We start from the raw sequence: 471,023 nt of genomic DNA, 5'->3' as shown, positions 1-471,023 counted from the left end.
TGCATTTCAGAATTAAAAGTATGGTTTTGTTGTTGTTGTTGTTTTTAAGATTTTATTTATTTATTCATGAGAGACACAGTGAGAGGCAGAGACAGAGGCAGAGAGAGAAGCAGGCTCCCCGCAGGGAGCCAATGGGGACTTGATCCCAGGGCCCCGGGATCACACCCTTAGCTGAAGATAGATGCTCAACTGCTGAACCACCCAAGTGTCCCTAAAAGTATGGTTTATTAATACTGCTTTTAACATGTGTTGATTTAGGTCTCAAATATTAATTGAGCACTAATTATGTGCCAGGCAGGGTGCCAGGGGACAGAACTCTTGAACAGAGCCCCTGTTCTAGAACAGCTCACCACAAAGTAGGGGAGAGAGGTGTCAACAGCTGAAGTAATTTTGGAAAAGGGAGAATTTCTGCTTTTAGAGTATCTGATATTTCAGGAATTAAAAAACTGAAGAAAAGCAAGTTTTTGATGAGAATCTCAGAGAGGACACACCTTACCGCAGGAGGGATTTTTGCTGAGATGTGAAGAACAGACAACAGCGGTGAAGTGATCATTAATGCCTGTCACAATCAGCACAAGTACTTCAGTGTTTTATTAGAGGAAAATCCAGTGCAGGCATCAAGGTGGTTGTTTGTGTTCCCAGGTCCTCAGTGCCTCTGTCATCACTGTGATATTTAGAATTGCTTGAAGTACAATTGGTGGCAGGTGTAGTGCCAGGCAAGCCTGAGGAGCGGTGATGGTCCAGGCTGCTGCTTCTGACGGAGAGGCCCAGGCTCCTGCCAGGCTCTTGAGAGCACAAGCCAATAGGAAGAAAGTCAGGTGTATACAGCATGACCTTGCCCAAAGACAGGTCTGGCCTTCATTTCTGGGAGTAGATCCCTATGCCCTTGGACTCTCATGCCTGATGGAAACACTTGTTTGCCTGGACCAAACAAGTGAGCTAGCCAGATAATTGTATGATTTAGGGTGAGGGCTTTGACCCACACCAACAATGCAGCATAGGGTGGGGGCTTTGGGTCTTGTGGTATCAGCTTAACTCTGGAGGGCCTGGAGACGGATCAGCCACATGGATAGTTAGTCATCCCTACATAGTGGAGTGCTCCCCAAATTCTGGACTCAAGGCTCCAGTGAACTTCCCTGATTGACCGTACTCCATTGTCACACTTAGTTGTCAGGAGGATTTAGTGCTGTCCACAACCACACAGAAAGAGGATATCTAGAAGCTCCATGTTCAGAACTCTCCTGGATTCTGCCCTGGGCATCTCTGCCCTTGGCTGATTTTCATCTGTATCCTCTCCCTGTAGTAAAGCATAGCTGTAAGTATAACAGCTTTCAACATGTTCTATGAGTTCTAGTGACTTGTGGAACCTAAAGCTGGATTTTGGGCACCCTTCAACTTGAAGCTGGTGTGAGAAGTGGGGGTGGTCTCTTGGACTGCTCCTTCTAACCTCTTCAGGGAAGAGAAACATTTTATACTTAGGTGTTGATCAATGTATACATAGGAACCAGACATTGCCTTAATAACACGCGGGCATCTGTATGATTGAGTTTTGTGGGATGGCAGCAAACGTGTGCTACTTTTTACTATGATTTTGGTGTGATTTTACTGTGCAGTGCCATCACCTGGTAATACGCGGACACTAAGCCTTTTGTAACTATTGGGTTATCATTTTCTTAAACGCCAGGGGGCCCTCAAGGCTGGCTCTGAGGGAACAACCAGAGAGAAAGGTTGGCTTCTGCACAGAGTCAGAGGATTAGAAGCAACAAATAGAAGAGGCCACACTGTCTCAAATGAAGCCCGTGGCTTTCCGGGTGGAAGCATGACCTCACATGGGACAGTGCTCTTCCTGTACTGAAAACAAGCCTCCTTCCGCCGCCATCTTGCCTCAGGTGGCATTACCCCCATTTTGTCACAGTCCCCTTTTGGGCCAGACTCCTACACTTGAGTCTCAGCCCATGGCATGCCACCCCCCATATTCCTGAACCACCAGACTCTGGGAATAGAGTAAAGGGTCAGGCACCAGAAATTGTTTATCCTTAAAAACACTGTGCTAGAGGGTGCAGGGCTAAACCCAAACAGGTAAACTAGAAGCCTCCCCAACTAAAGCCACAGCGGTAAACCGAGGGCTTAAAGTGCATAACCACATACAAGGGGGCTGTGGGTGTCTGGACAGAGGAGGGGGTACGGCACTTAATGAGTCTGGGACCCAGGACAAGCCACTCAGAAAATTTACAATGCAGATTTACAGCTATGCTGGGACTTTCAAATAAGATACCTAACGGGTAATGCAGGTATCTTATCTTTTTTTTTTTTTTTTCAGATTTTATTTTGAGAGAGAGTGAGAGAGAGACAGTGGAGCAGGGGGAGAGGGAGAGGGAGAAGCAGACCCCCTGCTGAGCAGGGAGCCCAATATAGGGCTTGATCACAGGACCCCAGGATCATGACCTGAGCCAAAGGCAGATGCTTGACCAACTGAGCCACCAAGGTGACCCACGCAGGTATCTAACAGAGTATTCCTGATTCCTCCTCCTGGTCCCTTATAACATTTCTGTTACAGATGTCACATTCCTCAGCTATAATCATCTAATACATTGTTGCTACTATTATTTTTAAGGCACCACATTGATTTGTTCATATATTTACACTGCCTGTCTTCCCCAGCTAGAATGTAAGCACCACACATGCAGGAATTGTGGCTGCCAGGGCCACCATTTTAGACTCATGACCTAAAAGTGTGCCTGTCACAGAGATTTGTTCAGTGAGCCAGTGGGATCCTTACTTGGGTAACTTGATACATTCCCAAGTGCACAAACAGCAGATGTAAAGTGAAGCCCCAGAGGCGTGTACAAACTGGAGTGCTTGTCTAATCCCTTGAGTTGGGTGGAGCACTCAGCGGGGAAAGGAAAGAGTTATAAACCCTCACCTGATCTCCAAGAAGCACTCCCAGAAAAGAGCCAGGAAGAGATAAGGTTAGTGGTGAATTTCTTACACATTGTACTTGGATTTGGCTGGATAGTTATATTTTGTGGCCAGATTTGTAGCTTACAGCAGCAATTGTTTTAACTTTGGCTAATTTAATAGCTATTATTTTAAACCTGCTTGTATCAAATAAAAGGAATGTATTTTTATGCAGAGTAGATATGTACATGAAAACAAGGTAGCAAATATACCTTTAGACAAGGCCTTTTAAAGACTTCCATTGCCAGGGCACCTGGGTGGCTCAGTGGTCGAGCTTCTGCCTTTGGCTCAGGTTGTAATCCTGGGGTCTTGGGATGGAGTCCCACATCAGGCTCCCTGGAGGGAGCCTGCTTCTTCTTCTGCCTATGTCTCTGCCTCTCTCTCTGTGTTTCTCATGAGTAAATAAGCAAAATCTTTTAAAAAATAAAGACTTCTGGGATCCCTGGGTGGCGCAGCGGTTTAGCGCCTGCCTTTGGCCCAGGGTGCGATCCTGGGGACCCGGGATCGAATCCCACGTCGGGCTCCCGGTGCATGGAGCCTGCTTCTCCCTCTGCCTATGTCTCTGCCTCTCTCTCTCTCTCTGTTTGTGACTATCATAAATAAATAAAATAAATAAATAAATAAAGACTTCCATTGCATACATATTAGATGTTAAAATGTCCCCCCTCTGATATTAAATGTAATTTTAAAGATACATGAGTCAAGTGGTGTTTCAGTTGATTGGTGGAAATAACCCACTTAGCGGAATTGAGCCATTACATTTTTTTCTCCTCAGGCAAATCTGATATATATATATTTTTTCAAATCTGATATTTTTGTATGCAGTTGAAGAGAAGAACACAGGCCCCGCTCACTGTGTCATGGTTCCTAACACATAGACTAAATCTCCCTCTCTAGGTGCCTACTCAACATATGCCTGGAAGATATAGTCCAAATAATCTGATACAGGGGTCTTCCTCTGAGGTCCTGTTGAAAAATGAGTCTCTAGTCAAGCCTTGAAAACAATTTTTCTAGGACTTGTCCTGATCGTTAAAGAGCAGTGGGGCCAGTTGTGGTCCACTCTGTTCACTCTCCCAGCAGCCTTAGTCACCTGGGCAGATGAACGTCTCTTTCTTGGCTCAGGTATATTTTTTATCTGTCAGTTTATATGCCTGGGTGTATAAGTTGATCTCTTGTTAGAGTTTTTTTTTTTTTTTTTTTTTTTTTAGATTTTATTTATTCATGAGAGCCACAGAGAGAGAGGCAGAAACACAGGCAGAGGGAGAAGCAGGCTTCCAGCAGGGAGCCCCATACAAGACTTGATCCTAGGACCCGGGGATGACGACCTGAGCCAAAGGAAGATGCTCAACCACTTAGCAACCCAGGTGTCCTGGAGGCTTACCTTTAGATAACATGTCCAATTCAACTAATCAACGTATCAAATCAACTAATTAAATATTTTGCTAATAGAACATGTTAGGAAAATAGAAGAGAGGGATCCCTGGGTGGCGCAGTGGTTTGGCGCCTGCCTTTGGCCCAGGGCATGATCCTGGAGACCTGGGATCGAATCCCACATCGGGCTCCCGGTGCATGGAGCCTGCTTCTCCCTCTGCCTGTGTCTCTGCCTCTCTCTCTCTCTGTGTGACTATCATAAATAAATAAAAATTTATTTAAAAAAGAAAATAGAATAATTCCTAGTCAATTACAAATGGACTGTAACTTTAAGGCTATACTTAGCCACACTTTGAAACTATACCGAAGGTCTTGTTATGCTGTTAATACTGCTATTTTCCAACTTGAACATAGTCTTTGTCAAAAGACTAAATTGATGCTACACCTTTCCAATCTGGCAAATTTAAGTACTGTGGGGAATACAGGGTTATCTGGGAGAGTTCTTTTGTTTTGCTTTCTTTTTTTTTTTTAAATTTTTATTTATTTATGATAGTCACACAGAGAGAGAGAGAGAGGCAGAGACATAGGCAGAGGGAGAAGCAGGCTCCATGCACCCGGAGGCCGACGTGGGATTCGATCCAGGGTCTCCAGGATCGCGCCCTGGGCCAAAGGCAGGCACCAAACCACTGTGCCACCCAGGGATCCCTTGTTTTGCTTTCTTTTTTTTTTTTCTTTTTTTTTTCTCAGTGACACATTTTGATCTGCTGGTTATAATGAAAATAGGTCATTCTAATCCACTGGAGAAGCCAAAGTAAATGCTACAGATATTTCTATTAATAATAGATTTAGAATTGACATCTTGTATTTTGGCCCAAAACATCTGTTAAAACTCCCAGCCTCTTAAATTAACCCCTTAAAATTTTCATTAGCCAGAAACTTCAATAAAAGCCTGCCTTTTGCCCAACTGTTCAAATAACTGATAAAAATGTGTGCTCTTTTGCCCCAATTATCTAAAACAGCTGTTAACATTGTCAGTAGAATTTCACTCCGAAAAAGATTGACTGTTTCCCAATGTATGTGTTCCTCAGTTAGGAGCACAGGGCGAAGAATGACAAGGAAAGAGAAATGACATCAGAAAGACTTAAAACTGGGAATAAATGAAAGAGGTTACCAAATTCTGCACCTACTTCCATTTTTGTAGTTCGGGCACCTGACATTTCTTCCAGACCAGCCTCAGGATTGGGAGGAAGCTACACACCTGCTACTCGGTTAAACTTGGGGATGGAAGAAGGCCTCACATCTCTTCAAAGGGGGTCAATGAAAATGACTTAACATGGGAAATTCACTTATAATTACCTCCAGTTTCCTCTGTTCTTCTTCTTCTATTCTTAGCCACACACACCTCCAGCACTTCACCATTTGCTCATCCCTCTTTTAAAACATCATTTTCTGTAATTTATGCCTGCATAACAGGCCCTGAGAAGAATGACCACACACTGAGCCCCAAATGCAGTTTTGTTGAGTTTTCACTCCAGACCTGGCTTCTCAAACTTCATTTTAATATACAAGTGAATCATCTGGCTCTTGTGAAAAATGTAGACTCTGATTCAGTAGCTCTGACCCAGTGACTCAGAGTCTGCATTTCTAATAAGTGAAGCTGATGCTGTTGGTCCAAAATCACACTTCTAGAGAATGCCTTCCTTTCCTTTCAGAAGCAAATTTCCCTTATTTCTCTTGCCAGTGAATGTTGCTGTGATCTGGAGATGTAGATGTGTTTGTGTGTGTGTGCGTGTCATCTTTTGAGTCCTTACTGTATTCAGTGATTTGCATCCATTATCTTATTTCCACCTCATAACTACCCATGTGAATTAGGAACAATTAGTCTTATTGCACAAACGAGGAAACTGAGGCTCACAGAGTTTTAAAAACTTGCAGAAGTGAGAAGTAGACTTAAAATTTCAACTTAGGTTTTTACTTTTATTGGCACCCAGGGCATAACTCAGATATGAGTTCTCCCACATTTTCTTTTTTTTTAAATATGTATTTTATTTATTTAAGGTTAGGAGGAGCAGAGGGACAGGAAGGGAATCGCCAAGTAGACTCCATGCTGAGCATGGAGCCCAACACGAGGCTCTATCTCACAACCCTGAGAGCACAATCTGATTCAAAACCAGAGTCGGAGGCTTAACTGACTGAGCAACCCAGGCACACCCCGCCCCTGCCACCTTTTCTAAAAGATTTTGAACGTTGTTTTTTTGTTTTGTTTTGTTTTGTTTTGTTTTGTTTTTTTACCAAGGCCCACACGGGCCCCTGGAGCTCTGGGGGTGGGGGCTGTGCATCCCACAGCTCATCTCAGGTGAGGCGGCATATGGGGGAAGTTTGCAAGCCCCAAGAGGTGGCTTTCAATTCCTGATGTAATAAGCCCTGTGTGGGAAGCCTCGTTGGTGAACCAGTTTTAATTCATGACAAACCTTTTGGGCAATATTAGCAGCACAAAAAAGAGACTTGAAGATTGGAGTGTGAGTTTACGGTGAGCTCAACATCTCAGGTTCTGGATCTTCCAGCAGCTGTGTTCACAGTGTCTGCATTTTGGGTGACACCCAGAAAACATTCTCTTTTGCTCCCTTTATTTCTCAGAAAAGGAACAAATATTCCCATTGTACCTGTCCATTTCAGATTTGACAATGTCCTTTTTCTTTTTTAAACAATGAAAATAATTGGGTTTACTTTTTGAAGCACAAACGTGGTTTTCTATATCACCAAGCTGTGACTTATCCAACTCTTTGTTGAACTTCATTAGAGATCAAAAAAAAAAAAGAATTAAAAGACTTGATTTAGGTCCTTAAGCTATAATGCCATGGAAGGGGCTCAGACAAAACTTCTGTTTATATATGCTCATTCTGTACGGCTCTGTTCAATTCTTGTAATAATGTATTGTATTTCTTTCTAAATACAATTTCATTCTGACTTACAGCTTGGGAACCTGAGTGTTTCCATCACAAGGTATGAGGTTTACAAGGTTTTTGATTGCAGGAACTATATCTTATTTATCTTTGTATGCCTGGAGTGCTTAACCTAGTACTGTATTCATAATAGGAGCTCAATAAATGTTTGATGTTAAAGGAAAGAATGAAAGATGGAACATAGACATTTTAGCAAGTTTAGAAATTGATATCTCAGGCCCACTGAGGTAATAGCAGTATATTCTGTGTAACCACCATGTGTCTGGGATAGTGCTGGGTTGGTTCTCTAGGAGATGGAAGAAAGATGCCCTGACTCCTGCCTTCCAAGAGTTTGCCACCTTGTTAGTTTTGCAGGTCAGAATCCCAGGGGAGCAGTTGGTTCTTGGCTGGGGTGAGATTGTAAGTAGTATTGACCCCTTCTCTGTAATCAGCTCTTCCAGAAGAAATAGCTGCTCCTCGGAAGGGCATGGGGTAGGGACTGGAGTCTGGTGTAGCTCCTAACAATGTCCTGTTCAGTCTTCCTTTTTTTTTTTTTTTTTTTTAAGATTTTATTTATTTGTTCATGAGAGACACAGGCAGAGGAAGAAGCAGGCTCGCTGCAAGGAGCCCAATGTGGGACTCAATCCCGGATCCCGGAATCATGCCCTGAACCGAAGGCAGACGCTCAACTGCTGAGCCACCCAGGCGTCCCTCCTGTTCAGTCTCCCATCATTCATCTAGGAGCCCACTTTAGGACACCATTGAGCTAAAGCGGAGAGATTGAGGAATGGTGGATGTTTGGCCACAACCAGCTGTTTATGGAGGGCACAGACATTTATCCAGATTTTTATAGAAGAAGTGGTAACTGGTTATCATTCGAGTGGCTGGTTATTAATGACTAGGGGAAAAATTCCTTCTTATGGACTGGAGAGGGAAGGTTACAGGCCACAGTCCTATTTATCAGAGGTGGGGTCTCCTTTATTCTAACTTTGGGCTTTAGGGCTCCCTTGAACATTGAGGAAGGTTTGGACGTGCTGGCAGGGAGAGGAATGATCCTATCCTTGTAATTCAACTCTGGATTCCAAAGATAGATCCTTCAATCTCCCACGTACCCTGAGGATATATGTAAGGGGCTGGCAGAAACGAAGTGGGAAATAGTGGTAGGCATCACATAAAGTCCCCCAGTATTCTTCCATATAGCAGCAAACCATGAAAAAGCTCCAATGCTGCTCACAGTCACAAAATGAAGGCAAAAGTCACATCAGATTTACTTTTAAAATATCCTGTATCACAATATTGAGTCAAATTTAAAAAGTCTTGGCTCCCTTTTACAAAATATCAGTAGCATTTGCAACACTTATCAATCTCAAATAAAACTAATAGACAAGCCAACCAGCCTAAGAAACTCTAAGAAAACATGAAATCTGTGTGTAAGTCATTTAAAGAAGCACAGGGGACTCTACTTGATATGGACCACATACTGTGGTATGTACTTTACCCATTACTTTATTCATCCTTGGTCCTCACAATAGGCCTCTGCCTGAAGTCAGTAGGTATAACCACCATACCCATTCTAAGGATTAGAAGACTGAGGCTTACAGAGGTGGATAAAGGTTGTGCAACATTAGTGAAGACTCATGACTCAAAAGCCCAGAGCCCCTTGCCTTTGAAAGATGGGGACAGTAACACACAGTTATCATTTCTGTTTGAGGACTGGACATTTCTGTTTGGGTATCTGCCTGGCAGAGGGGCTGGAAATGAATGTGACCAGATCCACATCCATGCCCTCAGCTCTCTCAGGGTTCATTCTCTCAGCAAAGCCAGGATGGCTGTTAATCCACATTCTTGGTCATGCACCTTAAGGAGCACAGCTTTCCTCTCTCCCCCCCGACAGCGCACCTCCCAGCAGAACACAGCACAATCCCTCCCTCATACTCAGACTCCTGTCTCCCTGATGTTGCCAGTTCCCGATTTTTTTATTCCAGCACCTCCAAGGGCTCGTATCTCTACATCCCTTTGAGTGTGGATTCTGCAATGCCAGCAAGAAGCTTACCCTCTCTTGACCATTTTAGGATGACATTTTGTGGGGCACCTGGATGGTTCGGTCGGTTAAGTGTCAGCCTTCAGCTCAAGTCACGATCCTGGGGCCCTGGGATTGAGCCCCTCATTAGGCCCCCTGCTCAGTGGGGAGTCTGCTTCTCCCTCTCCCTCTGCCCTGCCCCCCACTCTTACTCTCTCACTCTCTCTCTCTCAAATAAGTAAAATCTTAAAAAGGGAGGAGTGGGGCTACATTTTGCTGCCTCTCCTTTCATCTGAGAGATTTCATTTGGTTTCTGGAACAAATATGATGTCTGGAGCCTCCACGTTATGATACTCAGTAGTAGCGTTAGGTATCTGTCTCTCGTGGGCAGTCTGGGGCTAGGATTTTTTTAATGTCTTTTTAATCTTTATTTGAAATTTAGATTTCAAATAACTAAGAGAATAGTCAGAAGAAAGACCATTCAGCCTGCATTTTAAGTGACCGTTCATTGCTTAGAAACAGCTTTCTGGAGGCTACCAGAGATGACCTTTTCTGGATCCATTCTAAAAAAGGATAACTTTCAGCTTTGGCTAACTGGAGGAGCAGGATAGAATTACAATAAAAAGGGTGTTGGCAGCTGTTCCTATATTCCACCTTCTTTCACTGTAAGATTTATTTCAAACAGAATTTGGACTGGTTGAAGGTTTCAGGAACACAGAACAACATGAATTAATCTGAGCCCCATCCAGATCCACAGCTTCATCCCTGTCTCTCAGAGCCAGTGGAGAGGGGTCAGCTTGGCTGGAACTCTGTGGAGCTCCTCAAGATGGAGTGATTATTTAATTTCACCAGTGTTGCTTTATTTTTGTCTGAAGGTAGCAGGATGAACAGAGACCTGGAAAGGGTTCTTGGAGTGAGGGCTTGAATTATTTGTCAATCACCCAGAGTTTGCTGCTGTTAAATATTTTGTAGTTGTCTGCCTTGCAGCCTTCCTGACACCTGGTCAGTCCCTGAAACATGGCCCATGAGGATGTGAGTTTCTCTAGCACTAGAACCCACCAGGCATGTGCATCCTGCTGTGCCTGTTGCATGTTGGGAACTGCTATGGCCTCCTCCTTCTGACTTTTAACAGCACTTACATTTGCTCCTTAACCATCATATGTGGGACCTTGTAGGAGACCAGAGAATTCAAGAATTTTTTCGTTGGGGAGAGGCTAACAAGAAGCCACCATTTCCCTTCTCCTTCTTGTCATATTTTCTCGTCACTGATTTTTATCGTAAGATTCATTCTAAGTGAATTACTAGATCCAAACAAATTTCTCTAATCAGGGAATGTGGGTGCCTTCTTAATCATTGTGTCTCCCAAGACAATAAAGTAGTGGGGTTTTAGGAAGCTCCTGAAACTCTCAACACCCAATAGCTAAAGAGGCAACTTAAAAGTAATGAATCTTGAAAACAACCCGACATAAATAGTACCTAGGGATGACAAGACCACAAGGAAGTAATTAGTGTGGCTTTGGCAGCACATACACTAAAATTGGGACAATACAGAGATTAGCATGTCCCCATGCAATGATGACACACACATTTGTGAAGCATTCCATATTAAAAAAAGAAAGAGGAAAGGAATTCAACTTTTCCAAGAGTTAAACTATAAATCCAATATATAAGAAAATAGAGTGGTTGTGGGTAACATTGCTTCAAAACACCTGTAAGATTTTATGAACCTGAGTGAGTGACCTTGTTGTCATATGGTTATAGGTATTCCCAGTCAGATGTTTTTATCATAAACCGAGCTACTGTTATGGTTTTTTAACTTCCTTATGAATTTTGTTAGCACAAGAAGCATCCTCAAGTAGAATCCCAGTTAGGACAGGTTACTTGGCAGTTTGGGCTTAGTGGGCAAAGGACCATGTTGAGTGCTGTGTTGAGAAGCCGTGGGTCTCTATGAGATCCGTGTGTCACCCTGAGCTAAACAACCTCCCAGCCACAGCACCGTGTGCACTGACTGGACCAGGGACTTGGCTTTTTTTTTTTTTTTTTGCTGTTTCCATGAAGCATGCATCGTTACCTATGGGGAGAGAGAGGGAAATGTGAGAAAAGCAGACCTAGCAGTCCTCTAAATTGGTATAGAGCTTAGTATTCTCAAAGCACGTTCAATAATCCTGTGAGACCGGAAGGGGTCACCAAGATAATGGTCACTGTGGCCCTTGCCATGGTGAGGCAGAAAGTGCTATCAGGTATGGTCACATAGTTCTATACTCTTTTTTAAAAGGGTGCAGGTCTGGACGCCTTGGTGGCTCAGTGGTTGAGCATCTGCCTCTGGCTCAGAGTGTGATCCCGGGGTCCTGGGATCAAGTCTTGTATCAGGCTCCCTGTGAGGAGCCTGCTTCTCCCTCTGCCTGTGTCTCTGCTTCTCTCTCTCTTTCTCTCTGTGTCTCTCATGAATAAATAAATAAAATCTTTTAAAAAAAGATATAATATTAACAGCACTCCAGCCTCCTCCCCTGCACCCCTCTCCAATCACAACACTCGTTCTCCTCACTGGAGATAACCACCACCCTGATTCTGTGATCACTGTTTTCTTGCTTTTCTTATTTTTCTTATTTTGCCCTTCAGAAAACCCTGAGCCAAGAGTCATGGCAACCAAACCCAAGCTCTACTACTTTCGTGGCAGGGGCAGGATGGAGTCAATCCGCTGGCTCCTGGCTGCAGCTGGAGTGGAGGTTGGTTCCTGATTGGGAAAAGGAAGGAGGGCAATTTGGGTAGACCGAAGTGGTCCTCTTCCCCCTTCAAAATTTAGGATGGGGCTTTCAGGATAGACCACTCTTTCCCTTTCCATGTATCTTTCTTTGTAAGAGCTGAGGGAGAGAACATAGTCCTCGGTTTAAGCAAGGTTGGGAGGGTGGAAGCCTGGGGAGATGTTCTGGAAGCTTCATAGAGGCCTAAGAAGTCACGGTGACTCATAAGACAAAGGAGAGAGAGGAGACCCACAACTGGATCATTGTCTTCACTGGAACCAATTAACTGTGGTCTTTCCAGCTCTGTCCTGGCACCTCAGTCTTGTTCTATCCATGGCTGCCAACTGGAACCTTACACCCAGCTGCAGTCTGGTCTCCTCTTGAGCTCTCCTTGGAAAGGTCTGCCCCACCAGGATCCTTCCTTAATTCTGAATTCCTTAACCACTGACTTTACCATAGATTTGCACGAGTGTTTTGGAATTGTTTGGTTTCAGGCAGGCGTGACTTCTTTTTCCCTATTTGTATGCCATCTGCTTTAAAACAAGACTCATGCATGACCTTCTTTGTTTTGTCCACCTTATCCTACCCCCATCTCAAAGTTTAGGGAACAAAAAAAGTCACTCTCACCCATAAAAGCTGTAGGGATTCCATCAATAAGTGATGATGATACCACCCGGGTAATGATCTTTGGATCTCTTTCATTGAATGTATGAACATCAAAGAGAAATTTAATTTGACCTGATATGGAGGGAGAATGATACAGACGAGAGAGAAGAGAGGAATGAGAGAAGGGAAATCATTGGGGGAAGTTGGTGAAAAGGACAAGAATTTGGAGAGAAAAAAAGAGCTAAGGTGAAGAAAAGGGAAAATATGAATGGGGCTGAGGATATCCTGTAAGTAGGCAAAACCCAAGAGGGGTGCCAGTCCCATGCCCATTTAAGCTAGTCTACACACACACGGGGGAATGTTCAGCTGTGTGGAAATTGACAACTTTGTGGTTCCTTTTAAAATGTTTATTCTGAAAGACACTGGGCATTTTACACTGTGAATATTTCTCTCTCTCTCTCTCTCTCTCTCTCAGGACATTAAAGTTATAACAAAGTTTCTATCCTTTATCTAGTTTGAAGAAGAATTTATTGAAACAGCAGAACAATATGAGAAGTTGCAGAAGGGTGAGCCTGGATTTATTCAATGTTTTCTTACTGGAAAAAATAAATATTTGTTTCTGGAAATATTAATTTCAATATAGAATACAGAACTCTGGAGTAACAACTATTAGAAAAAAGACTGCTAACGCTGATTGAGTACTCACTGTGTCCCTGTCACAGGGCTAAATTTATCATCTGCATTGTGTCCTTATCCGTAAAAGCTTATCAAGTAGACTCTGACCTTGACCTCAATTAGAGATGAAAGCATGGGTTTGACTCAGCTAATTGGTTCAATACTCATCATCCCGTTAAAGAATCGTTTAAGAATTGTTAAATAACGATCCAGTGGGTTGGAAGGGAGGGAGCAAAAAAGAAGTGCTCATGGCTCATATCCATTCTTTCTTAGTGGTTTCAACAGATTAAAAGACACTGTTTAATAGGTCACAATTGTAGAACCAAGACTATAGAAAAGAACAAAATTTGATTAAATTCGAAGAAGTCCTTCATCCTTACAATTCCCTAGAAAAGTTTCTCACATTGAGAAAAGACTAGGGCAGCCCCAGTGGCTCAGCAGTTTAGCCCCTGCCTTCAGCCCAGGGCCTGATCCTGGAGACCGGGAATCGAGTCCCACATCGGGCTCCCTGCGTGGAGCCTGCTTCTCCCTCTGCCTGTGTCTCTGCCTCTCTCTCTCTCTCTCTCATTAATAAATTAAAAAATAAATTAATTAAAAAAAATTTTAAAAAAAGAGAGAGAGAGAAAAGACTAGTATTTTCATAGTTCTAATAACCACAATGTTACTTTCCTTACCTAAGGAAACCTGGAAGCTCCCACCATTCCTGAGAAATAGCCATGAGACTGACACTATTTTTCGGAGAAACATTCAACTAGTAATCAGCAGACCTGCCATTTACAAACTGTATGACTTTGCAGAAGGCTTCTAAGTTCTCTGCATCCTATCTCCTTACCATAAAATAAAAATAAATTCTGGGGATCCCTGGGTGGCTCAGCGGTTTAGCGCCTGCCTTTGGCCCAGGGCACCATCCTGGAGTCCAGGGATCGAGTTCCACATCAGGCTCCCGGCATGGAGCCTGCTTATCCCTCTGCCTGTGTCTCTGCCTCTCTCTCTCTATGTCTATCATAAATAAATAAAAAATCTTTAAAAAATAAATAAATAAATTCTATGGTCACAGATGCGGTATACCAGTAGATCTCACTGAATGAAGAAGGCCGGCTAGCCCCTTTCCCAATTCTTGTTTAGGAACTTTATCACCTCAAATATTCCTGAAGCTCCTTTCTTCTTTATTTCTGCCCTACTCCACCCCAAACAAGGCCAGTCACTAACATGTGGTAGGGATTCAGTACATATGTATTGAATAAGTAAAAGAAATGGATCTCCAGAGACTCTTCCATGATCATTCTGGCAAGAAGTCCTCCCTAATAGCCTATGAAATCCTCCAGTCCTCCCTGAGTCTGTGATGCTGCTCTTGTGCTTGAGACACCCTCCTGAGCATTACTATTACTTGTGCATAGGAGTTAGAGAGGGACAGCAGAGACAGCTACTGGCTAAGAGTCAGGAGGCCCACTTGGCTTTAGCTGTCTCCTGACTGTAAGCTTGAGCAAGTCACATTTGCTCCCTTGGCCTTCACAATGCCACAGTCTATAATATGAATGAGCTAAATGATCTCAAAGATCTTTTCCTGTGCTCTTGATCTGAGAGTTTTAAAAATCCTTTTGCAGGGATCCCTGGGTGGTGCAGCGGTTTAGTGCCTGCTTTTGGCCCAGGGTGTGATCCTGGAGACCCGGGATCAAATCCCACATCGGGCTCCCGGTGCATGGAGCCTGCTTCTCCCTCTGCCTATGTCTCTGCCCCCCTCTCTCTCTCTCTGTGACTATCATAAATAAAAAAAATTAAAAATAAAAATCCTTTTGCAGAAGGTCATCAGCTCCTAGAAGAAACTCTCCTACAGGCTTACCACAACGATGGAAGGAGAGTAATCTAACTTTGCTTTGCTCAATCCACAGATGGACGCCTGCTTTTTGGCCAAGTACCTATGATTGAAATTGATGGAATGGTGCTCACGCAGACTAGAGCCATCCTCAGCTACCTTGCTGCCAAATATGACTTGTATGGGAAGGACCTGAAGGAGACAGTCAGGTAGCACAGTGTTTATTGTTACTTGACTCTTATCCAAGCTCTATAGTCTTGCACCAGCTGAGACTCAGTTAACATAGAGTCCTTTCAGCCTAGACTAGGGGGAGAAGGCAAGGGGGAACAAGGGGAGATGCTCTTGCTATACCCGTATGCCTTGTGCATAGCTGGATATATATACTCCCTTTTACTACTCATGGTGGTATGCATTCAACATTCTCATCTTCTCTCCCACTCCTACCAAATACGGTCTCATAAAATGACCTGGTAAACTATTCTACATGAAAGTGGAAATGACTGACTCAGCAAACAAACAATGAGCATTGTATCAATGATCTATTACCACAAACAATGCTGTGTAACATGTCACCTTGAAACACTGTGACTTAAATTAGCATTCATAATAAATGAATGAGCAGTAATAAACTGCTCATCAATCTATGGGTCATGTGGGTGTTGGCATATCTCGGTCAGGCTTGACTCCTCTTCGCTGGACTCACTCATGTATTCTGTGGTCAATCAGTAGTCAGCCAGGAGATTCTGGTTTTGGGTGTTAAGTATCAACCAGGGCAGGGGGGGCACATGGGGCATGTGTCTCTCATTGTCTCATGCCGAGCTTGTTCTTGGGGCAGCTAGGGAAGGTTCTAAGAGAGAGAGTAAAAGCACACAAGGCCTCTTAAGTTCTAGGCTCAGAACTGGTCATCAGTTCCACCTCATTCTATTAGTGAAAGCAAGTCATGAGATCATTCCAGAAAACAGACCCCAGCTATTGATGGAAGGAGCTGTTGAGTTTTGTCACAATTACTGAAGGGTGAAGATGTATATTCACTGTTCTGCACAAATATACCACAAGCCTCTACCCTGTGCTGGGCACTACGGTAGGCCTGGCTGAAGATAGCTGGATTATTACTCCCAGGAATGGTTCAGTTTTACAGGAGATAAGCAAACTAAAGACAAAACAAAGACAGACTTACAACTATAAAAGTTTTATCTAGATTTGGGGTCAAAGGGCCATTTCCACGGTCCCTAAAATCTCATCACCATAAGCATGGACACTGAGATGGTCCATACATATAGATAGAAGACATGGTGGGAGAAAGGTCCAAATTCAACTGTTTAGGAGAGAGAGTATAGGGATCCCTGGGTAGCTCAGTGGTTCAGTGCCTGCCTTTGGCCCAGGGTGTGATCCTGGAGTCCCCGGATCGAGTCCCACGTTGGGCTCCCTGCATGGAGCCTGCTTCTCCCTCTGCCTGTGTCTCTGCCTCTCTCTTTCTCTGATGAATAAATAAATAAAATTTTAAGAAAAAAAGAGAAAGAGTATAGCATAGGAATGAACAAAATTCATAACCAGAAGCATACCCCAACTTTTTCAACTCTCAAATGAACTGAGTCATCCTGACTTGCAGTCCCAGAAGTACATGGCAAGACAAGCAATTTCAAACAGCGTGTGAAAAGGATCCTTTTATAAGAATGTAAACAGTACTAACATGCAAAAGCTGTTTCCCATTATTTGGATGAATGTGCTTATTTTTTTACGGTTAAAGGTGACTAGTTAGGTAACAATTTCACCTGTAAAAAAAAAAAAAGATTTATAATTCAGATAGGACAATTAAGTAAATTGTGCTTTTATATATGTTAAAAAGACAAAGATGATCATTGAGCCAAATTTATTGGGCAACTAGCATACAGTGGAGGATACACAGACACACAATCTTTTTTTTTTTTTTTTTAAGATTTTATTTATTTATTCATGAGGGACACAGAGAGAGAGAGAGGCAGAGACACAGGCAGAGGGAGAAGCAGGCTCCAAGCAGGGAGGGAGTCGGACGCGGGACTCGATCCCAGGCTCCAGGATCGCACCCTGAGCCAAAGGCGGATGCTCAACCACTGAGCCACCGGGGTGCCCCAGTAGTTTTTAACCTTTGTGTTTGTCAACGAAAGGAAAATTTTAGAAAATGCAATCGAGGGATCCCTGGGTGGCGCAGCGGTTTGGCGCCTGCCTTTGGCCCAGGGCGCGATCCTGGAGACCCAGGATCGAGTCCCGCGTACGACTCCCTCCCTGCTTGGAGCCTGCTTCTCCCTCTGCCTATGTCTCTGCCTCTCTCTCTCTCTCTCTGTGACTATCATAAATAAATAAAAATTAAAAAAAAAAAAAAGATTTAAGAAAATGCAATCGAGGGATCCCTGGGTGGCGCAGCGGTTTGGCGCCTGCCTTTGGCCCAGGGCGCGGTCCTGGAGACCCGGGATCGAATCCCACATCAGGCTCCCGGTGCATGGAGCCTGCTTCTCCCTCTGCCTGTGTCTCTGCCTCTCTCTCTGTGTGACTATCATAAAAAAAAGAAAAAAAAAAAATGAAATCGAGGTATTTGACTTGACAAGGTTGCCCCGTCAGGGGAAGACCTGCCACATTATGTATCTTCCCTCGGGAAGCGAAGGTCGCAGCACTAACGGTTTCGCACTTCAGGTGAACTTCATCCCGTTGGGTCTTTAAATCCACAAGGATCTACTTCCGGCAGATCTCCACTGGCAAGCACTTGCTAATTTTTTCACACATCCCTTGACCCAGGGCGCCTTTCCCGAGGTCCTAGCATCCCCCGTGGGCCGGAACCCCACGGGAAGGGGTGTACAGGGTCATCCGCCCCGTCTCCCCGTCACCGTCGCGGCGGCGAGGCTGCGAGGCTGCGAGGCGGGACCCCCCCCCCCCCCGCCCCGAGGTCAGAGGCGTCCGTGGGGACGCGAGTCACGCGCCGGTTTTGTCAGGATCAACATGTACGCGGACGGCACCCTGGACCTCATGCTGATGATCGCGCTGGCTGCGTTCAAACCCCCGGCAGAAAAAGAGGAGAGTCTTGCAGTAGTCGTGCAGAAGGCCCAAACTCGTTACTTCCCGGTGTTCGAGAAGGTAGGCTGCAGGGTCGCAGCTCGGATCGCCGCGAGGGGGGGACGTTCGGGTGCTCTCGCGAGAGGCGGGCCCGGTGGGCGGGTCCGGGGGGCGGCCGCTGCGCGCGCAGACCCTGGGACGCGCGGGGGGCTGACGTCATCGAGCGACCCCCCCCACCAGGCCCCCGCCCCCCCGCAGGGAGGGAGGAGAACCGAGAGGCCCGCGCGAGCCCTGCGCGTGGCCGCGGCGCTCGGCGGGTCGCAGGATCCCGGCCTGGCTTCCGGTGGCTGAGACGGACGGCTGTTCCGGGAGTGGCCGCTGCGGCGGACGCGAGCTTTAGCGAGAGCCCCAAAACGGAGGCCGTAAGGCAGTTAGGCGGGGCCCCTACCAAGCACTGAAAGGATGCATTGCTCGGAAACATTTCTGTTCTGATTTGAAAAATAAGCCAGCAGCAGCCCAGGGCACCCCCTCCTTACCTTCGCATCGTACGTATCATGGGTATTTCTTTCCCTTTAATCCTGGAGGCTCAATCACGCCCCGATCCAACAAACAAGGTCTTTTAGATTTACGACTTTTCCGAAGTCATTTTGGAGGCGTGCTAGGTACGAATGTCCTCGAAATACACCTGGAAATACATTCCCAACTTGGAGGGCAGCGTGGGCCATGGTGCGAGACTGGTTAGCAGGGGGAGGTACGTGAAGAATTCTCTGGGATTTCTGCTCAGTCTTAGTCTTGGGAAGCAGTGATTTACTACGGATTAGGCTACAGTGAAGAGTTTGGCCAGTGCCCCGCAGTATCAGACAGTCCGGTTCCTTATTAGGGAGCGATGCAGAGTGTCGCTGAAATGCCTTCCGTTTAAAAAACTGGTAGGCCTGCAGCCCGGGGCGTGGTCCTGGAGACCCGGCATCAGGATCGAGGCCCACGTCGGGCTCCCTGCATCGAGCCTGCTTCTCCCTCTGCCTGTGTCTCTGCCTCCCTCTCTCTCTCTCTCTCTCTCTCTCTCTGTGACTATCATAAATAAATAAAAATAAAAATAAAAACTGGTAGGCCTGCAGCCCGGGGCGTGGTCCTGGAGACCTGGGATCGAGGCCCACGTCGGGCTCCCTGCATGGAGCCTGCTTCTCCCTCTGACTGTGTCTCTGCCTCTCTCTCTCTCTGTGTCTCATAAATAAATAAATAAAGTCTTTAAAACAACAAACAAATAAAATAAAAAGCTGGTAGGATTATTTGAGTCATAATGTTAAATGAGGTTTATCATACTGCCTTCTACCTGCGGTACAGTAGCCTCGGTTCTAACCAATCAAGGTCATGACCTTTGCGTCTCCTGGGCTGCTGGGTACAGTTTTACTTAACCAGCTATAGGCTTTTAAGAGAGAGCTCTGTTCCAGCGCTTCACTACCCAAAATGTCTTGATAAATCACTGGCAGGTTTCCAACAAGATTGTGCCAATGTACAGCAATATCTAAGAGTGTTTAAGAAGAGTTGGTTGCATCTGATCCTTTCCAGCGGTCTTGGAGATTATTAAGCAAAGGATTTCTCTAGTGAACTTGATCTGTACAGAAGACTCCCTGCTTTTATAAGTGCTAAGCCACGCAAAATAGTCTTTACTTTTATTTGATATTCTTTGTTATTTCTCTTTCTGTAGATTTTGAAAGACCACGGACAGGATTTTCTCGTTGGCAACAAGTTCAGTTGGGCAGACATACAACTGTTGGAAGCGATTTTAATGGTGGAAGAACTCAATGCTTCTGTTCTTTCCGACTTCCGTCTGCTACAGGTAGGGTGTTAAAAGCCACACAAAGCCCAAGAAAAAGTGAATAGAAACAAAGAGTAAAACAAAATGCATTTCCAGGTCAATTTCAAAAGAAGATTTTTAAAAATCACTATTTAATTTATTTTGGTAATTTTTTCCTACTTGCACTACAGGATAATTAGGAAATAAACCTTAATGATGGGAGAAACCCTTAAAATTACTGGCTTATATGTTTTGTAGGGACGTACCATAGTTTATATAACCAGTTTTCTTTTCTTGGAAACATAGGATATTCCCAGTTTTTCGGTGTGCCAACATTTTTAACATTATTTCTTTGCTCACCCTTTTAATAAATTCCTAGAACAGGAATAATCTCTTATGATGGGTTATTTTGGTTTCTAGCATAAATATTTAATGCTTTCTTTTTTTTTTTTTTTAGAAAAAAAAGCATTTTTTTTTAGCATTTTTTTCCTGATGAAGTGACGACACTGGCAAATCTGTTTTTGTCGTTTCCCTTCAGAGCGCCTGCCAGACAACTCTGCCCCACTTTAGTGTACCTGATGCCAGGGACACCCCACAATGTCCCTCCATTGCTCAGGGCTTCTGCTTAGGTATCACTGCTTGCTTATCCCTTGCTGCTCAGCCCATCCTTAGACCTCTCTTTCTGGATCCTGCCAGTGCAAGACTGGAGCTGGCCTCTGTCCCATTTCCTTAGAAACATTTTATCAAAGAGGTGACTATAGGTTTTGTAGTTTAAGAACAGTATTTTTTCTTACTACAAAAGAAATGAAAGTTCAGGTCTTTACATTAGGCGTTGTATGAAATAAAAAAAGAAAAGACCTAACCAGCCAGATGCCACCACATTAGACTCTCTGATCTATTATTTTACATTTTTCCCCCGAAATAAGATCATACTAAATATTTTGTGGCTTGCTTTTAACATTTAAAAAATTATCATGAAAAAAAAAATTATCATGAATGTTTTGATATGTCAACAAATATTCCTCTGCAATATCATTTTTTTTTGCAATATCATTTTATTTTATTTTCATTAGATAATAGTCACATCTTTTTGAATAATTATAACTATATAAAGAGGGCATAAATTGCGAAAGCTCATTGCCACCACCAATCCTCCCATCTTCCTGCCCCTATAATCACTTTTATTGGTTTCCTGTGTACCCTTCCAGTGTTCCTATTTTTGCAGATACAAACAAATATGAATATCTCTTTTTCTCTCTTCTTCACCCCTGGCTGGCTGGCTTTCTTACTTACTTACTTTCCTTCTCTCTTTCTTTTTTTTTTTAAGATTTTATTTATTTATCCATGAGAGACACACAGAGAGGCAGAAACATAGGCAGAGGGAGAAGCAGGCTCCCTGTGGGGAGCCTGATGCAGGACTCATCCCAGGATCCCAGGATCACGACCTGAGCCAAAGGCAGATGCTCAACCACTGAGCCACCCAGGTGCCCCATCACCCCTGGTTTTCTTATACAAAACAGCAAATATATTCTGTTCTGCTTGGGGCGGGCCGGTTGACTGACTTTCTTTCTTTTTCTTTCTTTCTTTCTTTCTTTCTTTCTTTCTTTCTTTCTTTCATTCATTCATTCATTCAGCTAATCAGTTAATACAGGGAACTTCCTCTTTCTTTTTATATATATCATTTTAAATTACTGGCTTATATATCTTGTAGGGGCATACCATAGTTTGTATAACCAGTGTTCTTTCTTGGAAACATAGATTATTTCCAATTTTTCACTGTGCCAACATTTTTAATATTATTTCTTTGCTCATCCTTTTAATAAATTCCTAGAACAGGAATCAGTAGGTCAAATAATATGAATTTTTTAGAGTTTTTATTATGTGCCACCTACTTGTGACAATGATTTTTAAATAAGATTATTTAATTCACACTAAGCACACCAGCCATTGTATTACTTCCCAGGAACATCCAGCAAACAGGTGTTGAGGGATTAACTCAGATTCAACTGGGCTCTGTAAGCTGACAGTCTAAATACCATCCTCCCATGACAAAGTTCTGTTATAGACCGTGACTGTCATTGAGGCTCTAATGTTCTGGTTCTCCTCTCAGGCATTTAAAACAAGAATCAGTAACATCCCTACAATTAAGAAGTTCCTGCAGCCTGGGAGTCAGAGGCAGCCACCCCCAGATAGCCACTATGTGGAAGTAGTCAGGAGCATCCTGCATTTCTGATGGCAGCAGGTCTTACCATGGCAAACAGCAATGATCCAGTCACAGCATCAGTATGGGCTGCCAATTGAAGAAAACTGTAGATTCTAGAAGTAAAGTGTCTAAAAAGAACAAAACCATACTGTCATGAACAGCAAACACCAATTAAATGCAATACAAAACCATTGTGATGTGTGGAATTTTTTTAAGCTTGTCAATTGTGGATGATGGTTACAACTTGATGAAATCAGTGTTCTCTGTAAATAAATCAGGAGGCTGCTGTATTTAGGGCAGTGGCCCACTTAAGGCACTATTCTTTCTGTTTGTACCAAGATCAGGGATCCCTGTTGGAAGAATGAACAGAGATTGGGATGCGGGATCTCCCCAACACCCACACTAATGCTGAGCTGGGATAGGAAAAAAAATGACAAATCAGAGTAAGATGATGGCTGATGCCAGTAAATCCTGAGAGAAAGGATAGAGAAACAGAATGTCCAGGGAACATTATTCTGAGACCCTGAAAAAAAGACTTGGACAATTAGACAACTCACAGAGCTACCTGAGACTGGGTTTTGTTTTGCTGAAACAAGTAACACTGAGATTAAGATATAATCAATATTTATACGAATTGACCCAACAATTCCCTCTCTTTTAAGGGTAACTACTGTGTTCCCAAATTGGGTAATTTGGAACTCAGCCCCACATCTGGGACCCAGTGTGGTGGGAGATAGAACAGCTGCTCAGGGTGATGTTACAGGCACAGCTATGATTTCCAGTCGGTGGTCTGTGCTCTGGAGCAGGGCTCCTGCCAATGCTTTGAGGTACATGACTCTACCAGCTTTCAACTGTTGCTAGGCCATCCTGCCCAGGCCACACACTTGATCAGCTTCTCAGTGAGTACCCACCTATACATGTCCGTACTTGTGAAATAACCTAATGGCTCACCAGACTTCATACCGTTTCTTCAGGGCCACCGCAGGGCATGACCATTCCTACACTGTACACCGTCCCATACATTTTTCCTCCTCAACTCAGATGACAGACTGACCACCTTATGACCACCTGGGCCATTCAGTGTCCCCCAGCCCCCCCATTCAGTGTCCCCCAGTGTGTAGAGCCTGAGCTCTAGCTCCCAGCGTGGTCACATCCCAGGGATTCTCATTTAGCTAATCGCCCCATCTCATGTCCCACTCTGGCAAGGCTATCGCCAACTACTAGATGATGCATAGACAAAGGAGGAGAAAAGTCTTCTCACGGGAAAACTCTGCCCCTTTCTCTGTGAGATAAATTTTTCTTCTGACATCCACCAAAGCTAAAAATCTGACCTGACAGAAATTAGGTGAGAAAAGGAAAAGAACTGATTTTTTCATGGTTCATAATAGTAAGCCAGTCTCTTTTTGTTACAATCACATGGTCTTGGCAAATGATGAAAATACTTTAGAAGGCTTGCACAATGAAAAATAAAATCCTCCCCTCCCTGGATTGTTGTTAAAAACACGCATTTCCTGGGTCCTCACACCTTGCCCTGGTGCCTCCCTTGAGAAGCCAAACACTGCGAGGTTGAGTTCCCAAAGCTCTAAGCCTGTTCCGCCTAAGGTTCTTCTTCCTGGGTTTAGAAAACAAGCCCTAGGTCTGACCCCAGCCCGGCACATTCTCCGAGCACACCCTAAAGGCACCTGACAGAGGCACAGACACCGTGCCAGAGCATGTTTCATCACCCAATAACCCCATACGTACAACTTGCTGCCTTTCTTGTAATAGTTTTTACCTCTTCATTCTTCTCGATAGGTTCTCTTTGGGCCCACTGCCTAGCTACCCAAACTGGCAGAGGTAACTCTGGTGCCCAAGAAACTGAACCTCAGAGAGCCCAATAGCGCCCAGCAGCATTCAAGGCCCTACCTCTGTCCCATCATCAGACAGTCGTAGCTTTGGACAGAAAAAGTTGGGCAAGTGAAGACAGTCAGCTCAGTATACTCATAGAAGGAGTGTGTGTGTGTAGGGGGCGGGCAGCTTAGAGGTCTTTGGTCCTCTCTTCCAGAAGATACTGGGGTGGGTGGAGATCCTATTGCCAACTTTGTTCTCCCATTTCAAGCATTTAGCTCTCTAGAAGGTGAGAATTTCTTTTCTTGGCGACGATGAATCTCCCCTGTTTCAGTTAAAGCCTATTTGTTTTGTTTGTTTAAACCTCAGCATACAAAGGATGAAAACGGCGCAATGACCCCGTCCTGACCCTGCCTAACTCAATGTTGATAATTTGGAGTCCAGCTTGGATTTTATTTTTATTTTATTTTATTTTATTTTATTTTATTTTATTTTATTTATTTTTCAGCTTGGATTTTAAAACGTGGGATTACTTTGTGAGTTCCTCTACCCAGGGCTAGAGGGAAAAACTCAAGACAAAGTCAGAGATGGTTGCTTTCCCCCGCTCCCCAGTGAACTGCTGGCCCTGAGCAAAATTGGGAGAAGGAGGTTTGTTTTTGGTTTTGGTTTTTTATTTGGGGCATGGGGTGTTGGCTGTTGCTTTTACACAAAGAAGGTTTATTAGCTCATATGTTTGAAAGAACAAATATGAATCCAGGGACTTTCAGACAATCCAGATTGCCCAGATTTCATTCTATGTTGGCCTCAGGTTCTTTCAAGGCTTATGATTGGCTCATCCTCATCCCAGATGGCCCAGGGGCTGACAATGAGGTGATGCTGCAGCCACAGTTTGACTACTGGGAAGAGGCAAAAGAGGTTCCCTAAAGGAGTGGACTGGTATTGCCAGGAGGAGAGAATAGACATGCAGGCCAGACACACCCACAAAGATTTACTATCTCCCCAGTTTATAGTTAGGGAAAGTAAGGCTCAGCCAGTCTGTTACTCCATATTCCAAGCTCCCACAATGCTGTGCTGTAGCAGGAATGACAATTCGGCTTTAGGGATTGGAAAAACTAGACACACAGAGATGAGGCAAATTTGTGTAAGATCACAAGCTAGTAAGTGGCTGACCTGAACCCAGACACAGCAGTCAGGATCCATGGTCTTTTCAATAGATTTGGCAGTAGCCTGGTGTTCAGCTTGTGAGACTGAAGATAGCCAGGAGATAGTCTTCCTGGTTGCTTAAGAAATAGCAGATTTGGATTTGGTGTTTCCAGGCCTTGCCCTCCACAGCCATGTTGAGTCAGCATATTGTGCTTTCTGGTTTTTGTTTTTTCCCCATGACACTTTTCATCCAGTGCCATTGGATCCTCCCCAAAACTTTGCAAGTATAGGACTTCTTTTTTTTTCAGATTATAACACTATTAGAATTTGATGCTTTTTTTTTTTTTTTTTTAAGATAAAGCTTTTTAACTAAGTGAACAGTAAAGGGGCCAAATCTAATGTTTACAGCTCAGTGCTTTTTGTTTTTGTTCTTACAAATGTCACATTTCTTTTTTTTAAAAAATATTTAATTAATTAATTTATTTGAGAGAGAGAGAGCAAGAGAAAGCAAGCTGGGGAAGTGGGGGGCAGAGGGAGAGAGACAAGCAGACTCCTGGCTGAGTGCAAAGCCTGAGATCACTACCTGAGTGGAAATCCAGAGCTGGCCACTTAACCAACTGAGCCACCCTGGCACTCCACATTCTTATTTTTGATAGAAAACACTACTGAGGATAACATACATAAAATGTTCAATGAGTTTAAGTAAGTGTGTATAGTTGTACAAGTATCACCTCACTGTAGTTTTAGAATATGTTCCCATTCCACAAAAACTTCTTTGTCCCAGTCAAAGGCTGCTCCCACCCCAGCCCCAGGCCATCTCTGATGTGCTATCACAGCCCATTCACTTCTCCAAGATAAAACTGGCATAAACCCACAATGCCAAGGTAATACTCCTGGGTGATCTTCCCGTGGCTTTCTCTTCCTGCAGGAAGGTCCAGCAAGACTTGCTCTTGTAGGTGAGAAGCTGTCCTACCTGAGCCAGTAGCTCCTTCTCTCAACAGTGAATGAAATAAGGTATTACAGACTCTGCTAGGCATAAAGAATGTCAAGATCCTGTGAGGAAATCTCAGAAACTCCTAAGTCAGTTAAGGATGTTGAGGTATAACCTCAAGGAAATAGGATTTAATGCAAAAATGAGCTAGAATTCATATAGCAGTTTTATAAGGCAGCATGCAAAGGAAAGGAATTTGCAGACCGTTCTAGTACTTGAACGTGAATATTCCGGGCCTCCTGACAGAGCTGTGTGTCCTGGATGGGTTGTAGAAACCAGGAGTTAATTAGCTCAGCCCTTGGGGCAGCTAGAGGGGTGGTTTACCTCTGGGGCTAACAAATACTATCATTTCTTCTCTCTACTAGTTTGTGAAAAACTGGCTGGGAAATTGCCAAAGGGAGTGCTGATGGTAGACTGAATTCATAGCTTCATGAGTTGAGTCAGCTCTAAATATCACCCCTCTGTGTTAATTATGGCTTTGCTAACAGACTTTTTTTGTTTCTGACCTCCAGGGTTGTGGGTGTGTTGGCCAGCTATCAGAAACATTCTGATAATCCAGGCAGTTATTTTCTTCTTGAAAGTAATTAGGTATCTCTGGTTTGTATATATGTCTCTTTTGTGTGTACGTGTGTGTTTTTAAGATTAATTTATTTATTTGAGAGAGAGCGAGTGTGCGCGTGAGCATGAGAGAGGGAGAGGCAGGTAGAGAGAATCTCAAAGCAGACTGCGGAGCATGGAGCCTAACGTGGGGCTGGATCTCACGACCCTGACATCATGACCTGAGCCAAAAGCAAGAATCCAGTGCTTAACCAACTGCGCCACCCAGGTGCTCCTCCCCTTTTTGTTTTATTGTGGTAAAATATGCATAACATAAAATTTACCATTGTAACCATTTTATTTTTTATTTATTTATTTATTTTTTTTTAATTTATTTATGATAGGCACACAGTGAGAGAGAGAGAGGGAGAGAGAGAGGCAGAGGGAGAAGCAGGCTCCATGCACTGGGAGCCCGACGTGGGATTTGATCCCGGGTCTCCAGGATCGCGCCCTGGGCCAAAGGCAGGCACTAAACCGCTGCGCCACCCAGGGATCCCAGGGATCCCTGTAACCATTTTAAATGTACAATTCAGCTGCCCTAGGTGTGTTCACACTGCTGTGTGACCCTCACCATTCTCCAGCTGTAGAAATTTTTCATCATCGCAAACTGAAACTGTGTACCCATTAAATAATAGTTTCCTATTCCCCCTCCCCCAGCCCCTGGTGAACACTGTTATATTTTATGTCTCCGTGAATTTGTCACCGTAGGTACCTCATATAAGTGGAATCATACAATATTTGTTCTTTTGCGTTTGGTTTCGAAGGCCACCCATGTTATAGTGTGTGGCAGCATTTCCTTCTTTTTCAGGCTGTCTCGTGTATTTTTCACGAAAGGAAGTTTTCTCCTGTTATGTTACCTTTGGAGGCACTTCATACAACTGTGTCTTAGGACCTGCAGAGCTGACACACAGGCCCTGGGCTGACAACAATACCGCTGGCATCTTTATCTGAGAAGCCAGCAGGGATCCTGTTCTCTCTGGCTTCTCTGATCACAGCACTCTTCCCCTCCACAGTAAGTTCTCAGATTTATGAAACCTCCCTCTGCACAATTTGTACATTCAGCCTCATATTTAATTATAAAAACCTTTGTCCCTTCTCAGAGGAATTTCAGGTATCAGGACATAGATATGGATATCTATAATATGGATATAATACGGATACCTATAAGGATCAGTGTCCTACACGACATACAGATTTCTTTTCTTTTTTTAAAGATTTTATTTATTTATTCATGAGACACACACACACACACAGAGAGAGAGAGAGAGAGAGAGAGAGAGGCAGAGACACAGGCAGAGGGAGAAGCAGGCCCCATGCAGGGAGCCCAAAGTGGGACTCCAACCCCGGGTCTCCAGGACCAGGCCCTTGGCTGAAGGTGGCACTAAACCGCTGAGCCACCCAGGGATCCCCGACATACAGATTTCTTCAGACAAATGTCGTGAGTGAAAAGTAATCTTTATTAGGAATTTTCTTTGGACCAGGCTCTCTTCCTGGTGTTCTACATCCACTATATGATTTAATCCTTTTGACAACATTCCAAGAGCCATATGACCATTTGAGATTATACAGAGGAAATTGAGGCCCTGAGAACCCTGAGGATGAAGGTTCCCAGAGACAGGACCAGGATGAGGGTGAAAAGCCAGGGCTACTCATGCCAGGCCCAAGATGCCTTCCTTTTCCAGAGTCAAGAGCAAGTAATTGTAAAATACAAGGCTTTAAAAAGACCCAGACACTGGTCGGGGAGATATTATTCCATCTTGTTTCCTAGGATGGCCTCTGGTAGTGTTAAGGATTTCAGTCCTGTGGGTATGTCCAGGGACATCCTTGCTCAACCCAGCCTTCAGGTAAGACTGTTCTAACAGGCCAGGTGTGCCAGGCCAGTGGCCCCAGAAGGAGCCAGAGAGGCAATTCTCTTTTGCTTTCTTGGTAGTGGTGGTGGATAACTATGGGCATCCTGGTTGGTAAGTCTATGTGGCCCCATTCTCCCTGCTGGCATCCTCTAAGACCTGCCTGCAAGACTGAGGTTGGCTTCTAACCATGTGAGATAGGAACCAGTCTAAGAGGCTATTGACTTACCTCTCTCCTCCCTACTTTCTTATCATTCCTCAGTGCTCTAATTTATTACTTTTGGAAAAAATGTTATTTATTTATTTGAGAGAGAGTGAGTGAGTGAGCATGAGTGAGGAGAGGGGAAGAGAGAGGGAGAAGCAGGCTTCCCATTGAGCAAGGAGCCTGACTTGGAACTCCATTCCAGGACCCCAGGATCATCATGACCTGAGCTGAAGGCGGTGCTCAACTGACTGAGCCACCCCAGCACCCCTCCTTGGTGCCTTTAAATTCTCTCTCCCTAGCCTCTTCTATTTATAATGATGCAAAAATCACAATGGCTATTGTCTTTGAGTGCCTTCCTTGTGTCTAGCTTTGTGCTAGGCAGGTTTTACCTATGACTTATCCTTCACGAATCATCCTTATGAGGTAGGTCTCAAAGTAGTTAATGGAAAAAGTTAAGTGGTTGAAAGAGAGTTTCCTCTGCCCTGCCTAGCAATGCCTGTTGTCAATCTCACTAGTAGGGGAGGGGCAGAGTGGGAAGGACCTGCGTTATTATTAGACCGTGTATACCAAGGACACCAGTACAGGGGAGTGGAGGGTGTGGAGAACTCTCAAGTTCTGCTTTAAGCTGGATCACCTCTTTACAGGACTGGAATGTACACCTTGAAGTAGCCAAATATTTCCCAATAGTCTGGAAGCCTCTGTTGTCCCTTGACAATTGCAAAAGAATTCAATAATCAAGTTAACACGATTGTTTCTCCCTTCTCGGCTTTGTGGCTGAATTAAAAACTATAATTCAGTTGCATTTATTATTCCCAGAAGGCATCAAAGAGAACTGCTTCATGTAGTGATAAAGCATCCAGTCAAGTGTAAAACAAGCAGACAAAGGAGTCATGGGATTGGAAGAGATGCCGGAGTCAACTGAATCGGGTGATACCTCCAGAGACACGTCCACTGAATGGGCGGGGCGGCCTCAGTCTCTTCTAGGGAATGGAATTGCAAAGCCTTTTTCTTGGGTAAGATTATACCCTATCTGAACAATTTCCAAAATCAAATTTTGTGTTTAATCAGGGCATCCGCATCAACAAAAGCAAAAAGATTTGAAGTGTATAAATCCATACTCTAGAGATAGAAATTTATTCTCACAAATGAAATGAATTCAAGAAAAATTAAAAACCAGCTGCTTTCTGCCTGTTACTTCAACGTGTGTGTGTGTGTGTGTGTGTGTGTGTGAATCCAATGACAGATTTAGGCACAGTGCCTGACACAGAGCAGACCCTAGATACATAGTAGTTTTTCTCTTTCTTTCCAAACCTAGAGAGGAGAAGTAGAGATTTTTGCTGATGACCCTGAAGCCAGTATCTGCCTTCAAGTTTGTCAATTATGAGGTGCTAGGCCTTGAAATCCAGAACAGTTTCATTCTGTGGCATCTGCATTGTTGATCATGGGCAGGGAAGCCTCTCTGCTCCCAGATGTTGGCTCAGGCCCAGTGCAGCTGGCTTCTTATCGGCCTCTCTGGTTCTGGCCCCACAATTCACTCCTGTTCCCTGTAATTCAAAAACAACCAGGCTTTGAAAAGTGAGATTGTGGGAAGGGGTTCCTTCGATCTGGAGATAGAAAGATGAAATAAGATCTTCCTCATCCTTGAGCACAAATGTCTGCAGGAAAATAAATGTTCTAAGGCCCTATGGCCAGCCCAGCCACTGTAGAAATACAGAAATCTTTCCACTGAAAGAAAAGAGAGACACCCTGGGTCAATAGTTCTTGTATGTCTTTTGCTAAAAGTAAACAATTAAGACCCATAGATGGACTATAACAGCAGCAGACAATAACAGACGTGCCCAAGACTCTCGTATCTGAAGCACAGATTCCCGCAGGACCTCAGAGGCTGGCCCCCAGTGCCTCTGTCCCCCATCCCAGTGGGGAAAGCTCCATCTGTGAAGAGCACCAGTGTCTGAACGACCCTTTCAGCTTATGTGGTTTACATATACTACTTAAAGTGTGGCCCCAGACCAGCAGTATGGACAGGACCTGGAAGCATGTCAGAAATGCAAAGTGTTACAAGCCCTCCCCAGACCAACTGAATGAGAATCTGCCTTGTAACCAGATCCCAGGTGATCTGTGTGCCCACTGAAGTTTCTGACCTGGTCTTGTATTATTACTTGTCTTTCCAAACACACACAGTCTTGGCTCCCCACGTAGAATGCTATCCTTCTCAAATGTGAGAATGTTCTATTGTCTTTTCATCCTCTACTTGTCCCTCATAAGAGCAATCAAACATTTACTTAGAAAGAACAACTTCGGGGATCCCTGGGTGGCTCAGCGGTTTAGTGCCTGCCTTCGGCCCAGGTCGCGATCTTGGAGTCCTGGGATTGAGTCCCAGGTCAGGCTCCCTGCATGGAGCCTGCTTCTCACTCCGCCTGTGTCTCTGCCTCTCTCTCTCTCTTTTTCTCTCTGTCTCTCATAAATAAATAAATAAAATCTTTAAAAAAAAAAAAAGAAAGAAAGAACAACTTCAAGGCCCTGCCTCCAATTCAAACAAACCAGATACAAAAGGCATTCAGAAGTAGGGTTGTTGGGGCTACTGGGTGGCTCAATGGTTGAGCCTATGCCTTTGGCTTGGGGTGTGATCCCGGTGATGAAGTTGGAATTTGGATGAGGTCCAGAGCCCATGACCAAGAAAGACTTCTTCAGACATTTTTGGTGCAAAATGGTGGTTTTATTAAAGCACAGGGACATGATCCGTGGACAGGAAGAGCTGCTACCCCGGGGGCCTGTGAGGGGTGGCTGATTATATAACTGGGAATTAGGGGAGGTAAGGAAAAGGGAGATTTCAAAAAGATTTTCATATGCTAAGGAAGACCTACACTATACTGGAGGCCTTGCGTTCTCAAGTTAAATATTGTTTTTCCCTCCAGCAAGGCATTCACATTAAGACAATTAGAAACTTCATGAGGAACCCTGGGGCGGCGGGGGGGGGGGGGGGGGGTTGTTTGTGGAATATCAGCTGCACTTTGTCCTCTGCTAGCCCTGTTCCCCTCACTGGGATCCTGGAATCATGTCCCATATCAGGCTCCCTGCTCAGCGGGGACCCTACTTCTCCCTCTGCCTATGTCTCTGCCTCTCTCTGTGTGTCTCATGAATAAATGAGACAAATGAACAATATCTTAAAAAAAATAGTGTTTCTAATTTAGCAAATAAAAATACAAAATGTCCAGTTATATTTGCCTTTCAGAGAAGCAATAAATAGTTTTTGGTGCAAGTAGGTCCCAAATGTTGCATATGTCCTGCATTTTATCTGGCACTCCTACTCAGGAGTCAAAGTCCTGGGCTTCCCTGACCACCTCCCACCTCCACCTCTGCCTGCTTTAGGCTTCAGACCCTCACTTGCTTCCAGTGGTTGTGCCTTTGGTTCATTTTTTCAAGCCTCAGATCATGGTGTGCTTCCTTTCTCCCAGTGTGGGTTAGAGGCAGGTGGTGAAAATAGCATAGATTTGGCATATCAAGGAATGCCTGGGTGGCTCAGTGGTTGAGCGTTGGCCTTTGGCTCAGGGTGTGATCCCGGGGTCCTAGGATCGAGTCCCACATCGGGCTCCCTGCATGGAGCCTGCTTCTCCCTCTGCCTATGTCTCTGCCTCTGTCTCTCTCTGTGGGTGTCTCTCATGAATAAATAAATAACATCTTAAAAAAAAAAAAAAGATTTGGCATCAAGCCAGCCTCTTGACTCAGCAAGTTTTGTCTTTCTGAGCCTGTCTCCTTGCCTATAAAACTCAGTGTCATATAGAGAGCACCAGGGACAGAACACATCTGCTTATCCAATGTCCTTGGCTGCCTTTAGTTATCTCTTGATAACCCGATCCCTGGCAGGCATGGTCCAGTTGTCCTTGGGTCTCTACCGTTCTCCAGTATCAACTCCAGAGAACTGGATGTGAACAGCACTTTGATGCAGACCAGTATCGTTCTCTAGTGGCATCTGTTACTGGTCTGCCATGAGTTTACCTCTGACTGGAGCAATTTCTGGGTTGCAAATTTAGCATGAGATTCCTGACTCAGGTTGCTTCCAAGCCAAATGTAATTATATGGTTGTTCTGCTGCACCTATAGCAACTTTTTTTTTGAGAGGAAACATATATAACTATCACCAATGGACCAGTTTTCATCTGGGTAGTTTAAATTGCATGTCTAAGGGAAACATGCTTGGGGTATTATAAATTCCATGCATTCCACAAACACCATGTACTTTTTTCCCTCTTACATTTCTACTTTCATTGGCTTCTTTAAATACTCCCGCTGGTACCACCAGAGATCAGCAAAGGTAAGAAAGCATGTTCTAGTCAATCGGTCTTTGCCTGGTGGTAGCTTTGAGAGGGGAAGTTGAATTTTTCTTTTTCTTTCTTTCTTTCTTTCTTTCTTTCTTTCTTTCTTTCTTTCTTTCTTTCTTTCTTTCTTCTTTCCTTCCTTCCTTCCTTCCTTCCTTCCTTCCTTCCTTCCTTCCTTCCTTCCTTCCTTCTTCTTTCTTTCTTTCTTTCTTTCTTTCTTTCTTTCTTTCTTTCTTTCTTTCTTTCGAAACTGAATTTTTCTATGATTTTTCCCCCAAATACGGAAAAACAAACATGAAGTTCATGTATCCACGTAATCATTAGTTTTACTAGGTCTATTATACAAGCCATATATGTATATTTGATAATAGCTGTAGAAGTGCCAGTTTTATGAAGTCCGTTGCATCTAAAGTTTAATTGGATTTTACAATCAAATTAGCAACAAGCTCCAGCCCTAGCCATTAATACTGTACAGGCAGCATGGGGGGGGGGGGGTCTAATTGCCATTAAGGAAACAATATTTCACAATAATAGGAAAGAGGAACTGGGATTTAAAAGTTATATCTGCCGGGATCCCTGGGTGGCGCAGCGGTTTGGCGCCTGCCTTTGGCCCAGGGCGCGATCCTGGAGACCCGGGATCGAATCCCACGTCGGGCTCCCGGTGCATGGAGCCTGCTTCTCCTTCTGCCTGTGTCTCTGCCTCTCTCTCTCTCTCTCTGTGACTATCATAAATAAATAAAAATTTAAAAAAAAGTTTAAAAAAAATAAAATAAAAGTTATATCTGCCAATGAGCACCAAGTGATATGTGGAAGTGTTGAATACTATATAACACACCTGAAACTAATCTAACACTGTACATTAACTATACTGGAATTACCAGACTCCTACATTTCTGGAAACTACCAAACACTGAAATCAGAGATTCCAATGATCACTTCTCAAATTCCAGGCATTCTAAACATTGATCCCAAACCTTCAGAACCATCTTGAATAAACCTAATTTTCCTAAAGAATTTGTTTCCTTCCCATAGACTGGAAAAGTCTGGAGTATCCTAAATCCACACTGTGTACACTGCACAGTCTTTCCATCTGTTGGCTGGAGCTCTCTCCTGGAAGCACTTTCATATTCAAATTATGTACTCACTTATCCCGAAGGAAACAGGGTCACCTGGTCCAGGGTCTCATCCAAAGTCTCATCTTTGGGACATGAAAACAAAGACCCAGGGAGGTTAAGAGATCTGCTTTATGGAGAATAAGCACCAAGTCACCCAGCAATAAAGAGGGAAGCTGGTATCCCTAAGAACTAATTTGGTTTCAATGTCAATGTTTTTATGGTTGGTCGAGTCCTCTGAAGTAAGGCTGCTTCAATGTGTGATTCATAGGTCAGCAGCATTAGCATCAGGGCGCTTCTTAGAATGCAAATATCTTTATTATTATTATTAAAATTCTAGTAAAATACATAAGAGAAAATTTACCATCTTACTGATTCCCTAGAGTCCAGTTCAGAGGCATTAAGCATATTTACAGTGTTGTGCAACCATCCCACCTTTTAACTTCAGAACTCTCTTCATCTTGCAAAACTGAAACTCTATGCCCTTTTTTTAAATAATAAATTTATTTTTATTGGTGTTCAATTTGCCAACATACAGAATAACACCCAGTGCGCATCCCGTCAAGTGCCCCCCTCAGTGCCCGTCACCCATTCACCCCCACCCCCGCCCTCTTCCCCTTCCACCACCCCTAGTTTGTTTCCCAGAGTTAGGAGTCTTTACGTTCTGTCTCCCTTTCTGATATTTCCTACCCATTTCTTCTCCCTTCCCTTCTATTCCCTTTCACTATTATTTATATTCCCCAAATGAATGAGAACATATGTTTGTCCTTCTCCGATTGACTTATTTCACTCAGCATAATACCCTCCAGTTCCATCCACGTTGAAGCAAATGGTGGGTATTTGTCATTTCTAATGGCTGAGGAATATTCCATTGTATACACAGACCACAGCTTCTTTATCCATTCATCTTTTGATGGACACCGAGGCTCCTTCCACAGTTTGGCTATTGTGGCCATTGCTGCTAGAAACATAGGGGTGCAGGTGTCCTGGCGTTTCATTGCATCTGTATCTTTGGGGTAAATCCCCAGCAGTGCAATTGCTGGGTCGTAGGGCAGCTCTATTTTTAACTCTTTGAGGGACACAGTTTTCCAGAGTGGCTGCACCAATTCACATTCCCACCAACAGTGTAAGAGGGTTCCCTTTTCTCCGCATCCTCTCCAACATTTATGGTTTCCTGCCTTGTTAATGTTCCCCATTCTCACTGGTGTGAGGTGGTATCTTATTGTGGTTTTGATTTGGATTTCCCTGATGGCAAGTGATGCAGAGCATTTTCTCATGTGCTTGTTAGCCATGTCTATGTCTTCCTCTGTGAGATTTCTTTTCATGTCTTTTGCCCATTTTATGATTGGATTGTTTGTTTCTTTGGTGTTGAGTTTAATAAGTTCTTTATAGATCTTGGAAACTAGCCCTTTATCTGATATGTCATTTGCAAATATCTTCTCCCATTCTGTAGGTTGTCTTTTAGTTTTGTCGACTGTAACTCTATGCCCATTAAACAACTCTCCACCTCCTCTCTTCCTGGCCCCTAGCAACCACTGTCTCTATGAACTTGTATCTCACATACGTGCAATCATACAGTACCTATCTTTTTGTGACTGGCTTATTTCACTTAGGGTTCAACCATGTTGTAGCATGTGTCAGAATTTTCTTCCTTTTTGAGACTAAGCAATATTTTATTGTGTGTACATACCATATTTTGTTGGTCCATTCATCTCTTGATGAACATTGGGTGCTTCCACCTTTTGGCTTTTGTGAATAACGCTGCTATGCACATGGGTGTACAAATATGTCTTCAAGACCCAGCTTTCAATTCTTTTGAATTTATACCCAGAGGTGGAATTGCTGAGTAAAAGTATAAATCCTGGGCCTCACCTGAGCCAATTAAATCAGAATCTCTCCTCAAAGAGGCCCAGGATATGTGCTTTTACAAGCTCTCCAGGTGATTCTTTTATACTTCATAGCTAGAGCAAGCACTGTTCTGAAGGACTTCTCAGGGTGGTGGGCTTGCAGGGGAAGGGGGTTTGGTTTACTTCAGGCAGGAGCTTTGTTCCTCCACTGTTGTCATGGTGGTCAGGTAAGACCTGACATTGCTGCTGGTTAGACGTGAGGTGTGACTACAGAGTACTGAGGCAGATGTCTTCAAGAGGGGACTTTGGAATCAGTCTTCGTTCTAGAGGACTCTAATTCATTTGAAAATAAGAATGCAGGGTGGGGCAGCCTGGGTAGCTCAGCGGTTTAGCGCCGACTTCGGCCCAGGGTGTGATCCTGGAGACCCAGGATTGAGTCCCTCGAGTCCCTCGTTGGGCTCCCTGCATGGAGCCTGCTTCTGTGTCTCTGCCTCTCTCTCCGTGTCTCTCATGAATAAATAGATAGAATCTTTAAAAAAAAAAAAAAAAGTGCAGGGTAATAAAATGAGGCTTAAAAAAACAACTAAGAAAACAAACAAAAAAAGATTAACTCTGCTTTTAAGGAAAAAGACAAGGGAAATTGAATGATAATAAAAGAACTGTAAGGACTCTGTGTACAATCTGAAGAGAGCAATTGCATGGCTGCAGGGTACATGTGGGCCAGTGAGTGAAGTAGACTCGTGGGCGCCAGGTGCTTACACTCAGGGGGGTGTGTGTGAGTAATGTGGCCCCTAAGGGCCTCACCAGGCTAGCAGCTATTACTCAGCTCTGACCCAACTCCTGACCTGTCTGAATCTGCATAAATTCCTTAGTTTTTCTGAAATTTACAAAAGAAGCTTGATATCCAGGTGTATATGTGAAATCTCCCCATTTCCAGTGTTGGCGTCAATGTTTTAAAAATATTGGGCAAGTCAAATAAAGGACTGGGACAGACCTAAGCCCATGGATGACCATTGAGAACCTATCTTTTGTCTTCTTTTTTTTTTTTAATTTATTTATGATAGTCACACAGAGAGAGAGAGAGAGAGAGAGGCAGAGACATAGGCAGAGGGAGAAGCGGGCTCCATGCTCCTGGGAGCCCGACGTGGGATTCGATCCTGGGTCTCCAGGATCGCACCCTGGGCCAAAGGCAGGTGCTAAACTGCTGCGCCACCCAGGGATCCCTCTTTTGCCTTCTTTTTACTAAAACTGGGAGGTAAAATGATGTGCTAGATAGCAGGCTCCAGTTCCCTTGCATTAACTATTTAAACTCCCTAAACCCCAGATTCCACATCTGTAGAAGGAGGACGATAATGGGGCCAGATCAAAGGAGGGTTGTAAGGACCCCAGGATCATGACCTGAGCCAAAGCTCAATCACTGAGCCACCCAGGTGCCCCAAGAAATAGTTTTTAAATGTTGTCTGCTGTGCTGGATTCTGGGTTGGAGAAACCATGGAGATCAAAGTAGACATGGTCCCTAACAGAATGGTGCTTGTAGACTAACAGGGAAGATAGTAAAATCATTAATAATAATAATAATAATAATAATAATAATAATAATAGCATATGGGAAGTATGATGATGGCGATAGGACAGGTTCCTATGAGAGTTTCCAGGAGCTGGCAACACGGATGAAGGGGATCAGGAAGTAGTAACATTTAAGCTAAAACCTCCAGCCCTGTTAGTTCTATATGTACAGGTTTTCAACTGAAGATGAATAGGTCTTTTCTGATGCTTTACATTATCTCCTCTACACTGATGACTGTACCATCGTTGTAACTTCTCTTGGCCCCAGAGACAGACTCCAGTCTTTCATCTTACCGGGGCAGTCTTGCCATTGCTAAATCCCCACATGGTCATATTTTAACCCCACAAAACCTTTGTTCCCACCCAAGTGGCTCTCCTGTCCAACATTCTTCCTAGCAGAATTATTCCACTTACCACCATTATCTTTGACTCCTTCCTCTCCTTAATCAGCTTGTATGCAACTGGTTCAACAATAACAATGTTTTAAGTTATTGATAGCTTACTTTATGCCACGTCTCGGAAGGTATGGGGGCTACATAGATGAATAAGGTAATACACATTATCTCAATGAGTTTATATTTGGCAAAGAATCATTACATTAAGAGGTAACTGCTAAGATAGACTGCAAGAGTGTTAGAAAAGTAGGATGATGTAAAACATATTTAACAGTGGGTTTTAGGAAGACCAGGGGCTAACCAGAAGGGAACTCAGCCCTGAACAACCATTGTGATGGTTTCTGTACTGAGCAGATATAGCTCAGAATAGGACTTTAATAAGGGTTATTTAGCCAAATCTTAGGTGAAAGGGGAGATTATCTCCTCCAGGTGGGATTTGGAGGCTCAGTATTAGCATGAGAATAAAGGAAGGAGAGGACCAGCATAGAGCAGATTGGTTGGTGTGTGTAAAAATACTTCAAAGTTTGTATTCATGCTGCTAGAATGTAGAGTAGGGGACTTAAATCCTGGGGAGCCACTGGAGGGTGGAGTGCAAGTGCGTCAGATATGCATTGTTGGGCTGCCTTTTGTGTAGAAGGAGGCTGGTGAGGAGGGTGAAGGAGAGCAGGCACATTTGGTTGCCTATCCTACTAGCATCCAGCAATTTTGTTGTCATCACTTTCTCATGGGCTCAGGGAAACCAGCCTCTTCTCAGTTCCATCAATGGATTTTGATTAATCTGTAGGCAATCATGGTCATGTGTTTATGTGCTGCTATGCAACGTTAACGAATACCCAAAAGGAGAAGTCAGCTGAAGAGCCAAGCTGTGGCAGTCAGTCATTGTGCAGCCAAGGATATGACCATCATGAAGCTGCCAACATACTTGCAGAGTCCTTGATAACCTTATTGTGTTGCCAAGTTAATGACCTTTTTTTTTTTAATGATCTTTTGAGATGCTTCCAGATTTCTTGTTGAGACAGTGATATTTTCTATTGCTAACACACTTTGGTTTGAGTTTTCTGTAACTTCAAGCTGAAAAACAGAACCAGGGGGCAGGGAATATCTTTAGGGATTCTTGGGAGGATCCCCCAGCTGAATGATGGTGGGGCCAAAAGTAAGGCAGAGGGAAGTAAGGACAGAGGAAGAGATAGATTCAAAAACAGGGATGAAAATCAGCAAACTTGGTGGATGTTAGGTGTGGGACTGAGGGAGACGTGGGAAGCCCATGACTTCCTTTTAGCCACCAATCCCTTAGATTCTTTGAGCAAAATATCAATTGTGTCCAAATATGTCTTAAGGAGGATTTAGGGATGACAGTAGATCTCCATTTTATACCAATTAAAGCTCAATAAATCTATTGAAATCTATTTTGAAGGTTCAGAGTTCATCTGTGCTTTCATGACATTTTCTTGGCCGTATCTAGGCATTATTTTATACTGAGTCCTTGGTCAGAAATAAACTCTACAAATATATCATGATTGCTGGGACAAAATAAGCTCTGAATTACAGGACCTGATTTAAAAATTTTTTTGGGGGGGAGATGTACTTGACATTTAATATTACATTAGTTTCAGGTATACAACATAATGATTTCATATTTGTATATATTGCAAAATTGATGACCACAGTAAGTCTACTTAACATGTATTATCACACATAGCTGCAAATAGCTACAAATCTCTCTTGCAATGAGAATTTTTAAGATCTACTCTCCTAGCAACTTTCAAATATACAATACAGATTTATTTATTTATTTAAAGATTCTATTTGTTTATTAATGGGAGACACAGAGAGAGAGAGGCAGAGACATATACAGGGGAGCTCCCTATGGGGAGCCTGATGTGGGACTTGATTCCAGGACCCTGGATCACAACCTAAGCGGAAGGCAAACGCTCAACCACAAAGCCACCCAGGCATTCCTACAATACACTTTCATTAACTGTATAGGCACCATGCTGTGTATCATATCCCCACTACTTATGGATTTTATAACTGGAAATTTGTAGCTTTTGACCTCCTTCACCCATTTCAACCACCCTCCACCCCCTGCCTCTGGCAACCACCAATCAGAGATCACTCTGTATCTATGAACTTGTTTCCCTTCCCCCTCCACAACTAAGATTTCACATATAAGTGAGATCAGACGGTATTAGTCTTTCTCTGTTTGACTTATTTCACCTAACATAATACCCTCAAAGTCCACCCATGTTGTCTCAAATGGAAGATTTCCTTCCTTTTCTTATGGCTGAATAAAAAACTGCTTTAGAAGTAGTTTCTAGAACCACATTTTATTTTATTTTATTTTATTTATTTTATTATTTTATTTTATTTTTTATTGGAGCTCAATTTGCCAACATACAGCATATCACCCAGTGCTCATCCTGTCAAGTGCCCTTCTCAGTGCCCATCACCCAGTCACCCCATCCCCCCGCCCACCTCTCCTTCCACTACCCCTTGTTCGTTTCCCACAGTTAGGATTCTCTCATGTAGAACCACATTTTAATGAAAACCTTGGATTTGATGTATTTGTTGAGGGTTTGGCAGCAGACTGTTCCTGAAAGGCCCAGCTCCAGTGTCTGTATGTTGACCCTAGCTTTATTGACGATTCTCCCACAGCTGGGTCTTTTTGTTTATCACCTCAAATGATCTCTAGTTTTTTTCTTTTTTTAATATTTTATTTTATTTCATGATAACTGTACTCTTTAATCTCCACCCTCTTTTTCTGCCATTCCCCACCCACCTCCCCTCTGATAACCATCAGTTCTCTACAGTTAAAAGTCTGTTTCTTGCTTTGTCTATCTCTCTTTTTTTCCTTCGCTCATTTATTTTGTTTCTTAAATTCCACATATGAGTGAAATCGTATATTTGTCTTTCTCTGACTGACTTATTTCACTTAATGTTATACTCTCTAGGTCCATCCATGCTGCAGTGGCAAGATTTCATGTTTTTATGGCTAAATAATATTCTTCTGTGTGTGTGTGTGTGTGTGTGTGTGTGTGTGTGATGGTGATGGTGGTAAGGACCATTTTGAATTAAATGCCAACTATTTTACACATATTATCTCATTTAAACCTCACAATAACCTAGCGAGGTAGGCATTACTCTCTCCATTTTACTTATGAAAAATTAGGCTCAGAGATATTAAACTACTTCCCCAGTTTGCATAGTTAGTAAGTGGTTAAGCTGGGTTTTGAAACTACAACTCAAAGGCCCACTTTCTTCATTGTACAATTACAGTAACTGAGGAGATATAAGGAGACATTAAGCTAATACAAGGCAATGCAAAGCAAAGCCTATGCCAGGTTGGGACATACTAACACATATTTCACTAAGCATTAATTGTACTATACTCTGCAATATATGGTGATGCTTGCCATATTGGATAATGCTGAGTACTATTAGGGTACACAAATCTGTATTAAGGTAAAACGAATCCTGCTTCTTCTTTTTTCCTTTTATCTCTCCCTCCTTCCTTCCCTTCTCTTTAGAGGATGTTCCTGGGGCATCTGGATGGCTCAGTCAGTTCAGCATGTGCCTTCAGCTCAGGTCATAATTCCAGGGTCCTGGGATCAAGTCCTGCATCAGGCCCCCTGCTTGGCAGAGAGCCTGCTTCTCCCTCTCCCTCTGCCTGCCACTCCCCCTGTTTGTACTCTCTCTCACTCTCACTCATTCTCTCTCAAATAAATTTTTAAAAATCTTTAAAAAAATTTTATAGGAGAAGTTCCCTTTTGCTTCATATCTATTCTCCTGATTTTAATTATTTTGTTAAGAAATGATATTATATTAAGTTCTGGTACATTTTAAAAGAAGATTAATTTATCCACAGTTTTGCAACTCTAATGCACATTATTTTCCTTGTTCTGTGTTCCTTTCTGTCTTTGCACATGTACATATACATCCTCATATATTTGTAACCAAAGAGGAAATGGTTGAGTATTCTGATTCTTTTTATTAATTTCCTAAGGTATTGCATTACTTCTTTTTTAAATTTCATAGTATAGGCTTAGTGCACAAAACTTATGAAAAGACAAAATGTACATATACACACACCCCTCGTCTAATTTCACAACCCAAAGATAACCATTGTTAGTCATTAAAATGTATATGTCTTCATATCTTCCTACACCTAATGGGGTTAAAGGCTGACATTCAGGAAACACTGGGATGGAGCAGAAATATGATGACTAAGACATACACATACAGTGAGTGCTATTTTACTATTAGGCTCTGACTTAAAGCACTCCACATTTGATCCTCACAATAGGGTCATGAGAATAGGTATTATGGTTCCACTTTACAGATGGAGAAACTGAAACACAGAGAGGAAGTAATTTACCCCAACCTACACAGTAGCAAGGGCCAGAGCCCTGGTTTGAACCCAGGAACCTAACTCCAAAGGCCAGGCTTAAAACCACCACACTAATGCCAAGCCAAGCTCTTAGCAGACCTGGTCTGTGTGACCATGTCAGGAGGAGCTTCAGCAGGGACTGGTACTTTAGCTGTCCTGAAATGTGAGGAGCAGGTATCCAAAGGGGGAGTTGGAAGGCAGATGGAAGAGAGAATTTTAAGACCAAATGGCCTGTGTCAAGGCAGGAGGGCCAGGAGGTGGGAAAGAAATTCTAAAAGTGAGAGTGTGGGAGTGAGGGAGGAAGAGTGACCAAAATGAGGCTGGACAAAATGGGCGACTCAGGAGGGCTTTGTAAACTCTGTTCAAAGCCTGAACTTCACCCTGAAAGCAACAGTGACTCACTGAAAGGGTTCACTGAAGGGGTGTAAGCCAGAAGATGACAGAATTAATTTGCTTCTTAAAAAGACCCCTTTGAGGGACACCTGAGTGGCTCAGTTAGTTGTCTGACTCTTGATTTCAGCTCAGGTCATGATCTCAGGGTCATGGGATAAAGCCCTGCATTGGCAGGTTCTGTGCTCAGCACGGTGTCTTCTTGAGATTCTCTATCCCTCTCCTTTTGCCCCTTCCCCTACTTGCTCTCTCTCTCTCTCTTTCTCTAATAAATAACTCTTGGGACACCTGGGTGGCTCAGCAGTTGAGCATCTGCCTTCGGCTCAGGGCATGATCCCACAGTCCTGGGATCGAGTTCCACATCAGGCTCCCTGCATTGAGCCTGCTTCTCCCTCTGCTTATATCTCTGCCTCTCTCTGTGTGTTTCTCATGAATAAATAAATAAAATCTTTAAAATAATAATCATGATAATAAATAAATCTTTAAAAAAGTCTAGAAGATATATATTAAATTATTAATGGATGAAATAAAATGAAGTCTGGGATGTGCCTTGAAATATCGTTGACAATTGTTGAAGCAAGGTGATGGGTACATTGAAGTCTATTATATGTTAGAAATTTTCCATTAGAAAAAGATAAATTATATCCCTGCCATGTGCCAGATATTATCATTAGCCATGGGTACTTTTATCCCTGCCCTGAAGGAGCCCATAGTCAACAGGGGGAAAGCAACTATTAAACACATGAGGTCAAAATAATGATAGGCTAGAGGATGTACAGGATTGCTAAGAGTTGGGAGGGGAGAATATTTCTAAGCACAAGAAGTAATACATGCAAGAGTCCTGGGGCTAGAGGAAAAAGCTAAAGTACAGTCAAGAAGAGTCTGCAAATGACCCAGTTAAGGCAGCGGGGAGTATGCTGACAGCAAAGAAAATATGATAAAGAGAATGGGGACATAGTAATCTAAATTTGTGAAAAGGACTATATAGTGAATTCTGTTGCAACCCAAGTTCTGTAAGACTAGAAAATCTAGCTGAGTTATTCTAGCACTGGGTGAGAGGAGCTTAGCTGCCTTAACTGGGTATTACTTCTTGTGCTTAGAAACACTCTCCTCCCCATCACTATTTTCCTGGTTTAGTAGGGAACCCTGTGGAGTCTGGGAGCTGTGGGAGAGGCTGCTCCCTACTGAGGAACACCCCCTTTGCCTGTCTCAATAATAAAGCATTTAATATGACAGGTTATCTGGCAATCACTTCCTTGCTATGACCTCCTCAGACTAGCAGTGCCTGTTCCTTCCAGAAAATGGAAGGGAGTCAGCACTTTCTCCAGGTTAGGCTCTTCCTTATACCATTGCAAAGGAGTCCAAGATGGTGGAAGAGTAAGAGACCTTAGTTTCCTCTAGTCCTAGGAATTCAGCTAGATAGCTATTAACCAGAGCTCTAAGAAAAGAATAGCTGCAATTCTACAAACAGAAAATAAACCACTTTCTGCAAGGCAGGTGCAGAGAAGTGAATCTGAGGTGATATATGGGAAGATAAATCACAGAGGCGGGGTGGGGTGGGTGGAACCTGTGTAAACCCTCCCAGAAAGTGATAGAGCAATGGAGTGGCTAGAGATTAGGGAAACAGGAGTGACTGCTTTCTCCTGTGGGGCACTGAGGAATGGGCCCCAAGCTTTCCTTCTGGGCATGGAGCTTGGTGAGGCTGCCATTTTCACTCTCATCCTCTAAGGCTGTGTGGAAAGCCTTCCAAGAATAAAAGCCACCTTCAGCAATCTGGAACAGATCAGTTAGCCTGGCCCCTGGCAAGAGTGGTGCAATTCAATGGGGACGCGGAGGGGATGGTGTCAAAGGCACTTGAGGATCAACACAACAGGGCCTCCCCCAGAAGATCAGCAAGAGCATCCAGCCAAGACCAAGTTTACTCATCATTGAGAACTGCAAAACTCCACTGCTAGGGGAATATAGCATATAGAATTCATGGTTTTTATTCCCATGATTCTTTAGTCTTAACATTTTAATTTTTTCTCTTTCCTTTTCAACCAGTTTCTTATTTTATCACTCTTTTAAAAAATCTGTTTTAATTTTAATTTTCATTTTTACATTTTCATTTTTTAATTTTTCATTTTACATTCTATCCTTTCATTGTATTTAATTTTTTTTTTTTTTTTTTTTTTTTTTTTGTATATCCCTGGACTGAAGGCAGTGCTAAACCACTGAGCCACCGGGGCTGCCCTTTTCTTGTTTTTTAATTTTCATTTTTACAGTTACATTCTATCTTTTCATTGTATTTAATTTTTTTGTATGTATGTAAGTTTTTCTTTCATTACAATTTTGGGATCTAGTTTTCTAACAAATGGACCAAAATACAGGATCCAGTGTATTGCTGTATTCTGTTCACCTGTCTAATTATATTCTCTTATTTTTTATTTATCTTTTTTCTTTTCAGTTTCAGGCCTCTTCTGATTTGTTTAGTGTATATTTCTCTGGGGTCGTTGCCATTTTAGTATTTTATTCTCTCGTTTATCTGTTCTTCTCTGGACAGAATAACAAGATGGAAAAACACACCTCAAAAAAGAGAACAAGAGGCAGTACTGATTACCAGGGACCTAATCAATATGAACATAAGTAAGATGTTGGAACTAGTTTTCAGAATAATGATTGTAAAGAGACCAGCTGGGCATAGGAGAAACTAGAGAATCCCTGGAGAAATAAAAAAAGACTATAATCATGTTGAAATAAAAAAAATGCTATTAATAAGATGCAATTAAAACTGGAGATGTGGGCAACCCCGGTGGCTCAAGTGGTTTAGCACCACCTTGGGCCCAGGGTGTGATCCTGGAGACCAGGGACAAGTCTCACGTCTGGCTCCTGGCATGGAGCCTGCTTCTCCCTCTGCCTGTGTCTCTGCCTCTCTCTCTCTCTCTCTCTCTCTCTCTCTGCATCTCTCATGAATGAATAAATTAAAATCTTAAAAAAAAAAAACTGGAGACACTCACTGCTAGGATAAGTGAGGCAGATGAGAGAATTAGTAATCTAGAAGACAAAATGATGGTGAATACAGAATCTGAGATAAAGAGATAAACAACTACTGGAACATGAGGGGAGATTTAGAGAGATTAGTGATACCAAAAAGTGAAACAATATTAGAATAATTAGGATCCCAGAAGAAGACAGAGACAGGGGGTGTGCAAGGTAAATTGGAGAAGATTATAGCAAAGCACTTCCATAATCTGGGGAAGGAAACAGGCATTCAAATCCAGGATGCACAGAGAACCCCCCAACATCAATAAAATAGATCAATAAAATTTTTATTGATCAAAATCAATAAAAATCTATCAACATCCCGACATATAGTAGTGAAACTTGCAAATCTCATAGACAAAGAAAAAGTCATGAAAGCAGCTCAGGACAAAAGGTCTGTAACCTACAAGGGTAGAAACATAAGTCACAGCAAACCTATCCGCAGAGACCCAGCAGGCATAAAAAGACTGACATGATATATTCACAGTTTTAAATGAGAAAAATATTCAGCCAAGAATACTTCATTCATCTGAATATCATTCAGAATAGAAGGAGAGATAAAAAGCTTCCAGGACAAACAGAAACTAAAAGAATTTGTTATGATCAACAAACCAGCCCTACAAGAAAATATTAAAAGGGATCCTATAAGCTAAGAGTGAGCCCAAAAGTAACAGACACCAGAAATAAACAGAGACAATATACAGAAATAGTGAATTTACAGGAAATACAATGGCACTAAATTCATATCTTCCAAAAATCATGAATGTAAATGAGCTAAATGCCCCAATCAAAAGACACAGGGTATCAGATTGAATAAAAAAAAAAAAAAAAAAAAAAGCAAGACCCATCAAAATGCTGTCTATAAGAGATTTTTTTCAATTTTATTTATGATAGTCACACACAGAGAGAGAGAGAGAGAGAGAGGCAGAGACACAGGCAGAGGGAGAAGCAGGCTCCATGCACCGGGAGCCTGATGTGGGATTCGATCCCGGGTCTCCAGGATCGCGCCCTGGGCCAAAGGCAGGCGCTAAACCACTGCACCACCCAGGGATCCCTATAAGAGATTTATTTTAGACCTCAAAACACCTCCAGATTTAAAGTGAGGGGCCAGATGGGGAATTCTACCAAATATTTAAAGAAGAACTAATACTTTTTTTCTGAGCATTTATGTTGATTTAATTTTTATCAAAATAATACCTGATTATAAGTTCAAATAGTTAAAAAGTCTTATGATGAAAAACTGCAAATAGCTGATCTGCCTTTTCTTAACTCCTACCCTTGTACTAGGGGAAATTACCCATGTCTTTTTTGGGGCAATTTTTCTTAGCATTCATTTCTGTGTTTCTGAATAATATGTTTATATTCTGTTTCTCAATTTATCAGTTTTAGATATTCCTGATTCATTTCCCTCTCCTCAGATAATTATATAAGGATTTTTAGTTGTAAGCATTTACATTTCTATGACAAAACATTGTTCATTGAGGTACAAGGCTTTGCTTTTCCTAGAATTAATCATTACTTTATTTTTTTGTATTTGCCCAGTTTTCTGTGTACCCCTAAATAATTTACCTTAATGAATCTTTGCCATACACTAATTGATAATATTGCAAAGACACTACTTCTCATTTTTTCCTGTAGACCTCTGTATTAGCATTCTCCAGATAAACAGACTAGAATGTGTATGTGTGTGAGAGAGAGTGTATTTCATTTTTAGGAATTGGCTCACATGATTGTGGAGACTGCCAAACCAAAATCTATAGGGTAGGCTGGCAGGCCAGACTCAGAGGATTGATATTGCACTTCAAGTCTGAGGGCAGTCTGGATATAGAATTTCCTCTTGAACTGGCAAATAAGAAGTCAAACTTCCACTCTTTGCAAATGACATGATATTCCATGTGGAAAACCCAAAAAGACTCCACCCCAAAATTGCTAGAACTCATACAGGAATTCAGCAAAGTGGCAGGATATAAAAATCAATGCATAACAATCAGTTTGATTTCTATATACTAACAATGAGACAGAAGAAAGAGAAATTAGGAGTTGATCTCATTTACAATTGCACCCCAAACCATAAGACGTCTAGGAATAAATCTAAGCAAAGAGGCAAAGGCTCTGTACTCAGAAAACTATAGAACACTTATGAAAGAAATTGAGGAAGACACAAAGAAATGGAAAAATATTCCATGCTTATGGATTGGAAGAACAAATATTGTTAGAATGTTTATGCTGCCTAGAGCAATCTGTATATTCAGTGCAATCCCTATCAAAATACCATCAACATTTTTCACAGAGCTGGACCAAATAATCCTAAAACTTGTATGGAACAAGAAAAAACCCTGAATAGCCAGAGGAGTATTGAAAAAGAAAACCAAAACTGTTGGCATCACAATTCCAGACTTTAAGCTCTATTATAAAGCTATAATCATCATGACAGTATGGTACTGGCACAAAAAGAGACAGATGGATAATCAATGGAATCAGAATAGAAAACCCAGAAATGGACCCTCAACTCTATGGTCAACTAATCTTCAACAAAACAGGAAAGAATATCCAAAGGAAAAAAAGACAGTCTCTTCAACAAATGGTGTTGGGAAAATTGATCAGCCACATGTAGAAGGATGAAACTGGACCATTTCCTCACATCATACACAAAAGTAGACTCAAAATGGATGAAAGACCTAAATGTGAGATAGGAATCCATGAAAATCTCAGAGGAAAACACAGGCAGCAACCTTTGTGACTTTGGACACAGGAACTTCTTACTAAACACGTCTCCAAATGCAAGGGAAACAAAGGCAAAAATGAACTATTGGGACTTCATCAAGAAATGAAGCTTCTGCACAGCAAAGGAAATAGTCTACAAAACCAAAAGATCCAATAGAATGGGAGAAGATATTTGCAAATGTCATATCAGTTAAAGGGCTAATATCCAAAATCTATAAAGAGCTTATCAAACTCAACACACAAAGAACAAATAATCCAAACAGGAAATGGGCAGAAGATATGAATAGACATTTCTCCAAAGAAGACATGCAAATGGGCAACAGATACGTGAAAATATGCTCCCCATCACATGGCATCGGGGAAATACAAATCAAGATCACAATGAGATACCACCTCACAGCAGTCAGAATGGCTAAAATTAACCACTCAGGAAATAACAGATGTTGGCCAGGATGCAGAGAAAGGGGAACCTTCTTACACTGTTGGTGGGAATGCAAGCTGGTGCAGCCACTCTGGAGAACAGTATGGAGGTTTCTCAAAAAAGTTGAAAATAGAGCTATTCTATGGCCCAGCAATTAGACTACTGAGTATTTACCCCAAGATACAAATGTAGTGATCAGAAAGGGTAACTGCACCCCAGTGTTTAAAGCAGCAATATCTACAATAGCCAAACTATGGAAAAAGCCCAGATGACAGATGAATGGATAAAGAAAATGTGGTATATACATATACATATATATATATTATATATATAATATATATATATATATACACACACACACATACAATGGAATACTACTCAACCATCCAAAAAAAAATGAAATCTTGCTATTTGCAATGATGTGAATGGAACTAGAGGATATTATGCTAAGTGAAATAAGTCATTCAGAGAAAGACAGTTATCATATGATCTCACTCATATGTGGAATTTAAGAAACAGAACAGAGGATCATAGAGGAAGAGAGGAAAAAATAAAACCAGACCAAATCAGAGAGGGAGACAAACCATAAGAAACTCTTAATCATAGGAAACAAACTGAGGGTCGCTGGAGGGGAGGGGGGTGGGGTGACGGGGTAACTGGGTGATGGACATTAAGGTGGGCAGGTGATATAATGAGCACTGGGTGGTTATTTGCAACTGATGAATCACTGACCTCTACCTCTGAAACCAATTATGCATTATATATTAATTAATTGATTTAAATAAAGAATAAAGCATCTAATAGGCATATCAGAAATTGGCATTGAGGAATGAGCAGAGAGGCAGCATGGACTTTAACCAGGTTAGTCCTGACCTTATAGATCTTCATAATTTTCTCGTGCCTGTTTCACTAGGAAAATATTTTTGAATGTGTTACTTTGAGTACTTTATGTTTTCATTGTGCCTTCTTTGTGTGCTCAGGATACAATTCAAGCATTGTTTATTAGCTCCTCAAGGACATATCTTTAAGAAAAATAACAATCGTCAAGAATTTAGAAAGGAAGAACAGAGGGTTTGATGATATGGGAAAGGTCAGAGTGCTATTATTGGGCAATCTGAATTGTCCAATGCCAGGAGGAGTATATGAGCTTACACTAAAATTACTTTTTCTATTAGAAATGATGAATTAGTGTGATTCATGGAGAAGTCAACACACAATTATACTGGACTTATACTTGTTAGGGTCACACATTCAGGGACTCCACTTAAGCAAAGCAAAGCAAATATGTCTGAGTGGTTGCGTGCCCCTCGTACCGCACTTGAACTAGCACTTCCTGTGGGGAAACGGATCATCAATGCCTGCCAATCAGAATCGGGATTTACACCCCACAGCTGATTTCACATGCATTAGCTGGTTGTTCATATGAGTTACTTTATGACTGGGTGCCCGAGTAGCATGCTATTTTTCTTTCTTCTCTTTTCCTTTCTGCTCCTTCTTTGCAGCCCGCTCTTCTCTTTTATTCCTCTCTTCCTCCTTACCCTCTTTCCCCTCTTCTTCCTCCTCCTACTCCTCCTCTTTTATGAAGAAAAGACTCAAAATTGCAGGACGCCTGGGTGGGTCAGTGGTTGGTGACTGCCTTCAGCTCAGGGCGTGGTCCCGGAGTCCTGGGATCTTGTCCCACATCAGGCTCCTTGCATGGAGCCTGCTTCTCCTCCCTCTGTCTGTGTCTCTGTCTCTCTCTGCCTCTCTCTGTGTCTTCTCATGAGTAAATAAATAAAATCTTTTAAAAAAACAAAAGACTTAAAATTGCAATCGAATCTAAATGTATAGGGCCTTTGGCATAGAAAGGCAAGTGCATCTGGATTTACCTCCTAGACAAAGTTAAGAACAATAATGCCCTTCTCTTGAGCTGTCATGTTCCCAGTCTAACAGAGGATTTGCAAATTCCTTCTGTCTGAACAGTTTAACATTCCCCTGGGCTGCCTTGCCAATGACCTGTCCAAACTTTATCACACAGTTGTGTTTCTGCCATGTGGGAGGGTTCCACTGCTTTGATAAGTCTGTTTAAACAGCACAATGTTGAGCTTTATAATCAGGATCAGTCACTTTGTTACCACGATCCTAGCTTATTATCTAATTACTCTATACTGCTGAATTGCAAAATGGGAACCCTACGAGGGAAACGCAAAAGAAAAATGAAGTGTGGCTTTTGAGATATCCAGTCATGCCATGTTATATGGAGGATGCTGAACTTTGAGCAAGTGCCATACTGAGCAGTGTGTTGGGTTAAAAGACTGTGACAACTTCTCTGCATTCTAGGAGCTTACAAGTTAGTGAGGGGCACAGAAACTGTAATCGCTGCAGGCTGTGAAAATTCAGTAGTTGGGAGTAACAAGGAGAAACTAGTCTGAATGTCAGGAGCACAAGGATCTAGTCCAGACTCCATTGCTAGCTGGCAAATCACACGCTTTCTCTGGGGTGCAGCATATGCATTACATACTTGGAGGACTAGCTGATTTCTCAGATGCCTTCTGGTTCTATAGCTCAGGAGTCTTGAAGGGAGAGCTGGGTACATCAATGGAGCACAGAATTAGTCTTTGGAAGGCACTTCAAGTCATCAACTAGGACGCAGCATGAGAATCAGTGGTGGCTTGGAAGTATTGCCAGCATTAAGAGAACAAAACAAGAAATAAATAAAGCAGGCTTTCCCGTATACGGGAGACAACTTCAGTTGTCTATAAGCTTCTTTTTCTTTCTTTTTAAGATTTTATTTATTCATTCATGAGAAACACACAGAGAGAGGCAGAGACATAGAGAGGGAGAAGCAGGCTCCCCAAGAGGAGTCCTATGTGGGACTCGATCCCGAGACGGGGATCACTCCCTGAACCAAAGACAGACACTCAACCTCTGAGCCACCCAGGCATCCCTGTAAGCTTATTTTTCTAACCAGATGTAAACCCCTTCAGGGTAGGGAACAAATCAGACTTGTATCCCGCTCCTGACCGGCTGCCATTATTGCTTCATACGTGGAACTGCTCAGTGAGAGTTAATGGGGGAAGTTTGAATGAAATTCTTGAGAAGAGGAAATGTGCTACATGTCAACCAGGAGCCAGGTGTCCAAGAAGAAAAATAAATAAAGGTCCTCTGGAACCTTTAAACTATTTTGGCATATAAAAATTCAAATTTCACGTCACTTTTCAAAAATATGACAGTTATGTAAGGACAAACACATTTGTGCTAAAAATTCAACGACCGGGGGATCCCTGGGTGGCGCAGCGGTTTGGCGCCTGCCTTTGGCCCAGGGCGCGATCCTGGAGACCCGGGATCGAATCCCACATCGGGCTCCCGGTGCATGGAGCCTGCTTCTCCCTCTGCCTGTGTCTGCCTCTCTCTCTCTCACTGTGTGCCTATCATAAAATAAAAATAATTTAAAAAATTAAAAAAAAAGAAAAATAAAAATTCAACGACAACAAAATCTTGCAAAGCTCTCTGACCAGAGCTCTGATGACTCAAAATGGGGCTGAAATTGTCCCTCCCCAAGTGTAGATAACTTGAATCCTTGCTTTGTAATGGATTTTGTGCTTTTGTACTCATGTCACTGATAGAATCAGCCCAAGACCATTGCTGATTTTCCCAGTCACTGTGTCAGGAGCTCTCTGGCTCCTCCCATCTGTGTGTCGCTGCCTCTAGCAGCTTGGGGTAGAGCCGGTTCTCAGCCATGGCTGATTTTGCCCCTGGTTTTGTTTTGGCTTGTCAGGGTGGAAGAGGCGCACTATGCTTCTAGCATCTCATGGGTGGAGGCCAGGCATACTGCTAAGTAAGTATCCTCCAACGCAGAGGACCGCCTCTGATAACAAAGAATTACCCAGCCCCAAATCTCGATAATACAGAAAGTGTTAGAATAAACAACAGCTGTCAGACATCTTTGGCTGGTCCTTGTCAAAATATTTCACTTGACAACAATTCAGAGCATCCAGTCACCCAGGGACACTCACACACAGTATTAATGTAATTAGAATTAAAATTTTACCAAAAAGATACTTACCCTTATTGTACATGATACACTATGATGTTTACTATTATACCGCATTTGAAAAATCTAATCAGAATCCACTGTGTTGATTTCCCAGTCCACTAATGCATCACAGCCTACAGTTGGAAAAACACTAATATAGAGAATCTTTAAGACTTCAGGGTCAAATAAAAGTACGTTTAAATGCTAGATTCACCACTTAATTTAGGCTAGTCACTTAACCTCTATAGATATCAAAATCCTCAAATGTAAACTTGGATAAATGACAGAATCTAGGGGTTCCAGAGTGGCTAAGTTGGTTAAGTGCCTGACTTCAGCTAAAGTCATGATCTCAGGGTCCTGGGATGAAGTCCCAGGTCTGGCTCGCTGCTCAGTAGGGAGTCTGTTTCTCCTTCTACCCCTCTCCTGCTCATTCTCTCTCTCTCAAATAAATAAAATCTTTAAACAAAATAATAGAATATACCTCAAGTGATTTTATGGACAGGAAATGAGAATAAAAATGAGAACAATGCTCATTTTGTGGTAGACACTAAAAATGTTAGTTCTTTTATATATACTATAAAGGTAATGCACTAACATCCTCTTTTTTAGATTGTAAAATAAAATTTGCCCAGCAGCAGAAAAATATATAATTTCAATTGAAAAAAAAAAAGGATTGAGTATCCTTTTCTTTTCTTTTTTTAAGATTTATATTTATTTATTTGAGAGAGAGAGAAAGAGAGAGAGAGCATGAGCAGGGAGTGGGCAGAGGGAGAGGGAGAAACAGTCTCCCCACCCACTGAGCAGGGAGCCAACATGGGGCTCAATTTTAGGACCCCACGATCATGACCTGAGCCAAAGGCAGTTGCTTAACTGACTGAGCCACCTAAGTACAGGTTGAGCATCCTTTTCTATGGAGAGAATTTAGACGGTTTTGGCAACAGATGAAGATGAAGGCCCAGTTAATACTTCTGAGCAAGTGCGGCATGACAGCCAAAGAACAGAAACTGACTGCTACCTTCTTCCACTCCCTGTGAGTAAGGTCTTTGGATTTCAGTGCCCCTCATCGGCTCCCAGGGCCAGCACCTATGTGAGATCATGGCGGCCTTGGTTATGCCCTCAGAGTGAGAAGAAATGGCAGCCTGAGCCTGGTATGGTGCAATTTCATGATGATGGCCACTGATGGGTGAGAATTTGAGGCACAAAGCCCTTCATGAGACTCCTCCAACCCCACTGTGAAGAAGGCAGACATTTCACTCTTCTGTTTGGATGCATACCATAAAGTACAGTTTAGTTCTGGGTTTCATTTGTTCAATGGTTATCCATCCATCATCCATCCATCCATCCATTTAGGTTTAGGGAAAACAGGAGATGGGATCATGATGGGGAAGCCCAAACTTCACTAAATAGATAAAGCAGAATGGAGTCCATTCAGTGGCTTCTGGCTGCAGCTGGAGTGGAGGTAGATTCTAAGTTAAGTAATCTGAAGTTGGATACTAAATTGACTGTATCAAAGTACTTTTATCTCATAAACTAAGAGACTTCCACACTACATGGTAAGTGAATAGTTTTCCCTTAAATAAAAATATCCACATATTGAGAAAGAAATGGACTGATTTGACCGAATGGAAATTTAAGTCATCTTGCCCATGAAAGAGTACATGAACTAATTTTATTTATTTATTTATTTATTTATTTATTTATTTAATGAACTAATTTTAAAGGAATCAAAAGACACAGCAACTGATCCAGTGTGTGGACCTCATTTAGATTTGTGTTTCAACAAACTATAAATATTTATGACACAAGAATTAGAAACTTGACATTTGCTTGAATGTTAGATGATATTAAAAAATTTTTGTGAATTTTTAGGTATAATTTTAGGTATATTATTGTGGTTATTTTCAAAACAGTTCTTATGCTTCAGAAATATGCATAGCAATGTGTATAAACTTTAAAGAGCAGAGAAAGAGACCCCTACATAGAAATATCTCTCATAATCTGCCTTAAGTGTCATGAACATTATGAGACTGGTTACAGATCAAGTTCGGCTGCCTGTCATTTGGAAGGCAATACTCAGGAGATAGGTTTTGATTGGAGAGGAATATGAGCTTTATTCAGGAGGCTGGCCACCTGGGGAGAAGTTGGACTCCTGTCTAAAAGCCAACTCTGAGATTTCTAAAGGGATTTTTAAAGGACTATAATGTAGTTAATCAGTAAAGGGAGTGCAATGGACTGCAACATTTCTTGATAACAGGTAGAGTCCAGGATAAAAACGTTATCTCAGTGTTGAGGGTTGTGCGAGGGGGTCTGGTTCCAGTTTTGCGACATGCAACAGTAACTGTTCTTTCTGCAAAGGATGGCTAAGTCTAGAGATACACAAAGGGAGGTTACTAAAATCATTTGTGTGACCTAAAAAAAGGAGAACATTTTGATAAAAAAAATTGCTAGGCTAATCAGAAAGCCAAGGCAGCTGCAAAGAGACTTACTGGCCTCTGCAGCTCAGGAAAGCTCTGGTCTTTCCGTCCTCAAGGACAGTGATCTGTCTTCTACAGATCCAGGGATTTAGATCAGCAAGTAAGGATATATGTTAGCTTGAAGCAGGTTAACCTTTAGACTGGCAAGAGTGCTGTTACGGACTTCTTTTGGAACTTCCCATTTGGAATGGCAACTGGTTGGCAGCCTTGTTGTAATCTCTTCAGACATATTCCTAAAATCTCCATGATTTTATAAATAAATTGATACAAAATGATAAAAGATTTCTCATGTACCTAGATGGTTAAGTCTCGTGTACCCATGGATACATACATGGTTGGATAAATGGCATAGCTGCTAGAAAGTAAAAGAGCAATTGCTAGGAAAAAAAAGGACTCTGGGAACCTCAATACTATATACCATTCTGCTGAGATTTTGCCAGGTAATTCTAGTTTCATTTTTTATCTCCAGCATCTCAACAAACATGTTTTCCATCCAAGAAGAGTGTCACCAGAAAACATTTCATTCTTTCTTTTCTTTTTTCAAGAGACAGAAGTCTGATGTGCTAGCAAGTGCAATGGTGAACATCATTGGAATGAACCTAGTGCAGACCACAGTCGTTCTCAACTGCAGGGCTACCAAATAAGACCTCTATGGGAAAGACCTAAGGAAAGAGCCCTGTGGTATTTTTTTTATTCTTTCATCAATGATTAACAGGAACAATCTAGTTCCTTCCTTGAGTGAGCAGAACTGTGTTCACAGGTTTCATGGCCAATAGCAGTGCAGGTCTTGGTGTTATAACTGAGGTCCAGCACAGCAGAGACTTATGAGGGTGAGGAAAGAGTAAACATGGAGTGGGATCAAGTGAGTATGATTACATAAGGGGGTGCAGTCTATGGATAGAGCATACTGACAGAGTTTCCCAAAGCTGATGAACTACAAAGCCAGGAGGACATGGAAACATGACTCCAGGTACTCAGGCCCAAAGGAGCTGGATACACCCAACAGCTAGAGCCAAGGGACAATGAGTCTGAGGGCCTAGAGAAGAAGGCTTGGAAGCATGCAAAGGCAGATCCTTTGGGTTCTCAAGTTCCAGAAATTATAAAGATAATGACCAGGAACCTAACATATTAGCCAGTTAAATGAACTGGCCATTTGATGAGGGTTAGCAGAAGCTGGTTCTCAAGATGCCAAGGTTACCTTTAACATTTTGATACAGGACTAAAGCAGCCAGATTTAGTCAATATGGCAATACCTGGGGGATCTCCTCTCTATGGCAATACCTGGGGGACCACATGATTGAAATTTATATCTTGTAAGGAACCGTTAGCAGTTACACAAAAATTACACAGTTATCATATGTCAGCAATTCTGCTACATCTACACTCAGGAAAATGAAAAAAATCCTCCCAAGAACTTGTTGACAAAAGTTTATAGCAGTATTGCTCTTAATAGTCACAAAGGTGAACAAATAAAATGTCCATCCAACAATGGATAGATGAGCAAAAGATGGTTTTATCCATACAATGGAGTATGATTTAGCCAGATAAAGTATTGATGTGTACTACAACATGGATGAGCTTTGATAATGTACCAAATCAAAGAAACCAGACACAAAAGGACACATTTTGTATACTTACGTGAAATGTCCAGACATCCAAATCCATAGAAACAGAAAGTAGTTGAGTGGTTGCCTGGGCTGGAGGGGCCAGGAAATACAGAGTGGCTATCAAAGGTACTGAATTGTCTTTAGGGTGATAAAAATCTTCTGGCATTAGAAGGTGATGGTTTCATAATTACCTAAAAACTACTGCAAAAATATTTTTAAAGGTGAAAATTATGGTATATGAATATATTTCAATAGAGCTTGTATTTGTATAAGTAGATTAGAAAAACTGGTTTGAAACAAAAGAAAAAGAGATCCCTTATAATATGCACTGGTTGTGACTGTATTAAGAATTTCGCCATTTCAGGGGATATTTTAGGTGAGGTCTTGAGAAATGCAAACAAGGCCAGAGTTGGGCAACTGTATGTGGACAAGGTTGTGGAAAATAATTGGAAAATCTGCCGATGTTTGTTATAAATGGGCCTGGGTGGTGTAACAGGACAAGAGAGGAAGGCGCCATGACTGGGATGGCTGTGCCAGGGACCCTCTCTAGAGATCACTTAGATGGCAGGTCTTAGCCACACGAGTCACACTACATTTGTGCACAGAACACGTCACCATAGATATGGCAAGTCCCGGGTACGGTCCTAGGGGTACTTACAGGATTGCACCAATTCCTTTGTGACTCTGGACAGGTCACCAATGTTCTCTGTCCCTCTTTTTGGTAATGGGTATAATGAAAATTTTAGACGTAAATCTACCTTGATAGGTTGTTCTTGAATGAAATGTTCAAATCGAGTAAAAATCAGAGCTGGATGACTGGCATATAAAAATGCATTCGGTGGGATTTGAACTACTTTGCCACTTCCTGATGCCCGTTCTTGTACATTTTTCAGCTATAAAATCAAGGCGGGGGGCAGCCCGGTGGTTCAGCAGTTTAGTGCCGCCTTCGGCCCAGGACCTGATCTTGGAGACCCAGGATCCAGTCTCGGGTCAAGCTCCCTGCATGGAGCCTGCTTCTCCCTCTGCCTGTGTCTCTCTCTGCTTCTCTCTCTCTGTGTCTCTCGTGACTAGATAAATGGAATCTTTAAAAAAAATAAATAAATAAAATAAAATGAAATAAAATAATAAAATAAAAAAAATAAAATAAAATAAAGGCAGAAGACATTTGACAATTTGCCCACTTTGTCTTCCAGGATAGATATGTACACAGAAGGTATGGTAGATTTGAATGGACTGATCATGATTTTGCCTCTATGCCCACCTGATCAAAAAGATCAGATTACCCTGATCAGAGAGAGAACAACAGATCATTATCTCCCCGTGTTTGAAAAAGTAAGTGGACTATTGAGTACTTTGGGGCTGTGGACTTAGAGCACAAAGAAAGATGGTGCCTGGCATTGCTCAGGCATTGATTGTTGCTTCAGAGGCCTTCCTGAATACTAAGGCAACATGAGTATGACTCTCAAAGCATCTTATAAAAAACTGACTGTGAGGAAGAATTGTACCAGTTATACCCAAGTTTTAGTTTTCCAGCAAGACTCTCTCCAGAGTTAGCTCCTAGGGGCTGGTCGAGGCTCAGAATCTTGTCATGCCAAGGGGATTGAAGTGGATGCTTCCCTGAGAAAAAGAAATGGTCTTTGCCACGAGAAGGACCCAGGGCTCAACATCAACCTCCACATCCCTATTCCATTATGGTTTCTGGCCTCGTTTTCTCTGGGGTTTTCCTTATCCCGGTGTGTCCCTCTCCTTCCTTCATACTTCTGCCTGAGCAGGTCTCCTTCCTTCTGCTTCCTTTCCTCCACTCTTGCTCCTAATGGCAGACATCACATTTCTCTGGGCAGAGTCTCCCTCTCTCCCTGTTCCTCTCTCCGTGTGCTGAATGACTGTTTTGCCTGGTCTCGTGGTTTACCTTTCTATATTTTCTGTCTTCCATTCCAGGGCAGTTTTGCTATATCTTCATGGTCTGTCTGGAGACTGTATGTGTTTCGAAATGTGACAGACACATTCCTCTTCCCTGTGTTGCATGAGAGCAATGAATCCGTAGGATTTATGTGTAGGGAAGGAGGCAGGGGGACCTGAAACTGCATAGAGTCTGAAAGAAAGATGTCTTTGGGGGAAAATGGTATTAAGCTGTGTTTTCTTCCTCCAACCTTGTGTCTCACTGGGTGTCATTTCCCAGCCTCCCTGTGGTGCTGATGGAGGGGACTCAGTGGTCCTTGCTAGGAACATCTCTGATTCCCTGGCTTGTGCTGATGACGGGGCTGGTCTTTGGCTCCATTCTGAGTCTGTGTCTTTGTGCCTTGCAGGCCCTGAAAACCAGAGTCAGCAATCTCCCCACCGTGAAGAAGTTTCTGCAGCCTGGCAGCCCAAGGAAGCCTCCCTTGGATGAGAAAAGTTTAGAGCAAGCAAAGAAGATTTTCAGGATCAAATGAAGCAGGAATGGATGCCCAGCACATGCAGGGCCAATCTGCTGAGGTTTTCCAGCAATGAGGTATGTTACCTAAATCTAAATCCTGGCTATTGTGAGGCAGGAAAGCATTGCAAAGGTTTAGTGATAATTAAATAATAAAACTCCCATAAGCAGATTGTAGTATAATTTATTCTTTTTAATTAGGATCAAATATAAAATCAGATTTTCAATTCTTCTATCTTGTCTTTTTCTTTGAATTAAAAATTAAATGACAAAGGAAAACAGGTTATGTAGTCTCTCTTGATCTTTGTAGGAATTGTCATATTAACATTTGTCGCCTAGCCTCTCAAAGAGTTGAGTGTAGAAACTCATATCTGACATTCTCATATACCCGCAGGAAAATAACTACCCCTCTGGGTAACAGCATAAAGAAATGTTCTTGTTTCTTCTAGGGAGCCATTTTTCTTCTAACAATAAAAATGTTTTTGGGACGCATAGGTGGCTCAGTCAGATCAACATCTGACTCTTAATATTCCACATATGAGTGAAACGATATGGTATTTGTCTTTTCTGATTGACTTTCTTCACTTAGCATTATACCCTCTAGATCTATCCATGTTGTAGCAGATGGCAAGATTTCATTCTTTTTTTATGACTGAGTCATATTCCATTGTATATGTGTGTGTGTATATATATATATATATATATATATATATATATATATCTTCATTCTTTTTATCCATTCATTTATCCATGGACACTTGGGTTGCTTCTATACCTTGGCTATTGTAAATAATACTGCAATAAACATAGGGGTGTATATATTTTTTATATTAGTGTTTTCATGTTCTTTGGGCAAATAACCAGTAATGGAATTTTGGATCATATGGTCATTGTAATTAAAATTTTTTTTTGTATTATTATTATTTTTTTTTTGTAATTTTAAATTTTGAGGAACTTCCATGCCAACTTCCACAGTGGTGGCACCATACTATTCCTACCAACAGGGCACAAGGGTTCCTTTTTCTCCACATTCTCACCAACACTTGTTGCTCCTTGTTTTTTTGATTTTAGTGATTCTGACTGGAGTGATGTGATATTTTATTGTGGTTTTGATTTGCATTTACCGCATGATCAGTGACATTGAGCATCTTTTCATGTGTCTGTTAGTTATCCATATGTCTTCTTTGGAGAAATGTCTGTTCACATTTTCTGCCCATTTTTAAATTGGATTATTTGTTTTGTGGGTGTTGAGTTGTATAAGTTCTATATATATATATTTTTGGATATTAACCCCATAGCAGATGGATCATTTGAAAAGATCTCCTATTCAGGAGTTTGCCTTTTTATTTTGTTGATTGTTTCTGTTTTGTGCAAATTTAAAAATTTTGATATAGTTCCTTGCCTGAGGAGACATATCTAGAAAAAGGCTGCTAAGGCTGATATCAGAGAAATTATTACCTGTGTTCTCTTCTAGGATTTTTATGGTTTCAGGTCTCACATTTAGATCTTTAATCCCTTTTGAGTTTATTTTTGTGTATGGTGTAGGAAAGTGGTCCAGTTTCATTCTTTTGCATGTTGTTGTCTAGTTTTTCCAGCATCATTTGTTGAAGAGACTCTTTTTTCCCACTGCGTATTCTTGTCTCCTTTGTTGAAGATTAATTGACCATATAATCATGAATCTGTTTCTAGGCTCTCTCTCTTCTGTTCCATTGATCTAGTATGTCTATTTTGGTGCCAGTACCAAAAAAATCATTTATTATCTGTCTGAAATTCACATTTAATTGGGTGCCCTGAATTTTATCTAAAACCCAATATAAACAGTATCCCAGAGATTTGCTTTCCATTTACTGACATTAGCTCCCTGCTAGGCTCATGTTAAGGGTTTTTCATCCTTGGTCCTGGCATCCAATTCGTGAAAACCTCACAATTCCTCCCAAAAGCCATACCTCACCGACTGACAGAGTCCAATCAGTCTGAAATTGTTTGTTTAATCTTTTAATTGCCAACCTTGAAAAGGAACATATTAACTAGTTATTTCATAAGAGGATGATGACTTGTCATTTCCTTCTAATCTAGCTTAGGAGCCAAGGCCCTGAACACTGTGGGAGTGACTTTTCTTTCACTGAACTCTATTGGCCCCTAGTCAGAGAGGAGGCATTACTTACTGTCAAAGAGCTTATAAACGCATAAGGGGTTGGCACGGAGCTGCTGAGCCTCGTGGGAGAGAGACTTTAGTGAGGTAAGTACTGCTTTCATAAATCTTTAGACATTGCCTCACATCGTCATCTCTAGGTCACCAGAAAACTACTTTAAAATGTGTCCTTAGCCCCAGGAAAAATCTATTTCATACTCACATTGTGCATTCTTGGTGTGTTTAAGGGACAGATCAAGAGTTGTTTATTCAATTGCTGTTAGATAAATTCAATGCTGTTGGATACATTGCTTTACAGAAATGTAAAAATGAAGAGATTTGAAAACTAGGGCAGGAGAATTTAGATAGAAAAGAATTAATGATATGAGGGGAAAAAGAATGAAACCATTTCAGCAATCTGAGACTATGGCCAGTGCAAGAGAGAGTGTAGGTGTTTGTGCCAGCCTTACTTTCTCTGTAGGTATGGAGGTTCCCCTAATGTGTGGTTTTGCTTTCTGTAGTTTCAGTTACCCATGGTGACTACAGTCTGAAAATATTAAATGGAAAATTCCAGAAAGAAAAATATTCATGTTATAAATGCACATCACTTTTATTACAGCCTATTTTTATAATTGTTCTATTTTATTATTAGTCATTGTTGATAACTTCCTACTGTGCCTAATTTATGAATTAAACCTCATCATAGGTATGTATGTATGTATAGACAAATCATAGTATATATAGGGTTTGGTACTCTCCTGGTTGCAGGCATCCACTAGGGATCTTGGAACAGTTGCAGGCATCCACTAGGGATCTTGGAACATAGCCATGCAGATAAGGAGAACTATTGTAGTCAACACACAACAGTTGTGAATTATGATCCTACAATGCTATGTAGCATGTGAAAACTAAAAATTAAGACTTAGTATAATAGAAAAAATTTAGTGTGAATGTCAGCAGAACCAGATTCCAAATCTCGGCTCTGACTAGATAGCTGGTAAGGCCCATTCTCTCTCTAGGATTCAATCAGCTCATGGCAAACATAGAGAAGGGCTGGAGCAGTGTTTCACAACCTTAGTACTATTGACATTTTAGGCGGGCTTATTCTCTGTTATGGGGAGCGGCCCGGTGGATTGGTATTTTATTGTTGTAATTAATAAATATTTATTATAGAAATGCACATTTAATTAGTTTTAAAGAATGTGCTTGACAATGGTGTTAACACATGTATTTCCTCAAATCTGGAAACTTCACACCTTTAAAATATTTACAGTGATAGTTTATTTACAAGTTTTACAAGAAATAGTCACTTCATCAATACTGTTGATACAGTTTACATTCTCACAGTTTCTTTCCATTTCACTCAGTGCTTCTAGAAAGAGTACAGTGTGGGGGTGAGGCTCCATCCTAGTGCCATTGACAAACAGCCCGAGAGTAGAATGATAAGTGCCAATGGATAACAGGAGCATGACTGTATTTTCCAAAATGGCCATGCTCTCTATCCTGGAAAGACTACATAGATACAGTAGCCAACTGCAATTTCAAGTGTAAGATATTTCCAACTAAATATCCAATAAATGTGTGTGTTAGGATAACAAGGTTGATGAAAAATAGGCAGATAAAATGCAGAATGACTAGTAGTAGAGGCACATCAAGCACGGCCTCATGCCACATCAGAGGCATCTCTTCCCAACTGATGTGTTAACACCCTCCCTTTTGTTTGTTTGTTTGTTTTTTTCCCTTCTGGTTTTGACAAACCAACAATGTCTAGCCTTCAGGGTGCTCGGGAGCAAAATAATCCCCACTTAAGAATCACTGGCTTACATAAATTCTCAAACTCCCAAATTCAGGAAGTCTTTTTTTTTTTCTTTTAAGATTTTATTTATTTATTCATGAGAGAGACAGAGACACAGGCAGAGGGAAAAGCAGGCTCCATGCAGGGAGCTTGATGCAGGACTTGATCCTGGGACCCCAGGACCACACCCCAAGCCAAAGGCAGATGCTCAACCGCTGAGCCACCCAGGTGTCCCATGGAATCAGAATGTTAGAGTCAACAATGTGCTGCCGCAGTGTTCATATTCATGGGGAAAGACAGGTTTTGTACAGGTGAGACTAGAGGCATAGTGACATCACTGTAACAATCCAGGAGCCCTGTAGGTATAACAGAATCTACGGGAAAACAGTACCTATGGCAGTACCTACTGACATGGCAATGAGGAAAAGCACTTTGCAAGGTGCTAAAGAGAGCAGGGTTGACAAGGATGAGGTATGATCCTACTTTGAAGGGCAGGAGGGCAGATAAGTAGAGGTGGAGAGGGATTGAGTATGTCAGGCTGCCCCTGGAGGAGGAATCCAGCCTGGACAGAAGGCTCAGTATCCTTGGCTTACAGCCTGGTAGCCTTCACCTTGCTATGGCTTGCTTGGCCAAGAGAATCATGATTTGGGGGGTGGGACCAATTAAATCGGAGTCACTACTGGGCCCTTTGTGTGCTGCCAGTTGTCTACAGACCTTTTCAGGCAAGAACCAAATAAGGCTCCTATCTCCTTCCCATGCAGCCATTGTTTCCTTAGTACAGGACAGTGCTCAATGATGTTAGTCAAGAAAGTTGGAAGGAAACTTCTTGAAAGCAGGAAATACATTACACATCAACCAGAAACAAAGTATTAAAGGAGGTTCAGTGAAATAGCTATTACCAGGTAAGGAAGAGGATGTTGGAGAGAAGCGATCATTTTCAAGTGTTGACAGTGAGACTCTGCACTAGTGCTGTTGCCTAGTGATGCCACTCACGGGGCTGGAACTCATGGAGGAGCCTGGAGACAGGATAGACTCCAGAATGCCTGGGTCGGGGAGCTGTTGGGGTGGGGGTGGACCAGAGGTGAGAGACACTGGGGGTTGCATGTGGTAGGGGCAGAACCAGAAATCTGCTGACGTCTTGAGGCTACCAAAGGTGGTGTTTCATGATGTGCCAGACCTCCCCGAACCTTCATCAAAAGTCCTGCAATTCGGGTTAGCACACAGTCAATGTCACCGTGTGAAACTGACTAACCAACACAAGCCAAATAAATGATTATATGACTCTGTGAAACAACATCTGGATACATGTGAAATCTGATTCCTATTGGAGCTCTCTGGGTCAAGAGATAGATAGATACACAAGGTGATTGATAAATAGGCAGATAGATGAGATAGATGATATATTAGATAGATAGATAGATAGATAGATAGATAGATATAGATGATAGAGATAGATTGATAGATGATAGATAGATAGAGATAGAAGAAAGATGTGTGCTACCCAATGTGCTCAGAGACTCACTTTCTCCCAGGAACAGGGAACAGAGGGAAACTTGCATTTACTGATCCCTATTATGAGTTTTATGTACACGATCTCACTGCACTTCTCAACAGGCCTCAAGAGTAGATGTAACTATCTCTGTTTTTAGAAGAGAAAATTGATGTGCAGACACTTAACAACCTGACTGAGATTATGTACTCTGAAGCACAGGAGTTGGCATTTGTCTCTAAGGCTCCCTTCTCGCTCTCTAATCCACACACACTGTGATTTAGGGCCACATCCAGTGACAATAACTCCTTTCATCTACTACTGGAATTATCATAGGATATTCTCCTTTCAAGGAATATGAGTCTACTTTCTTATTCAGGTAAAATATATAAGTGCTCATTTTACTCCTAGTTCTTTAGGATGTCAACGTAAAGCGAGGTCTGCTTTTATTAATATTCTTCTTATCATGCTCCTGTAAATAAGCTAACAAGAAAGGAACTTGTGAATTCTGTTTCACCCTCTGCCTTCCCCATCCATTAGTTGGCTAATGGGTTCTGAATGGGAGCAAATAAACAAGGGTCTTGGAGAGAAGCATAGAAGGTGTCAAAGTGTTACATGGTTTCCTGGAAGAGCCCTGGACTTGAAATCAGATGAGTTCCAAAAACCTGTGAGTGTAGGAAAGGTACTTTGTCTCTTTGTACTTCAATTTCCTCATCTTTAAAATAGGACATTAGAAGCTGTTTCCTCGAGTTGTCCTAGGGGGTGATCACACTCACCAGATCGAGAGCACAAATCAGGAATATCCGTGTGTAGCTCTATGGCCAATGATTGAGTCTCTCCAGTTCTCATTTTCAGTCGATCAGGCAAAGTTCTATGACACCCTTTGCCCCAGTCTCCATCTGGCCTCTGGTGACCTCCCATTCAAAAGGGGAACAAAGTTGCTTATCCGGGGGGCCTAGTGATAAAATATTATTAAGACAAACATTATTTCCTTTTGTATCCTGACCCTCAGTCAATAGGTAAGGCAGTGTGAGGGCTTTTATCACAGCCCTGTGATCTGTACTTTAACACACTTAGTATAAGCTCCATTCTCCTTTTCATTCTGCTGAGTCACACACACCTCCAGTCCCCATGATAAGAAAGTACAATAAACAAAATCTCCAGTTACAAGACAGAAGACTTCAGTAAGTATGTTTCCAAACTGTTCTTTCCTTTCTTTTTCTTTCTTTCTTTCTTTCTTTCTTTCTTTCTTTCTTTCTTTCTTTCTTTCTTTCTTTCTTTCTTTCTTTCTTTTTTAAGATTTTATTTATTTATTTAATATACATAGAGCACAAGAGAAAGCATGAAGGTAGGGGGAGAGATGGGCAGAGGGTGAGGGAGAAGCAAGCTCCCCACTGAGCAGGGAGCCCGACTGGGCACTGGACTGGGTCTCCACTGGGGGCTCGACTGGGGGCTCCACCCCAGGACTCTGGGATCATGATATGAGCTGAAGGCAGATGCTTAACCCACTGAGCCACCCAGGTGCCCCAGCAATTCTTTACTTTATAAAGGTTAGAATTATTGAGTCCCACATGAAAAATGTGGATGTTGAAAACATTTTGATATCTGAAATTCAAGTCACATGCACTTTTTCAGAGATATATACATTTGATATAGTTTTTTGGAGTAGTGTTGTTGGGGTCCAGAGCCGATGACCCAGAATTAATGAAACCTTTTTGGTGCAAAAAAGGTGATTTTGTTTTTATATATTCATTTATTTTTAAAAGATGGTTTTATTAAAGCACTGGGACAGGGCCCATGGCTGGAAGAGATGTCCAGGATTGTGAGGAGCAACAGATTATATACACAGAGGTTGGGGGAAAGTAAAGATGAGGGATGTTCCAAAAGGACTTTCATATGCTAAAGAAGATTCACAGGATAGCAGAGGCCTTGCTATTGTCAAGCTAAAGTTGTTTTCCCCTCTAGCAAAGCATTAGCAGTAAGACAGTTGGGAGTTTCCTGGAGGAGTGTTATACTCTGCCTATCTCAAGTATTTATCAATGGGCTACAGGTTATAGAGACATTTAATCTTATCTACATTTCCTTCTGCCTTTGCTTCCCACAACGCCTTGGGTAAAGAGAGATATCTTTTGTCTCAGATTTCACAACAAAATTTTGCAAGAGAATCTTTTTTTTTTTTTAGATTTTATTTATTTATTCATGAGAGACACAGAGAGAGAGGCAGAGATTTAGGCCGAGGGAAAAGGATGCTCCCTGCGGGGAACCTGATGCAATATTCCTTTCTGGGACTCCAGGATCACACCCTGAGCCAAAGGCATATGCTCAACCACTGAGTCACTCAGGCATCCCTGCAAGAGAATCTTAATATTTTGTAAACAGAACCTGAGATTTGCACAGAATATGCAGCTGTTCCTCCTTAAGACCTGGCTTTGGGACTCCTGCTTTTAAGGGGTCCTGTGTGTTTTTATTCATATCTATGTTAGAACATCCATTGTTTAAGCCATTGAGTTTCCTTATCTGATTCCCCGCTTTGTTCATTTCTATTTTTAAAAATTTTTATTATTTATTCATTCATGAGAGATAGAGAGAGAGAGAGAGAGAGAGGCTGAGGGAGAAGCAGGCTCCATGCAGGGAGCCCAACGTGGGACTCCATCCCGGGTCTCCAGGATCAGGCCCTGGGCTGAACGTGGCGCTAAACTGCTGAGCCACCCAGGCTGCCCCATGCTTTGTTCATTTCTCATGCAGGCTGGGATGGACCAAGGGCTTTCAAAGTTTGTTGACCAAGCAGAACTAAAGTATCCCTCACCATTATACTGATCAGATGCGTGTGTATTCACGCACCCGTCCATACACACAACAAACATATTTGAAGCTAAAACCTCATGAAAAGATGTTTATGTTTCTACACATAATGCACGCAGATATTGTCGATTTTCTTCTGCTTCATTTTAAAAATTGGTGGGTTTCACAATCCACTGAAGGATTGTCATGAATATTTTAAAAATACCAATATAGAAAATAAAGCTTTTGATTTGAATAAAAATGGGTTTGAATCCCAATTCTACCACTTACTTTGGGCAAGTTATTCTAGAAACCTCAGTATCATCAATTTTAAGATGACAGTAATAACAGAAGCCACCTCAGGTGATTTTTGTAGGATGAAATGAAGATAAATAGGTGAGAATGCCCATTGTGTGACAGACACTGAAGAAATGTTAGTTCTGTTCCATTTAATGTAAATTTAATGCAGTAATATCCCTTTTTCTAGATTATAAAGCGTATCAAGTAAAGGTGAATTGTAGAATTCCTCCTCCCATCCCCCACCACCTTCCCCGACAAAAAAAGAAAAGAATTAATATCCTGTGTCTATGGAAAGAACTAGGGTCTTTCGAGCTAAGTAGTCTCAGCCCTACTTTTGCTCTAAGCAAAAGCAGCATAACAGCCAAGGAGTGGAGGACTAACTCTGTCCCTCCTCCCTTTCTTATCAGTGAAGTCCTCTGGTTTCAATGCCCCTCACAGGGCCAGCACTTGTGTGGATTCTAGCCCTACTCTTTTTAGTCCTAGGTGTGGGTTTCTATGTCCATCACTAACTAAAGATTGACTGTGGACCCATCTTTTCACCTCTGAACCTTGTTCTCATTAGCTGATATGATATGATATAATATGATATGATAATAACTAGTTGATAGAGTTGTTATGAAGATTAAAGAAATAATATATCCAAAGGGACTAACACTGGGTCATGATCATTAGGAGATTTTCAATAAATATTAATTCTCTAATCCTTCCCTGTCCTGCTAATACCCATACTTACATCCTTATCATACACTCCCACCTATTAGCCTGCCAAGACAAACAGATTTTACCCAGTGGAGACATGGGCATGATTTGGAACAATTTCCCATGGTTGGCTACTGATGGATGATGATTTTGGCCGTGAAAGACATGCTAGGGACTCTTCCAATTCTGTCCTGAAGAAGGCAGATACTCCTTTAGCATTGTCGGTACTATTTGACCCTATATCAAAAAGTACATTTTTCTTCTGTGGTATCGTTCATATGTTCATTCATTCATTCATTTGTTCTTTGATTCATATTTAAAGAAATCCAGAGACTACCATGGCGGGGAAGCCCAAGCTTCACTACTTCAATGGACGAGGCAGAATGGAGTCCATCCGGTGGCTCCTGGCTTCAGCTGGAGTAGAGGTTAGATCTGAGTTCTCGTCTTAAGTTGGATCTCAAATTGACTCTATCAAAGTACTTTTCTCACATAAACTAAAAGAATTTTCTTATTAAATGAACTGTCAAGAGTTTTGCATTAAAAAAATTGTCAGTTTGGGGTGCCTGGGTGGATTAGTCAAGTGTCCAACTCTTGATTTTGGCTTAGGTCATGAACTCAGGGTCATAAGACTAAATCCTGCATTGGGCTCTGCACTGGGTGTGGAGTCTGCTTGGGATTCTCTCTCCCTTACCCTCTGCCAACCTCTCACCCCACACTCATGCTCTCTCTAAAAAAAAGAAAAAAAAAAGTCAGCTATTTAAAGATGAACAGGAGCATCTGGGTTGCTCAGATGGTTAAGCATCTCCCTTCAGCTCAGGTCATGACCTGAGTCCAGGTCCCAGGATTGAGCCCCACATTGGGCTCCTCACTCAGCGGGGAGTTTGCTTCTCCATTTCCCTCTGCCTCTCCCCCGCTACTCATGCTCTCTTTTTCTCTCTCTGTCTCAAATGAATAAGTAAAAATTAAAGACAGAGAGAGATGAACAGATTTGGGGTGCCTGGGTGGCTCAGTTGGTTAAGCTTCTGCCTTTGGCTCAGGTCATGATCTCAGGTTCCGGGATGGAGCCCCACATCAGGCTCTCTGATCAGTAGAGAGTCTTCTTTTCCCTCTCACTCTGCCTCTCTCCCTGCTCATGCTTTCTCTCTCTCTCACTCTCTCAAATAAATAAATAAAATCTTTTAAAAAAAGAGATGAACAGACTTGACCTAATACATTATTAAAATTTCCTCTCATCAAAGAACATAAACAATTAAATAACTTAAGGAAATTAACCACAATGTCTAGGTATTATTTGGATTTGGATTTAAGCAAACAACAAAATATCATTTATGGCCTGTGGGCAAAAATTAGAAACATGAAACTTGATCTTAGATGATTTTATTTTTTTATTAAAGATTTTATTTATTTATTCATGAGAGACAGAGAGGCGGAAACATAGACAGAGCTTGATGCAGGACTCAATCCCAGGACCCCGGAATCACAAACTGAGCCAAAGGCAGATGCTCAACTGCTGAGTTACCCAGGTATCCTGATCTTAGCTGATTTTAAAGAAGCAATGTTGGTATTGTAGGTGTAACTAATTCACTGTTTCTGCTTTCCAGTTTGAAGAGAAATTTATAAATACTCCAGAAGACTTGGATAAATTAAAAAATGGTAAGACCAAGAATCTAATTCCTTGGATGAGGGTATGGGTAGAAGTCATAAGTTGAGGTTTTAACACTTATGTGTGAATGTGATGGGAATTGGGAGTGGTGAAAAGGAAGAAAAGTGGCTCCAATGTAAGGGGGTCTCCTTGGGCAGGTCTTCCATCTCACTCAGGGCTAGGAAGGGCTTGAACTCTGAGTATCTGCTAAAAAAAACCATGCCCCCTTCCCTATGAATGCCCTCTCTTTGCTCTCGCTAGCTTTTTTGTATCCCGAGTGAGCTGGGTCCATTCAGGATCTCACATCGCCTGCCCATCCAAGGACTCTCAAACACATGCAGTTGAACAAAAAAGTAGAAATAGGCCAGCAGTTTCTATGAGTTCTTTTCTCTGGTAGGGTTGACAAGGGAATACTCAGCAATGTTATAGACTCAGAGAATGAGATGATGGATTAGTTGAAAGTCCAGGTGACAATATGAAGAGGGAGATGAAGAACAAGGTCCAACACTACAAACATCAGCATACTCAAGAAAACAGGGCCTACCCTGCATAAACTGTCCACTAGGAGAATTGGAAGAGGACATAAAACACCCTACATAAAAATCTCTTTTAGCATTGGCCCTAATGGCATAAGTTCCAAAGGACTTCTCATTTGAAATGCATGTCATGGTGGCCTCTCAAAATTTCCTAAAACATCCATGAAAGTAAAGCAACTGCAAAAAACACAGAAACCTACCATGTATCTACATGGGAAATAAAAAGATAAATGAAATAATAGGTGAAAAGTAAGAGGCAGATTGAGCAAAGAGGATTATAGGAAGCTGAAAGCAAAATGCTGTTTTGTTGAAATGTGACCAGACAATAATTTTTTGTTTCCTTTTATATCTTAGGTCATGGCAACAAATGTTTTTTCATGCTAAAAGAGTAATGATCCATAAAACATTTCACTCTACTTCTTCTTTTCTCCTTTAAAAGATGGAAGTCTGATGTTCCAGCAAGTGCCAATGGTGGAAATTGATGGAATGAAGCTGGTACAGACCAGAGCCATTCTCAACTACATTGCCACCAAATACAACCTCTATGGGAAAGACATAAAGGAGAGAGCTCTGTACGGTATTTTTTCTGCTCTTTCATGAATGATTAATGTGAAAACTTGGTTTCTTCCTTGGGTGAGCAGGACTGTCAGGAAGATCATGGGCAGTAGTGCCATAGGACTTAGTGGTATAGATTAAGGTCCAACACCACAGAGAGCTGTGAGGATGAGGGATTCTACTTGAAGTGGATTCATCAAGTGGGGTTACAGAAGAGGAAGCAGTCCATGGATAGAGCACATGTGGTGACACAGTTTTCTGAATGCTGATGAACTATAAAGTCAGAAAGATGGTGGAATCATCACTCCAGGTACTCAGGCCTTTAGGAGCTAGATACTAGTCAACAGCTAGAGACAAAGGACAATGTGTCTGAGTGTCTAGCAGATAAGGCTGGGGAACAGAAGGATCCAAAGGAGCTGATTCTAAAGGTTCTTAAATTATAAGAATGATGACCAAGAACTTCACTTATCAGCCTGTTATATAGACTAGCCACTTGACAAGGGTTAGCACAGCCTTGTTGTCCAGATGCCAAGGTTATCTTGACCATTTTGATACAGGACTGAAGTAGCTAGATTTTAGTCACTACAACCATATCTATGGGTTCTCTTCTCTGTTGTGATGGGACCACAAGATTGAAATTTAAATCTCAGAAGGTGCTGTTACTCAAAAAGTTACACACAGAGTCACCATATGCCAGCAACTCCATTACTAGTATACAAATAAGATAATTGAAAATATATCCACACTAGATCTTTTATGCAAATGATTATAGCATGGGATGCCTGGGTGGCTCAGTGGTTGAGCATCTGCCTTTGGCTCAGAGCGTGATCCTGGAGTCCTGGGATTGAGTCCCACATCAGGCTCCCCATGGGGAGCCTGCTTCTCCCTCTGCCTGTGTCTCTGCTTCTTTCTCTATGTCTCTCATGAATAAATTAATAAAATTAAAAAAAAAAACAAAGAAAACTTCAAATGGTAATAGCAGTGTTGTTCTTAATGCTCAAACAGTAGAAATGACATGAATGTGCATGGTTGGAATATTGGCCTGTCCATCAATGGAATATTATTTGGCCATGAAAAGGAACGAAGTATGGATGCATAGTACAACACAGATAAACCTGGCAAACATCATGTTACATAAACCAGACACAAAGGCACAGATTGTATGATTCTATTTGTATGAAATATCCAGAACATTCAAATATATAGAAACAGAAAGTAGTTTAGAGGTTGCCAGGGGTTGTGGAGGGAAGAAATTGGAATGAGTATAGAAGCATACAGCATTTCTTTTGGATATATGAAAATATTCTGTAATTAGAGTATGGTGATGGTACAGAATTGTGTGTCTTTTTTTTTTTTAAAGATTTTATTTATTTATTCAAAAGACACACAGAGAAGAGAGGCAGAGACACAGGCAGAGGGAGCAGCAGGCTCCATGCAGGGAGCTTGACGTGGGACTTGATCCCAGGTCTCCAGGATCACGCCCTGGGCCGAAGGCAGCGCTAAACTGCGGAGCCACCCTGGCTTCCCAAATTGTCTGTCTTTACTAAAAATCACAAACTTGTACACTTGAGAAGTTTATACATTATGGTATGTGAATTATGTATTAATAAAGATTTTATTTTAAAAACTATTATAGGAAGTCCAGTTTGGAACTATAAAACCAAATCTCCTAGAGTATGTACTAGTTGCAATGTACAAAGATTTTCACCCTTTTAGGGGATATTTTCTTTTCTTTTCTTTTCTTTTCTTTACTTTTTTTATTTTTAAATTTATTTTTAGATTTTATTTATTTATTCATGAAGACACAGAGAAAAGGCAGAGACATAGGCATAGGGAGAAGCAGGCTCCTTGCAGGGAGCCAAATGTGGGACTCGATCCCAGAACTCCAGGATCACACCCGAAGCCAAAGGCAGATGCTCAACCACTGAGCCACCCAGGTGTCTCTTAGGGGACATTTTAGATGAAGACTTGAGAAATGCAAACAAAGCCAGGGTTGGGCAACTACATGGGGACAGGTTGTGGAAAATAATCGGAAAACCTGCCGATGTTTGGTATAAATGGGCCTGGGTGATGTAACAGGACAAGAGAGGAAGGCACCATGACTGGGATGGCTGTGCCAGGGACTCTCTCTAGAGATCACTTAGATGGCAGGTCTTAGCCACACGAGTCACACTACATTTGTGCACAGAACACGTCACCACAGATATGGCAAGTCCTGGGTACGGTCCTAGGGGTACTTACAGGATTGCACCAATTCCTTTGTGACTCTGGACAAGTCACCAATGTTCTCTGTCCCTCTTTTTGGTCATGCATATAAAGAGAATTTTAGACATAAACCTACCTTGATAGGTTGTTCTTGAATGAAATGTTCAAATCGAGTAAAAATCAGAGCTGGATGCCTGCATATAAAAATGCATGTGGTGGGAGCTGAACTACTTTACCACTTCCTGATGCCTGTTCTTGTACATTTTTTCAGCTATAAAATCAAGGCAGGGGCAGCCCCGGTGGTTCAGCAGTTTAGTGCCGCCTTCGGCCCAGGGCGTGATCCTGGAGACCCAGGGAGTGATCCTGGAGACCCAGGATTGAGTCCCACATTGGGCTCCCTGAATGCAGCCTGCTTCTCCCTCTACCTGTGTCTCTGCCTCTCTCTCTGTGTGTGTCTCTGGTGACTAGATAAATGGAATCTTTAAAAAAATAATAATAATAATAAAATAAAATAAAATAAAATAAAATAAAATAAAATCAAGGCAGAAGACATTTGACAATTTGCCCACTTTGTCTTTTAGGATAGATATGTACACAGAAGGTATAGTAGATTTGAATGAAATGATCATGGTTTTGCCTCTATGCCCACCTGATCAAAAAGATGCCAAGATTACTCTGATCAGAGAGAGAACAACAGATCGTTATCTCCCCGTGTTTGAAAAAGTAAGTGGACTGTTGGGTACTTTGGGGCTGTGGACTTAGAGCACAAAGAAAGATGGTGGGATCCCTGGGAGGCGCAGCGGTTTGGCGCCTGCCTTTGGCCCAGGGCGTGATCCTGGAAACCCGGGATCGAATCCCACATCAGGCTCCTGGTGCATGGAGCCTGCTTCTCCCTCTGCCTATGTCTCTGCCTCTCTCTCTCTCTCTCTGTGACTATCATAAATAAATAAAAAAAAAAAAAAAAAAAAGAAAGATGGTGCCTGGCATTGCTCAGGCATTGATTGTCGCTTCAGAGGCCTTCCTGAATACTAAGGCAGCATGAGTATGACTCTCAAGGCATCTTATAAAAAACTGACTGTGAGGAAGAATTGTACCAGTTATACCCAAGTTTTAGTTTTCCAGCAAGACTTCAACTAATAGGAACCCAATCTAGAATTCTCTGTCTGGCAGACTTCTATGGTCACAGTCAGAGCTTGGACTGTTGAAGGCTCTGAGAGCCACACTGGAGATTGAAATAGATCTTTCAGAGCACCATGCAGGGGCTTTGATCTAAGAAGAATGCCATGAAAGCAATGCATCAGGAGACACTCTGGCAACATGTGTAGGGAGACATGAGACAAGTTGCCCTTCAGGAGAATATGGTAGTGTTTTGAGGATGAATGGATGAGATGTATCTAGACAGAGATGGGGGCAGTGGGATGGAGAGGAACAGACAGATGGAGAGGTGTTAAGAAAAAATAATTGACATCCTTGAAGACATGGCTTTTAGACTTAAGAGGAAAACCATGCAAACTAAGGAAATAAGGTTCCATCACTAGACATAGATTGGTATCTTAGTTAACGTTTCTCCTGGGAGGTAAGAGGAGAACATTTTGGGATCAAAAGAACCTGAAATTGTGCTAAATAAAAACTATGGGCCAAAAAAAAAAAAAATTGTGGGAGATACAGGGGGTCATACATAGAAATGAAAGGGTTAACACAGACATACCCATCCTTATAAGGCAGTAGGTCATTCTGTCAATCACTGAACAAATGTTAATTGATTGCTTGTGTGTTTGCCCTTTTCAAGGAGGGAATAATTCATAATAATCAGGAAATCCTCCTATCCCTTGTGGTGCTAAGAGTTTGGGGCACCTTCACATGATGAAGACCTGAACAGTCATCCCATTTGAGTACAGCCCTACTGTGAAATTACAGAGTGAGCCCTATGATAAGATAAATGAAAAATGTATATTACTATACAGTATTTGAAATTGTATTATGTTCTTTGCCTATTAATTATCCATATTTCTATGTGTACATAGCCTTAAAGGGTATTTGCCAAAATTTCCTGAAGTTGATGGTGCCATGGGGTTTTTTCTTCATGTTATCATTTGCATATTATTGGAATATCTTAATAAATTTCATTAATTTCCCCAACATTTTATTAGGAAAAGTTGCATATGTCAGGATAGTTGAAAGAGATAGACAGTGGACACATGTTTTAGGGAGACATTAGCCAGGGTTTCAGCTGAGGAGAGGGGAAAGAATAGCCGAGGCCCAGTGTTTCACTGAGTCAGGGGCAATGCAGAGGGTCTGAAGCCCACACTCCCTCAGTGAGGCAGGAGAGGTGGGGAGGTTGGGCTGGAGACATCAAGGAGGAGCAGAGGGTCTTAGGCTGTCTGTGCCTGAGCTCATGATGTGATTCCTCAAATCCTCCAGGTGTTAAAGAGCCATGGACAAGACTACCTTGTTGGCAACAAGCTGAGCAGGGCTGACATTCACCTGGTTGAACTTCTCTACTATGTGGAAGAGCTTGACTCCAGCCTTCTGGCCAACTTCCCTCTGCTGAAGGTGATCTCTCTCACAGCCTTCAGGAGGGAAGGCTCACATTTCCCACCTGAGGATCTAACAGTTGGACTTAGGTTCCATCATTGTGCAGATCTTCTTGGCCCTGGAACTCCCTCCAGAGTTAGCTCCTGGGGCTGGTCGAGGCTCAGAATCTTGTCATGCCAAGGGGTTTGAAGTGGTAGCTTCCCCGTGAAGAAGAAATTGTCTTTGCCACGAGAAGGACCCAGGGCTCAGCATCAACCTCCACATCCCTATTCCATTATGGATTCTGTCCTCGTTTTCTCTGGGGTTTTCCTTATCCCGGTGTGTCCCTCTCCTTCCTTCATACTTCTGCCTGAGCAGGTCTCCTTCCTTCTGCTTCCTTTCCTCCACTCCTGCTCCTAATGGCAGACATCACGTTTCTCTGGGCAGAGTCTCCCTCTCTCCGTGTGCTGAATGACTGTTTTGCCTGGTCTCATGGTTTACCTTTCTATATTTTCTGGTTCCATTCCAGGGCAGTTTTGCTATATCTTCATGGTCTGTCTGGAGACTGTATGTGTGTCGAAATGTGACAGACACATTCCTCTTCCCTGTGTTGCATGAGAGCAATGAATCCGTAGGATTTATGTGTAGGGAAGGAGGCAGGGGGACCTGAAACTGCATAGAGTCTGAAAGAAAGATGTCTTTGGGGGAAAATGGTATTAAGCTGTGTTTTCTTCCTCCAACCTTTGTGTCTCACTGGGTGTCATTTCCCAGCCTCCCTGTGGTGCTGATGGAGGGGACTCAGTGGTCCTTGCTAGGAACATCTCTGATTCCCTGGCTTGTGCTGATGATGGGGCTGGTCTTTGGCTCCATTCTGAGTCTGTGTCTTTGTGCCTTGCAGGCCCTGAAAACCAGAGTCAGCAATCTCCCCACCGTGAAGAAGTTTCTGCAGCCTGGCAGCCCAAGGAAGCCTCCCTTGGATGAGAAAAGTTTAGAGCAAGCGAAGAAGATTTTCAGGATTAACTGAACAGGAATGGATGCCCAGCACATGCAGGGCCAATCTCCTGAGATGAAATGTGTTACCTAAATCCAAATCCTGGCTATTACAAGGCTAGGATACTTCTCAAAAATTTAAAATCTAATTTCATTACAAATTCACTATGCATATTTAGTTGCAAAGCAATTCATTTTGTTTTGATTAAATATCAAATCATGATCACCTCCTGGGGTTTCTCTTGGTCTCAAAAATAGATAAAAGGAGAAAAATGTCATGGATTCTTTGATTAAAAAATTCTCATAACAGCTGTCATATACTTTGTCCAGAAGAGTGAAGTAGAAATTTTCAGATGACATTTTTAGTTAGACAAAAATAGTCTTTCTTTTGTATTTTGCTAGATTTCTGATCCACAGCCTGAAAGATTGATTCTTTCTTTCTTTTATTCTTTCTCTTTTGGTACAGAACCATTTTCCTCAGGTAATCAGTTTTTTTCCTGCTCACTTATGGAAATTATATTTATTTTATGTATAATATAGGACATCTGTGTTCCAGGAGCTGGGTTAAGATAAACAAGCCAGATATAGTATTTGCCCAATGAGGGGTGACTGTAGTGACATACACACACACAAAAATAGGTAATTCTAATCCAAAGTCATACATACTTTGTATAACATGTTCCTAGGGCTGTTGTAACAAGTGACCAAAAATTTAGTGGATGAAAAATGCAAAATGTATTCCCTCACAGTTCTGGAGGCTCTTTGTGTGAAAGGAAGATATGAGCAGAGCCATACTCTTTCTGAAGGCATTAGGGAAGGATCCTTCCTTGCCTCTTAGCTTCTGATGGTTGCTGGCAGTGCTTGGCATTTCTTGGCTTGTAGATGCATAACTCCAATCTCTGTCTCTGTTGCCATATGGCATAAACGTGTGTGTGTGTGTGTGTGTGTGTGTCTGTCCAAATTTCCCTCTTCTTCTAGGGAACACCAGTAATCAAATCTAGGCTCACCGTAATCCAGTATGACATCATCTTAACTTACTACAACTGCAAAGACCCTATTTCCAGATAAAATCACATTCACAGGTACCCAGGGTTAAGACATCAACCTATCCTTTCTGGGGGACACAATTTAATCTATAACTTCATACTAGGGCACGAGATAATGCTGAACATGAACCTAATCAGGACACCCTTGTTTGAATCTGCGAGTCATTCATGGTCTGTCATGAAGGGTAGTTTGGATTTTGTTCTAAGGAAAATAGGGGGCCACTGAAGTGCAGCCATATACCCTGCTTACCCAGCCTGATACACATATAATAAAATCACATCTTTTAAATGTTTGCTTTAAGTCACTCAAGCATCCATCTTAGAACTGCAAGAATGGTTCTTGCCCCCAGCAATCTCTTTTGCAATGCTAAATCCAACAACCTAGGAGCTTTTGTCCATTCAAGGAGTCACCCGACCTGAGACTGATGAAAAATCCCAGGAGTCCTCTGCTGCAGTACCTGTTCTTTGCTGCCCCTTCTGCCATGTGGAGTTCCTGTTGTCCCAAAGACTGCCTGATCTGAGACAGTTTGGTTGAAACACTGGCCACCATTCGTCCGCCTCGGCAGCAGCATCCTCTTTCTATGTGACCTCAGAGAAAAAGATGTGGGGGTCTCTCTCCCTGCTGTTACTTAGGCCTGGGATCCCTAACCTTACAGGGAGATATATGGTCCTCCCCGCCGCCCCCCCCCCCCCCCCCCCCCCCCCCCCCCCCCCCCCGGCATGTTGCTATGCAGGAGACGCTGGGATGGTGAGTGATGTCTAGCCTCAACTAACTACTGTGCCTATAACTTGGGTTCCCCCAAAACATGTAGGATCAATGGGGCTGAGCCCAGGGCCCTAGCCCTGACTGCCCATTTTCACAGTGTGAACTTCCCCACAGTTGCATAGTGTGGGGCAGACACATACACAGGCCACATGCCTTGGGTCCTTTATGTTTACCCAGTATCAGGTCAATTCAGCCCAAGCAAGATGTGCCAAGTTGTCCTCTCAGGAGGCCCCCACTTCCCCTTGCATTTACCTGTTCTGTATCTAACACTGGAGTCCTCAAGGTGTTTATGAGGTGAAGGGGCCTTTGTTATCCATCCTTCAAACAATATATTCTTATACCTTTGTTCCAGAACAGAGGTTCTCAACCTCATCACATCTAGCCCTTCCCAATTTAGAACATACGTTATAATCCCTTTTTATTGTCTTGAAGTGAACTCAGTAAGATTTACCCCATTATGACTGGTGCTCTGAGTACATGAAAACTAAGATATCACCTCATCTCAAAAAGGGTGGCTGAGGAGAGGTTAGTGAAGTGCCTATTTACAAAGCTGGAGTAGTATTAAGATACCTCAAGGGATGGTGATACACCTGGGTTAGCCACAGGGGGAGGCCTCTACCTCCCCTACTCTCAATGGAACAAGGGCAAAAAGCAGTAGAGGAACCCAGGAATGTGCCGAGTCACAGGTGCAGGAAAGAGCCACCTTGATAGAGTAGATGGCCTTCACTGTCACTGAAACGGCCCAGAACACAGAGATAATTAGTAAAAATCACAAATGACTGGAAACTATCACAATGATTTCTGACTGGCTTGGACTATCACTTTTTCAATGCCATATGCAGTTTAGTTAGAAAGTAAAAAGAAATATTATTCATTCTCAGTATATATCCTGACATATACTAATTTTTATTTACTATGCAGATGTCAAGTATTTTGAATATCACTCCTGGGTAATCTGTGATATTAAAGGACAAAAATACGTGTTACAAAATAATTTACATCTGGTATTTGACCCTTATACTACCCACCGTTTCTATGGAGAGATTATACAGATAAATTGAAATGAAAATAAATATTAATTTCTCTGTCCTAGGGCAATTGGGTCAAGATTTGAGCTGTTATACATGGCAACTTGCCAAATTTCCAATATCTTCTTGAAGAAAAAGTATGTACTAGAAATGTTTTGCCAACCCAAACTGGTTGGACCAGGTTTTCATGAGTCAGCACAACCTTTATCTATGTTATATTTGATCCACTTTGCTTCCTATTTTTCTCTCAAAAGCTTTGCTAACCTCCTGTCTGCACCCAACAGCTTTTTGAAAATATTTGTCCTTTGGAAATTTTGACATAATTGTGATATTCTAAGTCAACAAGCCAGCCAAGGATACCTGGTAGAAAAAAAAATGTAGACTCTGACCTTGGAAATTGATGAAATATTCTTAAGAATTATGACCTAATAAATCATACTTAAATAGCTTTATTCTTTGTTTCATTTGGTAAATGTTTACTGAGCACCTATTTTGTTCCCTGAATTTTTCTACGCAGGGAGGATGCCATGGTACTTATAAGAGCATTTTCCTGTGTAGACAATGAGTTAAAAAACAAATCAATGAGAAAATTATTAGTGGTGAGTGCTAAGGGGAAAATAAAACAGAGTAGGGTGATGGAGAGTTTTTAGGGTGGCAGTGGGCAAGTGGTTAATTTAAAATGACTGGTCACAGAAGACTAAGTCCAAGTGTGTGGGCCGCCACGGACTAGCTAGAGTTACTAACCCAAACTAGGCCCGGACTTGCGTCCCTCATTCACTCAAAAGGCTCGGGAGCCTAAAGGGTGAATAGTTGGTAGACGCTTGAGAAAGGGCTTGAGCAACGGTTTTCAGAGCTCGCTTCTACAGTGATCGCCCACATAACACAATAGATACAATTTATTCTGGCCTGCTCATAAACTTAAATAGGGGTCTGTGCTGTCCTTGCTGGTCTGTTAACCATGTATAATGTTCCTTCGAGGTACATACACCTGGAGCAACAAGCTTATCTATTAACCAGGACCCTAAATCTTCTGGCGCCTGTGGGTTTGTCTTGCATGCTGATAAAGGGAAAGCTTGGAGGGATTCACAAATATGCTAAGAATGGACATTTCCTTATCTTTGTTTTGCTTATGCTACATAATGCTGTAGAACCTTGAATAAAGCTGACACTGCTTGGACATCATCCACTGTGTCCCTCCTGTCCCCATCTCTTTACTTTTCTTTTATTTTCCTCATCCCCTTATCCTCAGGACCCTGATCGTGTTGCCGCAGAGCGCGTAACACAAGTGACAGGAAGAAGCCAAGCATGAGAAGATCCAAGGCAACAGGGTGCTAACTAGAGGTACTAATGAGGACAAGGATCTTGGTCAAGAACAACTTTGGTGTGTTTTAGGCACAGTAGGCAAGCAGATGTTGCAGGAGCATGGTGAGAAAGTATTGGAAGATGAAGTCAGAGAGGTAAGCAAGGTCAGTTATTTATTGCAGTGCCTCGGTTATTTATTGCTGCATAATAAATCAGGCCAAAGGTTAGTGACTTAAAGCAACAAACATTTATTCTCTAGCACACTTTCTGAGGGTCAGGATCCCAGGAGCAACTTAGGTAGGTGATTCTGGGTCAGGATCTCTCAGGACGTTGTATGCCAAGCCATCAGCAGGGGTTGCAATTATCTGAAAGCTTCACTAAGGACAGGCAATCCACTTCCAAGATGGTTCCCTCACATGGCTGTTGGCAATGAGCCTCTCAGTCCCTTGTCATGTCTGCTTCTTCGTATAGCTGCTTGAGTATCTTCATGATAGATCAGCTAACTTCCCCCTAGAGCAAGCAATCCAAGGGAGAACAAGACAGAAACAGCAATGTCCTCTACAATCTATCATCCAGGGCCACACTTCTGATGATAGTGACCGATTGGAAACCCATGTAGGAAGAGAAAGCATTTGGAGAGGAGAAGGGAAGCAGAGTGGGAGCCAGTCAAGGAATCTGAGGAGGTGGTGTCCATGAAGTAGGGGAGAGCCAGGAAAGAGTAGCGTCCTGAAGGAGAGGAGCACGAGGACTGGAGAGTAAAGGGTGAATCTGGGGACAGGAGGCCACTGCTGGCCTTGATGAGCGCTGTGGAATGTGGGACAGAAGCCTGACCAGAGTGGGTTGAGGAGGAAATGGGAAGTGAGTAGAGACAACTGCTACTGATCACCCTTTTGCGAAGTTTTGCCCTAAGAAGGGCAGATGTGTGGGACAGTAGACTTTATCTGTGAACTAAAAAAGAAAGGGAATGTTAAACAGGTTGGGGTCGGCTTCATTTGTGATCGTGGGAAGTCACCTAAGAGCAGTGAGGCTGTGTACTACACAGTGACAGAGTTTCCTGAAGGCACTTAGGTTGTTGGCACCAGGAAGTTTCCGTTGCTCTGGAAAGTGTGCCATCTAGTGCTCAGCCATGGCAGCCGAGTCAGACTAACTTCTCAGAGTAGGTTGTTTCAAAACAATCTGTTTGCTGGAAAAGAAATCACTTTTTCCTGTAAATCTTAAATCTATGTTGGAAAACTGCCAAAATGGAAACTAGAAATTTCTGACTGAGAAGCCAAGTTGGAAAGTTTTCCATGCTTCCTTTCAACACCTTCTAGTTCATTCTTCTCATTTCTTTCTCTACCATCTCTTTTCCTTTGTCCATCAGTCCCATACTCAGTTTCCTTTTCCATTGTCCATTTCTATGATAAAGATCGGAGTGATGCTCCTACAAGCCAGCAGCTAGGGGACAGGCATGGAACAGATTCCCCTCACAGCCCTCAGAAGGAAACACCCTTGTTGACACCTTGATTGCAGACTTCTGGCCTCCAGAACTGTGAGAGAATAAATTTCTATTGTGTGAGCCACCCAGGTTGTGGTAATTAGTCGCCAATGGCCACAGAAAACGAGTGCAGCTACTTTGTGATAAATGAGAAGGAAAACACACAAAACATAGATGACTCTCAAAATAATGATATGGACTGGAAGAAACTAGACAAATCACAGCACTTATTGTATGCTTCTACTTACGCGAAATTCTAGAAATTGCAAACTAATTTTGCACGACCAAGCAGACCAGTGGTATGGGGAGCGACAGGAGGAAGGGATTGTAACAGGGCATCAGACCTGCTGTATTCAATCTACTGACTGTGGTGATGCTTTCATGGGGGATGCATATGTCAAAACTTATCCAACTGTACACTTGAATTATATGTTTTATTATAGGTCAGTTATGCCCCCAAATATGGTAATAATACTAATGGAGGCAAATAAAACCCCACAAATCTGTCCTGTAGATAGTCATTCTGGACAATTCATCTGCACGCCATGCTGCCTTGCCTGCCTCCCTGGCCTCTGGCATGTCGCCTTCTAATTACAAACTGACTGAAGTCTCTCCTGTCCTAACCCTCTTAGCCATCTACTTCTCCACCCCTCAGAAAAAAACCCAACAAACACTATAAAACAAATCAAAACAGTTCTCTATCTCTATCTGGTTTTCCCATTGGCTATATCCTTCCCACTTATTTCTCACTTCCAAAGCTTCAGACGTCTACATTCTAGCTACACTTCCTCTCACCAAAGGCCAAAGTGTTGAACTTTTGTTTCATAACCAATGAACTAACCACCACCTTAGTCCTATTGTTTCAAAGGTCTCTTCTCAGTTTCATCTTCTTTGACCTCTTTACTGTAAACACAAGCCCACCCTCCCTCTCCATCCACAACTTACTGCCAGAGCCTCCCTGCCCTCCACTAAGCTCTAGTTCTCATGTAATTTGGGGGCTCCCTTTGCTTATTTAGTGATTTATATGTCTTTCTTGCCACATGCTGTCACACTCATTGCTTCCAATCCTGCTTCGTTTCAAAAGGTCAAAATTAAAAAAAAAAAAAAAAAGGACAGAATTTTGGCGAAATGAATAATAAGTTATCAGTGACAGCCCTCCCTCCTCTGGAGCTCAGGCTTGTGAAGGATGCTACAGAAATGCTCCAGAGCCTGAGAGTGGGCATTGAATGCAGCATTTAATGGGGCAAGTTGGACGAGCCTCAAGAATGACATGATTGCTGTCCCACACTCTCTAAGTTCCTTTCCTTTTTATCTTGAAACGTCTCCACCGCTGTCTGCCAGTCCATCAAGGCCTTTTCCGTCATGACAACTTCACTGGTGAACTCAACAAATACTGGGCATTCCCACAAGCACCCCTGGATATGAATGTTTCTTTCCATTCTGTTCCTACGTCCCCAGGTTATAGTTTCCTCACCCTAGCACTGGGGAAAGTGTACAGGGCGGTGGTAGTAGTTAGTAGAGGAGAAACATTTCCTACTCAGTAGGAAGGCTGCTATTAGGCTTTGTAGGTGAAGGCTGGGCCCCATGCACAGAGATGGGGAAACATGGAAGTTGATTGAAATTCTGTTGTTAAATAATCCAGTCATGAAATGGGCAGAAGACACGAACAGAAATTTCTCCAAAGAAGACCTATACAAGGCCAACAAGCACATGAAAAAATGCTTTACACCACTTGCTATCAGGGAAATACAAATCAAATCTACAATGAGATACCACTTCACACCGGTGAGAATGGCGAGAATTAACAAGACAGGAAACAACAAATGTTGGCGAGGTTGTGGAGAAAGGGGAACCCTCTTGTCTGTTGGTGGGAATGCAAGCTGGTACAGCCTCTCTGGAAAACAGTATAGAGGTTCCTCAAGAAGTTAAAAATAGAGCTACTCTATAATTGAGCAATTGCACTACTGGGTATTTACCCCACAGATACTGATGTAGTGAAACAATGGGACACTTGCACCCCAATGTCCATAGTAGCATTGTCCACAACAGCCAAACTATGGAAGTAGCTGGGATGTCCTTCAACAGATGAATGGAGAAAGAAGATGTGGTGTATATATACAATGGAATATTACTCAGCCATCAGAAAGGATGAATAGCTACCATTTACTTCGATGTGGATGGAACTGGAGGGTATTATGCTGAGTGAAATAAATCAATCAGAGAGAAACAACTATATGCTTTCACTTCTATGTAGAATATAATAAATAGTGTAAGAGACCATAAGGGAAAGGGAGGGAACTTAGCAGGGAAAAATTAGAGAGAAAGACAAACCATGAGAGGTTCCTAACTCTGGGAAACAAACAAAGGATTGCAGAAGGGGATGGGTGGAGGGATGGGGTGACTGGGTGACTGGCACTAAGGAGGACACATGATGGGATGAGCGTTGGGTGTTATACTATATGTTGGCAAATTGAATTTTAAAAATATTTAAAAAAAGAAATTCTGTTGTTATACCATCCTGACAGTGTTGTCTTACCTCAAGGCTTAACCATACTTTTTTTGAGGTTGCCCTGGATACCAGTTGTTCCGGTATTATTGTGAGAAAATGAGGAAGGAAGAATCAAGTAGCATACTTAGCAGCCATCTTACCCTCAAGACATCTAATCTCCCTATTTTAGAAGCATAATGGCAGGGATCCAGAGATATTGGGGTTTGTCTAGGGTCACAGGGTTGGTCAATGGTAGGATCAGCCTATAGGCCAGATCTCCTGACATAGGCCAAAGCCTCTCCCACCTATTCACTGATCCAGGAAATATCTTTTGAATCCTAATATGAGATGTTGCAAGGGTACAGAGATATGGGGATGAGAAAGAGAGACAAAGGTCTTTGACTTCAAGGAGTTTACATTTTAGTGAGAGGAGATAGGCCACAAACAAACAAATAAATAAGTATCACAGTTATAACCTGTTATAAGGATATGAGGAAAATTGAACAGGAATTACACCAGAGAGTCGCTTGTGGGGGGGGGGGCAGATAAGGGGAGAGCTTTGTTTTATATTTTTCCAGCATGATGGAGGTATAATTGACAAATAAAATGGTAAGATATTTAAAGTATACAATGTGATGTTTGATATTCATAAATATTGGGAGGGGATTTCCCTTGAGTTAATTGACTCACCCATCACGTCACATATCTACTTTTTTTTTTGTTTTTTGTTTGTTTTTGTGAGAACATTTAAGTTCTACTTTCTTAGCAAGCTTCAATTATGCAATAGTGCTATCTACCTATAGTTGCCATGTTATACACTGGATCCTCATACACCGTTCATCTTCTGGGTAAAAGTTAGTACACTTTTACCAACAAGGGCTCTACTTTAGATGGATGGTGAGGGAAGCCCACTCTGGGGAAATGGCCTTTAAGGTGAGACACACAAAGTGAGAAGAAACCGGGCAAGCAAGGAGATGGGCAGAGGGATTCTAGACAGATGGGCACCTGGTGACTCAGTTGATTAAGCGTCTGACTCTTGATTTCTGCTCAGGTCATGATCTCAGGGTCATAAGATCCAGCCCTGCATTGGACCAGTGGAGACCGTTTAAGAATCTCTCTCTCTCATTCCTGAAAAAAGAATCTCTTTCTCTCCCCCTGTACCCTTCCTTCCCAACTCACACTTTTACACTCTCTCTCTCTAAAGAAGAGAGACAGGAGTTCCAGACTGAGGAACCAGCATCCTCAAAGCACTTCAGGTGGGAAAGTGTGCAGCGTCTTAAGTACCCCAAGCTAGAAGAGGCTCAGCTGCAAAGTGGGGGATAGCTATATGACCTGAGATGGGGTGGCAGATAGCAAATGACACACTCCTACCAGTCCTATCAAGGAATTTGGATTTTATCCTGATGAAATGGGAATCCAATGTCTGGCTTTTTTCCATAAGATTTTGCCCAGACAATATAGTATTTTAGGAGATATAATTTCATGTTATAGGTATTTGAAAACATAACTTGAACTATAGATGAAAAACTCATCTGCTTTCACACCAAAAAAAAAAAAAAAAAAAAAAGGAGGACAAGAAAACTAAAACCAAATCATAGTGTGTGGATTTGCCAAACTAAATTAAACTACCTTTCTGGAGGGACGCCTGGGTGGCTCAGCAGTTGAGCGTCTGCCTACGGCTCAGGGCATGATCCTGGGGTCCTGGGATCGAGTCTCACATTGGGCTCCCTGCTGGGAGTCTGCTTCTCCCTTTGCCGGTGTCTCTGCCTCTCTCTCTGTGTCTCATGAATAAATAAATAAATAAAATCCTAAAAAAAAAAAAAACAAACCCTACCTTTCTGGAGTTTAGTGGATAAGTATGTTGGTATGATTTATTAAATTGTAAACAAAATAAATAAATAAAAAAGAATTAAAATGTAATGGCCTTTTTATTTTTTTAAAGAGTTTACTTATTTATTCATGAGACACACACACACACACACACACAGAGGCAGAGACACAGGCAGAGGGAGAAGCGGGCTCCATGCAGGGAGCCCGATGTGGGTCTCTGGGATCACGCCCTGAGCCAAAGGCATATGCTCAACCTCTGAGCCACCCAGGTGTCCCTGTAATGACCTTTTAAAAAAGGATGAGGCCAGCTAACCACGCTACTGTTTGCTGGGTGTAACTCACTGACAAGGTAAGAGTGAACCAAAACATTTCAACAGAATCATTTAAAAATATCAGGAAGCTTCTAACTTAAACCTACGAAATCATTTCAAAACCAAAAGGAGCCTTGTAATGGAATAATTGCTTCTAATATTGTTTTATAAATTAATACTTTTATGCTAAGCTTTCTTTTTTTTTTTTTTTCTAAGCTTTCTTTTTTAAATATTTTATTTATTTATTTGACACAGAGAGAGCGAGAGCACAAGCAAGGGGAGATGCAGAGAGAGACGGAGAAGTAGACTTTGCTGAGCAGGAAGCTGGACATGGGGCTCCATCCCAGGACCCCAGGATCATGACCTGAGCTGAAGACAGATGCTTACCCGACTGAGTCACCCAGGCACCCCTATGTAAGCTTTCTTGAAACAAAGATTCCAGTACAAGATTGTGTTTGCACATACACTGCATGCATATACACATATGTAAGGAAAACATGTACTAAATGCTAATGGGCTGAATTGTACTGAATTGTGAAGTTCCATGTTTTAAGGTTGTTTGACAACTTAAAAACATGAGATGAATATCGAAGAAATACTTGATTTTGCTTAAACGTTTTCCAATATAGTTTAAATTAATTAACTTGTTTGCTTATCTGGCTATCATCTGATTATTTTACAAAGCCTCCTTTTCTACTATTCATAACAATTTAGTTCCTAGAACCAAGCCATCCTCTGGCATCAATACTGAAGCACAGACTCTTTCAAAGCAGACCAACATGTGCCAGGATAGTATCTATATGGAAGCAAAACAAACTTCCCTTTATGTCATCAGCAGGACATAAAAATTTTCCATAAACCAGAAAATATGCATCCAATTCCCATAGACACATGAAGATGTACTGTGCACTAGGCTTCTAGCTTGACTTTTATAGAGGGGAACATCCTTACTCTTTCTTTTAGATTACCTAGGAATCAATGTTACTAAAAATCTGGTTTCAGAAAACAAAGCAGAACAGGGGCATGATGCCAAGATAATTAGAAATAGAATACCAGAATGCTAGACTGAGGATCAAGGAAAAAGACGTGCCATTACTAGTCTGTTTAATTCCTTTTAATCTTACGCCCTTTACACAACGGGTTACTCCTTTAATTTTTTTTTTAATTTCAGATGTCCTCTTGAAAGCTGTTAAATTATCTACTTGGCAGGGTTATCTGCCTAATGATGTTCTTCTAGCTAGAATGAAATAAATGCACAATAATTGCTTCTAATCCCTTTTTTTCCTGCAAATAGGTTGAGGAGTATTGTGATCAGTGCTCTTGGAAACTATTGAGCCTTCTGACAATTTCCCTTGACTTTCAAAAAAAAAAAAAAACAGATTTGGAAATGTTATGAAAGGAAAGAAGACAGCTGGAAAAAGTTGGTGGAAGATATTTTGTTTGGAAATCTATTTGGGGTCATTTATAGGAGGAAGTTCAGTACTTGCTCTTAAGCAAACAAGTTCAGTTGTTAAAATCCAGCAATTATGCTACAGTGTGTTTTATATACGTGTAAGTCACAGATACTTAAGATATACCTTTTTTTTTCTGCTTATAATAAAGTTATAGCTTTAACGAAAGCCCCAATTACAATTCAAATAATTTAAAATGGGTTAACCATATTGATTTAGTTATATTTGCCATATACTCTTGTTACTCTCTCACCTCAAATTAGTATGTATAGTTGACACAAGTAGACGGGGAACTTAACATTATATGTTACACAATCGGGGGCTCTCCCAGCTGTTACCCTAGCCCTTCTCTGCTTTCTTTTTTTCTCTAAGGTATGGTTTTCTCTATTAAGTCTCAGATAAGCTGTGCCCCAGGTCAAGTACTCATTAATGTCACAGTCTTCAGCTGGGGGACAGGTGGGCAGGTAAGTTGGGGGCAGAGGCCTTCCACATCCTCCCAAAAAGGGGAGGGAGCAGGATAATGGGGGAGCCCTGTGCTGGTCTAGTCAACTCCTGGGGGGTGGGGGTGACCCAGGAAACCCCAGGTTCAGAATGCTGAGGATGCCCCCACTTGGGGGAAACCAAGGCTTTGCCTGTCCAAGTAGGGTCCAGAAAAAACAGAGGGGACAAGAGCTTGTGCCCCAGGCTTATGGGTTTCTGGGAACCACCCCCAAAAGTGAATGCTTATGGTGGGGAGGGTCTGGACGGGGCCCCCTTGGCAGTCTTGCTGGGAGTTGGGGTGGCAGGCCCTGTGGACAGCCGGTAAAGTTCTGGGTGGCTTAGGTCCTCCCCAGCTCAGGCTCCTACCTGTGCTCATCAGAGCCTCCCTGGCATATGACCCAAGGTCACCCATTGGCCTCCACTCTACAGGAACTAGCCCAGAGCTGATGGAACCAGAGATCATTGACCATAATATTTAGCCCCAGGTCCTCATGGGGGCCTCCCCAGGCTCCATGAACTCAGCCTCTCTCACAGCTCCCCAAGATGACATGAGACTCAGAAGCCCATTGTCCTGTGGGAGGCACCTGCTTTCTTCCACAGCTGTCCCACATCTGCTGTAGGTGAGACCAGATGGGAAGCTGGGTCAGCTCACAAGCTCCCCGGGCCTCAGACTTTTCAAGGGAAATTTTCAGAGTAGATACTGTAGGGTGGAGATCCAGGTGAGCCAGTTCACAAATTCAAGAGTGCATATATAGTTTTATATTTCTATAACTGAGTTTAATTTCTATTTTGAGCCTCATTCCACCAGGGATACAAACTAAATCTAGGCTGAGCATTCATCCCTGAAGCGGGAATGAGCACTGTTCCAAATCTCCTTGTGATTCAGAAGCCACCCCAGGGCCTTTAAAGCTTCAGTCCATTATGAATAATATCAGCTTTTGCTGAGCAATTAAAAATATTTTTATGATGGGAAATTTCATACATTTATGAAAATGAACAAATAATATAAAAAACTCATACTCATTGCCCAGCTGCAACAATTAGCAATAAAAGATCACTCATGTTACTGAGGCTTCCATCCATTCCCGCTCACAACTGGGTTAATTGGAAGCAAATCCCAATATTATACTATTTTTTCCATAAATACTTTGACATGATTCTCTGAAAGATATGGATTTTTTTGGCTCAGTGTAATATCCATGTATTATTTCCTAGTTTCTGTCGACCAGGAATCCATCTTTGCATTGATGGGATCCTGCGCTCAGAGTCTCTTAAGATCAAGATTCCTTCTGTAAAGCATTCCGTAATATCATTATAATACCTACAAAACTAACAGTAATTCCCTTATGTTAAATGTTTGTAGTTCAAATTCTCCCAGCATATCATCTATTTTTAAATTAATTGCTCTGTTAAGATCAGAATCCAAAAAAAGTTCCTATACATTGCATTTGTTTAAAGGATCTCTTAAGTCTCTTGAACCTATAGATTCCCCTGCATCTCTAATTTTCATGCAAATTTTAAAAATTCTTATCACCACAATATAAGAGTAGAGGGTTCTTTGGGAATATGTAAATTATTTGACCTGCAGGACCGTGCTTCTCAAGCTTCAGTGTGCATGTAAATCCCTGGGAATCTTAAAATGTAGATTCTAGAGGGTTTGGGGTGGAGCCTTTCCTAACAACTTCCCAGGTGATCCATATGTTGCTAGCATGGGGACCACTCTGAATGGCAAGCCTGTCCAGTTCCACATTATAGATTTTGTTGATTTTGCTAATTGCATCCCTGAAGTGTTCATCTGTTTCCTGTATCCCATAAATTGGTATCTTTAGGCTTGATTGAATTCCTGGTCAGTTGTTTTGGCAAGAATTCTTCACAGGCAGTGCTGTACACTTTCTATTACATGACATTGGGAAAACTGTCATGTCTGGTTGTCCCAATTTAGTGATGTTAGGTGTTTAGAGAAGTCAGCCTGGCCTCTCCATTCTAGAGACCTCTATCACTAATTTCAGCAGCTATTGATATAACCGTTGTCTAGATCTAGATCAGTGGTTCTTAATGCTGACTGCATATTAGAAAGATTCTAAAATACACTGGTGCCAGAGTCCTTTCCCAAATCAATGTGGGACAAGGGGGGGGGGTGGCGGAGCAGGGGGGGCAGGGAACGGGGGTGGGGGGAGAGAGAGAGAGAGAAGGAGAGAGAGACTGAGATTGAACCACCAATGTGCACTCATGCACCTGTGTGTGTTTCAAGCACCTAATAGGATGATTCTAAAGTACCACATAGGGGGCTGAAAAGCCATAGGTCTAGATTACTTATTTTTCATTCTGGTTTCCCAAATGATAATATCCTCAATCTATCCTTTTCTCTTCATTTATTTTGCTGAGCTCTTAATGTGTAGAATTGTTTGTTTAAAAAGTGAGCCGGGTGATATGCTGCAAAGTAAATCAGGTCCCATTCCTAGCATGAATACGCTGACTCTCTACTCTGAAAGCCACTCCTGCCCCTCCATACAGCCTCCTGTGCTTCCAGGGACCCACTTCTCCAGGTACCTCAAGCTATTTTTGAATGTCCAGAGCCTGTCACCCCACCAAAGCTACTCCCCATGTCCCATAAGCCTTGAGTCTATCTTGGGGTGGTGCAGATAGGCTTTTAATTTCTATACTATTTTAACTTCTTCAAAGTGAGCAAGGGTTATGTTTCTTAAAAAAAGGCATTTTCATTTTCATTTTCAGAGGAAAAAGGATGAAAAGACCCAGTTTGCCTAACTCTGCACTTTTGCTTTAAATCCTAATGAGTCATTGAAAATCCTCTTGAATGCTGTCTCCAGGCTTCAGAGGACACCTCAAAGTACAGAGATTTACTTGGAAAGTGAAAAACATCAACCTCGCCTAATCTCTCCTGGTTTTGCCAGTCTGGGCTGTCAGTCTGTGCTGTGCTGGTAGGAGGAGGGAGGCGGATCTGTACAGATAAAAAGGAAAAAGATTGGGATGCTGGAAGCTCACCACCTGCTACGGGAGGAAGAGCTGGTCAGAGTCTTATTTTTGAATTCCTTCCATCTGTTTGGCTTCCTCACTTATCCTCTATTTTTAAAAATGTATCTGTTATCCAATTAAGCTTTGAGAACACCAATTTGTGATGATAAACTCCATTTGTGAGACAGAACACAGAACGCAGACATCCTTGGAGCTGAGGAACAGCTTTGACTTTGGGCACAAGTCCAGAGCTTTCTGGTTCACTTTACACTGCTCTGTATGTTTCTGTTTCTCTCCTGCTCTTTCTCTCTCTCTCATCAGTCTCTCTCCCTGTTGATTTGCAGGAATCCTTAAGCATGGCGGGAAAGCCCAAGCTTCACTACTTCAATGGACGAGGCAGAATGGAGTCCATCAGGTGGCTCTTGGCTGCAGCAGGAGTAGAGGTAAGACGCTGGATTTATTCATACTGTTTCATTTTTAAAAAAAAAGATTTGATTTATTTGTTTGAGAGAGAGAGAATTGAGTGGGGATGGGGGGGTGGGGAGGACGTGGGGAGTAGAGGAAGGGAGACCCTGGGATCATGACTTGAACCGAAGGCAGCCACTTAATGGACTGAGCCACCCAGGTGCCCTCATATTATTTTCATAATGGGGTCGTTGAGCACTTACTTAGAGAGCAGTTATAGGAAACTTCTCATATGATTCCTGAACAAAAAGCTGGTTTTGCCACCTGCTCTTTGGATACTCGGCTGTGAGGGAGGGAGTGAGTTCTTTTAAATAAGTGCCCAAGTATCGTGGAAACTGGTTGTGGGTACTGAGCTGACCCAAGGTGAAGCAAATAATAACAAACGAGGAAAGGAAGGGAGGAAGGGACTTGTTCTACCAAAGAGTTTCTTTCCATTTCGTCCTTGTCAGCCAAGTATTGGATTTGCTTAACTACATCTATCTCATGAATATTGAGAAACAAGGTGTTTTTTTTTTTAAGTGCATAGAAAAGTCTCATAGACACTGATGTTAGAACATATCATTCATTACCAAAAATATAACTATCCTATACTTTAATGAAGTTAAAAATTCTATTCTCAACATACTTAAAAGCTAAGTTATTGAAGTTTTTTTTAAAGATTTTATTTATTTATTCATGAGAGAGAGAGAGAGGCCGAGACACAGGCAGAGGGAGAAGCAGGCTCCATGCAGGGAGCCTGACATGGGACTCGATCCTCGGACCCCAGGATCACACCCTTGGGCTTGCACACAAGTGCGCTAAACTGCTGAGCCACCCAGGATCCCCGTTATTGAAGTTTATACCGACCTTTCAAAGATAAATATTTGTGTCTATATACACATTCATATATACACATTCACTGTGAATATAAAGCAATTAACCTCTTCTGTGACCCACAAATTTTTTTTTTTCCTAGTCACTCCTAAGTGGGTCTCTTAGATCCAAAGATGAAAGAACAGGGAGTTTTCTTCACATTTCTGTGGTTTAACATGAGAATAGCAAATAACCCCATTCACTTGATATTTGTTTAGATTCTCTACATTGTTTTGGCCCTGACAGAAGACATATGTTCATCTGTTCACTAGGAATGCAGATACCTTATATAAATGCAGCTTAGAACACAGTTTATTGTTTTTATTTTATTTATTTTATTTTTATTATTTTTATTTTTTTAAATTTATTTATGATAGTCACACACAGAGAGAGAGAGAGGGGCAGAGACACAGGCAGAGGGAGAAGCAGGCTCCATGCACTGGGAGCCCGACGTGGGATTCGATCTTGGGTCTCCAGGATCGCGCCCTGGGCCAAAGGCAGGTGCCAAACCGCTGCGCCACCCAGGGATCCCTATTGTTTTTAAATATTTTGTGAAACATACTATTTTACAGTATCTGGTGGTACCAAGGCTTGAAGACATTTCAGGAGAATAGAACAGATGTTTTATACTAGAATCTAAAGAAACCTATAAAGCTGCTTCCCAGGAAAAAGCCTGATGTACATAGAATTGTAGGGTCTCCAAGAAGCCACAAAATACATAACATATCCTAGGCCCCCAGATTAAGAATTTCTGCTATAATAAAGCAACAAATTCTTGTGGACAAAGTTCATTATCACTTTTTTCAAAAATTCCTTTATTATGAATTATTTAAAATTTGAAGATATGTAAAGTTTAAAGAATGCTTGCTTTGGCAGAACATATAATAAAGTATGAAGAATATTCTAATAAACACACATGATGCCACTATATGGAATGAGTATTATTATTTTGTCATATTTGCCTTAAGTCTTAAAAAAACATATGGGCTATGGGCATTTTTTTTTAAAGATTTTATTTATTTATTCATGAGACACACACACACACACAGAGAGAGAGAGAGAGAGAGAGAGAGACAGGCAGAGGGAGGAGCAGGCTCCAAGCAGGGAGCCCGACGCGGGACTCGATTCCGGGTCTCCAGGATCACGCCCCAGTGGAAGGCGGCACCAAACTGCTGAGCCACCCGGGCTGCCTTGGGCTATGGGTATTAATGTAATCTTCTTTTAAAAATAAAACATTAACATATAAAGCTAAAATTCAGTTGGACCATCACCCCCATGTCACATAAGTAACCCCTATCCTGTTAGTCCAGCCTTTATATTTTTATGTGTGTGCTCACCAACCATCGACTTGTGCGCCCTTTGAGATAATTTATATAAGTGGTTCCTTTGGTGAATCATTCTTTATTTTCCTCCTTACACTCCATATTATGTCTTTGAGATCCATCCATATTGAGACGGATAAATGACAGATGAATAAATGAAGGGAGTGGAGAATCAGAGTCATTCCTTTATTTTTATGTAGTGTTGATTTAACATTTGATCTGAATAAAATATGGTAAAACACACAGGAGATGATGTGAACCCAAAGCCCACATACCAAAAACACTCCAATTTCTTTGGAGGGGGCACTATTTTTAGTATCTAATAAAAAAATTGAACTTGTAGTTTCTTCTTCCAATGAGCTAATTTTTTCAAAACAGTAAAAGGCCAATTCTCCTTTCTGAGCCACATGAAGCTCCTTCCTGCATCTTCTGACTCCTCACAATTTTTATATTAGGGTTGGTATCCTCAAAGCTTCTTAGAGTTAGAAGAAAATTCTATAGTCAATATTTACCTTCTGTGCCTGATTTTTTCCTTTTGATATGAGTCATAGGAAATTTTCAGAAGTTAAATAATCATGCTCTAGCATCAGTGACTTTGCTAAAACAGCTGTGTTTTGTTTATCTTCAGAGCCCAGGGTTCTTGCACATTAAGCCTTCAAGCAAAAGATAAAATTGAAGGAAACACACCATTAAAAACAAAAACGTTCATGTGGGAAATCTTTGGTGTGTGATCTGGTCAAACTCAATCTAAACCTACCAGAAAATTCCTCGTGCAGTATATAGTCTGAGGAATTTTGCTGTAGCCCATGCCTTTGTTCCATGGCCACACCCAGACTATGAACTCCTGGGTGCTGCCCTCTCTCCAAGCTGCTCTCAGGGACCCACTTGGTAACACCTGGGCTGGAATTGGAGTTTGGGGCTGAGCTCTGAACTCTTGGAGCCTTGCCAAAGTAGACAGTTACCCTGGAGTTCCTGATGTGAGAAATTTGAGGAGAAATTGAAATCATAAACATATACTTTTTTTGCCCCATCACATTACATGAAAGTCATAAGCAATCTTTAAAAGTAAGGAAAAAGCGCTTTTTGGGAAGCGTTGTTTTATGTCTTAGTTAGTCCTATCTGTATCCTCAGATTTGATGTCAATTTGGGAATATGACTTCTTCCTATAAAGATTATTGAAATACAAATTACACATTTAGCAAAATGATAATATCTAAAATGTAGTGAGTTTGGAGATAAGGGATTCTAGCCCTGGTTCTTCCACTCTTTAGCTGGAGGACTTCAGGCAAGTCAATTAACCTCTCTGGGCTTTATAAGCATCACATGAAGGCTTGGAAAAGAAGAGCACCAAGAGTCGTAGTTAATGCTGGTCTTCAAGGTTTAGGAATAAGGATGATCAGACATCTTGGTTTAATAGTAAGTATCCAGGAACAGTACTAGGGAACCACGTTATCCGTATCTTTTCTTAATATTTTTTATCATTCCAAACTGTAAATGTAAAATTTTAAAATTATTTTTGTTACAGTGGGGGTAGAATAGAATCCTTGGGGAAAACACTGTTTTCCAATTACATGTTGGGGTTTTCCATCTCTAATCATGATAGAAATAATACAAAAAATTCATTGTGTTTAAATTTTATATTAAAATTATACTGTACAAAATGGCCATGTTCAGTCTGTGGATATATTCTAAGACTAAGTCTCTGGAAGGTAACTGGTAATAATGTAACAATAAAGCAGAAATCTAAGACAAAAAAATTGAAAGCTGCAAGAAATAAACTGTACCTTGATTCTTCTTTCCTTAATGCTACAAAGTATCTTTTGAGTTTATTCAGTTCTATTGTTAGATTGCTAATTTCTGAGATTTGCTGCAATTTAATTTTTCTGTGTCTAACCATCTTGGGTTTAAAAAGAGAATATATAATAGAATGATCAAAGTAACATTTGGTTGTTCTTGAACCCTGGAAACTAGGGACAACAAACACTACCCAAGGGAAAGTTCTGAGGAAAACAGTAATGGTGAGCCAAACATGAGTGTTGGTCTTCCTTTGATAGGATCTCATTTAAAACATGACAACATTATGAGTAGGTATTAGCTCCATTTTCACATTTTAGGAAACTGAAATTAGAAGAGAGTTATTTGTCTGAGCTAATAAAGGGAGTAGCCTGCAGTCAGATCTGAAAAGTCTACCTGGCAGGCTCCATCCACACAACAGGAGGTATCAATGTTACTCAATCAACTGAATTCAGTAAATCTTTTGCTTTAGTTTTATACAAAAACTTCCTTAGGTTCATAGAACCCAGAAAAGATCAGCGTGTGTTAAATAACTCCTTGAAACATTGGTTTCATTGGTAGTTAGGCATTATTCAACTTTTTCCATAATACCAAAAGTAATAATAACAAAAATAATAGCTACATATTCTTTTTTTTCATTTTTTAGTTTGAAGAGGAACTTTTTGAAACACGTGAAGAATTTGAGAAATTAATCCAAGGTGAGAAAAAAGCACACACACATTCAGTGGAGAAAATTAGCTAGACAGTGTCTATCAATATCTCTATGTCAGGAGGGCAGCACTTGGATCTTGCAACAAGCTTATGAATGCTCAAAGTAAGAGGAGTCCTGCCCTTGAGCTTCTAAATTGTAATCATTTCAGCACCGTCCCCTTGTTTCCTCAGCCCTAGGGATGATACTTTCCGCAGATGTCACCTTCATGATACTGTACTGTCCCTTTGTTGCCTCTCAGTTCTCCAGGACCTAGTTAACTTCTTTGTAACTTAGTATGGTTAAAGTAATTAACTAGTATGGTTCTATCTCCCAGCTAGACCCTGACTGATGTAATTAGGGAGAAAATGTTCTTCCAGTTAAACCTGGAGGCAAGAGTAGAAAAACCAGGATGTTCTTGCCATGGATTCAGTCCAGAGAGCTGATTCAACTTAAGGAAAAGTGGGAAAAGTGCCAGCTTTACTGTTGCCCTTTTGATGAAGAGTCAGAAAGACATAGGAAGAGAAGGCGGGAAGGATGGTGCAGAGAGAATGGAATTCTTTTAAATTAAACCATGGGCCTCTTAAGTTGCTGTTGATGTGTAACGCAAAGATTCCCTAGAAGACTGAAAAAATAAGCTCCAAACAAAGAGCTGTCACTCTGATGGGAGGCCACTGGGACTCTGGTTCACATAGGTGAGTGGCATGGAATGTGTGGAAAGTACATGGAGGCAAATTACAAGGAGTGCTTTGAATTTCAGGTTGAGGTTAAATATTATTGTCTTATAGGTGAGGATGTGGAGGAAAAGGAACCCTCATGCACTGTTGGTGGGAATGCAGATTGGTGCAGCCACTCTGGAGAACAGTATGGAGGTTCCTCAAAAAGTTAAAAATAGGACTAACCTATGATCCACTATTGGATATTTATCCAAAGAATATGAAAACACTAATTCGAAGAGATATTTGCACTTATGTTTATTGCAGCATTATTTACAACAGCCAAATGATAGAAGCTGCCCAAGTGTCCATTGATAGATGAATGGATAAAGATGTGCTATACACACACACACACACACACACACACAGAGAGACACACACACACACACACACACACACACACCTCTGGAATATTACTCAGTCATAAAAGATAATAAAACCTTGTTATTTGCAATGACATGGATGGACATAGAGGGTATAATACTAAGCAAAATTAGCTAGTCAGAGAAAGGCACATGCCATATGATTTCACTCATATGTAGAATTCAAGAAACAAAACAAATGAACAAAGAAAAAAGAGACAAACCAAAAACCAGACCCTTATCTATAGAGAACAAAGTGGGAGGTGGGTGGGGGATGGGTGAAATACATGATGGGGATTAAGAGTGCACTATCGTGATGAGCACTGAGTAATGTATAGACTTGTTGAATACACTACATTGTACACCTGGAACTAATAGAACACTATGTTAACTGTACAGGAATGAAAATAAAAAAAGTTTAACAACAAAAAAAGGAGGGATCATTTGAGGGTCATGTTAACAGCTAGGACATTACTATGATGGTTCAGAGGGAAAGAGTCTCACCAGCAGGGTGGCTACAGGAATGGAGACTAAGTGACGAGAAACAGACATTCTTGGCCAGAAAGAAAGCTTCTGTCTGTACCTTGTTGTATCTCCTGGAGGACACAGCCTCAAGTCTTGCACTCTACACATCTATCTGTGAATAAATACATAATTATTTCTCCTTGTGGATTAGTCTGTAAAATATTTTAATCATATTTAGTTACGTAGTCCCATTTTGTAGCACCTGAAGAGTTAAAAAAAACTCAGATGCTACCATTAGGGACAGTAAATAATCCAACTTTCCTTTGTACATTTAAAGGTGGAACTCTGATGTATGAACAAGTGCCCATGGTCGAAATTGATGGAATGAATTTGGTAGAAACGAGAGCCATCCTAAGATACTTAGCTGCAAAATACAACTTGTATGGAAGGAATATACAGGAACAAGCCTGGTAACAACAATTATTTTTTACTCAAACAAGCAAAAAACGAAAATCTAACCATTAGGCATGTTAGCAATTGTATGTAGTTCTTGATAGATTACCTGAAACTTCTTTTCTTGTTTTTTAACTTCTTATGGAAAATCTAACACACAAGGAGAGAGACTGGTAAAAAAAAAACCCTATGTACAGAGTTACTTTCAACAATTATCAATTCATGGCCAGTTACACAGTTTATTTCATTTTCTAATTCTCTATTTACAGAGAACAAAGCAAGGACAAAAACCAGTGAAGGAAATCTGCCTCTTCCTGATGAACTCTGTGTTTCGCTCCACTAGGTGGGAGTAAAGCACAGGGTAAATCACAAGAACAAACTCAAAATTTGGAGTGTGAACCTGTGAAATTGATTCAGGAAGTAGCCTTCCTGAGGAATAGCCACCTCCTCAGTCTCTGGCACACCAGATAGTCACCCAGTCTCCCAGACATTCTTCAGAAACATAACTAAAATTTTTAATGCAGTATAATTTTTGAAATAGAGTTTGTATTTTAAAATCTTTTTTTTTTGTATTTTAAAATCTTAACATAAGCTTTCTCATGCTTTCTAGCAGATTCTCATAGCCAAATTTCTGCTGATTGCATCTCTGCAGTGTAGTTTAACACGTTCCTCTGTCTCTGTTCCTCTGTCCTCTGTTCCAATGTCAATTGGTTGTAAGATATAGAAGTTTTATCAGACTCAAGTTCTTGTGGTTTTTGCAAGACTATTTCATAGGTATTGGTGCATTCCCTGATCAGGAAGCAAAAAATATCTGCTTGTCTATTTATGATGTTAACACCATTTGTGTTCAGTACTATCATTCCTTCTGCATTTATTATCTAGAATACTTCTATAAAGAAAAGTTTTTCTTCATCTACTCTCTGGTTATCTGGAGTACAATTTCCTCTAGGAAAGACATGATAGACCTTTGTTTACCAATTTTCCAAATGAGTTGGCTCACCTGCATCCTACAACATTGACCAATTAATTATTGTTATTATTCTAGTATCACTGTGATCTTGTCAATTTAAATATCTCTGAGGTGTTTCAATTCACTTCAGTTGTTACTCTTATTGATGCTCAAATTGTACTACTTTTGGCCAGTGGGAGTGAAGTGGCTCCTGGGAATGTTTGACCTTACCCTAGTTATCTCTCAAAATTTCCTTATTACCTGATAAAATGTGATAATCCATATTTATCTTGTACATCTCTTGTTCTAGACCTGAACTCAGCCATTTCTCTGAGGAGCTGTGGTTCCTTTTACTGCAAAATTGTTTTTAAGTACATCTTTCATAAAACTAATGTTTATAAATTGAAAATGAATTAAGAATTTTTATGGTGCCTTCACTGAGATATTGTTATGATACAACCTCATATGTTAGAGACTTTATTATTTAAAACTCTTGCAACTACAAAATCCCAACATAACCCTACTGTTGCTATTGCTCTGGCAATTTGTTGCTGTAGACACCATCTCTTACGGTTCTGTGAGTTGACAGGGGCCAGCTGGATGGCACTCTTCAAGAGTCTCTCATGTGGTTCTTCACTCATATATCTGGCACCTGGGTTAGGAGAATTGGAACAAATGGGCCTGGTGGGGTATGTCTTTCCTTCCACATGACATCTCCATGAGGACAGCTTGAGTTTCTATGAGGTGGCTGGCTTCCCTCAGAGCAAATGTGGAAGAGGACCAGGTGGAAACTGTAAGACTTCTTTTGACCTAGTCTTGGAAATCTTAGAACATTACTTCCCCACATTCTGTTGGTCACACAAGTCCTCAAGAACCATTCAAATTCAAGGGGAGAATGAGACTCATTCTCAATAGTAGAAGTAGCAACGAATTTGAGGCCATTTCAAGATACTTGTTGCTATTCTGGGTTAATGCTAAAAGAACTATGGCTCTGAAAGATTAAGAGACTCCCTTTGGACCAGGACAGGGTTTGCCAATGCCCAAACCAGTAGTCTTTTCACTATGGTGTCTTGTCTAACATAGTATCTATTTTTCGATTCATTCTGGCATAAAGATGTGAGTGGTGGCAAGGGGAACTGTTGAGTAACTTCTGTGCCTTCTTGAATTGTTCTAACTTTCAGAACCTTCAGTCCAGGTGGAGATATTGTTGCTGGCATAGAGGTTCCTAGTTATCTCTTCCCCAACATGTATAGACATGGGCAATTTCATTGATTTTTACATTTATTTTTATTTTATTTTTTAAAGATTTTATTTATTCATGAGACTAGAGAGAGAGGCAGAAACATAGGCAGAGGGAAAATCAGGCTCCCTGCAGGGAGCCCGATGTGGGACTCGATCCCAGGATCATGACCTGAACCAAAGGCAGACGTTCAACCACTAAGCCACCCAGGTGCCCCAGTATCATTGTTGTTATAACATTTAAATAGTCAAATACAATCTTTGCCTAATATATTACTTTAGGACTATTTTAATACATTGTGTTTTATTTTATTTTATTTTTTAAAAATTTTTATTTATTTATGATAGTCACAGAGAGAGAAAGAGAGAGGCAGAGACATAGGCAGAGGGAGAAGCAGGCTCCATGCACCGGGAGCCCGATGTGGGATTTGATCCCAGGTCTCCAGGATCACGCCCTGGGCCAAAGGCAGGCGCCAAACCACTGCGCCACCCAGGGATCCCCTACATTGTGTTTTAATTAGCACTCATGTTACACAGTTGATATTCACACTCACATAATTGCTCCCATACTTTAGTCCTATAATTCTCCCATTTCTCAAATTGATCTTAATATCTCAAAGGATATTAAGTAGAAATGGTATTAACTCATGGGACACTGAGATACCTGCTAACAAGGCAGGTGGAACTAAGGCATTATTTAATATGTTTCTTTGGATCATGAAATGATGGTTCCTTTATCTGGAACTCTTGAATTATCACCCCTTCTCTAGGATTGACATGTATGTAGAGGGCTTGAAGGACCTCAGTGACATGATTATGTTCTTTCCACTCTCCCTGCCTGGAGAAAAGGAGATGAATCTTGAATACATCCTTGAAAGAGCCACTACAAAATTCTTCCCTGTCTATGAGAAGGTAAGTGACAAATTCTGCCCTGCTGTATGACTCGGATCAAGGGGGAGAAAAACTAACTAAACTAAAAATAAAGAACTTCACTGGTGGGTGAAAGATCCCAAAAACACTCTGTGAAAGTAAAACTCTTCCCCCAGTTGCCATTATGAAACAAATCTCTTTCCTCTCACCTCAGTCTTCTGCATTTTATTTTTTAAGGATTTCATGCATAACTTCAGCAATATTTGTGGTTCTAGTGCTGACATAATTTCAGTTGCTTGATTTAATTCTGGAGTAGGGATCCCTGGGTGGCGCAGCGGTTTGGCGCCTGCCTTTGGCCCAGGGCGTGATCCTGGAGACCCAAGATCGAATCCCACGTCGGGCTCCCGGTGCATGGAGCCTGCTTCTCCCTCTGCCTGTGTCTCTGCCTCTCTCTCTCTCTCTCTCTCCCCCCCTGTGTGACTATCATAAATAAATAAAAATTAAAAAAAAATTCTGGAGTAAAACAGAGTCTTGTAAAGAGAATTCTAGAGGGGAAAATCCCACACTAATTAGAGAGCTAGAGTGAGGGGAAAGGATGGATATTACTTCTAAAATACACGGGATAGTACCAGGGCTCAGGGTACTTCATAAGGCTTATCTGAATTCTACACAATATTCAAAATGTTAAGAAAAAAATTGTTCCAAAACTGATACTATTTTTCATCTGTCTCTTCATTTTTAACAGCTGAAAATATGTCTGAAAAACTTGAGCTTTAAGCAAATACTTAGTGCCAGCCCCGACACAGAGTTGGATAGCTTCTTGAGTTAACAGTGCTCTTGACCTCAAGGTCAAGATGCGTTTGATATAATATCAGTCAATATAGGAAAGGATCATGAATAACGTTAAGCTTTGGTAAAAACAAGACATCAGTTTTCCAAACCCACCAGCAATGCTGTTTTAATCCATCCTTTCCAGGTTGAGTAATAATGGTTCTAATTGAATGATTTAGTACATACACTTAAATATACTTATCATATCAATTATTTTATGGTCTAATCCTACAGATTGTTTAATTGATATTTATGTACTTAATACAGATTATAGATATTCTAACTTCCTAGGTTATACTTTTCCGTTAATTACATTTAGTGAGTTATCAGTCCCCTTGGTCCAAGATGGAAGACGGATCAAACTGAATATTCTATACCTCCAGCTTTCTTGTTGTCATTCCTTCAAAATTATTTGAAAGATAATCCATTCCATTGTAATGAGCATATGAGTTAAGAGATTTTTTTTTTTAGTTAAGAGATTTTTATCTTATAGTTTTACCAATATTGAGAATGGGATGGATGAGTTATGTTTTTGTGATGGGATACTATGAAGAACAGAGACTTCTCTCATGGCTAAAAATAGTATTAACAACATCATCAAACAGAACTTTCCTGATGGTTAATTTTTGCCAAGTGCTTACTATGTGTTAGCACTGTGCTATGCATTTTGCATGCATGATCCCATGTAATCTTCTTAAATTCATTAAAGATGTGCCACTGTTCTCCCCATTTTGCAGAGCATAAAGAAGCATGGTAACTTCCCTGATGTCATACAACTAATCACACTGGGGCTGACACTCAGGTCTCTCTAACTCCATGTCCAAGCATCACAAAATCACAGAGTTTTAGGGCTACAAAATACCTTAGTGACTTTCTACTCCAACCTTTTCTATTCAGTTGATTTTGACTCAAAGTGACCTAGCAGTCAGAGCCCTATTAGAAAATTTACTTCTAGAAATACGGTGGGGGTCCCTGTGAGAACAATGTTCTCCCACGAAGAACAGTGCACTAAGGATCATGACCTGAGATGATGTGAGGAGAGAATTATCATCCTACACCCAGGAGGACCACCAATCCAGGCTATGGGGGTAAAATTATTCTATAAAGGTTCATAGAATAGGCACAGGAGATGTAATGAAAAGAAAACAATGGCATGTGAGATTAGGCTGTTTCTGGTGTGGAGAATTCTCAGGACAATTCAGGCTATCTCATCTCTTTTGATGAACAAACCGAAGCCCTCAGAGATGGGATTTATATGTGTTCACACAGCTAGCCAGCAGCCAAGCTTAGGAGCCAGGTCTCTAAACTTCTAGATTTTCTGCCAATTCTCACTGCCTTTATCTGCTAGGTATGCCCCTAAATCCTCTACTTTCTTTTCAACTGTCATGCAGGCACTAAGAGATCATGGGCAAGATTTTCTTGTGGGCAATCGGCTGAGCTGGGCTGATATACAGCTCCTTGAAGTCATCCTAATGGCTGAAGAATGCAAACCCAGTGTCCTCACAGGCTTTCCTCTGCTACAGGTAATGTTATCCAAATAACTCCCAAGAACTGCAGGAAGAATAAATTTTTATCATTCATTTATTCTTTCATTCAGTCCTTCATTATTATTTAAGAATCTACTAACTTCTTTATGCCAAGACCTGTGCTAAAGATACAAATATGCCCTTAAGGAAACATGTAGTGGGCGAGAGAAGCACATAGACAAATAACCTCAATCTAAGGTAGTAAATTTAAAAATAAAGTGAGAAAGAAAAGCAGATGAGGGTCATCTGGGCCAGCATGGGGATCCGAGGCAGACTTCTGATCCTAGGCCTTCAGTCTCCAAGGGTTTGCCCTGAATGTAGCAGAACCTCAATAAAATGGCTGTCTTCCTCTAGATAAGGTGATGGGAAAACATTTAAGATATTATCATCCTAACATAGCCATTATTTAACAGTAACCATAACCACCTACTATATTCTTATTATGTGCCAAGCATTATACCAAGCACTGAATGAGCATTACCTCACTGATTTTATTCCATCCTCAAAGTGGATAGGAAACAAGGCTCCAAGAGGTCAAATAACTGTCCTTCAAGTCACAGTGTTGGTAGGTGACAGGACTGGGACATAACCCTCAGCTGATTCCATGACCTGACTCCTAGAACACTCTGCTAACCTAACCTAACCTTTAAAAAATATGTTTATTTAAAATATAGTTGTTGTCAAAGTTGTGATAACTCTGCAGCCTCAACCTCCCACTTCATGTTACACAATAAGCATGTTTTGGTATTTTTATGTAATCCGCCTCATTTTGATACAACCTAGTCTTCTATTTTTGAAATTTTCATGATTATATAATATTCCATGTACTATGCTCAGAATAATCTTATTTTAAATAGTGAAAACCATAAACAATTTAAATATTCATACCGGAGAAGGGTCTACATAAACAAGGATGCATCCATTGGGTAGATTTTATACAGCCACCTAAAGGTGTATTTTCAAAGATTACATAAGGACATGAAGAAATCCTTATGACATAAGGACATCTATTTATTAGTTATATATCAGGATACTCAGAAATATTTGCTCTTACGAGTAATATTGCAACAGCATCTTCATGGGTATAAATTTTTCATTTAAAATGGTGGTATCACTAGGAAGCAATCTGAAAAATGTGGTCACTTGGTTACAGACTAGGAACATTTTTGTGTTTTTTGAGAAATACTGCAAAGTTGCTTTGTACAAGGGTAGCATCGTTTCACAATGCCACACAGTGTGTGAAAACACCATTTTATCCCCTACTTCTGCCAGCCATGAGGAATATAATTTTTACACAAGGTTTCTCTCATTTGCAAAAATATGTATCATTTATATTTTGCCTATTTTGCCATATTCTCTTCTCATGGACAGTATACTTCTGCATTTTAGGAATTCAAGGCCAGAATAAGCTACATTCCCACAATTCAAAAATTTCTCCAGCCTGGAAGCCAAAGGAAGCCTCCACTAGATGAAAGCTCCATTGAGAGCGTGAAGAACATATTCAAATTTGAACGTGGCATGTTTCTCAAAAACATGAGCACTATAGTAGCCGAGTATTAAAAAATGAAGAGGGCTAGAGAATTTGGCAAATGTTTCACTTTGCATTTGTAGCAGTGCTCAGGAAGATATCATGAGGCCACTTTAATAAAGTAATAAGAAGCAAAAGGAAATAAACTAATACTTTGTAAATCGGACAACCCTTTTTCATAAAACAATAAAACACCAATCACTCATCAAAATGAAGATCCTTCTGCATTCTTCTTATTGCAAAAGAGTAAAATCATAAAGGCAATGGATATCAAGGACTTCTTTAAAAGACAAAAAAAACTCCACATATACATATACCCTCACCTACTTCCACATCCTTTTGGGAAAAGTCCAGGACATGGCATAGATTCAAACTAGTTTCTTAAACTTTCAATCACTAGTGCATTTTACAGATATGGCATATATTTTTATAATCAATTTCGTAGTTTCTGCTTCAGTATCATAATCAGAGTTTGAGTATGAATTATCAATCCAATTCTCATTTATCTCTGATAGTAAGTATGCACAGTACCCCAATGATGGCCACTTTTTCCAACTTTGTGCTAACAACCTCTTTAGCACCATTGGTATAAGTGGGATTTTTTTTTTTTTCTTTTTAAGTAGACTATTTTCAAAGTTTATCAAAGAATTTTGTCTGGGTTTTCTATTTGGTTACCCTGGTAGGCTCTCTCCTTCCTTCCTTCTTCCCTCCCTCCCTTCCCTTAATCGCATTACTTATCACTGGAAGTCTAATAACTTCCTTGGAAGTCAGCTGGGAAAGGTAACTGAACACAACAGTATCAACTCTACCCACCATTTCATATAAAGAATGGGTTTGCAATCTGACACCCTAGAGTAGAAGCAACAGGATCAAAATTGCAGATTTTTATTTATTTTTTATTTTTTAAAAAGATTTATTTATTTATTCAGAGAGAGCGAGAGAGAGGCAGAGACACAGGCAGAGGGAGAAGCAGGCTCCATGCAGGGAGCCCGACATGGGACTCGATCCTGGGTCTCCAGGATCACACCCCGGGCTGCAGGCAGCGCTAAACCGCTGCGCCACCAGGGCTGCCCAAAATTGCAGATTTTTGAACTTGAAGGGATTTCATCAACCATTTAGTCCAAATTCCACCTTAAGGATGAGAAATTGAGACCCAGAGAGAGGTAATGACCTTCCAAAGAACATATAACCAGTCAGTGGGAAAACTGGGCTAGAACTCAGCTCTCTTGATAGTCAGTCTGGGGCCTGAAGATAACTGCTGTGGACACTGTCATAATTATGCCTAAAAATGAAACGGTGACTTGGGACAAAATCATTTCTCTTTCAGAATTATTACTGTTCCAGCAAGGGAGAACATTTGCTCCTGAGGAAGAGTTCCCAATCTCTTTAATAATTGAATATTTAAATGTTAAAAATGATTTAGAGTACATAGGACACTAAAATGAGAGAAACAGGTTTAAAACAGAATGCATTTTATCTGAATACCAAATACATCCTGTTAATATGCAGAGGGTGCTAAGAATAGTTTTTTTTAAAGGGAAAACTCACATTGGCGGCAATAAAATCAAAATGGAGGAACTATAATTTCTAATATAACACAAAGGACAAGAAGATACATCAGCATTTTGTAAAGTTCACTTCCAGCATTCCATTATCTGAGGACGTAAAGCTTAATGTAAACTTCAGACACAAGTATTTGGAATCGTCAAAACAAAACAAAACAAAACAAAAAAAACCCTCCACATATATAAAACAAGACACAGTAAATGAAAGAGTGTATAATGATTTATTAAATATCTTTAATGAAACCATTATCTGACAAGTAGAAAACGGTCGAGTTTTTGGTTTAAAAAAAAAAATCCCTCAAACTAGCGTTCATTTTGGAGTGTTTCTGTTGTTTCTAATGTAAAATAAGACACTTCACATTCCAAGTTGAAGATTATCTTTTAAATACAAAGTGTATGCTCTGCCCATTACAGTAGAATCATATGAATTTAGTCTTCAGTTCCTTCGGATTTTCAAAGCAGCAGTAAGACAAGTCTCAGAATCATCATGAGGCTGGATTAAAATAAAAGAAAGGCAAAGAGCAGGTCATGCTTACCTGGTATAAGACAGAGGTTCACCTATTCACCTAACCTGTACTGTTATTAAACTTTGGCTTCCAAGGTTCTCTCTTGTTTCTCCTTGGAGCAGGGGTGATCGCATGATCCCTGTATTGGAACTTCAGACATGGCTGAATTAACCACTTAAAAACATTGATTGACTGAATGAGCAAAATCAGAACTCATGATTCTGCAAATCTGGGATGAACCTTTTTAAGAGAAAGGTTTAGAAAGGAACACAAGTCTTTGATGCGCTAGTAAAGGCAAGTGGCTTGAAAAAAAAGCAAGGAGCAATTCTAGGGTGTTCTTATTACAGTCTCAGCTACTTTCCACTGACTAGGGTCTTCGGGACCCACACTTCCAATTCTTTCATTCATCAAGTATCATACAGCCATAACTGGAAAGTAGTTCCCTGTAACCACATTCCTCCCTGATACCTCCCTCCACCACCAAGTCATAAACATGATGCATAGCCACAGAAGAAAGTTCTATAGAAAAGTAAAAAAGAGGGGCAGCTGAGTGGCTCAGTTGGTTAAGTGTCTGCCTTCAGCTCAGGTCATGATCCCAGGACCTTGGGATCAAGCCCCATGTAGGGCTCCCTGCTCAGCAGAGCCTACTTCTCCCTCTCTCTCTGCAGTTCCCCTTGCCTGTGCTTTCTCTCTGTGTCAAATAAATAACTAAATATTTTTTTAAAAGAGAAAGAAAAGTAAAAAGGAAAAACTTACTCATTGCATTACCACCCAGTGATAAACACTATTAGCAGTTGGAAGCATTGCCTTCCTAGTATTTCCTGATTAGAACATTAAGATATTATAATGCTACTAAATAGTTTTTGAAAATGTGACATGTAATTCCTGCTCAATATTTCATTAAGTTGACAAAACACTTATTGAAACATTTCCTTATTGGTGAGTTTTTAAGTTGTTTCTAATTTTTCAGTTCACGTGTGTTTCATTAGAAATAAAATCGCAATAATCATAGGAAGCAAACTGAAGGTCGCTGGAGGGAAGATGGGTGGGGGGGGGTCAGTGGTAACTGGGTGATGGGCATTAAGGAGGGCACGTGATGTAATGAGCACTGGCTGTTATATAACATTGATGAATCACTGACTTCTCCCTCTTAAACCAATAATACATTATATGTTAATTCACTGAATTAAAAAAAAAAAAAAAAAAGATTGTCTGAGGATAACCCAGGCTCCCAATTCTCTGTTCCTGGTGGGAGAGTATAGCACTATGGACTAGAGCAGGCTTTCTAATATGGACCCTGCGTTGATTCCTTTAGTATTTTAAAAAATATTTTATTTATTTATTCATGAGAGAGAGAGAGAGAGAGAGAGAGAGAGGGGCAGAGACATAGGCAGAGGGAGAAGCAGGCTCCATGCAGGGAGCCCAATGTGGAACTCGATCCCAGGTCTCCAGGATCGTGTCCTGGGTCAAAGGTGGCGCCAAACGAGCCACCCAGGATGCCTGATTCCTTTAGTTTTATTAAATAAAGTATATTTTTATTTTTTTAAATTTTTATTTATTTATGATAGTCAGAGAGAGAGAGAGAGAGAGAGGCAGAGACATAGGCAGAGGGAGAAGCAGGCTCCATGCACCGGGAGCCCAACGTGGGATTCGATCCTGGGTCTCCAGGATCACACCCTGAGCCAAAGGCAGGCACCAAACCGCTGCGCCACCCAGGGATCCCTCCTTTAGTTTTATTTATTTTTTTATTCCTTTAGTTTTAACATGAATTGCATTACAACTCTCTCCTGCCTGCTGAGTCTGAGCCCAGAATCTCTCTGAATTTCACATGGGCCAACTTCTGTTTCCTTTTATTGGGCAACAGTGAACCACAGTCTGCTCAGACTTTGATCTTGTTTCTGTTTCATCTTCAATTCATTAATAAATGAATAAATCTGTAGGATTTTAGCATCTTCAAAAAAAAAGTTGTAATAAACATCAGTCTTTGTATACATTTCATTGTTTCTTTTTATTTCAAAAAGTAAAAATGTATAACGAAGTAAACATATTTAAGACTTAACATAGAAAGGCTGCTTCCAGGAAGAATTAAAAATGTTACCTATAAATTTGTACATGGTAATATGCTTAATCTCATGGATAGAATCACTGGGATCAAATTAAGAGAAATTGGAGGCTCTGTATTTACTTATTTTTTAAGATTTTATTTATTTATTTGAGAGAGAGCAAGGGCACCTAAGAACAGGGGCAAGGGGCAGAGAAAGAGGGAGAAGCAGACTCCCTGCTGAGCAGAGAGCCCAACTTGGGCCTCCAACCCAGGATCTGAAGATCACGACCTGAGCCAAAGGCAGACGTTCAACCGACTGAGCCACCCACGGTGCCTATTTTTTTTTTTTAAATATGGTCTTCCCTTGAATACTCAGAAGATGTGTAGCCTACTATCAGTCTAACATTCTAAGAAAGACTGACTTTAGATTTAAATGAACACATTTACTGTTTCAGATGAGTAAATCTTAAGGAAATATGAGGCTGAATTTAGTTTTTTGGAAAAAGGTAAGCGGGTGCATGTGATCAGATACTATAGCAACACTGCATGTACTCCAAAAAGGGCTCATGGAAACATCAATACCATGACTGATTGCAGGCATGATATTTTAAAGTTTTACAGTCATGCTTATTGTAAAAAAAAAAAAATTACTTTGACCTTTCAAGTTAAAACTGACTCTTGCCAAAAAGCACTGCAAAATGATGGCAGAAGAAAGTACAGATCAAAATAGTTTTTCTTACCTTAAACCTGCAACTAGCCCAGCTGGCATGATTTTCTTAGATCTCTTATACCTTACACCCATTATGGTGGCCAGGAAGAAAGCTGTAACTAAAAATCAAATCAATGCATGAACCAGAGTTTCAAACACATTATCAATGCTTGCTTGTGAAAAAAAAAAAAAAAAAAAAAAGACATTGTTTCAGCTTTTTAATATAATGACTATTATGTATAAGTATCAAGTTGCTATCTTCTTAAAAAGATAAAGTGCTCTTAAAAGACTTTATAAACTAGCTTACTGAAAATTTTTCTGAGTTAACAAGCACATTAAAATCCATTCCTGAAATATCTTCAAAAGAAAAAGCCTTGTCTAACTTAAATTTCTATTTGTAGAAACTCCTGAAAGGCTAGGACTGTGTCTAATTCAACTTTTCTCAGGAACACTAGGCAGTACGTCTGGATCCACAGGAGACATCCAATAAATGCTCATTTAAGTGAAAGTAAATAATCAGTATCTTTTTTTTTTTTAAGATTTTACTTATTCATGAGAGACACAGAGAGAGGCAGAGACAGAGGCAGAGGGAGAAGCAGGCTCCCTGTGAGGAGCCCCATGTGGGACTCAATACCAGGACCCCAGGATCACACCCTGAGCCAAAGGCAGATACTCAACTGCTGAGCTACCCAGCCACCAAATATCTTTTTTTTTTTTTTTTTTTTAAGTAAGACCTGATGAATAAAAAAATACTAGGAAAAAAGGCTGTTTTTTAATTTGCAGCACTGCATTTTGAGAAATTGATGCCTGGAGACTAAATAAGAGTATTAATAACATTAAATTCAGAAGCATCATACCAGCCTTTTAGGAGCTGAACCAATATGGAGAATGAGGCTGTTTTATGTAAGAGCTTAGGGTGCTGATGTCACAAATTCAGAAAAGCTTTCAATGAAAAATCACTTGCTGATAGAACAAAATGACAATAAACATATGTGAACTACTTAAATGCATGTGAAATAAAAAACCCAAAATATCCACCTCTTGCTGATTTGTTTCTTCTTTTGACACACCTTTACTCTTAAAAACTATCCCCAGTTCTATTTCAAACACGTCATGAAAAAAAATACAACACTGTCTCCTTCTCTCCCTCAAAGACCAAACTGATACAATTTGTCTTCATTTGCATATTTTTCCATACATACGCAGGCCTCTTTGATTAATAGTCAAATTCAATAGAGACAATTTCCAAACCTTCACCAGATTTCAAGCTAAAAAGAGCCAAGCAGCCTGGGCCTTTAAACACATACAGGTTTCCATTTTTACTGGGGACATTCCCCTACCACGCCCAACAAGGGAAGAAGCTAAAAAAAAAAAAGGTCAGCCTTGGTTTTCTAGATTAAGTCTTAAGGCAAAAAGAGGATCTAAAAGCTGCTTGTGAATTAAATAAAATAATGTGAGCTGTCTCTTGTTAGGTATTTTAATAAGCAAACACAAAAACTATGCTTATATGAGCTTAGGGGAGTTAGCAGAAAATCTAGGCATAATTCCTTAACTTTTCTAATTTTATTTTTATTTTTTAAAGATTTTATTTATTTATTCATGAGAGACAGAGAGGGGGGTGCAGAGACACAGGCAGAGGGAGGAAGCAGGCTCCATGCAGGGAGCCTGATGCGGAACTCGATCCCAGGTCCCCCAGGATCATGCCCTGGGCTGAAGGCGGTGCTAAACCGCTGAGCCACCCGGGCTGCCCTACTTTTCTAATTTTATTTTATTTTTCTAGTAATACGTTTCATAGAAATGTTCTTCTGTGTTTGAAGGCCTGGGAGCAATATCCTTGTTTTTGAGTGGGCCTGTCTAGAAAGGAACAAAAATTGTGTTCATTCTCAACGCTGGCATATCCACTTGCCATGTGACTGCATGTTTTCTAGTATACCTAGGATAGGGTATCAAAAAAGCCACTCCAAAGGTTCAATGCTTCATAACTGGAAAAAATGTCTTACTTACACAGTGACAGTTTGACATCTCGCTTGTCATTGGAGACACGGTAAGCTCCATAGCCAGCCAAAAATCCAACAAAAAGACCAGCGATCAAAGATGGAAGACCACCTGGAAAGAAAAAAAAAGGGGGGGGGGGCTCAGAAAAAGAATCTCCAAATGAAAGGAATTCCTTCCAATCCTTCCAGTATGATACATGCACCTTCAAATGTTTATCTACTCGAGTACTGTAGACAAAGTCCACAGGCTACTTAGACAAAGCTGAATTATGTGTCAGCCGTTTCTAAGTTATGACTGGTCTTTGCTGAGCTCTAAATGCAAGGCAGAGGAAACACGAATACATAGCAATGCAGGTGTTAGATACAGCTTGAGTGAATAAGAAAGCCTGCCTGGTGGTAGTGGTTTTGACTTTGATTGCATGATCTTGGACAATCAGTTGACTTCTTTACACCCCTCTTGTTCTTTTTTTTTTTTTTTTCCTCTTCTTGCCTCTGTCTTTTTACTCTGAGGCTGTGATAATAAAAATAGGATGCACTGATATTTAAGCTCATAGAGGTAGAAAGAGAAGTCCTGTGCCAACCGAGTGATGGTTTGTCCTGAATAATTAACAAAGCTTCCAGCCTCAAGATGTCAGGACTCAGGGATGAATGGTGACTATACTGAGCAATGGGAAGAGCCAGGGCACTGATCCAGCCAGCCAGTCGGCCACCCAGTGCACACCCAGCTCCCAGGGCACTGTGCCCAGCAGCAAGTACTTCCTGTGCATTGGCAGTGGGCTACATGCCAGGGACACTGTGAACAAGACACACGCGCAGTTGGTGCTTCATGCAGTTCATTCTATTCGGGATCTATCAGATTGGAATCCCTCTGGGTAGGGTCAACCATCTCTATTTTTTAAATATCTACAGGAAATTTGGATTGTAGTCAGGGTTAAAACCCATTGCAGCAACATGTGTGCATGTGTAGTTGCACACGCAAGCACAGACAGACACACATACACACGCAAACACACAGCAGCAGCAGCATCTGGATGAGAAGCCACAAGCACTGGGTTCTAGTCCTAATTGTTCTATTTGTTGCCTTTGGCTAAGGCACTTAGTTTCTCTGAGTTCTGTCAGTTGCAAAGCAGAGTTAATAATACCATTCATGTCAAATATATAAAGGCTTAGAATGTTACAGTTAGATAATATTAAGTTCCTTATTTTTGGGATGCCTGAGTGGCTCTGTGGTTGAGCGTCTGCCTTTGGCTCAGGTTATGATCGTGGGGCCCTGGGATAGAGCCCTGCGTCAGGCTCCCTTCTTAGCGGGGAGCCTGCTTCTCCCTCTCCCTCTGCTGCTCCTCCTGCTTGTACTCTCTCTCCCTTGCTTGCTCTCTCTCTCAAATAAATAAATAAGTCTTTAAAAAAAAAAATTCCTCATTGTTTCTCCCCCTCCCACAAGTTTTTCTGCAAACACAGCAACATCATCTTTTTTTAAAAATATTTTATGTATTTATTCATGAGAGACAGAGAGAGAGGTAGAGACATAGGCAGAGGGAGAAGCAGAGGGAGAAGCAGGTTCCCCGCAAGGAGGCTGACGTGGGACCCGATCCTGAACCCCGGAATCACGGCCCCAGCTGAAGCCAGATGCTCGACTGAGCCATCCAGGTTTACTCAGCAACATCATCTTTTAAAAGCATATACCCGGACAGGTCATTCTTCTAATTAAAAACCTTTGGTGCTTCCCAAGGCACTTAGGGAAAAACCTATGCCCACTCTATTATTGGAGGCTTGGCCTTCTTTCAGTTCCCTGAATATGTCAAACTCTTTATTCCTCATGGCGTCTAGACATGCTGTTCTTTGCCTGCACTGCTCTTCCCTGCACTGCTCACCTGGCCAACTGCAGCTCCCCTCCAGATGTCTCTGTAGCTCTTCAGAGAGTCTTCTCTTCTCTGAACGAGGGCCCCCATCATAACCTCCCACGATTCTCTATCATATATTTGTACACTTGTCCATGTATTTAAAGGTCAGCCCCCTGCCTTCCTTGTGAGTACCATCTCTTTTTGCTCACTCATGTTTTCCAGGGCCTGACATGGTGCTGGGTACTTGGCAACACTAGATAAATGTTGACAAAATGCATGCCCGGGCATTCCCTGTTCTGGGTCATGTTTAAGTACAAGACGTCAGATTAGAAAATAGGTAAGGGGATTTAAGCATTTTCTGGAATGCATGACTAGGTCACCTTAATTAATATGTCTTCTCACTTACAGATCTCTGACTCTCTTCTGTACACCCTGACAGTTTCTGCCCTGCTACAATCCTCCCCACCTTATGTATATGGAGGGAGGGGCAGCATCTGCACCCGAGCCTTGGTGAGATGAGACAGCCAAACGGTGGGGATGGGCAGGCACGCCAGCAGCCCACATGACTGAGAAATGGGAAGGCTTCCTGGGAGAATGCATCCTGCATGAGGAAGGAAATGGAACTGTGGGCTCCACCTCGTAAGAAAGACTTGGTTGGTGGAGGGGTGAGGGATCCTGCAAAAAAACTCACTTGTCTATGGTGGGGCTACAAAAAAAGAAGCTCCAAGCTCTGTCCCACACCCCCTTCCTCCAAGTGCCAACCTGGCGGGGGCAGTCTCAAGAAGTTTTCAAAGTGCACTTGGGGGCCTCCCTCCCTCAGAGCAGGACACTTGCCTGACAAGCTCTCCTGTTTCCCTCCTCTCTGGAGGGGCTGCTGTGCCCTGCCCCTGAACTGGAGTAGAAAGATATTAGGCTAGATTCAGCCCTGGTGCAGAAGAAGGCCATCTTTGGCTTTGGGCACTGGCTACTTAGCTCAGAAAAAGCCTCAAAATCATAGTGTCTTCTTGGCTATGCACTTTTCTGGGGACTTGTATGGGAGAGGGATGGGGAAGGAATGAACTCAGAACTCAGTGCTCAGCATCCTGCCCTGCCACTGTGCTCCCAGCAAGAAAGGCAATCTATCAGTCTCTCACCTTGACCCAACCCATGTCTGGCAGCCGGTCTACTATAGGATTCAGATATACTTGTTTTCTTACCAAACACCATTTTGAGGTCCCATCTTTAACCTATCCAACATTGTTCTCAGTAACTGTCCTGTGGAAGGGTCTCCTGGCCGAACTATATGGGATTCATGTCTAGGGAAGCTTTAAGTAAAAATAGAAAGGGCTGATTCACTTTCTACAAAAGTACTAGGACACTGGGGCCACAGGCAGCTTAGAATATAATATGGAATACAAAACCAGAAAAAGGTACTTTGCCCCACTGGCCCAGAGACTCGCCCACTGGCAGAACAGCAGCAGCAGAAACAAGAATATTAAATGCTTCTTCTGGGCCAGGCACGCTGTGAAATGTGTTACATGCATTCTCTTATTTAATCCTGAGTAATATGCAAACGAGGAATTGAGACCCAGAAGTTAAAACAACTCACATGAGTATCTGAGCTAGTAAGTGGTAGTGTCAGGAGCAGAATTTAGCCATGCTTGATTCTGTGGCCTGTGCTCTTAACCTATATTATAGGAGAGTGGGCTTCTTCGAGAACACCTGCCCCCAGAGGCTTCCAGGATCACTTAGCTGGGGGCTCTTGTTCGGAATCCAAGGAACCATATTGTGCATCTGAACAACAGGCACCTGAAATCAGAGACCTTACAGCGAATGTGATTTCATTTGTTCCTACAGAGATTTGTGTTAGAATAGTAATCCTTGCCTCTCCTCTTCTACGCCACTTCCAGCTACCCCAACACACATACACACACACACACACACACACACACACACACTCTTCCTTCTTCTCACGCCCCTAAAACGCAAGCTAAAATGTCCAGATGTGCTTTTCTGTTCTGTAACAGAAATATTTAGACACCTCTGACGATGAACAAGTGTTTCAATAACAATCCTATCAGAATTTTCATCTGAGTCTTCTTTAAAATTGATTATAAAACATCAGCTTTTGAGTAGTGGTTTATAGGTCTTTGATGCCATCATATTTTTCCAACAAATACACATCCATGATGTTACACACATTGAGACAGAAAATAAGAACAACAAACAAAAGTCTAAGTGAATTATAGGTTCTTAGGAATCTTAGAAAATAATCTACTTTAACCCGCCACCCCTCAGGCCCTACAGACACCTGTGCTTCTGGCCTTGGACTTCTTAGTAATCTCTAAGGGATAACTCTAATAACTATATAGATTTGGTTTTTCTTTCTTTTTTTTAAAGATTTTATTTATTTATTCATGAGAGACACAGAGAGAGAGGCGCAGACACAGGCAGAGGGCTGTAGGCACAGTAGCTTCTCAAGGAAAAATAGGGTTTTTCTACAAAAAAAAACTTACGTGAGGTTGACTGGGGAGAGGACAACTAGAATGGAAACAGTACCAGGGGACTCAGCTTCCCTAACCAGGTTCAACGTTGACACACATTTCCCACGGTGGAAATAACAGAATATTAGAGTTAAGAGGCTCCATGCAGGGAGCCCGACATGGGACTTGATCCCAGGTCTCCAGGATCACACCCTAGACCGAAGGTGGCGCTAAACCACTGAGCCGCCAGGGCTGCCCAGATTTGGTTTTTCCACTCAAATTGAAGCCCACTACTTCACAAAAAGAACACTCTTTGAAATATAACTTCATTTTAAAAATTTCATAAAAATTTTTCCTCCAGAGAGGAAGCTAGAAAGAAACATGAACATGAGATACCATGACTAAAAATGCTTCTACCTTAAAACAAAATATAAAACTTGACCTTTCATTTTTTTCCATGAAAGCTTATCAACTGGGGTTGTGTTTTTTTTTTTTTTTTCCACTTTTGGATACAGATGAAGACAACTTCAGATAGGACATCTAAGTTTTTAACCAATTTTCCTTTGCAAAATGCCGTATCAACATAATTCAGGTTTTGATACCAAGAGTATATAAACAAATAAAAATCCTGATTTGATAATATGTGAGTAGCTCAGGAGGTTAAACCAATTAATTATGCAGTTGATGATGACGAGTGAAGAAAGACCCAGACATCTGGGTTAGAATGCTCTATGCCCCTTCCCTCTACAACTCACTTCCATGCATAACATGCTGGTCCTCACCCACCTCTAGGACATCTTTAGCTTCTTGTCTTATTTATAAACCCTCAGATAATCTTAGCACAACCACCAATCCCCAATGAAGTCCCTTTGATGAAAAATATGGTTAAGGCTTACCTCTCCGCTTATATCCCAAAATGCTTCCAAATGTCACAAGGGCCGCATAACCAAAACCAATCAGGTCCATTGGCAAGGTTGCAATTCTAAAGCTGGGGGAAGGGACAGGTTTTACAAAATAAAAAGAACTGGGGGAGCATATATAATATAAAAATGATACGCATTCCATAGAATTATAGAGGTTAATTTTTCTTTTCTAGTTTACTAAAAGAAAACAAAAAGTGCAGAGATATCCATGCTTAATCACTAGTAAATCACTGAAGAATATAATGAAGCCCTGGCATAAAATTAAGTAAGGGATAAGAACAATCTATGGTGCCTCATAGCAGCAGTTGAAACATGTATCTAGGGGTGAGAAGTTCCATTAAAATCCTACCAAGGAATCTATAAGATGTAGGACAAAGTGTGCTGGTTATAGGCTGGAGACATAGTCACTAGCTGGCTGGTGGGCCTTGGATCACGTCCCATCCCAACATCAACTCCCCCCAAACGAGGGGAGTAGATGAGATGAACCCTATAAGTCCCTTGTGGCATTTTAATTTCTGATTCCCAGGGGTGCTTTTGCATCTTAACTCTTTACAACTACACCTCTTCCCTGAGGAAAATATCTTCATATAAGAGGAATAGCATATGAGGTTTCTTTGTAGTTCTACAGTGTTCTCACTGCTCCTCTTTTAGGTTGACCTAAAAGAGTGTTTTATCCTCTAAACAAACTGGTACCCAAACTGACCCAGAAGAACAGAGAAAGGAGTTTTGAGCAGAGAGGAAGCTAGAAGTTACTGTGAGAAAAGGCCTGGGGGGAGGAAATCCTGAAGCCCAGGAGATGATGGCAGTGATCAGAAGGTACCGGTGAAGAATTCTCAACATCCACGGGAAGAATTAAAAGAGGAAAGCTCAGTCGTGTCCACCCCGTGGACAATAATGGGGATGAGGATGTCTGGGAGCAATTACCATGTGCTAGGTACCCTTCTAAAGCCTTACATCGACTCATTTGATTATTACCACAACCTTCTGAGATAAGCACTATTGTTATTACCCCCACTTTGCAGATGAAGAGGCTGAGGCACAGAAAGGGTGAGCAATACTCCCGAGACCACGCAAGAGAACCAAGGTTTCAGACTGAGAGAAGTCTCATTCCTAACCACTAGCAATAATACCTCTAATAATGGAGTTAGCTGGGATCCCTGGGTGGCGCAGCGGTTTGGCGCCTGCCTTTGGCCCAGGGTGCGATCCTGGAGACCCGGGATCGAATCCCATATCAGGCTCCCGATGCATGAGCCTGCTTCTCCCTCTGCCTGTGTCTCTGCCTCTCTCTCTCTCTGTGACTATCATAAGTAAATAAATAAAAATTAAAAAAAAATGGAGTTAGCTATCTGAAGAAAAGTGAGTATATAAAAAAACAAAACACAAAAAATGAATGTTCTTCAGATCTGTAAAGCTCTGGGTCGGTTGCTTCTGTTGGTTTCACAGCTTAAAGTTGTGACCACACTGCACTGCCGTCCATCTGGTGACTTTCCATCTTCAGCCCTGTCAGCTTCTCATGGTCCGTCCTACTTACTGTCTTTCCCAAAGAGTTAATTGAATTCCACAGTGTATGCTTGGCTCCAAACCAGATGCCACTACTTACTAGTTATGTAACATTGGGCATGTTCCTTAATCTCTGTGCAACTCAGTCTGTCTATAAAATGCAGATAATAAAATTATCCACCTTTCAGAGTTGTGATAATTAAATGAGGTAATACTATAAGGTGCCTGCACATACTGAGCACTCAACCGATACTAGCTCCTTTAATAGTGATTATTCTTTCACCATCACACCCATTTTTCAACTTGACATGGGAGAGGCCATAACTATATCAGCCCACTCAGGAAACAATGGGGATAGAGTGAATTTATGGTTCAGGTATTCAATGAATCAAACCATAATCTTACATGTTCTCCTCAACTCCATTAAACACCTGTTTACTGAGTGCCTTCAGTAGGAAGCAAAGAAAAGCCCTCAGATTTGGCTCTGGCCTTCTAGGACACACAGCAGGGCACAGCAGAGAAGGCAGATGTGTAGATGAGCCCTAAGAGGAGACTCATGAGCACCATAATAAGAAGTGGTGCCTAATGAGACTTGGGAGCCTAAGGAAGGATTCCTAGAGCAAATGGGGTCCTGGCTGGGACCTGGGGGAGAGGAGGAGTACGCCAAGTGAAGACAGTGACAAGGAAGGATGTGTTCCAGGCAACAGGGAGAACATGCGCAAAAAACTAGTGGCATAAGAAAGCATGGCATGTTTTCAAATTGACAGAAGTGCAAGGGGGCTGTGATAAGATGGGGTTGGTTAAACAACAGTAACAACAACAACAGGGCCAGGACACTTGTAAGTCCTGTAAGGGAGGCTGAGTTCTGTCTCAAGGGTGGTAGGGAGGAATGAAGGGAGTCTCATAGCCAGATTTAATTCCAGCAAGTAGGGATCCCTGGGTGGCGCAGCGGCTGGGCGCCTGCCTTTGGCCCAGGGCGCGATCCTGGAGACTCGGGATCGAATCCCACGTCGGGCTCCCTGCATGGAGCCTGCTTCTCCCTCTGCCTGTGTCTCTGCGCCTCTCTCTCTCTCTCTCTCTCTCTCACTCTCTGTGACTATCATTAAAAAAAAAAAAAAAAAAAAAAAATTAATTCCAGCAAGTACTTCCTTGCGATGGGAACCGAGTGAAGCAGGAAGATAAGCTAAGCCAGAGATGATGGGGCAGCCTGGCCTGGAGCAATGGCTCTGAGAGAGGTTCAGGGAGCAGAATCAAGAGCCTGGGTGTGGTAAGTGCGCGGCAGGGATGAGTCAGAGATGACTCACCTCTAAGTCTCTGGCTTGGACCACTAGGAGGGAGAGGTAGGAGGCAGAGGGGCCTTGATGCTACTCCCTGAGACAGGGAACACTGGACCAGCAGTAAGCATGTGGTGGCAGCAGGAGGGAGGTCACCAGAAGGGGTGGGACCTATCTAAGACATAGTCTAAGGCACCTGACACACAGTGAGGAAAACACCTTTACACACAGATCTGAAGCTTAAGGAGAGGTCACTCATCATCAGGTAGTAATCTGGGGACCTAGTTTTCTCCTTAAGCCAACCACTTGATGTAAAAGGATGATTCTTTTCCCTCCTCTGACCCTCAGTCTTCTTCTGACTCTCTCTTGGGGCCCCACTCCCTTATACCTGGTGTAGTTACTTAGGTTGAGCTCCCCCACCCTCATTTCCCCTCCCAGCCAAACTCCTTCAGGTTAAGCTCAAGTTCAGTTCATCTCTGCCCTTCCTACATCACCGAGCTCACTGCCATGCAGAAGGCAGGTGTGTACAGAACACTTGCTGAGTGAACGAGTGAGTGAACCAAAGGAACAACGTCTGTCTGAAGGAAGACATTCTGTAACTGACCAACCCTCAATATAGCTCTATTACCAGGAAACAGCCTGTTCCCTTCATCTCCTTACTGAACTGAATATTCTAAGGAGAAAATAAATCTATTTCCAACACTTGCAAGAAGTTTCTGAACTCACAGGGAAACTGCAGACAAAAAGCAATCACCCCTCTTGCTCCATTTCCACGAAGGACCTTATGGCCTGTCCAGAACCACATATGAAAGTGATGCAAGGGGGAGCCGATGTGCGCCTTGCATCACATGCTTTTTCATTGGCAAAGGCTACCTCAGCACTTGGAAAGGCCAGAAAGCATCTTGGGTGCAATGCAGCAAAATGATTTACTGCACCACATAGAAACCCAGGTGACAGGGCCCTCCCTGCGTTGCCCCTAACCCTCCCAAAATTGGGGAACCCACAGAGATTTTCCGTAAGCTACTATATAAAGAGCTACCTACCTCTGTACTCCTTGGGGTCTCGAAAGACCATTTTCCAGTGAAGTCTGGGCGGTACTAGGAAGGTTAAAACTGCCATGTTCCGAGAACCCCATCCCTTCCCCACCTCTCCCCAGCTCCAGGAAGGTAGGAAGGAGACCGGGTGGGAGATTCAGGGCCCCGGAAGGAAGAAGCTCGGGGAATTCTCAGGAGCTGGAAAGAAGCAATCCCTGGGAGAAGCAGCCCACAGCCCCTGAAAGATCCTCCCAAGGGCCTCAGCATCTTTGCTCAAATCTGTGCCTTTACAAGACCATCCAGGAGAGGAAGTTCTCGACTGCGCACAGCTGACTTGCAGCCCTCCCCGCTCCCCGCGGCTCAAAATGCAAAAATGAGGAGCCGGCCTGCGGCCAACCTTGTACCTGAGGTTCGGCAGCGTCCCCGCGGCCAGTGCCTCGGCTCCTGCGCGTCCCTCCCCGCGCGGTGCAGGGGCGGCGGGTCCCGGGCGGGGCCTTCCCGGCGGCGCGCATGCGCCCTGCCGCGCCCTCGCCGCCACCCGGGGCTGGTGTGAGCTGCGCAGGCTCGCAGGGCGGAGGAGGCGCGGCGGAGGCCCGGCCCCTGCTGCGTCCGCGGGGCCCTGGGCGCTGGCCGTGAACCCGGCCGAGTTGTGCTGCCTGCAGCGGGCGGGGCGGGACCGAGGGGCCTCCGCAGAGAGCCGGGCTGCGTGCAGCAGGGGGCCCGGAAGGCACATGGTTTTTTTCACTCTGAGAATCATTCATCCCTCAAGGGACCTCTGGGGGACCTCGCCAGCAACCGGGATCTCCTAGATTCTCGCCAGCAGACTGTCGCCCTTTTCAGTGGGGGCGGGGGGGGGGGGGAAGCTAAGGTCCAGACAGGTATAGTGGTTTAGGTGTCCACGGTCTCAGCTCCTAAGCAGGGTGCAAAGGTTAGGCCGAGCCTGTCGCGTTTCTAAGCTGGAGCTCCCTTGGTGATAGCGCGCTGTCGAGGTGATCGTGGAGATGTGGAGGCGAGATCAGGACCCTGGTTTCAAGCCCAGGATTTGCTGGGCTTCCAGTATGAGAAGGGAGAGGTATAGACAGATTTGAAAGTCAGGTCTCGTCCGGGGATAATCGGATCCCAGGAATGAAGCTTAAGTGGATTTGGGGGCAGCCCGGGTGGCTCAGCGGTTTAGCGCCGCCTTCAGCAAAGGGTGTGATCCTGGGGTCCCGGATCGAGTCCTGCATCGGGCTCCCGGGAGGGAGCCTGCTTCTCCCTCTGCCTGTGTCTCTGCCTCTCTCTCTCTCTGTCTCTCATGAATAAATAAATAAAATCTTTAAAAAAATGGATTTGGAATTGAGCCTCCTGGCCACGACATCTCATCTCATGCCAGGTTTGCCTTCCTCCTCAACTGCATCCAGTAACTCCAACCCGACCCTCTTCCTTATATAGGACAGTCCTTCAGAGGGTGGAAGAAGGCGGTTATCTAGGAGTCATCAGGCAGCTCTAGGAGTGTTGCCCGCCTGTGAATAATAGCAGAGCTTATCAGTATTTTAAGAACCCAAAGAATATAGATTAAATCTCGTGAAACGTGTTTGCTGAACTTATTCCTTGCGCATAAAAGTGCTTCGGGGAACGAACGCGACTAACTTATGAGAAGTCTAAGTCGCTGAAGGTTCACAGGAGAGTTGATGGCATGCACTGGAATGTGGACTCGGGGAGGTGGTACCTGAGGTTTGGCTCTGACGCCCAGCTCTCCTTCCCCACCCCCCCTAATTTAATTAATGGATAGTGTATTATTGGTTTCAGAGGCAGAATTCAGTGATTCATCAATTGCATACTACACCCACACCCAGTGCTCATCACATCAGGTGCCCTCCTTAATGCACACCACCCGGTTACCATACCCCTCTCCAGCAACCCTCAGTGCTTCCTAGAGTTAAGAGTCTCCCTCTCTGTTTTCATCTTATTTGTCCTTCCCTTCCCCTATGTTCATCTGTTTTGTTTCTTTAATTCCCCTTATGAGTGAATCATACGGTAACTGTCTTTCTCCGACTGATTTATTTCATTTAGCATAATGCCTTCTAGTTCCGTCCATGTTGTTGCAAATGGCAAGATTTCATTCTTTTTGGTGGCCAGATAATTTCCAGTGTGTGTGTGTGTGTGTGTGTGTGTGTGTGTGTGTGTATCACATCTTCTTTATCCATTCATCTGTTGATGAACATCTGGGCTCTTTCCATATGTTGGCTATTGTGGACATTGCTGCTATAAATATTGGGATGCACGTGCCCCTTCAAAACACTATGTTTGTATCCTTTGAATAAATACCTAATAGCCAGCTCTCCTTTCCATCCCCTTCTATGCCCACCCTTACCCTAGCCTCCATCCACCCATTCTCCAGACTCCCAGGACACTTTCCCTATTCAGAATACAACTAAAAGCCTTCTCATAATGGTATCTTTACCTGATATGAGCTCTAGTAAATAACTTGCCCCTGGACTTCAGACTTCAGTGCTTGGATATATAAGATGCTGCTCAGACTAGGTGTTCTCAGAGATCCCTTCCACCTGGTCACTGAGGTATTAGAAGCTGAGAACAGTCCCATGATATTCCTTCTCAAGGCATTTTCACCTCAACCTAAAAGAACAACTCTCCCTCATGGGAAATTCCATATTCTTGGAGATGTGGGTTCATGAAGGTTCTTAGGCAAAGGGGCCACTGTCCTCTCAACTCATAAGCCAGCTAATGGTAAGGTTAGAGAACAAGGCAAGAGCACCACAATGCATATTCATCTCTACCTATTTGTCACACTGTCTATTCATGATCCACAGCAGAGACAGATGGCATCCCCTTTGGCAGTCTGGAAAAACACACACAATAAAAAATGGGATTGCCAAGGAAGCCAATTTTACTGAAATACAGTTATTAAATTATTAAAAATTTAAATCTGTGATATAGTAGATGTACTTCTTTACTATACTAAATTACAAGATCTCAGAGTGGGAATAATAATTACCATAATTCCCAAGTAATGCTGCACATAAATGATATGTTGAGGCATCTGTAACCTGTGAACATCTGTGATTCCTAGTGATGACACAGTCATGGGTACTAATCCCATGGTGGTTTGCTGCCTATGAAAGAAATGCTGCACTTTAGTTTGAGGTTAGTGAAGATAGAAATCTCCCCATCCAGGTTCTCAGATCTCCTGATTTCCATCCTCAGTTCCCTTTGGATTGGTGGAACTTCCAATCTATAGTAATACAGCCTTTCATAAATTGTATACAGGTGGAATTGGAGAAGAGGAGAGCATGGTTGAGAGCCTGACTGATGGACAGACAGACTGGTTGCTCAGGCAGGACCTCATAGGATGTTTACCCCTCAGTGAGTGCTCTGTGGATCCTGAGCCTAATCCTTGTTTTCCAACAATGTTCCAAAACTCAGTCTGTAGCAGCTCTTCCAGGAACACCCTGGCTTTGGGAGATTAATTCATAAAAAGCAAAGTCATGGGTGCTGGGTGGCTCAGCTGGTTAAGAGTCTGCCTTTGGCTCAGGTCATGATCCCAAGGTCCTGGGATGGAGCTTCCCCCCACACTCCCTAAGTAGGGCTCCCTGCTCAGCTGGGAGTCTGCTTCTTCCTCTGACCCTCCCCTGCTTGTGCTCTCTCTTAAATAAATAAACGAAATCTTAAAAACGACAACAACAAAAACAAATTGAAGTCAGAAGGGACTTCTTGATTTTGAAGCAAACAAAAAAAGCCTGCTTCAATTTCGTGATCCTTCTCTTCTTCCAGATGCTACAGAGCTACTTATTATTTAGGCCTCTGCTCATCAGTAAAAGAAATTTTGAAGAAACATCTAAATCAGACACCTGCTATGCTAATATGCTGTGGATATTTCAAATACAAACATATACATCAAAATAAAATACATAATGCAAGACTTTATTTTTTTTAAGATTTTATTTATTTATTCATGACAGACACACACACACAGAGAGGCAGAGACACAGGCAGAAGGAGAAGCAGGCTCCATGCAGGGAGCCCGATATGGGACCCGATCCTGGGTCTCCAGAATCACACCTGGCCGAAGGCAGCGCTAAACTGCTGAGCCACCAGGGCTGCCCTACATAATGCAAGGCTTTAAAAGGAGAACATGAATATAAAAGGTTGAACCAGATTTCCTACATTTAGTTAAAAATGACATATTTCTTTCTGTCCCATGGTTCAGTAGACTTTTTATTCTGTCTTCTTTTCCAATAATACTTTTCTGAACTGCTTGCAGCCTTTAGGACATCCTTCCATGAGCTTGGAATGTCTTCAAAAAATCCATGAATTAAGGAAGAACCGGACCTCCCAAAGCTTTCACTGGAAGGATTACAAATAAATTCACCATCCACAGCAAGGGTCTACACCCACCCATCCAATCTGTAAGGACTCTACCTTTGACAGATGTTAATAAATCTACACTACCTCCTTACTGAGATCTCAACTCCAGCCTGACAGTAATAAAACTTAAGACTGGGAGGGAGAAAGGGCAACTTGGCCAGGGTGTAGGCCCTGGGCACTCATCACAACTGGAAGTGGGTTGTTTTTTTTTTTTTAAGGATTTTATTTATTTATTCATGAGAAACACACACACACAGAGAGAGAGAGAGAGAGAGAGAGAGAGAGAGAGGCAGAGACATAAGCAAACTGCAGACTTCCTGCAGGGAGCCTGACGCGAGGCTGGATCCCAGGACCCCGGATCACGACCTGAGCAGAAAGCAGGCGCTCAACCACTGAGCCACGCAGGCACCCCTGGAAGTTGGTTTTTAAAAACCCTCTTACCAGAGTGCAATCATCTATGTCTGTCTTCCTCGGTGCCCAGATGTGACTCTCAAGGAACTTGGCGTTTTGGGGAAAGAGGCTTAGGTCAGACAGTGTATTCCATTCCCACCTGGAGGGGAGGATGGAGAGAGGGAGGACGGTGGGAGGATGGAGGCCCTGGCCTGCACGCGAGGGGCCCAGACCTTGACCCTGCTCCACCGGTTCCCAGCTCACACCTTACTCCGGGCCACCTGCCCTCTCCGCCAGGTGGCTGCAGGACAGCACCAAAGTCCACCCCACAACTCCTGCCAACGCCACCGCCCCTAACCTCGAGTCCTCCTGGTTCTTGCCGCAGTTCATCCCCGGGCCATCCTCTGGGCGCCCCGGCGCGGTTCCGGCTCCAGTGGGAGGTCCCCGGGTCCCAGCTGGAGACTCACTTTCGGGGGTGGCCCCAGTCGGTTCTCCGCCGGGGGCGGGGGGTTCCCATGGGCTGCGCGCCCTCACCTGCTCGCGACCTCCTGGACAGACCCCTCGCGGCGGTGGATGCCGCGGATGCCGGGCGGGCGGCTGGCTCGCCCTCGCCTCGGCCTGGGCGGCGGGCTTTGACCCAGCCCCCACCTGCCGCTGGGAGGTTCCAGTCGGGGCGGGGAGGGCGGAGCCACCTGTGCCGGCGCACGCTCATTGGCTGAACCAGCCTGACACTCAGCCGGGCGCCGGCGTCCCATTGGCCTCCAGAGCGCGCTCTAAATCCGTGGGAACGTGCGGTTTCCCAAGGCGGGGGAGCCCGGATGCGGACGAGCTCCCAGGGGCCCACCCGGAGCCCTGTCTGTCTGTCCCAGCCTGCACCTCCCGGCCGCTGCAGCCTCAGCCTCCCGCCCGCTCTGGGCTCCACCGAGGTGAAAACAGCCAAGAGTAAGACAAAACCAGTTCAAATCCCTAAAGCAACAGAGCTGCCAGCCAACTCAAGGAAGGCATATGAATGAGAAAGGTATAATTTTAAAAAAAATTTTTATTTATTCGTGAGAGACACACAGAGAGAGGCAGAGATACAGGCAGAGGGAGAAGCAGGCTCTCTACCGGGAGCCCTATGCAGGACTGGATCCTAGGACCCCGGGATCACCACCCGAGTGGAAGCAGAGGCTCAAACTGAGCCACCCAGGTGCCTAGAGAAAGGTATAAATAAGCAAAAATCGGTTTTTGCAAAGGCAAAGCCAAAAGCTGGAATTCAAGAGTGGGAATTCAAGAAAAGATAAAAAGATGAGTCTAATTTCAAACTTGGGGTATTTGTACGGATTTCTGTTTAGATCTCGATAAGCAAAATTCAGGGTCCGTGAATCGAGCTTTTCTCATTTAAATTGCCTTTCCTGTGAGTGGCAGCAGGGGGCACTAGATGCCCTAGTTTCATTCGGCCAGGCTTGTCCGTTATTCCCAAACATCCAGTAGCTTGCTCTTAGGAAACAGGGATGGTTATAAAACGGAAGGGTGAATGGGAAAAACAGAGCAATGGGCTACGGGGAAAAACGTAAGAAAAAGGCACATGGTTTCTGTGTTACAGCCTACTGGCTAAGGAGTAGTTTCCTTAATGTCACTGGCGTGTGGGGAGGAGAGGTCAGTCACAGGACCTAGGGAGAGTTTTGAGGTGGGCTCTGAAAGACAGGGCAGCAGAGAGCGACCACAGAGCCTGGGCCAACTCCCTGTCCTAAGCCGGCCGTTTGGACCCATTTTGAACCCTTGCTAAGGACTGGGGACTTCCCGTGCAAAAAAAAAAAAAAAGAGGGGGCGGGGGCTGAGGGCTTTCCCAGGATTAGGGACTTTCCTAAAACAATAACAACTAACATTTAATGAGTACCTGCTGTGTGCCAGCCACCTTCCAAGCACTTTACAGGTATCAACTTGCTTTAATCTTCACAAGGACCCTCCAAGGTAATACTATGTCATTGTCATCCTCATTTTACAGAGGAAGAAACTGAGGCAACTTGCCAAAGGTCATGTGAACAGCTGAGTATGTCAGATCCAGGTTTCAGGAAAGAAGGTGCATGCAGGCTCTGCAGTCTTTCTGCCTGGATATCCATCACAACTCCCATTGTGAATATCATTAATACAGGAAAGCACATAACATTATGATTAGCACATAGGAAATATTCAAGTGTTTGCTATTATTATTTAAAAAGTGGTCCTTGGTTTCCAGGAGCTTAAAAGATACTTTTCGAGGTTGGTAAGATTCATAAGGCAGAATGGGACAGATACAAGATGCATGTTAAGTGTTCAGAGGCGGGAACAGTTGTGCAATACTAGTCAGGTCTGGGTCAAAGGTTGCTGGGTATGGTAGCAGGTGCTTCAAGTTCTACCCAAGCAATGGGCCTTAGCCTCTGATCCTCAATCACTTGGGCTAATCATTATGTTCTTTGTATTTGATTATTGTGTGTGTGTGTGTGCGTGTGTGTTTAACTAAAAATACAATCAATTTTTACTCGTCACTAGAACACTTAAGGAATGCTGTGATATCTACTTTTTCAGCTGGAGGAAGCTTTTGTTGATTATCAGTGTTTTTTCAGAGGAAGCGTTTTATTAATTTTACAAATGGTTATCTGTTAGATGACAAGTCCTGGAATAGGACTTAGAAATAAACAGAGTGCAGAGTCAGAGGCTGACTCTGGAGCGAGGGGGATGGGAAGGGATATTATTTTAATTGAAACATGAAGTCTGAGAGGGAGCCAGCAGGCAAGGAATCAGGAGAACCACATCGGGGGCAGCAGGAATGGTCTGAGCAAAGACTCTTATGGGGGAAAGGGCTCTGTGCTTTGTGAAAACAAGGAAGGGTACTTGGTTGAGGGTGGAGAATTGTAAATTAGAAGAGTGAATTGGTTCAGCAACAAGTTCTGTTCACAAAGAGCCAGGGCTGCGTATGGTTTCCTGCCTCTGAATCTTCTGTTTAAGTCATCTGGACTGTGCAGCCTGCAGATGTTGCTGTGTGCAAAACTTCACCGTGTGAGAGGCAGTCTTTGCGCGCAGCTTGTTTTTCATTGGCTGTCCTCAACTGAGTTTAATGCTGTGTGTCTGTGTACGCTTAAATCCAGAAGAGCCTCTGTCTTGAATGAAATGACTCCTCAACTCTTGTGTTTTGCTTAACTGTAAAAGAACTACGTTTGTTTCTATGGTAAAATGGATTTACATACATTCATTAGCATACATGCCTAACTTGCTCTTCTCCAAAAGGGATTTCTTGGAAATAAAACAAGGCAAAAATTAAAGAGAGCTCAATTTTTCCTCTTCTGTGAGTCCCCATGGAGCTACTACTGTATTTGTGATACTTGGAGTGGAAAAATCAAACAGAAAATTGGGTTCTTGAGAAAGAGGACGTGATGTACAGGGTTAATCCATTTGACTTCTTCAGATCTTATGGAGCAAACAGCACTTAATGCAATAAAAATGGCATCTTTGAGGAAAAGCAGGTTATCTTGTCTGATAAGGCTTTTTCTCATTACATTAATGTTGCTTCAATAACACATTTTAAACAGTGTTTTTAATTTAAAAGAAAAAGTCCCAAGAGAAGGTGTAGGCTGAAAAATAGGGCATAATACTTGAAAGCATACAATTGAAGAACATTCTGAGGTCCTCTCAGCAGGGCAGTGGAGCTGACTGTAGAGGTGAAATTGGGTCCAAATATTTTTAAAATATTTTATTTATTCATGAGAGACAGAGGAAGAGACAGAGGGAGAAGCAGGCTCCTTGTGGGGAGCCCAATGCAGAACTCGATCCCAGGACTCTGGGATCATGATCCGAGCCAAAGGTAGATGCTCAACCACTGAGCCACTCAGGCATAAATTGGGTCCAAATTTAATAGAGGAAAGATACAGTCCCTTTTTCTCTCCTTACAGTTTGGTCTAAGAGGCTAATTGCTTAGCAAGTAGAGGTAGTACCTCTAACAGATTTCTTGGAAAGAAGGGCAACAGCTATTTAAAAAGCTGAAATTCAAATCATATGTGGATAGAGTGTTAATTTTAAAATAACAATACACGTGTAAAACCTCGAGCAGGCTCTAGATCACTTAGTAGTATTTGCATCTCACCTTCCCTGGTGAGATTTCATGAATGTTGGGATGAAGGTGGAGAGGAAGATATTGCTTTGTTTATGAAATGACTTTTAAAACATTTTGGTAAGTTATTCCAATTAACAAAGTGGTTAATAACGTTGGCTTTTAGGCTTAAGTTCAGTTAGTGAACTTTCAAGGCCAGCAGCCTGCCAGATGAATAAGAAAGGGCCAAAGCATCTCCCACACATAGACTGGGCCTGTGGCCAAAATGTTATAGGATGCTTCTGTGTCATTCCCTTTTACAAAGATATATCTATAGACCGAACTTTAAGAACCCTCCCCCCTTCTTTTAAATATCTCCTTGGAGGCTTCTAAGATGTTTAATAAGTGGTTCCCAAACCTGCTCCCCACTGGAATCAGCTGGGCATCTTTAAAAACTACCGATGCCTGGCCCTTACATCCAGCTATTATAATTTACCTGGTATGAGCTGCAACCCAGAAATGAGGAATGTTTTTGAAAATCTTTTTAAAATCTAATCTTTTTATAACTGTAGATAATTGTAGATTTATATGCATTTGTAAGAAATAATAGAGATTCCTTGTCTTCTTTATCCAGTTTCCCCTTATGGTACCATCTCCAGAGCTGTAATAGAATAGCACAACCAGGTATTGACATTGATGTGGTCAAGATACAGAACATGTTCATCAGCACAAGGATCCCTCCCTTACGTTGCCCTTTTGTAATCACGTCCACTTCCCATTCCAACCCCTTGTAACTTCTGGCAACCACTAATCTATATTCCATTTCTATAATTTTGTCATTTCAAGAATGTTATATAAATAACATTCATTCTATCTATAACCCTTAGGGATTAGTTTTTTTCACTCAGTGTAATTATCTGGAGATTGATCCTGGTTGTTGCCTGGATCAATAATTAGTTCCTTTTTACTCCTGAGTAATAGTACATGGTACGCACGTACCAGACTTTGTTTAACCATCTGAATGGCTCTCAGGTTTTGGTTATTAGGAATAAGCTAATATAGGAATTCATGTACATATTATTGTATGAACATACATTGTCATTACTCTGGGATAAACATTCAGGAATAGAATTATTGGGTTGTCTGACAGGTGTATGTTTAACTTTTATTTTTTTATTTTATTTTTTAAATTATTTATTTATTCATTCATGACAGACAGAGAGAGAGAGAGAGAGAGAGGCAGAGACACAGGCAGAGGGAGAAGCAGGCTCCACGCAGGGAGCCCGATGTGGGACTCCATCCCGGGACTCCAGGATCACACCCCGGGCCGAAGATGTTGCTAAACTGCTGGGCCACTGGGACTGCTCTTTTTTTTTATGTTTAACTTCTAAAAAAATGCTAAACTATTTTTTGGAGTGGCTATACCATTTTACATTCTTACCATCAGCGTATGAGAGATCCAGTTTCTCTGTACCCTTGTTAGCATTTGGCAGTCTCTCTTTTTATATTTTAGCCTTTCTGATAGATGTGCAGCGATATCACATTGTGGTTTTAATTTGCATTTCCCTTAGGTGAACGATGTTAATCATCTTTTCATGTGCTTATTTGCCACCATTTGGCAAAATGTCTTTTACCCATTTTCTACTTGGATTATTATTATTATATTTTTACTGTTGCACTTTGAGATTCCTTATAAATTCTAGATACTAGTTCTTTGTCACATATGTGGTTTGCAAATGCTTTCCCCCACTCTGTAAAGAACTTGTCTTTTCATGCCTTCAGTAGAGTCACAGAGCAAAAGTTTTAAATTTTGATGCAGTCCAATTGATCATTTTTTCCTTTTATGGATTGTGCTTTGCATTAATCAAGAACTATCTAGTGTTATGAACCAAGCAGACATTGCATCCAAGAAAACAGAGTGCCTCACTACAAAAACCTTTCATTTTAAAAGTTTCCAGCCAGATGAGGGTGTTCATTTCTATTTTCTTGTTTAGTTGTGTTGACTTTTTTATAGATCTTCATGGTTTCAGAGATACCACATGGACATATAGGTAGACTTAATGCTTCCAAAGATTTGAACTGCAAAACTGCTACTGCTTATCAGATCTTGTCTGTAAAATTGTAGTGTTATAGACAATATCCTCTCAAAGAAAGAGCTCTCTACTCATCGGCACATGGAATTGATGAATATAAGGATAATTTCTGGACTGTCACTCACAGGCCATACATTTTCACCAAATAAATAGTTCATTGTGTAGGGAAAAAAAAGAATTTATTGCTATGATGGGAAGAGGTCAGGAAAAAGCTCACATGTACCAAATGGAATCACAACTCATTCATTTGAATAGAGTTACTACTCATTCTTTTGAAAAAATAAAGTGAGGAGATTAAGCATGGTCCATAGGGATTATCAATTAAGGGCAGTGTATTTCTTTTTCAGAATGTTGGGGGAGGAAGAATTTTTGTAGTCAGGGCAGTAAATTTAGAGTTACTGGAAGTTTTCAACCAGATCCTGGACCACACGTAGCAGGACTGTTGGAAAGGTGAGTCAGGTACTAGGAAGTAAGGTGCACTAGGTGAGCTATAAAGCTCACCTATTCTGTCCTCAGTGTCTCTGGCATCATGACTCTTCTCCAAGGGAGGATACAGAAGTGTCCTCAAGATGAAGAACATAGGCAGAACTGACCCCAAGAAATTGGACAAAGATCTTTGGAGGAGGGACTTCTCTAGATAAAGTTAGATTTATGGATCTGGGAAGACTTTGGAGGGAGGTTTATCATGTTCTTGATAAAGAGATGGAGAAATTCTATTACACTGGACCATGAAATCTCAGTGGCTTCACACAAGAAAAGCTTATTGTTCCCTTGTGCAAACTCCTTTGTTAATGTTCCTGAAGTGACTCACCTCCAAGTGATGACCCAGAAACCCAATTCCTTCCATCTTGTTGCATGGCCTTTGAGCACATGCCTCTAAGGTCTACGCGAAAGGGGAAGAGAGTTCAGGAAAGGCACCCTGGGTTCTTGAGACAGCTGAGCCCTGAGTGTTTCATGCATCACTTTCACTCGCATCCAATAGGCACAAACAGTCACACAGCGAATCTAATTTCAAGAGAGGCTGGGCCAGACAGGTCATCAGTGCACACCAGTAGGACAGTGCATACCAATAGTTTAGGCCACAAGAAGCCAAGACCCAGAGGGGTGCCATGATTTCTATGATTTCGTTATGACCACTGTGTTATGTTGTATTAATGTATCAGTGTTGCCAAAACTGAGATCAGATAGGATGACCGATAAGGTCCAATGTGATATATGATGGTATTTGAAGCCTTCTGTGGCCTGCTCCTGGACATTCCACCATCCATTTCTGCTACCCCCTGCCTAGTAGCTAGTGCCCCATCAAAACAGGGTGGTTTGCAGTCCCCCATTCACGCCTGCCTGACCTGCTTTCTTTTCTCTTGCTGACCCTTGCATAGATGTGAATACTCCTTCCTTTTTTTTTTTTCAGAGAGGGGGCGGGGCAGAGGGAGAGGGAGGATCCCAAGCCCACTCCAAGCAGAGCTAAGAGCCTGACAGCCCTGAGATCATGACCTGAGCCGAAATCAAGAGTCTAACCGACTAAGCCACCCAGGCACCCTATAAATACTTTCTACTTTCTACTTCCTCACCTAACTCCTCCTTGTCTGTTTATTCTTTCAGACTTAACTCCAACATCTGTTCTTCTAGGAAGCCAGTCCCAATTTCCTGACTCCACCTCCCCAGACTGGGTTAGGTCTACTACGTCTGTGCTCCTGCATTGTCCTATCTGCATCTCTCACAGCATAGGTACCAAAGATACCAAAGGTTATGCCACTATCCATTTACGATTCTGTCTTCCACACTCGGTTGTGTACTTCTCGCAAGCAAGTCTATTTATTAGAGTTGAGGTTTTCCTAGTTCTTGGCATGCTGATTAATTTTGGATTGTGTCTTGGATATTTTGAAGATTCTGTTATGAGACTCTGGGTCTTGTTTAAATTCGATAGATTGTTGACATTTTTTGTTTTAGCAGGCAATCAACCTAGTTGGTTTTAGGCTGCAAGTTCTGACCAGCCTTGTGTAGGTTGTGGTTTCAGTCAGTTGTTTTCCAAGCCTTTGCTCTGCTGCTGGGATCAACCTAAAGTGTACGCCACCTAGTGGCCAGTCTGACACTTGGGCAGTGACATCTCCCATGATTAATTTTTCTTCCTGGGATACACTCTTACTGTCATATTCAGGCAGGCACAGCCTGGGAATAAGCCCTAGCTCTTAAACAATTTGACCAGTGCCCTCAGCTGCGTCCTCTCTGAGATTTCCCTAGTGCTTTCTTGTTCCCCAAAGAGTCCCTTGTTGGTCTTCATCTGCTGTGCATTTCCTATTAGCAGTGCCCATATCTGGGGATGTTGTTTTCATTCAGCAAAAATGGGATGGACCTCCCCCACTGTAATTGTGCCAAAACTTTTTTTTATTTGGATATTAAGATCAATGAGCCATACATCAACAAGGAAGTATGGAAAAGTTTATTACTTATGTCATGGAACTTTCTGGAGAGAGCAAAGAGGCCTCCCAAGCTGATTTGAAAACAGCTTGAAAGAGCCAGAAATGGAGACTAGCTTGGTGTTTCTGCGAGCCAGGGAGTGCAGCTGGGACAAAAGTCCCTGCATGAAGGCTGGAACACCAGGGTTTGTACTTCCCATTGGTGACAAAGGAGCAACTGAGCCTTCTTACCAGCTTTGTCCAGATGTGGGACAAAGGGAATGGGGAGTGGTGAAGCTCAAAAGCTGTCAGCAATCAAACATCAAAAATAGAGTCAGATTCTTCATTACAGTGGCCAAGAGGCAGGAAGATGGAGAAGGGGGAAAAAAAAGTAGCAGGCATTAGTGCCACTCTCGGGCCACAGTTCTTAGAATCAGAGGGGAAGGTTCCTTCCTGTCCCTCGGAGTTTTAGGGACCTGCGGGCCATCACAGGTTGGGTAATTTGAGAGATTCAGGAAAAGAAAAAGAAAGAAAAAGGAATATGGGAAATTTCTTCCATTTTCTCTGAATGTTGGGAGATCCTTCTATTGCTCATGTCAAAACAAAAGGGCCTTTGCTGGAGCTCTCTCTATTCTTGCCAACACTCACTTCCAGGTTTTAGGCTGCCTTGAATTCAGGGCAAGGGACACCAGGAGGAGAAAAGTGAGAAGCTCACCACCAGTTTTAGCAGTACTTCAAATTTCGATCTTTTCCCCAAGCCACCTGCTACTATTTACTTTTCAAAGTAAATACCTGCTCCTTGCATTCTGTCCAGGTTTTATAGCTACATTCAGTGGGAGGAGCAAGGTTGGTTAGCCAGCTTAGTCCATTTTACATGGAACCCTGGAATCTATCTCATGTCATTTTGTTCACCCTGTGCCTAGCATAGTGCCTTGTACATGGGAGAGACTTAACAGATGTTCACTACATAAACAAAGTGAATAGCTGAATGAAAGAGTGAACAAATCAAAGTCCTACGATTTACTTACAAGTAACAGAAATTCTCACATTTCCAAAGGCAAATTTCTGATATCCATGCCATGGTCAGTCTTCCTCTATTCTCTTGCTGGAAGAGCGTGGGATCCTGTACAGAGAGGATCCAGCCTTTGTTAACAACAACAACAACAACAACAACAACAACAACAAAACCTTATTCTTGTTGAATCTTTAAAGCAGTGAAGTATTTAAAAAACCCAAAGTTGTTATGTCTCTGGAAAGGTGTTTGATTGTCCAGGCTTGAGGATGTCCTTTCTTAAACTCTGTTCTTCCTTTGCCTGTTTCAGGATTAAAATAAAACACAGCAAACCTGGCAAAGCACTTCCTTCAGTGGCACGTGTTTACAGTCTAGTTACCACGCAAACAGGCTGCACTGTATGTCTAAAAAGAACACTGTGGAGCTCTGTTGTTCATTCATCTCCTTCTAAATAGTCCGCATGTAAATTATGGGATCCATTTACGCTCAGAATGCTAGAAGCCCCCAAGTATTTGAATGGCAGGCTCTTTAATCTTAAGCTGCTGTGACCCTTGCCTGTGACAAGACTCAGCCGATGAGGCCAACATGAAATCAACTCCAGCTCATCTTTTCCATTCTTGAATTCGCCTTTGACAGGGACCCCAGGAGTCAATGGGACCTCTGTGTGTGGATGGGATTCCCAGGAGAGTCAGGAAGGGCCTGGTGATTCATGATATAAAACAGCCCAGAGGGGCCTCTGCTTCCCTTTTAATTTTGTGTCAGTGTGAGGAATTTTGGAAACTGATGCTGATGAGGACAGAATTCTCATCGTGAGCTAAACAGGATCCCTAAGAGAGAAGAAACACAAGCTTCTGAGAACTGGGATCCAGTTTTCTTGACACGGAGGCCACATCAGGGAAGGGCAGCCTGCCAAGTAGGGTGCACACTCTTTTAAATGGGTCAGGGACTTGACCCCCTTCTGCAGAACCTTTTTTCACCGATTCCATAAGAACAAATCCATTATCTGTTCTGAGTTATTGGATGCCATTTCTCTCTGCATCTACTTTTCTCTGTTCCCCTTTTATTCTCTCTGGGCGCTTTGGCATTTGAATGTCTTTTTCTATCCTGGTTTGTCACAGGTATGAATTGTATCCATATCGAGAGTTCCCTCTTATGGCAGATTTGGCACCAGATGGACAAGTTAAAACCTTCCAAATCTTGAAAAATAAATAAATAAAGGGGGTGCCCGGCTGGCTCAGTCAGTGGAGTATGTGACTCTTGATCCTGGCATTGTGAGTTCAAGCCCCACCTTGGGTGTAAAGATTACTTAAAAATAGAATCTTTTAAACCTTCTATAAGTCAAATCCAGTTCCAAGGAACTCCAGGGAACTATTCATGGATTTTTGACACAATGGTTTTGGTTTTATCTGGGCTTTGTATTTATTTATTACAACCTGGAACATCTTTGGTTATATAAGAATTTTTGTTGACATGGGCCTGACTAGTTTGTTCACAGAATCCATTCCCTGCCCCCCACCAGCACAATCCCAGAGGCCCAGTAACCTGCTGTGGTACATCCTCTAGGTCAGCTATGATTTGGTCTGAGATATCTCCTTGAGGAGGCCTCTTGTGGGTGCACTTTGGTCCTCTAAAGACCTGGCCACCTGTGGGCCCCCTGCCTCCCCTCCATTCTGGTTTTTCCCTGGGAATGTTTGTTCTTTCATTTGTGTCTGTATTGAGCTAATAGGAAAGAGAATAAAACTAAATACTTGGGCTTTCTTTTTCATTTTCTTCTTTTATTGCCCCTTTCTTCCCAAGAGAAAGGCAGATTAGAATCATAAATGGATCTTCACTACAAGTATTGTGAATGCCCACATTTTGCTTCATTTTAGAGAATTACCCCTTTGTAAAAACTGCTTAAGTAAAAGCTATGCATTGTAGAAAAACTAGAAGAGAGAGAAATTTAAAAAAAGAGAAAAGAAATCTCCAAAAATACCATCCCGCTTAAAAAATCAGGTTTCTCAATGACTTTGCTCTTTCCAGTGTTTCTGAGACTCAGTTCCTGCTAATTTTTGTCAAGTATTGCTCTTCCCCTGGACCTGGATGGAACTCCTGGCAACCAGTATTCCCCAACCCCCCCCCCCCCCCCCCCCCCCCCCCCCCCCCCGCCACCGCCTTAGCTAAATTGCTTTGAAGAAAATGTTCTCCCAAATAAAGTACACAAGGAATTTGTATTCATGAAAGAACAAAATATTTTCATGGACAATTTAAACAACTCTCTTAGAAGGAAGCTATGCTGTGATACTGCTTCTTAGGTCGGCTTCCCCTGACCAAGCTCAGTCCTTATGCTTCTTGACCCTGGGCAATTTGGCTTTTGTAAGTGGACTTTGAGAGTTCCCTTCTTAGATCCTCTGAACAGTGGTTCCTTGCCAGGCCTGATGAGTCTCTCCCAGCTCTCAGCCTTGCAAGTGGTTTCTTTCCCTGGATGTTCTTAACTCTGCCTCTACAAACTCCTTTTCTCATTTTTGGGGACAAGTATAGCATATATACACATCGATCTGCAAATTCAGGAATGTAAGAGATTTAATTTTTTTTTCTGTAAGCCATTTATTTTCTACTTCAAACCTCCACGTCATCTGATGGCAGGAGTTTAATCTGACAATGTGGGATTTATTTTATTTTATTTTAAAGATTTTATTTATTTATTCATGATAGTCACACACAGAGAGAGAGAGAGAGAGAGAGAGAGGCAGAGACACGGGCAGAGGGAGAAGCAGGCTCCACGCAGGGAGCCCGACGTGGGATTCGATCCCGGGTCTCCAGGATCGCGCCCTGGGCCAAAGGCAGGCGCTAAACCGCTGGGCCACCCAGGGATTCCCGACAATGTGGGATTTACACACATACATGCGCACACACGTACCTAGTCTAGGTCACTATCCTTGCTGGCATAGTCTGAACTTTGCCTGTTCCTGTTTGGCCTTTGGACTGTGTGGGTCACCGCTAAGTCATCCTTGGCCCAAGACCCCTCCAGCTCCAGCTTGCTCTCAGCTCAATTCTTCATTACTTTCAAGTGCAAAGGATAGGTCTCCTCTTCCCACAACAATGCTGGGAAAAGTAAAAACGTCCATGGGACTGTCAATGGCCTTCATCACATCTCAGGTATTCTGGGGTACAAAGGTGTCTGTTTCAAAGCCTATGTATTGGCCAACTACATCATTTGCTGGATTCAATGCAATATGAAAACATAGAGGTAGGGATGGGGTGGGAAAAGTCAACACACCACCAAACACACATGGTGGGTTGATTCCAAGGGGATTGTCATACATGCGTGCCATACACATGTACACACATATGCCCCCATGTCTGGATTGGGGCTGAACCAGAGACCTCACTGAGTTGCTCACCTGATGGCTGTGGCACCCACCACCTGAGGTCCAAAGGCATCCTCTTTGATTCTCATCACCAGATGCCTTGAGGCATATGCACCCCCAGGGCCTGACACCCTCTTCTCTCTGTACCTATGCCCAGGCTTATGCCAGGTATGGAAGAAAGCCAAGTAGGGCCATGGCACTAGGGCACCAGGGGATATTTGAGTGGTGGGGAACTTGCCCCAGGAGACAGCTGGAGGCAGGATTACATGTGAGTCAAGGCCTCAAGCCCCAAGTGCATGCTCCATTGTCCTGTTGCACTCTACTTTACAAATCAAACATTCCAAGTTAAAACTGTTAAAAATTTCAAGACAGCCACTGCAGAGCATTAAACCCATGTGCCAGGCCCTTCTGAACACTTTGTCCTGTGCACTCACACTGGCCACATTAACCTGGCTTGCTTATGTATCTAGATACACAAAAGCCAGGATATAGGCTTCTTTCCTGTGTGACATCATCCCTTGGGGCAATGAGAGAATAAAACAGCTCTAGTTAATGCCTGGAGTAACAGGCATTATCAGAAAGGGAGAAAGGACACTTAAATTTGTATTTCAAAACCGTTTTCCTACCACATAAGCATCTGCCAATCCTAGCACTCAACAACTTCTGGCTGTAGTCCTTCATCTGATTCACCAGTGGACTCACCTGCAGGGCACCAGGGGCCCCTCCCACAATTGTGCAGGTTGCACCTCAAACTGTAGCCTGTACCTCTGCTGGGGTTGGAGAGGGGCTTAATTTCTAAGACTAGGGCAGGGCACTGCTGAGGTTTTATGCTACCTGGCCAAACTCTCTCAAAGCTGTATTTTATTTTAAAATCTGAACATGTTCTTCAAAGTATGGTGCCCTCCAGACCTGTAGCATCAGCATCACTTGGGAACTTGTCAGAAATGCAAATCATCAGACCCACCCCTACCCCCTCTAAAGCCAAATGTCTGGGGTGGGGCTTGAAGAGGGTTTAACAAATCTCCAGTGATTTAATGCACAGTGAAGCTTGAGAACCACTGCTCTAAACATATGTTACATGGGAGATGTGTTTCAGAGTTCTTCAGTGAGTTTTCATCTAGAATCTTATAAAAAAGAATACTGGACCTAGTGCTCAGAGCTGACATTTCAGAAAATTGTAAGAAGGTTCACCAACTCCACAGTATGTCTTCTAACCACATGCTATGATGTTTGGAATTCCTGCATTAGATGTGTATTTCTTCAGGTTCATTTCACTATTCTCTTTTAAAAGATATAGGTTCTGTTTGGTAAGTTCACATAAAAATGTCAGTGATATATGCTGTATTCTGCTTACCATGACTAGGAAGGAAGAAAAACATTGTAGGAAGGGGAGTTAGCCAAACAAAGAGAAGCATTGCTTAGAGGGGGCATATTGCTTAGGGCTGGTGTTTCTAGAGCTTATGAAATCACACGAGTAAAGATGTTTTTTGGAAATGGTCCCTATTGCTTAATTTTGAAATAAAATAAAGAGGAGAGAATGAAAGAGTGAGTTCATTGGGGTACGTGGTGGATGAAACCTTTCTTCATATGCTGCCACTAATGAGCTAAAATCATAGATAAGTTCAACTCAGTTTTTGTAGAAAGTAGTGATGTATGATCTCTAAGACATTATATCATTAGGATGTAGTTGCAAATGAAAGAATACCTAATTCAAACTGTTTTATTTTATTTTTTTTAATTTTTATTTATTTATGATAGTCACAGAGAGAGAGAGAGAGAGAGGCAGAGACACAGGCAGAGGCAGGCTCCATGCACCGGGAGCCCGATGTGGGATTCGATCCCGGGTCTCCAGGATCGCGCCCTGGGCCAAAGGCAGGCGCCAAACCGCTGCGCCACCCAGGGATCCCTTCAAACTGTTTTAAAATTTTTTTTAAAAAGGTAATCTATTAGCTTTTGTAAAAAAAAAAAAAAAAAAAAAAAAAGGCCTAGCGATGGTTCTGACCTCAGAACAGTTTGATCAGTGTTCCAAAGAGGCCACAAGAACCCAGTTGTTCTTCATTTTACTCTCTGCTGCTGTGTGTGTTGGCTTCATTTTCAGACTATATAAGTTGGCAATATGGCAGCCCCAGCTTCAGCCAACATGGCTCCATGGTTCAAGTCTGGATCTGAGGGCAAACCCAGGAGCCCAGAAAGAAAACCCAAGTGAGACTGATTGGCTCTGATTTGCCTCCCTTGAGTTATGCGCCTGTCCTTGAACCAATCACTGAAACCACAGGAGAAACTGATGCTCTGGATCATATGCCAAGCCTGGGTTATACACTATCCATGGAATAGGGGATGGTGGGGAGGCACGGTCAATGCCACAAAAACCACAAGGACTGAAGGTGGGAAAGGGTGGTTCCCCCACAAATATTGGAGGCTTTTACTGGAAACTGGCTTTTACTGGGGTAAATGGATATGGGCTGGCCAGGAAACCACACATGTCCACCACAAGGATCTTGGTTCCAACATTCTGTAATTCTGTGAGGTCCTCCCATGGCCCAGAGTGCTGGCATAGAAACCACAGTCACCACATTGCCCTCCAGATGGAACAGAATTAGGCTCAGGAGGAAGGAATCCTGTTTCTATTTAGCATGACTAAACTCATACGCCCCAACAGCCCTGACTGGGAAGGCTGTCCCTCCTGGCAAACCAGTTGGCTTCTCATCTCTCCACAAGAATGCATACAAAACTGTCCACACTCTTGCCTGGCTCTGCCTCTCTGCTCACCTCCATCTTCCTGTTCACCTCCATCTGTCTTCTCTGTTCCTCTCGGCATGTCTGTTTCTTTCTTCCTTTCTCTCTTCATCTCTGTCTCCTGTCTGGTTTTCTCTGTTGCCTCTGTTTGTCTCTCTTCCCATTACTGACTGACCATCTCTCTCTCTGCCTAGCTCTCCCTGAGTTTCCATTTTGGCTTCTCTCCATTCTCTCATTCTGGGTTTTCCCTGTCTCTGTCTCCTTCATTCTCTGTCCTTTACTGTGTGTTTAATTTCTCTGTGCCTGTTATGTCCTCTAGCTGCCAATTTATTTATTTATTTGAGAGAGAGAGACACAGAATCTCAAGCAGACTCCCCGTGGAGCACGGAGCCTGACGTGGGTCTGGATATCACAACCCTGAGATCATGACGTGGGTCCAAACCAAGAGTCAGGTGTTTAAACAACTGAGCCAACTGAACAGCCTCTAATGCCCAAATCAGCAAGGCCTGACATCAGGCCCTTCACATCAGTCTGCAATTTCCAACTCAATAGGAGACACTGCTGGGTTTCAAACAAAAGAATGTGGCATTAGAAGGAAATATTGATCAACAGGTTTGCACCAGATTTTATTTCTATGTGGATTAAAAAACCTGCTTCACATAGCATCCCAAGGACTATCCTTTTCATCTTCAACAAAGTTAGTCTTCACTTAATCATGCCTTCATTTTCAAAGGCCAATACATTGGCCTTTACAGACACTAGCATATTCTTTACTACAATGTAAATGGCAAAAAGAGTGTGAAGTCGTAGGATTTTTTTTTTCTTTCCAACCTTAACACTTAATTACTCTATGATGCTAAGCAGATAACCTCTCTGAGTCCTAATTTCCATATTCATAAAATAAAGGATAACAGGTACCTAGCGCAGTGCCTGGTACTTAGTAAGTGCTGATTAAATGTGTTCTTTCATTTAGGACAATGATGCTCAGCTTTGACTGTCTATTAGAATCGCCTAGGAAGTTTTTAAAAACTCTGAAGCCCAGGCTACAGATTACCAATTATATTTCTGAGCCTGGCAGCAGTATTTGTAAAAAATCCTACTACACATTCCACCTCACATGTCCCCACTATGCAGCCAAGCCTGGTATGATCAATTTTAGAGGAGGTTTATACTAACCATGTGCTTATTTTATACTTAATAAAGTGTCAAAAGCCCTGTTTTTAAAAGTATACATTTAAACTTGGATCACAGTCCTTATAGATTAATTTCCCTAATTTCTGAATCACCTATTCCTATAACCTCATCTAAAATGAAAAGTGACCCAAGCTCCTGGGTAGCTTAGTTGGTTAAGTGTCTGCCTTCAGCTCACATCATGATCCCAGGGTCCTAGGGTCAGGCCCCACATTGGGCTCCCTGCTTGGTGGGGAGCCTGCTTCTCCCTGTCCGTCTGCTACTCCCACTGCTGTGCTCTCCCTCTGAGTCAATAAATAAATAAATAAAACCTTTAACTTAAAAAACAAAATAAAATGAAGAGTGACCCATAGAATTTTCCTTATTTTGTTAAGGGGAAGTATTTGTTAAACATTCAGTTCAATAGCATGTACGGAATATTTTCCAGGAGAAATAAGCTAAACCTAAAGTCTTTACCTTCAAAAAATAATCCATAGCTACAGAAGGCACACCACAAGTAAAAAGCAATGCTTTATAAAACAAAACAAAAACTTCCTCCCCTTGGAAGCTGATGCCTTTAAGCACACACCCTGTCAAATTAATTTTCTGCTGAACATCAGCCCTCCTGCTGCTTGTAATGATGGACCTAAGAAGAGGAATAGCAGTTGGGAACAGGAAGTTTGCATTTGATGTGGGAGGTTTACTGGAAAATTCTCTTCTAAGAAAATAATTTCAGTGGTCAACATTGCTAACAAAAATACATGGGGCTGGGGTGCCTGGGTGGCTCAGTCGGTTAAGCATCTGCCTTTTGCCCAAATTATGATCCCAGGACCCTGGGAAGGATCTGGACATCTGGGCTTCCTGCTCAGTGGGGAGTCTGCTTCTCCCTCTGCCCCTCCCCCTGCTTGTGCTCTTTCTCTCTGTGTGTCAAATAAATAAATAAAATGTTAAAAAAAAAAAAAAAGCCCATGGGGCTGACAAAAAAAAGTCAAACAAGCTTTGTACTTGATGGGATACAGTGTTTTTAATCTAAAAAAATTATGCGTTGTTCTATGTACATTCACAAATTTCTTTCTCATTTGGATGATACTCAACACATTATGGAAATGCTATTTTCTATTTTCCTTTGTTCTTCCCTCTGCATTGGTTGTTCCCAATCTGAAACAGAGATGTAATCTCAGAAAGGGGATGTGTGAAAGGGGGTCCCACCCAAGAGATGCTATCAGGGGCACCTCTTGACTTAGCCCTGCAAATGACTGCTGTGATGTTCATGTGCCACATCTCATGTTTGCTTCCTACATCTCCACCTTTCCCCCCTCATTCTCTGGATCCCCACTATCACAGTCTGTGCTTCAGGGAACATTGCCCCAAAGCTTGGCCACATCAACTAGGACTATTCTCAGAGGAATTGAAATTGGTATCTGGCCTTGGGAAAGATTTGGAACCAGGATGCCAGGATTCAGGACCTAATTTTACTCCTTACTGCCTATATGCTTTTATCAAACAAGCACATAACTTCTTTGAGACTTTCTTTCCTTGTTTATAAAATGAGGGATACTAATATTACCTACCTGGTAACAACTTTGTCAACTTCTAGGCACACCTCAGAGATATCACAGGTTCAATTCCAGACCACTGAAATAAAACAAATATTGCAATAGAATCAAATGACTTTTTTGGTTTCCCAGTGCATATAAAAGTTATATTTACACTATACTATACCCTAGTAAGTGTGTGGTATAGTCTTATGTCTAAAAAAAACAATGTACATACCTTAATTAAAAATACCTTAGGGACACTTGGATGCCTCAGTCAGTTAAGCATTCAACTGTTGATTTTGGCTGAGGTCATGATCTTAGGGTTGTGAGATCCAGCCACACATCATACTCCATGCTGGGCATGGAGCATGCTTGGGATTCTCTGTCTCCCTCTGCTCCTCCCCACCATAAACAAGTAAGTAAGTAAGTAAATAAAAATGCTTTATTGCTTCAAAATGCTAACCATCATCTGAGCTTTCAAAGAATCATAATCTTTTTGCTGGTGAAGGGTCTTGCCTCAATGTTGATGGCCGCTGACTCATCAGGGTGGTGGCTGCTGAAGGCTGGGCTGGCTGTGTCAATTTCTTAAAACAAGACAATGAAGTTTGCCTCATCAATTGACTCTTCCTTCCATGATTTCTATGTAACATGTGAGTTGTCTGATGGCATTTTACCCACAGTAGAACTTCTTTCAGAATTGGAATCTGTCCTCTCAAATGCTGCCTCTGTTTATCAACTAAGTTTATGTCATGTTCTAAATCCCTTATTGTCATTTCAACAGTCTTTGCAGCATCTTCACCAGGAATCCATTCCATCCCAAGAAACCACTGCCTGTGCTCATCCACAAGAAGCAGCTCCTCATCCATTTCAGTTTTATCATGAGCTTGCAGCAACTCAGGCATATCTTTAGGCTGTACTTCTAATCCTAGTTCTCTTGCTATTTCCACCCCACCTGCACTTTAACTTTCTCCATGGAAGGCTTAAACGCCTCAATAATCTCCATGTGGGTTGGAATCCACTTCTTCCGACACATGTTAATATTAGTATTTTGATCTCTTCCTTGAATGTTCTTAATGACATCTAGAATCATGAATACTTTCCAGGAGGTTTTCAGTTTACGTTGCCCAGAGCCATCAGAGGAATCACTATTTATGGCAGCTATAGCCTTATGAAACATGAATTAAATAACATTTAATTTATATTTATATTATCAATTTTATCATTTAATTTATAAATTATGGAGTTTAACTAAGAAATATAAGACTTGAGAATTGAAATTACTCCTTGGACTGCAGAATGGATGCTATGTTAGCAGGCATGAGAACATTAACCTTGCTGTACATCTACATCAGAGCTCTTGAGTGATCAGGTGCATTGTTGATGAGCAGTAATATTTTGAAAAGAATCTTTTGTTCCTGAACAGTAAGTTTCAACAGTGGGCTTAAAATATTTGGTAAATCATGTTATAAACAGATGTACTATCATCTAGGCTTTGTATTCCATGTAGAGAGCACAGGGAAAGTAGATTGAGTGTAATTCTTAAGGATTCCTAGGATTTTCGGAATGGTAAATGAGCACTGGCTTCAATTTAAGTCACTAGCTATGTTAGCCCCTAACAAGAGAGTGAGACTGTCCTTGAAGGCTTTGAAGCCAGGCACTGACCTCTCTGTAGCTATGAAAGTCCTAGATGGCATCTGCTTCCAGTAGAAGGCTGTTTCATCTACACTGAAAATCTGTTGCAGAAAGGAAGGAAGGAAGGGAAAGAAGGAAGGGAAGGAAAGAAAATCAGTTGTTTAGTGTAGCCACCTTCATTAATTCTCTTGGTAAGATCTTCTGGATAACTTGCTGCAGCTTCTACATTAGCACCTGTTGCTTTTATATTATGGAGATTACTTCTTTCTTTAAACCTGATGAACCAACCTCTGCTAGCTTCAGACTTTTCTTCTGCACCTTCCTTACCTCTCTCAGCCTTTGTAGAACTAAAAAGAGTTAGGACCTTGCTCTGCTTTAGGCTTTGGCTTAAGCGGATATTGTGGCTGGTTTGATCTTCTATCCAGACTACTGAAGCTGTCTTCATACTAGCAATTAGGCTGTTTCACTTTCCTACCATTCATGTGTCACTGGAGTAGCACTTCTGGTTTCCTTCAAGAACTCTTCATTTGCATTTGAAATTTGGCTAATTGCTGCAAGAGGCCTAGCCTTTGGCTTGTCTGGGTTTTTGCCATGCCTTCCTCACTAAATCATTTTTAGGTTTTATTTATTTATTTATTTTAATTTTTAAAAAAATTTTATTTATTTTATGATAGTCACAGAGAGAGAGAGAGAGAGAGAGAGGCAGAGACATAGGCAGAGGGAGAAGCAGGCTCCATGCACCGGGATCCCGACGTGGGATTCGATCCGGGGTCTCCAGGATCACGCCCTGGGCCAAAGGCAGGTGCCAAACCGCTGCACCACCCAGGGATCCCTTTAGGTTTGATTTAAAGTGAGAGATGTGTTGCAATCCAATGTTTATAGCAGCAGTGTCCACAATAGGCAAAATATGGAAAGAGTCCAGACATTCATTGACAGATGAATGGATAAAGAAGATGTGAGATAATACACACACACACACACACACACACTGGAATATTACTCAGCCATCAAAAAGAATGAAATCTTGCCATTTGCAACTATGTGGATAGAACTAGAGGGTGTTATGCTAAGCAAAAAAGTCAGAGAAAGACAAATTATTTCACTCTTATGTGGAATTTAAGAAACAAAAAAGATGAACACAGGGGAAGGGAAGGAAAAATAAGAAAACAGAGAGGGAGACAAACCGTAAGAGACTCTTAACTCTAGGAAACAAACTGAAGGTCACTAGAGGGGAGGTGGGGGGGGGATGGGGTAACTGGGTGATGGGCCTTAAGGGGGACACATGATGCAATGAACATTGGGTGTTATATGCAACTGATGAATCACTAAATTCTACCTCTGAAACTAATAATATGCTATGTTAATTATATCAAATTTAAGTAAAATAAATTAAAAAACAAAGTGAGACATGTGTGACTCTTCCTTTTGCTTGAACACCTAGAGGCCATTGTTGGGTTATTAATCACCCTCATTTCAATATTGTGTCTGAGGGAGTAGAGAGGCCTAAGGAGAGGGAGAGAGATGAGGGAAACTGGTCAGTGGAGCAGTCAGACACCTAAATAATTATATATTAAGCTCACTGTCTTATGTGGGCATGGTTCATGCTTACCCAGAACAATTATAATAGTAACATCAAAGATCATTGATCACAGGTCACCATAACAAAAACAGTAATAATGAAAAAGTTTGAAATATCGTGAGAATTAACAGAAATATGACACAGAGACACAAGTGAGCAAATGTTGGGAAAATGGCACCTATAGACTTGGTGGATGCAGGGTTACCACAAACCTTCAGTTTGTAAAAAATGCATCCTCTGCCAAGTACAATAAAGTGAGGTGCAATAAAACAAGTCATGCCTGTATAGGCTTATATCATGCCACAAAACTTTTTTATATGTACTCTTTTGTAATTCTCTGAACCTATTTTCTTTATCTTTTTTTTAAGTTTGGACACATTTTACCCTTAATATGAAAAACTTGTAATGGCCTACATGAACTGACCAAATTTCTTCTACAAACTTTAGCTGGCAAATTTCCTAGCACAACCCTTAGTGCAACCTTGCCCCCTCTGAATAGGTAATCCTGAATGCTCCAGAAAGGAAAGTCAGATTTCAAAACACTTCACCTTGTTCTTTTCTTTTTTTCAGCCTCAGCTTCCCAGGTAATTTATTACAGAAATCTGGCTGGGCTTCAGAGTGGAGTCTGGAGGCCTTGTAGGGGATGACAAAGGAGGAAACGGATCTTGTCTTTAAACAAAGCTGAAGGAAGGGCAGAGAGCCAGTATTTGGCTATATGAGAGGCCTCCATATGCTGGCCCTCCCTGCCCACACACTGGGGACTATTGTTCAGAGTTTGGGAATCATCACTGCAGTCTGTACTGATTAGTGCAGAAAACAACAATAACAACAACAACAACAACAAAACGAAATACCACCACCACCACCACCACCACCACCACCACAAGAAATTGCCTTCTAGATACACTTTCCTAGAGACAAATAGAAACTGCAAAAAATAAGCAATATTTCATCCTTAGTTTTTATAAAATGTTCACAATGTTCTTAGGAGATAAAAGTTAAGGATCTCTCAGCCTTGCCATCCCTGCCCACGTTGATCCACCCATCCTCACCTCACCTAAAAAATAGTTCAAGTAGGACTTGTGTAAATCACTCAAAGAGTGTCCAGATACCAGAGTGTACCTAACTATGAAATACGAAGGAAAACATGTTCTTCATTCTTGTCTTCTGTTCAGGGAAGGTAGTAATATTTACTGAGCTCCTGGTGTATGTCAAGGCATTTTCACAGACAATATTTAATTTCCATTATGAAACTTTGAGATAGGGATTGTCATGCCTATTGATGTGGAAATTGAGAATCAGAATGATTTAGAAATGTATTCAAGATCATATAGCAAATAATTGGTAAGAACAGCATCATAACCTCAACCTACCTCCTTTCTTCCATTGATTCCTCTTCTAAAATATGAGTGGGGAGTAGTATAGCAGAAACTATCACTGTAGTTCCTGAGCTGGTGAAATGGAAAAAATATTGAGCTTATTTTGTTTGCTTGTTTGTTTGTTTGTTTGTTTGTTTTAGAGACAGAGCACGAGCTGGAGGGGCAGACAAAGAGAGAATCTCAAGAGTGCAGAGTCTGATGTGGGGCTTGATCTCAAGACCCTGAGATCATGACCAGAGCCAAAATCAAGAGTTAGACACTTAACTGACTACCCTACCCAAGTGCCCCTGAGCTTATTTTAAAATCAATCAGTTCTGGTTGTTTCCTTCTAAGAAGCAACATTAACTGATAAAAAGCCTTTAAAAATGAAGCTGGCTGGTATTTGAAAATGACCACATTTTTTTAAGTAGGTGTCAGTGGATCAAATTTTGACTTTCTTTTTAAAAATTAAAATTTTTTTTTCTTTTTTAAAAATTTTTATTTATGAGAGAGAGAGAGAGAGAGAGGCAGAGACACAGGAAGAAGGAGAAACAGGCTCCATGCAGGGAGCCCAAGGCAGGACTTGATCCTGGGACTCCAGGATCACACCCTGAGCTGAAGGCAAACGCTTAGCCAATGAACTATCCAGGTGTCCCTCAAATTTTGACTTTCTGTTGAAATCCCTGGGAAATAGAAAATACTACCATTTCTCAAACCATGAAATCTGTCAAAGAAACAAACAAGCAATCAAAAAACTCCCTGCCTTTCTTTAGAAAGTAAACACAATCGTTCTTGGCTCACGAACCTATGGGAATCCATTGAATTATGTGTCGTAAGCAATTTTTTTGCCAGTAAGTGAAGTTAGCAAATGATTACTCAAATATGATAGAGGGATCCTTATAGTGTATTTTCTACTTTTCTTGTGTGTTTGAAAATCTACATTAACAAAAAGATTTGTTTTCATTTTTCCCATTTTATTGAAATATAATTTATATACAGTGAAATGACAGCTCTTAAGTATAGATTGATGAGCTTCAGCAGTTGCATACATGTGTGTCAACCACACCCTATAACAATACAGAATACTGCCTGACCCCCAAAATATCCCTTAAGCCCCATCCCAGTTAATCCCTGCCTGCCCCTTCCTCCGCAGACAACCATTGTGCTGATTTCTTTTGCCATAGATTGACATTGCCTATTTCAGAAATTCATACAAATGGAATCATGCAGTACGTATCCTTTTGTCTCTGTCTTCTTTTACTCAGTGTAATGATACTGGGGTGCAACCAGCTATCAGAAGGTTTTTGTGTTTTGTTTTTTATTGCTGTAAAGTATTCCATTTTATGGACATACTGATTTTATTTATTCATTCTCTTGCTGATGGACATTTGGGTTGTTTCTAGTTTCTAGTTGTTGAGACTGAGGCTGGGAAAAGAGAAAACAAAGTAAAATATTTTGAAATCTTATTTTCTTCCTGGAGTATTCAGGGCTAAGAATAAAACTACTATGAAATCCATGCACAAGACTTTTCTGTGTCCAGTATTTCTGTTTCTTCTAGAAGTGTATTTGCTGAGTCATAGGTAGGTGTATGTATAACTTACGAGAAACTGCCAACTGATTTTCAAAGTGGCTATACCATTTTACATTCTCACTAGTAATATATGAGTGTTCTGTTGCTCTACATTCTTGCCAATGTTTGGTGCTATCAGTTGTGGTATCTCATTGTAGCTTTCACTTACATTTCCTTGATGGCTAAGGATGTTGACCAATTTATTCGTATATTTATTGGTATATCTTCCTTTGTGAAGTGACTGTTCCAGTCTTTTGCCCACTTTAACTGATTTTTACCTTAAAAGATGTGTAATCTCAACACTCAGATATAACCATCATTAATATTTTGGATTTTTTCTATGCATTTACTTATTTACATAAGTATACTCTTTATAAAAAATGGGTTCATATTTATAAACGGTTGCATGACTTGTTTTTTTCATTTAGCAATTGGTCATGAATATCTTTCCCTATCAGTAAATATGCTTTTATGCTACCATTTTTTAAAAAATGAATGTTATTTACAGCTTTATGCACAATAGCCCAAACATGAAACAACCTTTCACTTGGTAAGTGCATAAACAAAATATGGTGTCTATGTGATGGAATACAACTCAGCAATAAAAAGGAATGGACTATAGATAAATGCAAAACCATTATGAAAGAAACCAGACATAAAAGTGTAAATAATATGAACTATAGTGAGAATTCAAATACAGTGACTAAAAAAACTTGGGGTTGAGAGATGGACTGCCAAGAGGCAAGATGAAACTTGAGAGTGGCGAAAATATTCTCTGTATTGATTGTAGCTGTAGTTTCGCTGGCATATGGATGCTTCAGAACTCACCAAATTGTACATTGTAAAAGGAAGCCTATTGCAGGCAAATTATAGATCAGTAAAATTGATTTCAACAAGAAGCATTGTTGAGGAGATGCATTATAGGATACAGGCTAGGCACTGAAGGAAGTGGGCAAGCATGACCAACACAATTAAAGAGAAGAATTAAGTAGTAAGAGGCATGAAAGGATAGGAAGTTGAGAGAAGAAAGTATATAGCAGAATTTAGGTTGCAGAAAAAAATAGTTTTAAGTCAAATTAGGGCTCTTAAATAAACTTCATTAAAGTAGTTTAAGCTGAAAGGGCAATTCATTGCCTCCTAGGGTATCAAAAAATGAGTAACTGGAATCAGAGACTCAGTTAAAGCCGGGACTTAATCTTTAGCTCCATGATCTCTGACACCACCTTACTGGGAGGGTAGGGGAGAGGTTTGGGGTACCTCATTATAAGCTCTTGAGGATGGAGGTTTAGACTCCCTACCTGGACTTGTTGGTGCGGATGGGGGTGGAGTTCCATTTTATCCGGAGTATTTGGCAGGAATAGAGTTGTTATTGTCTTCCTAGCCTGTCCCATTTTGGTCCTTTGACTAGAGCCAGCAGGTTTTTCTGCAGGGTAGAGGGTGCACACATGCACCTTTTTATTGCTGAGTAGTAATGAACATTGATTGAAAGAAAATGGTGGCATAGAAACATATTTATTGATAGGGAAAGATGTTCATGACCAATTGCATTTTCAGGTTGTTGATTTCTCTACCATCTAGTCTGGGATATATGAGACAAAAAGAAAACCTATGAACTCACCATCTTGTTCTTCAGTTTCTGATGTCTATCGCTGGTCTGCCTTCTCTCCACATTTCAGCCCTTTTACCTTGTTTTATGTAGAATGCCCAGAGTTTTTAGGTCTACTTAGCAGAAGGAGTAAGGGAAAAAATTGTTTCTACTCTATCTTTCTGGAAGCAGAAGTCTTCTTGACTGCTTTTTAAAAATTGACTACTTCTTAAAAATCTTTTAATTACTGAATCATAGGAGTTGTTCATACATTTTAGATACAGGTCCTTTGTCAGATATGTTGTGAATATTTTCTTCCTTTAGCTTGCTTATTCAATGTCCTAACAAAGACTTTTGATGAACAGAAGTTTAAAATTTTTATTAAGTCCATTTTATCAGTTTGTTTCCTTTAAGATTAGTTTTTGTGGGTCCTTGACAAAGAAATATTTACTGATCTCTAAGTTGCAAAAATAACCTCCATATGTTTTTCTAGAAACTTTTTGATTTCAGATTTTACGTTAAGAGCTATAATCCATCTCAAATTAATTTTAGTGTTTGGTGTGAGTATGAATTGCAATTGATTTTTTTTTTCTGCATACATAGGCAATTGTTTCAGCACCATTTGATAAAAGTATTTTTTTCCCCATTTTGCTTCTTTGGTACCTTGGTGAGAAATCAATATATATAGGTCTACTTTTGTACTATAATCTAATCCAGTCATCTGTTTGTCTGTCTTTATGCCAATATCACATTGTCTGGATTACCATAGCATTACAGAAATCTTGACATCAGATATTATACAACCTCCAACTTTTTTTTTTCTTTTCAGAATTTCTTTATCTCTGTTAGGCTTTTCATATTTCTATAAAAATTTCATAGTCCATTTGTCAATTTTTGCAAAAAAGTTTAGGATTCTGATTGGGTTTGTGTTGAATCTCTAGATCAACTCTTAGAGAATTGATGTCTTAACAAGAAATAGTATGTCTTTCTGTTTGTCACCTTTGATTTTCTTAGCAATATTTTAGTTTTCAGGATATCTTCCATATATTCTATTATGTGCATACCTAACCTTTTGGGCTTTTAATGTTATTGTAAGTGGTATTATTCTAAGTTTGCTTTTTCAAATGTTCATTTGCTAATATATAGAAATACAACTGAGTTTTGTATCTTGGCCTTCTATTCCGAAATCATCCTAAGTTCACCTAATAGCACTAGTAGCTTTTGTTGAATTGCTTAAGATTTTCTATGTACACAATCATATCATTTGTAAATAAGGGCAGTGTTGCTCATTCCTTTGCAGTTTAATGCATTTTATTTCTTTTTCTTATCTTATTACCGTGTTGAAAATCTCCAGTAAAAGTATTTCAGACCTCTACCAGGAGTGGTGAGAGTAGACATATTTGCCTTGATCTTCATCTTAGGGGGAAAATATTTTAATTTTTCCCCATTAAGTATGTTGCTACCTGTAGATTTTTCAATAGATATCCTTTATCAGGTTGAGGGAGTTTCCTTTTATCCTGTATTGAATTTTGTTGAATGCTTTTCTTGCATCTATAAAGATGATTATATGTTTTTCCTTCTTTATTCTTTAAATTGCATCAATTTGTATTCAAATATTAGACTAACATTTCATCCTGGAATAAGTCTCATTCAATCATGATAATTACTCTTTTACTATGTCATTGGGCTCAATTTGCTAAAATTTTGTTAAGGACTTTTATATCAATGACAGTATTGGTCAGTAGTTTTCCTTTTTGTAAAAGGAAAACTTTGTCTTTTTTAGCTTTAATATCAGGGTAACTCTAGTCTCATAAAACAGGTTTGTAAGTGTTCCCCCTCTTCTATTTTCTAAAAGGAGTTATATAGGATTGATAAGGTTTCTTCCTTTAAAATGTTTGAGATAATTCATCAGTGAAGTCTTTTTTTGTGTCCATGTAACTTGTCTTGTTTTTTTTCTTTCAGAAATTATAGTCCTCCATGACTATTATCCAGTATATGAAAACAGCTATTTTATATATTTTATTTAGTTTGAGGGGGTGGGAGGGTTTATAGTGGGAGGGCTTTGTGGTATCAATTATTTCATCATGGCTAGAACAGAATATCTAGTAAAAAGTTTGTTTTAATTGATGCTATTATTAAGATAATTCTAAATTCAATAGTTTCAATATTACCCCAATACTGAACCTACCTCATTAGGTTGTATTTTCACATTTCTGTTGAATTGGGCCCAATATTAAGTATTAATATAATTAGGATAATTCAATATTAGCAGAGACACAGTACACGGAACAACAGACTTGTACTCATCACCTAGAGTCAATAATTAACATTATTTTTGCTCATTTCAATTCTGATATGCTTTCTTGTATGAGATTAAAAATAGTAAAGTTACAGGTAGAGTTATTTTTCATTAATATGTTCCATGGGTTTTACATTTCATCCATTATGCTTAATAATAGATTAAAAGTTTGAAACCCATTATTTAGAAATGTTTCAGAAAGATTATTGCTTAAATGTGGAAAACTTTTCTAATAAAATAAATGTAAATGTGTATATGATTCTGGTATCTTAGCAGAAATGAGGTGTTTCCCAGTAGAATATACGAGAACTTTGCCATTATATCTGCATTTTCTGCATGGCTTTGTCCCTGCTGATTCTCATCATGGGATTAGACTATGTGGAAAGCGGTCATTTTCCAAAATGATACATAATATCCAGGTTAATATCAGTAAAGAATCATGCTGGAAACCTAAGCCTTTGCTTATCAGGCCTGCTCCAGCCTAAATATACTTTCTTAGACAATCAAATTACTTCAACTTCCTTTTGGAAATTAAGTGGGAATAGTAAACGAATGATAAAGCAAAATTAAAAACCACTTGGGTGGTTGTGGTTCTAGCCTTCACTTAGGGTAGGTGAAATTGTTTAGCCTATCCTGAGTTAAAGCACCCCCACCCAACCCTTTGGACCACCCAAGATCTGAAGGCTGGATCCCACAGGGAGAAATCCTCAGAGCTAGGGATTACCATGGCTATTCCACTGTGAACTTTGAAGCAGGAGTAGATTAAAAGCAAAACACAACCCAAACCCCTCTGGCATTACAGATTGTTGTATTGACATGGTAACTAAGGGTAATGTCACATCCTTTGAAATATCTTAAATGATATTACAATGCAAAGAACAGGTAAGAAAATGCTGTTTAGAATTGGGGGAAACTTTTTTTTTTTAAAGCACATTATAACGTAATGAAACATAGGGACATATGTCCCTTTGTTGATAGCACTGGTGAATAATTCTAGTCCTGGTGAATTTTAGCAATCATTACTCTAGACCTTTTCCCACCACTGTCCTCACCAAAATTAACCATTATAATAATGATGGGAGTGGGAGGCAGGTCAAAAAATCTTGTTAATCTCTGCCAATAAATTTGTAATAAAAAAGATTGATGGTTTATTTAATGCACCAGTGCTTCAAAATTAGCAGGAACCTTTAAAAATTCAAAGGCCCAGGCCTCATCCCGAGATATTAAGATATGATTGATCTGTCCCTATGGATTTACCTATTTTGGCTTTGGCACAGGTCGTGATCCCGCATCACGAGCCTGCTTCTCCCTCTGCCTATGTCTCTGCCTCTCTGTCTCTCATGAATAAATAAATAAAATCTTTAAAAAAAAATCAAGAATGGCTACTTCACTGATTGAACTACACAGACACCCCTATGTTTTGAGTTTTTGAGGAACTGCCAATGTGAGGGTTTTAATTTTCTCACTCTGTCCCCAGCAACACCTGTTATTATCTGTCTTTTTGATTATAACCATCCTAGTGGTCATGAAGAAGTGATATCTTCATAGTGAAAAAAATTTTTAAATTATTTTTATATTTTAATTCTGGCATAGTTAACTTGCAGTTTTACATCAGTTTCAGATGTACGGTATAGTGATTCAACAATTTCATGTATTATTCAGTGCTCATCAAGATAACCGTATTCTTAATCTCCTTCACCTATTTCACCCATCCACCCTCCACCCCTCCCCCAGAACCATCAGTTTATTCTTTGTAGTTAACTGTTGGTTTGTTTGTTTTGTTTCTTAAATTCCACATATGAGTGAAATCATATGGTACTTGTCTTTCTCTGACTGATTTCACTCAGCATTATACTCTCTAGCACTATAGATGCTGTTGCAAATGGCAAGATTTCATTCTTTTTTTATAGCTAATGTTCCATTGTGTGTATTTACCACTTCTTTATTCATCTATTGATGGATATTTGGGCTGCTTCCATAGTTTGGCTACTCTAAATAATACTGCAATAAACATCAGTATGCACATATCTCTTCAAATTAATGTTTTCATATTATTTGGGTACATACCCAGTAGTGCAATTACTGGATCATAGAGTAATTCTATTTTTAATTTTTTGAGGAGCCTCCATACTGTCTTCCACACTGGCTATACCAGTTTGCATTTCTACGAACAACAGTGTACGAGGATTCGTTTTCTTGACAACCTTGTCAACACTTGTTGTTTCCTGAGATTTTGATTTTAGCCATTCTGACAGGTGTGAGGTAATACCTCGTTATGATTTTGATTTGCGTTTCCCTGATGATGAGCGATGTTGAATATCTTTACATACGTCTGTTGGCCATTTGTATGTCTTCTTTGGAAAAAAAATGTCTGTTCAGGTCGTCTGCCCATTTTTAAATCACATTTGTTTTATTGATGTTGAATAATATATTTTAGATACTAAAACATATTAGTATATTTATATATTACTAATATATATATTTTAGATAATAACCCTTTATCAGAGATGTCATTTGCAAATACCTTTTCCCATTCACTAAGTTGCCTTTTAGTTTTGTTGGTTGTTTCCTTCACTGTGCAGAAGCTTTTTTTTTTTTTTAAGATTTTTATTTATTTATTCATGAGAAACACGGAGTGAGAAGCAGAGACAGGCAGAGGGAGAAGCAGGTTCCATGCAGGGAGCCTGATGTGGGACTCAGTCCCAGGTCTCCAGGATCACGCCCTGGGCTGAAGGTGGTGCTAAACCGATGAGCCACCGGGGCTGCCCTGCAGACGCTTTTTATTTTGATGTAGTTCCAATTGTTTATTGTTTAATTTTGTTTATTTTTGCTTTTGTCTCCCTTGCCACAGGAGACATATCTAGAAAAATGTTGCTATGACAATGTCAGCGAAATTATTGCCTGTGCTCTCTTCTAGGATGTTTATGGTTTCTGGTCTCACATTTAGGTTCTTAATTCATTTGAGTTTATTTTTGTGTTTGGGTTAAGAAAATGGTTCAGTTTCATTCTTTGCATGTAGCTCTCCAGTTTTCCTAACACCATTTGTTGAAGGGACGGTCTTTTTCCCATTGAACATTCTTTCCTCCTTGTTGAAGATTAACTTATCATATGGGTTTCTGGGCTTTTTTATTCTGTTCTCTTGACCTAGGTGTCTCTATTAGTACCAGTACCATACAGTTTTGAATACTGTAACTTTGTTATATAACTTGAAGTCTTGAATTGTGGTTCCTCTAGTTTTATTTTTCTTTTTGAGATTGCTTTGGCCATTCAAGGTCTTTTGTGGTTCTATACAAATTTTAGGATTTTGTTCTAGTTCTGTGAAAAATGTTGTTGGTATTTTGATAGGGATTGCATTAAATCTCTAAATTGCTTTGGGTAATATAGACATTTTAACAATATTTGTTTTCCAGTCCATAAGATATCTTTCCATTTGTTTGTGTTGTTAATATTACTTATCATGTTTTATAATTTTCAGCATACAGAATACAGAATAAAAGTTTTCTTTTATCCTTTTGGTTAAGTTTATTTCCTGGGTATTTTATTATTTTGTTGCAATTATAAATGGGATTATTTTCTTAATTTCTCTTTCTACTGCTTCATTATTAGTATATAGAAATGCAACAGGTTTCTGTACATTGATTTTGTTTTTTTTATTTTTTTTATTTTTTTTTAAATTTTTATTTATTTATGATAGTCACACACACAGAGAGAGAGAGAGAGAGAGAGAGAGGCAGAGACACAGGCAGACGGAGAAGCAGGCTCCATGCACTGGGAGCCCGACGTGGGACTCGATCCCGGGTCTCCAGGATCGCGCCCTGGGCCAAAGGCAGGCGCCAAACCGCTGCACCACCCAGGGATCCCCTGTACATTGATTTTGTATTTTGGGACTTTGATGAATTCATTTATCAGTTCTAATAGTTTTTTTGGTGGATTCTTTAGGGTTTTCTATAAATAGTATCATGTCATCTTCAAATAGTGACATTTTAATTTTTCCCTATGAATTTGGATGACTTTTTATTTCTTTTTATTGTCTGATTGCTATGGCTAGGACTTCCAATACTATATTGAATAAAAGTTGTGAGAGTGGACATCCTTGCCTTGTTCCTTACCTTAAAGGAAAAGCTCTTAGTTCTTCCTCATTGAGTATGATGTTAGCTGTGGGTTCTTCATACATGGGCTTTATTATGTTGAGGTATGTTCCTTCTAAATCTACTTTGTTGAGGGTTTTTTTCATGAATAGATGTTGAATGTTGTAAATCATATATCAGATATTACATACATCTGTTGGTGTCTAGCTATTGATATCTACTGGTACTCCAGTACCCAAAATATGTGAAGACTTTTACTGCATCTATTTGTAATGATTTATGGTTTTTATTCTTTCTTTTGTTGATGAGATATATCACCTTGATTAATCTGCAAATATTGAACCACAATTGCATCCTGGAAATAAATCCCACTTGATCATGGTGAATCATTTTCTTTAAATATATTGTTAGATTGGGTTTACTAGTATTTTGTTGAGGACTTTTGCATCTTCATCAAAGATATTGGCCTGTAGTTCTTTCTTTGTGTGTCATGTCTCTATTTGGTTTAGTATCGGGGTAATGCTAGCCTCATAGATTGAATTTGGAAGTTTTCCATCCTCTTTCATTTTGGGGGAAAAGTTTGAAAAAAATAGGTATTAACTCTTCTTTAAATGTTTGGTAGAATTCACCTGTGAAGCCATCTGGTCTTGGACTTTTGTTTGTTGGGAGTTTATTGATTATGATTCAATTTTACCACTGGTAATTGATCTGTCCAGGTTTTCTATTTCTTCCTGCTTCAGTTATGGTAGTTTATATTTCTAGGAATATCTGCCAGTTTTGATTTGCATTTCCCTTGTGACTAATAATGTTGAGCATCTTTTTATGTGTTTATTCCTCATTTGTATATATTCTTTGGAGGAATGACTATTCAAATTCTTTTAAATTGGGTTATTATTTTTCTTTTTATTATTGAGTTGTAAAAGTCTTCACATATTTTGGGTACTGGAGTACCAGTAGATATCAATAGCTAGACACCAATAGATGTATGTAATATCTGATATATGATTTACAAATATTTTTTTTCCCATTTTAGGGGTTGCTTTCTACTTCTAAACTCTTTGATGCAAAAGGTTTTTCATTTTTGTGAAGTCTAGTTTTACTTTTTTTCTTATTATATATGCTTTTGGTATCAAATCTAAGAAACCATTGCTTAATCCAAAGTCATGAAGATTTATACCTATGTTTTCTTCTATAGTTTTATAATTTTACCCCTTAACATTTATATTTTGAGGCATTGTGGGTTAATTTTTGCATATGGAATGAAGTAGCAATCCAATTTAATTCTTTTGCATTTAGATATCTAGTCATTACAATACTGTTTGTTGAAAACATTGTTCCTTTCCCACCAAATGTCTTGATACCCTTGTCAAAAACCAGTTGACCATACACACATTGATTTATTTCTAGACTCTCAATTTTTTTCATTGCTCTATACATCTATCCTTATGCCAGTAACCACACAGTCTTGATTACTGTAGTAAGCTTAAAATCAAGAAGGGCGAATCTTATAACTTTGTTTTTTGTTTTGTTTTGTTTTGTTTTGTTTGAGATTGTTTTAGCTATTCTGGGTCCCTTGCATTTCCATATGAATTTTAAGATCAGCTTGTCAAATTTCTACCAAAAAGAGAGCCTGTATTTTGATAGGAATTGCATTGAATCTATATATCAATATGAAGAGTATTGCTGTCTTAACACTATTAAGCCTTCCAATCCATTAACCTGAGATTTTTCCATTAACTTAGGTCTTCTTTAATTGCTTTCAATGATGATTTATAAAAGTTTTCAGTGTACAGTATTGCAGCACTGGTATTTTTTTACAGTTCTTCAACAAATTATAGTGTGCAGTGTTGAGAATCATTGCTTAATGTCCATGAGATTGTCCCCCAAATCACAAATCTTAGGTTAGCTGTCCATATATGGCCTTGCTAGGGACAGGGAAGTCGGGTTTACCTTGACTAAGATGTCTGATTTCTGAGAGATGTCCATTTCGTGGCATTTCACGGGAAAATCTGATAATAAAATATAATTATACCCTACAAAGAGTCCTAGAGTTTCAAAATCTTGAGAGACCTGAGAATTAATTTGTGCTGGCTCAGCGGGGTGAGAGTCTATCTGATTTTAATGTCTACTGAGAGTGAATGTACATTGAATGACCTTCATCAATAACCCATACCCGTGTTAACTAACTCTCCCCTCTGAAAATATCCTCACTCACTACCTCTGCTTTCCTATTTATAACTAGATTTTTAACCCCCTGGGCTCTCCATCCCATCTGTGCCCAAATTATGATATGTCTAAATTCTGATTATTTTAACTTAAGGCCATTTCTCAGTGGATCTAAGGAACATCTGTTCACCATTTCTAGTACAAAGCCTAGAAAGCCTTTGTTGTTTGTTTTTGTTGTTTGATTGGTTTGTTTGTTTTTTTCCTTTTGGCTTTTGATTTTTGCCCTTCTCACACACAACACCTTCAATGCTTGACAAAGTCACTGTGAGATCTAAAGGGAATGAAATGTCCTCTCATGTTAATATTACATTTTTGTGACCCTATCCATGGTTAAGTGAGGCTGCGGGTAGCTGGAGGCATTGACTTAGGGTGCCATCCTGACAAGTGGTTCTGTTATCTCTGAGGAAACTTTGGAGTAAATAACATATTGATGCACTTGTAACAGTAGTCAGTCTCTGAGTGCTCATCTTCCTCTTCCTAGCTCTAGATCACAGAGCCTCTTTGGGTCCTGATACCATCTACGCCTCTGCAATTCTAGTTCACATGCACTAGAAGATTGAGGAGCAGTATGGATTTTCTGGAATGCCAATGAAGAAATATTCTCTTCAGATGAGACTGAAATATATACCCAAGGCTCTCTTTCTCCCACTTCATCACAAATGATAAATGATGCTCACAACCATGTCACTCCTTCATGCTCTATCCACACACTAAAAAAATGTCTGGAAATATTTTATAGTAAAGATAATAAAATACTACTAAAACTGTTTTTCCTGATTTAATATTAATACATCATTTTATCCATCTAATAAATCAGTCATTTGGAATTTCAAAAATTATAACAAAACATGAGAAAACACAAGGCTAGTCTAATTTTTAAACTTTATTTAAAATGCAAGATGAGGTGCACATGGGTGGCTTAGTTGGTTAAGTGTCTGCCTTTGGCTCCAGTCATGATCCTCAGGTCCTGGAATCCGGCCTTACATTGGGCACACTACTTAGCAGGGAGCCTGTTTCCTCCTCTCTTGCTGCCCTCCCCACTGCTTGTGCTCTCTCTCTCTCTCTCTCTCAAATAAATAAATAAATAAACAAACAAACAAACAAATAAATAATAAGTAATCTTTAAAAATGCAAGACAAGTTGCCTTTTATCACATTTCTCCACAGGAATATTACCAGGGCAAGTTGGTATTTCAGTTGAAGAATAAACTTAGATAAAACTTGTTTTGTTATTTTAATGTACCATCTGTTGAATTTTTTAAAAATCAGCATTAATATCAATAACATTAATGCAAATGTTGCTTCGGTTTGGTAATAATATTTTATCATGTCATTATAATAGAAATGTTCATAGCAATAGCAATAGAAATAGAAATAGTTCATAACTATTCTAGTTTATAAAGTACTTATGTATACTTTGTCTATTCTTTGTATTCTACTATATATCTATCCATGCTTCTCATTTAAAAGAAAGTGAGAAATTTTCCCATGAGAAAATGAGAAAACAATCCATTGCAATGATTTTCAGTTTTCCTACTTATTAATACTATATCATTAATAAGGGCTGATTTGGGCCTTGGAGAAAATGAAGCAGGTTGTATAACTATCTTTTCCTCTAAAAAAGAATCACACTACCAACATCAAAGGCACAACCCATGAAAGAAATAACTGATAAGCTGAACTCCATTAAAATTAAAAATATCTGCTCTGCAAAAGACAATGTCAAGAGAATGAGGAGACAAGCCACAGACTGGGAGAAAGTATTTGCAAAAGACACATCTGATGAAGTACCGTTATTCAAAATATACAAAGACCTGAGGATCCCTGGGTGGCTCAATGGTTTAGCGCCTGCTTTTGGCTCAGGGCGTGATCCTGGAGTCCTGGAATGAGTCTTGCATCAGGCTCTCTGCATGGAGCCTGCTTCTCCCTCTGCCTGTGTCTCTGTCCCTCTCTCTCTCTGTGTCTCTCATGAATAAGTAAATAAAATCTTAAAAAAATATATACAAAAACCTCTTAAAACACAGCAGTAAGCAATCAAACAACCTGATTAAGTAATGGGCCAAAGATCTTAACAGGTACCTCACCAAAGAAGAGGTAAAGATGTCAAATAAACATATGAAAAGATACTCCACATTATATGTCATTAGGGAAATGCAAGTTAAAATGACAATGAAATGCTACTATACATCTATTAGAATGGTGAGATGCAGAACACAGATAACACCAAATTCTGGTGAATATGTGGGGCAACAGGAACCCTCATTCATTGCTGGTGGAAATGCAAAATGGTACACCTACTTTGGAAGACAGTTGGGCAGTTTCTTAGAAAACTAAACATATTCTTACCATATGACCTAGCAATCAAGCTCCTTGGTACTTACCCAAAGGAATGAAAAACTTACATCCAACAACAAACCTGCATATAGATATTTTTATTTTTATTTTTTAATTTTTTTATTGGAGATCAATTTGACAGCATAGCATAACACCCCGTGCTCATCCTGCCAAGTGCCCCCTTCAGTGCCCATCACCCAGTCACCCCAAACCCCCACCTACCTCCCTTTCCACTACCTCTTGTTCATTTCCCAGAGTTAGGAGTCTCTCATGTTTTTCACCCTCACTGATATTTTCACTCATTTTCTCTCCTTTCCCTTTATTCCCTTTCATTAAATTTTATATTCCCCAAATGAATGAGACCATACAATGTTTGTCCTTCTCCAATTGACTTATTTCACTCAGCATAATACCCTCCAGTTCCATCCACATCAAAGAAAATGGTGGGTATTTGTCGTTTCTAATGGCTGAGTAACATTCCATTGTATACATAGACCACAGCTTCTTTACCCATTCATCTTTTGTTGGAACACCGAGGCTCCTTCCACAGTTTGGCTATTGTGGACATTGCTGCTATAAACACTGGGGTGCAGGTGTTCCAGCATTTCACTGTATCTGTATCTTTGGGGTAAATCTCCAGCAGTGCAATTGCTGGGTCGTAGGGCAGGTCTATTTTTAACTCTTTGAGGAACCTCCACACAGTTTTCCAGAGTGGCTGCATCAGTTCACATTCCCACCAACAGTGCAAGAGGGTTCCCCTTTCTTCACATCCTCTCCAACATTTTTTGTTTCCTGTCTTGTTAATTTTCACCATTCTCACTCCATCTGGTATCTCATTGTGGTTTTGATTTGTATTTCCCTGATGGCCAGTGATGCGGAGCATTTTCTCATGTGCTTGTTGGCCTTGTCTGTGTCTTCCTCTGTGAGATTTCTGTTCATGTCTTTTGCTCATTTCATGATTGGATTGTTTGTTTCTTTGCTGTTGAGTTTAATAAGTTCTTTATAGATCTTGGATACTAGCCCTTTATCTGATAGGTCATTTGCAAATATCTTCTCCCATTCTTTAGGTTGTCTTTTAGTTTTGTTGACTGTTTCTTTTTTTTTTTTTAATTTTTTTTTTAACTTTTATTTATTTATGATAGTCACACAGAGAGAGAGAGAGGCAGAGACACAGGCAGAGGGAGAAGCAGGCTCCATGCACCGGGAGCCTGACGTGGGATTCGATCCCGGGTCTCCAGGATCGTGCCCCGGGCCAAAGGCAGGCGCCAAACCGCTGCGCCACCCAGGGATCCCTTGTTGACTGTTTCTTTTGCTGTGCAGAAGCTTTTTATCTTGATGAAGTCCCAATAATTCATTTTTGCTTTTGTTTCTCTTGCCTTCATAGATGTATCTTGCAAGAAGTTGCTGTGGCCAAGTTCAAAAAGGGTGTTGCCTGTGTTCTCCTCTAGGATTTTGATGGAATCTTGTCTCACATTTAGATCTTTCATCCATTTTGAGTTAATTTTTGTGTATGGTATAAGAGAATGGTCTAGTTTCATTCTTCTGCATGTGGATGCATACAGATATTTTTAGCAGCTCTATTCATAGTTGCCAAAACTTCAAAGCAACCAAGATATCCTTCAGGAGGTGAATGGATTAATAAACTGTTATACATCCAGATATTTATTTTAAATACTAAATGGAATATTATTCAGCACTAAAGAGATATGAGTTATCAAGCTAGGAGAAGACACAGAGGAAGCTTAAATGCATGTTAGCAAGTAAAAAAAAAAGCAAATCTGAAAAAGGCTACATACTGTTCGATTCCAACCATATAAATCCTGGGAAAGGCAAAACTATGGAGACAGTAAAGATCAGTAGTTGTAGGGGTTGGAGGATGGAAGAATGGATTAATAGGCAGACCACAGAGGATTTTTAGGGTAGTGAAAATACTCTGTATGATACCACAGTAATGGATACATGTCCTTGTACAAACCCATTATATATATATAACATCAAGAGTTGACCCTAATGTAAAAAATGAGCTTTGGTTAATTATTGCCTGTCAATGTAGGTTCATCAATGATAATAAACATACCTCTCTGGTGGAGGCTATTGACAATAAGGGAGGTTATGTATAGGTGAGACAGGAGGTATATAGGAAATCTCTGCCCCTTCCTCTTATTTTTGCTGTGAACCTACACCTGCTCTAAAATATAGTCTTTAAATTTTTTGAAGATTTTATTTACTTATTTGAGAGAGAGAGAGAGAGAGAGAGAGAGAGAACACAGGTGGAGGGGAAGAAGGGGGAGAGGGAGAAACAGACTCTCCACTGAGCAAAGAGCCTGATGAGAAGCTTGATCACAGGACTCCAAGATCATGGCTTGAGCCGACAGCACATGCTTAACCAACTGAGCCACCTAGGCAGCCCTAAAGTCTTTAAAATTAAAAAAAAAATTTAAGCATACTACCTCTGAAAGAACTGAGAGTGATAATTTTGAATCTGCTTTAATTAAAAAAAAAAACCCAAACTGGTATTTCACTATTATCAGTAAAACATTGATTGTAAGATGCTTCACAGGTAACTAAGGCTAAGTTCCTCTGGTCTAGACTAATGGCCTCCAATTTTATTTATTTTTTTGCATGTATCCCTACCATTAAAAAATGTGAGCATGAACACCCCAATATATGTATATATATTTCTTTAAAAATTATGTGCATGTAACACTGTACTTACATATTCTGTGCAGAGAGAATAGAAAGTTTTAAAAGGTGATGTGAAAATGAATAAAAATTAAAACTCTACTGTCTTTTTCCTCCATTCATATGGATTGTGTTGCACAGACTTTGGCAACTTTATTTTTCCCCCAACTTCTAGAAAAATAAAGCAGGGAGCTATCTGAGGATTCACCAGGGAGCACAGCTTCTGACCTCAAATTTTTTTTTGTTCGGTGAAGGACCTTAAAACTATGAAAGAGCAGGTCAGATGTTAGCTTACGCATGTAATCTGTTACGTGGGTATTAGAAGGACTTTGGGTTCCCTCCAAAAGTTTCCAGATTGGATTGATTTTTGACCTGTCCTGTAAACTCTGGAAAGAAGGTGAAATGAGTCATTATATAGGATTGGTCTTTTTCTTTTAGTTCCCTCTTTCTTCCCATTGAAGGAATAGCACAGAATTTTATGCAGCTTTACGGTCTTTTCCTTTTGATAAAACATTGAAATGATGAACCTTTATCAATTGTCTATAACATAAGGTGTGTCATGAGATTCCTCATAGAAGTGTCCATTTGACTTTTGATCCATTCTATGTTTTGTTGTTTTCATTATTTAAGTCCCCAATATGAATTGTATGGAAATTGCAGTCAACCATGGGAAAGCTTTTATTTCATCCTCAAAGGAACTGAACCAATAGCAATTTGTTTACTTCCCTTGTTTGCTTTTTAAAATATAGTTTCTTCTAATTACCAAAAAACCACATGTTATTCTAAAAGATTTTGGAAAATACAAAAAATGAAAGAAAAAAATTAAAATTTCCTATATTCGTATTAACTAAAATACCAAGCTAATCTCTTTCTTTCCCCATGAAAGTAATGTTTTTCAAAATTAGGATCATATTGCATTTCTCATTTCATTTAATCCTTATTAATTAATACATGACCATTGTGTGTATTTTTTATGTGAAAGTTTTTTCAAAAACTTAATTTTTAATAATTGCAAACTATTTCATCAAGTGGATATATTATAATTTAACCATTCCTTCATGATGGAATGGGTATTTCTCATGTTTTTGTGTGTCCTTTATTTTTTCCTCAAGCTTGTTGATAATCACTGATAGATATAATTATATATATTTAAAGCATACAAGGTGATAATTTGATATATGTATACATTTTGGTGTGATTACCATGATCAAGATAATGAACACATCCATCCCCACACATATTTAGCTTTTTTTTTTTTAAGATTTTATTCATTTATTCATGAGAGACACATTGAGAGAGGCAGAGACATAGGCAGAGGGAGAAGCAGGCCTCCCTGTGGGGAGCCTGATGCAGGACTCGATCCCAGGATCCCAGGATCATATCCTGAGCTGAAGGCAGATACTCAACCACTGAGCCACCCAGGCGTCCCTTATTTATTTATTTTATTTTTGTAGTGAGAATGCTTAAGATTGTTTTCAGCAACCTCCAAGTATACAATACTGTGTTATTAACCATAGTCACCATGCTATTTATTAGATCCTCAGAACTTACTCTTCAACTGAAAGTTCGTATCTTTTGACCTACATCTCCCCAATTTCTAATTTTTTGATGTCATTTTTGGAGTGACCAACATCCTTATATGCATATGTTTTATTACATTTCATGTCATTTGCTTATGACAGATTTCAAGAAACTCAATTCCTTCCTTAGAATTTGAGCATTAATAATACTTTTGATAATATTATAAAATTGCTTTATAGAAAGCATCCCCTGATTACACTCCTATTAATAATATTGCATGGAAGTGGATGTCACACAACATAATTTTGAGTACTGAGTATTATCTCTAAAACATTCTCAAGAGGGGTTAACTGGAAAGGGGCATGAGAGAGAATCTTCTGTAGTTTTGGATGTTTGCTGCATCTTGATTTCTATGGTTTCACTCTTGTCTGTGTGTGTGTGTACACACATGCATATGGGTCAGAAATCATTGAATATTACCTTTAAAATTTGTTTTCTTTGCTATATGTATATTATTTCTCAATATGGCTCTTTACATTGTATTTCTGTTTTATATTTGCCGACTTGATAGATGGGAATAGTATATATTTTTTCATCTTTCCATGTATATCATTATGCCTGATCACCAAATTTCCTTGTTTGACCATAAGTACACTTTTTATAATAGAATTTTCCACTGTAGTGAGTGAATGAATGCCTTATTTGCATTATATCGGTATTTCAACATTAAAACTCCTTGGTGGATATTCCTTTGGAAGGTTGTACTCGTTGCTTTGTTCAAGTGCTGTTTTGGTATGTTTTCCAGGCAACATCTATAAAATATTTTTTAAGAGTATTGAAGGAACAGTACCAGGGTTTTTAGTATCTAGCTAGAATAGTGCAACTCAGACTTGAATCCATGTACAAATCCATCTGCAATTCTTTGTGGTTTTTAAAAAATATATGACATAAAATTTACCATCTTAGCCATTTTTCTTTAAAGATTTTATTTATTTATTCATGAGAGACACAGAGAGAGAAAGGCAGAGACATAGGCAGAGAGAGAAGACTCCATACAGGGAGCCGGATGTGGGACTCGATCCTAGGACTCCAGGATCACGCCCTGGGCTGAAGGCAGGCGCTTAACTGCTAAGCTACCTAGCCATCCCACCATCTTAGCCATTTTTAAGTGTACAGCCAGTAGTGTTAGGTATGTGCACATTGTTGTATGGCAGATCCCTAGAACTTTTAAATCTTGCCCAACTTTTTAACTACTGAATGACAACTGTGTTCCCCTTCCCCTAGCTCCTGGTAACCACCATTCTTTCAGATTCTGTGAGTTTGACTATTCTACATGTCTCATATAAGTGAAATAATATGAATTTGTGTATTTGTCTTTTTGAGACTGCTTCATTTCATCTAGCATGATGTCCTCAAGATTTACCCATGTCATGAATGTGACAGGACTTCTTTTTTAAAGGCTGAATAATATTTTAGGTATATACCACATCTGTTGGTGAATATTTGGGTTGCCTCCACCTCTAAAGCTATTGGGAATAATGCTATAATAAATGTAAGTGTGAAAATTTCTTTCTTTCTTTCTTTCTTTCTTTCTTTCTTTCTTTCTTTCTTTCTTTCTTTCTTTCTTTCTTTCTTTCTTTCTTTCTTTCTTTCTTTCTTTCTTGGATATAGTCTCAGGAATGGGATTGCAGAATCATATGGTAATTCTATTTTAATTTTTTGAATAAACTCCATACTGTTTTCCATAGCAAAGGCACCATTTCACATTCTTTCCAAGAGTGCACAAAGATTCCAGTAGCTCTACATCACTACCAACATTTGCTATTTTCTGGTTTTTGATAGTCACCATCCTAACAGCTGTGTGAGGTGTGGTTTTGTTTTGCATTTCTTTAATGATTAGTGATGTTGAGCATCTTTTAAATACACTTGTTGGCCATTTGCATATCTTCTTTGGAGAAATGTCTGTTCAACTTTTTTGCCTATTTTTAAATCAAATTATTTATCTCTAGTTGATTTTGTTTAGTTGTAGGAGTTCTTTATATGTAGTGGATATCAATTCTTTATCAGATATATGATTTGCAAATATTTTCTCCCATTCCACAGGTTGCTTTTTCATTATGTGGGTTGGTTATTTTGTTGTTTGATGTACAGAAGTTTTCAACTTTGATGTTATGTTGTCTCATTTGTCTATTTTTGCTTTTGTTCCCTGTGTTTTTAGTGCTATATTTAAGAAATCATTGCCAATTTCAATGTCATAAAATTTTCTCCTATGTTTTCTTCTACATATTTCTTTCCCCTATGTTTTACAGTTTGGGGTCTTTGACTTATGTCTTTGATCTATTTGGAGTTGATTTTTGTATATGGTGTAAGGTAGGGTGTGACTTCATTATTTTTAACGTAGATGTCCAGTTTCCCTGACATTTGTTGATTGTCCGTTCCTCATTGAATGATCTTGGCATTGTTGAAAATTCTTTGTGTATGTGATGTTTTATTTTCGGGCTCTCTATTCTGTCCCATTGATCTACATTTCTGTCTTTATGCCAGTACCACATTGTTTTGATTACTAAACTTTGTAATAGGTTTTAAAATCATGAAATATGAGAACTCCAACTTTTTTTTTTATCAACATTGTTTTGATTTTTCCAGATCTCTTGAGATTCTATGTGAATTTTGGAATGGATTTTTCTATTTCTGCAAAAAATACACCATTGGGATTTTGATAGGAACTGCACTAAACCTGCAGTTTAGATAGTACTGACACATTAATAATATTAAATATTCCAGTCCATGAACACTGATAACTTTCTAAGCTCTCTCTATGATAAGTAGTTTTCACATCTTTTACCCTTTCTAAGTCACATTAATATCTTTCATTTTTCAGTGTTTACAAACTCTTTATATATTAAGAAGATTAATATTTTGTTTTATTGTGGCAAATATTTTCCCCAGCAATATACCATCATTTTATAGTGTACACTATAAAATAAGTAAAATCCTTTTTTAAATGTGTTGGATAATCATATTTCCTTTTTTAATGCATTTTTATTTTCTTTTTTTAAAATTATCTGTTCATACCTTTTTTCATTTTCAATTAGGGATTGGCATTTTTTATAATTTATCTGAAAGAGTTAATTGTATATTATAGTAGACACTATCGGTTTAACTTCCTAACACCCATTGTTAGGAATTGGCCTCTCCTCTATCCATATAGTTGCAGTGAGGCAGCATGGTTTCACAGTGAACTTCTGACCCTACCCCTACCTCTACCCCTGCCACAGTCAATTGGTCGTGGATAGACCTCAGTGTAGACTAAGTTATTCACAGCCTTCCCCAGGAATTTGGAATAGAATCAAGAGAGTCAGGTCATCCTCTCTCCCAAGTAGCTGGGCAACCTACAATAAAACTTGGGTGTTTCTAGGGATTATCTGATTACCATGTGCTCTGGGAAACAGAGATGAGGATCTGTGGGAAAAGATAAGTATGAAGTAGAGTTGGGGGGACAATATTAGATCTTGATAATATTCTGGTGCTGATTCTAATAATTGAGATCCAGCTGCCTTCCCACCTTTAGTGTTTTGTTTTTTAAAAAGATTTTATTTATTTATTAATGAAAGACACACACAGAGAGAGGCACAGGCACAGGCAGAGGGAGAAGGAGGCTCTCCGTGGGGAGCCCAATGTGGGACTCAATGTGGGACTCCATCCCAGAACTCTGGGATCATGCCCTGAGCCAAGGGCAGATGCTCAACTGCTAAGCCACCCAGGCATCCCTCCCATCTTTAGTTTTAAGTTAAGTTAGCTCAAATGGTTCTCTGGCAATCATATTAAGTACTAGTTAAGGGTGCCTGGGTGGCTCCATCCGTTAAGTGTCTGACTTTGGCTCAGGTCATGATCTCGGGATTCTAGGATTGAGCCCTGCCTCCCAGGGTTCCGTTCTCAGTGGGGAATCTGCTTCTGCCTCTCCCTCTGCTTCTCTCTCTGACCCATACTCTCTCTCTCTGTCAAATACATAAATAAAATCTTTTTTAAAAAGTACTAGTTAATAAGTATATTTATTCAGTTATTTAACAAATAAATTCTGAGTACTACCTGCAGGCACTGTTTTAGAAGCTAGAAATATACAAGTGGTCGAAGTAGACATAATTTTTGCCTTCACTGAGCTTACATTCAAGAGGCAAGCAGACAGAAAACAAAGAAATAAGTAAACGCATAGAATGACAGTGGGGATTTGTACTGTGGAGGAAAATAAAACAATCCTTTGGGGGAGGGGCAACCCTAATGAAAAAAATGACATAGAGTTCTGAAGAAAGTGAAGAAAGCCTTGAGACAAGAGCACAGGCCTGGGAATGGGAGTGTACCTGATAGTTTCATGGTACAAAGTGGCCAGATGTGGCTGGTGTAGAGTAATAGAGGGGAAGACCAGAAGGAAGCAAAGTCAGAGAGGTGGCAGAGGGCCCTAAGGCCATAGCAAAGACTTTGGCTTCTACTTGGAGTGAGATGGAAGCCATGGGAAGGATTGAGAAGGGAGAAGTGATTTGCCATGTTGTAAATGGATCACTCTGCCTGAACTTCCTTGTCATATATGATGCAGAAGTGCTTTTCAATTCTGCCTTTATTTAATGAGTGGGGAAAATTAGAGAGGGAGACAAACCATGAGAGACTCCTAACTCTGGGAAATAAATAAAGGGTTGAAGAAGAGGAGGTGGTAGGGTGGGGTTGGGGTAACTGGGTGACAGACACTGAGGAGGGCACTTGATGGGATGAGAATTGGGTGTTATACTATATGTTGGCAAATCATACTTCAATAAAAAAAATAATTTGGATGATGGTGTTTTTTGCTATACAGCAGTGAGGCTGTGGCTATTCAGGTTCCAGTAATCACCATTCTTCCTTTGTAATTGTGTAACCTAAAAGCCCTGTAAGAGTTTTGGGTTTTTGTTTATTTATTATTTTTTTAATGCTCAAAGCATAATCTTTCCTTTTATGATCTCTTTCCTTTTTTATGTTTAGAATGTCCTTCTCAAAAATATCACTTATATCTTAATCTGCATTTTCAAGTAAAATCATATGTTTTATGGTTATATGGAAAATTTAAACCCAAAACATTGGAATTAGCTATATTTTATTTTCCTTTTTGTATAACCAATTAAAAAAAATCACGTGTTGAATAATATTTCCTTTCATCATTGGTTGATGTGATTTATCTCAAATACATATACTGATCTCTTTCAGAACTATGTTCTATTCTGCTGTATTAGTTTTTCTTTTGATTCTTGTATCAATACCACAACATTTTAAACATTGATGTCCTGTGTTATACTTTAAATTTTGTGGAATAAGAAAAATGTTGCTTTTTCTCATTAGTCATTCTTTCATGTCCTCAAAGTTCAACAGGAAAACAAAATTCCACTGGGATTTTTCAATGGGATTGCCTTAATCTTATATATTAATTTGAGAAGGATTTGTTTTTATAAAAGCCAGCTTTTTCAGCCAAGAGTATAATGTACCTCTCCATTTATTTCAATTTACTTATGTATATTTCCTAATAAAGTTTTGGTCATAAAGTTCCTGTATATTCTAGGATGCTTTATCCTTTTTTGCTGCTATTGTCAACATAATTTTTTTCATTAATAATTCCTTCCAATTGGGGGGATCCCTGGGTGGCTCAGCGGTTTAGCGCTTGCCTTTGGCCCACAGCTTGATCCTGGAGTCGCGAGATCGAGTCCCGAGTCAGGCTCCCGGTGTGGAGCCTGCTTCTCCCTCCTCCTGTGTCTCTGCCTCTCTCTCTCTCTCTCTATGTCTATCATGAATAAATAAATAAATCTTAAAAAAAATTCCTTCCAATCAATAATTGCTCATATATTGGAAAACTAAGCATAACTCTGGATATTTTACTCAATTTCACTTTATTTTGAGGGGTTTCCTTATCTATTCCTAAGCTTACTCCTTAAGTACATCTTGGTAGTAAAGGTTTTCAGTAAGAAGGTCTTCACAGTTTCCTTTGGTAACCTGTTTCGTAGTCTCAAAATACCAACTAATGGAAATTCGGCTTTGTCATCTCAATACACCAACCTGAATGGAAATTCTTGCTTAACAAGTCTACATTTCCTTAAAAAAATTTTTTTTATTTTTTAATTTTTGTTTATTTATGATAGTCACACAGAGAGAGAGAGAGAGAGAGAGAGAGAGAGAGAGGCAGAGAGAGAAGCAGGCTCCATGCACCGGGAGCCCGACGTGGGATTCGATCCCGGGTCTCCAGGATCGCGACCTGGGCCAAAGGCAGGCGCCAAACCGCTGCGCCACCCAGGGATCCCAATTTCCTTAAAAAAATTTTTTTCCCTACATGAATTTGGCAGTATCTATGTGGGATCCTCATATTAGCAACCCTAATGCCTATTCTTTTTCAAATTGACTTATTATAACTTATTAGATAATTATTTCTAGTTTATAGTTATACAACAAATACAAGGATATATTTACTTACAAATAATTAAATATTATAAATAGAACTGAAGTCCCTACTTTGTCTTCACTTTCCCTCTTGTGCTCTCCAAAAGTATGTATCTTTCCAGAACTTTTTCCAATATACTCTCAGAAAAGACACAGAGTTGCTCAAATTTAGTTTTGCTTTCTATTTGTTAATACATAAAAATTGTCAAGCTGTACATATTATTCTCAATTTACTTTTTTTTATTCAACGGGGTGACAAGAAGAGCCAGTCATCTGAGTACTTATCAGTACCCATCAGTACTTTCTTCTTCCATGTTGCGTGATATTCTACTACATGGCTACACTGGTATATTAGCCATCTCCCATTAATGAATATTTTGGTTGTTTTCTGTATTTTTGCAATAATAAGAAATGTTATGATGAACATCTTGCTTGCTTCCTGGGGTGGATATTAAGTGGTGGAATATCAGCTGAAATACTGTGATTTCTCATTGAGTTCATAACCTATTTTCAAGGTCTTAGATGATTTTCATTATTTTTTCCATTATTAAATAGCAAAAAAGTGTTGAGATGCAGAGTTATCCTCTCAGACTTGAACTGGTTAACAAGCAGATTTGGGCTGTTGTTTTCTTTATTGGACAGGGTGATTCCTGGAAACCTCGTGCAAGCAAGCTACTGCTGTTTGTTTTTTACCCCATGCCATTTGGCTCGGAACATTTCTGGAGTTGTTTAGTTCCTACACATCTAAAGGAATGACTGTTTCTGGGTACAGGTTGGTGGTGTTTAAAACCTGGACATGGGCCTCTGTATTTGGAGGACTCAGTTCTGTGTACCGTATTCCTCCATACAAGAGAGCCTTATGTAAGGAACCATTCATTACCCCTCTCGAATGGGCCATAGAAGAGAAGCGATTTCACTCCAACCTACTAATTATTACTATAAGGCATGGGCCAGAGTTGAAGTCAGTGAGGGAAACATTAATCCTACCTATTTTGCATGGTTTAAATTCTACCCTCCCGAATCTCATCAGTACAAATCACCCTAAAACACCCTGTTCCCTGGGGTATCTCTCCTTTACTCCTTATTTTTTATCTAATGCCATGTGCATTTGCTAAATTCTTACCACTCTAGGCAAAGCATATAGTAGCCTATACACCTGGCCTTATGAGAAGGATGATGGAAAGGAAATATTGTAACATATCTTTGACTAATACAGAGTAAATTTCAACTAAATAAACCTTAAAATTACTTGTACTTTGGTGTCCTGCTGTTCTGGATTCAAATTCTAGCCTTATTTGTTCATATCATAGTAAGCAAATATTTACCATCAATTCTAAGACCTTGAGCCAGATTGTTTGTTTGAACTGTTTGAGTCTCAGTTTTCTCATCTCTAAAATGGGTCTAATAATACATATCTCACATAAAGTGATATGAGTATATGAGCATGTAGTGAGCACTCAACCAGTGGTAGCTATTACCTTTGTGGCAAGAATTTGATATGAAAACCACCAGGTGACATATTTGCCTCCATGTTGATTTAGGTAGATCTCCCCTGTCATTTTTCTAAGGCCCAACAAAAACCTGAATTCTCAAAGATTGCTTCAGTTGGACTTCTCAGAGTCTCAGGACTAATGCAAGGAAATTAATCAAGCACCTTAAGATCATTAACAATACTCCTGGAAAGAAAGGCCATCCTTAATGTTCCCAAAGACTTCTTTCCTGATTTATGAGACTAGGGTACAGCATTCTCACAACAGTCAAATCTGGTCATGGCCCTTTGCTGCTTCAAGCCTGTCTGGCCTAAACCTGTCAACCAGGTTACAAGATCTCAAATCCTGTGGACTTGCTTCCCTCTTTAGCCTCTTGCTGTTTGTATTCCACATTCCATTCGCATCCACCTCCACTCAGTTGCTCAAACCCAATGTATCCTCCTCACCAGGCCACTGCTTTCTGTCTGGTCCACACTTTCTTCAACTTACTGCCCAACTTTTACTCATTCTCTATGTGGGTCCCTTTAGATATCATTTTCTCTGAGTAACATTCTCTGACTTCTTCCAGGCCAGATATTGTGTGTTTCTGTGCATTCCCATTACATTTAGTGCTTCAATACATCCTGTGCTCCTCCTATCATTGCCACGGTTAATCCATTTGTCTCTATCCTTGACTAAACAATAAGCTCTTTGAGTGCGGGAACTGTGCACCATCTCTTATCACAGACGGCCACAAAGAAGACATCCAATCCATTCTTGAATATATGAATAAATAGTATTAAAGAAAAAAACTTCAACTGAGTAAATTTGAAGATCTAATTGGCCTTATTAAGCAATTCATGAATCTGGCAGCAGCCTATCTAGCAAGTAGCCTGGAGTTGTTTAAAATAGAAGGTTTTAAAAAAATAAAATAAAATAAAATAAAATGGAAGGTTTTATGGGAAGGAGGGTAGAGCAAGGAATTATTAGCAAAAGAAAAGATTGTTTCAGGCAAGGTCACTTTCCCTGAGGGGGAAAGGGAAGGGGTCTTTTCATGCAAATTACCTCATCTTCCTTTGAGGGAGAGAGAGAACTCTGCGACAGATTACCTCACTGATGCTTATCAGAAATGCCCGACCAACTAGGGAAGACTGTATTTCTGAGGAAGGTTGAAGCTACAATTAGTTTAGTTAAACCCTAGATTGAGGGCTTAGCCTAAGTGATGCCATTTTGGGCCTGTGGCTTTCTTCATGCAATAGATTGGAGTGGGAAAAGGATGTATACCAGTTTGTCCAAGCAGAAAAATTACAGTGGAGAGTTGTGAGAGTTGTGAGAATAAGTTCATTCTATATTTTAGAAGCTCGTGTTAGAGCTTCTTTAGAAGCTCTGAAGAGCTATTAAAAATTTTACCTCCATAAAATGACATGATTATAATGCTTATGTAGGAATATTAATTTGGCAGTGGAGTGCTTTATAGAGAAAATGAGTAAGAGATTCCAGACAGGAGATTAGACTTGGAACCTCAGCTTCTCAAGTATAAGGAAAAAAACTGAAGAACAGTTGATAATCGTGACCTTTAAAAAGCTTTATAAGAACCAAGTCTTATTTCTTATTTGTAGTCATTTCTTGGTCCTATATCTATTTCTTTCCATTACAACGAATACAATGGCTTGCATTTCACTGATGGTCAGTAACAGTCTCTAAGTGAATGAATGAGCTATATTAAAAAGGACAAATGCACAGGTTTTGGCAAGGAAGATTTGCTAAGACTTGACTGGTTGCCTTGGAAAGATGTTAAGTAATTAATAATACTATTGTTAGAAATAGGGGAAAAAGAAACAGAATCCAGTTTATGGAAAAGGTGAGCCCAGAAGTCCACACTTTTTGTATGTTTTTCCTAGAGGGGATAGACAAAAAGCAATTCATTCTCATAACATCCTTAGCCTGAGAAGAGTTCATGATATTCCTGTCTTTTTCTCACCTCTTTGGTGGCAGGAAGAAAGTTGCCAGAAGGTTGAGTGAATCACCGACAGTCATAAAGCCAGAAGGGCATGTCCCAGTGGGACCTAATGCCCTCCTGACATGGTTATCTGTGGCTTAGAACATTAAGCCTCCTTACTTGCACTATAAAGCAAATTCTGATTTGAATAAGAGCTTCATGATATTCTGCTTATATTACCTCCTCTTCAACTTTTCATCTAGGTTGAAGGAGATAAAATTCTAATTGCCTATAGTATACGTGTGAGGCAATAGTCAAAAGAAAATAAAAACCATGCTGCTCTTAGTAGAATCCTCTGGGTGGTTGTTTTCAGGGAATACACTCTTGGGTAAAGAAGTGAAATGTTGCAAAAATGGTTAAATTACAACTAAAGAAAAGTGTGCAAGGGAAACCTGGCGATATGTCATCCAAGCTGGGGTTAAGTAAATGGTAATCATCCTCCATGCAGTTTTAACCAGTGACCTTTTTCCCCAAGGCATAAAGATGTTGACTTTCACACATACTTGACCAGGGGTCTGTGGATGTGGCCTGCCAGCTGTGAACCATATGCTGCCCACCCAGATAGCCTCTGTAACTCTGTTCCCTCACAAATACCCCAGCTAGGTCACCCACATGTCAATGAGACTAGCTGCGTCATACATGGGGTAGGCCATGGTTATTCATTCATTCACACACAAATATTTATAGAGTGCCTACTTGTATGACACTGTGCTAAGTCTACTGGAGGTGGGAGAGAACCATAAATACCAACACAAGTAAAGCATTTCCTGAGCCTGAAAGGAGTTTACGATCTACTCAAGCAGACAAAGTGCATTTCTTGAGAAGAAACACAGCACAGAATGTTAATTCAGCATTATAAGAGACGTAGGAATCCCAAGAGACTGTGCCAACACTTGACAATGTGTCCAAAAATCAAGAGGAGACCTGAGTTTGTAGGACAGAGATGAGCTTGCTTTTTGTTGGAGAGATCTTATGGAGGAGGAGAAAGTTGAGCTGGATTCTTTTGCTGTTCTTATTCAAACCTGGCCTGGGGCTAAGCTAAAACATGCCAGATGAGTCATGGAGAGATAAAACAATTAAACAACAGAGTGCTTGGCTTGCACAACCCAACATCCGGGCTTGAAGCCTTTTCCTCTGCATGGCCAGTTCTTCTGATATTGCATAGCTTCAGCCTAGTATTGCATCCTTTACTGTGCTAAGACTTTAAGTTTACCGAACTTACTGTCTTATACTGGTACGAGCTTTCAATTGTCAGTTATAAAGGATTAATCAAATCCCTGGATAATTAAATAATGAGCAAATGCTAGCCATCTCACCCTAGAATTCGGGATTGTTGAGACAAATCGGGGAGGACCTCTGAAACCAACAGAACATGCTAGACCTGATGGGTGATCCTAGCCTAAGACTCTGAAATCAGACCGGAGGTCAAAGGCTGCTGCTCCCCTTTCTGCACAGAACCTTGGTAGGGAGGAAACACTGAGATGGGATACAAAGAGTGTTCTCTGCTTGGCCCCTCCTTCTGTAAAGGGAAAAAGACAATTTGAGGTATAGAACTGTGTAAAGTTGCTCATCTTCTATTCTAATCCAGAAACCCTGAGAAATTAAAAATCCAATGCAAGCTCTCTAACACTATGTTATTATAGAACCTGAGAGATCGATCAGGCCTTTCTACTTAAAGCCTAGGGCAGTTATTTTGGCATATTGAGAAAGGGCCCCCATCTAGACAGTGAGGTGTCTGACATAGGCAGAGTGAAGGAAGTGAATTCAGATAAAGAGCAAATCTTCAGAGATGGGTACCACCTGGCCTCTTGTTCAACTGCAAACTCCTTTTCCCTCAAGCTTCATCTCCTCTTGAAGTCTTCCCTTGACTGTGTCCCCTCTGATCCACCACAATTCCCTGCCCAACCCTCCATAATTGCATATCACATGGTAATGCAATGAGTCATTCAACCACGGGAATCCCTCTTTAGACAATGAATTCATGGAGGGAAGAGAGAAGAGATATCTTAATCTCTTTCTATTCCCAGTGCCTACTACATGTCTAATATGTCATAAAGATTCAATAAAAGTTTATAGAAAGAATGAGTCCTTGGGAATAATAGTTGATAGAGTTGTGGCCCAGGGGTATGTTTCTCAAACTGGAGTCCTGGAACTCCACACAGGTGTTTTGGGGGCCCCCATGGGAATGTGGGGGAGAGCACTGCCAAGTGTCCCTTCTCCTCCTGTAGCTGTCTTTGATCCTAGTGATTCTGCTTTTAGCTCTTTTAAATAATAGGGAGTTTACGTGTGGTTTTGTTTGAAAACAGTTTAAAAAGTGCCAGAACAATCCTGGGGGTGGAAAAAGAAAGCTTTAGGACCATATGATACAGTATCAGCTGGAGATTGTTACAGGATTAAAGAGGAATCAGGCCACTCAAGGCTGACTCTAGGCCAGTAGAGAGAAGACCTGTAGAAGGAGAAAGGTGGCCAAAGAGATCTTCTGAATCACTTCTCAAGAGTTTCCCTTTGGTCATTGGCTGTGGACCAACCTCCTTAATATAGCAGACAAGGCCCTATTTCCTTCTCTTGCTCTTCCCACTGTTTCACTCTGTATGCCAGCTACTCCTCCCTCTAATACAACACGATCTTTCTGGCCTCAAGATCTTTGCATAGTCCATTCCCTCTGCTTGGAAAACTTCCTTCCTCCTCTCCTTTTCTGGGCCAGTCCTTCTTTGAGTTTCTACTGAAATGTCCCTTTCTGATATCCTACCTCCCTCAGCCTAGACCAGAGTGGATCCTTTATTCCCTGTATTTCTAATGTAGTGGGCTTATCACAATTGCAATAATCTATTCAAGGATGCTCCTTACCCCCCAAATGGGTTGTAAGTTCTGAGAGAAGGAAGTTCACCACAATATTATCTGCACCTAGTACAGTGTCCAATACCTAGGGTGAGCTCAACAAATTCTTAATAAATTGGCAACCTCTAAAATGGCTCCAATTATCTGTACCTGCTACTATTCACAGACTGTGTCATCTCTTTACTTGGAGTAGCTTGCTTCAAACCTATAGAATTCAGCACTGTTGAGGGTATGTGATTTCCATTATGAGGTTGCAAAAGATGGTAACTTCCATTTTGCTGATTACCTTCCCCCTGTACATGCTTTGGTGAAGCAAGCTCATTGGAAAAGCTCAAGGAATAGAATCCTACAAACAATCACATGAGCTAGGGAGCGGATGCTTCCCCCTGTCAACCTTTGGATGACATCCCTGCCTTGGTCAATACCTTGATTACAGCCTTGTGAGAGAACCTGAAGCAGAGGACCCACCTAAGCATGCCTCAATTCCTGGTCCTCAGAAACTACGAAGTGATAAATGTGTGTAGTGTTAAGCCACTAAGTCTTGTAGGGGGGTAATTTCTTACACAACAATAGATAACTAATAAGACAAATAAGTAAAAAGATTAATAAGTGAATGGATAAAACATAAGACCTCACTAAAGGAAGGGGAAGTTAAGACCGGGGTGGGGAGGAAGTGGACTGATGTGCTAAGACAGAGGCAATTGTCAATGCTTCCTATGTGATTATGTTTCTCTCAACCATAGAAACCAAAGGAGGGGTTTTGGGGAAAATTCTTCCAAAGTTTTTGGAATCAGAAACTCACCAGTTGAGTGGACATTCTATATGCCCAGGGGCATGTTTCTCAAACTGCTTTCATTCACAGGAATGTGTATTTGTAGATGAGTAGTAAAGGTACATCCTCAGTGATACCAGTTTGGATGCAATTTATATCAAAACATACAGTCTGGCTTAGGAGGCCTTTATTTTAAGTGGCTATATTTTAAATTGATCCAAGTGACCCTCTCAGAGTATCTTTGTCTCATATGTATTTGACACCAAAAATGGAAACAGCATTAATAAATTGGAATAGGTTAGTGGGCTTTGATTGTGTCTACAATCCAGATGTAAATAATATAAAATCCTTGATAGAGCTATAAATACCAACTTTATCAATAGCTTTCATAATTTGTAATTTTCCAATGCATTTCAGAATGCTGACTCTCACCTTTTTCATAGATTGGTTTCCTCACTTCAGAGTGAAAAAAAAATAGATATACTTTGGAGTGCATTCATGTTCCAATGTCCAGTTTTAATGGAGGCCTACAAAGAAGTTCCTTTTTTACTTTCTTAAATCTCGTATTTTTCCTGCCCAGTTATACATGAGAAATATAGTTGGTTATGAAATTTCCCTTGGGTTAAGCTTGTTTCAGTAGGAACTACTAATTACTTTATCACTGAGGCATTGTAACCTGCTCTAACATTTAGAGTTTATTTGCTCTCACATAAAGGGCATTTGTTCTTCCTATTTTTTATAATCATTTTCTTAATCTTCTCCTAGAAGCCAAATCCTATTACAATTGCTCATTATAAAAAGCTCATGTTTGCTTTCTGGAAATGCATAAATGCATCTAATGGCATGATGTACATTTGTGTGTATCCAAAGAGAAAGGGAGAAATTTGAAGAAATCGGAATGTAAAATCTTGAACTTAAAGATGAGTTATAGAGTGCTTATTTGAGTTACGAACTTTTTTTTTCAATATTTAATTAATTAATTTATTTGAGAGAGCGAGAGAGTGAGCATAAGCGGAAGGAGATGGGCAGAGAGAGAAAAAGAGAGAAAGAGAAAAGCAGACTCTCTGCTGACTAGGAAGCCTGACATGCGGCTCAATCCTGCAACCTGGAGATCATGACTTGAGCCAAAGGCAGACACTTAACTAACTTGAAAGCCTGAGTTACAAGCTTTTAAAAATCATTATTGGGGCACCTGGGTAGCTTAGTCAGTTAAGTGTCAGACTCTTGTTTTTGGCACAGGTCATGATTTCCAGGTTGTGAGATCAAGCCCTACATCAGCCTCCATGTTCAGCAGGGAGTCTGCTTGAAGATTCTCTCTCACCCTCTGCCACTGCCCCTCCCCGTACACTCTCCATCAAAAGTAAATAAATAAATCTTTAAAAAACAAAATAAAATAATATCATTATTTACAGAGGGATGCATTGCATTATTCCTTAAAATGTCCGGTTTGTGTAGAAGTTGCAGACCAAGATGCTATTTTTTAACTTTTGAAATTCCAGCATAATTAACATACAGTGTTATATTAGTTTCAAGTGTACTATATAGTGATTCATCAATTCTCTACATTACTCAGTGCTCAACCATGATAAGTGTATTCTTAATTCCCTTCACCTATTTCACCCATATCTCCACTCACTTCCCCTCTGGCAACCGTCAGCTTATTCTCTATAGTTAAGAATCTGTTTTTTGGGCAGCCCGGGTGGTGCAGCGGTGTAGCGCCGCCTGCAGCCCAGGGCGTGATCCTGGAGACCCCAGATGGAGTCCCAAGTCAGGCTCTCTGTATGGTGCCTGCTTCTCCCTCTGCCTGTGTCTCTGCCTCTCTCTCTCTGTCTCTATGAATAAAAAAAAAAAAAAAAAAAAAAATCTGTTTTTTGATTTATCTCATTTTTCCTTTGTTCATTTGTTTTGCTTCTTAAATTGCACATACAAGTGAAATCATACGGTATTTGTCTTCTCTGACTGACTTATTCACTTAGCATTATGTTCTCTAAATCCATCCATGTTGATGCAAATGGCAAGATTTCGTTCTGTTTTATGGCTGAATAATATTCTAAGACCAAGAGTCTTAAAGCTGTGCTATTAGGGGCCATGGCCAAGAGGTAATAGATCAAAAATGAAGATAAAGTATCTATGAAATTGTAATGGCAATGTACTGGGGCTGCAGAGGCACACACCTTATGCTCAAGTGGGCTGAGAAAACAGCTCATGAGTTTCTCACAAGCCCTCACCCACTGAGTCACCTTAGTCCCCTGCAACAATTCAAACAGTGCTTGAAGAAAAAGGCTTAGTCTTGCCAGTGTCCTTGCCTTCTCCTGTGCTTCCACAAACTGGGATTATGGGGAGAGGTGTATGGACTGAATTATCATGGGAGTAGAGAAGAGAGGTTTGGAATCCAGGAAGTGTCCCTGGATGCTCCGATCCTCACCATTGCCCACTGCCTCCCTCCTAACCTTTGCACATAGCTAAGTCGACTGTGGGTGTGCTTCAACAACTGGCCTCTTGGCCAGGATGTGGGAGTGATTCCTGGCTACCTTGGTTTTCCAGGCTCTTGTTAGTGTTAAACCCTTCAAAGCTGTCTTCTATCTAGCTCCTGGTCTAGGTAATTAGCCCATGCTGTCTGCTATGAGTCATTTCCCCTTGTGACTGTGGGCCATTCTCAACTCAGCTACTTTCTTCCCTCTCACTCCATGAAGGAACTTCAGGAGCCCCTCTGTACCATGTGGAAACAGAGACAGTTACTGTGCCACCAAGTTTACTTAAGAGTGGTTATCTCCTATGCTTGGTGCAGGACAGGTTGCAAGGCAAGCTCATCCCAGAGTCTAAGGCATAAATTGAAAAAACACACAAACACACACAAAGCCCCTGCCCTTGGCATTACTCTCTATAAGCCCCAAGACATCCCTTAAAATAGAAAGATGGAGAACCATATAATTGACTTCCTGCCTCAAGTGACTCTAGCTCCTCTTCCCACTATTCATTCAGGTAAGAAGTTTTATTTCGCCTTTTTGTATACCTGAGATCTCCTTATGCCCTATCCTCGTCCTTGCCAACTCTAGCCTCAAGGTTGAGATGTAATGACTGATAAGAGAGCATATGAGAAAGATCCACTTACCCATAAAGGGACTAATTCAGGAGGCGTTTTGAAATAATATACCTCTTCTGTAAGTCAACAGGAAATATATCATCTGATTTGGAATGAACATTGTAACTTGATTCTTTAAATATACTTAGAAATTCATTGGATGCCACATGTGTCAGCCTTTAAAAATGATGAGCTTTCTGCTATTTATTGTGTGATTCTATTTATACGACATTCAGGAAAAGGTGAACTATAGGGACAGCAAACAGATGAGTACTGCCTAGGGTTAGGGCTGGGGAGAAGGGCACAAAGGAACTTTTGGGGGTGATGTATCTCAATTGTGGTAGTGGTTACATGATTGCATGTATTTGATAAAACTTGCAGAAATGTATACCAAAAGGGGTGGATTTGATTGCATGTAAATTATATCTAAACAAACCTGACTTTTACCAAGAAATGATGAGCTTTCATATTCCCAAGATTAGGGCTGACACATATTAAGCACTTACTAAATAATGCTCTGTGCTACCACTTTGATTGCATTGGCTCATTCAATCTTCATAGTAACTCTATTTGGAAGGTACTGTTTTATTATCATCATCTCCATTTTACTGATAAGGGAAGTGAGACTTAGAAAAGTTAAGTAACTTGCATAAGACCACATGGTGAGTACAGTTGGAATTCAGACCCAGATCTGTTTGGTGCCAAAAACTGTGGGTTTCATCACCGTGCTCTATGGCCTCTCAAGATAAGTAAGTTTAGGCTGACAAATATTTAAGAGGTAAACTGGTAACTTTATGTTTGCCTGTAGCTTACACTTCCAAGAGTCTTTTTTAGTTCATCACGTTTACTCTCAGATCAGAAAGTTGATGGTACACCCCCACCCTAAACAAGCAGACATTCCAGGAACAGATTTCTCCAATTGCCCCAGTCTAACATCCTCAGTTAGACTGAGAGACCCATTCCTGTCAGTAGCCTTCAATGAACTGAGAATGAATCAGATCTGGGTGACTGTTGGTTAAGAGGATCCCCCAGAAAGTTCTAGGGGTTATGTGGCCCTCCTGACCAAGCCACTAACCTATGTTGTCCTATGGAGACCTAGTCCCCACTGCAGCCTGGTATGACACAGATGACAGACTTGTCTCCTGCTGATGGAGAGTTCCCTTCTCAAGGTCATATTTTTGTGCCCTGGGTCTGAGAACTCCAGCTCATGCTCCCTCAACAGCAAATGAATGAAGCACTGTTTTCATTAGCTGCTAGTGCTGGCACACTCCCGAAATCAGGGTGTCTAAGAGTCTTCCCAGCTGCTTTTCTCTACAACAGACTGCTTTTCATAAATAATTCTGGAGGTTAGTGTAGAATAGTGGTAAGATGTGGTAAACTTGGGATTCGGGATTGGTTCTTCCCCAGGAAAAGGGGTGCCGAGACCCACATCTAGTCTTCTGGTTCTTGCAACGTGGTATGTATGCTGCAAAGCCCACTTACCATTAGCAAGGCACTCAGGGAGTGCACTTTATTATGACAGAAGCTTTGGGTATGTGCCGAATCCATTGCAGTGGAAATGTAATTGGTCACGTATCAGTTTGCTCAGCCAGGGACCTTGGATCAGAAGTAGACAATGCAAACATACTGAAAGGGCAGTGATCTACCCCAGCAAATACCACTTTGTGTTTTCATCTTATCTGCTTTACTAAGGGAGCAAACCGATCCTCTAAGTCTTCAGGTGAGTCACTGATGCCCATAGGGCTGGGGAAATGTGCTTTGGAATCAAGACAAGACTGTCTAGGCCACAACTTAACTCATCTGTCATCAATCTTTATTGGGCCCCTGGGCCAAAGCGCAGGGTTGGTCTACCATCTCAAAAATGGACTTGCTTCTTGTTCTCACTAACAAGAGGATCTATTGGTATATCTGGTCAATTTATGATGAAGGCAGGAAGGTTGGGTTAGTTTTGGTGGGATGGTGAGAAGGAGATGGTGTAGGAGTCAGGGCAACGTTGCATGTAGGGAGCCTTTTCTGAGCAGATAGAGAGCTTCAGAAAGGTGCCCTTGAAGCCAGGGACATCTTGACACTGCAGAGGATCAAAACTAATCAAGCAGATCCTTAGGGAATAAATTTTGTCTGTTCTTGACTTGGTCTAGAATAGAACCTATCTGTGCTAGTCTAAGTCATTATCAGTTGTTTGTACCTCTGTATAAAGGAGTTTTCCCTTTTTTCTAGAGAAGCTATGAAAATACCGGAACTCTGGTGGGAAGGGTCATGGTCAAGGGAATAAAGGATCTAGAGGAATAAAGAATGGAGACAGGGGGATCCCTGGGTGGCTCAGCGGTTTAGCGCCTGCCTTTGGCCCAGGGCGCGATCCTGGAGTCCCGGGATCGAGTCCCGGGATTGAGTCCCACGACGGGCTCCCCGCATGGAGCCTGCTTCTCCCTCCTCCTGTGTCTCTGCCCCTCTCTCTCTCTCTATGTCTATCATAAATAAATAAATCTTAAAAAAAAATGGAGACAAAAAGAACAAAATGTGCTTACATTTACCTTTGCAGCCAAAGCATGAAGGATAAAGAATACTCAAACCTGAGTGAGACTGGCACCAAGCAGGCAAGAGATCAGCCAAGATGCCAACATAAGTCCAGTCTTCACTCCCAAATAGTAGGTGGAGAGACCAAGGAATGGGCCCTCCTGGAATTTTATTTCTTCAAACCTTAAAAATCACATTCTTCAAACAATAAAGCAAACTTACATGTTTAAATAGAAAAGAGTATTGCTACATTTAGAGTCGTTTCTTTTCCCATTTCTTAGAAATCTGTTCTGTTATTTCAGTCCTCTTAAATCTTGTTGCTTCAATGATCTTTTATTCCATTTAACAGATAGCTTTTGGGTGACTGCCTATGCAAACCTCTTCTCAAAGCTTATTGCTACCAGTGGGAAAAGATAGCCATTTCCTAAAGTGCTCTGTGCTCTATGTCTCAGATCATTATGAAAGAAACATTAGTGTATTCAAAAACTGAGCACCCACTGTACACAAAGCACCATGCTGATAAGGAAGGACTGTGTTTATCCAAAGTTATCCTGCCCTAGCGATTCTGAAGATTGGGAATCCCTGATTTAAAGGAAATGCCATGGGGTGGGAAACTGAGTTATGAAGTTTCCATTTCCATGATTACTTCCACCCTCTGCAATCTTCCTCTGTCCAACTTGCTTTTTCTCATCTACAAAATGCACAAGATCAGAGTTCATTGATTTAGGTAGTCTGTTCATTGATTTGTAAACACGGATCAAGATGCCAGACCACCATTTGTGCAAATTGGCCTTGCTCAGAGCCATAGAAACTAAAATAAATCAGACATTAGGCCAGCAAGAGGTCAGCACGACCTCAGGAGGCAGAGACTGGGTACTCCTCATAAGCCTTCTCTATGCTCCTTTCCATGCTAAATAGTGGTTCACTGATGATGTGCCCTGCCCACTTCATCTCCTAAACACCAGATGATTCTTGTCATCCCCTATCCCAAAGGTTTAGTTATCTGCAGAATGTACCTGTATGTACAATATCAGATTCTGTTTTGGTTCCTAGCACCAGGGAAAAGGCCTATAAACTTCAATAATACAGGATGTTTCAAGTTAAGCTTTAAAAAAAAAAAAAAGCAATATAGGTTGGTTTGTAGAAAATTTGGGAAATACAGGAAGACACAAAGAACAAGCAAAATTTGCCTTTAATTATGTTTTCTACTATTTTTTATGCCACCTTTAAGAATATATTTTAAAGCAAAAACAGTAGTTGTAATACTGTAGTTTCTGCTTATTCTATACAATTGCCCAAGATTCCATGGAACTTTTTTTTTTTAAGATTTATTTATTTATTCATGAGGGACACACAGAGAGAGGCAGAGACATTGGCAGAGGGAGAAGCAGGCTCCCTGCGATCCCAGGACCCCGGGATCACGACCTGAACCAAAGGCAGACCCTCAACCACTGAGCCACCCAGGTGTCCCTCCATGGAACTTTCTTCATCCTTTGCCTGACCCTCTGACCTGATCAAGAATAAGCCCGTTCTTGGCCAGAGAGGGAGCTGATTGAAATTCTAAATACAGTATGGCAGTCCCTTCCCAATTACCTGGAATTATGTAAGACTCTTCTAGACAATGCAGTCTCCCTGTTTCGTTTTATTTTGTTTTTGGTGAAGGGAGGTGTGTATGGAAGAGGATGCCAAGAAAAGTGCCGGTGTTATTTCTTAGCTCAGAGTGGTCCTCCGGCAAGCAGCAGGGGCATGTTGAGAATACAGGCTCTTAGGCCCCACCCCAGACCTACTGATTGAGAATGTGCCTTTCCACAAGATTCCCAGGTGCTTCTGAGCTGTGCACCTTACGTTTGAGAAACACTGGCCCGTGCCCCCCGCCTTCTGGCCTTCCTCAGGTGGTATTGATTGTCAGGATTTGTCCGTAACTTTCACACCTCCTTGATGTTGAAACCAGCAATAAAAATCCCACCTCCATGGGAGTAAACACCTTTTCCTCAGGGCACAGCTCACATTCTTCTGGGAAAACTCTAAATGTGTTACTTTCTAAATACCCTGATAGTTGTGGGGTGCTCCTAATGTAAGTCAAGGGAAGAGGCCAGCCCTCTACGTTGCCTGCCCCCCTCCAAGTCCATTCCAGGGTCAGAGCTTGTGTTTGTGTGGCTCCTGAAGTCATAGTAAATCATTCACCCAGGCTGGGACAAGAGAGAGATTCACAACAGAGATCCTTAAGTTCTGTTGGGGAAAAACCCACCATGATTTTTTTCTTCCTCCTCCTCCCCCTTCTTTACAACCGCACCTGCCTTATTTTATGACTCAAATGATTCATGTAACCTTTGCTCATCCACTAGGGGGCCCCAGGAGGCACATGCAGGGTGCTGGGATCCTGAGGACCCTAATCAGGCTAGCTGAGATCAAGGACTCCGAGTACAGTACTGCCGATAGAGGGAGAAAAGGAAATGACAGAAGCCAAAACAGTAGTGTCTGTCTGGGCTGCTAGCCACAACCATATGTGGGCATCGGGATGGATGTGGGGCCTTCCTGGGCAGAGCCCTCCTAAGGGCTGCTTTCCTTAGGCCTTTCCAAACCAGGCAGGTGTTTCTGAGCAGCCATCTGAAGCCATCTGGGGGGAGCAGTACTCCCCTTCTCCAACTAGTTGCACTCATGTCAAGTCATTCCCCCTCCTTTCACAGACCTGAGAGGTGTCACAAACCCATTGTGCCTGGGCACCACGGCTCCCTCTGGGTTCTGGCATTGAGGTCTCCCCTGTCTTTTGGGTAGCACCTAACAATCCCTCTGGCTTGGCTGTCCAACACTCCTCTGGTTCCTCTTCACTCCGATGCTAGGCTTCCTTAGCTCCTAGGGACTGATCTGCAAATTTCCATTGAGGATCTAGGACACTTTTTGAAGTGCAGTGCCTGCAGCAGCAGGGGGAAGGGAGAAGGATGGTTAAGAATGGCTTCTTCTTGACCCTTGGGGAACTTACAAGCATCACCCTGTCCATCCTGGCAATCCCTGGTTGTATATAAAGCCAGCAACTATGCTGGTTTTCTTTCCAGAGGAGAGCGTAAGTGGTTGAAAACTTGGCCTTGGCCTTGCAGGGACTAGGATTCAAATCCTAGTTCTTCATCACTAGCTGGGTGATCCAACTTTGCTTCCTAAAATTTTAGGCCTCGCTTTGCACCTTTCTAAAATGGGGGCAATACCTGCCTCATAGGTCATTATGAGGATTAAGAGAGATGTTGAATATAAATGAATATAAAACAACACAGTGCCTAGTGCTTAGTAAGTGCTCAGTAAAAGGTAGCTGTCATTGTTGCTATTTTTACCTAAAAATGGACAGCAAGTCATGCCAGATAACAAGTCTGTGCTACATCTCAGAAGACCTGAGTCTAGTTCTGGATCTGCTTTGAATTAGCCTTGTGTGCTCTCTAGGTTCTTCATCTGTAGGATGTAGGATGACGCTATCTGGCTCCTTGTTTTAGTAGCTAGCATTTATCAATGCTAAATGCATACCAGGTGGTATTGTAAGTATGTATGCTAATTCACTTGATTGTCACCACATCCCTTTTTGAGGTGTAGAGGCAATGTGCTCCGCGGTCAAACAGCTAAAACAGAAGGAGCTAAGGTCCCAACCCAAGCAGTCTAGCCTCAGAGCCTGCAGCTCTGACTTTCTTACTGTGAAAAAATCAAATGGTCTAATAATTAGGAAAGGGCTTTGGAAGTGGGAAGCACTATACAAACATAGGCTAATATCACTATATATTTGTCCAAGTCTCTTGATATTTGGTCTTCAACTGGGATTTGGGATTCTTAACCTATCCTGGCAGGACATGGAGTTGGGGTGCTACTTTAGGGTTTCCTGAAGCCTTTTAATTGCTGGCTGTTGTGAGTTGAATAGTGTCCCCCCAACCCCAAATATATGTTGAAGTCCTAGTCTCTAGGACCTCAGAAAGTGACTGTATTTGGAAATGGGGTCATCAAGTTAAAATGAGGTCATTCAGGTGAGCCCTAACCCAATATGACCAGTGTCACACAGACACAGAGAAGCACAGAGGGAAGGTCACGTGAGGGAAGTCACAGGAGAACATCACATGAACATAGAGGATTAGATTGATCAGCACCAAGCCAAGGAACGCCTGAGGCTATCAGAAGCTAGGAGACAGGAAGAAGATCCTTCAGTGCCTTCAGAGGCAGTATGGCTCTGCCAACACTTGATTTTGGAACTTCTAGCGCCCATCATTGCGAGACAAAAATTTTCTGTTATTCTAAGCCATCCAGTCAGTGGTACATTATAGGGCAGTCCTAGGAAAGGAATCAAAGAAATGATAAGACCAAAGAAGGTGGGGATGAAGGGGAAGGAGGATATGTATGAGAAAGTCAAGGTTGATGATGGGTAAAAGGAAACAGAGAGAGGCCACATATCCCTAGGTGTGCACATGTGTGTGTGCACATCTGTGTGTGCACGATTTGACATTGTAGTAATCGATCTGTGATCTCACCGAGCTTGGGGATCATTCCTTTATAAGAAGATCACATGAGAGGCAAAATGAGCATTAAATTATATTCCATCTCTGCTGAACAGGTAAGAAAGGGGAATCTCTCTGAGCTCCTGTAATTGATTAAAACCCATTTGTTCTGCAGCACAGAGAGTGAGATGCAGGGGAGCTAAGCCTCCTAGACCCTTCCAGCAGTGGATAACAGAGTGTGATTGGAAATGGAGTGTTCTGACTCTTAGCCCTCAGGGAGTGCCATTCTGTTACATCAACCCTCAGAGGCTTCCTTTTGGTTGGCACACAGGAATTTATTCTTCCTGTGATTTTCTTTTTTTTTTTTTTTTTAGGAAGCTTGATTGAGATATAACATGCATACAGAAATGTGTATGGACAGCTCAGGGTATTTCCATCCATGTAAGCAGCACCCAGACAAAGAATTAGTACATCACCAGCACCCCTGAAGCCCTCTTGCCCCTCCCAGTGGCTAGCACCAACAAAGGAACCACTATCCTGACTTCTAACATCGCATATTGGTTTTGCCTGTTTCTGAGCTTGATATAAATGGGATTTCACAGTACTCTTTTGTGTCTGCCTTCTTTCATTCCACATTACGTTTGTGAGATTTGTCTGTGTTTTGCATATGGAGTAGTTCCTTCTCACAGCGCTAGATTATTCCACAGCTCTGCTCTTTTGAACAAAATCAGGGGGTATACGGAGAGAGAGAGGTGTCATGAAATGACTCAAGCTGGTCCTTAAAAAACAAAGCTAAAGCACACAGATTGCTGAAACAACAATGAAAAAAGTTGGTTAATCTTTACAAATTGGATCCAATTTCCTGGCCATCTATTAAAAGCCACTTTCCAAGATCACTCCCCGACCTCCTTTTCCTTTCCTGTTTCCCTGGATTCCCACCGCCTCTCTGTGTCACACTGGGCTACCCCAGTCTGGATGGATGGAATGGGGGCTGGAGGTTAACAAGCTGTGTTCTACCTGGGTGAACCCCTCTCAGTTCCAGAATAACTCAGAGCCTGGACTGTCCCTCACTTCATCAGTGGGGCTCCTGTACATTCAGCAGCATCACAGCCACCTTCACCCACAAGCAGGGAAGCTGTGTCTCACATCTGAAATTTGGGAGTTATTCCTCTGGTCTGAGTCAGCCTCAGGATAAAGCTCCTGCAGCCCCAGGCCGCCCAGAGGCAGAATGGAGTCTACAGAAGTAGGCTGGTCCTGTGCCCAATCCCTCCCCCTTGCAACCACTGCTAAGAGTCACTCCCACTGCTTTCTCAGGCTCTGTCCTTCATTCCCCAGAGCTGTGTGGCTGGATGGGGCTGCCCCTCTTCTCAGCCTTCCCTTGCCAGACCACAATTGGGCCTGATTTCTTCATGTTGACCAACCTTGCTGGGGTCTCCCTTTTCCTGGTAACAATGACCTAATCCCTAAAGGCAGTTTTAAGGGCGCTCCAATGCAAATCAGTGGGACTGCCTTCATGAGGCTGAGTCCATATATGGTACAATCCCTGAGCCAGGACGAGGAGAGTGCAGAGTGTAATGCAGCACAGCTGATTCACCAGCTGTCGGTCTCCCTCCCTAAGCTGATCCTGCCCACTCCAGTTTCCAGTGACATCAGCCTTGCACCCATGACAAAAGTTTAAGACAGTGAAAGGCAGGACTTCTTGGCGAGCTGCAATGTAGTTTCCTTTTCATTTTAGGCTCCCTACTTCCTGAGAGAGTGAACTTTCTTGAATGTAACTAAGTGCTAATTTGACTTGGTGCTTTTTGTCCAGGACAGCTCTTGTTGTGGGCGTGGCCAGAGGGAAGTGAGTGAAGTGAGGAGACAGTGATAACTCCAGAGGCTTGCTCAAGCCCAGTCCACACAGACCCTTTGGAACTGGAAGCAGTCATAGCGCCCCACCCTGACACTGGGCAGAGTTCAGTCTTCACAGCCCTTAGTGGGAGCCTTGGCTATTCTTTGATCTCTACTGTCAGCTAGTTTTTATTTGTTGGGCTTTTGGTGAAGTCTGAGTAATGGAACTAAGAAATTCTCAAACACAGGAAGAACATTGCAGCTTGAGTTATCAGACTCTATTCAAAACTCATTAATGGATAATCATGTTCTTTTTATTAGCATCCTCATCACCATTCCAGAGCCTATTAAAAGCAAATCTGGGGCACCTGGGTGGCTCAGTCCGTGGAGTGTCTATTTTGACTCAGGCCATGAGATTGAGCCCTCCATCAGGCTCCGTCTTAGTGGGGAGTCTGCTGAAGATTCTCTCCCTCTCCCTTTCCCCCTGCCTCCTCCTTATTTTTTTTCTCTCTCTCTCTTAAATGAATAAATGAATCTTAAAAAAAAAAAAAAAAAAAAAGCAAATCCTTATACTAGACTCTAGCGGTGGTGTGCCAGAACCAGCTCAAACCAACCTCAAACCTCATTGTTAAGCGTTCAGGAAATTTGCAAGCTGATCATTAAACATAACAATTATTAAAGGTTAAGTTACGTAAGATTAAAACAGAATAAATTAGATAAAACAATGGTAATAACTAATCAAAATTCATTCACTCCCTAATTATTTTACTACTTTTTACCATTTTCTGTCCTCTTGAGGTTATTCACCTATATTTTATCTTTGTGGTGGAAGTATCATCTGATGGTGTGCTTCTACACATCTCTCCTAACTCCTTGTTCAGCAATGTCACATTGGAAGCTCAAGATCAGCCACGATGGGAGAATTTTCCCCACGAAAAACAGTATAAATTAGGGCTTTCCTTCCCTACCCAATCCTCTCTCAGAGCCAGTTGTTAACCTTGACATGCACACCACTGATTCTGGGGTCACTAAGGAATGACTCACCCCCTGCGCTCAAGATGCTTATAATGCAGTGAGGGAGACAAATCCTTTTAAGACTTCAGTTGAGCAGTGTCTCCTCTAAAATGCCAATGTAGGAGCAAGTGAAAAGATGTGGGCTTTCAGGTTCATAAGACCTACAGTAGCATCCTAGTTCTGCCACTTACTGGCCAGTACCCTTAAATATAAGTTACCTGATGTTTTTTAACCATTTGCCAGATGGGAATAATAGCACCTCCTCATAAAATTGTTGTAAGGATATAATGGCAAAGATATATGGATATAGAAAGGGCATTTCTGATTGAGAGAGCAGCAGGAGGAATGGCACAGGAGAATGAAGGTGAAGGGACTTGTCCGGGAATGGCCAGTAGCCTAGTGTATCTGGATATTAAGATACACCAGAAACACTAAGATGGATGGAATGTAGGTATGGTGTGACCCCGAGCATGCAGATTAACGAGGAGGGAAAAGCTAAGCCTGGTACCAGGCCTGAAAAACAGAGCTGCCATGAGGGCAGCCAGCAATCTAAGCCATCAAGTTTGGAGGGCGCTGCAAATTCAGGCATAATTCAGACAATCATCTCAACCAGGAGGTACAACCTGGCAGGCAGTGTTATGGACTATGGGAGATCTATTCATCAACGACTAACCAGGCATAACCAGAAATATAGGAGGCTTGCCCTGCCCTTCAAGAGGGGTCAACAGGAGCTAGGCAGGAGATCTAGGCAGTTTCAATGGCTCAACATTACCATCCAAAGGCAAGCTTTTCCTTTTCACTCTGATATTCTCACTGCTGTTCTCAGTGTCAACTTTTATTGTTGGCATTGATGCCTAATGCTGCTAAGGTAGCTGCTGCAGCTCACACCGTCTCAAACAAAGCAAGTGGGAGCAGGGCAAGCCTCCTCAAAGTCTGTCTTTTTGTTAGGGAGCAATATCTCCAAAAGCCCAGCGGTACCCCTTTATAGCTCATCAGCCAGAGTTCGTCACCTGCTGTAGCAGGCTGAACAATGACCTCCTAAGATGCTCATGCTCTTGTCCCTGCAGCCTGTGAGCATGTTGCCTTACATGGCAATAGGAACTTTGCAGATGTGACCAAGGGTGGAACCTTGAGACGAGGAGTCTATCCTGGATTATCTGGGGTGCCCAATATAATCCCACAAGCCCTGCTGGGTGATGAGATGGCAATGTGAGGAGGATTTGTCACTTGTCCCAAGGTGGAGGGTGCCTCTCGACCCTAATAGAGGTTCCTAGCTGACAGCCAGAGACCTCATTCTTATAGTTGTAGGGAACTAAATTCTGCCAATACCCAAAAGAGCAAGGAAACAAGTTCTCCCCTAGAGCCTCTGGGAAGGAACTCAGTCTTGTAGACATCTTGATTTTTAGGCTAGTGATATCTGTACTTGGCTTCTGACCTACACAAATATAATACATTTGTGTTGCTTTAAGCTAAAGTTCTAGTCATTTGTTATGGCAGCAATGGTAAATTAATACACATGCCCACTCCTAAAAACAATAAAAGCAAAGGAGACTGGGATAACCATGCCTGGCTTCATCCAGTTAGGGATTGTCCCCTGGGGTTGGGTGATAGGCCATGTTCCCTGAGAGTGCTGGTAAGTGCCCATAAAATTAAGGAGGAGAGAAAATGGCTGCACATCTGGAGCCAATGGCAAGGAGTACTAGAGCCAGGGTGGGTACTGGGTAAACTCCAGGACAGACACGCCAGATGTTTTCAGCTGTCTTCGTTCTGATTGGTCTGGTCAGGAAACACTTTGAATATCCCCCATGGCTACAATTAGAGAGCCCTAGAAACCCCCCAAGATCATCTCCATTATACTGGACCCCATCCTGATTGGGAGGAAAAGCCTCAGAAAAAGGGCACACAGGTTGCCAGTGTCTGGCTGAGCTTCTAGAGCTCAGATCTGGAAAATGCTACTCACCATACTTCATCAAATCTAAGAGGCCTTCGGCTGCAAGATACATCATTATTTTGTGAACCACCATGAAAGAAAAAGTGCTGCCAAATAAACAATGATGGGTGGCTCAGTGGTTGCCTTTAGCTCAGGTCATGATCCCGGGGTCCTGGGATCGAGTCCCACATTGGGCTCCCTGCAGGAAGCCTGTTTCTCCCTCTGCCTGGGTCTCTGCCTCTCTGTGTGTGTGTCTCTCATGAATAAATAAATAAAAATATTCAAAAAATAAAAAGAGGAAAAATGTGCACCTTTGAATCGATCGAGTATGGTGCTACAAATCTTCCACCAGTGGTAAGGATGAACCCTTAACATCCTGTCAGCTCAGCCAAAATTGGCAGGGGAGGTACACATGAGTCTCTGGAGAAGATAACAGGTCAAGGTGGGAAGGTGAAAGTGTGCTCATGCAGCTCCTCGAGGAAGCCGAGCTAGAGTGCAGGCTTCCTCCTGCAGGCACAGGGCAGTCACTGAGGGATCCTGGCAGGGGTGCAGGACATCTGTGATCATATGGCCCCTGGCATCTGCAACAGTATTTATGACTATTTATGACTCCATCTCATATCAAAGCGTAAAGTATCACACTCTCTTGCCCAAGAGAGTTGGACTGGAACAGCTGCCTAACCTGGGCAGTGTGTTTGCTCTGTTACAGATGGGGATGCACTCAAAGAAGAGCCACATCATCCCTTTACCTGGGGCTGGCCTCGAGTCCAGGAATTTGGGGATCTTTCTGAGTGCCTTTATAATGGGGGGGAGAATGTCATTGTGTGGAAGTGCCCTAGGGGATCACCTCATTCCCATAATTTTTCTGATCAGGAAAGGACATTTGGAAAAATGCATGTGGCTGGCCCAAAGTGACCCACCTAAAGAGTGGCAGGAGGAGGCCAGAATCCAAGTCTCCCGCTCCCCTTCCCCAGCACACTTCGGGAGAGGTAGTCGGATGGGTGCAGGGGTGCCATCCCCCAGGCACACCCGGGTCTGACTCTTGCTAGCCTCACGTCCCAGCTCCTTCCTCTGTAAAGCAGGCCTAGCAACAGTACCTGCTGCAGAGAGCGGGCTGTCGTGAAGATCACATTATGAAGCTGTGAGAGGCGTGGACCACCGCCTGCCAGCTCGTAATGGCCCTGTCAAGAGGGACTGTCAGCTGTCATTCTCTCGCGCACTCTCAAGCTGCTGGCACCACCTCAGTCCTGCCATCAAGCTAGAGGTCTGAACTTTGAGACTCAGGAACAAAGAGGCATCTGTGGAATTTGCTCCCCTTGCTAATTTAGTAAAGTCAACAAATCATTTCTGTTCAACGCAAGAGGAGCCTCTGGAGATGTGGAGACAGGGCATGGGACAGTTTTCATGTGGGGTGGAGGGAGCACTGGCAGCCCAAGTGGGGACTGCAGGCTTTGCCAGGGCTGGGGAAGCCAGTTGAGGGTGGCTCGGAAAGGGAAGGGGCGCAGGAGCCCTGCGGCGCCGGGGCGGGAGCACTTGGCATGTGAACGGGCTGCAAAAGGCCAGGAAGGGGGACGTGATGTGGGCCTGTAGCTAGAAAGGAAGGGGACTCAGTCTCTGAAAAGAACCATTTTCTGTGGCGCTCAGGAAGGGCCTCTCGCTGGGGATTTCCTACACAGGGCTCCAGGCCTTGGCCGCCTTCCCAGGGAAAGGTGGTGCTTGTCGTGGGGAGCTTGCACACTGCGAGGCTTTAGTCGAATGACGAATGGTGCCCACTCCTGTCTCTGGCACTGCCGGTCTCCCTGAGCCTCGTTCCGCTGGGAACAAAATGCTCTTTGCTTGAACCACCCACTTCAGATGTCTTAATGCAAGACAGGGACACAGAGGTCGAGGCCAAGTGGAGTGGAGGAGACTGGGAGCTATGAATAATGCTGGACTCCAGGGAGGTGAGAGCCACCAAGGGTGAGCCCTGAACACTGCACACAGGGGGCTGTTTCAAAGGAATGGATCCTTGGCACAGGGCTCTAGGGTGGCCTCGAGATGGCTGGCCCGCCCCAGACCACTGGTGGTGTGGTCATGGCTAGTCAGAGGAGCTCAGTGGGGTCTAAGGAAAAGCCTCCTGGAAAAGAATAATTTCAAAATTAAAAAGGAAAAAAAAAAAAAAGCACAATCAACTCCCCTTTCCTCTCTTTCCCAACCCCAATCAAAAAGTACAGTCTGCATTATTGAAAAATCACATCTCAGAAGTAGTGTGTTCTTTCTGACAGCATCTGCCAAGATTTCTGATGAGGCTGATAGAAACCAACGTGTTCCATTTTCATGTTGTATAATGAGTAGATGGAGTCCTTGCACATCTGTTCGGGCAAGACAATGATGATGTTATTACTGGAAGCATTGTGCTGCAAATATCATTCCGATCCTTCCTGTCTCTGCCCATCGCCAGCCTCACTGGGTGCTTTCCCCCTCTCTCTTTACTGTCCCGTGTCTCTCTTCTTCTCACGTTTCCCTTCTTCCTCTCGCTTTTCCTCTTCTCTCATTTTTTTTTAAAGATTTTATTTATTTATTCATGAGACACACACACACACACACACAGAGAGGCAGAGACACAGGCAGAGGGACAAGCAGGTTCCAGGCAGGGAGTCTGATGTAGGACTCGATCCAGGGACTCCAGGATCACACCCTGAGCTGAAGCAGACGCTTAACCACTGAGCCACCCTGGCGTCCCTCTTCTCTTATTTCTTCCTTCACTCAGCGCCCTGCCCCACCTTGCAGAAACCCAGGGGACAAAGTGAGAAATTCCCATCCCTACCAAGAGGAGGGGATGCCGAGAAGGCCAGGGGCTAGTTCCCAGGGGTCAGATGGGAGAGGAGTCTTTGGGTCGCTCGTCACAGCCCTGGCACTTCCTACTCTAAAGGGCCCATTCCCTTCTAGTTAGCAAGAATCCTTCAGCTCAGTCAGAGAAACCTCTGGACCTGCCCCATGCCCAACTTCATCAGCAAAGAATCAAGAGGGACAACAGTGAGACTAATTCCTGCTCAGGAGACAACAAATGGAAAGAACTTAATGTATTTGATATCCAGGAATATTTTGCATCCTAACTGGATACTTTCTGAATATATAATTGATTTATAAAGGAATGAAATTTTAATGTTGGATTATAAGCACAAAGAATCAGACCGTAGAAGTGAATTTCAGGGTCAAGGGAGCCTTCCTTGATTTGTGTTTTTCAAATCATTCATTCATTCATTCTTGGCAACAAATATTCATGCAGTATCTACTATATAGCAGAGAATGAGCTGGTTATTAAGGCTCATAGATGGAAAGCTCGATTCCTGCCTCTTGGGGCCTTAAAGTCTACCTTAAGGCTAAGTTCTACCCAATCTGAATATAGCTTTGGTCTTAAACATATCTCCTGTGTGGAAGTAGAATCCTCTTGGGGCCCCTTCACTATAAAATTACCTTGGGTTGGGACGCCTGGGTGGCTCAGTGGTTAAGCATCTGCCTTCGGCTCAGGTCGTGATCCTGGGGTCCTGGGATTGAGTCCCACATCAGGCTCCCTGCCTGGAACCTGCTTGTCTCTCTGCCTGTGTCTCTGCCTCTCTCTCTGTCTCTCATGAATAAATAAAATCTTAAAAAAATTATCTTGGGCACCAATATAAAAATGGAATGGTATGGATTCCTGTATATTGATCCATTAATCCAACCATTCTTCCATTCTTCCATTCCATTCACTCATCTATCCATCTACCTATCTATAAGTCTATTTATCCATCCACTCATATAGGGAACAAAATGCTACCTACATCCAATCAATCATTCACCCATCCACACTTACACTCATCCATCCTTCCATCCATCTACCTACTGATCCATCCATCCATTGGTCCATCTACTCAACCATCATCCTTCCAAGCGTGAGGTAGGAAGTCAGTTATTAGCTCAGTGGGGACCAGGGATCACCTAAACAATTATTGTGGTAGGGAGCTGTGCAAAGACACAACCCAATAGTTGTATGTAGCATCCATGCCTGACAATTCACAAGTGAATGGTTTCTAAACCCTGGACTGTAATCTGAGAAAACAGAGATGGTATGAATTTCAAGGACTGGTAGCAAAGGTTCACAGGGAGCTGCTTAGATTTAATCAAGATAGCGTCTACCATGCTAGGAGTCTAGGAAAGTGTAGGAAAGAGTGGCTCAGGGAAGGCAGTGGTTCGTGCACACCTTTTCACGGAGTTCTTGCTATTGAGCTTTTCCTCAGTGTGATGCCCCCTGCATCACGAAGGTCACTCTATTTAATTATTGCTTTCTACTTAAACATGAAAAAACTGAGGATGAGCATCTTTGTGGTTAAGTTCCCCAGATAGTTTCCATTGAACAGTAGCCCCCCTGACCCCCGCCAAATTGGAGAAGTCAGTGGAAACCAAGGTCTGAAATCATTCCCTTGCTTCTCAAATATTGTATTCCAGTGTTTTTCTGCTTGTGGGGATTCTGACTGAAATTCACTCTTTTCTAAAGTCAACTCAAGTTGTGACTCTAAAAAAATGTTCCCCTCTTCCCATATATCAGGTGGCACATTCTTTAGCCCTCTGGAATTAATCTGTCTCTAGCTGAGTGAGAGCTGGAAAGAGGAAATAGGGGGCAGTGGTTAGAGCCTTGCAGGGTCAGGAGTCCTGGTTCCCACGTCTTGCTCTGCCACTGACTCACTAGCTGACACTGAACAAATGACTCGGTTTTTGTAAGTTATTGCCTGTCTGCTAAAGGAGAGTGGGCATGGGCTGCAGAGACAGTGCCAGGGGCACTGGGTCAGTGGGGGAGAGGCCCTTGTCCTTGCCTCCCTTCACCAAATCCTTCTTAACCTCAGCAACTTTCTGGGCCTTCAAACTTTCTTGATCCCTAAAAGGAGTGGAGGGGAAATATGATTTTTACAGCAGTTTCTAGTACCTGGGACTTTAATTCCACTCACTCTTATATTTAACATATTATTTTTTAAAAAATATTTTATTTATTTATTTGAGAGAGAGAGAGAGCAAGCATGAGTGGAGACAGAGAGAGAAGCAAACTCTGCTAAGCATGGAGCCCAATACAGGACTCAATACCAGGACCCTGGGATCATGACTTGAGCTGAAGGCAGATGCTCAATAGACTGAGCCACTGGAGTGCCCCATATTTAGCATATTTAATACCTGGAGCTGATCATTTTTAACTCTCTGCTCCTCTACATGAAAAAAAATTTGGACATGTGTCTTGAAACAAATAATAAATTGGCTTTTTGCATTCTGTTTCACTGTTTGAAATTTTAAACACATAAAAGCTATAAGTGGTCCCACAGAATGACAGAATTGAAGCCACAGTACTATTTCTTCATCTCTAAAATCACTGTGCTAGAATTGTTTCCAATTTGTGGTTCAAACGCAAGTTTCTGAAGTACCACTGGGCTGGAGACATGACTGGGCTGGAAACAAGCTGAGATGATTCCAGTTGGATTTGAACTTACTCAAAACCAACGCATGCATCTGAGACCCCCATGTATTAGGGGTCAATTGTATATATGAGTTAGTAGGAGTAACCTGCATGTAGGATGCAATGCTTATTAAAAGATAAATAATAAAAATGTGCTAAGTTAGAACTTAACATTTTTGTTAAGACTCGACAACTACAACAATTGCTTAGAACTTAGAACCAAAAGACTTGGTTGAGGGGGAAGTGTTTTTACCACTAACATTGTTTAGAATTGCCATGGTGATAATGCAGAAAGTATATCCAATTTTAGGCACTTTTGTCATTTAATTTCTTTTAAATTTTGAAATAATTTTTGATTTGTAGGAGAGTTGCAAAAATGGGAGAGTCCTCATAAATCTTTCACCCAACTTTTTTTTATTTTTTATTTTTTTATTTTTTTTTTTTTTTCACCCAACTTATATAAGTGTGGTACATTTATTGAAACACGGAAATTAACATTGGTACAATGCGGTTAACTGATTTACAGGCTATTTGAACTTCAGCAGTTTTCACTAATGTCCTTTTTCTGTTTCAGGGTTTAATCCAGGATACTACACTGCATTTAGAGGTTTATCATTGTTTTTAAAATTCCTTATAGAACATGCAACTCCTTAGTGCTTGCTACCAGTGATGACTACTCCTACGGCCCTGCCCTCCATATACACTGATTCCACTAAACTGCTGTGATATCAGAGGCAAGAAGACCTGGTGGCCTTGAAGCCTCATTCTTTGACGAATGGTGGTATTGAGTCTGATATAATGTACTAGACTACCAGAGTGCAAACTGTCCACTTTGTCAAGCTGGAGATGCTTCAGCCAGACATTTGGACAGTGACTGTTAGGTGTATGACATTTGTAAGGCTCATGTTCCTTCTGTAAGGAACCAGAAAGCAAGGATTGTTTTGGGCAAGAATGTTGTGTGTCCTGTGAGGCAAAGTCGTGAAAATATATAGAGTAAAAAAACCCTGAAAAAAAAAAATCACTATGCAGATCCTTCTAGATCTGCTCCCTACCAATTCTCCCCTTTTTTCTTGCAATCAGAATTTTTATTTTATTCAAGTAAGAGGTAGCCAGGATCTCACAGGAGGCTCTCTGAGGAGGTCTCCTTGGTGAGGTTAATCCAATTATGTCAATTCCATTCACCTTGCCAATGACTGGTTTAGGAATGCGCATAGGATGCACTTCTGGACAGTGAGGCATTAGAAGTCTGGGGTTTCTGGGAAAGTTTTCTTCACTCTTCAAAATGTCCCCTCTCCGTCCTGTCTGAGTTTTGGATCTTATTGTAGGAAGGAATGAATGAAGAATGCCTGGAGTTGTTGCAGCCACTTTGTAACCATGAGGGAAAAGTCTGAGACAAAAGCAAACACGGAGTGGCAAAGTGGGAAGCTAGAGAGACCCTAGTTTTTGATGAATCATTTACTCCTGGGAATGAACTAACTCAGGACTTCTTGTTATGTGAGAAAATAAATTTTCCGTTGGTTGGAGATAATGGTTACATTTATACCAGCCCAGGCAACAGCATATCTCATTCATTCATTCATTCATTCATTCATTCATTCATTCAACAACACTTGAAGAGAACATACCATGTGGGATTCTTGCGGTTGGTGCTGTGGGAATATAAGAGCAAATGGCTAGATTCCTGCCCCGAAGGATGACACTATCCACTGCGGGGGGGGGGGGGGGGGGGGTGGTAAAACTCAAAGACAAATACACTGATTGCAGGAGAATGTGCTGCTACCCGAGATGTCCATGGTACAGTGCCCATGCCTCCAGCCTAGTGCCCTGAAGACAGCTCTGTGAAGGAAGAGACACATTCCTTATCTTGAAGGATGGTTACCTTTTTTGGCAAAGGGACATTGGACAAAGGCCTTGTGGGGGGAACAAAGACACAGAGATTGGAAATTACATGGTCTGTTCTGGAAAGATGGACTATGCCAATTTAGGTAAGAACTGATGTAGCAGAATTTTTTTTTAAAAAGATCTTATTTATTTATGAGAGACACAGAGAGAGAGAGGCAGAGACACAGGGGAGAGGGAGAAGCAGGCTCCTCGCAGGGAGCCTGATGTGGGACTTGATCCCAGGATCACACCCTGAGCCGAAGGCAGATGCCCAACCACTGAGGCACCCAGGTGTCCCTGGTGTGGCTGAATTATCAGCAGCCATGACAGGACAGGTGGAGAGACAGATGGTATCGCCTTGATCGGTGCCACGCTTTAGGTAGCCTAAAATGCTACGGGATGGTCCAGCAAACGGAACCCTGTGCTGACCTACTGGTCTGAGTCCTGGCTCAGCTACCCACTGATTATGTGGCCCTTGGTCATTCATGTGTCTCAGAACGGAGACACCAGGGGTTGGTAATGACTGTCTTGCCTCCCTCACAGGCTACTGTAAAGTGCAATAGAAATGTGAGAGGTAATTATTTCCTCCCCCTCCAGATGTAACTATATATTTACCCATTCTTAGGTCCTTGCCCCAGCCCGAGGACTTTTCCCTCTTCCTCCTATGGTTGGGGCTGTTCTACTTGATTTCTTCAATGATCTCTATTATTAAAATTTGAGTATTTTCACTCCTTCCTTCTCTCATGTTTCTTCTCCAAACATGCTCCAATACCAAAAAATATATGTAATTTAAAGATCCTTCCTTAGATCCTCTATATCCCCCAAGACAACATCCATTTCCCTTTTCCTCACCAAACATCTCAAAAGAATAGCTTACGTACTCACCTCCTTTTCTCATCTTTAACCCACTGGTAAGCCCACTCCAATGTCCAATTAAAAATGGGCTCTCAAAAAAAGGGGTGCTCTCAAAGGCCATAAGAGGGGCTTCATTTTATTTGCATCTTGCCTGATTTACCCTACCCTTGCGAAAAGCCTGCGTCATGGCTTTCTGCGCTGTCCTTTTTTTCCTCCTCCCTTCTCAGCTCGGGGTTCCCTAGCATGCTTCTGTCCTCAGGCTTTTTCTCACTCAGCACACTCTCCCAGGATCACATACTTAACCTCATAGCTTCAACAGTCCCATTGCAGATGAACGACAAATACCTTTAATTCTGCCCCCCCCCCCCCAACACACACACACCAGTCCATCCATTTTTTACCTGAGCTGTCAAAGTGGCGATCTGGATGTCTCGTGATTCCTCAAGACCAGCTTGTTCATAGGCGAGGCCATCTTCTCCTCTCCTAGGCCTGCTCTTTCTCTGTTGTTCCACATAGATTTTTCTAATGGTCCCACCATTATTTATGTCATCCCAGCCTTAAGTTTTGACTCCTTTAACTCCTGTAGATCTTATATTAAGCAGTCATGAAATCTCATTAAAGAGGTCAGCTGGGACTATGGTCATGTGGGACTGCGGTCATCTGGAGGCTTGACAAAGGCTAGAGGATCTGCTTCCAAGGTGGCAAGCCTGGCAAATTAGTGCTGGTTGTTGGCAGGAGGCATTGGTTCTTGACCATGTGGGCCTCTCTATAAATTTGCTTGAATATCTTCACAACATGGCAGGCGGCTTCCCCCAGAACAAGTGATCTACGACAGAAAGGGGAAAACCAAAATGTCTTTCATGACATTTGGGATGTCTTGGGAGTCACACACCATCACTTATGCTGTATTCTATTTTGTTAGAAGTCATCTGCTAAGTCCAGCCCACATTCAAGTGGGGAGGGATTAATTGTCGCTTCTTGAAGGGAGGTATATCAAAGAACTTGAGGATGTATTTTCAAACTACCACAGATGGATCGTCTTTTCTTTCTGTCCTTGGTAACTAGCACAGTGGCGCTCAGTAGGTGCTCAATAGATGTCTCTAATGGAATGATGTGTTATACTGGAAGCAGGGTATCTATGGGATTGGTGTGGGCCAGGTGAAGAATGCTGGAGGTGGGGTTTGTTGGGAGGTTGTTCTGAGGTGCTGAGATTCCTAGGATTCATGACTGATTGCATGAGGGGTTGGGAAGAGGTCTTGTTTGGGGTTTTGAATGAAGGTGGTTTTGAAACTGGGACTTAGAGATGCCTGAGGTGGCTGAAGTAGGCATCTAGTGCTTCCTTCATGGGTTGCAAGGTAATGAATATGGAACCAAGCACCTAAGAACCCTTTGTCAAAATTGTTTGATTGCATTTGAAAAGACTCAGGGCTGGCAATCATCAGTATGAACACTAAGCTATCCCCCTTACTTCAGGTTTCTCATTTATAAACATGGCAGTTATAATACCTAACTATCTCTCAAAGACTTTTGGCCTGAACACAATGTTAAGAGATTGGCAATATCCCACTTTTTTGCAAGAAATTCCCACCATGATATCCTCTACAAATAGTCATGGGGAAACACAAGGAAAGTATTAGGTTGAACTATCTGAAACGCTAGTATTCTGGTTTTGACTTATAAAGAAACTGATCGCACAGGGTTCAACATAGTAGATTTGGCTGCAGTTTGAAAATGTGAACACCTTTGACAGATGAAAGTTGAGATGCTCTAGAGTTCTTGATCTTTCTATTCCTCATGAGACTCGGGTCTGACTTTAAGAAAGTTCAGCCTTGAAATTAAATGAGGTTTAGTCCGACCTAGGCATTACTTTCACATTTCCTGAAGTCAGATAAAGAAGCTAAAAGACCGAAGCCTCTATGCTAAATACTGCCAAGTGAAGAAACGTCAAGTTTAAAATTTATCTAGAAGGTCAAGATACGTCCAGTCTCAATCACATTTCACGCATTGTGCCATGTTTAAGAAATCATATTTACTCAGACATGAAATAACGGTGCACTCAATGAGAAAGAGAATAGGAATTAAATAGTTCTGTGTTCATTTTGCATTTTTTGCACATCTAGAAAGCGATTAGTTGACTCCTTCATTACTGGTAGGAATAAATCCAATATTTGCCTATATAAATTAATTGATCAAAAATACATTTTGTCCTTTCCGGGAGTAGTCTTAAAAACTAATATTAAACAGAAACTTTTCAAGAGAAGGGGGCCTTCTTCTTTTTTTTTTTTTTCTTCTTCTTCAGTGTTTATTCTTCAGATCAATTAACATTTAAGGTAGACTCTGGGTAGGCGCGTAAAGCTCATTTAGAGTAGCACCAACGTCTCGTCTCCCAAGTTGGCAGAACTGCACCCACCACCCACCCACCACCCACCCACCCATCCGTGCACTCACTCCTATAATTGGAACACAGGCTCCCCCGGGGCAGGCAGGCAGGTATGTAGGTACGTATCTGCGTGTTGGCCGCGGACCCCCAGCAGCCCGGACCGTGCCTAGGTCACTGCGAGCGCTCAACGGCCACCTGGTCGACTGGATGCCCCGGCGGTCGCGCCCCGCGCGCGGCCAGCGAGGGCCCCGCCTGCAGCCGCGCTCCCTGCGCTCCGCCCCCGCCCGCGGCCCCGCAGCCCCGCGGCCCCGCGGCCCCGCGGCCCCGCGGCCCCGGTGTCCCGCCCACCCCCGGCCGGGCCGCGGCCTCCCGGGCCCTTCCCTTCCCGCGGAGGAAGCAGCGGGCGCCGCCAAGAGGGAGACCCGGGCCCACTTCCTGTGCCGGCGGCCGTGTCCCGGGGCACCGCGGCCCCGCCCCGCCCCCGCCCCGTCCCGGCGGCGCGAGGGTTAAGCGCGCGGGGGCGGGGCTGCGGCGAGCCGGGCGGGGCGGCGCGGGCGGGGAGGGGGCTGCGGCCGGGGGCGGTTCCGGCGGGGGCGGGGCGGGGCGGGGCGGGGCGGGCGGAGGAAGGGGGCGGGCCCCAGAAGTTGTTGGGCGCTGGGCCGGCGGGCGGCGGGTCGCGGGCGGCGGGCGGCGGGCGGGCGGGCGAGCGGGGCGGCGGGCGGGCGGCGGGCGGGCGGAGCGGGCCGCGGCTGGGGAAGTTTGCGCGGCGGCTCGAGAGCGCAGGGTGCGGGCCCCGCCGGCCGCTGCGCGCCCGCTGCCATGGCTTTCCGCAGGAGGACGAAAAGTTACCCGCTCTTCAGCCAGGAGTTCGTCATCCACAACCACGCGGACATCGGCTTCTGCGTGGTGCTCTGCGTCCTCATCGGGCTTATGTTCGAGGTGAGCGCGACCGGGGAGGGGTGGCCCGGCCCGGCCCCGCAGCGGCTCCCTCGGGCGCAGGGCGCACCCCGGCCTCGTGCCCCGCGCCCCCCGCGCCCCCCGCGCCCCCCGCGCCCCCGCGCCCCCCGCGCCTCCCGGGCCGGCGCTGCCCTGCTCGGCCGCCCCCTGCCGCGCTCCCTGCAGCCCTGGATCCGAAGCCTGGCCCCAAACCCACCGCGGCGCTGCCACCCTGGCCCGACCAGTGGGGTTTCCTTTCTGGTGTCCGGGAGCCAAGCCCGGAGACTCCCGGACCCGCGGTCATTGCACAACTCCCCCTCCCAGCCGGTGGCTGCCAGCTCCTCTGGGCTTTTCCAGTGGGAGGGAGCCTGACTCTTTTCCACGTCCCACCTGGTTTTCCGGGTCTCATGCATCCTCCCCTCTGGACCGCGCTCTGGGTGCTCACGTGCGGCCCTGGCCCCATCCCAGCAGGACCATCCTCCTGCTCTTCCCTACCCCCGGCGCCCCTATTTTTTGGCCCTTGCCTAAAGGCCAGGTTTCATATACCCCTTATTACCCTGTGGACTGTTCCTTTAGATCCCTCTGTAGCGGGGCCGAGAGCTTCTTCCCCGGTACAGGGGCAAGGAGAAGGACAGGAATGTTCTCTGCTTTTAGGGGAAAGGTGATTGTCTCCGAGCTGTCGGGGGTCAGGGGGCAGAGAGGATGGGGTCCCACGGAGGACAGCAGTGCCCTGGTGTAGGCCTCAGCAAGCAGAGAGTTGTAGTCAGCCCGCCCGGGGCTCAGAATCCAAGGGGGCTGATGGGAATGACTCTCTGCCCCGGAGAGGGAGAAAAATGTGATATCCAAAGTGGGAAGGACTGGGGGAAAGTGAGTATAGGGCTCACTGTGGTGTATCTGTCTCCAGAGCGAGATTACGGGAGTGACACTCCCCTCTCTCTTTGAGGCATGCCTCGTCCTCCCTGCTGGGTATGGTTGCTTATCTGTTTTCTCAGGGATGGAGTAGGAAGCTGTAACCATTTAGAAACTGCCTTGGAGATGGAGCATTCCCAGTGTGGCTCGTTGCTCCTTCGGTGTCCCTGTCTCCTCTCTAAGGATGGCAAGGGTTCTCCTTGGCTGTGAAGCTGCCCTCAGGCTGGGGACATTCCTGTGGGTTGGATATGCGAATGTGTCCTTGGCTGGGCTTCAGCATCCATAGGAACTCAACCGGGACCTGGGACGGGGATTGGGGATGGGGGTCTGCGCTCCAGCTTTTGGTAGTGCTCCTCTGCTTCTGTTCTCCCCTGCACCCCCACAGCTCTCATGGTATATGACCCTAACTGTGTCACGCCAGGGCCCTCCCTGGGTCCCAGACTCTGCTCTGTCACTAGTCAGACTAAAAAAAATTGCAGCCTCAGTTTCCCCTTCACTAAAGAGGTTAGGAAAATCTGTCATCCTCACGAGGTTATTGGACTAGGTTTAACTGAGATCACGTAAGCAACAAAAGCCAGAACAGATTCTACAGATGTGAAAACACGCTGCTTGCTCCTGGAGCCCTGTGATTATTGATCATCTTACTAGCTTAATGAAATGAGAATTTTGTTTTGTCCAGCCAATACCCTCGGTATCTGTTTGCTATCCTCTGTTCTCAGAGGTCTCCCGGTGCCGTGTCACCAGTCTTGGAGGGTGTGGTTGGAAAGACACACGTGACAGCCGTAGCCCTCGGAGCCACACGCTCTTCAGCGAGCAAGGTCTCTTGCAGAGCATTGTGGCTCTCTCCTGTGTTTTCAGGCAATTGCTTAAGGTTCATGGTTCTGTGGGTTTTATCTTTGCTTAAAAGAGCTGCCTAGGGTTTGAGCTCGATGCCTCCTTCCCTCTCCTCCCATTAGTTTCGTGGAAAGTCCTCTGCATAAAGCCTGGAACTTTGTGGGAGTTGAAAAGTGCTAGGAGCCCTTACTGCCACTACCTGACAGAAGAGAAAGGTCCAGGGTGGAAGAAATAACAACAAACGTGCCTTCCCCCTTTCCTGCCTCGGGATGGGCCTGGGGAGTGTGGCAAGGGCCCTGGCCGCAATGCCTGGGATTGTTGGTGTTTGCCCATGGGTGAGAAGGAGGGCCATGCCCAGACCTCCCTTATGAAGGATGCACGTTCTGCTGCATTAGGCACATAGGTCCTTGTCTCCACTGAGATGGGAGAGGGAGTTAGGTTTTTGGAGCTCTGCTCTCCCTCCCAAATGAGAATAGAAATAGCTCAGTTAGTCCTCGGGACCTCAGAGAAACACATGTGGGCATCTTCACATTTGGAGTAAAGTCTGGGTGACACCTCATAATCCAGCACAGGACTAGGGCCTTCTGGGTTCTCCCCTGGAGCTATGGTGTGTATGTAGGGATGCAGATGGGGTGGGGGGGGGCAGTCCAGCACTTAACAAGTTTTTTCCTAGAAGTGAGAACAGAAGGAGGTGGAAAGGGAAGGGAGAGACAGGGAGAGAGGATGTTAGGTTCTTGGGTTTCTAATTTGGGCAGGGCTAGAGTTCCTTCATTCAGAAGCTGAGTCAGGAAAACAGAGTTATGATTCTTCCCACAAAGAGTGACTCCCCTGGCTGCTCCTCCCTCTGGGGTCCCCTGCCCAGCCTCTGCCAATGAGCTGGACCCCTCTGCCCCCACCCCAGGCAGCCACAAACCCTGGCATCCCCTCCACCCCCCACAGGTCTCCATCTCATCCCTGCCTTGCCCTTTCCCACCTCACCCTCAGCTCGACAGCATTTAGGGGGACTTTCATTCCCCCCACCCCCAGGGACCCTGGGACTTCAGTTCTATCTCCTGGGAGATGGTGACTCCAATTCTCCCCTCTGGGGATCACTTCCTTTGGGGAACACACTTGTAAGTGCCCCTCCCTCAGCCTTCTGGTTGAGTTTTGGGCCGTCCCAAAATTCCTTCTCCCATTTCCAAGGCAGGGGGCAGGTTCTTTGCCCTGCACCCAGGTTTTCTTTCCATCCTGTAAGGCTGTTTGGAATAGAGCTGTTCTATGCAGCCACAGCACTTGGCTAAAAAATGTCAGGAATGTGGAGCTTTATTTTCCCCCTCCTTCCCTTCCAGCTTTCTCTTTCTTAACTCTGCTTTCGGGGGAGTTGGTGCAAGTGGGATTTTTCTCCCCGGCGGTTTGGATCTTCAGTCCTGGCTGCGGTGGAATGGAATCGGGCCTGACCCTCCTTCAGGGGGCAGGCAGCCAGCTTGGGGGTGTGTGTGTGCGTCAGATCTGAAAGCAGCCTTCTCCTCCCCTGTCCCTTTCCAGTGGCCTGTCCAGTGCCACGTATCAAACTGAAACAGGCAGGGGAAGAGGAAAACTCTCTCATTAGTGAATGGAGAAGGAGAAAAAGGCAAGGGTGGAGGGGGGCATCAAACAGAGAGGAAGCAATTATACATTACCTCTAAAATGTCCCTTTGAAACAAACTTTTTTTTTTTTTTTTTTTGGTTTTCAAGCTCGTTTGCAGGCTCTGCTGGCTCTGCGGCAAGAAAGTGTTTCTAAAATTCTAGGCCTGTCACTTGTAGGTTCGGTTCCCATTTGGTCTACGATGATTTAAGGGTTCAGGTCCCAGAGAACTTTTCTGGTAGGGCTACCTTCTTTCCTGTCTCCGACACCGCGATTGACTTATTGGGATGATGTGTCTGCAGCATATACAATGGGAGTCCTGTTAGTGCATGGATTCCGTGGCACCAGTTCACATCCTCCCAGACATGTGTGTAGGCATGATAACCTGAAGCCAGGCTGCTGGTCCTGTCGTGAACTAGTTCTGCTTCTGTTGTGTTTATATGGAGAAGAGGTATGTAAATGGCACAGACATGCATCTGTGGACATGTTATTTCTTTGACCAACTTCTTTTATTTCTTTTAAAGATTTTATTTATTCATGAGAGACACAGAGAGGCAGAGACACAGGCAGAGGGTGAAGCAGGCTCCATGCAGGGAGCCCGATGCAGGACTCGATCCCAGACCCCGGGATCACATCCTGAGCCAAAGACAGATGCTCAACCGCTGAGCCACCCAGGCGTCCCACTCTGACCAACTTCTAATGCACTTTTGAAGATGTTTCTTGGCCAGCTTTTATAGCTTTTGACTTTATGCATCATCTTCTCTAGGCTCTGCCATCACCCTTTAGTGGTGTTCTAGAGAAACTAGTCAAGAGAAGCTGAGAAGGGTTACTTATTCTCTTGGGTGCCCTTGCTCTGTGGTTGGATTTCTACATACATCACTTAGTGGTCTGAGCAACGGAGCAGAAATTTGGAACTAGTTTTTTTTCTGGTCAGGCCTCAAGTGTAAGGCTACCCTATGGGATGTAATGGCCTATCAGCCCTCCGTGTTTCTTCCCATGGCAAAAATGTGATATCCAGAAAGGTGGTGTTGATCAGTTAGTGAGTTTTTATTTTTTAATTTTTAAAAAAGATTTTATTTATTTATTTGAGGAGGAGAGAGAGCAAGAGAAAGAATACAGGCAGAGGAAGGGGCAGAGGGAGAGGGAGAAGCAGATTCCCTGCTGAGCAGGAAGCCCAATGTGGGGCTCCATCCCAGGACCCTGAGACCATGACCTGAGCTGGAGGCAGACCCTTAACCGACTGAGCCACCCAGGTGTCCCACTTAGTGAGTTTTTAACTCTGACTTCAGAATGAAGACTAATACCTGTAAAAATGCCGGGCCCTGTGCCCAGCACATGGGCACTAGTTTGATGGTCTCAACAACCACACTGATCACTGCTGATTTTGGCTTCGTGGTCTAGTCTGTGAGTACATCTTCCACCATTGGAATTGGCTTCTACATTGTATTGGCTCGCTGTGCACCGGGGCTGCATTTCACTTTATTTAATTAATTAATTTTTTTGCCAGTAACATCCACTTTATTGCATTGGGGCGGTGTTGACAGCCCGGCTGGGGCAGAGCCACCCTCACAGGTTGTTGAGCTCCAGCAGGGTCTCGTCGAGAGTCTGGTGAATCTCCACGTTCTCCTCCTTGGCACTGGCCAAGGTCTCTTCCAGGTCATCGATAGTCTTCTCCAACTTTGCCACAGACCTCTCGGCAAACTCTGCTCGGGTCTCAGCCTCTTTTAGCTTCTCCTCCAGCAGTCTGATCTCCTCTTCATATTTATCTTCTTTGGTGGAATACTCCTCCTCTGAGGCCATCAGGGACTTGAGGGCCTGGTCCATGGTTCGGAGCTCCTCCTCCAGCTGCCTGGCTCGGCTCTCAGCCACCTCTGCTCTCTCTTCTGAGCGCTCCAGCTCTCCTTCCAGGATCACCAGCTTCCTTGCATTTCATTTTAGATGTGACATGTTTTGCAATGAGACCTTGCCCCCAGGTTTTCCAGTGCTGGTCATCTGCTCACCAAAGGGAATGATCGCTTTATACTGGGTCCCTCTTATCCCCAGGGAGCCTGTGGGACAGCTGCCCTTCAGAGAACATCTGTTTTCTCTCTGACCTCCCTCTCTCGTTAGAATGAGGGCCATGGGTCTCTGTGCAGCCACTGTCAGCCATGTGGAGGAGTAAAAACCGGGAGGAGACTGCCCCGCACACTAACTAGGTGCCACTTTTCTCTTGCTCGCTCTGTTGTCTGAGGCCTGGGTTGCTCGTTTCTCGGGGGCACTGTCCGGACCAGTCACAACAGAGCTCCTCAGTCCTGGCTGTTTGTAGAGTACATGTGTTGCTATGGTGAAAACTTCACTCTGGCAGGCATGAGCTCCCTTTTGATCTGCTTCGTCGTGGGCAGGGGCCCCAGAAATCACTCTGTGGCAGAGCTGATGTCCCTCCGGTTCCCACCCTGATAAATGACGAAGCCAGAGGGTTGATAAGACCGGATTAGAGTTTCCAAATGACAGAAGTGCTTTCTAATCAGCCAGAGCGCTATTAGCAGGCTTCGGTGGGAAACTGCGCCGATGCTATCTCTTCACCTTTTCATCCAGTGCTCTGTATCTGGTATCCATTGGTACCTAATGGTTAAAGAAGGGGGGGGGGGGCAGAAAAAGAGGAAAAGAAAACAGTAAAACTACTAGCATGGCTCCTGACACAGCCCTTCTTCTTTTAACAAGCAAACCTTTATCTTTTACACAGTCTCTTGCTTTGCCTTGATTTACCTCCACCGTCTCAGATGTCCCACAGTAGAGGAGAACCCAACCCAACCTAGTCACAGCTGGTTGATGTTGCAAGTTCACCTTATGGTTTAAAGAGCTTTGCAGGCAGCTCTTCTGGCCAGTGTAGGTTCACACCGTGTTCCCTGCTTTTCAGCAGAGGAAATGGAGCCAGATTGTGAGTGGGGGGGCTCAGAGGCCCCCGAAGCCCTCTGGTGAGTTTGCGGGAGCCCAGGGTTAGGGGAGGCGCTGCTCTGTGGCTGTGTGCCCGAGCCACGTTGCCTCTTGACGGCTTCCCTCATTTGTCTTGAGGGGTTGGCAATATTTTACATCTGTGAAATGCTTTACTAGCCTCACCCTGTAATCTGGATGGTTTATGGGGGTTGTCATACCCATCCAGAGCCTGGCTTGCCGAGGAGAAACTTGGCCAAGGACCATTCCCTCCTAGTTACAGTTGGAGCCAAAATAAGAATTCAGCAACGTCTGGCTCACATTTAGAGCTCAGCCCTAATGCTTCCATGAACGGGGAGTCTGTGGAATGTAGCCACAGGCTGCTTTATTTTTCTTTGTCTGAGTGGAATCTGTTTATTACCTGGAAGTAATGTCTGCAGGTCATTGTTCCACTTGGAGGCTTTTCTTCCTGGAACAGTCACCGAAATGTGCGTCTCCCTGAGAGAAACTACAGAGAATGACCCAGATGTGTGTATCACATGTGAACATAAGCGAACGGGCAGGAGCTTTACCTACCATGAAAGTTACTACCTGTCGTTAGCCTACATCTGGGTAAGCGTCGCTGCCTCTGGCTGTTCTATTTTCATCGTCCTCATCCTCAAGTTAATATTGTGGCCATAGCTCAAAGGCATATCTTTCCTTTGCATTTCACAAGTTGAAGGGCTAGAGGGAAACCTAGAAGTCATCTACTGTGTTTATAGAAAAGGAAAAATCAGATTCTCAGAAGTTGGGAGATTTGCCCAGGGCAGTAGAGGGAATTTTTGGCAAATGAGGGGCTGGAGCCTATATCTTCTGACTCAAGTCTGGAGAATTTTTTACACGTTTGCCCACTGGAATTCTCGATGCTACCTTCTAATGCAAGGGTATGTGTGGAAGCCTTGCAATTGATCTATCTTTCTTAAGTGTGCTACATTCGTTGTTAACTTGGCAGCTGTTATTGAATTCTTGCTGTGTGCCTGTGTTGAGCCCTGGGAATGCAGATGAATAAGGCGGGGTCCTTGTCCTCAAAGAGGTCACCGCATGGTAGCTTCAAGCTGGTCAACTGTTTGTGGAGGGGAATCAGGTCTTCGACTTGACGTAAGTGGCAGGTGCAGCTTGCAGAATGTTGGGCCTCAATCTCAAGCTACTGCTGTTGGTTGAAGGAAGTAGTTTATTAAATTGACACCCAATGCCCTGAGTGTGGAGGTGTCAGTAGTTAGACGACAAGAGAGGTGGTTATTTCTAAAGAGCTTTAGAGCTGATACTCTTATACTTTGTAGCTTTGAGAATAAGTGAACTGATCAAAGGCTGTGTGTGTATGTGTGTATGTATGCTCGTGAGTGCATGTGTGCACAGATGTGATTTCTAGTAGTAGGAGGTCTCTTTTTTTTAAAGATTAATTTATTTATTTTAGGGAGAGAGCATGGGGGCAGGGACAGAAGGAGAGGGGGAAGAGAGAATTTCAAGCAGACTCCCTGCTGAGTGTGGAGCTTGATCCCAGGACTCTGAGATCTCTTAAATGATTTCTTGGGGGTATGAAGGACATAATACTATGGGGTATGAAGGACATATGGGGTATGAAGGACATAATACTATGAGTCTCAGTTGTCCTCTCTTTGAAGAAAGGAGGGCATTTCTTAATAAAGCTCCTGAAGTTTGCAAAAGCAGAGTATTTTCTTCTTTATTTATTCATTTTATAGTTTTTTAAAAGTAGGCTCTATGCCCAACATGGGGCTTGAACTCATATGGCATGCTCTACTGGCTGAGCCAGCCAGGCACCTTAGGGCAGGGCATTATCAATTAGTTTGCTCCTTCATTTTTATTATAAAGATATAGATACACTCTTTTTACAGATACTAAGAGACTTTTTGGTGACCCACCACTATTATGAAGCTTTCTGTGGCTTGTGGGGAGGCAGAAGGGTGTACCTCCTTCAAGACAAAGGACAGAGATGTGATTTTTACAAATATGCTTCTCCTTCCTCTGTTGCCCCCCACCCCCTCCCACCCCCGACACTACTTGCTTTGAAGAGTGCTCAGGCCCACACTGGTTAGTCAACAAGTGTTTATAGCCTGGTCTCTGTGCCTGGTCAGTATGGGATCTGCCAAAGGATAGCGTTGTGAGTTGGTGAGAATGTGGCGTAAGGTTTAGAAGTACCAGGGAATGTATTATTGGCTCCTCTCCTGAATGTTATGAGCAGTCTGGGGGCTCCTGACCTAAAGGAGCCATCCTGGGGTAAGCAGGCCTCCCCTGCAGTAATTCCTGGAGTCCTACAGGAAATCACCCGGCTTGCTTCACAATGCCTGGTTTCCTGCTGAGAATTCCTTGGAACTTGGAGCAGAATTGAACTTTTCAGACCCAATGCTTCTGGAGTTTAGAGTGTATTTAGTTTGTAGTCTGACTTTGCACTGGATCAACTTTTGACCTCTTGGGCAAGGAATCACTTGTTCATATGGATTTAGTGACTGTTGCCCGGAAGCTGGGAAAGAATAGTTGATAGCTGATTTGTTTTTTGTTTCTGTTTTTTTTTAGTTACAGTTTGCTCTCTGGTTTGGCATGAAGTGTGAACACGTGCTCCTCTTCCAGAGTCCTCGTTGCTTGAGTTGTGACCCGAGCATGGAAGCGCGTGCTGACAAGGGCAGGGATGAAGGCTGGGTGCCCCGGATTCCCCCCTGGGCTCTGCCACTAAATAGCTGTGGGGCCCATGCAAGCCCCTCAGCTTTCTGAGCTCCACTAGCTTCCTGGGGTGTCAACTATTGTGTAGCTCAGTCACACCTTTTCAACACAGTTACACACACAGAACAGGGCTGGGGATGTGTAGACGACATAAGTTGCCAGTGAGAATTGGGAGGGGAAGGAAGGAGGCACCTTTCCCCCCCCCCCCCCCCCCCCAGCCACATAGGTTTAGGATTAGACAGGCTTAAGTTGTGCCTCCACTGGGTTAGGTGGTCTCCACCTTTAATCTTGGTTTCATTTCTAATTTGAGTGGAAATCAGGGTCTAGCCTAAATTTGGGTTTGATGTGGAGTCCAGCTTAGTGGAACCAGTGTTGGGGAAGGAGAAGATCCTTCTATTAGGCAGGAATCATCTGGGGCCGGGGAGAGAGGGTATGTTTTGTTTGTGACTCTCCAAGACCAACCAGGGAGTGGGGAAGAGCAAGAAGAGTGGCCTGTGTGCTTTTGCTCTGCCATGTGGGTTTTATCATTCTAGTCCTCTGAGTGTGGTCAGAGGCCCTACCTTTGAGCAGATCTTCATATTCAGTGATGTAATTGTCACATGCACATGCACACTTATCTCTGGCTTTTTTTTTTTTTTTATTTCCCGATCAGTAGGGTGAACCTAGTGTCTGAAACCTGAACTATGCTCTATCACTTTCATCACCCTGCCTCCAACAGTGCTCTCAAGGCTTTGCCTGGCCAACTATAACCACTGCAAGCTACTGCTTCATTTAGAAGCCTCTTCCAGCACTCTGACCAAATAGCATACTTTCTTTCTCAAAATTACGAGTGAATTAAAACCCATACAGGGTGGAGAAGAGGTTGTGAGAGATGTGGCAGGGTTTAATAACATTCTTCTGACGCCTAACTCCCAAGTAGGAGTTACCCATGACATTTCACATTTTAAGTTCAGTGTTTGGCTCATCAAAAGTGGTCCACATTGATGCCATCCAAAGGTGACCACCAGCCACGTGTGGCTGTTCCAGTTCACTAGACTGAAACAAACTTAAAAATTCAGTTCCTTTGTCACACTGGCCATAGTTCACATCTTAGGAGTGTAGATAGAGATAGAGCATTTCCATCACCGCAGAGTTCTGTTGGACTGCGCTGGTGTACACTTTGCTTTCTGAGTGCTTGTTTCTGTGTGTGTTTTTTTTTTTTTTTTTTTTTAAGTAGTAAGCAGTATCTTGTGGTGTGGTTCTGTGGGGGAACCGTTAGAAGCCCCGGATCACTGTGGCTAAGGTCAGGGTCCTACCTCTAGTCTTCCCAACTTTGAATTCTGGTTTTCCATGTCCTCACCTTGTCCTCTTGGTAAATGCTTAACCTCTCTGTTCTGTAGTGTATTCATCAGGAAAAATATGCCGTAGAGTTGTTGGAAGGATTAGAAGCATTGATATAGAATATGTTAGAAATGTTGATATAAATACAGTGCTTGGAAGAAGGCCTGACACAGGGTAAGTGCCCTATACCTGCACCTGTTGTTCTCACTACACTTGACCACTTGGACAGCCTTCGAGTGACACCTTGACTTTGCTGCTGCTTTATCTGTTTGGAACATAGCTACATAGCTGAGAAACAGGATGGTATGTGGAGGTTGCAGAGGGAGGTCCCGGAGCAGCCCAGTGGTGGCCCCAAACCTTTGTCTTGACACCACACCTAGGCTAGTCGCTCAAAGCCCACTCATACTTACTTTCCATACAGTTATATGAACCTTGGTTATCTGGTTCCCAAGATTACAGAACAAAGAATAAGTTAAAATGGGAGAAGTGGCTGGGGTAGCTGACAGCTAGGAGGACTATTCATTACTAAATAAACACTTAAGAGTCATAAGAAATGAAAGAAAGCCATGCAAACTTGGTGTCAGTATATGCACAAACAATTTCTGTAGATTTTGAGGTTACCATGATAGACTAACGCAGTATGGTACTTGACCATAATGATTATCTGCAGAAAAAGGGAAAGGTATGCAGTATGCTCACAAACATTTTTAGAAACATTTCTGTCCACAAGGACTAATGTTAAAGTTTTGGTACCTAAATCTTTAGCAATAGGGAAAATTTGGATATCCAGAATGATCCAGCCCCAGAAATTTCTGGCAAGCCACAGTTTGTTGTGTTTTTTTTTTTTTTTTTTTTTTTTTTTTTTTTTTTTTTTTTTTTTACAGTCCTGCAATACAAGCAGAGCGGGCCTGTTGTGCAGTGCATGTTCTTACCCAAGAAATGTGAAAGAAACTTTTTTGACATTCTTATCATCTAGCCTGGGAAATACCTTCATTCAACATTATTCAACCACCTGCCATTCAATTTTCTTCTTTTTTTAATCATTCAGTAAGGACATCTATTCCATGCAAGATTCTGAAATCTGAAATGGAAGCCAGGGCAGCCCCGGTGGCCCAGCGGTTTAGCGCCGCCTTCAGCCCGGGGGGTGATCCTGGAGACCCGGGATCGAGTCCCACGTCAGGCTCCCTGCACGGAGCCTGCTTCTCCCTCTGCCTCTCTCTCTCTCTCTCTCTCTCTCTGTCATGAATAAGTAAATAAAATCTTTAAAAAAAAAATGAAAAGGAAGCCAGCTAACATATTTGCTGCCATGACTTGCTCTCCTGTGGTCATTTTCGGAGTTTTGAAACAAAGGAAATGAGATGCTTTTCAGTCACTGTTCCTTGAGTTTCATGGGTCCAGATACTCCAGGTTGACAACTGTGACTTCATCAGATTGTCACTGGCAACTTACCACACCTTTAGCCTGCAGCTTTAGCCAAGTGTAACTTGACCAACGTTGCTGGCTTCTCAGTCCTATCATTTGGCTTCTTGCTCACATGGCCCAATGGATGTGAATCTGGCCTGAGCCACTTTTGATTTCTTGCCTCCTCTTTCTACAAACATTGATTAGAGAGTGCTTTTTTGTGAGGCATTGTTCTAGAAGCTGGGAACACAGGGGAAGGACATGTTGCCCAATTACAGGGAACATACCTTACCATCTAATAAGGAAGACAGATAAAAGGAAACGAGTATAGTCTCTTGAAGATGGGTGCTCCAGCTGAGCTGCCATATTGTTTTTTTGTGTCTAGCACACATTGGTGTTCATTAAATAGTGGTCTTCTAGAGGGGATGCTTTGGGAACATGGTGAAGGGTTCCTTGTCCAGAATAGGGGTAAGTGGATGCTGGGTCAGGCCAGGAGAGAAGAGGATGTGAGAGGACACAGGCCAGGGGAATCAACACGTCCTTGTGAATGCACAGCTGGGGCTGGCATGAAACATTCATATACTCTGTGGGCTAGTGTCATAGGGTGCTTTGGGTGAGATTGGAAACGAGGAGTCTGGTCAGGAGGCTGTGGCACTGATCATTGTGAGAACCGCCCCCTATCACAGAGTTTCAGTCTCCACTCCAACCAGGAGGAGGGACCAGGACCCCCACATCTAAATTCTCTGATGTTGATTCAGAGGCTGCTGGAATGGCAAGGCCTCTTCTCTCTCAGTTCTCTTTCTCCAGGCATTTGATGTGACATAGGCGAGCAGCCTTTCCTTAGACCTTATTATAACCCTTGCATTGTCCCCCCACATCTGACTCCCAGCAATTTTATCCTCGATGTGCCCCCAAGTCCCCTCGCACTCTTAACTGTTCTTTGGCCTTAGCTCAGGCCCCTGAATGGTTATGTGGGTCCTGTCTTGGACCTCAGCCTTTTGTCTCCTCTCTGGTCCCTTTCCACTTAGCTCCTCAGACACAGAGCTGAGCCTGGGGCTCCCTTACTTAAAGTCCTTCCATGGTGCCACCTAAAGTCCAGGCTGCTTAGCATGGCATTCTAAGCTCCCCCGAGGTCTGACCAGCCTTTGGCCTGGATCTCCTGTACTCTTCACTCAGACCTGGCCCCTGCCCTGCGCTCCCCTACCCCCCCTTTCATTGCAAACCACTTACCTGAGTTCCAGATCATCCTCTTTCTATGCCTGCCTGCTTTTGTTCATGCCCCGCCCCTTCTCTTTCCCTCTCTCAGGTAAGCCTTCCTTCTCCTTGAACACCTGCCTCCCATATCACACAGGCGCCACCTGCTCCGAACCTTGGCCCCAGCCCTTCTTCCCTAGCAGAGTGCACTCCTCCTTTCTGTCTGTCTCTGTATTTCTCTTGTTTATCATTCAGCCAGACTCAGGCATAGCATTTCTCTCTGCCAAGCACTGTTCTTGGAGCTAGGATAAAAGATGAAAAGGTAAAGATTCTGTCGTCATGGAGCCAAGAGTCCTTAGGGAGGTGACAGTGTCACCGCCACTCTTGTGGGTAGGAGGTGAGGGTCAGGGAGGGGAGCATAGTTCTCCTGGGAGGATTAGGGACAGTTTATTTGCAAATGGAGAAGAAGTTTGAGCTGGGCCCTGAGGCCTGAAGGGCATTGGCCAGGCAGAGAGTGGACATGTGTAAAAGGACAGAGAGGTGCAATGGGGGTGATGTGGTGTGTGACTCCATGCTACCAAAGTGGGGCGCAGGTGGGGGTCAAGGAAGGAGGTGATGGAAGATGAGCCTGGACTGTCAGGCAGGGTTTTGCTCAGGGTGGCCCTGGTTCAAAAGTTTGGATCTACTTCTTAGCCCAGGTAATAGCTTCAATAGCTTCAATACCATTGAAGTTTTCCGAGCATAGGAGTGACTTCATCACATTTGTTCTTAGGGGTCGCAGGCAGTTGGGCCGAAGCTTGCTCCTTGCACTTGCTGTGAGCTCCCTGAAAAGAAGGAGTTGCTTTACGTTTTCTCAGTATCCCCAGCACCTCTGTGCTTAACACGTAGCTGGTGTGGATTGATTGAGGATGGTCTAGTTCACACAGGATAGTGTGTGTCTTGGGTTGCCTTTCTGCTGCTGGTGGTCATTTACAGTTTTTCTATCCATGCTGTCTCCTTAGGGTTTTTGGGTTTCCATAAGAGATGCTTGTGAGCATATTAGGAGTGCCTGCTACTCTAGCGTGTGCATGCAGATAGGGAATCCTAGCCATTTAACTTTCTTTTTTAAATAGCATTTGGCAGTACAGTTACATTGTTCAAAAATAAAAAACATAAGAAAAAGAGCACATTGAAGGTGTCCCTCTCTGGCCTTTTCTCATCCAGCTGCCCTCCCCTGCTCCCAGGTACCATTTTCATTAATTTTTGTGTATCCTTGTGTTTATTTGTGCAAATACAAGCAGCTATAAATTATATGATAGATTTTGCATATATATATGTAATATGCATACAGATATAACACACACATATATATATATGTGTATACATATATATGTGTGTGTGTATGTGTGTGTTCCTGTCTCCTTTCTTGTGAAAAACAAAGTATATTATCTGTGTTGTTCTGTACCTTGCCTTCTTTGGTTAACAAAATATCCTAAAGCTCTTTCCATGTCAGTACACAAAGAATTTCCTCATGGCTAAGGTTGCATAGTCTTACATCGTGCAGGTTTGCTCTAATTCATTTAATCAGTCCCCTTTCGATGGATACTTGGGTTGTTTCCAATCATTTACTCTTATAAACAATGCTACAATGAATATCTTGGTACATAGGTCATTTCATGCCTGTATAGCCATATATCTCGTGGCATGTCTTTACTGGAAGTAGGATGATTGGGTCCAAGCCATAAGTGCATTTGCATTTTTGATAGAAATTGACAAATTGCCCTTATCCTTGTTAATACCATGCTGAAACCAAGGAATCAGCCATAGACTCTTTACCATGTCTCACTGGAAACGTAATAACGTCTGCATTGATCTCGTTCAGTGTTGTATTCTCAGCAGTTAGCATAGTGCACATCATAGGAGTCAAATACTTGTTGGATTTATAAGATTACATTATTTGGCACATTTGGGTAATGGTTATCTGGCTATTGGTTATCTTTCAGCTCTTCTACGCTGTTTGTCTCCTTGTCTGGCCACCCGCCCCCCACCCCCCGAAAAAAATCTTTTTAAAAAGATTTTGTTTATTTATTAGAGAGAGAGAGATCGTGAGAAAGAGCACAAGCAGGAGGGAGGGAGAGAAGCAGGCTCCTCACTGAGCAGGGAGCCAGATGTGGGGCTTGATCCCAAGACCCTGGGATTATGACCTGAGCTGAAGGCAGATGCTTAACTGACTGAGCCACCCAGGCATCTTGTCTGTCCCTTTATTCAAATATTTCTGTCAGGAAGCTCTCCTGCTTTTACTCGGCCTCTATTCCTCATTCCTGAGGCCACAGCCCACTTTTTCTGGAACGCCCTCCTTTGCCTCCCCTGGGTAGGGTACCTCTGCGTCAGCAGTCAGTTCCCTGGGCTCCCCTGTCCCCTCTCTCTTTGCCCTGCCTCTGTGGTGTGTGGCCTTGCCACTCTGCAGGGCTTGACCATGTGATCTGCTGGGGCAGGAGAGGATCTTGCTCACCATTCTCTCTCCAGGGCCCAGCACAATATGTGGCATGCAGGTGGTTCTCCTATAATATTCTTGCAGTAAATAGGTGGTAAAGTGGAATTACCCACTGACAACCAGTTTTCGAAGGACTTTTGTGTATTTAATTGAGATATAATTTATATGTCATAAAATTCACACATTTAAAGTATACGGTTCAGCAGTTTTTAAGTATATTCACCAGGTTTTACAACTGTCACCACTATTTAATTCCAGAACATTTCCATCATCCACCAAAGAAACCAGTGAGTGGTCACTTCCTGTCACTCCCTTGCCCCCAACCACTCATCTGCTTTCTGTGTTTGGATTTGTCTATTCTGGCCACATCATGTAGATGGAATCATATGATGGCTTTCTTTTACTTAGCATAATGTTGTCAAGGTCCATCCATGTTGTAGCTTGTGTCATTCCTTTTTATGACTAATATTCTGCTGTATGCAAATGCCACATTTTGTTTATTCCCTCCTCAGTTGATGGACATTTGGATTCTTGCCACCATATTACATGAATAATGCTGCTGTGAACATTCATGGACAAGTTTTCATGTGGACATAATATTTTCAGTTCCCTTGGGCCTGTATCTAGGGGTGGAATTGCCGGGTCACCAAATAATTTTAATACAGGAAAGGAGCCAGATTTGAAATTATAATTTGAACAGCTTGTCTTTTGGATCTGAGAGTTGTTATCTCAAGGGCCAGCATTGCAAATATTGCTCATTCTTATCCAGGCTTCTCACAGTGGTGTTGGCTATTGAGAGTTACATTTAATCGACTGTGGCTCAATAATCATCTGTGATTCTGAGGCAAATATTGTCAGAGTTTACACAACACAATTTACTGAATTCTTACCACGTGTACTGCACTAACTCTATGGAGATGCCAAAACACACAGGACACAGCCCTTGCCCTAAAGCCATCATTCATTTGAAACAGCCTAAATATCCATCTATAGTGAATCAATTAAGTAAATGATGGTATAGTTGTACACTGGAATCCTCTATAGCTGTTTAAGTGAGGATAAGGTTAATCCTTAGGTAATGCCATGGACTGATGTGTGAGGAAAAAAACAGGCTGGAGATTAATATGTACAGGGTCAGCCTGTTTTAATAAAAAACTGATGTTTATATATACACGGTCAAAATCTGGAAAGATCACAGATGACTGTCAACATTTATTATGTATCTAGATGGTAGGTTATGGAAGACTTTAACTTTCCAGTGTAACTTGTTTCCCTTAAAAATTTTTTTTTACATTAGGAGTATAGAGCTTTTCAAACTTACTTAAACTTGTTAAGTTAATTGAATAGAATTTGCCCAATTCTATTTTGGAAAAAGAGCTTGAGATAAGAATTATATGGGAAAACGCTAGATATGAGTGTAGGATCTGATACGACACATCAGCATATGACTGAAGCTGAATAAATTTGTGAATAAATAATCTCATGAATGGTATGAGAGGACACTGAGACTCTGAGAGGGGAGCTTCATGAGAGAAGGGTGGGCCTTTGCTGGGGCCATAAGGGATGGTGACATTTATATAGCACTTCACAGTGTCTGGGGCCAAAGAATAAATGCATTTTAAGTGCTGTAGTAAGTCAGCACTTCACCTACCTTCTCTTACTCAGTCTGCAGTGTCCCTGGGGGGTGGATACCATGGTTACTCCCATTTTACAGATGAGAAAACTGAGGTTTAGAATGACAGTAACCTGACCAGGCCCTCATTGGTCATTATGTCAGAATCAAAATTCAAAGCCTGTTTGTTGGACTTCAGAGCCTGTGTCCTGGACTCCCATTTTTATTTATTTATTTATTTATTTATTTATTTATTTATTTATTTATTTATTTAAATTTTTATTTATTTATGATATAGTCACACACACAGAGAGAGAGAGAGAGGCAGAGACACAGGCAGAGGGAGAAGCAGGCTCCATGCACCGGGAGCCCGACGTGGGATTCGATCCCGGGTCTCCAGGATCGCGCCCTGGGCCAAAGGCAGGCGCTAAACCGCTGCGTCACCCAGGGATCCCTGGACTCCATTTTAAAGGGGAGACACTGAGGCTTAGAAAATTCGAGTAAGTTGCCTAAGATCATGCAGTTAGGAAACTCAGAAAATTCCCCTGAAATTTCTGAGGGTGGAGGCACCTGGGTGGTGGTTAAGCGATGAAGTGTCTGCCTTTAGCTCAGGTCATGATCCTGGGGTCCTGGGATCGAGCCCCATATCGGGCTCCCTGAGCCTGCTTCTTCTCCCTCTGCCTTCCACTCCTCCTGCTTGTGTGCACTCTCTCTTTCTCTCTGTCAAATAAATAAAATCTTTTTTTTATAAAAAGAAATCTCTGAAGGTGGTAATGGGAGGCTGGGGGGTTCTGGGTTAGAGAGGTGTGTGAAACTTTGCATATCATGCCCCCTTTGGAGAGTCACATACCATGTGTGCTTACTAAAGTAGCGTCCTACATTTCTGACCTACCTGACTGTGTCTCTCCAGCAGTATTTAGTAACACCCCGCAGATCTCACTTTGTGAGATACCACCTTCCCATCCTGTCAGGAGGCACGAGGGAAGGTGGGTTTGTGAGCAGCTTTCTCTCTCAACTTTAATAACTAGGAGTGCCAGCTTTCAGGTCAGGGTTGGAAGTGCCTGAGGAAGAGTGTATTTGTTGGAATGAATGCAGTGGAATTCCCTGGATGGATCTGAGGCCACCTCTCTACCCACCTACACAATTTATCGACCCTTCCTGCTTTCAAACACCTGGAGGAACCTACTGAGTGTGTCATCTTTGCCATCTTTTTGTGACTTTTTGTTCAGTAAACTGTTTTGATAACAGTTACCTCATTAAGCCTTCCCCCATAGTTCTTAATACTCAGATCACCCAACCCATACTCTGTTCTACCAAATTTCATAAAGCATTAGAATTAATGTGTGCCACCTCCCCTCCACCCCATGACATGTACTATTATTTTTTCTAAAAATTGTACTGAGATACTCATAACATAGATTTTAGTATGTTAACCATTTTTTAAGTGTACAGGTCAGTAATGTTAAGTACCTTCACATTGTTGCATAATCTCCAGAACTCCTTTTAATTCATTCTGCAAATATTTATTGAGCAACTGCTCCTTGAAGGTGCCTGGGACACTCTGATGAGGAAGATGGTTAAAAAAATCAGTGGTTACAGTTTAGTATGGTCGGAGTCTTGACGTGTTCCTTATAGGATTGGGTCCCTGGGGGGCTTCTGTGCTTTGGGATGGGATTGCATTACTCAGTGAATATGATAGATATGACATAAAAGCACATAGATATGACACTCAGTGCTTTAGGGCACCTTCTCTTCTGGCTTCTTGATGGCTACTTGCTGGTTGTCTCTTGCCCAGTTGCTCCCTCGAGTAGCTTGCGACCTCTGCTCTCCAGAGCTTGGGGAGAGGTTGGTAGACGGTGCCTCTGTGAGGGCCAAGCTCTGTAGCTGAGCCCATGTGGTGTGGGGTGGGGGCAGGGTGGGAAAAAGGTGCTGTTGCCAAAACCAGAGCTGCACCAAACCCCAAATCAACGGTTTGCCCAAATATAGTATTCTAGACCTTTTCCATGTGATGTGTTTAAACCAAATGTGCTGTCCTGCAGCTTGGGAGCTCAGCATCCTCCAGAAATGACTTATGTGATTATGCCTAAGTGCTATTAGTCCGCTTTGCTTTTAAAAACTGACCACGGTGACGTGGCCGAAATCCCAGACTGAGGGCACGTCAAAAACTAAACAGATTGGCTTCAGGTCACGTTTGGTTTTGTGCATTTCCATGGAGACCTCTTGGAAGTAAAAGACAGCCCCAGCATTCTTGTATAGTCCATAGAGCTCCTTATAGAGAAGAAGGTTTATGATGATGATTAACTCATAGGCTCTCCTTCCTCCGAAAAATAGACTGCGAGTTTGAGGCTAGTTGCCTTAGCCATCTGCATATGCACCCCGATTCCCCACTGCACGGTGCCAGATTGTATTGGGCTCATAAATACTGTGATGTGTGTACACGTTGGGAGTGCAGGCTTTGAAATCAAATTGCCTCATTCTTTACCAGCTCCCTCACTTCACGAGATAACTTGATTAAGTTACTTAACCATGCTCCAATTTTTTTTTCTTTTTTTGGTCAGCAAAACAGGAGTGAAGATAATTGTGCTTACCTCACGAAGTTTTTGGAAGCATCAAGTAAGCTAGTAATGCACATATAGCTCCTTCACGTAGCCTAATAATACCACATCAGGAATTCACCGATGTTAGTTACTCATGAATATTAATTAGTCAATTCTGTGACAATTTTAGCCATCACTAGTTAGCCCATTTTTCTGTGCCTTCATTTTCTAATTCCATATTAGTTATGTATAATCTATACATTCTGGTTTATCCATTCCGCACCAGATACACCTTTCACACTCAGACTTTGCTGCCTGGGCCACCAAGACTGTTAAGAAATGTGGGGATTGAGTCCATCTGAGGGCTTCTCCCTGGGAGGGAGGCTCTGAGCCTGAGCCCCCAGTCCAGGGTTCTCCCTATGAATGCCTTTCCTTTCCAGAATTACTTCTCCCCTCTTCCCTTTCTCAAAGATCATATGGCTTCAGTACTTCTGTCTTTCTTTGAAAACTAAGGTTAAAAATAAGGTTAAATAAGTGGTTAAATAAGCTATTTGAAATATTTTACATTGAGGCGTGACCTGTTGTAATATCTTTTTAGACAATAGGGATTTCTGTATTTTATGAATTACTTCTGTTGAAAGACTTCTTTGCTGTTTGAATACCACCTTTATAAACAGATTTCCTCATGTTTTTCCACAGAACACAGTTGATTTAACTTCTGTTCTGTTCTTATGCCCAGACACTATGGTTTTTGTAATTGTAATAAAAATACAATGACCAAATTCTGATTTTTTCCCACTTGACATTATGTCCAAATAGTTTGAGATGTTAACATTTTTTAAAAGATAAGGTTGTTCCCTAATGCCTACTGGTAAGAAATTGGTTAAATTTCAAATGGTGACATACATTGATATGCAGTGTCATTGAACAGTGTCCAAAACATATGGCTGTGTTTTTTCAAAAACAGATTACAGAATGCCATATTGTTGTGGGATTTTTTCTGTAAATGTTTGGATTTGTTTTATTTTTATAAAAAGGTATCTATAAGGATAATCATCAAAATTTAATCAATGGTTTTCTCTGTGTGGTAGAGTTACAAGTAAATTTTTTCTCTGTACATTTCAATTAAAGGAATATTATTTTGATCATCAGGAAAGGCATGTGAAAGCTGTTTTCATTTTGGAAATAGAAAGATGGAAAGGTGGGATCAGTGACAGCCTGTTGCTTGGAGAGCAGGAAAGGTGAATGGGGAGAGGGAGGGAGAGAAGCTGGGACATGGAATTGGGGCTGTGGTGTGTGTGTGTGTGTGTGTGTGTGTGTGTGTGTGTGTGTGTGAAAGCAGGAGGAGGAGCTCCAGCAGAGCAGCTAGGGGGATGCTGTAAAGATTAGCCCTTGCTCTTGATCTGAGAGATGTCATTCCCACGTGCTATAAATAAAAGCTTTGCTTTTCAGAAACCTTTTGAAGAATGGGTCAGAGGGTGAAATAGGGATATTTTAAAACCATTCAGAGAAGCTTATACAAAAGCATCAAGAAAAACGCAAGTCAGGATTGACTAGAAGTGGAAATGAAACTTCTCAGTTCCAGATATTAACTGGAAAAGTCACATGAATGAAATGGCCTCTGTTGAAAATTTAAAGTTTGTTTGTTTATTTATTTTTAAAGGATTTTATTTATTTATTCATGAGAGACACAGAGAGAAGCAGGAGCATAGGCAGAGGAAGACGCAGGCTCCCTACAGGGAGCTTGATGCAGGACTTGATCCCAGGACCCAGGGATTATGCCCTGAGCCGAAGGCAGACGCTCGCTCAACTGCTGAGTCACCCAGGCATCCCGAAAATGTAAAGTTTAAATCCCAGCACAGCAGCCCCTTGTTGCCCTATTGTGGGGCTGTGGAGATGGGCCACTCAGGCCACTTTTGGGTGACACCTTTTCACTTTGGTTTACAAAGCCCACCTCCCCCCCCCCCCCCTTTCTAGGGCATAGTAAACCAGCGTTGGGGGGCAGAGCAGGACAGCACAGTCCAGGAGGTTCTGTGAAGTTATAGGACTCTACTGCCTTGCAGAGTCTCTGTACTGACAGCTTCTTGCTCAGTTCTGAGAGTCTGGGACTGGTGGCTCTATTGCCCTGCCGTAGATATACATTTACCTGCTGTCTGGTGGAGGATGGAGCTGTCGGTGGTGGTTGCCTTATCAAGACGTATTTGTTAAACCTGATTTATATGTAGAGGGAGAGGTAGGCAAAGGGACAGCACCTAACTGTGGGGCTTCCGGTGACTTCCCATCTAGTAGATACACAGAAAATAATAAGTGATAAAACCATGTTAAAAAAATAAGAAAAATGACCAAATGTTACTTATTGAATACTGTGATGTGCCAGGCCTTGTGCTAGACTTGATCTTCTTATCCTGCTAATCCCCTCAACAGTTCTCTTTAGTAGATTCTATTATCTCTGTCCACACCAAACAAGCTAAACAACTCCATCTCAGAGTTAGTGAGGGCAGATTTGGGATTTTAATACAGGTCTTTCTGAATTCAAAAACCAGGCTCTTAACCGTTGTGGGCCCCTGCCTCTCAGCAAGGAGGTACAGAGAGCAGGTGCTTCAGATGAGAAGGAAGGAAGCAGCATGGGCACTGGTGGTAGGATGGGGGAGAAGGAAGCTTCCAGGGGAGGTATGGTGTGAGAACTGGCCCCCCCAAAAAAGGCAAAACAGAGACATAAATGGAAGGCAGAACAGAGGCCTGGTATTTCGGGCAAGAAAGGGCATTCTGAGAATTGAAGAAAGCAGTTAATAGGTATAATGCTAACAATAAGTTCCTGGGCCATATAGGCTTGGGAAATGCTAAACAGGTTGGTTTACTGCAGGACTTGTCAGAGCCTTTAATATTGTAGTAATGAATATTGTATATCTGCATCAAACCTATTTGTTGACTTTGGAGAGTATTTCATGGAATAATAATCTAGCATATCCTTTGGGACACTCGGGGCAGTTGTACCTGAGTTTGTTTAGGGGAGTTGTGATAATCAAAGGAGGAGAGGGAAGGAGGTTCAGGAATGTCAGATTAAAGAGATATTATCCTGTAAGCAGCAGGGAGCCTTGAAGGGGGTGTCTGTTGTTTATATTATGTGTGGCCTGGCTGTTCTATCTAGGATGGTGGGAGGGGCTGGAGGGGGTGGAGTACTGAGGCAGACCGTCTGTCCAGTTAGAAACCTCTTCTATAGGCTGATGTGAGATGAGGGAGTGAGGCTTTCTAGTAGCAGTGTGAGTGAAATAATGGATCTACTAAAATAATAAAGGAAAAAGCCAACAGGTGGCTGGCTGTAGGGGAAGATGGGCAGCCTGGGACATGGGCATGTAGAATTATGTTTCTTAGGCACCAACTTTTGGAATAAAGATGCAAGGTTCGATTTGGGGTGTGCCGAATGGAAGTTGGCTGTGTGCTGTTTTGGTAGGGATGCAGGACTATCCTCCAGGAGAAAGATCTGAGTGGGGAAAGGTGGATTTGAGAGTCACTGGAATAGAGGCAGGGATATAGAGGGAGCAAGAAGGGCCTGGGTTTGAACTCTGCATCTGGAGGTGAATCCCTATCCTGGAAGTGCGTGGAAGCAGAGGCACTTCTGCTAACACCAGTTAAAATATAAGAACCCTGAGGCCTAGTGAGGGGGATGGGAGTAGCCTGAGGCCTCACATCTGGTTTGTGGCCGAGCTTCCCCAGAATGGGTCTCCTGCCTCCTCCCAGTGCTTTTTTCTCTTTTGCTCCTCAGGGCTGCTGACTTCCTCTTCTTAGTAATATATATTTAGCCATCTGGGGTTAGAGACCTGCAGGTGCTTCAGAAGGGCTGCAGGTGGCCTTCCTAACAGGTGTGGCCACAAATGCCCACCAGGACTTTTGACTTCTGCTTTTGTCCTCCAAGCCGCTCCGCAGGGCAGCAGAAAGGCCCGCGTGGCCTGGCGGTCTTGCTTGGCGGGCGGTCTCCCCTGAAGCCTTGGCCCCACTGCCCACCGCCGCCGAAGTGTCCGTCCCCCGGGCTGGAGACCAGGAGGGCTGCCCGGACCGCTGGCTCTCTGTGCCCTCCACCGCGCCTGGCCCCGTCTGAGGCGGAACGTGGCCGAGAGCCGGCTTGTCAGCACGTGGCTTGGGTTTCCGTGTTAACGTTCCCAAATTGGGATCCAGAGGATTGAGTGTCCGCGCTGTCTGGTCACGCTGAGCCTTCTCGGGCAGGCAGCTGCGAACCTTTCAAAGGGCCGTGCGTAATTGGTTTGGGAGCTGTTGGCGGGGGAGGGTGGGGACCGAGATGGGGACAAAGAAGTCAGTTTTTAAAAGAAAAAAAAATAAATGAACATAACAGCCTTGGGACATTGGGGTGGGGCGTGGTGCCTGGATACTTTGAAACCCCTTTCTTCTCACCTTCCTATTTTTCCATTTCCAGAGCTCCCGCCTCCCTTGGCCATTGCCTTACTGACCCCTGCAGGCCCCCTCTGTGTAAATACGGCCTCTGCCTCCCACCCCCTCACTCATTACACATTCCTTTAATCTGACCCATCTCCAGGTCGCCAGCTGGCAGAGACTCAGCAGATTCCAAACCCCAGCTGGTGCCAGAGTGTTTACACGGCGGGCGGGGAAGCTTGGCAGACAGCTTGCCCCCAGGCTACTCAGCTGTAGGAAAAGGTAGAAAGACATCCCAGAGATGAGTGGCCCGTTTGTTTGCACACTTACCCTCCTCCCTCATTCACCTTCCCCCCTCATGCGCACCCTTACTCCAATTCTTGTTCTGTCCTGAAAAAATAAAAGGAAAAAGGATCTCTTTGTGTCGGAGGAGGTACTGGGTTAGGGCTCCCCTGGCTTCCCCCCTTCCATCTCAGGAACCCTCAGGTATCACCTTGAGCGCATAAGGCAAAGACCCTTTTACTTCCTGACTAGAGCAGGTCAGATATTATTTAAAAAGACATTACTTGTCAGTATAAAGTCAGTCCCCATTCCTAGTGGATGTGATTTTCTACAATCGATCCTAAAAGCTGTGTGGTGGAGTGTTTGTGATGCCAGGCCTGGGATTTGAACGTGCAGCTTGAGGTCGGTGGGGTCCTCAGGAGCCTGTATTTTCCTCTGTCCTCAGTAAAGGTGTCCTGAGACACTCAGACAGGTGGTCACCGATCCCCAGTGCAGCTTGTCTCAATCCAAGTTTGTGAGAAGTTGATTCCAGGCCGCCCTGAACAGATTAAAGCTAGACGTCAGCACTGTTGGGCATTCAGCACTCACCTGGCCCTGAGGGAAGAGCTGGTTTCCCCTGGAGTAGTCCTGGTATGTGTGCCTGGGAGAGAATATTGCTGATTTGAAGTACCCTGTTGCCGGTGGTTGTACAGATGAGGTTCATTATGATCATGTGCTGTTAGTATTATTAAGTCTTTTTTTTTTTAAAGATTTTATTTATTCATGAGAGACATGGAGAAGCAGACTTCTCACAGGGAGCCCAATGTGGGACTCGATCCTGGGACTGGGATCACACCCTGAGCCAATGGCAGACACTCAACCACTGAGCCACCCAGGCGTCCCTATTATTAGGTCTTTTATTTGAGAAACATAACTGCATCAGCCAGGGTCCCGCAGGAAATAGATGAGGTGATTAAAGGAAGGTTAGTGGAGGCACTATTAACAAGGGGCATAGACAGGTTCAGGGGAGGCCGATAAGGGATGGTAAAGCACCCCAGGGTTTGCAGAAGTTGGGAGATAGCCCTAAGCCCGAAGGGCCCAGGGATGGAGTGGATACAGAACTTCTTAAGATGTAAGGAGTTTCGAGCAGGAGGTAATGCCAGGAGCTGTGGCTAAAGTCTTGAGAGGGGCTGGACCTGTGACTCTAGGTCAGAAGGCTGCCACGTCTGCCCATCAGGCAGGGAGCCAGGTAAGGAGCGCCCTCCTCATGCCCTCTGACCTCCTGCGGATTCATCTGAAGCCAGCTGTCCGGGAAGCCCATTGATGCGCTCCAAAAAGGTCATCTGTTCTCTGCTCTGGGGCACAGGGCAGGATGGAGAGTGGACCTGGAGGGGCAAGTGGAGAAGTGTCCAGCCCAGTAGCACGTACAGGCTCTCTATTTCCTATTCGAATCCTGCCTCATTTATACCCACAGGCAATCGGAAAAGGTGGCAAAGCAAGACTGGCGCCCCTGAAATACTTGCGAACTCTGACAACAGGCTTTCTGGACAGATGTTTCCTGATTGCAGTAAGCCAAATAGCGTAACATGTCCACTTTCAGCTACTTACTGCTCTGGTCTCCGGTGAGACCAGGATCACCCTTGCTTCTTAAAAGTGGCAGTACATCAAATACCTCCACTTCCATCTTTTGCGGCTAGCTCAGATAATACTCAAGTACCACTTAAACCCATTTCCTTCTCTTACCCAGTGCTTTGCATGCTCAGCCCTCAGGGACCAAGAGGAGTTTCCAGTGTAGCATTAATGGGATTCTAATCGCCGTGTCCAGTTACCACTAGCCTTTGAATATTGGTATCCCAACAGGAAATTACTTTCTTAACAGTTTCACATGGAGGAGCTCAGAATCACTTGTCCATTAGGTAACTGATAAAATTTAATTGGTAAATTATGAAATATGGGAGAGCTTTTAGAGTTTTGTGGCTGGAAAGGAAAGAGTTTGAATCTTTATGTTACAATGTTGCTTCCCTTACTATGAGGGAAGCAACTGTTTCTTTATCTGGGCTTGAGTGGTTTGGGGAAGCATGGTTTTGAAATGTATATAGTGGGGGAATGGGCACATCTCTATTGATGAACTCAGTAGATGGAGTTAGTTGACTTTGGGGCCCAGTAGCCTTTACAATAAATGAATGGATGAATGAATGGATAAAAGCTTTAAGGAGTCAGAGGGCCAGGTTTCCTTCTCTTTTCCCATTTTAGATGTGTTTGAAACAGATGAGGACGGCTGAGATCTGAAGTTGGCACACACAGTAGATGGTCCCTGCAAACCACCATGACTACATTAAGCTGGAAGGTTCCATCTGGAGTCCTCCTCTTGTACTTTCCCAGCGCAGTAGTGACTCTGTTCTAACCCTGAGCCCTCCTCTCTACTTAGCTACAATCTGTATCTTCCCCGGCCCCACACTTTGTGTCTTGCTAGTTTAGCTCAGTCCCTCTCAGAAGTCTTCTCAGAAGAGATTCATAAATCTCCAAACCCAGAGCACTCAACTGATATTTTTTGAGTCCCTCTATTGTGCCAAGGACTGTGGGGTTGAGAAATGAAAAGAACCTTCACTTGTCCTTTGCCTAATTGTGTCCTGCTCCATGACATCTTTACTTGGCTTAAAACTAACTTTTCACAGAGCAAAGTCTTGCTCTGATCATTAGTTTTTAGAGACATTGCTTAGTAGCTTACCTCCCATGGTAGGTAAGAATCCAGACGTCACAGCCCAATGGATCTTGAGATCCAGACAGCCTCTGGGCTTATTAGCTGTGTGCCTTTGAGCAAATGTCTGAAGCTTCCTGAGCCTAACTTGTTCTGGACAGTATGGCCTCTGGGAGGGTGAAATGAGATAATTTCTGTAAGAGTTTAAAGCAGTTCAGTAAATAATAGTAATCGTAGCAGACGTGGCAGCAGTTTTTCTAGAGTGGGAGATTAAATGAGGTAATCCTGTTTGGTGTTTAGCACAGTGCCTGGCATTTAATAAGATCTCACACACATAAGTCTTTTCTTCATGGGGTTGTTGAGGGTTCCGTGAGGTAATCATCTAAAGTGGTCAGTTTTATCAGTTCTGAAATGAGGGAGCTGGACTTGATTGATGACCTAGCTCGTGATTTTGGTCTCTGAGGGAAGGAAGTGGGCCTTAGAAGTCTGTCTCCTGTAGCACTGTGCCTTGCCTAGAGCATGCACTCAGATATTTTGTGATGGAAGCGTTGAGTTATATATTTTTAATTCTGGTTTTCTAGAGATGTCACTAAACAAAGGTGTGTTTCTGGAGTGTGAAAAAATGTCTTAGCATCTACATTTGTTTGCGTGTGTGTGCTGCTTCCCTTGACACATCCGTTTAGAAAACCTGGTGTGGCCATTATAAGATCCAGGAAAAAGCCCCAGAATCACCCCTGTGGCTGTGGCATCAGGTCACTGCAGGTCTCAGAACGTGGGCCTTGGCCCATGGCCAGAAGCTTATCTGCATGTCCGTAGGTTCTGATTCCGAACCTGATCAGTCCGGCCAGAGCCAGCTCAGGCTGATGAGATGATAGGAAGCCAGAGGCCTCCTCATGACCCTCTGGCCAGCACTGTAACCATTCCCCCCTGGGGACCCACAGAACAGCCATCCTCTTGTAAATCCATCCAGGTGGCCCGGCCTCTCCCTCTTGGGAAATGAATGAAAGTTATGGCCACTGTGAGTAATAGGGTAGCACTGGTTTAGAAGAATTGATTAGGGGAGCCTGGGTGGCTCAGTCCGTTGAGTGTCCGACTCGTGGTTTACCCTCCAGTCATGATCTCAGGGCCCAGGGATCTAGCCCAGGGTTGGCTCCATGCTCAGCCAGGAGTCTGCTGCAGATTCTTTTTTCTCCTCCTCCCTCTCCCCTTCTACTCCTCCCCTCCAAGCGCGCGCGCACACACACACACACACACACACACACACACACACAGTCTCTTTCTCTCTCTCTCCCTGTCTCTCAAATAAATAAATCATCTTTGAAAAAAAAAAAAAGAATTGATTAAATAGAGGGCAGAAACATTTTCTAGTCTTGCTCTGAATGTAATAGGGGGATTAATTTTGGTTTTGCCCCCCTTCCCTAAGTTTTCGGTTGTCTTCTTTCACTTCTGTTTCCCTTCTGAGTTACGTCGATTTGAGGCACACTGATTGAGCATCTTCTCTATATCTGGTATTTGTATCTAGGCTCTGTCAGAACTTCAGAGGGAGGGCAGCCCCGGGGTGGCTCAGTGGTTTAGTGCCACCTTCATCCCAGGGTGTGATCCTGGAGACTCGGGATTGAGTCCCTCATCGGGCTCTCTGCCTGGAGCCTGCTTCTCCCTCTGCCTGTGTCTCTGCCCTCTCTCTCTCTCTCTCTCTCTCTCTCTGTCTCTCATGAATAAATAAAATAAAATCTTGAAAAAAAAAATTTCAGAGGGAGCGGGGATCTTGGGGAACCAGGAGGTGTGGGGCCTGAAGGGGAACCCGCTCAGGGCCAGTGCTCCTCCTCAGGCATCCCTCTCCTGTGGTTCTAGATGCTGTTTCCTAAAGAAATTTCCCTTGGGTTGATGTATTCCTCTCCAGCTCCCCCTACTTTTCTGCATATCCGACCACTCTTCTCTCCATGGTCTTTCTCCTTACCATGCTTAGATTCCAGCTTCTCCCAGCCCTCCCTGACTTCCCACCCCCTTCCCACCCCTGCCTCCTGTCTAGCTCCCAGCCACCCAGACAAGCAGTACGGACCTCAGTCTGCACTCTTCCACTTCACATTCACCCATGTACGCTGACTTCCACCCCTCCTTTTCTATAACATTTACTCTATAGAGTCCTCAGTCACCTTCTGGCCCCCAAATCTGATGGACTCTTCATGCATTCATTCATTCATTCATTCCACAGATACTTACTGAAATCTCACTCTGTGCTCTAAGCATCATTCCCACCGCTTGGGACCCATCAGAAAAAAAAAAAAAAATGAAGATTCTGACCCCCCCCCCCAACCCCCCCTGCAGCCTGCATCTCAGTCCCAAGTTGCCTTGTTCTCCCTGAAGGTCTCCCCATGGTGAGCATGGACTCCTTGCTGCTCACTTTCCTTGGCTGCTGGGGCTCTTTGGGTTTCCTTTGGCCTCTGGCTGGTCTTCCTCAGTCCCCCCTACTAGTCCTGGACTTCTGCTGTTTCTTTTTCTTTCTTTCTTTTTTTTTTTTTTTTTTACTTCTGCTGTTTTTTTTCTTCTGCTGTTGATGATACCACCAGCTATGATATTTTTAAAAAAGATTTATTTATTTATTTTAGAGAGAGGGAGAAAGAGACAGCATGCACACGTAAGTGCTGGGAGGGGGGTGAGAGGGGCTGAGGGAGAGAGAGAGAACCTCTAAGCAGACTCTGTGCTAAGAGCAGGGCGTGGAGCCCCACATGGGGCTTGATCCCAAGACCCTGAGATCATGACCTGAGCCAAAATCAAGAGTCAGATGCTTACCCACTGCATCACCCACTGCCCCTACCATCAACATTTTGAGTAAATATCATAACACCTTGCATATTTTTAATAAAATTATGTTTGTGTATCTGCTCCCTGAGCATGACCTGAGCACCACTCTTGAGTACTTTTTCACCTTAATCTATTGCACCATCGAGTCTTTGGAAGATCGCCCATTGCTGTCCTGTGTCTGTACTATTACCATCATCCAGGCCCGCATCATCCCTTGTAGCAGCCCCCTTCCTAAGCTTCTCGCATGGCCTGGCTTACCTCCCCTTCCCCAGCCCACTTTTCACACCCAGAGCGCAGTGTGCTCTCTGCTGTGCAAATCTCACTGTACTATCCCATTAAAAATTGTAGGTGGCTATCTCCTGCATGTAGGAGAAGATCCACTTTTTATACCTGCCATAAAGGATCCTTCACAGGCCTGTTTCCTGCCAGCCCTCCAGCCACATCACCTTGTACATACAGACCATTCATTTTTCCTGGGAATCCTATTTCCCCAATTTCTCTGCCTTAGTGCAAGCAGCCCCTTTTCTGTCTTCTCTTGGCCCATCTATTCGTTCAGGATACGGGTGAAACAGAACCTCACTGGTGATGTTTTCCATGGGACAAGGTGGTTAGGGGGGAGCTCAGTCCCGTCAGGGCCCCCCCTCTGGTCTCCCGCACTGCTTGTGCATGCAGTAGTTCCCCCCATCTGTGTGGTCTTAATTATCTGAATTCTGAGGCAGTGCAGAAGCAGGTGATCCTCAGATCAGCATTAGTAGCCTAATGCTAGGGCACAAGGCCCACGTCATTCCCCTCACTTCATCTCATTACATAGGCATTTTATCATTTCACATCATCACAAGAAGGAGGATGAGTACAAAACACTAAGATACTTTGAGAGAGACCTCATTCACATAACTCTTATCACATGTTGTTATAATTGTTTTATTAGTTATTGCTGTTAATCTTTTATTGTACCTTATTTCTAAATTAATATCTGTCCTGTGATGCCAGGCAGGGAGCTTGAGTCTCTCCTAGGCACTAGGGAGTCATGGGGGACTGTAGAACAAGGCCTGCGATGGATCTGTCATCTTTGCCACTGTAGTCGGGAAATGGCAGAAAGAGCATTTGAGGATAGTCCTTTAATCTGCCCTCTGCAGGCCATGGCCTTAGTTCCTGCTCAGGGCGAACAGAGCACTGGCTCAAACTGTGAGAGGAGCAGACACACCCCCACACCCGAGGCTGTTAGGGGGGCGTATTTCCTCTTTGCCTCCTACTTTGTATGTGTCTGTGTGTGGCTATGTCCTCCCCTCCGTCAGCTCTCACTGTGTGATTGTCTTGCATGGAGATTATCTGGGTTTCTTGGCCAGAGCTTAAGGTCGCTGGTGTCCCAGGCAGTTTCTGTTCCTTTTTGTGTTCCCCTGAAAGAGAGCTGCCCAGTAGGCCCTGGACAGGGGATACCTGGCCTCTTGGCTCTTGCTCCAAGGCCTGGATTTCTTAGCAAATGGGGTGTTGCACATCAAGCCTTGGATGAGGGTGCCTGCAGCCTCCTGTTAACCTCTGAGTTAACCAGCTAACCAGCTGTGAGTTCAGACTGGGGTCCAGCCTCTCCCTCTGATGCTTGGTTTTCGTCCTGGGTTATCTTTACCCTGTGTGAGGTCATACAGGCCCCTGGGGTGCCGAAAGGCTGGGCAGAGAAAAAGCATACCAATTTTTAGATATTATTTAAAACTCATTCTTTTCTTTTTTCAAGATTTATTTATTTGAGAGAGAGAGCATGAGTGGGAGGGGAAGAAGGAGAGAGAGACGAGAATCCCAAGCAGATGCTGCGCTGAGTGTGGAGTATGACCCGGGGCTCGTTCCCACAACCCCGAGATCCCTACCCTAGCCAAAACCAGCCATCTATGCCCAACTGACTGTGCCACCCAGGTGCCCCTAAAATATTACTTCCTATTAGTAAAATGAGTTCTGTAGTAATGTATAGAGCAATTATCTTAGTGTGTGGGGTGGGTGGGAGGAGACAGGGAAATATCTTGGAATATGACATTATACCTAAATATTGACATTGGCCTAGATTTTATTAGGTTTACGGGTATGGACAGATTGGTTGGTGGCACAGTGTGGGTAGTGTTTACCCCAGCCTACGCCTTTGGGGTTAGATTTGTGTTTTCTGTTTATCTGTAGCACATTTTTTCTGGGAACTCTTGCCTTTTATGTGGTTATTTTCCTCTCTGCTTTGAAGATGATTTGGAATATCCCCTGTGAATATTATTTGCTGACAAATAGGGATATTTGAGTGCTAGATGTTTTTCATTAGCCTGCTTGGCCTTGATTTAATCTACTTGAATCAAATCATCATCATTAAGCTCTGTTCATCAGGTGCTCTCTCATTCAGGTGGTCCTTGACAGGTCTTTGTAGACTATGCAAAACAAGCTGGATGCGAGCCTAGAATGGAGGTATAATGAATGTCCCATAGGCGTAGGAGGCATTGTTGTAACACAGAGAATGGTAGGAAATAAAGGTGATGCAGAATCAAGGTGATGCACATAGCAAAGGCCTTGTGTGGAAGGGTATGGTTCTTATTGGTAAAATGGCCCACTTGCTGGGACCCATCACCTAATCTCTTTTACCTCTCAGTGGAGTAGGGGTGTGCAGAAATTGGGACAGCAGAGGTGATGCATCTGAAGTTCCTACAGAATGGCTTACTTAAAAAAAAAAAAAAAAGAATGGCTTACTTTAAAAACTCATTTATTTGCCTTTTAGCCCTGGTTGGCTCAGTTTAAATATGGGCAGTTTAAATATGGGCCTCCCTTCAGGAGCCCTGACACGAATAACTGGAGGAATCTGAAGGCTCCCTGGGGGAATCAGCCATCAGCCCCCTGATAAAACTGGTTCATGGCCCTGGAGGTGGCTTCACTTCACTCCATCCCTGTGAACTCACAGTTCATTTTTCTATCAAGCTCTAATCCACATGCCTGGCTCTTCAGACAAAACATGGGGATCGACACACTGCTGTTTTGAGTAGGAAACTTTCCAGATGGTGGAGAATAATTAAAAATGGTTGCTGCAGATAGATCACTTTCTGTTCTCCTTTTCCTTCCCTGAGTGTAAACAAACAGGTGAAGGCAAAGTCACCTGGGCCCTGCCTGGCCCAGCTATCGCTGGGCTTTGGAGCACCTGGGTAATCCTTTCATTTCCTGAAATACCAGGAAACGCCGTAAGTGCCTTGAAGATGATTCTCCCTGGCACCCGCTCTTGACAATTGACAATGATTAGTGACTTGCTGTCGCAGACACATCCGTGACCATTCGAATTACCCCCTCTTTGTGTGTCTTGCTTTATGGAGCTCAAGCTTCTATAAAAACTGTGGCTGAGACGACACCGTGGCACTGGCGGGGGCCCCTCTTCTGCAGTCTAGTCTGAAATGTTACCCAGTCTTCACTTGCAACCTGAAATCCCACACTCCAAAACCTCTTCATTTTCCTGTTTGGATTTTTAATCTTTAATTATCTATTTGTTTAATATTTATATTGTCTCTTGGGATTACACTTAAAAATATTTTATTTGGACCAGTGTGTGTGTGTTAGGAATATCCACAATGTAGCCAGTACTTTGAACTCTGCCAATGTGGCATGAGAGAAATACATCTGAAGAACAGTGATTTTTAAGCGATTATTTTGTGTGCATACTTCTTTTTCTTTAGTTTTTTGCTTCCACAAGCAAAAAACTTTATGCTTTAAGTTTAGTCATAAACTTTATGGTTTATGAATATGCCATGCTGTCCAAATGCAGGGAAAGCTTTCGGAAAGGGGGTGAGGAGAGTGAAGTATGTAATCAAATAGGATACTAGAAATATTGATCCAGAGGTCTTGTGGGGGGGCAGGTGAGGATATATATAATTAAGGCCTTGAGAGAAGAAATACATTTCATGAGAAAGTATATGTGCTATCTAAGGCTGTCTGTAAGGCACCTCGGAGGTCAAGTTCAACATATGCAAGCTTAGATTGCTTAAATAATACAGTCTTCTTGAAGTTATTTAGTTTCGTTGTAAAGGCAGTGGGGAAGAGCTGTCCCTAAGTCACCTCCTATTTTTCAGTATATAATTAACTTCCTAAATTGGGGATGGATAGCATGACAAATTCAATCTTCAGATGCATCTTTTTTTAAAAAACCCAACTTCAATGATTTTTAGAACTCTGTAAGTGACCCTTTCTAAATTCCTATTTATCCCAATAGAAAATTTAGATCTTGGGACTGATGTGTATAATAAAGCAGGTAGTATAATTTTATCATGGCCATTCTGATTATGGACTTTTCTCATAAATATTGTCATTTTTTACTCCAATAGAAAACTGTGATCGTGACTGTTAAGGGTGAGTCTGTTCAGCCTTGTGAACATGGGCTTTGTAGAAAATCTGTTGTGCGTGTATTTGTGTAGCTTTGCTAAATTCTTATATCAAGGCAGTTTTTCAAGTGAGAAAACCAGAATCTCTAGGCGTTGCTCAAAACCACACAGAAAGGTACTGTCAGAACTCTGCCTCCTGGTTTCAGACGCCCGGCCCTTCCAGCCAGCTCCTGGTCATCCAGAACGGAGAATTTCAGAGAGCAGGAGTGAAAAGCATCTTTGTTTCAGCTGTATCTGCCTTTTCTTGAGTGACAGAGGGGCTGCAAACCGGGTACATCGAGTCCCAGTCATGAAAACATGCGTGCAGGTGACCAGCTGGCCTCCTGGGGTGCTCCCGAAGCAGGAGCCTCAGGGAAGAACCCTCTAGGAAAGGGGCTAAAAGACTCTTTATTTAAAAAAAAAAAAAATCTTCCCCACCAATTGGGCGTAACTTTCAAATGTTTTCCTGTCTGACTGAAATTTTCCTATCCACTGCCTCAGCAGAGAGATGCAAAATCACTTTTGGGAAAGTCTGGGTTGAGACCATTTGGCTTCCAGTGAGCCGGCTGAGCTGGGGGACCAGGATGTTTTGTTTGGTCCTCCTCGTGCTCCCCAGGAGGAGGGACCCTGTGCCCACTCTCCCCCTATGGGGTCAGGGTTCCCCACGTACTGCTCTGTGTGTTGTCGCCCCTAGGTGGGAGTAGTGGTCGTGGGGCAGCAGCAGTCTTTGGAACAGAGCTGCTTCTGTGAAACAGGCCCCACACCCTCTCCCGTCCTCGGTGGCTCGTCTTCCAACCCAGCCCCTTCCAGGTGCCCATGCGTGGTTGTGTCTGCCAAGAAATGAAGAGAACCAGCCAGACCTGAGCATGAAATGTTCCCTAAGAGGAAAATGATGAGTCTGCTTTCATTGCATTTCTTCTCTCTTATCTTTGGTGCCTGGATATCCACTTGCATGGAATAGACAACAGTTCGGGGCATTCGGAAGCCCAGGTGCTCCTGGGGACCTGTGGCTGGCAGGCTGGCGGGTTAGCTCGTGAGGACTTGCTCCCTTGCTCTGTCAGATAGAAATGACACCCAGGTGCCATCTCCACAGGGTGGAGAAGCAGTAATATAGTTCAGACTTTGGGGATTAACTGCAGCAAGTTGTCAGTGTAAGACTTTTGGAGCTGAGGGTGGAGAGAATCTCTCAGAACATCCATTCTACCTTAGTTGGCCTGATCCTTTCCACCTTATCTGTAAAATGGGAATATTACTAGTTTTTATCCTGTGGGGTAGTTGTGAGGATTCCATGAAATAATTTATGTAAAGCCCTCGGAACCATGCCAGGTGCCGACTAAGCGCTGGATGACTTTAACTGCCATAATTGTTGTTGTTGTTAATGGATGAAAACACTGGGGTCCAGAGAGGTAAAATACCTTGCCTGAGGTCACCCAGCTGCCCTGGAGCAGAAGTGGGACTGGAACCAAGTCCAGTTTGCTTTGCCAGAAGCAGCTATTTGGCTGGCATCTGTGGTCTGGTGTCGACCAAGAGCTCAGAATCATGTGCCCCTAATAGAATATGGCATGTGGAATGGTTTTAGTTTTGTTATGGCTACACAAGCATGCTCAATGTCATTGCCTTTGTGCATGATGCTCTGTTTTAGTTAAAAGTTCAGTGAAGCTTTCTGTGTGTGTGTGTGCGTGCCTGCGCACGTGTGCACGTGTGTGTGTGTGTGTGTGTGTTTGAGAGAGACGGAGGGAGGGAGATGTGGTTCCTCCTACATAATTTAGTGTTCTCCTTTTGCATTAGTGTGTTAGCACGTTTTCACTTTTAACCTTTCACCCACTGAGCCTGGCATTTAAAATGCTATTAAACTCAATAATGTTTCCTATAAACAGTCTTAGAGGGATGGGAAATAATTGGAATGACATTTTTAATAGGCTCCTGTTTCTCAGCCCTGTGTGCTGTCTGAACCCAATGAGAACTTGCAGAGAGGAGCTTGTTAGTTGTTTTGTCCTTGCTCTGAGGTTGGTGGAAGGTTATGGAGTGAGGTTTTGGGGTGCCAAAGGACCTTTTAAAGCACAGAGAGTGGTTTTTATGCTGGAGAAGTGGAACTGCTTTTTTTTTTTTTTTTTTTTTTTGAGTAGTCTTTTTGTTTTTTAAATTAACAAACACGGTGAATGAAGGAGCATATCACTCCTTCCTCCTTCAGATGGCTTCAAGAAAAAGCATAGAGCCAAATTTCTAGCCACGCTTAGCCAATGAGAAGGACTTCCTGGACTGCATTTTTGTGGATCAGCTTCGTTCCTTACTCCTTCTCTTTGCCTTCAGTAGATATTTTTTGGTCCTCTCCTGCTTCTGTCTTATGTTGCCATTCTGTGTTCTGTGCCACATATCCTAAATTTGATTTGGGAACAAACTTTTCAAGAATCAAATTGAACGTGCCTTTTCTGTTTATAAAGTTCTGAGGTCTTGGGAGGCCACTGTATGTGTGTGGGCCCCACGTTTATCTTCATCTATAAAATAAGGAAAGAGGACATGAGCTTGCTGAGACATAGTAAAATGGGAACAAGCAGGGCTGCCTACAAAGAAAGGTGCATGGCTTAGAATGGCTTCTCCTGCTGCTACCCAGGGCTTAGAGATGGAAAAACACTGGAATTTTGTGTTTTTGCCTTAATCAAAGTGCTAGATCCTATTCTCTGAGAATCGTGTTCAGAAAACATTTGTTAAGCATTCATCTGTAGTTACTATGATAGATGCTTGCAGTATTAGTTCATCAAATAGGCATTTATGAGTTACCCTACTACAGGCCTAGCCACTGGGGAGCCCAGGGAGGGAGCGAGGACATGGATAAGAGTATAAATGTGGGCAGTTGTTAGGCTGGGGGTCAGCTAACTGAGCACAATCCTGGCTACCCTGTTTAATTGTTGTTTTTATTTAACAAGTGCTTGCTGAATGCTGGCTGTGTCCAAGGCACTGTTTTAGGCTATCGGTTGAAGATAACCAAGACAAGTAAGATCCCCACTTTTTTAGACCTTCTATTCCAGTGAAGGAAGAGTTTAAAAACAAGTCAAGATATACCCTATTAAGCTGTCCCCTTACAACAGGTAAGGGTAAATTTTATGGTCTGTAAATTATATCTCAAAAAGGTGTTAAAAAAAAGAAAAAATCTTGGCCCTCATGGAGCTGGCAGTCAGGTTTGCCCCAACACAGTTGATCCTCATTCTTCACACATTTTGCGTCTGCCGTTGCTCCTACTTGCTAAAATTTATTTGTAAGTCTAAAATCAACACTCAGCAGTTCTGCAGTCACTTGTGGACATGCACATAGCAGTGGAAAATTTGAGTCACCCAATGAGCACGGCTCTAGCTGAAGTCAAACAAGTTTGACTTCTAGTTTCAGCTTTCCTGCTGTAAGCAAGTGTCTTCTTTGTGGTTTCTGTAGTACCACATCTCTTTTGCATTTTTGTGTGTTTTGTTGCTGATTTTGGTGTTTAAAATGGTCCTTACCCCGGGTGCTCAATTGCTGTCTATCGTTCATAAGCACAAGAAGGCTCTGATATGCCTCACAGAGGACATACGTGTGTCAGATAAGCTTCCTTAGGCATGAATTATAGTGCTGTTGGCCATGAGTTCAGTGTTCATGTTTCAGCAATATATATTAAATACAGCATCTTTAAACAAAAACACGCATAATCAAGGTTGTATATTGATTGGCTGATGGAAATATTTGTGACCAGAGATTGTAGGTACCTAACTCTGTATTTCCCCTTAGAGCAATGGTCCAGTGTCACTCTGTATCTGCAGTGACTTCATTGAACACAACTACTCTGAGTAAGAAGAATTGACTGTATCTTCAGGACTAGGGAAAGAATGTATGTACAGCCCATATACCAAATGTCTATCTTCCTCAAAGGAAAAACAGGATGATTCTTTGAGTAGTTAGAGTAGTGGACTCTAAACATTTATATACACTCTCAGATCCTGTTTTATTTAGCTGAGCTTTTTGGTGTCAAATATTAGTTCCAAAGGAACATACTAATGAAAAGTACTAGAATGTGTAAGGAAGTTTTTATTATATAACCAGTTATTTGTATGTTGGCATTAGCGAACAATAGTTGACCTACACATTTTCCATGTAGCTAACTATATACTTCAAATACTTTGATGTATGTTGCATAGATTTGTAACTTGGTCTATGACATACTACAATAACTATTTCATTAACAGAGCTAAAAAATGTGATTTAAATGTTATTTATAAGGTGTAGCTCTTTTTAAAATTTTCACTCTCTCGTCCCTTGCGTCAAATTATATAAACACAGTTCAAGTTATGATGTCAAAATAAAAAGAAATAAATTCCAAATGGATACATGCATAGGAAAAGCTCTCAGAGAACTGGCATCAAATATGTGGAGGGAGATGTGAATACCAGCTGCAGAAGGGAGGAAAGCAAAGAACATAGAGGGGATGTAGGTTTTTATGTATTTCTCAATTGTTCAGTTTTTCAAAGTATTTGTGTTTCTTTTGAAGTTAAAAACGTACTCAAGACACATTTTTAAAAAAGATTTATTTATTTGAGAGAGACACACAGAGAGAGGCAGAGACATAGGCAGAGGGAGAAGTAGGCTCCCTGCGGGGAGACCGATGTGGGGCTTGATCCCAGGACCCCAGGATCATGACCTGAGCTGAAGGCAGATAGATGCTCAACCACTAAGCCACCCAGGTGCCCCAAGACATTAATTAATTAAATAAATTCTATGAAGGGCACAGGAAAAGTTCCAAGACAGAGACTGGCCTAGTAGTCACTGAGAAGTTGGTGAGGACTAGTCTCTGCACGAGTGGCTTGCAGACATGCTTGCACATGGGAACGCTCCGGGGAGCTTGGGGACATGCCGATGCCCCAGAGGATCAGGTTTAATGGGCTGGGGTGACCCAGGCATAAAGATTTTTTTTATTTTTATTTTTTAAAGATTTATTTATTTATTCATGATAGACATAGAAAGAGAGAGAGGCAGAGACACAGGCAGAGGGAGAAGCAGGCTCCATGCCAGGAGCCCGATGCGGGATGCGATCCCGGGACTCCAGGATTGTGCCCTGGGCCAAAGGCAGGCGCCAAACCTCTGAGCCACCCAGGGATCCCCAACCGCTGAGCCATCCAGGGATAAAGATTTTAAAAGCTTGCCCAGGGATTCAAATCATGAGCTAGAGTTGGACACCAGGACTCTACACACAGAACTATATTACAGAAGTAGACTCTGGCCAGCTTAAGGAGGCTCTCTAGGGGGTTCACGCAGTTGGTGGGAGCCTAGGGGCGCCCTAGGGCAGGGCTGTGGGAACTGCAGAGGAAGAACCTGGGTAGGTACACGGCACTGACCAGCATGTTCCTCCATTCCTGCCCCAAATTCAGAGTCTAGGATAAGGTGTCTGATTGGCTGGTCTTCTGTCCTGGGGAGAGGACATGGCCCCATCATCATTCCAGGAGGAAGCTGATCATCAGAGTAACCACTTCCCTCATACACATGCATGTGTGTGCACACGTGTGCACACATACATATCTGGGGAGAAGGGGAGGGGTGTTTCCCCAGGAAATGCTGGTGCCTTCAGGAAGCAGGTCAGCCAAAACCTCATGGGGGCCCACTCTGCCCCATGAACTTGAAAGATGGGTGTTTCCTGGATGAAACTGAATGGAAATTTGTGCCTGGAACATGTGCAGTGTTTGGCAAATACTTTCTTCCTCCCTGCCTGCCTTTCCCCTCTCTTCCCTTTCCCATTGCCACTGGCTTCCACGTCTTCTCTCTTGGGGATATCAGCCTGAGAAGACAAGGCTTACCCTCAAAGGAGTCATGGTGGACAGTAGAGAGTCAGGCAGTTGGGTCAAGGGTGACCAATGTGAGTGGCATTCAGGAGGGGACACCACTGTGGCTGGAGTGGTTGTAGTGGGGCTTCATGCTGGTGTGGGTGCAGGTGGTTTAGCAGCCAGATGTTGTCAAGGAGAAGGCCGTGGTGACAGCGAGGTGATGATGAGATGATGAGGATAGCCAGAGTGACAGCAGTGGGTCAGCTCCTGCTGAAGAGTGGGCAACAAAAGAGTTGAGTGAAGCAAGCCAGCACAGACTCGGCTTTTGGTTTTCTATCTTGTCCATCGAGTAGTAACTGAGCCCTTCCTGTGTTAGTCCCTGTGTGCAAGGAGTGGCACCTGAGAAGTCCAAGGAGTAGACAGAAAGGGTGGCATGGGGGCCATGGTACAGGATGCTTTCCATGGAAGGAGGCATCACACCCTGTGAGCAGTTAGGGAAGGCTTCGTTCAGGGCCACGGGTGAGCTGGGTTATGATGGATAAATGAGATTCTGATCAATAGATTTTGATTGTGTGTGTGTGTGTGTGTGAGAGAGAGAGAGAGAGAGAGAGAGAAGTAGGATACAAAATGAGAGGAGCTAAAACCCCCAAAGGAAATAGTGAGCAGCATGTTTCGGCTCAAAGTGTCCATCTGTTCTAAAGGAATACAGGCAATTAGGGCTAGAAGGGAGGCTGGGAGCCCCCTGAGGAAGGTCTTGTGGACCACCAGTAGTAAGGTTTTGGGGTGGAGGTCGGGGGGAGACCTATGTGTTTGGATAGGGCTTTGTGTTTTCCAGAGCGCCTTCTTAACCCTCAGTCCCATTTGACTTTTTCCCTGTGAGCGTGACTGAACATGTCCCAGACAACAGCACAAACACATGAGAAGGCTCACGCATCGCTGTGTACAAAGGGCAAATGACACCTCGCTGCAGAGAAATAGGGTTGTTGACAAGGGCAAGTGGCCGAGGATGGTCACCTCTATCTGGGTGTGTTGGGAGTCCACCCGGGGAGGGTCTGCAGTGTGTCATTCGCTTGGTTCCACACTGCTGTGGTCATGGCCAGTATGTTCCCCCCACACCCACAGTACAGCCCGCACACCTTTTTGTTTAGAGGAGAACCAGTGAGTGTATTGCTGAGGTGTATCCAGGGGCCTCCTGGAGAAGGCCTGGGTCTGGGCCTCCTCCTCACCTGGCCTCCTCCCCTGCTTCTGAACATGTGGGTGGTGCTTCTCAGCCCCACCTGTACATCAGAAACATCTGGGGAGCTGGACCTCACTGGCAGCTGGGCCAGTGCCACCCAGACCCACTGGGGTGCTACACATGTCCCCGATCTTGTGGACAGGGAGACTGAGGCCCGGCGTGTCAGATTACTTACACACCTAGCAAGGCAGAGGCAGCCTTTGAATCCAGGTAGCTGGTCCTTAAATCCAAGCCTTGAACCCCTACATTTGGTTTCCTCTTCCCTGCAGGCTGAATTGCCAGAGTCCGGATTTGGCTCTTGCTAGCCAGGTGACGGCCATGGACTTGGCCCAGCACAAGTGAGATTTTCAAGGCAGCTTTCGAAATAAACAAGCCAGCAGCGTGGGCTGTTCTGTCTTGCCCCGTGCCCCCCAGCACAGCACGTGTGAAATTAGCAGCTGCAGGGCTCTGTTTCTGAAGCTCAGGGGTACACTTTCAGGGCTGCTGTCCAGTGTGCAGTTAACTGGCTTGCCGGGGAAACCTTAACCAGGTCGAAGCTTCTTAAAATCTTGAGTCCTCATTTTCTACCAGGTTCTGTCCTCCACAGGGCCAGGTGCCTAGGACTAACTTCCTAAATACTTGAATGGTGGCCTCAGCTTGGGAGCACTTGGCTTGGTTTCATCTGCAGCGAGTACAAGTCTAGATACCACCCAGGGACCAGCATTGTTTTGTTTGTTTGTTTGTTTGTTTGTGTAGGTATTGGGAGGCATGTCATTAAAGAAACACGGGGCGGGACGCCTGGGTGGCTCAGTGGTTGAGCGTCTGCCTCTGGCTCAGGTTGGGATTCCGAGGCCCGGGATTGAGTCCTGCATCGAGCTCCCCACAGGGAGCCTGCTTCTCCCTCTGCCTGTGTCTCTGCCTCTCTTTCTGTGTCTCTCATAAATAAATAAATAAATCTTTAAAAGAAAAAAAGAAACACGGGGAAACAAACAAACAAATGAGGCTGACTCCTCATTAGGTAGAAACCTTTGTGGGACAGATCTGTGGGTCTGAGATGCAAAAGGGAAGAAGGGCCCCCGGGGCTGGTAGCAGGATCTACTTGTTGTTTTGTTTTGTTTTGTTTTTGATGTGACCAAGAAGCTAAATTGGAATGTTTTTCCTTTATTTTACAGGTCACCGCCAAGACTGCCTTCCTATTTATTTTACCTCAGTATAACATTAGCGTGCCTACAGCAGGTAAGAAAAGCATGAGTCTCTGTCTTGCCCTCGTCCCATTAACACTGAAGGACTCAAAAAACTTCCTTGTCCTGTGTCCATGCGTGATCTTTTTAGATATCAGAGCTCAGCCTGCCGCATCGTAGCCCTGCTAAGAGACAGCCTGGGGCCATGTGAGGCCCTTGGCCCATGGTTCTGCCTCTCGGGGTTCCCAGGCCCCACCGTCAGGAACCAGTCACTGCACCTCTCTTTCAGTTGCAGAGCGCTGGGCATCCTCTTAATGAATAAGGGAGGAATTTTTGTTTGCTGATTCTAGTTCATTCTTTAGTACAGAGGTGAAGCATCTTGATTTCAAAGTGAGAGTCTCCTCTTTGCCTCACTCTCCCAGGGACTAGCTGAAGGATTCTGGGGGCAGAGCCCTTAACCCATGACCTGCGGAGGACACAGTCCCTGTAGCCAGACCCAGGGGAAGCTGTGCTTGGGGGGCAGCCAGTCAGTTCCTACATCTGAGACTCAAGCTGAGGTGTGTTAGCAAGAGAGGAGGAGAACTCTGGGCTCATGAGAGAAGAGACAGGAACTGCCATGGCCAGGGCAGGTGGTCAGGAGACAAGACCAATGCTTGCTCATCCCCAAGCGCCCTCCGGCCCTGGCAGGCACAGTGGGTTGCTGTGCCCAGGGCCATGTGGCCCAAGGTCTGGTTCTGTCTTCTCCATTCCTGCCCCTCCGCTCTTTTTTAAAAGACTGAAGTAAAATTGGGATGCCTGTGTGGTGCAGTAGTTGAGCGTCTACCTTCGGCTCAGGGTGTGATCCTGAAGTTCCTGGATGAGTCCTGTGTCGGGCTCCCCACAGGGAGCCTGCTTCTCCCTCTGCCTGTGTCTTTGCCTCTCTCTCTCTCTCTGTCTCCCATGAATAAATAAATAAAATCTTAAAGAAAAACATAAAAATAATAAGTAAAATTGAAGTAAAGTCAACACACAATGTTACATTAGCTACTCCTGTCTCTTGAAAATCCTAGTAACTAAGGCACCTCTAGATCAAATGAGGCTCATTTAATTATCTTTTTAAAACGATGTATTTATTTTAGAGAGCAAGAGTGTGTGTGTGAGCAGGGGGAGGGGCAGAGGGAGAGGAAGAGAGAGGATCCTCAGGCAGACTCTATGCTGAGCACAGAGCCCAACATGGGGCTTGATCCCCGGACCCTGAGATCATGACCTGAGCCAAAATCAGGAGTCAGATGCTTGACCGACTGAGCCACCCAGGCGTTCCTTTCTTTTTCTGTTTTTAAAAAAAATTGTGATAAAATACACATAACATACAATTTAGCATCTTAATGCTTTTTAAGCATACAGTTCAGGGGCGTTACGCACATTCACACTGTTGTGCAACCATCACCACCACCCTTCTCCAGAACTCTCTTCATCTTTCAAAACTGAAACTCTGAACTCGTTAAACAGTAACTCCCCACCCTACCCCCATCCCCAGCCCCTGGCAACTATGGTGCTGCTTACTACTGCCTCTATGAGTTTGACTATTCTAGGTAGCTTATGTAGGTGGAATCATACAGTATTTGTCTTCTTGTGTCTGGTTAAAGTTTATATTTGTCTATAAACATTTTTCAAAATGCATTTGTGTGATACATGACCCTCAGAGGAAATTTATAAAATGCAGATAAGCATAGGAAGATAAAAATCACACATGATACCACCACCCAACTAACCACTCCAGTTAGTGAGTATTGATTCATAATGATCCACTGTTTTTGCTCTTAGTATATGATGAGCCTTTTCCATGCCATTAATTATTATTCTTTTCAATAAGATATTTTGGAAAGCTATAGTGTGTTTCTTAATAGGGATTACCACAAATTATCTATTCAATCCCATATTATTGGATAGTTAAGTTTCCAGTTTATGTAGTAAACAGTGCTACAGTAAACATTCTTGGGACTAAATTTTTACATGCATTTATGGTTATTTTCCCACGATAAATTCCTATTACTGGAATTTCTGGGTCAAGTACTATGTATATTTTAAAGGTTTTATATATGCATTGCCAAAATATCTTCTGTCATCTAATTCTTATGACCCATAAATTCTAAGTTTTTAAGTTTTTTTGCAAATTTAAAATGGACAGGCTTTTTAAAATGTCAGAATGCCAGTGTATTACTTTATAAAGAGAGGTCCAGCTATTGAATATTGTGTTGATATTTTCATTGCATTTCTCCCTGAAGTCAGTTTATATGGGATGCAAGATCATAACCCAACACTGCTTTATTAATTTACCATGAGAAAGTGTTGTCCTGGGGGCTACAGCAGCTGGTATGCATGTGACCAGGGCATGCTTTTATTATAGGAAGGGCCTCTGAGATACTGTGGGTTCGGTTCCAGACCATTGTCATAAAATGAATAGTGCAGTAAAGCAAGTCAGATGAAATTTTTGGTTTCCTGGTGCATATGAAAGTTATGTCTACACTCTCCTGTAGCCTGTTAAGTGTGCAATAGCATTATACCTAAAAAGCAGAGTAGACACCTTGAGTAAAAAGTAGTTTATTGCTAAAAAATGCTAACCATCTTCTGAGCTTTTAGTGAGTTGTAATCTCTGATCACAGATGGCCATTGCAAGCATAATCATAATGAATAACTTGGAAATATTTTAAGAACTACCAAATGTGACACAGAGACAAGTGAGCAAATGCTGTTGGAAAAAATGGCACCGATACACCTGCTTGACACAGGGTTGCTGTCAAGCCTTTGGTTTGTCAAAAAATGCAGTGTCTGCAAAGTGCAGTAAAGTGAAATGCAAAAAATTGAGATATGCCTGTGTTTGTAAAGCCAGATCATGAGCAGAGGGTTAATTTTTGAGTTTGCAGCTTTCCCAGAGAAATTAGCAGACAAGTGATATCCTAAGAGAAATCCATCTCCAGCTGGGATGAGAAGGTAGACTTCATCAGTGCACATGGGTTCCCTCTTCTCCACATCCTTACCAATACCTGTTATTTTCACCATTCTGACAATGGTGAGGTATTCTCTCATTGTTCTGATTTGCATTTCCCTGATGATTAGTGATGTTGAGCTACTTACCACTTGTCTGTTGGCCATGTGTATATCTTCTTTGGAAACATGTCCATTCAGGTTCTCTATCCAGTTTTAATTGGATTATTTGATTTTTTTGGCATGGAGTTGTAGGGATTCTTTATGTATTTTGGATATTGACCCCTTACCAAATAGATCATTTGCAAGTATATTTTCCCATTCTGTAGGTTGCCTTTTTGTTTTGTTGATGCTTTGGTGTGCAGAAGCTTTTTATTTTGATACAGTCCCAAGAGTTTGCTTTTATTTCTCTTGCCTTAGGAGACCTATCTAGAAAAATCCTATAGCACATGTCAGTGAAATTATTGCCTGTGTTCTCCTCTTAGATTTTCATGGTTTTGGGTCTCCATTTAGGTCTTTAATCCATTTTGAGTTTATTTTTGTGATGTGAGGAAGTGGTCCAGTTTCATTTTCATTCTTTTGCATATGTCTGTCCAGTTTTCTCAGCACCACTTATTGAAGAGATGGTCTTGCCTCCATCGAATATACTTGCCTCCTTTGTCATAGCTTAATTGACCATATAAGCATAGGTTTATTTCTGGGCTCTCTATTCTGTTCTATTGATCTGTGTGTCTATTTTTTGTTGTTGTTGTTGTTGTTTTTTTTTTTTATTTATGATAGTCACAGAGAGAGAGAGAGAGAGAGAGAGAGGCAGAGACACAGACAGAGGGAGAAGCAGGCTCCATGCACTGGGAGCCCGATGTGGGACTCGATCCCGGGTCTCCAGGATCGCGCCCTGGGCCAAAGGCAGGCACCAAACCGCTGCGCCACCCAGGGATCCCTGTTGTTGTTGTTGTTCACAAAACATGTCTGATTTTTTACTCCTAGAGCTCCTCATTTATTAGGGGAGGATAGATAATAAACAAGTAAACAATAAAAAGTTACAGTTGTAGTAGGGGTAGTGAAGGGAATAGACAAGCTTATGTGTGATAAAGAAAAATGAAAAAGTAAGGACAGAGATGTTGCCAAGAAGCTGACATTGGAGCTAAATATGTGTGGCAAATTGTGTTGGGGACATAGGGAGAGGGTCCAGGCAGAAGAAAGAATGTTCCAGGCACAGGGATTAGCATGTGTGAAGGCCTCAAGTGAGAAACAAATATCTTGGCACATTCTAGTGACTGAACAAAGGCCAGTGTACCTGGAGCCAGCTGGGTTTGGCATCTTTCTAGGGTGGGGTTATTGAATTCTGTTCCTGGCATCGTCCTCCAGGCCTGGGTAAAGGTGAAGGTACATTATAATCCATACTGAAATGAGGAGGATTCAGTTACATTAGAACGAGAGGATAAAGTATTGTTAAGTAGCCTATCTCTTATTTAAATCTTGCCATTTGGGGCTATTCGAAATATGACAAGCAAATAATCAAGAGGGGCAATGAAATCAGAATAGCCTGCTTCATTTTGTATTGGGCCTCCTTAAGCACCAGCTTGGTATGGTCATGTTTGGTTTGTAAGTATGAGAGGAAAGCAAACTTTTCATGGGAAAACAGCAGTTCACAATAATGGGTCTGTTAAGGTTGTGATTTTTAGAACCCTCCTCCCAAATCTCTTTAAGGCTGAGCTGAGGGTGCTTGGGCATGTATCCTTTTTGCATAACCTGGGTAAATTCTGATTTCTAAGGTTTCTTCTTTAAATCCTGTGTAACTGGCTCAATTCATCATTTATCTATTTATTTTTCAATTTGGCATTTAAATTTGAATCTTAGTAGAACCGTGGCTGTGTTCTTACAAAGCGGTCTACCAAAAAAAAAAAGAAAAAAAAAAAAAAAAAACAAAACAAAGCGGTCTACCATTTCTGAATCCCCACGTCTTTCCTTGCCAAGGTTTTCAGGTTCCTTTCATGATAACGTTGATGAGTTTCTCACCTCTGTCCTTCTCTCTTCCCTCCTCCCAGCTCCTCACATCTGTGTATAGGGCTAAGGTCACAAAAGTGCCACAAACTGAGTGGCTTAACAACAGAGAGTCATTGTCTCACAGTTCTGGAGGCAAGAAGTCTAAGATAAAGGTGTCAGCAGGGCCATGCTCCCTCTGCAGGCTCTTGGGAAGGGTCTCTTCCAGCTCTTAGTCCTGCCTGCTGGTTCTCTGGTTCATGGCAGCAGAAATGCCAGTCCTTGTATGGCATTTGCTTTGTGTGCATGTCAGTCTCCATGTCCGTGTTTCCCGTTTTTATAAGGACATCAGTCACGTTAGATTAGGGGCTCATTCTACTCCATTGTGACCTCATCTATGTGCACCTGCTACAATGCTATTTCTAAATAAGGTCACATTCTGAAGTGTTGGGAGTTAGGGCTTCCAACATATGAAGTTGCCGCAATGTTTTTCAACTCATAATGCTAGCCATAAATGTATGATTTTGTCACAGTATAATGAGCTGGTTATGAAGATTAAGCCCCATTCAGAGGGATGAGCTAAAAGAGGAAGTAGGCATTATTATTGTAGTAATAAATTGTTCATCCTGATGGCATGCCCGCCATCCTTGTTTTTCTTTAGGGTCAACAGCAATGAAGCAGGAAGTGTTCCTTGTTACCAATGAATCCATACTATCCTTGTTCCCATTACTACCCTGTTAGGGTTACCAGACTTAGCAAACAGAAATCCAGGACCACCAGGTAAATTTGAATTTCACATAAAGAGTGAATATTTTCTTTTTTAGTTGAGTATATCCCAGATTATACATGGGACATAATTATACTAGAAAATTATCCTTATCTATCTGAAATTTGAATTTAACTGGTCTTTTTTTTTTTTTTTTTTTTTTTTTTTTAAGTAGGCTCCACTCTGGGCAGGGCTTGAACTCATGACCCTGAGAGTAAGACCAGAGCTGAGACCAAGAGTTGGACACTTAACTGACTGAGCCATCCAAGTGCCTCGGTCATCTTATATTTTGTCTGGAAACCATACACTCTGCCCAGCTCTGGCAAAAAATAAAATGTCTAGTTTCTGGTCTTACTAGACACTGAGTTTTCTTTCTGAGGAAAATAGCACAAGGTGTTGATGTTGGGGCCAGAAATATATAGAACCTAAAAGCTCAGAAAAAGATTTTTTATACAGATTCTTCCATCTGATCCAGAGCAGGTCACTCCAAATAGGTTGAGCACTTGCAAGATTGTTTTGGATTGTGCTACTAATTTGCTGAATTGTCTTGGGTGGACCACTTAACATTTGTTGTGTGTATCCTTCATCTGCAAAATTGACAGCTATGGTCTCAGTCTCAACCCCAAGTGTTTCCTGAATACAGGAAGTCCTGAAAGTCCTCTTAAGTGTTTGCCACTCAGATTGTCTACAGACCCACGTCATTCACATCACGTGGGAACTTGTTAGACATGCAGATTCCCAGGCCCCACCCCACAACTATTACATCAGATCTTGTTTTTTTAAAAAATATATGTTTATTTGAGAGGGGTGGGGGAAGGACAGAGGGAGAGAGAGAGAAGATCCTCTGGCAGATTCCCTGCTAAGCATGGAGCCCAACTCGGGGCTTGATCCCAGGACCCTGAGATCATGACCTGAGTGGAAACTCAGAGTCAGCCACTTAACCAACTGAGCCACCCAGGTGCTCGCAGATCTTGCTGTGTAAGGAGATCCATAGGTGATTCCTGTGAACACTGGAAGTGCTGTTCAGTGCCCTGCATAATAAAGTACCAGGCAGGCTTTCAAACGATCCTGTGCTTCCGACCTCAAAGGTAACACAGGGAGACCCACTAAATCCTATACCTTGTTTGCGTTTTCCTGTTTTCTTCCACTTTTAGTTTCTCAAGGACTCTGTGGTCTGAGAGGTGGAGGAAGGTGAAGAGTACCACAGGGTGGATTTGGTTTTGAGCTGGACCGCAGCTCCCCAAGAAGTCACAGCTAGGTTTGTAAGGCAGTGTGGGCACGGGTCATGGTAGCTTTACATTCCTGGGCCTGTCTGTTGCTGCACACCTCGAACAAAAAGGCTGAGGGTGAGGGACCCCTTCAGGAGAAGGGTTTGTTTTGTAGTCCTCACAGGTGACAAGGACACATTCCCTGGCTCACACGGTCCTAGGTGGCTTTATGGCAGCATTTTGCAGCTAGCGATGGAAAGGCCAGGGACCTCCCATACTATAGCTTGGCTGTGGTTCTCCTAGTCCCTGGTGGGACAAGACACACTGCCCCATAAAACCACCTAAGACAGATGGTTTTCAGGCCTCATTCAGCTGAAAGCCTTTGTCCAGGGCTCAGAGTGTGTTTTTGTTTCTTGCGCTGCCTGGCAGGAATTCATCTTGTTTCCTGCTTGTATCATGTACTTGAAAGCCTGGCATCACATATCGGACTGAGCCCCGGTTTGTAAGATAAGCTTGTGGGGGACAAAAGGGAAGAGACAGGTGGGCAGCAGTGGCTCTGGCAATGGAGCCTTGCTTGATTACAGAGCAAGCTACCCAACCTGGACCTGCGGTCTTCCCAGATGGAGGGTATTTGAGGCTTACCTAGCCTGGCCCCATCCTTTTCCCGCTGAGGGGGCTGAGACAACTTCCCAGGGACATGCCACAGGCTGGGCTGGTCACACCCCATGCAGCACCAGGACCCAGGCAAGCCATCGGAAGACTGGGTTTGCTAAGTGGGGCAGGGTGGGGGGGACCTAACCAGGGAGGCAAAGACTTAGCTCTGTCCTGGCCTCTCTGGTGAAACAACCACCAAGGTTCCCTTTGGCCCTCAGGTCCGGTCTATATGAATAAGAAAATAAATCACATCTCCCAGTGTCCCTGGCCTTATTGGTCAATCATCTGAAAAAGAGTGGGAAGCCTCTGACCAGGACTTATAGCCAGTCCTGGATTTGATTCCACCCCCCTACAGTAAACCAAAACTTATTATTAAACTTACTGCCTTCCTCTGGTCTGCTTAAACAAAGTAACAGGGAGCACTGTGGGTTCCCTTATAAGGCCCTAGTCCCATCCAGGAAGGCTTCACCTCATGATCTAAGCCTCCCTAAGGCCCCTACCTGTAACATCGTTGCATTGGCTGTAGGGTGTTAGGACTCCAACATGTGAATTTAGAGGGGTGGGGGGACACATTCAGACGAGGGCACCTGTTATTAAGCATCACAGTTGTGTAGAAAAGTCGATGGACCATAAGTGGTCAGCTCAGTGAATTTTCACAAGGTGAACCAACCCATCAGCACCTCCAGTTTTTTAAAAGCTCACACTTTCCGTCCCAGTAGGCATTCCCTCCATGCTGTATGTTGTCTGCCCAGGTGGGTTGTACATAGAAGCCTCATATTTGTGAACTGTAGTGTGGGCTGAGTGTGTGCTTGGCATCTAGGAGTTACTGCTGTATTTCTTCCCTGAAGGCCCTGGGGGCTGGGGTGGGAAGTGGGGATTGCAGCCTTGTAAAAAAGGAATGGTGCATCAAGGAAATAATTCCAAAGTTAGGCCCTTTGTTTCCGGCTTCTCTTTACTGCTTCTCTCATTTTGCTACATCTTTTTACATCATCAAAGTATTATTTCCTTGTCTCTCTTACTAGAAAATTGGGGAAGATCTATCCCAAGTCATGTAATCGTCCGTGATGATTCCTTGGCTAGATCTTTGGTTAACTGGGGCGGGGGTGGGGGGTGAGGAAGGATTGTATAGGGGTATATATTTTTTGCTAGGGCTGCTGTGACAAAGTACCACAGACCAAATGGTTTAAATAACAGAACTTTATTGTCTCACAATTCTGGAGGCTAGAAGTTCTAGCATCAGGATGTTGGCAGGCTGATTCATTTGAAGACTCTGTTCCAGGCCTCTCTCCTTGGTATATTGATGGCCGTCTTGCCTGTGTATGCGTCTCTCTATGGCCAGTTTTGCTTTTCTGTAAGGACACCAGTCAAATTGGATGAAGGCCCACAGTAATAATCTCATTTTAACTCGATGACCTCTGTAAAGACCTGTGTCTCAATGAGGTCATATTCTGAGGTGGTAGAGGTTAGGATGTAATCATTTTTGGGGGTGGGGGAAATCATATTTCAACTCCTAACTGCTGAGTGCATGTGAGAACCACGGTGGTGGGTGTAGTGCAGGTGCCACTGGCCACATCTTCCGTCGGGAGGTCAGGGAGGGCGTGGCCTGGCAGCGTGGCCAGACAGAGTAGGGGTGGAGGTCCGAATGCTGCCCTTCGGGGCTCTGTGCCCCCCGCCTGCCCTCAGCCCCACTCTCTCCAGCACCTCGGGGAGAAGCAGACCTGCAGGGTTTAACGGATGCACCATCTGTGTGATTTGAAGGGGAGTCAGGAAGCCAGAAGGCCTTGGCCCTGTCATTGGCAGCATGGTTGGGGTCTTGGCCCACCCCTCACTAGTTGCTGGCCTCTAGCCTTCAGCTGCTGTCTGTGTAAAATGAGAAGAATACTCAGGATTCCTGTGAGAGGTGAATGATGTCACTTACAAGATATATTCACTACAGCGCCTGGCAGAGAGCATGTGTTCAATAAAAGCCTCGTGGTTGTCGTTTGTGATCTTTACCCTAAATAAGCACCCTAATGGGAGTACTTTTTGTGTGTGGTGCATGGTGACACTTCTGTTCTTTTGCCTTCTGATTCTGAGGGAAGTGGTCCTAATGATGCCATCTGTTTGTGTAGCACTTTACAGTTTATAAGTCAGTTATCTGTTTCATCCTTATAGCTTTGTGAGAAAAGGTAGATGGTATTATCCTCCTTGTCCAGGGGGCTAAGTGCAGGCAGGGAGACCCTGGATCACTTGATGGACAAGTAGCTACTCCAGAAATGAGCTTCAGGTCTCTCCATGCCTGGTCCGGGTCCCTGTGGTTTAAAAAAAAAAAAAAAAAAAAATCAATGAGGTGGGAAAGACATCACATTTTCATTTTATCCATACAAAGCAGAAGAATTTAAACATTTAGTTACTTAAAGATTATTTTTTAACTAGAAAATACATTAACTTGTCCAAAAAAGTCAGTGTGACAGTTTTGTTCCTACCTTGAACTCTCTTCCTTTGACACCTGCATCCCCTGTGGATAATCCCTGTTGTTTCCTATGTGCCCTTCCTGGATTTCTCCTCTCACCTTCCACTATTTCTTTATGCACACACAAATACACGTTTCTTTTCTCTTTTCCTCCTATAACCAGTAGAATACTGTATGTTCTATACCTTTATTCCCCCGCTGAAGTAATTCATCCCAGATACCTTTCCACGTCAACGTGTGGAGAGCTTCATTGTTTTCTTCACAAATGTATTGGGGTATAGCACATGCAGCGAAACACACATGTTCTTTAGGGGTACAGCATGTGCATTTGTACATAGGTGCACACCCATGCCACCATCCCCTAGATCAAGATATGGTGCTCCCAGCTTCCTCCTGGCCAATACCCCCTCCCAAGCCACCATTATTCTGCTTTCTTAATCTCCTGATTAGTTTCCCCCATTCTTGATCTTTGTTTCTTATTTTTAAAAAGAGCTCCATTGTTTATGTCAATACTTCTTAAATTTCGGTGTGCATCAGAACCACCTGGAGATGTCATTAAATGTAAAGTCCTGGGCCATCCCTGGCATTTTCTGACCCAACAGGCCTGGGGTAGATCTGCACCAATATTCATTTTGGAGCTTACAGATGATGCTGGTGTTGCTGGTCCACAGCCGCAGTCTGAGTGCTCCAGTGCCTTGGAACCATCATCTACTTAACTAGGCCCCAATAGATGAAAACAACTTGGATTGCTGCCATTACTTTATTGTTAAAAACAGTACTGTGGTGCATAACCTTGTACACATGTCATTTTGAACATGGCAGGTATTACTAGAAGATAAATTCCCAGAAGTGGAGTTGCCACATCAAAGGGTTGATACACTTGTAATCTCAATAGAAATTGCCAAATTGCCCTTCCAAAGAGGGGGTCCATTTTGCATTCCCATCAACAGTGTGAAACAGAGCCTGAGTATATTGTCAAGCTTTGGATTTTTGCCAATCTGATAGGTATGAACTGGTAGCTCACTATAGTTTTAATTTGCATTTCTGTTCTGCATAGGGTTGAGCATCTTTTTAAATGCACAAAGGCCTTGTATCTTTTCTCTGTGAATGGTCTGTTCTTATCCCTTTGCCCATTTTTCTGTTACAGTTTTGATCTTTTTATCTCACCCAGCTTCAAATGCTGGGTGCTCTTTACATATTAGCAAGATTAGAGCCCCTTCATTCTGGGACACCTGAGTGGCTCAGTGGTTGAGCGTCTGCCTTTAGCTCAGGGCGTGATCCTAGAGTTCTGGGATTGAGTCCCACATTGGGATCACCCACATTGAATGATCATTTTGCCTCTTGATTTTGATTGTGGTGTTTTTTTTTCATATCTAAATTCTTCTTTTATTTTTTATTTTTTTAAAGGTTATTTATTTGAGAGAGCGAGCGAGCACGAGAGAGCATGAGTACGGGGTGGGGAGAAGGAGAAGCAGGCTCCCCACTGAGCAGGGAGCTCAACATGGGCTTGATCCCAGGATCATCACCTGAGCTAAAGGCAGACTCAACCAACTGAGCCACCCAGGCACCCCTGAGTTCTTCTTTTACAACTTCAAAATAACATGGAAACAGAGTTGGCCATATGCACAGAAACCAGCAGAAGTTTTGTCAGTCTGGATGTGCAGGCATTAGGAAAGGCATCAAGAACCAAGAGACAGCCAGGTTGTGCAGCGATGCTCTTTGAGCGGCCAGCTTTTCACACAAAGATACAAGTCTTGTTGGCAAATGCCTAGACTCTAAGGATCTGAAAGATGGACAGGAGGGCTGCAGGTGGCCACCAGTCAGCTCAAGTATACAAGGAGGAAGTGCGAGACCATGTGGGAGTACCCAGATGAGATGGGAACACATAAGGCAGACAAGAGAAGCTACTTACAGGTGACACCAAAGGAAACAGGAATGTGCCTCTTAGTCATAGGAAGCAAAACAGGATGTCCGTAAGAATATTTCTCCTGTCCAGGGACAGCTGCTGACAGAGGTGGTCAAAACAGCCAAGGCTCATATCGATAATTCTAGCTCTCTTTTAAAACTGTGATCAGAGGTAAGCCAAGCAAATGCCACATTTGATGGGAGATGAATAACTCATCTACAGTTGGAGGATCATTACTGAAGGTGCTTTCTTCCAAAGCCAGATGAAAGCCTACAGAAGGGCATGTTGACCTACTCTGTGTTGGGGGGTGTAGGAAGGGAGGTGTCAGGATCATGTAGGCTGGAGGCTACATATTGGTGGCTCATGGTCAGCGATGGCCTGCAGATCTAGGTTCTTTGGCCAGTCTGGTATTGGCCCATAAAGTATTTTTTTTTAAATCGCAGATTAGTCCCCAATATTTTTTTCTATTTTATTATTTTTTGATTTTTTAAAATTTAAATTCAGTTTGCTAGTATATAGTAAAAACCCAGTGTATATCTCATCATGTGCTCTCCTTAGTGTGCTGATCACCCAGTTACCCCATCCTCCCATCCACCTCCCCTTCTGCAACCCTTTGTTTGTTTCCCAGAGTTAGGAGTCTCTTATGGTTTATCTTCCTCTCTTCTTTTACCCTGCTCAGTTTCCCCCTTCCCTTATGGTCCCTTTCACTATTTCTTATATTCTACATATGAGTGAGACCATATGATGATTGTCTTTCTCCAGTTGACTTATATTTCACTCAGCACAGTACTCTCAGGTTCCATCCACATCATTGTAAATGTAAATTCATCCTTTCTGATAACCAAATAATATTTTAAAATCAGATGATTTCATGTAAAAATGTCTCTTTGTGTCTGGAATATCAGGAATCCAGCCACACTGGGCTGCACCCCTCCCATAGCCACAGTCTCTGAGGAATACCTTCCCCACTCTCTCATCACCTCCGGGGGACACAGGGTCTGCAGCCTCCCACTGTCATACTCCCCTCTGCGACACTACCTGTCAGTTACTGTGTGTTCCAGTTTTAACTGTTTGCTTTCTAGTAAGGTGGAAAGTGGATATTTCTTTTTTTCTTGTGCTGAGAACTTTTTTTTTTTTAGATCTAATTTTAGTTAGTGAATATACAGTGCAGTATTGGTTTCTAGAGTAGAATTCAGTGACTCAGCACTTATATATAACACCCAGTGTGCAGCAGAACAGGTGCCCTCCTAAGTCCCCATCACTCATCTAGCCCATCCCCCAACCACCTCCCCTCCAGCAATCCTTAGTTTGTTTTCTATCAGTAAGAGTGTCTTATGGCTTGTTTCCCTCTCTCCTTTTTTTCTTTCCCTACCTCCCATAGTTTCATCTGGTTTCTTGCATCAAATTCCACATATGAATGAAATCATATGGTATTTGTCTTTCTCTGACTGACTTATTTCACTTAGCTAAGTACCCTCTAGTTCTATCCGCATCATTGCAAATGGCAAGATTTCCTTCTGTTTGATGGCTGAGTAATACTCTGTTGTATGTTTATACCATGTCTTCTTTATAAGAAAGTAGTTATTTCTTAAACTTATCCCTCTCTCAAGGTAGAAATGTGAACAATAGACCAAGAAAAGTGCCCCAGTAAACATAGGGGCACTATGTTTAAAGAAAATCCGCAGGAGGCATACTGTGGAAGTGGAGATGTTACCTGTGTAATGCAGCAGACCTCTGTGCTGAAAGGTTTGGACTTATGAGACCTGGGCTGCTTTGCTCATTTGGCTGTCCACCTGGTACCTGTAAGCATTTTGCTATGATTTGTGACTAGGGTGGCCTCTCTGAGCTCTCTCAGAGATGTGCTGCAAGTGACTTTTCTGAAAAACTATAACAGGTTTTACTGCCAGATTATTGCTTTCTTTTTTGAGAGCGCATCCAAGACAGGGCAGTCCTTCAAGAGCAGGAGCTCCAACTTGGTTAGTGAGACGATTTTTTTTTAAGGTTCTTAAATTTAGATTGTATTTATTTATTCATGAGAGACACAGAGAGAGGCAGAGACATAGGCAGAGGGAGAAGCAGGGTCCCTGCGGGGAGACCGATGCAGGGCTTGATCCCAGGACCCCAGGATCACGACCTGAGCTGAAGGCAGATGCTCCAACCACTGAGCCACCCAGGTGCCCCCTGAGAGGATTTTTTAAGCATTAGTGAGCAACCAAAAATCTAAAAAGATATATCAAAAACATCGATTTCTTGATAGTCTCCTGGAAGATCACAAAGTTCCAGCTTCCTTTGCTCTGTGGAGAACAGAAGGAGCCAAACCAGTTTCCTTTGTTTTGATCAAAAGTGGGGAGAGTGGGTCAGGGGAAAGCACCAGAGGTAACGTGTATGAATCAGAGTACAGCTTTCAAGTATTTGTGGATGCTACCACTTGTTACCATAGTAGGAGAAAGGCCTCAGAGGAGCAGGTGATGCTATGGCCCTCCCAGACCCCCACTCCCACCTCCTTCCCTTTCATTCCAGCCTCCTCTGCCTGGGGCCTCTGCCCTCGCCTGGGCTGGCTAGCTCTGCTGTGTCTCCTCCTCCAGCCACTGTCTGCCATTGTCCCTCTGAGCGACGCTTCTGCTCCCTGCTCCCTCCCCTTCAGCCTTCAGTCCTCTCCTGAGCACTTCTTATCACACCTGCCATGGGTGGTATTTTTTACATTTAAATATACATAAGATAAAATTTACCACTGCAACCATTTCTAAGTGTACAGTTCTGTAGTGTTAAATATGTTCACGTTGTTGTGCAACTCATATCCAGAACCCTGTTGTTGCAAAACCACAACTTGGTAGCTATTAACCAGCAACTCCCTACTCTGCTCCCCTCCCCCTCCAGCTCCTGCTACCCAGCATTCTGGTTTGGGTACATGAATTTTACTACATTCACCTTCTACCTTGTATGATGGAATGCTACAATATTTGTTGTTGTTGTTGTTGTTTTGTGATTGGCTCATTTCACTTAGTGTCACGTCCTGCAGGTTCATCTGCGCTATAGCATGTGACAGGATTTCCTTCCTTTTTAAGGCTGAATAATATTCTGCTGTGTGTGTAGACTGCATTTAGTTTACCCATCCGTCAATAGACACCTGGGTCATTTCCACCTTTGGCTATTGTGAAAAACGATGCTATGAACATGGGTGTACAAATACTTCTTTGAGATCCTGATTTCAGTTGTTTTGAGTATATACCTAGAAGTGGAATTGCAGGATCATATAGTAACTCTATTTTTAATTTTTTAATGGAAATATACTTGACATACAATGTTATGTTAGTTTCAGGTGTATAACGTGATTTGATAATTCTGTACATTATGCTTTGCTCATCACCATACGTGTCGTCACCATCTGTCACCATATGATGTTAGTACAACACTATTGCCTCTGTTTCCTATGCTGTACTTTTCATCTCCATGACTTATTTTAACTGGTAGTGTGTACCTCTTAATCCCTTTCACTTATTTCATCCATCCCCCACTCCCACACTCAGGCAAACACCAGTTCTCTGTATATAGGAGTCTGTTTCTGGTTTTTTGTTTTTTATATGCCACATATAAGTGAAATCATAAGGTATTTTTATTTCTCTGACTTCACTTAGCACAATACCCCGTAAGTCCATCCATGTTGTCACAAATGGCAGGATCCTCCTCCTTTTTTATGACTGAGTAATATCCCATTATATGCATACCACTTCTTCTGTATCCATTCATCTTATCAGCGGACACTGAGGCTGCTTCCATAATGTGGCTATTGTTAATAATGCTGCGGTAAACATAGGGGTGCGTATATCTTTTCGAATGAGTGTTTTCATTTTCTTTGAGTAAATAGTAGTAGAATTGCTGGATTGTATGGTATTTCTATTTCTATTTTTAATTTTGGAGGGAACCTCCACAGTTTTCCAGAGTGGTTGGAACAATTTACATTCCCACTAACAGTACACGAGGGTGCCTATTCTCCACATCATCACCAACACTTACTTCTTGTCTGACTCTAGCCATTCTGACAGATATGAGGTATTCCTCTCATTGTGGTTTTGATTTGCATTTCCCTGATGATGAGTGATGTTGAGCATCTCTTCATGTGTCTCTTTGCCATCTGGATGTCTTCTTTGGAAACATGTCTGTTCAGGTCCTCTGCCCATTATAAATCAGATTATTATTGTGTGTGTATTGACTTGTATAAATTCTTCATATATTTTGCATATTAACCCCTTATTGGATATATCATTTGCAAATATCTTCTTCCATTCTGTAGGTTGCCTTTTTGTTTTGTTGATGGTTTCCTTTGCTGTGCAGAAGCCTTTTATTTTGGAGTAGGCCCAAGTTTATTTTTGCTTTTGTTTCCCTTACCTCAGGGGACATATCCAAAAAAATGTTGCTAAGGCTGATGTCCAAGAGATTACTGCCTATGTGTTTGTTTGTTTAGGAGTTTTATGACTTCAGATCTTTTAGATCTTTCATCCATTTTGAGTTTATTTTTAATTTTTTAGGAACTGCCATACTGTTTTCCACAGTGACGGTCCCATTTTACATTCCCCACAATCAATGTGCTACAGTTCCAATTTATTTGTCTCCACCAATACTTTATATTTCCTATTTTTGGTGTTTTTCTTTTTAATTGTAGCTATTCTAATGGATGGGAGATGGCATCATGGTTTTAATTTGCATTTCCCTAATGACAGTGATGGTGGGCACCTTGTCCTATACCTGTTGGCCATACACATGTCTTTTTTTAAAAGACATTTTAAAAATAAAATAAAAATAGACATATTAAATATCTATTCAAATCCTTTGTCCATTTCTTAATCTGGTTGTTTGGTTTTTGTTGTTGTTGTTGCTGTGTTGTTTTATTTTTAATTTTTTTTAATTAAAAAAATTTTTTTAAAGATTTTATTTATTCATGAGAGATAGAGAGAGAGAGGCAGAGACACAGGCAGAGGGAGAAGCAGGCTCCCTGTGGGGAGCCTGATGTGGGACTCGATTCCCAGTCTCCAGGATCCTACCCTGGACTGAAGGCGGCGCTAAACCGCTGAGCCACCGGGGCTGCCCTGTGTTGTAGTTGTAGCCTCTGGTTTTTTAGTGTGAGAATTTGTTGTGTACCCACTAAGTTCCAAGAAGGCAGGGCTGTGCCCACCTTGTTCATGGTCTTCTCCTGGCACTCAGAATGGAGCCCTGCCCCTGGTTTATTTTTGATGAAAAACCATGCATGTAGCTCTCAACAGTGAAGGGACAAAAGAATGTATTAATTTATGCACTCATTCTTGTTTCAAGAGGGATCTAAGGCTATGGTCACATCTCTTTGGAACCATGGTGTTTGGGGTGAAGAATGGCAGGTGACCCTGAATAGGCTTTAAAGAGGATAATCCAAAGCCCTGATAGGTGTTCTCTCTTTACTTTTGGACCATGCTTGTTTGGTTGAGCATAAATCCTACTTTGCTTGGTAATGCTGGCCTCCATGAAACTTTGCATGTGTTTAGTTATTTTCTGGTTTCAAAATATGCTGCCATCAAGTTTGTCTCCTTTGGTCCTCCCTCTGCAGGAGACAAGGCACATGTCATCCTAGCTGTCCTTCTACCTCCTGTGCCTTCTCCTCCGGCCCCCATGCCTGATGCACACTCCCACCCCCTCCCCAAGCCCCCAGCCCCTAGGTGAGCCTGTCATCGTGTGCTGCTCGTTCTCTCACTGACGGCCCTCCTCCCCACTTCTCCTCTCTTCTCCTTTCCTTACTTCAGGCCTCATGGTTCCTTAGGTGGATCACTGCACTGGCTCTCTGACTGGTGTCTTCACCTCCCAGCCTGACACTGTTCACTGCTGCCAGAGTAAACTTCCCCAGACCTGTATTTCATCATTTTCCTGTTGAATCTGAATTCTTCAGTGTGTCTGTATTGCCTTCAGGTTCAGGATAAAGTCCACCCCCTTTCACATGGCACACAGACATTCACAGGGGCCACCCCAGCCTCATCCTCTGCATCCTTTGCAGATGCCACTGCTTCTGCCTAGATTCTCCTCCCCCACTTGACTACCTGCGCTGATCGCCAGGTCCCGACATCCTCGTGTTCACCCTAACCAACACCCCACCACCACCTACCCCAGCCAGTGTTGGGCTCTGGCCTGCCATTGCTTGCTGGGGCGCTCTGTCTACCTCTTGGCCCCGTGTGCCCATCTGTAGGCTAATTGCACGTTTACTTGTGCATCTCCTTACCAGTCTGTGTGCTCTGAAGCTGGGCCAGTGTCCCTTATGTCCACACTTCGACAGCTGGCTCAGTGCCCGTCACAGAGCAGGTCTTTGGGGTTTTTTTTTTTTTTTTTTGTATATTTTTTTATTGGAGTTCGATTTGCCAACATATAGTATAACACCCAGTGCTCATTCACAGAGCGGATCTTTGTGGGGAGGAGGGCAAGGAAAAAGCCTGATTTCAAAGTTCCCATGTTCACTGCCCTCCCGCCGCTCGGTGCCAGGGACCATCCCATTCTCCCAGTCCAGGGTGGCAGGGGGCGTGGCTCGACTCCCAGAGGGAACCCAGTCAGTTCTGCTTCATTCTGTGGCCACCCTGAACCTCACCGACCCAAGTCTACCTTCTGGTAAACGCATCCCGGCAGAGAGCGATGACTCATGTGTGTGTGACTCAGCGTGAATGCAGCACAGCTGGAAAGGCAGCCAGTGTGTCTGCTTGGCCGAGTCAGGGGGGCGGTTTCCAGAGCAGCAGAGATCCAGGCCTGGGTTCACGAGCCCTTGCAACCCTAGCCTGCTAACTGGAACGAAGGTAGAAATGCTCCTCTGTCCGTGGAAGATGAGGCTGCCACCGCAGAGCTTTACAAGGCTTCTGTGCCTGGGGTTCTGTCTAGTTCATTACTATTAAATAGTATTTTAATCAACAACCGTTTATTGCATGCTTGCCGTGGGTGTAGACAACTGTGATCAGCATCTTGCATACAAATTATTTCACTTGATGCTCACACTAGCCCAACAACAACAAAAATAGTAACAAATACAGATACTGCACTTATGACATGCTAGAGTTCTGAGCACTTTGCACTGAAGTCCTCTGCTTCTCACGGGAACCCTACGATACAGAAACTGCTGTTGCCCTCATTTTATAGATGAGGAAACTGAAGCACAGAAAGGTCACAGAGAGAGGTGCCCCAAAGTCACATAGGGAATGACAGAGATCTGATATAAACTCAGGCTTTGAGTCCACACTCCTCCCCATCACTCCATGCTTCCCTGATGAAGGCTGTAGTCCCATCCTCCAGAGAAGGAAAGTATGACTCAGAGAGGTCGGTCACTTCTGCATAGTCACACAGCCAGCGTGTGCGTGAGATTGCTGTCTCCTCTCCTAGCTCCTAACCACTGTGCCCTCCAGCCCAGAGCCAGGGGAGGTGGTCATCATGGTATACCCTTAATGCTCTCCATTGGCACTCCCCAAGGCCATGTCCAGAGGTTGGGTAGGATTCTAGGGAAGAAACTTGCTGCCTTGTCTAGGGGTGTAGTGCAGCGCATTCTGCCTCAGAGGTCTCTTCATTTTGGGGTCCCACAGCATGTCATCAGCCCAGGGATGCTGACCTGGCTCTTCTTATCTCCACAGACGGTGAGACTGTGCACTACCACTATGGGCCGAAGGACCTGGTCACCATCTTGTTCTATGTCTTCATCACCATCATCCTGCATGCTGTGGTTCAGGAGTACATTTTAGATGTGAGTGAGGTGTCTGGGTCCCGAGATCAGAAGCTGAAGAGATGCCATGGGTGGTGGGGCCTCACCTCGGGGGAGGCTGCAGCTCTGGGCCCCTTTGCCTCCTCTTATTTGCGTACTTTGATTGGTCCTATTAACTGGACATCCCCCACCACACACCGTGGTTTCTGTCCTCTCTTACAGCCTTCTTAGCATGTGGGACGGCAGCATTTATGATGGAGAGCAGAGCTGCCTGAGATGGCAGGACAGCATCATTATGGGTCTGTCCTATGCTGCCTGATTGGGGGATGTTTTCTTCACATCTAGGCTGAAGACCTCCATCTTGCCACTCTCTCAAAATGCTTGCCTTGAACTGAGTGCTCTGCGCACACAGCAGGCTTACGCTGGATAGCCCGGGGTCGTGGCCAGGAAACTGCCCTTTCATGGGTAGAAAATGGAAGTTTGAAGCCTGCCCATTACCAATCCACCTGCGTACATTAATATGCAGGATTCTCTTTATTCCTTAGAAAATCAGCAAACGGCTTCACCTCTCCAAGGTCAAACACAGCAAGTTCAACGAATCTGGGCAACTGGTCATCTTTCATCTCAGCTCGGTGATATGGTGCTTCTACGTGGTGGTGACGGTGAGTGGCCCTGGGGACTGCTAGAGCTCAGAGCCTCGGCTGCCGGCCTCGCGTCTCTTCTCCGATTTCTAATAAAACAACCGTGCAGGGCTGAGCAGGGAAGGAAAAGAGGAGCAGTTTATAAAAACTTTGAGCAGTTTCTTGGAACTGAAGCTATTTTTGCATCCTCATGGTAAGAGAGGGGCTAAATAAACCTATGCCAAAGGGGTATAGATGCTCTTTTGTAGCTAGAGAGAGCCTTCTTGTCCGAAAATAAACCCACATTATTGTTATTCTGTGATGGTACGGTAATGATACCATACATCTCCATAGGGCCACCTCATTTGACAGGGCCCTCCACCCATGCCATCCAGTGGATGAGACTTCTGTTTATTCTGATTCCCATATTAATGGATTGAAGACATCTAGGATGAAATTTTACTGTGTCCGCCTGGTCACGGGGTTTGGAAGCAACAAGGACCACACTTGGACTTTGGAGTCTGGTTTCAGGTCTAGCACACATTTCCGTTTTACCACATTGGCCTCTCGCAAGTAAGGCCAGAATCCTCCTGTCCGCACATCAAATCCTGTGAGAGTCTGGGCCATTCCCATGAATGTCCGGAGGACCAGACAACTGATCTACCTCTCCTTTCTACACAATAGGACTCTTATTTCGAGCAGCCCTTGGTAGCATAGAATTCCTTTGTAGCAAGGAATGTGGACAGCCCTTTGAGGGTCACCGGTAACAACACCTGGCCTGTGGTACATGATGTTAATTAGCAGCCCCTCCTCCCCCCCCCCCCCCACTGGGAGCACCTCCTGTCTGGAGCATGGTCTCTTTCCCTAGAGCTAGAATTGTCCTGTGAGAAATACAGGCCTGGGCTTTGGAAAATTCAGTAACCCTGTGATCTTTGAGAAGTTCCCTTCCCTATCTTCCACTGACCTCTCACCCGCTTCCTCTTCCTTCAGTGACCGTGATGAGCTCTCACATCCTAAGGAACTCCACGTCCAGAGCTGAATGCAGAATTCATACCCTGAAAGCAGGAGTCAACATGTCCTTTCGTATCTTGCTTGTGTTTCTATCATCATTTAATCATGGAACAGTTTTCCTAGCCAGAACATTAAGAGTTTTAAATGCCAGGACCTAAGGCTTTTGTCCTCTCAGGAGGGACTGCCCTGTTGCACTGTCCCTGGGGGAAGACCTGCAGAGCGCCCCCTGCCATTGTGCAGTGAACGTCCTGACCGTCTCGGATCTGGATAATGCTGCATCTCAGACCTCTTCCGCCAACCGCTCTGTGTTTGGTTCCTGTAGCCTGCGAAGCCCATGGGGGCTTTGAGGCAGAATGGCCTCAGATCTTTCAGAAGAAGCCTTGCCTCATCTCTGGATCACGTATACCCTTCCTACCTCACCCCCAGACATTCCACCTGAGCTGTGATGCATTTAGGCTAGATTCTGGAGGCCAAAAGCCATGTCACTTAAACACCCCTTCCAGAATGTTAAATGCCCAGTTGCTCTGTCTTTGCCTCTGTCAGGCCATTGAGGGCTTGAAAATGATGATGCTTGTTAGTCTGGAAGCATGTAGCACTTTACTTGGGGAAGCTCATGACAGGCTTTTATTACGGGGACGGCCAGTTCCCCTGCTCAACATCTTCAGTAGGAAGTGGATACCGGGGGGACCCTGGAAAGCTCCAGTGAACCCCAACTCCTAAAAGCACCATGGTGCCCTGGGCCCTCATTTCCTCCATCTGTACTGTCCTGCGGGGAATGAAGGTGATTAAAGAAGAGGAGAGGGTAGTTATGTAAAAGGAGTGAAAAATACCTAGTATTTTTTTAAATGCTATTTTGCTGTTAGGATGAAATCTTTTGGGATTCTTCTCTTTCTTTCACCATCCACATTCAGTCCATCAGTGGGTCCTGCCCACCCCCCACCCCCTGCAGAGCCCATGGGGTGGGGGGTTCTGTGCTGCTTTCTCCCCCACTGTTGCCCCAGGCCCGCAGTTCTCCGCAGGGGACATTTGGGCCCCCAGGGACACTGGCAGCACTCCCAGCATCGGGCGCGGGGAAGCCAGGGATGCTGCTGAGCGCCTGCCATGAGCAGAATGGTCCCCACAACCAGGAATTGTCCGGCCCCAAGCATTGGTAGTGCTGGCGTTGGGAAATCCCAGCCTGTAGTCCCAGCTGCCATCATCTCTTGCCTGGACCCCTGACCATCATCCTTCTAGAAGGAGGCTGTTTCTGTTCCTGTAGCTCACCACCCAAATCCATTTCCCACTCAGCCAGACAGGTCTTTTTAGGACATCAATGAAATCCTGCACCCTTGTGTAAAAGCCCCTATCCTACTTTCAGTGAAATCCTTTCCTTCCTCACTCCTGTGACCCAGGTTCTCCTCCTCTTACCTCTCCTGGCTCTCGGGCTCTGCTTGGGCATTTCCTCTGCTCAGACGCTGGATTCCCCTGAATCCCGTGGCTGGCTCCTCCCATCCAGGTCTCCACCTAAATGTCCCCCTCCTCAGGGAACCCTCCCCACCCCGGTTCCTACTGGGTGCCCTACAGCCACGGCTTGTTCATGTGTGTGTTCTCTGCTGTCTGCTTCACTAGATCCCATGCAGCTTGTGAACAGTCCGTGCTCACTGCAGTGTCTCTGGTGCAGAGCCTGGCAGGTACTAAGTGCTCCCTAAGTAGCCCTTGTGAGAATGAAGGCATAAACTTGCAGGCGCATCTTCTTGCTCTGACCCTTAACTTAACGGTTTTTAAAATTATGAGTCGCTTGTTTTTATAAACTCCTAGATGATCATCTATAAAAAGTGAGCAATACACAAAGGTTTTTTTTTTTTTTTTAAAGATTTTTTATTCACTTGAGAGAGAAAGAGAATGAGGAGCAGAGGGAGAGGGACAAGCAGACTCTGCAACAAGCAGGGAGCCCTATTCTGTGCTCCATCCCAGGACCCTGAGATCATGACCTGAACTGAAGGTAGCTACTTAACTGACTGAGCCACCCAAGTGCCCCCAGGTTTTTTTTGTTTTCTTTTCTTTTTAAAATAAAAATTTGCCCCAGATCCCTCCCCCTAGAAATAACTGGGTTTTGGGGGGTATTTGATTCAGACCTTTCTTTCTACATTTATACAAGCAGAGTGATGAGAGTATGGCCAGACCAATCAATAACGTATGAGTATGTCAACCTACTTTTAATCTACCTTTGAACTCCTATTGATTGTTCAGAAGACAAAACAAAACATCAGCACTCTACTGGGGGAAGCAGGGTGGGCAAGCATTGGGTTTCCCTGCCCGATTTCCTTAGGATGTCTCACTTTGTATTTTAAAACCTGGAGTCTGGGGGTACCTGAGTGGCTCAGTGGTTGAGCATCTGCCTTTGGCTCAGGTCATGATCCCGGGGTCCTGGGATCGAGTACCACATTGGGCTCCCCATGGGGAGCCAGCTTCTCCCTCTGCCTGTGTCTCTGCCTCACTCTCTGTGTCTCCCATGAATAAATAAATAAAATCTTAAAAAACAAACACCTGGAGTCTGGTGCTCCGTGAGAGCCTGGTAGAGGGAATGCCTTTCAGGCTGGACTGATTTCTATTAACAGCTTGGCCACTTAGAGCAGAGCTTGAGTACATGATTGTTCCTGAAGGACAAATGATGTTGGTATGTCTGAGACTAGGTAGCAACTGGCTGTGTTATGACTGGATTCTGCTGTTTCTGTAGTTCTGTTTGCCCGTTCACCAAAGAGGAAGGCTGCTGGGGCAAAGGGAGAGATTGTTCCAGTTTGCTCAGTCCTCCCCGTAGCTCTTAGGAGCTAAAGAGATAACGAAGGATTTCAGGAGTTCCCCCAGCCCCTCTGCCAGTGCCTGTCAGGGACCCAGATTCAGGCATGGTTGCCGTGCTCTGCCCCCTGGGACCTGAGGTACTCGGCCTGCTGGAGCTCAGAGGGCACCCCAACCCCTGGCCGCCCTCAGGCAGCTGCCAGGCCCGAGGTCTGGAAAAGGCTGTTCTCAGAGCAGTGAGTCACCTTCCTCTGCCTTTCCCGCCCTTCTCCCTGCAGTCCCCGTGGACTGGACAGTCACAAGCAGGCCGCATTTTTCTGGGGAGTTTCTTTGCTTGTTGGCTTCAAAGTTCTGACCTCCTTGTCCCCTAAGGAAAGGGGCCAAGCTGAGGAGGCTTCCTGTTTAAAATCACAAGATCATCTGGGCTTTACATTTCTCTCAGTGCTGCTTATGTTGGCCAGTCTCTTTTTGGGCAGAAATTTCACTCCCACCTGAGTCTCGGATGTACCATTTGCCTCCTTACATACATCACTGCTTCCTCTAAGAAGGGATGTTCCCCCCAGAGATGTCCCTGAAATGAGGTAGAGAATGGAAGACTGTGTAAACTGCGGTGTACCCCGATCCTTGTGAGCAGCAGAGAGGGCAAGCAGAGCCCGATAGCTGGAGTGTAGGAAAGCCCTCCTGTCATCCTCCAGAGGCCCCAGAGCCTTCCCTCGGTGCCTCAGCCTGTGTGTGACCAAGGGAAGAAGGCAGTGGTAGAGAGAAAGGACTGGGACCGAGGCCACAAGAGGCTAGGGTGATCTAAGCCACCATGACCACATTGGGAGGACATGTGCCTGACTGGGCCTGTCAGTTCGGTCACAGCACTAATGGGGCCCCAGGTCGTGGGCTGGGGGCCAGGGACCATACCCGAAACGTCCAAGGCATTTAGTGACTCACGGGTGGGAGGATCAGCTTTCACTTGGAAATCCAGCTGAGGATCTATTAGGCTGTAAATCAGTGTTCTCCCTGAGACCCATACTGGCTTCCTCCTTCTCCAGAGCACTGCTGACCCCCTGACCTTAGTCCCAGGGTGTGATGTTTGTGTCTATCTCCTCATCAAAGCCACCAGCTCAGTGGCTGACTTCTTGAGGAAGCTGGCTTGACGTTACTGTCCTCAATTGAGGCTGGTGGCCCAGCTCAGATTTCAACCTATGTTGCTGAAAAAGCATCTCATTTCAGGAGCTACTTTCTGTCTTTTCCTTCATTTCCCTGTTTCTGAAATGGAGTCATACTGTCCTAACCTCTCAGGGACAAATCGAGCCCTGCTCTTCCCTTGGAAGAGAGAAATTGCCTGAAGCACTCATCATTGATTCATTCATTCAACCAACAAGTTTTTATTGGGTTCTTGTAATGTCAGCCAACTCTTGCTTGTGGAAGAGTTTTTCCTCTTACGTTTTGTAATTTTGGATCATAAACTCATCCTCAGCAAGGTTTTATGCATGAGAATCTTGTGCATCTTTGGATGAGAGTATGCCCCAGTGGTATCACTGGCCCACAGTATTATTAATACTAATTTCTTAGCTTGGTGGTGCTCGAACCATACAAGTTGTATAAATTTGAACTCTAAACCCATGTGAAAGTAAACCTGGGGTTATGGATTTTCAAGGGATGATACATTTTGCTTTTAATCCTAAGCCCAGGATGGACAGAAAGCTTCTTTAACTCCCTTTTTTGGTTGTCAGACTAAAGTCTACCCTTTCTCTAGTCTAACCCAAACTAGTGCAAACTCTAGTCTAACCTTCTTTTGAAGTTTATAGCCTTTCAGGGGTCCTGATTTTATACAAGGGTCTCAGGTTCCACCTCTAAGGGCTCCATCTTCTGTTCCCACATGGGCATGAACACCCTAGTGTTCAGACTAGTGGCTTCTGTGTTGTCCCAGCCTCCCCTTACTGCTCTGGCTTTTAGCCTTCTATCCCTTTGGGATCCCTTTGCATGCAAAAACCTGTTGCATTTAAAAGATACTTGTTAGATTTCATCCAGTATTTCTAGATGTTTTGCTAAGGGAGGGTTTTCAGGTTACCTCCCCTACTCCATAAGAGGCCCCAGGCTAGGTGCTGAAGGTATAAAGAAGGGCATAAGACCCTGGCATGAAGGCACTTGTTGAGTAATGGAGACATCTCTTGAAAGTGACACAGTGTGGTAGGTGTTACACTTAAAGAGGCCCATGAGAGGAGGCCTCCTAGGGAGGCCTGTGCAGTCCTGTGTTCTTCTTATTCATAGTGATGTGAAAAGCCAAACTAGGCTTTTTGCTTTTCCAGTGGATGGTGATTCCAGAGTCTACTTGCTTATTCATTCTACAGGCATTTCCTGAGTGCCTGCCTGCATGCCAGGCATAATGCTAGATGCATAAACATAAGCTATCACATTTATTTCTAACAATAACCCTGTGAGGGTATTTTTATCCTCATTTTCAGATGAGCCAACTGAAGCTTAGGGAGACTAAGTTTCCCAGAGGACACAGCCAGTGAGTGCTGAACCCACATCCAGACGCAGGTCTTCAGGCCCCAGACTAGGGCTCTTCCTCTTATATTATGGCTTTTTCACAATAAAGAAGCTGGCTGAGGGCTGGGTGGCTCCCATGCAGACAGATCCTTCATTTTTGTGATTCCTATCCTATCCTCTTTTTGGCAGCTTGGAATTGGGTGCGCCCCTGACCCCTGGCCCAGCAGTCTCATATCCACATGTCTAAATGCTGTCTCTCCTTGCCCACTACAGGAAGGATATTTAACAAACCCAAGAAGCCTCTGGGAAGACTACCCACATGTGTACCTCCCGTGAGTATTCTCATGACTCAGTCTCCAGGGAGAAGCAAGCTGGTCCACTGGCTTCCTCATCCCAACATGTGGCCAGAAAACCATGGGCCAACTGGCATGAGGATCAGCTCATACCCTGAGCTTATTTTAGGGCGCAGGATTATAGAAGGCAGTCTTGTCTGGGAGCCACTTGACTGGAGAATCTCAAAATGGAATGTCTCTTGGGCTAGCCTCTATCACAGAGATAACATCTTGGCTTGGCCTGCTGTAGCAAAACACCATAGGCTGGGCGATTTATAAATGATACAACAGAAATGTATTGCTCATAGTTCTAGAGCCTGAAAAGCCCAAGATCAGGGCATTGGCAGATTTGGTGTCCACTGAATGTCTGCTTCCCAGTTCACAGAGTCCTCACGTGGAGAAGGAGCTCTCTGGGGTCTCTTTTCCAATGGCACGAATCTTACTGATGAGCTCTTGGCCTTCATGACTAAATCACCTCCCAAAGGTCCCACATCCAAATACCATCATGTTAGGATTGAGTTTCAGTGTGAATTTGGAGGAGACACATGCATTTGGTCCATAGCAGGCCCCTCCACCATCGGAGATGGAGAATGGAAGCAGAGCATCTCTGTAAAGTTCTCTGGGCCTTGTACCTCCTTGATGACTCACACACCTTCACAGCACGTCTTCCTCCCAGCCTGGCATGGCTGGTGCCCCTTCAGAGGCAGCACCTCCTTCCTTTCCTGCCCCATGCTGCCCAGACACCAGGAGGCTCAGCCTCCCACAGGAGACCCTCCCTGCCTTTCCCAAGACCCTTGAGAACACCAGCACCAAAGGGCTTCAAGCTGAGTGAGAGGCCACCTTTGCTTCTTGGCTCTGTTCACTCATCAGTATATTGACGCTCCATCCTCATCGTCCGTGCTCCGCCTTCCCTTCTCCGAGCCAGGGTATTCTCACCATTTTTGTAACCCTCCATGGACTCTGTGTCCCCTGAAATGTTCTCATCTGTGGAGCGGGGTTCCCTCAGCTCAGGGCCTCCCTCTGGCTCCTGGACCGGCTCTTCCCACAGTGCTCCCCCCCGCCCCTCCCCCGTGCATAGGGAGTACCTGCAGGGAGTTCACTCATCCCTCCCTTGTCTCCAGCTTCCAGGTGAAGTTTTTCTACCTGTGTCAGCTGGCCTACTGGCTGCACGCACTTCCTGAGCTGTACTTCCAGAAGGTACGGAAGGTGAGTATTCCCCATCCAGGAAGCCCTGTGACCTCCCCTCCCCCCGGCCCCATGCTATTCCCAGTGCTAAGCTGTGGAGCCTTCCTCTAGGAGCAGGGAGCTGGGTGGTAACCCGAGGCCTGTCAGCGGGTTGTGCAAAGCGCTGAGCCAGTGAACCCTCCCTGAGAACAGGCCACCACCGCCTCTCCTGCCTCCCACACTGGACACCTCTCTTTGAAGAGGTCTGCCTCTTGTCTTCTGGATAGCAGAGCAGAGGTTTTTTGCCTTTCTCAGTCTTTATTTATTTATTATTTATTATTAATTAATTAATTAATTTATTTATTTATTTATTTTAAAGGTTTTATTTATTTATGAGAGACAGAGAGAGAGGCGCAGAGACACAGGCAGAGGGAGAAGCAGGCTCCATGCAGGGAGCCCGACATGGGACTCGATCCCCGGTCTCCAGGATCAGGCCCTGGGCCGAAGGCGGTGCTAAACCGCTGAGCCATCCGGGCTGCCCTTATTTATTTTTTAAATAGCCTCCCTCTGAATTACTTCCAAGAGCCCTGTTCCCTAGTCCCTGTCTCTGCTTTCTCAACCCCATCCAACCCCATCCAACCCCATGGACCTGAAGCTGGTGCCTTGCCCTCTCACTTTCCAGCAGCCTGGCACATGGGCCTCTGGCATGATCTAGGACTGGCTGTGTCAGAGCAGCCCTGCCAGGGTCCCCCTCGTCCCCCTGGACCTCCCCTCCATTCCTGCATCTTCAGTTAGGGAATGAGCACATTCACCGTCTGCTTCTCTTGTTTGCAGGAGGAAATTCCCCGCCAGCTCCAATACATTTGTCTGTACCTGGTCCACATAGCTGGAGCATACCTCTTAAAGTGAGTATGACCTCGGAGCTGGTCACATTTCCATGCCCTTTTATGTCCGTGTGTCTCTCCACACATGCGCTCAATTAGGAGGCATTTATTAGACCCCTTCTGTTTGCCAAGCACTGTGCTAAGACCTGGGAATGCACAGGTGGTGATTCCTGTATCTTTAGTGCTTCATGCCTAGCCCAACAGGAGAGACTGCTGTAGGCACAGGTGAGGACTGCTTAGTGGGACAGGTGCCATGCTACAGTATGTATCCTCTGCCATGGGAACCCAGAAGCGTGACTAACTCATCCTGATGTGGAGCCAGGGAAGGCTTCGAGGGACGTTGGCACTTGAACCAACGCTTTGAAGTTGAAGGAGCTGCTGTAGTGTTTGGCCTTAAATGTCGCTTAAAAAAGAATACTGTTGATGAGTAGGATATGTCATTGGTAACTTGGAATTTTCTTAAGCTTTATCCATGTGGGATAGGAGAACACTCTGCACTTTCTCTGGGCCAACATTTTGAGGGTTGTATAACTTTCTGCGAGGCTCCCTGGAGGTCCTCAGGTCCATCGTCCCCAAGGTCCTCACAGCTGGTGTCCTGTGAGGATGGCCGACCTGGGGTAATGGAGTTAAAAGGAAGGCAGCTCTAGAATCTGCTCTCTTGTCTCTGGAGGCTGAAATGGCGTCAGCTCCTGGTTCAGCCTTTGGGGGCGCAAAGGCTATATTGGGGGGACCAGTTCTGCTCTTGTGCTGTGCCCAGCAGCGTGTGGCAAGGACACAGGTGAGGCTGTGCAGGCAGGACCTCGGAGAAAGCTGCCTGCTATCAGGTCCCTACTGTATCATCACTCTTCCTCCCAAAGTAAAGTCTGTTTTTTTCCACATCTGACGTGTCCTAGGGAAGGAGATGGATAGGCATCTGACCCTGTTTGGGCAGAGTCCTGTGATCCTTGTTTTGGAATCAGAATAGAACCAAGAGGGCAGAGTGCAGCAGATCCTCCAAAATGAGGCCCATTCCATTCCCCAGTGATGCTGGCACAGCCGCCTCTGTGCTCACGTAGGGACCATGACCTTTCTTCTCTTCCATCCTTGTTCTGGTTTGCAGAAGTGAATGTGGGGAAAGGAGAACCCCTTAACTACAAGATTTCCCAGGGAAGACCGATCTCTGACTGATGCAGGGCCTTGATTTGGTGAAGAGCTTAACTTTTAGAGGCCTTCCTCACTCAACACATATCTGAGCTCCTCCTCTGGGCCAGGTGCTGCTTTAGGAGCTGCTATCACATCTGGGTGAATGCAGTCCAAGGTCTTGCTCTCCTGGGGTGTCCATTCCAGCAGGTGGTAGGTCATTAAGAAAATTGAGTTTCTGAGTACCTGGGTGGCTCAGTTGGTTGAGTGTCCAATTCTCAATTTCAGCTTAGGTCATGAGCTCAGGGTCGTGAAATCAAGCCCCACATTGGACTCCATGCTGAAAGGAAAGAAAATAGTTTCCTATGTTGGAAAGAGCGATGAGAATAATAGAGCTGGGTAATGCACGAGATTGACTTGTCTCCTTGGCACCTTTGTCATGGGGAGGGAACTCTTGAGAGGTGACTCAGGTTTGAGGTAAGGTCATAGGCAAGACCATGTTGGACTTTCCAGGTCATGTGAAGACATTGGCCACTTTTCACATCCTTCTTTCCACCATCCTCACATCTAGCCACCCTCCCAGTCAGCCTTGCCCTGCCTTGGTCTTATTGGGTGGAATTGGCGGGAGCCGTAGTTAGCACTGCCTGTCAGAGCACTCCCACATTATCTTACTTCCTGAAGCCCCTGCATGTTCAGCAGGATCTGCAATTGGACTTTGCAGTCTTTCTGCATTTCTTTGAACTACAGTTGACTGTCGGTAGCCAACTGCCTAAGAAAGTCAGTAACAACACCGTGCCAGGAATTGAGCAGAGGGGGAATGTCTGAGTGGGCGGTGCTCATTTTTTAAGAGGTTGGTTCATTAGCACATATTTTTGCATTATGTCGAAGTCTTGCTTCTTCGTGTACCTCTTAGCCATGAAGACTTGGATAATGAACAGCCACACAGTAGGAATGCCTTGTATTTCTACATGCAAAACTCAGCCACTTGTTCTGAGCACCTTTTATGTGCTTGGTCCCGGGGCAGGGGAAGCATAAGGGTGACAGGTGCTGTGAGAGCCTAAGCTAGGTTCACTGTGGGAGCAGGGAGGGGCTCCTGACCCAGATAGGGCAGGTGGATGGCCACGGGATTCGGTATTATCTTAAAGGTCAGACAGCAGAACTGGATCCTACAGGATGAGGAGGGCCAGCCAGGGAAAGCAGGCGTGGGAAGCATGGAACCCAGGGTGCCGGGCCATGGCCTGGCCCCTGCTCTCTGCGGCATCCTGGGGGGACTGTGAGGCCTGTCTGTTTCTCCCAGCCTGAGCCGCCTGGGCCTCATCTTGCTGCTGCTGCAGTACTCCACCGAGTTCCTCTTCCACATGGCTCGACTCTTCTACTTTGCAGACGAGAACAACGAGAAGCTGTAAGTGGTGTGAGGCAGGCGGGCCTGCTCGGAGGTGCCATAGGCGAGGCCTGGCTGATGGGAGGGTCCTGCCCTGGGTATAAACTGCCCCTTACCTGTAGGCGGCACCCCCGAGGTTAATTTTTAGAGCATCTTACTCTAAAAAGAGTAAGATCCTGAGACATCCTACTCAGCTACCCTTGCATGCTCTTTCCACTTAGAGTTGTTTCTGGAGAAGTGGGTGACATTTCCCTCCCTGGCCCTAAAGTCTGACAGTCCCTTTTCTACCTCCATGAGCAGGTTTAATGCTTGGGCTGCTGTATTTGGAATCACGCGCCTCTTCATCCTCACACTCGCCGTGCTGGCCATTGGCTTTGGACTTGCTCGTATGGAAAACCAGGCCTTTGACCCTGAGAAAGGGAACTTCAACACCTTACTTTGCAGGTGAGCTGGGAACAAGCCCCAGGGAGGTAAATCAAGGCCCCCGAGCACTGCCAGGAGCCTCCTGAACTCGGCACAGCTTTGGAAGGACAAGGGGCAACAGACCCCCGAGTCTCCCACACACTGATGTTTAGCTGGAGATCTCTAGCCAGCAGGCCTGAGGGGAGAAGGAATACCAGCCTTCTGCTTCCAGCAACACCATCTCCACTGCCGGGCCAGGCCGGGCCTGGGGGGGACTGCAGTCAGGGTCCCCATGGGGGAGTCCCCTCACCCTTGTCCAGCACCTCCTGGGGCACCATCAGGATCACGTCTAGCTCCCAGTAGATCGTGACAACCACGCTGGGGACTCTTCGCAGTGATGTGCTCAGCACTGGGCCGGTGGCCTTCCACAGTGGCAGGGAGGAAGCCATTGTGTTTCCACACCAGCCTTGGGCCTGTGATTTGTCCCGTGTTGCTCAGCTTTTAAGTGGCATGTTAGATGGGAAGCCGCTCCTCTAGAATCATTCTGCTGTATCCTAATTCAGTTCATCTGAATTATTTCACTATATATATGGAGCTTAAATGAGTCCTGTTCTGTGCTACTGGTACGAAAGAGGCCAGGGAGCAGTGTGTCTATGGAGCTGGACGTGCGTCTGTCACCTCCTCCTCCTTAGTCTCTATGCCTCCCCGCCCCCCAATTTGTCACCAGTCCCAAGGTGTGCCAGAGCTGAGGCTGGCTCTGAACCACTCTCCCTGGTACTGGTGGTTGGATAGGGGCAGGCTGCTGCCCAGGGTGACGGCCACAGGAGCTGCAGGGTTCCTGCCTGATGTCTCTCCCCCTCGGCTCCCGGGGCCACTGTGTCCCCCCAGCAGGCTCTGCGTGCTGCTGCTGGTGTGTGCCGCCCAGGCCTGGCTCATGTGGCGCTTCATCCACTCCCAGCTGCGGCATTGGCGGGAATACTGGAATGAGCAGAGCGCCAAGCGGAGAGTCCCGGCTGCCCCCAGACTGCCAGCCAGGCTCATCAAGAGGGAATCTGGTGAGTGCCAGGCCCACGGGCAGGTAGCAGCGAAGTCTGTCTGGGATGAATGGGGAGGAGCCCAGACCTGGCACCTCAGGCTCTCCCCAGACCAGTCCTGCCGCTCGTCTGTCCTTCCCGGGGCCCAGGCTCTTCGGCTCCTGCCAGGGCCTGACTGGCACGTGGCTGGGCGTGGGCCAGGGCCCCGTTGTGGGTGAGGCTGGCCCTGACTAGGCAGGGAGCCCTCCTGGCCACGGTGGGGCAGGGCAGCAGCTGGGCGGGGAGCTCTGGCGGGAAGCGTGTCCTCGAAGTGGCTTCTGAACACCAGCCAAGATCTGTCGCCTGTTCTCTGCGCGGCACAGCGGCTCTGTCCTCGCCTGCCCTCTTGCTCTGCATCTCAGCCTGCGCCTGCCTCCCAGGCCACAGGCTCCTCCTCTGTCTCCACGAATGACTCAAGGTGACACAGTGTTGGGTGGGCAGCAGGGGTGGGACACCCACTTCTCCTTTGGCCCTGGCCACACACCAGTAACCGCCTGTCCCAGGTCCCAGGCCACTGCCAGCCTGGCCCTTTCTGTCCAGCCCGGGGGCCTGTCTGCACCAGGCTCTGTTCTCTGACTCACCTGCCCTGCTCCAGGTGTGGCCTGCTTGGCAAGGGCTCCTGTGTGTTTGAAGCAGACACGTGCACGGCTGGGTGTGACGCGTCAGGCCTGGCTGGGAGTGGATGTGGGGCGCGAGGCTGCAGCCCGAATGACTTTGAGCACGCACAGGGAGGGGTTTTCGACAACAATAGAATGACAGCACAGTTTTTTCTGCCAGAGGAGTACTGGGCCTCTGAGTAATACCTGTCCCTGCAGCCTCTGCTTCCTCCTCTCCGTTCTCTCCTCCCTGGGAGTGGTTGCTAAAGTGGCTGGTGCCCTGTGGGGCGCCGAGAGAAACAGAGGCCACTGGTGGCATCTGTGGGATTCCACCTCGGATCTGGTCCAGCCTGAGGCTGGGGCGGGCAAGCGGACAGGCCCCAGCCTGTTCCTGAGGTCACCACTGAATGTCACCTCTGCCCCCTTCCACTGAAGGACAGAGACCACCCACCTCTGGCAGAGTCACCCTGTGGGAAGCAGGGCCCCCCAGGAACCGTGTGCTGGTTTCTCTTTTCGGGGGGAGCCGCCTCAGACACACCTCCTGACCTGTCCCGTGTGTGCTGCCCCCGCCCCCAGGCCCCTCTCCGTGTGCGCGGAGCCTGGCGGAAACACCACGTCGGTCTGTCCCCTTCACTTCCTAGGTTACCATGAAAACGGAGTGGTGAAAGCGGAGAATGGGACCTCCCCACGGACTAAGAAACTCAAGTCTCCTTGAGGCCAAAGTGCCGGAACAGGGATCCTGTCGTGGGCGCCCAGCAGGAAGGTGGGGAGCCCGGCCCCCACCACTGCCTCCCCCCGCCTGCTCCTGATGCTGCGTCTCAAGCAGCAGGAACCTGTCTTCGAACGGGGCTTTTCTTCTTTCTTCTTTCTTGGTTTTCTCTCCTTCCTCTTCCATAAACCATTCTCAATAAAACCAAAACTCTTCTTCTTTCTCTCCCTCAAGCCACCTCATGTCCTCACCTCTGTGCTGTGTTGGGTTTCTAGAAGCCCAGGCTCTCGTTGTTGTCTCTCTGCTTGCCTCCTCTTTCTCTTCCTTCATGGCTGCTTCCCCTGACTTTTCACCGTATTGTGCAATTTTTCTGTGTCTGATTTTTACAATGAGAGGGAGCTCAAATAGCAATCCCGGCCATCCAACACCCAGCATCAGTCCCCAGGACCTGTCAAAGTCAGAAGCCTCGTGCCAGTGAGCCTCCACCCGGGGCTGGTCGCAGGCCCCTGGGGGGCCCCCGTGTTGGGGCAAGGAGAGGAGAGACCAGCCCTCTGGGATCATTATCTCCAGGTGCTGATTAACCCAGATGTATGGTTCCAGTCCAGAGGCCTGGTGGCGCCACTGCCCCTTGGCAATGCCGGGGCATTTGACTGTTGGGCATGGTGACCTGTGACTCCTGAAAGGTGGTGGTAACTGTGTTGGGTCCCGTGACTCAAGACTGCTTCCTGGTGGCCAGTCCTGGATGGAGGCCAGTCAGCCCCCACTCTGCTGGGGAGATGCCGAAGGAGGACAAGCCTTCCCACCCTCTAGAGCAAGAACAAAGTGGACAGGGCAGCAGGCTCTTCTGGAAAGGTAATGGTGGCAGAGGTGATGGAGTGGTCGACCTAGGCCTCTCTTCAGCCCGGGCTGCTTTTTCAACTGTTCACCAGCATTCAAACCCCAATTAAACCACAGTTCACAGAGCAGTCTGGAGATGCGGGTCCTGAAGCCCAGATGCAGGCGGCCCTGCGAGGGGCTGGCCTCATGGCCTGCTTCGTCTCTCTTGCTGCAGGAACCCCAAGGTCCCCCCACTGGCCCCCCTGGTGCCGCAGGGAGGGTCGCCCGGCTACTTACCCGCCCGCTTATCTGTTAAGTGGCTTTGGGATGGTGGTCGCCACCCTGCGATGTTTGCTGAGCGTACCTGCTCGTTTTAGGCTGTACGAAAGCAGGACTGACTCAGATGCATCCACAGGGTAGATGAGCAGACACAGCGGTGCCACAGGGAGGCCCCCGCCCTGCCCCTCACATAGTCCTTCCCTCTTCTCCACCCAAAGACAAGGCCCCCAAGTCTGTATGGGGCCTGGGGAGGACTTCCAGAAGGGGTCAGGCTCTTAGGCTCTTAGAGTTGTTAAGAACTCTTGAACTCTGCGCTGAGGTGTGGGGAGCAGTTTTCAGTGGGTGTAGAGATGGTGTCATTTGATGTGCTGGTCCTCTATTCTGGTATCACAGTAGAAGCCAAACCTTGGATTATTATCCTCAAAAGGGAGAGATGGGCCTTTTCATCATGGCAACTCCCCTTCCCCATGTTGCTTATATCAGAGATAGATTTAATTTTCCAGGATCTGCAGGATTTGCACCCGAACACCATCGTATACCCTCCTCTCTGTCCAGGATAGGGCTGTGGAAACGGGAAGAGCTACCCTTGGCCTCTGAGGAGCCTTAGGAAGCAGGATGGCATTTTTGGATAGATGCATTTCTCCCATCTTCTCTGACGCTTCTCTGGGCCATAGAGCAGAACGCTGCCAAGCAGGTGGCTTGGTGTCAACCCAGCAGATGAGCCAAGACCCCCTTTAGCCACTTGACCAAATACCCGCACCCAGGCTGTGGTTTTGTTCACACCCCCTACCTTGCCCTGTGAGGCCAGCAGCCTCCACACCTGCCCCATCGGCCACACCGCCCATCCCGGTTCCTCCCCTGGCTGCGTCCCGGCAGCGTGCTGCTCCCCGCCAGGGGCCACTCCCCCAGGTGAGCCCCGGTTCAGCTTTGGCAGGTACGCATGTGCTGCAGGCCGGGAGGTGGGGAGAGCGGCTCGAGGCGTGCTGTCAGACGGCCTCCCTTCTCACGTCCATAGACATCCTAAATATTTGTTGCTTGAGACCACATGGCCTCACGTTCCCTAAGTCTCTTGCAAGCGTCTGGTGCTGTGGCATGTGTGGTTCAGAGGTGGCACCGCTCCCCCACCCCCCAAGTGGCTGGGGCCAACATAGGCTCTGTTCCACAGAGGACGGGTGTGTGCTGGGCTGAGGGGTCATTTTTTTTTTTTTTCCAGCCATGTCAACACCCCTGAGACTATGAGTAAGGCTCCCATGTCACCAGCCCGGCCTTAGGCATGATTAGAGGGCAGGGGCGAGGAGAGTGACTGTAGGGTGCTTTGTCACCCCACTGGCATCCCCGCCACGTTTCAGAGCGGAGCCTGGGCTTGGCAGGCTGGCTCCGAGCAGGTTGCCAGGGGCGGAAATAACCCCCGTTCGTCCTGAGCTGCTTGTGCTGGCTTCTCCTGACCGGGCCACCTTGGCTGTCTTCGTGGGTCTTCAACACGCTGTTCTGTGCCCAGGAGGCCAGGCCAGCTCCAGGTTTGAGAGGCGGGCTCGGCAAGAGCAGAACAGACGCTCATCTACCTCAGCACCAGCCGCCTCTGCCCAGACCGCCCCTGACCAGCCCGGGCGCGGAGGCGGCTGAGCAGGTGGCAGTGGCGGGAGAGGCAGGCCGTGTGGTGGGGCTGGGGGACCCTTGCTGCTGGGGTTCGGTGGTGAGAGAGTTATTTTACCATCAGGCTCTGATAACTGCACTATTAATAAGTTACACGTGTTCTTTTTGAAGGTAGGGAAGTTTCTGGAGGAAACTGGGTGTAAGCAGAGCCAGGAGGGGAGCTGCTCCGCCCCCATCCTAGTGCTTTCTCACCCTGTGTGCTGGGGGCAGGGGGAGGCCACCAGACCTAAACGGTTGCCAGGAGCCTTTTCTGTTTCTCTCCCAAGGCAGAGCTCACTAACGTTTCAGAAACCAAAATAGACCTTGTGGCTCTGGCCACTTTGCAGGTGCTTCTCTTGACTGGAATCCCTCGGCACCTAGAGACCCCTGAAGCCTGGCCTGGGTGTTCTCGGGGGAGTGCGCGTCTGGGTTCTCCTCTAAAGACCTCCTTCCTCAGTACCCTTGGGCTTTTTTCCTAAGTGGTGAAGGAGAGGTAGGGGCAGAGGATACCCCCTCCCAAGATTCCACAGGAGCAAATTCTGTTCCCTGGATGCCTTTTAAAATTTGCAGTGGCTTGCCAGGCCCCATGTGGCCATGGAAGGCTTGGTTTGGATCTCCTTCACAGGTTTTAGCCTTCCTGGTCGAGTGTTCCTCCCCGGCCGCAGGCCTCAGAGACCCAAGGGAACGGACTTCATTCCCAAATGTCGAATGTCACGGCTCCCTGTTCCTCCCTGACGGAGGCAGGACAACAGAGTGGTCTTTATTCCCTCCTGCTGCCTCCCCCGCCCGTGGCCCTGCCCCTCAGTAGGAACTGTGGGCACGACTGGGGACCCGGGTCATCGTCAGACCGTGTGAAACTTCAATAGAGGCCCTCTCCGGCCCAGCTGGCCCCGAGAGGAAGTCTTCACCGACTCGCCTCCCTTCACTCTGGTGTCCCCAGCCATGGAGGGCAGCTGCCTCCCCTCCGGCCCACTCCCTCTCTGTAGAGCGGCCTCAGAAAAGCATTGGGACTTCTGCGTCCCGGGCTGACCCTGTGCTCGGTGACCCCTGAGGGCTCCTTTCCTGAGCAGACCCTCAGCCTTTTTATGTAAGAAGTGCCTTACTTGCTGCACAGTCTTCCAGCCTTGGCTTGTGCTGGGTGGCCTCCCCACACCCCCCTACACAGCCAGGCCTCGAGCATGGTTTGTCATGTGACCCTGGACCCTGGTACATGTACTCGTAGAGGGGACATGGACTGTGACAGTTTGGCTTCATTGGTCTTAGTCCCCTCCCTCCATGGTGTTGGGGTCCAGAGTATGTTGTAGGTTTTGTTCCTGGTTTCTCCCTCGTGTTGGCTTTCTGGCCCACGTGGGTGGCTGCAGAAGCCCCAACAGCCCAGCTGCAGGCACCCGCACCTCCTACCTGGGGTGGGAGGCCCAGAGACCTCGGGGAGCACTAGGCCTCAAGGGGCCAGCGCCCCCCCCCCCCGCCCCAGCCCACCAGATTAAAAAGAAAGGTAGCCTGGCTATAACCTCCTCTTCCCATTCAACCCCCAGCTGATACAATAAAGGTGTTTACTTTTACTTCCCAGTCACAAGTGTTTGCTCACAGAGCCTGGGCTGACCGTGGGTCTCATTTGGCTGTTGCAGAATTCCTTGGCGCTCCTAATTCAGTGTTCCCTATGTTAGCAGCAGCTGCCTGCCTTGCTCCTCCGGGTTGTGCAATAACTCTCCCAGCCAGTGGTCTTTCCACGGGCCCCACTGTCCCCAAACACCCTGCAGTCGGGAAGGGAAGGGCCCCGGGGGAGGGTGGTCGTCATCCCCTACAGAAGAAATGGGTGCCACTTTCCCTTCGTTGCTGTCATTGTCTTCGTCCTGGCTGGGTTTCTGTGGCACTCTTCTAGAACACTGTAGCATCACCATATAGTTTAACAAAATTCTGATGAAAAGGAAAAAAAAAATCCCACCATCCTTACGATGGGGCATTAAATAGGTGTCTGGGAATAAGATCTCTTGTCACACCTGAGATGTCACCGTCGTTCTGCCTAAAAGCATTCTAGAGTTTCTTGTTTGTGTGGAGAGGAAGGAGGTTGTTCTGAGAAGCAGCCCTGTTCACCTGCTAGGAGCTGGCTGGGCCTGAAGTACCACCGTTTCCTTGGGTACGGACGCGAGTGTTTATGTGATGAGACCACACACCTCATTTTTCACTTCTTGTTTAATAAACACCTGAAGGATGAGCTGAGGCTGCTGGTGCCATGAGCAACTCATAATGCAAACGTGGACAAGTTGTCTTTGTTTTTCTACTTTAGCCTGTTCATGTTATGGACCAAATTTCAACAAGGAACTCAAGGAAAATTTGTACCTGCCGTATTTATGCTTTCATGTAAAAGGTTTTGTTTTGTTTTGGGGGGGGGGGGGTTCTTTTTACTTTCAGTGAACTTTTTTCAAAAGCCTTTTCCACAGTTTCTGTCTGGTTTTAAAACAAATTACAGTTTTGTATGGATTTTTTTTAAATGTACATTTTGAAAAATCAACAAATATTTTTGAAATAACTGAATAAAAGGCATAGAATTATCCATCTAATCGTCTGTTAATATTTCCTTCTCTTCCTTTTTAATCTGGATGCTTCCATTTGCTTTCACTTGAAAAATAATTGTCAATTTTAGTCTCATTTACATTGTTTTTCACTATGAATCCTTTCTTGTGGATCTTTCTTGAGCTGTATTTGTTCATTTTGGTCATGTGGATGAGGGAATTAGAATCAAGGATGGAGAAAAGTTATCTCGAGTGCTAGGTAGTGATAGGCAGTTTTGAGTCTGTAACCATAAAGCAGAAAAGTGGAAAGGAGTTTTGACACAGGGTTTGCAGACAAGCTCCCCGGGGAAGCACCGCAGGCTCATGCTGCCTTGTGAGGTCCCAGGCTTAGAGAAGGAAGCAGGCATGCGTGTAAAATATTAGAGTTGGTGCCAAATAGTATTAGTAATGACGGGGAGGGGGGGTGGCGGATTGCTGGTGTCCGTTCTGTGGCCTGCTCTTGCCTGCAGCAGTCTGAGCTTTCCAGAGCCATCTTTAGAGATCTCAGGAGAGGAGTGCAGTCATAGGTGGTGGTTTACACCCACCGCGCATGAGGATTCTACAGGATGCATTCACCTGAGGCGAAGGTGAATGACACCCACAGAGGCCAAGCTCTGGGGCAGACTTGGGTTTCCGTGCCACTCTGCCATAAGCAGCTAGGTGACCTTGGGCAGTAAACCTTTGAGCTGTTTGCTCATCTGTGTTCCACAGTTCTGGAGGCTGTGTACTTGCTGCTTGTTTTTGCAGGGAGTGGTGGTGGTGAGATTTGAGGGATAGTGAGGCTCAGTTCATGGTATAAGTAAAGCATTCAATTTTTTTTTTTTTATGAACACATGTACTCAGGTGCCAGCAGGATATTAATGAGTCACTCACCCTAGGGACCCTTGATTCTCTGGAAACATTTAGAGATCTCTCCACCTGTTGGTCCCAAATACCCTCCAAGCCTATAGCTGTGGTCTGATACACCGTAATTAGATGGTATTTTCAAGGCCTCCTGGTGCGACAGACAGAGTTGGGTCCAGGCCCAGAGCCCGAGCAGTGGCTAACTCGGAGCACTCTTCGCCGTCAGGGCAGCTTTTGCTAGCCCCAAGTGCATAAGCCACTCTAAGGTACCCGGTGCACACTGTTCAGTTAGAGTGGGTAGCTGCACTGTTGGCCTCTGGGCCGGACGCTAGTAGTGAGGTCGCTTGTCTCCCCTCCCTGGTGACCCCTCACACGGGGCCAATGCTCCTCCCTACGATACTGCTTGCTGCAGGCGGATGCTCCGCTCTTCCATCACCTGAGCCAGGACCCCAGCTGGGTGCTGGGTGCTGGGTGGGACTGTCGCCTGGGTGACGTCCGATGGCTGCGGCACCACCGGAATTCACTAGGAGAAGGATATATGTGTGTGGCTCCTCCACTCAACTGTCGTGTGGAAATCAGCGGGTCTGAGTGGGGAGTGTGCAACCCCAGCATGACCTGCTGGCTCTGGTCTTCTGGGAAGTGGTCTGTCCCAGGGGACAGGGCAGACAGATCCCAAGCATCTGTCTTGGTTAAGGCTGGAAGCGAGGAGCAGACCGTGAGCTGCAGCGACGTGTGTGAATGCTGCCCGCCGTGCTCGGGACCGTCCTCTGGGGCCACGTCTGACCTTCACAGTGGGGCTTACATTTTTTCATCCTGCTCCCCGCTGCCATGGGGCTGGGACAGGGAACCAAAGGAGAACTGTCAGACGAGGTTAGACGGGCTCAGAGCCTGGACCGCAAAAGGTGGTAGGATGGCTTTTTTCCTGAGGTCTCCATCTCGGCCACAGATGGAAGGTGGTGGGGATCTCCATGTGCTGCAGTCGGTGCCGGTCCATGGAAGACTGAGGATCCAAACTTCTGTGACCTTCCCTCTTGCAAGGGCTGTGGGGAAGTTACTGGGGTGTGGTTTCTTGAAAGGGGCTGTAGAGATGCTGTAGGGCTACAAGCTGAGTGAGGAAGGTGCTTTGACAGACTCTGGGTTTGACACGTGTCCCCTGGAGTTCAGAGCATGTGAGATTTAGGGTATCTGATTCTCACCTATGGTGCATCTCCAGGAGAGGGACCAGCTGAGCTGAGCCATCTAGATGGACACACTGGGTCAGGGTGAAGGCCCTGGAAGGGTAAGCCCGCGGGGACCCCCACGCATAGGCCTCCAAGGGGATGAGGAGGAACCTGGAGGGAATGTACTGCTGGACCAGGTGCGCTGGGGACTGGGCATCTGTACCGAGAATGGTGCACTGGGAGGTTCCTGTGGGAAAGGGTCCTAAGAACTCACAAAAGCTGCCCTGGGAGAGAGCAAGAGCCAGCCTTTCGGCACATGACATGCTCAAAACCCTGACTCCACCTGCCACAGAAATAAGACTTTGCCCTCTTCCTCTTCTGGTATCTCCTCCCTTCCCTTCCCAGGTACTGCAAAGGCCAGAAGCAGTGGGACGGCCAGATGGGGGCAAAAGGAACAGAAACCAGAAGGAAGAACAAACTCACTGTACCTATCCTAGCACCCACCCTCTCCCCTCCCCCCCATCTCTGTCTCTCTCTCACTCACACACACACACACACACACACACACACACACACACACACACACACAGGCTTCTCAGCTTGGGCAAGCAGGGTATAGAGCTTAGTATTTTTACCTTAGACTGAAATGGACTTCTGAATACTCAGAGCTTAGGCTTTCAATAGTTAAGTGACTGCGGGTAACATTTAAAAATGAGGTCTTGAGATACCGACCGAAAGTAGGAAAGGAAGTAGTCGTTTACACCACTGCCCAAGGGAGGAAGAAGGGAGGAATCTGGGCTAGCACTTATAAAGATGGGGGTAGTGGTGGACTTTAACTTGGAAACAGCCCTGGTTCTAAAAAGCTGAGGCAGAGTTCATTAGATAACTAATAACTATTTTTCCTCCCATCTCAAAACCAGGCTCTTGAAAAGCAGCGTTTTTCTATCTATATATATTTTTAAACTATAATTCACATCAAGGAATATGTTTTCTATTAGGACCCAGTAAACACACGCTCAGTTGAAACAAAAGTTTCGTGAAACAATGTATAACCTACTATTTGTACCACACTCCTATTCTTTTCCATTTTCTACTAGTGAGAACGTGAATTTCCCTACAATATTGGGGTAAGCAGGTACGTGGTGGTAGTGGGGCGGGGGGGCATCGGCTCGCAGCAACAGCAGTACTGAGTGCTTATTTCCAACACCCCAAATGGTGCTTCTCTTAGCTTTCCTTCTGCTCTTAATCATTCTATACCTGTATTAAGCATTCTATACCTTTCTCCAGAGAAACGGAACCAGTGGAATATATGAATAGAGAAAGAAGTTTATTATAAAGAATTGTCTCACATGATTATGGAGGCTGACAAATCCCAAGATCCACACTCAGCAAATTGGAGGCCCTGAGAGCTGACAGTGGAGCTCTAGTCTGCAGGCCAGGCCAGCAGGCGCGAGACCTGGGATGAGCCACTGTTTAGTGGGAGTCCTAAGGCAGGAAGAAGTTGAGGTCACAGTTCAAAGGCAGACAGGAGGGATTCTCTCTTCCTTTGGGAAGGACCAGCCTTTACTATTCAGGCTTTCAATGGATTGGATGTGGCCCACCCACGTCCAGCAGGGAGGGCAAGCTGCTTCACTCAGCCTACTGATTCAAATGTTAATCTCATCCAGAAACAGACACACCCAGAAAAATGTCTGAGTCTGGGCACCCCGTGGATCATACAAGTTGATGCACAAAATTAACCATCACAATACCCCCTCCTTCCCCTAAATAAAGCACCAATCTTAGCTCTTAAAAGACCCAATTTTAATTTAGACTTAGGTAGGATTGAAATCTAAGAACCAAAAAGCAGAATTTTAAGAGCCCTGTAAACGCCTCTATGAAAAGCACAAGGTGTTTCAAAACGTAGGGCTAACCTCAAAGTCTCGTCCTGCGTGCTCTCGTCAGCCAGGTCAGTTTGAGAAGGCACGCACGAAGTCATAGTAGTTAATCTTGTCTTCTCCGTGAGAGCACAGCCTGATCAGCTGCGGAGAGAGCACAGAACAGGTGACACAGAGCTGCAGGGCGCGCTTAGCAATAACCATCCGCAGCCCCTGGAAGCCAGGCCGGAGTCCCTATCAGCGGTCTCTAAGATGCTCCTGTGAACCGGGCAGGGAGGCCAGATGTCATCCCCATCTTCAACTTAATGAAGCTGAAGCTCAGAGGGAGGCAATGGCCCGCCTGAGACTTCAGGACTAACATTTATGAGAACATTGTCATTTCTAGAGCACTTTTAATTATTTTTATATTCAAATATGAGCTTTGTCCACCAGTCTGCGCAGAGTAAAACTCATAAAATAGCAAGCTGCTGTGATCACAGCCTAACAGAAGGATCTAGTTAGGTCACTGCTCACTTGGTCTTAGTCAAAAGGCCGAGAAGCAGTGCATCATTGCTCAAACCATGTCCCCTGATGCTCAACTGTAGAGGGTAGTGGTAGTGACCTGCTGTGGTTACCTTTATGTGTGCAGATCCTTGCCACCCACACCTTCCCCACCTCACTGCCCGCTGACTGCAGTTCCTCCTATGTCAAGGTCACAGCACAAATGACTTAAAAATCAAAAGCGGGCAAGCTGTCAATGTGAGCTTTGGGAAGCTAAATGGGCATTTTCCCAAGTGAACACATCTCTTCTGCCATCTTCGCCCCTCCCTTGCCGATGTTCCAGTATCTGAAAAATCCTCATCTCCAACCTAGGCCCTACAGCACCACAGGACAGACTCCCCTAAATGAGTCTTCACTTCTAAACATCCCCTTTTTGCTAAAAGATCTTTAAGAAGGTCTACGGCAGTGGTTTTTATCAGCGAGGAGTCTCCATGATAAGTCATAGTCATTGGCAATTGTGGGAGAAATTTTCTTCTGGGTTCCAGGGAAGCTCTGGCTAAAGGGATTTCTAATGAAACCCTCTTCCACTCACTCATGAAAATTCCAGGAGAATGTCCATGACCTTTCTCCATTTGCAGCTGGCCATGTGTGTCCCCTTACTGGCAGAAACCACTGCCACCTGGCAGTGGTCACACCTTCTCCCAGGCTAGCTATCCTGCTGGGTAACATAAGCACTGGCTGGCAAGGGGGTCATAGGCTCCTGCTCAATCTAGTTTCCTCTGAGTCTCCCCTCAGGGCTGCCCCTCTTGGATCACCTCTGTAGCCCTCCTTCAACCGGATATGGCTTATCAGCCACTGTGTGCCATCTAGCCCATACACACTTAAAGAGAGGCCCTTTCAGCAGCCATTAGCAAAGAACCCCAATGTGAGAATCCAGGGGAAACATCATAACCAGGGCCGAATAAGAGATCTGATTTGAACATCTTAAATTTTCCTATTAAAATATAAATTGCCTCTGGAAGAGAACAAACAGGTGTTCACAGCCTCTGCAATCTACCCAGAAGAACAATTCATACTGACCTCCTTAATCAAGGAATCATCAATCGGGAGGTTGAGAGAGTCACAGATTTTAAAGAATCTTTCTTTGTCGACAAATCCTGAAGCTTCCTGGTCATAAATTTGAAATGCTTCGTGAATGTTGTCTTTGCATGGGTGATCTTTCAGTTGCTTCTGGATTGTGTCTATTAATGCTTCCAATTCCTGCACACCTGGAGGATCCTCTCTAGTTTGCTTGCTGTGGAAAGGAAGGAAATACCTGGGCATCTTATTTATTCTTGACCAGTCTTCTCTCAGTGACCAGAGTTCTTCTCTGGTGATGTTGAGGAAGCTTCTAGTGACAAATGGCTTTGACACTGAGCTGACCGGTAACTGACCACCTGCCCACAGGGTTTGCTGATGACTGGGGAGCCTGAGTAGAGCGTTTCTGAACTCTAGCTCCGTTCCCCGGCTGCCACCTGTTAAATCACTGCACCCCACAGAGCCAAATCTACTGCCTCCACCTCCCTAAGGTCAGGGTTTGTATGATTCACCTGCTGCTGCTTAATGCTATTGCAGATCCATACCATCTATGTTACATCATCTAAAAATAAGTGTTTTAAAAATTTACACACAGGGAGTCAGGAATCTCTTATACTTTTAACATTCTCCAGTTTACTCCTAATTTTATGAAAGATGATAGATTGAGAGGTGTAGGCTTAGCATTTATTGAAATGAAGAGAGATTAGTAACACAGCTTTATAAAGAAGGAGGTTGTCCCTTCAAAACACAACCAGGATAAGCAGAAACCCCCTTTTTATTTTCTCTGAACACAAAGGTACTGTTCCAAAAAATAAAGAATTTTAGAGCTGGTAAAGACTCACATTTCATCTTTACAAACCTGCTTTGGGAGAAAATGAGGGCCCGAATAAACTCAGAAAGCACTCCTCCTCCTTTTTCGATGATGAAGGAACAGACTCAAAGACCTTAGAGACTTATTCCGGTTGTCCCTTCAGAGGCAAGACTGGAATGGACATCTCACTTGGGTTCTGATGTGTTCTTTCAAGTATGCCCAACCACCTCTTGCTGACCCCTCTCCCTCCACACCATCACAATACCTGTCCACCATGGCTTTCTTGTTCCTACTTCCTTCTGCACATAATATTCAAAAGGTTCACTGTTCTAAATGGCCTCTTTCAACTTAATTCCCTCTTGACCTGTTGGCAACCCTTGGTGAGAAAGGTATAAATTGCTAGGACATTTCAGAAACAATTTGAAAAACACGAAGCAAAAGCCCAGCGAAGAATTTAAAATAATTTATCCTAAGGAAATAATCATGAGCTGTATATAAAGTTGGATACAATCTAATAAAGCTGTTTTGAAACAGCATAGGTCTAAAAAAAAAAATCATCCCCAAATCAGGAATTAGTTAAGCAATATCTAAAAACAGACAATATAATAATAATTCAATATGGACAATGTTGCAGGAAGATTAGATGGATTTGTTAGTGAGAAAAATCAAAAGTGGATACAGAAGGCTGTATTTTGCATAAAAGTGGGGAAGGGAATAAGAACATATATTTAAATTTGTTTATAATGTGCAAAGAAACTCTGGGAAGATATTTTAAAACCAACAAAAAGAAGTAGTTACCTATGGAGAATAGAGGATAACAACCAGGTAGATGCAAGATAGAGTGGGAGGGAAAACTTTTCATTTGTCCCTTCAAAGATTTAATTTTTAAAATTTTGTTATATATATATATTTTATCACATTTTTATTTTATATATTTTATTATATATATATTTATAACATATAACATATAACATATAACATATATATATATATATATATATATATATATATATATATATATATATATATATATATATATATAACTTCCCATAGGATCCCTGGGTGGCGCAGCGGTTTGGCGCCTGCCTTTGGCCCAGGGCACGATCCTGGAGACCCGGGATCGAATCCCACGTCGGGCTCCCGGTGCATGGAGCCTGCTTCTCCCTCTGCCTGTGTCTCTGCCTCTCTCTCTCTCTGTGACTATCATGAATAAATAAAATCTTTAAAAAAAAAAAAAAAAAAAAAAAACTTCCCATAAAACATCAGAAATGTTTGTGATATACTATCAAGTACAAAAAGCTAGTTAAATACTAAAGGATTATTCTATTTTATATGCATATTAAAGCAATATTGGAGGTAATCATCTCTGGGTTAGATTTTAGGAAATATTTTTATTTCTATTTTCTAAATTTTTACTCCCTGGATATTATTTATTTTGAGCATGTTACTTTTATAAGAAAAAAACTATAAGTTCTAATAAAAATCTCTAGTATCTAAATGCTGTCTGGCATTATTATTGAAGCAGAACATGCGTATCTGATGGGTATACCTCCAATCCTATATACTACACTAAATTATGAATGACTGCCAGGGAGCTATTTTAGTGGCAGAAAGCAGTCAAATCACAATCTTCCATATCTTCCCAAGAGTAGAGCCGTAGGGCATATATATTTAAAATGTGACTTTTCTGGGGCACCTGGGTGGCTTTGGCTCAGGTTGTGATCCCAGGGGTCCTGGGATCAAGTCCTGCATTGGGCTCCCCACAGGGGAGCCTGCTTCTCCCTCTGCCTATCTCTCCCTCTTTCTATGTCTCATGAATAAGTAAGTAAAATCTTAAAAAAAAAAAAAAAAGTGATTCTCCAATCATTTTGGGAAAGAAAAGATAACTCCCTTTTCTGAAGGGGCCAGATGTTCACACTGCTTTATACAATAGGGAAAATGCTTATGGCATCTGCTGCCTTGGAGTATGATGGAGTAAATTCAAACAGAGCTTGCTATTTAAGACAGCTAGTGAAAATTACAGCCCCTATTTTATTGGTCCAAACCAGGACCATTCTCTAGGAAAGCTGTAAGACCCATGTGTTAACAAAGGACCACAGGGGCCCAGTAGTTATCCTTAACAGGGACTGCCAACAGAGAGGTGGCTGGGTTCCCATCACTCTAGGTGCAGACTGTGTACCAATCCCTCCAATGCCCTTCTTTTACTTTCCCTAAAGCAAACAGGAGTTTTATAGGGTGATTGATCTCCCGTAGGTAAGAAAGACATCAGGGTTTCCATTCCACTCTTAGAATGCTTTTCTAGGAGCAACTTGGCAAAACCCTCTACTTAGCAAAATGTAAATGGAATTCACATATTTTCTTCAACAGCAGAGAGACTTCAACCTTGTTTTTTTTTCTTTAATTAAAGATTTTTATTTATTTATGAGAGACATAGACAGAAAGAGGTGCAGAGACACAGGCAGAGGGAGAAGCAGGCTCCATGCACCGGGAGCCCGATGTGGGATCCGATCCCGGGACTCCAGGATCGCACCCTGGGCCAAAGGCAGGCGCTACACCGCTGAGCCACCCAGGGATCCCCAACCTTGTTTTCTCTTATATTGGAGTGGGGTTGGTTAGTGGGCAACTCTTTGATACATTAGAACTTTAAAGTGTGGCCATTTCACTTGCAAAGGTTCAGCATCAAACCCTTGGTCTGACCTTAGCTCTTGTTCCACGCTCCAGGGTCTCTCCTTGGCCTCAGTGAAGGTAGACCCACTCTCAGGACAGGCAGTCCCTTGCCCAGAGAGTTCTGGATAATCAGGAAGCTGAGCAACATTCTTGATTTCTTGGTGCTTTTCTCTGGTGAGACAGAAGAAATTGTAAAGAACATGAGCTCTAGAATCTCATTTGTTCAAAAGCTGTTTTACCACTTAAAGTCAACATGATCTTGAGTAGATTGCCTAATTGTTCTGTGCCTCAGTTTCATTATCTGTCATATGGGAGCTTTGAAAAGAAGCCACCTCATAAAGATTGTTGTTAGAATTAAGTGATTACATTTGAAGCACTTAGTACTTAACATAGATACATGCAAATGTCAGCTTTGAACAAAGTTCTTTGATAGTCCTAGTAGAAATATTCTCTCATCTCACAACTATTTACTGAACATGTATGGCTCAATGTTAGAAGGAACTTGTCTCTAGTAAGGATCTCTGCTTTCCAGAAGGAAATTAGGACATGGACTTTAAAATCATTCACTGAAGGGAGAAGATGACCATTACCATGTAGAGGAGGTACAAAGCCTGAGAGGATCAGGAAGGGCTGAACTAGGAGGTGGCATTTGACCTATAGCCTTGAAGGATGTGAGGGCTTGGACCTACAGCATGAAATGTAAGGAACTGAGGACAACGGGAACAGCCTGAGAAAAGGCATGAAGAAAGGAATGCTGGGGCTTAGTATAATAAAACTGTTTATCTGGGGGTGTAGAATGTGGAAAGGTAAGCTGGAACTCAAGTTACATGGTCATACGGAGACACATTATGGAGGTTCTCAGATACCAGATTAAGAGCTTTAGAGTTCAAGTGATGGAGATCTCTTAATAGTAGTATGATGAAGAAATCAAAAGAGATCAAAGGGAAGTTTAAAAAATCTTGAAACAAATGTAAATATGACATATTAAAATATGGGATGCAGCAAAAGCCATTCTGAGAGAGAAGTTTATCACAATAAATGTTTACACTAAGAAAAAGATCTTGGGGCATCTGGGTGGGTAACTCAGTCAGTTAAGCATCTGCCTCTTGATTTCGGCTCAGGGTTGTGAGATCAAGCCCTGCATTGGGCACCATGCTGGGTGTGGAGCTTGCTTAAGATTATCTCTCTCCTCCCTCCCCACCTCCTGCTCATGTGCTCTCTCCCTCTCTCCCTCTTGCTGTCTCTCAAAACAAAAAACAAAAACTCAAAATACCTTAACTGTATACCTCAAGAACTAGAAAAAGAAAAAACTAAGCACAAAGTTAGCAGAAGGAAGGAAATGATAAAAATCAGAGAACAATGAAATATAGACTAGAAAAATGATAGAAAAGATCCATGAACCAAAGAGCTGGTTTTGTGAAAAGATAAAATTGACAACCTTTTAGCTATACTGAGAAAAAAAGAGAAGACAAAAATCAAAAATTAAAGGAGCTATTACAACTGATATCACAGAAATACAAAGAATCATAAGAGATCATCATGAACAATTATATATCAACAATTATATATCAACAAGTTGGATTACCTGGAAGAGATTAATAAATTCGTAGAAACAAAGGATCAACAAACCAAGCCTAATAAGATTAACTCATTGAGCTAGAAAATCTAAGCAGACCAATAACAAGTAAGGAGGTTGAATTGGTGATAAAAAGTCTCACAAAGAAAAGCCTAGGATCAGATGGTTTCACTGATGAGCGCTACCAAGGATTTAAAGAAAAACTTAAAAAGCAATCCTCCTCAAACTCTTCCAAAAAACTAAAGAGAAGGGAACATTCCTAAATGCATCTTATGAGGCCAGCATTACCCTGATACCAAAGCCAGACAAAGACACTACAAGAAAATTACACACCAATATCTTTGGTGAACTTAGATGCAAAATTTGTCAATAAAACACTAGCAAATCAAATTCAACAGCACATGAAAAGGATCATATTCCATGATCAAATGGTATTTAACCTTTGTATGTAATGATGGTCTAACATATACAAAGTCAATAAAGTGATACACCATATTAGCAGAATGAAATAAAAAATCATATGATCATCTCCATGAAGAAAAAGCATTTGAGGGGATCCCTGGGTGGCACAGCGGTTTGGCGTCTGCCTTTGGCCCAGGGAGCGATCCTGGAGACCCGGGATCGAATCCCACGTCGGGCTCCCAGTGCATGGAGCATGGAGCCTGCTTCTCCCTCTGCCCGTGTCTGTGTCTCTGCCTCTCTCTCTCTCTCTCTCTCTCTCTCTCTCTCTCTCTCTCTCTGTGTGTGTGTGACTATCATAAATAAATAAAAATTAAAAAAAAAAAGCATTTGACAAAATACAGCATTCTTTCCTGATAAAAACTCTCAACAAATTAAGGATAGAAGAAACCTACTTCAACATTATACAGGCCACATATGACAAACCCACAGCTAACATCATATCCAATAGTGAACAAGACAAGGATGCCCACTCTTGCCACTTGTATTCAACATAGACCTAGCCAGAGCAATTCGTCAAGAAACAAAAGGCCTCCAAACACAAGAGAAAGGTAAAACGGTCTCTGTTCACAGATGACATGTACTATGTGCCGAAAACCTTAAGGACTCCACCAAAAAAATGTTAGGACTAAATCAACAAATTCAGTTAAGTTGCAGGATTAAAAAAAAAAAAAAAGTATAAAAATCAGTTGTATTTTTTTTAATTTTTATTTATTTATGATAGTCACAGAGAGAGAGAGAGAGAGAGAGAGAGAGAGAGAGGCAGAGACATAGGCAGAGGGAGAAGCAGGCTCCATGCACCGGGAGCCCGACGTGGGATTTGATCCCGGGTCTCCAGGATCGCGCCCTGGGCCAAAGGCAGGTGCCAAACCGCTGCGCCACCCAGGGATCCCTCAGTTGTATTTCTATACATTAAGAATGACTTATCTAAAAGAAAAAATTCCATTTACAATAGCACTGAAAACAATAAAATGCTTAGGAATAAATTTAAGGACATGAAAGACATGTACACCAAAAACTGTAAGACATTGAAAGAAATTAAAGAAGGTGCAGAAACGAATGGAGAGATATCTTGTGTTTCTGGATTAGAAGAATTAATAGTTGTTTAAATCTCCACACTATGCAAAGCAATCCACAAACTCAATACAATCCTTATCAAAATTCCAATGGCATTTTTCACAGAAATAGAAAAAAAAAATCCTAAAATTTGCATGGAACCACAAAAACCCCAAATAGCCAAAGCAATCTTGAGAAAGAAGAACAGAGCTGGAGGCATCACACTTCCTGATTTCAAACTATCATTGCAAAGCTAGAGTAATCAAAACTATATGGTACGGGCATAAAGAGAGACACATAAGCCAATGGAACAGAATAGAGCCCAGAAATAAACTCATTCATATATAGTCAACGGTGTTTGACAAGAGTGCCGTGAATAAGCAATAGGGAAAGGACAGTCCCTTCAATAAATGGTGCTGGGAAAAATAGGTGTCCATGCAAAAGAATGAGACAGGATCCCCATTTTATAGAACTCACAACAGTGAACTTAAAATGATTAAAGACTTATAAGACCTGGGACTGTATAACTCCTAGAAGTAAACAAAGGAAAAAAAGTGCCTTAACATTAGTCTTGGCAATGATTTTTTGGATCAGACACCAGAAACACAGTCAACAAAAGCAAAAACAAACAAGTGGAACTATAGCAAGCCAAAAAGTTTCTACACAGCAAAAGAAATAATCAACAAAATGAAAAGGCAACCTATGAAAAGGGAGAAGATATTTACAAATTGTCTTAGTCCACTCGGGCTGCTATAACAGAATACCAGAGCCCAGGTAGCTTATAAACAACAGAAACCTAATTCTCATAATTATGGAGACTAAAAAGTTCAAGATCAGGGCACCACAGATTCCATGTAGTGGCTGGTGAAGGCTCTTTTTGGTTCATAGCCAGTATCTTCTGTGTCCTCACATGGTAGAGGGAGGCTAGCAAGTTCTCTGGAGCCTTTTTTTATAAAAGCAGTAATCCCATTCATAGGGTTCTTATGACCTAATCACCTTCCAAAGGCCCTCCCTCTTAATACATGACATGGCCTCTTAATATGGACCAGGATACCAACATATAAATTCTAGGGGACACAAACATTCAGACCACAGTGCAAACCATGTATCTGATAAGGGGTTAATACTTAAAATATATAAGGAACTCCTACAACTCAAAAGCAAAAAAATAAACAATCCAATTAAAACATGGGCAAATGACTGGAGTAGACATTTTTCCAAAAAGGATATACAAATGCCAGTAGATATATGAGAAGATGCTCAACATCACTAATCATGAGGGAAATGCAAAGCAAAAACCACAATGAGATATCACCTGTTAGGATGGTTATCATCAAAAAGAGATAATAACTTGGGGAGGGTGTGGAGAAAAGGAACTCTTGTACATTCCCACTATAAGGCAGGAATGTAAATTAGTATGGCCATTATAGAAAACAGTTATGGAATTTCCTGAAAAAGTTAATAGGGGCACCTGGGTAGCTTAGTCAGTTGAGCATCTGTTTTAGGCTCAAGTCATGATGCCATGGTCCTGGGATTGAGCCTTGCATTGGGCTCCTTGCTCGGTGGGGAAGCTGCTCCTCCCTCTCCCTCTGTCCTGCTTTCTCTTTCAAATAAATAAAATCTTTAGAAAAATTAAAAATAGAACCATAATAAGATCTAGGATCTAGCAATCCCACTTCTGAATTGAGGGAAATGAAATCAGGATCTCAAAGAGACATGTGCACTCCCATATTCACTGAGTATTATTCACAATAGCCAAGATTTGAAAACCACAATGTCCATAGATGGATGAGCAGATTTTAATAACATGACACATACATAAGAAACATGGCACAATGGAATGTTATTCAGCCATAAAAAAGGAAATCCTGCCATTTGTGACAACATGGATGAACCTAAAGGATATTGTGCTTAGTGAAATAACCCAGAGAAAGACAAAAACTGTATAATCTCATCTATATGTGGAATCTTAAAAAAAAAAAAAAAAGGAACTCATAGAAACAGAATAGAAGGGTGGTTACCAGGAGCTGGGGGAAGGGGATGATGTTGGTCAAAGAGTACAAACATTCAGTAACAAGATGAGTAAGTACTGGAGGGCTAGTCTACAGTATTGTAACTATGATTAATAGCATTGTACTGTATACTTGATATTTGCAAAGAGATCTTAAGCATTCCCACCACATACACAAACACATACTCCTAATAAATGATAGCCATGCGAGGTGATGGATGTGTTAATTAACTTGATTGTGGTAGTCATTCACAATGTATATCAAATCACCACGTTGTAGATTTTAACTATACACAATTACACCTCAAAAAGTTGAGGGGAGAATAGTCTGATGAATTTGGAGCCAAGTTCCAGGGTAACTGGTCTGATAATATATGTAAAATGGATTAAGGGAAAGAGTAGATGTGGGCAGATACACGAGGAGATATTGTGGAAGCCCAGGTAAGCAGTGATGGAAGTATGGAAGACACCAGTGGTTCCGGTGCAATGCAACATTCAGCCTCTCCTTTTCCTAACAGCGCCCTTATCTTGTTTAGAGCAGCAGTTAGGAGTGGCTGTGTGACAGTCCAGAGAATGAGATGTCAGCAGAAGTTGCTAGGTGGGGCTCTTGGATAAACCCTTTAAAAACAGGAAAGACATGGTGAGATTGGCTGTTCAGTCTTTTACCCTTTGTCCTTCCCCTTCTTCCTGCCTGGACTACAGATGCAATGCTGGAGATGGAACATTCACTTTGTGGGAAAGAGTGAAAAGTAGAAGGACAAAAACTACTTGCTATGGATATCTGAGGAGAGAGAGAGAGAGAAAAAAAAAAATCAAGTCTCTATTGGCATTGCAGAGCCACCATACCAGCTCTAGACTGCTTCCCTCCAGATGTTGTATTCTAGGAGGAACATAAAACTCCACTGGGTTAAGCTAATATAAATCTGTTTTTGTTGTTATTATGTGCAGAAAATGCAACTCCTAACTGATTGAGTGCTTTAAATTAGGAAATGGTGGGGAGAATGAGAAGTCAGAGGCAAGATATATTATAGAATAAAAGAATTTAACATATTGAATATGGTGCAAAATAAAAGAGGTCAAAGGTACCTCCAAGGTTTCAAACTAAGTTAGATGGAACACTGATGTGATTAAGAGAAAGTGGGCAATTAACATTTAGTGCTTGCCTTCTGTGTGCCAGACACTATACTGGTGCTTTACATATGTTATCACAACTCATTGTTATCACCACTTTGAGACAGAAAGGAAGAAAGAAGGAAAAGCAGTGTGCTAGAAAGTTGAAAATGATAATGGCCTCATTTTTTGTGTGTTGTACAAACTGAGGTACTGTGGCTCAGCTTGATGAGGACACTGAACAGGGCAACAGGAATCTAGGCCTAGAATCAGGAGAATGGTCAGGATGGAGAGCAATTTATTTAGACACTGTGCAATGACGTAAGATTGTCAAGAGAGTTTAGCAAAAGCAAATAAGAGGACCAAAAATAGTATCTTGAGAAACACCAATCTAGCAGACAAAAAGTAGCAAAAAGATACAAATAGGCTTCCAGAGATGTAGCAGGAGTATCAGAGACTCTGACTTTCCAGAACTCAAAAGATGGTTTCAAAAAAAGGGTGATAAAGACTTCCAGGGAAGATGATGGAATAGGAGGGTCCTAGGCTCACCTCAACCCATGGATACACCTAGATAATACCCATATTAATGTAAATAACCCCAAAGTGACCCAAAAAATGGCAGAACAGATCTCCACAGCTACATGTAGAAAAGAGGCCACACTAAGAGGGTAGGAAGGGCAGAGATGTGGTTGGGAGCTAAAAAGACCCACGTGACTGTCCTTGGGAGGGAGGGACACCATCAATGTGGACAGAGAGAGGAGAAGACCCCACCCCAGGCAACCAGGCACAGGGGACTCACAGAGGGTTAGAGAATCCCCATAACATTTGGTTTTGAAAAACAGAGGGCCTAATAATCATTAGGGCTTTACTTTAAAGATCAGCAGCTTGGCTCTGGGAGAGCCAGGAGGGCAATAGGAAACTGAGTCCCTGCCCTTAAAGAGACAGCACAACAAACAGCCCCACTGAGATACAGCATAGAAGCAGCAGTTTGAAAAAACACCTGGGATATAAATGAGGGGGATTTGTTTACTAATCTCAGAATGTGCTAGAGGAGTAGGGATGTTTGAGAGACTTCCTTAAGAATAAAAGGGGAGGGGGGGCCCCTGTGGCTCTGTCAGGTAAGTGACTGACTTCAGCTCATGCTTCAGTTCATGACATCATGAACTCAGGGTCTTGGAATCAGGCCCTGCATCGGTTCCAGGCTCAGTGAGGACTCTGCTTCTCCCTGTCCCTCTGACTCCCTATCTCCACTCATGCCATCCCCCTTCAAATAAATAAGTAAAATCTTAAAAAAAAAAAAAAAAAAAAAGAGAGAGAGAGAAGGCACCATTCTCCTCCCCATACTCCCCATAACCCCACCCAAAATAAAAGGACACCTGTGGGAACCAGGGCAGCACGAGCACTCTCCAACTAGTTTGCTAACAGCGCATCAGATCTGTGGGTTCTCCTGCAGAAATCACCTTTCCAGCCCAGGCGGGGCAGGAGTTTTAAGCCCCAACCCCTTTACACAGAGGACCAGCATGGACTTGCTGGCACAGTACAACCTGTCCCCTCCAACCTGACCTTGGCAGGAGTTCATCCAAAGTTGTGGCACAAGCCTGGCAAGGTGCAAGCAGCCCTAAGAGTTCTCTCCCAGCACCACTCCAAAGTGACTTCTCCTGCTCCAGGGAGAGGAGAAAATAACCACACACACCATTTGCACTATGATCCCAGCAGTGGGCTGGGGGCAGACATCTGGTCTGACTATAGGTCCTGCCCATCAGTGAAAGTTTCTCAGTGTACAACACAGGAAGAGTGCCCTGTAGTTTAGTGTTACTGAATCTTTGGCAAACACCTCATCTGACTCAACTCAAGCCCAAGGTGGCCCCAGACTGGCCCACCACAGGGACCAAACATTGTATGCAACAGGCAAAGAGAACCACTGCAGACAAATGGACTGAAGAAACAGAGTTAGACAGAATGAGGAGACTGAAGAATATGTTCCAAATGAAAAAGCAAGATAAAAAATCACAGCAGGAGAGCTAAAGGAAACAGATAGGTAATATGCCTGACAGAGAATTTAAAATAATGCTCATAAAATATTTGCTGTACTTGAGTGGATGACCTCAGTGAGACCCTCAACAAAGAAATAGAAAACATAAAAAAGAACCAATTACGGATGCAGAACTCAGTACCTAAAATTAAATATGTATGTTTATATAATACTTCCATATTTATATATTAATATTATATATATTTCATACACTAGAAGGAATAAATACTAGACTGAACAAGCAGAACAGATGAGCAATCTGGAAGAGACAGTTATGGAGCACAATCAAGCCAAATAGGAGAGAGAAAAAATAATAAAAAATGAAACTAGATTAAGGAACAGAACACCATCAAGTGTAATAATGTTCACATTATAGGGATCCCAGAAGGAGAAGAGAGAGAAAACATGGCAGAAAATGTATTTGAAGAAATAGCTGAAAACTTCCTGAATTTGGGGAAGGAAACAAATCCAGATTCAGGAAGCATGGAAAGCCCCCAACAAAATCAACCTAAGGAGTCCACACCAAGGCACATAGCAATTAAAATGGCAAAAAGTAAAATAAAAATAATAAAAAATAATAAAATAAAATGGCAAAACGTAATAGAGAAAAATCTTAAAAACAGCAAGAGAAAAGAAAACAGTTATATACAAAGGAATCCCTATTAAGCTATCAGTTAATTTTTTAGCAGCAATTTTGAAGGCCAGAAAAATATTCAAATTGCCAAAAGGAAAAAACCCTGCAGTCAAGAATATTCTATGCAGCAAGGCTATCATTCAGAATATATAGATAAAAAAATTTTCAGACAAACAAAAGTTAGTAAAATTCATCACCACTAAACCAGCCCTGCAAGAAATGTTAAAGGGTACTCTGAATGGAAATTAAAGACTGTAAGTAGGATTAAGAAAAGTAGGAAGCACAAAAGCAGTAAAATTAAGTATATCTATAAAAATCAAAGAAAAAAAAGGATGTAAAGTAGAATGCATCCCAACCTAAGTGAACATCAACTTAATATAGACTGCTACCTGCAGAAAATGGTATATACAATCTTAGCGGCAGTCACAAATCAAAAACTGGTAATAGATATGTAAGAAATGAAGAGAAATGAACCCAAGTATATCATTAAAGAAAGTCAGAAAACCATGAAGAGAGCAAGAAAGGAGCTAAAAAAAATACAAAAACAATCATAAAACAAGTAACAAAATGGCAATAAGTACAATAATCACTTTGAATGTAAATGGACTATGCTCCAATCAAAAGACAGGTTGATGGAATGGATAAAAAAGCAAGACCCAGAGGTGCCTGGATGGCTCAGTCAGTTAAATGTCTGAGTCTGACTCTTGACCTTATCTCAGGTCTAGATCTCAAGGTTGTGAGTTCAGGCCCCACACTGAGCTCTATGGGTGGTGGGAAGCAAGATTTATCTATATTATATTGCCTATAAGAGACTCATTTCAGATCTAAAGACACATGCAGACTGAAAGGGAAGGAAGGGAAAAGCATTTATCATGCAAATGGCAGTGAAAAGAAAGCCAGGGTAAAAATACTTACCTCTGACAAAATAGACTTTATTTTTTTTATTTTAGAGAGAGAAAGAGAGAGAGAGAGTGTGTGTATGTGTGGGTGTGTGTGTGTTCACACGTGTGTGAACAAGAAGAGATGCAGAGGGAGAGAGGAAGCAGACACCTTGCTGAGTGGAGAGCCTGATGCAGGGCTTGATTTCATGACCCTGAGATCATGACCTGAGCCAAAACCAAGAGTTGGATGCTCAACAAACTGAGCCACCCAGGTGCCCCAGAAAAAAAAACTTTAAAACAAAGACTAACAGGAGATAAAGAAGGATACTATATAAAGGGAATAATCCAATAAGAAGGTATAACAATTGTTTGTTATTAGCTGCTTTTTGTTATGTTATGTTGGGGGCATAAATATTTACAAAAGAAGTACACAATAGTAAAGCAATGTAATAGTAAAGGACTTTAATACACTACTTACATCAATGGATAGATTATCCAAAGTCAAGAAATAGTGGCTTTGAATGACACACTGGCCTACCAGATGGACTGAAGAGAAATATTCAGAACATTCCATCCTAAACAGATTATACATTCTTTTCAAGTGCATATGGAATGTTCTCCAGATAGACTATATGGTAGGCCATGAAACAAGTGTTAGAAAATTCAAAAAGATTGAAGTCATACCATGCATCTTTTCTGACCACAACACTATAAAACTAGAAATCAACTAGAAGAAAAAAGAAACCTGAAAAGAATAAATACATGGAGGTTAAATAATATGATGCTATTAAACAATGAATGGGTCAACCAAGAAATCAAAGAGGAAATAAATATGTAGAGATGAAAATACACTGGTTCAAAATCTTTGGGATGCAGTAAAAGCAGTTCCAAGAAAAGTTCATAGCAATACAGACTTACTTCAAGAAGTAAAAGAAATCTCAAACAAATTAACCTTAAATCTAAAGGAGCCAGAAAAAGAACGAACAAAACTCGAAACCAGTTAAAGGAAATAATAAAGATTATAGAAGAAAACCAAAATAGCAACTAAAAAACAGAACAGTATAATGAAACCATGAGCTGGTTCTTTGAAAAGATCAACAAAATTGATAAACATTTACAGACTCATTAAAAAAAAAAAAAGGCTCAAATAAATAAAATGAGAAATGAAAGAGGAGAGAGAGAATGGACACCACAGAAATTCAAAGGATTGTAAAGGCATAGCATTTATTATAATATTCTAACAAATTAGATAACCTAGAAGAAACCAATTCCTAGAAACTTATGAGCTCTCAAAACAATCAGGAATAAAAATTTGAACAGACTGATCGCCAGCAATAAAATTGAATCAGTAACCAAAAGCCCTCAACAAAGAAAAGTCCAGGACCAAATGGCTTCACAGGTGAATTCTACCAAACTTTTTTTTTTTTTTTAAGTGAGGGGAAAGTAGGGGCAGAGGGAAAGGAAGAGAGAAAATCTTAAGCAGGCTCCACACTCAGCCCCATTGACATGGGGCTCAATTTCACAACCCTGAGATGATTACCTAAGCTGAAATCAAAAGTTGGACACTTAACTGACTGAGCCACCCAGTCGCCCCAATTCTACCAAACATTTAAAGACTTCTCAAACTATTCCAAAAAGTAGAAGAGGAAGGAATGCTTCTAAATTCATTCTATGAGGCCAGCATTACCCAGATACCAAAATCATTACAAAAAAAAAAGAGAACTACAGGCCAGTATCTCTGATGAGCATAGATGCAAAATTCCTCAACAAAATATTAGAAAACTCAATCCAACAATATATTTTAAAAAATCATTACCCGCAATCAATTTAAATTTATTCCCAGGATGCAAGGGGTGGTTCAATATTCACAAATCAACGTGATACATCACATCACTAAGAGAAAAGATAAAACCCATAGGATCATTTCAGTAGATTCAGCAAAAACATTTGACAAAGTACATCTATGCATGATAAAAATCCTCAACAAAGTAGGTTTAGAGGGAACATACTTCAACAAAATAAAGGCCATTTATAAAAAATCCACAGCTAATATACTCAGTGGTGAAAAACAGAGCTTTTCCCCTAAGATCAAGAACAAGACAAGGATGTCCACCCTCACCACTTTTATTTAACATAGTACTGGAAGTCCTAGCCGTAGCAGATAGACAAGAGAAAGGAATAAAAGGCATCCAAATTGGTAAGGAAGAAGTAAAACTGTCACATTTGCCATCACATGCTATTTATAGAAAACTCTAAAGACTCCATTAAAAACTACTAGAATAGATACAGAATTCAGTTTAAAAAAAGTCACTGGATACAAAAAAATCAACAGAAATTTGTTGCATTTCTATGCATTAATAATGAAGTAGTAGAAAGATAAATTAATAGTCCCATTTACAATTGTACCAAAAATAATAAAATACCTAGGAATAAACCTAACCAAGGAGATGAACAGTCTGTGCTCTGAAAACTATGAAACACTGAGGAAAGAAACTGAAGATCACACAAATGGAAAGATATTCTATGCTCATGGATTGGGAGAATAAATAGTGTTAAAATGTCCATACTACCCAAAGCAATCTACAGATTTAATGTAATCCATATCAAAATACCAACCACATTTTTTGCAGAACTAGAATAATCCTATAATCTGTATGGAACCACAAAATACCCCAGATAGCCAAAGCAATCCTGAAAAAGAACAAAACTGGAGCTATCACAATCCCAGATTTCAAGATATACCATAAAGCTGTAGTAATCAAAAGTTTGGTACCAGCACAAGAGTAGACATATAGATAATGGAACAGAATAGAGAGCCCTGAAATAAACCCACAATTATCTGGTCAATTAATCCTTGACAAAGCGGACAAGAATATGCAATGAGAAAAAGACAGTCTCTTCAATAAGTGGTGTTGGGAACACTGGACAGTTACATGCAAAAAAGAAAAACTCAAAATGTATAAAAGACCTAAATATGGGACCTGAAACCACAGGCAGTAATTTTTGTGGGATCAGCTGTAGCAACATTTTTCTAGAAAGTTCTCCTGAAGCAAGGAAAACCGAAGCAAAAATAAACTACTGGGAATACATCAAAGTATAAAAGCTTCTGAACAATAAAGAAAACAATCAGCAAAACCAGAAGACAACCTACTGAAGAGAGAAGAATTAGTAAATGCCATGTCCTATAAAGGGTTAGTATCTAAAATATATAAACTTATAGAACACAAAAAAAGCAAATAATCCAGTTAAAAATGTGAAGATATGAACAGATAACGTTTCCAAAGACATCCAGATGGCCAACAGATACATGAAAAGATGCTCAACATCACTTAGAGAAATGCTATTCAAAACTACAATGGGCTATCACCTCGCACCTGTCAGAATGGCTAAAAAACAAAACAAAAACAAAAACAAAAACAAAAAAACAAAGAAACAAGTGTTGGCAAGGATGAAGAAAAAAAGGAACCCTCCTGCATTGTAGGTGGGAATGCAAACTGGTATAGCTACTGTGGAGGTCATACAGTATGGAGGTTTCTCAAATATTAAATAGAATTACCATAGTAATTACCCAAAGAATATGAAAACACCAATTTGAAAAGATGTACCCCTATGTTTATTACAGCATTATTTATAATAGCCAATTCATAGAAACAACCCAAGTATCCATCAATAGATGAATGGATAAAGAAGGTGTGGCATACACATTCTCTCTCTCTCTTCCTCTCACGTGCATACACACACACACACACACACACACACACACACACACACACAGGAATATACTCAGCTATAAAAAAAGAATGAAATCTTGCCATTTGCAACAACAGAGAGAGCTAGAGAGTATAAGGCTAAGTGAAATTAGTCAGAGGAAGACAAATACCATTTGATTTCACTTATACATGGAATCTAAGAAACAAATGAACAAAAAGAAATTTAAAAAGAAGACTTTTAAATTTAGACAACAGACTGGTTACCAGAGCAGAGGAGCATGGGGGATGGGTAGAACAGGTGAAGGGGATTAAGAGTACCTTGTGGTGATGAACACTGAGAAATGTATAGAATAGTTGCATATACCACACACCCGATACTAATGTAATGCTCTATGTTAAAATTTTTTTTTAAAAAAAGAAAAGAGGGATCCCTGGGTGGCGCAGCGGTTTGGCGCCTGCCTTTGGCCCAGGGCGCGATCCTGGAGACCCAGGATCGAATCCCACATCGGGCTCCCGGTGCATGGAGCCTGCTTCTCCCTCTGCCTGTGTCTCTGCCTCTCTCTCTCTCTGTAACTATCATAAATAAATAAAAATTAAAAAAAAAAAAAAAATTTAAAAAAAAAAAAAAAAAAAGAAAAGAAAGTAATGGAATCTAAAAAGTTGGAATTTAAAGAGTGACTTACATGTAGATCAAAAAAGACTAAACATTAAACCAGGGACTTGGCAAACTACAACAGCTCAAAACCAACGCGCTGCCTATTCTAAATAAAATTTAGTTGGCATTCAGCCCAACCCTCATTTACACATTGTCTATGACCACTTTCACCCTGTAAGGGCACAAGTGAGTGGTTCCAACAGAGACGGTATGGCCCACAAAGCCTAAACTATTTACTACCTATCTCTTCACTAAATATATTTGCCATCCCCTGTCTTACACTACAAGCTCCCTCTTCTCTCATATACTTGCCTGAGCGTTTATAAAGATCTGGCACAAGGTGCAAGCTCACGTATCTGTTGAGGTAATGAATGAATGATAAGAGACCATTAGATTTGGAAGGAATTGATGACCTTTAAGAAAGCAACTTTTGAAGCATGGATTCTAAAGGAGACAGAAAGGAGGTGGTTATAGATCCAAAACAGAATTAAATTTGGAGAAATGGGATCTACTTATCTTTGACAAGAAGGTAAAGAAAAGAGGAGTAACAGTTTGGAAACTTTCTAAGGTGAAGAGTGAGAAAATTGAAGGAACTTACTACCTTGGATCATTTGGTCTTATATTTGAGACCAACAGCAAATTGAATATGGAAGGGCTTGGGGCATAAAGAAGATAGAAAAAAGACTATTGGGGAATGCCTATATGGGAAAAGTGGCTAAAAGTGGAAAATCATGAAAAAGCTCACTAAGCAGGGGAGGAGGGTCCTCTCAAAAATGAAGAGCACAAGTGGGATGCTAATTAAGTGATAACATATGAACACGTGGAGATTTCACATGGAGGGGTGGATTTATGAGCATTTTTAAAGTAAGTCTGAGTTCCATATACTACAACGAGGACCAAAAACCCAATAAGAACTTCAGATAAAGTCAATGCTCAATTACCCATGCACTTTTTAATTTTCTGGCTCAGAGAAAGAAAATGGCTAGCTGCAAATATTATCCTCCTGTGACTGACACTTGACATAAGTACTCAGGTCTGACAGGTACTTGAGATCCCCTTTCATTATTCTTAGCAATGATTAGTCAAATAAATGATCTGTATCTCCTTAGAGTGGGTTCTTTACCAGATGGGAGGAGTTAGGATCCAAAGACAGAATGGCTAGAAGACATGGAAGGGGCGGCACAAGGGTTCATATCACCTTCAAGCACTTTCTGTCACTTATTGGTCTAACCCATCACAGAAGAAGAGAGGGAGGATGAGATGAGGGTGAAAGTAAGGATAGCAATGGAACTCAACCTAGAACTTGAATTTCTCTTTACTTTTATTGGCATTTTATACTAAGTGCCACACACTATCTTTTCCTCATTAGAAAATCAGAACGAAAAGGGAGAGAGATTCTACGGGTAGTGTGCCAAAGCAAGAAGCTTCCCAGTGTTGCTGGTATTTGCACAGACATGGGGAAATTACAGAAGAAACTTTGGAGAAGCACCTGAATTAGATATAGGACCATGAGTCTCCCCGTGGCCCCGAATGCTGTGCAGTCACTAACACATGCTTCTCTAGTCCATGCAATTCCCAATTTCCTAGACAGCTGCCATATATCATTAGGCCTGTGGCATTTGTTTCACATTTTTTTAATATGTCTGGAAGTAGGAGGAGTTTTTTAATTGATGATGAATGTCAATTATAATTGTTTCTTAGTAGATAAGTTATGCATTTATTTTTCATTTTTATATCTGGTTGATATGTAGTCAATAGAATGGTACAATTCACAACTCCTCCTCTCTCCTGAAATCTCCCATCCTTATTCTCCCTATGGCACTGCTACTCTGAAAAGGACACGCTTGGTAAGATCCATCATCCATATCCACCCACCTCCCAGGAGCTACACCCACACACTCCACCTTCCTGCTTCCTGCTTGTTGCCATAGGTCAAGGGTTTTTTTTTTTTTTTTTAGGTCAAGGTTTCAAAGAGTGATTCCAGGACCCCCCAGAGGCTCCTGAGATCCATTTGGGGTGAGGTCAAACCTATTCTCATAATAACGCTAAACCAGTATTTGCTTTTTAACCTTTGTTTTCTCACAAATGCACAATGGAGTTTTCCAAAGGTTACATGATGAATGAGATCCAGCAATCTGAATACAGAGGCAGATGAAAATCCAGCTGTCTTCTGTTAATAAAGTCAGACCTTAACGTGACTTGCAGAAATGTAAAACAAGGCCATTCTTCTATTTTTTTTTAGGGGGGGGGGTGTTTGGAAAATAGTTATTTTTTATAAAATACTTGTGTTAACATGAAAGGAGTTTATTATTTTTAAAAACTGATATTTTTTAAATTTCTCAAATATAATTTTCAACATGGTAAATATCAATAGATATAAAACCACACAAAGACTCACTGTGGTCCTCATTAATTTTTAGGAGTATATAGGTGCTCTGAGACCAAAAAGTTTGAGAATTGCCAGAAATGAATGCTTGGTGTTTCTATCTTAAAGCCCATTCCTCCACCAGGTATGGAGTCCCATCCTTTCACACATTTGTTGGTTTCCCTCACTGCAAAATCATTCCCATTTATGTATAAGCATGCTGTTTTTTATTTTTATCTTAAAAATAAAAACTTCTACTCCTCTGTCAACTACCACCCATGTCTCTTCCCCTTTGCACCAAACTTCCTCAAAAGAGTTGTCTATAACCCTGGTCTCAATTCCTCTCCTCCCCATTTTTTTTTTTTTTTTTAATTTTATTTCAATATTATTGACACATGATGTTTGTTTCAGGTGCACAACATGGTGATTCAACAAGTTTATTCCTTATGTTGTGCTCACACAGGTAGCTGCCATCCTTCCACTCTCTCTTAAATCCTCTCCCAGGGGCAGCCCAGTGGCTCAGCGGTTTAGCACCGCCTTCAGCCTGGGACCTGATCCTGGAGACCCAGCACTGAGTCCCATGTTGGGCTCCCTTCATGGAGCTTCTCCCTCTGCCTATGTTTCTGCCTCTCTCTGTGTGTCTCTCATGAATAAATACAATCTTTAAATAAATAAATAAATAAATAATCCCCTCCCATCAGGTTTTCCTGCCCTTCCCATTCCACTGAAATGGGGGGGATCCCACCTGGATCCCCCCACATTGCTAAATCCCCATTTGACACAATGAATCATTCCTTGATATACAGGCAGCTGTCCCTCTGCAAGGCTCTGATGAGTGTGATTTTCAGTTAACACTGTTTAGTTAAATAACCCAGTTCTTCAACAATAAGGTTCAAATTTCAGTTACCACAGTTTGTGAACAGTGAGGAACTGCACAAAGCACAAACTCACTGTTGGCTGGTCAGTGTACGGATCAACACAAAAACAACACGTGCACATCGATTGGTGACAATCAGCTCATGTTTTTCAAAGTCTGTCAGTGACTGGCCACTTGGCAAAAATGTGTATCAGTGAAAAAGAAATTGGCAAAAAAAAAAAAAAAAAAAAGTGAAAGTGAAGCAAAGACACAAAAAGTGCTAGCACTGGAAGTAAAATATCGCCTCTAACATAATGGAGGTATAGCAGTAGCTGATGGGTGCCATGGTTCCCCACTGCCAGTGGGATTCCCAGGGCAGCGCACAGCTAGGGGAAAGGTGACTTAAGGCCTGCATGAGGACAGAGGGTGCATGGAAAGGACAAGCAGCTCTCAGGTGCAGTGAGAAACTTCCCATTGATAGAACTCTTGGAGGCACTTCATGGTTATTAAAGGAACAGGAGGAGGTATTTCACAACATGGAGAGCAAAAATAATAAAATGGTGAAAGTTGATCCAAAATTAGAAAGGAATAGGTCAATTTGCCAACGCATAGGAAAGATATTTGCTCTGGTTATGTGACAAGAACGAGGCAAGTACTGTTCAACCTTGTCTCAGCAAGTTGTCCCCCCCCCCCCTTCCCCCAAAGAAGTAAAGCACTTTGATTCTTAATGTTGCCAATGTTTTATTTTTAGATTTATCTTAGAGCAAGAGCACACACATGTGCAGGCATGCGAGTGGGGGCAGGGGCAGAGGGAGAGACTCTCAAGCTGACTCCCTGCTGGAGTGTGGAGCCTGATGAGGGGCTGGATCTCATGACCCTGAGATCATTACCTGATCCAAAACTCAAGAGTCATACACTTAACTGACTGAGCCACTCGGGGGTCCTGCCTTTGTTTTAAATTACGGTGTACCAAATAAAAATTGGTTTTACTATTTTTTTCACTTCTTACACGTATATAACCATGGAGTTTTTCACGTTTTGACAGAAAATTTTAAAGGTCACAGAATAGTTAACTTTACCATTGATTATTAAGATTGGTTTTTCCTGGTTGTTTTCAGAGTTCCGAGCTCCATGCAAAGGGAGAATGGCCTACATTTCCTTGATCTGACTTCAGGGCACCACACCCACTTGATTTTCATCCGGCCTCACTAGCTGACTTCCGGGTCTCCTCTCTCAATGCTCACTGTTGGGGGACATGAGAGCCCAGTCCTTGGAGCTATTCTCTTTATTTGCACTGCTCCCTTAGCCAGCCCTGTGGCTTAAAACATCATCTGCTTGTGTCAACAACTTCCACATTTACATCTCCAGCCCAGACCTCTTGCCTAAAACCCAGGTTTATATATCCAATGGCCAGTTGATATCTTCACCTGGATATCCAATAGATACCTTAAATCTAGTGTATCTATTAGAAGATGGAGAGTCAGTAAAACATCCTCTATAACGGAAAGGCACTTTAAGACTGAAACACAAAGCAAGCGATTCCATACCATTTGTGCAGTTTCTTTCAGGGTAACTAATGGGAGAATCGAGTAGACTGATCCAGACAGGATGGTCCTGGCCACACACAGCTATTCTCTGCCCAGTCAGGACTTCAATCCCCAGCTTTTATGGAGCAAGGAGCGTGGTGGTGAGGTCACAGGGTAGTTATCTAAAGTGGTGCCATTTGTGCACCAAAGGATCTCTACTAGTTACCTAAAGTGGGGCCTTCTGTGCACCAGCCATCTCTACTAATTACCTAAAGTGGGGCCCTCTGTGCACCACTTTGGGGAGGATCAGAATAAGCCTTATTGCAATCCCATCAGGGCAGACATTAGCCTCCCCAGGGCCAGGAACACATAGCCTCGAGGAGGGACACTGTGTGAGAATGAACAAGATGGAGGGCCTAAGATGGAATCACTGTGGTCAGCACTCCTACAATAACCAAAGCCCAAATCCTTCCCCCAACCAAAATAACCCTCCTCTACCCACAGTACACAACTTCCCCATCTCAGCTGATGGCAACCCCTTCCTTCCAGTTGATCAGGCCAAAAATCTTGGAATCATTCTTAATTACTGCCTTATAGCCTCTGTATAATCTGTCTGAAATCCTACAGGCTCTACCTGCAAAATTCATCCAGAATCAGACCACTTTTCCCCACGTTCACTGAGGCACCTGGTCCACACACCCTCATCTCTTGCCTGGATTTCTATAACATGGTCCTAACTCGTTTGCCTCCTGATCTAGCCTCAGCACAGCAGCCATGGGAGTTCTTTTAAAACACATGTCAAATCTTGCCATTCTTCTGAGAAACCCCCCCCCGCTCACCCCCTGCCCTGTGGCTCTCATTTTACAAAGAAAAGTCAACATATTTCCAAAGACCCAGTGGGTCCTACCTCATCCAGCCCCTTCTTATGGTGCTATGTTCTAACCCCATCTCCTCCTCTTCCACTCACATCCTCAGTCTCAGTCTCGCTGTTCTCACCAGCCTGCTTCTTCCCAATACTCTAGGCAGGCTGGGCCTTCGCACTCACCAGGCCCTCTTCCTGAGAAACTCCTTTTCTTTCAAGTGTTTGCTCACGGACACCTTCTCAAGGTGTACCTGGCTCCCCAGATCAACTACAGCCCACCATCACCCTCCAGAAATTCTTATCACTCTTATTGTTCTCCATTTTTCCATTGCACTCATCCCCTAAGGTACTGTATGATTTACTTGTGTTGTTTATTTGTTGCCTCTCTCTCCTGTTGCTTAGAAGGCAAACTCCATGACAGCAGAAACTTTTTGTCTATTCTGTTGACTGGCAAAAGCCCAAGGGCCTGCTGATAGTATCTGATACATACCAGGCATTCAATAATTATTTGCTAAATAAATGATGTTACTATAATGGACCCAGAGAACCTTCCTTGTATGTCTGATAACTCCCATCTGGTGAGGGAAATCTGAAAATCTAAAATGTGATTACCCATTCATCTTATCCAAAACTATCTCCTAAATGTCTTACATGTGCCAAAGTCAAATTGGACCTTAGAGAGTCAAACATACTTTTCCAATTCTGGTGCAGGAGCTTCTTGCTTTTGAATCCGGTTCCGAATAGACAAGAGTGCTTCTGGCGAATACTGGGCAGCATTGTTCTCCATGTACTTCAGAACATAGTCGTCTGTATCAAGGATGATGAACCGGTGGCCAAACACTGGGGAGAGGGTGGGAATACACTTAGCTTGATTATGATTTTAATCATGCAATTAGGGGTAAAATAATACTGATCCTCCAATGACAAGTTCACAGATAGGCATCTGTGACCTAGACGAATGAACTTCCAACAACTCTAAACTAATATGCAGTAGTCCACTCAGTGTTTAGGAAGCTTGAGGTTTCCATCTATAGCCCATGAATGTGACCAACTTACAATTTAGTTGATATGAAGGGGATCAAAATACTGTATCATACATACAAGAATACTGGCTTCATTTCAGGTGGAATGCAGCCTGATGGCCTCTTAAAAGAGTTAAATGAATTAAATTCCCACAAGGAAGCACCCATTCACCTGGTGGGTAGGAAAGGCTATGCTGTACTTAGACCTACCCTCAATCACAGCGCCAATGAAGAAGTCAGTTGGGCCATAGTAGATGGGATCTTCTGCTGTCGAGGATGGTTTAGCAACCTTAGTTCTGCCAAGGTACTTGCCACCGATGATGCCAGAATTTCGAACAGGAGGTTCAAAGATACTAATCATGTCACTGGCAAGAAAATAAGAGAAGACAAATCGGCGGTCTTTGTCTTCTGGGATGGGAGATTCCTAGAAAGGAGAAGAAAGGAAGCACAAGGAAGGTACATGGTCTACTCAGATGTTCTAAATTTAAGAATCTATAGGACTAGGTAAAAATAGACACCTGGGTGGCTCAGCAGTTGAGCATCTGCCTTTGGCTCAAGGTGTGATCATGGTGTCCTGGGATCCAGTCCCACATCAGGCTGCTTCTCCCTCTGCCTGTCTCTGCCTCTCTCTCTGTGTCTCTCATGAATAAATAAATAAAACCTTTTTAAAAAAGGACTACGTATAAAATATAAACCAAATATACAAAATATAATGTAAGTGAACAGTATGGGGGTAGGGGGGGGGGGACTCTGTTGGCCTGGAAAGGACATGCCTCAACTAAAGGAGGCTGCCCCAACTCAACTCCTTGTCTGAATGTAAGCCCTATGTTGCTAGATCTTCCCATTTCTCACGGGAAGACAGAAATCCAGGTGTTGTATGTAAGTGATGAATCACTAAATTTTACACCTGAACCTATACTACACTGTATGTTAATTAAATGGAATTTAAACAAAAACTTGGAAAAAAAAACCCTGATTTTAAATGTTGAACTTAACTCTTTTAAAGTGCCATGTGGGCCAAAAACAAAACAAACAAACAAACAAACAAAAAACATGGGCAATATTCTGCCCACAGGCTGCCCATAGTTTGAGACCTCTTGGCTGACACGATCAACTTCATAGACACTAAGATGATTATGCAAAGTTTAGTTCTTCAAAGAAATCCATTTATATACATAATTTTAAAAAGAAAAGTTAGGAAAGGTTGGATGAGTAATATAATGTCATAGAGTTGAAATTGATTCTGAGATGCTACCTTGTAGATAAGACTGTTCCTACATCTAATCACTGAAGAGCGATCACATAACCCTAAGAAACCAATTCCAGGTTGAACAAGTCTAAATACAGACATGCTTATTCTTGACTAAAATTCTCTCAAATTGCAACTTCAGCACATATCTTTTCATTTACAACATGGAATTTCTTGTATGATAATTTCTCCTTTATCAAAGAAAGTCACTGGGTTTCCTCTTCACAAAATAATTTCCTATACCATTCCCAAATCCAATATTCTCCAAACTTTTTTGATTAGACACTCTAACAACACAAAAAAAAATTTAAACAAACATCCACAATGTAGTTAATAAAAATCAAATCACATCACCTCTTGGCTCTCAAACCCCAGAGGATTCCCATCACCCTGAATAAAATACAAAGTTCTGAACACAGCCACAGGCAGGGCTGTATCAAGTGGGGGAGGTTTAATGATTTACCCTGGCAGGAGTACTTTAGGAGTATTTTAGAAGTTAAAAAAAAAATCTTTGTTTTTATTTAGAACCGAAGACTTAAAGTTGCATAAACAATATAGAATATTCGTATAGTCCTCACCAAACTTCCCCTGATATTAGCACCTTACATAACCACAGTACAATTATCAAACCCAGAGCAATGGTACAACAGTAATAGTAAATAGTAATGGCACAATACTGTTAAATAAATTGCAGTTCTTACTCAGATTTCACCTGTTTTTCACTTGTGTTCTTTTTCTGTCTCAGGATCCTATCCAAGATCTCACATTATATTTAGTTATTCTTTGACCTCCTCCAATCTGTTACAGTTCCTCACTCTGTCCTTATCTTTCATGACCTTGACACTTTTGAAGAGTAATGGTCAATTATTTTGTTGAACGTCCCTTGTGGATCTGATATTTGCATCTTTGGCAAAAATACCACAGACAAAATATCGTGTCTTTCTCAGAGCATACCAAGGAGGACACAGTATTGATGTATCTTACTATGGGTGATGTTGACCTTGGTCACATGGATAAGAAGATAAATCCTGGGTTTCTCTCTTTTAAAATTACCATCTTTCCCTTTGCAATTGATAAATATCTTGAGGAACACACCCTGAAACTATGAAAGTCCTGTTTCTTCTCAAAGGTTTTCCTGTATTTAGCAACACTGATGGATCTTCTCTACAATTCTTGCTGTGGTGTGTGCTTAATGGCAGTTTTTTATTGCCCTCTTCTGAAATTCTACTGTATGGAGGCATGGTCTCTTTGAGGATTAGTATTGTATTGCTAATATTTAGAATTACAGGCACACAGTGACAGTAAAAGGCAGATCAACTTTTGGGTTTATTTTTAAGTTGTCTGCAGGCTTGTTACCTACATCCCTTGTTGCCAGCACCATGGGTGACTACTCCCACCACTCTATCCCTCGGGCCTTGTTAGACCACTGGCTGCAAAGCTCTGAGCTGGTTCCTGATCTCGTCTTTGTTTCTGTCTTTCTACCCTCCATTCCCTGTCTATGACCTCTGCATGAAATGCAGTTTCCTCAGATATGCTGCTGGCTAGCCCCCTCGGACATTTTTTCTGGTCTCTACTCAGCTGTGCACTCTCCGCCCCTAGCATTTCTCTTATTTACCAGTATAAATGATCCCCTCCCCATCTTTTTCTCCTGCTTTACTTTTTACAGCATGTTTACTACTTGTTCTTTGATGATATATTTACTCTTGACCAGAATAACCTCAACTGGAATGCAAGCTCCATGAGGCCAGAGATTTGTCCTGCCTTGTTTTTCCATTGTACCCTCAATGCCCGGAACTATGCCAAGCCCAAAGTAGTTCTCTGATATTTGTTGAATGAATGAATGAATAATTCAATATATGTTCTGCATAAACATGTTCTGTGCCCTACAAAGCAGATATAAATATCAGGTGCTATAAAATAAATGTACTCATATAAATTATGAACAGAGGCTATACTGTTTTCTTCACATCCTGCATAGATTACATGCTGTCTGCAGGCTCCTTGGAAGGACAAGCCTGCTGCTGTGCAGACCACTGCTCAAGTGGCATTCTTGAGCTTTCCCAAGCCCCCTAGCTGGCACTTCACCCTGAGCCCCAGATACTTCACTAGCCATAGTTTCACTTGGGCCCCAACCCCCTGGCTGGGTTTAGCAGACTTTATTTCCTCATAACACGTACAGTGTCTGTCTGAACTCAAGAGGATTCCATTGAATTTGTCTCCGAGCATTTCTACAATAGACTTCCTTCTTTTGAACTTCCATCTTTTCTTCTGAAGTCCCCAGCAAAGCCCCTTTTCTTTACTGTCAGCCACCCTTCTTTCATCCTCAGAGCTTCGTGATGAACTAAATGAAGACACCCTCTACTTTGCTAAATAGGTCAGGGAAAAACGCTTAAAAATTACCATGACCAGAATATCACCTCTTTCTTCTTGCCTGTGGGATGATAACCACTACTGCTTTACTAATAGTTCTGCTGGTGTATGTATGTATGTATGTGTATATATATATATATCCCCCTTTTATTTTCCTTTAGTGCTCTAGCTAGGGCCTCCAGTACAATGTTGAATACAAGGGGTGATAGCAGTCTTGCCTTTTTTCTAATCTCAGAGAGTACACTTTCAACCTTTCATCACTAAGTGTGCTGTTTGAATACTTAGTATATTTTTGGTAGATACTCTTTATCAGACTAAGGAAATTCTCTTTTATACCCTATTTACTAAGAGTTTTGTTTTGAAGCCACAGTGAATTTTATTAAGTACTTTTCTACATATAATTTTCCCCTTTATTCTATTACTGATAAATTTTCAAAACTGAAATACTTTGTTTCTTGTTCTCTGTTAGAATCTTCAATCTTATACTTTTATCTTCTTAAACATAGTAAATATTGATTTTTTTTAAGTTTGAATTTGGTAACATCAGTATTTGAAGTCCCTATGGATCAATTTCTATTGTCCGTTGTTTTTGTTCATTTTCCTTCATGTCATCTTGCCGTACGTCTGGACACTGTATTGTTTACATATTTTAAAAATAAATACACTATATTTCTTACATTGTTTATAGAAATAGAAGCCTTCGATGATGTTGTCTTCAAAGACTTTATATTGACTTCTGTCAGATACCTTGGGTCATTAGTTATCCAGGATCTTAATCTGATTTCTGGAACTGAGACAATTCAGGGACTGAGATCATTCAAAGCCAGACAATAGTCCCTTCAAGGATTATCCATTTATGGATTAAAGCACAGAGCTTCTACCTTTAACAGGCCCAAATTACAGTGTTTGCTCTCATAGAGGAGGCTTCTGTAATTAGCAAAATTCCCTGAGGAGAAAAGGCTCCATCCTCCAGGCTCACCCTCTGGTTTTCAATATTTTCCTGGTTCTTGCTCAGTGATTCTTCACATCTTGTTGTCAAGCACCTTTAAGCAGTAGTACATAAACACACACGCAAACACGCACACATGTACACATACACACTGGCTTTTCTAGGTACCCTCAGCAAGAGGGAAGATCCGAATTACCCAGTCATTATCATTGCTCCTACTGACTCTTCAACCTTTTGCGATATATTACATTTGCCCTGATTATTTGTGAGTATAGATACTGCAGTCAATATAAATGCATTTTTTTCTCCTCATTTAGCAATATTCAACATTATTCATAGTAATTTTTGTACTCAATTATATAATAATTTTTCCATGATTTGTGGGTATGAGACATAAGCTTAATACTATGTAGTTTACAAACTCATGTAAGTTATTTTCTCTTTTCATAACCTAAACATTGTACTGGCTCTTGATTAAAAAAAAATGCAGGACTGAGGATTCTCAGAGCTGTAGGAATAAGATTTGTTTTCCAACTTCCTTTCTTACAGTGACTCTTCACGTTACCTTTTTGAGGACTTTGTTAACTTTCTCTACAGGAAAAATACCTGTGATATTCTCTTCTACTGCCTCACTCATATATTAATTAGATCATTGTAGTATAATTGCTTATACTGAAGGTACTGTCATATTTCCAAAATTATTTACATTGTCACTGTAAAATAGAAATATACTGCTAGAAAAAAAGAATGCTGGGTTCCAGTTCTGCCTCTGCCAGTTCTCAGCATGAGATTTCATGCGTGAGGTCTCATGCTGAGACCTGGGACAAGCCAACTAGCCTCCTTGGTTCTTATGTTTTGAAACATAAAATGTGCATATTATACTGCCTAACTCATGGATAGTGTATGTGTAAATAAACTCATTTACCCATTCAACCAAAGTTATTGAATACTTAAAATTGTAGAAAGACCTCATCCCAGCCTCAAGGAGCTTACAGTTACTATATATCATAATTCAACAAGCCTCTTAAACTTTAACAGTAACTGAGAGGACTTGGTGATAATGTAAAACATTCATTAAGCAGAATTTTTATGGTTTGGAGTATGCTAGTTGGCCTAGAGTTTGCTAGGATTCCTTTTTTATTTAATGCTTTGTTCAACATTTTTCGAAAATATAGTAGTCAACTATGTCTTGATTTAATTTTTATTTTTTCAAATATATGCATACAGTTTGAAAAATCACTTGGCCCACCTCTCCACACTCCCAATTCCTATCCCTGGAAGTAAATTTTTCCAATTTCTATTTATATCCGTATTTCTATTTTTTTTTTTTATATCCGTATTTCTAAATAAAATTCTGATATCCCTATTTCTACATATTTTCCATTTTAAAAAACATTGCCCTTTGAATTCCTATCAGTAATTTGCCTCAGGTAATTCAGCCAATGAGTGGAGTATTCAGTATTTAAATTTATGTCTGTTTCCAAACACATGCTCTTAATTTACCAGCCATATGACTTTTCAAAGGCAATACCTATTAAATTGGTCTGATTCCATTTATTACATTTAATGAATACAAAATACATCAAGCTAGACATCAAAGATAATGATAGTAAGATATGATCCCTACTCTCAAGGAAATCACAGTACACTCAATTGCACATAAGTACACAAATAATTCTACTATGTCAGGCTTTCATAATTATGTAATAAAAAAAGGTAAAAAGGTCAGTCAAAATTTGAGGGGTAGAAGGGAGAGATTAATGATCTAACAAAGATGTTTATAGGAGATAGGACTAGAACTAGGTCTTGGTTTAGGACACTACCCCCAGTACTATCCAACCTGTCCAAAGGCTGGGGACTGGATCCCACAGCTGTTTAAGTAACATACAACTCTAACAGCTGTTACTCAACAGCTTACAAACAAAAAGGATAACTGGGCACAGTAGTGAGACACAATGGAATCTTAGTACATGAAAGTCATCCTCACCAGTGCAGCCAAGTAACGAAGCACCTTGTTATCATTCACCAGCATTTTAATAACATCTTTTTTTGGAGCCTTTGGAATGAGAACGAAGCAATTCTGAACAGAGTCTTCAATGAGTCCAAAACCATTGTAAGGAGGTAATTCCTGAAGAAATACAAGAAGTAAAGTAAATGTTGTTTGTGTTAAAATTACATTAAAGGTAGCAAAGTTTCTTTTTTAAAAATATAGAAGACATTTATTTAAAACTATTTCTATATATACAAATGCATAGTAGTCAGAAAATATTACATTATATATTTCATTCCTTTTTATATATAAACTTTACACCATGATCACTGCTCATAGGAATGACTGATGATGCCACAGAGTAACCCTCAGGGCTACAGTGGAAGTACAGTAGTGCCACTTACCCCAAGATTCCCCATGGATGCCTGAACCCTATGTACACTATGCTTTTTCCGATACATATGTATGATAAAATTTAACTTATAAACGAGGCACATTAAGAGATTAACAACAATAACTAATAATAAACTAGAACAATTATAACAACCTACTGTTATAAAAGTTACGTGAATGTGGTCTCTCAAAATATCTTACTATGCTGCACTCACCCTTCTTGTGTTGACATGATGATAAAATGCCTACGTGATAAGACTAAGTGAGGGGAATGACGTAGGCATTGGGACTGAGTGTAGGGCTACTATTGACTTTCTGATTATACATCAGGAGGAGGATCATCTGCCTTCAGACTGGGGTTTGACCGCAGGTAACTGAAACTGTGAAAAGCAAAACCATGGATAAGGGGGGACTTGTGTGTTGCTGATGTCCACTGATCCCTTACCGCCAGAGCAGGACCTGGCCCTACTCCTGGTCCCAATCCTGGCCCCTGTAGTCATCCTACCGTGGAAAAGCCTAAGGTCTGTGACTTCTTTGTTCTGGGGCGTAGGCCTCAGCCTAACGAATCTGGAAACTGATTTCCCAGTTTACCCAAAATGTGTATGTGTGCGTGTGTTGGTGTTGGGGGAGGGCAGGATTTAGTTCGTGCTACTTTTCTCCTATTTATCTCCATATTCCTAAGATTTTTATTTCTTGATTTTTGCCTCACAAAACAGGGATGGCAGCCATTCTTTACTGAGAACTCAAACTCCTTATCTTCACAGAACTCTCGTCTCCTAATGAAGAAGCAAACTCAAGAGACCAAACTTCTACCAAGAAGGTTTTTGGTAAGTTAGTGTGAAAGTACAGAATGAGCTTTTATTTTTCATTCGGTCTCCATAAAGAGCTGAAAACATCACTGTAGGATTCTAGGATTTGTTGGTCTACAAACTTAAGTAGTTCAGTGGCTGTTTTCCTCTCCTTAAGGCCAGGCAGACTGTAGCAGAGCTGTTTCCTTTGGACTTCTTCTTACTAGGCTTTCTCAGCAAAGTCAGCTTATTCCATACTTTTCACTTGTAGATACCTTCCCCAAATCTTTTTAGATACTGTATTCAGGCACTTTGACAAATTAGTCTACATGGTCCATCTATAACAGAGTATTCCCTCAAATACCTGTGACTACTATGCTCACCCAAGGTGTAGTGCCTGGAACACTGCCTCTTTGCCCACTTCCTGGGGCTGTAGTTAATGTGATCATCATGGTGGAAATGTGACTATCAGATCCAGTAGATGGACAATGACCTAACTTGCTCCAAATGCAAAACCACTTCTCACTGAATATACAAATTGCCATGGACAGAGGGACCTTGGGTGAGACACCACATGCTGAGCATCTGAGTTACTCTAGAGGACAGAAATACACAGTGGTGGAATCTAAACTTCCTCCGTAAGCGCATCAACATATTCTGAGAGCAGCCTGGTTGGGGGTTGGTAGTGAAAGTTGAATTTTGAAATAGGGAGGCAAGCCTCCAAGCACCTTCCTCTTAAATTCCTTTTTGTGTTTCAACAGAGTTCAACCTATTTTTTCTGAATTGCACCTCATGCCCCCTGTTTGAAATGAAGACCTTCCCTCAATATCACCCCCTGAGCCTGGGGTCCTGGCACCATGCTTCTTGTACTCCCAGCTACTGTCTGTGTCCTGTTCTAAACCAGATGAGCCACTCTTCTGACTGTGGACATTATCACTCCTAGATAATCCTGCTCTCACGACCCACCCACATTATCATAACAAAGCAAGTACACATGGAGCTTGAGAGCCCCATAATCCTTCAGATAAAGCTAGAGGCCAGGTCCGTAGCAGATTGGCTCTCCTACTTCTGGATTCTTCCTCTTCCCCATGGCAGGTCTCCAGATGGAGTCTCTGAGATGGAACACATCTGGCCAGTAGATGCATGTTTACTTATTCCTGATCTAACAGATTAGCCTGACCTAAGTGTCATGGTTGTTGAATTGAATATATCCACTTCATATCCATTCTATCCCTGATCATCGCATTGGCTTTATCCCGCTAGACCCAGCTACAGCTTCCCATCTCTGCTTTCCAACTATGTTGCTCAGGGTTTAAATGACTGAAGCATGATGACTAAGGAGAGCCGAAAGGTATTTGCTGTTTGGTTAAGTGGTGCTCTCCTACTCATTTCCAACTAAGACTTTCATGGACAGACAGAGAGAGCTTACTTGCAACTGTTTATTGTAGAGAATTTACTGAAAATAAACTGACCAAATGCTATGACTAATATGCTATATGGATGGATGTAGAATTGGTTTTATTATACCGGGTGACTGAGACAGGGCAAAACAAACAAACCAAAATCTACAGTGATTCTTCGGTTTACTCCGCTTTCTACTAAGCCTTTCCTTTCCTTTCCTTTAGAAGACAGGTTAGGAGAAAAAGATGATAATAAAGGGATGGGTAGCAGGGGTGTTCTAGGACCCAAAACTTTTATCAGCTTCAAAAGATGGATCAAAGCCTTTTCACTAAGAAAAATGTATTGTAATCCCTCCCCATCATACCTCCTGGTTAGATCAGATTCTTTCTTGTAAGAAGGTTTGACATTTAATAGATTCACCCTTGTACTTTGCAGTGTGACTTTGGGCAAGTCCTTCGGACTGCTATCTCATACTATACTTATCTATAAACTAAAGTGATGGAATAGTTGGCTTGATCAAAATCTAGATCTGCCCTGTGGTACTTTTTCCTGTATATTGAAACAAATGGCACCCCAAAATTTGGGGATAGGAGCAAGGGCTTTATAATTCTTAATCAATGAGCCCATTCATTGGTAAGGAATCCTATCAGAGAAAAAACTGACAGCACTTCCTTCCAAAAGTTTTATTTCCCCTGGGAAACTCATAGCACACCAAAATCCAAATCTTTCTTTGTAACTGTTTTTATGAAATGTTGATTCGAAAAGGCTTGCCTAAGATATCACTTGCCTCCTTGGGAAACAAATACATACATTCATAGGCAGTCTTCTTATCTAGTTCAAAAAACATACCACTTGGGTCCTATTTGCTAGGCACTGAGTTAGGGGCTCCTTGCCCCCAAGGAACTTACAGGCCAGTAAAAAAGATTCTTTGACAGATATTTTAATATAGTAAACAAATGCTAGCAGAGGGAGGCACAGACCCCAGGAACACACAGGGGAGAGGTGATTAACCCTGCTAGGAGTTTAGAGAAGCCTTCTTGGAAGACGGGAGGCCTATACTGAGTGTTGAAGGATAAGAAAGGCTGCGTAAAGAAATGATGGTAAAGTGGTTCAAGCAAGTGGAAGAGCATCAACAAAAGTCCAGGAGAGTGAAGCAAGATGCTGTATTGGCAAAACCATACCTACTTTGCGTAACTGGAGGCCAAGTACAAAAAGCAGGACAGCCAATCAGTGGAAAGCAGAAGCCTGGGCTGGAGGAATTCATTAATTCCATCCTTCCATTCACATCTTTCTTTGTAAAAGAAAGAGCCATGGCATTATTTTACACACAGAAGGGTAATATAAAGTTAGGTCACGGGTATTAATATCCAATTTTATACATAGGCAACAGACCAAAGAGATCGTATGCATTGCTCCGGACCCAAACACATGTAACAGGAACCTGCGCTTGCAGCCTGTGATACTGTGCTGCCTTAACACATCAGATACTTCTTGAATTTGCTGTATAATGTGTAATTTTTAACACATGCAATTTTTTTTTTTTTTTGAGAGAGAGAGAGCACATGCACAAGTGGGAGTTGGGGGTGGGGAGAGGGGCTGAGCCTCACCTGGGGCTGGATCCCAAGACTGAGATCATGACCTGAGTCGAAATCAGTCAGTTGCTCAACCAGCTGAGCCACCCAGGCACCCCTACATGCGATTCTTATTTGAATTTCTAAAATATGGTGCTGAATCACATTGAAGGCACAAGACTATCAGATTACTATGTTGGTGCATTTAAAAGCACCACGGCCTTACTCTCAGATCAGAGTGGACTTGGTACACAGAACTAGATTTTATGGTTAGTGTAATTCTAGGGAAAGCTATGTTGCAATGAAAGAAAGCCACCTTCCAACATCTTCATTAGTCAGCTTCTATTTGCTCCCCATCAGTTTTTAAGTAAAAGGTTCTGATAAATAGGCAGGGAACAATGAGATCCCCTCGCAGTCTGAAATTTTAAGAGATGTCTTTTTCTAATCAAAATTTTAAAAATTATAAAAGTAATATGAGATTTGGTATAAAAGGAGAAGTTCAGAGCACACAGAATATGAAAGGAAAGGTCCCTTGTCATCTCATACTTCCCTACCTCCCCCTTCCCACATGCTGGACTAACCACCGTGGACAGTGTAGGTGGTCATTGCTCCAGGCCTTCTCTTCAGCAAATGCAAGCAGGTACTATATGCAGCAATTGAAACAAATAGGGCCATATCGCATAAGTGCCTTCATTCACTTACAAATGTGATGGACATTTTTCCATGTTAATATGCGGAGACTGACTTCCTCTTTTTTCTTTTTAACCAGTCTTACAGCTTCACAGTCTTCTCATTGTACTGTAGTTTATTCTCCCAATTTCCTTACACTTTCTCATAAGTAGTACTACAGTATACGTCCTTACACATATCCTTTTATAGTCCCCACGCCAGATTTTCTAGGTCAAGAGATAGGTAATATTTTATTTTGAAAAAATTAAAATGATGACACTGCCCTCCAAAAAGGTTTTTCCTTTGGCTCTCCTACTAACAGTATATGAAAATGACCATTTCGGAGTATCTGGCAGGCTGAGTCAGTGGAGCATGGGGCTCTTGGTCTTGGTGTTATGGGTTCAAGCCCCACAGTGGGTGTAGGGATTACCTTAAAAAGGGAAAAGAAAAGAAATTTTATCCAATTTTATACATAGGCAACAGACCAAAGAGATCGTATGCATAAAATTCCCTTACCTTCACATTAAGGTAAACACTGGATATTGTGAGTCTTTTTAAATCAAATTGATCCAAAATCTCATTATTTTCATCTCTATTTTCTTTTATTACCAGTTGAGGGTCTGTCTTCTTCTTCTTCCTTCCTTCCTTCCTTCCTTCCTTCCTTCCTTCCTTCCTTCCTTCCTTATAGTCAGAGAGAGAGAGAGAGGCAGAGACACAGGCAGAGGGAGAAGCAGGCTCCATGCACCGGGAGCCCGACGTGGGATTCGATCCCAGGATCGCGCCCTGGGCCAAAGGCAGGCGCCAAACTGCTGCGCCACCCAGGGATCCCGAGGGTCTTTTCTTTTAAAAGATTTTGTAAAACACTTGTTTATTTATTGTCCATTTTTAACTGGGTATTTACATGAGAGTCTTTTTTTTTTCTTTTTCTTAAACCTCTATATCAAAAGATTAATTCTCACACTACACTTGGAACGAATGTTCCATTACCTGTTTTACAGGAGGTGGCTCCTTCTCGCTCACATCAATACGTGGTAAATCAGAGATTCCAAATTTTTCTTTGTAGTACTGCCGAGTAAAAGGATCGCAATCATAGATGAAGAAGGTTCTCCCAAGGATAGTGAGTGATTTCCCCACGATGAAGTCTTTGGCAGTATACCATTCCAATACTTCTTGATCAGAGATCTCCAGCACACACTGAGGGAAGTTCTCTAACATGAGATAAGAGGGACAGCAAAGAGAAAAGAAATGAGGATGAGGAGAAAGACTGACACACAGCAGCCACGCACTCTTGAGAATTTGAGGGAGCATGGCTTCTAGCTCTGGTCAAGGGTCAGGGAGTCCCTTATTCTTCCAGCACAAAATAAGGCTGCATACTTCCATCTGTTGACAGGACACAGAAATCATATCCCAGATGGTTTTTGTGAAGTCTCTCTCCCATATTCAGCTTGAACTATCAATACAAGGTCCCTAATCTTAGGAGAACTCATGCTTAGGGGAAATTACCACAGGAGGAAAGAAGAAATGCCTTTCTGTAGAGTACTAGATCTAAGGAGGGATTCAGGTCATTCAGTTCAACCTTCTATCCATTTACTAATTCACCCAACATATTAGCTATAATCACATATATCATGTACCAGGTTCCCTGCTAAATACTGAGATTATAACAATAAATAATGTAGGTGAAATTTCTGCCTTGATGGAGAAAACAGAATGATCCTATTTTCTTAATGGTTAAAGACATTTGGTTTCTATTTCTTATTGGACAAGGTAAATTTTTCTAAAAATTTGCTCATTTCACAAAGAAAAAAAAGAGACAAACCAAAAAACAGACCCTTAACTATAGAGAACAAACTGATGGTTAGCGGGGAGGTGGGTGGGGGGATGGGTGAAATAGGTGGTGGGGATTAAGAGTGCACTTATCTTGATGAGCACTGAGTAACACATGGAAGTGCTGAATCACTATATTGTACACCTGAAATTAATATAACACTATATGTTAACTATACTAGAACTTTAATTTAATTTCAATTAAAATTTGTTCATTTCATCTAAGTGAAATTAATTTCCAAATACATGAATTTTTTATAACTCTAAAATTGAATTCTAACTTGTGTTAAAATTAGAAAATATGGCATAAGATGCCAGTCTTTAAAAATTTGTTAAGACTGACCCATTTTTATAAGTGTTCTATTTGTGCTTGAAAAAAATGGGGATTCTCCAGGTGTTGATAGATATACATATTCATTATATCAACACTGATAATTCTATTTTTTTGATAATTCTATTTAAATCCTATACATATGTACCTATTGACTTATCTTTTTGATCTAACAATTATAAAGAGAAATGTTGTAATGATTCCTTCTACTTTAATGAATTTTTCCATTCTCTCTGCATAATAATGCTATACATTTTTGTCTTATATGTTTGGAAGCCATGTTACTACCTGCATTCAAGTTTAGAATTAGTATATTTTCCTGGCAAATACAATTCTTACAATATGTAATGATATTCTTTACCTCTAGCAAGGCTTTCTGCCTTAATATCTATTGGCATTTTAGTAATATAGCCTTATAAGTTTCTTTGGCTATTCGCTGGTACATCTTTTTAAACTTTTCTATGTTTCTGTATCTTAAGTTTGTTCTTAAAAGTAACATTTTTCAAACTTTGTTGTTTTTTTAATCCTATTACTTCCTTCTAGGTCATTATTGTAATATATCTCAATTCTACCTTGATATTTTTTAACTCCCAGAAATTCAACACTGTTCCTTTAGTTTGTATAGTCAGTGTTTATTTAGATTTACCCATACTTTGCCATTTTCTTCTTTTTTTAAAATCACTTCTTATATCTCAGACCTTGCTTCTGGTATAATTTTCCTTCTATTAGAAGTACACTCTAAAATTTTACTAGTAAGTGTCTTTTGTTAGTAAAATCTACTTTGTTTGCTTGGAAATATATTTCACTTTCTTCTTCAAAGATAATTTCTCTAGGTATGAAATTCCATCTTCTCAGCACTTTGAAGATATTATTATGCTGTCTTCTGGTAACTAGTGTCACTACTGCGAGGTCAGCTGTCATTGTAGCTGCCTTCCTGTATGGATAACCTTGTTGTTTGGGGCTGCCTTTATGATCTTTTTGAATTTGGTGTTCTTAAGTTTGAGTATAACATATCTAAGTGTGGATTTATATTGTTACAACAGTATGGAGGTATAATCTACTACAGTAAGTTGTACATATTTAGAGTATACAATTTTGTTATTGTTTAACATTTGTATTTACCAAGAGAAAGGCAACATCAAAGGATGCAATCCAGTCTAAAGGATAATTAACAGACTTTCAGAACCTAGAACCTTAGGTTCAACAGCTGAGTAGAAGGCTTTTGATGACCTCCTTTTGATATTACTCACTGCATACTGGTAAACTGAAATTATGCTCAACAAAGGAAGAACTTTTATGATTCCTGAACCTTTAACTCCAATCCATTATAAAAATAAAATTTTAATTCATCTTTTTTTTTTAAAGATTTTATTTATTTATTCATGAGAGACACAGAGAGAGAGAGGCAGAGACACAGGCAGAGGGAGAAGCAGGCTCCATGCAGGGAGCCCGACATGGGACCTAATCCCAGGTCTCCAGGATCACACCGCAGGCTGCAGGCAGCACTAAACCGCTGCACCACCAGGGCTGCCCAAATTTTCATTCATCTTAACTACTTAAATGAAGGCACTGGCAGAGAGAACTTCTGAAAGATACTCCCCTAACTGCCTATTACTGTCCAACACAAACTTTGCCTAGCCACTGTCTCTTGGATGCCCCCAAACGTAAATACTTGTTCCTAAAGCCCAACTTCTGCTCTTGTTCTTCCCTAAAGTGTACTTAGTTTCCCTTTGCTCCCTACCATGCTAAATCTGGGTCCAATCTCAGTTCTCCCACGAAGCCTTCCTCAGTCTTTCTAGGTCACATCTCTTCTTCTGAGCTCTGTCTACATGACATAACTAATTATATAGTCAGATGATCTGGTACACTTGTGTTATTGTTACACAGCTTGTATATTTATATGACTTGGCTCCCTAGGCACTAGAAGTGACTGAAGGGCAGGGATTCTAGGTCTGGAAGTTACATTTTGATTTTATCCCCCGCAGCGCCTTACCACATAAAATAGTTCCCTTGGTAGATATTTAACTCTTGTTTAATTGAATGTAATTAAAATAATCCATGCCTGTGAGAGTCAATTAGATGCTACCTCTTCAACATCACAGCTCTAGTTAGGAATTATTCAGCTGATAGAAGCTTAGCCTTTTCTGTCCTGCTGCTGCGTGACTAACAATAACTTTTATAAAAAGATATGTTTCCTGTCTCTTAAAAGGACCTTACATATGCCACCAGACTGCCTCTCCATATAACTTTGGTAAAATTTTTGTTAAAATTTGAGAAGTTATAGGGGTGCCTGGCTGACTCAGTTGGTAGAGTGTGCAACTCTTGATCTTTGGGTCATGAGTTTGAGCCCTATGTTGGGTGTAGAGACCACTTAAAAAAAATGAGGACGTTATAAAAGAGGATGATTACACATTTAAAATTTTAAACATAGGCCACATTGATAAGGCAGAGACAAACATAGAACTCAAGTTTTTAAGGGGTTCAGTTTCAGTGATACTTTTTTCATGCCTGAATAAATTCCCATTCTTTCTCTTAATCTACTGTGAATCTAATATTTGTTAGCTCTAGATGGCAGGAATTTCAGGCTCATTGTAAGCATTCTGGGAGGCTAAAATTAGTACAGTAGTCCCAGTATCCTAGAACTCTAAGAGGGTTCTACAGGAGGCCAAGAATAAGAATATGGTTGACAGCAGCCAGACTATGTTGAACTGGGGCTCGAATCCAGTTGCTGCTATCTGAGAATGCAAGCTATGAGAGCAATTATTCTCCTTTCTCTAAAAGAGATTTTTACTGTTCTCTTAGTTTTAAAATCAAGACTATTTTTACCATTTTTAAATCCTTTTCCCAAATCTCGTTCTCCTCTACCTCACAGACAACTATTCTAAAGTGCACCTTTTTATGTATGTACTATATAGTTTTATTTGTATTTCACTTTACAGAAATGTTACTGCATCATATCTCATCTTTTTTTCTACACAGCACTATGCTTTAAAGTGAATCAATTTGCTTTCTTTACATTTAGTTATTGCTTCTAACTACTATTTATCAAGATATATCTTCACTATTTTGTTTATCCACTCTCCCAATGATGGAAATCTCTACCTCCTTGCCCCCAAGTAACACTGCATTAAAAAAAAAAATACTATATAGGCAAAGTAATATGTGTAGGTAGATTAAATTTAGCCTTCAGACTGCCAATTTGTGTATAATTTCTAACCTCAACTTGTTTATAACCTCTCTTGCACAATACCTGAAATTTCTTATCTCCTAGTTCCAAAAAAAAAAAAAAAAAAACGGGTAAAGAGAAAAACTAACAAAAGTATTTACAGAGTTCTGTCAGCTATCCAAATGTGAGAGATGTCATTACATGTGACCAAGATGACATTTTTACAAGAGAAAATTCTTAAACTACTAAGTCAACAACCAAAGTTAAGTGTACTTAATTCCAGAGTGTGGTGGGTGTCAGCTGCACTTAGTTGCATTCTTCCTCTCCAGTCACTAGGTTATTTTACACCAGCAAAGAGAGCAGGAACTAACACAACGGGGCCCCGCCTCTATGAGTCATAGACATGCTTTTTTCCAATCTTAAGTTATCCCACATACAAACTTCCTATTTAGGAAGTATTGAGGTGAGAAGGAAAATCAGGAAAGAACATAAGGAAATGGTAAGCTATACGAAAACAAACTTGTTTAAAAAATGCATTAAAAATCTGATATTAAGTTGCTTTACTTCAGAAGCCTTGCTCTTTGGCACTTGAAATGAGCCTCCCACTGTTGTTTGGTTGTTTCCTTGATTTGGGTATCAGTCATCTCCACCAGACCATTTTGGAGGCAAGCCTGGACTGTGGGGTAACTGTGGGGTAAGCAATGAGGGGAGTTACGGGAAAGTTATTTTTTGAGTACCTATGAGAACACAGCAAGAGCCTCCCAAGTGTAAAGGGAATGACCATACTGATTAAGTAACTCCTATGAGATCCAAAAGATGTCCCAATTATGGAGGATAAACTGAATCAAACATACTTGCATTCTTCACCAAAACCTTTGGCATGCGCTGGCGGTTCATCAGGAGTGGGAAGGGATCTCGCCCATTATTCCGTTCATGGACTTCTCGAATTTCAACTGTATCATCCATAAGATAGTAATGAATGATGTAAGTTCGACATTCACCAAACATGCTGTCTGTATCATCCCAGATTGCATAGAATCGAAGGACCTTTGAAGAATCCAAAGTAGTGACTTAAGTAAGAATTCTACAAGTGGAGAGATTAACTTAGTCATTTTGGCATTCATATATCAAACAATGATGAAAAGATTAACTACAAAGACTATGAAGTAATCTCACGTGGTTAAAAAAAAATTCACCAAAGATACAAAAACATCTGAAATTATATACCAGATGTCAACAGCTGGAAAGTATTAAATAACAGGCTTATAAGTTTGTACTGAGAAAGCAGAATTCACTTTGATCCAAAAATATTAGTCAGTGAAAGAGAAGCTGAATTAAAAGAGCAATGGAAACTATAAGACACTGATGAAAGAAACTGAAGAAGACACAAATAAATGGAGAGATATTTCATGCTCACAGTAAAAGAATTAATATTCTTAAAATGTCCATACTACTCAAAGCAATCTGCAGATTTAATGCAATCCCTATCAAAATTCCAATGGCACTTTTTTAGAGAACTAGAATAAATACTTCTAAAATTTGTATAGAACCACAAAAGACCCTGAATAGCCAAAAAAACTCTTGAGAAAGAAGAAAGGTAGAGGTATCCTGCTTCCTGATTTCAAACTATTCTATAACACTATAGTAATCAAAACAGTATGGTACTGGCATAAAAACAGACATATAGACCAACAGAACAGAATAAAGAGTCCAGAAAGAAACTCATACTCTCTGGTCAATTAATTTATGACAAATGAGGCTAGAATATACAATGGGGAAAGACAGTCTCTTCAATAAATGGGGCTGGGAAAACTGGCCAGCTACATGCAAAAGAATGGAACTAGACCAGTTTCTCACACCATACACAAAAATAAACTCCAAATGGATTCCAGACCTAACTTTGAGACCTGAAACCATAAAACTCCTAGGAGAAAACATAAGCAGTAAGCTTGCTGATACTGATCTGAGCCATGTTTCTTTGGATGTGACTCCAAAGGCAAAGGAAACAAAAGCAAAAATAAACATACGAGACTATATCAAACTAAGAAGCTTCTATACTATGAAGAAAACTATCAACAAAATGAAAAGAAAACTATCAACAAAATGCAGCCTACTGAATGGAAGAAAATATTTGCAAATCCTCTCTGATAAGGAAAGGGTTAGCACCTAAAATATATAAAGAACTCCTACAAATCAAAAACAAAAGAACCACACATTCTGATTAAAACAAAAACTAGGGTAGCCTGGGTGGCTCAGCGGTTTAGCGCCTGCCTTCGGCCCAGGGCCTGATCCTGGAGACCCGGGACTGAGTCCCGTGTTGGGTTCCCTGCATGGAGCCTGCTTCTCCCTCTGCCTGTGTCTCTGCCTCTCTCTCTCTCTCTCTCTCTCTCTCATGAATAAATAAATAAAAATATTAAAAAAAATTAAAACTAGCAGGTCTGAATAGACATTCTTCCAAAGAAGATATACAAATAGCCAACAAGTACATGAAAAAATGCTCAACATCATTAATCATCAGAGAAATGCAAATCAAAACACCAAGGAGATATCACCTTACACTTGTCAGAATGGCTGTTATCAAAAAGACAAGAAATAACAAGTGTTGGTTGGAGAAAAAGGAGCCCTCACAGACTGCTGGTGGGAATGTAAATTGGTGCGACCACTATGGAAAACAGTATGAGGTGCCTCAGAAAATTAAAAATAGAAATACCATATGACCTAGCAATTCCACTACTGGGTAGCCTCCAAAGAAAATGAAATACACCCTATGTCCATGGTAGTATTATTTACAATAGCCAAGATTTGGAAATAACCTGTCCAGCAACAGATGAATGAAGGAAGAAGATGTGGTTTATACATACAATGGATATTACTCAGCCATACAAAAGAATGAAATCTTGCCCTTTGCAACAACACGGATGGACTTTGAGGGTATTATGCTAAGTGAAAGAAGTCAGACAAAGACAAATATTGTATGATGTCACTTATATGTGGAATCTAAAAAGTAAAACAAACAAAATCAAACCCAGCTCATAGATGTGGAGAACAGACTGGTGGTTGCCAGAGGATAGGGAGCTTGGAGTGCGGGTGGTGGGGAAATTGGTGAAATAGATGAAGGGGATTAAGAAGTATAAACTTCCAGTTATAAAATAAGTAAGTTGTAGGAATGTAATATACATCATGGGGAATATAGTTAATAATATTAAATTAACTTTGTAATCTGACAGATGGTTACTAACTTATGGTGGTAAAAATTTTGCAATGTACTGTGGAATCACTATTGTATACCTGAAGCTAATATAATATTGTATGTAAATAACAACAATATTGTTGTAAATAAACAACAAAAAAAAAGCAAAAAGAGTGATGTGTTTTATACAGGGGCTCACATATTAATAAAGGTATATGCAAAGAGTTTATATATAATTAATATGGAAAGAATTTTCATTTATTAATCAGTCTTTTTTTATCCATCAACATACACCTTCTAGTAACAGCATCAACAACACAATTTTAAAGATAAAATAATAACAGATTATATGATTGATATAAAGAATATCCTTGAAAGATGATGCTAGTGGTAGGCAAATTTTTCTTAACTAAAAGGAATTACATTTCTGAGAGAAAACTGGCAGCAAAGAAACACTGAAGTTGATCTCTCCATCTTCTCTTTCCCTTTTGTAAAGAAAGGAGAAGACCAAATCTGCCCCCACACACCACCTCACAATGGGAAGGATGGGATAGTTGGAACAGAGCTGAAAAATACCCAGAATATTCTGTACTCAGACATTCATATAAAATTTAACAAGGAAGCATCTGCAATAGGATTTCTGTGAAATTACCATTTTAATATTAGAAACCTACCTATATGCAATAGCTTTGAAATTTCCTAATAATTCACTTAGGGTTTCCCAAAAGAGGCTATGAAGTTAACTTCTATTTGGGAAAAGAAATAGTTGGTTGGAAATGTAAGGTGGAAGCAGACACAACTCTTGGAATTGCTTTGATATTGAAAAGTTTGGTGGACCTCCTAAGACTTAACTCCACAACTTCCTTTGGGTCTCTAATACAAAACTTGAGCATTCCTGTACCTGTAACTCTAGATGAAACCAGAAAGATAGCACTGTCTCCAGATGGTTAAATTACAGATGTAATATTTTAAAACACACATCTACCAGAACAGCTTGCTAATAAACATGCACCACATCTGGAAACGAGCAAACCCAGTGAGATGCTTATATCACTTACTTGTTTGTCAAAGGTAAGAAACTGCTTCAATTGGTCAAAGTCTGATGGGGTGACATATTTACGAAGAGGCTGTTTCCGGAGTTCAGTGTAAGGATCAAGAGCCATCTTCTCTGGTGGATTTAATTCAATTCCTTGACTTTCCAAAAATACCTAACTCATGCAAAAGTAATAATGATCATCTTTCTTGAAGCTTCTGAAGTATTAACTGGTGGTGTAAAGATAACTGTAAAAATAATTTCTATGCCATTGTCCAAATTAATAATTAATTTTCAGTTTGAGGTACATCTTAGCAGCACCAAACCTCCAACTGACCCAAACCATAATGCAGATAACAACTGGTAATTACCGTAAGTATGCTGTATTATAAAATGGCTAGGCAATATGCTAAGCTAACGGGAAGACATAATAGTAAGGTAACTGGCTCCAAATATGAATTTAGACCAATGAAATTTAATTAAATGCCCAAGAACAGAGTTAAGTCCTAGGACTGCCTACATACACACATCTGAAATCCAACCACAGTTTCAAACAATATGTAATTCATATCAGGGGGCAAGCTACACAATGGCAAAGTTAAGCTGAAATCAAATTCCCAACTTTCCAACTCCGCAAAAATAAGTATGTGATGAAGCCCCCATCTCCACCCCCTCCGAAAGGGAAAATAATCACTGGTTATTTTAGACCAGGAAATATTTTAGCAAAATAGGAGACACAAACGAAGTACTCAAGTCTCACCAGATAAAGTTAAGGAAAACATCTGAATTTGATATGATCTTGTTTAATTTGCTAATTATAAGTAGATATATTTTCAGTAACTATATCTTTTAATACAACTTGGCATTTCTTCTTCTTTTAAGCTGTACTTTTTTTGGTAATCAGAAAAGAACAATGTCATGGGATCTGTTTACATCCTGGAGCTAGAAATTAATCTGAAATCTAGGTTTCTCTGGGGAATTGTGTGATTTGCTTTTGGATAATTCAATAGAAAATATATAGGACTCAGGGCCAAAATATTTGGGTTCTAATATTAGCTCTGCTGCTAACTGGCTTGTATCTTAGTATTTAAAGTTTCACTAAGCAGTCTCCAATATCCTTTCAATATTAAAATATTGTGACCTCAATATCTATTAAAACTACTGAGCTGAAGATAATGACTAATAATATACTCCTCTCCCTTGAGATGATGTATTAGTGTAGCAGGATTATTGATTGAGGTATTTAATGAGGGTTTTACTCCTTTCTGTTGCTTTCAACAGATAACCAGGCCCTTCGTTAACCTTACCTTAGGGATTTGGGCAGGAATGCAGAAGCTTCCTGAAGCTGACTATTCTTCCTGTCTTTTAGAAAAAGCCTAACCTCTCTGAAGAGATTATTCTAAAGTATCCCAGAAGGAGGGGAAAGAAGGAAATGTCTTTGAAGGCAAGGAGAAAGAAAAGAAGAAATTCTCCCAGTCTGGAAAGCAGACACAAGTTGATGGGTCTCAGAACAGCAAGATCCTACATGTGCTCTTAGGGATGCTCAGAGCACATGTGCAAACAATCAGGCATGTCAGTCTCAGGCATTCGGGGTCTCAGTATATGACCTAGCACCAGAGCACAGAGCATCAGGGAGGTGCTCTTGGTCATTAACAGCCTATGTACCCTGCCTACACAACCACATTAGGCCTGGGTGCGCCTTCTTGTCTGGCATAGGGCTTGGAATTTTTGGCAAAGCTGAGGGTGAATAGAAACAGCAGCCCAGTCGAATGGGGGAGGGGGACTCAAGTAGGTTTTAAGTTATTTTTAAAACACAAAACAATATTTCCTGTACACTTGCTTATGTGGAGTAGAATTCATATCTGCTATACTATTGGTAATACTCTAATAAAGATAATAAACTCTAGGTCTCTGATTTCTGGAGTTTATTTTTATAATATGTTTATTCTGTCTATAGGACTAACATTTATTTGGAGCAGTGAAGAGGAGGTGAGAAGGGAGGTGTTGGTGATATATTTGATTAGAGGTGGCTCCTCATTCAAACCTACACCATAAAGACAACCATCTTTTTTATCCACTCATAGATCCATCCCTAATGAAAGCCACCAATTGGATGTGTATAAATTTTAAACTGTTATAGGAGCCAATTTCTAACAAATCGATTACTGAAAACTTTCCTCTGGGTATTTCAATGTAGTCAAGTTAAGATGTGCAAGAAAGCATACAAAACAATTCTTGGGGCACCTGGGTGGCTCGGAGTCTGCCTTTGGCTCAGGTCGTGATTCCAGGGTTCTGGGATTGAGTTGTACATCAGGCTCCCCACAGGGAGCCTCTCTGCCTATGTCTCTGCCTTTCTCTGTCTCTCATGAATAAATAAATAAAATCTTTTTAAAAATTCCAAAAAAACAAGGTTATAGAAACCTAACTCAGTTACTTCTCTTAGAAGCAATGGATCCATGTTTGCCAATTACAGTTTGTGGTGACTTCCTAGAACAGAACTATAAGGAAAAATGAGAATTGACTCACCGACCTAGACCACCGCTCAGTAATGAACTGCCAACATTCAAATTGTTCATAAAGAGATGATTGTAAAAATAATCATGATACCTGAAATTTACATAACATTTTATAATTCCTCATTTTAGGTACAATTCTGAAACTGCCTATGATAAAAGGACCTCAAAAACCTAAAAAAATGAGAAATCAAAACATGTTTTTCCAAAGATGGTCTAGCACCCTACCTTCTACACTGTTTTTCTCTGTTGCTCTGGAATGGCATGGATGCCAGCACTCCTTTCTTCACTTCCTTGAGGTGCCTGTCTATCTGTCTCTTACCAGTGAGGCCTTTCCTGACTGGCCTCTATACACAGCAGTACCCTCACACTCTCCTCCACTTTCTTCAGCTCTAGTTTCTTCTTCTGCAGCTCTAATCAGCATTTAACATGTTATATATATTTGTTGGCTGGTTTTTGTCTCCTCCAGCCAAAATGTAATAGCCTTCATAAGGGCAAGTCTAGGTACCTGGCACCTAGAACCATGCTTGGCACAGAGCAGGCACTCAGTAAGTATTTGCTAAATAAGTTACTAAATGCAAAACATAATTGGCGTGAATTCAAGGAATCGGTGCATGGTACAGATTAATCACATGTGGCATTTGGTAACATGGGATTAAAGGCATGAATAATTCAGCAACTATATCTTGGCTTCTAAAAATTTTTAGCAAGACAAATTTAGAATTGACTTTCTAATACCTACATTTCGTGTTAAAGAAAGGACTCTCTGTGTTTATATATATGTACACATAACTTTAAGAAAAGTTGTCAAAGGGATGCTTGGGTAGTTCAGTGGTTGAGCCTTTGGCTCAGGTCATGATCCTAGGATGCTGGGATCGAGTCCGGCATAAGGCTCCCTGCTGGGAGCCTGCTTCTCACTCTGCCTATGTCTCTGTCTCTGTGTGTCTCTCATGAATAAATGAATAAAATCTTACAAAAAAAGTTGTCAAAAATCCATACTTGTGAAATAGATGAAATGGAAGATTCTTCTCAATATAAATAAGCGTTCTCCTTTAAAAATGGTTTTATTTCAGGAATTCTTTAGATAGCAAGTTTCTCCAGAATATAGCAAGTATGATTTAAAGGAAAAATATGAACTGCACAAAAAATGTTAGGCTCGTAACTGCTAATAAAAGTAAGACTACTTTTATAGTCCGAACTTCAGATAAATCGTCCAATGCCTCTTTCGTATTTCTATCCCATCAAGGGTGCTACCTCCACTATCCTCTGCTTGCATGGGCATGGGAACTGGTTTCTTATCAAATGATTCAGCCACGATGTGAGTTTAATTTTATTTGAATGGATATGTATTGATGTCACTGTGAAAAAAGTGATGTCACCACACAGTGTTGAAACACATAACGCCCACACAAACACCGAATTAATCTACATAATAACCCATACAGGACAGATTACCAGTGTCCTCCTCTTACCCTTATATTTTTATGTTTAAAGATTTTATTTATTTATTATTTTTATTATTTTTATTTTAGATTTTATTTATTTATTTGAAAGAGAGCACAAGTTGGCGGTGGGGGAGGAAGGGAAGAAGGAGAGGGACAGGCAGGGAGTCTGACACAGGGTTGAATCCCAGGACCCACAGATCATGACCTAAGTCAAAGGCAGATGCTTCACTGACTGAGCCACCCAAATACCCCTCCTCTTACCCTTGTAAATGAAATGTACCCTTCCATAAATTAGAATGATGCCTCAGACACCACAATTTCCAGTACTTCCAGCATATACTTCCAGAAGTATATACTATACCTGTGTGAATCGGTCGCAGTCAACAACGCGGAAAGTTCTGCCATAAATTGTAAGGTTTATTCCTCGATTTAGGTCTTTCCAATGGTAATGGTCTCCCTGATCATTCTTGGTTAGCCGCTGGCGTTTGATTAACTTGCCTTGAGGGATCCCAGAGTTTTCCACAACAGGCTCCATGACAGACATGCTGTCATCTTCCAGGTAGTAATAAATGTTCACTTGACGAATCCTATAATGTTCCTCAGTTGACATAGGAACATCTTCTTGGAAATAGGCATCAAATTTCAGCACCTAGACCATATGAGGCAGGGAGAAATGGCATTATTAGTCTCTCATCCAAAAAAACATCCAGTACCCTCCTATAAAGAGAACCACTCCAGAAGAACTAAGTACTCATCACTCCTACTTCCTAAATCGAAGGTTGCTAAACTATGGTCCGTGGGACCCATCTATCCCTGCCACCTGATTTTATATGACCTCCAAACTAAGAATGTTTTATCTATATATTTAAATGGTTAAAAAAACAGAAGAATAAAATTTCACAACACATGGAAGTGACATAAAATTTGAATTTCAATATCCACAAATAATTATGTAAATAATTAGCAGATACTTGCCAATGGCTGCTTTCCCATTACAAGGGCAGGATTGAGTAGTTGTGGAAGAGACCACATAGGCTACTTAAGACTGAATTCTGTCTCCCCCTCAAAAAAATTTGTATATAAAAGCCCTAACCCCTAATATGACTGTGTGTGGAGACAGTCTTTAGGAAGTCTTTAGGAAGTAATGAGGTCCTAACAGTGGGGCCCTGATCCAACTGAACTGGTGGCTTTGTCAGGAGAGGAAGACGTCTCTCTTAGCATACCCACACTAAGGAAAGGCCACATGAGGATATAGCAAGAATGCAGCTATCTAAAGCCAGGAAGAGAGCCCTCACCAGAAACCCAATTGGCAGGACCCTTGATCTTAGACACCCAGCCTCCAGAACAGTGAGAAAATTAATCCCTATTGTGTAAGGCACCAGTATATGGTATTTGGCAGCTCAAGTAGGCTAAGATAGCTACAAAGCCTCAAATATTTACTATTTGGTCCTTTACAGAAAAAGTTTGCTGACCTCTGCTCTAGATACTCAAACTACATATAGATTACGTAGTAATGAGTTCCATGATGAGACGGCTTAAAGCCCTTAACTCTACTAGCTTAACTTCTGTGTCAAAAATCTCTCTTAGAATTTGGGTAAGACTATAATGTTTGGTTTCAAAATGAAAATGAAGGCTCAGGCAGCCCACGTGGCTCAGCGGTCTAGCGCCACCTTCAGCCCAGGGCATGATCCTGGAGACCCAGGATCGAGTCCCATGTCGGGCTCTCTGCATGGAGCCTGCTTCTCCCTCTGCCTGTGTCTCTGCCTCTCTCTGTGTGTCTCTCTCATGAATAAATAAATAAAATCTTAAAAAAAGAAAAAAGAAAATGAAGGCTCAAGTCCATTTCTTTAGGAGAGTCCCCTATAAATGTGTATTAATGACATTCTTTGTTAGAAAATATATATGAATGAGGCTCAAATTATCAATCCACCACAAAATCTTTGAGTGGCATGTAAATACATCCTAATTGTACTCAGAAACATATATGACAGATGGAGCAAACCCTAGGTCCTCTGGGGAACAAGAGTGGGAAGTCAAAATGGCACATTCTATTGCACATTTAAAAATATTAAAAGCTTGTGTTGAGAAGCTTTGGGATTAATTTGAAATTTTTCTGTTATCCTGTCTTTATTTTTAATATTTCCTCTCATGAAGAGAAAAGATTAGAACAGTGTAGATAGGCAAGAGTGTTAACCTAAACCTCCATTGGAATTAGAGGAACAAACCAAGACAACCTTTTAGTGAGGACACAAATATGGCTTAATGAATGGGAAGACGAATAATTTTATACAAGAGTGCTGTCACTAAAAAGGTTTGGTGTCTACTGTGGAAAAACAAAATTAAAAACCAAAAGAGATCGGGCAATCGCATAGGTGAAATATGAATATAATGGATAAAACCTTAAAATTCTTAATAAAAGATTAAATGCATGAATGGAATAGAATGTTTAAAGGAGAAAGATAATACAGTAAAAGCAAAAGACAAAAGATAATTTTTTTCTTTAAAGATTTTATTTATTTATTCATGAGAGACACAGAGAGGCAGAGACATAGGCAGAGAGAGAAGCCGGCTCCTCGCAGGGAGCCCGATGTGGGACTCCATCTCCAGACCGGGATCATGCCCTCAGCCAAAGGTAGATGTTAAACCAGGCATCCCAAAAGATCATTTTCAAAAAATATTTTAGATCGACTGCAAAGAATTGAAATGGAGACATAATCACTATAAATGGGGGCACAATCAGTAATTCATGCATGAAATGGTCTGTATTTGAGCTACACATATATAAATACACAAAATGTGAGAGCCAGAAATGATCAGATTGAGCCTCCCTCATCTTAGGGAGACTCAAGGTGGTAGAGTGACTTGCCTGAGGCCAAACTCAGGGTTAAGGGCATGGCTAGGGCTAAAACTATCTGTAGAGTGATAGAGAAGCAAGAAAAAGGTAAAGAAATACCCAACCATATAACTGATACTGTTTAGGTTCAGCCTCTGAATGGATATATGAAGGTGTTCCTATTGGATGAGTTCACTGGGATGGGGAAAGGAGAATGCTATGGAATCTGGCTGACACATCAAAAAAAAAAAATTAAAACTAAGTGATTATGAATGTAAATGGTATAGTTCCACCACCAGGTTATTTTGTTACTTCCAGCCTCTGGTTTCACTAGGTACTCAATAAAAGTTGACTAGTTGGATGAACACAGTACAGACATTTAACAAAAAGAATAAAATGAAAAGAAAGACCAAAAAAAAAAAAAAAGACAGAAAATAGGCTAGGAGTAAATTAGAAAAGCTATCTTGTAAAAACTGGTCAGTAATTCTCAGACTCAGTTATACATAAAAACTATCTGGAAATCAGGATTGATGAGGGTTAGGGTGACATCCCAGTTTCTTAAAAATCCCTAGGGATTCTGTTGCATGGCCAGGGTTAGGACTACCTCATCTTAGTTAAAAGAGGACGCTTACTGACAAGGAAAATCAAGGATGATATGGAAATGTCAACAGATGGAAATAAAATAGCTCACATTACAAAAGCATAAGGGTAAATGAGACACAAACAAAAATGTTACACTATCCTTTGGTTACATTATGCCAAACCTGAAACATTCCCTGAAAAATAAAAACTTCTGGAGACAGCCTGGAGAAAACTGACAAAAGATGAAGTTGCTGTTGTGATGACATTTTGCATTTCATAGAGGCTAAGGATTTGCCATCAGTACAGATAAGACTTTCAAAAAATAGCACAGAGCAGGTAAACGTGGAGCAATATGAACTCAAGAATTCAGAATTCATCCAACTTTTCTTTAACTGTATTTGGAAAATATTTCAGTGAAGTCTACAGGGAATTATTTTCTGTAATAGGCTTCCTGACTAAAGAAAGCCTCTTTCAATCCTGAGTTCAGCTGTCTATGACTAAAGGTTGAGGCATTTGAACAATTTTCTCCTCAGAGCACTCTGGAAAACCTGTGGTTTGCTGTTGACTTTTCTGCAAACAGTTGGCTCTCAGAAATCTGAATTCAAGGGGTACCCTGAAATCCCAGATGATACCTTTTTGTCAAAAGCTACATGTGCAGGAATAAATTCTGCCAGGTGGGGCCTGCTTAGGCTGGCCATAAGTTAGAATTGGTGCCTTGTTGGCCAACTCATCCAGCTCAGCCTTGGGACAGCTGGTTGACCTGAAGCCGCTCCCCGCCTATCCCAACTGTTGGACGTCGAACAACTGCATAGCCATTCTTGTAGCTCAGCGTCTGGCTTCTATGAAATGCTGTTTTCTGAAGAAGAAAAGAAATGTTTCATTAATAATATTTTATAAATATGTGTTAGTTAAGAGAGCTAAATTTCAAAAACATTGTAACTTAAACCTTTGCTTATAAACATCACAAATCTTATATCAAAAAGCTTACTTATATTAGAAGATTCTTATATTTTAAGCTAAAACACCTGGTCAGGAACATGGAGAAAAGCAGCAGCCTGACCTTAAAATAAAACTTAGAGCCCTGCTCCAGAATGCCCAATTTAATTACCAGCTCACTTTTCATAAGAAACTAAAATATTATCTTATCTATATTTTTAATCTTTCACTTAATTCTTTCCATGTTTTTAATCTTATCTAGTGCTCATAAACAATGGAACCTAGACCTGACTAGGTGAGATGAATTTTTACCTAAAAAAAAGGTTTCTTCTTGTTATAGTAACACTGATACATTTATACAACTCTTTGGAAGGCGGTGAGTATTTTATATTTAAAGTCTTAAACTCCATAATTCCACTCCTGATCCTTTATTTTAAAAATATAATCCAAAATTATGGGAAAGAACAATATGCCTAAAGCTGACCATTATAATGTTAATTATAATAGTAAAACGTTGGAAACAATATAAAAGACAAACGTATGAGTTAATGATGGAAAACTCACTTAATGGACTGTGATGCAGCCATTAAAACATTGGTTTTAAAGATCATGTGTTAATCTGGGAAAAATGTGTATGATTTAATAAGCCCAAAAAAGCAGCATATAAAATTATAAGTATACTATAATTAGAAGCATGCAAACACATGAACAAAAAGAAACTGGATTTGGACAATGTTTTTCTGTATTCTTCCTGAATTATGTTGTTGTTGTCTTTTTTTATAATGAACATATTTTTCTTTTGGTAATGGAAAAAAACCAAAAGATTAAATAAGAAAAGAAAAAAGTGGAAAGGAAATATTTTTGAAGACAGAGACCAAAATGGTAACATAAGACACCCCAGACTCCTTACCCCTCCACAAAGTTCAACAATTAGAGTTATCCATGGAGAAAAACAGCTCTGGAAGAGTTCTGGAGTCCAGTTAGGACGTTTTAGGAACACAGTGGAACAAAAATCCTGAGAATAACTACACAAGGAGAGAAGGAAGACCTCATTTTGTCTGCATCATCTCATCCCCCAAGCCAGCACTGTTCAGTGTCAAGAGGGAACTTCCCAGCCAGGAAGAGGTCCTCTGGCCAGGAAAGAAGAGTAGGGTGAGCGACCAGCTTCTCCACTCTTTTGGAGCAGTCCACTAAGGTCCCACTTCAGTTTCAGACCAGCAAAGCTGAAGTATATTAAGTCCAGCTAGGCACACAGAAGCAAAATAGGGGCTACTGGCAGCAGCTCTCAGTGGGAGTGCCTGTGGTGTGCAGACACCTGCTCTACAGACAAACCCAGCAGATCTTACCACTGACCCAAAGCAAAGGGCCAGGATAGCTGCCACCACTAGGTATCCCCTGCCCACCACCAGCTTTCATCCCAAAGGCATTCATGATGCCAGGCATTGGAACCCCTTCCCTTCCCCACCCTCCCCATTTCCCCGCCAGAGCCTGGGAACCACATTGGAAGCCAGCTCTGGCCTCTGCAGCTGCTTAAGTGCAAGATGCCAGCACAGACACCCTCTGGCTGACCCCTCCCCCATTCATACACTTCAAACCAGCCCCTCCAGCTGTGCATCTGCACATGGGCCTCATCACAGGCCTCATCACAGGCCTCTACTGCAGTGTGCATGTGAGGGGAGAGTGTGCAGCCACAGGAGGACATGCCAACAACCAGCACCTCCCACAGCTGCCAATGAGTCCATAGTTGGCTCTGGCCCTTTACTTCTCTGGCTCCCACTACTATGTGTGTGCCTGTAAATGGCCCCTGCCACTACACAGGCACCCATAGCTGGCACCCTGCAGCCAATCATGTGTATCCCTACCTGCTCCAGCTACCATTACTGCTTGCCCTGGTCCATAACTGCTGGACCTAGAGGTACTGCTAAAGACCCCAACAACCCTTGCAGCCACTATGGACCCCCATAACACCTGTCAAAGACTACACCATTATCAATGCTGTAGACCCCAGTGGCAGGAGCCAAAGAGACATGATGCTCCCCAAATCTGAAACCAGTACCACCACACATCCCTGCACTGGGTGCCCTACACTACTAGGTCCAGGATCACAGCAAGCTTCAGCATTCCTCCACCCATACGGGAAAGTCATCCCTTACCAAATCAATCCATAAAGTCTGGAAGAGGTAGCTGCATCCTCATGTGAAGACACCTATGCAAGATACAAGAATCATGAAGAATCAGGAAAACATGATTCCACCACCTATAGCACTGGCCCCAAAGAAATGGAGAACAAAGAATTGCCTAATGAAAAAATATCAAAATTGTCCTAAAGATGCTCAGAGACCTACAAAAGAACACAGACAATTTAATGATATTGGGAAAACAATAAAGGAACAAAGTGAGAAGTTCAACAAAGAGATAGAAAACATAAAAAAAAAGAACCAAACAGAAATTTTGGAGCTGAAGAATACAATGACTGAAGTGAAGAATTTAACTATAGCTTCAAAGGAAGACTTGAACAAGGAGAAGAAAGAATCTGTAAGCTAGAAGACAAATAAGTTGAAGTTAACCAACTGGAGGAGCAAAAAGAAAAAGGAATGAAAAGGAATGAAGAAAGCCTATCGACTTACATGACACCATCAAGAAAAATCATGTATATATCACTGGACCCTTCTCTAGGAGGAGAAGAGAGAAAGGGGTAGAAAGCTTATTTAAAGAAATAATGGCTGAGAACTTCTCAAACCCAGGGAGAGATTTGGACATTCAAGTTCATAAAGCTATAGGTACTCAAAATTTCAATCTAAAATAGTATTTTCCTGGGGATCCTGGATGGCTCAGCGGTTTAGTGCCTGCCTTCGGCCCAGGGCCTGATCCTGGAGTCCCAGGATTGAGTCCCACATCAGATTCCCTGCATGGAGCCTGCTCTGCCTGTGTCTCTGCCTCTGTCTCTGCCTCTCTCTCGGTGTCTCTCATGAATAAATAAATAAAATCTTAAAATAAAATAAAATAATATTTTCCAGGACACCTGGGTGGCTCAGTGGTTGAGCGCCTGCCTTTAGCCCAGGGCGTGATCCTGGAATCCCAGGATGGAGTCCCACATTGGGCTGCCTGAATGGAGCCTGCTTCTTTCTCTGCCTACGTCTCTGCCTCTCTGTGTGTGTGTTTCGCATGAATAAACAAATAAAGTCTTAAAAAATAATAATATTTTCCAAGACACATAATAATAAAGCTGTCTAAAATCAAAGACAAAGAAAGAATTTTAAAAGCAGTAAAAGAAAAAAACTCCCTTATACAAGGGAACTTCCATCAACTTTCAGAAGATTTCTCAGCAGGGATCTTGCAGGCCAGGAGAGAATGGGGACCATCCATTTAAATGCTAAAAGAAAGAAACTGCCAACCCAGGATACTTTATCCAGATAAAATGTGCTTCAGAAAGAAAGGTAAGATAAAGACTTGCCCTAATAAAATATGAGAGGATTTATCACCACTAAACCTGCCTTACAAGGAATGCTGAAAAAAGTTCTTCAAGCTGAAACAAGAAGGTGTCAATTAGTAATATGAAAATATACAACACATGGGTAAAGGTGAACATATAGTTGGATTCAGAATACCCTAATCCTGTAACATGATGATATGTTCATTTCTTAATTCTAGTATAAAGATTAAAGGACAAAAGTACTGAAACCCTCTCTAGTTCCAATAATTTGTTAGTGGATACAAAATATAAAAAGATGTTAATTTGGGGACATCAAAAAAGCATAAAGCAAGGAGGATAAATAAGGGCAGGATGTTTATACGTGATCAAAGTTGAACTGCTATCAGTGTAAAATAGACATATATATGTTTCACATGAGTCTCATGGTAACCACAAAACAAAAACCTACAGTAACTTCACAAAAAATAAAGAGAAAGAAATCAAAGATACTACTACAACCAATCATCAATTCACAAAGGAAGACAGCAAGACAGAATGAAAGGAACAATGGTACTACAAAGCAGCCAGAAAACAATGAAGTGGCATTAGTAAGTCCTTATCTGTCACTAGTTACTCTAAACGTAAATGAACTGAATTATCCAATCAAAAGTCAAAAAGCTGGATGATTTTTAAAAAAACTCCACAAGATCCACCTATATACTGCCTATACTATAAGAGACTCACTATGGCTTTTCACAGAAAAGCTGAAAGTGAATGGATGGATAAAGATAATTGATGCAAGTGGAAACCAAAGGAAAGCATGGGTAACTTTACTTATATCAGACAAAACAGACTTTATGCCAAAAATGGTAACAAGAGACACAGATGATCATTTTATAATGGTAAGGGGATCAATTAATCAAGAAGCTATGTCAAGTATCTGAAACTAATTTAACACTGTGTGTTAATTATGCTGGAGTTAAAATAAACAAATGGGAAAAAAGATACAATGATCATAAATATATATGCACCCCATATCAAAGGACCTAAATATATTAAAGAAATGACATGACATGAATGAACATGACATGACATGACATGACAAGACCTTACATTCAAAAATCCCTGAAGACTCCACCAAAAAACTAATTAATGAATTCAGTAAAGCTGCCAGATACAAAATCAATATACAGAGAATAACTGTGTTTCTATACACTAACAATGAACTATCTGAAATTGAAATGAAGTAAACAATTCCATTTACAATAGCCTAACAAACAATAGAATACTTAGGAATAAATTTAACTAAGAACATGAAAAACCTATACACTGAAAACTATGAGACACTGACAAAAGAAATTAAAGAAAGTACAAACAAATGGAGAGATATTTTGTGTTCTTTGATTGGAAGAATTAATACTGTTTAAACGTCCACACTATCCAGAGTGATCTACACTCAACGCAATCCTTATCAAAATTCTAATGTAATTTTTCACAGAAATAGAAAAAACAACCCTAAGGGACCCCTGGGTGGCTTAGCTCTTGAGCGCCTGCCTTTGCTCTGGGGCGTGATCCCAGGGTTCGGGGATTGAGTCCCCCATCTGGCTTTCTGCGGGGAGCCTGCTTATCCCTCTGCCTGTGTCTCTGCCTGTATCTCATATAAAAATAAATAAATAAAATCTTAAAAATTAAAAAGAAAGGAGAAACAACCCTAAAATTCACATGGAAACACAAAGACCCAAATAACCAGAGCAACCTTGAGAAAGAGTAAATTTAAGGACATGAAAGACATGTACAACAAAAACTGTAAGACACTGAAAGAAATTAAAGAAGGCACAAACAAATGGAGAGAGATCTTGTGTTCCTGGATTAGAAGAATTAATAGCTGTGTAAATGTCCACACAATCCAAAGTGATCTACACACTCAATGCAAACCTTATCAAAATTGCAATGTCACTTTTCACAGAAATAGAAAAAACAATGCTAAAACTGACATGGAACCACAAAACCCCAAATAACCAAAGCGATCTTGAGAGAGAAGAACAAAGCTGGAGGCATTACACTTTCTAATTTCAAACTATTGTAACAAAGCTAGAGTAATCAAAACTTCATGGTACTGGCATAAAAAGAGACACATAAGTCATGGAACAGAATAGATGGTCATGCATATATGGTCAACTGTCTTTGACAACAGTGCCAAGAATACACAATGGGGAAAGGACAGTGCCTTCATAAATGGTGCTGGAAAAACTGGGTATCCACACAAATGAATGAAATGGGATCCCTATTTTATAGAACTCACAAAAATTAACTCAAAATGATTGAAGACTTGAACATAAGACCTGGAACTGTAACACTCCTTGAAGAAAAAAAGAGGAAAAGCTCCCTGACATTTTGACCATGACTTTTGTATATAATAGCAAAAGCACAGTCAGCAGAAGCAAAAATAAATTAAAAAGCTTCTGTACAGCAAAGGAAGTAATCAACAAAATGAAAAGGCAACCTAGGGAATGGGAAAAAAATATTTACAAACTGTCTTAGTCTGTCCAGTAGTCTAACAAAATACCAGAGGCTGGGTAGCCTCCCTGCCCCTCATAGTCATTATGGTTCACCCTCTGAATGCTTTGAATGTTAGGCACACCTATTTCTTCAGTGCTGAATAAAGATAGTGACCATGTTTTCCAAATTTCAAATAAGGCAAATAGGTTGACACTTGGCCAGTGTATTTAAAATAGAATATAAGACCAAGGCACAGTTCATTTTATATGAAGTAGAGCAACGTATATTCTCAGAGCCTGGCAACTCCAGTCTACACCCTTGTAATTCCCCAAATCGACTCAACCTTGCCTTGTGGGTAACCCACACTCACCAACACCAAATGCTTAGGCTGCTCCTGCACAGGGCAGGAATGTGCCTACATTTTATAACTTACATAGAATGGAAAAGTCACACCGAAGGAAAAGTTCTGATGCCGTGTCTTAATGCAGGGATAATTATGAAGAAGAGACTCAGAATCCAAACTCCCTCACCAAAATTTCAATTTCAATTTCAATTCATCCTCCCAAAGAAAATAGATTACATATTTTTTTTGGCTTTTTTTTTTTTAGATTACATATTTTATCTTACCTTTATACCCATGGAAAGGAGCTTATAGCTTAAATTATTAAACTATACAAATATAAAGTATTATTCTCTGATTTATGATAGCTTACTAAATCTCAACATTGATCTTCAAACATATATTTCAGTAGCCAGGTTAAAATTAAAACAAATACTTAATAATTTTGCCAAAGGCTAAGCCATGTCAGGAGGAAAAAATATCAAGCTTTTATTTTTTCCTCTTCAATTTGTCTACAGAACGAAACTAAAAACAGTTAAAGCAGGGAAGGAGCAAAAACAATCTAATCAGGCATCTTTAATTACAATGTTAGAAAAGAATAGGACTAGGAGAAGAAAAAAATAGCTAATCAATTGTGGTTGAAAGACTGGAATGGAATTATCTCCTACAGGGCATGGAGGGATGTTTTGGGACGAAAATAGGCAAGTGTTGGGGTGCATGGGTGGCTCAGGCTCAGGCAGTTATGCATCTGCCTTCAGCTCAGGTCATGATTTCAGGGTCCTGGGATCAAGCCCTGTGTCTGGCTCCCTGCCCAGCGGGGAGGGGAGTCCGGCTTCTCCCTCTGTCTCCTCAGTTGTCCTCTCTCTCTCTCTCTCTCAAATCAAACTTTTTTTTTTTTTTTTTTTTTTTTTTTTAAAGAAGAAGCTAGGCGGGCAGCCCCGGTGGCTCAGCGGTTTAGCTCTGCCTTCAGCCCAGGGCCTGATCCCGGAGACTGGGAATCGAGTCCCACGTTGGGCTCCCTGCATGGAGCCTGCTTCTCCCTCTGCCTGTGTCTCTGCCTCTCTCTCTCTCTATGAGTCTCTCATGAATAAATAAATAAAATCTTTTTTTAAAAAAGAAGATAGGCAAGTGTTGAAAATCTAATTTTTGAAGAAACAGCAATTGAGAAGGAATATAAAACAGGGCTGGGGAGAAAGTGGGGCTAAGTTGTAAACAAGTCAGAAGTGCTGAACAGAATAGGGATGGGGCTAGGTAGAAGCATAAATGCTGAGGGCAGAGAATGCATAAAAGAACCTGGTGGAGGGGCGCCTGGGTGGCTCAGTGGTTGAGCGTCTGCCTTTGGCTCAGGGCGTGGTCCAGGAGTCCTGGGATCAAGTCCCGCATCGGGCTCCCTGTGAGGAGCCTGCTTCTCCCTCGCCCTCGCCCTCTGCCTACCACTTCTCCTGCTTGTGCTCTCTCTCTGTCAAAATAAATAAAAGCTTAAAAAAAAAAAAAAAGAACCTGGTGGAAAGAAGAGAATGAGTGGAAATGATACATATATGTAAGACAGGAAACGGAGCTGGGAGGGGGCGAGATTAGCGGGTCCGGGATAAGGAAGAGGAAGAAGGCGAGCAGGCAATGACGGGCCCGGGGGATGGGTGGGATGGGGCTGCGGGAAGGAGGACGAAGATGCAGGCGGGCCGAGTGGGAGAAGGGGCTAGGCTGGGGGCTGAGGGCGGTCACGAAGGGAGCGGGGCGGAGAGGGGTACAGTGTGGGAGGAAGAGCTGCGGAGGGGCCCGAGCCAGAGCTTGCGCGGAAAAGTGGGAAAACAGCGCTCTGGAGGGAGAGGAGGCAGGGGCCAAGGCGCCGCAGGAGGAAGAACGGGGCCAGGACGCCGAGAACCAAGGAGTCCCAAACACTGCCCGGATGGAGGGAAACAACTAGAGGCTGCAGCGGAGGGCAAAGGATGAGGCTGGAGCGGAGGCCGACGGAACTGCGGGGCGGGCAGAGAAGAGGTGGGGGTCTGCAGGGAGAGCGCGATGTTGGGTAGAGAAGGCAGGTGCACTGCGGGGCGAGCCCTCCGAGGCCTCCCGCGCCCGGGCCGGCTGGGGGCGGGGCACAGAAGTCCTCACCGTGGAGTCCTTAAAGGACGTGCCGGGGAGAAAGGGCAGGCGGTGCACCGGGTTGGACACCATCGCGGCCGCCTCCGCCGCCACCGCCGCCGCCGCCGCCGCCGCCTGGGTCCCGCGTCCGCTTCCTCGGTTGCCCCGGCGACGAGCCGCGTCCGCCCGCCACGCGGAGCTCCATGGCAACGCCAAACATCCGGAGCGTCGCGCGTGGGGGCGGGGCCAGAGGCGCGGGAGCGACGGGTCTGCGCGTGCGCCGCCCGCGGGCCAGCGTTGCGGGGGAGACGTGGGAGCTGGTGGGCGGGGTGGGAGGAGGTGGCTGCAAAGCGGCCGCCGTCGTCGCCGTGACGTCCGGGGGTGGGATCCGGCCCTTAGATGAGTTACAGTTGGGGACGGTGGGGGGCGGGGGGGGGGGGAGGTGCTTCCTTCCGTCCACCCAGTCCTCGCCGGCCCCGCCGGCGCCGGGAACTCCAGCCCTGTCTCTTCTCCGGGCCCGATTCTCACTAGAGTGTAAATGGTTGGCTCTGGTTGAAAGTGGCACTCCGTGCTTCTTGGGGGCAGGGGCTGCAGATTATTCGTGGGTGTCGCTCTTGCTCAAGGATGTTCAAAGAACTAATGCACCCGTCTCGTCCCTGCCGTTCCCCCGCCGCATTGTCATTTTCCATCTTCACCACTCTATTCTACGGCCAGCCGCTGCCGCTCTGCAGCCTCTCAGTTCTGGAAGGCTGCGCCTTGCATACTCGCCCCCCAGGACGCTCAATATTCGTTGACTGTCAAGCTACAGGATGCTTATCTCAATTCTCCAGCTCTCTATGCCTATTGGCAGCTGCAATGTAAAGATCAGAACCACAAGGGGAAATGCATCTCCTTCAAAGAGCGAACTAAGTCATAAAGAAGCAAACAAAGTAGGGTGAAATAATTGTCAGGATCATAGGTATTCTCACCTTTGGTGATTTTTATAAAACTTGTTTCAATTATTATGCCATAAAAGAAACATAATCCTGTTCCTGAAACATTTTCAGGAAAGAAAGAAAGAAAAAAAAAAACCCTATCAGCACCGAGGAGCTAAAAAAAAAAAAAAAAAAAAAAAAAAAGGCAAACAAAACCCTAGTGCCCAGACATGGGATTCATTAGGTCTGAAATAGAGCCCAGGAATCTGATTTTTATAACAGCTGTTTCTGATAATGAGCTAGTTTAGGAATATGATAGAGTAGCAAGCCTGACACAAAAGCATAGTGTACGTCATGGGTAGTTTACTGCTAATGCAGACAGCAGCTTTAGCTTTATTGCTGCATGTCAGAGCAAATCCCCCTGTTGGGTTTCCCTAATGGGCATGAACCTCAGGGGGCCCAGGACATGAATCCACTGGTGGCACCTGAAGCAGTTATTGGTGGCTGTCTACCACATCCTGCCCAAACAGTTTTTCTGCTAACCCCTCCCCTCTCTTGACTACTTCTGTTTCCTGTTCTTGTCCTCTCCTCCTCCCCTTTTTTACCTTTAAAATTTTTGTCTGTTTTCTAATAGTACTATAATGCAGGCATTTAAGACTTTCAAAAAAAATCAATGAATTACCATTGTTGAACTTAATAAAAACTTTAAAAGAATCAGTCCACTCCTCTATATCTTAGCCACTGACCTAGGATGCAAGCCAGCTATTCATTTCAAAATGACAAGTTCAACCTTCAAAGAGTGAAGATGTCTCTGTCACTTCTCCCCACCTCATTGATGCTTAGTACCTAGAAACACTGGTAGCTATAATCCTTGCTGACTCTTGATGATAAACTTACATTCTTACCAGTTATATGATCCTGCCTTTCCCTCTATCTTAATAAAACTAAATCCGTGGCACTAGGATACATTTGAAAGAGCCCTTCTGGACTAACTGCATGGTTGCACTTGGGTCTATATTCCCTAGATTGGGTAGGAAAGGAGTTCATGCGGGCTGGATAGGGTAGGTCATGCCTAAGCCCATTGTCCATGTGGTACCTGTTACTATTTGAAGAGTGGCCTCGGCTCAAATGCCTTTCTGTTCCAGAAGCACACACTAGTTAAATGGTTAACTGAGTGTGTTTTAACTGCTTTCAGACCCTAGATATGCATGGTGAGGAAAACCTTTCTTGTTCTATGATCCCCTAAAAATGCCACAACCTCTGAGGAGAGGAAGCCAAGCAGTGTTGCATCAATCCTAAAAAGCACAGGGACAAGTTTGTAAAGAAGGGGGGAAAGAAATAAAGGTAGGGCTTTGGAAAACTGCTTGAACCCTGAGGTTTAGTGTAATGAAGAGTTTATATTTCATTTCTCCCAAATAGGACTCCTCAGCATGGATCACACTTCGGTTTGCACTCACCATTTTTCACTGTGCAATATATAGGAGAGAGCAGGAACCTGACTATCCCTGGCAGCTAAAGTAAAAAGTGCCATGGTCTGAAGGCTGTGCACTAAGCCTGGACTCGGAAGAGCACAGAGACATTGCATGACTTTAGAAGGTGTTTCAAAACATGGAGAAAGAAAAATATGGAAAGATCAATCAGCCAGCAGACCAAACCTGAAAGAGGGCCTCATGCTGGATCATACCTCCCAGGAACTGATAGGAGGCATCTAACTGAAAAGAGTCTAAAATAAAGCAGTTGCTTAAAATAAGCATCTCCTTTTCAGCACTTTCCCGCACTGACTTTACCCAGAATTTGTTTTCAAACCTATAATATTATTCTTCAGGACCTAAAGTCACAGGACATATATTGAGCAGGTGTGTGTGTGTGTGTGTGTGTGTGTGTGATAGTGTACAATGATTTTGGGTGCTCTACTTCCCTCTGTTGGATAAAAATGGTACAGCATGGTTTCTGAAAAACTCAATTATTCACACCTGTAAGTTTGAAAGTGTTAGGAGTGTGGCTAGTTGCGTGCCCATAGTGGTAAGACCTTGCAGGGGAGTGTCTCTCACTCAGAATGCCAGCTAGAATTCATTTCCACCACTCACTTCTTAGTTTCTGGAATCCGTTATCTAAAAAGAGTACCCAGTCAAGCCACCTCGATCTTTGCAAAGTATGGTAGAAGGAGAGAGAAACATCAAAAGGGATTTCCAAGTAGTTACAGGAACAGATTTAGGACCCCCAGGAAATCTTCATTTGACACAAATTCATACAATTTAGGTTTAGACTGTTTTGGCCTTGCAGTGGGTTCCTGACAGGGATTTAGAAAAACTTGGTTTTCTGCTGTTTTTTTTCTTCCTTAAGTCAAACCCATTCTATGACTTTAGCTGATTCAGTTGGATTTTCTTCTCTCCAAAAAGCCTACCAAACATTACCTCACAGAGTCAGAGATTTCACAGGTTATAAGCGTCATAAAGATAAGTTCTTTGTTTTGTTCATTGCCATTTTGCTGGATCCCATCACAGTGCTGACACTTCATAAATACTCAACAAACAGTTGTGAAATGATTGCCCGGGTAAATGAGTGAACGACTTGGAGATCACCTAGTATTTTTCAAACTACCAGTCTCCATTAGTCGGTAGTAAAATCAATTTAATGGATTGTGACAACAATCAGAATTTCTTTTATTAAGGAAGAAATAGAATGCAAATTATTGGGATGCATCCCATGTTATAAGGGTAAGAATAATTTACTGAAAAAGTTTTTGAGATAGATACATACACATTCATATTCTGGGTAACTTTTTTCATGGTCACAATCAAAAAACTTGGAAATTGATTGACACCATCCAGCCTATTCATTTTACTGATGAGCAATCCCCATACCAAAAGAGATTAAGAAACTATCAACTAATGACTGGTTCCCAGTTGAATATTTCTTATACTCTACCTCAGTCTTCTTCAGATGGAAAAGATATTCCTCCTGTGGCACATGAGGGATCACTGACCTTGCCATCCTGCTTGTGAGATATCTCTGATCCAATATTTTAATAGTACGGACAAAGAGAAGTATGAGGGCAATGAGGCAGTAATATCTACTATAGTTGTAGATTCTGATTGTGGACAGGCAAGTCCATTAATTCAGGTAAATGGTAACCTTGAAACAATGGGAAAGTATTTTTGGTACCCTCTCTCCCGCTGCATTCCTCAAACACTATTCATTTTTCCCATAGGGAGCATGGAACAGAAAATGAAACACCAGGTTGGGGTATTGAGACCCACAGTCATGTCCTCACTGTGTCATGAATATTTATGTGAGCTTAGAGAACTTACCTACTTGAGATTCTGGGTTTTTTTTTTTTTTCATCTCTAAAATGAGAAGCTTAAACCAGAATTAATGATCGTTAATTGTTTTGAGGTCATGAGGTCATCTTGAAAACCAAGTGAAAGCTATGGATCAAAACATATGCAGAACCCCAGGAAAATAAAATGTGTATTGATCTGTTATGAGTGGAGAGAAATCCCTCCCAAGGGAAGAGAGCTCCCACTCTGGTGAGCTACCTCTGAGAGCCCATGGAAGAGGTTCTGTATAGAACCCACAGCACCCTGCTCCGCATGAAGTGATAGAAATACTGATAATTATTACAGTGCTTGCCACTAGTACTTATTGAAGGTGAACTTTATGCTAAGGTATTTTTCCCACAGTACAATTAGTCAGATTCCAAAATGATTTATTCTTGTTGGAAAAAAAAGAAACACTGAGTGGAGATGCTTTGCATGTTTCTATAGTTGTCTTTGAGAAAAAGAAATTGATTTAGTCCAGAGTGGTGCTCAAATTCACTTTAATGAGGAATAGGATATATTTAATAGGTCCTGAAGATGAGGAAGGATTCACTAGAGAAATGTAGGGAAATAATCAAGAATAGTCTGTGGTTCTTAGAGCTGGTTTGAGTCCTTGAAGTTCTTCCAGATGGTCACAGATGGCTTCTGAGACAGACATTTGTAATGTGACTAGGGCTGCATTGGATTTTAGCAAAAAAATACAATTAAGAATTTCACTATCCATACTGCTTCAGCAGTAACAGCCTAAGGACATATGCTTGACCAAAGTGTTTAGAAATGAAACAAGAACTGCATCTTTAGGTTGATTTCATTTATGAGGGCAAAAAAAATTCACATTACATTTCCTTCCCAATTCTATACTTCTAGTGCACACAATTGGCAGTGGGGAAGCTAGACCAAAAGACCTTCTACATTCACTTTGTTTGGTTGTTAAGAATATGGACTCTGGATTCAAAGGCCCAAGTTTCTGTGAGATTGCATTACTTACTGGCCAGGTAGTCCTGGGTAAGTTTACCTAATCTATCAGTTTTCTCATTTGTATATGGAGGCAACAATATCTATCTCATAGGGTTGTCTGATGGGTTAAATGAAAGAATCTAAGAAAACAGCCTAGCTAAGGACTGGGCAAGGAGTGAGCACTAGCTAATGTGAACTGTTAATGTTATTATTATTCCTAGCTTATAGACCCCAGCCTGGGTGTTTCATTGCATTTTTGCCCAGAGGATTATCCAGAGTCCAAACCACTGTCAGTAGAACAAGGATACATTCAAAGCCTATCTGGGAAGTGGAGGTCAGCATTCAGAGCTGACTTGAGAAAATGCTAAGAATCTGGGAAGAATCCTGCAAGCACCAGAGTGTATCCACAGGAACACAGAGTCCATGTTGCCAGGACCACAGACAGAATAACCTAATGATGATAACCTGGTTTTGTGTAGATTGAAGGACAGGATTTACTCTATTTTCTATGTGCAAGGTGATGTGTAATTAGTAATTAATTCGTCCCTGTAGGTAAACAACAACCCTGAGTTTTCTTGAACAGAATTATTCCCCAGCATACACTGTCCTGAAGTCAGAGTAAGGGCCAGAGTGCTTACAAGGCTCTCACGATCTGTCTGCATCTCCTACTGCCCTCCCTCTCTCCGTTCATGCTGGCCTCCTGCTATTCCTAGTGTGCTCTGGCCTCAGGGCCCTTGCACTTCTTCCCTCAGCCAGGGAGAGAAACAGAGCCGAGCCAAATCCCTTTCCTCTTTGAAATTCCTGATCCTGTTTGAAATTGCACACCCGCCTTGCCCCTCTGGGCTATTCTTCCTTGCTTTCTATTTCTCCTTGGCACCATCCCCTTCTAACAGACTGTATAACTTGCTTCTTTAGCTCATCATCTCTCTCACCCCTACCTGCAACCCCTGAATGTAAGCTCCCTAAGGGCAAGGGTTTGTGTGTTTTGTCCATTGCCATATTCCTGGTGCCTAGAACAGGGCTTGGCACCCGGTGGTGTTCGGTGTCTGTGGAGTGGTTGTCAGTGAATCCATATACTCACCAGTTCAGCAGGCTAGGCCTCCCCTCCAGTGAAGGTCTTTCTAGCAGAATACTCTCAGAGGGTTGGCTTCGGGAGAGGCATTTCAAAGGATTCTTTCAACACAAGATAATGTATCATTGGCCTTGTCGCATGAGCCAGTATCTCAGCCACAGCATCATCAAATTCCCTACATAGTGTAATGTCAGAAGGGAGTATAATGTTACTATATTGGTATTCCTGTAAACTGAGCCAGAGACCATTGATTTTGTATTTCATAGCATGAAAGTATTAGGTTGCTTAAAATTTATGGCTCCCAATTTCCATTTTTTTTCAGGAAGCTTTATGTGACACTTCTAATTTACCTATAATTGATGACATCTCACCATACCCTTCTTTTTCCTGTGAAGAGATTTACTTTAGTGGTGGGTCCATGGATTATCATTTTCCTCTATTTTTCTACATTTTCTTTAATAAGCAGATGTTACTTGAAACTGAGAAATAAGGGCTTTTGGGAGACTTTCTGCTAAGACTGTATAACTTTTATAAGGCAGAGAAGAATTTTTTTCGAGTCCCAAAGGTCATATCACTTGTCAAAATCCCAGGAGAACCAATTGTTCGAAGAACTGATAATCCCAGTGAAAGATGAAAGGGAGGGCTTGTATAATCTTGGCAAGATTATCAATACTAGATGTTTCTTATCCAAGGAATCAAAGTATTTTCAAGAAGCTGTGACTGGAGAATGAGATTTGATGTTATACTCTAGGCCAAGTGCCTGCTGCCAATGACCTTTTGGGCTCTGAGAAGATTGTGAGGTGCAGAGAACGCTTTATTTGGCACCAAGGATGTGGTGTGAAGTAAGTCACTTTAACCTGCAAAGAAAACAATACAACCCTAGCTACTGGTGAGGTATTTAGGAACAAAAGTTAAAATGAGATTAGGTTAAAGTATGCCCAATAGTAAAAGTGCTTCACACACTATAAAGGGCTCTGCAAATACTGGGTGTTGATGTCTGAGCCCTGGACTTATCTAAAAAAAAAAAGTGCATTTGAGTTTAAACATTACAACTAATTATGTGACTTTGAACCAATCATTCCACTTTCTTAGTGTATTTCCTAGTTTAGTGGAGATCTTTTTGGCCTTACTTCACACAGTTATTTAGAAGCTTGAATGGATGTGGAAATGTTTTGGAAAGCATAATGCATGATAAGATCTGAGGTGTTACTCTATAGAGTTGATCAATGCCTTTTGGAGTCTAAAATATAGTGCATATCTCTTCCTATGAGATCATGTTAGGTAAGAAAACCCCTTACCTTAGATACACTCTCAAAGTTAATATTTAAATGAATTTTTTTTTATTGCAAAGCTTTTCCTTTCATATTATTATTTTTTTTATGATAGTCACACACACACACAGAGAGAGAGAGAGAGAGAAGAGAGAGGCAGAGACACAGGCAGAGGGAGAAGCAGGCTCCATGCACTGGGAGCCCGACGTGGGATTCGATCCCGGTCTCCAGGATCGCGCCCTGGGCCAAAGGCAGGCGCCAAACCGCTGCGCCACCCGAGGATCCCCCTTTCATATTATTTTAATAAAAATTCCTTAAGGGATAAGATGTTTGTTTGTTTGTTTTGCTTTTGTTTTGTTTTGTTTTTTTAAAGGAGGCAGCCAGAGTGCAACATGCTGTTTCCAATACACTAAATCAGGAAGCTGTACTCAGGTTGGAACCCTACATGCCCTTCCCTGAAGGATGGGGCTTTAATTACCTGGGACTTTAATTACTGCCTGTGGAAATATAGGGCTCCTCTGTGTCCAGATGTGTCAAGATGTCTGAGACTGAATTAAACACTAGAGGACAGTGTAAAGGGCTAGAGAAGCAATGGAAGTAGAGTTGAAGTGACCATACGTGACAACCTTTTTAGTGGGAGAGATGTTTCTAGCCTCTAGGGGCCAAAGGGAGAGAGCTCAATCCCTTTGAAAATGTTCTGGCACAAAGCAAGTCCCAGCCTCCCCTGGGTTTGGCCGGCCATCTGGCCCATGGATTGTGACTAGGACCAAGATCTAGAGGGGGATCCTCTGATACTATACAACATGGGAAGATACTGGTTCTCATTTAGCATTGTGAAAACTCTCTGTGGAAGGGTCCCTGCTCCCCCCACCCTCACTGTAGTATCTCCAGAATCAACATGGGTACCTGCTACCAATAGGTGCTCATAAATACTTGATGAATAAGTAACTGAAGAGTGGTTAAACCATTAACAGTGACAACAGAAGCATTTGCAAACTGCCTATGGCCCCTGTTGATCATAAAAAGGGTTTGGGCAAGGGGTATATCCATAATTCTATCAGTGGCGCCTCAAGCCAGACAGCTGCTGTTTTCTTACTGCTATGATAGTATTATGGCCCAAAGCTGGAGCAGTTTGGAGAATGACTTTTTTTCACAGCTATGAAACCTAACAGGCTACAAAATCCTTTGGTTGATAGGTGCCACATTTCACAACACGTCCATTATAGTAGCTGTTATAGTATAATTATAATTCATAATTTTTGTATTTAAGAAATGCGACTCATAAATTCAAAATTTTGGAATCTTTAACACTATTTTCCAGGAAAGTAGAAGAATTTATTCAATTAGATGGAAATCCTCAGAAAAATCAACTCTACAGCTTTTGGAGGGGGGAGAGGGGGCGATGGCATTAATGATCTTTTCACAAGTGGGGATTTACGGCGCATGTGTATGTATTTGGGGGCCTGGGGTATGGAGATTTTTAAAGAGCTTGTACTTTTCTACTTCTAGGTGGATATAAAGTGTCCTGATCTCCTCCTGGCAATGTTTGTCTAAATAAAACCTTTCTATAAGGTAGGCCTTATCAAAGAAACAAGATAGCTGTTGACAGTACAACAATCCATATATACAAAATCTGTTTAATGGTCATTCATGTTAGTAGATTTATATAAACAGAAAACAGTTCCATTTTTTCTTTAAGAAGCAATCAAGCAAAACACTAGGACCAATACAATTAATAGCTCAAAGACTTGGATACAATGGCCACGCTGAGTAAGACATGAGCGCCATCTGGAGGATCCACTTGAAACTACAGTGCAGCATCTGAAGAACCTGTGAAGTATTAAGGTACCATTTGTGGATAGGAGTTAGGAATGAGCTACCTTTATGCCACAACCTGAACTCCTATTATTTCAAGCTTCCACGAGAGGACTGAGAATATTGTGACTGAGTGAAGTGCTTTTAGCAGAGATGGGAAATGAAATTTTAACATCTGAGGAGTACTGACGTTAGCTCATTAGTAAATATAAGTCAGAAGTAATAGGCAAGAGGGAAATTGGTAAATGAGTCCCAACCCGCTGTATCCTGATGCCCCATCTCCTTGCCCTGAGTAGGGCCTCATACAAATCCATCAGAATTTTTAATCACAAGATATAAATGACTCATAGTTTAGGTTTTCCAGAGGCATTTACATTTTAATATAGAGAGATAATGGGGAGAATCTCCAGATGTCACCTGTTGGGGAGGCTATGGTGGAGCAAAACAATCACCTCCTATAGCAAATACTTAATTATTTTAAATAAACTAGGCCTGTTCCTTGCTGATACACTCATTTTAATGAAAATGTTCTAAAAGGGAACTTAATCACTCAAAAGTGTGAGGAGTTTAAAACATTTGCATTTTCTATGTTTATATATTTCTAACAAGACACTGATTATTCTATTTATTTGTCTGTTTGGTTTTTTTTAAGATACTGGTATTTTAATGAGATACCTAGTCCCCAAAGCTGTCAAATAGCTCTGGTGAAAAACTTGATTTTTAAAAAACTTCCTATCACTTGAAGGACCAATACCTGTGTATATTAAAGTGATAATTTCATGGCAATATCTTAGAGTGTAGTCTATCTGAACTTGTCACAGACTGTTTAGAGTGTGTCAACTGGCCTTAGTCTGTCGACTGCATGTGAAGATCAATGTTGCTGTCCTATTTCCTATTTTCTAAAAAAATACCTGCATATGACCGGAAAATCTCTGTCCATCAGGACCATCACTATATTCAAGAGCCTGACTTACACCTTCCTCCCAACTTTTAGAAGAATAAGGCCTTTGAATCCATAAAAAGGAACATTTCAGACATTTTCTAGTCTTCATTTTAAAGTGACCCTCTTCTTGTGATGTGTTTGTACAACTCCAATTCCCTTGTTTAGTTCAACTGTCTTCAGTTTTGCCAACTTTATTTGTGATGAATTTGGCCTAGACACCAGAGGCTTATGTAAGTAAGACACCTGGGTAGCACAGAATTTCAGATATTTAAATATTAATAGGGAAATCCATCTAGGAAATCCACATAGCAGACAAGACATATACTTTCTTGATACGAAGATTATAGGAAAGCTTCAGTTGAGGTTGTATATTTTTTTAAATTTGTTTTGCCAAGATGCAGATCGATAGTATCTTTTCTTTCTTTTTTGTTGACAGTGTCTTTTGATAGATAAGTAATTTTGGTTTTCTGACATTTCTTTCACCCACTGGTTCAAATCAATGAATTCTTTTTTTTCTTATCCCAATAACCCAAAACTGAAAACTCCATATTTTATATATATATATATATATATATATATAAAGGTGTTCATATGTTTCCATTTATAAGGCATAAATCCACAAATCTCTGAGAAAGGAAGAAAACAAAGACCTGAAGATAACAAAATAACCTATTAATAGTTTCATCAAACTGGAGTGAAAACAAAGTACCTCCCTTTGTAGTAAAAGGGACCTTATACTGATAGGAAACAGCCTCTGAGAAGACTCCTATGGCTCCTCTGTCAACACACCCCCCTTCACTGGAATAATAAGTATATAAATCAGTCCTCAGAGAGGGCTATGTGACCAGAGCACATCAATCACTAGTACCACTTATCCCATAGAAGCTACGGGGCAACAGAAAATCCTAGCTACAGGGCACCTTGTTCACCATTCTTACCCAAAGGAGCCTTCAGGGACCAACCCATAGTGAGCACATATGCTCATCTGTCCTGGGGCTTGATTAAGGAGTTATCTCTAAGTTGAAGCATAACCTCCTGCCTGAGGACCCTGAACTAGGATAGTTACGTGGGTCCTTTACGTGGTAGCATCTAGTCAAGGGGTTGGACCCTGGGTTCCTCTTGAAATAATCAGATCCCTAGAAGGACCAGAACCAATTCACTCTATTAGGGTTTTGGGGTTTTTTTTTTTTTTTTTTTTTTTGGTCTTTTAGAAACATACTGCATACTGGTTCAAATCTGGAGAAGATTGCCTAGTGCAAGCCCCAGATTTTCTGGCCTGCAAGGCAGCCCTAATAGATCTCAAGTACTGCAGTCCACAGGTATAATAAAACAGAAGGGTCTGGTGACACAAAACATTATCCATGGTTGTTGGCTGGGCATCCTGATGGCTCTTGGCACTGTACTTTCTAGTACCGTTTGGTATCATAGGAGAATAAGCTTCCTGAAAATGTCCACATGGATCCAAGCATTTCCTGGAAATAGGACTGCTTCATAGTCCTCTATATTACCATGCAAGGTACAGATGGGAGTGAGTGCACTGTAGAAAAAACAGCCAGGCAGAAGTCATCCTGAGAAAAGGGTCAGTGTCAGAGAGGGCGAGAGAGGAGGGACCAGAAATCAGACGAAGCGAATAATTCATTGTCTAAGGGTTTCACTGAATCATCTTGAAGATTCTGACTTCTCCACCCTGGACAATCTGAAAGCCAAATGAAATCAAGTTCTTGGGACAGCTTACTCAATCAATCACCAAAGACCAACATAGTACAGTGGCCATTCCAATTCGGTGTGGACCAGCCACGCACTTACTTTCCAGTCCAACTCTATCATCCCTTTAGCTCCAGGACTTGCCCCCCTGGAGGCCACAGTCAGAATTCCACTAAAATTTCAGGCAGAATGATCGTCCTTAATTCAGTGTCCCATGAATCCCAGCCCACGTCCCTTCCTTTCCTGTATCTTGTAAGGCTATGACACGGAGGGAAAAGTAATACTCCTTTTGTTAGCAACAACCGTTAACAACGAAGTTCTTGAATCCTTTGGCTTTCCAATGCCGCAGCACACCCTTGGAAATGTGTGTTAATTTAAAAGCGACTCGTAAAAACAAAAAGTCAACTCCTACTGCTGTACTGAGTTCCCCATCCCCCCCGCCCCTCCAGAATCTCCACAGGCTGCCTCCACGCCTCACCCCACCTGCCAGCCTCAGGAATCTTTCTTGGTCAGTCTGGCCTTGACTTTGTGTCTCAGGAGGGCCGCAGTGGCCGCGCTGCAGGCCGCCAAGAAGAAGAAAGACAGGCAGGCCATGTAGACAGACAGGGGGCTGTGGCGCTGCAGAAAGATCTCCTGCCGCCCCTGGTAGTCCAGGAGGATGGCCTCCAGCTGGGAGAGTGTACAGACAGACAGAAAGGCGTGGAAGATCTGATGCCCGTGGCCCACGATGTCACAGGAGCCCGGGAAGTACTTCTCGGGCACCGGGCAGGAGAAGAAGTAGGCGCTGACCAGGAAGAAGAGGATCTGGAGGGTGTGGTACCAGGCCGCCTGCTCTTGGCAGCCAGCCAGGTGGCACAGGGCCACGCGGTGCGCCACGGGGCTGATGTCCAGGACGAAGGCCAGCCCCGCCGGCACCACCTGACACAGCTTCCTCATGACCGGGTAAGGCCTGCGGTAGCGGTATTTGGCGTAGCAGCAGCCGGCGCAGGACAACCAGCCGCAGAAGGCGGCGGCCGGCAGGAAGAAGAGCCAGAAGAGCTCGTACCAGGCCTGGTCGGAGCTGTAGAAGAAGTGCGCCAGCGCGCTGCCGTACTGGTAGACGCTCACGCCCACGTAGTCCACGAAGTAGAAGGTGTAGTGCGACAGCTCCGACTTGGACTGCAGCAGGTGGGCCAGGAGGCTGCACGTGAGGTACGTGAGGGACGACAGGATGAAGAGCAGCAGCGGCAGCGAGCGCGTGGCGGCCCACGGCAGGGCCTCGGCCTCGGCGAAGGCCCAGAACCGCAGGAGCACGGCCAGGGCGGCCAGCAGGTGCGTCCACACGTTGACCACCTCATTGTGCTTCTGGAAGAGGCTGAAGAAGTAGTAGCGCCACTCGTGGCCCGTGGGGCGGTAGCCGGTGCGGATGTAGGGCTCCCGGAAGAGCTGCGGCACGTCGGTCTCGGGGACGGTGCAGGGCATCTTGGGAAGGCCGTCCTCCAGCAGCTTGGGCAGGCGGCGCAGCTGCTGCCCGCTCACCGACAGCGTGCTCAGGCGCTCCAAGATGGCGGTCGTCATGGCTGCAGGGCGCGGGCGCGGGCGCGGCCGTGCGGAGGACGCGGAGGACGCGGAGCACGGGGCTGGGCGGCGACCTGCGGAGAACACAGGAGAATGGCACACCGGGCGCCTAGGCCGCGAGGGCAGCCCGGGAGCGCAGCTTCCCTGGGCCTCACGTTCGCTTCATCTGCACGCGGTGAGGGGGACCAAGAGCCCTTCCCACCCGACACGCGACACGCGACACGCGACACGCGAAGGTTGCGGTTTCCTCTCTGGGGCCCACCGCAGCGTGAAGCGAAGTCCCATCTTGTAAGATGGCGCTGCTAGCCAGCCTGGTTTGCTCATAGCCACCGGGTAAGTGAGGGTGCCCTTAGAGGCCTCCAGCTTCCCTAGAGGTCATTAAGATGTAGTCATTAGGGACGCCTGGGAGGCTCAGCGGTTGAGGGGCTCAGGTCAGGATCCTGGGATCCTGGGATCCCGGGATCCAGTCCCGCGTCAGGTTCCCCACAGGGAGCCTGCTTCTCCCTCTGCCTGTGTCTCTGCCTCTCTCTGTGTGTGTCTCTCACGAATAAATAAATGGAATCTTAAAAAACAAAAAAAAAGTCATCAGCCAGGCCCTAATAGTGTAAGATATTATCTTGAAATATAAAAATTGTAAGTACCGATGGCCTACGTTTCTTGAGCACTTCATCTTAAAATATACACTAACTTCACCAGTGACTTGAAATTCTGAGATAAGCAGTACTAGCTTGAACTTCAAAGCAGTGACAGGCAAATGACCCGCGAATTTGGTTGGTAAAGACCAATACATATTCTGGGAAATACTTTTAACAGTTAAAATTAACACGTGGCCTAAATTTAATATAAAATCTAACTGTAAAGATTGGGGAAGGGAAGTACTTTTGTTTTCTTTTTAAATTATGCTCTGGAAAGTAAATAGTTTTGGATTTGTCTGTTCTGAGTACCTCAATCTGTATTCCGTGAATTTCAGACCTCAGAAATGCTTACCTTACACTTGGAATTTTTACATGACAGATGAGCCAGATGAGCATACCAATTATTTCAGGAAATATTTCATAAAATAGCTGCAAAATTTAATGTGATTTTTTAAGGGGGGTGGTAAAGAAATAGATTTTCAGCATATATACAGCTGCCTTCTGTACTTCATATTTCTCAGCCTCTTTTCCTCAGAGAAGTCCAAACCTGATTGATTCATCTAAATGGGCCCCTTGCTTCAGAGCCCTTCTGCTGGGAGAGAGACAGCAAGTGCTACTCAAGGCACCACTAATTTTAGTGAAGAAAATTTCATCTTTCTACTTACTCATATTTCTTATTATTGAAAAAGAAAAAAATATGTCTAAAATGTAAGACCTAAAAATCTATAACATGTCAAAAAAGTTCAGGGAGACCTGGAGTCCATCCTTGGTTTGGTGCCATTTCCTGCATAACCTTGGGCAAGTTCTAGAACTATCTAGGTTTCAATTTCTTTATCTGTAAAGTGGGAGTAATGATTCTGCATACTGTATGGGTGGTTATGATGGTTAAATGTGAGACTCTAAAATATAAAATGATTGTTAAGGATTATGGAGTCAGAAGGACAAAAAGAGGGAGAGTGGGAGAGAGAGAAAAAAAAAAAAGAGAACCTGTCATCAGAAATACTTGAATTTATTTTAAAACAAAGAAAAAGCTAAGAGTGCTTCTGCTGGCAGCCAGCAGGGGGATCCAAGAGCCTGGTAGTTAAGTTGTAGATGGAGACCTCCAACTGACCTCTGTGGCTGTTGGTGACAGAGCATAGAAGGGGTCAGGGAGAGGGAAGGGAAGGTGGGAACAGGTGGAGTATGCTGGCCCCAGGATCAAGTGGATCCACTGCATGACTGTGCCTGGGACATGGGACAGTGTTTCAAGTTGTCCTGTGGCTACTGGCTGAGAAGTATGTGGCCTAGGGGAACTGGGTTCTCTTGGAGCTCCAGGGAATTAAAAGCTCTATTCTTTAGATACAGGCTTCGACCATCTTTTGTGAAGTAGAGGGCTAAATCAGATAGAAATATTGGTCTGATTTAGTCGTTGAGAGAAAGAGAGGTTGAGTTACTGGAGATAGGAGCTACAGAGAAGGAATCCCCAAAGATGCTCCTGGATAGGCCCCACCGTAGTATTGCTGTCTAAGATCAAGGGTGTTTCCATCATTTCTGGGTACCCAAACCAGCTGGAGACAATTCCATACTTAAGTTAAAGGACACATGATTGCACAACTTCTGCTCATTTTTGTCTCCTAATACAGGGTTTCTAGGACAATAGCAGGTTCTTATAAACTGACAACGCAAGTAAATTTCTAAAGACTGAAAACTTGGGTTTTGGTTGTCTGATGGTTGGAATAGAGCACAGTGCAGATGTGGGAATCCACTGGCATCTGTCTGTTCTGAGGGAAAAAGGACAGATGCTGCTGTTGCTTTACTGTCAGTTTCCAGAAAATCCCATCTGCCGAGCTCTGACCCCAGGGGTTCCTCCAGTCTTCATATCACCATCCTCACCTCATGGCTTTATGTTGACAAGTCCTTTTCAGAAAATTATTTCTACTTCTCTCTTACTTACGGAAAATAAACTAGAAGAGGTTTATAGAACTAAGAAGCAGAGAAGTACAAGATAGAAGAGTTTTAACCAGCTTCAAAGGAAAAGATGCACAGGAAAAAAAAAAAATTGGCAGAATCATCATTTCTCTTGCAAATGAAGCTTTCTTTTTCCAAGGATCTTTAAAATGCCATCATGCCAGTATCAGGGTCTCCTTAATAACTCCATCCTCCAGAGTCTGTAGCGCAACACCCACAGAGAGACCTGGTTGTTGCAGGGACACTACCACAATGGCCTCTGACTCAAGATACGATCTCTTTATCTCTGTCAGCGATGAGGGTGTTACAAAGATCTAGGTCATCTGTCTGTGGGTGAAAAGATCTAAATTCCTCTTTGGAAGTGCAGGGTCATGAAAAATTCTAAACTAATGGTCAGAAAGAGAGGGAATTATTTGTCCTCTGTTGAGCAACTGCTCCTTCCCCTGCTATAAAATTCTCCCTTCTTCTGAGAGCAGCCCCCACAGCAACAACAATGGTGATAAGGTGTAATTTTTTCTTATCATCAACTTCAGAAGCCCCTGTCCAGTGGAGTCCCCCATTGTCTGTCCCCGTGGACAGCACTTACTTTCACTGAGCCAGAGTGTTCTGTGTTTCCAGAAATAGGCTTCAAAGAGCCAGCTGTAAAGTTTGAGAGCCTGTCTGGGAGGAAACCACATATTGGTCTCATGACATTGGTGCAGGCGCACACCTCCAGCTTTCCTGGTGCTGGCTCTGAATAAGGGTCTTCCCCTCATTCCTGGCCTCTGTCCCCATGCACTCCTCCCTGAGCTGATGTGGTCACCAGCAACCTTAGAATAATCTCTTGTGCACAGGGTATGCTCCAGCTCCTCTGCTGAGACAGCTGAAATGTAATCTTCCTGAAGAATCCTTATGAACTGGCTAAGCTCAAGTCATATTTTGGTCAACCACAGAGCTCTTCTGGAGCAAAGATTGCCTGCTCAACAATACTTCAGACTACAAAGGCCATGAAGGAAGAATAAAAATAAGACCCCTTACCTCAAACAGCCTATAGATTCAAACTTCCTGAATCTGTAACCAATACCGCCAGACTGCATATAATTGGGTATTAAGTAGAGTGAAATATAAACAGGTCTCCAGAGCAGAGCACGCTCAGGGCACACTGGGGTTTAGATACGTGAAGGGGTAAGGAGCAGGGCATTCTGGGAAAGAGGGGACTATGAGCGAGGGAATGCAGTGGCTTCTTTGTGGGTCTATGAGCAAAGGGGCCGTGGGGGAGTAATAAGGCAGTGAGTGGGGTAGGTGCATTGGCAATAGGAAAAGGAGTTTAGATTTGAGGTTGCAAAAAGCTTTTAGCTTGTTCAATCATCTCACCTGGGCTGTGGGGATTCATGCTGCTGACCAATGCCCCCCTCTCTTGGCTTAAGTGACACTATCTTCTCTGGTCTGTTTTTTGTCCCACCACCTCTCTCAACTGTGGGGTTCCCAGCCGTCCACCATCTGCCCCCTTTTCCACATCCACAGTCTCTCTCACGTGGTTACTTCTCCCACACCTTTGGTTGTCTTCAGCTAGCACCTGTTATCAGACGATTTCCACACATACATCTGCAGCCAGATCTTTACTGAAATTTGGATTCAAATTCGTAATGGTTCTGGATTTCCAAGTAAATATCTCACGGGCACTTCAACATCTTCAAACTTTTTCAACCCAGAGTTGACCCTCCCCCTACATCTAATCAGTCATTTAGGCCTGCTGATTTTATCTCCACGTTTCTGGAATCCGTTCATTCTTTCTACTTCTACTGCTCTCCATTTGGGCCTTCAAAATGAACTTATGCAGAGGATGAAAACAGCAGTATCATAACTGATCTTTATTCCTCAAGTGATGGTTGCCCTGCTTCATGTCTCCCAGACCCTCTCTTCTCCAAACCACTTCAGGATGATAGTTTAAAAATGGAAATCTGACCACCACTCCCCTCCCCATATTCCCCAGTAGCTCACCATTGCTTATTTATAACACAGACTCCAGGCCCTTAACAGGCCTACTTCTGTTGAACTCCTTCCTCTCCTAGGCGAGGACCCACAGGCCCTGGCCACATTGATGGCCTGGATCATAACACTGGTTTTTCAAAAATGCCACACTCTTTTTATCTCCAGTGCATGCTTCTGCACATGATGACAACCATTCAGTCCAGCAATCCCCACTCATCAACATTCTGCCCAGGTACCAGCTCTGCCAGGAAGCCTTTCCTAACCCCCAGGCCAGGTTTAAGATTCTCCCCAGCAACCATCTACCCTAGCCTTGCCTCTCCCAGCACACTTCTGTCCTGGGGTTCTAATGGTTGTTTTACTCTGCTCACTCCCCCATTCATGGCTAGCTCCATTTGGGACAGGGACTGTGTAGTGTGCAAGTTCCCATGTCAAAAATGGCATGCAGCATATAAAGTAATTATACCCTAATCATTATTTACTGAATGAATAGTTCTTTAGGCCCAGACATATGGCACCAATTCCCTTCTGTTGAGCAAGGTTAAGGGAACAGAGAAATAATGGTTTGGGAGTCAGGGGGTCTGACTGTTCCGTATTTGCTGTCCTCAATTAGTTGTGTGGCCATGCGCAAGACATTAGACTACTCACTGTGGGATGCCTGGGTGGCTCAGTGGTTGAGTATCTGCCTTTGGCTCAGGGGGTGATCCCAGTCCCGGGATCGAGTCCCACATGGGGCTCCCTGCAAGGAGCTTGCTTCTCCCCCTGTCTGTGTCTCTGCCTCTCTCTGTGTCTCTCATGAATAAATAAATAAAATCTTAAAAAATAAAGTACTCATTGTAATTTTCTTCATTAAAAAAAGGTGGGAGGTGATTTCTTGTCTTTCCATCTCTCAGAAAAATAAGAGGATAATGATTAAAATGGGCTGTAGTTGGATAGTGCTTTGAAGAGACAAAACATGCACATTAAAGTACTAGTAATAAAGAACTCACAAAAGGATTATAATTTAGCAATATATCATTTTTCTGCCTTATATTTTATTTAATTCAGTCTTTAAAAACTGAAAAGGAACTTAAAATTTTTGGTTCCTTTCTAGAGAGCCTCATAAAACCTTCCCCAGCTGCTTTCATAGAGTTTGAATTAGACTCAGATTATAATGTCATGGGAATTTGAAGTTCTATCTTAATATGAGCTATTATTTAACTCTATTTTAATAATAGAAGTATGATATCTGTACCATGAATTCAGGTAGTATTTGTACAAGAAAGTGTTTAAAAATGTTACATCATGTTTTGGATTATTTAGGAGTCCAATCTTAAAGTTTTATTTCAGATGCTCTTTTAAAATTATTTAGAAAAATTAAAGATAATTAATGTTAGACAAATTAGAAAGAGAAGAACAGGTAAAGCCTGTTTAGGTTTGTGGCAGCACTGTATCCAGCAAGTCTGTCAGCACTATTCTTTCCAACAGCATTTGCTCACTTGCTCACTTTGTGTATGTGTCAAATTGTGGTAATTCTTGTAATATTTCCAACTTTTTCATTATTATCATATTTGTTAAAATGATCTTTGATCAGTGATCTTTGCTGTTACTATGGTATTTGTTTTGGGGTGCCATGTATGGTCCCCATATAAGACTGCAAACTTAATCAATACAGGTGTATATCGATTGCTCCATGGGCTGGCCAGTCCCTAGTCTCTCTTCCCCTCCTTGGGCTTGCCTCTCCTCTGAGACATGACATATTGAAATTAGGCCAATTAATAAATCTACAGTGGCCTCTAAGTATTCAGGTGAAAGGAGGAGTCACACATCTCTCACTTTAAATCAAAAGCTAGAAAAGATTAAGCTTGTGCAGAAGTTGAAAGCCAAGATGGGCCCAGAGCTGGGCCTCCTGCACCAAACAGTTAGTCAAGTCGTAAACGCAAAGGAGAAGTTCTTGAAGGAAATCAGAAGTGCTACTCCAGTGAACACCCAAATGAAAAGAAAGTGAAACTGCCTTATTGCTGATGTCGAGAAAGTTTGAGCAGTCTAGGTAGAAGATCAAACCAGCCACAACATTCCTTTAAGCCTAAACCTAAACCAGAGCAAGGCCTTAACTCTCTTCAATTCTATGAAGGCTGAGAGAGGTGAGGAAGCTTCAGAAGAAGAAAAAAAGTTTGGAGCTAGCAGAGGTTGGTTTTGAAGTTTAAGGAAAGAAGCCATCTCCATAACATAAAAGCGCTAGGCGAAGCAGCAAGTGCTGATGTAGAAGTTGCAGTAAGTTACCCAGAAAGTCTAGCTAAGATAAAGAAGGTGGCTGCACTAAATAACACATTTTCAGTGTAGATGAAACAGCCTTCTATTGGAAATTCCATTTAGGATTTTCGTAGCTACAGAGAAGTTAGTACCTGGCTTCAAAGCTGCACAGGACAGTCTGACCCTCTTGTTAGGGGCTAATGCAGCTGGTGATTTTAGATTGAAACCAGTGTTCACTGACCACTCCAAAAATCCTAGAGCTCTTATGAATTATACACAGTCTACTTTCCCTGTGCTCTATAAATGGAATAACAAAGCCTGGATCATAGCACATCTATTTATAATATGGCTTATTGAATATTTTTTTTAAGATTTTATATTTATTTATTCATGAGAGACAGAGAGAGAGAGAGAAGCAGAGACACAGGCAGAGGGAGAAGCAGGCTCCAGGCAGGGAGCCCGACGCGGGACTCGATTCCAGACTCTGGGATCATGCCCTGGGCTGAAGGCAGGTGCCAAACCGCTGAGCCACCCAGGGATCCCGGCTTATTGAATATTTTAAGCCCACTACTGAGATCTGCTACTCAAAAAAAAAAAAAAAAATTCCTTTCAAAATATTACTGCTCATTGACAATGATCACCCAAGAGCTCTGACAGAGATGAGATGAACAGCAAGGTTAATGTTCTCATGCCTGCTAACACAAGATCCATTCTGCAGCCCATGGATCAAGGAGTAAATTTAATTCTCAAGTCTTATTATTTAATTCATAATTAAATTCTCTAGTTTGTAAACAAAGTTATAAAATTGATAATATAAATTAAATTATATATTATTTAATTCACATTTCATAAGGCTATAGCTGCCATAGATACAAATTCCTCTGATGGTTCTGGGCAAAGTAAACTGAAAACCTCCTGGAAAGGATTCATGATTCTAGATGTCATTAAGAACATTCATGGAAAGAGGTCAAAATAACACTATTAAACAGAATCATATGCTATAGAGAAATCGTTCATGAAAGGAAGAGTCCATTGATGAGGCAAACTTCATTGTTATCTTATTTTAGGAAATTGCCACAGCCACCCCAGCCTTCAGCAGCCACCACCCTAATCAGTCAGCAGCCACTGAGCAAGACCTCTACCATCAAAAAAGATTACAACTCACTGAAAGCTCAGATGATGATTAGCAGTTTTTAGCAATAAAATTTTTTTAAATAAAAGTATGTACTTTAAAAAAAAGACAATGCTATTATATACTTAATAGACAATAGTATAAATGTAACTTTTGTATGTGCTAGGAAACCACAGAAATCATCTGACTGACCTTATTGCAGTACTCACTTTACTTTGGTTGTGTGGAGCCAAATCTGCAATATCTTTGAGGTGTGCTTGTATAATCTCTGTCCAATAAACTGTAAGACCCTTTGAGGGCTTGAGAATCTTTTATCACCTACCACTATGCCTAGCACATAGATGTGCCAACAAATTGTTGTTGAATATATGACTGAATGGAATGAAAATGTCAGAATAATAACAAACACTTGTGTGTTTATCACATGCCCAACAGTATTCTGGGTATACTGCAAATATTAGCTCATTTAAACTTCCTAACAACTGGGAAGCCTGGGTTTCTCAGTGGTTGAGTATCTGCCTTTGGCTCAGGGCATGATCCTGGAGTCCCAGGATCCAGTCCTGCATTGGGCTACCCTCAGGGAGTCTGCTTCTCACTCTGCCTGTGTCTCTACCTCCCTCTCTATCTCTTTCATGAATAAATAAATAAAATCTTTTTATATAAAAAAAATAAGCTTCCTAACAACTATCTGGCATTAGTACTATTGTCATCATTCCCATTTTACAGTTGAGGAAATAGAAGCACAGAAAGATTAAGCAATTTGCCTAAGGCTATACCATAAGTCCCAGAGCCAGCAGGTAACCGAAAGCAGTTGTCCCTAGAGTCTGAGCCCTTAACCATTATGCTCTCAAAAACTGCACTCTAAATCCAGATTATGATATGAAACTTCAGATATGCTGCTGTAAAACTGCTCTGCTCCATTAACAAAGATAATTTGTAGTTGGCCTTACAAAAGCAATCAGTATCACAAAACTCATTGCATTGCCACTGAGTCTATTTGTAAATCAGATTCTAAGAGAAGAAAATGTAACTTCCATAAAATCTAATTGAAATCCATCGGACAATCCAGGTAGGTCTGTAACCCAGATAAAAGTGGTCATAAGCCCAGTGGGCCTCTTTCATCTTATGTCTGGCTTTGCAGAACTGGTGTGGTGAGACATTCAAATCATAATGACCATAAACTAAGGTCATTTATCAAACTGTTGGAGGAAAGCACACAGATATTGAGAATAGTCACTGAATTCTGTTCTATCTGTAGCATGTTAATCTAAAAAGTCTTTCCTTGATTAACAAAGTAGAGGATTAAATGAAAAGCTCTATACTTGGCAAACAGACATAGTACTGATGATATGGTATCTGGAGGCTAAATAGAAGTGCTTCAAAGCAATGGTGTTCCCTAGTCTATTACCTACTTTAATGGAAACCAAGCTTGGAATAGCTGATTCCCTAGAAAAGCACCAGATGAGAATGTAGAAATCCCAATTTCTAGGGGTGCCTGGGTAGCTGAGTTGGTTAAGCTTCTGACTCTTGATTTCTGCTCAGGTCATGATCTCAGGGTTGTGTGACTGATCCCCAGCATGAGCTCTCCACTTAAGTGTGGAGTCTCTTGAGATTCTCTCTCTCCCTCCCACTCTACCTCTCTCCCTACTTATGTGTGTGCTTTCTCTCATGTATGAATGAATGAATGAATGAGTGAATGAATGAAATTCCAACTTCTAGTTCCAGCTCTACCCCTAACTATGGGACTTTAGACAAATCACACAACCTCTCTATACTTGGTGTCCTTGTCCATAAAAATGGGGTTAATCTCTACAAGCTGTAGAATTCTGCAATTCATCTAGGCTATGTTTTGCTTTGTATGGGAGATCAAACAGTGTGCTGAAATCACCAACAAACAAATCCTATGACATCACCTCATGTCACTGTGGGGCGGGGGGGCTCCCACAGATGGCAGGAAGGTGGCCTGCTGGTTGCTGGACAGAGAACAAAAGAGTGGCAATTTCCATCAAAGAGCAGAAGAAATGCTTCCAGAATCCACAGAAGCCCAGCGTCACACATCAATGCATAACTATAAAGGGTTGAGGAAGAAACAACAGCCAAAACTCCAATTTAGGGTCCATTTGTAAGGACTAGAACTTTGCTTTGAACAGCCTTTGGCCTAACAGACACAGACGTGAAGTTGCAAACAGCCTCAAACACCTCCAGGATTATCCAGGCATCCGTCAAGTGAGAGGCTGCTGGCCCCACATTGATCTATGTAGTCACATCTGCCATGTAGCTTATCAGTGTTTATAAAGTCATTTTAAAGAGTGGCACTAGCAGCAGAATCTTGTTATTAGCAGAGATAATTTTGACATGAATTCAGATTCACAAACAGGTCAATGCATATTCTCTCCATATTTAAGAAAACCTAACAATCATAAATAACATCTCAATATCTAACAATAAGAGATCTGACTTCATAAATTCTGATAAATCTATACAATAGAATACTATACACCTATTAAAATAATTATGCAAATATTTAACATTTATTGTTCTAGAAAGATTCATGTGAAATATGAATGTTTTCCCTTGTTTTTTCCCTGTAGTCTCCCCTGCACTTAGAACAGGGACTGACTAGCACACAGTAGGTACTCAACAGAGATTTGCTGAATAAATAGAATGAATGAAGGACATTGTTACAAGGGAGAAGAAAATAAAAAGAATATGTCCCCTTTTTGTAAACATATACATGTAGCACAGAATAGGCATGCAACTGCAAATAATCAAAACATTAATACAGACATTGTTAAGTGGTAGGATTATGGGGAATTTTACTTCTCTTCTAGGGTAGATACTATCACTAGAGTATTTTATTTTTAAGATTTATTTTTGAGAGAGTGCACACATGGATGTATGAGTGGGGAGGGGGAAGGGAAGTGAGAAATCCTCAAACAGACTCCGCAATGAGTGTGGAGCCCCACATAGGGGCTCAATGCCAGACCCTGAGATCATGACCCTGAAATGAAGAATCAGAAGCAACCGACTGAGCCACTCAGGCGCCCCTCGTTACAGTACTTTTTAGCAATGAACATTTACTACTTTTGTAATTGGAAAAATGGTTAATGCTATTCTACACATAGGAATATTTGACATAAGTATGTAAACTTGGTAAGACATGATTAATTAGTACAATACATCTTAAGACACTCTCCCTTCCCCCTCCCCCGCCAAAACACCCCAGTATTACAGAGAAATATACACTTATTTGCAGTATTCTGTGGATTTTGAGCTCTAGTACTAGTTAGCATTCCATACAAATAAAATTATTATTAGAAGCAACCTATCTATACTTGCCATAATGTAAGATAATGGTTGTATGGGATTTGAAGGGGGAAAATATGTAACATCTACTGTTAAGGAGGCAATCATGTTCTCTTAGATTGGGAAAGGTTGCAATATTGTCTAACGACTTTATCATAGCACACAAACCCAAATGGCTTTAATATGTCAATCCCTGACCACATGGGAACCTGGCATGGCTGAACCCTGCCTGTAAAAAAAGGAGGTGCTCCTGAGTGCCACAGATAAGCCAGAAACATGTGTCACCTTCTGGGATCAGTGACCTTTCCACCTCTGAATCTCTTCTTCTGTGGATCCCCATAATATTGATAGGAGAAAGAAAAGACAACATTCATTTGCTGCTGTGCTCTGGGGAAGATGAGCAGACTGTATTTCCTCCTAGTTTTTCTTTCCAGCTGAAACCCTCTGGCTAGGATTCCTGCATTTTCTTTATTGTTACTTCCTATACTTCCCAAATCTCAGGTCATCTTCTCACTTGAACAGGTACTGTTTTCACAATGCATCATTACAGACACAGAACACCCCTTTCATAGTCAATAAATAGTATCTGTGTTTAATTCTAGTGAGAGGATTTGAGGGGAGCTGGGAACAGTTTATTTATTTTTTTTTATTTTTTTATTTTTTATTTTTTAATTTTTTATTTATTTATGAGAGAGAGAGAGAGAGAGAGGCAGAGACACAGGCAGAGGGAGAAGCAGGCTCCATGCACCGGGAGCCCGACGTGGGATTCGATCCTGAGTCTCCAGGATCGCGCCCTGGGCCAAAGGCAGGCGCCAAACCGCTGCGCCACCCAGGGATCCCTGGGAACAGTTTAGAACACATCAAACAGTCCAAAGTCAATCAACAGGTTAGCTGGGTGTGATGCTCGCTTTTCTTCAGAGACTTCTTGTTTGGGTAGAGGTAAGCTCTGCTGTCTGAAATGCCTGTTAATTAATGCCTAGGGACAGGAGTCCCCCCAGACTTTCTGTTAAGAGTGTAACTACAGGCTTTGTTAGGTATGGTCTGGCACAGTAACGCAGCCTCTCAGCTTGGTCCAGCCTCTCGCCTGCAGGAAGCTTCATCACCCACCCGCAGTTCTGCTGGGACTGGGGCCAACCCAGGTGAACCCTGAAGAGAGCTGCAGATTCCACTGGCAGGAGATAAATCTGGGAAATGTACTTTCCATAGCAGAAGAATCTGATAACAAATTAAGCCCAGGCTGGAGCACAATATAAGGAATGCAGTTTCCCTAGCAATGAAACATTAACCCTTTTGCAGCTAATGCAGTCCACTCTCTTGGTAGTCCCAAGACCCAGACTTTTTATTTGCTCCCAAGCAAGTCACTTTTTTTTTTTTTTTTTTTTTTAAGGCAAGTCTCTTCATTCTCAGTTTCTCTTTAGATATTCTCAAGGCCTTAATTCAATTCTACATTGACTATGAAGGTCAACCTCCAGGCCACCTTGATTTCTCCCTGAACACTTATCTATCTATTCCACACATTTGGTAAGCAGAATATCCAGACCCAAGCACTATTTCACTGCTGTGTGTATAGAAAGCCTTGTCTCTCCTATGTATTTAGTTGCAAGCTCCTTGAGACAGGAACACTGACTTACTCATCCTTTCTCCTATCAGCAACTATCACAGTAAAGGTGCCCCAGAATGTGTCAATAGATCATTGTTTAAGACAAAGGGAAATAAGATTCTCCTTTGGCCCTCTTTGCTTCTAAGAGTAAAACCAGTGAGATCTTTGATAACGGAAATGTGAGGTATTTTTCAAAAGGAAACAACATTTGAATTGGATGTTGTATATCTCTGTGTGGTTCATCTACGTGGTAGGTATCCATAGCAGTGTTTAAACTATTAACTGATTTCTAGTCACCACGTCACTCTTGGTCTATCTCCTCTTACCATTGGTACTTTTGTGCCCAAGAATACCTAAGCAAAGATGCCGGAAATAGAGAGCCCACGCAGAAAAAAAGATAAAGTAAAATAACACTGGAGCAAGAGTTAGCAGATTAGGAAACCTACTTTTTTATCCTTGTTGCATACAAGAAGCCAGAACAGACTGTCCTGGTTCCCTGAACAAGCACACACTTTGCCAGTGTTAGCTGTACCCCTCTATGCCTGGCAAAGCCTCATTTCATTTCTACCTTGGCCAGCACTCTTCACCCTCTAGCCTTTCGCTGGGTCAGCCCCACCATGATTATACCATATTTCTCTCTTTCCTCACCGGCTACTATGTACCGCTAGAGACAGTCATGAAATATTATGAGACCATTATGAATCCATGCCTTTTAACCTCCACCAAGACTCCACATTATACATTTGGATGTCCCACATTAAGCATTGTGTGTTTAAAACCAAACAACTGATGTACCTAGTTTTGTGACTGGTATGACCAGTCTCCCAGTCACCTAGCCTTGAAATCAAACTGGAATATTTCCTTTTCCTCCTCCTTCCTTCAAATCTGTCATTAACCCTCTACCCTCCCCACCTTTTTTTAAGTTGCTGCATATCCAAAACCTATTCCTTCTTTTCATTCCCCTGGAAGCTCATATACTGTCCCCAAAATATTATGGTGATAAGTTCCCAACTGAGCTTGCATCCTCCAGTCTCTGGCCCCCGTTCCATATTATTTGACTTGACTAAAGTTTGGTTCTGATGATGATATGCCCCAAAGCCACTGGGAGTCTTCTCCTCTCTGCCAATGAGAGCTCAAATTCCCCAGGCTGGCAGTCAAAGCTTTCTGTGCCCTGATTATAATCTACATCTTCAAACATCATTCACTGCTTCAATTCATGCAGAACATAACAGAGTAAATAGAATAGAACATGTCAGAGTGCACTTCACATTAAGGATAAGTACCGTCATGCAACTCCTGGTTCCTAAAATAAAGCATATTTGTTACCAAGGGTGATGTTGAAGTTTGAAAACCACTGATCTATGCCATTTGCTATTCCTAAGCATGCCTTGTGACTTTCTTTCATTTTGAAATTATGAAATATTTAAAGTATACAGACTAATTTGGAGGATAATACAACAAACAATTGTCAATTCTTAACATGTCACATATACTTCAGATTTTAAAATGTATATGTGTATTTATGTGTATGGGTGTATACATGAGTGTGTTTATGTGGAAGTGTCTATATATATAGACATATATATATGCATATATATATGCATATAGAGCAGGTATATATATATATATGTATATACACACACACACACACACACACACACACACACATATAGAACAGGTAAAACTGAGACTTAGCCTGAGTCTACCCACTCCATCCTCCTCTCCCACCAGCAGTCTCTATACACTAAATTTGGTGCAGATATTTGCCCAGAGCAGATCCCAGGGAATGCTGATTGGAAGATGCCACTGAGCTTCCCTTCTTTTGGTACCAAGCACTGCTATCACCATCTAATGACATATAGATCTCATAACAACAGTATACACCTAGTGGCTGCTGCATTCCTGTGCATTATCATTTCACCATGAGGGTAAAGAGAAACCCATCACTACCATCAACACTGTATGTTGGGAGAAAATGGAGGTACAATTTACAGACTTAGACACAGGAGGCTAAGTCTCACTTTTATGTGATATATATATATATATATCCTTGAGCTTGATAACTTCTTGGGGCTAAATGACCACAGGCAGCATCTGTGTATAAAGATCAAGGCAAATACATTCAGATGTAAAAGAAATCAAACATTGAGCAGATAACTATGTTACAAACCGGTCAACCAAGGCTTACTGCCATCAGTGTTGGCAGGACTTGGGAAGGAATCCATTTCTCCTCTTTCTATCTAGTCCCCAATAGTCCCTAGACCTCAGCAATCACTGCACAACTCTAGCTTGGGGAGAGAGGCAAAGACAGCATAGTGTTTCCAATGGCTGCCAGTATAGCTCTAGAATCCTTGGCCAGGGACAGGATTGTGGTGAGACAAGGTGCCTGTCCACCCATAGATCCAAGTTCAGTGGTGTGGAGATGAGGGCATTGTGAAGGACTCTTCCTGATTTCAGAGCAGAGATACATCCTGATTATACTTCTTTTGTTTTTACTAGCCATGGAAAAGATTAACTGGTGAGATGTGGGAAAATCAATTCAAGAACCCAATGCTGTAAACCTCTTTGCATTTTACTCATGAGTACAAAGTATTGGTTTAAATGATAGCAAGTTGATACCTATTTATAACAGCCTCATAAATTAGTAATAAAACATGTCCAGGTCACAGGATTTTTATAAGCAGCTCACCATTCCAGGCCATATGACCTACCAGAGAGACAGTAACTAAAATAAGTACTCTTGAGCTACTCCCCCCCGCACCCACCCCAGTTATGGGTTGACAGAAAGGTCAGCTGAAGCCCTGAAAATCCTAGTCCTATGAAGGACTTAAAACTCATATTGGAAATGGGCTAAACAACACGCAAACTTAGGAGACACTAAAAACTCAAACTCCTGATTGTTGTTTCTATGTTATGGAGTTTGATTTTAGAAAGGACCAAGCATGAGAACAACCATTTCTCTTTACTGTAACATGACCTCGAGTCTCAGATGACATCTGATTATAATCTGTGCAAGTGCCACCTGAGTGCCTGGATTGTTTTTCCAATTGAGTTGAAATGCCCACGGCCATGGTTTCTGTGTCAGCTGCCCGCCACCATAAACTGTACAGCTATGTACCACTTGGTCACTGCGTTGGCATAGCCACATACCACCTGTGGGCCCTGGAAGACATAGACTCTAACAGCACCAAGAGAGAATTTCTCCAGTCCTTGCTCAAATTGCTCCTTCTCAAAGAGGCATCCCCACCACACTACTGATTTAATATCATTTGCATTCTCCCCAGCCCTCTAGAACCCCTTACTCTGCTTTACTTTTTGTTTTCTGTAGTACTTTTCACTTCATACATTACTTTCTTTCTCATAGATTTTTAATTGTGGCAAAATATACCTAATGAAAATTTCCAGCTTAACCCTTTCTAAGTGTATAGTACATTCACATTGTTGTATACCCAATATCCAGAACTATTTTCATCTTGCAAAACTGAAACTCTATAGCCATTAAATAGCAACTCCCCATTCCTCCTTCCTCCAGCCCCTGGAAAACACCCTTCTACTTTCTGTCTCTATGAATTTGCTACTCCAGATACTTCATATACATGGAGGCATGCAGCATTTGTCTTTTTGTGACTGGCTTATTTCACTTAGCATCATGTCCTCTGGATTCATCCATGTTGTAGTGTTTGTCAGAATTTCCTTCCTTTTAAAAACTGAATAATATTTCATTGTATGTATATACCATATTTTGGTTATCCACTCATTTGTCAGTGGACATTTGAGTGCTTCCACCTTTCAGCTAAGGTGAGTAACACTGCTATGAACATAGGTGTGCAAGTATCTCTTTGAGAACCTGCTTTCAGTTCTTAAGAACTTGCTTTCTGCAGTTTTTAAAAAAATTTTTTTAAATTTATTTATGATAGTCACAGAGATAGAGAGAGAGAGGCAGAGACACAGGCAGAGGGAGAAGCAGGCTCCATGCACCGGGAGCCCGACGTGGGATCCGATCCCGGGTCTCCAGGATCGCGCTCTGGGCCAAAGGCAGGCGCCAAACCGCTGTGCCACCCAGGGATCCCGCTTTCTGCAGTTTAAGTTTCGGCAGTCAACTGTGGTTCAGAAGCAAATGATTATCCTTCTGATGTATCCTCAGAAGGTCCATAGGAGCCTAATGCTACATCACAATGCCTGCATCATTCACCTCACTTCATCTCATCACGTGAGCATGTTATCCTCTCATATTACAAGAATGCTGAGGACAGTACCACAAGGTATTCTGAGACAGAACACATTCACATAACTTTGTTATAGTATATTGTTATAACTGTTCTATTTTATTAGTTATTGTTCATCTCTCTGTTTGCCTAATTTATGTTAAACATTATCATAAGTATTTGTGTATAGGATATACATAGAGTTCACTATGTATAGTGAACAGGCAGTTTCAGGCATCTACTGGGGGTCTTGGAATGTAGCCCCTACAGATACGGGGGAGGGGAACTACTATATACTCAGAAGTGGAATTGTTCCATCATTGGTAATTCTAGTTTTTTGAAGATTTATTTATTTATTTGAGAAAGAGAGACAGAGAGAGTCGGGGGGAGAGGAAGAGGGAGAAGGAGAGAGATAATTTCAAGCAGACTCTCCACTGAGTGCGGAGCCCGACATAGGGCTCAGATCTCACGATCCTGAGATCATGACCTGAGCCAAAATCAAGAGTCAGACATTTAAGTGACTGGGCCACCCAGGCACCCCAGTAATTCTATTTTCTAATTTTTTAAAGACCTGCCATACTGTTTTCCATACTGCCTGCACCATTTTACAATCCAGCGAATAGTACACAAGGGTTCCAATTCTTCAGCATCTTTGGCAACATTTGTTAACAATAACATTTGTTATTATCTGGCTTTTTTTTTTTTTGTAGCCACCTTAATAGTGGCTAAAAAATAATCTATTATTTTTATTTATTATGTTTCTTGTCTGTCCTTCCTGGCCTGGCTACTAAACCAGCAGGGGGATTTTTGTCTATTTTGTTCACGGATGTATCCCTGAACCTAGAACAGGATTTGGCATATAGTAAGTAAGCAGTAAATATTTTAAGAATGAATAAATGAATTGGTGAAAGAAAGACACACTGACAGTATACTAGTCTTAAATTTCCTAGTTTCTATGTCAACATCTCAATCTAGCTATCTGTCTATCATTCCATCCATCTATATCGTCCACACATTACCTTTATACAAGCTACTTAGCACCTTATGAAAGCAATTATTCTTTTAAAAAATTATTGGCCGAGTGTCCACTATGTGCCATTATTTTGTTCAATATTGTTCAAATAGAAATTCTGAAGCACATGGAATTCAGTATTTTTGGAGAGCTCACAAGAAATCCATAAGAAAGCCAATGAGAGGGATGCCTGGGTAGCTCAGTGCTTGGGCACCTGCCTTCAGCTCAGGTCATGATCCCAGGATCTGGGATCAAGTCTTGCATTGGGCTCACTGTGAGGAGTCTGCTTCTCCTTCTGCCTATGTCTCTGCCACTTTCTTTCTCTGTGTCTCTCGTGAATAAATAAATAATTTTTTTTTAATTTATGATAGTCACACACACAGAGAGAGAGAGAGAGAGACAGAGACATAGGCAGAGGGAGAAGCAGGCTCCATGCACCGGGAGCCCGACGTGGGACTCGATCCCGGGTCTCCAGGATCGCGCCCTGGGCCAAAGGCAGGTGCTAAACCGCTGTGCCACCCAGGGATCCCCTAAATAAATAAATCTTAAAAAAAAAGAAAAAAGAAAAAAGAAAAAAGAAAGAAAACCAAGGAGAGAATCTGTAGTACACAGAAAACTTAGTTCTTATCTGGCATGTCCATTTATTCTCAATGTCCATTTGATACCTTTGCTCATTTGTGCATACCTCAAAATGAACACAACCAAACAGAACAGAGCTGCTTCCTCCACTGACCTTCCTTCTGTCCCACACTCCTTGTTTCTATCTCACTGAGTAGCTCCCAGAAACCATATATATATTTTTTCCCTCAGTTTAACCTGGTACTCCTTTTATCCAGTTGCCAATAATAACTATTACTGACATGTATGAATGACATATAGTAAGCTCTTACTCTATGCGAGGAACACTTCTAAGTTCTTTGCATCTTATTAACTTGTTTATTCCTCACAACTCTATTAAATGGAATACAGATGAGGCAAAAGGTCAAATCTCTTGCCCAAGGGAAGGGACCACCTGGCTGGGAAGTGGTAGAGCCAGAATCTGTACCCAGATGGTATTGCTCCAGAGGCTATGCCCTGAACTTCTATACTACTCAAGAAATACTGTTTCAACCTCATTTATTCTGAAATGTATTAGCTAACTTTCCTAAATGTGTAAGTGAAAATAATTTGTATAATTCAGAACTGTGCAAGTCCTTTAGCTCCTTCTAGATATCAGTGATCATTAGATAGCTTGGATAACGAAGGTACCAATGATCAGAAAGATTGTGGACAGTGTCTACGGTGTGCCTAGAGCCTTACTGGGAAGTTGCTTTCAAATAAAAGTTCTCGTAGGACTTTATTTTCCTGTTTTGATAGTTTTTTTTTTCAAAGTGCAATGTGTCAGTAACAATTAGCTTAACTGAAGATTTTGATTAGTCAAAACTATATTGCAGTTGATACATTATCATTAATGTAAACAAGGCATATCCATTATATAAATACTATTAAAAAATGGACAATTTTTTCTACTTTGAGATTGTATTGATCTTGGAGGCCAAAGGCACCAGAAGGAAGAAGACCCAAATCCTACTCAAATTAAATGAATCACATACTTAAAAATAAACCACAATCCTTCTGGCACCAACAGTGCCATCTGTAAATGGAGAATAATAAAGGCCAACAACTTGAGATTCCTGAATTAAAGTTGAAAAAATAAAAAAACAAATGTAACTATAAGCCTAAGACAAGAGGACTACAGGTCCAGAAAGTGTCACTTCCAAATTTCAAGCTGATTTTGTGTATAACAGCCCACATTATTTAAGTTCATCATCCATTTCACATTCAAACAAGATCCTTTTAAATCAGATGATTTTGGGATCCCTGGGTGGCGCAGTGGTTTGGCGCCTGCCTTTGGCCCAGGGCGCGATCCTGGAGACCCGGGATCGAATCCCACATCGGGCTCCCAGTGCATGGAGCCTGCTTCTCCCTCTGCCTGTGTCTCTGCCTCTCTCTCTCTCTCTCTGTGGCTATCATAAATAAATAAAAAATTAAAAAAAAAAATCAGATGATTTTAACTCCAAAGGGATGCACTTTCACACCCCAAGAGTGCCTTTAGAAAACAAAAGATGCAGTACCAGCCAGAAGCAATTCAGGCAAGTTCCATAGATCATATGGTCTTGGGAAGAGACAAGCACTGATTGTTACCAGAAAACTCAAGGTCAGTACTTGCAGTTCCATTTCCACCACCCCGGCGCTCCCTTCCACAAAGGACGGTAGTATCTACTGAAAAGTTGCAATTATCCCCCAGGCTTGCTATTATTTCAGCCTCACCAGCCACTCATCCCAGGCAGAGAATTCAACTACTTTGGACATTCCCAAAAACAGCAAATGATGGTTTTTGGCCTCTTTTTATATGACATCCAAAAGGATGGAGGAGGTAAAGAATGGTCGTAAACAAGAAGTGATTTCAGTTGAAGTATGATTTTTAGATAAGCATTGCTAGATAAAAGCAGGAAGCAGGGCTCTAAACCTAACCTGATTTTTAAAAAATACCTTTAAAATACTGGGCCAGAGTAATGCTTTGTTGACCTATGTGGTTTTTCCCTTTCCCCTACCCCCTCATATCCAGTTGAGACTTCTGAAGTAGAAAAGGGCCTCTGCAGATCTGCTAATAAATCAGAGCATTCCAAAATGAACCTTGGTTTGACTTTTGCTTGCAAAAGAATGTACTGTTGGTTAAAACAAGAGAAAACCACACTTGACACATACAGCCTGCTCTTGACCACCCAGAGGGCAGCCTGACCCTCTGTCAATCTTCCTAGAGATGGCCAGGCCTGGAGCAGCCCTCGCAGCCTCTGCCCACACGGTTTATCAGAGGGTAATTTTTTTCTAGTGACTATAGACTGGCTCAGGCTATTCCTACTGTTTAGTACATTATCTATAATATGATCATGAGTACTTAAAACATCTGTCAAGGAAGTCTTGTCACTTCACAGGCATTAACTTAACAACCTCCAAATTTCTTCAGAAGTAAAAAGGATTGGTAGTCAGCTGAGAGTAAGTTAATTACAATGAAGCACAAAGTTTCTTGTTTTCACTTCTCATTCACTAAATTCAGCTTAATACAACTGCTAGATTAGGAACTCTTAAGGACAGGCTCTGGGCTGCCATTTCCTTTCTATGCCCCTTAAGCATTAAGCATTCCATTTCTCCCATGAAAAGAATGATCTTAATTAGTCTTACTGACTAACCAACAATCTACAAACTGAATCGACTTTGGGTTTGTGTTATGGAAATCCACAGGAACCTACTATGGATTGGAAAGTCACCACCTCCAAATCTTCCATGAACCATCAACATTTAAAACATTTTCCATTGTCATCTGTTTTCCAGATGGTGGTAACCTCTCCCTCCTGACCTTTGATCTGATTCTGGCTGAAAGAAGAGAGCTGGTCCCTAACTGTTAAAGACCAAATGTGACCCCAGGCAGAAAGGCTCAAGGGATTATAGTGCAGGGAGAGCTTTAAAGACCATTTACTTTGGAGACAGCAAATAGATTTCAACTCTCATGCCAACCTCTTTGGTAAGGGCTTCCTAGGGTCCTGTGCTGAGAGGCATTCTAGGCCTGGGCTGAACTCAGAGGGAAAAGTGCTGTGTTTGATTTACTGCCATAGGCTCTGAAGGGACACCAGGCTCAGGTGGGAGCCATGGCACAGAGCCATGTATTTGCCATCCCCAAGTTGATTCTACGATAGAAAGCTAAGAGACTTGCAGTCCACCACTTTCCCCGCTTGACTTTTTTTAAAAAGTAGAAGTTGGAGCAATCATGAAAAACTGTTTTGAAATATTGATGAAATAAATATTTAAAGAAAATCCATACGCCCTGAAAAGGACATCAGCTGAAGTCCTTGCTGGCATGTCCCAGAGAAAGCCAAAGGAGGAATTTATTTTTTATTTTTAAAAGATTTTTATTTATTTGAGAGAGAGAAGGGGGCAGGGAGGGGAGAATCTCAAGCAGACTCCATGCTGAGAGTGGAGTCTGACCTGGGTTTCAATCCCACAACCCTGAGATCACGACCTGAGCCAAAACCAAGAGTCAACGCTCAACCAACTGAGCCACCCAGGTGCCCCCAAGGGTGGAATTTCTAAGCTCTTGCTCACCGACCTCCTGATAGGTGTCATATTTTAGAGCTCCACTGTGAGACGATTAAGTAGGAACTGTGTAGTTCTCCATGGGTTATGTGGCTTCTGTGATAGGACTGCATGGGGAATGATGAAGAAAAAAAAAAAGACTGAGGTTTGAGAGTCAAGTAAATGTCAATGATTCCCAAAGACAAAGGAGAGTATTAAGCAGAAAAGTCAATGTGATGCTTGTTTTGATAAGAAAAATAGGGAATCAATTTCTTGAACTTGAACCAGCGAAGCTCTCTTCTTCACACAATCAATAGTATTTACTTGCTTTCTGCTCTGCTCCTAACACTGATGGACCAAGTGGGTGCAGACAAGGCAAATAGCATGTGCCTTTCACAGCCAGCTTATATAATTTCTCTCCCTCTCCCCTGAGGTGGGCTTGGATGCCAGAAGCCAAGTTAACCCTCTGGAGAGACAGAGTTGGCCTCCCAACATCTACTCTGTGTTGTCAGCCAACTGGCTCCCAGGTGAGGAGAACATTTTTGGCAGTAACTGTAGTACAAAGCAAGCAAGAGACCTTAAGAAAAGGCAAGGGAGAGGAGGCAGGCATGTGATTCTGGAGACAAATAAACACAATTAGCTGTGCTAGAAACAAACTGAAAAGCCTCAGTGGGAAGACTGAATCCTTCTGCCAAGAGAGAAAACCAAAGGGAAATTCATTAAAAAAACAAAAAAACACCCTTTTGCTTCCCTTGGCAGCCGGGGTCCAACAACAGTCATATTTTCTATCAAGTCCTTTCCCTTGTGGGTTTCTCCAACATCTCAAATACTATGGCAATAATGGTGCTTTATCAGGTTTGCTGCCCAGAGAGAATACACTAATGTTTCAGGCTGATCATATCATTCAATGGAGATGACAATTCCAAGCCTTTTAGAGGCATTCTGTCCCTGTGTACTGAAAGAGAACCCAATTTGCAGCAGTGGTCAGGTGGGTGAATTCACAGAAATCAATAGTTATATCCCTGAACATCTGTTCTTCCACCCCAAGATCCAATTGTGTAGTGTAGGATTGGCTACAGCAGAGAGGTTTAGAGGCAACCACCTAGAATGGCGGTTAACAGAACAGGCTCTGGAGTTAGGCAACTTGTAAGACCGCCACTTACACCTTGGGTGACCCTGGGCAAGTAATTTAATCTCCTTGTGCCTCATTGTCTCCATCTATAAAATAAGAATATAATAGTACCTGACTAATAAATTTAATTGTTGTGAATTTTAAAGAACTATAATGAAAGAGTCATTATCTTTTAGAATTTCATTATCTTTTCCTTTCTCCAAACACCCAACTACCCAATCTTTTCACCATCAAACCTACTTTAAATTATTATTCATTTCCTATGCTTTGAAAGTTTACAAAATCAACTACATCCAATAAATATTCATTATCCCCTATATTTTAGTTAGATACACACAAGTCAGGGTTTGAGTCAGCTTTAGATGAGCTGATGATTGGCTCCAAACTAAGTTGCCATCACGCCAGCCCATGGCAAAGCACTTCCAAGTTTTAAGGGCCTGAGCAGCACACATATATGCAGTTTTGCAGGTGTATGAGATAATGAAAAAAATGCCCAATGTATACCTCCACCACCACCTCTACCCCTACCTCTCACCCCCTACCACCAGAGTCTATGCCTCCAATACGTCCAGGAAACCGCATATATAAATTCAGAGTCAGTTCCAGAAACTTCCAGTTCCTGGAATCCCTTAAATAGGGTGATGATCTGGATGGACAGGAAAATCCACCCTGGACCAATTCCAGGCTAGATATACACTCTAAGGGAGTCCTTAATTAAACTCACACTCATCCACTCCATGCCCTCTTACAAACAAGGAATCGTCCACCCCAGCTCTGACATTTACTAACTATAATGGCCTTGGGCTAGCCATTTCATCTTTGTTTTCTCCTTTGTAAACTGGGATTATCTCCCTTCCAAGGCTGTTTTAGGGATTAGAGATAATGTAAACAAACTGCATTGCACGATGCCTGACACAGGTAATTCCTCAGTACAGTAGCTACTTTATGTTGCTCTATGCCTGTGTGTATGCATGGGTGTATTATTATGCACCCATATCCTTTGGAATTGGTTTGTATTTTAGGCCCAGTGGTTCCCCAGGCCATGAGACATACCGAGGCCACATAATTATAGTTTAATATTTTCTGTCTCTTTCATTTGACAAAATTTTGATGCAGCTGCAGTCTCCTCCATAGAGCTAATGTATAGGTAACTATATTACTGTCATCAATACCTACAATGTCCTCTCCTGCTTGATTCCTTTTTTTCCTTCCATAAAAATCTTGTGACAATATCTTTTATTTAAAAAAATTATAAAAAGGAGAAAAATGTGGTACAAGTCTAGCAAGGCCATTCTTATTACTATTGTGAAATGTTTGCTAAATGTCCATGTCCACTATATATATACTGTGTAAAGTCAATGGATGAGATGAATATTAATAATAAAGCCAGAACTCCATTAGCAAAGACTTCAGTAATGATCCAGTAGCAATCCAGGCTTCTCTGGGGAAGTTTAGGGCTAATCGGAAATCTTTATTTTATTTTTAACCTTACCTAAACCTAGCAGTCTCTTTCCCCTCCTCCTGAGTTATTTTTCTTCATAACATTTTTCACTACCTAAAAGAATATATTTCCTGATTTTGTTTATTGTCTGTCTCCCCACAAGAGAATATATGTTACATGAAAGGGATCTTGATCATGTCTGTATCTCTAACAACTATAATAATGCCAACCACAGAGTAGGCCCTTGAAAAATATTTTGTAATTATTTCATTATCATTTCCTTTCTCTAAACACCCAACTACAAAAACACATCTAGATATGCAATCCTGCCATATGTTTTCCTCACATAGCTGACCACTGCGACCCACTGCAGAAGACAGGGTATAAACACCTAAGCACAGAGTGTATGAAGTGGTACCATGTGAGGTGAAGAAAAATGAAGCAGAATGAAGTGATTTCCTTAGGGCCTTATGTACACCACATAAAGGTATCATTCTGATTTTTGGCCTTGTGCTATTGGTTAAGCTTTCCCCCATCAGAAATACCTACCTCTCTAACCTAACCTAACCTAACCTAAATGTTACCTCTATTCAAGATCTCATTCAGGTTGTTTCTCCTGAATTATACTGACTTTAAGAGCTCACAGTGGCTCTGCCCTTTGCTATCCAGTGCTTTACAGCCCTGTGCTTAACTATAAGCAGTTTAAGGTTTTCTTTCTTATATGAGAAAAAAAAAACTGTTTCTTCAAATGTATTACAGGTTCCTTAAGCACAAAATCATGTTTTATCTTTCTCTTAAATCCCTCAAAGTAATTAGCACAGTGTTGGGCACTTATTGTGTCGTCAAAACCCTATACATGAACTGACAGATTTCCAATTTGAATCCCACCTCTGCTACTCTGGCATGATTCCATTTACTTCCCCAAGTATATGTTTTCTTTTTTTTCCCTCATCCTTCCAAGTGCTCCTCTATCAGAATGATTCTCCAGCTGCAAAAATCTAAAATATTACCATCTTAGATAAGACAAAATTGTTGAGGACCCTGAGAGCAGCAAGTCAGAAGGTGCCATTACATTCTGAGTTGTAAGCCATAAACAACAAAGTCATCATCATTCAGAATGTTTGGGGGGGGGGGGGGGGAGAAAAACGCAAGAAATACCTATAGCACCTCATGAATTAACCTGAACCCTTCACCAAGCCAAGATCTGATGAATCATTTTCTACCTGAAATGCTGCCCAGTTTCAATGACATTCCTGCAGCTTTACCTCAACCTGCCTGGGTGACATTCTAGTACCACAGCCAATTCCGACCACGGCATCTGTGTATGTAGGAAACTAACTTCATGTTCTGAAGTCCTCAGGGCTCCTGGCAGCTCGAGAGAACAATAGCAGCGTCTTTATTTTGTTTAAGTGCAGGAATAAAAAAAACTAAGCTGGAACTCTTGGAATGAATTCTTTATTTTATTTTTTTTTATTTTTATTTTTTGGAATGAATTCTTTGGACAGACTTGAATAGACTATGGAGAATATAAATTTTCTTTTTTCTTTTTTTTTTTTTTTTAGATTTATTTATTTATTCATTCAGAGAGAGGCAGAGACACAGGCAGAGGGAGAAGCAGGCTCCATGCAGGAAGCCCGACGTGGGACTAGATCCTGGATCTCCAGGATCACAACCCGGGCTGCAGACGGCGCTAAACCGCTGCGCCACCGGGGCTGCCCTAAATTTTCTAATTCAAGAGCCAATACACTTGATACACATTGATTTTACATCATCCTCCCTTTTCGTCCTTTTTTTTTTTTTTTTTTTAATTTCTTACCAATCCTCTGCAGAGTCTAAAAGAAAAACAAGAAGGTAGTTTTCACCAACAGAAGGTTTATTTCTCACAAAAGTATGATCTATAAGCCATATTCAGCAAAGTATGTGTGTTTTAATTCCATCTTCAATTGGTTGGAGTAGGTGCAGCCCTCCTCCAGTTTTACACCTGTAGATTTATCTTTGACCTCTTGGGTATCCTCTTAGACTCCAAGAGCAGGTGTTAAGGATAAGGTAAATACAGAGTTTCAAGCCACTGATGAAAAGCAACAAATTCTCTATTCCTTGAGAATAGAAACATGTTTTCTTCTCTGCTTTTCTTAATCTTGGATTGCATCATCCGGGAAGGATAAATGTCACTGCCCTTAATGTTAGCTACATCTCAAGACCAACAAAAAAGTCTTAACATCAGCAACCTTTGCTTTGAACCTCAAATCCTAGGAGTTGGGAACTGGTTAAACTCAGATATCAGCTCAGCCTGGGGATCCTTGGTACTTCTCTGGGTATACTCATCTCAAAATTTTGACGTCTCCAATTATCTCTACTATATATTAACATTCATTGTAATTATGATTAATTTACTCACTCAACAAATTTCCTTCTTATATAGTATTGAATCCTCTTCACGTACGAAAATACTTTATTGACTGTCTAGATGGCTTGGAAGCTTGTACCCTCCCGGACATGCAGAGAAGGAAATTATTCCTGAAGCCCCAGGCTTAACTCAACCTGATCATCCAACCCCATTGACTTACAACAGAGAGCAGCAGTTCCCCACTTCTGCAGAAGTGTGGTTTCTCAATGTCACATGGGATAATGTGAAGTCTAATTCTTCCACTCTAAGCTTCTCAGGAGGTAACCAACCAGCCCTCTCCTATTTACACTTGACCTGAACTTTGCATTGCTCTGGTCATTTTACCCCCGTGTAAAGGTATTAGAAAGCCACAATAAATACTCCCTCCCCCTCAATCTTTAAAGGGGAAGGTCATCTCTAAAACTTACCTGCAAACTGCATCCTCCATTCGGGCAGGGACAGCATTTTTTGCTCATCATTCTATCTCTACTGTTTAGCATGGTCCTTAGTATTTGATGAATGAATGAATGAATGAATGAATGCATGCATGAACAAGATGTCTTTGGGTTCCAGACCACTGAGAAATCCATCAAGATCTCACTCCAGGGTTAGTGTTCAGGTTCCTTTGCAGCCAGGACTACCAAAGCCCCATCATGAAATTTCAGCAATTCATGGCACTGAGCATCATCAACAGTCTGAACAAGGATCCATAAAGTAGCTCAGGTGGCAGAGAAGGGTTTCCTCACTTCATCACTGCAGGTGTAGACTTCTAGCCACATGCACAAGGAAAGCTGAGTGGAAGCTACAAGTACTAGCCTGAGTGTTTTGTTCCCCCCAAGTTCCATTTATGTGGAAGCCCTAACCTCCCATGTGATGACTGATATTTGAATGTGGGGCCTTTAGGAAGTAATTAGATTTAGATGAGATCATTAGGACTTGGTCTCCATGATAAGATTAGTGTCCTTACAAGTAGAGGAAAAGAACTCTTGCCCTTGGGCTCTCTCTCTCTCTCTTTCTTTCTCTCCTCCCCCACCCCCCACCATGGGAGCACACAGCAAGAAGGCAGCCATCTGTGAATCAGGAAGAAGGAGGGCCCTCACTAGGAACCGAGTCTGCTGCACCTGGATCTTGGGCTTCCTAGTCTCCAGAACTGTGAGAAATAAACTTTTGGTGTTTAAGCCACCCAGCCTATGGTATTTTGTTATGGCAACTTGAGCAGACTAAGAGATAGAGCCATTTCTCTGTTATTTAAACAATCCCTAGAGGCTGGAATGTAGACGTTAGAGAAATGGCAACAAACCAGTACTGAGGCAATAAAGAGCACACATAAAGAGTGTGGGTTTGCTGTCAGGGCTCAGTTCTGCTCCTTGGGCAGGTCATAACCTGTTTCTTCATCTGTGCAATGGGGCTAATCATAGTACCTATCTCATAGGATTGTTTTGAGAATTAAATGAAGTAACACAAACACATTTCTTGACACTAGCAAGTGCCAGTCAACAGTTATTATTTTTACAATGTTGAAGCCAACTCATGCTCTAGTTGTATCTTTCTCCTAGGGTCTCCTAATCAGAAGAAGCAGTGAGATGTGGTGGACTGAGCCCTGTAGCAGTCATCAGAAGCCCTGAAAGTTTGAGTCCCTGTTTTAGTCATTTTCTCATTGTGATTTTGACAAATGGCTTACCCTCACCAACCCCAAGTTTCCTTCATCTGTTAAAAAAAAAAAAAATGATGATATCTGTTCTCTAGGCCTCCATAGGACGGTTGCAAAAGTTGTATTTGACAAGAAACATAAAAGCATTTTGAAATCTGTCCAGCAGGTGCTCACACAGGAATATTGAGAGAGGTAAATTTGTCAATATTAAATACCTCTAAGGCTCTAAAACAATGTTTTTCAAACTTTTTGACTGAAACCCATTAAAAGAAACATTTTACATTGCAAACAAACATCCATTGCTAAAACAAAAGCTTAACAAAATAATTCTTATGTTATTTTGATATTTTTAATTAGACTCTCTTTCTTTCCCTTCCCTCTTCCCTCCCTTGTTTTCTTTCTTTCTTTCTTTCTTTTTCTTTCTTTCTTTCTTTCTTTCTTCTCTTTCTTCTCTTTCTTCTCTTTCTCTTTCTTTCTTTCTTCTCTTTCTTTCTTTCTTTCTTTCTTTCTTTCTTTCTTTCTTTCTTTCTTTCTTTCTTTCTTTCAATGCAGACCATTAATTTCATAAGGCATGGTCCTAACTTTCAGCTCTCACTAGGCATCATTATAATTTCAAAAATCTGATATCTACGCCCTGTTGAAATTCTCAATCAATGGTTTGTGGTGGGACTGAGGCATCAGCATTCTTAAGAAATCCCCAGTTGATTTTACTGTATAACACAACTAATGGTTTCTAGCTCACAGCTAAAAAAACCACTGTTTTATTTACATCCTGGTCTGCTAAATACTCTCTGCACCCAGAATGGCTGCCCCACCCCCACCCTGCGGAGGCTTCCTTGCTTACAGTGAGCGCATTACTCACTCAGTGGCTCCAGTGTGCAGGAGGAAAACACAGAAAGGCAAGAAGATCAAAACAGAGCCTGGGCTTTATGGGAGGTCTCCTATCTTCTCCCAGATGGCTGGTAACCCCACACAGAGCAAAAAACGAGTGGACTTAAATGATTCCTTAAAAAGCAAAGGGACCCCTACAAGAACTTGTTGCTTGAGTAGGAGAGGCTAAGGAAAATAAAGGGAAACTGCCAGACCTTGCTCATAGCCTGCTAATGCAGTAGAGAAAGCTTTGACCAGGCATATACAAGGGTCTGAGTAGATCCTGGACATTAGCTCAGTTGAGGGGAGTTTCCCAGCTTGGCTACCTCCTTCCTTGTTTAGCTCAGATGTAACAGAAAAGGCCTCCACCCACAGTGCACCTTTCCTCTACACAGGGGAGGTGTGCGGGACTGACTGTCCTGTTCATTTGGTTAGAGTCATCCTTAGCCTATACTTAGCTGCCCAGCAGAACCAGGGCAGAACCTGGGCCAGAATGCAGAAGGAACCACGGGGACCAGAGACCATAAGTTTGTGTCTCTGCCCTACACCTGAACACATAGATGGGATCAGGAAGCCTGGACTGGTTCTGTATACAATGGATTAAATAACCAAAGCTGTCTGTTTGAAGTCTAGTCTCTAGATTTACAAAACAGATGTAATACTAAGAGTTACCATTTACTGGGCACCTTCTGTATACTAAGCACTTTATATACATTATCTCATTTAATTCCACAATATCTCTTCAGACACGAGTTTTACGAAATCTCAGGTTTAAAGAACTTGCCCAGGGATATGCTAGGATGCTAACGCAGGTTGATGCCCACTCCAGATCCCATGCTCCAGTCCAGAGTTTCTTTCTTAGCACTACTAATGTTTCAATTGGTCATTCTTTGTTTTGAGGGCTGTCCTCTGCATTACACTGTGCTTAGCAGCATCTTTGGCCAGTAACATCCCTCTCCCCTCCAGCTGTGATTATAAAAAATGACTCCAGACATTATCAGATATGCAGAATGGGGGAGGGGACCATTCTCCCCCCCCCCCCCCCTTTAGAGTAGAACCTTTACTCTGGTCTAAACCACCTTGCTGTCTTGTTTCCTGGTACTTTATAAATACATCAACCACTACTCAGAAGACAGACAGAGCTGGAACCAAACACTACTATGGAGGTGATAATTAGAACATTCTAGAACAGTACTGTACAACAATAATACCACCTTATGCTACAGTTAGTTATATATCACTTACAATTCACTAAGACTTTTATAGCCATTATCTCCTTTCACGGCATATGACTGCACAGCAGGATCTAATTCTGAAAGAGTTAATTCACTTCAAAAATACGAACACTGTTAAGAGATCCATATATTTAACCTTCTCTAAGAAATTGAGGGAAAAGAACATGTAGTGAAATCCACATTAATCCTTAGTCCCATAAGCCATTAGGAGAAAAAACTTTTGCTACCACATGGTCCTAAGGGAACACCTTATGTGAACTCTTAGAGGACAGATCTGTTTCGACCTTTATCTTCTGCACACACCTGCCTAAAACAGAGAACTCTCACTGAATGTTGAGCATTTCATGAAACATGTATTTCATAGTAATCCTTAACTATCTGATTGATTAAAACTAAGAAAATTCTTTTCCCAAAAAATAGGGAGGAAGACAAACCATGAGAGACTCCTAACTCTGGGAAACAAACAAAGAAAGGGTTGCAGAAGGGGAGGAAGGTGGGGGGATGGGGTAACTGGGTGACGGGCACTGAGCAAGGCACTTGATGGGATGAACACTGGGTGTTATATGTTGGCAAATTGAATTTAAATTAAAAAATAAAAAATAAAATTGTAAAAAACAATCTTTTCCCACATTTTTATATCTCCCTAATTTATATTTAAACAAAAATCACAGAATCAGAAAAAAATTAATGTCAATATTTATGAAAGAGCTGAGACCTTAGTGCCAAGTTATTCTTCCATTTCATTTAACAAAGCAGATTGAAATTTAAGTTTAACTAATACAAATGTGCACCAGAATCATCCCTTTTAATAGAGGCCCACAGAATGGTACCTATTACATTAGAATAGTAATTGACCAATCAAGGAAAAGAATTATAGGAGGAGCTTTTAAAGTTTTTACTTCAGATTTTCACCAAACTGTTATACCTAACATACAATAAAAGTAAGAATGTTGGTTTTTTAAAAAATCTAAACTCAAAAAAAGCAGGTAGCAATGGTTGTTTTTAAGGTCACTTTAAAAACTCTTGAGAAGCTAGGAGAGTAAAAACAAAATGTTCCCATTCACGTATTCATTTGCAAAGCCCAGAAAAATTACCTGGGAAATGGTAAATTTATACATGGCTTCAAAGGAATCTTAGTATAAAACTATCAATAAACAATATTAATAACAAAGATAGCTAGACTCTCTTGAGCACTTATGTGTTGGGCACTGGACCCAGTATTTTACATGCAGAAATCTCATCATAACCTCCTGGGGTGCACACTCATTAGCATCTTCATTTTAATGTAAGAAAACTAAGGGTGAAAGAGATGAAATCACTTGCCCAAGATCACAGCTAGATCAAGATTCAAGCCCTGGGTGTATGAAGCTTCAGGTTATAGAACTTTAAAAAAATTGATTATTTAGGGAATAAATGTAAAAAGGATATGTTAATTTTTCATTGTGTGCCCTGGAGTCCCAAAACTGAAATGGATTTGCAAAACTCACTCTCCTCTCCTTACTTCTGTATAGATCCCTTTCACATAAAAGCTCAAGTACCAGGCATTAACTACATGTGAGGTAGGTGACCCTCTGGGTACCATATTTGTGTGCATGAGAAAACAACTCTTTGTTTGTTTTGCCTTCTGTAAAAATGCAGTGATAGGACCTGCCTGGTAAAGAATACGTTGAAAGAGAAAAGAAAGGCTTATTTTCTCTAGCCCAATAGGCCATAAAGTATAACAAGGGGTGACAGGACCAGTTTTTTTACACACATATGAGAGCATATATACCCCAATAAAGGTTGTAATTCAAAACAATTACTTTCCAATCCTAAACACATTCACATACCTGTACTGGATGCCCCTTCTAAATCCACCAGTCCTTCAAAAGGACTTTCATTACTTTAATAGGCATACTTCCTATTACAACCTCAATTCCTCACCTCAAAAACCAGAGTTGGTCCCACTTGCTATTTGGCTGTTTCCCAACTAAGGAAGGTTTGCCATCATGGAGGCAATTCAGTAAGTGTGTTACAAATTCTGAAGGCAACTCCAAGGTAGGAACTCTAAAATTATGCTCAGCAATGACAGCATGACTAGAATCAGGCCACAGCTTGCCAAGATGAGTCTTCTGAAGGGGAGAAATATTCATCTGAATGTATAAAGACTGGCATATTTATTTTAACATTTGGATAAAGAATAGAAAGAATCAGCTAGCTATGTCCAAGTAAATAAATATGCTGTGCAATAATGATAATGCAGATTTTGGTGCAAGGTTCTGACCACCCTCTTATTGAGAGAAAAAAAAAAAAAAAAAAAAAGCCTGTCCTGAAATGATACTTGTAAAGTGAATAAATCACTTTTCCATTAACTTGGATAATTATTGAAGAGATTTCCTTCTCATGAAGAAAAAAAAAAAAAAAGAGTCCCAACATAAGCTAGTTGCCAAAATAGTCCTTGGTCCTCCCAGGAAGCTTAAATCTTAGTATATGTCATAATATGAACCTATATCTATAGCACAGAATAAAAGGAGTGGGGATCATCTCTTTCCTCCTGCCCCTCAAAGCCCAGGATACGTCCGTGGATAAATGAACTGAATAGGATTCCTGCCCACCCCACCCCACCCCACCCCGTCATCCTGAATTAGCTGTTACGTGAAATAATTAAACTAATTACTATACAAAACTAACCGTATTGGATAAGTTATTATACAATGTCAATATTATTTAGCTAACTGAAGGGAGATAGAGACCCAAAACAAACAACAGGGGAAAAAAAAAAAACAAAAAACAAAATGTACTGGTCATTTGTTTATCTTTAGACACACATTTGGACACCCCATTCACTGAGGTCCTAAGCAGCCTAGTGTCCTGCCAGGTGACCTTGGTGAAGCAGCTCAGGGGTGGGTTCAGACTGTGAACACATCTTAAGAGCTAGAGTGCGGTTGAGGGCAGCCCACCTTCCATGCAGGTAACTTCCTACCAACTTCAGTAAAGGAAGCCCTCCCCAACACACACAATCCAAAACTGTACACTATTTCTCCTGTCTACTCGGCTGTGGAATGCAGCGCGTTTGTGGGCAGTGTGTGTTCGTGTGTGTGCGCGCGCGTGCACGCCCCCCCCCCCCCCCCCCCCCCGCCTTGCTGATTTTCCTCCAGTTTTTACTCAGAAACAGCTTCTCCCAGAGTATAGGGGAATGGGGAGCAAGTGCCACCAGTGGATCTAAGAATTAAATGCACCTTTATTATGAGTTGTGCCCAAGGCACACACACAGGTAGAGCTTCTCTGCATATTTGAAATCTCACTCCTTAACGACTCTTTTAAGCCCCGCCTGTGCTCAGTGGGTCCCTGGGCAAGACGCCTTGTAACCCAGCTTGGAAACAGGAGGTGCGGCCAAGGCCCGGGCCGGGCCGGCGGATCTGCCCCCGAGCGTCCCGCTCCAGGTCCCACACGGATGCCCGGGATGCCCGGGATGCCCGGGAGGCCCGGCGCCCCCGCGCGGCTCAGCGACCTGCGCCCCTGCCTGGTCCCTCCCGCCCCCCGGCGGTGGTGGCCTGGCCCCGCTCGCCCGAGCGAACGCCGTCTCGAGGCTTCCATGACCCCATTCCACCGAGAGGGCGCGACGTGCCGCGAGCCCTGCCTCCCGCCCCCGCCCCCGCCCCCGGCACCCCCGCCGCCCCGCCGCGCCTGCCCTTCCTCCGAGCCCCGGCGCCCCACCACGTAGCCCTGGCCCCCGCACAACTCCGCTTCCCGCGCCCCTTCCCCGACAGCGCCCCCATCCTTCTCCCCGAGGAGCCCGACCCTCTCCGGCCCCCCCCGCCCCGCCCCGCCGCCTCGGGCTTCCTCCCCTCCGCGCTCTCCCCGCCGCCCGGCGGAGGGCGCCCCAAGAATGCCGGCAGGACGCCCCGGTCCCCGCAGCGAAGCTCTCCCGCGTCGCGGTCCTGAGCCCCCTCGGTCCTCCAGGCTCGGGCTCCGCAGTCCCGCACGTCTGGATCCTGACCTGCAGCCTCGGCCCCAGGGCTCGGGCTCTGGGACTCCCCAGCCCCGGAGCACTGACCCCGGGCCCCCGGCTCGGCTCCTGCTCGTCGCGATTCTGGACGCCCTCGGGGTCGGGGTCGGGGTCGGGGTCGGGGCGCCCCAACCGCTGGAGGCTGACCTTCCCGCCCTCCTCCACCCCCCGCCCCGCCCCGCCCCGCCCCGCCCGCCGTTCTCGAGCCTGGGGCTCCCCATCCGCACGGTCCCGACCTCTCGCCCGGCCGGCGCGGCTCCCCCGACTCACCGCAGCGGCGGCGGCTGAGCCCGCGAGCGAGCCCAGCCCAGCCCGGCCCGCCCGGCCCGCACTCCGGCTCGGGCTCCCCGCTCCCAGCTTCCCTCCCGCAGGCGGCGGCGACTGCGGCGGGCGCAGCTCAGGGGAGCGGCCCGGGGGCGGGGACCGCCCGGCTCCGCCCCTTCCCGGCCGGGGGCGGGGGCGGGGGCGGGGCGGGGCGGGGCGGGGGGAGCAGACCCGCGCGCCCCCCGCGGCCCCCGACGCCGCCTCGCCCCCGAGGACGTCGAGGACCCCTGTCCCTCCCCCGGGGTCAGGCCGCACAGTCCCCTTTCAGCGGGGACTCGAGAGGTACAGAGGACTCGAGGGACAGAGAGACGCGTTAACTGCTGTCCTGTCGGTTCGAAGAACCCACTCCAGGGGCCCATTTCTGATGGTTTTTTTTTTTTGCTTTTTTTTTTTTGTTTTTTGGGGAGGTGTTTTTGGAGGACGGTGAGGGCAACAACAACAAACTTCATCTTCCATCCCAAGAGCGATTCAAATGCTGGCCTCTCCACCACCCGCATCTGCACCTTCAGGGCCATCCTGCCTGAGAGATCATGTGGTAGCACACCCAGGAGGGCCCTGGCAGACACACATTTTCACACTCCTGAGATACACCCGTGAAGTTCTCTCCTGTGACTTAAGCACACACAAACACACCTCTTGCACTGTCATGCTAGGAACCCACGTCCATACCCCTATATGCTCAATCCACAGCTCCCTAGCCAGTCGGCAGTATCCGTGACCTACATCCACAGGGCGACAGGGCAGGAGGTGAAATTCCACATGTAGACCCAGACTTGCCCCCCTTGCCCGTAATTTCTGGACCTTTTACCAGGATAACAATACACTTAAGATGTAAGAGCATCAATTAACAAATCAAATTGGCTTTGCTGTTAAAAAGCAGTGTCCATTATCTGGAAAAAAGAAAAACCAATCAGATGCTGAGAACATGGCCTGAGCCAGTGCTCCTGCAGGAGATTCATTAGATTTATGTTATTGCTTTTCCGAGACACTGAGGCCTAACTCTGGTTTGGTGATACCTGGCAATTTGCCATTATACCACCCTGCTTAACAACAACACCTCACTTTTGTACTGTGTTTTCACTTTTCAAAACATTTTAAAATCCATTATTGTCTTTATCTTCAGCAAAACAACATGAAGCAAAGATAGGTTTTCCAACAGAAGTTATTTGAGTTTCATAAATGGAAGACTTAATAGATCCAGCAGTTCAGTGACCAGGTTTGAAGCAGAGTCAGGACTAGGAAAGAGTAAGGGGCCTGGTCTTCAGGTCCACTGCTCTTCCCACAGAATCACAGGCCCAACACACATAGATACTGGTGGAAATGTCACAGTAGGCCCTTGGCAGATTTGCCCTCTCCATCTCTGCTTTATCTCAAAGATGTCAGGGAATTCTCTATTCGCAAAAATGCAACCGCTCAATATTAACAGGCATTTATTTTTCATCCAAAGATCATAAATGTACAGCAAAGCTGATCGACAGGGGATAAACAGTCATTTTTTCCCCCTCTCTCTGCCACTCTAAAAACAAAATTACAGGTCAGCAAATATGAAGGCCCAACCACAGGCTCAGTCTAACTGAAGTGAGCTATCAGTGAGAGCTGATGAGTCTGTGAGATGCATGCTGATTATGCTTGCAGCTTTTCTTCTCCCCTGAGACTCCCTCCACCTGGAGCAATAGAAGGGTTCTCTTGTCCTAAAAGAAGACCAACAAGTCCTTTAAGGCTTTCTCAGTGTCACAGCAAGAAAATGGTATGAACCTTTATCTAGGGAGCAGGCGTCAAAGTGCAGCATGAAGCGTAATGGGTGTCAGGCATTTTTATCTGTGGGCAGAGGGTTCTGTTTACAAGCGTTGCCATCCAGAGCCACTAGATAAAAGACATGGTTCCTCATTCATCTTGCCTCTTTTTCTTTTAAGTGTGGTAAAATGCTCATAAATGTTACCATCTTAACCTTTTGAAAAAAACTTTTAATTGTGGTAACATAAACATAATATAAAATTTGCAACCTTAACCATTTTTCACATGTACAGCTCAGTAGCGTTAAGTACAGCCACAACCTTCATGCCTTATAAAACTACTTGGATCTTACACTAGCTTCTTCCATTTTTTTACTCAGAGGTGATGGCTCACTTCAGTTTGGGCAGTACAAGTGACATCTTTGGTAATTCTGGAAAAAAGAGTCCGAAAGTGACCTTACTATTTTTGAGTTAATAAAAGCCTTCTGGATTTTTCATAAAGGATAGTAAGGATGGCCTTTAGTACATAGAAGTTCACAGCCAACCTCCCTCCATGTAATACTTTCATCTGGCAACAAAATTTAGACTTTTGGTTTTTCCGAAAGCTGTTAAATAGGCAAGATCTGGGATATTACAGAATTTCCTCTAAAAGAGAATGCTAAACTGCTAACCCAATCAACATTCTATCAGACGCATTTCCCGTTCAGATTGCCCTTGAGAGCCACAGATGCAGCCAATATACAGTGTAATTAAAAAATAAATATGCAAGATTAAGGAGCTACTTTTGTACCAAACTCTTAACAAAATAATTTGGTCCATTTTATGTTGTATACATACCACACTGACACTGTTTTTCTATTGCTTTCACAGTGTGTTTACAAAGCATTGTTTTCCAAGAAGCTCCAAGTGCATGCGATGACATCGTATCACTAAACTTCTTACATTTTATGTGAAGTAGGAAAGGGGTAGGAACTGTTAGCCTTACAGTGACACAAAGAAATGGAAGTATGGTAGAGCTAAAACATCTGCTGGAACATCTATTCTGGTTTATACTGGTCTACCCTGAAAGACCTACTCCTGAAAACTCATACAAGAGAGTGTTGTTTAAAAACACTAGTTATTTTTATTTTCTTTTTACATCTTATGGGCAAACAGAGGGCCATGAGTGTTTTCACTGTCTTGGCAGAGAAAAGGAGAATCACTTTGCACTGTGGACCACTATCCTATACCATACACAAAAAATTACTCAAAAAGAAACTAAACTACTAAAAGAAAACATAGGCAGTAAGCTCCCTAATATGGTTCTTGGCAATGTTTTTTTGGATCTGACTTCAAAGGCAATGGCAACAAAAGCAAAAATAAACCAATGGGACTAGATCAAACGAAAAAGCTTCTGCAAGGCAAAGGAAACCATCAACAAAATAAAAAAGCAGCCTACAGAATGGGAGAAGATATTTGCAAATGATATATCCAATAAGGGGTTAATATCCAAACGACATACAACTCAGTAACAACAACATCCAAGCCCCAGATGGTCCAATTTAAAAATGGGATTTAAAATGTGAAGATCTGAATAGGCATTTTTCCACAGAAGACATGTAGATGGCAAACAGGCACACAAAAAGATTTACTAATAATCAGGGAAATGCAAATTCAAATTCACAATGAGATATCATGTCATACCTGTCAGAATGGCGATTACCAAAAAGATAAGAAGTAAGAAATGGGGATCCCTGGGTGGCGCAGCGGTTTGGTGCCTGCCTTTGGCCCAGGGCGCGATCCTGGAGACCCGGGATCGGATCCCACGTCGGGCTCCCGGTGCATGGAGCCTGCTTCTCCCTCTGCCTCTCTCTCTCTCTCTCTGTGACTATCATGAATAAATAAATAAAATCTTTAAAAAAAAAAAAAAAAAAAAAAAAAAAAAAAAAAAAAAAGAAGTAAGAAATGTTGGTGAGGATGTAGAGAAAAGGGAATGCTCTTGTGCTGCTGGTAAGAATGTAAATTGGTGCAGCCAGTATGGAAAACAGTATGGAATTTCCTGAGAAAACAAGAAATATAATTGCCCCGTGGTCCAGCAATTCCACTTCTGGGTATTTCTTCAAAGAAAATGAAAATACTAATTAGGAAAGACATATGTGTCCTATATGTTCATTGTAGCGTTATTCACAATAGCCAGGATGTGCAATCAACTGAAGTGCCCATTGATGGATGAATGTATAAAGAAGATGTATAAAGAAGACGGAATACTACTCAGCCATAACAAAGAATGAAATCTTGCCATTTGTGACAATATGGATGGATCCTGAGGGTATTATGCTAAGTGAGGTAAGTCAGGCAGAGAAAGACAAATAGTGTAGGATTTCACATATAAGTGGAATCTAAAAAACAAAACAAATTGAACAAACAAGCAGAAACTCATAGGTGTAGAGAACAGATTGGTGGTTGCCAAAGGGGAAATGGGTTTGGAAATGGGTGAAATGGGAGAAGGGGTCCTAGGGGTACAGACTTCTAATCATAAAATAAGTAAGTCATGGGGATGTAATGAACAGCATGGTGACTATGGTCAATAATATTATATTGAATATCATGTAACTTTATATGGTGATAGAGGAAACTAGACTTATTGTGGTGATAGTTTTGCAAACTATACAAATATTGAATCATTGTGTTGAATACCTGAAATTAATATAATATTTTACATCAATTATACTTTAATAAAAAAAAGTATGGGCTTGAAAGTCAGACCATCTTGAGTCTGAGCCTCATTACCATCACTTAGTCTTTGGTACTGTACTTCAGTACTGTAAAATGGAAATAAAAATTGTACCTGCTTCATATATTTATTGCTAGGATTAAGTGAAACAACATACATTAAACACTCATCATTGTACTTATAATAATAATGAGGGCTTGATAAATGTAGATAAAAAAGCAATGGCTTCATGTAAATGGTTCTTTATAGGATCCTTGTTCTAATACTTTCTATTTGATGAGAAGATATACTTATTCGAGAGGACTTACATAGGAGTAATTTGGAGAAACTTGAATATCTCTATTTTTAACACTGAAGTCAAACCTATCCATTCCTTAATATTCCATCATCAGACAGACATCCATACTTTGCTTGTGTGCTTGCTTGCTTGCTTGCTTTCTTCCTTCTTCCTTCCTTCCTTCAGCAGGCACCACACCCAGCATGGAGCCCAACACAGGGCTTGAACTCATGACCCTGAGATCAAGACCTGAGCTGAGATCAAGTGTTGAATGCTTACCTGACTGAGCCACCCAGGTGCCCCCACACTCAGCTTTTCTATTTAGACCCACTGCGAGGTGGAGAAACAACCATGATACTAATTTCACACACAGGATTCTAACAAGCTGTGGTTGGATCAAGTTAAAAATTAAAATAAGATGGGATCCCTGGGTGGCGCAGCGGTTTGGCACCTGCCTTTGGCCCAGGGCACGATCCTGGAGACCCAGGATCGAATCCCACAACGGGCTCCGGGTGCATGGAGCCTGCTTCTCCCTCTGCCTGTGTCTCTGCCTCTCTCTCTCTCTCTCTATCATAAATAAAAAAATAAAATAAAAAATTAAAATAAGAATAATGGTTTTCCTGTATTGTGTGTCTATATTATCTTATTTAATAGTAGAATGGTAGGGGTTCATTAATTTGATTTCCTCTGGAGTGGTTTATCCCTGTCTGTCCCTAGTATATTTCTTAATGATAACAATCAATTAACAATTCAGGGAGCAAACCAATGAACACATATAGACAAGAGAGACAAAATGCAGCAATTGCTCCTGGGCATGTGTGAGGTTGTGTCGCCTTGCATTTGACTTCCCACTCTGTTGCAACTTGTGCCTGGCTGAAGAGCTTCAGATGGGAAAGTACAAGGAGCATGATAAAATGAGCAACCAGTTACCCTTTACATAATCAATAATACAATATAAATTCCTACATTCCAATAAGGTTTGATGTACATAAGTGTTAATTTTAACATTTATTCTAAGACTTAAATTTAGAAAATATGGTTTATAATTGGATCATAATAATCTAATGGCAAATAAGAGCGTGGATATTAAAATATGAGGCCTTTATTTATTCTTTAGAAGAATGAAAAGACTCAGAGTAAATCACCCAATTGCTCCCCTCTTGAAAGGTCCTAACAATTATGTTTCTTCCCTTCACTTTGCTCCTGATTCTTAAGTTATTATATTCAGGGGGAGGGAGGAAGATGGGGGCAATCCCTAATCCAGGGGAAAATCAGAGGAATTGAACTTCAAGGACTGAAGTCAAGGGATGCCTGGGTGGCTCAGTGGTTGAGCATCTGCCTTTGGCTCAGGGCGTGATCCTGGGATCTGGGATTGAGTCCCGCACGGGCTCCTCCTGGGGAGCCTGCTTCTCCCTCTGCCTATATCTCTGCCTCTCTCTGTGTGTGTCTCTAATGGATAAGTAAGTATAATCTTTTTTAAAAAAAAACTGAAGCCAAAAATTTGGAGGAGTAAACATTTTTTAGTCTGCTCAACTCCAATTCAATCTGAACTGTGTTCTTTTTTTAAATTTAAATTCAATTAACCTATAATGTATTATTGGTTTCAGAGGTAGAGGTCGGTGATCCATTAGCCTTATATAACACTCACTGCACATGACATCATGTGCCCTCCTTAATGTCCATCACCCAGTTATCCCATCCCCTGCCCTCCCCTCTAGCCAACTATGTTCTAAAGGGAGATTAGGACATTTCTTAGCTTTAGGACTAGAGAAAGAGCCATGAGAAGTCACTCAGGATGGAAAATAGGCTTGTATAAAACCTCTGCCTTTGCCACGTCTCCCACTGGTGTGTGGCAGGGGAAGTATACAACCTCTTCTAGCTCATTTCTTTCTATTATCTGTCATGTAAGTCAGGTTGATGAGCAAAGGCACAGATCATCCTCTGTTAAACAGTGGTGGGGTAGGGCCAGAATCCCTTACTGTGGCAGAATGTTCCATCCATTGCCTTTTAGTTGATGTTTATCTAAGAGAGACTTATCCTGGCTCTCAGTTCTTTTAAAGAGCATGGAAGGATGAAAATGGCAATCTTGGACAACATGACTAACAATTGCATTATTGATGCTTGCTTCTGGCTTGGTTTCAGGGTTTTAATGATTTTAAAAAGAAAAAAAAAATCAATGCAACAATTAACCAGTTTAAGCCAGCTCATGTTCACTGAGTCTGTCTTTACTGCATAGGGGTGAGCTAGGGATCCAGAACTGCCCCATTCATTTGGCCATCTAGAGATCTAGAGCTATACCCAAAGATATGTATAAGGGAGAATAGAGGAGATCTAGGGTTATACTCAAGCCTAGACCTCAGGAGTAGAGTAGACAAACTGGAGTCTTCTCTAGTTCATGTATATACCTCTCTGAATAAGCCCAGTGACCTGAATGTTGAGCCAGGCTTAAAGTTATAAGTTTGGTTAAAAGTGACCTTTAGTCTAATGAGACAAAGCATCTTGATTGAGCTGACCTCTCTTACATCATTACATCATTTTGTAATTCCCTATGTCTTTTTTTGGCTTCTCCATTAGACTGTAAACTCTTAGGCAGTAAGGTTTGTGGACATGCCATTTGCTGCCACACCCATAAATCTAGCCCATAGTATGTGCTGGAAAAAAAAATCACCCAATAAGTGAATGAATAATGTGAATGCTCTGCATATTTGGAATCCAGTTAGCCCAGGAGTCCATGATCACTTACTCTAGATCCCTTAGAGGATGGTAGAATAATCTAGAAATGGACTAGAAAAGAACATGCCCCAGGGATGGGAACAATGAGGACAAGAAAAAGAAACTTAGGAGAAGCATGTTTTCCCATTTGGAGAGAGAAGGAAAAAGAATGAGCCAGGGTAATTCTGGGTCCCCAGCAGGACATGCTACAGAAATAGACCACTCCAGTTTTTTAAATCAAACTGGATTGAACTGAAGTAAACGGAGTTGCAGGAATTCATCCTATGGAGGGGACATCTTGAAGAGTTCAAACTAAAGTAAAATTCTTGGGGTCTGGCTCAGTAGCTAGAGCATATATCTGGCTCAGTAGGTAGAGCATATGACTCTTGATCTTGGGGTTATAAGTTCAAGCCCCACATTGGGCATAGAGATTACTTAAAAATCTTAAAAAAAAAAAAAAACCCTACAGTAAAATTCTCCCCCTCCTTTATTCTCCCTCCCAATTAAATTAAATTTCTCTGGTTACTCTTCCCACTAGACTATGACTCTCCAGCCCTGAAGATATCCAGGGATGAACCTGGAAGCCACTCTAGGCATAGAGATATAACTTTATTGGGTCTTTCTCCCCAAATGTTCCTGAGAGTCTTCAAGAATTACCTAACAGCATGTGTATTTTGACCAGAATCTTAGAATCCTGTTAATGCCAATGGGAAGTTTCAGCAGGAATCACATAGGGCAAATAGTCTCTGGGGTAAAATATGATATCTGAGTCCTGACCAAATTGACTAGGGTCCATGCATGAGATGGAATACTGTACAGTCTTCAAAAATCATGCAGACCGCATGGCATACAGAAACGTGCAGTCTGCAGTTCTGTGGTTCAGTAAAACAGCAAGTTATGTAGTGTGATCCAACTTTATAATAAAGACATATATGGGGGCACCTGGCTGGCTCAGTTGGTGGAACATGTGACTCTTGATCTCAGGGTTGTGAGTTTGAGCCCCACATTGGGTGTAGAGGTTACTTAAAAATAAAATCTAAAATAAAATAAAATAAAATCTAAAAGAGAGAGAGAGAAAGCAAGAGAAATGCACCACAAGAAAAAAAAAAAAAGAATGAAAAGAAAAAGAAAGTTGTACATTCATAATGGTTATTTCTCAATGGTGATATTCCAGGAGAAAATTTTTAAAAATAATTTCCAACATTTTTCAAAATATCCTTAATTAAATACAAACATAAACAAATGGCTGTTGTTCATTGTTCTGCACCTAAGTTTAATTCTAATGGAATATAATTAGTTGTAGATTACCGTAGGACAAAAATGAAATGAAGTTAATTGGGACATGTTGGTGCTTCTGAAATCATAACAACAAATGAGTATTCTTATTCTCTTTTTAAAATAGGTATTAAAAGAGGTAACTTGCTCAAGGCAATCATAAACTGTGTCAGAGTCACTCCATCATCAGTGGTACTGGGGAAGCGGATGACAGGGAGGTCAAAATCAGCATGCTTAGATTCCAAGAACCCAAGGTTCTTGGAGGGGACACTGAGTGCAAAAGGCAATGTGTCCCATCTCTTAACAGCCACTAATAGTCATGACTGGCTCCTTTGGCCAGCTCCTTTGGATGTAAACAGTTTCTCTTCCTGCCATGCTCCTTGTTAATGGTGCATTTGACATCTCTTGTCCCCTCTATTAAATCAGGGCTGGAAGAGAATGGTGCTAGCTGATCCAATTTTATGGAGATTGAGTCCAGTAAACTCTGCAACAAGATGAGGCCTGGCTGCTTTAAGTCTCTCTCTCTCTCTTCTCTCTTCCTCTTTAGACAGATCCAATTAGCCCTGATCCCTCTACATTGTTGACAAGGGGGTCAGCAAATCGTTTAGGGCAGGAGGGAAATACCTTATTTGGATGTTATGAGGACACTAAATAAGATTTAGTCTGGAGACAAAGGGACATGTGCCTATTATCCAATATGCAGTAGTCTGTTATTAATTCTTTCATCTATTCAGAAAATATTTATTGAAGACCGCCTTGCCTCCATGCTAAGAGCACTCTGCTAAGACCTAAGGATAAAGAGATACATTTGATGCAATCCCCATCCTCCCATCTAGCAGAGAAAATATTTATACAAATAATTATGAAACACTGTGGCAAGGGTGGTTAACAAAGGGATACCGGATGATTTTCCCTGTATGAAAAAACAGGGGAGGAGCACCTAGCTCCCTTAGTCATCTAGCTTTTTAGTGTTGGGAGGGTCAGGAAAAGCTCAAGGTAAGTCATGAAGGATGAGGTCTAATAAGCAGACAAGAGGAGAGGGAAACATTCTGGCCTGAGGGAACAGCAGGGACAAGCTGACAACAGCGCCACACTAGCAAGGAATGACAAGGGCACATATGCATGCAACCCCTGCTTATAGCCTTCAACGAGGATGGAAGAGATGGTACAGTCCATAACCTAATAGTTTTACTGTCATTTAATCAATCACACACATGGAATACTAAAGAAAGTAAAAACAGCCCTTTACTTTGGGTTCCAGTGGCATGTTCCAGAACATATAAAATCCTCAGGGGAAGAGATATTCCAGAGCAGCTCCTCTTACCTCACCAGTTCCTCTAACTAGCACCAAGACTTAGTATCAGCATTCACAGTGGCCATGTGATCTGTACCCAGAGTAAGTAAGTACAGGAGGGTTATTTCTCCCCTTTGGACTCTCTTCCTCCTCTCTTCAGTCCTCTAAAAAAAAAAAAAAGATTTATTTATTTATTCATGAGAGAGAGAGAGAGAGAGAGAGAGAGAGGCAGAGACACAGGCAGAGGGAGAAGCAGGCTCCATGCAGGAAGCCCGATGTGGGACTCGATCCCGGGACTCCAGGATCATGCTCTGGGCCAAAGGCAGGCGCTAAACCGCTGCGCCACTTTAGCCCTCTTTCTTTGGTATATTTAAATAGTTTCATTCTCCCCATGCCCTGCTCTACCCAGCATCCCACCTCTTCTGGTTCTTAGTCTTGGAGGCTGTCAGTCACTCCATCCACTTCTGCTGCTGGACTGGGTCAGGAGCTTCAAATCAAGTGAGTGGCGGATAGAGCCCAAGAATTGGCCTCAGGGTCAAATATCTGAAAGATCTTCAGACATTTCTTGTGGCCTCATTTATCCATTTGCTAGCAAAGCATTATTAATTGTTATATTAAGCCTGTCAACATCTCTGCTTTGGGGGGTAGTCTCAGCTTGGCAATGAGTAGACCACGGGGTTTGGGAAAGTTGGAGAAAGAAAATCCATCGTACTCCATGAGAGGAGCCATGTCAAGGAGTGAGACTGGAGAAGGAAGCAGGGGTCACATGATAAAGGGCTATGCATGTCCTGGGAAGGACCTTGAACTACACAATGATTCTCCACCAGAGTCAGGGTTGGGGGGCAAACCCCCTTCATGTCATCAATCTCTCTGCTATCATGGGCTCCTGTTGTGGTGGGAGCATGGTATGGCCCCCAGGTGTGTTGGGTCACTACAGTAGATAAGCAATTATCAACAAGGAAATTATATGAGATATTTTCTTTTTGAAATATCTTTCTGGAGGCAATGTGAGAGAAGGAATTGAGACTAGTGAGGCTGGAGGCATGAGAAACTGGGACAATGAGACTGTTAGGAAGCAGTTGCAGTTATGTAGGCATGAGCTGCTGAGGGCTTCAAGGAAGACAAGAGTATTGTGGATGAAGAGCAAACACCAGATTTAAGAAGTATTTAAAAGGTGGTTAATTGGAGGTAGGAGGTTGGATCCCAGGAGCTGTGTGCTTGCATACAGATACACATCCCTATATTTCCCAGATATTATTTCTCATCTCACTGTGTTGCGATTCTTGATTAAATAGTCTTCCCAGGTCCTCTGCAAAGGTTAAACCCATGTACATCTTGTTCCCAGCACACAGCACCATGCCTGATACATAACAGGTCTTTATTTTTTTTAAAATGTTTTTTTTTAATTTTTATTTATTTATGATAGTCAGAGAGAGAGAGAGAGAGAGAGAGAGAGAGAGAGGCAGAGACATAGGCAGAGGGAGAAGCAGGCTCCATGCACCGGGAGCCCGACGTGGGATTCGATCCTGGTTCTCCAGGATCACGCCCTGGGCCAAAGGCAGGCGCTAAACCGCTGCGCCACCATAACAGGTCTTTAAAAACATTCACTGAAAGGATAAATAAGCAAATGAATGAATGACATAAAGAATGACCCACACGTGGATGGATTAAATGACTGGATGGTTAGGGGAGCTATCAACTAAAGGAAGAAATACAGGAGGAAAATGAGAGCCAGTTCCAGAACTGTAATTTTATTTTCCTTATGTTGGGTTTGAGGTGCCTGTGAGATCTTTGGGGAAGATGTTCAGCTGCAACGGGAGCCCAAAGAAGGGTTCTAGTCTGGCATTGTAAATTAGGTGGTTGTCAGTGAATAGATAGACATTCACAGCATAGATATAGGAAGGATAAGTATACAGAGGGAAGCAAAAAGGGCTAAGAACAAAAAAGTTCTTTCTAACCAGAAGGCTGGTGGGTTTTTTGTTTGTTTGTTTGTTTGTTTTTCGTATTGTTTGTGTTTTTATTAAGATATAATTCACAGGACACTGGGGTGGCTCAGTTAGTTAAGTGTCTAACTCTTGGTTTCGGCTCAGGTCATGCATGATCTCAGGGTCATGAGATCAAGAGCCCTGTTTTGAGCTCCATGCTGTGCTCAGTGGGAAGTCTGCTGGAGATTCTCTCCCTCTCCCCTCCTCCCACTTGCCCACATGTGCTCTCTCTCTTTCTTTCTCTTTTTCTAAAATAAATAAATAAAATCCTTCTTTATAAATAAAAATCTTATACATAAAAAATATATAATTCACATACCATACATTTCAGCATTTTAAAGTGTGTATTTAAGTAGCTTTTAGCGTATTCACAATGTTGTACAACCATCACCACTATCTAATTCCAGAACATTTTTATCATCCTCAAAAGAAACCCCATACTTATTAGCTATCACATCCCATTCCCTGTTCCCTCCAGCTTCTGGCAACCACAAATTATCTTTCTGTTTCCATGGATTTGGTTATCCCAGATATTTTATGTAAATGGAGTCATCTAATATGTGGCTTTCATGTCTGGCTTCTTTCAGTTAGCATAATGTTTTCAAGGCTCCTCTATGATGTAGCATGTATCAGCACTCCATTCAGAGGGCTGTTTAATCTTTGCTAAAGATTAAGCACCATTCCCATCTTTGCATTCCCATCTTTGATTTGTAAGGCTCTCTCAGAACTTTTGAGTATATCCCTCAAAGTTGAGATGGTGAGTCCCTTCATTAATCTACTGAATTTCCTGAAGGGAGTCATAAAAAGCATCCTCAGCTACTCCCTGAAGGCATCCCTGACTTCTCTAGCTCACAAGGATGTCTTCTTTTTCTGACTCCCAGGGCACACACTGTGTGCACTATGCAATTAAATGCCTGGTTCTATAAATTTCCCATCTTCCTTCTCAAATCAGAGTGAAAACTTCTGGGGACAGAGGGCAGGGAGTGTCCTGTGCTATATTTTTCTTCTATTGTTTGCAACACTTAATATAGCATTCTATGGAATTATTCCTACAATCAAATAGAAACCAAAATAACACTTACATTATTCCTCTAATTGCTAAAAAGTTTCCAGGGACACTATTAATTTTTAAAATGGATTTGACTCTTTTTTCTCAGACTCTTTAATAGACTGCTCTTATGACTGTCCAGTTCATGATTATTTTCCATTCTCTAGAAACTGGTTCTCTTCTGTCCCCATTCCAGGTTGATATCCATCTAGCATGCCCTTATCCAGCTATAGTGGTTCTTCATGGCTGATGTTCATTCTCAATGGTTGATGTTTATCCCATAGTAACTGTTAAATATTTTCAATACCACTTCTGTGCTACCATTTACATTGTAGCCACAATAGTATACAGCAGGGTCCCCTGTGCCCCCCACTGCAACATGACTATGCCACTTAGTTAGATAGGCCAGGAAAAGCCACCGGACCCAAACTTTGCCAATTAGTCCCCTTCATAAAGAATTCGGATTTGGTTCATTCTTAATCTATCTGATGTTTTGACCAAGAAAAAAAAGTAAATTCAGGAGATATTGGCAGTGGCAGCATGCAAACTGAAAAACTATACAAAGCCAGTTAGAGAAATGAAAGAAAAAGAAAAACACAGTGAGGGAGTCCTTCCTACAGAGAGGAGCCTGCAAAAGATGGATCTAGAGTCTTAATCCTATCCAAACCCCTGATTTTAACTCATCCTTATAGGCTGACTATATCTCTGCCCTTGAGTTCCATTAAAAGTCTATGTATCTTTGTGTGTTAATTTATTAAGGTACCAACATTCTTGTTGAAAAGAACCAGAAAGAAGAGCTACTTTTGTTTCATTCTTTTCCCGTTGCTCCTTATTTCACCAGCTCCCAACCCCTTCCATGCAGACTGACGGTTCAGCTGGGATGCACCTTTTTGGCTGTAGTGGGTATTAAATATTTTGTATCATATTGCTTCTCAAATCCTCATCCCTAAACCCTCACATACCCTATCTTGCATATTCCTGCTGGCACAATGGGATGAAAGATCAGAATCAGGTTTTGTTTGAGTCAAAGGAAATCTACTAATGTGCCATTCCTTGCATACTACAGTTTCCAACAAATGTCTTTTAATTTTACCTAGTTCCAGTGACTTTGTTATTGATAACCAAGAGTTCTAATTGAGAATGCTTTTATTTTTAATTTTTTAAAATATTTATGAAAAATTTGTTTAAAGATTGATTTATTTATTTTAGAGAGAAGAGGTGGGGGGAGGAGGAGAGGGAGAGAATCCTCAAGGAGATTCCCCACTGAGGGCAGAGCCATCATAGGGCTTGATCCCGTGACCCTGAAATCATGACCTGAGCCAAAATCAAGAGTGGGGCGCTTAACTGACTGAGCCACCTGAGTCTCCCAATTATTTTAAATATAAACATTATTTTTTTAAAAATGGAGTTAGAAGAGACTTTAGAAATCATTCTAGGGAATCCCTGGGTGACTCAGCGGTTTACCCCTGCCTTCAGCCCAGGGCCTGATCCTGTAGACCTGGAATCAAGTCCCACGTCGGGCTCCCGGCATGGAGCCTGCTTCTCCCTCTGCCTGTGTCTCTGCCCCTCTCTCTCTCTATGTCTATCATGAATAAATAAATAAAATCTTAAAAAAAAAAAAAAAAGAAATCACTCTATCATTTGACGGATGAAAAAACAGATTCAGAAAGCCAGAGAACTTGTCTGGCATCACACTGATCTATGAGACTGGAGACTGTAGATCCCCCTTGTATTCACTTTGGGTGTCTTTCCCTTCAACTACTCCCTCTCCTTCTCTGCTTCACACCCCTGGCATCATGCATCATTTAATGGCAGAAGAAATTACAGTAATCAGTGCTTGTGTTACTTGCCCTGATAACTGCCACTGATAAGGAGAGTACAACTGCATTTTTTTTGGGGGGGGGGCCACTTTGAAACTATCAACAATCCTGGTTGACCTGCTAGATCTTGACTGTGGCTGACAAGCAGAAATTGATGCATACCATATGGTGGTTTAATTCAGTAATTACCAAATAAAGACAACTCTTAACTGCCTAGCACACATTAAGAGGATTTTCTGCTCTTTGCTTTGATACTGCAAGCTCTCTGACCACCCCCACCTGACAGCACCACCATATCATAACACATTCTCTTCTCCTTAGTATTACCACTTCCACTTTTTGCATCCTCTGTCCTAGTCTACACTTGGCAAAGGAAAGTGAGGAAACCTAGAATATCTCAAATAATCAAAGATGTCCTGTATCACTGGTTGTGAAATAGTTCTTTGATTGGCCAAATCCCAGCCAGGCTGCAGGCAGCATGTGTGTTGCCTGGCACAGCAAAATGTCTCACGTCTAGCCAGATGCTTTGAGCAAGCCAAGGTGAAACATGATCACAGTCTGTAGATACTCTGCATGTCTGCCAAGATGGAGTACCTTTCATCTTAGGGCATGAAACACCAAGCTGGATGGACTCAGAGGTTTAGTCCATGCTCCAAGGTAACAATCTGTCTTTTGACCCCACTTCTGTCACTATTTTCAGTACAGCTGCAGATACATCATTTAAATCTTCTCCATTTCCATTTGTTTATGCAAAAGCACACTACTGACTTACTTCTGAGTCCCTGTTATTCAAAATCTCATGGCTTTGTCCATGCTATTTATTTTGTTAAATATTTTTTAATTTGTTACCAAAAAAATCATATTTAGCCAAGTAACCAATGTCTACCCTAGGCTGTTAATTTCTTGAAGGCAAATACTATCAATTATTTTGTATACTGCCAGGAGCACAGCATTTATAAATCCATGAAAACCTTGAGTATAACTACTTCATGATACTTCAATTCAATTTAGCAGCAATGTAATGACTCTCTTCTGCAGTGGCTGTTTCTGCCAGCATCTTTTCCTTTGAGAACTCACCTTCCCTCACATGCTAGTGCTGACAATCACATTGCCCCCTTCCCATGGGTCCTGTGAGTCAAGAATAGACCCAGGATGGTTGATTAGAGTTTCCTAACCCCTTGGCAATAGGCATGAACATATAACCCAAACTGGACCATTTGACGTTTTCTCTGGGACTGGAAGGAATCATTAGTAAAGAGATACACATCTGCCTAGTAAGGACCGTTCAAACCCAGTGCTTGAGGGACTCTGCCTGAGAATGAAACCATAGACCTAGTTCTGGCTATGCAACTTAAAGAAAATCTGCTGGACTTGGCTCTGGAAAAATTTCTGTTGGTAGGGGAGATAGTCATGGTCCTTTTTATTTTTCTTCCCTTCTGACTTGCATGCATATGTCATGTTTGGAGCTGAAGCAGCTATCTGGAGACCATGAGGGAAAGACAAAGAGAATCACAAAGATGTCAATACTGACATCTGCAAACCCTCCAAACAATAACTAGCAATTACCTTACTCCGGCCAAGCATTGACAAACTAAGGTCCTCAAACATAATTTGTGTTTGTATGGCTCAGGGCCACTGCCTAAGCAGGCTAGCATGGTAAGCTGAAGAGACCAAACCAGGGCATCCTCCTCTGCCCCTACTTCCCCTCTCTGCTCTTGGTACTTGGCTCTCTGGCCAATAGCAGGTATGCATCACCAGTTTCCAGGGTCTAGCTGGCCATCACCAAGATATTAAGGATTCCACTGTTGGCAACAGATGGGTACTGAGTGGTGGACTCTCAGTCTAGGGATTGGTGACCGTTAGTCCCCTTGTCTCTGGCCAGCTGCCCAAGTTGATATGCTGGGTTCACAGGAGTATAAGATGCACAGGAACTCTTGATGTCACTGGGGCAGAGTGATATTAACCAATGAGGTGGCCATCCCTACTACCCATTGGACCAAGCCCCTCCCACTTAAGCCGATAAGCTCTTCCTCTCAAGAATGTCTGCAGCAGAAGGCAACTGGATGCAAACTATGCCCACCCACATGGCCCCTGCGAAAAAAATGGAGCAGGCAGGAGTTTTCTCTTTTGTTATAGAAGTGCCTACATAGTATCTTTGATTTTACTTTTTAGCCCACAAAGTCTAAAATATTTACCATTAACATTATAGAAAAAGTTTGCTAACTTTTTCTATAATATTAATAGTTTTTTTTAAGTCAGCAAACTTTTTCATAATATTAATAGTTTTTTTACTATTGCTCTAGGCAATATCTGTTATGGGAAAGAGAGGGAAAAATCCTGTAGTCAAATTTCTTGTGATTCATAGCCAAACACATATCTAACTTATTTTATTTTATTTATTTTTTTATTTTTTTATTTTTTTATTGGTGTTCAATTTACTAACATACAGAATAACACCCAGTGCCCGTCACCCATTCACTCCCACCCCCCGCCCTCCTCCCCTTCTACCACCCCTAGTTCGTTTCCCAGAGTTAGCAGTCTTTACGTTCTGTCTCCCTTTCTGATATTTCCCACACATTTCTTCCCCCTTCCCTTCTTTTCCCTTTCACTATTATTTATATTCCCCAAATGAATGAGAACATATAATGTTTGTCCTTCTCCGACTGACTTACTTCACTCAGCATTTTTTTTTTATTTATTTTTTTATTTATGATAGTCACAGAGAGAGAGAGAGGCAGAGACATAGGCAGAGGGAGAAGCAGGGTCTATGCACCGGGAGCCTGATGTGGGATTCGATCCCAGGTCTCCAGGATCGTGCCCTGGGCCAAAGGCAGGCGCCAAACCGCTGCGCCACCCAGGGATCCCTCTAACTTATTTTAGTAAGTAGGACTTCACTAGACAAAGATGTTCTAGGTAGAGCAGTTGGGACACAAATGATAGCCTAAGCAGGGATAGAGAAATAGGAGCTTATGAGCCAGGTGTGAGGAAATGAAGAGCTCTAGGGTGGCTTGAGAACAAGGTTAGTAGTAGGGCCAAGTAATTAAAGACATCTTTTAAAATTTTATGTCAACCCATTAGTGGATCATGACATCAATTTGTGGACTGCAACCAGCATTTGTTTAACTTGGTTTTGTTTTTTACACAAGTGTTCTTAGAAGCTTTATTCATTATAGATAAAAACTGGAAAAAATCCAAATGTCCTTCACCAGAGAATGGTTAAATAAACTGTCAGACATCTATATTATGGAGTACCACTCAACAGTAAAACAGAATGAATCATCAATGCAGGCAACAGTTTGCATGGATCTCAAGAGAATTATGCTGAGTGCAAAAAAACCCCACTCAATCTCAAAAGATTATAGACCAAATGGTTCAATTTATATGATATTATTGAAATGACAAAATTATAGAGATGGAGAACAGATGTGTAGGTGTTACAGGCAAGGGCATGAGGGAAGGGCAAGAGCTGGCTGTGGCTATTAAAGGGTAGCAGAAGAGTCTGCATGGTGGACTGTTCCTTATCTTAAATATGATGGCGGACACACAAATCTACACCTGTGGGGCAGCCTGGGTGGCTCAGCGGTTTAGCACCGCCTTCAGCCCAGGGTGTGATCCTGGAGTCCTGGAATCGAGTCCCACGTTGGGCTCCCTGCATAGAGCCTGCTTCTCCCTCTGCCTGTGTCTCTGCCTCTCTCTCTCTCTCTCTCTGTGTGTGTGTGTGTCATGAATAAATAAATAAAATCTTTAAAAAAACTACACCTGTGATAAGCTGTATAGAACTAAATGCACACATGCAAATAGATGAACACAAAACTGGTTAAATTTGAACAACGTGGGTGGATTGCATTTGTGTCAATATCCTGGTTGAGATATTGCACTCTAGTTATGCAGGATGTTACCACTGGGGGAAACTAGATAAAGGGTATATAAGTATATAAGATTCCTGTGATATTTCTTACAATTGATGTGAATCTACAAATATCTCAAAATAACAAGTCAAAAAATACATAGAAAAGAGATGGTAGCCTTAGTTTGGCAGGGTCTATGAGAAAACAGCACAAGATGTTGAAGAAGGGTGGAAGAATGTGTTCATAACAGAAGTTGGGAGTGCTAAGAATCTGGATACATGGCAAGCCAATCCTTTTCAAATAGAACTTGTTTTATCAACACTACTGCAGACTTCATTCATATTCACTGAACTCTATTTCAAGTATTTGAGGACCTGTTATATTTCAGGCAACTTGATAGAACATTTTCTACTGGCTTCCTTTGAACTAAATTATAAAATGAGCTCTTTTGGGGGAAAAAACTTTTAAGATACAAGAACATTGATTTATATCGAATATGCTACTTAATTTCCTGTTCATGTATGTAGAAGACAAAAAAGAAACTTTTCTAAAAATATTCAATGTCAGTCGCTAAGCAAGTGATTCTTAGAATTAAAGACAAAAGGGAACCCCCATTACTATAATGTTTCTCAAGGTGAGGTATGTTCTCTCAATGTTTTTGCATCAATTGAATATAAAAGTTTAAAACTCTGTTGCAAATCAATAATAAAAAGTAGCCCTGTCTCAGGGCCTTTCTTGCTTAAAGAAGATGAAGTCTGCGTTTTTTTCTACCTTAAAATACCTAAAACACTGTCTGTAGAAGGAATATTGGCAATTTAAAAAGATTACAATAGTTCTTATTTGTGGTCTATATAATGGCTTTCCCATGAACTTCCAAAATTTTCAATTATTCTACATACACCACAGTTAACTATAAAGTAGTAATTTTAGAGGATGCTAAGTATCAGCTCAAATTATCCCCACAAAGAGAGTGAGGGAAATGTTTGTGTATAAAAATACATTTTCATGATTATTAGCTTAAAAATAAAAGAATCCCGGAATGATATAGTGTAGCAGTACATAAAATGTTGTCTTTGCTAAGGCAAGTACTATGTTCTGTTTTACATGCTTTGCAAAGGCACTGCCTTTTCATTCTCATCCTCATCCAACAAGTCACCAAGTCTCTTGCTTGCTCTCACGTGTGGTTATTGCACATGTTTATCTTTCTTTGCTTTCCAAACTTGCTCTCTACTTCAAATGTAGATATCTGGTCATCAAAAGTATACTGTCCCATCTGAACATCCTTAAAATGCTACTGGGGAACAGAAGAGGGAGGATTAGGTAGATGCCTATGAGTTGAGGTCTGGTTCTCTCCCGCTTTGGAAGCCAGTCCTTCAGGGAGAAATTCCTAGACTACTCTCTCTTGCTGAATTCTTTTCATCTAGGATTGTTAGCAGGTTCCCGAGGAGCAGTTATTCAGTATTTGAACATCTTGGTGTACCCTGGGGGTCTGTCCAAGAGAAGCTGATTGAAATCATCCCCTGTTCCTTGTCATCCATTTCTGAGCCACAGGGGCTTATAGTTTCTGCCAAAGGCTCAACTTCATCCTCAGCTGCAAACTTCTTTTTTTTTTTTAATTTTTATTTATTTATGATAGTCACAGAGAGAGAGAGAGAGGCAGAGACACAGGCAGAGGGAGAAGCAGGCTCCCTGCACCGGGAGCCCGACGTGGGACTCGATCCCGGGTCTCCAAGATCGCGCCCCGGGCCAAAGGCAGGCGCCAAACCGCTGCGCCACCCAGGGATCCCAGCTGCAAACTTCTTAAATCTAGAGGCAGGAAACTGGACTCTAGATTCTCTCCCCATAAGAAAAGCCCTGGTCTTGGGGCCCTCATCATGGCATAGAACATCTCAAACCCTCTATGGCCATAGTGACCACAGGACAGAGCACAAAGCAACTGCCACTTCTCACTCTGGTGAGGAGAGAAGCACATGGGCTGCAAGCAGCATTTTAAAAAAGAATCAACCAATAAATAAATAAATAAAAATAAAAAAGAATCAATAGAGTAAGAAAGGAAAGATAGTGTATCATAAATAGTAAAGATAGGTATAATTTTGTAAAATGTTTTAGTTATATTTGTGTATATATATATGTTAGGTCATAATGTAAAACACACACATATATTACATATATACTATATAATATAAACTATATAATATTGGATATACTATATATAAAATATAGTATATATAGTATATAATTATATAAATATTTTTACATTTGATCAGGAGGGTAACGGCATAATCAGATACAGAGAAAGAACAGGTTAAAGGGTGAGAGACACCAACTGGTAGGCAGTAAATTAGGCAAGTACTATCAGGGCAGAAGACTTTCTTACAGGGCAAGTGATAGATATTCAACTTAAACTTGAGTAAACGAGAGTTTATTTCTCGGCTGGCATAGCTGAGAAGAATGTGAGGTTATTTTACAGAACCAAACGATAACGAGCTACAGGAAACCAGAGCTTGGTGACAGCGTGGGAACTCATGACTGCTCTGCCTCTCCCTAGTTTGGCCTCATTGTTTGCTGCACAGAGGCCCTCTCAAAGTGGCGGTAAAGACAGCCTCTAGCAGCTTAGGATCCATTTCCTCCTCCAGTTTAGCAAGTCTGCTGGTCTTTGTCCAGAACTTGGACATCAATCCCAGTGAATGACTCTAAAAGACCCTTTCCTATTCCTATTCCTATTCCTTGTTCTTTTTTTTTTTTTTTTTTTTTTTTTAGATTTTATTTATTTATTCATGAGAGACACACAGAGAGAGGCAGAGACACAGGCAGAGGAAGAAGCAGACTCCACACAGGGAACCCAACATGGGACTCGATCCCAGGTCTCCAGGATCACACCCTGGGCTGAGGCCTGCGCTAAACTGCTGAGCCACCTGGGCTGCCCTCTATTCCTTGTTCTGAACCTTTTACAAGGTTTTAGTTAGAGTGCTCTTAGCTGGGAGCTATGGAATACCCATTCAAAAGTAGTTTAAAGGGCAGCCCTGATGGCTCAGTGTGGTTTAGGGTGCTGCCTTTGGCCCAGGGCCTGATCCTGGGGACCCTGCATGGACCCTGCTTTTCCCTCTGCCTGTCTCTGCCTCTGTGTGTGTGTGTGTGTCTCTCATGAATAAATAAATAAAATCTTAAAAAATAATAATAAAAGTAGTTTAAATAATGAGTATAATGAAATATTTTTATTATAGTTCCAAGTTGGTTGGTTAAGATAGTGGTGCAACAAAATTGGTTAGAGTCTCAGGTAGCTTCTTCACTATTCTCTTGACTTTCCCTTCAAAGGCAAGATGGTTGCTGCATTTCCCAGGATCACCTTGTTACAAAACAAAGTTCAGGGGAGAAAGAAGCAAGTCTTTGACTTGCATCGATATTTAGAATGAGGAAAGGTTTCCCAGAAATGTCCTCTTAAATTTCTTTGGTTGTGATTGTGTCCTATGTAGGCATATTTAGTCCATCAGTGGCAAATGGGATAAACAAGACTGTTAAGACCAATCAACCAATACCCCCTAGGGTTGGAGATACCCATGAAGCACATGAATGCCCACCATCTAAAACACAATTAGTGTTCTGAAAGAGAGAACAATGGTTAGTAAACAAGCAACTAGCATATCTACTAAGCAATGAGAATGAAATACTGTATTAGTGTTCTATGGCTGCATAAAAATTTGCCACTAATATAGTAGATTAAAACAAGACATGCTTCTTATTTCACAGTTTCTATAGGTCAGAAGTTTGAGGACAGTATACTTGAGTTTTCTGCAAGGCTGCAGTCAAGGTCAGACAGCACTAGGTTTTCTTCTAGAGGCAAAACTGGAACAGCGTCTACTTCTAAGCTTACTTTTGTTAGTAAAATTTATGTTCTTGCTCTTGTAGGACTGAGGTCCCTGGCTTCTTGTTGATTGGAGATTACCTTCAGCAACTAGAGGCTGCCCTCAGTTCTCTCCCAAGTGAGCTTCCCCACCATAGGCACTTATTTCATCAAACCAGCAAGAAAAATCTCTAGAGTGAGTCTTCTAGCAAGATGGGTCTTACAAAATATAAACATGGGAGTGATACTCCATCACCTTTGCCATAGTCTGCTGGGTACAAGCAAGTCATACATACTACCTATACTCAAAGAGAGAGGATCACACAGAGGCATGAACACTAGAAAGTGGGAATCACAAGGGGTCATTCTAGCAACTTTCTGCTGCAGATACCATGAATAGCAAGGCCTTGGTCATATACCAGCTCAGTTACCAGAAGATGGGGGATGGGAAAGCTTTCTGGAAAATTAAAGATGTAGCTTCCAGTTAAAATAAAAATTAAAGAGACATTCTGAAAATAGAATTACTAAGATATGGCAACCATTTTGTATGGTATAGGAAATGGAAGAGAGAAGCATGACTCAAAGGCTTTAGAGCCAGTGACTGGGAAAAGTACAATGCTATTACTGGACCTGGAGACTCAAGCAGAATGACAGAGAAGGGATTCTCTGAGGTGAAGAGATTCATTGAGGTTCTCATAGGTGTTCATCTGGAGCTCAGGGCAGAGAAGCATAGACTTGGATATCATTTTTTTTTAATTTTTATTTATTTGTGATAGTCACACACAGAGAGAGGCAGAGACATAGGCAGAGGGAGAAGCAGGCTCCATGCACCGGGAGCCCGACGTGGGATTTGATCCCGGGTCTCCAGGATCAAGCCCTGGGCCAAAGGCAGGCGCTAAACTGCTGCACCACCCAGGGATCCCCTAGACTTGGATATCATCAATCCAGGGGTAGATGACATTGACAACTGTGGGAATGGATGGTATATTTGTGTATGTAGCAGCAGGTAATCATGGCCACACACTCTTCTGCTGAAAGCCTTTCACATTTCCAATCAAACTCCTCAAACTTCCAAAGTCCTTCATGGTTTTATTGTTGCTTACCTCTCTAGACTCTTGATAGACTCTTTCCTTAGAACAGTATTCTACTTTTTATGGATCTCCAAAATGTCCTGTGCTCTGTATTTCCTCTGAGACTTTTCTTGTCATTTTCCACTGCACAAAACCCTCTTCATCCCTTTCTATATCATTGCCTGGCTATGTATCTTTTGGGTTTCCATGCAGATTATGCTCCCTGGAAAGTCTTCCATCATTCCCTGAGATGTTGAAGATACCCCTCTTTGTGCTTCCAGAGCAGGCTATACTACCTCTTTCTGTAGTTTTAATGGCACTATACCATCTTTACTTACTTTCTTGTCTCTTACTAGCTTCCTGAAGGCAGAGATGGGTTTCACTCTTAATTGTACCTCCAGTTCCTAGTACAGTCTTTAGCACACAGAAGATGCTCAACAAGCACTTGTTGAATAAACAAGGAGTTAATGCTAACATATTTCTTGGTTAAAATTTGTTTACTTATAAGTATCAGAAAACTCAATCCAAAAAGGGGATCACTGCTTAAGCAAAAGCAGGACTTAATGAGTAAGCAGAGAAGTCCCGGTGTTATGTTGTTTTTAGATGTGACGTGGTGCAGAGGCCCAAATGACTTCACTAGGACAAATTTTCTTTCTCTATCCTTTGGCTTTGCTTCCTCTAGCTTAGCTCTATTCATAAGCTGGGTCTCCCTTGTGGTAGCAGGATGGCTTCATTTGCATTCGGTTTTATATCTTCACGCTTTCAAGCCCAGGGGGAGAATGCACTTCACTCCCAGAAGACTTAGCAGAAATCTCCTAGAGTCTCAGTGATTCTGAGTGGAGGTCTCCTGTCCACTCCTGAGCCAATCACTGTTTGTCCAAGCGAATGAAAGACTCTGCTTGGTTAGGCCTAGGTAACATGCCATGCTCAGATCTCCTGGAGCTGGAGGTTGGGAGGGTGTAGACTCTCCAGACAGAAATCTTGGACTTGTGCTGGAATTTTGTGGAGGAGATCCCCCCAAAAGCAAATTTCCATTAAAGCGATTCCTATCATTCAAGGAATAGGGAGGATAAATACCCAGGAAAGAAATTCTAAGTAAGAGACATAGCCAAAAACTAAAAACAATGTTTAGTGTTATCAAAGGGAAGGAGACTATCAGTTATTTAATACCAACTACAGGAGAGAAACTTTTCATGTAATATCCCCACTTAATCCTCACAATAATCCTGGTACATAGACTTTTAAAATTCTTGGTTGACAGAGTCTCAGGGTAAACTGAGCCTGAGGGGATCTGTGACTCACCCAGACCACACAGCTAGTAAGTGGTGTAGCTGGAACAGGGACTCTCTGTCTCCAGAAAACCAGGTTGTGACAGAAGTTCAGCAAGATGTCAAATCCAGCAAAAGGGCCAAGATAAGTGAGTATTATGATGAGGACTGGATATTTGGAAATAGGAAGTTCCAGCAGAGACATTGTGTCTATTTCAGAAGAGTTGTGAGGGCCACAGGAATTGAGAAACAAAGAGGGGACTATTCTTCCAGGAAGTTCGACAATGAAAAGAAGGAGAAAGAGGGCATATATATATATATATATATATATATATATATATATATGTTTAAATGTGTCTTTCTAGCCACAAAGAGTGCTCCTCAAAAGCAAAGACTTTATTTGTTTTTATGTCTCCAGCCTAGGAGAGGCCTTGCCCACACTGTCAATCACTGAGCATTTGGGAAATTAATGAATAAATGACTGCATGAATGGAAGAAAAAAAACTATATCCCAAGAACAAAAGAAGATAGAGAAAGAAATGTAAAGATAGAATAGAGTTGAACATGTTTCTAGGGCAAGTGCAAAGAGGTTGACAGTGAAAAAAAGTTGATGAATGAAGCCAAGTCCCCTGTGTGGTTCAAATCCCATGGAAGAATGAGCCTTACATAAAGATTTAATTTTTCTTTCACCAAGGCAAAAGAGAGGGAGGAAAGTATAGGCTATGATCTTCAGGAAAGTCTAGGGTGGAGGGGAGAACCAAAAGCACTTTTATCTATTTCCCTCAGTGTTCACTGTGAAATAGTCAAGGTGCTTATCTCTCTAACTCTGTTGAATGTACCTTCAAGGCAGTCCCAATGTTTCAATTCATGTCTCACCCCCAGAGTCCCAGGCATAGAATAGGAGCTAAAATAAATGTATAAACTTGGTGGGCTGAATTGAATAAAATTAAATTATCTTTTAAAAGAATTTGAGCACAGCCTACAGAAAGGACAGCCACAATATAATCTTGATTTGGTGGCTTGTGGGGGCTTAGTAGGGTGCTGTGGGAAGATGGAGGAAGGCAGTACAATGTGTACATGTGATCTGCTCTACAGAATGTATTTGCTGGGTAAATACCTCCTTATCTTTTTCCTTTTAAATACAAGCTTACGCCCCACTTCTTCAGAACATCTGGGCTTGGGCAGTGATGATTAGGTTGAGTGCTTGTAATCACAGGTCTATTTTGGGAAATTATAAGGTGTGAAGTCTCAGAGGTTAGCAGTCAGGAGTGATTTACTGATCATCCCATGGGCCAGCACCAGCCCTCCCTCTTAGTGGATTGACTCAGCCAGCACTGACACCTGTTCAGCAGGCCACACTGCCTCTGACCACATGCCTCTTCTGCCCTCTCTCAAAGAGACTATGACAGCAGTCAAGTGAATAAGGCCTAGGGCCACCAGGGGTGCCTCCAGCTGCAGAAGGTAGCCTGACCTTGAACTCTAACACAGCTTTAATTCTTCACTTTACAGAATGAGTTAACAGGGAAAATGGATGATTGATGATTCGAATAATAGTGAATGGAAGAAATAAAATGATCCACGGAGAAAAACTCACTCTCCTGTCTGTATTTAGTCTCTGATGGGAATAAGGATAAAGTTAATGGATGGGGTAGAGTGATATAGGAGGTGGGTCGAGAGTATCAGGAGGTCCCTTGGCCATCAGTAGGCACTTTTATGGCTGTATTCCTGTGAAGAGAAACAAAGAAAGGGGGGCTGCAGAGAATGGAAGGTAATTCCACCTCTTTGCAGTAGTGGAGAGCCAAGAGTAGGGCTGGTCTAGGCAGGGAGGCAAGAGGAACTCACCTGTCCATTTCCAGGGATTTCTGAGCTTCCTATTTGTACAAGCAGGTGGTCTCTCTCCACGTACTGTGCAGAAGGCCAAGTGGACTCAGTACGTCCATTTGCTAAAAGATCTTTTTTCTTTTTTAAACGTGGAGGTTTGGAGACCTATTTTACAGAACTAACAGAGCTGGGGTTACAGCCTTCTTGAATAAATGAAGTCAGAAGACAAATTCCTACCTCTGGAGGGATTTGACTGCTATGCTGGATTTTCAGGCACAGTAATAAGCATGAAATAATCTTCCTAATATCCAACTATAATACCTGACTCTTACTCCATAAATTGAGACCAAATTAAATGAAAAAAACCTCCTAAATCTCTTGCAATCTGGCTTCCTCCCCAACTATTCCACTGAAATTGTTCCTGTCGAGATTGCCTATGAATTATTTTACTTTACATTTGTACCTGTCTTGGCTGCTCTGCAGCATTTAACTGTGGACCATGTGTTGAAATGCTCCCTTCCCTGGATTTTGGGGCAGCAGTCTTTCCTGGTTTTCCTCCCATTTCTCTAGCCTCTCCTTCTCAGATGCTTGCAACACGCTCAGATTTATCTGACTATATCTTTTCTTGGTTTAGGTACAAAGGGAGGAACCCACCCTTGTCAGTTTAGGTAGATAAGGATAATTAGAAGGTACTAATTGGCTTACAGAATCAATGGAAGAGTTGAAGAAGTAGATTCTAGGCAGAGTTACTAGGAACAAAACCACACTCAGGACCAAGTTGCCAAGGAAGCTGCTGCTTCTGCCACAATCGGGAAGTGCTTGCTGAGATAGGAAACCGAAGCTATAGTGGCCCACCTTGGGTCCAGAGTCACTACACTCCATATCAGCAAAATGGATACCTTCTGCCCTGCCTGGTCCCCCATGAATTCAGCTCTGAAGCTGGAGTCTTAATGTGAGTGTGTCTAATTGGCAGAACCTAAATCACATCCTTGGAAACCCTAGAAGCAGGGAGTCTCAGAAGTGTTTTTAGCTTTCCAACTTTATAGCACAGGAAGGAGCACTAAAAGGAGATTGAAATAGATGTTGAGTCACGTAGTCCCTTAAATTTCAGTGTTCGTCAGAGTTATGTTCTTGGCCCTTTTCTGGTGCTAAGACTATCTCTCAGCAACTCATGGCTTCAACCATCCTGTGGGTTGTCTCTAACTCTGAGCTCCAGACTTGAATGTCCAGCTGGCTGCTAGACAGCTCTGTCTCCTCTAAAGTCACTTCCTCCCCCATATCTTCTATATCAATGAATGGCGTCACCATCTATCCAGTAATCCAAGCCAGAAATTAGGGACATTGCTCTGCCTCTCATCTGCCTTGCGCAAATGGCTGTTGAGGTATGCAATTGGCCTATATTTTCTAGTCTTCCTGCAATGAGGTCGGGCCATGTGACTGCATCTTGGCCAATATAATCTGAACATAGGTGATGTGAGCAAAGTCCGGGTGAAACCTGTGGAAACCTTTCATATATTATCTGTGTTCTCTTTCCACATCTGCCAACTGAATGAATAGAACTTTAGGATCCTAGAGGATAGAGCCATAGATATAAGCAGCCTGGGTCCCTGAATGACTCAGTGGAGCTTTGCAACTCCCAGAACTGATCTGCATTATACAACGATGTGTGGGTGGGCTGGGAAGGGGAGTGGGGTCATGAGAGTGTGTCATTCAGATCTACTGCAGGGAGAAGGAGACAAGATTTACTATGACCCCAGCTGCTGCCACACTGGGCCTATCACTGTGTTTGTGCCAAGGCTACATTTCCCATGAGCTTCTACCAGCCAAGGACTGAGCATGGTGAGTGTAGGAATTCAGACCCGTTTCTGCAAGACTCAGGATTCCTCCAGCAGGTAACTCTGACTCCTGGAGTCTCCACTGGCCTGGATGAATTTTTCTTGGAACTACAATGAAGTCTGGGTATCTTGCTACCCAATTCTTCCTTCCTTGTGGCTCTTCTTCGGTGGTGTCAGGTCTGTACTGTGGTCTGAAAGCTCTCATCTCCTCTCATGACATCTTTCTATTTATCCTTCACAAGTGTTTCCCCTAATCAACCAAGTCTTGTACAACTAATCTCATCCGGGCATCTGCTTCTCAGTAGCCCTGAACTAGCACAGGGGAGAAATGAACCTTTAATGTATCATACCACAGAGATTTGGGAGTTGTTTGCTTCAGCAGTTAGCATATTCCAGTTAACCACCAAGTTTTGAATATTTCTAGAAGTTAGTTTCTCTCCTCTTTGCAATCGTGTTTTTTAGGCCTCCTGAGCTGACTGCTCATCTTCCTGAGTGAGTCTTCTGTGCCTGCTCTTGGTAAGCAACCCTGTTTCAGAAACTACCACCTTATCACAGCATTCTTACAAGAAAATTATTAACCTCAATTTTACACAAAGGGAACTGAGATTTAGAGAAGGTAAATCTTCCCCAATGCTATCTCATAAGTAACAGAATTGGAATTTGAATCCAGATCTGTTACCAAACTTTGTGTTCTTTGCACTACTCCAGTGAATTGGATTTAAGTATTTTTTCCTGTGCAGTATGTATATCATGACATTCATATGCATACCCACTCCCTTGAGTTTATCTAAGTTCTGATGCAAATTTACCTAGAAAATGAAGCAAATAGATCACAGACTACTCAGCGAAGAGGTATTATATTAATAAAAGCATATTCTAAATATGTAAGTAGAATATCCACTTAATGATATTGATACTTCTCTGCATGTTTTCTTCATTTCCATTTTCTCTCCTTTTTAAACTAAAAATATAATTATTGGAAAAATAAAGATAAAAATATAATTATTGGAAAAATAAATATAAGATTATAAATAAAAAATATTTTAATCTCCACTGGTATTAGAGGTTATATCAGGAGCCTCTCTGAAGGTTAAAACAGGTATAAGCTGAAGGGAGTTATGCATGCTATTTCCACAGCTCTGGAGAAAATGCCGTTCAAAATAATATTTAAAAGCAAGTGGCTTAGAGTGCTATCATATAAACATTTAGTCAAGTACCTATTTTAATTTATTTAAAACTAAAATTCATTAAATTTAAATTTATAATTTTGTTTATAATTTCAATTCTTTATTATCGTTTACAAATTTTAAATGCAATTGACATAGAAGCAATCTTCATGCATGGGTGTGAGGACTCCCACACCTCACCATGCTACATGCAAATCTGATTATGTCATGCCTGTTAAATAGCTTTCAGAGGCTCCACAGCCTATTGAGGATAAGGAGCAAATTCCTCAACCAGCATTCCAGCCCTTCTGTGAACTGGCCCTTGTTTCACCTCTTGGGACTGTCTCCATATCTACCCTCCACTGCAGCCCTAGTAAACCAGTGACGAGCTCACCAACCCACCATGCTTCCTTGTGTCTCTCTGTCTTTACAAATGCTATCCTTTTTGGAGGGAACATCTTTCTCTTACTCTTGTCTTCTGAAACACTAAGAATTTCCCAATATACGGTTTATGTACTACCTTCTCCCAAAAGCTCTCCCTGAAATCACTCTCAGCCATACCTACCTCCTAGGCTGAATCAGGTGCCCTCTCTACCACCATCTCCCCCTCCCTTTCTTCCCTGAGGCTTCCACAACATCCTCTGTCCTATCACACTAGTGTAATTGTCTAATTATATATCAGTTCTCCCCATGAAGTGGCTTCATTCTTAAAGTTAGAAATTGATTTTAAATAAATACATTACTCCAAAATAGTAAGTGCTTAGCAAACAAATGCTTGTTAAATTCATTTAACAGAGGAAGGAAGGAGGAAGGAATAAAAATGTTGGCTTCTCTAGTATACAATTTATGTATCCTCTATGTAATTTATAAAGATGAATCATTTGCCATATAAAAAAATGGAGTTTGTACCCTGTCACAGGCATCAAGTATATTATTGGCTTAGCTAAAATTTAGGGGTCAGAATTTTAGGAACTGAGAGTTAGGGAAGGAAACTAATTAAGTGGTTATTAACAGACTTACTGAAGAATCCATGAACTCACCAAAGTAATATGCAAAACTGTATTTGTGTGTCTATGCACAACGTTTATGTGTTCTCCTCTATCAGGCAGGTGGGCAAGTTTCTTTGAAAGGACAAATGGAGGGACGCCTGGGTGGCTCAGCAGTTAAGCATCTGCCTTTAGCTCAGGGCATGATCCTGTAGTCCCAGGATGGAGTCCCACATTCGGGCTCCCTGCATGGAGCCTGCTTCTCCCTCTGCCTGTGTCTCTGTCTCTCTCTGTGTGTCTCTAGTGAATAAATAAATACAATCTTAAAAAAAAAAAAAAAAAGGAAGGACAAATGGAAAGCAGCCTGATTTATTCCAGACAAAGCGCCATGGAAACATTCTGATGGGCAATGAGGGGAGAAGGAGGGATAGGCCATTATAAGAATAATGAGATGGCAGCTCCAAAGAAGGGGTGATTCATACATTTTAATTTATGATTAGGTTCTCATTTGGTGAAGTGTTTCACCATCAAATAAAGTATTAAAAATATAGTATATTTACCAATTCAAGTGTGACAGGTCAAATTTTACCCCTGCCCCATCTCTGTTCATGAGTCTGTGTCTGTCCTATTCATCTACTGAGGGTAATGAGGACAAGAGAATTGGTAAGTGCAGAGAAAGACAAAATTGATTTACATACATAAAATTGATTTGTATTTATACTTGTGAAAGAAAGGACTGAATCCAGAGGTGAAAGAAAGGGTCTTCTAGAGTTTTGCCAGCAGGAGAAAGGAGAGATTCAGAAAGCAGCAGCTTGAAGACATGAAACCTAGGAATGAGCTGTCCCCACATGATTTTTAGGAAGTGTGATTTTTTTAGGAAGTATGTCCTTGCCACATTTTCACCAGGCTCAGTAAAGACATGAATTGCTTTTCAAGGTCTTAGGCATCAGATTTATGTTTGTTTTTAGTGTGGGTGCTATGTGGCAACAAGCTTTCAAGCAAGCCTCAATTTATTTGTTCAAGTTACACAGGTTTGCCTGCCCATTCTGCTGTGAAGTAGCCTGAAGTCTACACTTGACTCACCTCTTTTGGGTCTGGGTTGGGTAGGTTGGGGGATGGTGAGTCACGAGAGGCTAACTGACCCCCTATCAGTAGTTTCACTGACCAAGCCACTCCCAAGTTTCTATTTGTTTTATGGGACGTCTGGGCCATTCTTCAGGTGGGGAAATCTGCCCCAGGAAAAACCACTAGGTCTCTGGACAAAAGTACAGAAAAGATGAAGCTGTTTACTTCAGGCCTCTTTTCCTTTAGCTAGCTGCAGGGAGGGTGGATAGCTGACAGTTCCCAGCTAACCCCCTCTGCCTTGAGATTATCCTCTGCTGAAGTGAACAGCTTCATCCAAAGTTTTGTTCCCTTCTCAGAGGCAGCCCATACCCAATGGCTGGTCAATGTCCCCAGAGTAAGGGTAACCCTTTGGGGCCATCTCAGTTCCAGAGACTCTCTTGCAATCTGTGGAGGCCTATGTTGTGACAGCCTCACAGTCAATCTTCTCTGCTCAATCCTGCTTCTTTACACTCCCACAGATGTTGATCCAAGAGAGCCCTCCAATAAGCTTCCTGCATGCTGCTCTCCACTGCAGATGCTGTCTCCCTGGAAGCCCAGCTTGTGACAGTTGATTGGAGGAACAGTGCAAGAAAGCAGATGTTAAATCTGCATCATCCGCTAGTTATCTGGAAATAAGGACCCCATCACGTTGGTTGGTAGAGCATGGATAAAGCCAGGTCCACAACAGCAGTGTGATCACTGAGTTTCTGGAATGATACACTTTTGGAAGGGAATGCATTGGCTGGGGCAATGGAACCAGTTTTTGAGAAGCATGAGGAAATTGGTAATTAGAAGGGCAAAAGATGCTCTGGAGAAAGACAAGGAAAGGCTGAGTGTGATTAATTAGCAATTAAAGGCTAAACATAAAAGTCAGAGGGCCTTCTTGTAAAGAACAATGAGACTCTCATCTCCAATAGCTGGAGGGCATCTAAAACTGAAGATCAGGCTCAGATCTAACCATAAACTTAGCAGAGCTCCAGAAAACCTTAAATTCTCGGTGGCAGGTCGGCTACACTTAGGTCCAAGCTCTAAATGGAAAAGAGCAGGATTCTGATAAATGAGGGGTAGATATTTGGGTTGATGGAAATCATGAATATGCATATTCCCCTGAAGCCTCTAGGTATGCAGAAAAAACCCACTCCTCCCTGTCAAAGGCTGGTACTCATCCCTACTCATCCCCCCATTAAGGATGGTTACTTAGGCCTCTGGCTTGCAAGATAACATGTGTTCCCATGTGAATCTGCCACCATTTCCCTTCTTGCCACCAGGACCATCATAACCCATTACAGTCAATAACATAACCCATTAAATCACAGCAAATGCAGTCATGGATGCACTGGGTCTGTGAGAGGAGGAAAGGAACTACACCCTGAAGGAGCTGCAGGTCCTGGGCAATGCATACTAGCAGAGCTAAGAGAGGATGTGGAATCAAGGGGAAGTAGAATATAAAGTTGGCTAACAGAGTGTTAATTGATATGGGAGCATTCTCCTGGGCTATATAGGATTATTAGACAATGGCAGGGACCCCAGTGTACACTGCTAAGATGGCTCTCAGATTCTTGGAGAAAGTGATGCTCACATTCAATGAGGAGTGAATGCCAAAACTTGTCTTGCAGACAATGGAAAAAAGGATCAAATGTCTCATAGAAGGAAGCATGCTTGAGTGGATTTATTATGTGGGGCTGAAAACTCCACCAGATGACTGTTTTCATGTGAAGGCTCAGAGGAAAGACCAAAGAAGTAAGGAAGGACCTGGTAAGAGGGACATCTGATTCACTGAGGAACTCACTGGTGGCTCTCCTTTATAGTCCAGAGCTTGTGGTTAGAGACGTCATTATAGAACTGGGACCCTTGATAATGATAGGGATGACAACAACCTGAAATATCAGACGTAGTGACAGTGTTTAGCTTTTGCTTTTAGAAGCCAAATGGGTTCAATCATTAAAGTGAGAGGCAAGGTTGCAGATGTTGCAAGAGGGGCTTGATCCATAGAAAGCTATGGAGAGGGTTATCAGAAAAGATTCTCCTTATGGGCAAAATAGATGGACAGCCAATAGGAGTATTATTCAATCGACTCAATAAAAATAATTAGGGATGAAAGATCAAGAGGCTGAGGGCAGAAATGCCAATAAGAATTCATGATCCTTTGCCCAGCTTCCATATCTGAGTTATTTTACACACCCAGAACTCTTACCTGAACCACAGAACACAGTAAGCATTAAGTAAACAGAATGGCTCAGGCAGTTGACATCAGCTAGCCTTTGTGTTGTGCCTCAGTGTTGGTACAACAAAGTAGCCATGGTGGCAGGAATGGGAGATACATATGGGCTCAACAGTATGGGCTCCCACTCACCAAGACTGCTTAAGCTATTGCCACTACCAAATTTCTGATCTTCCAACAATAGAGGCCAATCCTATATTCCTAATATATCCCCATCACTTACAGGAGATCAACCAGTCATTTGGTGTCAAGTTGACTTCATTGGACTCCTTCTACCCTGGAAGGGGCAATAATTTATCTTGACTGAAATCAACAAGTACTCCAGCTATTAGTTTATCTTTCCTGTTTACGGGCCCCTGGACAACACCATTATCCAAGGGCTCATAGAGTATTTGATCCATTAATAGGGAGTTCTACAAAAGATAACGTGGGAATAAGGTGAGCTGTAGTAGTGAGTATATGATCATAGGATCCACTGGCCCTATCCAATCCCATACTGCACCACATAGATAAAGCAACAGAATAACTTGTTGAGGTACAACTGAAAGACCAGGCTGGAGGTGATACCTTACAGTATATACCCTAAATCAACAACTACTATATGGTGTGGTGTCCCTCGTGGTTAGAAAACATTGGTCTAAGAATGAACCAAGGAGTAGAAATAGAAGTGTCCCTGCTTACCTACACTCCCAGAGACCTACTGGGAGAATTTCTGCTCTTGTTCCTGAAACTCTGGGCTTTATGAATTTAGAGAGCTTAGCTCCCAGGAAGAGGATGTTCCACCAGGGTGCACAGCAGGAATCCTATTCAAGTTTTGTCTGCTGCCTTGTCACTTCAGTTTCCTCATGCCAAGAAATCAGCAGGCATAGAGAGAAGTCACTTGCCTTATGGGGGAAATTGACTCTAAATATCTGGAGGATATAGGGAGGCTTGGAATAATATATTTGACCCCAATATACTGGTAACCACTTGGTACTCTCTTGCAGCAGCTTTAACTCAAGGAGGGCAAGGTGACCAGGAAATCAAGATCCTAATGCACAAGAGTCTGGGTGACGCCACTTAGGAAAACTACCTAACCCAGAAAAACTGCTACCTAAGGGTAAGTGAACTTCATCATGGATAGTAGAAGATGCAGTTAATGAGTACTAGGTGGGACCTCGAGACCAGGTGCAGTGGAGAAGACTAGTTTTTAGTTCTATGTTAATGAACCTTCCTCTAAGTTGCCCCCCAGGTGCTGATCAAAAAGAGGGTCAAGAGGTAGAAATGTCTTATATTCAAATCTCCATCTCAGACTCTGCTTTCTGGGGAACTCAAATTGTGGCATTTTTAATTATATCAGTTCCTAATACATCTATTTTATTTTTTTCTGTGTTTCGCCCTAGTTGATACATATTTTTGCAGGGTGGGTAGGGGGCCTGATTATCTTCATGTACATGTGCTTTTGTGTTTATTAACACTGTCATAAAGCACTCTTTCCACATATTATTACACAGTCTTCATAAATCTGATTTTAATGTGGATATAACATTCCCTTCAATTGATGTGCATAATTTTCAAAAACCATCCTTCTATTGTGGGCCATTATAAAAAAAATAATATTTTTATTATAGACTATATCTTACATAAAATTAATATCTTCCTTCAGATGACTATCTTATTCAACTGAATTAACTCCTTATATCAATCCTGAGTAGTAGGATGATGGAGTAACAGGGGGTAAACATCTATTTTTAGGTCTCTTTTTATCTGTTACCAAATTGCTTTCCAAAAAAATTATAGCATTTATACTGCTGCATCAAGGAGCATTTCAACACAATCTTCTGTCATTAGAAATTATTACTATAGAATTTGTTAGTAGTTTAATAAATGTGAAATAGTACTTCGTTATTTTATTAACCGGGTATCTATTCTATAAATTCTGGCTGAGATTTTATTGTTTATTATTACTGTAATTTCCTTTTGTGTGTTAATGTTCCTAGGAATATTGACAACATTTTTGTAAACTAGAAGGCACTCATCACCATCACCAAAATAGAAGAGAACTGAAAGAGTTTTTGATGAGTTAAATTCAAGTAGAAACAACATGGTAATCTGCTAGAAAGAGCACTGGACTTGGAATGAGTACATGTAACCTCCAGTTTTAGTTGAGTCTGTTACTACTTATGGTATTTTGATAATATTTTAGATTAATAAAAAAAACTGAGAGACCTCAGAGTAGTAGGCCAGATCCTATTTTGATTTTTTTTTTTTTTGCAAAGATCTTTAAAAACAATAGATCCAAATATAAAACTTATCTGAAGGATTTCAGTCTCTGGTTTATGCTCTCCAGAATTACTCACATTACATCTGCCCTACACCTGGAGGGTGGAGTGTTCAATTCTCCAAGTTGTCCAGGTTACTGGAGCTGACCAGCATGGCTCACTTGTCTCAAGCAATTGATATTTGGTGATAGAGAGGTTACCAGGCTTCTGAGGCCTACACTTGGTTGGCAGAACAGAGAACTAGGCCAAGGAGAGAAGGTGTTCAGACCTAAAAAACATTATTTTATGTTCCATGGTTTAGAAAAGTTTAAGAGAAATAGGGCTAGTTGACATTAACAGACACTTTGGAAATCATAGTTATTTTTACCTGTTTAGGATTATTGGTTTTTGGTTTGTGGTTATTAGATTATTGATTTTTCCTTAATTTTCCAACATTTATTGAGGCACTAAGCTAAGTGCCAGGGATATAAAAGTGAATAATACAGTCCTTGCCCTTAAGGAAGATCATGATTTACAATGGAGATAGCCACTTACAAGATTATAACTACAATATGTAATTATAGGAGTGTGGTAACCACAGCTGTAAAAGTATACACAACGGCTTTCTTCTCCTGTTGTGAATGATGTGTTTCAGAGTTTTAGTGTTTTAAAATATCTTATACTTTTGCTTATTAAGTAAAATAAAGAGATTAGGGACTGAAAGCTGAAGCAAAAATGTCATTATTTGAAAGTTATAAAACTGCATATCTGAAAACCCCAAGAATATCAGCTAAAAAATTACCAGAGCAGTAAAAGAATATAGTAAGGTGGTGGCATTCAAAATTAATATACAGAAATAATTAATCTTCATACAGACAAACGACTAGTCAGAAATACACAGGAAAGACCCCATTTATTTAAAAAATTAAGGATAAAACCACCACATATAAATTAAACAGTAATAGATGCATAATACCTATAGAAAAAAAATTTTAGAACACCAGTAAGGAACACAAAAGATAATTTGGAAAGTTAAAACACATTCTTGGAGAGGGTGATGGCTCAATATCATAGATATGTCTTTTTTCTCTAAATTAATCTATAAATTTAATCCAGTCATCCTCACCCATCCAAATTTAATTAGCAAGCTGATCTAAAGTTTATATAGAAAGATAAACAAGCAAGAATATCCAGGAAATTTTTTTTTCCAGGAAAATTTTGAAGTTAATGAGAAGGGACTAGCTCTTGCATATATTAAAGCATATTATAAAACTATAATTTTTAAACCAGTATACTAATGATGTATGAAAAAATTAACCAGTGGAATGGAATAGAGAAATCCAGGAATGGACCCAAGCATATATGGGATTTTGTATATAATAAAGTTAGCAAAGAGATGCATTACTTACTCACGTTAGGAAGGCAGTGTAATGGATGCTGTGGTGTGCCATCTATATTCCTGGTTCAGGGCCAAGGCACTGATTTCCCCAGCTGCTGGTAGTGCTGTTCACTGATGCTCCTGGCTGAGCCCCTCCCCAGAAATTGCTCTCAGCCAAAGGCAGCTGCCTCATTTAAAGTATACCTTAGGGTCAGTAATATCCAAGGACTGGTTGATGCAGGAATACAAAAGCCTGGACCTCTTTGCTCAATTTAAGACAATTCTGTAAGGACATTCCAGATCCAGAGCTCATGGAATCAGATAAAAGCTTTATTGCCACTGAATCTCAATTCAACTTCTTCCTCTGCCCAGTTCTGTTTCCTTCATTTCCTTACAGGTATGATTCCTGAGAGTATTTCCCAACAAACTTTTTGTGTTCAAATCTCTGTCCCAAAATCTGTCTCTTGGAGAACTTGATCTTCAATATGACTTTCTTCTTTGTTGGATGCAAACCTTGCAAATTTAACTAGAATAAATTTCAGCTGAATCAGAGCTTCAAATGTAAAATTTTAAAAACTAAGCTATAAATGTAGAAGAAACTAGAGAAGAATTTGTATACCCCTTATTAGCATAAATATTAGAACTCATTAAAAAGATGGATTTTTCCACATTAAAATAAAATTCTGATGAATGGATAAACAAAATGTGACATATGCATACAGTGGAATATTATTCAGCTTTAAAAAGGAAGGAAATTCTGACTGATGCTACAACATAGATGAACCTTGAAGATGTTATACTAAATGAAATAAGCCAGTCACAAAAGGATGAGTGCCATGATTCCACTTATATGAGATCCCTCGAGTAGTTAAATTCACAGAAACATAAATTGGAAATAGTGGTTACCAGCGCCAGGGGTGGGAGGGTAGTGGGAAGGGAGGAAAGGGAAGTTGTTATTTAAGGAGTTTAGAGTTTCTATTTTGGATTTCTGTTCTGGAAATGGATAATGTTGATGGTTATACAACATAGTACCTGTGCTTGATGCCACTGAATTGTACACTTAAAAATGGTTAAAATCATCTATTTTATGTTACATATATTTTACCATGATAAAAAATAAATAAAATTGTTTGTCAAAACCCACCAAAGTGAAAAGAATATTTGCAACTTCTATCAGAACAAAGGATTAATTGTCCTATGAAGCAATACAGAAAAGACCCAAAGTACAAAAGAAAAATGGGAAAAATTGTAGGAACAGAGAATTCACAAAAGCAATGAAATTGGCTTTTAGATATATAAAAGTATACTCAACTTCACTCATAAAAAGAAATACAATTCAAATTTCAGAGATACTACCTTACACCTGTACCATTCCAAAAGCCAATGAACGTACGAGGAAATATGCATGCATTGCCACCCCATTGAAGGAACATTGGCAATACTGATCCAAATTATAAAAATGTATATTTTTGACTCCGAAATTCTACTCCCAGGAATTTACTCTACAGACATACTGTACTTATATACTGTACTTATTATACAAGATTACAAGATTATACATTGCACTGTTTTTTAAATGATAATTAAAGTTTAAAAACTATTTGAATATAACAATCAATTTATAGTAGCATTATTCATAATAGCTCCAAATTGCAAACTATCTAAATGTTCATCAAAGTTTGTGAATGGATAAACCATGTTATATATAGCTATACAATGCAAAACTACTCAGCATTAGAAAGGATCAAATTACAGATGAATCTCAAAAACCTTATGCTCAGTAAAGAAGCCAGACACAAGCAACCACATGGTATATGATTCCATTTATATGAAACATCTGTAAAAAACCAAGCTATAGGGACAAAAATTAGGTATGTGGTTCCCCAGTGTGGAGAGCAGGGAATTAACAGCAAACGGACATGAAGAATCTTATTGGGGTGATAAAAATGTTCCAAAGTGGATTTATGTTGATGGTTGCACTATTTGATACATTTACTTTAAAAATCACTAGACTGTACTCTTAACGTGCAAAATGCCTCAGTGAAATTATTTTGAAAAAGTTCCAGGGGAGGATGGTGTTCACTTGGGTGGCTTGCATACCTTTAGAATGAGGAGGCTCAGTTGAGGCCCTTTCCTTATTCTCTTACCTTACGTTTTGCTTTTTTGCCAGCTAGAATCAGCCTGAACAAGGACTGGTGGATCCCCAAAAAGGGTCAAGGAAGAGGGTGGACTTCCTTGGAGTGTTGAAGACTCTCCTGCTCCTGAAGGAGAAAATAGGAAAAGGCAGAGTTAGTGCAGAATCACCTGAGCTTGGGTGGGGTATCTTAGGAGCTTCAGAAGAAAAACCCTTTATCAGGCAGAACCCAGAGCTGGAGCAATGCACATAGGGACTAAGGGCCCAGCGGGAAGTATAAACCCAAGTTGAGGCCAGAGAGGAGCACTCTGCCAGATAAGCAAGGAAATGGATTTCCCGTATGGCTTGGGGTCGGTGAAGTTTCCAGCCTGGTTGTGTCTTCCTTTGGTGTGGTGGAGGGAATAGCTCTGGTACTGAGCCTGTAGAGGTAATACTATGCTATGCAACTCTACTAATGATATATGACACAAATTCAGAGTGGATGGAGCAGAAGATGCATAAAGTTCTCTCTCTGTAGTTTGATAATTTCACTATTCTGTGGCTGATTCTGCGAGGTTCCAGTTAGAACATAGAAGCTAACCAGTAATCATTCTAATAATTACGCTTCCAGGGCACTTCCATGGAACTAAGTAAGTGGCAGGTAAGAGAGAGATGTGAAGGGGAGTGGAGGATGTTGAGAGATATTAAGAAGAATGCTAAGAAGGAAAGAAAGGCCAGGATACCATCAGAAGGTCACAAGGTATAACATGGGAACTGGGCACCCTGGCTTTGCCATCACAGACTGGATTCTAGGCCAGGCTACCTCTCACTATTATGTGCTTGTCCTTGAAGAAGTTGCATAAAGTTTCAGATCTTCAGCTTCCTCACGTGTGAAATGGAGACCTGGCAGTGCCTTCTACACAGAATTCTCATGGGGATCAAGCATCCAAGTGCTTGGCACAATCCCAGGCACATATTGTTGCTCATTAAGTGCTAGCAAGTTGTATTATTGTAAGTTCTCATCACAAGAAAAAAAAAAATTAGTGACTATGTGTGGTGATGGGTGTTAACCAGACTTACTGTGGTGATGGTTTGGCAGTGTATACAAATATTGCATAATTATGTTGTATACCTGAAACTAAAGAATGTTTTATATATGTCAACTATACCTCAATTTAAAAAAAAAGCATTATAAAGAGGCCCACGTGGTAAAAAGCTGACGCCTCTTGCCTAATAGCTAGGACCCATTTGCCATCCAGATGAGCAGGCCACTTTGAGAGCAGATCTTCCAGCCCAACTCAAGTCTTCTGATGGCAACAGCTCTAGCGATTAGCTTGACAGCAACCCCACATGAGACTTTAAACCAGAACCATCCAGCTAAGCTTCTACTGAGTTCCTGACTCAAAGACACTTTGAGATAACAAATATTTATTTTTTAAGCAAAAAAAAAAAAAAGGAAAGAAAAAAGGTAGTAAGATCATGTAGTGGGGGAACATTAGTGGGCATCTCCTCTTTCACAAGCAGCAAATAAAAGTCAAAGCACACTTCTGGTTAGGGTTGATGTTTCTGGTGGGTATACCAAAGACTATGTCTGTTTCTCACCCTGTCTCTCTAACCCTGAAACAAGTCAAAGTGAAGGTATCTTGCTGACTTATAACAACTATCTGCAGAGGGGACAAAAGTGCTTTCTGCTTTGGTCAGAGGAAGAATTCATGAGCTGTTTGTATCGCAAACTGCTTAATTAGACTGCTAGCACTGGCTCCTCGCCTTATGCGTGAACTGTTACCAATAATCCATTTTAACCCCTCTTAAGTTCCTAATGGCAGCTTCAGTAACTGAGAGTTTGGGGGGGGGGGGCAATTTTTGAGCCTTAAATATGTACAAATAAATCAGGTGACTTTAATATTGAGCATGTTAATCTGTACTTGTAAAACAACAGATAGAATATATGCATTATTTACAATGTCCTGTGGACTCAATTTTTTAAGATTTATGAGACGGTGGATGTTTTCGTGCTTAAGTTGAGTTAGGAATAGCAGTTATCATCTGTATCATGTAAACTTAATTTAACCTGTAAGGCCATAATATCTCATTTTTATAGTTAAGTATGCCTTTATCCCTCAAAATCATGCCAAGGTCACCCAATTGTGCCCTTGCTCAGCCAGGACATTTTCACTAGCTGGTTTCACTTGGAAGGCAACTGAATCTGAACTTCATCAGGAATGTCAGTTCTGCAATGTGGCCTCCAAATCCAGTTTTCACACCCTGAAATATTCTATGACCTTCCCAATACTTTAAAAATAAACCCAGGGGTATCTGGGTGGCTCAGTTGGTTAAGAATCTGTCTTCGGCTCATGTTATGATCTTAGGGTCCTGAGATCAAGACTCACATTGAGCTCCACATCAGGCTCCCTGCTCAGCAGGGAGTCTGCTTCTCCCTCTCCTTCTACCCCCACCCCTGCTCATGCTCTCTCTCTCAAATAAATAAAATCTTAAAAAATAAATCAATTTAGAGGAGGGTTGTGGTGGGATGGGCAAAGTGGGTGAAGGCGAGTGGGGGTGAAGGCGAGTGGGAGATACAGGCTTCCAGTTATGGAATGAAAGGCACAGCATAGGGATATAGTCAATGATATTGTAATAGTGTTGTATGGTGACAGATGGTAGCTACACTTGTAGTGAACATAGTGTAATGGATAGAGATATTGAATCACTATGTTGTATGCCTGAACCTAATGCAACAATGTGTGTGAACTACACTCAAATAAAAAATAAAAAATTAAAATTAAAATAAAAAAATAAATTTATTTTGTATTTAAAATAGCCAGAATTTGGGATGCCTGGATGGCTCAGTGGTTGAATGTCTGCCTTCAGTTCAGGGCATGATCCTGGAGTCCTGGGATTGAGCTCATATCGGGTTACCTGCAGGAAGCCTGCTTCTCCCTCTGCCTACCTATATGTCTGCCTCTCTCTCTCTGTATCTCTCATGAATAAATAAATAAAATCTTTAAAAAATAATAAAAAAATAAAATAGCCAGAATTGGCTACATTTTTGTTCACTATAGAGAGCCCTGACTGATATATACTTCTCACACATCAGTTATCTCATGCAAAATGTGAGTAGTATAAATTACACATTATTAGCCCTAAATTAGATTTTTTTTTAAATTGTATTTTTTTTTAATTTTTATTTATTTATGATAGTCACAGAGAGAGAGAGAGAGAGAGAGAGAGGCAGAGACACAGGCAGAGGGAGAAGCAGGCTCCATGCACCGGGAGCCTGAAGTGGGATTCGATCCCGGGTCTCCAGGATCGCGCCCTGGGCCAAAGGCAGGCGCCAAACCGCTGCGCCACCCAGGGATCTCCCTAAATTAGATTTAAATGTTAAATAAGTAATCTAAATATCTCTCTTGCAAATAATTACCAGGAAAATTATCTCATATTTATTTATTTATTTAAAATTTTTTTTTTAAAATTTTTATTTATTTATGATAGTCACAGAGAGAGAGAGAGAGAGAGAGAGGCAGAGACACAGGCAGAGGGAGAAGCAGGCTCCATGCACCGGGAGCCCGACGTGGGACTCGATCCCGGGTCTCCAGGATTGCACCCTGGGCCAAAGGCAGGCGCCAAACCGCTACGCCACCCAGGGATCCCTATCTCATATTTAAAAATGAAATTAGACTGCTTGCTTCTTTCTCCATTTCTTTCTTTCTTTTTTTTTATTTTTTTATTTTTGTTTATTTATTTTCATTTTTTTTTCTTTCAAAGAAATTTACATGTATTAAAATAAGAAGAAAATGTCTGGGTGCATGGGTGTTTCAGTTGGTTGAGCGTCCAACTCTTGGTTTTAGTTTAGGTCATGATCTCAGGGTTGTGAGCTTGAGCCCTGCAGCAGGCTCCATGCTTAGCATGGAGTTAGCTTGAGATTCTTTCCCTCTCCCTCTGACCCTTCCCTGTGCACATGTGTGAGTACAAATGCACATTCCCTCTCTCTCTCTAATAAACAAATCTTTAAAAAAAGAAAAGAAAAGAAAAGAAAAAATGTCCGTGGGTGAGTTGGAAAGTTATTTTCTTTAAAAAAAACAGCTTTAACATCCTTTGGTAATAAAAATATTATAATATCTTGAACTCTATGGATATTAAAATTTTAATTAATGAAAGATATTATTTTAGAAAATGTATAAGAAAACTTTGATCTTCTAGGAAGAAAGATGATATAAAATATAAGATACCATCATTAAAGATATTACAATAGGCATATAATGGACTTAGACATATGTGCACAGCCAGCTGGAAGAGATGGGAGGAAATGGAGTCTTTGTTCCAAGGGGCCAAGTGACCAGCTGATCCCTGAGAGATGTACGATATGGATGAAGGATAGCATGGACATGTGGGTCTCTGTGACAAGGGTTCTTCCATGTCAAAAAATACAGATATTGTTATTTTTAACAATGCACAGACATTTATATTTCACATTCTCTTTTAACTTGAGGTCATTTTCAAACTAGTTTTATGTAAGCATTTTTCTCACCTTGTTGGAGTTCTATTTCAAAGAGAAACTTTTAAGGAACTAGACAGGATGAGGCAATACTTGGAGAGGCTAGGGGTAAACCCAGTGTCATTCAGAACCTCTATAGACTAGTGATTAGTGCTCAGTAGGCAAATGATGCTGTATCAGAGAGCATGAGGCAAATGACAGTGTTATCTGGGCAAGAAACACAAAATATAGTCCTGATACTCTCCCTCTGTGCTCCTATTCTCCATATATGCATGGAGTCTGAATAATTATTTCTTGATTTAGAGAGGAAAAAAATGCAAACTCACGCTCTAATTACCTCAGATACTCAATGATAAAAAATAGAACAAAATAAACTCATGGTTCAACTTGAAGTTTTGAAGGAAATGTATGCTTGTGTTTTCACAGTTTTTTTCCTTCTAATTTAAAGATTAAATAGTGTATCCATGTCAGATTATCTCCATTTTCTTATCTGTGGTTCAAACTTGAATACTTAGAATTTAATAAGGCATAGTGATGAATATAAAAGAATAAAAATAGGATTCCTGCTTTCAAAGAGCCTTTAGAATCTCAACCATGGATAACTGCAAGGGTCTGCTGGTCCAGCTTCCTGAACCCTGTCTTTGTTCTTTGCTGAGTTTACCATCTACCCTACAGTTGATCTCTACTACTTCCATCATGTCTCACTGCTACTGCCAATGACTCCGTATGACTCTTAGAACAACTTTCAAGCCCCTCCACAGTATGGTCTGAACCCACTGTCTAATTCAGTCTTGAACCATTTTCAAGTGGGAATCAGGCAGTCAAGCTAGCGTTTCAACTGTTCTGAGACCAGTAAACCTATCTTTACAACCAGGCTCCTCTTCATGCTGCTCTCCCTATTCAATGCTCAGTCCCCTTCTCCATGTAATCAAATCCTGTCTATTCCACCTCTCTCTACTCAATTGTTTCCTTATAGGTCCATGTCTTATTTCCAATTTCCCTTTTTTTGGGGAAGACTTTATTTTTTGGAGAACAATTTTAGGTTCATAGCACACCTGAGCAGAAGGTACAGGTATTTCCCATATATCTTCACATATGCATAACCACCCTCATTATCAACATCCCCCACCAGGTGGTACATTTGTGACAACTGAAGAACCTATGTTGACACATCATATCACCCAAAGTACATAATTTACATTAGGGTTCACTCCTGGGTGTTGTACATTCCGTGGGTTGTACAAATGTATAATGACATGTATCCACCATTGCTATATCATACAAAGTATTGTGATTTCCTTTCAGTTCTAGACACTTTCACATTGCTATTTATTTACTTTAGGAGTGTGTGCTCTTTCAGTTATTAAGCAAATATTTCATAAACACTATTGTCTGACAGTGTAATTGACACTGGATGTATAGCTGTGAACAAAACAGACCTAGTTTCTACCCTCTTAGAACTTATAAATGAATGAGGCAAGATAGACTGTAAGTAAATAAATAAATGAATGCAAATAATTCAAGTGATAAGAGCTGCAAAGGCAAAAAAAAAAAAGAAAAATTAGAAAATTATGAATAACAGAGGGGCCTAAATTAGATGGGGTAGAGGGTGGGGACAGTGTGTGGTCAGGGAGGGTCTCCAAGGAAGTGACATTTAAACAGATCCTGAAGGATGGATTAGGCAGCAAGAAGGGTGGCAGTTATCTGCAAAGGCCCTGAGGTAGGAAGGAGCTCAGTGAATTTGAGGAAGTGAAAGAAGCCAGGGGAGGCAAAGGAAAGTTGGGAAAGATGAAGCCCTTTCTTGCTATCTAGACCTTGAACTCCTTAAGCTCAGAGACCCCATTTTGTCTTTCATATATTACCCTTCATTGCTACCCTGAGTACCAGGCACAGTATTTAACATATAGTAGATACACCAATACATTGATAGATTTGACTACTTTACTTATTTACATTCTTACTAAGATATCAAGAGTTTACTTAGGGAATTAGAATAAGTTTAAAATAATGCATAATCAAGTAGAGTTTTTTAAGACTTTTTTAAGACTTTAAGTGTAGAAACTAGGTCTGTTTTGTTCATAGTTTTAAGTCTTTGTTTTAAGACTTTGTTAAGTCTTTGTTTTAAGACTGGGGTAGGTTCCAGGCACTCTCATTCTCAGAGGCCCTACTATCCCCACATTATTCCAAACGTGTTCAAATGGACCCATAGTTTACATCAAACATTGTTTATATGTTACCACCTAAAAGTAGAGTTGAGTCAAGTTGTTTTTCATGATGATAAATTTGTGGACATTTAAAGACACACATATTAATTTTGATTATGCAAGGTTTTTTTAAAGTTGATTTACTTTCAGAGATCTCAAACATTTTTTTAGACCCTAAAAAGAACTGTAGGTCCTGAGCATTTTGCATAAGAGGTACAGCCTGCAATCAAGGGTTGAACTGGTTATAAGAACAAATGCACAGGGATTTTGAGATGGGAAAGATGAGGGAAAGGAGATGTCAGCAGAGCAGGAGGTCTCACATGCGGCTTCTGGTAACCTGCTGATTTGCCTGGCCAATACTACTACTCCCAGGAAACAGGAAGTAAGAGGGCACTTGGATCCCAAAGCAGATGCTAGTGAGTCAATTGAAAGCACTAGGAGTCTTGGTAAGAAGTAACCATATCTTTTTAAAAATTTTGGAGTATCCAAGGACAGACAGTCAGATTTTATGAAGGCAAATATCAAACCATCCAGGAAAAAAAAACTTAGGTCTGATTACCTGGCCAGAGACACTGAACAGAAAGATATCTCTAGAAGGTGAGAGAGCTGTCAAAAATCTGATACCGAGGATACAATGAACAATGTGGATGGCAGGAAGCTGAGAGCTACAGACATTGTGCAGGTTGAAATCCAAGCTCATTGAGGTCAGATTTGGAAAAGACCAACTGGGAAAGAGAAGGCATAGATACAAAGACAGCGTCTTTGTTCAGACTGCCAGAACATAACACCATTGACCGGGTGGCTTACACAACAGACATTTATCTCTCACAGTTCTGGAGGTTAGAATAGAAGTCAGGATGAAGGTGCCTGCAAAGTAGGTGTGATTCTGAGGCCTCTCCTTTTGATTCTAAGCGGTGTGCTCGAATAACCTCCTCTTTGTGGGCAAGGAGGGGGTGGAGAGCAAGCTCTCTGGGGCGTCTTCAAATAAGGGCACTGATCCTATCATGAGCACTCCACTCTCATGACCTCATCTAAACCTGAGTATCTCCCATATAAAACCACTGGGGAGGGGGTTAAGGCTTCAATATGTGAATTTTGAGCAATATAATTTAGTCCACAGTGGAAGGGTACACCTAAAAGAGGAGCAAGGGGATGAGCTGAGACTTGAGAAAAATAAGCACAGTTCTTTTTTTAAAAGGCAGTGTAATAATGAAGAAAAGAATAGGGACTTCAGATTCACACAGTACTGGCTAAATCCCATTTATTAACTACGTAGCCTTGGACCAATTACTTAACATCTCAGTTTCCACAGCTGTAAAGTGAAGATAAAAATGCATACAATATAGGGTTGTGGTAAAAATTAGGAGATTGAGGGGTTAAAGTGCCTGACACAGAAAAAAGGCCCTTTGAAACTTTTGATGGAGCATGGAATGCACAGGAGTGTGCATCAAGAGCAGAAGATGTGGTGGTAATGCGTGACAGAGAGAAACTGTTGAGTGCTGAAATGCACTGTTCACGAGTACCAGTTCTAGTGAATGGGAGGCAGGACTGGGCAGCTTCTCTAGTACCTTCCAACTCTGAAGTCTCATAAATCCGTTTACCTGTGAAGAAGCAAATCTATTCATCTCACCTACTTTGCTGTAACTATCAATCCATTTGTCTCAGCACTCTTCCAAATATCTCTTTCAATCTTCCTTATGGTCTGACAACCTAATAATAATAGCTATTATTATTCCTATTTTACAGAGGTACAAACTGAAGCTCAAAGAATTGAATCACTTACTTAGCCCAAGATTATACTGCTGGAGAGTAACAGAATCTGGATTTGCATCCAGGACTTCCTGGCTTCCACCTCAAAACACCAGCTTTCCTGATCCAACTTTCGTGAAGTTGAATGTTCGTCAGACAAGAATCAGTAGGAAGACACTGGAGCACAAAATGAGTGGGATATTGTAAGAGAACGCCCAGCTTCGAATGAGCTTATGTCTCCAAGGTTGAACAAATTCCATTTGGGGTACCAACAGAATTTATACATGAAAAGACTGTTGGCAGTTGTTCAGGGACTGTGGAGCCAGGGAGGGGTGCCAGAAGGCTGGATGGGTACACACTGTTCCAATTTGTGAAAAGGGGAAGAAAGTGGATTCTGCAAACTATAGATGCCAGTCCTGGGCAAAGTTCTTGAAGGGCAAGTTGTGAACATAAAAAAAAAAAAAAAAAAAAAGAAAGGAAATAATTATTAGGTGCCAGTGAGTTTTCAGTGAGAAGAAATTATTCTAGATAAACCTTTCTCCCCTCTGTGATAAGGTAAAATACTGCTATGTTTTTATTTAGACAAGTCATTTTGTTCATTCTGATGAACAAGTTACAAATGTATATACTGGGGGATAGACAAATGGAGTCATAACAAGTTAAAAACCTATTCTTTTCAACTTAATAAATAATTTTAAATGTTATTGTTTCCATGAAAAATATAAATTTTGGCTATTCATTTTTTTCATTTCTTTCTATCATTCTTTCTCTTCTTTTTTTCTATCATTCTTTTCTTCTTTATTTCTGTCACTCAATAGTTTTTGAGCATCTCTATCCATCTGGAGAGCTACAAAAAGGCTGACTCAGTTCCCTAAACTCAAAGTGTTTCAAGACACTAGGGTTCCCACTCTTAATTCAAATCCTGGGCTCAAATCCCACCTCCATCAGCTCACTAGATTTGTGACCTGTGGAAATAACTTGACCTCTGTAAGCCTCAGCTTCCTCATTCACAAAATGAAGATAAAAACAGTTCTAGCATTATCAGGTTGCCTTGTGTACAGTAAGCATTCAATAAATAGAGCTATTTTTATTTTCAATAAACTATTCTAAGTTATGGCACTTAGGGAAAAAAGTAGCACAGGATCCCAATGTTAATCATGGCCATGTCCTTTCCTATGTCTTTCGAGATTCTTTTATCAGCTCCTTTTTATTTATATAGATAAGTAATTTGTTTAATTTTCTAGGCCAAACTCACTTCCTTTTGTGGTCAGTTCCATAGGTTTTATATTAACTGAGGGCTTCAACTTGGCTTCCTAGAACATTATTTTCTTATGCTTACGAGAGGCAGATCAAGGCTCCAGTGTGGCCCTATGAAGTACAAGAGGAGACTAAGTAGAGAAATCAGGGTCAGCCTTCTGGGAATGAGTGCTACCTGGGGTTAGATTGGGGGTAGAGTACAGGCCCAGTCTCAAATACCCATGGACACCTGACATGTAGGAATGTGTGAATCTGGCTTGGTAAAGACTGTATCTAGTAACTGTCTTTTGTTGATTTGTGCAAAATGTAGGTCCAGTGTTGATGGCATGTATGAATCTTTTTTTTTTTTTAGATGAAATCCAGAGTTTTATAAGAAATCTCCTAGTATTTCATTGTTAGCAACTAACTTAAAAACAAGTCTGAGAAGCAAGATTCAGCCCACTGGCCATGAGCTTGGCTCCTGAAAGTGTTCAGTGTTCCACGGGCAAACAGCCTCCCCAGTCAGATCTACGCCCTCCCCTACAGAGGAGAAAAGGGACTCTGGAAGTCACACAGCTAATTGTAGAAGCTAGGAGACTAGAACCAAGCTGACAGAGGCAGAGTAACCTTGTAGTTACAGGTTGAATTTAAGCATTTATTTATCTATCAGTCAAAATCCTCTAGTGGCCAGCTTCTTGCACCAAAGAACCAAGTTTCTGTGAACGTTGTTTTGGAATTACTGGGGAGAGTCTTTACTGCAAAGAGAGGAAGTGGGAAGCCAGAACGTCTAGGTTTTATTTTTATTTTAAGGGTTTTAAAATTTCTTCCACTCTCCTCTCACTTTTGCCTATCTTTTTCATTTTGAGAGCCAAGTCCCCAAACTGCAGAATCCAATTCAGGTGGTCCCTTCCAGGTGTCACTCACATGGTGGACCTGTCTCTGCTTACCAACTCTCCTTTGTTGCAAGGATCTGTTTTCAGCTAAGAGTGTGCTTGGCATAAGTCTGATAAATTCACTCACTTCAAGTGTTAATAGCAGCAAGGCCCAGGTATCTGATAAGAATAAGAGCCCGCAGTCACCTGTTATCTCTTCTTTTGCGTTTCACACTCTTTTAACTTCAAAGTCAGTTTTCCGTCCCTGTAAGGGCAGACCCCTAGATAGCTGGCTGGGAGAGATCCTTTCTTCTGCCTGGGGAGTGAGAGAACTGTTTTCCCACAGAGGTTAGAGCATGGCCAATCCGGCAAAAGAAGACAATTGAGGATTTTCAGGAAATCCAGATAGGAGTCCCTCCAGCTATTTTTAAAACTTTTCCGCAAATTGGACATATGTATATATATTCATATATCTATATGATATATATTAATAATTTGTATATCTATATAATATAGAATTATATATAAATATATATCTATATAATATATAAATTATATATGTGTGTGTGTGTGTGTATATATATATATATATATTTTTTTTTTTTTTAAAGCAAGTAGACGTGGCTTGGAGGAAGCAAGGAGGCGAGAGGGGCCTAGAAGAGCCAGGGAGGAGGGGCGGTGGGCGGGCGGAGGGCGAGCGCAGGCGGGAGGCCTTGGGGTCCGGGCAGTGGTGAGAGGCGCGCGCCCTGCCTGGGTTCGGGCTGCGCGTAGGTCCGCCGGGCTGTCCCCGAGCAGCGCTGCAGGGGAGCTCGTGCTAGGGCAGGGGGCTCGCTGGCCCAACGCTGCCGGTGCCCCCCGCCGGGGCTGGGGTCCGCAGGTTCTTACCTGTCTCCGCTCAGAAGCCGACGTTCAGGTTGGGTGAACAGAGCCCGGCTCAGAGGTGAACCAGCGAGTCAGGTCAGTCCTCGGTTCACTGCATCTGCGCTGCAAGGACCTGGTGCAGGTTTTCGAATTTAACAAAACCCCCTTTTCCTGTAGGGACGGCCCGGAAGCGGTAACGTGGGCGGTGCTGGCGGAGAGGTAGAGCAAACCTTGGGAGAAGGGACAGAGTAGAGCAGTCAGTAAAGGTGATCTGGGGGCAGCTTCTGTGATAAAAGCTTCAAACCAGAATGGAAAAATAAAATTTTTAGACTGTCCTCATCCATGTACTGTCCTTTTTTTTTTTTCTTAAAAGTTATGTGTTGCTGGGGGAGGGGGCATTGGGAGCATTCATTTTTCTTCCTTTCCACTTCCCACCAACCAGTTGATAGCAACTAATTAGGAACAGAAGGACTTGCTCAAAGGTAGGCAATGGGATGCTGAGAAAATCAGCTGGAAACTCCTCTTGCCTCCATCTCTCCTCGTGGGGTTCAATGGGACCAGTCTATGACTGCTAAGGAGAACTTTAAATGATTTGTGAAAAGACCTGACATCTAAGGTGGTAAGTTAAGTTAATGATAACAAAGGAGGAAGCACTAGGCACTCAGTTTTTAACATGTTAGGAGGAGGTATTACTAAAGACTGATAGTGAAGATGTCTTACATCAAAGGAAATAGGCAGAAAACGCAGAATAGAAACTCACATTTCCTCTTGATCAATGGGGGTTGGCTAAGCTGTTATTTCCAAGTGGAAGATGCCAGAAAGTTTAGTAAGAGAGCAGTTTTCTGACAGGTGGACAGAGAATATACTATTAAAATGAGATTACAGTGAGCCCCAAGGTTGTGACCGTAACTAATAAACTCGTTCCCATTCAGATAGGAGATATGTTTAATTACTACATGGAAGGATTCATCTAAGTCATAAAACCCCAAGTGCCATAATATTCAGTCCTGCCCAAGTCAAGAATCAGCCACCAATAGCAAGCACAGACTTTCCATTTACAAACCTAGCCACCTAGAAAGGGATGAGTAGTCACTGCATTTTCTTTCTCTAAGCTGCTGATCTAATAACCAAGGTGCAATGTAATCCTTTGTGCCTGTTGGAATTCCTAGCACATAATAAGGCTCAATAAATATTTGTGGAATGCATTGCTGAATTCATAATGTTTACTACTTTATATATATATATATATTTTTTTTTTTTTTGTTTATTCATGAGAGACAGGGAGAGAGAGAGAGGCAGAGACACAGGCAGAGGGAGAAGCAGGCTCTCTGCAGGGAGCCCAGTGCAGAACTCAATCCCGGGACTCCAGGATCACACCCTGAGCCCAAGGCAGGCGCTAAACCACTGAGCCACCCAGGGATCCCTTACTACATTGTATTTATTAGACTTGCTTAGAAATAAGCTCTGAGATGCAGTTTCAGCCATCTTTAGCTGATATGGGATCTGGCCTTTTAAATTAGTCCAAGGAGGGGAGCCTGGGTAGCTCAGTTGGTTAGGCAGCTGCCTTTGGCTTGGGTCATGATCCCAGGGTCCTGGGATCAAGCCCCATGCCAGACTCCATGCTCAGTGCAAAGTCTGCTTGTTCTCTGCCCTTGCTCATGCTCTCTCTCTCTCTCTTTCTCTCAGATAAAGTAAATAAATAATCTTTTAAAAAAGATATAAATTAGCCCAAGGATGTTAGAGCAACAACGTTAGGGTTAGGTGAGTCCGCCCTATTTGCTTTACAAGGAGAACACTTGAGGCGCACTGAGAGGAGGTATCTTCCCTAGGCACATACAGCCTATGGAGCTGGGATATGAACACTCCTAATCCTACGTAGGAGGGACACCAGCTCTTAGAAAAATATCAGCCCAAAGGACACATGACGATATAGAAGTAGATTTTCATTAGGGAAAAAAAACATCAGGAAAGGCATTGCAGTGATGTGTGAAGTCCTTAACAGTCTCTCAGTCCTGACATTAAGCCCTCATAGGGTCATTATAAGTGACTTGGCAATGTGGAACTCTCAAATCTAGAACTATAAATGCTAATGTTAAAGTTATTCTGTCTTGTGGTTGTTCATTCTGAAAACTCTAAGGAATAACTAACTGATCTTTTATTGTGCTTCTGTGAAGCAGGTCCTTCATAATAAAGAAGTTGAAATCCAGGGTGTAATTTTTAACTAAGAGCCAGATGCCTGAGATTGAAAAGCATTTTATCTTCTTGCCCTCCAAAAGATTAACTGATCATCTCTTCAGGTACTTCCTTGTGGGAGCATCAGATGATCAAGGCAAGTGAAGGTCTTTGTATTTTCGGAGTAATCCTTAGTTTTAGTGTGTGGAAGGGGACTTCCCATAGAATTTCACCAGTGTGTTTGCTTTGTGAAGAGATCCAGAAGCCCAAGAGAAATGAAAAGTCCTCCAGAAGGAGTCATTGAGAAGTCTTGTCTGTGAAGAAAAGAAGGCACACTAAAAACCTTGTCTAATTTTCTCTGAGCTCTTTTACCATAGCTGAGTTGCTGACTCAGTCTGCAAGAAAATGAACAGAAGTTGCTGATGTGTGGTTACACGGATGGAATTACATTCGTTACATTCAGTTCATAATGGCAGGCCTGATAATCATCAGCTAACTCAACCCTGAGCTTCCTGATGCCCACACCTACATAGGGGATAAGAATTTCATTGGCCATCATTAGGAAAGACATATACAGCAACATATCACTCTGCCTAACTCAGCTCAGTGGCACTCACAAGCCCCAAAGCATGCTCCGTGAATTCAGCCCAGGGGGTGCTGCCGCTGGTTATGTAAGCCACCCTGCAAGTGGGAGCCACTGTTGCCATGCTTGGCTGAGTAAAGAGGCTGACAAAGAGGCTGCCCTGCCCAGGCCATGCAGGTCCACCTGAATCAAGCTGTCCTCCATACCTGGATGACCCATGCAGTCATCCACTCTCTGCTCAGAAAGCCACCGATGCCTGCTATGTCCCAGTCCTTTGGGAGAAGAGCACACAGGACTGGGGCTCTCCCTACACAATCCATCTTTGGCAAGAACTCTAGGCAGACAGACTTAGCCTTCACAGATGGAGGCAAGCCTTCTGGATGTCTCAGGAGACATTTTATGGTATCTGCAAAAAGCTGGTCCCGAATCTTCAAAGGGAAGCCACCCACACGAAGCTACCTTCCTCTGTGTCTCAGAAAGTAGCTATTGGAATGTATCTGCTGGCCTCCCTGGTGCCTCTGGGCTGTGTAACTGAGCTCTCTGAAGTGGGCAGAGCTAGTTTTGGGTGTATTGTCCACCAAGTTGTGGATGCCATCTGTGCTACCTTTCGGCACCTCCAAGAAAACCAGTCTGACTTGGAGGAGGTCATGGAGAGGTTCTGGACAACAATATGGCTTCCTGATGTGTGCCGGGGCTATTGGAGGCACACATATCGAGGTGTCCTGCCCCAAAGGGCAGAAAAAGAACTATACAAATAGGCATCTGTACTTTTCAGTAATTCCTCAAGCTATGGCGGGTCCTGATCTTCATTGCAGCCAAGCATTTGTTGGCTGCTCAGGGCAAGTAAAACTGATTGGATCCAGCCTTAATTCACATGTATTGAAGGCAAGTTATTTTTGCCCTACGGGAGGTGCAGGCACTCTCTTCTCCTCTACCCAAAAAGAAATGGGGAAAGCCTTGTGGCCACAAAGCTTGTCCTTATGGGTGAATAGAGCATACCTTCTCCATCCATCATGGCTGGCAGCCTCGTAACACCAAATCATCACTCATTGTATTTCAGTAAGTGGCTCTTGGCTTTCTGGGGGCACTATGGAGCAAGCCTTCAGGAACTTGGAAGGGTGGTGACAGTGTCTCCAGGGTAAGGTATATGTCAGGCACAGAACATTTATGATATGTTCACTGGCTGCGACTGGCTCCATAATCTGTGTATCCACTGACATGAGGTCTTCCACCTAGAGTGCAACCAGTGCCTCCCACCCTGACTGTGGCATGGAGTAGAACTAGACTGCAGCCTGCCATGCAGACAAAGAGGCACAAAGGCAGTAGGAGTTCCAGGTGGGTCAAGTCATCAGGGCACCTGCTTGTCCCAAACCCAGCCAATTCAAGGTGATGACTATCTACTCTGCTTTTTCACTTGAATTTCTCCTTTAGGCCCTTTTTCTTCTTTCCATGTTAAGCTTCCCTTCTCCCAAAGGATAAAGCACTGCCATTAATGTTTGTCACACTCCAAAGGTGCTGTATCTTTCTATAAAGTGCCTGGAAAGGCATGTAGGCTGGTCATCTCCAGAGAAGAGGAACAAATTGTCTGCACTGTCCCAGGGGCACTGTCACAGAAACTTGTTTCAGGTGTGTGGCTGATATACAAGCGCTGAGCAGTTTATAGTGGCAGATCTGCTCACCTGCTGGTCCTGCTTAAGATTTCCTTAGTGCTGCTTTTATCATCAATAAAGGCATAATGCATTTTCATGTACATTTACAGTGATATACACACACACACCTATGCTTCTCTGGAACCATCCTATTTAAATAACAATAATCTATATTAATTTTCTATTGCTGCTGCAATTGCTATTGCCACAATCTTGGTGGCTTAAAACAACACAAATCTGTTATCTTGTAGTTCTGGAGGTCAGAAGTCCAAAATCAGCCTCAGTGTGCTAAAGTCAGGGTGTAGGCAGGGCTATGCTTCTTCTGAAGGCTCTAGGGTAGAGTCTGTTCCTTGCCTTTTGCAGCTTCTGGAAACCACCTATATTCCTTGGCTTATGGCCCCTTTCTCCATCTTCAAAACTAGCTGCAGAGCATCTTCTCTCCTTTCTGACACTGCTTCTATTGTCATGTCCCCTTCCCCATCCTGCTTCTCTTGAGCTCTGAAGTCCTTTCCATGTCTAACAATGATTCCATGTTCCCAAACTCAGAGAAAGTGCTTACAGCCAGGAGAGGATAGACATGTGCTAAAGTTGCCCAGGGACCCTTCAAGGCATGAATTCATCTTCCAAACAATGTCCTGGGCCACACATGTACTGTTGAGTTCATTTACTAAAAGTTTTATGTGCTACAATGTATTAGGCACTAGATATACAAAAGTGAAAAAGATATAGTCCTTGCCTTCAAAAATTCCAGTGGGACAAAAAGCCAAGCAACTGGACAGTTACACACAGTAAGAGAACTGTTGTGGAGGTAAGATCTGGGCATATGGCTGCAGAAGAGGGGCAGCCAATTGCGTAAACCTGTAAGAGTTTGCCCTTGAGCTGAGTGGTAAAGGACAAGCATGGGAGAGGGAGCTTGAGAAAGTGGGGCTTGCAAAAGGCACAGGAGTGAAAGCAATGAGTTGCTCCAGGAGAGTTGGAGGTAGTTATGCAAGCTAGAGGGTGGAGTGGGGTGGCAGAGGCAGGTGGGGACCTGCCTGCCAGGCTAAGGAGGCTGAACTTCCTGTAAGCCAAAAGGAATCATTGATGGAATTAAGCAAGGCATGACATGGTCAGTTTAGCCTCTTTTTTTAAGAATTTATTTATTTATTTATTTATTTATTTATTTATTTATTTATTTATTTTAGAGAGGGAGAAAGAGAGTGGGAAAAGGGGCAGAAGGCCAGAGAGAATCTCAAGCAGACTCCCTGCTGAGGGAGGAGCCCAATGAGCAGGGCTGATCTCAAGACCCAGGAGATCATGACCCATAGATCATGACCTGAGCCAAAATCAAAAGTCAGATGCTTAACCAAATGAGCTACCCAGGCGCCCCTCAGTTTAGCCTTTTAAAAGACAATCCTTTGTAGCACAGAGGAATGAGTTAGAAGGGGAAGAAAGAGGGCAGGAGAATCAGCTAGGAAATCAGTGGGGAATATATGAAAGCTGGAGGCTGAACTGTATAGCTGTGTGTGTGTGTGTGTGTGTGTGTGTGTGTGTGTGTGTGTGTATAGGGGTGGGGTGGAGTGCACTTTATTGGATTACCCAGAAAGTTTTGCTTTGTTTAGCATCCACCCTCTTCTACTTGTGATTGGCTAGAGTAGCTTACTGGATGATGCAGCTGTCCATTCTCTGCTTTGGGGACTCTGAAGAAGATAGAGTTTCAGCAGCTGCCCTGACCTTTCAGGCAGTTTTCTAAAGGCAAGTATCTTCCCCCACCCCTCAAGCTGCCAGAGTCCTCTTCCATGCTGAGGCTCACCCACCCGCAGAGGCTGGAGCTGGCTAGAGTGAGAGGCAAACTGGGGACTGAAATTCCATAGAACTGGAGGAGGAGCCTCAGCCTCTCCATTTTAAGAAATGTAGCCAGACAATCCCAAACCCAGCTGTGATTTTGCTTGTTTTTGCCCTGTGCCCCTCCATTTTTCTCTTCCTCCCTCACATAATTTCCTGGAAGTAAAAAACCTCACAAGAGTCCATGTGGGGTGGGGGGTAGGTGGGGAGGATTTTAGGGTGGACCATGAGTGTATGAGCAAGCTCTACTAGTTAAAAAGTGTTCTTTAAAACAAAGTTTTGGATAGTCTTTTGAAAGATCTCTTTTAAGATTTGAGGGTCACCTTGGGGGTGGTGGTGATAGGTAATTTAAAAATGCTTTTTAATATTAATGATAATAAGGCAGAGAGAAAGCCTTTGTTTTGGTTGGGGGACATGAGGAGATAGGACAGAAGTTCAGTTATTTGCTAATATGGGGGTGAGAATGAAGAGGAAATGGCATGTTCTTGAGCTGTTTCAGGCTTGAGGGGTGAGGGAGGCTGGTCTTAAGGCCCCAAGAATTCTAAGCAATTGCAACCAGTGACCAGAGGAGAGGGCGTGGCACCCAAACCATGGATGGAGAAGAGTAAAATCACAACTCAGGCCCATCTTTTACTTACTCCTGCATTCTACCAAGAGATTACTGCTAGAAAGATAGTGGTGGGGCTCTGGTGAGATTAAGGTAAGCTTTGGGTGAAGCCTAAACATAGAAAAGTTCTGGAGTCCATCTCCTAGGACTCCATGGTGTTGGAACCTCTTCAGGTCTCAATTTCTTTCTCTGCCTGAAGCTTTAGCACTGCTTCACTTCTAGTGTGAAAATGTCATTGTCCTTGCTCATTGTAGACCTAGCAGCATTCTCTGAGGCCTCAGACAAGTTTATGATGATCAGGTGATCAGATCAGATCAGATCAGATCACCCAGTTCCTGGGGTGGAGACTTTTCAGCTACGTGGCAGGAATGGAAGAGGGAAGGAGGCCTGCTTCTCTTGTCCCCTGCCATTCTTAACTTTCTGGAACCAAGGAAGGCAGGTGCTTACCCAGAGGCCTGGGTCACGGTGACAGCATGGCCCTGGGCAGAGGGAGGAGCTGAGCAACTGAGTGGAGGTTGAGATCATCAAAGGTACAGAAGGAGAGAAGCTCCACCAATGGTTTTATCATTATTTGGTGAAAAAACATCAAAGGTAAACCCTCTTACCTCCAGGAAAAAGGACAAGTCTTTTCAGGGAGTTTGAAAATATCCACTAAAACACCCACCTCCAAGGATTAGTTGGAAATGGCTAGAGAGAAGCACTTATGAGTTAAGTGTGTGTGTGGAGCTCCTACTCTCTGCACAATAACTGTAAATGAGATACTAAAGATGTTTTGAGATACTAAGGCAGTATTCCTGCTTACAAAGACTAAAAAAAAGTCATACACAAAAGGCTTAGGATAATACCACGCAAAAAAAAGAATGCTCTGGTGTAGGCTCAGGCAATTATCACCCTCAGCCGACTCTGTGCTGTGCAGAGGGAGAAGGGTTAGTTGGCCTGTGTTTGCTAGTGGGAGACTTGCTACCACTGCCATATGCCACCTGCAGTGACCAGGGTGGTGAATCTGACTACTTTAGATACTTCATAGAAACAATCATATAGGGCAGCCTGGGTGGCTTAGAGGTTTAGTGCCGCCTTCAGCCCAGGGCGTGATCCTGGAGACCCGGGAGCGAGTCCCACGTTGGGCTCCCTGCATGGAGCCTGCTTCTCCCTCTGCCTATGTCTGTGTGTGTGTGCGTGCCTCTCTCTCTCTCTGTGTCTCTCATGAATAAATAAATAAAATCTTTAAAAAATTAATCAACAATCATATAGCACTTGTCCTTTGGTAACTAGCTTATTTCACTTAGCACAAAGTCCTCCAGGTTCATCCATTCCATAGTATATGTCAGGATTTCCCTCATTTTAAGGCTACATTGTATTCCATTGCATGTATAGACTGCATATTGTTTATCTATTCATCCACTGAGGGGCATTTATTTTGCTCCAATGTTTTGGCTACTGTGTATAATGCCAATGAACATGGGTATGCAAATACCTCTTTGACATCCTGATTTCAATTCTTTTGGATATATACCTAGAAGCAGGATTGCTACATCACATCGTAGTTCCAGTTTTAATGTTTTAAAACTGTCCTACTGTTTTCCCAAGATGATGTGCATTTTTATCACTAATGAATACCAAATCCTGTACTTAAGATAGTGGCTGGGCATAAGGTAGACCCTCAAATGTCTTTGAATGATAACAAAAAGGGCTTGAGGTTAACAAGAAAATTGACCTAAGCTTCACCACCATGGCCTCTCTTGGCTAAGGCCTGAATCATTAGAAGCCCTGATCCAGAAGCTTGTCCACCATTTGCTATGGGGCTGAGATAGAATGAAACATAAGGAAGAAACCTAAAACACTAGCTGCTTTTGAATCAAGATCTTTTTATTAAAATTCTAAGTTTCTTTACTTCTTATTCACCTTTTTATCTACCCCTTTCCTCTATTTAATTTTTGAATTTCTTCTAAAAGAAAAAGGAGAAAAAAGAAGCAAGAATCCAAGTCCCAATGGAGAAATCTTCCCAAAGTCCTGAGTACCTGAGTATGGCAGAGGCTGTAGTCTGTAGGTCTCATTCCTGGCCCAAGTGGCCTAGAGATGCCCTTAGGAGGGCTCTTATGGACATCCTCCTGGTGCTAGGTATAACTCTGTCTAGCCAGCTGGACCAGGGCTGCCATGTGGGTATTGTGCTATTCTAGCTAAGCAGCTGGCTCCTGGGCAAGTTCTCTGACCAGGCACCTGTTCACTGCCATTTCAGCCACAACTGTGTCACCACACAGTTTGATGGTGCCTGAAGGCCCTGGCTGTGCTGGAGCTTGTGTACTTGGGCCACCTGTGCTTCAGGGCATACTGCAGACACCCCTGGAAATTTGGGGGCTGCTAATGGAGTCTTTCCAGGAGGATAGTTTTGGTCTGGATACTCTGGCCTCCTCTGGAGTTCTGCTGGAGAAACAGAGAAAATATACCTACTCTGCTCATCCCATTCTTTTCAGACTCCAGCTTTAAAACTGTAAAAGATTACCATGATGACCAGTTATCAACTATATTTAAGACAAGAGCCAGTTAAAAGCCAGTGGAAGAATCACTGGACTTGGGTTTTAGTGTCAGCCTTAACACTGACTGGCAGTGTCACCTTCTGCAAATTACCATCCTTTGGCTAGGTTTTCTCATCTATAAAATGCTAGGGTTGAAGATAGTCTCTAGCTATTCCTTAGAGCATTAATATGTTGACTCCAACATCTGTAGTGAAACCAGGCTTTCTTAAATTTTCAGGAGCTCTGACTCCTTTGAGGGGATCCCAACTTTTATCACTTATGACTTCCTTCTCCACCCAGTCTCATGTCATTAGGGCTCTGATAGAAGATACTTGGCCACTTATATGCCCAGTCCCTTGGTCATCCCTTGGGTATCCTTCATCTCAGTTGTCTTATTGGTCTGGGTACCAGCTGGACTTTCAGGGCTGAGGTCACTGGACAGCTCTAACACTTCTACTTCCAGCTTAAACTGATACTCTGTCTCTATCTCCATTTGTGGTTCTGGTGACTCCAGCTGCTGCTACCTGGGAGAGTATCCTTCTGCTCATCCATATTTCTGCTCATTACCTTTTCTCCTCCCCTGTGTTGGTAGTGGTTGAGATCCCATGGACAGGTCTGCTCCCTGAGGTTGTCAGGCTGCTGTTGCCCATGATCTGCCGCACCTGACCTATCACTAGTGCAGAATGCCATGTGGGCCTTCTTGTAGGCCCCTAGGGGTCCTTGAACTTGATAGAGCCCTGTGCGTGCTAGACACATCCCTGCTCCTGAAGGTACCTGGCCACATCTTCGAAGATCAAAGTATTATAGTGAAACATCTTCAGGCACCTCTTGATGGCAGGCTCCTTTATGATGGCAGTGGATGGCCAGATGGATCCTGCTGTGGTGTCTGGATGGTTCCACTGGCTCCTGGCCTGGGAGCATGAGGGTTGAAGCCATCAGTGGAAGTCCTGGCCTGGTATTACCAAAAATAAAGAGCACTAGATACTTGTTAAAGGTGGCAAGGCAGATTTTGTTCAGACTACTGCAATAGGGAAGAGAGACTCCACTGTAAAGTGAGCTCAATTAAGACTGAGGTTTTTTAAGGGGCTAAAGGGAATTAACCCCTTAGAGGTAACTGAAAGGGGCTACTTGATAGTAAAAAAGCAGGAACACAAGGGGAGTAGGACAGACTATGGGGAACTAAAAAGGGGGCCACAGGGAAATGGAGAATTAATAAAGTGGGTAAGTGGAAAATGGTTGAAAATAGTTTGGCAATGTGGGTTGGGACAAAGTACATTTTCACGTTTGGCAGAGTTTCATTTTCTTGAGCAAAGACTCAACATAGGGGCTGGGGTCACGTTTAGGCACACAGCCTAATGTAGGCAGAGCCAGGCTAAAGTTTGATCAAGTTTCTTAGCACAGTGTTTGGGCAAATCTTTTCTGCTGTGTGGGAGTTCAGAGTCCATTGTTGCTTCCCCGGGCATAGCATTTCTATTGGAGCAATTTGGAAGCTAGGAGGACAGTAGGCTGGGATCCCTTTTCTTTCTTTACAACCCCAATGGGTGATGGGATAGTCAGGGTGGGCTATACTGAGGTCAGCTAACATGAAAGGCCCTGTACTCTGTTTCTACCCCTATTGCAGAGTGCTTGGAATGGAAGTAGGGGAGAGACAATGTTATTGAGGAAAGAACTCCCAGAGAAGCCCCCCACTCCTGTAGAATTCGCTATGGTTGCTGTTTTTTTTTTTTTTTTTTTTTTTTTTTGTTCCTTTAGCTGCTGGAGATTATCAGGGATGTGCCCTGTACAATAGATGATGCTATGGAGGTTTCAAGATAGTAGAGCTTTCTAATGTTGTAGGCCCTTGTACTCTGCCCTATTTTGCTCAAGCTAGAGCTTCTGGCATGGAGGGACAGAACCTACAGAGAGGGTTTATTCACCCAGATGAATCAGAGACCCCAGACCTGCCCAGGATCTAACAAGACTGGATATGAGGTGAGGAGTTAGTTTCTTGGCCAGCCACAGCCATCTCAATCTCAATCTCAATCTCAATCTCAATCCTTGTTGACAAGGAAAGGTAAGTATGCACCTGCTGTCTTGTGCCCTCTTGAAGCAAACAGCAGGCTTCCTCAAAATAAGCCAGGGGTGCACTGCCCATGTGTTTGTTTCACTGCAGTGTGCAATTATCTGAGTAACATTCAGCTATCCTGCTTATTTGCCTCTGCTTCAATATGGCTCCTGTAGAGCTCACTGCTGAAAGACACTAGCTGGCCAATAAGCAAGCAGGCCCAAGGCAGGGCCAGTTACCCCCCAACAGACTGTTTGCACAAACATCTTTTTTTTTTTTTTTTTTGCACAAACATCTTTGTAGGAAAATCCCTTCAATGACAACCAAGCAGAACAGACCTGTTTCCACAGCATAGATGATAGAAATATCTTGCCGTCCAGACTGCTGTCTCTGTTAAGATAGTACCACCCACAGCTGTAAGGAAGAGCTGATTTGTCTTGAAAAGAGAGGATTGTTATCATGAAGACCAAGGCTGGCTTTGGGAAACCAGAGCTGGGAGTGAAAAGGTGGGTGGAGGACCCACACTTCAGCCTGGGACACAGGGGAGGAACAACATGAACCCTAGGTGTCAGGGACTGCCACATCCCTGTCCTTTATCCTCTTGATCATGACTCCCCGTCACGGTTCCCACAAAGTAGAAAAGTCAGGTTCAGGATTCTGTGGCACTCCTGGAACACCCCCAGAAAATCCTCATTTCCAGACATTGTTCCCAGTCTATCTCCCTTGTCTTCCTGATAAAGCACTCACTCTGTGGGCCACCTAGATGTGGGTTTCTGTCCCAGCTTAGAGCTGGGCGGAGGCTTAAAGGTTTCAAATTTTGAGAGCCTGAAAGAGAACCCAAGAAGGCGGTAAAGCAAAAGACAAAGGCTTGGAAAGCTTAAACAAGAAGCCAGGAAATCACTTAAGATCTGAAATTGTGTATTCAAAGTTAATTCAACAGACATTCACTAAGACATACTCTGTCAGGCATGTGCTAAGCACTCAAGGTAAGAAGTGGAATGAGACTTGGTTCATGGGGACCAATTATGTAAACTGTAATTGTAATACAATGAAAGGAGAACTAATAAAAAAAAATGCCAAAGCGGGGATCCCTGGGTGGCGCAGCGATTTGGCGCCTGCCTTTGGCCCAGGGCGTGATCCTGGGGACCCGGGATCGAATCCCACGTCGGGCTCCCGGTGCATGGAGCCTGCTTCTCCCTCTGCCTATGTCTCTGCCTCTCTCTCTCTCTGTCTCTCTCTGTGTGTGACTATCATAAAAAAAAAATTAAAAAAAAATGCCAAAGCAATGAGATGAGGTCATTCCACCCTGCTTTCTTCTATAAGGATATGCTGGGGGTGGCTTCCATGTAAGCAGTCAATTGGTAGCCCTCTGCCATAACTCTTTCTCCTCCCCCAATTCCTCCCCCTATTCTTTTCCTTTACTTCTCTCTGCTTTCTTCTTTCCCCACAGCCATCAGTGGCACCCAAGAGTACTCACTCATCCCACTAATAGAAACAGTGCCAAATAAGTTCTGACTCCTGTCCTAATGAAACAGAACTTTCCAGTGGAATTAGATTGTCTAGCTCCTTGGTCCTATGGTGTGAGGAGGACTTGTTATGTTAGATTATTATTTTGTGGATAGAAGTTTCCTAAGTGGCAAAAAACCAAGTTCAAGTCCTAAGACCTAAATGAGTCAGATAGAAACAGTCTAACACAGAGAAAAGAGGAAAGGATCTGGGTGGATATGTTTTTTTTGAACTTGAATTTTTATTTATGAAAAATAGTTTCAAACAATATAGTCTAAAACCCAGATACTCACCACCCACATTTTATAGGTTGACACTGTCATATTTGCTTCAAATATTTTCTTAAAAATATTTAGATTCAACTAAAGATCTACTCCCTGTCCTTTGACCCTCCTCCAGAGGAAATCATTCTTCTAAAGTTGAGTTGTGTCATTCATTTCCATGCATATTGTTATAGCTGACATATTTATATGTTAATAAAACATAAATACTACTAGTTTATGTTTTAAAATTTTACATAAAAGGTTTACTACTGTATATATCTTTTTCTACCTGATTTTTTTTTTTTTTACTCAATATGCCCTGGATATACGAGGTTCCATTAAAATTCTGTATTCTATCATAAGAAGAAACTGGTATAGTTCTTATTTATTTCTATCATATTTCTTATGCTTTCTATTTACTATGCTTTGATTTCTTTTTTTCCCTCTCTTTTTCCTATCTTCTGTGTATCAATAGTGTTTTCTTTATTCCTCTTTCCCTCGACTAATTTGGAAACGATACATTCAATTTCAATTTTTCTAGCTTCTATCCTTAAGTTTTTATCTTTTTTTTTTAAGACTTTTATTTATGCATGAGAGACATAGCGAGAGAGAGAGACAGTACACAGGCAGAGGGAGAAGCAGGCTCCATGCAGGGAGCCTGATGTGGGACTTGATCCTGGGTCTCCAGGATCAGGCCCTGGGCTGAAGGCGGCGCTAAACCGCTGAGCCACTGGGGCTGCCCTATCCTTAAGTTTTTAATATGAATAACTCCTTCCAAAATGTCCCTTCTCCTTCCAAACAAAGACCTTAGAATATTTACCTTTGATCTGCTCTAGCCACTTGCCGTGTTATTATTGTGTAATGCTGTGTTGTCTAATGTGGTAGCCATTACCCACATACAGCTACTTAAGTTGAAATTAATATTAAATATAATTAAAAATTTTCTTGGTTGCATAGCCATGTTTTAAGTACTTCAGAGCCACACGTGGCAATTGGCTACCATATTGGACAGAGCAGATATAGAACATTCCCATCATTATAGAAAGTAGTATTGGACAGTGCTACTTGTTTACATATAGTTTTAGCCCTCTCCAAACTAGTTAT

General features: G+C 42.4%; 8 protein-coding genes, 6 long non-coding RNA genes and 1 pseudogene across 37 annotated transcripts; 8 read left to right on the top strand and 7 right to left on the bottom strand.

Moving 5' to 3' along the window:
* The first annotated feature begins 2,825 nt into the window (after positions 1-2,825).
* On the top strand, positions 2,826-22,340 carry LOC610304 (glutathione S-transferase A4-like). Of its 2 annotated transcripts, XM_038554317.1 has the most exons (7): positions 2,826-2,969; positions 11,911-12,017; positions 13,153-13,204; positions 15,203-15,335; positions 18,090-18,231; positions 19,856-19,987; positions 22,056-22,340. In XM_038554317.1, the coding sequence occupies exons 2-7, from the start codon at positions 11,931-11,933 to the stop codon at positions 22,176-22,178; spliced, it is 669 nt and encodes a 222-aa protein (XP_038410245.1). In that variant the 5' UTR covers positions 2,826-2,969; positions 11,911-11,930; the 3' UTR covers positions 22,179-22,340. The 2 variants fall into 2 exon arrangements, 1 of the variants encoding a protein (XP_038410245.1); XR_005367859.1 differs by lacking the exons at positions 2,826-2,969; positions 11,911-12,017; positions 13,153-13,204; positions 15,203-15,335; positions 18,090-18,231 and adding an exon at positions 18,427-18,695.
* Positions 10,802-10,901, top strand: LOC119874333 (annotated as a pseudogene).
* LOC119874181 lies at positions 16,300-17,370 on the bottom strand. Its single transcript, XR_005367861.1, has 2 exons — positions 16,689-17,370; positions 16,300-16,603 (listed from the first exon to the last, which is right to left on the bottom strand). It is a non-coding gene; the product is annotated as an uncharacterized LOC119874181 (long non-coding RNA).
* Positions 22,341-24,486: 2,146 nt separating the features above from the next.
* LOC111098285 lies at positions 24,487-29,993 on the top strand. The gene is made up of 5 exons (XR_005367860.1): positions 24,487-24,623; positions 26,047-26,132; positions 26,622-26,697; positions 27,515-27,718; positions 29,575-29,993. It is a non-coding gene; the product is annotated as an uncharacterized LOC111098285 (long non-coding RNA).
* Positions 28,143-34,480, bottom strand: LOC119874182. Its single transcript, XR_005367862.1, has 2 exons — positions 34,219-34,480; positions 28,143-30,302 (listed from the first exon to the last, which is right to left on the bottom strand). It is a non-coding gene; the product is annotated as an uncharacterized LOC119874182 (long non-coding RNA).
* A 34,498-nt stretch (positions 34,481-68,978) lies between these two features.
* Positions 68,979-77,131, top strand: LOC474938 (glutathione S-transferase A2). Its single transcript, NM_001314095.1, is given in 6 exon segments — positions 68,979-69,065; positions 70,242-70,293; positions 71,258-71,390; positions 74,160-74,301; positions 76,000-76,131; positions 76,991-77,131. Coding segments are annotated over 6 exon segments (672 nt in total). The 3' UTR covers positions 77,117-77,131.
* A 10,567-nt stretch (positions 77,132-87,698) lies between these two features.
* Positions 87,699-106,505, top strand: LOC481841 (glutathione S-transferase-like). 4 transcript variants are annotated; one of them, XM_038554314.1, is made up of 7 exons: positions 87,699-87,744; positions 92,579-92,677; positions 97,314-97,365; positions 99,236-99,368; positions 102,310-102,451; positions 104,632-104,763; positions 106,156-106,505. In XM_038554314.1, exons 2-7 carry the CDS (start codon positions 92,591-92,593, stop codon positions 106,324-106,326), a joined length of 717 nt encoding a protein of 238 aa, XP_038410242.1. In that variant the 5' UTR covers positions 87,699-87,744; positions 92,579-92,590; the 3' UTR covers positions 106,327-106,505. The 4 variants fall into 4 exon arrangements, with proteins under 4 accessions (XP_038410242.1, XP_038410240.1, XP_038410241.1 ...); XM_038554312.1 differs by lacking the exon at positions 87,699-87,744 and adding an exon at positions 89,028-89,245; XM_038554313.1 differs by lacking the exon at positions 87,699-87,744 and adding an exon at positions 92,091-92,288.
* Positions 106,506-108,061: 1,556 nt separating this feature from the next.
* Positions 108,062-122,673, bottom strand: TMEM14A (transmembrane protein 14A). 2 transcript variants are annotated; one of them, XM_038554316.1, is made up of 6 exons: positions 122,551-122,608; positions 122,156-122,209; positions 118,312-118,403; positions 113,123-113,224; positions 111,150-111,237; positions 108,062-108,352 (listed from the first exon to the last, which is right to left on the bottom strand). In XM_038554316.1, exons 3-6 carry the CDS (start codon positions 118,379-118,381, stop codon positions 108,313-108,315), a joined length of 300 nt encoding a protein of 99 aa, XP_038410244.1. In that variant the 5' UTR covers positions 118,382-118,403; positions 122,156-122,209; positions 122,551-122,608; the 3' UTR covers positions 108,062-108,312. The 2 variants fall into 2 exon arrangements, with proteins under 2 accessions (XP_038410244.1, XP_038410243.1); XM_038554315.1 differs by lacking the exon at positions 122,156-122,209 and having other exon boundaries at positions 122,551-122,673.
* Positions 122,674-126,128: 3,455 nt separating this feature from the next.
* Positions 126,129-127,656, bottom strand: LOC102156452 (basic proline-rich protein-like). Its single transcript, XM_038553378.1, has 4 exons — positions 127,632-127,656; positions 127,260-127,593; positions 126,953-127,061; positions 126,129-126,490 (listed from the first exon to the last, which is right to left on the bottom strand). The coding sequence occupies exons 1-4, from the start codon at positions 127,654-127,656 to the stop codon at positions 126,488-126,490; spliced, it is 471 nt and encodes a 156-aa protein (XP_038409306.1). The 3' UTR covers positions 126,129-126,487.
* A 139-nt stretch (positions 127,657-127,795) lies between these two features.
* LOC106559541 lies at positions 127,796-207,324 on the bottom strand. Of its 8 annotated transcripts, none has more exons than XR_005367856.1 (6): positions 207,118-207,324; positions 205,071-205,495; positions 145,275-145,338; positions 139,347-139,531; positions 136,483-136,558; positions 127,796-131,607 (listed from the first exon to the last, which is right to left on the bottom strand). It is a non-coding gene; the product is annotated as an uncharacterized LOC106559541 (long non-coding RNA). The 8 variants fall into 8 exon arrangements; XR_005367854.1 differs by having other exon boundaries at positions 127,797-131,607; positions 136,464-136,558; XR_005367857.1 differs by lacking the exon at positions 139,347-139,531 and having other exon boundaries at positions 127,797-131,607; positions 207,118-207,319.
* Positions 207,325-207,778: 454 nt separating this feature from the next.
* TRAM2 (translocation associated membrane protein 2) lies at positions 207,779-289,636 on the top strand. 2 transcript variants are annotated; one of them, XM_038554308.1, is made up of 12 exons: positions 207,779-207,988; positions 233,615-233,707; positions 250,167-250,230; positions 269,731-269,840; positions 270,344-270,460; positions 276,962-277,020; positions 278,142-278,226; positions 279,019-279,089; positions 281,485-281,589; positions 281,869-282,012; positions 282,862-283,025; positions 284,281-289,636. In XM_038554308.1, exons 1-12 carry the CDS (start codon positions 207,869-207,871, stop codon positions 284,352-284,354), a joined length of 1,206 nt encoding a protein of 401 aa, XP_038410236.1. In that variant the 5' UTR covers positions 207,779-207,868; the 3' UTR covers positions 284,355-289,636. The 2 variants fall into 2 exon arrangements, with proteins under 2 accessions (XP_038410236.1, XP_038410237.1); XM_038554309.1 differs by lacking the exon at positions 233,615-233,707.
* Positions 289,637-293,418: 3,782 nt separating this feature from the next.
* Positions 293,419-356,974, bottom strand: EFHC1 (EF-hand domain containing 1). The gene is given in 14 exon segments (XM_038554306.1): positions 293,419-293,651; positions 295,068-295,281; positions 298,573-298,713; positions 318,968-319,115; positions 319,508-319,721; positions 325,853-325,993; positions 331,665-331,885; positions 336,856-337,048; positions 340,250-340,399; positions 344,544-344,831; positions 348,230-348,268; positions 348,270-348,338; positions 348,340-348,453; positions 356,897-356,974. Coding segments are annotated over 14 exon segments (2,067 nt in total). The 5' UTR covers positions 356,960-356,974; the 3' UTR covers positions 293,419-293,579.
* LOC119874180 lies at positions 326,574-328,531 on the top strand. Its single transcript, XR_005367850.1, has 3 exons — positions 326,574-326,618; positions 326,965-327,075; positions 327,798-328,531. It is a non-coding gene; the product is annotated as an uncharacterized LOC119874180 (long non-coding RNA).
* Positions 356,975-361,583: 4,609 nt separating the features above from the next.
* PAQR8 (progestin and adipoQ receptor family member 8) lies at positions 361,584-457,399 on the bottom strand. 11 transcript variants are annotated; one of them, XR_005367842.1, is made up of 5 exons: positions 456,783-457,399; positions 445,376-445,489; positions 415,628-415,761; positions 363,139-363,304; positions 361,584-361,775 (listed from the first exon to the last, which is right to left on the bottom strand). XR_005367842.1 is itself a non-coding variant. In XM_038554305.1 (5 exons), the coding sequence occupies exon 5, from the start codon at positions 370,417-370,419 to the stop codon at positions 369,355-369,357; it is 1,065 nt and encodes a 354-aa protein (XP_038410233.1). In that variant the 5' UTR covers positions 370,420-370,493; positions 415,628-415,761; positions 445,376-445,489; positions 453,824-453,966; positions 456,783-457,387; the 3' UTR covers positions 366,018-369,354. The 11 variants fall into 11 exon arrangements, 3 of the variants coding, with proteins under 3 accessions (XP_038410233.1, XP_038410231.1, XP_038410232.1); XM_038554305.1 differs by lacking the exons at positions 361,584-361,775; positions 363,139-363,304 and adding exons at positions 366,018-370,493; positions 453,824-453,966 and having other exon boundaries at positions 456,783-457,387; XR_005367844.1 differs by lacking the exon at positions 415,628-415,761.
* On the top strand, positions 370,496-399,308 carry LOC119876876. Its single transcript, XR_005367848.1, has 3 exons — positions 370,496-370,752; positions 397,562-397,806; positions 399,082-399,308. It is a non-coding gene; the product is annotated as an uncharacterized LOC119876876 (long non-coding RNA).
* Positions 457,400-471,023: the final 13,624 nt, after the last annotated feature.

Source organism: Canis lupus, chromosome 12 (genome assembly GCF_011100685.1).
Source record: "Canis lupus familiaris isolate Mischka breed German Shepherd chromosome 12, alternate assembly UU_Cfam_GSD_1.0, whole genome shotgun sequence".
NCBI lineage: Eukaryota > Metazoa > Chordata > Mammalia > Carnivora > Canidae > Canis > Canis lupus.
The sequence above is the reverse complement of the archived record's forward strand: the minus strand, read 5'-3'. Positions and strand labels throughout refer to the sequence as shown.

Coding starts and splice junctions, on each gene's coding strand:
- LOC481841 (XM_038554310.1), top strand. CDS start 92,398: ATGATAAACTCCATTTGTGAGACAGAACACAGAACGCAGACATCCTTG. Junction 99,369..102,309: donor AATATACAGGAACAAGCCTG/GTAACAACAATT, acceptor CCCCTTCTCTAG/GATTGACATGTATGTAGAGG. Junction 102,452..104,631: donor TCTTCCCTGTCTATGAGAAG/GTAAGTGACAAA, acceptor ACTGTCATGCAG/GCACTAAGAGATCATGGGCA.
- PAQR8 (XM_038554305.1), bottom strand. CDS start 370,419: ATGACGACCGCCATCTTGGAGCGCCTGAGCACGCTGTCGGTGAGCGGG.
- LOC610304 (XM_038554317.1), top strand. CDS start 11,931: ATGGCAACCAAACCCAAGCTCTACTACTTTCGTGGCAGGGGCAGGATG. Junction 13,205..15,202: donor ATATGAGAAGTTGCAGAAGG/GTGAGCCTGGAT, acceptor CTCAATCCACAG/ATGGACGCCTGCTTTTTGGC. Junction 19,988..22,055: donor CCGACTTCCGTCTGCTACAG/GTAGGGTGTTAA, acceptor TTCTCCTCTCAG/GCATTTAAAACAAGAATCAG.
- TMEM14A (XM_038554315.1), bottom strand. CDS start 118,381: ATGGACCTGATTGGTTTTGGTTATGCGGCCCTTGTGACATTTGGAAGC. Junction 113,225..118,311: donor TTTGGGATATAAGCGGAGAG/GTAAGCCTTAAC, acceptor TTTTCTTTCCAG/GTGGTCTTCCATCTTTGATC. Junction 108,353..111,149: donor GGGCTAGTTGCAGGTTTAAG/GTAAGAAAAACT, acceptor ATTTTAATCCAG/CCTCATGATGATTCTGAGAC.
- TRAM2 (XM_038554308.1), top strand. CDS start 207,869: ATGGCTTTCCGCAGGAGGACGAAAAGTTACCCGCTCTTCAGCCAGGAG. Junction 282,013..282,861: donor TTCAACACCTTACTTTGCAG/GTGAGCTGGGAA, acceptor TCCCCCCAGCAG/GCTCTGCGTGCTGCTGCTGG. Junction 283,026..284,280: donor GCTCATCAAGAGGGAATCTG/GTGAGTGCCAGG, acceptor TTCACTTCCTAG/GTTACCATGAAAACGGAGTG.
- LOC102156452 (XM_038553378.1), bottom strand. CDS start 127,656: ATGGGACGCCGGCGCCCGGCTGAGT. Junction 127,594..127,631: donor ACGCCGGCGCCCGGCTGAGT/GTCAGGCTGGTT, acceptor GCGCCGGCACAG/GTGGCTCCGCCCTCCCCGCC. Junction 127,062..127,259: donor AAGAACCAGGAGGACTCGAG/GTTAGGGGCGGT, acceptor CCTCCCCTCCAG/GTGGGAATGGAATACACTGT.